General features: G+C 41.7%; 5 protein-coding genes, 2 long non-coding RNA genes, 1 other non-coding gene and 2 pseudogenes across 17 annotated transcripts; 6 read left to right on the top strand and 4 right to left on the bottom strand.

Moving 5' to 3' along the window:
- The first annotated feature begins 4,297 nt into the window (after positions 1 to 4,297).
- Positions 4,298 to 26,397, top strand: GCLM (glutamate-cysteine ligase modifier subunit). Of its 2 annotated transcripts, none has more exons than XM_041748553.1 (7): positions 4,298 to 4,685; positions 9,331 to 9,396; positions 10,769 to 10,853; positions 14,940 to 14,999; positions 16,383 to 16,585; positions 17,830 to 17,944; positions 22,273 to 26,397. In XM_041748553.1, exons 1-7 carry the CDS (start codon positions 4,560 to 4,562, stop codon positions 22,440 to 22,442), a joined length of 825 nt encoding a protein of 274 aa, XP_041604487.1. In that variant the 5' UTR covers positions 4,298 to 4,559; the 3' UTR covers positions 22,443 to 26,397. The 2 variants fall into 2 exon arrangements, with proteins under 2 accessions (XP_041604487.1, XP_041604488.1); XM_041748554.1 differs by lacking the exon at positions 4,298 to 4,685 and adding an exon at positions 5,268 to 5,314.
- Positions 26,398 to 30,786: 4,389 nt separating this feature from the next.
- DNTTIP2 (deoxynucleotidyltransferase terminal interacting protein 2) lies at positions 30,787 to 46,875 on the top strand. 2 transcript variants are annotated; one of them, XM_041749241.1, is made up of 8 exons: positions 30,787 to 31,074; positions 32,032 to 33,262; positions 33,320 to 33,779; positions 35,389 to 35,527; positions 38,566 to 38,661; positions 40,893 to 41,057; positions 42,440 to 42,549; positions 45,820 to 46,875. In XM_041749241.1, exons 1-8 carry the CDS (start codon positions 30,925 to 30,927, stop codon positions 45,911 to 45,913), a joined length of 2,445 nt encoding a protein of 814 aa, XP_041605175.1. In that variant the 5' UTR covers positions 30,787 to 30,924; the 3' UTR covers positions 45,914 to 46,875. The 2 variants fall into 2 exon arrangements, with proteins under 2 accessions (XP_041605175.1, XP_041605174.1); XM_041749240.1 differs by having other exon boundaries at positions 32,032 to 33,779.
- A 10,415-nt stretch (positions 46,876 to 57,290) lies between these two features.
- TRNAR-UCU lies at positions 57,291 to 57,375 on the bottom strand. The gene is given in 2 exon segments: positions 57,291 to 57,326; positions 57,339 to 57,375. It is a non-coding gene; the product is annotated as a tRNA-Arg (tRNA).
- A 1,018-nt stretch (positions 57,376 to 58,393) lies between these two features.
- LOC121488219 lies at positions 58,394 to 153,601 on the top strand. Its single transcript, XR_005986998.1, has 4 exons — positions 58,394 to 58,519; positions 127,827 to 127,968; positions 147,308 to 147,414; positions 153,313 to 153,601. It is a non-coding gene; the product is annotated as an uncharacterized LOC121488219 (long non-coding RNA).
- A 32,497-nt stretch (positions 153,602 to 186,098) lies between these two features.
- On the top strand, positions 186,099 to 300,246 carry BCAR3 (BCAR3 adaptor protein, NSP family member). Of its 5 annotated transcripts, none has more exons than XM_041750614.1 (12): positions 186,099 to 186,596; positions 194,760 to 195,090; positions 222,959 to 222,998; positions 269,364 to 269,492; positions 271,940 to 272,355; positions 275,740 to 275,843; positions 277,084 to 277,736; positions 282,528 to 282,643; positions 286,387 to 286,558; positions 289,343 to 289,454; positions 295,995 to 296,207; positions 299,630 to 300,246. In XM_041750614.1, exons 2-12 carry the CDS (start codon positions 194,774 to 194,776, stop codon positions 299,806 to 299,808), a joined length of 2,451 nt encoding a protein of 816 aa, XP_041606548.1. In that variant the 5' UTR covers positions 186,099 to 186,596; positions 194,760 to 194,773; the 3' UTR covers positions 299,809 to 300,246. The 5 variants fall into 5 exon arrangements, with proteins under 5 accessions (XP_041606548.1, XP_041606549.1, XP_041606550.1 ...); XM_041750615.1 differs by having other exon boundaries at positions 186,473 to 186,596; positions 194,765 to 195,090; XM_041750616.1 differs by lacking the exons at positions 186,099 to 186,596; positions 194,760 to 195,090; positions 222,959 to 222,998 and adding an exon at positions 246,600 to 247,848.
- On the bottom strand, positions 254,474 to 269,278 carry LOC121488218. 2 transcript variants are annotated; one of them, XR_005986997.1, is made up of 3 exons: positions 269,154 to 269,278; positions 265,303 to 268,711; positions 254,474 to 263,580 (listed from the first exon to the last, which is right to left on the bottom strand). It is a non-coding gene; the product is annotated as an uncharacterized LOC121488218 (long non-coding RNA). The 2 variants fall into 2 exon arrangements; XR_005986996.1 differs by having other exon boundaries at positions 254,474 to 262,881; positions 263,200 to 268,711.
- Positions 300,247 to 308,210: 7,964 nt separating the features above from the next.
- FNBP1L (formin binding protein 1 like) lies at positions 308,211 to 429,249 on the bottom strand. 3 transcript variants are annotated; one of them, XM_041748233.1, is made up of 16 exons: positions 427,615 to 429,249; positions 362,210 to 362,325; positions 344,264 to 344,317; positions 342,872 to 343,019; positions 342,016 to 342,078; positions 335,405 to 335,509; positions 331,861 to 331,989; positions 329,685 to 329,831; positions 327,552 to 327,755; positions 325,997 to 326,155; positions 321,472 to 321,486; positions 318,483 to 318,592; positions 315,641 to 315,773; positions 315,163 to 315,257; positions 313,239 to 313,387; positions 308,211 to 311,836 (listed from the first exon to the last, which is right to left on the bottom strand). In XM_041748233.1, exons 1-16 carry the CDS (start codon positions 427,636 to 427,638, stop codon positions 311,658 to 311,660), a joined length of 1,830 nt encoding a protein of 609 aa, XP_041604167.1. In that variant the 5' UTR covers positions 427,639 to 429,249; the 3' UTR covers positions 308,211 to 311,657. The 3 variants fall into 3 exon arrangements, with proteins under 3 accessions (XP_041604167.1, XP_041604166.1, XP_041604165.1); XM_041748232.1 differs by lacking the exons at positions 321,472 to 321,486; positions 325,997 to 326,155 and having other exon boundaries at positions 308,211 to 310,476; positions 311,678 to 311,836; positions 427,615 to 428,192; XM_041748231.1 differs by lacking the exons at positions 321,472 to 321,486; positions 325,997 to 326,155 and having other exon boundaries at positions 427,615 to 428,192.
- Positions 429,250 to 450,717: 21,468 nt separating this feature from the next.
- On the top strand, positions 450,718 to 479,257 carry LOC121487147 (annotated as a pseudogene).
- A 140-nt stretch (positions 479,258 to 479,397) lies between these two features.
- On the bottom strand, positions 479,398 to 498,844 carry DR1 (down-regulator of transcription 1). The gene is made up of 3 exons (XM_041749161.1): positions 497,921 to 498,844; positions 489,991 to 490,154; positions 479,398 to 481,774 (listed from the first exon to the last, which is right to left on the bottom strand). The coding sequence occupies exons 1-3, from the start codon at positions 498,138 to 498,140 to the stop codon at positions 481,628 to 481,630; spliced, it is 531 nt and encodes a 176-aa protein (XP_041605095.1). The 5' UTR covers positions 498,141 to 498,844; the 3' UTR covers positions 479,398 to 481,627.
- Positions 498,845 to 548,154: 49,310 nt separating this feature from the next.
- On the top strand, positions 548,155 to 553,017 carry LOC121487148 (annotated as a pseudogene).
- Positions 553,018 to 572,724: the final 19,707 nt, after the last annotated feature.

Consider the following 572,724-nt stretch of genomic DNA (forward strand, 5'->3'; position numbering starts at 1 on the left):
TAATATCAATTGCATAAAATATTAAACCAAAATTTGATAATTTCAATACATTTTACTTCATTAAGAATAAAATGGTAATCCCTTAAAAAGGTAAAATGAATTTTAACTCTCACATTCTGTTTACTCTTGTATAATGTAAGAACACAGTATGAATAAAAATGTGATCACTTCCTGCAAAAATCAATTCATCCACGAGATCATTTTTGCTGTTTGCTTTAAATGTAAACACATAGCTCATGAGCTCCTGTTGGGCTTCCAACACTTCATTATGATTTTTTTTATTTTTTTTTATTTTTTTTTTAAGATTTATTTATTTATTCATTCAGAGAGAGCAAGAGAGAGGCAGAGGGAGAAGCAGGCCGCATGCTGGAAGCCTGATGTGGGACTCAATCCCGGGTCTCCAGGATCACACGCCAGGCTGCAGGATGCAGGAGGCGCTAAAATGCTGTGCCACCAGGGCTACTCTATGATTTTTTAAAATTGTTTTGTGATCAAATATGTTGAGGAAACTCAAGTGTAGTGTATTATAAGCCAGTTGAGAATGGTTCTCAAAGGGAAGCATGGATGGTAGGTAGTATCAGATCCTGAAAAGGTCAAGGAGAATGAAGAAAAAGAGCAGCAGATATTAGTGACTTTTGTTTCTACAAACATTTGCAGAAGAATTTTAAAGCACATAAAACCAAAAATACACATTCCCAAAGGTGGCAATGTCAGCAATATTACTCCTCTTCTACAGAAAATATTTCTTCAAAATAACTGTATATAATAAAATTCTTCCAATTTTGTCACTTTTTGTTTTTGTCACCAAATAAATTTAGATGATTAAGTTTCCCTTTCTCAAAACTATGGTGTTGTGGCAAGGATACCAGTAAGTAACATACATAGTCTCTTAAAGAGCTGTACAGGCATAAAAAGCATCTAAATCATACACACACACATCCAAGAATTAAAATCACCTCAATGAACATACTTTTTGTGTCAAAAGTAAGTTGAAGCGTGGAAGAGCAAGGAGTTTGAAGATAAGGAATCTCGGTTTTGATTGGGGCCCCAACACTTACTAATAGTGAGATTTTCAATAAGTTACTTATCTGAGTTGCTATGAAGAGTAAATGAGCTTACACAATGTACATTTTAAAAGCATAACAGAATGCTGCTCTGATTTCATGCCACGAATTTGCCAATGTTGTGAGAACTGGATTATAAGGGGGAAAGGACAGAGGCATTAGTAATAGGAGCTCTCACTTACTAAACCTTTACCATGAGCCGAATACTACTAAGAGCTTTCGGTAAGCTAATTAATTCCTTGCTCCTACTTAAGGTGGAAGATACTATATCAGGAGGAACCATGACACCTAGCCATTTCTGTAGGTCAAAAATGGTCAATTACGAGCAATTTTGTATAGTTCAAACTATTATCTACCCAGATTGGAGACAGTGAAACAGAAAGACTAAGTGACCTAAGTTAAAATAACCAGCATCTGGTAAGGTCAAGTTTGGTCCATGACCAATATGCTACATAAATTCCCAGCAAGAAAGCAGGTCTAATAGTTGAGGATGTAAAACCTCTAAGTTGGTTTTTTTTTTTTTTAAGATTTCATTTATTCATTAATGAAAGACAGAGAGAGAGAGAGAGACAGAGAGAGGCAGAGGGAGAAGCAGACTCCATGCAGGGAGCCCGACCTGGGACTCAATCCTGGGTCTCCAGGATCACACCCTGGGCCGAAGGCAGGTGCTAGACCGCTGAGCCACCCAGGCTGCCCCAAACCTCTAAGTTTTAATCAAGAATTATTTGTGTGGGGCCACCTGCGTGGCTCAGGGGTTGAGAGTCTGTCTTCAGCCCAGGGCGTGACCCCAGGGTTCCGGGATTGAGTCCCGTGTCAGGCTCCCTGTAGGGAGCCTGCTTTTCCCTTTGTCTGTGTCTCTGCCTCCCTCTCTGTGTCTCTCATGAATAAATAAAATATTTTTTTTAAAAAAAGAATTATTTGCGTGGTATTAGAGAATATACAAAAAGTTAAGAAATGATACCACAAAAAATTCAGTATAAGGTTAAACTGTTTACATTAATTAAAATACCTGCTGATTTTAATTTTAATTAATTAAAATTTTAATTATGTAAACAGTTTATCCTTAATGCTTATTAAGAAATGCTTCTTCCTTATTCTGGCACCACCCTTCTCTTCAAGGAATTCTTACCTTCATCCAGCCAACAAATACTTGGTTAAAATCAGGCGCCATCTCTAACTCCCTGCTGCAAGGAGCTTCTTTTCCACCTCACCCTCAATTCTTACCGACCGGAGTTTATCCTCTAAGACAGCATTTTGCCTTTTACTCTGATTACTTTTCACAAAGGCAAAAGTTTCTTGAGAAAGCCCCATAAATGTCCAACCTGAGATTCACACCAAGTCAACCACATATGCAACCAGCAAAAATGAACTACTGGGACCTCATCAAGATAAGAAGCTTTTGCACAGCAAAAGAAACAGTCAACAAAACTAAAAGACAACGTACAGAATGGGAGAAGATATTTGCAAATGACGTATCAGACAAAGGGCTAGTATCCAAGATCTATAAAGAACTTATTAAACTCAACAGCAAAGAAACAAACAATCCAATCATTAAATGGGCAAAAGACATGAACAGAAATCTCACAGAGGAAGACATAGACATGGCCAACATGCACATGAGAAAATGCTTCTCATCACTTGCCATCAGGGAAATAGAAATCAAAACCACAATGAGATCCCACCTCACACCAGTGAGAATGGGGAAAAATTTATTTTATTTTTTTATTTTTTTTATTTTTTGAGAATGGGGAAAATTAACAAAGCAGGAAACCACAAATGTTGGAGAGGATGCGGAGAAAGGGGAACCCTCCTGCACTGTTGGTGGGAATGTGAACTGGTGCAGCCACTCTGGAAAACTGTGTGGAGGTTCCTCGAAGAGTTAAAAATAGAGCTGCCCTATGACCCAGCAATTGCACTGCTGGGGATTTACCCCAAAGATACAGATGCAGTGAAACGCCAGACACCTGCACCCCGATGTTTATAGCAGCAATGTCCACAATAGCCAAACTGTGGAAGGAGCCTTGGTGTCCATCGAATGATGAATGGATAAAGAAGATGTGGTCTATGTATACAATGGAATATTACTCAGCCATTAGAAACGACAAATACCCACCGTTTGCTTCGAGGTGGATGGAACTGGAGGGTATTATGCTGAGTGAAATAAGTCAATCGGAGGACAAACATTATATGGTCTCATTCATTTGGGGAATATAGAAAATAGTGAAAGGGAATAAAGGGGAAAGGAGAAAAAGTGAGTGGGAAACATCAGAAAGGGAGAAAGAACATGAGAGACTCCTAACTCTGGGAAACGAACTAGGGGTGGTGGAAGGGGAGGAGGGCGGGGGGTGGGGGTGACTGGGTGACGGGCACTGAGGGGGGCACTTGGCGGGATGAGCACTGGGTGTTATGCTATATGTTGGCAAACTGAACTCCAATAAAAAGAAAAGAAAAACAGAACAGGAGTAAAGAACCACAAGGGTCTCTAAGGGAGGGGCTGATGAAAGTCTCCCCCGGCTCCACCGGATGAAGGGCTCTCTAACCTGAACTCATGTGCGAACTGCCCTAACACGCTCTCTCGCACGCTCAGGCGTCGCCTTGGGTTTTAGCCTGTCGGAGGCCAAGACCGAGTCTCACTCGAGGGCCTCCCTGTGCAGCAAGCGGTGCGACTCACTAGACCCCGTGGGTAGGGAGAACAGCGCGCAGCTCGGGGCGGGCGGGGACCTTGAGAAAGGGGAACTAGGGCGGTAGAAAAGCGATGAGGGGGCACTTAGCCTTCACTCCCGCCCGGGAGAACTCGAACCCGCTGGTAGCTCAAAGCCTCTGCAGCGGCGCTCGCTGTCTTTTTAAAGAGGTGCGGCAGGAGCGCAGCAGCGCGGCCGCCCATTGGCTGGGAGGCGAGAGCGCGAGCGCGGCGGGCGACCGGGTGGCGCGGGCGCAGGCAGGAGCCCCGCCCCCGATCAGCCCCGGCCCCGCCCCCGATCAGCCCCGGCCCCGCCCCCGATCGGCCCCGCCCCCGGCCCCGCCCCGCCCCCCGATCAGCCCGGCCCCGCCCCCGCGCCCGCTCCGCCGCGCGCGCCCGCCCGCCCGCCGCCCGGCGCCACGCCCGCCGCAGGCCGAGGGCCAGTCACCCGCGGGCGGGCGTCCCGCAGCCCTGTCGCCGCCCCGCCCCGCCCGGCCCCGCCGCGGGACGGGTAACGGTTACCAAGCACTTTCTCAGCCGCGATTTCTGCTTAGTCATTGTCTTCCAGGAAACGGTCCCTCCAGTCGGGAGTCAACTCTCCGGCGGCGGCCGCAGGAGCAGCAGCCGCCGCCGCCGCCGCCGCCGCCGCCAGCGCGCCCTCCCCGGGCCGCCGCTGCGCCGCCGTCCGGCCTCCTCGGCCCCGAGCGCGGGCTGAGGTCCCGCCGCGTGGGGCGGGCGGCCTCGCGCCCGGCTCTCCGGCCTCCTCCCGGCCCGCGGCCCCGGCGCCGCCCGGCCGCCCTCCGTCGGCCGCTGCCATGGGCACCGACCCCCGCGCGGCCGGGGCGCTGCTGGCGCGGGCCCGCACCCTGCACCTGCAGACGGGCAACCTGCTGAACTGGGGTCGCCTGCGCAAGAAGTGCCCGTCCACACACAGCGAGGAGGTGAGAGACGCGGGGCCCCCGGGGCAGGCCGCGGCGCGGGGAGGGCGCGGGGGGCGCGCGTCCGAAAACAGTCGGCAGGTGCAACTTCACCCCGAGGATGCCTCGGCCAGTGCTCCCGGCCGGCAGCCCAACTCGCTGGACCCCTCTTGGGGCCGGGGGAGGGGAGGGGGTGCAGGGAGGACCAGCCCCTCGCTCCCACCCCTCCGCCCCAGCTCTCGCCCCCTTCCACCCCCCACCCCCCACCCCCCCACCGCGGCCAGGTGAACACAGTTTAGATTCGCTTCTCCAGGGCGCAGGTGAAGGTAGTAGCAATAATCCACTTAGCTCCGAGGCTGTTAACAGTAGTTTCTCTGTGGCTGTGAGGCACATGACTCAAGGCTCAAATTCGCCTTCGGAGTAAGGTATGTATTTTTTCTGGCTGAAGATTAACCTGCCTCGGTTTATCCGGAGACTAATCACTAGCTTGGAGTGGCAGTGATGAATCTGGAATGATACATATTCGGTCCTTAGCTGGTCATCCCTCAGTGGACAGTGTGCCCAGGTAGCTGCGGAGGCCTCAGGCGGCATGGGATGCTTTCGGTGTTGAAAAATAACAGTAAATGAAAACTCACCTTTCGTCGAGGAGCTGCGTGAGTTTGGGAAAGTTCCCTTCTCTGAGTCTTGTTAGGGCAAATTCGAAGCTGGATGGTGATAAGGTCCTCATCAACTCACTGGGAGGAATCAGAGATAAAACAGGAGAACGCTCACCTTGCAGGCATATATCTCCCTATATATCAGAATTTTAAAGAAATCTTGATTGAAAGAAAAAAAATATCCTGTGCCGTATTACGATATCAGCTGTACTGTATTCCTAGGCAGTTTTTTCTTTTTCTTTCTTTCTTTCTTTCTTTTTCTTTTTCTTTTTTTTTTTTTTAAGATTTTATTTATTTATTCGAGAGAGAGAGAGACACACACACAGGCAGAGGGAGAAGCAGGCTCCATGCAGGGAGCCCGACATGGAACTGGATCCCAGGTCTCCAGGATCAGGCCCTGGGCTGAAGACGGCGCTAAACCACTGGGCCACCCAGGCTGCCCAGTTTTTGCTCTTTCATGTAAGATGTTGGTGATGGGCTTTGCAGCAGCACTGGCATCCCTCTGAGTATGCTCTGGGCCTGTGCCCAGGCCTGGGGTGGGGAGTGAGCACCCACCAGATGAGAATTCTTTGGTTGTGACTTTAATAGGAGCCGAAATCTGTATCACATTCTGTGACCAGGCTCCATCCATCTCAGTATGTCTACCTTTTTTTGTTTAAACCACCCCACTTGGACTATTTTTCCCCCAAATAAATATTTCTCAGTTTATATTATATATACTATATTTATATTATAAATATTTTCTCAATTCCTTCAGTTTCCTCCCAGAGCTGCTGGTTCAATACACCATTTTCCATGTATATTGACAATATTTGGTGAAAGTTTTGCCATCTTGTTTCACTACAACACACTCTAAAGTAGTGACCTTCAAAGTTTCTTGACTGCAAACCCAGTAAGCAATTTTACCTTTTGCAATCTAGTTCATAGTCCATAAGGACGGAAAGTAGGATGAGTGATTGCCTTTGGCTGGGGATAAGAATAGGTAGTGACTGCTAGTGGGCACATGGTGATGTTCTAAAGTTGGATTGTGGTGATGGCTGCACAACTCTGTAAAACTGCACACACTCCAAAAATCATTGAATTGTGCACATAAAATGAGTGAATTTTGTGTCTGTACTTTACTAAAGCTGTTAATTTATCTCTCAAAGATTTTATAAAGATACCAATCTTTAGTGTATACTGTGTATTCTGTTCCTATCCTATTTTAATTTTTTTTTCTATTTTAATTTTTAAAAACTATTTCTTAATATAATGAGTCACACTCCACAGTTTGAAAAACATTGTTCAAAGGACTAATTCTAGGTTTCTTTTGGCGGGGGGTGCTGCATAAGAGGGACAAAAATAAGCTAGAAAACATTTAAGGAAAACTTGAAGATACGGCAGCAAATCATAGGAAATTAGGACAGTTTAGGAGAGACAGGTTTTAATTCTGTGTTGAAAAAAAGAAAAAAAGAAACAACTTTGTAACAAATAGAGCTCCAAATTGGAATATGCTATTTGAAACAGTTAACCTCATAAAGAAACTAAATAAATCACTCATTATTAAGAAAATTTAGGGATGCCTGGGTGGCTCAGCAGTTGAGCATATGCCTTTGGCTCAAGGCGTGATCCTGGGGTCTGGGATCAAGTCCTGCATTGGGCTCCCTGAGAAGAGCCTGCTTTTCCAACTCTGCCTGTGTCTGCCTCTCTCTGTCTCTCATGAATAAAAAAATATTTAAAAAAGAAAATTTACACATTGAGTAGAGAGTTAGATTAAGTTTCCTAAAAGGTCTCTTCTAGTTCTAATGTGTTTGTTTTTTAAATTCTATTATCCTTAAAAATTTTTTTCACTGGAATTTTATGAAATCAAATCTTACTTTTTAAGTGAGCCATTATAGGACTGTTTTGCTCAGTTCTTTGTTGTAAGCTTATTTGGCCAGATGAATCATGTAGTATATTTAAAACTCTCATACAACTCCAGATCTAATGATGCACTACATTATGATGATACTTATCTTCAGTGATCCTATGCATATATAAGAATGAAGAGAGCAGAGAACCAAAAAAAATACAAGTTTAATGTTCAATCAATATAGATAACATGTAAGAAGATTAGAAATCATTAGGTTTGTGATAATAGTCCATGAATTTCTCATTGTAACATTGTGATAATAGTTCATGAATTTCTCATTGTCCTGTGATTTGTCCTGACATTTTGCAGAATCCAAGATTAAAGAAATGGTTTCAAGAAGGAAGTGAATACTCTGAAAATATACTTACCTTCCTGAATTGGGCTTTTTATCAGGAAAGCCTTAAGTATGCACATGAGCCAGCCATCCTTTCAGAGGAAAATATCTTAAAAATTCTCCCATGATTTGAACCAAAGAAAGTACTCCTGATAGAATTGTTAACTTCTAATCGTTCCTGCTGCCCCAACTTTTACTAATTTTGAAAAGAATATTGACTTGAAATTCTGTCCGGAATAATTATCAACTAATTTTTATTTAGTATCTTAAATTTAGTTGTAAATATATTTTCCATGAAGATATAGACCTTGTAAATTGAGTTCATGTGGACTACTGAGGATAGCACATAAGTTTTTGTTGTGGATTGTGAAGCTTAAGAAAGATACTCTGAGCTCTTAAATTGATAAAGCAGTTGTCCCTTGTTATGTGTACTAAGATAAAAGCAATAAAATACTTGTGTTAGTTTTTATCATAAACAATCATAGATCACTGAGTTCAGAAGTTTAGCCTCTGTTATTGCAGTTTAGGGACTTCCAGTTACTCATTTATTTTTTCATTGATTGCCCACAGAATGCAAAGCACTGTGTCCTTGAATTTTTATAAGATGGTGATTTTAAATTGCTAGTGTTGCCCATTAGTGATCGTAAATCAGTTTGGTGAGCCATAGGACAGCATGTTTTTGTCTAATTAATAGAAGCCATGAGAGTACCTAGCATGTAGTGGACATATTGTTTTATAAGTTTTTTGTTCTGTCAAATGTATTTAAGTCCTTACTTTGTGAATGTATGTATGTCTTAACTTTGGAGCATATTAGACAAGTTTGAAATACGCCAACATGAGGGATGAAAAATCCATTAACACTTTAACAGATTTACAACATACTATAATGTTGATGTAAATAAATTTTGTTTATATAAGAAAACATTGAAGACCGGTTGGAGGTATACCTAAGTGGTAAGAAATGTCATGTAGGCTGGCATTATGCAAGTTGACTTGTATAAGATATGACTATGGTAGTTTTCAGACCTTACATGTTGATTCCTTGGAATGCTTGTTAAATGCAACTTCTGCCCTGAGAGTGAGTGAGCAGGTCTAGAATGGGGCTCAGGAACTGGAATTTTTAATGAACAGGACAAGTGAATGATGGAGTTTCTCTGGCTACGCTTGGAGAATCATTTGTTCATCTTTGAGGATTTTCTCATAGTGGTTAATACTAATTTTAGTCAGACTCCTTGGACTTGAACTCCTGTTTCTCTATTTATAAACTTGTTCTTGAAAATTTTCTTTTTGTTTCTTTGTGAATGCTTTTATGTCTCAAAGGCTTACTAAACTTTCATTGTTTACAAAAACACTTTAAAAATAGATTACTGTTTACATTAACATATTAAGATAAAAACAGATCTAAACATGTCTTTGTTGAAGAAAAGAAAAACCGTGTAGAACTAAAATTTTGTTTTGTTTTGTTTTTTTTTTTAATTTTTTTTTATTTATTTATGATAGTCATACAGAGAGAGAGAGAGAGAGGCAGAGACACAGGCAGAGGGAGAAGCAGGCTCCATGCACCGGGAGCCCGACGTGGGACTCGATCCCGGGTCTCCAGGATCGTGCCCTGGGCCAAAGGCAGGCGCCAAACCGCTGCGCCACCCAGGGATCCCTAAAATTTTGTTTTTTATGGCTTTTCCTATTGACATCTTTTTCCAACCTACCAAACTAATATATTCTTATTGTAGAAGTACAGAAAAGTGTATAGAGCTTGATTAACAGTTTCTAAATGCATTCCTTTTACAGCTTCGAGATTGCATCCAAAAGACCTTGAATGAGTGGAGTTCCCAAATCAGCCCTGATTTGGTCAGGGTGAGTAAAATGTGAATGAAGAAATCATGCAGGTCAAAAGCAAAGTGCAGTAAGCAGGAAATTAATTTCCCCAGTTTTGACAGGGAAGTCAAATAGGCAATTAGCATAAAACTCCTTGTGGCTGATTTACTGAGATGGTTGACTGACCCAGTATGCTTAAGCATAAAACAGAAAATCCCGGATGTGTTACCAACTCTTCAACTAGACTAGACACCATGATTCTCTCTGTTAAATTCCCACCACAGTTTATTCACAGCATATTTTGTTCCAGTTTATATTTAGTCTAGTAAAGGAATAATTATTGAACAGTTTTGGTTGTTAGGTAGAGTAAATATGGCCACTAAAAATTTTTTAATGTCAGTTTCAAATGGAACACTGGGTATTTCATTAAATGTTAATAAAGGACTATTATAAATATTAATATACAAAAAATATTAATATACAGACCACCTGTCTGCAAACCATTCTTTGGAATCCAACTCAGCCAAAAGCTCATAAAAATTACATAGACTACTCTAAGACTACGGAAGAGGACATGTGCCAGAAACAGTTGTTGCTGTGGGCATTCTGCAAGTTTAAACTCTATAGCTGTTAGGCAGATGTTGATTAATGTCTTCTTTCAGTCTCTGTTTCTCTGAAATGACATTTGCCTCTATGCATGACTGATAAACACTTACTAAGCCCTTGTTATGTGCCAGGCATTGTAATATGCTCAAGAATTGTGGGAAATGCCTCATTGTTTACTTTGTTTTAATCTTGTGAGTTAATATATTTCTGATTTACATGTACTAACATTTTACCATTTTTCTTGTAAATTATTATGTTAGAATTGCCTTTACCTTTTTATTGCACTCAGAAAAAAAGCTCTTGGTTTAAAATGTTTGTGATTAATACATTTTTAGGATGTCATTATGCAGAATGAGTAAATATTTGCTGTTTTTCATTGGTTTCATTTTTAACCAAAATTTGTGCTGTGTTGGTGGTTCGAACTCCTCGCGGCTGCTCCCATGCTCCCACCGCTACCATTTGTTTAGGGTTTTTTGATCATGCATTCCTAGAGTACCTGATCAGAATGAGATACTTTTTCCCAGAAAATGGATACACATACACAGCATTTTATCTTTCTTTCAGGACTTTATAAACCTTATGCAGCCCATCCAGATGTTAGGTATCTGTTACGTTATGGTTCTCTGTTCCGTTGTTTTGTTTTGTTTTGTTTTGGTTCTCTTTCTAAAGGGCATTATGAAAAAAAAAAAAAAATAAAATAAAGGGCATTATGGACAGTAGAAAAATATATAGCTTATCAAAAACATTAATTTTTTTTAAAAAACATTAATTTTGTATTTATTGTAAACATCATGTGTTTTTGTAGGAATTTCCAGATGTCTTGGAATGTACTGTATCTCATGCAGTAGAAAAGATCAACCCTGATGAAAGAGAAGAGATGAAAGTTTCTGGTAAAGTCCAGCCTTTATAATTTATTTTGTTATACAGTGGAAGTGATAGTGAGGTTTTGTCAGGCATGGGAATAAGCCTTTCTTTGCTTCTGGTAATAAGTGACTCAGTCACTAAGTGTGAGCAATAGATTCTTTTTTAAGCATAATATAACTCCAAGAAGAAGTTATAGGAGGTCAGGTTTGGCACTTAAGTGGAGTCAGAAAAGGACTTCGCCTTGCCATTCTTCAGGAAGGTTTCATTAACTTATATGTCAGACTTCAGGAATATTAAGTTGGAGAAAATGGAAAGAATAAAGGGAAGGCTTAAGAACTGTGTCTATCCAAAGTGAGCATAGGCTCTCTCTTCCTGGTGGAACACTGTTGAGCAATGGCTGAAATCACCAGGAAGTGTAGACACAAGTCTGGGCAACAAGTTGCATGAAAAGGAATTAAAATACATGTTGCACCCATTCAACAAATGTATCGAGTGCATATTTTCCAGAGACCATGCTAAATTCAAGGAATGGAAAAAAAAAAAAAAAAAGGACAGTTCTTGCCCTCAGCTTACAGTCAGCATAGCACAGTCATTAAAAGCTTGAATTTAGCTAGATCAAAATTGCTTGGTATGCAGATTACTGACTGGTATAATCTTGGACTAACAAGTTATTTAGTCTCTCTGAGCCCTATTTTTTCATCTATAAAATAGGGATGCATCTGTTTAATGGGCTTCTTTGTAAATTAGATGAAATAACCAAAAAAGCACATAACAGTGCTTGGCAAAAAGTGAAGTGCTGGGACGCCTGGGTGGCTCAGTGGTTGTGCGTCTGCCTTCGGCTCAGGGTGTGATCCCAGGATCCAGGATTGAGTTCTGCGTGGGGCTCCTGCGAAGAGCCTGCTTGTCTCTCTGCCTATGTCTCTGCCTCTCTCTGTGTGTCCCTCTTGAATAAATAAATAAAATCTTTTTAAAATATAAAAAATGAAGGGCTAAGTAGCTATTATTTATTACCATTTGTGGTTGTGATTATTTTTTATTAGGGTGGACATGTAAGATGAGATAGGGCATTGTTTTTTGACTCAGTAACTACCATTTATTGAGCCTTGTTTTATACCAGGCACTGTACGTAGCACATTTTGGTTATATTACTTACATGATTGTCAAAACAATTGTATAAGGTAGGTATACCTATTCCCATTGCATAAGTGACGTTAAACAACTTGAAAGTTGTCATATAACTAGCAAGTGGTTAAACCAGGAATCCATCCAGGTATGCCTGACTCCAAAACCCATCTCTTTCTATTAATTTCACATTGCTAATTGTGTTGGAAAGGAAGTAAAAGCAATCTCTTCTCTGTGGTTGATTGTAATTTTTCATGGTTTAGACCTATCTTGGAGCTTTTACAGGTTCTCCTCAGTTCCTAGAGGGCTTGAGATTTTTTTTTTTAAAGATTTTATTTTTAAAAAAAAAGATTTTATTTATTTATTCATGAGAGACACAGAGAGAGAGAGAGGCAGAGACATAGGCAGAGGAAGAAACAGGCTCCCTGCAGGGAGCCCAATGCAGGACTCCCATCCCAGGACCCCTGGATCCCAACCTGAGCCAAAGGCAGATGCTCAGCCACTGAGCCACCCAGGTGCCCCAGGGCTTGAGATTATTTATAGGTATCAAAATTCTCCCCATATGAAGAACTTTCTTTTCTCTACCTGTCTAAAAATCCCTCCTCTTTCAGAGAAAGGAGACCATTTTAAATGGCACAAATTCATGGCCAGAGGGATAAATGATAGGAGGAGTTTTCATGGAGTATAATTACGGGAGCTATGGGTGGATTAAAGTAGTGAAGATTAACTCTCACCTGGCAGGGGAGTGGCGATGACTTTTAAATAGGGAAGTAGCATAAGGAAATCAATGCTTTAGGAAGATTATCTAACAGTAAAAAGGAAAGGACAAATAAATATACAAGGTAAATTTGTTTTATTTGTTGAATACCAGGAAATTCACATAGAGTGATTTCATTAGCCCTCTTTTCTCTCCATTCCCTTTTCTGATTTTCTCTCCTACTACTCTATTGAATAAATTTAGATTTTGAATAATGAATTCACCATGAAGTGAATCTTTACAAATAAATTTGAGTTTGAATCAAGTCAAAGCCTCAATCTTATGGAAAACTACTTAGTTTACCTGGTAACCAAAGAAATGCCAATTAATGCACTCCTGGACAGGTGTATATTACATCTACTAAATTAGCAAAAACATATAGTTTTTGATAGTGTCCTATATTGTTAGGAGAGCAATTCTTAATTTTTAGTTGGGAAACTGGTACAAATCTTTTATATAGAAGTAGGAAGTAAATAAGAACAAGATTCAGGGTGCCTGGTGGCTCCGTCAGTTAAGTGTCTGATTTCAGCTTAGGTCATGATCTCAGGGTCCTGGGATCAAGCCCCATTTCTGGCTGTGCTCAAGGAGGAGTCTGCCTCTCCATCTTCCTCTGCCTCTCCTCCCACTCTTGCGCTCTCTCTCAAATAAATAAAATCTTAAAAAAGAACAAAATTCACAAAAAAGATCATACCCTTTGACTCATATACACATTTTTAACAATTTGTCCTTAGGAAATGCTTCAGCAGAAAGTTGAGCAAAGTTACCAAGATGTTTATTTTAGCATTGTATGTGATAACAAAAAACTGGAACTAATGTAAATGTTCAAAAAGTAGGAAATCATTTGAGTTATAACCTATCAAAATTATAGAATAATGTTCAGCCATTAAAAATGAATATCTAAAAGTATTCATTAAAATAGAGTATACAATAAAATAAAATAAATAAAATAGAGTATACAAGAGCAGCCCTGGTGGCTCAGCGGTTTAGCGCCACCTTCAGCCCAGGGCGTGATCCTGGATACCCGGAATCGAGTCCCACCTCAGGCTCCTTGCATGAAGCCTGCTTCTCCCTGTGCCTCTGCCTCTCTCTCTCTCTCTCTCTCTCTCTCTCTCTCTCTGTCTTTCATGATTAAATAAATAAAATCTTTCTATTTTAAAGATTTATTTATTTATTTATTTATTTATTTATTTATTTTATTTATTTATTTATTATAGACAGGCAGAGACACAGGAGGTGGGAGAAGCAGGCTCCATGCCGGGAGCCTGACGTGGGACTCGATCCTGGGATTCCAGGATCACGCCCTGGGCCAAAGGCAGGCGCTAAACTGCTGAGCCATCCAGGGATCCCCAATAAATAAAATCTTTTTTAAAAAAATAGAATATACAAAAATCTAAAGAGTGAATGCTTTCAGTGATGAGACTTGGCAATTTTTTTTTTTTAGTCTTTCTGCTCTTGGGTTTTTCTCATTTCTATTTTTTAAATTTAAATTCAACTAATCAATATATAATATTAGTTTCAGCAGTAGAGTTAATTGATTCATCAGTCTTATTTAATACCCAGTGCTTGTTACATCATGTCCCGCCTTAATGTCCATAACCAGTTACCCCATCCCCCACCCCTTCCCTTGTTTTTTCTCATTTTTAGAGTGAATGTATTTATTATGATAAAATTTTAAGAGAATTACTTCATAAAGATGTAAAAAAAATATATTACATAAAGGCAAACTAAATAGAAGTAGAATAAATGTTATCTATCTTCATATGATCAAAAGCTGGAAGCTAATGTCTAAAACTTAAAATGATTGTATTAGAAAGATGGGATCATGGAGGTTTTTTCATTTTCCCCCCCCATTATAAGCAAGTTTAACCTAGCCTTTTATTGATTTTAGTTTATTGGAGAATGTATATAATATGTTCCATTAATATTTAATTCATAAAAATGAATTACAAGCAATTTAAGTTTGTATATTTATGTGACCTGCCTTCTAACAATGGAAAATTAATATTTGTTTCTTTGACAAGTGGATATTTTTTGGCAACTAGCATATAATTTAAAAATTACAATGGAAATGTTCTTTCATGTTTTAAAAATTAAAACTATAAAATTATGTGATTAGGAATAGAAAAATAATTCAGGATTCTCTGTCATCTTTGTATTGTTGGCAGTGTTAATACTGTGTAGTAGAATGTTTACCCAAATGTAGTAATCAATTTTATTTTCTTTTGTTACCCAGCAAAACTGTTCATTGTAGGATCAAACTCTTCATCATCAACAAGAAATGCAGTTGATATGGGTAAGCAAAAATTTAACTGTGTATGTTCATAATGAATTTTATTTTTTTTTAATATTTTATTTATTTATTCATGAGAGACACAGCGAGAGAGGCAGAGATACAGGCAGAGGGAGAAGCAGGCTCCATGCGGGGAGCCCGATGTGGGACTCGATCCTGGGTCTCCAGGATCACAGCCCTGGCTGAAGGTGGCACTAAACCGCTGAGCCACCAGGGCTGCCCCCATAATGAACTATAAATTAGTGTAGGTTTATTAGTTATATCTTGTGTTGAGGACCAGGTGAAAAAGAATCATGAGCTCGTCCCAATTTTACTTTCTAAAGTTTTAGGCTAATTTCTTAAGGCTTCCGTCAGATCATATTGACTTATGTAGGTATTTTGATACGTCAGAGAAATGCAAAAGATGTGACATAATTAATTGTTAACTATGCATTTGGAGATAAAATTCTCCTTAACTGTATTCTTAGCCCTTGTAGACTATCGGTGAAACACCATGACGCCACTGCCGCAACAAAACAAGCATTTTCATCTTTGTTCAACACTTGGTTAGGTTATTGTGATATTACAGTTATTCAACATTTTTTCTTTTCTTTCTTTAAATATTTTATTTGTCTTATTCATTAGACACACAGAGAGAGGCAGTGACATAGGCAAGGGTAGAAGCAGGCTCCCTGTAGAGAGCTTGATGCGAAACTCGATCCCTGGACCGAGGATCATGCCCTGAGCCAAAGGCAGGCTCTTCAACCACTGAGCCACCCAGGTGTCCCAACATTTTTTCTTTTAAGACATTCTTCCAATATTATAGATGTTGAACACTTAAATAATTAGCTCATTAATGTAACTGTGGAATGAACAATGATCACTTAAACTCTTTCAATTATTTTTACAGAAATTATCTACCTGTATAATATAAATTAGGACTATAAATTTAGTTTTTCAGAGTCTCAAGACTATTCTTTGCCATGACTACCAATTACAAAGCATGAGGTCAGAATTCTTGTGATCATCCATCCATACAAGATACTGGTAGAACTGGAGAAGAGAATTTTATGAAGATAAGGAAGCTACCAAAAAATTCCTAGGGCCTAGGAAATAAGGAGGCCTTCTTCCCCGGGACTATCATAGCTTGAGTCCCTAGGAAAGAGGCAGGTCAAACAAACTGACTTGTCCGCCACACAGACCAAGTAGATGAACAGTGACTTAGACTTTTTAAGAGATGGAAATGTTCTAAATGATAGGTAAATTATGAAACTGAATGAAATAACCTATATTAGAAAACTAGTGAACTGTATGGACAGAATTTAGTGGGATACTTGAAGGACGTTGGAAATCTTCATTTTTAATATGTAACAAATACTTATCATATTTTGTTTTCCTTCACATCAGCCTGTTCAGTCCTTGGAGTTGCACAGCTGGATTCTGTGATCATTGCTTCACCTCCTATTGAAGATGGAGTTAATCTCTCCTTGGAGCATTTGCAGCCTTACTGGGAGGAATTAGAAAACTTAGTTCAGAGCAAAAAGATTGTTGCGATAGGTACCTCTGATCTAGACAAAACACAGTTGGAACAGCTGTATCAGTGGGCGCAGGTAAAGCACAGCTCAATCACAAGCACTCTGGGAGGAGCCTATCTTTTAGAGTCTTTGCTACATATCATTTAGCATCATATGCAATAGTGGACACTTATGATGGGGTGGCTATTCCAAATATGGCAGTTTTGAGGCAAGCTTTATCTAAAGCATTGGACTTTTTTGTCTTAAATATATACCTAATTGAGCTTAATATTAATCTCACTTAAAAGGAGTGACAAAAAAAAAAAAAAAGGAGTGACAAAAACACTAAAATGTGTACTGAAGCATTACAGTAAAGTGAATTTAGGCTATTTCCTCAGGTTTTACTTTTATGACAAAAATACTACATTTTTCTCTATGATTAGGTCATGGTTCTGATTTCTTAAGGAAATATATGTAACAAATATTTTGCTGTTATTTAAAGATATAAAAGACTTTTGGTTCATAGAATTTGATAAGGAATAGGTGTCAAATTAATCACCACCACTCTCTGGCCTAATAGTATACAATATTATTAGGAAACTTGCTTACTAGTATTTTACCTTTACTTTCTGTATTTTTGTTTATTCTTTTTACTTGATCCCCAGCCTTCCCCTTTACAGAGCTTTCAGTTTCTTATGGACAGGAAGACTTTAGAGAAAGTATTGTCCCTTCTCCCTTTGATTTGGTGATAGCCAGAATGCAGCTAAGATTCTGCTGGAGAGACTTGGGTGATCTGGAATGTATCTGTAAATTAACCAGAGAAACTTTTAGAAATTATCTAATTCATTTTCAACATGTGTCTGATTTATAACCATATTTTATACTTTAACTGTTCTTATGTTTCTATTTGATCCTTTACCTTGAGGACCTATTCCCTCTTTAAGAGCTGGAACCATTGCACTTAGAACTGTGTTTCTGAGGCAAGTGTATTATATTGCAAGTTGTAGCAGGACAATTTCTAAGGGTTGTGCTGGAACCATTGCACTTAGAACTGTGTTTCTGAGGCAAGTGTATTATATTGCAAGTTGTAGCAGGACAATTTCTAAGGGTTGTAGCACTATATTGGCTTTTTTCCTCTTTCCTAGAGCTTTCCTTTCCCCGTTACCACTGACATGAGTTAGAAAAAAGCATACATTAACAAATATGTTCATACAAAAATGTTTTATGAACTTTAAGCACTATGAAATGCAGTCTTTCATATTTTCTAAAATTGTGTTCTTTTACTGCTTTCTACTTTTCATAGTACTTAGTGGCAGTGTCCTGATTTTTTTCACTTCTAGGTAAAACCAAATAGTAACCAAGTTAACTTGGCCTCCTGCTGTGTGATGCCTCCAGACTTGACTGCATTTGCTAAACAATTTGACATACAGCTATTGACTCATAATGATCCAAAAGGTAAGACTTATATTTTCATTTGATTGATCATGAGCTTTTTATCTTATAAGAAACTACTTGTTAAAATTTAATTTTTAATTTTATACAGTGATAAATGTTACCTGGAACTTCTCATAATAGTTTGAAATGTATATGACTTTAGTTTCACAAAACTTTATTTTGTCTATCAGAAAAAAATTGAAGGGATCATTTCCTGAACAGCCTGTTGAAGTTTATAAATATTAAACTACACAAAAAAGATCTTTTGAGATATTCTAAGTAGTATCATATAAAACCTTGTATAGAACAGCAAAAATTGTACCAAACAGCCACTTATTTAAAGAGGGTAAAATATCTGGAAAGAGAGGCAGGTAAAATTTATTTTGAAATTTGAGCATCTTAAGATAGGTAATTGATTAGGTATTTTATTAATCATTACTATCAAGATCTATGTCATCAATTAGAAACATTATTTGATTAATGAGAATGAATTGTCCACCTGTAGAATGATGTTTTATGAACATTTTATGGGATAAGTAGGAAAGCTGAGAAAAGAATGTTTTATACTTTATTTAGCAGTCTCCCCTATTCTCATTTTTTCAGTGAAAAAATGAAATGGTATTTTTAGTAGTTATAAGTGTGAAATGTGAAAGTTTTAAATCTCTATAACATTTTTATAGAAGTTCTAGTTTAACAAATACTAGAGGAGGTAAGTAAAAAACATGCAGCTTTTACTTCCATGTCTAAAAAGATGGCATTATGTTGGTGGTTTGACACAGTTTATTTTTAGTGTGCTTATGGATAACCACTTAAGCTGTTACATTACTTATTAGCAATCTGCCCCATTCTCATTTTTTCACTGTTTTGTAGGAAAAGGAGTTGTTTTAATAGTTATTGCTCCTCAAATGCTAGGCATCATGCTAAATGCCTTAGATGATCTGTAATCCTCACAACAGCTGAAACTAGGCATTTTATTGATGAGAAAATAGAGCCTTACAATTTAAGAAACTAGCCAAGGTCACTCAGCTGGCAAAGGGCAAAATTTAAACTTAGACTTGGTTCTGGTTAAATTGGGAGCCTTTCTCCCCAATACTGTACTATCATTTTGATTTGAGATGTAAACGTTGTAGTATTTCAGTCTGAGAACCTTATTTCTTGTCAGTTTCCATTTAAATGATACCAGAGTAGGAGATAATGACTTTTGGTTCTCCCTACAGTAAGTACTTTGACAAGTGATTAGATTCATTTAAAAAAAAAAAAAAAAAGTCATTTTAGTGAAAATCTAACAAAGAATTTCTATGCTGATTTATTCGGAAACATAAATCATTTAAATTCTAACTTTCCATATGTTGGCAAGATACTATATCATTTATCTGTTTCAGGGCAGGGGGAGGATCTGCAGCTCTTCCAACAGTAATTATTATCAACAGCTAATGGATGAGCCTACACCCCGTTCTGGCCCCACTTAAAAAAAAAAAAACTCTTTCCTTTTTGTAGTAGGAAAGGAAATGGGATAAGACTAAGGTGTCTGGTATTTTATTTCCATGATACCTAAATGTTGGCATGTGAATATGTGCTAATGCATCGTTGTTATGGCAAAATAAATTGCATATACATATGAGAAGAGAGATTTAATCCTTTTTTGGCATTTTTTGTTTTACTGACATAACTTGACATTTAGATGTCTTTCTAATTTTAATACTAAACCCTTTAATTAGAATTTATAGGTTGATCCTGCATTAGTGATTCTTCACTTTGATCTATAATGAAGCAATTCTTTTCTTAAAAGATTTATCATGTTTACTGATTCTAAAGAGCTCACATAGTTAATTTAAAAGTATGTAGTTAAGTTTATGAATAGCATAGCTCTCTGTGTCACATTTTATTTTTTAAGCAATCAAGTTGTAAAACATTAAATCTACTTATCATCCAAAGTAGCTTTGTTTTTAAGTCCCTTCTAAGTCCCCTGTTCTAAAGTCCCCTGTTCTAAAATTACCCTATTCTTCAGAAAGTGTTTATTTTCCATTATTCTTTGTCCTAGGATTTGTGGTAACAGTTTAACTACAACCAGGGTGAAATTGTGAAGTAGGAGATCCTGACTCAGAGCCTTCCCCTTTTTGTTTAATTTACCCTCCCTTCACTCCCATTAAATCTGATCTGCCTAATGCCTCATTCCCTCTAGGTCCTGTTCTCTGTAAGTCTGATAAATCCATGTTCATGTTACTTTCCCAAGGAGACATTTGCCTTCCATTTATGAAACCTACCACTTAATGTCTGCATGAATTTGGGCAAGTGATCTACCTCTCTGCCTCATTTGCCCCCTGGAAAAGGAGAGAGTATTATCTGTCTTATAGGGTTAACATGTGGATTAAAGGAGTTAATACAAGTTAAGTACTCAGAAAAGTGCCTGGCACATGATAATAGCTAACATTTACTGAGAGTTTACTATTGATGTTACTCAAATATCACAGCAGTTCTTTTGGGTCAGGTGGGTCCTTTCGTGCTCCCACATCATACTGTATAGATCACTTAGTCCCTATTTGGTTGCTTCTGACCCTGATAGAATGTTTACAGATTGATTGAGTGATTCAACAGATATTTGAGTACCTACTATATGTCAGGCATTTGTTCAGTCCCTTATAGGGAGTCAGAGAAATTCTAACCCTCAAGGAATTTATGTTTTGTTGGGAAGAGATAGACAGTAAGGTAAATGTTAAATGTAATAAATGGTGGTATATGCTATGCTATGGAGAAAAGTTGACTGAGGGAGAAGAGTGCCCAGGTTAGGGGTTGTTTTATACAGAGTAGGGAGGCCTCTCTGCTAACGTGACATTAATCAGAGACCTACAAGAAGGGTGAGAGCCCTGTGAGAATCTGGAAGAAGAGTGTTTAAGGAAGGGGGAGCAACTGATTCAAAGGCCTCAAAAAGTGTGCGTGTGCTTGAGGATTTCAGGATACAGGTATGAGGCCATTGTGGCTGGAGGAGAGGCAGTGAGGAGGGTAATAGTACATCAGAGCAGGAGTAGAGGGCTTGGACATGAATATGGAATTAGAAAATTATTTCATCAAAAAGATACAAATAAAAAGATAGGGACCCCTGGGTGGCTCAGTGGTTGAGCGTCTGCCTTCAGCCCAGGGTGTGATCCCGGGGTCCTGGGATCGAGTCCCACATCAGGCTCGCTACATGGAGCCTGCTTCTCCCTCTGCCTGTGTCTCTCCCTCTGTGTGTGTGTGTGTGTGTGTGTGTGTGTGTGTGTGTGTGTGTCATGAATAAATAAATAAAAAGATTTTATTTAAAATCTTTATCTTTAAAGATTTTATTTATTTATTCATGAGAGAGGCAGAGACACAAAGGGAGAAGCAGGCTCCATGCCGGGAGCCCGATGTGGGACTCAATCCCGGATCTCCAGGATAACGCCCTAGGCTGAAGGGGCGCTAAACCGCTGAGCCACCGGGATGCCCTGAAATCTTTTAAAAAACAAAACAAAACAAAAAGATAACCATTGCCAGAGAGTTTTTAAATGATTGCTGGTACTTGTGAGGATATGGTAGGATTGACACTCTATTATCAACTGCTAGTGGAAATATAAAATACAGCTGTAAAGGAAAGTAATTGGCAATATACTGTCTATCAGACCTTTAAAATGTACTTATACTTTGATTTTGTCATTCCGTAGCCAGGCATGCATTTTAAAGATGTTCAGCGCAGTATTATTTTTATTAGGAAATACCTAAAATTTTTTGGTCAACAATGAGGAAATGTATAAATGATGATATATATATATATAATATAGTATCTGGATAATTACTTAAAATGATACTTTCACAGAATATTTAATTACATGGGAAGATTCATAATATAAGTTGAAAAAATAAGTAAATTAGGCTGTAACTACAGCGTGATTTTTAGTTTTTGATATATGGAAAGACAGATACATAAAAAAGTTGGAAGGAAATACATGACAATGGAAATGATCCATCTCTGCTTGATAGGATTATGGGTACATTTTTCTTCTTTGTATGTAACTTTTCTGTATTTTCACTGGCTCTACATTAGAATTGCCTGGAAATCTTCCCAAAAAGAACAAGAAACAAATATGCAGGTTCCACTCACCAGAGGTTATGAATTAAATAGGCTGGGGTACAGGGGTACTTTCTAAAGAACTGCCTGGATCTTTCTGATATTCTGGTTCAGATTCATAGCACACATCAAGGGAAAGCATATTTTATAATCAATTTTGAAGTGTTTCTTTTGTTGCTTTTAAATGTTTATCTACATGGTAAAGTGCTGTTATTTTCTAATTTAACACTGGGTGTTTCTTTGTGTGTGTGTGTGTGTTTGTTTTAAGAACTGCTTTCTGAAGCCAGTTTCCAAGAAGCCCTTCAGGAAAGCATCCCTGACATTCAAGCACACGAGTGGGTGCCCCTGTGGCTACTGAGATATTCGGTCATTGTTAAAAGTAGAGGAATTATCAAATCAAAAGGCTACATTTTGCAAGCTAAAAGAAGGGGTTCCTAACTACGACTTAGGATCATAACCTACTGACTTGTATTTTCCTTGAATATAAGATAAAATTGAGACGTGTAAAAATTAGTTACTGGCTGTAAATGGTGTCATGGAGGCAGATATTCTTCAGTTATATTTGACAATGTTATCTGCCAATTTTGAATACTTTTCTTGCCTCCGTATCAGTTCACTCACATGAACCACTGTATTGTTTTCATTAAACTATTGTTTTCTAATTGAAATTGTCTATAAAGAAAGTACTTGCAATATATTTTTCCTTTATTTTTATGACTAATAGAAATCAAGAAAATTTGTTGTTAGATATATTTTGGGCCTAGGCATCAGGGTAATGTATATACATATTTTTTATTTCTAAAAATTAATGGCTTCTTATTCTATAGTATAAGCAATTTAATTACAATTGTTAAAACTGCAATACTGGAAGATATTTTTTCTGTTATTGATAAGATGATTATATCCCAGAGTAACTGGAGTAGCTGGGATCTATTAGTAGTCTAAGTAAAATTCATTTCTTCAATACATGAATGAAAACTTAAACTTAGCTGTCCTTGCTTGTAGTTTACCTATAATGATTTAATCCTGTATTCTTGTGCCATATTTTCCTTGCTATTATTTCCAAGACAAACCAAAGTAAATCTGAAAAAGGAGACTAGAATCTTTGAAATTATTGTTTGGGGGTTTTATAAAAGCAACTATTATCATCTCCAGATTCTTTTTAATACTTGATCCATTCTTAATACTTTGCTATTCATTCAAGAATATTCAGTAAGTATTGAGTGTTTACCATGTGCTGAGCACTGTGGCTCTGGGGGGCAGGGGGGCGCAGAGATTCAGAATCAGTTGAGTAAAATATGTAATATTTGCTCCTCACTAATAACTGACTTGGAGGGACAAATAGAAAACGAGCAAAAATAATCTTTAATTCAGGGCCAACACTGTCTAGACAACTTGAGATATGGTCTTAACTGTTTAAAAGCAAAATGATATAATCAAAACTTTAGAGCTGGAAAAGGTTATGGATTATTTCTTATAATTCCTCATTAGTTTAAGTACCAGAAAAGAGAAAATAAATAAGCCATGGCCTTTGATATATACTGCAGGTCTCTTTAGTTCTATAAATTTGTATCTGTAATCCAAATGGTTTGAAAAGGTTTTAAATATGTCTTGTATGTCAATCAGTACTTTTAAACCATGTGTCTTAATACATGGTTTATAAAAAATAAACTAATATATAAAACTATTTTGCCCAAGTTTTTTCAACTTAGAGAAAAGTGGTTCCATATTCAAATAAATACACTAGAGCCACCTCGATGGTGCAGTCGGTTAAATTATCCGACTCTTGGTTTTGGCTCAGGTCATGAGATCAAGCCCTGTGTAGGACTCTGACTCTTGGTGCCAGAGTTGGCTTGGGATTCTCTTTCTCCCTCTCTACCACACCCCCACCCCTGCCGCCACTCACATGTCCGTGCACTCTCTCTCTCAAATAAATAAATATTAAAATACACACACACACACACACACACACACGACTCTTCCTACCCTAAATAAGCTTTTGTAGTTTACTGGTCAGATAATTTGATCATTAGAATTGTAACAAATCAGCTGACTGACTTGCTAAAACTAGACCTAGAGCTTCCTAAAGCCTTATATAGCCTTTAATATTAATTGTATACAATATTATTGAATGTATATAGTTAACTTTTTTATTTCGAAATGTGCAACATGTTTTCATACAACATAAGTCTTTAAACAAATGCTTATTTTAATTTAAGCCTTAACAGTTAATTGGTCAAACTATTGTAAGAGGGAACTTTAATATCACATTTGTTGCTTCTTAAAACCCTACACTTAAAAAATTCGATTGTTTGAAGGGTTATTTTGAAAGTGGGAAAATAAACTTATGTTGCTAATTGATCTAAACTTTAGAGGAGCTTTTTTTGTGTTCTTTCTCCCCACCTCCTGACAAGCAAGACTATAGATTCATTTTGTGAAGGGGATCATGTATGTATGGGACTTCAAAATGAGTTGTTTCATTTCTGTACCTTTAATTTCTGTTATTGAATAACCTTTTTTTAAAAACTGATTTTTTTAAGGCTTTACAATTTTTCAAGTTGATGTTCACATCTCTTTTTTTGTGAACTATCAGAATATAGTGAATGCTTTTCAGATATTAAAGGACTTAATGTTTAAAAAGCCATAAAATAACAAACAGTATACTACCAAATAATTGTTTAAAGCTGAAAGCTAAGTTATCAACAGTGTATATAATAGGTATGTTTTCTGAGGTGAGGTGTATTCAGTGACTCAAGGCAGAAAGAATTTATTTTTTTTTCAGTAAACATGAAAAGAAACTATAAGTTTATTATATTTCCAAAGTACACTGGAGCCTTACATTAACACAATATACCATAACTTAGAATTTGTTCTGTGATGAGTCTGTCTTGAATTCCCATCTAAGAAACTGTAGTCACCAGAAGGACCAAAGTGTCTTATAAGATATGTTCATATGATGTAAATTCTGAAGGCCACATTGTGCCAGTACACTCATAGAGTATCCATTTAGGAATGGCCTGTGCTAGATTGAATAACAAAAAGCTAATAATTTTTCTGTTCTCAAAGATCACTTAAACAGCTATGTGTGGAATGGAAAATAAAGTTACTCTATTTTGAGTGGATGGTCAAACTTTTCCCTACCAGAGCCGAGTAGTAACTGAAATAGGATCTCAATTTTCAATGATAAAGGTCTAAGGCTCATTTAAGTACATCTCATTTTTTAACGGATTTTCTTTGCAACTTTTCAGCCTAGCATTTTCAATACTGGGGAATGTAAGTGATTGACAATTCATCTCTTTGCCAGTTGTACATTTACAGAAATTTGAAATTGTTTTAATGGGAATTTAAACCATTGTTTTCATAATCAAATATACCACCTTCTGATCCTGAACATACTTTTTAAAGTTAACTTCATAATGTACCAGACCTTGTACCTGTCATTTTCCCATAAAGATGATGGGATATGTCAGCTTTATTTTTGGAAACTATGTAACATAACTTTCATTAATATTTTTTATAGTTTTCAGAATTAGAAATACTTAGGGAAAAATGTTTTTGTTAGATAATTCTACTTTTATGTGTCTTTAATGATGTATTATAAAATACAGGCAAAATATAAAGCATAAAGCATTAATATTTATGTCTTTAATTTCACCTATACTATGAGTATTATGAATTATCTAATTAAAATAAAGTGTATTGTATATTTTCATTGCGTTTGAATAGCTGAAAGCATCCTAGAGTATTGATTTTGACCTATTTGAACTCAAATTCAGTATGATTTGAAAATATAATTTTTACAGATCCAAACCATAAAGCTATTCATGTATTCATTCAGATTCATTAAATGCCTACTATATGCCAGCCACTGTGTAAGATATTGGCAGATAGACACAAATAAAAAACCTCTGTCTTCAAGGAGCATATAGTAGTTGTGGGGGGAAGAGAGATCTGTACATGAACAAGAGCAATAAAGTCTCCATCTGTTGGTGATGGAAGTGGGGCCAGGGAGTATGTACTGCTTGGAGGCTTCCCTGAAGAAATTAGCCTAGAGTAGGATGAAAGAAGGAGTGGGAATTCCAGCAGAGGCCTTTGTTTGCCTTGTTTGTAAATAAGCTTTTATTGAATGATGAACAACTTATATGTAAACTTTAGAAATTCAGTGAAAAGTTTCTTAAAGAGCTTGCCCTTAACAGTTCGAAGGGAATGGCTTCTGTTGAGACAAGAGTGAGGTGGGAAAAGTAATATCTTATAAAAAAGAGGCTAAAATTTGACCAAATCTCCCAAATATATCAGAATATGACTGTTATGTAGTTTCACTACCAGAAAAGCCAAACAAAACTTTAGTATGTATCTCTTGGCAATGAATAAACGTATAAAATGTCATACAAGATTTTTGTGTGTTTTGGTCCATTATTTTAGAAAGGTTCCTGTTTTGCAATATGCATTACTTTGATTCAGCTGTTTTCCTTCTTTCCTCAGTTTTCCTCCTTGATTCTTGCATTCTATTCCATTCAAATTTGCTTTTTTCTTAAGGATGTCATTAGTAATTCTTTCACTGAAGGTTTTTGGGCAGTAAACCTAGAACGGTCCTGCTTGTCTGAAATGTCTTCACTATGTTCTCAATCCTAAATAATCATTTGATATTATAGAATTCTAAGTTTCCAAATACTTTCCCTGAGCAATTTGAAGATAATATTCCATTGACTTCCAGCAGATATACGCTTCCTGATGAAAATCTGGATTTTCTTTTCTTCCCCAGAACTAGTATCGTTTTGTCGAGTTTTGTTTTTTTTGTTCTTTTTGTTTTTTTTTAGTTTAAAATTTCAGCTTACATTGGTGTATATCGAATTAGAACAAAGCAGGAAAATTAAAACTGGCTGCAAAGCTTTTTGGTAACAATAACAACAACAACAAAAAAAATTGATAATTGGATTTAATCAAAGTTTAAATCTTCTGTCCCTCAAAAGACACTGTTAAGGGGGTATCCCTGGGTGGCTCAGCGGTTTAGCGCCTGCCTTTGGCCCAGGGCACGATCCTGGAGTCCCAGGATCAAGTCCCACATCAGGCTCCCTGCATGGAGCCTGCTTCTCCCTCTGCCTGTGTCTCTGCCTCTTTCTCCCCCTATGTCTATCATGAATAAGTAAATAAAATCTTTAAAAAAAAAAAAAAAAACACTGTTAAGGAAGTGAAAATACAAGTCACATGGGGGAAAATATTTCCATTACATATTTATGATGAAAAATAAGGAATCAAATTATTTTTAAATTGCACTTCAGGGATGCCTGGGTGGCTTCACAGCTGAGCGTCTGCCTTTGGCTCAGGGCATGATCTGGGGTCCTGGGATTGAGTCCCACATCTGGCTCCCTGCATGGAGCCTGCTTCTCCCTCTGCCCATGTCTCTGCCCCTCTCTCTGTGTGTCTCTCATGAATAAATGATCTTAAAAAAATAATATGCACTTCAGAGGACACTGTCAAAGTGAAAAGACACCCCATAGAATGAGAGAAAATCTTTATAAATTGTGTCTATAATGGTCTTCTATCAAGATTGTATAAAGAACTCTCAAAATTTCATAAGACAACCCAATAAAAAATAGAACAGATTTTTCACCAAAGATAACATGAATAGCCAATAAAACATTAAAAGATGCTTAGATCGTTATCAGGGAAATGCAATTTAAAACCACAAGGAAATATCACTAAAATGCAAAATATCTACAATTTTAAAACGCTGACAGTACTGAGTGTTGACAAGGATATGCAGCAAGCAGAACTCTCCTGTTGCTGGAGGGAATGTAAAATGGTATGACTACTATGGATAATACTTTGGCATTTCTTACAAAATTCAATGTACACTTACCATAAGGCCCAGCAGTTATTCTCCGAGGTATTTATGCAGGAGAAATAAAAACAGATGTCCAAAAAGGACATATATATGTGTTTATAGCACTTATAATAGCTGAAAACTGAAAACCATCCAAATGCTATCAACAGTTGAATGAATAAATGTATTGTAATCATACAATGGAATACTAGTCAGCAATAAAAATCATATACAGTAACACAAATCTCAGACATATGCTGAGTGAAAGAAGCTAGACATGAAAGAGCACGTACATGAAATTTTAGAGCAGACAGTTATTCAATAACAACATGTATTGCTGTGTCTGGGTACCTCAGGGTGTCTCAAAGGTTACAAAGTGTCAGCTAGGATTACAGTCTCCCCTACATGCAAGATTGAGGTTGGTCTACTTCCAGGCTCGCACATATGGTTGTTGTCTAGACCTGAGTTCTTTGTTGGCTGCAGGCCAAGAGGCCTCCCTCACTTCCTTGCCATGTGGCCCTCTGCACAGGACAGCTCATACCATGCCACTAGCTTCCCACAGAATGAACAGGTGAGAGTGCAAGATGCAAGCCAGCTTTTTGGCTAACCTAATCATGAAAGAGATATTCATCAGTTTTCTCATTCTTTTCACTATAAGTCACCAGGTCCAGACCCCACTCAAGGGTTTGAAACTGGGAGATGGGATCACCGGGGACCATCTTACAAGCCAAACTTCAGTGTAACATTTTACATGTAATAATGCAGAATAACTACAAATAGTGTTTATTTTTAGAAAGCTCATAAACGAAAAAAAAAAAAAAAAAGCCTTTCATCTTTTGGTTAATGCCTGAAATTCCAGGGAGAGACTCAACCTTCAGCTTAAGGGTTTAATTAGTAAAATATTAACTATCAAGAGACAGCTTCCCTTTGGGCCTGAGTGATAACTACTGTATTTTCATACACTATCTAAAATTGGGTATCCTGTATTTGCCCCAAATCCACGATGGATAAAGAGGGTAGGCAATAAAGGTAGAAACAGGGCAGAGCTGGTAAGTGCACATAAAACCAAAACAGCACACTTTGTAGTTTTGCCTATTATCAGCCAATCAATCTTCTCTAATTATAAATATGTACTGACATTTTAGTTCTGTATTTTGTTTCTCAATCTTGTTAGATTGTAACGTTTGGGAGTTTTAGTTTTAAGAGGGCCATGCTTGCAAGTGAATATTACACATTGATTTTCTTTTTTTTTTAATTTTTTTTTTTAACTTTTATTTATTTATGATAGTCACAGAGAGATAGAGAGAGAGGCAGAGACACAGGCAGAAGGAGAAGCAGGCTCCATGCACCGGGAGCCCGACGTGGGATTCGATCCCGGGTCTCCAGGATCGCGCCCTGGGCCAAAGGCAGGCGCCAAACCGCTGCGCCACCCAGGGATCCCCCTACACATTGATTTTCTACCTAATCCCCAATTTCTATAACCACTCCTGTGATCTTAAATTCATTTTCATCCATTTGCTTATGTTAAAGTTGTTGTAGAGCCAAAAAGTTGATGCATGTGAAGCACTTAATACCCAGCAAATGTGAACTGTGACATTATTACTGTAATTGATGCTGTTGTCCCCTGCTGCTTTGATCTCCACTACCTATCCCTGATAGGTTCACTTTCCTTCCTCTACACCATTCTGCTTCTCTTGAAATCTAGCCTGTTTTATGTTGTTCCTCTTACATGGTCTCTTTGCTACTCAGCCAAACTACAATTCTTTTTGTTCCTTACCACATTCCCAAGGGTCAATCTAAACCTTTTCCATCCCTCTAAGCAGATGAATCTTCAACTTACAGAGAAGATTGAGGTTATCCATTGAAAAGCTCCTCTTCTTTCCTTCCCTGCAGTTTAACTTCCCTGCATTCACATTCTCTACTTCAAAAACTCTTCCCACCTGCCTCAAAGGAAGGGGAATTCTTCTATGGCTAACTCTATCTGTCTCTCTTTTTTTTTAATTCCTTTCTTCAGTTGGATTTGGCTCAGCTGCAATAACAAAATCTCCCCCAAATAACAGGACTCTAAAAAGACAGGTATTGTGGGATGGCCTGGGTGGCTCAGTGGTTGAGCACCTGCCTTTGGCCCAGGGTGTGATCCCGGGGTCCTGGGATCCAGACCCGCCGGGCTCCTTGCAAGGAGTCTGCTTCTCCCTCTGCCTGTGTCTCTGCCTCTGTGTGTGTGTGTGTGTCTCGTGAATAAATGAATAAAATCTTAAAAAAAAATTTATATTAATTGGCCAAAATTTAGCCAGTGGTATTTGGCTGCAAGGGAAACTATTGAAAGGACCTATTAAGCTGGGTGGCAAAGCGCACAATGATAAATCTGTGTTTTGTGATAATAAGGGGGAAAAAAGGGATTTTCCGTTACAAAGAGCAGATTTGGTGCAGCGCTCATCCTTCCTCACCTCCAACAACAGCCGTTTGCCTACTTCCTCAATCCCTTCCTCAGGTACATTCTAGCTCTCCATACTTCATCCTAAAAGAAAGCAAACACTTTCTCTTTATTCTGGTCATTTACTGGGGGGGGAAGGGGGGGAACAATCGCTCTCCTTTAAAATTTAACATTTCTTATTTCCGGATCCCTAGTCACCATCTCACCTTTATATTACATAGCTTCCAAGTCTCTGTGTTTCTGGAACATTTAACAAATACATCTTTACCCCCAACTGAGTCTTCCGATTTTATTAATACAAATTTAATATTTAATTTCATGAATAAGACAAGATTACGTCATTGCAAAAAAAAAAAAAAGGTATTCTAAATAATGCAAACCCATCCTTTGGTCACAACCACGACTACACTAGGACCAAACGCAGGAGAGGATGGTTGGACTTGGAAAGAAGATGCGACCTTCCAATTCGTCTGTGGAAGCTGGGACGCGGGCCCTCCGTCACCGCGGGCTCCGGCGGCCGGCCCGCCTCCCACCGCGCTGCAGACGGCGCCCCGAGCGCCCGGAACCGCGGCTTCGGAGCCCCGCGGCTCGAGCCCCCGACCTAGGCCCGCGGGCCGGAGGCCGGGACGAGATTCTCGTTATTCCCGGGATCCTCGCGGTAGATGAGGGCGAGGCGCCTCTTTGACGCACTTCCGGCGCGCCGGAACGGAGGCAGGCCGAGGTGGCTGCAAGCGAGCAGGATGGTGGTGACCCGGTCGGGGTGGCATCCGCCCGCGAGGGAGGCCACGTTGGCCGAAGACTCCCCACAGAAGGTAGGAGACCGCAGAGCGCCCTCGCGTCTGCCCGCGGCCTCCCGGAGCGGCGCCTGGGTGGGAGGGCCCGGCGGAGCGGGGCGAGGCGGAGCGGCGGAGGGAGCCCGAGCGTGCGCGCGCTGCCGCCTCCAGGCCCAGGGCCAAGCCCGTAGCTTCCTCTTCGGTCCTCGCTGCGGTTTTTTAAGACGGTCCCAGGCCTGGAACGGAGAGGCCAGGTCACTTGCTGGATAGTTCACGTTCGTGATGCTGAGGCCTTTTAACCTGTTAAAACCGTACGAAGGAGGCTTCACTCCGGCTACCAAGTGTGAGGGTATTGAAGAGAAGGTTCCCGTGGTCACGTGGGGAGCTGGTCGTGGCCCACGGCGCTTTTTTTCTGGAGTGGGGATGGCTGCAGTGACGCCCCCTGGCGGCGACCAGGGGCTCCGGGCGTCCGCCGGCAGAGATTCTGCGGTTAGATCTAGGTCTTGGGTGAGGCGAGTGAGGCAGAGTCAGATCCAGTATATGTTTTTAATTTTTATTATTTAAGATCATGGGTACTGGTTGTTGTGAGGCAAGGCCTTGCAAATGCAGTGTTGGATCCAGTGTTTCGTTTTTTTTTTTTTTTAAGTTGATGGTGATGGTGGTGGTTTTTGTATTAATCTTGTTTACTGAGGTTTTTAGTACCGTCTTAAAATTTGCTCCTGGGATCCCTGGGTGGCGCAGCGGTTTGGCGCCTGCCTTTGCCCCAGGGCGCGATCCTGGAGACCCAGGATCGAATCCCACGTCAGGCTCCCGGTGCATGGAGCCTGCTTCTCCCTCTGCCTATGTCTCTGCCTCTCTCTCACTCTCTCTGTGACTATCATAAATAAATAATAAATATTAAAAAAAAAAAAAATTTGCTCCTGAGAGGAGTGCCTCGTTCACTTTACCCTAGTTCCAGCCCTATCTAAATTACACTGTACTTGTTCTGGCTTACAGACTTCTGCTAAAAGAATTCACACACATCCAAAAGGCAGGAAGGAATGTCTACCTGTCGACCCAACTACTGCTGAATCACAAAGCACTAGGAAACAAAGTCCAGCTTCTAGAACTCCTAAAACCAGAAAGAGGAAGAGTGGAACTACAGTCTCATTACCTGAAATAAACAAACCATGTACTGATGGAGAGATCTCTGAAGCAGAGTCAAATTGTTCTTCTGTGTCTGAGCTGCAGGATCTCATTTTAAGAGTAACTAGGAGACGGCAGATCTTAGTTGCATGCACCCCAGTGCCCAGTGTTAAGAAAAGGCCGAAAATAACACCAGCACATCAGTCTCCTACTGAAGAAAACGATGACTCCGAAGCTGAATCACATGTCTCGGGTATTTCTAGAATTGTGGTGCCTACATTAAAATCTACAAGGACCAGAAGAGGTAAGGCTAAATCCGTAACAGATCCAAGCCAAGATTTACATACAGAAGCTATTTCTGATGCTGAATCATCAAACTCAAACATTTCTTCATTTTCTGGAGTTGCAACTATGAGAACAAGAAGTATGCAGAAGAAACTACAGGCACAAACTGAGGAGATAGATAATGATGTTGTACCAGAAAATGAAAAGCATATCATAAAAACACCTATAAATTCAGAGGATTCAGATACCAGACAAGCAACCTGTTTACTAGCAAGATCTGTTTCTCAGATAAATGAGCCAGATTTCTATAATAATGAAATTTATAATGACTTCGATGATGATTCCTACCACATAAATTCAGAAAAAAAACGAACGGTGCAAAAACGCCGTTTTAATAAAAAAGAGGAAAAACAGCCCAGTGTTGGACCTCTGAAAGATATAACAAAACAGAATTGTAAGAATTTAAATGAAGAAGCTAAAGGAATAGTAGATGAGGAAAAAGAAATAAATAAGAATAATTCTCAGTTGGAGAGCCTTTCTGAACCTCAGGACACTGGCATTCAGGGGTTAGTTTCTCAAAGGCATTCAACCCCCCAAAGTAACAAAACCACATCAGAACTCTCAAATCTGAACTGTGAGTCTATAATGAAATCATTAGCTCAAACATTTGCAGTGGTGGAAGTGGACAGATGGAATGAAGAGAAAGAGAGCACCATAAAAACAGGTGACTTCACAGAATTTGGTAATGGTGGTAGTGATGAAGAAGAGTGCACAGTTACCGGTATCAGCAAAGACGGGAATGAAGGAAAGGATGTAGATTTTGAGTGCACAGTTACCAGTATCAGCAAAGACGGGAATGAAGGAAAGGATGTAGATTTTGAGTGCACAGTTACCAGTATCAGCAAAGACGGGAATGAAGGAAAGGATGTAGATTTTGAGCGTGAAGCCAAACTATTCAAGTCTGAGTTCCACGCATCCCTGGACAAAGGTGATTCTGTTTTCTTAGTTCTCAGCAGTGATGAAAGCCAACAGTCTGAAAACAGTGAGAATGAAGAGGACACTGTGTGTTTTGTTGAAAATAATGGTCAAAAGGAGTCATTAAATGGAGAATCAGAAAATATGTCATGTGACAATGCATTGTTTGTAATTGACACAACTCCTGGATTGAGTACCGATAAACATTTTTACCTCGATGAGAGAGATAAGGCAAGTGAGGTTGCCACTGAGGAAGAAAAAGAGGAGGAAGAGGATGAAGAAAGTGAAGAACCATCAGACCATGACAGAAATGAGTTTAGTGATGAAGACGACTTACTAAATAGCACAAAGTCTAAACTGTAAGTTTTACCTTTATTTTTTAAAGTAAATTTTTTTTTAAAAAGATTGTATTTATTCATGAGAGACAGAGAGAGAGGCAGAGACACAGGCAGAGGGAGAAGCAGGCTCCATGCAGGGAGCCCTATGCAGGACTCGATCCTGGGACTCCAGGATCACACCCTGGGCCAAAGGCAAGCGCTAAACTGCTGAGCCACCCAGGGATCCTCTAAAAGTAAATTTTTGATACATGTTTCAAATGGCTGATTTACCATAAAAATATACACAGGAATTGAGAAAATTGCTGTCAGGTTCTTTATGGAAGAGTGCTTTTATCCAGCATTTCCCTAGTCTTTGGGTGCATTGGTTAGTCCTATTTCTCCACCAGTGATCTATTAGAAATCATCTGTTAAGGTTTTCCTGCATCATTGTTAAGAGCAACATAAAATGGAAAGAAATTTTTTTATCTTTATTGATGCTAATTGTAGAGATGTTGAAAAATAGAGAAAAGTAATCACCTATAATCCCATCTATCACCTATTGAAAAGTGATAATTTTGGGGGTGGTTTCTTTAGTTTTTTTGGGTTTTTTTTCTGTTTTTGTTTTTCTTAGGCATAGGGCCGTGGTGGCAGTGCATCTGCTGGAAATACAGACGTCCTTGGAGAGGGTCTATACATTAACAGATGCTCGGTTTTCACTCTAAGCCAATGATACAGATCTCTGAACCAGTGATACAAATCTCTGAGGCTAGCCTCAAGCATACTTATTTTTTAAAAGCCACACTCCTTCCCAGGATTATTCTAATAATGTACCTTTAGGTTTGAGAATCACTGCCAAACCACTGCAGTAGAATGATTTCACTTTCCAGTGGAGATTGATCAAAAGCTTTTAACTACTCAGTTTATATGAATAAATAGGGAAGAAAATAACTGGAAGTCCAAATGTATTTGCTTATAAAAAGAACCTTTCAGTAATGTAAAAGTAGAAATTCCTTATAGCAGGAGCCCAGAACCAACTGATTTGGTAGATATGAGGTATGACTTGTGTATTTTTGGAAACCTCCAGTGGGAAGTACAGTTGTTCACCTGTTCACATTGTTTAAAAGTCACCGATTTAGAGACATTACCAAATGCCCTTAGTCACCCAGAAAAACATTCTAAGTTTGGATAACCTGCAAGTCTTTTCTCAGTGATTTTAGAGATGGAGGTAGTACATTTATTAACTCACTACCTGTATATGAAGTTGAGCTGAATTGCCAGATGTATCTCCTCTGCAATTTCTTTCTTTCTAAAATCCCTCTATGAAGTCTACTGGCATATTATATGGTCTTAATCCTCTTTTTTTTTTAAGATTTTATTTTTATTCATTCATTCATTTATGAGAGACACAGGCAGAGGGAGAAGCAGGCTCCATGCAGGGTGCCCGATGTGGGACTTGATCCCGGGACTCTAAGATCACACCCTGGGCTGAAGGCAGAGGCCAAACTGTTGAGCCACCCAGGGATCCCCTCTTTTTTTTCTTGTCATTGGCACTAAAAGGGGAGAGAAGAAAAAAGTGATCTTAAAAATATAATCTCAGTTGTTTACATTTTGATTTGATTATTTGATCTTTAAGTGATCCTTTCTTTTTCAGTCTGAAGTTGACAAGCAGCAGCATAGACCCTGGTATGAGTATCAAGCAGTTGGGTGGTTTGTATATTAATTTCAATGCAAACAAACTACAGTCGAACAAGAGAACCCTAACACAGATCAAGGAGAAAAAGAAAAATGAGGTAAGTTACATGGAGTGTCCTGTTGGTTTTTATACAACTAACCAATCACTTCTAGACATGATTAGTCCTTGTTAAGAGACTTAATTTTCCTGCACTGAAACACATTAGCCTACAGTGAAACCAAAAAGGCTACTTCTAATTTCCCCTTAAAGTCCTAGCTATAAAAGATGACACTTGGAAAAATAAATTAATACAAGGTCAGCATTCCTCTTGTACCCACTAGTTATTCTAAGGGCTGTTTTTTTTTTTTTTTTCTTTTGCTATATTTTTAGTTCATAACTATTCTGGATGCTGTTGAGAATCTGAAAATTGTGAGTGCCCACTTCCCCCCCACCAGGAAAACTATACACACACATAAAATTTCAGAAGGGATTTACAGGGTAGGTAACCTCATCCAAAGCCTCACCTTTAATCACATGGCATGGCTTCCCCCAAATCTGTATTCTCTAGCCTTGCTGCCCCTTCAGGTCTTTAAATTCTGTTGTGTCTGTTAACTGTTTATTCAGATGTGCTCAGGCACTTGACCTTTCTAATTGCCCTCCTTCACTTCCCTACCTGAACCAGCTACTTTAGTTATTCTCTGGCCTGGTTAATGATGCCAAACTCTCTTTTCCTTTTGCAATCACTGAACCTAGAGGATGCGGCTGCTTACATACCCTCTACTCCGTTCTCTCCTTTTCACCCCACTGTCACTGGCTAGTATAGTATAGACATTTATTTTTCATCTAGACTATTGGAGTAGCCTCCTTATTTTCTCCAAGCCACTCTCTGTACTTTTGATAGATTTCTCTTTTAAAAAACACCAAAAAGGGTGCTTGGCTGACTCAGTTGAAAGAGCATGTGACTCTTGATTTCCAGGTCATGAGTTCAAGCCCATGTTGGGGGTAGATACCACTTCAGAACAACAAAACACAAACCTGACCATGATATTCTTCAGAGTGCCTCTGTACCTTCATCTCTGTCCACCTGGCGTGTTCTTGCCACTGAAGACCACTGTAGTTCCCTGAACATACCCTGCTCTTTTTCTTTTTTTAAAGATTTTATTTATTCATGAAAGAGAGGCAGAGGGAGAAGCAGGCTCCCTGCAGGAGCCCAATGTGGAACTCAATCCCTGGACCCTGGGATCACACCCTGAGCTGAAGGCAGATGTTCAACCACAGGGCCACCCAGGCGTTCCAACGTACCCTGCTCTTTCCCAAGCCAGTGCAGAGATCATAGATCACTGCCTATGGGAGATGTTCTCTGACTCTAGTCCTCTGCACCACCTCCTCTGTGCTTCTGCAACACCCAGTATCAATCTGATTCATTATTGATCATATTATAATTATAATTTTACTGTTTTTTAGCTTTATATTCCTAAAACAGGATTTCTCAGTCTCAGCAATACTGGTATTTTGGGCTGGATAATTCTTTGTTGTGAGGAGGACGTCTTGTTCATTGTAGGATATGTAGTGGCATCCCTCGTCTCTACCTACTAGATGTCAGTAGCATCCACCCCCGCCCCAGCTGCTCTGCACGTATACATACATCCACACGTACCGCAAAAACGTCTTCAAACATTGCCATTTGCTCCCAGTTGAGAACCACTGTCCTAAAGCACACTATAGTACTTGACATGCAACATGCTCTTAATCTGCTAAATAAATACCTTGTTCTTATTTCTGAGTCAAAGGAAAATCTAGACTGCTGCTCTACTACCCAGAAACTTCTAGGGGATTTGGGGATTTCTGAATTGATAATTTCAATTGTTACAGGCCAAATTAGTATTTCTGTGAACTATGTTGAGGTCTATGGAACAATCTTTAGTTCATACCCTATGGAAGATGACTAGTTACCGTGAAGCACCTTTTAGTCACATAAACAGTATTATGACAATATTGGTTCATCCTATACAAAAAATGAGAAGTTATTTAGGAAAAGATTAACAGGTTTGACCACACAAAGTTTTAAAACTTACTCAGTTAATACCTTAACAATGACAAGTTAAAGACCATAGGTTAATTCCACTAAGATACAAAATACAGTTCTACAAATTAATAAAAATGACATATATAAATGAAAAAGAACTCCAGAAAATACAGGCATCTCCTGTAGAAGACTTAATATATAGCTAATAAACACACAAAAAAGGTGATCAACAGCAAACGAAAACAGCCATGAGGCATCAGTGACAACACACAAAAAGGTAAACCCAGTGTTGGTGGCAATGTAAAGAAAAAGGCACTGATTAACTGTTGGTAGGACTTAACATTACTTGAATACGAGATAATTTAGTAGTACCTGTCAAAATTTAAGTTGATGCATTTTGGAATCTTATAATCAAATATGCAGAGATGATGTTTGCAGTGTTTAATGGAAAAAGGTTTAATGGAGACTTAAACTGAATGTCAGAAGAGAAATTGTAGAGCATAACAGCTATTAGAATGAAGTTGATCTATGTGTGAATTGATACTGAAAGAACATCTTAAGATATTGTTGAATTACAAAAAGAGATTTGTCTAGATAGAATTATTTCATTGATAGGAAAGTATGTTGTTTAATCAAATTTGTATCATTGTACTTAATAATACAGTCTTCTTAGATCCGAGGAAGCTGTTTAACCAACATCAAAAGGATTTATTAAAGACCTAGAGTTTTTGTTCGTTTTCAGAAATTTCAAGAGCTATTATAGCATTTGTTCTTGTTGACTTTATTTTTCAGTTGTTCGATGCAAGTGGCTGGTTGTAAACCAATAAATACAAGTTAGACACATTAATATAAATCTGATGTGTGCTGATTCAGTTTAGAAAAAGAAATTTAAGATGAATGAAGTTTCGTAAAATAATCCTTCAATTTGCCTTCTAAAACATTTTTATTGTGATATAATTTAAAAACTTAAGGACTGAAACAACTTTGTAGTAGCATGATTGTGTATAAAGTGGATTAATGTATTTGGAGTAGTCTTCATTGTGAGAGATGTTTCTCTTATAAGGAAAAAGATGCTGGAAAAAATTTTATGATATTCTGATACTATTTTAAAACTAGTTTAATATTTTAAGCTTTTGCAGAAAGCCGTCATCACTCCTGATTTTGAAAAAAACTACTGTGTCCCACCATATAGCGAATCAAAGCATCAACTTCAGAAAAAACGCAGAGTAAGTATAGTGACTTATTATTTAGGTTGTTAAGGTGTGTTTGACTATATACATTCAGCTTACACAACATAGTTGTATAATATAAAAATATGTACTTTCAGGGCACCTGGCTGGCTCATTTGGTAAAGCTTGTGACTCTTGATCTCAGGGTTATGAGTTCTAGCCCCACATTGAGTGTAGAGATTAGTTAAGAAAATAAAATCTTAAAAATATATATTGGCAGGGGATCCCTGGGTGGCTCAGCGGTTTAGCACCTGCCTTCGGTCCAGGACGTGATCCTGGAGTCCCGGGATCAAGTCCTGCATCGGGCTCCCTGCATGGAGCCTGCTTCTCCCTCTGCCTGTGTCTCTGACTCTCTCTTGCTCTCTCTGTGTATCTCATGAATAAATAAATAAAAATCTTTTAAAAAAATATATATATATGCAAAGTTATCACAGAAATTTAAGGGCCCATAAAATACAGTTCCATAAACACATTTTATATAGATTTTTACAAAGTGAGAGTCCACCAAGTGGTGCACAGAGAAGACGTGTTTGTTTTTTTCTACCCCCTCCCCCCCGGTTTTTTTGTTTAAGATTTTTAAAATTTATTTATTCATGAGAGAGACAGAGACACAGGCAGAGGGAGCAGCATCAAGCTCCCTGCAGTGAGCCTGTTGCAGGACTCAATCTCAGGACCCCAGGATCACATCGTGAGCCAAAGGCAGATGCTTAACCACTGAGCCATGAGGTGTCCCATTTTTACCCCTTTCTTAAAAACAGTGACAGCCAGCATATCATTGTCCACACCTCTTGGCTTATAGGTACTGTTCACAAAGAGCTAAGAGCTCACTGCAGGTCTTTGTAGAGAACTTAATATAGCCATCTAAGTCAGCCCTGGTGGCTCAGCAGTTTAGCACCGCCTTCGGCCCAGGGCTTGATTCTGGAGATCTGGGATCGAGTCCTACGTCAGGCTCCCAGCATAGAGCCTGCTTCTCCCTCTGCCTGTGTCTCTGCCTCTCTTTCTGTGTCTCTCATGAATAAATAAAATCTTACCAAAAAAATCTTATTTTTATCTTAAAATAAAATCTTAAAAAAAATCCTTTAGGAGGCAAATCTCCTCCTAAAAACCCGGGTCTCTGTAGTCTCCCAATGAGAAGGTAGGAAACTATTTTCCTTTGTGAAAATAGAGGATTGTTTTCATCTGCCATTTCAATAAATGTAAAAAAGTTATCAAGAGAGCTTGAAGAAAATTTGAGGATGGTGCTCCAGTAATGTCTCATCACTAATATGGAGGAGCATGCTGGTACATGGTAGACACTCGATAATGTATGAATGAAATAAAAATAAAACTGAATAACTTGCTAAGAGTTTCCCAAAGAATAGAAATTTTTTTTTTTTTTTTTTTTTTTTAGAAATGATAGAAATTTCTGAACTGGTTGGGGTAAATGACTGAGTCACCCGGGTGACTGAATAAAAATGTTAATATTTACATAGAAGCTCCAGACGTGAAAATGTTTTGATACATTCTCTCTTGTGTAGGCTATATTGCACAGTAAAAATCGATGTTGTGTGTTGTTCTCCCAGCAAGTCAGCAGTTCTAAGATTAAAAAAAATAAATTGTAGGGGGAATTCCCGAGTGGCTCAGCGGTTTAGTGCCTGCCTTTGGCCCAGGGTGTGATCCTGGAGTCCCAGGATCAGGTCCCGCATTGGGCTCCCTGGAGCCTGCTTCTCCCTCTGCCTGCCTCTCTCTCTCTCTCTCTATCTCATGAATAAATAAATAAAATCTTTAAAAAAAATAAATTTTTTTTTTTTTTTAAATAAATTTTAAGGAGACCTCATTTATGAAACTGATGGTACTATGCCTGATTTACCAAAGAAAATACCATGATTTAATTTCTTTTATGAAAAGTGAATCTGGGGATTAACTTGTTATGTATAGTAATTTTATTTTTTTTTCATTTATTTTTTTTAAGATTTTATTTATTTATTCATAGAGACAGAAAGAAAGAGAGAGGCAGAGGGAGGAGAAGCAGGCATCATACAGAGAGCCTGATGTGGGACTCTATCCAGGGTCTCCAGGATCACGCCCTGGGCTGCAGGCGGCGCTAAACCGCTGCGCCACCGGGGCTGCCCTTTCATTTTTTATTCATAAAGTTTTCTGTATATTTTGGAGGGAATGAGGTATAGCTTATACAATGCTTATTAAAGTTAGAATGTTCTGTTTAATTGTTTTTGAAATCTGAATTTCAGAAAGAACGACAGAAAACAGCAGGTGATGGCTGGTTTGGTATGAAAGCTCCAGAATTGACAAATGAACTAAAAAATGATCTCAAAGCACTGAAGATGAGAGCTAGCATGGACCCAAAAAGGTTTTACAAGAAAAATGATAGGGATGGCTTCCCCAAGTACTTCCAGGTATGAAAAAAATAATAATGGCAGTGATGTTCGATGGATTTTAGTTTGGAAAACACTGTAGTGTTCTTTCTGTTTACCCTTAACATAGGTGAATATTTACAGTGCACATATGCTTAGGCTGTATAATAATGGGCAGAACCCAAATCAGACAGCCATTTGGCCACCAGCTTGTAATGGTGGTAACTAAGTTTCCAGGTCATACCTCTAAAAGTTAATGGGATCTCTAAGTTGGGTATATCACATATGAATAGTTATTAGCCTAACAGCAAGAATCAGTACATAATGGAGGAGGAAATAGGGAATCATTTGTCCCAAACTCTTCTCCAGATAGAGGGGAATCCCCATGCAAATGCTGAAAATAAGTTAAAAGTTGGTTTTCAAAGTGTTTTCAGATGAAAATCCAGTTGATTCACCCTCTAGTAGCTGTCAGCTTCATTTTGTTCTTCTTTCTTGTCACTTATCTGAATTAGTCTAATAGTCCTTCACCTCCAGGTCTGATCTCCCTTCTAGTCCATCCTCCACATTGTAGCCAAGTCATCTGTTCTTTTTTTTTTTTTTAAGCAGTCTGTTCATGAGACACTCCTGTTCAGTAATATTTTCAATGATTCTTTATGACCTATAGGGTAGAGTCTCTACAGCCTGCACTCTGACCAACTTACTAGCTCTTCTTTTATCACATAGCCCTCTTAAGCTACAACATACTTGGAGGCACCTTGACCTCCCTTAGGTAGAATTGGTCACTTATTTTTTCAGAGCATCTGTAGTGTTTTGTTCAGCATAATATGTTATGCTTTAGTCTTTTAGTTTCTTGTCTGTGGATTTTCCTTAAGACTATGGGCTCCCTGCTGGCAGGGACTCGGATATTCTTTATTTCCCACTTAGCACAGTACCTGGCACATAGTGGACACTGTAAATTTTACTTGGTTGAATGTATGAACAAATGCAGAGTGGTTCCTAAGAAGGTTCTATGCTGGTAGCATTCATGATAACCTAGGAGATCAAATAGGTGTGTAATAGAATTTATGTGTCAAGTTTATTAAATTGGGAGACTAAAGAATTTGATATTCTCTGTCCCACTTTTCTAGTTATACTGTTCATCAAGGATTTACTGTCCTGCCTAGCACTAAGTTATATGTAATATAAAAGGATTTTTGGCTTTCCTATAAATTCTAAGGAAATGTCTTTAGTAGTACCCAGTGCCAGTTGAATAGGTGACTTATTTTTGCTTTTAAAAAAGTGTCAAAACTAACTTTAATATTGGTATCATTTAAGTTAGGGTTTCCATTCCTTTCTATAAATATACTTTGTTAGAACTTCCCTGAAATATGAAAGCAACTTAGCATTCAAGTATTGCATGACTTATTTCAATCAATTGCTTGTAGATTGGAACCATTGTTGACAATCCAGCTGACTTCTATCATTCGCGAATTCCCAAAAAACAAAGGAAGAGAACTATTGTGGAAGAACTGCTGGCTGATTCTGAGTTCAGAAGGTAAAGAAATTCATGTTTCACTTCATATTATTTATGCTTTCCTTTAGAATATACATAAACTTTAAAATTTCAGGTAACTTTTAAATGCTTTAGCAGTGTCTCAACAGCACTATTTACATTTGGATGGGATAATTCTTTATTAGGGGGAACTGTCCTGTGTAATGTAGAATGTTTAACAGCATCTCTGACCTCTACCCACTCAATGCTAGTAACACCCCATCCCCAATTTGTGACAGAAATCACTACCAACATTTCCAGATGTCCTGTGTGGGGCATAAGCATTCCCAGTTTAGAACCACTGCTTTAGATGGAAGCTTGAAAATACTTGACTGCTAGAGGAAAGTGAGCCTGCAAAGGAGACTAGGAAAGAATAGCCAAGGGGCCATTAAGAAAACCAGGTGTCACAGAAGCCAAGGAAGGAGAATATAACGGGCAGATAGAAACTGGAGGTGGTGGTTAATAGGATTGAATGTTGTTGAGAGATCAAACTGGGTGATGGGCATTAAGGAGGGCACATGATGTAATGAGCACTGGGTGTTACATACAACTGATGAATCACTAGCCTCTATTTCTGAAACTAATATACACTGTGTGTTAATTGAAATTAAATTAAAATTTTTTAAAAGATTTATTTATTTATTCATGACAGACACAGGCAGAGGGAGAAGCAGGCTCCCTGTGGGGAGTCCTGTATGGGACTCGATCTCAGATCCCAGGATCATGACCTGAGCCGAAGGCAGGCACCCAACTGCTAAGCCACTCAGGCGTCCCAATAAAATTAAATTTTTATAAAAACCTAAAAACTTATTTGGATTTACATGGAGATCATAGCATTCTTGCCAGCAGTTTCAGAGGAGTGCTGGGGAAGAAACCAGACTGGGGAAGATTGGAGAGTGAGTTGAAAATGAACAATTGGAGACAATTCTTTGAAGTTTGTAAAGGGGGCGGGGAGAGGCAAGGCTAGTAGTGAGTATGGAAGAGAAGGATTTTTTTTTAAGATGGGGGCATTTAAACAGCTATGTATATATTATAGGAGATTTAAAAGCATACCTCATATTAGAAACCCTTGTTGAACTTCAGATGGTTTAATAGCCAAAGTAGAAATCAAGGGTTTTAAAAACTTTGTCAGCATGGAAAACAAATTTAACACAAGTGTTACATAAGTTACCTAGTTCGTCTGGGTAATGGTAAACATTTTAGAAATAAGCAGTGTTCTTTGCTTGCTTATTACTCTCTTGGAAGTTTATTACTTGTTACTTGGAATTACGCATTACTTGGAAATCTCATCCCCCACAGAGCTTTAATTATAACCTGTATACTGTTGGCTTCCAAGTGTAGTGTGTTAGTCCAGATCTTTGCTGAGTCCAGACCCACATATCCGGCTGCTGTCCCAGGTTTTCTCACAAGCACCTCTAACAGCTCACTTGGTCTTTTCTGACCCCAGTCTTCCAGTAATCCAGTAATCCTCTCGCAGTGTTCTTTTTCTCATGACTGAACACTATTACTATCCACCCAGTAGCAAGTCCTTGACACCTCCTCCTTCAGTCACACATTCATACTGTCAGTCTCTCCCATCTCCCTTTCTCTCAAGCCTGTTGTTTTTCCATCCCCACACAGGCATGGTGCAAGCTGACTGAGTCTTTGTTTATTAACTGTATATTTTGGTTAAAAATTGACCTGTATTTTGTAATCTCAATGATAGCAATCTTAGAAGTCACAGCAGTGTTGATGGGGCTTTCACTAAAAAATAATAGCCTGAGGAAGTTGGAGTAAATTAGAAATTTGGTAGAATGAAACTCTACCAAATGAAATTGCAGGTTAGAGGTAGTGTTATTAGCTCATTGTTCCCATACTTTGGTCACTGAGTACCATTTTCACAATGTTTGTATTATTTCCGCGCTGCCTACTTTAAAAGGAAACTTTATATTGCCTACTATAAATGGGTTTGTTGGCTTATAATTTTTGTAATGCAAGATAAATACTTTTAAAGTAATTGCGGATAGGTATGTAGTTACTGCCATTTTAATTGTCTTCTGGTTGTTTTTATAGTTTTCTCAGTTCTCTACCCTTGTGGTTTGATGGCTTTCTTTAGTATTATCTTTAGATTCTTCTCTATTTTGTGTATCTGTTAGGTTTTTTTGATTGGTGGTCAGTATTGGATTCATATGTAACATCTCATGTGTACAGCAGTCTGTTAATTTGATGTCACTTAAGTTTGAACACATTTGACTTGGTTTTGTTTCATTTTTAGTGTAATCTTAGGTTTGTTAGAATGTGTGTAAATTGTGCTACTGACTTCTTGTGGGATTCAGTAGGCTGTAGAGTTGTAAAAGGCTTAAGAAGCTTCTGTTTTATTTATTTTTTAAATCTTATTTATTCATGAGAGAGAGGGGGGCAGAGACATGGGCAGAGGGAGAAGCAGGCTCCATGCATGGAGCCCAATGTAGGACTCCATCCCAGGACTCGGGGAACACGCCCTGAGCCAAAGGCAGACACTCAACTGCTGAGCCACCCAGGTGTCCCAAGTAGCTTCTGTTTTAAAGAGAATATTAGCTAATCCCTCAGCTTTAGTAATAACAGATTTAGGTAACACAGTGAAAGTGGTCTAGAACAGTTTTATATGGTTAAAGAATTTTAATTTTTCCTAATCAATTGTACTGATAAGCCCTTCTTTTGAGCTTCTGTGGACTACATTAGTCAATATTTACCCTAATGGAAATTAAAATTAAGAAACTTTAAAAATATTCCTTTTAAAATAAAATAATATCACATATCACACTGACATATATTTTGATGACCAAAACAAAAATGATTTAGTGCAGGCCTCTTTAATATCCAGATAGTTGGAGCCTCATACCTACTTCTGCGTCAGTCTGCTGTTTTTACATTTTCATTCTACAAAAATGTTGAAAGCATTTAACATCCTCTGTTAACTGGAAATGGTGCATGGACTTACAGTGGCTGAAAGTTTTCAAAAGCCCTCCCTTATGGTTGTCACTTTTTTCTCATTAGACTTTATGAAGGCTTTATGCAGGCTTTATGAAGATAGGGACTATGGTTTTGTCTTGTTCACTGCTCAGTCCCTCAGCTCCAAGTATGGTTCCACATGGTGGAACTTAGTGAAATATGATAAATATGATAAAATATGATAAAATAGTGAAAATGCAAAAAAGTTTTTGAGATTTAGAAGTTACACCACCCCACCACAACACCCATTACATAACTTCTAAGGTCATACTTTAGAACTTAAAGGTTTGTTTTTCTTTTTAGGTACAATCGAAGGAAGTATGCGGAGATCATGGCTGAAAAAGCAGCAAATGCGGCAGGAAAGAAGTTTCGAAAGAAGAAAAAATTTCGCAATTAAGATTCACCGAGCAAGCCATACTAAATATTTTACATCTCCCTTTATTTACTCAAGATGTTTTGTAAATTAACATCATCACACTAATATAGACTGGCCCTGTTTGAAAAAAGTTGACTAGAGGGAGAATTAGTCACATATCCCTCGAGATAAAAACAAGTGTGTCTACAGAAGACCCACACATGCCTATTAGACCCTTTGAGGAAGAAAAAGAAAACTTTGACCATTTTAAGATGATTAACATTTTTGTAAAGTTTTCAACACTTGGTTATTTAAAGAAAATTGAGTTTAAAAACATTTAGAAAATATAAAGTTTGTTAACGTATACAGAAAACTTGAAAATTACATAATCAAAGCTGAATCATACTGTAACTCACCTGTGTGTGCAGGGAGATGGTAGACCAGAAATGCCCTTTTCTAAGTTCAGGTCCAGAAAATTGGTGAAGATGGTATATAGAGATCTGCTTGATACAAGTATAAAAGTCATGGTTGAAACCAAAGTATTCTTGGAGCAAATATATATTGGTATATAATGGAAGAACTAAAGTTATGAAAGTTATAACTTGATTGAAATTATAAAGAAAGACTTAAAAAGTTAAGACTTCCAAGAAAGTTTGGGGTAAAGGTACACAAAGCAGAACTGTTTTCTCTCCTTAGCAACTAAAACAGGAGGAAAGATTAATTATATCCCAATTGTGTTGTGATATTCACCTGTATTCCAGGTGAATTAGGTTAAATCAGCATAATTTTAACTTGGCCAGGAATAACTTTAAAGTGATTCAGTTTATTTCATCTCCAATGGCAGAAGTACTCACCCTGGCTAACCTGCTTGTGGCACCCAAAGAGTGTTGGCATTTTCTCATAATGCTTCTTAGAGGGTTCTTCCTTAAATGTCATTATTTATGGAACTTCTGTTTTCCCAGCAAACTGCTTCCTTGGGATTTCAATAAATATAAAATCTCCTATTTTCTATTTATTGCTTGGGATCATAACCAACATGGTAATAGTAACAATGACATTTGTAGGTGGAGTCAGGCAAGTATCAGTAACTAATCTTTTACAGAAAAACTTTTATTCCAAGAATATTAAGTTTTGCCTTCCACTGGGTAAAATAGGGACCTGTTATGAAAGAATATCAAAATGAGAGGGTTTTAAAGAACAAGAAAAGGGAGGGTTCGGTACAACCTTGAGTAACTGGGATAAATTGATGGGCTCCCACTCTTAGTAAGTTACAAGAAAACATCAGATGACAGAAATGTTAATACCATTTCTGAGGTATGTCCAGGTATGTTTTCAGTTCAGTCTCTCCATCACTGACAAATGTTGTTCAGAATGATAACCTAGAACATTTTATTGAAAGTTTTCAGTAAGGGTTAAAATAAAAGAATGCTTTCTAGCTGTTCCCCAAGCATCTGACTAATTAAAATGTAAAATGCAAGTCTTCTCTATTACACAAGTTAAAAGAAGAAGTGAATTACAAACAGCTTCCAAGAAGCAGGGTTAAATAGCATGACCTATAATTAAATGTTACAGCTGATCACTTTTATCAAAGAAGTGAAACCTCAAAATGAACTTGAGTAAATACGAAGTTAGAGAACAGTTGGAAAGAGGTCCTGAAATGGAAAAAGTTCTCAGCAAATACTTAACATGAGGAAGGCAATGGGTAGTGGATAGTGTATGTTCCATGTAACTGCATAACTGATTATCCCCCAAAACTCTGACTCAGAACCACCACCAAGTTATTATATATCCTTATTTGGTGGGTCAGGGCTTGGTTGAGTAATGTGCTCTACATGAATCAAATGAGGTCACTGACTCACCTAGTAGCTGAGTAGATTTGGAAGGTTTAAGACCCTTCCCTAACATGCTTATTAGCACCTTTGTATTCTCTTCTAAAAATATGGGGACATGTGAAATTTTTCTTCAGGATAGCACAGAATTGCTATAAAACCAAAAGATAACCCATACACTTTGTGTGGCACTGAAGGCTCTATCTAGCCTGGTTAAATGGGCTGAATGCAGAGCTACTTAGAAAATTGTACTTTACCTGCCTCCTTGCTTGTCCTGAGGTAAAAGGAGCCACTAACTAGATTGAAGTGAGCCCAGGATACCGGGCTGTATTGTTACAAGTGAAGAGAGATGCTGTAATAGGTCAGAAATCAGCCGCCCGTCAGTCTTCTGTTAGGGTGGGCCTGTCCTGTGCTCTGCCAAAGAAGGTGGGAAATGACTTGAGGCTTTCCTAAGCCAACCTTTCTCTACCAAAGGTAGGATGATGGGAACAAAGGTTCCTTTACAGCTTATCTGAAAAGCCCTACAGTCGGGGTCTCTGCCAGCTATACACTGAGCAGTGCTTTCCTTCCTCTGGCTCTTTGGTTACAACCAGAGCTGCAAAGGACGGACTGGTAAGTTGAGCACCAAATCCTGACCTCACACCTCATGTAACATACTGAAATTCTGAGGTCTTGTTCATTAAGGGGAGAAAAAAATGAAACATGGATATGAAGACTGGTTAGATTTAGTTCCAATATCAAGTCTCAAATTTCAGTGTCCATTCCAGTTATCCTCCTTTCCACTCCACTTCAGCCAATCACTATAATGGCTTTAAGCTTGTTCAAAGGTCAAGATTCTGAACTAAGTATCCCAATCTGTTAGCCTTCTGATCCAACTTTGGCTGCACTTTGGAATTACCTGAGGTGGCTTCAATAATATGGACACCGGGGCCCCACCCCCAAAGATGGTGAACTCTGGATCTCAAGCGTTTCAGCCATTCTTATACTCCCAATCCTCTACCCCATCAGGATACATTTTTCTCCCTAACCTGGAACAATGGTCAGACATTTAAAAATTCTTTGTGTGTCCCATGTCTATCCTCAATTTTTTTCTGTTACTGTCACCTGTCAGGCCCAGCCAGGGAAATACCCACTGTTATCTGTCTAGATTACTGAGATTTGGAAAACTACCATAAGCCACAGACTCTTGGCTGGGCTTTCACTGCTCCTCTACAGTTCCTTTATTCAATTATGACTACTTCCCACCAAATTCATTCAGTCTGCAAGTCAGCCAGTCACCACAAAATTGAGTTCTATAGATCATTTAACCACCAGGGTACACCAGTGAAGAAAACAGCCTCCAAACCCAAAGAGCTTATAGGAGACCCAGCATATTTCTACTCTCCCAGAGGCCCCCGACTCCCACTCCTCCCCTCAGCAGACACTTTGTCTCCAACTTTGCTTACCCAGCCTAGAACATCTAAGGCCATCTAACTCCTCATGACGCAACCTGTCTACAGAAACTTCTTACATGTATCCCAAGTGTTCAGTGTTCCTCCCCCTCAACCTTTTGGCCAAGAAATGTCATCTGCCACAGGTTTCTGACCATGAAACTTCAGCTTCTCAATCTGTGTAAGAAGATAAGCTTGTCTGCTTCTATCTTGCTGCTACTTCACAGATTTTCTTTATCTGCCTACCACTTGGATTCCCACATTGCCTGCTCTCTTACCTTTCTCTATACTGTAGAACTTGTTATCTTGGCCTCTGTCTCCTTCAGCTTCTGCTTTATCTCTTTACAGTGGACTCCACAGTTTCTCTCCTTACATCTCTACACTCCCTGCTCCAGATGCATGTTTCCAAATAATTAATATGCCCTTCCAGGTTATCACAAAGTCCTCTCAACCTCATACCCAGAACCTGAGATGACTACCTAACTAGCACCGTGCTGGCACATGACAGGTACTCAGAGGGAAGCTACTCTTTCCCTGTTCTCCATCCTCCCCATTAGGGAAGGCTTCCTAAAACAGTTTTTAATGGAGACTTCCTGTTTTTTGTTTTTTTAAAAAACCTTCTGTTACCCACTTCTGCCTGACAAGACATGCAGAAATGCCTACATTCAAAATTTGGCATTCAGGACCCTCTAAGATAGGAAATAATGCCATCACAGGTTTATATTCCCTATTGCTCGTACCCCTACTTCATTTGTGCTGGTCATTTGCCTGTTTCTCTACTCTGGACTGTAAAAAAACTACACTTCCCAGATTCACTTATCAACTGGCTACCCAGTAAGGCACTGACCTAGGACAGGAGGGCCAGAGGAGGAGAGAGAGGGTATTTCCCTCTGCTTTAGACTGAGTTGGGAAATCCAATGGCTCCACCATTTCCCAGTCCCTACAACGTAGTCCTCCACCACTGGATGGCCCAGGCTTCCAAGTTCTGGTAACACCATCTCCTAATGTCCCTTTGGCACTAGGGGTGAGAGGTTTCCTACTTTTCCAGTTTCTGGGCTGCCTACACTTAAAACGTCCATCACCTGCGTAACAGCTCCCTATAGTAAATTCTTTAGAGTGATGCATGTTTTTGCCTGGACCCAACTGCTACATTTCAGCCAAACAAAACTGTTGATAACAGATTGTTCAGCCAGTGAACATATATTGAATACTAGGTATGCCAGCGACTGCCAGATACGGTGAGTTTTCACCTTTTATGTCTTTGTTCATACGATTAACTGCACCTAAAATTGTCCTTGCTTCTCTTCCACCTAACAAAACACTGCTACCTTTCATACTTGTAAGAAGCCAGCATCTTGAGCGTCTACTCTGTGGAGGGTGTGTGCCCAGGGAAGGAATGAGGTCACCTCTAGGCATCACAGAACAGTCTACAGTTCATACAATGTTTTATCAGATTTTCTCTACTGACGTGTATATTCTTGAAATTCCCATTTGACTGCTTTAAAAAAATATTTGTATTTAACAAACACTAACTGCCAGGCACTGTTCTAAGGACTTACAAATACAGCTGGTTTTTATGTAACCATTTATGTAGGTATGTACATATGAAACATTATATACATATATAACAATTTAGGTAATCTTAAGTAAACCTATGAAATAGGTGCTACTATTACCCTCATTTTATAACTGAAGAAACGGAGGCACAGAGAGGTTAAGTAATCTGCTTAAGGTCAGAGCTCGTAAGTGTAACTCTGTCACACTTACTTTAACCTGCACTATAGCTATCTGCATACTTGTTTCCACATCACCAACAAAAATTGAATTTTTTCCTTTCTTCACCAGTTACAGAACACATGATTTTTTACCTGAGATTGTGGCTATCTGGGAGGGGGAAAAAAAAAGCTATGATTTTTCACCTCTTCGTGGGACATAAGTAAAAGCAGTATGCGCAACTTCTGGGAAGCAGTCTTCTCCTTCAGAGAAGAGTGAGCTTGAAGTGAGGCTCTGTCCCTTTATCTTCTCCCCACTAACTAGTAATATTGATCTGATGGCAAGGAAGGAGCAATCTTCTTGGAACATCAGGAAAAAGCTACATTTTAAGGTGAAAGAATGAGAAGGAGCCTGGATCTCTCATGATCAAGTAGTTGCCAGTGCTTGAACTTTTCATGTGAGGAAGAAACCTCCATCTCTCCAAACCCACCCATTGTTACTTTGAGTCTCCTGCCACTCATGCCAAAGCCCATCCTAATTAATGGGATTATTCATCCCTGGCTCCCTGCCCCACACTAGAGTGAACTCTAAGAAAATGCACTCTATCTCACTCACCTTTGTATTTGTTTCCAATGTGGTTCTTTGAATAAAGCTCGTACTCAAAAATACATGTCAAATTGAAGATGAATGAGCTTATAAAATATTTTTTAAGTGCTGATGGATGTAGAAGACCCCAGATCAGGAGGAAGCTGGAATGAAACCACTTCCCGGCCACTGGTCTTTAGAGTCTGTATGGACCACAGGCAGCGATAAGATAGGAGTGTCTCCACTCCTTGGGGAAACTCCCTCTTGGTCAATACCCGCCTGGAATCCTGGGTATGTGAAGCAGAGCTGTAAAAGAGCACAAAGAAAATAGGTTTTCAAAATAAACACCTTTAATTTTCCCTTCACTTTCATGCTTTTATCCCTGTTCTCTTCCTACCTGCCTCAGAAGAGCAGACATTTGCCCATCATTCCTAGGCTAGTCTTTTCACCTTACTCCCATACCGTCTTTGCATCTTAATTTTCTCATCTGTGAAATGGGGATAATTATTACTTATTAGGATCTGGGGAATAATTAAATGACAAGAGCTACATAAACTTGCTGGCATTTAGAAAAATATGAGATCTTTTCCTTTTCCTCTTGACTCCCTTCTCTAGAGGCAACCTATTCCATCAGTTCTTGGAGAGAATACTTTCTCCTAGTTTTCTTCTCACCTCTCCAGCTGCCCTTTCTTGGACTCTTTGAAAAACTCCTTCTTTGCCTATCCTTCAAATGTCTGTGCCTTGGGTTTCTCCCCATACCACCTTCCTAGTTCCAGCCTCATTTTCTTACCCAGACAACTCCAAGTGCCCTGGTCTTCCAGCTTCCTATCCTGCACTCTTCCAGCCAGGCATCCACACTACAGAGTGGGGATAGAAACCACACATCTAATCACACTGCTTCCCACCTAAAACTGATTCAGTGGTTTCCCACTGCCATTAGGGTAAAACCCACAGTCCAAGACATGTACAAGGCTTTCAGGACACGCTACCTGCTGGAATCACTACAGAGAGACATTTTGTTTTAGTGTTTCCACTCCTAACAGGGGGAGCTCCTAAAAGGTACACTTATGGCTGAGATCCAGCATACTGTAAAATGTAAGGAGTCAATAAATGTTGAATGCAATTCAGAAAATCTTCAATGGATAAGCAGTATCAGAGCTGCCCATTTGAAAGTGATCTAGGAATAGACAAAATATTTTTTTTCTTTCATCATTAGTATTAGGTTTTATTTTCCGTTTTATTTTTTTAACTTGACTTTTTTATTACAAGGATAAGACTGGCTTATTTTGAAAAAATTCAAACATTATAATGAGATATAAGTTTAAAAAGAAGGCCTTCCATCACTGCTCCTCCTGCTCCAGCACTGTTAACTATATATGCTTCCAGAAAGTTTCTATGCACATGCGATCATAGTAATACACACGTTATTACTATCATTATTAGCATTATTTAACACAAGTAGAATCATGTTAAACATGCTCATTCTCATATTAGCTTTTTTCATATAGTCTTGGATATTTTTCCATAGCAGTATATATACATCTTCATTTTTTTAAAGATGTATTTATTCATGAGAGTCCTCATTTTTTAAAGGTCTGCATTGTATTCAATTATACGGCTCTATTATATTTTCTTCAAACATTCATTTTTTAAAAAATATTTTATTTATGATAGGCACACAGTGAGAGAGAGAGAGAGAGTGAGGCAGAGACATAGGCAGAGGGAGAAGCAGGCTCCATGCACCAGGAGCCCGACGTGGGATTCGATCCCGGGTCTCCAGGATCGCGCCCTGGGCCAAAGGCAGGCGCTAAACCGCTGCACCACCCAGGGATCCCCCATTCATTATTTTTTTAATTGAGTATAGTTGGTATATATTAGTTTCAAGTGTACAACACAGTGATTGACAATTCTATACATTACACAATATTCACCATAAGTAGTTACCATCTGTTCTAGTTTGAGGCCATTTTAAATAATGCTGCATTTATGGTAGATAAATGTCAATTTTTCTAAATACACAAAAATGCAAAATATTAGAATACTAAAATAAATATACATCACAACCAAGTAGGATTCATTTCAGGAATTCAAGAAGGGTTGATTATTAGAAAATCTGTTAATACACTGCACAATATCTGTTAATATTGTGAAACCTATGAAACCTCCATAAGTTACTGACAAGTAGGGATAGTTTCTTAATGTGATAAAGTGTGTGTGGGTGTATGAATGAATGCATGTGCACCAATCCCAAAAGCTAGCATCATGCTTAATGGAGAAGCATTTCTATAATGGTCAGAAGCAGCACAATTCAGTCCACTGACACCATTATCCAAAAATTAACATTTTCTGGAGATACTATCAAATGCTATTTACAAATGCTAAAGAGATACTATCAAATGCTTATACAAGAGATAATAATGAGGCCTAAGAATTAGGAAAAAAAGATAATAATATAATTATTTGTGGGTAGGTGATATGTTTCCAGAAAATACAACATAGTTAACTGAAAAAACTACTTTTCCTTTTAAAAATTGAGATAAAATTCACATACCAGAAAATTTATCCCTTTAAAAATGTGCAGTATACTGGGTTTTTGGATATGCAGAGTTGTGCAGTTACCACTACTCATTCCAGAACATTTCCATTACTCCCCAAAAATCTCATCATATACCCATTAGCAGTCATTTCACATTCCCCTTAGCCCCAGCACGTGGCAACAACTAATTTACTTTATGTCTCAATAGATTTGCCTATTTAGGATATTTTATATAAATGGAATCATACAGTATGTGGTCTTTTATGACTGGCTTCTTTTACTTGACATGATGTTTCCAAGGTTTATCCATGTTGCAACCTGAATCAGTATTTCATTCATTTTTATTGCTGAATAATAATATTCCATTGGATAGATACACCACATTTTGTTTATCCACTCATCAGCTGATGGACATATGGGTTGTTTTTACTTCTTGTTTATTAAGAATAATGCTACTATGAACAACCATGTACAATTTTTTGTCTTAACATATGTTTTCACTTCTCTTGGGTATATACCATACCTAGGAGTGAAACTGCTGGGTTATATAGTAACTCTGTATAAATTTTTGACTAATTGCTAAACTGTTTTCCAAAGAGACTGTACCATTTTATATCCCCACTGGCAACTATGAGGGTTCTAACTTCTCCACATCCTTGCCAACACTTGTTATTGTCTATCTTTATTCCAGCCATCTTTGTGGATGTGAAGTGGTATCCCACTGTTTGGAGCTGAAAAATTATTTTAAATACTAAAATAATTAAATTAAGATAGCTGTATATAAATTTATTTTATATATATATATATAAAAAGCCTTCTTATATACAAACCATAATCATTTATAAAATATAATGGAAGAAAAAAATACCAATAAAAAAGATAAACTATCTAGGAATAAAGTTAACTAATAAGATATGTGTGTCTGTGTGTGTATTTAACATACTTTTTAAGGGCATAGAAGGACTGAATAAATGGGAAAGCATGTGTGTTATCCGCCCACCCCTGCTGCTCTTAATAGAAAGATGCAACATAGTTCAATTCTCTCTATATTAACTTATAAAAAACATGAATCCAACATAAACATCTCCTAAGATTAGAACTTGACTAGCTGTAACTAAGGCCCGTGTGAAAAGACAATGGAGAATTATGGTTTCACCCAAAGACCCAGCCATTCTGGCATGCTCCTTATTAGCTGCATCTTCCTGTACAAGTTATCTAACCTCTTTGTCTCAGATGCTCCTTTCGTAAAGGGGGATAGGATAATACCTACCTGGTAGGGTTGTCAGGAGGATTAAATGCCTTAAAAATATATAAAGCACTTAGAACGTTACCTGGTATATAACAAATGCTAAATTAATGCTAGTTGTTATGTGGGGAAAAACAATTCAAGAATAGATGAGGGAAAAAAATCTTCAAAGAAAGTTATGAGAAAGGACTGGCCCCCCCTAGATATAGAAACACAGTTCTGGTGAATTAGAAATCAGACAGATCAACGGAACAGAATAGAGAATCCAGAAACCCAAATGCAAATGGAAATTTAGAAAATGGTAAAAGTGGCATTTCAAATAAATGAGTACAGAGAAGAAATGTGTTCATTACGAGTAATTCTGAGACCAAATTCCCACTTCACCCCTTATACAAAAGTATATTCTGGATGAAATGAAGATTTAAGTACAAAAATAAAACCATATAAAACACTAAAATAAAACATGAAATTATTTAATAATGAGTGCTAATAACCCCAAACCTGGAAGCCATAAGAAGTCTGATAAATCCAAATATATGAATTTCTGTAAGGCAATAAAATAAAATATCACATACGAAATCAAAAGGCAAATACATTGAGGAAGAACAATTCTAACACATATCATAAAGCATTGGTTTCCAAAATATGTAAAAAAAAAAAAAAAAAAACTCCAACAAACCAGTAAGAAAATGACCAATTATGCAATAGAAAAATGAACAAAACCGAAGAATAGATATGTAATAAAAAAGAAATACAAATTAGCCTACATATGAAAAAAATGCTCAGCTTTCTTTCATAATAAAAGGCATGAATTGACACTGCAGCCACCATTTTTCACCTATTTGGTAAGTCACGCGCCCTGAGGACATGGGCACTCTTGCACAGCCATGGTCAATCATGTGTAATCTCTGTGAGAGCAGTGTGGCAAGATCTATAAAAAACGCACAAACTACCCTTTGACCCAGCAATCCAACTTCCTAGAATCCATCCCACAGGTACACTCGCACTTGTGTACAATAGTGTAAGAACAAACATGATCACCGAGGCATCGTAACAGGAAAATATTTTATGCCTCAATGACCCAACTACCGGGGGCTGCTGAATCATTAATGTACAGATTCACAATGGAACAAGGCAGCTCCACCTGTGTTAGAAGGTCAAAAAGCACAGCCTACGACCAATCGTGTCACCTCTACCAACCTCCACCAACATGGAGACAATATTATGCAAAAGTGACATGTAAAAAAAAAAAAAAGTGACATGTGCCTAAAATAAATCTGAAAATATTTCCAAGCAACCATCTTCACGAATAGCTTTTAAGAGAGAATTGCAAGGCTAAGTCAGATACAGGGACAACAGCGATGTTTACTTTTCTCTGTACCTTTTTTTTTTTTTTGCCAATTCTGGATTCTGCATTCTTTGGCAGAGAGAGCGTTACAATGAATCCTGAAAATCCCATTCACTCGTGCCTTCACGGACTCGCATTTAGAGAGGTGGGACCCTAATCCCGCGCAAACCTGGGAGTCGTCAGATGACGGTGCTTGCCTGGAAGAGCTGACGGGCAGGTGGACCTCGGACCTCAACGCACTGCAATCCTGCGCGAGAACAGCGTGCATTTTAATTTTTTAAAAATGCAGATTCCTGGGCTCCCTCCCCTTAGGACTGAATTCGAGCGCAGGACCCCACTCGGGGGGCAGGACCCCGGTAGTGAGGACTCTGAAGCCTGCAGGGCTGCAGGGTCGGTCCGCGGAGCGCGGCGCAGGGCGGGGCGCAGCCAAGGCCCCTCACCCTTCCCGCGGCCTCCCCGGAGTCACGGTCGCGCTCCGGGCCACGAGGCGTTAGCCGGGAGCGTGGGGGCCACCGCTGGGCCCGAACCGCGAGGCCTGGCCGGGCCCCGACCCCGAGCCACGGAGCCGAGGGAGCGGGGCTGGGAGCCGGCCGGCTCGGCAGCGGCAGCCGACGCCGCGGGCAGGAGGAGAAAGGCGGCGGAGGAGAGGCCAGTTCAACCGTCTGGGGGGAAAAAAGAGGGAGTAGGAAAATGATGGCGTCAGAAAATAAATTCTGGGGGAGGGAAAAACTGCGACTCCGCCGGGACTCGAACCCGGAACCTTTGAATGTCCTCAGCCTCTAGAAGTCCAATGCGCTATCCATTGCGCCACGGAGCCACCTGTTGGAGTCTCGGCGCATCTGCTGTGTTAAGCCAGAGGCGACGGCCCCGCGCCCTTCCCACCGCCCCCTCGGCCGTTCCCCGGGCCGCCCGTCCGCGCAGCCGAGGCCAGGGCGCCGCAGCCCGGGCCGCCGCCACCCAGTGCGAGCCGCAGGGGCCGTCCCTCGCCGCCGGCCCCGGCCCCCGCCGATCTGAGGGAGGCCACGGCCCGGCCCCCGGCCTGCCCGGGACAAACCACGCCCGCGCTCTCCGGCCCCGGCCCCTTCCTGCCCCGAGCGCCCCCGCCTACCGGCTCTCCCGGCGGCCGGCCGCGCCCCGCCCGGACCCGGACCCGGACCCGGACCGGGACCCGGGCCCGGCCGCCGCGATGCGGAACCAGCGGGCCGAGGCGCCGGGCCGAGGCGCCGGGCACTTACGTCGCACCTCTTAGCGGCCGATCTCGAGCGGCGGCCGCTGGCGGGTCCCGGCTCTTCCCCGGCCGGGCCGCGGCGGCGTCTGTGTGCGTGCTTGTGCGTGTTTTATTTGCGCAGGGTTCGGTAAAACGGGGGGTGGGTTGCATTTCGCCCCCCACAGACCCGGAGCCGAATTTCGGAGGCCTCCGGGCCCTGGGGGCCTGCGGGGGGCGACGCGCCCCGCGCCGCAGCGGCCTCCGAGGGCTCGCCCCGGGGCCGCCAGCCGCCCCCAGCCCGCGCGCCGGGCGCTCGGCGTGGGCGGCAGCCGCGAGGGTGGCCGCGCGCGTGGGAGCGCCGGGAGCCTGCGAGTGCGGCTGCGCGCGGCCGCGGGGCCTCCCGGGGCGGCGACGGGGTCGCCTCTAGGCAGGCGGGTGAGGGGGTCGCGCGGGGGGGGCTCGGGGCGCAGGAATCCCCATCGGCGCGGCCCCCAGGCCCCTGGAAATGGACGCTCCAAGTAAACGCTGCGTGGTTGCTAGGCAACCGCTGCCGACGGCCCGCCGGGGCGCGCGCTCCCCTCAGCCCGCGGCTCCGCAGGCCCCGCCCCCGGCAGCTGCGCCCCGGCGCCGCGCGCGCGCCCTCGAGGTGGGCCCGCCGGCCGCGCGAGCCCGAACGACCCGCCGCAGCGCGCGAGCAGAGTAGTGTCCGCCGTCCTGAAGAGGGAAGGGGAGCTCCCGGGAAGACCCGAGTGTGGTAGGCGTCTCCCCTGTTCTAAGCTAGTTTATCCGCACCACAGCGCTGTGAGGTGGGCACCGTCGTCCCCCTTGTAAAGAAGGGACCCCGCAGCCGAGAGACGCCAAGTTACTTGTGCAGGGACACCCCGCTAGGAAGTATCGAGAACTGTGAAGAATCTCCCCTTGCAGGCCAGCAGGTGAGCTCGTCAGGTGCGTGGATGCCCACGGCGCCCTCGAGAGCCCTGCGTCCGAAAGGAGGACCTGTTACAGCGAAAGCAGTAGCCAGGGGGCCGACAGGGTGGCGGCGGTCGTCTGCACCCCGGTTCTCACAGGAATGAAGCGGAGGGGCCCAGGTGGATACTTGCACACAAAGGGGGGGTCGCATTGCAGGAAAGGGATGCTGGGCTTGGGCGACGCGCCATGATAGGCAAGCAGTAAGCAAGCCTTCTCTTTGCCCCACGGGGAGACACCCTCGTCCCTCAGTTTGCTCACTGCAGTCGCCTGAGAAATGGCCCCAGTGAGCAGGGTCTTACGTTCTTAGAGTAGCTGGCAAGAGCGTGCAGAGACGGTAAGGCCCCATCTGTGGGTGGGTTTCCTCTCCAAACAGTGAGCGGCAAAACCCTGATTGCTACCAGGCCTGGTTCATTCCACCATAGTATAAGTAACATTCCTGGACAAACATTTCTTTCTTTCTTTCTTTCTTTTTTTTTTTTTGACAATAAACATTTCGTGTAGAGCATTGTTATGTCCCCTTTGAAAAGATTAATGAAATAAAACACATGATTTGCATACATCAAGGAGTTCTCACATATGCAGAATTAGCCCGTAAAATAGTATATGACTGTAAATCATATTGATGTAAACCAGTCTTTATTGAACGCTGCAATGTACCAGGCCCTGGTGGCATCTCAGAGTCTTCACTGGTCCGTGGAGTTGAACATGGAGGAACAGAAGAGATGGCTCAGTGCTGCTGTGTAAACACCATATGCAGGAATCTTGTCTGGGAGTGCTGGAGCCAGCTCCCACACGGTCACTCATTGACCTAACTAAGTAACTATTTTTTTTTTAAGATTTTATTTATTCATGAAAGACACAGAACAGAGGAGGGAGGCAGAGACACAAGTAGAGGGAGAAGCAGGCTCCATGCAGGGAGCCCAACGTGGGACTCAATCCCGGGACCCCAGGATCACGCCCTGGGCCAAAGGCAGGCGCTAAACCACTGAGCCACCCAGGGATTTCCCCTAAGTAACAATTTAGACTTGTAATATAAAATGTTGGGAAGGGGGCATTGGGAAAGAGACCACGTGCTGGGGAAAGATATGTGTGTCCCTAACTCCACTTGAATTAAAGCATTTTAGGCATTTGATTCCTTTCACTAGTTGAGACCAAAACCTTTCGCAACGTTGGCATATAAAAGGAATGGAAATGTGTATTTAGTTGCCATCAGAGGAGAAAGATTCCGTAGGTTTTCTAAACCTTCCCTAATCCTGAAATGAATTTTCTCAGGCAGTATATACAGTAGATAGCAGCCATTATACAACCTGAACTAAGAATTTCTCCAAATTAAAAAGAAAAAGAAAAAAAAATCCTCCTCCTTCCTGCCCGCAGAGGGAGCCAAAGCACACACTATAACCACCTCCAAGCAAGCTGATCACCCGAGGCAGTTTGAGTTTCCTGAACACCAAAACCCTAAATTAAATACAATTTCATTTTGGTGTTTTAAAGTTCAAATCTGTTATATACCTCGGGGAATCTGCAGTAACACTTTTCATGTTTGTATAGCAGAATTATTTTTAAGTTACCACGTTGTTCTATTTGCAGTGCTTGTTAGCATCCTCAGCCTGCCTCAGGTTTAGAAATCTATACCGTTATATATTTTCACTAGCTTTACTTTGCTTCAGAAGAAGAAGGTCATTGGAGTATCGGTTTAATTCAATTCAGGGAGTATTTAGGGAGGATATACTTGGGCTATACTGTGGGAGACAGAGTGGAAGTTTAAGACCCACTCCAAGGAGACTTCAAGTTCCTTGAGAGAAATATGACCAATGAAAATGAAACAATATGCAAATAATGCAATACAGCATATGAAATACAGCATACATAATGCAATACAGCATATGAAAACAAATGGCAAAGTGTGATGGCACCCCTACCAGTAAAAGGTTTTTGAGTTGGCACTACCAAGTAATAAATATGTACTACTATATTCATTATAAAGCATACCCCAAAAAGAAGTTTTAAAAGGATGAGATTTAAAAAAAAAAAAAAACAAAGATACTGAGAGTTGGAAGACAAGACTATGGAGTCAGACTCTGGTGTTCACATCCTGGCTTTGATTCTTATTTGTAAGGCATGCTTCTCAACTTCTCAGAACCTTCTTTTCCTCATCTGAGAAACACCAAAGTTGTGAGAATTACAGGGATTGATCCTTGAGAGGGTTTATCTCAGGCCTGGCACATAGTAAGTGTGTACCAACTGTTTGCTATTATTATTAGCAAGCAACTCTCAATGAAGAAATCCCATACCCTGCAGGAACAAACCAAAGTTCAGGTTTGTAGCATCAGCTACATTTGTTGCAACCCGAGAAACATTATCCATCTTCCCACCCAGCTCCTGCTGGGCAGGATATATCATATCTGGTACTAAAGGGAACACCCAGTTTCTCAGTCTGAAAATGGCAAGCGTTTACGTTTAGTTTCATGATTTCCTCATAGTCCTGTCCCAAGAACCTTTGGTGGATTCTTATTTTCACTTGTGCAACCACAGGGCTTTTCAAAATAAGGGCTTTTTTATTAAAGAAAATCTCTCAGGTAGCCCGGGTGGCTCAGCAGTTTAGCGTCGCCTTCAGCGCAGGGCCTGATCCTGGAGACCTGGGATGGAGTCCCACGTTGGGCTCCCTGCATGGAGCCTGCTTCTCCTTTTGCCTGTGTCTCTGCATCTCTCTCTCTCTCTCTCTCTCTCTCTCTCTCTCTCTCATGAATAAATAAATAAAATCTTTAAAAAAAATAAATGATGGCCATTTTCATCCTAAAAAAAATCTTAGCACCGAGTTATTAGCCAGACCAATTATCAAACTACATAGGTGGCAAGACGGGAATAAGGAAAGGAAAGTAACATTTTCCAGGATGAAGAAATCTAGACATTTAGATAGAAAAGAGGGGCAAACAGGCCCTTATAGAGGTACAGTTGGGAGTGCGGAGTTGAACGCATCAGGAGACGGAGTTGGACAGTTACGATTGAAGCCAGATGTGGCGAAGCAGCTGGGGCAGGCTTGACTCAGGATGGGGAGTATGGATTTAATGCTACAGGCAATGGGGAGCTACAAGTTACTTTTGTCATGTGCTTTAGAATGACTGAGCTTTAGAATGATGAACTTAGGGGTGGTATGCTGGCTGAGTGAGGTGGAGCCCAAAGGTCCGGGAGACCCTTAAATTTCATTTAATTTGTGCTTGGTGTTTTCTATGCTTTTTCATCTCTTCAGCAAGCAGGGATTAAATGTCTACCTGAGATACAAAGAAAATAGACACGTGCTTAGTTTACAGCCTAATAGAAATGACCCCAGGTACACTAAGAACTGAGATGCAAGGGCAAGAGGTCTCCAAGTGAGGTACAGGTGGTATGGGACCCCAGGGGAAAGAGAGATTACATCTGAGGAGGGGGACTCACGGAGCAAGGCTGCATGTAAAAAGACTCTAACCTAGGGCCAGAGTGTGTAAGAAGTTAGCATACAGCCTGGGGAATGTGAGGAAGAAGACAGGACAGACTAGCCAAATGGTAGAGGCTGAACAGTCCAGGACATGGTGTGGAAAAGGGTCCAGCTAACTTGGCCTTGGTTGTAGCAGGTGCTAGTGGAGATTACTGGGGTTCAAGGTATTGAGTGCCAGAGTCAGTTCTGTGGTTGTATGCCATCAGCCCATTCTCAAGAGGACAAGAATCACAGCTGAGGATAAATGGAACATGATCCAGGCCCCAAAGGCAAGGGTTGGGGAAGAGCATGTTGAAAGCCTCAGGCTCATAGGCTGGTATTCAGAGGAGTGGTCTAGTCAGAAGGGAAACTGAGGTGGAAGCAGGTGGATAGTGTTGGGGGTGGGGGCAGGGGGAACACCAGTCCTGGACCTTGTGGCTGGGTTGACAGGGCTGCTGAGCAGGCTTCCAAGCAGAGCTCGGGAAGGATGTAGGACCATCCTATAGGTGGCAGTCACCATCTGCTGGTGAGATGGCTGGACAGAGGCCAAGCCTGACCTGTCTTTGAGTTTGATCAGGCTTTGAGCCTGCAAATAGCTCATTTATTCATTTACCCATTGAGCTAGGCTCTGCACTAGTCTCCAGAGACACTGGTGAAGGAGACAAATGCTGCCCTTGCTCTCATGTACCTTGCAATCCTGAGCAAAGTCAGACAGGAGACAGCCTTGACCTGTCAGGAGAGACTTCCTTGAGAGAGCCTGTGGGGCCAAGAATGGGAGGCTTGAATCCATCAGCTCATGTCACCTCCTCCAAGAACATTCCCATACATCCTTCTGTTGGGGGACGGGCCCACTTATGGCTTTGCAAAGCACCTGGGAAGCTGTATAATTTTCTATTTGGTTTTCTATCTCCTTTCCCTGACTATAGGCATCTTGCAGGGAAGGAACCATGCCTTCTTGTGGCTAGCTCACAGCAGGCTCCTTTCGGCACTGGCCAAGTGAATGGATGAGTCCTACAGGCATGCTCTGTGACCATGTGCCTTGCCTGTCTTCTGTGGTAGACTAGAAGCTCTTGAACGCTGGACGCCCTGGCTTTCTTGCTCTAGGCAGTTCTGCCCGAGACTTAGCACCAGCCCTGTACACAGTGGGCACTCCATAAATGCTGCCTGAACCACCGTGTGCAAGTAGGAGTTGACCTGCAGTGTCCTAATTCTGCTCTCAGTGACCCAGTTTGGGCGAGCAGGTCTTTTTTTTTTTTTTTTAAGGTTTTATTTATTTATTCACTAGAAACACACACAGAGAGAGAGAGAGAGAGAGAGAGGCAGAGACATAGGCAGAAGGAGAAGCAGGCTCCATGCAGGGATGTCCAATGCAGGACTCGATCCTGGGACCTCAGGATCATGCCCTGAGCCAAAGGCAGATGCTCAACCACTGAGCCACCCAGGGGTCCCTGGGGCAGCAGGTTTTGAACTGCCCCCTCCCCCATCTCTTCCTTACAAGTTCTCAATAAACAAAGGCACTTCCTCACTCCTGCGCCCAAAAAAACCATCTGCTAAAATTTAACCAATGTTAATCCTTTAGCAGTTGAGAGTAAGAATGAAGTACTAACACATCGTGCCAGGCCCCATTCTGAGTTCTCCATGTGTATGCGAATGGGCTTCATCCTGACAAGCCTCCAAGAGGCATTGCCCTGCCTTTGATGGGAAGGCAAACACAGAGAGGGCAGCAGGATTGGCCCAGGCCCCGTCAACCACTTCTCCATGGAAAGAAATCAGGGAGGACTAGCAACCTGGGACCAGGGACCAGGGACTGGCTTGTTAGACCAGAGATTCTCAAACTCAGCTGTGAGCCAGAATCTGATACCCAGAATGCTCCCAAGACCAAGTAAAGCAGAGTTTCTGGGGTGGGCCCTTGGTATCAGCATTATTTTGTTAACTCCCCAGTTGATTCTCCTAGGCAGCCAAGTTTAAGAACAAATGCTTTCCGGCCCTTTCCTACTACAGTGGTGATGATGGCCCAGGGGCATCAGCATAGCCCGTGAGCTGGATAGAAATGCAGGTTCTCAGACTTCCCCCAGCCCAGACCTGCCAAATCCAGGATTTTTCTTTTCTTTTCTTTTTTTTTTTTTTCCTTCAGGGAGGGTGGAGTGTGGGATTTTTCCAGGGAGATGGATCAGGCTCACAGGCTGCAATATGCAGCTTGGGGTATGTGTGGGGGGAGTTTTGGGGACAAGGATTGGATGCATTGGAGTGGGCTGAACCACAATCTGCATTTTAATAAGATTTGCCACGTGATTCATTTGCATTAAAGTTTGAGAAGCCCTGGTTTGGAATTTAGGTATTCAGACTCTCATTAGTCCACTTGGGTTTCTGTGATCAGCATTAATTTAAATCCTTGGGCAGATCTCAAAACTACATCAAAAAGCTCAGAATCAAGGGCGTCTGGCTGGCTCAGTGCATGGAGTGTGGAGCGTGGAGCGTAGAGCGGTGGAGCATGACTTGATCTTGGGGTTGTGAGTTTGGGCCCCATGTTGGGTATAGAGATTACTTAAAAATAAAATCTTAAAAAAAAAAAAAAAAGCTCAGAGTCAATCTCATTTATTGGCCCAAAACATTAGCTCAAAGGCAGTTATGCCCTTTTATTTCCCACTGTGTGGGGAATTGGGGAAGAAAAGGTATATTGCTAATGATATCCAACAGAATCTAGGTTGAGTCCATTCTAGAACGGGTCAAACCATCCCTCCAGGCTGCCTTTCTTGTGAATTAGACTAAGGGACAGGCCTTATGACCTCAGTTACATCGGGACGTCAGCTGGGCCCTCCAGATGGGTTGAGAAGGAAATCCCTCCAGCCAGAGATGTTTAAGCTTTTAGGGCCTCAGCTGTTTCCCCATGGCATGTCTGCCATGGACCCACAGATGACACCAACAACTCTTTGCCTTAATGGAGGTCTTATTATTTGTCATCAGATTTCTGACTCTAATAAGAAACATTGTTCATTTTTTAGTTATTTTGTTGATTTGTCATTGCTTTAAAGATTTATTTATTTATTTGTTAGAGAATACACATGGTGAAGTGGGGAGGTGGAGAGGGCAGAGGGAGAGAGAATCTCAAGCAGACTCCCCACTGAGCATGGAACTGATACGGGGCTCGATCTCACAACCCTGAGATCATGACCTGAGCCAAAACCAAGAGTCACTTAACTGATTGAGCCACCCAGGTGCCTCTATTTGTCATTGCTTTAGAATGCCATTTACTTTACTTTGTCTCCACCAAGTTCTCAAAACTGCTTCACAGGGTGTGTAAGAATAAAAATTTTGTAGGCAGGGGTAGTTTTCAAATCCTCACCCATGCCCACCCTGTGATGGTATCATCTCATCATTGAACCTGAGAGCCCTGTTGCTGCACAGGCTGGCTCATCCCTGGAGGTCAGTGGGAGGAGGGGGTAGAAAGTGTGAGAAGAATGGCTGAGTGAGGCAGCGTGGTTAGTGAGCTTTGAGGCAGTTTATGACCCTGGGAAATTACCTCTCTGAATTTTCACGCCTTGAAGATGGAGAAAATAATTTCTGTTTCACAAGATTGTCACGGGAATTGGCTGAGCTTCTATCATACACTGACATGACAGTAAGGGATATAATGGGTATCTATTGCTGCATGAACATATCACCCTAGACCTTAGCGCCTTAAAACAATAAGACTTTATTATCTCATGGTTTCTGTGGGTCAGGGAGCATATGCTGAGTGGTTCATATGTAGGGGCTCTTGTGAGATTGTTTGGGGTTGTAATTATCTGAAGGTTTGACTGGGGCTAGGAGACCTGCTTCCAAGATGACCCACTCCCATGGCTCATGGCCAGAGGCCTCAGATACTTGCCCTCTCTACAGAGCTGCATCCCCCAGAGTGAGCAATCTAAGAGAGGGAGAGAGAGAGAGAGAACACGTGCAAGGCAAAAAACACAGGTCTTTTATGACCTAGCCTCAGAAGTCACATACCATCACTTCTATTGTATTCTATTGGTCCCACAGACCAACTCCAGTAGAGTGTGGGAGGGGACTACACAGTGATGTGAATATCAGGAGGTAGAAATATTGGGGTCTGTCTTGGAAGGTGGCTTCCGCAGCATCTATAACATTAATTCCTGCCCCCTTTTAATATGACAGCTGTAGTCTCACTCCTCTACTTCAATCCACAAAGACTCTGAAAAGGAAGACAGTTGAAATGATTCATCTTTGTTCCCCCACTAAATTACTTTGAGTGAGCTAGAAGCTTTCACCCCACATCAAATTTACAGTCATGATTCAGAAATTTGGGACTAGATTCATAATATATTCCAGTTCATTTGAAGGTTGTGGAGGTCTACTGGGATGTTCTTTGTTTTACTATCCTTTGGTCCTTGCCCACTTTCCCCTTGAAATGATTCATTCTATGCATTTTATTATATTCTCAAGATGTCAAGCAGGCAATCGCAAGCAGTAGCAAATATACTGGCTGAATTCCCCTCCTTGTTCTGGAATATTTGCTCTTGAATACAAATGATTTATTCTTGGATCCTTGACGTTGTGATTGCAAAACTGTGAATTCATTTGTAGAGTGGTGGGGTCACCATGATTTTTTTCTCAGCTCTCCAGTAGTAGACTTTAAGTTCCCAGAAAGGAAAGAGCTAATAAATATCAAGTTCTTCAACACTAGCAAAGAGAAGGCACAAAGAAATATAAAGAGAAGAGCAGCTCTTCCCCTGTTTTTCTGGGTAATCCTACTTGTTTGCCAAGGGTTTGCCATTTTTAAGCCTGTGATAAACAATAACGATAAACAGACCTCCAGGGTATTATCATAGCAGATTCCATGCTAGAGCCTTGAACATAACTTATGTAGGTGTTGAAAAAATGAATGCATGGATGGACTAATTCTTCAGGTACAATATGACCAGGGCTGGAAAGGGAGTAAGGGCCAGGGTCCATTCCCACTGGTCAAGCCTTCATTCAGCTGGGCTGGCACTCACACTACACCGGTCATTACAGATAGTGCTGGTCTGGGGGAGAATGTGGCTCCGTGTTGCAAACTGGGTTATAAAGAAATGTTTAGAACCCAAATGATATGGCCAACTTATAGGACTGTTTAGAACCTGATTGGCTGGGAATCTGGAAGAAGCAGGATCTGATAGTCTCAGAGTTGCAATAAGATGGATCTTGGAGTCAGAATTCCAAGTAGATCAAACTGAGAATGAATGAATGAATATAGTTGCCACATAATCTGTGGAGCAACAGAGGAGTATGAATGGAGGAGAGATGAGGAACAAGGGCTAGGTGAGCAGGGGCTCACTGTAAGTTGACAGGAATGGAAAAAGGAGCAAGAGGGAAAGGTATATTAATTAAGTTCAGCTGTGACAGAAACCCAAATCAACAGAGGCTTAAATGTACCAGAACTCTATTCAGTTGTAGGCAACGAAGTCTGGAAGAGAACTGTCCATAGCTCTCTATGGCAGGTGGGGAATCATCAGGGATCCAGACACCTTTTCTCTTGTTGCTTCATCATCCTCAACGTGGAGCTTCTACCTCATGGTCAAAGATGGGCAGTTCAGACTCTGGCCTTCACATCTACACTCCAGTCAGGGAGGGAGTGGTGAGCATGCCTTCTCCCTTGCTGAGTTAGGGTTTCTCAGTCTTGGTACTACTGGCATCTTAGGTCAGATACTTCATTACTGTAGGGGGTATTGTGCATTGTTGGATGTTTAGCAGCATCCTTGACCTCTACCCACTAGATGCCAGTGTTAGCTTCCTCCTTCTCAAGTGTGACAAACACAAATGTCACCAGACATTGCCAAATGTCTCCCAGGGGCACAGTCTCTCCAGTTAGAGAACCACTGCTCTCCTTTGATTTTCCAAGGATGCACCTGATCCCTCTGCTTCCATGCCATTGATCAGAACTCAGTCACAGAGGCAACCCAGCTACGAGGAGCTGGGAAATGTGGTCTTTATTCCAGGCAGTCATGTGCCAGCTACAACTCGGGAGTGCCACTACTAGAAGGAAGGAGACATGATTTGGGAAGTAATACAAATGTGAGGACTCAGACAGACTTCGGCTATTTAGTCCCAGATCCCAGCTCCTATCTATTGGCTAAGGATGGAACAGCTTTAAGTAGGAGGAGGTGTGGTCCCAAGTGCTGCCAGTGGCATCCTGGATCTATCGAGGTGGACACTGTCCTCCCAGAGGTGAGCCTTCCACTGAAAGACGAACACTGGGTTCTCTCTTACTGCCTTTCAACACGTCACCTGCGTTCGGGGTAGGAGTGTGTTACAAGGCAGTGTTCCCTAGTTTCCCTGGCTCACCCTCCCGCCCTCCTCTCCTGCTCTCCTCTCTCCCTCCTTTCTTCCCTCTAGATGTGCTTATACGAGGTTGGATCTAGAACCAGGAGGCTTGAGGGCCAGCCTGGAGGTCAGTCCCTTAACCTCTCTGGCTTCAATGTACTCATCTGTAAAACTAGAGTCCTCCTTGGCTCTGAAATTCTCCAAAGTCCACAAGAGTGCAGGGAGTAGCAGAGAAAGCCCCTCTCTGATAAGTAGCATCGAGACAGCCCCTGACTGGGTCTCTGTCCCCCAGACTTCCTTCCCTGCCGCGTCAAGTCCCAGCCTGGCAGATGTCACTTAGACTCCCCCCACTGGCTCCAGAGGGGCCTGCTCTGGGTAACTGGCACACTTGTCTTGCTGAATCTAACCAAATCGAAGCATGCCATGGGCGCTCGTTACAAACCTGTTCTTGCATCAATCAGATGGATGTGGTGCTTCCTGGGTTCCCAGCAAAAAGGTCAAAACGGCTCTCATGGTGGCACAGCTGGCCTTGAGAGGTGGTGTTGTTTCACTTGCCATAAGTCCATGGCCTGTTTAAATTCTGTTTCTCTAGCTAAAGTGTTTTCACTTCTTTATTTATTCAATAAACACTTCTTGAGCACCTGTTGCTCTGTGGGGCCTTAGGAATACAAAAACAAATGAGACCCTCCCGTTCCGGAGCTGGCACTGAACATGGCCTTTCCTGGCATTCCCTGATCTCTTCCTACCTGACTCTGCAGCCTGTTTCCCTCCTGACTTCGTGGCTCTGCCATGGTTCCTCCCACCTGGCACACTGTCTCTTTCCATGTGGAGTTTTTGCTCGTGCCTGTGCTCAGTGTGAACTGGGACCCTACCCTCTCTCTCTCTCTCTCTCACACACACACACACACACACACACACACACACACACACACATGCCTCTACCTCTCACTCTGGACTTCCTACTTCTCTAGATTTCAGCTTAAATGTTCCATCTTTAAGGAGACTGCCCCTAACTCCCACCCGAACCTCAGAATAAACACACTCCCCTCTGAAATACTCCCACAGCACCTTGACCTTCTTTTTTTTTTTTTAATTAAAGATTTTATTTATATACTTGGTGGAGGGGCAGAAGGAGAGGGAGAAGCAGGCTCCTGCTGACCGTGGAGCCCGACGCGAGGCTCAATTTGAGGCTCGAACCCAGGACCCTGAGATCATGACCTGAGCCAAAGGTAGATGCCTTGGATCCATGATCCTCAGTTGGATCCCTTAACCAACTGAGTGACCCAGGCTCCCCAACCCTCCTTTTCAAAGCAGTCACCATATTATAACTCCTCTTTAAGCCTACTCTTCCCTCACTGGCTTGTGAGCTCCCTGGCAGCCCTGGGGAGTCTGGTCTGTCTGTCATTGCTGGGTTGATTGCAGGATGAATGAGGCCGTGAAGCAGAGAGACGTGGAGACAAATACATTCAGCCAAGCACTACTCCAAGACTGTGAGCAAGGCTGATGGGCAGCCCGATAGGAAGAGCCCAGCTACAGGGACTGGGCAGGGATGGTGGGGAGGGACAGTCTCACAGGACATTTGTAGCTGGTCTTGAAGGACGAGGAATGTGTGAGGAGAGGGAGGATCAGCCCAGGGAGAAACAACAGAAGTGAGGACAAGAGGAGTGCCCTGGTGTCCCCAGGACCTGGGCAGGAGAGCTGTGGGGCAGACACCGAGTGACCAGCCCCTGGGTTGCCTTCCTGTGGGAGTATGGCAGCTTGTCCCTTCTGCTCTACCCTCTCCCTGCCTCCACCCACCCCAGAGCCCTGGCTTAAGAGCCTTCAGAATCTCTGGCTCTGGGCTCCTTCAGGTGGCTGGGCAGTGGACAGCAGACTTCCCCCTCCCTCCCTCTCTCCCTCCTGTCACCAAATTCATGTTTACTGGGCTCCTTCTATGTGTTAAGAGAGAATTTTCTTTCTCTGTAAAGCTTTGGAAAATGAATCCAGCCCAAACCCAGCAATGGTTCCACTGGTCTGGAGCTGTGGTCAGGGACGCTAAGAAAGGCTGGCACGTGGGCAAACAGGGTAGAAACAGGCTTCTGGCTGGATCCCAAAGTAGGCACACATTGGGAGGCGCCAGGTTAGCTCAGTTGCCCAGAACGGCAATGGGGCAAAGAGAGGCAAACCAGCACCGCCCCCCCGCCTCTGCTGCTGCTGCGTGCCCTCCTCTGTTCCTGGTGGAAGCACCCAGACGGTGGCTGCTGACGCCAAAGGACAGAGAAAAGGGCCATCCTCAATCCCCCGGGAAGGGGCAGGGAGAGAACGCAGGAAGCCAGGGAGCAGGGTCTTGTTGGCTTTCCACAGAAGAAATAGTACTCTCTCAGGACCTCTGGCTCTCTCTCCGAAGAGGCCTTGACTTTTGAACACCTTGGTTGCTTTGCTCTACCTGGGAGGAGCTTAAACCTGCAAAGTGCCTTACCTCCCTTCATGTAGGAAGGAGAATCAGCCAAGGGAGGCTGCAAGCAGAGCGGAGTGGGCCGGCAGGCCTAGTTCAGGAGGCCAGGCTGCCTGTGGTGAGTGTGTGTGTGTGTGTGTGTGTGTGTGTGTGTGTGTGTGTCTGTGTTTGCTGGCATGCTGGCATGCTAAGGGGGATGGGCTGCCAGCTAAGGTGGAGGCCCTGCAGTGACAGCCCTAGAAAGGAGACCAGCCCTGATGTGAATTAGGGGACATGCATTTAGCACTCAAATGTTTTATCTCGTATTAGCCAGTCCCTTGTATCATTGAGTGGGGTTTTGTGTATCCTGGCTCCCTGACCTTGGGTGTTGAAATAATGTCGTCTCGTCTACTTATCCATCACCCAGGGAATCCGTCCCAGAGCTGACGGATGCCACCGAGAGGTCTCAGGCAGTAGTTGGGAGTTGGGATGGACCGCGGGAGGAGGGAGGCGTGTGGCTCACGGCCTAGCCTGATAGCGCCTCTGTCATGGAGTGGGCCTCAGGGTGGCAGAGATCTCCCACGGAAGGGGTTGGGCCTCGGGCCACCTGGGCACACAGAACCATCTACTCCGAAGAAAACTTTAAATCTGGATTAGGTGCCTTTTTTGTTAAGACAGAGGAAGTGAGGAGGAGGAAAGGCCCTGGTGGGCAACCTCAGGTTTACAGAGGGCGCACACGGAAAATGTCTTTTGAGAGGAATGAGGAGCAGAGACAAAGAGGTTAGTGTGACAGGAAGGCTGGGAGGAGGAATAAAGCCAGGAGGCCAAGCAGGAGGGGAAGAGGGCCACCAAGAGAGGAAGAGGACCCTCCCCAGGAGGAGACACAGGAACACAGGAGTGAGAGCAAGGGAGGCCATTGTGGGAAGGAAGAGCAGCTGGTTCCTGGGCTGTGCTCCTCTCCATGCGGAGGGTTGTTATCAGAGGCCTGGCACTCAGCCTCCCTGGAGGGGTCCAGCCCGGCCCGGCCCTCTCAGACCGAATGCCCTGCACAGAAGAAAGGACAAGCCCCCGTAGCTGAAGGGGTCAGCCCCCCTTTGCTAGCCATGGGTGAGCCCCTGCTCCTGGCCCCAGCCAGAAGGACAGCTGCCAAACATCCCTTCACGGAGACAGGCACAGCAGCACTGGGAATTCTGAGGGGAAATGTGGAAAGGAGTTATTTCTGTCCATAGTATTTTATTCTTCAGGAGTCCTAAATGCCCTGGCAGGGATGGTTCACAGGGCTGGTGCGAGGGCACTTTGGGCAGGGAACACATATGAGGGCAGGGGTGCAGGTGGCTGAGCCACGTGGGCCGGGCCTGGGGTGATGGCCCCAGGGTCATTTGTTCATTCCAAACATTTGTTGAACGTCTGCTAAGACCAGAGCAAACAAGACAAAGTGTCTCGATCTCTTGCATTCTAGTTTAGATTCGAGATTGCATTCTAGTCAGAAGTGATAGGCAAGTGAACAATGAGACGGCTCTGTAGGTGTGTGCAGCAGACTCCTCAGTTCTTTCTGTTGTCGTCACTTCCCAGCCGGATGGAGGCTGCCTAGAACCAGGTGTTCTCCACTCTGGTGGCAACAGTAAGTACAGAGTGGAAACCCAGTCAGTCCTTTTGTGGGTCACTACTAACTCCGTTTTGTAAACACTTTCTGTATTTTTTCTTTTCGCTGTTTTTCAAGATAGTCTCACCTTTCAGCGGTGAAAGAGAAAGGAAGGCTTCTGAGAGCGGATGCCTGTAGAAGGAGACACAGCTGCCTCCTAACTGGTGTTCCTTCTGCTGGTGTCTTCCCCTCACTCACCTTCCTGTACTCCTAGAGGAAGCCTTATAACATATTAATGTCACGTGACTCCTAAGAAATTGGAAGCTCTGACTCAGCTGGCGTGGCCAAAAAGATGCCAACCACCTCACCCAACAAGAAAGTTGGGGAAGGTGGTCCTCAGGAGGCAAAGTCAGCATTTGCAGGCCTGGGAGCCCCAGCGCTTCCCTTCCTTCTGCTCTGCTGTCCCCAGGCCAGCTCCCTTTGGGGTACCAAAAGCTGCTGCATGCAGACCCCTCAACTCCCAGCAGCTGTGTATCTGACAAGGAGGAAAGCCTTCCCAGGGCCCCCAGAGAATTTGCCCTCTGGACTCGTGGGTCTCCTCCTAAGTCACTGCTGAGGGAATGCTAGTTCCATGGGTGTCTCTGAGAAGCCCAGGACCATGTGGGGAGTCAGTATTCTGACGAAAGAAAGGGGTTCTGTTAGTCAAGGAGAAAAGTGTGAGTGGAGACTGGTTGATGGGTAGGTAACCATGGGTGTCCATTACAGATGACTCCCTCCTGCTTGCAGGAGAAAACTCAAACTCTGTAGCAGGACCTCAAAGGCACTTCATGAGCTGGTCCTGGCCTGCTCCTTGGGCCTTATCTTTGTCAACAACACCCAGATGCCTTTCTCGAGCTATATCAAAGCTTCGAGATGATCCGAACCCTCTTTGTTCTCTGGTGCCTTTGCCCATCCTGTCCCTGGCCCTTCCCCCCATTCTTCCAGCCACTCTTTTTCCATTACCACCCTCGTCAAGCACACATATTCCCAAAAGCCTTGCTTAGCTCCTGCCCCCAGGTTGAGTTAGAAGCTGCTCCTTTGCAAGGGGTTTAGTTACAGCAGGCGGTATGAACTGGTTAACAGTCATCCAACACGGACATGTACAAAAAACAAAAAAATCCACACATTGATAAATACCTGACATCTAACAACTACTTAGCATTTACTATGTACCAAGCATTGTTCTAAGTGCTTAAATTCGTTCGGTCATTTAATCATCACAGCATCTTCTGGGTCTGTGTTCCAAGGTCATCTTACCATGTGGTTTAAAAACCACAGTTCTGGGACACCTGGGGGGGCTCAGTCAGTTAAGTGTCCAGCTCTTGATTTTGGCTCACATCATGATCTCAAGCTCATGAGACTGAGCTCCATACAGGCTCTGTGCTGGGCACAGAGTCTGCTTGAGGTTTTCTCTCTCCATCTCCCTCTTCTCCTCCCCCACCCCATACACGCATGTTAGTGCTCTCTAAGAAAATACCACCGTTCCTCAACCTCCCGTCTTGTTCCCATCCATAACACTCATCACTCTGACATACCATATTTACTTCATTACCTGTCTGTGTCTTTCCACTAGAATGTAAGCCTCCTGATTTTTTTTTTTAAATTTTTATTTATTTATGATAGTCAGAGAGAGAGAGAGAGAGACAGAGACAGAGACAGAGACATAGGCAGAGGGAGAAGCAGGCTCCATGCACCGGGAGCCCGATGTGGGATTCGATCCCGGGTCTCCAGGATCGCTACCCAGGGCCAAAGGCAGGCACCAAACCGCTGCGCCACCCAGTGATCATTTGCTTTATGCCCAGCACCTAGAACAATGCCTGGCACATCATAGGTCCTCAATAAATAGTTGATGGATGATTGATAACAGTTATCCTTCTTTTACAGATGAGGACACAGGGGCCCAGGTAAGCAGCTTGCTCAGATCCTAGCTAGGAAGTGGCAGATTGGGATACAAACCCAGGTGATATGGCTCTGGAGCCATATAACTCCAGCAGTGGACTGTCGGCCTAGGTACACAGCCAGCCTAGTGAAGACCTCCTGAGTTACCATAAAGTCACAGCAGGGATTCCTATTGTCAGGATAGTGTTGGTTTAACAGGATGTGAAGGGACCAGGAAAACAGATGTGGAACAGTCTGGAAAGATTGCCCTCCGAGGCTTAGGACAAACTAGTTTTATTATTATAACTTCTTTTTGGTTTCTTAATGTACTGTTTGCTCACCTGCCCCTCAAGGTGGTTTCAGGACTTAAGCAAAATTCAAGCTACTACTTGTTTGTATAATTATAGCTAAGATGGTTTAGGGGATTTTATTTTGTTCTGTCTTCATTTTTGTTGCATTCCTGACTATTTCGGCGCTGGCTATGGTGGTGGTTTTGACACTGTCAGTCAAGAACTCAGCTGGCAACAGCTTAAATGCTGTCAGTATTACCATCAATCACTTGTTTAAACAGTTTGAGTTTCTAAAGGATTTTGTGAATTACCCATTAAAACAAAACTGGAAATTGCAGCTTCATTTCAAAGTACTGCTCGGGGCATATGGTTACGAGAAAACATGAACTCTATCCTCCTGTTAATTCCTGAGAAGAAGTTACACTATGATAATAGAATCAAGTAGGTCATGATGGGCCTCCACAGCAGCAATTTTTTTTTTTTTTTAACATGGTTAGAATGGGCCAGGTGTGGTCCTAAGCTCTAGGTATAAAGTGGTGAACAAGGCAGCATAGTCCTTACCCTCATGGGATTTCCTAGTGTACTTTCCCAAATAGCATTCATCCCTTCGCTGAGAATGACCTAATTATTCACCCACTTGTTCTCTGAGAAGTAATGATGCATTTGTGACAGCTCCATTCACATTCTTCCCCAGCATCCTTTGCGTATGGAGCATACGCACGAGTGAGGAAGCAGGGCAGGTGTGAACAGACCAGTATAAATCCAACACAGGCCCTGACCATGGGTGCTTAATCTGCACTCTGTCCTAACTCGCCTCCTCCAATTGGAGACAAGCACGTTGGCTCCCTAATCAACCGCTGCAAAATTACATTGTAAAGTGACTCCTTATTCATGTTTCTGGTCCAAACATGTTCCATATGCATCTGTTTGCATATAGGGCATCTTTACACAAATGGTACATGGCCCTTTCCATGTTCGAGTTCGTTTTTCCTGAGAAGCAGCCTGTGAGGCAGAAGGGTCAGCCAATGGTACCTCACCTGTGCCTGAGAAGTGATTTTCCTCTGTCCCCTGGATGAGGGGAAGCTGGGCAGGCTCACCTTCGCTCCTGCTGGGGCTGCTTGCCCACCCGCCAGCGCTTCCGGCCTCACCTCCCACAGCCTAGCCTGGGCACCAGCTTTACCAAGTGAAGTCCACTTGTAAGTCAACCTATGCTTGTCTGTGTGACACTCATTCCTCTGAGCAGGCACAGAACTCCTTTCACTGACCAGTTCTTAAGAATCCGAAGATCCCCAAACCTCATGAGCCCATGGATGTTCCAGAGAATAGCTCAAATTTACTACTACAGATGCCTCTGCTCTGAAGAGTAAATTTTTTTTTTGAAGAGTAAATTTAAGAAAAGAAACAACTAATCGATTCTATGCTGAGAAATATTTCTCTCCTCTCTTTCTTGATCTACTTATTTCTCATAATTCTCCTTCTCTGAGCTTTTCCGTGGGGCCTACAAAATGAATCTCTCTGGTGTCCTGGGAGAACACTCAATGAAAATGAAGCCCTGGGATCCCTGGGTGGCGCAGCGGTTTAGCGCCTGCCTTTGGCCCAGGGCGCGATCCTAGAGACCCAGGATCGAATCCCATGTCGGGCTCCCGGTGCATGGAGCCTGCTTCTCCCTCTGCCTATGTCTCTGCCTCTCTCTCTCTCTCTGTGTGACTATCATAAAAAAAAAAAAAAAAAAGAAGCCCTAACAAGGAGGCTCTGGGCCACGTGGGAGGCACTAAGTGTGGCTCTGCTTCACGTGGGACATGGGAGGCCTGCCTCAGAAAGCACAGGGATATCTATCTCATTTGTGATATAGTTGCTGCTCTGCTTGTCTCCATCACCCCGTAAACTATCAGCTCTGTGGGGCAAGTGTGCATCCTGCCCCTTAGGGAGTCCCAGGGCAAAGCCTGGCATATAGTTGGTGCTCAATCATTATTTATTGAAAAGTAGGAAAGAAGGCAGGCAGTCAGGACAAAATATGTATGGGGTTACCTAGGCTTGTCAGAAGGACCCAAAGAAAATACGGAGAGAGACCTCTGAGTAAGAGCAGAGTTTGTACAATTCCCCAGGGTTAGCGCAGGTGAGAGCCTGGAGTCTCAGGTGCTGAGGGCACAGATTTGGTGGGTTTGGTGGGGGTGGGAGGGCACCTGCTGGGCCACCACCACAGGGGAGTGCGCACCTCCACCCGGCTGGGAGCAGCAGTGTGGCTGCAGCCAGCGGATGTTGGTGTAAGGATGGGTGCGTGGACCCGCAAGGACACGCTCTCCCCAGATGGAGCCCAGGCCTCCCTGAGTTCCTTCACAGCACCATTCACTGGGAACCTGTTGTTCACAGAAGCCTCAGGTGTGGAGGCAGCTCTGCCCTGGCAGCCACGGATGAGCCTCACTGGGGCTTTGCCGGTCGTGGGCGTGAGTCTGGGAGAGCAGCTTTGGTGCTCAGGGACCTCGAGGCTGGGTCTGCAGAGCCTGGCAGCCAGGACAGACAGGAGCACATGACCACATTTAAGGACCCTTTCACACTCAACCCCCCTGTAAGGGAGCAGGGCAGGGGCTGTCACCCTCTTTTTTTTTTAATTTTTATTTATTTATGATAGGCACACAGTGAGAGAGAGAGAGGCAGAGACACAGGCAGAGGGAGAAGCAGGCTCCATGCACCAGGAGCCCGACGTGGGATTCGATCTGGGGTCTCCAGGATCGCGCCCTGGGCCAAAGGCAGGCGCTAAACCGCTGCGCCACCCAGGGATCCCTGTCACCCTCTTTTTACAGATGAGGCAAATGAGGTTCAAGAAGGCTGAATAAGGGGATCCCTGGGTGGCGCAGCGGTTTGGCGCCTGCCTTTGGCCCAGGGCACGATCCTGGAGATCCGGGATCGAATCCCACATCGGGCTCCCGGTGCATGGAGCCTGCTTCTCCCTCTGCCTGTGTCTCTGCCTCTCTCTCTCCCTCTCTCTCTCTCTGTGATTATCATAAATAAATAAAATTTAAAAAAAAAAAAAAAAAAAAAAAAAAAAAAGAAGGCTGAATAAGTTTTCCAAGGTCTCACGACCCATAAAAGTTTCAGGGTCCGTGCTTCAGGACTTCCCGCTTCTTGTCAGTCCCTTCTCTGGAGGCACAGCAGCCACGCCTTTGGGAATGGCCGGCAGAGGGCGGCCTCCACAAAGGACGGAGTCTTGCCCTTCCAGAGCTTAAAGCTCACCTGGCTGCTCCTGGGACAGACCGCCTGGCGGATCCCCTGCTAGGCCACCCTGAGAAGGGTAGAACAGCTCCCGTGATTTTCCTGCCAAAAAAAAAGAACCTACCTGATCTAATCCTGAGATACCAGATACACCTAAACTCAGGAACAGTCTTACTAAATGGCTATTTAGTAGCTAACGCCTTCAAAAATGTCCAGGTCCAGGGACACCTGGGTGGCTCAGTGGGTTACCGTCTGGGTCTTTGTCTCAGCCCAGGTCTTGATCTCAGGGTTGTGAGCTCAAGCCCTGTGTTGGCTCCACACTGGCAGTGGAGCCTACTTAAAAAAATTAAAATGTCAAGGTAAAAAAACTCAGAGAATGGCTGAGGAACAGTTCCAAATTAAAAAAGACTAAATGGACATGACAACTAAATGTAACACGTGACTGATCTCTGATGGGTTTCTGGGCTGGGGGAAAAAAAGTAATAGATGTAAAGGACATTTTTGGGGACAACTGATGAAATTTGAATTTGAACTGTGTTTTATTTTTATTTTTAAAGATTTATATATGATAGAGAGAGAGGGGGCAGGGGAGGCAGAGACACAGGCAGAGGGAGAAGCAGGCTCCATGCCTGGAGCCCGATGCGGGACTTGATCCTGGGTCTCCAGGATCTCGCCCTGGGCCAAAGGCAGGCGCCAAACCGCTGAGCCACCCAGGGATCCCTGGACTCTGTTTTAAATAGTGTTCTATCAATGCCAAAGCTCCTAAAGTTGACAATTGTACTATTTTTTAAAAATTTTTATTTATTTACGATAGTCACACACAGATAGAGAGGCAGAGACTAGGCAGAGGGAGAAGCAGGCTCCATGTACCGGGAGCCTGACGTGGGATTCGATCCTGGGTCTCCAGGATCGCGCCCTGGGCCAAAGGCAGGTGCTAAACCGCTGTGCCACCCAGGGATCCCAACAATTGTACTATTTATATGAGAGAATGTTCTCATTCTGGGAAATATTGAGGGGTGAAGAGGAACAGTCTCTAACTTGCTTGTAAGCAGTTAAGAAAAAACAGAGGGGTGCCCAGGTGGCTCAGTTGGTTGAGAGACAGACTCTTGGTTTTGCCTCAGGTCGTGATCTCAGGATGGTGAGACTGGACCCCCTATTGGGCTCAGTGCTGGGCATGGAGTCTGCTTGCATGGCCCCTCCTTCCCCTCTGCCTCTCTCCCCCCCTCTCTGCCTCTCTCCCTGGTTTGTGCATGCTCACACACTCATGCTCTTTCAAATAAGTAAAATCTTAAAAAAAGAAAAAAAAAACAGTAACACTGAAAGAGCAAAATGTAAATGAGTAAATCTGAGTAAAGGGTACACCGTAGGTATTTCCTTCCAACATATTTGCAATTTTTCTGCAACTTTGAAATTATATCCAAATAAAGGGGTGCCTGAGTGGCCCAGTTGGTTAAGCATCTGCCTTGGGCTCAGGTCATGATGTCAGGGTCCTAGAGGAACCCTGAGTTGGACTTCCTGCTCAGTGGAGAGCCTGCTTCTCCCTCTGCCCCCTCTGGCTGTTCGTGCTCTCTCTCACTCTGTGTCAAATAAGTAAATATTTAAAAGAGAGAAAAATTATACCAAAATAAAAAGTTACCACAAAAGGGGAGAGGAATGGTTCTATTTCAGAGGTTGCACTATGTGGTAGCCCATGCCTGATTCCAGGCAGAAAGAGTCTCTCCTCACGGAAGGTGGTTTTGGCCTCCTTGGAACCCCTGTCTTTTGCTCTGGGCTGACTACAGTGGCTGTACACAAGGCTGACCTGATAGCAGAATTGCCTGAGGTAAAAGATGGCCTTTGCTGCACATGTCTGAGAAGAGTTAATGTAATCCATGCCTCTGTGTGGAGGAGGAACAGGGCACCTAGCTGAAAGCAGATTGGAGATCAAAGCTCCACATGTCAGTAGGGGCTGGGGACACAGGGAGCATTCCCCGGCCTGTGAAACACAGAAGAGGCATGTGGTTAGGGGCAGGTGGAATTACCACCTAATGGCCTTGTTAGGCAATCCTTCTAGAATCTGAATGAGCAGGGAAAACATTAACGGTAAACAGGTATTATAAGGAGCAGCCATAAAAAAGGATGTTGAGTAGAAAAAAACCCTGGGAAGGGTAGAGACCAATGTATACTAGAATCACCTGGAGGGGTCCCTTACCCACCCACCCCAGAATTCTGATTCGCTTAGGCCTGGGATGGGGCTTGAGAATTTACACTTCTAATAGAGTGTCAGGTGCTGCTAGTCTGAACCACATGTTGAGCTGCAATGATGTAGCCAGTGATTGTATCCAGCCCACCTTAGAGCGGTCACCTGTGAGGGACGTGTGAGAGCCGAAGCCGCAGTGTTCTAACAGGTCCAGGGGCAACTGGGGTCACCTGTGGCTGGACCATGGGGATTAAGGACACACAGTATCATGGATGAAAGGACACTTAAACTCGGTTTCAGAGAAGATGGAGTGAAAGGGAAATGCACATGAGTAGAGACCAGTTCAGTCCAAGTTCATGATTTGGAATTCGTGGGAAGTAATGGGTCAAACACAGGTGAGGGGTCTGAGCACCAGGCCAAGAGTTTGAACTATTGGGAGCCAGTTGGAGTCTCTGATGGGAGACGTGACAGAGGCAGGGCTTTCAGAAGATTGACCAGCAGAGATATGGGCAGTGACCGGGAGAAGAGGAGGCTGGAGGTGGGGAAACCAGATAGGAGTCCCAGCAGTTGGCTCCACAGGAGATAAGGACCTGAGGTAGAGACCTGGCAGTGAGTGTGGAGAACAAGTGTATTTAAGCATTATAGCGAAAGGGGGTGGGGGGATGCTGAGTTAGACAAAGGATCCATTTGTTCTCTTGGGCATTTGGCCTGGAGTGACCACCGAAATTGATAGGAAGCATTCATGTTTGCAGAGATATTTTTAAAAATCCATTAAATATATTTAAAGGATGCTGAGAACTGAAAATTAAGTGTGAGTTTTCACATGAAAATCTTCAGTAGTCTTGGAGGCAGGAAGTGGGCAGATGGAGGCAGTGATGTGCTAGTAAATATTTAACAACTGACAGGGAGTGCGGGAGAACCCTGATTGGTAGCATTTGTCAGTTTCCATGCTGTAAAATCCTCCCACAATGGCTAATTTCAAGCAACCAACATGATGTCAGCTAGCTTATGAAATTCCAAAAAATAGAGCAACTGGCTCTTGGTAGCCAGGAGGAACTCGCCCTAGCACACTCCTGAGTGGAGAGCAAATGCCAGGAAATGGATGGAGCCACTAAGGCAACAAGTGGGTAAAGTCACTTCTCAGTGTTGTTCCGAGGACCCAGAGAAGTCCACAGGCCTGGTGGCTCTGAGAGGCAAGCACTGAGCATCACATAACCACAGGTCTTCCCAAAGAATGGTAAATAGGAGAGGTGGCATTTGGTTCAGGGTTCCCGGTGCCAACAGGATCATTTCACATAAGAGAGGGGGAGCACAAAGGAAAGTGTCTTATGCAAAGAGGCAGGAGACTTAGTTACAGTCTTTCTACTTAGTAACCATATGTTTATCTGCCCTGGTCTCGGTCCCTTGCCTTTAAAATGAGGACATTGCCTGTACTAACAATGTTCCCAGTGGGATGCATAGCCCAGTAGCATCAACACTTGTCAGAACTTCACAAACCCCTCCCCACAAAGATATTTCAAATATCTCACCTTCCTTTCTTGGGTTTATGCTTGCCCAGACCCTGTGTCTGCCCAGCATGATCCATCCTCTATCTGAGGAGTATCCCAGGCATGCAAGGATAGATCCTGGGAGTCATGTTTGCCAGTCAACCAGAGAGAGAGAGAGACAGAGAGACAGAGAGAAGGCAGGCAGAGGGAGAGGGAGAGAAGCTGCCTGTAGGTGTTGTCCACCTTGCTTTGATTCCTCATGAGCCTCATGATCCTTCATGCCCTCGGATTCTAGTATTTTTCTGATATTGTTTTTCCTTTGGGTTAAAATTGAGATGATGTTACCATAACCCAAAGAACCTGGGACACCTTAATTATCTTCCTTTTAAAATTCTATAGACAAAAGACTGGGAATCAGATCTAGGTTTTGACTTGGGCAAGTGACTGAACCTCTCTGTGTCTTGATTTCTTGTCTATAAAATGGACAGATGAATGTAAGTGAATTCCAGCTCTCTCTCCCTCTCCTTCTGCCCCTCTCCCTGCTTGTGCATGCTTTCTCTCTAAATAAGTAAATAAACTCTTAAAAATGGAGAAAATGGGGATCCCTGGGTGGCGCAGCGGTTTGGCGCCTGCCTTTGGCCCAGGGTGTGATCCTGGAGACCCGGGATCGAATCCTACGTCGGGCTCCCGGTGCATGGAGCCTGCTTCTCCCTCTGCCTGTGTCTCTGCCTCTCTCTCTCTCTCTCTCTCTCTCTCTCTCTCTGTGTGTGTGTGTGACTATCATAAATAAATAAAAATTTTTAAAAAAATGGAGAAAATGAAACAATTTGTTATCCAAAGACCCAGCGATGACTTCAGCACCAGTTTGCCTTATATCTTCTAACTTTGCATGCCATTATGTTCCACAGTCTTATAAACTGCTTATCTGAGAAATTCCTCATTAAAGACTTTAATTAGTAATGTATGCAAATGGTTTAAGATCAAACAATACCAAAGACCTTACAGTGGAAAATGAGAGTTCCCTGCCCCACCCCTCCTCACCTATAGTCTTGCTCCCGTGGGACAAATTTTAAACACTCCTGTTTAGAATTCATTTGGAGGTTATCTCCACATTTCTAAGTAAGATTCTCTTTATTATTTAGCAATTTCAGTGCTTTCTATTGACTTCCTACTGTCCTAGATGAGGATCAGCTCATTGCTATCCCACTCCTACCTTCCTCCCCCCACTCTTCTAACTATAGCTAAATCCCCATTCCCAGAGCTTCCCTGGCCCCTGCAACTTCAAAGAAAACAATTAACCTCCCATTTCCTGTTCAGTCAACTATAGATAGTATCTCTTTACTCTTCGCTTTGAAGGTAAGGACCCAGCTCTCCCTCCTACCTTTCCTTACACCTCCCAACCTCGGTCAGCCTGTTCTCTACTTTTACACTTTATTCTAGAATTATTATTGCTGTTTACTTTTGTCTAAGGTTGATTCGAAGAGCTGAAGACCAGAAAATGTTTATTCCATGATGACTGTGTAAATACAGTTCATAGCAGATCAAAGATGTAATTAGGTTTACATTTCTTTCTTGATGGGGCCAATGTTCTGTCCTCAAAAGAGAATGTTTCTGGAACAAATTTATTTATTTTTTTTACATTCTGCCAATTTTCTTCATCCGATCCTCACATCATGTTTTCCAGGCTTTCAATCATGCTATTTTTCTTTCTTTCTTTTTTTTTTTTTTAAGATTTTATTTATTTATTCATGAGAGACACAGAGAGAGAGTGAGAGAGGCAGAGACACAGGCAGAGGGAGAAGCAGGCTCCAGGCAGGGAGCCTGACATGGGACTCGATCCTGGGACTCCAGGATCACATCCTAGGCCGAAGGTGGCACTAAACTGCCAAGCCACCCAGGCTGCCCAGTCATGCTATTTTTCTATTGATTCTATCTCTCCCCCCTTCCACCTCTGCAAAAACAGCAAAACAGAAACCAAGGCCAGAACCTTCTTCCCTCAGTTGTGGGTCTTTCTGCTCTTGCTTCTCTTGGTCTGCAGGTGGTTTCCTTTGAGGCTTCCGGTGAGTAGAGTCCTTCTTCTTGGGACCCCCAGAACCTCCCTGTTCTTCATTTTCTTTCTTACTTTGCTGGAGTGTGTCCACAAGTGACTCCCTGGGGTAAACTGCCCGAGGTATAATTTAAAATACTTTCATATTGCAAATGCCCTTACTCTGCTTTTCCCTTGCTTCATGAATTGGCTATGCAGACAATTCTGAGTTCAGCATCAAATCCCTCAAAGTAGACTTGGGTTTTTTCTCTCTGGAATGTACTAGCATCTGCTCCTTATTCCTGGTGTTCTGATAGTTTCTGGTGATTATGACTACGTGCGGATGGTTTTCCATTTCTCTGTGCCAGGCATTTACTGGGCCCAGACAAAACCAAAGACATGCCCTTCATTATTTTAGAAAATTATTTGCTATTGTTTTATATATGTGTGTGTGTGTGCATGCACATGTGTGTGTATACACATATATATTTTTTGTGTGTATGGAATTCCTGTTCTTTAGATTTCAAACTGCTAGATCACCCCCTTCTGTCTTCTGTCTTTTCTGCCACATTTTGCATATGGTTTAAAATCTTAAAATCAGTACATGGAAGATTTCTCCAACTTCATCATCTGGCCCTATTATTATTAATAGTGGCATTTTTGTCAACCGTATTTTTAATTATTTTTAAGTAGACTCCATGCCCAAGGTGGAGTCCAACACAGGGCTTGAGCTCATTACTCTGAGCTCAAGACCCAAGCTGAGACCAGAAGTTGGATGCTTAACTGACTGAGCCCCCTAGGTGCCCTAAACATATTTTGAATTTTATTTTTTTTTTCATATTTTGAATTTTAAAGAACTCTTTGTTTTCTGATCCTTTCTTTTTCATAGTACCTTTTCTTGTTTTACCACTGTGATATTTTCTCAGCTGTCTCTGTTGTTTTCTGAAGTTTTTGTTTAAGTCTCTTCTGTTCCATGAATTATCTCTATTTCCACTAGAATCATGTTGGCCTGCTGGTTTCTCTTAATTTTTTTTATTGCCAACTTTTCTCCCATGTCTGTTTACTCTTGGGTTTTCATTCCTATATAAGACTGAGGCAATAAGGAGGCTGATGGGACGTTTGGAGAGCCAAGAATTGGTCCACTCCCAGGCTTCTCTCTAGAGATCATTGGCAGGAAGACAGGTTTTTGTTGTTGCTGTTCTTGGTTTAGGGGATCCTGAAGGCAGCAGGAATGCAGAAGATTCCACTCTGGACTTGCAAACTCCCCACTGGCTGCCCTACTTCTCCCCAGGTAGCCTGTACAACTCGTTCAGAAACGAGCCCTTCTTCTCCTCTCTTCACCGCCGCTGCCTGCAGAGGTGACAGCCGTCTATTGCTGGGCATCATGGCTGCCCTCAGACCTCTGGTGAAGCCCAAGATCGTTAAAAAGAGGACCAAGAAGTTCATCCAGCACCAGTCAGACCGATATGTCAAAATTAAGTGCAACTGGCGGAAACCCAGAGGAATTGACAAAAGGGTACGCAGAATATTCAAGGGCCAGGTCTTATGGCCAACACCGGTTATGGGAGCAACAAGAAAACAAAGCACATGCTGCCCAGTGGCTTCCAGAAGTTCCTAGTCCATGAAGTCAAGGAGCTTGAAGTGCTGCTGATGTGCAACAAATCTTATGGTGCAGAGATTGCTCACAATGTATCCTCCAAGAACCTCAAAGCCATTGTGGAAAGAGCAGCCCAGCTGGCCATCAATTACCAATCCCAATGCCAGGCTGCAAAGCGAAGAAAATGAATAGACAGCTTATGTGCATCTCATATTTGTGTTAATAAAACCATAAAACTACCAAAAAAAAAGAAAAAGAAAAAGAAATGAACCCTTATGTGTTTGACTTAGAGATAGTGACTGGCCTCTGTCTAATCTGGGCAGTGGAGGTGTTGGATGCTGTATCAGGGACTTCAGTGGTTTTCATCCTCATCTTCCATGTCTGCTGCTGTCGTCGTCGTCGTCTTCTTCTTCTTCTTCTTCTTCTTCTTCTTCTTCTTCTTCTTCTTCTTCTTCTTTAGATTGTATTTATTTATTGATGAGAGACACAGAGAGAAAGGCAGAGACGTAGGCAGAGAGAGAAGCAGGCTCCCTGTGGGGAACCTAATGTGGGACTCGAACCCAGAACTCCCAGGATCATGACTTGAGCCAAAGGCAACCACTAAACCACTGAGCATCTAGGGGCCCCATGTCTGCTTTCTGGAATCTTTTTCATTTGCAGGCTGAGGCATCTCTGTGTCTATGGACAGATTGAGCTTTTTTTGGGTGCAGCCCAGTCACCTGGCTTTGGGTCAATATTCACCAACCCTTTCTATTTCTGGGAATGTGTTGAAATCTCTGCTGGTTGATGGCCCCTGTTCTGTCTTCTTTATTGTGGGTCGATGCCACTTTCACCTGCATATTGTTATCTTAATGATGGAGTCTCAGGAGGTAGAGGTGTATGCTAGGTCTTTAACCTGAACTGGAAGGCTCAAATATCCCTTCTGTTGCCATGTGGTACTCTGTAACACGTCTATACCTTAGATTGTAGCAAATGTATAAACAGTGTTGTAATATAGATCCAGGTAGCTAAGTCTTTATGGACATCCATGATGATTTATTTAGAATAAGTCGTGAGAAGAATTGCTGCATCAAAACACGTACCTATATATATTTTTTAAAGTTAAATATACTTTACCTTAGAGTCTAGTGATACCACATTGAGGCATTTGCTCAAGAACATATTCCCACACTAAGACTTGCACACAAATGTTCATAACAACTTGATGCTGCCCAAAAGGGTTCAGAACTAGAAACAACACAAATGCCCATCAACTGATGAATGGGTAGACAAATTGCTATGTATTTCTACAGTAGAATACTATTTATAATGTATACATTTTCTTGAGCTTTATTTCTTAGAAAAATGCTCACAGCTTAGCATTTAAGCAGCCCCATAATTTGTCAAGGGAAGAAGCAGGTGTGACTGCAGAGCCATGGGCTGCTTAAATGTTAAGTGGTGAGCATTTTTCTAAGAAAGCCCAAGAAAATATCTGAAAGGGTTACTTGAGAGATGGGTGGATATAAATTGGTAAAAATAATCCCCTGGAGAATAGTTAAAAAATGCAGCTTCCCAGAGCTCCTTTTAAGAGCTCCTGGACATAGAGGGTTGTATGAGAATCTATTCCCAGGAACACACTTACCTAGATAATAAGTAAAAATACTCTTTAAACTTGAAAAGGATTTGGACTGGTACTATGATATGGAAGGTCGGATTGTGGGGCACAGTTAGGGCTCGGAGTGTCCATTCCCCTCTACTACTGTTCCGTCTCAGCCTTGGAAATCTGGAAGAAAAACACCTTTTCCCTTTGACTTCTACAGCTTTGCTTCTGTGCATTAGGAGGCTCTGAAATGACCTTGGATCTTTTTCTTTACTCTTCTAGGAGCATCTCTGCTAATAGTTTTTTTTTTTTAACCTGATCCAGTTATCTATTACTGTAAAAAAAACACCCAAATCTTAATGACTTAAAACAACAACATTAGTTTATTTTGCTTATGAATCTGCAATTTGGGCATGTCTGAGCAGAGTTGGTGTGTCTCTGCTCTACATAGTTTCAGCTGGAGCTGCTCAAATTACAGCTGGAGGACCCACTTTTGAAATGGCTTGCTCAAATGTGAGTTGGAGCGGGCTTTGGCGAGGAGCCCAGCTGAGTGTGTGGCCTAGGTGCTCTGGTTCCTTTCATCATGGGCTTCTACAGACTTCTTGGGCTCCCTCCTCTCATGGAGGCAAGGGTGACAGAGCAAGCATCTCCAGGGAAGCAAGGCAGAAATGTGTGGCATTTGTATGACTTCGCTTCAGAGTCCTGTAGTATCACTTAGGCCATACTATTGCTGCAGGAAGTCAGAAAGTCCTTCTCAGGTTCAGGAGAGGGAAAGCAGCCCCACCACTTGAAGGAGTGTCAAGATTGCATAATAAAAATAGCGTGTGGGATGGGAGATACTGTTGAGGATCTTTGGAAAATACAGACTCTGACCTATTTTAGTTGATAGATTTTTCTGGTGCATATTTAGTAATTATTATTGGTTCGATTCTATCTCATTTCATCCTCTTCACAAACCTGTGAGGTAGTTATATACCTTTTCACACATCCAAATGCTACTGATGTACATGTTTGGTTTAGGTGGTGTATTATTTTGGAAATTGTGAATTTTTACATGTCTCTGAATTTCTGGCTTCTTCTCTTTACAACCAGCTGGAGTACATCTAGAGCAAGATCTCAGCAATAGGCTGAAGTGGAGTAGTGGTGGCCTCTTTAGTAAAGACTTGTCCTCAGTCTATTTGCTACAGTCCCTACCACTCCCTATCACCCTTCACTCATTACATCTTTATGTCTCACAAGCATTTGACTTTGAGGCTTTCTGCTAAAAAAAAAAAAAAAAAAAAGACCCTATGTGTGCTTGAGTGGCTCAGTCAATTAAGAATCTGACTCTTGATTTCAGCTCAAGTCATGATCTCAAGATCATGGGATTGAGTCCCAAGTTGGGCTCTATGGTAGGGCTCCAAGCTCAGTGTGGAGTCTGCTTGAGAGATTATATATAATTATATAATTATAATTATTTAATATAACTATATCACTCTCCCTCTGCCTTTCCCCCTCTCCCCTGTCCTTACCCTCTGCTTGTGCAGTACTTTCTCTCTAAAATAAATACAATCTTGGGACGCCTGGATAGCTCAGTGGTTGAGCATCTGCCTTCAGCTCAGGGCATGATCCTGGGTCCAGGGATCGAGTCCATCAGACTCCCTGCAAGGAGCCTGCTTCTCCCTCTGCTTATGTCTCTGCCCCTCTCTCTGTATCTCTCATGAATAAATAAATAAAATCTTTTTAAAAATTATAAAATAAATACAATCTTTAAAAAAGATCCAGATTCTACTATAGAAAAATAACAAGAAAGATATCTTTCTTTTTGAATTTTCAAAGCACTTTCTTATAGAAAGCTACCTTTTGTCAAAGGTTTCTTTCTTTTATTTTTTTTAAAGATCTTTAATTTATTTATTCATGAGAGAGAGAGAGAGAGAGAGAGGCAGAGACACAGGCAGAGGGAGAAGCAGGCTCCATGCAGGGAGCCCGACATGAGACTTGATCCCAAGTCTCCAGGATCAGGCCCTGGGCTGAAGGCAGCGCTAAACCTCTGAGCCACCAGGGCTGCCCAGGTTTCTTTCTTTTAAAATCTGCTCTCTCTTTCATGGCGACCATTAGGTCACTGTTGCCTGTTTGAAGGGCATTATCAGCTCTCAGCTCATTTGAAAAATAGGAATGGATGATATGCCCCAGTTTCCAGAATGGTCCTATTGCTGAGTTCCAGCCTCACTCCTCAAAGACTGGCCCTTCTGGGAATCCCAAAGATTGAGCAGACTTCCTTTTGAGACCTTGGGTTTGCTATCTTCACTGCCTCATAAATACTGGACCCACATCACATGGAATTCTCGACAGGAGTAAGGGAGGCTCATACAGGGAGCATTAACATCAGCTTTCCACCACCACAATCTTGTGGAGAGCCAAGTCTGTGCACAAAGACCTTCTCTCTGGGAGATAAGTGTCCAGTGTTCACCCCACTGTTTGGGACCAGTTCTGAATATTCCTCATGGCTCAGAGGCACAGTGTTCACTTTGTCCTTTCAAGGGTTCTTGGTTTTGTTTCCAGAATGTCAACAGATAACCTTAAGTGTTGATTAAGCAGCCAGAAGAGCATTGCCTAAGGAGATTCTTCACTGCAGTCTCTGGCTGGCCCCTAGGAGCAGCTCAGGCCTGCATAGAGAGGGCAGCAGGCAGGTGGGGCCTGGCTGGGCCCACTCTGTGTAATCGAAGCACTTTGTTCCCCTTGGGGGCTCAGATTTTCCTTTAGCTCTTTCATGCTGCACAGCACTGCTCATTGTCCACACAGTAGGTGCTCAAGAGTAGGAGATTCTGTGGTCACACTCATCTATGAGGTTAGGCTCAGCCACCAGGCTAGAACGTTCTATGGCAGGCAGTTTCCCACATGCCCCTGCTCAATCACTTCCCCCATCCTCTCTCATTAGTGACTGTGATCATAAATTTTATGTTATCATTCCTTGTTGTTCGTTAGAGTTTTTACCATCTATTCCAGATATCTGTTGCAGCTCACCCCAAAGCTTAGTGGCTTATATAAAATGGGAATAATCTTTTCTTTTTTCTTACAAATCTGTAACTTGGGCAGGATGCTATAGGGAAAACTCATCTCTGCTTCACACAGCATCAGCTGGGGCTGCTCCACTGAGGGCTCTTAGATCTACTTCCAGAGCCACCAACCAGCTGGGCTGAGGCCAGGGTCTTAGTTCTCTCCACGTGGCCCCCTCCATGTGGCCCAGGCTTCCTCACAACATGGTGGCTGAGTTCCAAGGGTGAGCATCCCAGGAGAGAAAACCAAGCAGAAGCTGTATCCTCTTTTGTGACCTAGTCTCAGAAGGCACATAGTGTCTATTAGTTGAAGCAAGCAGTCACAGAGTCCCACCTGAGTTCAAGGGGAGGGACGCTGACTTTACCTCTTGAGGGAGGAGTGGCAAAGTTCTGGAAGAACAGATGGAACCAGAGCTCTTGCTGCAGCCGTGTTAGGAGAGTGTAGTTTACCACACCATCTATTAGGGGGTCCCTAGATAATATACTATTTAACTTCACGTGTTTAGGGATCCCTGGGTGGCGCAGTGGTTTGGCGCCTGCCTTTGGCCCAGGGTGCGATCCTGGAGACCCGGGATCGAATCCCACATCAGGCTCCCGGTGCATGGAGCCTGCTTCTCCCTCCGCCTGTGTCTCTGCCTCTCTCTCTCTCTCTCTCTCTGTGACTATCATAAATAAATAAAAATTAAAAAAAAAAACAAAAAACTTCACGTGTTTAAAACTTTATAGAAACTGTCATACCAAATCTATTGTTCTACAACTTTATTTGGCGTTGGGAGAAGTTCATTCATTTTTAGAACTGTATGACATTTCGGTCAAGCCAGCCTAGGTTGACACAATGCACTGATGCCAAGAGTCCTGAGCAATAAGCCTGAGTCATTGCAGGATCCTATGGGGGAGGCAGGACATGGCTGTTTTTAGATCAAATGAAATAAAATGTGCAAAAGGACTCTATAAATGTGAGAGATGTTATTAATCAGCATGTAAGAGTTAAGTGGTATTCATTGAGATTTCAATATAGTTCATCTTTGTATGTTTATAATGTATGCATGATTCATTTTCTTTTATAAAAATGTTTTATTAACTAGAATGCTCTCATTTCTGACCAGATGAAGTAGATTTTTAAACCACATGATATCACCCATAAAGCATGTCAAGCCCACCCTCCAAAGGGAGCTCTGAGCTCCCAGCCATTTCTAGAGAAAATCCCCGCTCTTCCACCATTTTGTTTTTGCCTCCTCTTTGCTTCCTGTTGGCCCATCTTTATTTTCTTTTCCAGTCTCTGTGTTTTGGACCACTTGATTGCTGTGGGTGGCTGAGTAGAGAACAGATAAAGGTCATTGCATCTGGAGAAGCCAGGGAATTTTAAGAGACTCATCAGCCAGATTTTCACATTCCCTGGGGCAATTGGAAGTGCTGGCATGGTGGGAACATTATGAGCCAATACTTTAATAACTGTTATGGGAGATCCAGAATTTGATAGGGGCACTGATGAGGAAAAGCAGAGGGGAGAAGAGGCATGAGAATCAGCAGGTATTTTTACAGAGGAGGGGACAAGCAAAGCACTGGGAGAGCTAGAACAACTTCCCCCTTTGGGGTCCCCCAGGTGTTGGGGAAGGAGCAGCCTTCCCTGGAGAAGGTAGTAAAGGGAGGCTGGAAGGGGCCCTCACAGAGAAACAGAGGAGCACTGCTGGTGGGTGGAGGTCCAGGGTGTGGGCCCCAGTGGGGGAAGGGCTGGAGGGAGTGCAAGAGCAGTGGGGACAGCAGGTTAGTGGAAAGATGGGAAAAACAAAGTGGAGTTGAGAGCAGAGGAGTCATTGCCCTGAGGGGTTTACCTTTTGGGTGGAGGCCAAGGGCAACAGGAACTGGAGTCACCCTCACCCCAGGATGAGTTGGCACCAAATCCTGAATGAGATACTGGGGTAAGGTGGTTACTGTCCTGGGGCCAGGGGTGGAGGGAGAGGGATCTGCGTGAGAAGCCCGGTGACCATGGGCGGGGGTGCCTGTGTGGATCATGCAGCTGCTACACGCCATTGCCTGGTGTTAAAAGTTTCAGCAGAGCACGTGTACAGGCACTAGGGGTGTTTGTCCTCATTTCCCCGGATGACTTAAATACTAAGCAGTTACTTAACAATGCTGAAGGAAGAGGCTCAGGTTTCGAATGCCATTCCATGGGCATAACTAAGAGCAACCCCAGGACAACCCCCTAGGTAACCGTGTGGCTCTCCTCTTCTTCACCTAGCTTCCTCTCAGGGAGGGGTCTTCTCTGAGCCTTGCACCCAAACAGCTCTACTTATCACTTGCTGTGGTCTTCCCCCATTTGTCTTCATCCCACTTATGTCCCCCTGACACATTCTGTATTTGTTTCCTAGTTAACTATCATCCCTGCTAGAATGTAAGCTCCAGGAGGTCTGGGGCTTCCTTTTGTTCTCTGCCCTATTCCCCTGAGCCTAGCATAGTGCCTGCCACAAGCAATGTGCAGTAAATATTTGTGAACAAATGCATGAATGGCTGGATGGATGAAGGGGGTGAGCACAGCACACTTCCTCCAGGCGCACACATGGTACTCGGGGATTTCATCTCTCAGAAGTTGCTACAGTGCTTCTGTTAACCATTGGGTAATCTCTCTTCACCATGCTTCCAAAAAAAAGGTGAATTACTTAAAAGTCAGTGCCTACAGAGTCTCTTTCAAAATTTTATACAACTAAATTTGATTGCTGGAAACTCCACTGCTTGCTTTGACCACTCCCTCCCCCCATCTTGCCCTTCTTCCTAACCTGCCTTTACTCCTGTTGGCCAAGATATCAGAACCTAAGATCAGAGTCAGAAAATTGGGACCCTGGGTGGGTGGCTCGGCGGTTAAGCGTCTGCCTTCAGCTCAGATTGTGATCCCAGGGTCCTGGGATTGAGTCCCACATCGGGCTACCCGCAAGGAGCCTGCTTCTCCCTCTGCCTATGTCTCTGCCTCTCTCTGTGTGTCTCTCATGAATAAGTAAATAAAATCTTTAAAAAAAGAAAGAAAATTGGGACCCTATAATGACTCCATACCAAATCTGGAAGTTTTTCATAGCAAAGAGGGTCGCAAAGAGTCTGTGGAAGGATTAATCATTAATGTGATTATGTGATTATGTGATAACATGATATGGACAATAGAGGAAAAGCCACCTTCAGAAAAGCTTCCCTTGAGGAATGATATCTGAGTGTAAGCTGAGGGATGAGTAGGATTTAGCTGGATGAAGAAGAGTTGGGGAAAAGAATATATCAAGGGCTTTCCTGAGACTCTAGGAGTGGGGCTCGCTGGAGGAACCAGAAGTGCTGGAAACTGGACAAGAGTGGGGAGAAGTGTGTAGAGCTAGAGCTGTGACCACAGGCAAGCAAGTTGGAATCCCAACTCCAACACTATTAGCTGTTGTGACCCTGGGCAAGCTAACTAGCCCATCTGAGGATCCATTTCCTTTTGGGAAAGACAGTAGTAGTATTAGGGTGGTTTTTGGTTGAGGCCACATAGCTGAAATGCTTACCAAAGTGCCTACCCCACAGCAACCACTCACTGCATGTTCAGTCTTGTCCTAACTAGTAGCAGCGCAGTGCCCAACACACGGCGGGTGTTCAACGGATGGGTGAATGAACTGCAGCCCCTCGGGGCTCTGTCCCCAGCCAGCCAGCTCTTCACCACCAAGAAACCCACTCCCCTTGCTTAGAGGCTACTTCACACTGGCCAGCTGGCCTGCTGTTTGAGGTAAGCAGGGAAGGCTCTTGAAGTAGCTGTGAACCTGGAAGACTGAATCATCTTTGACCAAACCCCATCAGCTTGAGCCCAGATCTGGGTGCAGTGAGGGACACCAGGGGGCCTCGCTTTTGGAGGCGAGAACTGTCCCAGAACTCAAGTGAATCCAGCCTCTCCAGAGTTCTGATGGCTCCATGTTTTTTTCTCATGGTTTAATCCAGGCTAAGATCAATAAACTCATAATCACGAGTAATTTATGGATCCCTGGCAACAGCAATGTTCCCTTTTCCCCTGAACATTTCCTAAGACAAAAATTCAATTTACAGAAAGCCTTCCGGTTTTCTGTAGGTTCATAATACAGCGAATACATGTAAGCCTTCACCTAGATTCATGAAGTGTTAATATTTTGCCACATTTGTGCACACGCTCTCTGATTCTTTTGGTTGGGTAATTTCTTTCTTTTTTTTTTTTTTAAGATTTTATTTATTTATTAATGAAAGACACAGAGAGAGAAAGGCAGAGATGTAGGCAGAGGAGAAGCAGGCTCCAGGCAGAGAGCCCGATGTGGGACTCCATCCTGAGACCGTGGATCATGCCCTGAGCCAGGGACAGGTGCTCAACCGCTGAGCCACTCAGGTGTCCCTGGTTGGGTAATTTCTTTTGTTGACAGCAAGTGGCAGATATGTTGACTCGCCCTAAAATCTTCAGCACGTATTACCTGAGAATGAAGACACTCCACCATATAACTGCAACTCCATTATCACACCTAGGGAAATCAAAAATCCAATGGCATCATCTAATACTCAGTTCATATTTAAATTTTGTACTTGCCCCCAAATGTCTTTTATAGCTATTTTTTTCTCCTAAGATATAATTAAGATACATACATTATATTGGGTTGTTATGTCTCTTGAGTCCAGTTTAACATAATCTAGTTCTTTACCTTTCTTTGCTTTTCATGACATTGATTTTTTTTCTCTCCTATGATATCCCACATTTAAGATCTAATTGCATTCTCCTAGGTAGATTGCAGCCAACCATTATTTTTTAAGAATGATTTGTTTTATTAAAAATAGTAGTGATATGTGCATAGCAAAACAATTTTAAGACTTTAGAAAGATATAAAATATCCAGCAAAATTCTCCATTTTCTTCTCCCCGCCAAGCCTTCACCCTGAAAGTGCACAGTGGTTTCAGTTAAAGTGTATCCCTAGAAAACTAAGGTGTCTTTACCTGCCTATATAGCTGCATATAGATCTGTTTTTTTCTTTCTTTCTTTCTTTCTTTCTTTCTTTCTTTCTTTCTTTCTTTCTTTCTTTCTTTCTTTTCTTTTAAAATTTTGTTTATTCATTAGAAACACAGAGAGAGGCAGAGACATAGGCAAAGAGAGAAGCAATCTCTATGCAGGGAGCCCAATATGGGACTCGATCCTGGTACTCTGGGATCATGCCCTGAGCCGAAGTCAGACGCTCAACCACTGAGCCACCCAGGTGTCCCTAGATCTGTTTTTCCATTATCTAGCTATTTTTCAGGCTTATTCCCATGTGGTTATATTATAACCATTATTTTTCACCTTGCTTTTTTTTTTTTTACTTTATTTTAAAGGATGTCCCAGATTGTGTTTATTCTAAACATCTGTACAGTTTCCCATTATCCAGGTGTCCTCCAATTTGGCCCATCTATTGATGGACATTTGGGTTATTGCCAGGTTTTCTTTTTCATATCATAAATTATGTTGCAATAAACATCCTTGAAAATATTCATGGTGTATTTTTTTTGTGATAGGGTAAACTCATATAGGTGAAGTTGCTGGGCCAGAGGGTGTTTGTGTTTAAAACTTCAACAGCTTCATGGCTCCATCCACAAGGTGCTCAGGGGAAACTTGGTTGCCGTGCTGGACACAGAATCCTTTCTGAGTAGTATCCAGTCAACCAAGATGAAAAGCTTGATTGTAATGTCCTGTATTTTTCAGCAACATGACAGCATTTTGGGTAAAACCGTTAATATTGGTTAAAAAAAAACCCACCACTAAGCATCATTCAAATTTTTGGTGAGTTGGAATCTTTTTACTGGTGGGAGGTCTTGCCTCAATGCTGATGGCTGCTGACTGAGCAGAGTGTGGCTGCTGGAGGTTGGGTGGCTGGGGCAGTTTCTTACAATAAGACAACAGTGAAGTTTGTCACATTGATTGGCTTTTCCTTTCATAAACGATTTCTCTATAGCGTGTGCAGCTGTTTGATAGCATTTTACCCACAGTAGAATTTCTTTCAAAATTTGAATCAATCCTCTCAAGCCCTGCTACTGCTTTATCAACTAAGTATATGTAATATTCTAAATCCTTTGTTGTCATTTCAACCATCTTCACAGCATCTTCACCAGGAGCAGGTTCCATCTTGAGTACCACTTTTTTAAAAGCTCACCATCAGAAGCAACTTCTCATCTGTGAAAGTTTTACCATGAGACTGCAGCATTGAAATATAATAGTCATGAAAAAATTTGAAATACTGTGAGAAAGACTAAAATGTCTTCCTCACATTTAGTCTCTCTCACAGTATTTGACACAGAGATATGAAGTGAGCAAATGCTATTGAAAAAATGCTGCCAATTGACTAGCTAAATACAGACTTTCAATTTGTAAAAAACAAAAGAACCCCCACTATCTGTGAAGCACAATAAAGCAAAGTGCAATAAAATGAGGTATAACTGTATCTTGAGTTGGTGGCCAACTACACACACAGGAATTATTTCAAGAGACTTAAGAGTAAGTTGTTGTACATCTTCTCCTTCTGCCTGTTGTGTTTCTGCCTCTCTCTCTGTGTCTCTCATGAATAAGTAAAATCTTTATAAATCTTTTTTTTTAAAGTACAACATCCATTCATGATAAAAACTTTCATCAAAGTAGATTTAGAGGGAACATACCTCAACATAATAAACTCCATATATGAAGAATCTATTGTATGCAATGGTGAAAAACTGAGAGCTTTTCCCCTAAGATCAGAAATAAGACAAGATTGTCCTCTCCTGTTACTTTTGTTCAACATAGTACTGGAAGTCTACTTGTGGTAGTCACATAAGAAAAAGGAATAAAAGGCATCCAAATTGGTAAGGAAGAAGTAAAACCTTCACTACTTGCAGATGACAAGACATTATATATAGAAAACCCTAAAGAGGGATCCCTGGATGGCTCAGCGGTTTAGCGCCTGCCTTTGGCCCAGGGCGTGATCCTGGAGTCTCAGGATCAAGTCCTACATCGGGCTCCCTGCATGGAGCCTGCTTCTCCCTCTGCCTGTGTCTCTGCCTCTCTCTCTCTCTCTCTCTCTGTCTCTCATGCATAAATAAATAAAATCTTTTAAAGAAAGAAGAAAGAAAGAAAGAAAGAAAGAAAGAAAGAAAGAAAGAAAGAAAGAAAGAAAGAAAGAAAGAAAGCCCTAAAAACTCCACCAAAAAAAAACTTCTAAGACCTGTAAATGAATTCAATGAAACTTCAGGATACAAACTAATATACAGAAACCTGTTGCATTTGTCTACACTAATGTTGAAGTAGCAGAGAGAGACATTCAGAAAACAATCCCATTTACAACTCCACCAAAAAGAGTAAAATACCTAGGGATAAACTTAACAAATGAAGTAAAAGACCTGTACTCTGAAAACTATAAAACACTGATGAAAAAAATGGAAGATGACAGAGGCAAATGGAAAGATATTCTATTCCATGCTCATGGATTGGAAGAACCAATATTGTTAAAATGTCCATATTACCCTAAGCAATTTACAGATTTGCTTCCCTATCAAAATACCAACAGCACTTTTTCACAGAGTTAAGAACAAATAATCCTAAAATTTGTATGGAACCACTCCAAATAGCTAAAGCAATCTTTAAAAAAAAAGAAAAAAGGTGGAGGTATCACATTCCCAGATATCAGGATATACTATAAAGCTATAGTAATAAAAAGAATGGTACTAGCACCAAAATAGACATACAGATCAATGGAACAGAATAGAGAACAGAAATAAACCCACGCTAATATGGTCAATTATCCTATGACAAAGGAGGCAAGAGCACACACTGGGGAAAAGACAGTCTTGGGGATCCCTGGGTGGCTTAGCGGTTTAGCGCCTAACTTTGGCCAAGGGCGCGATCCTGGAGTCCCGGGATCGAGTCCCACGTTGGGCTCCCAGCATGGAGCCTGCTTCTCCTTCTCCTTCTGCTTATGTCTCTGCCTCTCTCTCTCTCTCGCTGTCTATCATAAATAAATAAATCAATCTTAAAAAAAAAAAACACTACCCTCTCTCAAAAATATTTAAAAAAAAAAGAAAAGACAGTCTCTTCAACAAGTGGTGTTGGGAAAACTGGACAGCTACATGGAAAAGAATGACACTGGACCACTTTCTTATACCATACACAAAAATAAAATCAAAATCGGTTAAAGACCTAAACGTGAGATCTGACATATAAAACTCCTAGAAGGAAACACGGGCAGTAATTTCTTTGATGCTGGCTGTAGCAACATTTTTCTAAATAAGTCTCCTGAGGCAAAGGAAACAAAACCAAAAACTGTTGGGATTACAAATTAAAAAGCTTCTGTACAGGGCAGCCTGGGTGGCTCAGCGGTTTATCACCACCTTCAGCCCAGGATGTGATCCTGGAGAACCGGAATCGAGTCCCACATCAGGCTCCCTGCTCTCCACTGCCTGTGTCTCTGCCTCTCTCTCATGGATAAATAAATAAAATATTTTTTAAAAAAGTTTCTGTACAGTGAAGGAAACACCAACAAAATGACAAAGTAGCCTAGTGAATGGGAGAAGATATTCACAAATGATAGATTTGATAAGGGGTTAATGTCCAAAATATATAAAGAACTTACACAGCTCCACACCAAAAAAATAAATAAATAATCTGATTGAAAATGGGCAGAGAACCTGAATAGACATTTTTTTCAAAGAAGACATACAAATGGCCAACAGACACATGAAAACATGCTCAACATCACTAATCATTAGGGAAATGCAAATCAAAACCACAATGAGGCATCTCACACCTGTCAGAGTGGGTAGAATCAAAAAGACGAGAAACAAATGTTGGCAAGGATATAGCGAAGAAGGAACCCTCTGTGCCCTATTGGTGGGAATGCAAATTGGTGCAGCTACTGTGGAAAATAGCATGGAGGTTCTTTAAAAAATTAAGAATGGAAATACCAGGGCACCTGGGTGGCTCAGTGGTTGAGCATCTGCTTTTGGCTCAGGTTGTGATCCCGGGGTCCTGGGATCAAGTCCCATATCTGAATCGCCACAGGGAGCCTGCTTTTCCCTCTGCCTATGTCTCTGCCTCTCTCTCTCTCTTTTATGAATAAGTAAATAAAATCTTTTAAAAAAAGAAATACCATAATATCCAGTAATGCCACTGCTGGGTTTTCACCCAAAGAAAAACACTAATTCAAAAAGATATATGTGCCCCCATGTTTATAGAAGCATTATTTACAATAGCCAAGATATGGAAGCAACCCACGTGTCCACCTGTAAATAAATGATAGAGAAAATGTGGTGTGTGTACAATAGAATATTACTCAGCCATAGGAAAAGAATGAGATCTTGTCATTTGCAACAGCATGGATGGACCTAAAGAGTATAATGCTAAGTAAAGTAAGTCAAACAGAGAAAGACAGATACCACATGATTTCAGCCATATGTGGAATTTAAGAAATGAAACAAAGAAAAAAGAGATAAGCAACCAAAAAAACCAGACTCTTAAATACAGAGAACAAACTGGTAGTTACCAGAGGGGAGATGGGTAGGGGACTAGGTGAGACAGATAAAGGTATTTAACAGTACATTTATTGTGATGAGCACTGAGTAATGTATAAAATTGCTGAATCACTATATTGTATACACTATATTGTATACCTGAAGCTAATATAACTCCATGTTCATTACACTTCAATTAAAAATACATATTTAAAAAATTTAGTGAACATTTTATAATCTTAAGTTTGATGGGGATCCTTGGGTGGCTCAGCGGTTTGGCGCCTGCCTTCAGCCCAGGGCGTGATCCTGGAGTCCCAGGATCGAGTTCCACGTCGGGCTCCCTGCATGGAGCCTGCCTGCTTCTCCCTCTGCCTGTGTTTCTGCCTCTCTCTCTCTGGATCTCTCATGAATAAATAAATAAAACCTTTTTAAAAAATAAAAAATAAAAAAGAGAGTTCTTAATTTCCCAGAATACATACCCTTGGATGAGATGACATGATGTCTGGAAGCTGGACAGAAAGTGGGGAATTGTTTAGGTGTGAAACGGGATTAACCATCTTATTTAATGAAGCTTGGTGTTTGGTACATGAGGGTTCATTGTAGTGTTTTCTCCATCTGCATATAAAATTATAAAAATAAAAATTCAGTATGTTCAGTCAGTGTTTCTCAACTTGGGGCAGTATCAGCATCTATGTCCTGAAGACATCTTCCTCCCCCAGACTCCCTGACCTCTACTGTTCAATATACTTTTATGGGATATTGAGTTTCTCTTTTAAAAATTACCCACTATAGTGTGATCGCTAGTGGACAAATTTTGTTTGTTGGAAGCTCTTGTCTAGCTGACAAAAATATTTTTCATTAGTCAAGAAAGGAATTTTTAAAATTTTTCTTTATCATAAAAGTACTATGTATATAAAGAGTTAAAAAAGAAAAATCAGGGGCACCCAGGTGGCTCAGTCAGTAAAGGGATGTTAGACTCAGAGCCACCTGGATGTAGCAGTGGTTCGGTATGTGATATATGGCAAGTTAAGGCATCAAAATGATAACGTGGACCAGTGGCTAATGGCCAAGAGCAGCTCAGTGCCAAGCATCTCTCTGAAAAGTGGCAGGCTCAGTAGGTAAGCAGAGTAAGCTTTTATTTTTGTTCATTTGTTCCATTTTTTTTTAAAGATTTATTTATTTATTCATGAGAGGAATAGAGAGAGAGAGGAGAGAGGCAGAGACACAGGCAGAGGGAGAAGCAGGCTCCCTTCTGGGGGCCCGTTGCAGGACTTGATTCCAGGACCCCAGGATCATGCTCTGAGTCAAAGGCAGACGCTCAACCACTGAGGCACCCCAGTGCCTCCCACCCACCTTTTTTTTTTTTTAAGTGGTTTATGTTTAATCCTCTGGAAGTCTCTGTGTCAGTGAGGCTTTTCTATTCCGCTGTGTGGGGCTTTATGTGGGCATCTCTTGCCAGAAATCAGAATTTCCTGGCAAGTAAGAGAGGCAATTTGAGTAACCCAGACACAGACAAATACATCTAACTTCAACAAAAATTTTCAGGTGTCACTGAAGGTGTGTGAGAAACCAGATAGAAAGCTATAGAAAATGCCTTTGTGAAAGGTATTCTCCAGTTGATGTGTTAGTGAAGCTCTTGCCACCCCATCTCCTGAACTGGGAAAGTTCGGGCCACCACTTCACCCAGGAGAGTTCTGTTAGACCACAAGGAAAGGATCTGAGAGAGGCCAAGGAGCCGGTCCAGACCATTTGGGGCTTCTTTTCCCGCTTGGGGGCTCAGAGCAAAATGCACATGACTTGATTTGCTTCTCCTAAAAATGCTCTGGGTGCCTGATACTTAAAAAGTAGGTAAAGGTTTATTTGCATAGTCTTCGCCTGAAGAGTATATTTTGGATTTGCTCCTCATTGCTTTCGGCTCCCTTTATGAAATTGGGCCAGTCAACAGGTATCATTAGAACAAGCATATGCTTTTTTTTGGAAGGGATCAATAAAATTCTTGCTCATCTGGCAGGTTTGACGTTTCCGTAATGACATTTGGCTTATGACCAGCAAAAGCATTGTACTTGTGGAATTTGAGGTCAGGATTTAAGTGGGGAACAAGGGGAAAGCTTATGGGGAAAGGGTTGGGTCTTGGGAGGGGATGGGATTCCTATGAGTTCACCAGAGGAGATGCAGTTGGAAGCAGAAGTCCGTTGTGTTTTAAAAGAGAGAGAAGGCAAGACAGGAGCTAGTGAAGGTGTGGTGTGCGTGGTCAGGAGAGGCCTGACCTAAGGTACATTGGTCAGTCTGGGCACAGCGCTCTGCATGTAGTCCCTGGCTCATTCTTGGCCCTGAGGGTCAGAGACTAGTGAGCAGGGCCCAGGGGAAACCAGTCACCAAAGAAATTCTGTCTGGAGACAGAAGTGGATTAGATCCCAACTGCGAAGGACCCTGATTCTCTGGGCATTCGTCCAGAGAAGCTTTCTGTTTGCAGGCTCGCTTCCCTTTTCTGTCCTCGGCTCCCACCCCCAGCGGTGTCCCATTTCCCATCACCTGTCCGGTCTCCCTGAACAGCTTTTAAGTCCTGAACTAGTTCAGCTCCATAGAGGAGCTTTTGTTAAGCATTTGTTTGCTTGTAAGATTTTTTTCCCCCTATGAGATTCGCTCAGCCTTCTGACATTGTCAGGGGCCTCAGTGATTGGCTTTGAACAACTGTGACCTTCGGCTGCCTGAGGACATGTAATGCCATCCCTGTTGATCCTAGATTCAAACTCCAGGATCCTTTCAGTCAACAGGAGGAAATACTAGAAATGGATATGGGGTCCTCCCTTCCTGCCTTTGGGGGTCTGTAAACTGAAACCTGTTCTCCCAACTAAGCTGCTTCTAGTCCATCTTGATGCCAGTTCCTCTAAACACACTGATTTCCTGGAGAGGCAGAGTAAATAGGCTGCCTGGGGTAGGAGTCCGAAAACCTGCGTTCAGGCTTCTGGCACTGCTTCCACCACGTGTTCTTTGTCAAATGCTTCAGTAACTCCCCTTCAGTAAAGATACAGGGGTTGAATCAAGGTGCACACAGATTTTAGTAGCCTGAAAGAAGAAACCAAAATTGCCAAGGTTAAATTTGAAACAATTGGCCATAGAGATAAATGCTGGGAAAGAGCTGGCATTGCTGTTCCTATAAAAAAGAGTTCCGTTGCCCATGGATATGAAACAAGAGTGAGCAGTGGACACTGGTTAGCTCATAACCACAGGCCCATTGATAGAAGCTCAGCTTTCAGTCTAAGGGAGGTTAGAGTCCTGCTGTGCTGTCCTTGAGATGACTATGGCATCTCCTGCCTCCAGTCACGTCTGCCTCCAGTCCTCTCTCCAACTTGCAATCAGAGTGATTATTCTTAAAAATCTAAATTTGGTTGTGTTGGTCTCCTGCTTACCAGCCCTCAATAGCTCCCTAATGCCGTCAGAATGGTCTCCTGCATCATCCTTCATGATCTGGCCCCCGGTGACCTCTCAAACCTACCTCTGGTCCTCCACACCACTGACTCTAGTAGTTCCAAACCATAGGCTGTTCCCAAACCTGGTCTTTCTCTCTCTTCCTTCTAAAATGCAGTTTGTTTGTTTGTTTCTTTCTTTCTTTCTTTTAAGATTTTATTTATTTATTCATGAGAGACACATAGAGAGAGGCAGAGACGTAGGCAGAGGGAGAAGCAGCCTCCTCATGGAGAACCCAATGTGGGACTCAATCCCAGAACTTTGGGATCATGCCCTGAACAGAGGCAGATGATCAACCACTGAGCCACCCAGGCATCCCTAAAATGCAGTTTCTAACACACACACACACACACACACACACACACACAATCAGGGACATGCACACACATAGGCATATGCATACATGCACACAAATGTGTGTCCTGCCACCTGTCAGCTTCTCCAACCTCTTTGTTTTCAGAGCCCTCCCCACCTGTGCTGATCCTACCAAAGCACTTCCCACACCATATTGCAACCACTTGAGGATACTGCACCCTCCCATTCCAAGACAGTCCCTGGAGGCAGGTATTACACTTTGTCTGTGCACACTCAACATGGACTATCTTTCTAGTAGGCACTCAGTAAATATTTATAGGATCAGTGGAAGGCTAGGCCAAAGAGTGCATTCAGAGAAGAATGACAAGGGCTGTGGAAATAAGGTTGACTGGCTGGAGAAGAGAGCATCATGATAATTCACCTTTCTGTCAAGGGCTCTCATGGGCAAGTGGGACATAGTTTACCCTAGTCTGTCCAGACGGGAGAATTAGATCTGGCGAGAGGGACACCGACATGGTGCAGCTTTGAGAACGCTATGGCAGGCTACGTTTGGATGCCTTTGCAGAGAAGGGAGAGATCCCTGGTGATCTAGAGAGCACCCTGGCCCAGAAGGGCTCCAGCACCATCTCAGGAGTATGGCTAGAAGGATCCTTGTGTTAGGTGAGGCATTCATCTGGATAATATGGAAAGTCCTTCAGACCATGGATACGAAGATCAGCAGGTCCCGATGGTTCTGAAAGCCTGTGATAGTCTCATCAAGGCCACAGCACCACACAATTTATAAAACTGAGCAGACATCCTAATTTCTGATTCTAATTTCTCTTCCTTAGCACCTTCAGAGCACTCTGCGTATCCCAAATCCACCCACAATGCCTGGTCCACTCAGCTGTTCCCTCGGGAAAAGAAATAGGCAGCCGGGGAAGTCATAACTTGTCCCAGTTTTTGCAGGTAATAGTCAGAAGCAGGATCCTAAGGAAACTGAGCTCTTGGGTTCCAGCCATTAAAGCAGGTAGCTTTCCCAGGGGCCTGGTGATGTTTCATGTTTCTTACCATTTTGCCTCTAGTCCACATCTAAAGTGCAAGACTATAACCATGCACAGTGGCCGTGGGGATGACCCTGGGACTAGATTGGGTGACCTCAGACAAGTCACTTCCTCTTTCTGTGACTAACTCAGTTTCTTCATGTATAAAATGGACATAATAGCAGAATTAACCTTGTAAGGATAAGATGGAAATAGTACAGAGATATATGAAGTGCTCAATAAACACTGCCTGGTGTTGTTCATACTGGGTGAGGGCAGGCCTTGGGAACACAGAGTCCAGGGCTAAAGGGGTATGTGGCGCCTCCAGATGTTCTCCAGACAGCTTCAGAAGTTCCTCAGAGCTTCCACTGAGAGCCAGGCCTGGGGGTAAGGGGCGGGAGAGGACAACCACTGACGCAGAAGAACCAAATGGGGGTGTGTGCACCCAGAGGGTACCGACATCCTGCCCTCAGTGGTCCTGAAACAATGACCCGTTAACTCTCTAGAAAGCTGAGGGCAGGGTGCGGTGGGGTGGGGTTGCCCCCACAGCCTCATCCCCTCCCTCCCTCCGTCCCCACTAATTCCCCACTTATGGATGGTCTTCCCACCAAGTGGAAGTTGGATACATTGATGATAAGCTTTTGAAAAGCAGTTTCTTTTCCTCTGAAGACAGGCTTCTTTTTCTGAAGACAGGTTTCTTGTTCTCGAATTCCTGCCCTCCGATGTGCTTACAGGGATGTTGCAAGGTCACAGGCCATCATCCGTATGAACCTCCGCCCACCCATGCCCGTCATGGACACGGACACAGTCAGAAGGGCGACACAGTGGCAACAGAAATACATTTGACTCTGATCTTCCTTCTCAGGAAGTCACCAGAATTCCAAGACCATGGAAGACACAGCCCAGCTTTTGCCTGACAGACTCCAGGAGCCTGACGCAAGTTTTAGCAACCGTTGGAGTTTTCCAGAGGCTGGAGTCAGTCCCACTCCAGTCTACCTCCTGGTGGCCTGTGTCAGCCACTACTGGCTCCATTGCTGCAGCCACACCTCCTTTCTAGTAGTTCCCACCTGTGACCAAGGTCACAGCTTTTCTGTTAGTACCTCGAGGGGCTATTGCTATTTCAATTCAGAATCTTCTTTGTCAAGGACTTGGATCGATTCCCAGTGGAGCGGAAGCCAAGGGACAGTTAACACCCCCACCCCCACCCCCAGTATCTTGCTCAAAAGCTTTTGTAGTTCCTTTCTCATAAGCCTGGAGAGTGTAATTCATCACTGTCTCAGGATGAGGTTCCGCCTCCACCAGGGCTCTCCCCAGGGAAAGGATGGGAGGCACACTGCCTCTGCCCTCTTTCTTGGTGTTGGAGTTTTATCTGGCATCCTGCAGCTCAGCTGCATTCCCAACACTCCCTCAAATAACTCTCCTGGTGGTCCTCGAGGTGGGCAGGGCTCCTGAAGGAGACTCTGCTGACAGCAACCTTCTACCCACGGATGTGGAAGTGCTTCAGCCTTCCTGCACCAAGGGATTTCTCCAAACCCAAGAGAGTTTTATTACAAGAAAAGAATTAGAACTTTCCTTTCCTTTTTTTAAAAAAAATATTTTATTTATTTATTCATGAGAGACACATAGAGAGAGGCAGAGACACAGATGGAGGGAGAAGCAGGCTCCCCACCGGGAGCCTGATGCAGGACTTGATCCCAGGACCTGGGATCAGGACCTGAGTCAAAGGCAGATGCTCAACCACTGAGCCACCCAGGTGCCCCTAGAATTTTCCTTTCCTAATTCACAAAGCAGAAGAAACAATGTTGATTTGGCCCATTCTAGCTCCAAGCAGTGTTAACCTCCAACAATAATTGTTTATATTTAGAAGGAAGGAAGGAAGGAAGGAAGGAAGGAAGGAAGGAAGGAAGGAAGGAAGGAAGGAAGGAGAAAGAAAGAAAGAAAGAAAGAAAGAAAGAAAGAAAGAAAGAAAGAAAGAAAGAAAGGAAAGGAAGAAAGAAAGAAAGAAAGAACACCACCTCCTAGAGACTCAAATGCTAAAGGTTTATAGGTTGTAGGGTTTTTTGGTTTTAAATTTTTTTTCTGGTTTTTGTTGTGTGTGTGTTGGTTGGTTGGTTGTTTTTTTTCTAACGGCCACACCAGTTCCTTTGTGGTGCAATTTGAGCCCTTTGCCTGTTGTATCCTTGAAGAGAATCAGAGGGAAGATGGTAGCCTGCCTTGGCTGCTGCCCATCACAAGAACTCTGCCAGAGTTCTTATCTACCCCATCTCCCTCTCTCCCCCTCCCTCTCTCCCCCTCCCTCCCTCCCTTCCTCCCTCCCTCCCTCTCTCTCACATACACACATTCACACTTCCACATCCCTGTGCACATATTTAGTTTGAAGCCATAATCACCTGTGTCCAACTTGGCTCCTGGAGCCCTGGGTACGCAATACCATAGACATATTTTCCCCCAAGAGATGCTTATGCAGCAATCCAGACATTCTCATGCTCTGCCTTTTAATTACTTCAGGGAGTTGTAACCTCACAGTGTGGGTGAGCTTGCCAGCTGTGCTTTTCGGGAAGTTATATGGTCTGCACTCTTCTGTCTCCTCCCTTGGTGTTAGGAAATTATAGAACCAGCTCTCTTTGCTTGTCTTGGAAGTGTGCGTGCTGACCTTACCCCCACAGAGCCCGTGAGCTCCAGGGCCTTTCTGAGCCAGGCCTCAAAGCCCCTGGGGACCTGTGGTAACTCTCAGGTCTCACATCTTGCAGCCTGCTGGCCATGAGCAGGGCAGGAGAGGCCTTTGAGCTAAAAGGGTCGGTTTTCATCGGTGGCTATCCAGTCTCATTGGATGACCTACTGTGGCCCACGGGGAGCCAGAGGAGAGAATTTATGGCTCGAGGAGAACCTGCATCTCTTCCATAAAGGACCCCATTCTGGAGGCTGCCAGACACCTTATCCGCATGAAAGGAGAAGCCCCGAAGAGCCCTTCCAGCCTTCCGGCCTCTGAGGCTGCCCTATCTGTACCTCCCTGAGGGGGCCCGGGATGGGGAATGGCTGAAAGCAAATCTCTCATAGCTGCTGACTTTTTAATTAAACTTTTCTCTGTACAATCCCCTCTGATTTTGTTTATGCATCCTTCCTGGAGGTGACCAGATCACACTTTTGGCTCTAGTTTTAACTTCTCCACTTTACCAAAGTCCGGCACACATCCCTCTGTAAATAAGGGAGGGGGTGGGCGATGGTGTTTTTCCTGGCACTCTCCCATAGATACTTGTCCAGCTCGGCTCTTAAGTGGCCAGCGCCTGTCTGATTTGCCCCTGTGGGCTATGTTAGCTTTTTACACCTCACTCCTCAGCCTAAAGCCACTAGGGTGCAATTTTCTTTCTTCGCTTATCTCATCCCTTGGCATGGATTCCACTACTGTTGCCTCCTATCTGCATACCTGCTTTCTTGGTGGCTGTCCACATCCCTCTTGCCCTTCTCAGTCTGTTGGGGAGGGCCTTGCCAGCCTCTCTCCTTGGCACTTGGCTTCTCCCTGAGGGTTTCTCTCTGCAAATAAGGTCATTAATCACTGCCCTGGCCACAGACTCTGATATTAGGGCCTTGCAGGAAGCCACTTGCTCACCTGGTGTGGTGATGGTCACTGGATACGTCTCAGCAAAGCCTGCAAGGCCTGAGCCCCGCAATGTCCCTGCCTCAGAACGCCAAACGGCTCAGGACTCCTTGACAGATGGTGTTTTCCACACCTAGAAATGTGTACTTTCATAACCTCTAATTTCAGAAGAGCTGCCTAATTGAAATGTTGAGTTGGATGTTACATATTTTTTCAGAATAGCAGAGTAAATCCAACTCTCTATAGGTTTCTTTTATTGAATTTTTTTTTAAAGGAATGATACATTCGCATGGTTCAAATCCCCCAATGTATCAGCTTTTTTTGTTTTTTTTTAAGATTTTCTTCCTTTATTCATGAGAGACCCACAGAGAGAGGCAGAGACATAGGCAGAGGGAGAAGCAGGCTCCCTGAGGGTAGCCCAATGGCGGGACTCGATCCCAGGACCCCAGGATCACGCTCTGAGCCAAAGGCAGATGCTCAACCACTGAGCCACCCAGGCACCTCAGTATCATCTCTTATGCACAAAACTTTCTCCCAACCTTGTCTTCCTCCTGCCCAGTTTCCACCCCGTGTGCTCAGTTTCCTGTAGATCTCAGCTCTTGATGGATCTTGATAATCTTGTACCGATTCAGAATCATTCAACCACTTAAAAAACAATGACACGCTGGCTAGTTAAATAGAAAAGGAGGCCTCTTTCACTGTGTCACCCGTTTGCTGTTTAGGATTGAGCTGCCCGCCCCTCCCCTACCCCGGGCTGTACCCATTCTGTCCGCAGGTCTTTCTCTATCTCTACAACATGGCCTTTGTAGGACTATGAATTTTTATCTCCTCCATCTTTGTCTAAGCATCTTTGTTTCAGTGTCTCAAAGCTTAAAGCAGATTCCATTACTTGGAAGCTTAGTGACTTGGCCCCCAGTTAATCAGATAAGCGCTAGAAAAATTCCCTGGAAACCTCCAACAGGTAGACATGAAAGATTCAGCACAATTGGTTTATCATGACAGGATGCCGGGCGGACACCATCCGAATGGAGGAGACCCTGTGGTCACCCAAAGAACCCACAGGGGGCTCCGGGGGTCTGGGGGACTCGTGGGAAGGCAGGCAGCCGGGCTCAGCCTCCGGCCGGGTGTGCACCACAGCCCAAGGTCGGCGGCCCGGGGAAGCAGGACGCCAGCATCCCTAGTCCCAGTTAGTCTGGGCAGAGACCTCTAGAGACATCGGGCCGCCCACCTCCGGGCACACACACACACACACACAGTCAGTGCCACCTAATACATATGTCCCAGCTTTTCACTACTCGGAAGTGCTTTTAAGTCACTGCCCCACACAGTTCTGCATTGGGTAGGAGGGGCCACCGTGCCCGATGGCTCAGCTGTGCAGCTGGAGTCCCCCCCTGCGCAAACTTTCTCTGGGTTTGCCCTGCTGCCCTCCAGATCTCTGGCCCAGTGCTGCGGTTAAAGATGCCGCCTGGTGATCACAGACGTGGCCCCAGGTATCACAAGATTCAGAACGACCAAAGAGGCCACTGCTGTGGTCCCACAGAGCATTAACTTTCATTTATGAACCTGTAAAAGCTGGCGTTTTTATATGGCGTGTGTGATTTATGTAGTAATATCTTATTAAATATTTAATTAACAAGAAAATGCCACACCCGGTGGAACTGGAACATTGGCACTTTGTACCAGGGACACATGAAGGGGAATCAAGGACTTGCCTTGGATAAATTACCTGGTCTCTAATTAGGAGCTGGGAGGAGACAGCAGTGACCCCTTCCCCGAGGACTAGCTCCTGGGGTGTTCGTTCTAGCTCAAGCCTGATGTTAGGGATATTTGTCCAGCCTCTGAGCAGGAACCTGGAGCTGCCTGGCTCGCGGGCGAGTCCCTCTTAGACAGGAGATGCAAACACACAGGTGAAGTGTGCCACAGCTGGAAAGCTGGAAGGACTCTTCCCCGAGGACTATGGGGTAGAGTCACAGAGGCTGGGGCTGTAGAGGCAAACCTAGGTCTGTGGATAAAAAGGATGGGGGAGTCCTGAGAGGTGCTGAGTGGGGGGGCGCCTGGCCAATGTCTGAATGGAGCACCAGCGACATCCATATTAGGGAATCGTCACAGCATGAATCTAGAAGACATGGGAGCCTGGAGGTGTGGGTGGATTGAGAAGAGGAGAGGCTAAGGATGAGCCCCAAACAGCTGTCCATAAGTTAGAGGCCAGGACTTCTGTGGGCAGGGCACAGCTAGGGCAGTAGTGATGCCCTGGGGCTTGGGCCTGCGTCTCAGGGGTGAGGATGTAACCACTGTGGGTGGGGTGTCCTGGGTGGAGCACAGGGGACCGGTGCCTGTCTGAAGCATGGTCAGCAGCCTTCATGGCCTAGTCCATGTTCTCAGCCCTGCCCTCAGACTGCCAGCAGTGGATGGCAGCAGGAGGAAATGAACATGGACTTTCAGTGGAGCTTTCCAGATCTTCATGTGGACCATGGCTCAGCGATCTGGAGGATGGGTGGGTGTGATCTCAGGGACCGTCCTTGATGAGGGGAGTCACAGTGGGTGATAGAGATGGGTGGAGTGTGTGGTGAAGTCCTGTGCCTGAATCCAGGATTACTACTGCCGGTTGGTTGTGACCATCTCTCCCCGGTTCCGCATTCAGGGATGCCATGGTCACATCCTGAAATTGACCGCGGTGAGGAGACTGACACTATGAGACTGGCAGATGTTAGAAATCAGGGTTTTATTTTGCACAGAACTGGTTGTGAAACCTTTAGCAGCACACCCCTGGGGGATAGGGCCTGTTGGCAAGTGGAAAGGGATGAGTTTAAAATGAGGGGCCTGGAGTGCTAAGGAGTTTGGACTTTATCTGGAAACCTGTGGAGAGCCATTGAGAAACAGTATAATTACAGTGCGTTGCTTGAGACGGCAGTGTTTTTAACCATTTCCCTGGGATCAAATACTGGCTCTGCCACTTGCTAGAGATATAATTTTAGGCAGGTTACTTAACCTCTCTGGGTCTTGGTTTCCTTATCTGTGAAATGGGAGAAATAATGCCTACTTCATAGGATTACTATGAGCTTTAAACGAGTTTTCCAGGTGAAGCACTTAGAACACAGCCTGGCATGCAGTGAGCACTCAGTAAGTGTTAGCTGTTATAGAAACATTCAGACCACTGGATGATGTGATCATCTTTGTCTTTCAGAACAAATACTTCGGTGTGGAGAACAGATTGAAAGGTGCAAGACAGAAGGCAGGAAGAGCAGGCAAGGAGCAGTCAATAGACCAGGGGTGGTGGGAGCCTGGAAAGGTGAAGAAGGGAAGAGAAGAGGCTTGGAGCCACCTGGGTGGGATGGAGAGGGCAGGAGGTGAAGAGCGAGGAAGGGAAGTTACAGTGGGCAGGGGGTGATCAGGAAAGTGTTGGAGGAAGGAGTAGATGTTGTAGGGCTGGGTCTTGAAGAGGGATCTCGGCAGAGAAGAGGGAGGAGGACCTGGTGGGTAGAAGTGGCGTAAGAAGAGAACAGGGTTTTTCAGAGAGTGTTAGCATTTGTGGGTTTTTAATAATCAGTTGTCATTTGATTTTTTTTAATGTTTAATTGATGCAGCTGGAATGAAAACTAAAGAAAAAACAGTAGGCTTAAAAAAAAAAAATTACCCATAAGCTTCCTGTCTGCACTCTGTACCTCCAGCACCTTGGTGACTGGCCCAGGCATCATCCTTGACTTGCCCAGTAGGCAGGCTTCCAGCCCAGAGCCGCTTGCCCCTCCTGGGTACCCACGTGGGAGTGGGCCTTAGGAAAGTAGCCAAACACTAGAGGGGCTAAGCCTCTTGGTCTTGCATGAGGGGGAGAGAGCTCTTTCCTGTCTACACTGCACCCAGCTTTTGGAGCCTTCCTGTTGTCACAAAGGCTCTTTGTTGGTGGCAAAGGCTCTTTCAGCCAGTGGGGCAATATTTCACCCTTGCCACGCTTTGAACGCTATTGCCAGGGGCTAGCTAACTGTGTCACAGGCTTCATATTGCATCAGCCTGTCCTCTGGGAGATTAGTTTGGGGGATAATACAAACTGTGTTATAGCCATTGCTGCATAGTAGTGTAGGGGAGAGATAATGGGTGTGCTCTTTGCTGGGACATTCAGGCCTGGAACCTTCCACAGTTCACCTGCCCCAACCAGCCACTCTCCTACTGGCCTGGAGAAGGATTGGCAGTGGCAAAGTGCAGGACTTCTCTCCTGTTCTATTCTCACACGGTCTCTCCTTGGCTACCATCCACTGTCCCTCCTGCCGAATGAGATGGAAAAATAAAGATGTGACCATGATGCCAAGTAGGTGAACAGATAGTAGGGAGCCAAACCAGACCAGATTAAGTGACTTGGTGAATTCGGCATATTAGGAGGAAGAAGATAAATACATATAAGAAAGATAAACAGGCAGAGGGGCATCTGGGTAGCTCAGTTGGTTGAGGTTATGATCTCAGGGTCATGAGATTGAACCCCGTATCAGGCTCTAAACTCAGTGGGAAGTCTGCTTGAGATTCTCTCTCTCTCTCTCTCTCTCTCTCCATGTGGCCCTCCCCCCATACTGCTTGCTCATTCTCTCTCTCAAATAAATAAATGTTAAAACAACAACAACAACAACAACAACAAAGATAGGCAGACATTGCTTCTAGCTTTGGTCATTATTTCTCGAAATATTTCTCAGATACTTTCCTCCCAAGGTGCCCATGTCTGCCATGCCTTAAGTGACATATACCAGGAAGCGTAAAGCAGAGTTGTGTACGATAACCTTTGGCAAGCTAGTAAAGTGGTATAGATTTAGACCATCCTAGAACCAGCTCCCAATTAGGGACTTTTCTCAGATGAATTATTTGGCTGTGTTGGACTCTCCACTCGAGCTGTGGCAGGTTATTTGGGCTCCCTCCCTAAGATGGCAGCCAGTTTATCTTCTGCAAGCCAGGTCTGCCCAGCAGCAACCAGCCGGTGCTTATTCTTTTCCAGGCCCTGGCAGGGCTGCCTGGAAACTCTCCTTCACTCCTCCCCTAGCCTCATCTACTGACAGGTCTGTTGACCTGAAACAGTGGGAACTAGAAGCCACAGCTTCATCTTCCTCTTTCTCTGGTCCCTGGTAGGAATGTGCTGCCCAGATTTCTCTGCAGAACAGAGGCGCTCATTCTCCTGACTACTAGGAGTGCTGTTCATGGAGAGGGGTGCAGCTGGGTCCCTCCCTAGATATTGACCTTTAACCAAAGGGCCCTGCTTTGCCCGAGGTTATACCCCCAGCCCAGGGATAACTGTATCCAGTGACTGAGTGATGCAGAGGCTCCAAGATCTAGGTCTTTTGCCTCCATGGAGGACCTCTCTGAAGGGCCAACCCAACTTCAGAGCTCCCTACAGAATCAGCTGAGACCTCTATTACAACTAGATGCTGAGCCTTCTTCCCTCACTCCCTTACAGGTGTTGATCCCAAGAGCACTCCTCAGCAAACCATTTGCATGTAAATCTCCTTTCAAGTCTGTTCCCAGGGAACCTGACCCATGACACCTGGAGACCTTGGACAGGAGGATGACCACCTGAGGTCCAGGCATGGGCAGTGTGCAGGCTGCACTCTATACCCCTGGTGAGGCTGGGTTGGGGGCACAGCACAGCAGGGAAGCCTACATCCAGGTGGGGAGGTTGATGAAGAAATGATTCAGGGGAGGAATTAATTCTGAAGGACACCTGCCTGGTCCTCTGCATCCCACGGAGGATTGTCTCCTCCCTCTGGAAGGAAAAGGAGAGGAAGAGAAGCACAGAGCGGTCATGACACTCTCTAGAGAGGGTTGGTTCCTCATCTAACAGTTGACTAAACACAATGCAGAAAGCATCTTACTCCTTGCCTGGACAACCGTACTTCCTTTCCTTCAAAGGCAGCCCAGAAACAAGGCACTTAGACTTAACACCAGTGGTCTCAGTGGGGTATGGTGCAAATGCAGATGTGTGGGTAAGAGAAACAAGGAGAAGACGGGAGCCGAGGGGAGGCTGTCTGTCTGGCCTGGCTCCACTTCTTTGTCCTGGTCTCATCCTCTAGGCCCCATGACTGTGAGCTCCTTTTAGAAGACACCTGGATTTTCTTGGTCTGAACACAACTCCCTGACTATGATGGGAAGCAGGAGTGAGGGTCTTCCTCTTTGCACCTCCATAAGGAACCCAAAGGCACTGCTTTCCCAGAACCCTGAAGCCACACCTGCCCATCAGATCCAGAACAGACCCTGCCCAACCACAATGCCTTTTTTACCTGGAAGCTGAGCTGAAACCGGAGCCTGTTACCACATCTGCCTCACTTCCTCCCACCCTTCCCTGACCCCCCAAAGAGGCCTGTACAGCATCTCTTCCTTTCCCATTCCAGACAACCCTAGAGGCCTAGAGTACAAATTTTCTAAGTCCAGGCACCCTGACATTTGAGGCTAACTTTTATGTGGTGAATGGTATAGCATCCATGGGAATGCAGGGGAATAGTTGTAAAAGCCATGGGACTCTCTGAAGGCTGTTGGTGCCACAAGTCATTCTAATCCTTTCCAGAGGCTGTACCTTGGCCTTCCCTGGGGTTTGTGCTTTATGAAGGAGGGACAATGGGCACAGACACACTTCTGTCCAAATGATGTATTACCTCTTAGGAACCAACCGAGGCCCCTTTGTTTTCTGTTAATGTTTTTGTTTAAAAATAAAATGTACATATATAAAAATTTCAGTTGAATTTGGGAAATAAGCGTAAGAAATCTGCTTCATCAGCTTTTTTTTTTTTTTTTTTTTTTACCAAACCCAAGAGCTCCCAGGCGGTAGGAAAAAGTGAAATGCAAAGTTTACCATAACCTGATAATACAAAGTAGATGATGGGCTCTCCAGGCTGGCCGGTGGGCTGGTTTCTAGCATGTCAGTACAGAGGGCTCTGTACTAGTTGGAGGGTTGGTGTGCAGAGATAGAGAAGACGGGAGAAGGTTAAGAGTGAGCACTCCAAGAATTGCCCTTGGATGACCTAGGCTAAGATATTGTTTTCTAGAAGAGGGGAAACTCATGCTACTAAGGACACTAACACACAGGGTGGGAAAGAAACCCAATTCTGGAACACTGCATGTAGTTAAAAAGCACCTTCATTTGGTTCTTTAATGTTACACAGAGCTGCAAAATTCTGATCATTAATTCTATGCATTTGTCTGTACCGTTGATGGTTCTCCACCATCCACTCAAATTGTCAGAGACTCTAGATAGGAGGGCCACATGGCCCACATGGCAAGGGACATATTTTCCCCTCTCTTGTATGTCAAGAGCAGTGAACTACAGCTGCAGGCTGGCTCCTGCTTGTGGGGATTCCCACTCTGTTTGCTCTAAGCCCTGGAGTCAGTGTGACTCCAGATAACCCTGATATGGAATATGAAACAAAAAATTAAAATGATAAAAAAGTCCCTATCATCGGATGTCATCTTGGATAATTGTAAATGATTAAATATTTCCTCCTTTACGAGCATGTGTGTGTGCACGTTCACACATACGCATGCTCTCTCACTCTGTATCTCTTATATATTTATAAATTTCTCACTCTTCATCCACGTAATGGTGATAAAAGTCTGGTTCAGCTTTGCCTCTGAGATGTGCTGTATGGGTCCAGTGATACCCTGCAAGACCTCCAGAGAAATGAAGTGCTGTAAAAAGGGAAGGCATCCCCACCAATCACCATAATTCCATCATTTGTGTTCTGATTACTCTGCATCTTGCCCTTCGTGTTCAGAGAACAAAGGAGGGCTGAGCTTTAGCACTAGGCTCTCAATGATCCCTGTGTTGACAAGACCCAAGCTGAAGGCATACAGTAGGACGCGGGCGTGTTTTTCCCGGAAGGCTGACTGAGCAGTTCTCCAAATGTTTGCAAGTACAAGGCAAAATTCCATCCAGCCTTCAAACCTTGAGCCAAGACTCAGCATTAACAAAGCCAAAAGTTTCATTTCTTTGACTGTGGGAGTGCTGCAATCAGCCTTTAAATGGCCATTCAGTTTGAAGTTCAATAAGCACTTTGATTGAGAAACACTTTTACTAAGAGGTGAAAAGTCCTTGGCTTTAAATGGCACATGATGAGCAGTGCCCATGTCACACATTCTCCCCTGCCAAAGGTGACTCCCTGGGTGGAATATCTTGGTCACAGAGCCAATGCCTGATGGAGGGTAGGAATGTGTATGTGCATGCATCCATGTGTGTGTGTGTGTGTGTGTGTGTGTGTGTGTGTGCATGCACGTGTGTGTTGAGAGGAAGGGGCAAAGCCATGGGAGCATTTTTTATTCCTTCTCTGCAAAATCTCCTGTGACTTAAGTCATAGTAAAGTAACCTTAAGTCCACATTCAGAAGAGCCCAAGCCTCCCCCTCTACCCCTGGTAGTACGTGACCATGTCAGCTGTTAGATATCTGGTCTTCCAATAGCAGGAAGTAAGATTTGTAGGCTCTTGGGGACTCAGACCTGCAGTCTGAACTGCTTATTAAAGCTTTAAGTGGAAGTACTCCCTCCTCCCCTCTGCCAAGTCTGAAATAGTCGTTGAGTATGTGGGTGTGTTTAGGGGAGGTGTGTACCTAAAGCAGAGGACATTCTGCAGGAGGACTGCTTCATAAGATAAAGCCAAGAAGACAGGCCAAGTAGAGAGAGGCTGAGGTGTCACCGCTATGGAAAAACAGGCCTCCATGGGCTGATGAAGCATCCATCCATCGATATGAAACCAGCTGGCTTTCGCTTTAGATGTTTCACCAAAGATGTAGCTGCACCTTTGTTCTTCACCCACACAGGGCTGGGTGCAGCACAACCTGGGTAAATACATGAGACACAGCTTGGAAGCAGGAGATCTAGATTCAAATCTCAGCTGTCACTCACCTGCCATGCACTTGGAGCAAAACATCTCCAAAATTATTTCTTGACGTGTAGATGGGGATAAGATGTACTTCAGAACATCTTCAAGTCGAACCCACCAGAACCAAAGAATGTGAAAATGTTCTATAAGTTTTACAGAACATGTTACAGAAAATGTTCTGTAAAGCACTATAGAAATAAATAGTATTATTATTACTGAAGAGATGAACTTAGCACAGTTTGCCACATGGTTGATCATGGGTCACCTGTGAGATATCAATAGAGAGGTGACGATCATAATAATGAGCAAATTGCCACAGCTATAACTGGTACACTCCTCTTTCCCTAAACCACAAATGAACAAAATCTTGCTGGGGTCTAAAGGCAGCCACCCCTTCTGCTTGGTCAGCTTCTGGATTTACGGGTAGCAGTCTCTTCTCTATGAGAAAGGGTAGAAGAGGCTCCTTCATTAATGCTGACTTAAATTGTGGGCTGGAGCCTGCGGAGGAGAAACCTCCTGGCCCTCCACACATGAGCTCTGGGGCCATTCCACATTCAGAGGCGCTAGCTGGTTGGTCACAGCCTTTTTAGGAGCACGGCAGTCACGTGGTAGAGCATGAGGCATGGACCCTATCGGGAATTTCACTGCTAGGACAAATGAGCCCACTCCCTTCACACTCAGGTCAGGTGGGACTGACCTTTTAAGTAGAAAAATTAGTGCCTACCTTCTTTCATTCCTGCCTTTGAAGAGGGCGGTCTCTTGCCAGCAAGAGGTACCCAAGGTTTGTGCTTGAGGAGGGCTGGACCAATTGGGTGTGTAGGTGGTACCATTCAGAGAATAAACACAAAAAGCCAAAGTAGACCTTTAAATGCACGGCAAAGAGGTGCATTCTGGGTGCCGTTTCTAAAGATATTCAAAGAAATGTTTTTACCTGGGGCCTTTGGGTGGATCTGCAGATTCAAGGAATCCGTGGGTATCGGGGCCAAAGCTGGCATGGATTTTCCCTTTCCGATGGGGAAGGCCTGCCACGGCAGCAGCCTGAGCCACACACCCTTGTGTAGGAGCAGTCTGGAGGCTGACAGCCTAGCAGAGCTGGCACCAATGTGTGAAGAACCCTCTAGATAATTTGTCACAAGTGTGTTAATGGCTCTGGGGGCCAGGAGCAAATGGATCACACAGCATGTTTTTGAGATTAGTATGTGTGAACACGTTGCTCTGTAAATTGTTTTCTCTCAGCAGCTCAGAAAAAACTAAATCTGATGGGCTTGGCCTGTGAGGCAGAGCAGAGCATCTGAGATAATGCTATGTGGCTGTTTCGGCATTAGGGACAGACCTAATGGCTGCCAGCAGAATGCTAGAAACCTCCCTTGTGATAACAGACCAGTTTGAATGTTGGCCAAGTCAGGAAACTGAAGAAATTTTATCCCATCTCTTGAAAGAAGAGGATTGTAAGTGGCAAGTGGGAAAAGAGAGGAATTGGAGGAATGAAACGGAGGAGATTGCCCTTGTAGTGGAGGTCCAAAGGTTTGCCTTGACAGTCTGGCTGTCACCCACCATATGGGAAGGACTCAGCTATAGCTCAGAGGTGGGCTTTGCAGTCAGGCCAGACCTATATATCTGTGACCAGACCATTAGCCCCTCCGATCATGAGTTTCTTTGTCATGAGATGGAAAAATCATGACTTCCTCACTGAGTTCTGGTCAGGATGAAGTAAGGGAAACCATGCTTGCCATTGTAGCTGGCACAGAGCCTGTATGATGTTTGGTGGTGTTCCTGTGGTTGCTGTGATCATCCTTACTTGGTATGGCTGTTCATTTTATTGCTACTGTGTAAACAGCACAGACTTAGTTGCAAAACAAAAACAACCATTTTATTATGCTCATGGATTCTCTGGGTCAAGAATTCAGAAAGGGCACAACAAGGATGGCTTATCCCTATTCCATGATGTCTGGGATGACAACTGGGAAAGCTTAAAATCTGGGGTGTCTCAATGGCTAAAGGCTAGAATCCTCTGAAGGATCACTCCCTCATATGCCTGGTGTCTGACCTAGAAGGGACTTGAAGATTAGAACTGCCAGTATGTGGCTTCCCTCCAGTATGGTGGTCTCAGGGTAGCTGGACTTGTAATATGGTACCCAGCTTCTCCCAGGGCGAGTGTCCCAGAAGAACCAAGTGGAAGCTGAGTTACCTTTTCTGACCTGGCCTCAGAACAGACTACATTCTGTTGGTTACAAACAAGTCTCTAGGTTGCCGGGATCCCTGGGTGGCGCAGCGGTTTGGCGCCTTCCGTTGGCCCAGGGCGCGATCCTGGAGACACAGGATCGAATCCCACGTCGGGCTCCCGGTGCATGGAGCCTGCTTCTCTTCCCTCTGCCTGTGTCTCTGCCTCTCTCTCTCTGTGACTATCATAAATGAAATAAAATAAAAATTCTTTAAAAAAAAAAAAGTCTCTAGGTTGCCTGCCTATATTCAGAAGGGGGGATTTGTGGGTGGGAGGAGTGTTAAAGAATGTGTAGACATAATTTAAAACCACCAAAATGACTGTAGAAAAAAAAATAAAGCATGCCTTAAAAGTACCAAACACCATCTCACTTAGGGGTACTTAGGTGGCTCAGTCAGTTAAACATCTGACACTTGGTTTTGGCTCAGGTCATTATCTCCTGGGTCATGGGACTGAGGCTCATGTCAGACTTCATGCTCAGAGGGGAGTCTGCTTGAAGATTCTCTTCCTCTGCCCCTCCCTGCACTTGCACACACTCTCTCTCTCTAAAAATAAATAAATAAATCTTTAAAAAATAAAAAACCAAAACCCACTCACTTAATCCTTCCAGTACCTTTGAGAAGTGGGCTAGCAAGCACTATGACCCCATTTTGCAGATATGAGTATAGGCTCATAGAGGCCAGTCACTTATTCCCATGAGCTGTGGAACGAAAGGTATTATATGAGATACTCCCTCTGGTCCCTTTCAGCTCTACTATATGGTGGTTTTCTGTTCCCTACAGAGGAAGGCAGTCCTGAAAAGTTGGCTTTCGGGAAGGAAGCAGTTCGACCAGACCTCTATGTGCTATTCCAACAATTTTTGTGACTTCCTGGGGTGAACTGAATTGCTTCCACTTAGCCCACACCTGGATTCTGAAAGCAGCTAATTTTAGATTCCTTGTTTCAGTGCCAAGCATCAAAGGAGAGTTGAAAGAACAATCTTTGTTCAATTGGAGTACAGATTCTTTCAGTTGAGACCAATTCTGCTGCCTCATCTTAAGATAAGCAAACTCCCATTTATTACATATCTTTAAGCTGAAACATTTCGACCAAAGCAGGAGAAGCAAAAACCAAGATCACCTTTAAGCAAATGACTCACTGAGCAAGTAAATACCAAGAATGAAGATTTTTATGAGTGTAAAATTATTCCACATGTGCAGGTGCAATTTACTTTACTCAATAGTTATGGTTCTGACTTGGTGAGTGAAAATTAAACATTTTTGCATTGTCTGTTTTAATTGACTCTCGAGTTTTATAAGGATGAAGAATTTCCTAGTAAAAGACTCCTGTGAAAATGAAATAAAAATTTCAGTTTTATAAATTTGGGTTTCTAGAAATTGGATTTTCATAAAGTGTGGCCAACCTGTATCACATAGTTTCCTAGTCACTGTTAAAGAATCTGATTTTAGCCTGTTCTTCTCCAGTGACTTTGGAAGCCGTAGTGAGAGATGAGCACAAAATTACCACCATCATCTCCACCAATTTTCTGTTGAAGGACACAGTAACATATCTTTGAGATGTATACCATGCCCTATAGCTAACGCAGATCATCTTGTAATTCTTAACTTGATGATGATTCAAACTTTTTAAGACGTTAACTTAAGCTGGCAAAATAGGGTAGTGAGGCTACATGAGCACCTAGTTAAGTGGTTATTCAGAACCATCATTGTGTCTGGCATTGTGCTGGGTATCATGGGGAACAGAAGAAGCATATGATACCATTCATGCCATTCCTACCCCTGTATGTCCCAATCTAGCAGGAGGGCTGAGACCCACACAGCCATAGTAGGTAAGCCATTTTCCTGTACAACATTATGTTAAGCAAGAATATAGTTCCAGGTATATGATGCCACTGAAACATACATAGATCTGTATATCAAGTACTATTAAATATGTAGCATAGACAATAAGGACAAGAAGAGAATTAGTGAAGGAAGAAATAACATTAATGCCCTGCACTTATGAAACTTTTAAAACACTTTCGTATTCATTATTTTGTTTCTGACAACAATCTTGGAGTTAGCCTGAGCCAGGATCACAGCTCCTGTTTTATAAATGAGGAAACTGAGGCCCCAGAAAGATAAGTGACTTTGATCTCAGGCATCTCACAGACATGAACCCAGACACTCTAACTTCAAATCAGATATTCTTTTTCTACGTAACACTGATCCCTAATGTGGCAGCTTTTTAGGGAAGATTTTCCAAGAGGGGGCCTGAGTGGTCCTTGAAGGAGGGGCAAGAAATGGGCAGTCTGAGAAGAGTGGGCACTGGAGGAACTCATGAAGCTACCCCAGAGCCAAAGGATAGGCATGCAGCAGGTGGAAGGCAGTAGACCAGCCTGCCTATATAGTAGATGGTTCTCATGGGAGAATAAAGAAGTAGAGGAAGCCTGAACAGCTGGAGGTGAGCTGATTATAAGAGGTCTGGATCTCTAGGATAAAAATTGTACAGAGCCACTGAAGCCCAGAAGTGATATGAAAAAGTTTTAACAATATTCAGTTGAATTCAGTCATCATGGGAGATCATAGTATAAAGAAATGATTTCGACTATGGAAAAACAATTTGCACATGATCATCAAAGCTTTAACAGCACCAAACATGCCAATAGTAGTTATACGATGTTACCTTAGGCTACTTTAGGTTCTTCTCAGAATTCAAAATTTCACATTTAGGGGTAGGAATGTGCTTCTAGACACATGAACATTTATGAATGAGCATCCTATGAGATCATTATATCTAGTCTCCAAAGAGATATGTTCCTGACATTATTGCCATTAATCAACTTTTTCTTGGTATTGATTGGGCCATGTCTTTATCTTCTCCACATCCTAGAGAACTATTTTGATGAAGGACATGGTCAGGCCACACACACACACACACACACACACAGCAGTGTAAACACAGCACACTCACAAGCTAATATTCAATGGGTTATCTAACTTTAAAATAACTCCATGTTTGTTTTTCTTTGGAAAGTTAACTTGCTATTTACTGTGAGTCAAAAGACTGTCATCAGGAAATTAAGATTATGAATGGCTGAGAGGTAATCAGAGGTGAACACTAAACAGGCTGGAAAAGGCCAGGCGAGCGGAAGAAAGCACGGGAGACTGTGGCAGGCACAGTGGGGAGAGCCAAAGCTCAGTCAGCTCTATGGGCAACACTGACAGGTAGAGGCCTGTGCATTTGTTTAATGATCTTTTCTTTGAACATTTTACTTATTTATTTGAGGTAGAGTGAGGGACAGAGGGAGACAGAGAAGCAGACTCCCCAATGAGCAGAAGCCTACTCAGGCTTCGATCCCAGGACCCTGAGATCATGACGCAAGACTAAGGCAGACATTCAACTGACTGAGCCACTCAGGCATCCCCGACTTTTTTATTTTAATTTTAATTCCAGTGTAGTTAATATACAGTGTTTATGAGTTCCAAGTATACAATACAGTGATTTAACAGTTCCACGTATTACTCAGTGCTCATTAGGTTAAATGTACTCTTAATCGCCAACCTGTGTTTCCCCCATCTCTACCCCCCACCTCCCCTCTGGTAACTATTAGTTCTCTATAGTTACAAGTCTGCTTTTACGGTTTGTCTCTCTCTTTTTTTTTTCCCTTTGTTCATTTGTTTCTTAAATTCAACATATGAGTGAAATCATATGATATTTGCCTTTGATTTATTTCACTTAGCTGTACACCCTCTAGATCCATCCATGTTGTTGCAAATGTCAAGATCTCATTCTTTTTATGGCTAAGTAATATTCCATTTGTATATATACACCACATCTTCTGTATGCATTCAGCTGTTGATGACACACGGGTTGATTCCATAATTTGGTTATTGTAAATAATGCTACCATAAACATAGGGGTTCATCTCTCCCTTCCAATTAGTGTTTTTATATTCTTTGGGTAAATACAGAATATTATGGTGTTTCTATTTTTAATTTGTTGAGGAACCTCCATACTGTTTTCCAGAGTGCCTGCACTAGTTTGCATTCTCACCAACAGTGCACAAGTGTTCCTTTTTCTCCACGTTCTCTCCAACAGCTGTTGTTTCTTGTGTTGATGTTAGCCATTCTGACAGGTGTGAGGTAATAGCTCATTGTGGTTTTGATTTGCATTTCCCTCAAGGATGAGTGATGTTGAACATCTTTTCATGTATCTGTTGGCCATCTGGATGTCTTCTTTGGAGAAATGTCTGTTCATGCCTTCTGCCCATTTTTAAATTGGGTTATTTGGGATTGTTTTTGGTGTGAAGTTGTATAAGTTCTTTATATATTTTGGATACTAACCCTTTATAGTATATGTCATTTGCAATATCATTTCACATTCAGTAGGTTGTCTTTTAGTTTTGTTGGTCATTTCCTTTGCTGTGCAGAAGTTTTAATTTTGATGTATTTCCAATAGCTTATTTTTGCTTTTGTTTCTCTTGCCTCAGGAGACATATCTAGAAGGATATTGCTATGATTAATGACAGATATTACTACCTGTGTTCTCTTCAAGTATTTTTATGATTTTAGGTCTCACATTTAGGTCTCTTATCCATTTTGAGCTTATTTTTGTGAATGGTGTAAGAGAGTGGTCCAGTTTCATTCTCCTGTGTGTTGCTGTTCAGTTTTACCAACATCATTTGTTGAAGAGACTGTCTTTTTCCCACTGCATACTTTTAAGACCCAGCCATCTTAAAAATAATCAGTGCAATTTGTTGAATAATGGCTCCCAAAGATATTTGGAACCTGTTATGTTGTCTTGTAGGGAAAAGGGTCTTTGTAGATGTGATTAGGGTTCATGAAATGGGGACATTATCCTGGATTATCTGAGAGGGCCCTAAATGCAGGGGGATTTTTGACACAGACAGAAGAGGAGAAGATGGTTTGACCACAGGGCTACAGTGATTGAAGTGGTGCAGCCACAAGTCAAGGAATGCTGGCAATCACCAGAAGCTGGAAGAGACAAGGAACAGATTCTCCTTTGGAGCCTCCAGAAAGAGCATGGCCCTCCCAACACCTTGATTTCAGCCCACTGAAACCAATTTCTGACTTCTGGCCTCCAGAACATGAGAAATTTGTGTTGTTTTAAGCCACCAAGTCTGTGGCAGTTAATTATAGCAGCCACAGGAAAGCTAATGCAATGAAAAAGTATACTCTGGGAAGACAGATTCCCCTGGGGAAAAGGTGTAGTATGGGAAGAAGGCACAAAGTGATGAAGAAGAGTTGGATATCAGAGAATAAGGGAGGGTTAGCTGGACTTGGAACTGATTCAGTGTGAAGAGGGAAGGCTGTGGTGTGCTGGAGCTGGTTCCTAGTATTGCCTCACACAAGTCAGTGTGCACATCTTTCTCCTAGCTCCACATTTAGCACCCTCATATTGGTCGCTTGAAGTCAGTGAGGGTAGGAGTATTTATCATGGAGAATGGCAAACAGAACAAAACAAAGCTTTTCTCCCAGGGAGCCAGTTATTAAATATTTGCTATGGAGTGGAGGGAAAAGGAGAAATGAAGGTGGGTCAGGTTTAGACTCTAGGACCAAGAAGGCTAGCAGTGTTGTTTGCTCTCCCCACTCTTTGGATAAATATTTATGTGCCATAAATAGAAATAGGAGTGTGGGAAAGGAGATCTAATTTAGAGATATGAATTCAGTGTGGGATTTGGATTTTCTCCTTATATTTACTACATTTATATATATATATATATTTTTTTACATTTATATTTATATTCTATTCTACTCTGTGTCACATGCTGGGCCAGGCACAGGGGTACAGTAATGCTTTAAGAAATAGGCGCAGCCTTATGGAGTTTGCAATTGAGTGGGAAAGTCAGAACTACAGTAGGATGGGGTTTGTGCTCATAGAGATATGAGCATACCCCAAAGACAATGTGCAGGAAAAGTAGGGGTGAGTTGGGGACTTCTCAGAGGAGATGACCTTTACACAGTCTGAAAGAAGAGTACAATTTGCCAGACATGGAAGCCATGAAGGAGGGGGAATTACAAATAGCAAGACTTGCAGTGACCAATGAGGACAGAAGTGAACAGCAGTGGGTATGGATGGAAGGTTGAGAGTGGTGGTGATCAAAGGGGCTACTTACTGATACAGAAGAGTCAAAAATTAAAGCCACAAGGTCATTGAGTATGGCCAACTCCAATTCAGCCTGTAGTGGCATTAATAGACAAGACATTTGGTCCAAGGAATGGAATTGGGCCCAGAGCCAAGGGCTCTAGTTAGAGGCAGTTCTCAGGGATGGGTGGATGACAGGAGTTAGAGATGAAGAAGATCAAGCCAAGTGGAAGAAAGGATGCGGGAGTTAGGATGTCACCCTCTGTGAGCGAGAAGAAAGACAGAGGTGAGAGCTGGCCATTTGAGAGTGGGGAGGGGAACAGGAAGGGAATTCAGGAGATGGTGCTGAAGCCTGGGCAAGCAAGCTAGCTGAGACGGTGGGAGTTCAGTCGGCTGTGTGTTCTGTGAGGTTGCTCTACTGCTTCACCCTGGCACCTAGCTTAGTACTTAACATTGAGTGGTCATTCAATAAATAATGTGCTGAGAAAATGAATAAGTTAGGAAGGGAGGCAGAAAAGAAGGTTCTCAAATTCCTTTTGTTCCAGGGACACTGGACAAAGGACTCAGAGAAGCAGGCATTTGCATTCTCTTTAGGTGAGGACCTTACAGTGAACTACCAGGCTTGGCTCTCAGTCAGGTACACAGGCATTTGACGAGTCATCACTGGGTGATGGGTGGGCTAGAGGCTGGAGCAGACAGGAGCTTCCAGGATCACAGTGAGCAGAGGCCTCGAGGTATAAATCAGTGTGGCAAGTGCAAGAGACACAGCAGCTGGGCATGGCTGGAACAAGGGGTCCGTGGGGCGGCGGTGGGTCATGGAACCTGAATGTCATATGAAAGGGTTTGGATTTTATCCTGAAAGCAGTGGGAAGCTACTAGAAGGTTTTAAACATGGGAACAACAGAGTCAGGTTTATATTTGGGAAAGACCAATCCAGCAGCAGTGCAAATTCAATTGGAAGGGATGAAATGAGAGGCAGGGAAACTCATCTGGAGGCTGTTTCCATGGTGCAGGTGAGAGCTAATGAGATCCTATGCTCATGTGGTGGTTTTGGGACACATCAGGAGAAAAAAATCTAGGGGCATTTTGGAGGTTCAGTCAAGACACAGTGACGATGACAGCAAGGCCTGCACATGTGATGATGTAATGCTGTTACTCAAGAGAAGGGTCTTTGTGGAAAGCAGAGGGTGCCCCCACACACACTGACCATTCAACACTGGGCAAGGGGACCACAGCTTGTACTACGGGACACTGGGCACAACTTCTAGAACTGGGCATGGCAGTGTCTGTCCTCACCAGCATGGGCCTCACCGGTGCATGCCTTTCTGAGCCTGGCTTCCCTCTCAAAGGTGGGTTCCAGGTACATCTGTTGGCCGGGGCCCAGGTTGCAGGCTTGCACAGCAGCTTCAGGGGAAGCTGGGAAACAGAGTGCCTATGCCATCTTTGCTTCCCACTACACTGTTAAGATGATGCATTCTCGGACAGAAGTCTGTTCAGAGGGGCTGCTGAGTCATAAAGAAAGACTAGTGTCTACTAAAAGGATGAGAAAGAAGTCTAAGACCAGAACCCTGGGGGAAGCCGTTATTTAAGGAAGAAGAGGTAAAAAGGGTCAGTGAAGGAAACCAAGAAAGGAGAATCAGATGCTAATGGAGATGGAGAAAAGTAAGAGGGTGCAGTGTTGCAGAAGCCCCAAGAAGAGACGGCCGTGAGCTGGACTGAACAGCCATTGGGTTGGACAATTGAGAGGCAGCCAGTGGCCTAGGGGAGGGCACTTTCAAGGGCAAGTGGGAATGTGTGTCATGTTAGTGAAGACTGTGCAGACTGCCCTTTGGAGAAGTTTGGCGGGGAGGGGAAGAACAAAGAAAAAGAAAAGTCGAAACTAAGGAGTAGCACAGAGTGGGAGGGTGTGGATTTGGGTTTTTGAGCATGGAGCGCCTCAAGTATATTTGTAGGTGTACGTGCTAGGCCAGCCCTGTGTTCCCCGAGGGTGCCCGCGGGTTGTGGGGAGAACCAATTTAGTAATGGCCTCTCCCTTTCTGTTGCTCTGAGAAAGTTGCTGTGTTCAGCAAAAGGTATTAGTGTTCTTTTAGGATTCTCAACTACCCATGAAGTTCTCCTTCTTCAGGGATTAAGAACATGGAAAGTCTCAAACTTTACATCTAGTGTTTGTACATGTTCACTGCAAAAGGCATCTTGAAAAAGTGTGAGGGGGTCTGTATGTTGGGAGGGGGAGACTGGGACGGAGCCTGAACTGGTAACATCTCAGCCAGGAGCCTCCCCTTCCAGCTCTGAGCCAGGAATGACACCCCGCGTAGGCTCCTTTGGGGTGGTGGCTGAGCCTTCTGTGACTGCCCTGGGAGACTCAGCAAGTCGGATGCTGTCAACGTCCTACCCCACACGCTTTCAGATCTGAGAGCTAATCCATAGAACCCGAGGAGAGCATCAGAACTTTGTTGAATTATCATTAGGATTGTAGCCTCCGTCACCCCAAATACCTCCCATCAACCTCTAGGTTCACCCAGTTATTATAGAAGAGTGAATAAAAGCTTCTACCTTTGGAGGGGTTCTAGATACTTTCACTTATATGATCACATGCCCTCAGAAATATGCCCAGGCATAAAATTGGTGAATGGCCTCATTTTTTTAGGTGGGAAACCAACAAACAAGTGAGGAAGGCAAGAAGAGATGCCCCCTCGCCCCCACTACACACATAGTTATAAACTTCTGCAAGAGACCAGAACCCAAGACCCTTTTTCTATCAAGGAGTAACAGACTGTGGAGTGTTTATTTGACTGTGCTAGGACGGGGGCAGAGAAGATGGTGGGTGGGAGACAAATGCATCTTTATCACGCATCTTTATTTCATATAAAAGACTTCAGCCCAAGTAGACAATGTTTTTAGCAATTTGTGAATAACCAGAAAAGCCTATGACGAAGCAGTTCTGAAAGCAATTGAGCAGTAGGCCACCCGGCTCCCCGCACTGACGCTGTTGACAAAGGCTCTGTTCTTTTGCCACAGGGTGAAATAATCTGTCATCAAAGTGCCTAAATCTCCTTGGAGGCAGGCAGAGGCTGAATCCAGCTGCCAACCCCAGGTGGCATGGCCAGGCCAGCAGCATCCGTCCTCCGCCCCACGTCCAGTCTCCTGATTGAACCAGCAGGTGATGTGTTTCTGCCCCCGCGGTGGGCTCCACTTGGGAGACCTTTTATCACTGGCTGTCACAGAGGGTCTGTTTGTAGAGAGAAGAGTTGCTGTCACCCATGAGACCTCTGACCCCCTGAGGCCCCCAGCCATCCAACAAGTGTACCCGCTGTGTGGGGTAGACATGTGTGTGCCTGACTTCCAGCTATGGTTCCCTGGAGATAATTAAGTTAAAAAGAAATGCCTTCGGGTCTTGGTCCAGCTCAGTCAAGTTAGAGAAACCTGGGAAGGGAAAGACAGACTGTACAGTTTGGGCGAATTGCTTTCATTCATAGTTTCTTTCTTCTTTCAGACACCTGTCAATTTGCTTCCTCAGGGGGTTTCCTCGCAGAGAAGACATGAAACTCACTGCATTTGGCTGAGTGTCCTGTTTAATGAAAGCAATAAATTATGTCAGTGAGGGAGGTCTGGGAGAGGCGAGCCAGGGAAGGTAGGATAGGGGTTTCTGTAGGAACGGAAGGGTGGGCACTTGCCTCAGCCTTGGCCTCCTTTATTTATTTATTTTTATTTTTATTTTTTAAGATTTTATTTATTTATGAGAGAGAAAGAGAGAGGCAGACATAGGCAGAGGGAGAAGCAGGCTCCATGCAGGGAGCCTGATGTGGGATTCAATCCTGGGACTCCAGGATCACACCCTGAGCCAAAGGCAGATGCTTAACCACTGAGCCACCCAGGTGTTCCTTTGGCCTCCTTTTTATAATCAACAATATAGCGGCATGGGGAGAAGGAAGGTTGCAAGGGAGGTGCCCAAGAGAGCTTGGAGGGAAGCCCCAGTGTGCTTCTCGATTTATCCAGGGGGGCTCTTTTCAAATCCTCGTCCCTAAGGTGCAGAAGGCTCAGCCTCTGTAGCGTACCCAGCAGGGGGGTGGCCTGTGTGATGTGATGGGGGAGAGCCAAGGGGGAGTCCCACGTTGTCTCCTCTACTTACCAGTTGCTCGTGTAGAGTGCCACTGCTGGAGAAGCAGAGTTCTTTTCCATACATCTACCCTGGAGGTCAGCGAGCGGTACGGTACTTACCCCTGTTGGTACGTGTCCTGACAAGGAGGCCAGAACTAACCACATAACTCCACCAACGTCAGACTGTACCTAGAGCAGGCCCTGCAGTCAAGCTCCATTCGGAATAAATGATATCGCCACCAAGTTGTGATGTGACGAAGACCCTCCTCCCGCTCTAAGCCTGGGTTCTTGTACTCTGGAAAGTGGGGATGATGCTGCCTACTTAACAGGGCCATCGCATGGCTGAAGCAACATCATGGACGTGAAAGCTTCTGGGCCGTGCAGGTTCTGGTGCATCCAGCCTGCCGCCTGTTGGGATCCGGTTAATCTGGCCTGCCTAGGTTAGATCCATGGGTTTTCCCTGTACTTTCTTCCACTTCCCACTCTGTATCCCAGCGCCCTTCCCCAGCAGCCTGTTATGTGATATTGTACCATTAACCCTTATCCCTCCTTTTTAAGAAGCAGACAATAATAATGTAGACAGAGAGATGACAGGCACACAGACCAATTGACAATCTCTCTACAAACAGACACATTAAGTAAATATCAATTCACATTTATGGGCAAATAATGAGGTCAGTGTACTTAGGAAGAATGGTAAGAATGGGCTTGTCCGTACTTCCTGGGTGATTGACTGCTCTCAGCAAAGTCTCCAAACGTTTTCCAAACAAAGGAGTCAACTCGGGAAAACACCACCTGCTTGGAACTGCATCAGACAGGTGCCTCAAGGAAAAGTAGTATCAGCACTTCCCTTTATGGCCCATCTTTTAACAGTAAAAGGGGCTGATTGGCTAAATAGGAGTGAATTTTTATGAAGCTCTCAAAGCAGAATCTGTTTGCTCCAGAGCAGTAGAAACAGTGATATATGAGATTTATGGAGTAATTGGGATGGTTTACTGGACTTTTAACCTCTGCATGGGGTACTAGCCCCTGGTACAGAAGGGTCACCTCCAGTCACTCTTTCTCATGGGCTCAATTTTCTCTCTAGTATGATTTGGATGTCAAGTAAAAACCCCAAGAAGGCACAATTAATTCATTTATAATCTATTGCCCATTCCTCAGTAGATGAAATGTTTCAAGAAAAATTACACAGCATAATTTTTAAAGCATCTTGGCATAGTTTTAATTTCAACTGTTTCTCTGGAATACAACTTCCAAAACAACTTATATTCAGTGTGAGAGGTCTTTGGAGGGTGCTGACTTAGAATTTGCTGGGAATAGGTCACATGGGGTAAAGGATTATGATGGGTAAAGAAAACAGCTCCAGACAGGGTACAGCCAGCATGGAGCAAGGAGTCCATGAGGGGGAAGGTGCCCTGGATGCAAACCAAGGAATTTGAGTTTTGCTCTGTTGGTGACAGGGGACGAAAGGGGCTTTTGAGCAAGGGAGTAATGGTAGATTCATTCACAGATTAAGGGAGTCTCTGTCTTCAGTTGTCACCCCTCTTTTCCCTTCTCACAACACAGTTGGGAAGTGTCCTTGAACTCGTCTTGGCTCAAAGACTGGACCCAGGATAACAATTTATTCTAACACTGTCTTTGGAGGGTCTGCTATAAGCTGGTCTGCTTCTATACTTCACTGGCCAGTAGACTATCTCTATCCCAAATCAAAAGGAAATGAGACAATGATGAAAAGCTATCAGGTCACATGACCATGTTCCTCTAGGAAAAAAGGCTCTTCACATGATAAAGTGACAAGTGGCTTAAAAGTCACCCAGTCCAGTACAAATGGGAATAGTTCCAGAGAATGAAGTGATTCAACCAAGGTGAGTAAAATACTTCAACCAACCTTTAGGGGGCATCTCTACATTATAGGTTTTGTACTAGGTGCTGGGAATGCATGAAAATAAGACCTGGTCCCTGTCCTCAGGAAGCTTATAGTCTGGAGAGGAGAGGAACACGTAAAGATATCCTGTTAATACATGATCTCAAGAGGCATTTGGAATTGAGGTAGATGATTGCTACAGTGCTATTCAGTACTATTCAGCTCTAAATTTCCATGCATCTGTGACAAAGCAGAAGCCTGTAGTCAGGTGATGAATGCAGTTCAGGTTTATGAAAATATAAGAAAGGAGTATTTGGCAGCAGCCCGGGTGGCTCAGCGGTTTAGTGCCGCCTTCAACCTAGGGTGTGATCCTGGAGACGTGAAATCGACTCCCACATTGGGCTCCCTGCATGGAGCCTGCTTCTCCCTCTGCCTGTGTCTCTGCCTCTCTCTTTGTGTGTCTCTCATGAATGAATAAATAAAATCTTAAAAAAGAAAGAAAAAGAAAAAGAAAGAAAGAAAAAGAAAGAAAGAAGAAAGAAAGAAAGAAAGAAAGAAAGAGAAAAAGAAAGAAGAAAGAAAAGAAAGAAGGAAGGAAAGAAAAAGAAAGAAAGAAAGAAAGAAAGAAAGAAAGAAAGAAAGAAAGAAAGAAAGAAAGAGAAAGAAAAAGATTTGGCATAAATTGGAAGATCACAGAAGGCATTTTGAAACTGGTTAGTATTAGAGCTACCTATGGTGGCCAGCCTCCCAGATGGTCCCCAGTGATTCTTGCCCCCTGGTCTTCAAGCACTCATGTAGCCTCTGCCTGCATGGAGTCTGGTAGAGGGCGTGGTGGAGGTCACAAACAGCATTGTGGGTCTCACCTCAGTCTCTTGACTCACTCTGGGGGAAGGCAACCCCAAGCCCTGAGGACACTCAAGCAGTCCATGGAGAGGCCCATGGAGAGGCCCATGGAGAAGAGCTGAAACCCCTGCGCACAGCCAACACCCACTTGCCAGCCAAGTGAGTGAGCCGCCCTGGGAGCAGCTCCTTCAGTCGCAGGCAACCTTCAGATCATGCAGCCCTGGTGGACACCGACTACAATCCCATGAGAAACTCTGAGCCAGAATGAAATTCTTGACTCATGGAAACTGTGGGAGACAATAAGTGATTGGTATTGTTTTAAGACACTAAGTTTTGGGGTTAGCAATAAATGATGAACCTAACACCTATGTTAAGAATACCAGTCCTCTGTTACCCAATCCCATCATCTCCAGACCATTTTCAATTTAGCACCCCAATTTTTTCTGTTACCAAAAGTTGATAAGATAATTTTTAAATTATTTTTATATAAAGAAACTTGACAGTCTATTGTTCAATAAATATTATTTAATAAAACAGGCTGTATTTTTAAAAATAAGTGATTTGGAAAAAGGTTTATGGCGTTAAGCAGGATATTAATTTTCTTTCCAGTTCCACTTGATATAATGTCAGTGGCATTTCAACAAGTACTCTTTTCTTCAATTGCTTTCTTTATATGGTGGCATTCTGGCAAGAGGATTTCTTTTCTGTGTGGTAGCATTTCTGAAATAGTTGTATGCGTGTTTCATTGTTTGTTTATTTTCTAAATAGTAGGTTTACCAAAAAAGCTCCCCATTCCAATTTGTAAAATAGTGTACTTCAGCAGAAACCTAGGTTGGCTTTGTCAGTGTTTTTAAACACCAGAGAGTTTTAGTTTCTCAGATTCCATTCTCAGTCTAATTCAGTTTGGGGAAGAGTTTGTGGTCACCAAAAGTAGATGGCAAGGATGGGATCTGTGTATATGGAAAACTGCTTCTAATAGGTGTAAATTCTATTTAAGCAGACACAGGTGCCCAAGCCAATTAGAGAAAATGGAACCTGGCAGATGGAGAGACACACCACGGTCGGTCCCCCAGGAGCAGGAGTTTTAATCACAGCCCAGTGTGAAGAACACTTAATGGAGATTTGGAGATTATGAGAAACCATTAGCACCTTGTCAACCACAGCAATCAAGAGTGCCTTTTGCTTTAAACCATAGCCTTCTGCGTTCTCCCTAAAACTACAAAAGACCAGTTACTTGGAGCAACTCTGCTTGCTAGGATTTCACTAGCTAGGAGCTCCTTGGATTATAGCAGGAAGAGCAAATGGGACAGTCTAGGGTCCTCACCTTAACTCCTCCACTCCTATAATCTTCTGGTTGGCAGATTGTTCTAAAGAGAGATCTTCATTCTGATACCCTGTACCCACTCATCTCCCCTTCTCCGGTGCCCTGAGTAAACTCAAAAGGACGTCTTTGTGGTTGGGAATGCTGGTTTCAGATGCCAGAACTGGACACCTCTCCATTCACCTCTCCACACTGAGGCACCCTGGGGTGGAGGCTGGTACCCAGGCTCTGACTGAAGTCAGGACTCTGTCATTTACTATGTGTGTCATCTGGACAAGTTACTTAACCTCTTTGAAGCTAGTTTTTAATCTTTCAACATGCATTCCTTCTAATGTCATTGTGAGGATAAAGAAATAATAATAGTTGACAGTAAACACTCCCTATGCACCAGGCATTGTTCCAAGTGTTTTACAAATATTTACATGTTTAATCCTCACAGAAACCTTATATAAAAGGCACTCTCATTAGCCCCATGTTACTGATGAGGAAGCTGAGACACAGAGAGGCTAAGTGACTTCCCCACGGTCATAGAGTTAACAAATGCCAGAGTGAGGCTTCACACCCGGGCAGCCTGAACGCACTGACGATCTCAGTGCCATGCTGCAACGTCTCCATGGAGGCATCAGGCATTATTAATAATATCAGCTATTATTAATCGGCATGTCCTTCCCAACTTGCAAGCTGCTGTCTTAGCCTGGGCCCCACTGCCACTGATGCCACTGGGATATTGGCAGGGTTAGAGGCTCAGTCACCAAGCCCACCACGAAGTGACAGTCTGAGAACTTCCTCCAAGTAGTAGCATCTTGAGTTACATCTGACCCTGATGAGTATATTGTCTGGAGCCATCTGGCAGATTTGAGCACTGGTCACTTGATGTCAGCCAAGCAAGGACTCTTGAGCGGACACGAGCGGGCGGAAAGCCAAGCTCTACCGAGGATCATAGGCAGCTGTTATCAATCAGGCTGGTGGCAGAGGATGTGGAAGTCAGCAGGAGCACTTTTATCCCAGGCTGAACACAGGCTGTCAGCTGGAAACACAGCCCTTGCTCTCGGGTAATTCCTAACTTCCTATTAGAAATAAACAAAAAGCCCGCTCTACTGAATTTCCCACTCAGCTTCACGGCTTGGCAGCCGGTCCCTAATGCCTATCACCTAAGATAGCAAAGACAGCCGCTGGACTAGAACAGAAATGCTGGGAAAGGCCATCCCCTCCCTGACCTCTGCTCCACTGAGCGACTGATCCTGTGGGAATCCAGATGCATCAGGGTTTTCCAGCCTGGAAGGGGACCCGGCTTGGGATGGGGAGGGGTGTTGGGAGAGGAGAGGACTGAGCAGAAAGACAGAGGAAGGAAAGGAGTGCTGAGTGAGCAGCAGGACAAGCCCAGGTACCCCCTCTGGGTTCCTGGTGCCCGGCACATTGCTCACAGACCCAAGGCCCCCCGCTGAGTCCTCGGGGGGGGGGGGGAGGGCCAGTGCCAGCCCTGTGGGCAGTGGTGGGAGGGAGGGCAACATTCTGGCTGGGGATGTAGACACTGTGCTCTGCAGTACTGAAATGGCTGGCCCAGGGCATGGCCCAGGCCCAGGTACAGCACAGGCCCAGGGGCATAGCACAGGCCAGGGGCATAGCACAGGCCGGGGGCATAGCACAGGCCCAGGGGTGTAGCACAGGCTGGGGACATAGCACAGGCCGGGGACATAGCACAATCTGGGGATGTAGCACAGGCCGGGGGCATAGCACAGGCCCAGGGGTGTAGCATAGGCCGGGGACATAGCACAGGCTGGGGATGTAGCACAGGCTGGGGATGTAGCACAGGCCGGGGACATAGCACAGGCTGGGGACATAGCACAGGCCAGGGACATAGCACAGGCTGGGGATGTAGCACAGGCTGGGGACGTAGCACAGGCCAGGGGCATAGCACAGGCCAGGACGCAGCACAGGCCCGGGGCGTAGCTCATTGCCAGACCCCCTCCCTGTAGCGCACTCTTGGCTTTGTGCTGGTTATGCCCGTGTCTGTGGGAAACAGCATCTCTGTGAATTTGCTGACTTTCCTGACATGCCACACCTGGCAGCTGTTGTCACTATTTCCTGTAACAATAAGCTGCCTTCCAGGTGCCAGGATACCTGCCTGATATGATTTGACTTGACTTTCCTCCCCAAATGACAATGCCTTCCTATTTATGAATTTGTGCCGCCACCTCACAAGTCTAGGGCTCTCAAGGCTGTTGTTTCAGAAGCTCTTTTCATCCTGCGTGTGCTAAACTCCATTTCAGGACATACAGGGCGTAGTACATAATACGTGAGGCTCAGTGCAAAATGAAAATATGGGCCCCTGGTTCAGAAGTCACTGAGAATCGTCAAACGGTGACAGCAGAGCATTAGACGAAGCCTCGGGTCCCCCTGAGCTCCAAGCCTGGTACCATCACATCCGTGAAGCTGGCCCTGCCTGGGCCTAAGAGGCTAAATTTCTATTGGCAAGGTTAACTGAGTCGAAGGTTACACAGTATACATGTTTAGTCATTTTTTCTTAATTTTTAGAAGACCATAACACTGTATTAAAAGATCCAAGTGTAAACATTTTAGTCATTACTGGATGTATAAAAATATACAGGACACCAAACCTGTACCTAGATACGCATCTAGGTGTGTCGCTTGGTAACACATAACTGTCTTTGATGGCTGCATATCATAGACCTAATTTTCCCCCAGCCTCTCACAGGTATCCTCTGTGGCTCTGAAAGCACCTGTCCCAACTGGAGCGGGCATCACCTAAGGATGTGCCAGCTGTCACATAGCCATGCTGATCAGAAGGAACCAGTTCCCAGAAGAAGGAAAGTTCAGCAGTTGTAGAGCTGGAAACCCAGGAACTAGACCTGGGAGCTTACCACGTATGATGAGGAAGAAAGAAGTCCAGTGTTTGACAGGCAGGTCAAGGTTGGGATTGCAGGTTAGAGACAGTGGCACATCTAGACCCACCCGTCTCCTGAATGGAGGTCAGGGAGCCTTGTCACCCTCAGAGCAATGAGCCAAAGTCCACCTCCCCCATCCCTCTCCACCCCCTGCCCCATTCTCCTATGGGTCTTATTATCTGGTACTGGCTCCAAGGTTAACCTGTGTAGACTTGAACCCACCCAGTGCCCCCTCGGCTGGTGGGTGATGGAGCTGTACTTAGCCCTCCCTCTGCTGCTGGTCTCAGCGCCAAGGATGAGCTGAGCTGGGAAGGAATGTGCTGAGGCTGAGCAGACCTGGCCGCAGGTCAGAGATGAGTCTCTGCCTGGCACCAGCACCTTCCATGGCCGCTGAGGGCTTCTCTGACAGCATGCCTGTGAGGTCCATCACCAGAGAGCTGGGCAGGCCAGGGCAGACCGGCGGCCAAGCCCAGGAAAGCCAGATGGAAGATGCTGGTGGGGAAAGCGTCAGCTGTGGGAGCATTTATTTGTAGCCATACAGAAGCTGTCCTAGGTCACGCCAGGGGGTCCAGGGTTAGGGCTAGAGTTGCCAGATAAAATATCTCATGTAATCCTCACACTAAAACATTATTTGGCATTTATCTGAAACTCAAATTTAACCAATATCCTGTATTTTTATTTGGTCAATCTAGCAACCTTAGTTATGACCCTGCAGGTCTATACAGGTTAACCTCAGAGCCAGTGTGGCTAAGGAGGCAGGGACCAGGGCTCTAGAACCTGACTGCCAATTTGCTTAGCCTCCCTGTGCCTCCAGTTCCTCAGCCATAAGGTGGAATAACATTCTTACCACGGTTCTGTGAAGTGCTTAGAGCAGAACACTGGGCACATAGAAGCACTCAATGTAAGTTAACCCTTATTATTTTTTATTTATATAGCTTTGCTCGTTTTGCCTCCTCTTCCTGGGATTTTGTTCCCTCCTATTATCATCTGGAAAAAATCCTTTCATCCTTTAAGATCCAGTTAAGAAGCTGTAGTCTCTGTGAGATCTTCCTGGGCTTCCTCAGGCCCCATTAATTACTGTCTCCTCATCCATTCCCCCATAATTATTGCTTTATGTTCTTTATTCACACTATCATATTATACTAGGGAATCACAAATATTCTATCTACATACGTGACCTGCCTAAGGGCACCTACCTTTTTGGAGAACTTAATATAATGCCTGGTATGGGGCGCCTGGGTGGCTCAGTTGGTTGAGCATCCAACTCTTGATTTTGGCTCAGTCGTGATCTCGTGGGATCAAGTACTGCTTTGGGCTCCATGCTCTGCGCAGAGTCTGCTTGTCCCTCTCCCTCCTCCCATTTGCACTCTCAATCTCTCAAACAAACAAACAAACAAAATCTTTTAAAATATGTATATATAATGCCTGGCATGTTTTGTAGTTAAATTCCTCATTACTATTCCCCATTCCATAAAATTGAATGTTCAATCTATTCGTTTAGAATTGATTTCTTCCCCCCCCCCTCTTTTATTTTTTAAGATTTTATTTATTTGAGAAAGAAAGAGCAAGAGAGTGCAAGTGGGGAGGGGCAGAGGGAGAGAGAAAAAGCAGACTCCTCACTGAGCAGGGAACCTCACATAGGGCTCGATCCCAGAACTCTGGGATCATGACCCGGGTTGAAGGCAGAGGCTTAACTGAATAAGCCACCTAAGGTGCCCCGGATTTTTTTTCTTAATTTAATAATTGTACTATTAATTAGTTCTTCTTCCCACCCCTTCCTACTACTCTCCCTGTTTTCTCTCTCCTAGATTCTTCAAAGTTTCATCACTGCGGTCAGTGTCCGATGACTAGCCTGGATGGATTGTTTTGCATTCCGAATGCCTTATTTGGGAATTAATGCTCACCACCCACTCATAGACATGGCCCTTAATTCTGGTGGGAGGAATGTTCTTCCTCTGCTCTGCCTACAGAATCCATAGGAAGGCTGCCAAGTGCTGTGCTTTGAGTAGATGAGTCCAAGTCCTGTAAAGGAGTTTGGCTCCTATCAGCAGATGCTAGGAGCTTGTCTGGAGTTCCCGGCCAAGGAACATATAGCTACCTTGGACTCAGGACCACTTTATCCAATAAATGGATAAATGAGCCTCCTACAGGCCTATAAAAATTTTTAAGACTTGAAAAATTATACAAACTTTTCAACATAAGAAAAGGAAACTTGTGAAATCAAAATTGATAAATGTTTAAGTAAACACCTATGAAATGTAGCATGACTCCAGCTAGTCAACTGCATCTGAACCCACCTCTTACCTGGTTAAATATGTTTCATGTGACATGAGAGAACATTGTAGTAATTTTTGATATGGAATGTGATCTCCAGAAGTAAAAATGCCTGAGGCTTAGGAGAGACTCAAAATGACCTCGTGCTGCCTGCTAGGTCAGCGCTCCTGGCTTTAAGAGGCATGGACTTGGGGCAGCCCGGGTGGTTCAGCGGTTTAGCGCCGCCTTCAGCCCAGGGCCTGAGCCTAGAAACCTGGGATCCAGTCCTGCGTCGGGCTCCCTGCATGGAGCCTGCTTCTCCCTCTGCCTGTGTCTTTGCCTCTCTCTCTGTATCTCTTATGAATAAGTAAATAAAATCTTTAAAAAATCATACGTATAAAAGTGTTTCTGCAAAGTATAAAGCAGCATATCACAGAAATATTCTGTTAGTAAATATTTCTTAAAAAAAAAAAAAAAAGAGGCACGGACTTGAGGAGAAAGAGAAGAGGGCCCTTATCTGGACAGATTAGGATATCATACGGGATGGCAGCAAAATTATCCTGCAGGGCAGGCTTCCTGCACAACAGAACATTTCTGTAGAATGTTTTGGCATTGGATGCTGTGGCCTCAGGCAAGGGTGTCCAGGTCCAGATCACTTCCGACCAAGCCAGAGAGTGTTCTAGAAGCTCAGACCACCAAACCTGGAATTCCCATGTTTTTATTTCATCAACAAATACTTGTGGAGCCCTGTCCCTGTGAATGGGACAGGTACAGTGCCTGCCCTCAGGAAGCTATAGTCTGGTTATAAAAACAGACCTTCAGGGCAGCCCAGGCGGCTCAGAGGTTTAGCGCTGCGTTCGGCCCAGGGCCTGATCTTGCAGACCCGGGATCAAGTCCCACTTCAGGCTCCCTGCATGGAGCCTGCTTCTCTCTCTGCCTGTGTCTCTGCCTCTCTTTATCTCGCTTTCTCTCTTTGTCTCTCATGAATTAAAAAAAAAAAAAATCTTTAAAAACAGACCTTCAGGGCAGCCCCGGTGGTGCAGTGGTTTGGCGCCGCCTGCAGCCTGGGGTGTGATCCTGGAGACCCGGGATCGAATCCCACATCAGGCTCCCTACATGGCTGCTTCTCCCTCTGCCTGTGTCTCTGCCTCTCTCTCTGTGTCTATGAATGAATAAATAAAATCTTAAAAAAAAAAAAAACAACTACTTCTGAGATGCCTACTAATACTTCTGTCTAGTTGGTATTCAGCAGTTAAAAAATGTTAAAAAAAAAAAAAGAACAGACCTTCAGAAAGGATGAACACCTACCATTTGCTTCGACATGGATGGAACTGGAGGATATTATGCTGAGTGAAATAAGTCAGTCAGAGAAAGACAGTTATCATATGGTTTCACTCCTATGTGGAATATAAGAAACAGTGAAAGAGACCATAAGAGAAGGAAGGGAAACTGAGTGGGAAAAAATTAGAGAGGAAGACAAACCATGAGAGACTCCTGACTCTGGGAAACAAAGGGTGGGCGGATGGGGTGACTGGGTGACAGGCATTAAGGAGGCCACTTGATGGGATGGGACTGGGTGTTATACTATATATTCGCAAATTGAATTTAATAAAATATTTTTTAAAACAGACCTTGAGCAGCTAACTGCCACAGGAAGGAAGGTCACAGGGAGGGAGCTGTGGGTGTTTGGCAGAAAGGCTTATCTGAGGGTCGGGGACTTTCCAGAAGAATTGGCATTTAAGTCGTGATAACTGGTGGCTGAGGAGGAGTGAGCTGGGTGGAAAGCCTTCCATACCGCCCCTGTGCTGCCCTAAACCTGGTACTGGGGTGCCAGGGTTGGGCATCCTGTGTGTGCCCACTCTTCTGAAGCCCCTCCAGATTGACCCAGTCATAACTCTGAACCCCTGTATTGGCTTCCTGATTTGCCCTGAGTTCTGCTGGAATCACAGCTGGCTCTGCCTGTTTCACTGGGGCCCTCCCCGGCTTGGTATCCCAGCCTCTGTGCATGATGGTTGGCTCTTGGGTGGCCCATATAAAGCTGTTAGGCTACCACCACATGTTTACAAGCATCACCCCTGCCCCAGAACACCATGCCCCTGCCTACCCCATCTGACCTCTTCAGAGGTCAGCCCAGGCCAGATCACAACCTTGTGTACCTCCTCTTTGGCCTCTCTGCAGGAGCCACCCTTTTGCATTCCCACCACTTCCCTCTGGCTCATTCCTAAGGTTCAACCATATGTGAGGCAGATCCTCCAGGAATCCTGTGTGTCATAGAGCATTGTTTCCCAAACTAGAGCATCCAATGAACCCTAAAGATATATCCGTGCACCCCAGTTTGAAGAACACTACGCTGGAAGATACATGCAGGCACCCCTAGATGACATGATTATATATAACACACAAATGTGTACCTGAATCCATGTTGGCATTTAGTTGTCAGGTGGTCAATCACATGTTACAAAACGTTTATTTTTTTAAGTTAGCATCCAAATGAATAAAAAATAATTCTTACAGAGAATTATTCAGAGGGGTTTTAGACCCCACTTTGAAACATATAGCCTCAGGGTATAGAAAACACCACACCTTTCTGGGCCTCAAGTTTTCCCATCTCAGAAATGGGTTTACACTGCCCACGTCTTACACACCTCCCAAATACTCTATCAATTATATGATGTCCATAAAACACTTGCTTTTTAAGGGAAGGGACAGACATGTTACAGAAGTAGCAGGAGGAGCTCACACAGGCCAGGAGGGTGGAGTGCAGAGCCTGGAAGACACACCTGCACACTGGGGGGAGGGGAGGGTTGGATGACAAGGATGGCTTGGCACCTAGGTGGTGGCACGGGACTGAGCCAGGGCCCTGGGCCTGTCATTGGTGCATGAGTGAGCTGCCAGGTGGGACGTGAGAGCTCATAGGCCTCCAGGAAGTCATCTCCTCCTCTGCCTTTATTAGGGGAGGGCTGTCCTCTCCCTATAAAACACTTTCAACTCCACCTGAAGATACCAGGTAATTACTAATGTGTTATTATTATTTGTCTTTGTCCTGTCTGCCAGCTGACAGAGGCAGCCACCCTGTTCACCTCAGTAATCTCCAGCTTTCCCCTCTAATAGAGACCCAGCTTCTTGTAGAAATTTTCAGGAGAAAACCCACAGGTTCTACTCCTCCCAGATGGGATTTTTTTTTTTTAAGATTTATTTATTTATTCATGAGAGACACAGAGAGAGAGGCAGAGACACAGGCAGAGGGAGAAGCAGGCTCTTCACAGGGAGCCCGATGTGGGACTCGATCCCAGATCCTGGGATCATGACCTGAGCCAAAGGCAGGCGCCCAAGATGGGATTTTGGTTTTAAGCTCTGCTTTTCTGTTAGCTTGTCTGTGTGGCCTAATGCTTGAAAGAAAAAGAAACATTATCTGAGTAATGTTGGCACTTAGTTGCGATGAAAGGCACAACATTGTTGGGACACCTGGGTGGCTCAGTGGTTGAGCAACTGCCTTTGGCTCAGGTCCTGGGATCGAGTCCTGCACTGAGCTCCCCACAGGGAGCCTGGTTCTCCCTCTGCCTGTGTCTCTGCCTCTCTCTGTGTCTCTCATGAATAAATAAAATCTTCTTTAAAAAAAGAAATTTAAATATCTCCATTTTAGATTCCTTAGAACCATAAATTGCTTTTCTGTTTTGTTTTGTTTTGTTTTTTAAAGACCATCACATAGTGGTGATGTGATGCTTCTGAGATACTTCATAGGAGAGAATCAACCTCTGATGAACTTGAGTCTCCTTGTCTCTCTGGTAGAAATCCCCTTTATAAACACAGCGGGGGGAAATAATAAAATAAAATAAAATAAAATAAACACAGCGGGAATCTAGGGTTTTCATCTCACCCAAAACCCTCCTCCAAATGGGAAGTTGGGTGAGTCTGGCTAACTGGGCTGGCGGGGACCCTGCAGGGCCATTGCAGGTAGAGGGAGTATCTCATTTGGTGCCTGGATCCTTGGAGACTTTTTTAAAACCAGCCTAGAACCTAGAGTCTAGTCAAGATCATATTCCCAAATTCCTTTCCCATGAAGACCTGGTAAAATGCTGCAGCGGTCTCAGTTTCGTCATTCATGTGCTGCTTTTCAGGGGCCTCACATCCTTACCCCAGGGACAGAAGCTTTGGGGTGCAGCGCAAGCACTTCTCCCTCTGCAGCTACTGCTTGGGTGTATAGCGCATGTTTGTTTCAAGGGGGTCTTGTTGCTGGGGGTCAGACGGGGGGGGGGGGGGGCGGCTGGGCAGCGCCAGTCTGTATCCAGAGATTCTGGAGCTGTTGCCCAAGGAGCAGTCAGACAGGAGGGGAAGGGAGGCCTCTTTATTTCCTCGTGGACATTTGCTGGGGTGCAAGGTCTTGCAGCAGATGATGTGGCTGAAGGACAGTGGAGGCTCCTGGGGGTGGAGGGAGCAAGAGGAGGTCTGGAGGGGGACAGGGGCAGCCTGGCCATCACAAGGGCCCTGGCTCAGGAGACACTCTTCTAGCTCCACGGCCACTGCCCAAGTCACGCTGTTCAGCGCAGGTCTTTCCCATCAGGTCTTCCTTTCCAGTCCTCCTCCGCTGCCCACTCGCACCTCTCATCACAGATTCTTCTGTCTCCAGGGCTTCATGGGCAAGCACCCCTGGCACCAGGCTCATAGTTTAGGAACAGGTCCTACCCCCAGGGCCCTTCCCCAGGCCATCCCCCCCACCCCAAATAATTTTGGCTTCCTACTGTGAAGCTGGTTCTGTGACCTTTCTTTTCCAGAAATATGCTAATTGGTTTTCTTCCCTTGTCTCTTTCTCCCCCTTCCTGGAGGGTAGCTACCTCGGGACCTGCTGACATTAGGAAGAAGCTACCTGCCAGGTGTTTCCTGGGCTTGACAGGTGTGCCCGCAGGCCCACCCCCCGGGCTCTGGTGTCACAGTCCTCCACGCCTACCTGGCCAGAAGAGGTGGGGTGGGTGGGGGCCTGCCTCCTGGCCTCCTGAAGCAGCAGCCTTGGAGCACTGGGCCCCCACCCCCTGCTCCCCTGGGGCCCAGGGTGTTACCCCTGAGAAGGTTTGTGAAGAGACCTGGAAGTTAATACCGCCTACACTTGACCTGAGGAGTAGAGTGTGGGTTTTGGAACTTCTTGGGAAGCGTTGGGTCATTCGCTGTGTCAATGGGAGAGAAAATTGCTTGGATTCAAGTAGCGATGTTTTAATACCTGCTCTTTATTTATGTAAGACACGGGCTTCCCACTGTTGTCATCTCGTTTTTGGACGTGTTTTTATAGCAGAGTGCTTGACCTCACACCTCCTTACTTTCTCACCTCCCCACCACCCCCGCCCTCTCTGCAATAAAAGAGGCCCATCAGAGGACCCAGGAGGCCCAGAGGCTTTTCCGGGGCATGGAAGTGATATTGTACCTCTCCAGATTTTGAAGAAAACAGAATAGATTTAGATTTATGGAAAAGTTACAAAGATAGAATGGAATTCCCATATACCCCTCACCTGGTTTCCTCTGTTAACATCTGACATCACTAGGGGACATCTGTCACGCCAAGGAACCAAACTGGTACATTATTATTAAGTAAATTCCACCTTTTATGCAGATTTCACTAGTTTTCCTCCTACAAAGCCCTTTCTGTTCTAGAACCCCATCCCCACCCCCCTGAGGGTACCACATTGTATTTACTTGTCCTTAGTCTCCTCTGGCCTGTGGAAGTTTCTGACTTCCCTTGTTTAAAAAACTTGGGCACTTTTGAGAAATACTGCTCAGGTATTTTTTGGAATGTCCCCCAATCTGCATTTGCCTGATGCTTTTGCCATGGTTGGACTAAGGTTATAAGTTTGGGGAAGGAAGACCACAGAAGTGAAGTACCATTCTCATCATGATATGTCAAGAGTACACATCACCGACATAACTCATCACTGATGTGAACTGTCATATCACTGTCCCCTCTTTCCATACTGCACTCTGGAAAATAAGCCCACTCTCAGGGGAGGTGGAGGAAAAAGCTAAGCTCCACCTGTGAAGGAGGGAGATCACTTAAATTATTTGGAGAGATCCCAGAGATGTTTTTGATTTTGTTTTTGTTGTTGTTGTTGTTGTTGTTTTTTAAGATTTTATTTATTCATTAGAAACACAGAGAGAGAGGCAGAGACACAGGCAGAGGGAGAAGCAGACTCCCTGCAGGGAGCCTAATGTGGGACTCTATCTAGGACCCCAGGATCACCCCCTGAGCCCAAGGCAGAGGCTCAACTACTGAGCCACCCAGATGCTCCCCAGAGATGTTTTTAAAGGAAGCCAGAAGTACCCTCGAACACTTACTAGAGGGGATCCCTGGGTGGCACAGTGGTTTAGCGCCTGCCTTTGGCCCAGGGTGCAATCCTAGAGACCTGGGATCGAGTCCCACGTCGGGCTCCTGGTGCATGGAGCCTGCTTCTCCCTCTGCCTGTGTCTCTGCCTCTCTCTCTCTGTGTGACTATCATAAAAAAAAAAAAAAAAAAAAGGAACACTTACTAGAAGGCCAGTGGTACTTGATGCATGGATTTTGTAGGGCTGGTGTCACAGAGACTGTTTAGCAACTGTTCATAAGTCTGAAAATGTGTATTAGACTGAAAGGCTATTTCCATGCAAGCTGATGCACCCCTATTTCCCTATTTTAGGACCAAGGGTCTCATTTCCCCAGATCCTAGGAGTGGTGGCTTCTCCCAGACATTGCTTGCCTCTGAAGAGAACTACCTTCCCACGGGGTCCCCCACATCCATGACTGGTTAATACAGGTGCTGGGGTCTGGCTCCCTGGCCTCAGTGGTAGACAGTTCTGAATGGCCATGCCAGCATCAGGGCTTCTGGATAGGCTGAGGCCTCTGTGACAACCGTGTCTCAGTTCATCTCTCCCCCTGCCGGGTGCTGAAGGCCTGTTGCAGTAATTAAGACTGAATCTAGACCCCAGGCATTGCAGACGAGGATTACATGCAATTCAATGATATCTTTGCGCTCCCACTGTCTGCTCAGTGCTAGGAACCAATGAAGCAGCGATCACAAGTGTGATGAGAACGAGAAGGAAAGTTTGAAGTGTTGTAGGGGGAGTTCACTTAGAGGGCATCAATGAAGGCCTCTCTGTGAGGATATGTTACAGCTGAGATGGGAGGGATGAGCTGGAGGGAACCACGTGTATGGGAGGCAGGGAGGCTGGGAGGTGGAAGGTTTCCTGAAGAAAAGCTCACCAGGCAGAGAGAACAGTATGCACGTCAAAAACAAACCAGTGTCAAGAGAGACATCTGGAAGAACTGAAAGAAGGCCAGGATGTCTGGAACTGAGCAGTATATATATATATATATATATATATATATATATATATATATATAGAAAGAAAAGTTTGTTTCCTGGAAAAAAATCACATGATAATTTAGTCATGTGGAATAGTTCTACTTCCTTAAAATGAGCTTGTTCTATAGACTTTAACACATAAAGTTCAGTGATTTTTTAATAATAAATTTACAGCTCAGATATTCTGCTAAATTTATGTAAAACATACATAAATCTCAAGTGTTTCAAAAATTAAATGCTAAGCCCAAAAATGTGTATTAGACTGAAAAGCTATTTCCGTGCAAGCTGATGCACCCCTATTTCCCTATTTTAGGACCAAGGGTCTCATTTCCCCAGATCCTAGGAGTGGTGGCTTCTCCCAGACATTGCTTGCCTCTGAAGAGAACTACCTTCCCACGGGGTCCCCCACATCCATGACTGGTTAATACAGGTGCTGGGGTCTGGCTCCCTGGCCTCAGTGGTAGACAGTTCTGAAAGGCCATGCCAGCATCAGGGCTTCTGGATAGGCTGAGGCCTCTGTGACAACCGCGTCTCAGTTCCTCTCTCCCCCTGTCCAATCCCACCTCTCTTATAACCCTGCAGGCATCATTTCTGAGAGAATTCTCCAATAAACTACCTGTATGCAAATCTCTGCTTTTGAAGCTGTTTTTTGGGGAAGTTGACCTATAACAGGTCTATACCGTTGGTTAGATAGGGCTGCTAATGCAAATTACCATAAACTGAGTGGCTTAAAACAGTAGAAATTTATTCTCTCTCAGTTCTGGAGGCCAGAAGTTCACAATCTAGGTGTCAGCAGGGCCACACTCCCTACAGAGGCTCTTGGGGAGAATCTTTTCTTCTGCTTCTGGTGGCTGCCTGACTCCAGTCTCTACCTCCGTCTTCACATGCCTATCTACCCATGTCTATTTAGCTCTTTTCTCCTCTTCTAAGGACTTATCATTGGTTTCAGGGCCCACACTAATCCAGGATAAGCACCTCTTGAGATCCATAACTTAATTACATCTACAAAGACCCTTTTTCCAAATAATGATAATATCTAAAGGTTCTGGGTGGGCACAACTTTTGGGAGACCACACTCAAACCACTACACACACTCAAATATTAAAAATGTTATACCCTAGGATGGGAACTTATCTATAGATGATTTAAATTTTCTTCTTTGTACTTTTTTATTTCAAATTTTGTACAGTGAATGTATATTACTTTTGCAAGAGTAATTGTTTCTTAAGTTGGTAGTTTGACCTAGAGTGTACAGTCTGAATTAAAATGTATCTGCTCTCTGAATAGAGGGTAAGAGTTGGTGACCACAGATATGCTGAAATACTGTCCCATTATAAAACTCTTAGACCCTGAATTCTTTTTTTTTTAAGATTTATTTATTTGAGGGAGAGAGAGAGAGAGAGAGCACATGAGCAAGGGGGAAGAGCAGAGGGAGAGAATCTCTAGCTGCCTCCCCACTGAGCACAGAGCCCATGCAAGGCTTGATCTCACATCCCTTACGATCATAACTTGAGTCAAAATCATGAGTCAGGGGCACCTGGGTGGCTCAGATGGTTGAACATCTGCCTTTGGCTCAGGTTGTGGTCTCCGGGTCCTGGGATCGAGCCCCACATGGGGCTCCCAGCTCAGCGGGGAGTCTGCTTCTCCTTCTCCCTCTGCTTCCTGGCCCCACTCGTGTGCTCTCTCTCTTTCTCTCTCTCTCTCTCTCAGATGAATAAATAAAAATCTTAAAAAGAAACCAGACAAACAAAATTGTGAGTCGGATGCCTGGCCGACCATGCCACTCAGGTGCCCTTAGATCCTGAATTCTTAAATGAAGTATAATTTTGAAGACATTGCTAGGCTTACAGGAAGTATGGTGACTAAGTTCTTTTCCAACCTTTTCTCCCCAGAATATGGAAGATGAATCCAAAATTGCATCCAGGAGTAAAAGTCAACCTGCGAATAAGTGTTAATATGGGAGCCAGTCTGGGCATGGGAGCCTTGATCCAGTAGCAAGGTAAGGCGGCCACATTGAACCCAAGAAAGTCTTAAGGGGCTTAAATGGTCCCAGATTAATAGCATCACTCTGAATCTAGACAGAAACAAATGCAAATTATCTACTTGCCTCATCCCCCAAAATAAATTCTTAACAGATTGAAGAATTAAATATAAAAGCAAAACTTTAAAACTTTTAGAAAAAATACTGGAGAATCTATGAGTTCTGGGGGGGGAGGCATCCTTAAATAAGACATAGTACTAATCCTAAAAGAAAAGATTAATGAATGAAACTACATTAAAATTATTATACCATAGGGACACCTGGGTGGCTCAGTGGTTGAGAGTCTGCCTTTGGCTCCAGGGGTGATCCTGGGGTTCTGGGATTGAGTCCCACATCAGGCTCCCCAGAGGAAGTCTGCTTCTCCCTCTGTCTGTGTTTCTGCCTCTTTCTCTCTCTCTGTGTCTCATGAATAAATAAATAAAATCTTAAAAAAAATAAAATTATTACACCATAAAGAAAATTAAAAGACAAACTCCAAACTGGGAGAAATGCATATAATCAACAAAGGATTGGTTTCCAGAATATATAAAGGATTCCTATAAATCTAAAAGAAAAAGACAAACAATCCAAGGGGTTAAATGAGCAAGAGATAAAACAGGCATTTCACACACACAGAAAAAAAAACCCACACAAATGTTTGGTAAACACATGGGAAGATTCTCAGCTTCATCAGTGAAGGAAATACAGGGCAGGCCGGACCATTTTAAGACCATCACAGGCCCAACTTATGCTTATTTTTGAAGGCTTCATCTAATATTTCACATGCTATAATGCAACCATATCCCACATTCAGCCCATTTACTCAATATGTATTTTTTGAGTACCTACCAGGTGCCAGGAAATGTTCTGTGCACTTGGAACATATTGGTGAACAAGTGTGGTTAAAATCTCTGCGCTCATGGAGCTTACATCAGGTGCGACGTAGATAGCAAGCATGAAGAGGTAACTATATGTCGTAGTGTTGCTAGGAAGCAATGAGTGTCATGGGATAGAGAGGAAGAGTCATGTGGGGGGAGAAGAGGGTGGTAGGATAGAAAGCTGCGGGCTGGTATTTAAACAAGGTAGGTCTCATAGTGTCTCCCTTGCTTGTCAGTTCCCTTGAGCCCTTCAGGATGTTGCTTTCAGCTTGGAGGGCTTGCTCCTCTCAGAGATATTTGCAGGTGGGATGTGGGGAAACATTCTTGAGAACACCCCCAGCCCCAGCAGGAGGTACCCTCCAGTAGAGAAGGCAGGTCAGGGGTAGGAGAGACACTCCAGTGGAATATGTGAGGCAGAGGGGAACTTCTATCTCTTTTCTGCCATCCTCTCCTACAGCTCATCCCAGAATAGGGGCCACCTCTCAAAAAATCCATTAGAAAAAACTTTTCAGAGGAGAGTGTCTGTCCTCTGCCACTGGAGCTAGGGGGCAGGAGGGGCCTTGGGGTTGCTCATACTGGATAACCAATTATGTAGATGCAGCCTCACCATGCCAGCAGGAAGCATGAAATGTGATGGCTTGATGCACTTCCTTGGACAAGGAAGCATTGAAGGCAGCTCTCTGAATTCTGCAGGCTCTGCTTACAGGTACAAGTTGGATGGGGGTCTATCTCCTGGGAGTTTCTAAACAGTCCAACAAACAAGGTCTCCCGCGGGTATATTGATCTGTGGTTAGTGTTGGCCAAGTGGGAGCAGCCTAGAAGGTGCTATTGGCCAGTAATGGACACAGACCTCAGAAGACCACTTATGATGAGACCGTTGGGATGACAATTCTTTCCTGTAGGCCCCCAGCCATCAGCAGCTGGCATCTTAACTCAAGAGGCCCCCTACTCTCCTTTCTAGGGCTTCTCTTATGTCTCACTTTGCCTGATATCCTCAAGCACTGTCCAAGCCCCAATGGGATCAATCTCTGGCCCTTGTTAATCATTTTATTGCCACCCAATTGGTTTGCCCAAAGCCCCTTTTGCCCTGGACAGAGAGCCGGCCCTTTTTTCTAGGTCTGCAGGGACAGAGGCCCTGCCGTGAAGTCCCCAGAGGGAGGTAGCCAAGTGGCTTCTTTTTCACACTGGAATGCAACTTCACTTTCCAATTAGAGACCACACAGGATGAAAAATGTGAGCAAGGCAGCCTTTCCAGCATGAAAACCCACCAGCCTTTACGAGGAAGAGCAGTCGGGGGGCCTGCCTTCCAGTCCCACCTGTTTAAAACTCCCAGCCTCCTTCACTGGCTATCATGTAGGCCTCATTTTCCTTTACCTGCCCCCGGTCCAAAATTGAGATTCTATCTCTGGGACAGGTTGTTTCTCTGAGCATGTCCAGTCCCTACAGTCCACCTCCCAAGGCTTGTTTTCTTTTGGCTTGTGTGGCAGAGAAAGATGTCTCAGGCTTTTGAGACAAAAATAAAATTCAAACAAACTAAAACCAAGCAGGAAATCCACATCCTTCGTTAAAGATAGGCGCTCCTCCCTGGGACCCAGGGCAGGAGGTTAACGAAAGGCCCGCGAAGTCCTAAAAGGGACAAAGGTCTCAGCTACAACAGTGGAGCCATATGCATTCCTGATCCCTGGGCAGGGACCAGGGGCCACCCCACATGTCACTTCCTGCCATGCCGAGGGCCCGGGCCCAGTGGCCTTCCCCTACGGGAATGGAGAAGGTCTGTCACCACCTGAGGTGTCCCTTCGCCTCCCTCTTGATGGGGCAGCTGGGCTATGTTTTTCTATTTCCATTCTCCCTGCAAGGTCAACTTTCAGGGCAAATATCTAGCACTCTGCTGAGAGCATCATGTTTCCAGAAGCCCCTTGTTCCCAGGGCCAAGTGAGTGTTCGGTGGGAAACTGTGTCTTTCCAGTCACACGTTGGGGCTGCCCCTGGCCCTGGGGTCTGTTGGTTTCTTTCTCTCTTCCCTGCCTCCTGAGATCTTGCCTGGGAGCTTAAAGATGTGCCCAGAGCCTCCGATGGCGGCTGCCTCTTTGTTCCTTGGGCAGTGACCTTTATTGACATAATCTCAAACCCCGCCCCCCAGCCTCTTGAATCCCCCATTCTTTCCCTCTTTCTGGTTAGAGTGAAGGATTTTACTCTCAGGGGCCTAATCCTGTCGCTCTCTGGTGTGTGACTAATTCTCCCCCTCCCCCTCGGCTCCTGGCAAAGACGAAGGGGCCTATTTGCCGGACTAGGGGGTCTGCGCCCCTTGTCGGCAATCAAAGCACAGACACATTCCTCTGGGTGATTTCCTGCCCTGAAAATCCAACCCTGGAACACAGGCCTCCTCTGTTCCCTCCTGGCCACCAGGCACTGGGACCCGGACTTGGGGAGGGGGTGGTGTTGGTAGGATTTATGATATAGAAAGTAATAAGTCACCCTTCCAACCTGCCAGTGTCTAGTGTGAAAGCAAGTTGTATTGTTGTTCAGACAATATGACTCTCTGGAAAAGAAATAGTGTCCCCCTAAGAGCCGAATGGTTCTCCGGTGGCCACCCGTGGCAGAGGCTGCGTGAAGGTAACCCAGCAAAGGATGGAGGCTTCCTATCCTCAAAGCACCCCACACACCCCGGCGAGTCGGCTTCAGCTGCCTGATTTCTGAAGTTAAAAAGCACATAATTATGGTATTGTTTGGCTGCCAAGAATTCTGGGTTAATCTCAGTTTTATTTTGACTGCTACCTAAAATAGCTTGTCCCTGAGGACAGCAGCAAAGGCCAGGAGGCCAGAAAAAAGAAAGGCAGGCCTGAGATCTAAGCTGGCCCTCATTTGGGGTCCCAAACTAGGGTGGCTCATGAGTCCATGGGATCAGGCCCTTGGAGCCAAGGTCACCCCGTACCCCCATCCACTAGAGAGCTTTTCCTTCAACACTGGCCTAGGGCTGTCCTCTCCCTCACGGAAACAACAGTCACAGCCAGTCCCCAGCACGTTCTCTGTTCCCGCACACATTTGGGGTAGTCCCTGAAAGGGCTTAGAGTTCTGCTTCTGGGATCCAAGGAAGACAGGACAAATACTAAGAGCTGACATCCGGAGCACTCGTTACCCGGCAGACTCGGGTCTAAGTGCTCCCCTGTGCAGGAACTCCTTCCGTCCCCATAAATCCTCGTGGTGGGTCCTTTTTGCTATCTTCTAACACACTCAGAGCCACACAGCTGGTAGGTGGTAGAGGCGGTACTGGTGCCCAAGGAATCCTTGTTCCAAGGACGGCCCCCTCCCTGCTTTACCACGCTCCATTCTAGGAAGCTGAGTGATCACTGGACTCAAAAGTTCGGAAAGAACAGCTGCTGTCGGGGGAGAGGTGCATTCAGTTCCTCGGTGGAGGCCACCAGAAGAACGGGCCCAGTGAGTGGGGTTTCTCCTTCTCAGAGCACATAGGGAAGCCTCGCCTTAGGTATTCTCCATCACCCTCAGATCAACACTTACTGAGGGACCACTTTGTTCTGAAGGTCTCTGACCCACTGGGCTGTAGATTTCTACCCAAATCTCAGTGCTGTTAAAAGGAGAATCACAATAGGAGGCCATGTGTGCCCTTATAGAGGAATGCTTCCTGTGTGTAGTCAAGGAGGGCTCCTCGGGGGAGGGGACTTTTAGGATTCTGAGCCAAAGGTCCTGGGCTCCAGTCTGAAGGGCATGGCCGGAACTGAGTAACCACCCCCCTTCCCCTCACCACTGGCCCCCACTGTGCTGACTTCAGAGGAGCCTCCTCTACCCTTCCTTCCTGCCCCACCTACATGCCTATGAAATTTTTCCAGCCTGAGGCATCCTTGAACTTCTAAGGCTTCCCAAGCTGCCAGTCCAGCTACTGCCAGGGACTGCTATCTGTGTACTCTAACCATGGCTTAGCATGGCCTCCGCCAGCAGCGCCCATGGAGTTGGCTCAGGCTCTTCACAGCTGCTCAGCACCCTGATGCAGGCATGTGGCAGGGCGGGCAGGCACCCCAAGAGTCCAGGGGCAGGCACAGAGCACTTGGGTTCATTTTTTTTCTTCTCCTAAGTGAGAAAAGGCTCCCAGGACCAGTAATGTGGCATCGAGTAGGGGTGTGTTTCTTTTGTTCCTCAGAATGTTCTCTTTCTACCTTGTCTTGCTGTTGTTCATTTCTTTTAATAGAAGTGATTCTGAGTTCCTCTCATTGGAAAACAAAAGCAGAAACAACCAAAGGCAGGTAGAAGTTTTATGATCTTTGCCTATGAGTGGCAGGAGCGACTCCGGCAGTGACTTTGGTTCTCTATCAGGCACTGTGGCCGAGGGAGGGGACCGGGGGCCTAAAGGCACTGCCCTCCAGGGAAGGCAGGCATGGTTGAAGGGGGTTCATTATGAATAACAGAAGACACTCCTTTTACCCCACCACTCAGAAATCCCAAAGGTTCAAAGAGCTCTGTGCCAGGATGAAGGATGAAGGCCAAGTATATATTTCTTATTATAACACAGTATCACAGGAGATCTTTCCCAGGGGGACAAGGGCTCACAGATAAAGAGATGTAGCTTTTTTTTTTTTTTTTTAAGATTTTATTTATTCATTCATGAGAGAGAGAGAGAGAGGCAGAGACATAGGCAGAGGGAGAAGCAGGAGCTCAGTGTGGGACTCAATCTTGGGACCCTGGGATTGCAACCTGAGCCAAAGGCAGATGCTCATGCAGATGCTCAAACACAGCCACCCAGGTGCCCCAAGATGTAGCTTTTATACATGAGCTGACTATCACAGTGCCTGGTACTTAGTGGGCTTACCAAAACAAGAAGAGCTGTTATCATTATTTAGTATTTGGGGAATGAATGAGTCATTTGAAGGGTGGAGTGAATGGCAAAGGGTGTGGGTAGATGAGAGAGAAAAGATAGTGAGGGAGGCAGCCTCCAGTGATCCCACCCCTGGTATTCCCCTTGGGTAGCCCTCTCCTCTGTTGTTCCACAGTTGATCTGTGTGGACCAATAGAATACAGCCTTGCTGCAAGTGGGCCTATGGAGGCTCACGTGGTGAAGAGCTGAAGCCTCCAGCCAAGAGCCATTAAAGAACCAAAGATTTGCCAGCTGCCACATGAGTGAGCTTGGAAGCAAGCCTTCCCACCCCAGTCAAACCTTCCCATGTCTGCAGCTCCTGCCAACATCTTGACCCCAACCTTATGGGAGACCTTGAGCCAGAACCACCCAGCTGAGCCCCTTCCCAGCTGTGACCTTCAGAAACCATACAAAATAATAAAAGTTTGTTTTAAGCTGCTATGTTTTATTGTGACTTGTTGCACAGTAATAGAGAATTAATACAGGCAGTGTGGTGGAAGCTACTGGTGCCCCTTGGCCTATCTGCAGATTACCCTCAGCTTTGGTCAGCTCCCTTAAATGCTGTATTGATTAGCTGTTGCTACATAGCAGACCGCTCCCAATTTAGCAGTATAAAGTAACAACAGCTCTTTAGTTTATGATTGTGAGCTCAGCAACTTAGGGTGAGTGGTCCTTCTGGGCTAGGCTGGGCAGGGCTCAATAGGGCATGTGTCTGTAGTGAGCTGGCAAGTTGACTGGGGGCTGGTTGACCCGAAAGTGCTGAGCTAGGTGATTCATCTCTGCTCCCTGTGGTCTCTCAGCCTTTAGCAACCTAGCGTCGTCTCATTCACACGGTGGCAGCACGGTTCAAATCGAATCGTGTAGAGCAGATGCTGTAAGGTCTTTGGGGACCTAGGCCAAGAGTTCTCACGACTCTGCAAGCTTTGTATGCTATTTGTCGAAAGGCAAGTCTAAATTCGAGTAGAGAAGTAGAATCCACCTCTTGATGGAAAGAGCTGCAAGGCACGGCAGACGTTTTTATGATCTGTCCAGAACCTCTGTAGTTTCTACCTCAAGCACCTGGACCTCCAGGCCTGGGTGTTCTTTGGTCTTGAGAGTGTATTCAGCCCTTGCATGAGGCTGATGAGAAGGGCCACAGAGGCAACGCTCTCAGGTCAACCTACAACCGTGAGAAAGGAAGCTGGTGAACAAATCTCCCAGGCTCCTTGCCCTGGTCATAGAATTCTAAGGTGTGTCTACCCAGTCTCTCAGAGGGACCCTGGGGGATTGAACCCATAGTATCCCAAGCAGTCAACATCTCCTCATGCACCCCTTATCAGCACCCCTTCCTTCCTTGTCTCTCATGCCCCCACCGCCTTCCCAGGTTTTGGGGATGGCTTCCCTGTAGCAATCGCATACTTGCACCCACACCCTTATGGAAGGGCCTGCCTCTGGGGGATCCTACTCTAAGATGGGTAGGCAGGAGTTAGATCACCCCTGGTGTCACAGGCTACCCTAACAAATTCGAACTTACTCTGTGAACTAATACCATTTCACTGACTACCCCCCACCCCCACACCCCCAGACCAGTGCTCTTAAGTTAGTTCTACATTGTTTCAAGCTCTGGGTGTAAAACTATGTAGAACTTTAAAAAAACCTTTCCTCATTTATCTTTGAGTAAGTAATATACACACGTTCAAAATTAGAAAGCCACAAAAGGTCAAATCTATTTTTATAGCCATTTTCATTACCAAAGGAGCATGTAAATAGCCATTGTTTCCAGAGTGTTTTAAGCCAAGGGTAGGGTCTGACTCCTGGCCCTTCCCCCTCCAGCAGCCTGAAAGGGGTGGGGGGGCTCTTTCTACATCCCCCTGCCTGCAGACTTCTGCTTAAAGTAAAGCAGTTGTCCTGCTGCAGAAGGATGCTGACATTCTGGGCCCAAAGGAAACGGGGCAGTGTTGGCAGACGTCAACATCCTTGGCGGATGCCATCTTTCCTTCCTCAGGACAGATAATTGTCAGTTGACCGAGCTCTACCCAAATGCATTCATGTTTGCTGCTTGTTCTGACAGAAATTTTAAAAGTGCACCACTAAGGCCGAGCCTGCAGCTTTTATCTGCTAGCTGGGGAGGGGAAGAGATAGTGATTCCTGACACCCCAGGTCTTTCAATGTCCCCCAAAGAGCTTCCATCTGTCCACAATGTAGAGAAGTACAATCCAGTTAATTGCCCTGGTTCAACCAAACCATCGCATTTATTTAAATCAATCAAGCCGGGTAATAGTTTTTGAGTGTCTGCTCTGGGCCAGCTCTGGCCTCAGCCCTCTGAGGTATTTAAGTCACAGTGAGCCAGCTCAGGCCCTCAGGGAGGACTGGTGAGGCGGCAGGTCTGCTGGCTCTGAAACCAAGCAGGTATTTGGAGAACACAGCAGGCCCCAGCCCCCACCAGCTGAGGAGATCTTGGGCAACTTGGCTTCTCTCCAGAGCCTCCATTTCCTCACCTTTAAAATGATCCCCCCTGTTGCACCGGGGTGCGTGGAAATCCCAAAGATAGTGCTTTGTTTCCTTCCCTTTTCCCTTGAGGAACTTAGAACCTAGCCAAGAAAAGAAGACACAGGTGAAAGGATAAGCTATCTCCGAGAGATCATCAACAGTTCAAAATAAAACAAAGAGAAAAGAAAATGAAGGAAAAGAAGTCAAGAGAGATACACACGGGGTGATGAATTGACAAAGGTATTAGTCTGCAAGGGCGGCCTTGACAGTGTACCTCAGACTGGGTGGCTTCAACAATGGAAATGAACTTTTCTCACGGTTCTGGAGACTGGGAATCCAAGAGTAGAGCATCAGCAGGGTTGGTTTCATCTGAGGTCTCTCTTCTTGGTTTGTACGTGGCTGTCTTCTCCCTGTGTCTGTATCTTCATTTTTCCCACTTACAAGGACACCAGTCATACTGGGTGAAGGCTCACTTGTATGACTTCATTTTACCTTAATTACATCTTTAAAGGCCTTATCTCCATGGGGCGCCTGGATGGCTCCGTCAGTTAAGCATCTGCCTTTGGCTCAGGTCATGATCCCAGGGTCCTGGGATAGAGCCCCGCATCGGGCTCCCTGCCCAGTGGGGAGTCTACTTCTCCCTCTGTCCTTATCCCTGCTTGTGCTCACTCTCCATCTAATAAATAAACAAGATCTTTTTAAAACAAGATTTTAAAATGTATTTTAGAGAGATAGAGCATGTGAAGGGGCAGAGGGGAGGGAGGAAGGAGAATATCAAGCAGACTCCCCACTGAGCACGGAGCCTAATGCAGAATTTGATCTCAGGACCCTGCGGTCTTTTTTTTTTTTTTAAGATTTTATTTATTTATTTGAGAGACAGAAGAGAGATCACAGAAGGAGAGGGAGACGCAGACTCCCCACTGAGTGCAGAGCCTGCCATGGGGCTTAATGGATGCCAGTGATTGTGCTCAAGGGACCTGGGCATGTGCAACAGATGTGGCCTTGCTGGGCCAGGCTAGAGAGACAGGGCGAGGGCAGAGGGGCCTGGGGTTGAGGTGATGTGGGGCATCAGGGTAAAGGGAAGGGGGTGACATTTATGCAGTGCCTGCCTCTGTGTTGAGCACCCACACCTCCAATTGCACTGAAACCATGCAGTAGTTCTGAGGAAGGCATCCGCATTTTGTGGAAGAAGAAACTGAGGCAGGGTGAAGGATTTGCCAAGGTCTCACAGCTGCTAAATGACAGATTCAGGACCTAAGCCTGCACAGACCTCCTGTGGAAACCTTTAGGCTCTGGGGAAGGCAAAATGATGGTGATGTGCAAGGAGAGTTTGGGTTTTTTAAAGATTTATTTACCCATTTATTCATGATAGACATAGAGAGAGAGGAGGGAGAAGCAGGCTCCATGCCGGGAGCCCAACACGGGGCTGAATCCCAGGATTTCAGGATTCCAGGATTCCAGGATTCCAGGATTCCAGGATTGCGCCCTGGGCCAAAGGCAGGCGCTAAACCGCTGAGCCACCCAGGGATCCCCCTGCAGGGAGAGTTTGAAAGGAGTTGGCACTACATTTATTCATCACTACTGAAGCCCAATGCCCTGTCAGAGTTGTGGGGTCACAAACATGAATGAGATAGGTGCCCTGTCTTCACGGTGCTGCACAATGGCGAGGGAGACAAGCCAAAGGCAAAATAAAGACAACTAAAGATAAAACATCCAAACTCATTCATTTAAGAAATACTGTTTTTATCAAGTACCTTCAGTGTGCCAGGCACTGCACTAGGCTCTGGGGATACTGTGGTGTGCTGTCATGAACTATTTATAAAAATGGCTATATTTCCTCCTTCCCATTCTTCATGGCTCTTTGTGGTGTGACTTTGCAGCTCCTCCCCCTAAGAGTTTGTGTCTGTTTCTCCACCTTTTGAATGTTGGCTGGCCTTGTGACTTGGCCAATAGGAAGGGGTAGAAGTCCTGTCTACCTTTACCAAATCAAAGACTTGCACCCCTCATTCCTACTCTTGAATTCCTACCCCTGCCATGCAAAGATGCCCTGCCTAGCCTGCTGAATAATGAGAGACACAGGGCCCATTCACTTTCATGGTTCCAGCCAATGGCCAGCCACCCACCAGGCAGATGAATGAGGCCATCCTAGGCCCATCAGCCCCCGCTAACCCAATACCTGATGCCAGACACCTGAGAACTAATACATTGGCTGCTTTTTTAAGCCACCGAGTGCTTCATCAGTTTGTTTCATGGCAAAAGCTAACTGATGTATGAGCAAAAGTTCTCAAGATGCTTATGGTCAAAGGGGAGAGACAAACTTTAATCAAAAAATCCTACAAAAATATATTAAGGGAAAGGAAGTGATAATGAAGTCAGCCTCCCCAGTAGCCCCCAGGCCCCCCACACACTGATATTCACACCACGTGTGGTCTTCTCTCACACTGCGCCAGGTTTGCCTGCTTGACCGGTAAGGTACGCCAGAAGGGATGATGGATCCTTTCTGAGATCAGGTTACAAAAGACTGCAGTTTATGTTTGGGGCTCCTTCCCTCTCTTTCTGATAATTAATTCTGGGAGAAGCCAGCTTGCAGGCCCTAAGGATAATGAGGCAGCCGATGTGAAGGCCATGTGACAAGGAACTCAGGTTTCCACCAATAGTCCAGGAGATACTGAGGCCTACAGACCACCAAGTAAGTGAGCTGGGAAGAGGATCCTCTGGCTCCAGGAGACAGAAACCCAGGCTAACAGCTCGAATGTAACCTCTTGAGAGACCCTGACCCGGGACCATCCTGCTAAGCTGCTCCCAGATTCCTGACCCAAAGAAACTATGAGATAGCAAGTTTGTGTTATTTTAAACTGGCAGTTTTGGGAATAATTTGTTACAAAGCAACAGTTAAGTAACAAAAGGAGTTAATAGATAAAGGAGGGGAAGAGGTGGAATGTTCCAGATAGAGGGACCAGCATGACCTAAGTTCCTACGGTAGGAGGAAATATAACACGTTTGAGAAACTGAAGGAAGACCAGTGTTGCAAGGGTTCAGAAAGCGAGCGTGGCATTGTGGGTCTTACTAAGAAATCAGATGATTAGAGGACCAGCCCTGGAGACTCCAAGGAAGCCCAGGTTCTTAGATTAGTGGGAAGAAGGTAGCAACCCAGTCCTGAGGAATATTGTCCTGCTGTGGCCTTCGCCACAAATTGTAGCTATTAGAATTGGAAAATCCAGGAGCTTGTCCTCAGTGGGGGCGGCTCCTCATCTTGCCGTGACACCTGCCCGGGGCCCCTGGAGGCCAGCGCTGGCTGGAGATGATGCGGGCAGCAGAGTGGGGAGAGAGCGGGAAAAGGGTGTGAAAGAGAACAGTGGCAGGGAGGGCGAGGAGCCCGCGAAGGAAGAGGGGAGGTGCTAAAGAGAGAGAAGTGCAGTGTCACTGGTGGGAGGAGGAAGAGGTAGTGGGAGGTGGGGGGCCACAGAGGACCTAGGAAGTCTACAGGATGGCACTTAGCCAGGGGGAGACCTAACCAGCGAGTAGGAGGCTCTTAAGAGACACTGCTGTCTGGAAAACCTGAAAAACTCAGGAATCGGTGAGTAGTGTCCAAGGACAGAAACAGACACTTGGATGAAACAGAGAGGTGGAAGTAGGACAGGAATAGGACTCGGGGACAGCTAGTGCTGCTGTGGAAAGCAGCCTCCGCTCAGGAATTTGAACTCCCCATGTGACCTGCGGAAGGGACCCTAACAGCCATCCTTTAGGCAAGAGTGCGGAGATTCAAAGTCTGAGTGCTGGAGATGTGATTGCACACACGCAGGCACACACACACACACACACACACACACCAGCAGAGCTCAGTGGGCCCTTCAGTCTCTGCAGGAGTTCTCTGATTAGCCCTGCTAGGGTACTTCTCTCAGAATTAGTGACTTTGGGTTTTGGTTCTCCGTACTCAAAAGTACCTCTGGAGAGGCCAAGACGTGACAGATACCTGCACCAGCAGGGGGAAGGCTTCTCCTGCCCCAGCTATGCAGGCGCAGCATAGCTACGCTTGCCTGGTTTCCCAGACTGACCCCTCCAGCAGGGGCAAAGACAGAAACGAGGGCTCAGGTGCAGGAGGGAGGCCACCTCTCTAGTCTCATCATCCACCCTTTTACCCCCTGTTCCACCAGGAATGGGTTTATACTGCTTTGAAAGTACTGGGGCACCTAGATTTTTATTTCATTCCCTTGTGTATTTGGTCAAGCAAGCCTAAACTTTTTTGAGTAGCGAAAAGGGGTCTAAAAGTATGTGTTCTCCAAAACACCTTTGCAAAGGGAAAGCAGACAACAGAGCACTGAGTAGATCTATTCATTTTGTGCATTGATTATAGAAAGCTAACATTTTTCTTATTTTAAAAAATATATATATTTGACATAGAGATGTGAGAGAATTATGTGATGTTCCATCAGGGTAGCAGATTCTATAGAGATTATGTGATAGGAGCAAAACTGTGGTCCTTACAGAGGAGGGTTGCCTTGATCAGATAAAGAATTTTTTTCCTCCAGTCGAAACTCCACAAATGAGAAATAGAATTGAAAAACACAACAGCTTTTGTATCTAAACTGACTTCTTGGGACTCCTGGGTGGCTCAGTAATTGAGTGTCTGCCTTTAACTCATGGAGTGATCCCAGGGTCCTGGGCTCAAGTCCCGCATCGGGCTCCCCACAGAGAATCTCCTTCTCCCTCTGCCTATGTCTCTGCTTCTCTTTCTGTGTGTGTCTTGTGAATAAATAAATAAAATCTTTTAAAAAAATAAACTGACTTCTTTTTTCTCTTTCTGTATCTAGTGTGGGATATATTCCCCTCCCTCTCTTGCCATTCCCGTTTTTTTTTTTTTTTTTTTAAGATTGATTGATTTCAGAGAGCGAGACTGTGAGTAGAGGAAGGGGCAAAGGGAGAGGGAGAGAGAATCTCAAGCAGACTCCCTACTGGGCATGGAACTGGACATGGGGCTCGACACAGGACTCGATTCCAGGATCCCAGGATCATGACCTGAGCCGAAATCAAGAATCAGCTGCTCAACCGACTGAGCCACCCAGGCACTCCACTTCTTGCAGTTCTAAGGGAGAATTGAGAGGAGGGCTGCCTTTGAGCACTCAGCGCTGTCGATGCTAATCTGATGCCAGTAGTTGAAGACATCCTTGTCAGGGTGGCCTAGGCTAAGAGAGGGCTCTGTGTTCCAGGGACCCTTGCAAACACCTGCACACAGCACAGCCCCGCTCCACTGAAGCGCACAGGACCTATCTGAAAACAAAGTGTGTGTCAGAATGTCAGTGCTTGCTCAGAACCACTTCTGGGACAGATTCATTGGCTTCTCTTTCCCTTCAGTATGCTTTGAACGGACTGCAGACTGGGAGGATGGGAAAGAAGGGGAAAGAAATGAGGCTGTAAATCAGTGTAGCCTCTCTGACTCTTGGGCTCAGAGAGCAAGTGAAGGGACGAGAGAGACACCCCCCTCCCCAGGAAGGCCTGCTGTTATCACATGCGCCGAGCAGTTGCCCATGGACACCCCCATGTTCCTTTCTTCTCTGTGGCTTTGAACCAAATGCTCTCGGAAGGGAAAAAACTCTGACTTCAGCTGGGTCCCCCAGCCCTCCCTTCTTGAAACACAATTAGGATTTTTTTCAGGTTATTGTGGCATGACTAGTGATTCTTTGCATTGCCTTCTTCAAATGTGCAATCAATTCTCCTCCTGATACAAAATCTGTGATCCCTGTTGTTATAAGCCTGAAGCTTAGAAGTCGGTCCTCAAAACATGAACAGAGAGCACCTGGGTATTCTCATCACTCTTGGTTCTTGCTGATAAAATGGCCTGCGGACCTCAGTCTGCCCATGCACTGAGCCCTGCGCTGGGAGGGGCCACAGCAACCCCAGGACCCCGTTGGTTCTTTGGGAACAAAGGATTATTGGGATGATCCTTCCCATGCAGAGTGATTTGTCTGTAGGTGAGGAATATGAGACCTTACTGGTGGTAACATCTGGAAAGCCAGAAGGGAGAACTGAAACCAGTATCTGTAAGTCCAACGTTGAAAGTCCAACGTTTCAATCAGCCAGCTGATTTCAGAATTTGCAACTAGTATGTTGTACTCCTTTCAGAGTTCTTCGCATCTTTTACGGGTAGCAGGATGCCAAGGAGAGAATTTATGGTCTAAAAATATGGAGATGAATAAGATCCTAACAACTTGCAAAGGAGCTGCGGTTGGATTTGGGAAGAGGGCATACGAAACTATTAGCGTTAACAAAACACCAAGCCAAACCAGATGAGGCACCTTGCTAGTGAGGTTAAAGTAGTTTGGGGGCTCATCCTAGTGCTTGCTCTCTGACACACTGAGGGTTCGATTTCAGGTCCGCCTCGTCCGTCAGATATGTCTGGAGGTTTATTGTTTTGTAAGATCCTGGAGCAGAGTGAGAAGTGGTTTGGTGACAGAATAGAAAGTCTGCTTATTACTGAAGGTCATGGTTCAGGAGGTGGTTCTTGATTCAGTCTTTTCTCCATTTGAGTCCTACACAACTGAGCAGTAAAAGGAGATGCTTATCTCCTTCCTTTATTTTAGCAGCCTGAAGTTCCATTTCCTTCTTGAAACCTCTGACTCAATGGTGGGAGGAACGCTCGCCCTGCCCCATCCTGTCTATGCATGCAACTGGCGTGACGCCCCCTCGCTCATCACCTTGCAAAACACTCTCAGTTCACTGCTCTTACACATGGTCATTTGCTTTTTGTTTTTTTACATATGTAGGTCACCTGTGGCCTCGGTAAGATTTAAATCTGGCTGTGTTGGTATGATTAGCTTTTGACTGTTTCCAGAAGCAAAACAGCATGTCATAGCCACATATGCTTATAATATTATTTTTTCTTTTTGATGATAACATTTGACTAACCATTGAAGTATGTGGTAGTGGTCATCTCTCAGCGTCAGATCTGAATGATTTAGGCTCAAGACTGTTAGAAATAATATCATCATCATCATCATCATCATCGTTGTTATTTCGAAGAATGATCATTTAATCTGGATTATGCATATCTACATTTAAATAATTGTTACAGTACTTCGTTATTGAGTAATTTGTATTGTTTTCTTATGGTTTTTTATTACCAAAGTAACACACAGAACACAGAAATTTTGGAGGACTGGAAAAATTCTTTCAGTGTATATTGAATACATTTTTCAATGTACATAGATTTATTTTTTATTTTGTTATACTGTAGTTTGGAGCTTATTGTTTCACCGAGGAATAGATCACGATTGTATTTCCATATTGCTACTCTTCTATAATTGAGATTTTAGTGGCTGTGCAGTATTCCATTATATGAATTTTATATAACCAGGTGCCCACTATTGGACATTTATCAGACACTGTTAGAAGCACTTACTATGAACCAGCATAGCTCTAAACTCATTTGACCCTCATGATGACCCTATGAATTGTCACTATCATCCCCATTTTAGATGAGGAACCTGAGGCGCAGAGAGGTTAAATTAATTTGTCCAAGGTCGCACCACTTTGTAAGTGGTGGCACCAGATTGAAACACAATTTAGCCCCACATCTGTGCCTCTAATCACCATATTTTGCTTGCCTCTCTGTCTACTGAAAAGCAAAGACCTTTCTCCACCTAGAAGGAAGGTTTGATTTACAGAAGACTGCTTTATAAAAAAGGGAACCACTATCCTGTGAGTCACTATTATTGAGAATTAAGTTGTCAGCTGTTCAGACAACAGACAAAGAAGCATCTGAGTGGAATGGGCAGCGTTAGCTCTGTAGCCCGGAAGGCAAGCCCGGGAGAGGCCACAGACCCAGGTGCAACCAGCCTGAGACCCACGTAGCTCAACCTGCGGCAGAACCAGCCTTGTCTGAGCTCCGGTAACTTCCTCACACCGAACCCAGAAGGACTTTGCTGTGCATTCACCCACAGGAGCAGCGACATCTGCTCGAGGTAGGAAGTGGCCAGCTGGCTGCTCTCAGCCCTGGAGCTCAGGGCAGTGCTGAGCCAGCGGAAGTGACCGGGGCTGTGGAATGGTGTTGATCCAGGCCACCAAGTGGCTTCTGAGGCAGTGCCTGGAGCTTTAGGAGAGTCCTTTGACTAACCCCCAGAGGCTCCAGGGGGTCATTTCCTAGGTAATTCTGGGTCCTTATTCATCATATCCTTGAGTCTGTGCTTTGGATGTGGCCACTTCCTTTCTTGTCCTTTCTGTTCTGGTAATGAATACATGATGTCATAGCTAGTGATGCTGATCGTTCTGTTTTACTTATTTAGTTCTCCTGGTAGCACTTTGGGGTAGCCCAACAGCCAACAATAATTATCCTCATTTTTAAGGATGGAGCCAGGAAGCCACACAGAAGTTAGATCACCTGACATAAGGGAGAGGGTGTCAGGGCAGGGAACCCTGACTTGAAACTGCCCCCCAGAACAGGCCACCACTCTCTGGGCCTCAGAAGGTAGCTGTGGCTAGAAAGGGACACACTAGGTGTGCCTCCTTGCTTCCCTTAGTCCCGTCACCTTGGAGAAGAAAAGATCTGAGGAAACAATGGGCATTTGGTAAGGGCAAATGTAAAGGCTTGAGGCGGTTACTAGTTGCATTTTAAGGGAGCCTGGGTGGCTCCGTGGGTTGAGCATCCAACTCTTGGCTTCGTCTCAGGTCGTGATCTCAGGGTCATGAGACTGAGCCCCGAGTTAGCCTATGTGCTCAGCGAGGAGTCTGCTTGTCCCTCTACTGTCTGCCCCTCCCCATCTACCCCTCTCTCCCAAATAAATAAAATCTTAAAAAAAAAAAAAAAAGGTTGCATTTTATATAGGCACCTTAGGCAATTGTTTATAGGAGCTTGGAGGTTTATATGAAATAACATCCATGCATCTTTCCCTGGGAGGTCTGTCAGTTTGCCTTTATTTCCTCTTTTACAGGAGAACCTGGAACACACAGACACCACATCCAAAGTCAGTGTCACAGGGTAAATAGGCCTGGGGAGCCATGATTATCACTGCAGTCCTAGTACCTGCCCCACTAAATACTGAAAAGATCATTAAAAGATCAGGTGCTTAAATTCTATATAGTCTGTGAGCTTCTCCTCCACACATACATCCCACACCCTGAGTTCCCACTGGAGTCAAGATTCTGCCCCCTTCTCCTACCTGTGGAAACAATCCAGGCTGGAGCCAGAACCAACTTCCCAGCTCAGGAAGATCATTGGCTTAATCTGATGACAATTTAAAAGCTATATAGAAAAGGTGCTTTATCATGGAGTTAGGTAAGATTGGCAAAAACTGGCTTTCCTGTCCTCAGTGATTTGGGGGGGGGTGTCTATTGAGTTTTGGAGGTTTTTTGTTTTTGTTTTGTTTTTGTTTGTTTTTAGTTTTGGAGGTTTTTTAAGAAAAGAAAAGCTGTATTGTTTTGGCTGCCAAAGTCTTTGAAGATAAACCACGAAAAATAAAAGTGCAACATCTGATTGCACTCTAGGGCTTTAGAATTTTTTTTAAATTTTACTTATTTATTCATGAGAGACACACAGAAAGAGAGAGGCAGAGACACAGGCAGAGGGAGAAGCAGGCTCCATGCAGGGAGCCTGACGTGGGACTCGATCCCAGGACTCCAGGATCACGCCCTGGGCTGAAGGCGGCGCTAAACCCCTGAGCCACCCAGGTGTCCCCTGATGGGCATTAAAAGATAAGAGTTGCTGCTCTGCTGGTCGGGGTCGCATCAGTGATGCTTTCTACCATCTTTTCTCCCCACTGGGAGCAGATGGGTCATTTACAAGTGCAACAGATCAGGGGAATCTCCTGCCTAAAAACTCACAGTGACTTCCTGTCACATCCAGATGGGGCCCTGAGACACCCAGGCCACAGCCCCTGTCCCTTTGCAGAGGCAGTGCCTGGTGGCAAAGGGCACGAGGGCCACGGTGCACAGGTGAAATCCGGGCCCTGCCTCGCTGTGACTTTGGTGAAGGGGATTGCCTGTCTGCCTCCGTGTTCTCATCCATTACCACAGTCAGTGGGAGCCCCTGGCACATCTCCCGGGCCTGGTTGCTTCCAGAGCCACAGCTCGGGGCTCGACTGGGATCCGGTCTGGAGCCTCTGAAGTGCGGGCGTGGGTAGCCGCCACCCTGACTATAGTGAAAACACGAGCACGGGTGATTGCCGTGTTCCTGAAATAAAAAACGAGGTGGGAGCAAGACGTCTCCTTCCTGTGGGAGTAGCTGAAGCAGAAGTGTGCCCAAAGCCAATGCCCCGAGCTCCGGGGAGGGCCGGGCCCCGGGGGCCCTGGGCACTGGCCTGTGTGCGCGGTCTGGAGGGCCGGGCTGCCCCCACCTCCAGTCTTTTTTTTTTTTTTTTTTTTTTTATTTATTCATGATAGACCTAGAGAGAGAGAGAGAGAGGCAGAGACACAGGCAGAGGAAGAAGCAGGCTCCATGCAGGGAGCCCGACGTGGGACTCAATCCTATGACCCCCGGATCACACCCTGGGCTGGAGGCGGCGCTGAACCACTGAGCCACCCAGGGATCCCCCCCACCTCCACTCTTGATGAAGTGCTCTGGGGCTGCCCCAGCGCCTGCAGCCAAGGGACGGGGCATCTTGCTGTCCTCACTATACAGGGCCTGGACCGGAACCCAGGGCTCCCTGGACTTCCTGCAGGACCTGGTTGCCACAGTAGCCACTTCCATTGCTCAAAGCCAGGTGCCAGGTGTGGGAAGTAGGGCAGATGCCAAGCAAAGCTGGCCACGGACCTCCCCTGCCCCTGGCTCTAGCTGATAAGTTGGGGTAAGAGAGGAGACAGCCAGGCTGCAGTTGCTTTTGAGACTTTTCTGGCCCATATGCTTGGACTTCTTGTCAACCTTCTCCCTCCCTACGTGAATACCCACGCCCCCCAACCGCCCCCACCCGCCTCCCCCCTCCACCTGAACACACATTTTCTCCCCATAACACCCAACAGGATTTGTGGGCTGTTTGAAGGAAATATAGTGGGGACGTGGCTTCAGGGGGGGACTGTCACAGAGATGTGGATATGCACAAGGGGTGGGAGTGGTGGTGGGATGTCTACAAGGGCTCGTGTGTTGGCCCCAAGACCTTCCAATACAAGAATGTCTCTCCTAAAGTTTCATTTGGGATGGGTCAGTACCTTTACAGGAGGGTTAGGTTTCTTCTGTGGAAAAGCAGTGTGTCCAAGCTACCCCATCCCGAACCACCAGTCTGTGTGGCCTGAGCTCTTTGCTACATTCACCCAGCCCCTTCTCAGGGCCAGATCCCATCCTGCCCCTGGGGCGGTCTTGGGTACCCTCAGAGGAGAAGGTGGCTATTGGGCACCAGGGACCCAGGTGACCCTGGTGACCCTGGCTCAGGGTCCCAGGCAGTGGCTCTTCTTCCTCAGATACTCATTGCCTAAATGGTGGGTGAGTCACTGGGAGAATGTTGGGCCCCAGGGCAATGCTCTGTATCCTTTGGGATTACACCAAAGGTAGAGGTAAATTCATCTTGGGAAAGAGGCCCTGGGGGTGAAGCTAGAAAGTGTGCATGAAGGTTGGGAAGGAAGCAGCAGGTCAAACAAGCCCCCGAGGTCCTGCCCAACCTGCTCTCTACCCGGAGACCAAGTCATTTTTGTCTCAGTGGCTTTATGTTATTCTGCTTTTGATGAATGTTCGTTAATGTTGTTAATGAAAATTATATGCCTTTGTGAAGAAATGTCCCATGCTAGGAATTCTGTAGGGCTTTTCTCATTGCCCAGCTGACCTGACACCTGTGGGGGAGATGGTTGTTTGCCAGGACGGGCCCTGAACTCGTGGCCATGCGGCTGCCCAGCTTTCAGGGCTCTCCCTCTCCCCCCAAAGGCACATTTTGGGTCAGAGGTGGGACCTCAGATCCTCTAAAGAAGGCTCAAAAAGGGGACCAGTGACAGTGGAGTACACGCCCCATGAGCTCATTTCAAGCCAAGTGAAGGATCTCACAATGACAGTCGTGTGTCTGGTGGTGACTCAGGGCATGCATGTGCCAGGCCCTGTGCTCAGTGCTTTGCTAAAGTTATTGTTTCTAATTCTCAAGGGCTAAAGAGGTGGGAATTCCTATTATCCCCATTTGACAGTGGAACCTGAGGACCAGAGAGTTTGGAGCAGTTTGCGGGAAGTCACCCAGCCTCAAGCCCAGGTTTGACTCTGAAGTTCTGAGCTTTTAACCCCGACTGCATCTGCCTCCTGCTTGACAAACGTCCACTGCAGGTCCCTCCTTCCTGCTCCACGCTGGGGGCTGAGGGACCCCAGATGTCTGGGCAGCCCCTGCCTCCAACCCTGCTTCCCTTCCCTTTATATTAAAGCCTTAAGAGTCAAAATCCCCTCCGCTGATGTAGTGTTTCTTCCTGTAGTGAATCTGCTGAAAGAGAGATGGCTCCTGGCTGTGTCCATGTGTTCTCCACAGGAGAATTCTGTAGGGGACAGATTATCAAAATATTTGCTGGCCTTGCTGGGTGTGCTTAGAGTTGTTGCCAAGCACTGCTGGGTGTGTGACATGGGAGGTGCTACTGTTCCTCTTGCTTCTGTTTGTATCTGTCTGCTGAGGGGAAATGGGAAGAACCTAATGGAAGTCCTGTTTAGCTTTCTATGAGCCCAGCAGGGGTGCTCAAGTACAGTACAGATATCAGACAAATAAATAGGTATTTAAGAATTCTCTAGTTGGGAGCATCAGATGGGATCTGAAATCTGATCTGAGTGAAGTGCAATTAGCGCACTCCTGGAGTCTCGAGTGTGCCAAACCCCCAGGGTGTGACATGAGCCCTGGGTCCCAGCCAGTAGACCCAACCTGGCTCTGCCCTTGGAGGTGACAGGAGGGGCAGTGAGGAGAGATGACCTTTGAGAGGCAGGGCTGCATCTAGGAGCCAGGCTGTGTGAGTTTGATTGCAAGTCTCCTTCCTAATTGCTGCGAGACTCTGGGCAACTTCTGCCACCTGTCTGGGTCTCAGTTTCCCCATTCATACTGCGTGCCTGTGTGCGTGTGTGTGTGTGTGTGTGTGTGTGTGTGTGTGTTAAATGGGTCTCTGTGTAATATCCCTGGAAAGGTCCTTGGCTCTTATATAAAAAGCACTCAGTAAACATCGCTATTATTGTTAGCAGCCCCTTCCTGTTCACATTTTATCAACTAAACTGTGGGTCTTGGCAGTTATTCCCTAAGAGCTGATGCTTTGGTTGAGTGGTGGGTTGAGGAGCTGGCTGGATGGAAAGATGGCTCTCCCTTGCTGGCTCATATTCCATCAGCTCATGAGTTCCTCTACCCATCTCTCCTGCCCCTCTCAAGGTGCAGCTTGCTTTCTTTCTTTCTTTCTTTCTTTCTTTCTTTTTTCTTTCTTTCTTTCTTTCCTTTCCTTTCCTTCCTTCTTTTCTTTCTTTCTTTCTTTCTTTCTTTCTTTCTTTCTTTCTTTCTTTCTTTCTTTCTTTCTTTCTTTCTTTCTTTCTTTCTTCTTTCTTTCTTTCTTTCTTAAGATTTTATTTATTTATTCATGAGAGACACACACACAGAGAGAGAGAGAGAGAGGCAGAGACACAGGTAGAGGGAGAAGCAGGCTCCATGCAGGGAGACTCCATCCCAGGTGTCCAGGATTAGGCCCTGGGCTGAGGGCGGCGCTAAACCGCTGACCCACCGGGGCTGCCCAAGGTGCGGCTTTAACACAGTCATTTCACCTGAATAAAAATCCTTGGGTGGGGTGGGGGGGCTGGGGAAGCAAGGAACATAATTGTCCCCTTAGGATGCCCTGGAAGGATGAGCATGAACGGAGAAGGTTGTAGGGAGATTGGCTTCAGTTGCTGAAGCCAAACTCTGCAAGCTTTTTCTGTTCCTTTTCACTATTTTGAGTTTTGCTCTCCCCAAGGGAGATACTTTGCAGGTGACATCGTTTGGGTTAAAATCCCCCATGTGTCTGACCCAGAAAGACCAGGAAATTCAAATCAGAGCCCTAGAGCTTACCAGCTGGCCAGGGGTGTTTCTTCATCTGTAAAATGGAGAGAATGATACTTGCCTCACGGGGTTGTTGGAGAGTTCAATACAATCGGGTACTTAGGGGATCCCTGGGTGGCGCAGCGGTTTGGCGCCTGCCTTTGGCCCAGGGCGCGATCCTGGAGACCCGGGATCGAATCCCACATCGGGCTCCCGATGTATGGAGCCTGCTTCTCTCTCTGTCTCTCTGTCTCTCTCTGTGACTATCATAAATAAATAAAAATTAAAAAAAAAAAACAATCGGGTACTTACAGCACAGAACAGGGGCTCAGAAAAGCTAGTTCCACCTCCCCCAGGCTCCCCTCTCCATCTGTGCCTGAGGGTCCTCCACCTGCACGGCCATCTTCTGTCCCAAGAGGAAAAGGCAGGAGGCAATCCTCAGGTTCCTTTATGTTGTGTGCTGTTAGCTTTCTGAACAAGGCTATAATCTTTCTAGAAGTGCCCCTGGCAGGTTAGAACCTGTGAGCTGTCACCAGGAGTGGATGCTGTTAAGGTGAAGCTATAAATAGGACAGGAATAAAGGGGGAGAAACTCAACAGCCTCTTCTAACTTGGCATTCAGCCACAGGCTGGTGGCCTAGCTCACCCGCTGAGGTCTCACAGGCAGGCTTGGGGACACTGCTTCTCTTTACGGGGTGTCCTTTACCCCATTCAGGAATGAGTCATTAGGGTTTGGGTAACCGGAGCCACATATACTGGCCTCCCCTCCTCCGGCCATGGAGGCCTTGGAAGGCCGGGGGTGGCCTAGGAGAGAGTGGGATGGGGGTAAAGGAGGTAACGGGGTGGTGTAGGGCATAATCATGGGCCTGGGCAGCATATCAATAGGCTGAGACTCTGAGCTCCCACCCAGTAGTGTCCCTGGGGCTCTCAAAGCCCTTGTCATCTTTTGCCAGATCCTGGGTTTCTCTTGCATTCATCTAAGCTTTTCTCACTGCTGCTGCCAATGTCTGCTCCCTCAAGGTCACAGCATTCCCAAATGGTGCCTTTTTGTAATTTAGAACAGGCCCTCTTCTTCCCAGCAAACGCACTTCTGCACCAGGACAAGCAGCTTGGGAAATAAATGGGTGCACAGGCTGGATTTCAGCCTCCATTTCCTCCTTCAGTGGGGTGACCTTTGCAGTGAACAACCTGCACAACTGCACCTGGCAGCCCCATTTTCCATTCTCTGCTTTAATGATCTGGATTGGCCATGCTGCTTCTGCTGCCTCCCCTGAATGTAATGCTCCTACCTCCACTTCCCTTCCCATAGCATGGCCAGCTTTTGATGGGTTACAAAAAGATAGCTTGACACTATTGGCATTTCCATTCCTTCTTTGGAGGAGTTTGTGACCCATTAGTACTAGGGCTGGGTCAGAGGGCTCTACAAAATCCAGTTCAACAATATTCTTTTTTTTTTTTTTTTTTTAATTTGAATGAGAGAGAGAGAGTGCACGGTATGGGGAGGGAGCAGAGGGACATTGACTCTTAAGCAGGCTCCACACCCTGTGTGGAGCCCAACTGAGCAGGGACTCCATCTCACGACCGACCCTGAAATCATGACCAGAGCCAAAATTAAAAGTCAGAGATTTAACCGACTGAGCCACCCAGGTGCCCCCACAATACTCTTCCTGATATTATTCAGCAGTCTAGGCCCAGGTGGAGATTTACGCCATCTCCTATAGTAGTGTGAACACCTTGTCCATCCAAGGATCTCCTACAGAGGCTGAGGGCAGTGTTTCCCTCACCACTGGTAGTGTACCCTGGAGTTCTGGGGGCTCTAGCATCAGTCTCAGCTCCTGACCATCCCTACCAGAGGTCTGGCAGGTTGGCTTGGAAATAGCTCTCCTGATAACCTGCTCTGACAACTCCAGCTTCTTGAGGGGGCAGGTATGTGGGTCAGCATCCTCTCTCCCACCTGGACTCCACAAGCACAGTATTCCCTCACCAGTGACTGGCCCTTAGGGCTCAGGGTAGTCTGAAAACAGGGCATTTTATGACTCCTTCTCTCCCTCTCTGTGCCAGTATATCCGGACCACCTGTTAGACACGAATGGTTCAAAGCCAAGTTTCTGGTAGCTTTGCCAATAGCCAGGAGAGGCCACTCCCTTTGAGGAAGAGATAGAGGTGGGCTGATCCCTGGGTGGTCCTCGTGCTGCACTCTGAAAGGCCGAAGAAGGGGAGAGTTGGCTTCAGACATATTCATAGGTATGAGGAAGAGCCAGCTCTTGGTCACTGCGGGAAGAACTAGGGGTGGAGAGAGGCTGTAAACCTGAAAGGAATCCTCAAACTTTCTCCCTAGTTAATAGCTGAATTTGCCCATGTAATGTGGTAAATGCAGGCTGTTAGAGGAACATGTTTGAGGGCACTAACCCAGCTGTGTAGAGCCAGCAAAGAAGTTGTGAGGAATGTGATGCCCGGGCTGGGGGTGGAGGCAGGGTGGGCGGTGGTGGGATGAAGGAGGGAGAAAGCTGAGCAGTGACGTGTGGGCTCACTGAGCAGTTGAGGGGAGCCATCCTAAGCAGTCTGGACTTTAACTTGTGGGTGGCAAGAAGTTCTTGAGGGGCTTTAAGTGGTGGAGAGATGGGCTCTGGCTCCCAATCTAAAAATAGTGCTCAGGTGGCCAGGTGCAAGACCAATGGCAGAAGGGCAGGATTGAAGGGTGGGAGACCAGCCTGGACACTAAGGAGAGTGACAGAGGAGGAGGAGCTCTACTGGAGAGGAGGGCATGGATTTGAGGGCTATTGAGGAGTTGGTGAGTAGTTGGCTCTGTAGGGGTGGTGATGAAGAGAGACTGGGGCGCAGGATGGCTCCCAGGGTTCCAGCTCAGGCAGCCAGCCTGACATACAGAAGTACAAGAGAAGGAAGACTGGCTTTGGGGTGAGTTAGGTTTGGGATGTGCTAATTTTGAGCTGTATGTGCCACCATCAACATTTAACAGACCGCTTGGACGTGGAACTAAAGCTCAAGAGGCAGGTTGCAGTTAAACTATGGAGAACCATGTCTGGAGGTCAGTGTGCTTGGAAACTGGAGTACCAGAGGTATGGTCATGGGACAGGAGTAGGGGGCTTTGAGGACTAGCCAGCTCCAGGCTGGGTTCAAAGGATTGTCTGATAACAAGGGGAGTATAGTCCAGGGTTTCCCAAACATCTGTTACCATAAGGACACACAGAATCTCCCGGGCTCTGTCTGGATCTCTCCAATCCAGACCTCTAGGAGATGAGCCTGGGAATCTGCATATCCAAGTTGCCCAGGAGATTCTTAGGATCGGTCAAGCTGGAGAACATTGGTGTCAGGGCGGAGAAGGGGTATTTAGAGAGGAATGGGTAGAGGAAAGGTTTGCAAGACACCCTGTGGAGGAAGCAGTAAGAGATGGGCCAGGTAAGAGAGCCATGAAAAGGGATGGAGAAGATCTGAGCCCCGAACGCTTATTCTCGATGGTGAGTGAGGATTCCCCTCTCTTTCTTATGTGACCGAATTGGACCAGATTCAACTTCTGGCCCTGGTAGGGAAGACTGAAAAGTGTGCCCTGGAACACTAGAAGCTGAATCATTTGTGGATGTGGGTTGGGATCATCTCTCCTCTGAATTGTCTCATCTGTAAATAGGAGGGTGGTTGAACATTGGAGCAACTCCTCTTACCTCTTCCTTGTCTGGCTCTTGTCCTGGCGTGTCCCAAGAGCAAATGGCCACAACTTGTCATTGGGTTTCAAAATACAGAAAGGCTCTATTAAGTTACCTCATCTCTGTTTCCAAATAAAGCCAGAAAAAAAAAAAAAAAAGCTAAATGCCATTCTAAGAAGGAGTTTATACCATCTCCAAAATAACATGGCTTAGATAACCCTCCCAGGACTGGAACGGTTCCTCTTCTCAGCCCTTGTTGATTCAAGCAGGGCACCTCTGGATCCTGGAGCTGGCACCACATAGATACATAAAGTGGGGTCAGCAGCCACCAGTAAGATAACCACCTCCGCCCAGCTTGGTATACATCTCTCACCTGAAATTCCACGAGGAGGCGGGTGAGGTTGAAGCAGCCAGGTGTGGAGGGAGAGACCTGGGCTTTAGAAACTCTGTTAGATCTATAGTCTAGTCCTCTGATACTTTCTAAACACGTGACCTTGGCAACTTTCCTGATCCTCAATATTCTCTTCTGCAAAATGGGCATAATATCTACCTCTAGGTGCTAAGGTGAGGATTAAACAGGCAAAGCACAGAGTGCTGATAGTAGGTGCTTGAGCAATGAGCCGGGCCTGTTGCTATGGACACTATTGGCTACATTCTGCAGTGAGAGCCCAGAGCAAGAGACCTGAGGTGGGGGGAGAGGGCAGGGGTTAAGGGTCCCTAGAGCTACTGTTGACAGTTTGTCCCCAATAGTTAGCCAAATCATTGCAGTCCATGTTCACAGAGGTGTCTTACCTGTCCTTCATTTAGCTTTGCTACCAGAGGCGGTAACAGTATAGTAGTATTTCTGTATAAAGTGCCTCAAGGTCAGGGACTACCTGACCTGCTGTCCCCAGCACCTTGTACTTTGGGGAACACTCTCTAGGGGTTCGTTAACAGTATACTCTGAATTAAGAAATAGAAGCCACAAGCCTAATCATCTGGGATACAGTGTCTAAGAAAGGTCGATGTGACTCACTTCAGAATATGCAAGGATTATTCACTAATTTCCTTCCATGTGGCACATTTGTCACCACCTGATCACGCTGTGAGGAAGAGCTCTTCTTATGCCTTCCAAGTTCATGAGCCCCAGGACAGAGACAGACGAGGTCACATGGGGAGCACACAGGGGTTTGAACTTCCTGGAAACTCTGACAACCAAGAAGTTTGCCTCCCACTCTCATTCAGACAGGTCCTTCAGGCGGGAGGGGGTTAGGGCAGCAGCTCAGCCCCTCTAAATCTACAATAGGAAAAAGAGATTTCCCTCAGGCTGCCTGGGGATGACGAGGATGATGACTGACACATTCCCCTACAGGAAGGCTGCTGAGCCAGGGCAGGGCCTTATGCACAATCACCTGGGAAGCTAGTAAAATGTGGGTGTTGAGTCAGCTGGTTTGGGGTGGAACAGAAATTTGACACTGAGCAGAGATTCGGCATTTCTGACAAGTCCCCCCCAGGGATGGTGAGGCTACTGTTCCCAGGCTCCTGGTCGGGTAGGAAGAGCTCTGAGGATGGAAGGGGTGTTGGGGGCTGGCGCCTGGGACTTCACAGTTTACACCTGTGACCAGTCTATGTGGTTTCCTGCCATGGGGGGAAATTCAAGTGCATGTGGAGGCCCAGACTGTGATCCCCGACCTACTGGAAACTCCCACCACCCCCCACCTTGTGTCTGAAAGTCTGTTCAAAAGTCCAGTTCACAAATATCTACCAAATGCCCACCAAGTGCCAGGAACTGAGTTAACCCAGCTGACTTGCTTGCTTTCATGCCATTTTCGAGCAACTCAACCCAAGCTCTTTTGCTCACTCTGAGAAGCAGGAGCTCACACTGGGAAGTGATGTAGGCAGTGGAGTCAGGAAGTCCAGTTGAGAGGCCTCCACATCTTAGCTATGTGAATTTGGCTGGTTACTTGGCCTCTGTTTTCTCATCTATGAAAGGGCTTGATCTTCACTTGTCTGGGTTGCCGAAGGGATTAACCAAGATGATGTGCTTAGTCTAGTGCTGGTGAAAACATAGCTACGGATTTGAATTCAAGCTGTGTTTCCTCCCTTGGAACCTCTGGCTCTGCCCCTCACTGCAGATACCTATACTAATTCTAGGGGCACTTGACGGTGTCCTTACCTTTTGGTAATCTTGGTACTCTCAAGAGGGCCATTCAAAAGAGTTCCAAATAGTCATCACCCAAGAGGAGTGCCCCATACCAACTCGTGGAGGGAGGGGTTCATGTGAGGAAGGAAACAGAGAGGAAAGGACCAAGCTGATGACCTCCCCCAACCCTCCACCTTGCTATCCCAGCTGCCCTTTCACTGGGGTATTGAGGTGTGTGGCAAGCATTTCACGGCAGATGATGTAGTACTGCAGATACGGCATACAGTAAATAATGTATTTTTAAAAAATCAGGGGCAGACACAAGATTGCTCTATCACAACATCACTTTCATGCCCTTGCATTCCAAAGGGCTTTTTAGGGATCTCTGGGTGGCTCAGCGGTTTAGCACCTGCCTTCGGCCCAAGGCATAATCCCAGTGTTCCGGGATCGGGATCGAGTCTCACATCAGGCTCCCTGCATGGAGCCTGCTTCTCCCTCTGCCTGTGTCTCTGCCTCTCTTTCTCTGTGTCTCTCATGAATAAATAAAATCTTTTAAAAAACAAAAAAAAAAAAAACAAAAAACAAAATAAAACCCCAAAGGGCTTTTTAAATTTAAATTTTAACTGTTCATCATGGCATTTTTCTTTTTTAAGATTTTATTTATTTATTTGAGAGAGAGAGAGAGACAGAGAGTGGGGGGAGAGGCAGAGGGCGAGGAAGAGAGTCAGACTCTGCTACGCATGATGCCTGCATGGGACTCGATCCCAGGATGTTGAGATCATGACCTGAGTCGACATCAAAAGTGGACGCCCCCAACGGGGCATTTTTCAAGCATACACAAAAGTAAAGAAAATAGTGTAACAAATCCCAGCTTTAATAGTCCACGTTTTGGGGGATCCCTGGGTGGCAGAGTGGTTTAGCGCCTGCCTTTGGCCCAGGGCGCGATCCTGGAGACCCGGGATCGAATCCCACGTCGGGCTCCCGGTGCATGGAGCCTGCTTCTCCCTCTGCCTGTGTCTCTGCCTCTCTCTCTCTGTGACTATCATACATAAATAAATAAATAAAATAAAATAAATTTAAAAAAATAGTCCACGTTTTGGCCAACAAATGGTGTCTTGTGTGAAAGAGAAAGTTGTGCGATCATGCCCCGGGATTGCACACCCCTGGCACTCACCTAGGAGTGAGTTATACAATATTCATGTCTTGTTGGAAAAAAGGCTGAGAGCCCCCCCCCCCCCCCCCCCAGGGAATGGTAATAACCCCCATCTGGCAGGGATGGAGCCCAAAAAACTGGCGGTGTGGTTGGAGCCTCACAAACAGACCCACCTTCCTTGGCTCCCTCCTGACCCTGCACACTCTGGAGTGGAAAATGAGGAAATATGGGGTGGAGCCAAGAGGTTGCTAAGCTGGGAGCAACGGGCAAGGCTCTACTCTGTAGGCTCCTCCACCGCCTGCCAGCAGCTACCTGCGTGCTGAGGTCACCGGTGTCCTCCAGGATCGTGTGTGTCCTGTTTTGTGGAAAGATGATTGCTGTAAAGATAAGTACCATAAGCAGCTAAGAGAAAGGGATGGTGTAATCTAACCCCGGGCTGTGTGGATCCCAGAGGGAGGGGTCGGTCCCCCTTGTCAGGGAATCCACAGCTCTGATGTGTGGAGGAGACCATTGTTCCCACTGATGGATCATTTCCCCCAGAGGCAAGATCATACTGTCATTGTTGCTGCAGTGGTGTCCCTCTGAGAGGCTGTGGTCATCATTTCTCAGCTACAACACCCGGACACTGACTCAGGCAACGGAGGGGCTCGGAAAGAGGAGTGAATGTGGAAGGAGCAAATCTACATTTCAGTCCTAGCTCTGTTGTTTAATGGGTTCGGTTCCCTTGTTCTGTGATTTAATTTGCCCTTGGGCAAACCCCTAAACCTCACTACCCTCTTTCAAACAAATGAGGAGGATGATATATTACCCCAGGATGATTTAAAAACCCATGTGAGTATTATTAATTTTATTTTCTTAACCGCCCTGGCTTCAGGCAAAACCGTGCCAAAGGTGGAGGGTTAATTTAGCACTTCCCAGGTCTGCATCTGAGCCAATTCCCCCTTATTCTCAAGTCCCCCTTCTCTGCTTATCCCTGAAGCACCAGATGCTTCCAGACAGCCAGCCAATCAAGTTAATATTCACTAAAGGACTGGTAATTTAATCTCAGTACAGGACATAATCTATATTTAACAAGTGCTCACTAAGTGCTGGGTTTCGTGCGGTTCTCGCAGTCTCATGAGCTATGAGACTATCATCCCCATTTTACAGATGGGGAAACTGACATAGAAGTAAGACATTTGCTATGAATCATGTAGCTGATCAGCAAAAAATTGAGATTTAATTGCAGATATGTCTGACTCTAAAAGCAGTGTGATTTGTTTGTTTAATTTTTTTTTCTATGATACTATAATCTTGTGATTCAGAGCACAAGCCTGAGCCAGATGGCCCGGGTTCAAAGCTCAGTGCCTTTTCATATTGCTGTGTGATCTGGAGATCATGTCCTTATCCACACAAAGGGATAAGAATAGTGCCGCCTCATAAGATTATTGCTGAAATTAAATGAGTTAATACACATAAAGCTCTTAGAATGGTACCTGGTGCATAGTAAGCGGTGTGTAAATTATCATTAATTATGGAAGCAATCAGTGCTCAAGGAAAAAATTCGAACAGTTTAGAATGACGTAAAGGAAAAAGCAAAGTCGCCCCCTGCTCACCTGTCAATCTCACCTCTCAGTTTGCTGCGAGAACATTCTTTCAGTGGCGCCTGAGTGGCACAATCAGTTAAGTGTCCGGCTCTTCAATTCAGCTCAGGTTGTGATCTCAGGGTCCTGAGATCGAGCCTTGCCTCTGGCTCCATGCTCAGTGCAGAGTCTGCTTAAGACTTTCTCTCCCTTTCCCTCTGCCCCTCCCTGCTCATTAAATAAATCTTAAAAAAAAATTTCTTTTACACATTTTGTACATGTAGACACATAATCCCACACAAATATATAAGCTTGTTTTTTTTTTTTTAAGCTTGTTATTCCCACATTTATGGAGCAATTTGTTTTTTTCAGTTAGTGATATTTCAGATACCTTTCTGTATCAGTTCCTATAGAATTACATCATTCTTATCAGTTGCACAGTGTGTGCCATAGACTAGATGTGCTGTAATTTAGTCATCTTTCTGCAGATAAGCACTTGTTAAACTGTGAACGGTGCTGCCATGAATATCTTAGTGTGTACAGGTGAGTATTCTGCAGGACAGGTTCCTAGAGGTAGAGTTGTGGGGGCAAAGGACACATTCGAAGCCAATGTTCTATTACGTCATCCATTAAGGATTAACATTGTTTTACCGAACAGAAGACTGTAGAGAGAAGTTGGTCCCTAACACAAAGAAATGAGCAGCTAATCATGGAGTTTGAAGTGATAACATTGTTAGGAAGTTTTTTTTTTTAAGATGGTGAGTGAGTCCTAACCAACATCCCACAAACCATTCTATTAGGCTGAAATCCATTTATCTGGGAAGCCAGATAAGAAGCCAGTTATCAAAGATTGAATTAGTCCATCTAAACAAGTCAGGTTTTTCTTTCAGTCTGACTCCTCCCGTTTAGGGGAACTGGCAGGCTTCATGTTCCCTTCATTCCTTCAACTTTCTAGGTTCCTTCTGCTGCACTAGACAATGCTGGCAGGGCTCCACCCCCCCCACCCCCCCACCCCCCATGCTGGGGCAACTTGCAGCATCTAAACTGAGCCCCTTCCCAGCATAATTCAAGATGGCAGCCAAATGGCCTTTGTACTGGGTCTTACATGCATGTGTTTCCTCTTTCTTCATTTCCATATGAAGCATTTCTTTTCCCAAACTCCTCCTTCTCCTTTATTTCACCAGCATCAATAGTCTTTTCAACTCTCCCTTCTCTGTTCCATAGCACAGGGGGCCTCTGCTGAGCCAGTGCTTCTCTCACTCTGTGTCTGTGCTTTGCTATCTGATGACATACTCCGCTTCCTGTCTCCCCAGGCTAGTGATGCTTTCCATAATGTAGGGCCTAATGAATTCTAGTGACATTTTAAAAAAGATTTTATTTATTTGTTTGAGAGAGAGCATGAGATAGCATGAGCAGGGGAGAGGGGCCAAGAGAGAGGAATAAGTAGACTCCTCACTGAGCAGGGAGCCGGATGCAGGGTTTGATCCCAAGACCCCAGGATCATGACCTGAGCCAAAGGCAGATGCTTGAGCAACTCAGCCACCCAAGTGCCCTTCTAAGTGACATTTTTAATAATAAAAATAATACGTGTTTACTGGAAAAGAACAACTTGAAAAGGAGAGCTTTGTAAATGAGGACATTCAAATCATCTGGAATTCCATAATTATCCAGAGATATTCTGGTATATTCTCTTTTGATTGTTAAATACATTGAGAAGCTTATTCGTGCAAAGCTGGTCATCAAATAAAGAAAGTAACTGGGAACAAATGTCCAAAGTCTGGTGATGAAGCAAGTCCTGAAACAGGTAGTTCAAATGTAGACCATCAGGTTGAGGTATCCCTTGTATAGAAAATGAGCCTCTGTTGTCAATAACTGCATCTCTTTTTCACTCACTCACTCATTCAGTAAGTATTTGAGAGTCTTTCCAGGCATGATCCTCCTCCAGTACTTCTCTAGCCAATATAACTGAGTTGGCAGCCATCACACAGACCTTTTGGAAGCTGGGTTGACTTCCCTGCTCAGTAGACTGGGGATTTCCGTGACACCAAGTCCATGGCTAACTCTTCACGGAGCAGGAACCTCGACCGTATGGTTTCTGAAAATGCTTGTTGCTCTGGTGCATGTCAGAGATGCCACCTCTTTGTGTCAGTGGCTTATTATATAGAACTTCAGGGGATTTTGTCTCTCTGTCTGCAGTTGTTCAAGTTCAAATTTTCTCTTTGGCCTTCAGTTATAGCTTAAACATCTGTTGTTCCTTATTGTTACCACTTAGGGCTGGGCAAAGCTGAAATTTTAGGAGTTCTTTTTCCTTAAAGTACATTTTGTCCAATTCCTGCCCCAGCTGCCTTGTAACTAGTGATGTCCTGGAGTGGAGAGAGTTCAACAAACTACTTTGTGGCAGGAAGGGATCAACTTTAGGTTGAGTGCTCCCCGACAAAGCCTCTTGCACTGTCCAGAAGACATCACTTCCATATCACTGGTAGTGTTGTCCCTTCATGTGTCTCTTTGGCCCTGGGTTTTACTGTTTAAACATTAATGTGGAAGCTGGGTGTACCCTTGAAGAAATTTGAATCCTAAATTATTTATGGCACAGCCCATGTCCATGGCATTACATTTATTTTGCTTATAAGGGAACTTTACCATTAGTTCAAAGATGAAAGGACAAAGGGTCTAGGGGTCTGGAGTTCATTCATTCATTCATTCAATAAATATGTACCGATTACCGGTGATGCTCCATGTCCCAAACTGGGGACAAAACAAAAGTAAAGCCAGACATGGATCTTAGAGTCTAGAAAGCAGCAGACATTAAACAGAAATAACAAAAATAAATGTGTAACTATGAACTGTGACAAATGCCAAGAAGGAGAGGGGGCTACAAGGCACATATTGATGGAAGACCTGTTCTGCATTTAGAACATCTTAACTGGGGTTGGTGATTTAATGTCAGGGTGCCTCAGTCTTCCTATCAGTAAAATAGGTATACTACTACCCTCTTTGACTCACAGACTTTGAGGGAAGAGTGATCATGTACATGAAACGTTTTGAAAAATGCTCAGTGAACCTGAAAGTGGTCATGTTGCTCTCTAGCCTCTTCTACATCTGTCATCAAGTCAGGCATTACTCAGGCTCCTGGATTGCAGACCTTTGATCATTTTCCTTCACCTACCAGGCAGCTGGGGTCAGATAGACCTGGAGTTAGCCTTGGTTCTGCTACCTACATCCAGTGTGAATTTGGGTAAATTACTTAGCTACTAAAATACACTTTTCTTATTTGTGAAATGGGGCAATAATAGTACCAGCTTGTGGCTTAAGGCTTGTAAAGCACTTAGCATAGTACTTGGCTTGTTACTCCTAACCCAATTGTAGCTACTGTTATTGTCATTGTCATCATTGGTAATTATTAATTCTTGACAATTATTTCTTGGTAGTAGCTTTGGTTTTTTTGGTCCTTCCATTCCCCCTGTCACCAGCGTGGTCAAGGCCCTTGTCATGTGACAATTGCCATAGCCTTCTCATCAATATCCTGCTGTCACTCCTCTGGTTCATTCTGCATGGTTTCCAGAATGAGTTTCCTAAGATAACAGTGATTTGTATATATCACTTCTTTTCTTTAATATTGTCATTGAAAAAAAATTTACAGCTCATACTACAAAGAATTCAGCTTCCTAACATGGAATGAGATCCTAGAACATTGATCATAAAAAGATCTACAGATGGATAGAAAAGTGGAAGCACAAATTCTAAAAGGGAAAAATAAATGGCCACTAAACATGAAAAGATGAGCAGCCTCACTTATTGTAAAAGAAATGCAAATTAAAATTGCACTAAAATTCACATTTTACTTGTCAGGTTAACAAAAATTCAAAAGTTTAATAATAAGGCCTTCTGCCCAGCAAATGAGGAAAATAGATATTTTCTTATATTGCTGGGAGGTATAAATTGGTACAGTCCCAATGGAAGGCAATTTGGCATTGCAAAATTGCAAAAGCATATACCCTTTGATTAAGCAATTTTACCTCTGGAAATTTTACTTTTTTTTTTTTTTTTAAAGATTTCATTTGTTTATTCATGAGAGACACACACATGGAGAGAAAGAGAGAGAGAGAGGCAGAGACATAAACAGAGGAGAAGCAGGCTCCACACAGGGAGCCCGATGCGGGACTCGATCCTGGGACCCCAGGATCATGCCCTGGGCCAAAGGCAGGCACCAAACCACTGAGCCACCCAGGCACCCCGGAAATTTATCTTTTTTTTTTTTTTTTAATTTTTATTTATTTATTATAGTCACAGAGAGAGAGATTGAGAGAGAGGCAGAGACACAGGCAGAGGGAGAAGCAGGCTCCATGCACCGGGAGCCCGATGTGGGATTCGATCCCGGGTCTCCAGGATTGCGCCCTGGGCCAAAGTCAGGTGCCAAACCGCTGCGCCACCCAGGGATCCCCCCCGGAAATTTATCTTATAGATATATTTGCCGATATCAATGGTGTATATGCAACATTATTCATTGCAGTATTGTTTGTAATAGGAAAGGATTGGAAACAACTTAACTGTCATGAACAGGGCATGGATTGAGTAAATTATGGCACATCTCTTCAAAAGAATACCATGCCCTATTATGGGAAAATCTCCAAGATATACTGTTAAGTGAAAAAAAAAAAAAAAAAAAGCAAAGTGTGGGTATAGTATGTTACTTTCTGTGCAGGGGTTGGGGATAACATACACACACTTAGAGAAACTCTGCTAGGCATATGTGATATTAATAGCAGTTTTGCCTATGATGGGAGGGGGACTGGGCAGATGAGAGAGCAGAGAGGAGGAATTTTCACTTTATATCATTATATGTATTTCTCAATATTACCTAATCAGAAAATTAAGATTGACCCTTGAACAATGCAATTCTGACCCCAGTGCTGTTGAAAATGTGCATATAATTTTTGACTCTCCAAATTCTTAGCTACTAATAACCTATGGTTGACCGGAAGCCTTACTGTACAAAGACAGTCAGTTAACACATATTTTGTATGTTACATGTATTATATACTGTATTGTTACAATAAAGTAAGCCAGAGAAAAGAAAATAGTATTGAGAAAATCTGGAGAAAGAGAAAATATAGTACGCTCCTACATATATATATTTATATATCCTCATATGAAGTGGACCTGTGCAGTTCAAGCCCATGTTGCTCAAGGGTCACCTGTATATTAAGAATAGTATAATCCATCCATTAATGAATTGAGCACCTGCAATGGCCAGGCACTGAAGATACAAGTATTAAAGTAGTTGTGTGATGGAAAGACCACTAAACTTGAAGTTAAAACACCTGATTCAAATTCTGACTCTGAGGCTCACTAGCTATGGATCTTGGCACACATTAGGCATGCACAAATATTTGTTGAATGAATTTATGGTTGAAATTACTTAAACTTTCTGAATCTGTTTTCTCCCATATAAATGGGGCTAAAGATGGGCAGCCCGAGCAGCTCAATGGTTTAGTGCCGCCTTCATTCAACCCAGGGCATGATCTTAGAGACCCAGGATCGAGTCCCACGCCAGGCTCCCTGCATGGAGCCTGCTTCTCCCTCTGCCTGTGTCTCTGCACTCCCCGCCTCTCTGTGTCTCTCATGAATAAATAAATAAAATCTTAAAAAAAAAAAAAAGAGGCTTCCTATATCACAGGGGTGTTGTGAGGACATAGAATGTGTCATGAATTAGAGTATAGTTAATGATAACTGCTATAAGCCAGGCACTTTCACATTTATTATTTTATTATTTCCTCAACTCCTCACATGCATTCATTCACTCACTCATGAGGAAATGGAGGGACTGAGAGGAACAGTGACTTGCCAAGGCCTCTCTGTATGTCACAAGGCAGGGAAGATCAAAACCAACCTGCAAAAACACCTATGAGGAAAATGTAGAAACTCATTCTTAAGGATGCTGCACTTAGAAGCTTACAGACTTGCCAATAGTTCTTTCTTAAAGGGCTGGAAATGACATAAAATATACCCAACATAAGTGTCTGAGTAGCTCAGTCGGTTAGGCTTCTTAATCTTGATTTAGGCCCGGGCCATGATCTCAGGGTCATGAGATTCAGCCCCGTGCTCATGCTGAACGTGGAGCCTGCTCAAGATTCTCTCTCCTCCCTCTGTCCCGCCCCCCAGTAAAAAAGATATCCAACATGGCTCAATTTTTAGAACTTTTTAAAAATGTATTTATTTATTTATTCATGAGGGACACAGAGAGAGAGAGAGATGCAGAGACATAGGCAGAGGGAGAAGCAGGCTCCCTGCAGGGAGCTCGATGCCCATGACCCCGGGATCAAGACCTGAGCCAAAGGCAGACACTCAATCACTATGCCACCCAGGTGCCCCTAAAACATTTTTATTGGAGTGGAACATACAAGGAGAGCAGTGAACAAACCAATTAGTTTTTATAAAATGAAGGACAGTTAATTTTTATAAAATAGACACATCTAGGGCAGCCCTGGTGGTGCAGCGGTTTAGCACCGCCTGCAGCCTGGGGTGTGATCCTGGGGACCCTGGATCGAGTCCCACATCGGGCTCCCTGCATGGAGCCTGCTTCTCCCTCTGCCTGTTCCTCTGCCCCCCTCTCTCTCTGTGTCTCTATGAATAAATAAATAAAATCTTAAAAAAAAAGACACATCTATATAACCAGCACCTGGATCAAGAAATAGACTATTACTAGCATCTGGAGCCCCTTCTGGGCTCCCTTTCCCTCACTACCCAATCCTCAAGATAACACTATCTTTACCTTTAAAATCATAGATATGTTTTGACTGTTTTTGGAATTCACGTACATGAAAGTATATAGTATGTATCCATTTCTGTTCAGCTTCTTTCACTCAACATCATATTTGTGAGAGTCCTGCATCTTGTTGAATATAGAAGAAGCTGTTATTATTGTATAGTATTACCCGGAGTTTATATCTCTCCCACTGTTGGACACTTCTGTGGTTTCTTGGGGGCTGTTATAGAGAGAGATGCTATACAGATTGTTGAACACGTCTTTGGTGAATATGTGTGTACATCTGTGTGGAGTAGACAAGATACCCAAGGATGGAATTGGCCAGGTCACAGGCTACATGTTAATTTAGCTTTGGTAGACAATGCCCAACAGATCTGTAAAGTGTAGTTGGAAGTTCTCTAATTTTGGCCATTCTGGTGGGTGTGAAGTAAAACACTTCAGTTTTCATTTCTGGGATGATTAGTAATTGAGGAACTTTTCATATGTTTATTGTTTGGTCTTAAGAAATGCCTGGTTAATCCCCTTGTGAGAAATGCTGTTCAAATAAATATTCTACTTATTTTCAGTTAGACATTCTGCCCTTTTCTTATTGGTCTTTAAGCATTCTTTATAGAGTCTGTATACAAGTTCCTTATTGGATACATGTGTTGCAATGATCTTTTCTTCCTTTGTGGCCTGACTTTTCACTAATGGTGTCTTCCAAGGACCAGGAGTTCTTACTTTAATGTTGTCCAATGATCAGTTTTTCCCTTTAATAGTTAGCACCCGATGTGTTTAAGGAGTCTTTGCCCACCTCAAGGGCATGAAGATGTATTTTTTTAAATTTTTACTTTGGATAGTTTTATTGTTTTTATCTTTCACATTTCGATTTAAAATCCATCTGGAATTTGCTCTGTTGACATGGTTTGAGGTAGGGGTCAAGATTCTTCCTTTTTCTGCAAGTGGGTTTGTGGGTTTGAGGGTTTGATCCAGCATCATTGACTGAAAAGACATACAGTCTTTTCTCAATGCATCACGGTGGCATCTTTGACGCGAACTGTGACCATTTAATGTAGTTCAGCTTCTGGCCTCTCCATTCTTTTGGTCCGTTTGTCTATCCTTGTTGCCAATTACTATGAATGTAGCTTTATACTAGGCCTTGATAGCTGAGCGTGTAGGACCTCTCCAGTTGGCTCCCCTCTCCCACCCCCCAAGCCACCTAGTAGTGAAATGCCCATTCCACTCGCTACTTGGCTTTCAACTTGTCCAGGTGGGTGTGATGGATTGGCCTGCTCCAGCCTCGGGAATCTGTGGTTACCTGGAGCTTTGTCTCCCTCCCCGAAGCCCTCTGAACTGCGGGCCAGCTAGGTGTCCGCGGACAGTGAAGCGGACTAAGCCTCGCGGGGAAGGGGGAGCGGCCGCGCTGGGCTGCCCGGAGAGGGGCGCGGCGGCGGGGCAGCGGCCACCCCGCACTTCCAGGCCGGCTTCCCGGGGAGCGGCGGGGAGCCCCGGGCTCCGAGTCCCGGGCGGAGGGGGCCGGGCGAGGTCGCGGCATGTAAATGTGTGTGTGTGGGGGGGGCTCGGCGAGGCGGCGCGAACCGGCAGCCGGGGTGGGGCCGCGACGCCGCGAGTCGCCAGCTGGGGGCCGGAGCGCAGAGCCGCGCCTGCAGCCGCGCGGGCGGGACCTGCCGGAGCCGCGGAGCCGCGCCCCGACCATGAGCGGCCGCGGCCCGGGGAGCAGCGCCTGCAGCCGGGAGCCCGGGCGCGCCGCGCCGCGCGGGGAGGTGAGTGCCCGCCCCCGCCCCCGCCCCCGCCCCGCATCCCGCGCCCCCGCGCGCCCCGGCCTTGCCCTCCTCCGGCAGGACCCGCTCGGGGGGAGGTTTGCTGGAGAAAGTTAGGACTCCCTGCCCCTGCCCCCGGCAGAGCTGGCGCAAGTGGGGACCCGCCGGACTCCCCGGAGGCGGCGTTCGGCGAGCATCTCTGCTCGTGGCCCTCGAGCCGCGCCTTCCCGGGCGCTGGTGTCCCCCGGCCCCATCCCGGCCCCACCCCGGCCCCATCCCGGCCCCATCCCGGCCGCCGGGCCCTCTCTGCGGGGGGCCGGGGGTGCGGGCCCTGGGGGCTCCGCTGGAAGCCCTGGGCTCGGAGGAGGCGAGCGGCGAGCCTCTCCACTAATCTCCTGGAAAGTTTGCAAAGAAAGAGAAGGAGCTTGCCCAGTAACTGTTGACAACATCCCCCTCCCTCGCTCTCCCTTTGTTGAGAAAGAATGAATAGTTTGGTTGTGTTGCTCCCTCGGCGTCGGGGAGGGGAAGGGAGGGACGGTGGACGCGCCGGGAAGAGGCTCCATCTCGGCCCTCGGCCCTCGGCCCTCCCCGCACCCCCACCCCCTCCCCCCTCCCATCCCCCACCCCCCTCCGGGGCAGCGGGTGCCGCCACTTTAAAAGTTTGATCAGGTGCAGACACTGTCTGGGCGGTGGAGTGGGCTCCGAGGCAACTGGCAAGGCCAAGTGTTCCGTGGGCAGCACGGTGGGTCGTGGCTGGGGTGGAAAAATCCTGATTTGGGTGTTAACTTGCTCGAAGAAAAGTGCAAAGGGGCAAGAGCGTTTGCCTAACCTCGCGTGTGCTTTCGCCTCAAGCCATTAGCTGGGATAGAAAGTGGAGCCAAGCGTTTGAGATTCTTTTAAACCTTGACTCTTATCTCCCAAGGCTGCGCAGATCTGTCCAAGGAAAATATATTGGCGGCGGGAAGGTCAGTCGGGGCGGATAATCTCCCGCATGCTGCCAAGGACGGAGGCGGGAGGAAGGGGAGGCCTGGTTGCTGGCAGAGGGGCTCAGTAGAGCCCCCGGACAGGCACTGCCCGGTCAAGAGTGCAGAAGCCACAGGCCGAGGGGTTGCAGGGCAGTGTCCCCCCTGGACACTGTACCCCATACAGTGTAAAAGGCTCGCCCCGCCAGGAGCTCCCTCACCTCCTTGACTCCAGCTTTCTCTAAACCTGCTGAGAAGCCTGGCATTTCCAGGATGACTAACCGAGATCTCAATCTCCTATTCATGTAGAAAGGACTACTTGTCAAATGAATGCTAAGCTTAAGAACTTTATCATGTAAATTCTTTGTCGTGTTGCTAGAAACACAATCCATGGAAGACTTATTCATACTTCAGTCACTTGGCTAGATTTCGTAAGTTTACTTCGAAAATAGGGGTACTCTTAATTTCTAAACCGGAGAAAAAAACTTCATCCTAAGTGCAAAACCATTTTTTTTTTCTTTTTTAATGCGTGGCAGTTCTATCTTCCTGACTGACTCTGCAGAGAGGTTATAAAACTACATATCCAAATGAAAAATTCTCTGTTGTGGCCCTTACTGGGCAGCTGAGGCAGTTACATTTCCAGAGTTTAAAATATGATAGAAAGTGGTTTTTTTTAAAATAAAGATTTTATTAATTTTTCATGAGAGACACAGAGAGAGATGCAGGGAGACAGGCAGAGGGAGAAGCAGGCTTCCTGCAGGGAGCCCGATGTGGGACTCAATCCCAGTACCCCAGGATCACGCCCTGAGCCCAAGGCAGATGCTCAACCACTGAGCCACTCAGGTGCCCCTGATAGAAAGTTTTTCATGCCTACATCAGGTGACTATAAGTTTAACTTGGAAATAGCCCATTTTAGAAATAAACTGGAAAGATCCAGACAAGGGGTGTGCCTTTCCCTGCCTTGGCTTGCACGATCGTCAGTTTCTCCCAGACATCTTTGCCAAGCAAGCAAATTGGGCTGCTCTTCATGAGCCCTTCAAAGCACAGCCACTGAGGAGAATCAGGAAGGTAGCACAGAGTTGGAAGTTTGACTGTTATCCTTATTGAGATTTCAGCTCTAGGAACATTCACAAAGGTCTCATATTTTCACATCGAGATATAGAATCTTTGACCTTTGTATATATTTCAAGGTCTGGAATTAGACCGAGTCAGGGTACGGTGTCTGTTTACCTGCATAGTAGAGACAGGTGACGTCAGATGGCCAAAGTCTCACCTGGGCTTTTCTTTTATTTTTTTTTTTATTTTTTATTTTTTTTTTTGGGCTTTTCTTTTAAAGACTGCGTATAGGCCCTGTCGGTGTGCCTGTGTCTGTGTGTGTGTGCGCCCTACCTGGTTTGGTGTGTTTGTCTATTGCTCTGAATTAAAACATTTACCTCTTCATCCTTCCTGGCTGTGGTCTTTCCCAGAAGCAGTGACTCCTTTTGTGAGCTCTCTTTGTAACAGGGATACAAGGACAAGCAAGACAGATCTGGTCCCTGACCTGCCTGGAGGAGACCTGCTATTTATTGAGTGCTTGCCATGTGGCAAGGGCTTCCCATATACGGTTGCATTTACTTTTCAGGTCACCCCCACGAAAGATTTTTTTTTTTAAGATTTTAAAAATTTATTCATGAGAGACACAGAGACATAGGCAGAGGGAGAAGCAGGCTCCCTGCAAGGAGCCTGATGTGAGACTCGATCCCAGGACCTGGGGATCATGACCGGAGCCAAAGGCAGATGATCAACCACTGAGGTGCCCCCGAAAGAGGTATTTTTAACCCATTTTTTACAAATGAGAAACTGTCAGAGAGGTTGAGTAACTTGTTTCAGGCCATACAGCTAGTAAGGAATTGGCAGAGTGGGGGGTTTGACTATCTTACTTTAAAGCTTAGCTTCTGAGTCATGCCATGTTTGATTTAAAAAACAACAACCTCATAGTACATAAGAAGTACATAATGGCTAGGAACATTGAGACAGAAGCATCTCCAAGCAGAGGAAAACTGGGGTCCAGGAAGTGGGGATTTGGGGTTAGTCTTCACCATGCTTTTCTAATCATGTAGTCCCACCTCAGGGCCTTTGATTTGCCCCGTCCCCTGCCTGGAACTTCCTTTCTGTCTTCTCTTGACTGGTTCTCTTTTCTCAGGGATCTCTTCAGAGAAGCCCTCCCATACCACCCTCATCTAAAATAACTCTCCGTCCCAGCCAGTGTCTTCTATCATTTCATCCTTAGGACACTGATGCTGAGACATTACCTAGTTTGTTTTCTTGTCTGTGTTGACAAGGATACCCCCCGCCCCCCGCCCCAGCCTACCCCATCACAATGGAGGCTCCCTGAGAGCAGGACCTTGTCTGGTTCATTATGTCCTCATTCCTGGTGCATTGTAAGCCCTGAGACAATATATATTGAATGAATGAACATTTACTTCCCTTATCTGGAAAAAGGAAGGGGCTCCATTCTCTGAGATCCTACCTATATATAATACTCTGAGATTTGCCTAATGGAGTCAAATGTGGTAACTGGCTTTGCTCTCAAAATGAAAGGTACTTAAAAAAAAAAAAAATTAAAGGTACTTGGGCGCCTGGGTGGCTCAGTCGGTTTAGCATCTGCCTTTGGCTCATGTTGTGATCCCCAGGTCCTGGGATCCAGCCTCAAGTCAGGCTCCCTCCTCTGTAGGGAGTCTGCTTCTCCTCCCTGTGCTTCTTCCAGCTCCCATCCCCTGCTCATGCTCTCTCTCTCTCAAATAAATAAATAAAATCTTAAAAAAAAAAAAGTGCTTACCTTGAACCTAGATTCCAGCTACACATCATGTACTTCCATCTGTTGGATTTGCCATAGGTTTCTGGAGTCTGGAAAAAATAAAAGCAAAACTCAAGTAGGAACTACAGGGACCCAGAAAGTTGTAATTGAGTTCCTTCTACCTATAGTTCCCCCTTCTACCCTCTGCCCCACTTTTAGTTATATTTTTTAGAAGTTCTGTCTCTGGTCGGGCCCACACTGCCACTTTTGGGCTGATTCAGGCTTGACATAGGCCCCAGGGTTGAACCAGTCTTTCCAAAGGACTACACAAAGGACAAGCCTGTATTTTAATGGGGAAGAGGCCCAAGGTAGAGGCAGTGGGTTGTAGAGGGGAGCCTGGCTTGGATATTTCCAATTTGTCTGCAGTTGAGGATTCTCTGGAGGTTTCAACTTGGATAATCTTTTCCCTTCAGTTACTAAACTCTGCTTCACATCATTCAGGTCAGCATCCCATCCTCAGGGAAGCCTTTTCTGGCCATAGATGAGTCTAGATCCTGGTCCCCACTCCTTGTGCTCCCATAGCACTAGAAATCACCAGCACATGTGGCTAGTACTTGCTGTCTGCTTCCACCACAGAGTAGTAACCTCATGAGTATAGCTGTTTGACATTGTCCCCAATACCAGTCTCAGTGCCCACCACATAGGAGGCCCTCCATACTTGGGTGTTGAATAGAAGAATGAATTGATGCTTCTATTGGTTGACCCCTCCTCACTGTCATTCTGTTCCTCAGGTAACCAAATCTGAGTGTAAGTTGTTCTGTATGAAAGAGACTTGCTTATCCAGTGGTCCTCAACCTTGGCTCCACATTGGACAGTACTGGTGGCTTCAAAAAGAATGATGCCAGGTTCCTACCCAACCGAGGTTCTGATTTCATTGGTCTGGGTTACAGCTTGGGTGTCAGGATTTTATCTTATGTATTATTATTTTTAAAGATGTTATTTATTTTAGAGAACTCACACTCTAGAGAGCTCAAGAGCATGAGTGAGGGGTAGGGGGAGGGTTAGCAGAGGGAGAGAGACAAGCACACTCCATGCAGAGCACTGAGCCACACACGGGGCTCGGTTCCCCCGACCTTGAGATCACAACCTGAGCTAAAATCAAGAGTCAGATGCTTAACCAACTGACTTAAACCCTTAAGTCAGGTGTCTTCACCTTAAGACCAGGTGTCCCGGGTTTCAGAATTTTAAAAGCTTCCTTCACAGAAAATTCTTTCATGCAGCCAGCTTCCGGACAACCGCTTCAGGTTTTCAGAACTCAGTCCTTTGGGTGCTCCAGGCTTGAAGCAGCCATGGTGGAGAGAGCAGGGATATAATTCATGGATATTGTATGTTTCCTGACAGTTTAAGAGGTACTTTCACATCTGTTATCACAGCTGATAATAACAAGCTAAGGGATCTATTCTCTGGTTTAAATATTCCCTTTATGTTGATGATTCTTAAAAATCTGTATCCTGTCCTGGCTCCCAAGTGTACACACCAGTGTCTTACCTCCTACACTGAACTGTGCCATTGGTTCCTCACACTGACCAGCTCGGTGGCGAGCTTGTTAGCCTCCCTCCCACAGGAGTCCTCCTTGTACCACTCAGCGTGTTACAGCACTGCACCGTCCTCCCATGGCTGTGGCCTCTGTCCTCATTCTCCCAGCCAGAGGCCTCAAGCTCCTCATTCTTCCCTCTGTCTCTTTGGCCACCGCCCTAGATCAGGGTTCTTCATCCTTCCTCGGTGGCTTGCGGCCATCAGCTTGACTGGTCTGCCTGCCTCCCTTCTTTCCTTTCCAGAATTTCCAGACTTACCTATCTGGGCACAGACTGGCTTCTGTCCCTTCCTTCCAGATCTTTAGCACCTGCAGTCCAGATCCCTCGACACAGCCCTTAAGACTTCATGATCTTGTCCTAAGCTGGGCTTCTAGGAAGTACTCTTTGACGTCCCCACATGAGCCACACAGCTCAGCTTGTAGTCTCTGAGCCTGTGGATGTACTTCTTTGCCTCTATGCATCTGCCACTCTAGCATCCTCTTGGCAGGCTTTCAAAATCCCTCCAAAGTGCTTCATCTCCAGCATTGCCCTCTCTGAGATCTCCTCAAGTCACGTTGTTCAAATTAGTTGTTCTTCCCTCCAGCATGTTGTGGGTCCCTATTGATGAGTTATAGGATTCTCTCTTAGAGCTCCTAGTCAGGGGATTGCGGCTTTTGCATCATTGTTGCTCTGAGTATCTTCTATGGAGGAGGCACTTAAATGCTTGTTGAATCATAAGTAGGAAGGGCAGGTGTTAACCCTCGATTCAGAGAATAAACTGAAGTACGGGAAACTTGCTGAGGAGCATTATTCTAGAGCCCTTTGGCCCAGTCTTGAAATCTAGATCTTGAATAAGCAGAGAGGAAACCAGCTGCCAGAAACACTGGAGCCGGGGCAACCCTTACCTGTCATAATAACCTGGAAATAGTTGATCAACACTGTGGCCCTTTGCACAGAAGGAGGTTCTGTGGGGTGTTCTGGGCCTCCCCAGCAGGTTCTTTGGAATGATCTGGGCCTCCCTCTGAAGAAGGTGCTGACAGCTTGGACAGGGAAACATTCACAACTGTGGGGAGCCGGGTGTGCGTGTGTGTAGGGTGAGGGAATCCTAGTCGGCTTACATCACTGGTGGTCAGGCAGGGAGGACCAGGGAGCTTGGGTTTCTTTTTAAATAATGATGACTAACATTGAGTAAGTTCTGACAGCGTGCCAGGTACTGGCCAGACCCGGGAGAGGCCCCCACAGGGACTCACAGCCCTATTGTTCTGCGCCCGCCGTGAGCCAGGCCCTCTGTGTGGTCGCAGACAGGCCCCAGAATGACCAGGTTTGGGAAAGGACTGAGGACAGAGTTAGGACTGTATACCTTGAGGGAAGGGTTTCCTTCCGTCCAGCCCCTGGCACTGTGTGTTTCTCTCTGTTGCACGTGAAGCAACGGACTGTGGATGTTGTTGTTGTCTGTTGTCTCCCTTGCACTGCCTTTATCCTGGTTCTTCCCGCTACACTGTGAGCTGCTGGAGAGCAGTGTGTTTCTTGCTGGTCCTCAAGCCAAGTCTCAAGTCCTCAATTCCTTTGTGGAACTGACTCCGCAGTGTGGTACTATTAAGCAATGATTTTCACTCCCAGCTGGCCTCTTTGCAGTGGAGAAGGTGGCCTGTGAGGATCGGGGGCTGCGGGGCTTTGGAACAGACTGCAGAGCAAAGGAACGTTCTGCTCCCTAGTCATGCATCAGGCTTAGCATGACTTAGCTGCGCTATTGTCTGGACCAGTCTGGTACCGTGGCAGGCGGGACAGGTTCTGGATCCTTCATGTCTCCAGGGACTAGTTCTAATTGTTATTCACGCTTGTGGGTTTTTTTCTTCTATATGTTGGCCTTAGAGGTGTCTTGTACAATTTGACTTAGGTCAAAACCATGGTTTGTTTTTCCGGGGGAGGGTGCTGTCTCTTGCTCAGAATGGACATGTCTCCGAGTGATCACAGCTGAGCATAACTGCTTGGGTCTACTTTTGCATACAACCTAGCACACATTTTCCTTTTCTTTCCGTGTTCTCCCCCCTCTGCCCGCTGTTGGTCTTATTTTTCTTCCTCCCCACTCTCCCCTGACTATGCAGACAACATGTATGTTGCTTAACCCTGCTGGTGGCAGGCAGGTTCCTGAACCCTCTGGGGGACAATGTACATGAATTTCCCCAACCCCAGTGGCTTTCCTCTGCAGCTGAGCCCACTGATGTATGGAGGAGTGACCCACCTCTTGATCCCTGACCCTGGCCCGTCTTGTTAATTAGAGTATATTGATTTATTTGTAAGCACCAGATCTTTGCCAGAAAAATTCTGCCCCGTTGCCCTGGGTAGCACAACTGAGGGGCTGGTCTGGCATGACGGCCTTCTAGCAGCTGAGGAATTCCAGTAATCTCCACCTGTTCTTATCATTTACAGGGTGGTGGAAAGATGTGAGCTAATTATCGAACATTTATAATGTGTTCTCTAGTGCACTTATATCGAAACCTTGAGCGCTTCCTCGGTAGTCTTTTTTTGTTAGTCCTGTTGTTCCATCAGCTTCAGTCATCTGAAATAATAAAATGGCCCATGTGCCTTCTAGAGTCTCTGAAATACGTGTCCCCTTTTCCATTGGTGAATCTGCTGCCAACCAGGAGAATTCCTCTCTCTCTCTCTCATCAGAAAAGGGACTCAATAAACTTCCTGCTTGTATTACATTTCCCTAGTGATGCCTTTCACCATTTAACGCTCCACAAACCTGTTCTTTTGTTATGCGGTACATTTCCATTTCCTTTTGTGAGTAGGAAGTCAGTTCTTGTGATTAACTTAGATTCACACCTTCACTCTTTTCTTTTCCCCTTAGAGCAGTTGAGAATCATGGCTGCGGGAAAATTTGTGAACCTTCCAAGAAACATGCCGGTGAATCACCAATTCCCTCTGGCCTCGTCCATGGACCTTCTGAGCAGCAAGTCCCCTCCGGCTGAGCATCACACAGATGCCTATCAGGACGTGTCTATACACGGTACCCTTCCACGGAAGAAAAAAGGCCCTCCTCCCATCAGGTCCTGTGATAACTTCAGTCACATGGGGACCCTGCCCCATTCCAAGTCCCCAAGGCAGAGCTCCCCTCTGACCTCGGCCATCATCCAGGAGCACCCCCTGCAAGACTGGAAAGGTGAAACCTTCACCTTCAGGTGACTTCTTTATTTATTAATTATTATTATTATTATCATCATTTTAGAGAGCGCCTGGGGGGAAAGGATGGAGGATGCAGAGGGAGAGAGAATCTTTTTTTTAATTTTTTAAATTAATTTATTTATTATAGTCAGAGAAAGAGAGAGAGAGGAGCAGAGACATAGGCAGAGGGAGAAGCAGGCTCCATGCACCAGGAGCCCGACGTGGGATTCGATTCCGGGTCTCCAGGATCGCGCCCTGGGCCAAAGGCAGGCGCCAAACCGCTGCGCCACCCAGGGATCCCTGGGAGAGAGAATCTTAAGCAGGCTTCACACCCAGCATGGAGTCCAGTGCAGGACTCTATTTTACAAGCCTACCCTTGTGACCTGAGCCAAAGTTAAGAGTCAGACTCTTAACTCACTGAGCCACCTGGGCACTCCTTTAGTTAACTTATTTATTTCCATAAGTGACAATGACTTGGCTTAAAGGGCTTTTTAAAAAGCCTTTCTGTTAAGGAATATGTCAGCTGTACAGAGTAGAGCAAATAGTTTAACTCCCAAGGACCCACCACCCCACTTCAGCTGCTATGGGTTCAGGGCTAGTCCTGCTTTGTCTGTATTCCCACCCACTTTCCTTCCTCTGTAATGGTTTTGAAGTAAATTTCAGCCCCGGTTTTATCTGTAAATATTTTGGTATGTGTCTTCAAAAGATAAGTACTCTTATTTTTATTTTTATTTTTTTTAAGATTTTATTTATTTATTCATGAGAGACAGAGAGAGAGAGAGATAGGCAGAGACACAGGCAGAGGGAGAAGCAGGCTCCATGCAGGGAGCCCGACATGGGACTCGATCCTGGGTCTCCAGGATCAGGCCCTGGGCTGAAGGTGGTGCTAAACCACTGAGCCACCCGAGCTGCCCAGTACTCCTATTTTTTAAAAAAATATAACATAAAAAACTAGAACACCTAAAGAAATTAACCATTTCTTAGTATCTAATATTTGAGAGTATTTTTACAGTCAGCTTCCTATTTATCACTAAGTCCCTCAAAATGAAGCACAAAATATATATTTTTTGTTATAACATTAGATTCTGAACTATGTCCATCCAATTCTGTAGGGATGCCAAGACAGGTATAAATTAGGACCTGCACCTCCTACAAGTGGAAGTAAAATTTGTTATGGATACATCATCAGGTCAGCTTCAGAATACTTTAGAACAAGGATTGATTGCTCCTGTCCATGAGGGATCTGGGTAGATAAGCCTTATGGTTATCAAAGCTTCTTGTCTGGGTTTGTATGGGCCTGGCTGTGATTAGTTTCTGCTTGTTGGAGCTGGTTTAGGAACTGCTTTCCTTTTCCTGTTGGGGGAAGATCAGCAACCTGGGATGTTATCGGGCAGAGAAGGGCCTGGTTCCTTTTGTTGTATCTCCTGGTGTCTCTTTCTGTCTAACTCTGTAGCAAAGAAAGCCACTTTGATCCTAGCTCATTTGTTTGCTCAATATCTGTATATTGAGTATATTGTCTATGTTAATGAGAGCACATTGATTTTGTAAGCACTGGTCCTTCACCAGAGCTCTGCCCAGCCCCTCTTAGTATCTTAACTGAAGGGCTGGTCCAACCTTGAAGGTGTTCTGGCAACCAAATCATTCCAGCAATCTGCCCTTGCCCTTTCACAGGGTGAGGAAGTGTGTGAGCTAACAGGATAGCAATGGGGCATCTGAAGTGGTGTCTTCCCAGAGCTGATATTCTAGGGAAGGACCCAGGTAATAAACAAGTTAATTGCAGATTATATTAAGTGCTGTAGAGGAAATCGTGATAGACTGAAGATTTATTGGGCTTGTATCTTTTTTTATAATGTGGACAGGTCTCTGAGGACATGACTTTTGAGCTAAGACCTGCATAATGAGAAGGCAGCCATGGAAAGAACTAGAGGAAGATTGTTTCAGGCATAGGGAGAGCAGTGCAAAGAACTGGGCGTGGGGACAAGTCTGGCATGTTTGAAAAAAATCCCAAAACAAGCTGGGTGGCCTGTGGCTAGAGTGTAGCAAGCTGAGAGGTGGACAGTATAGATGTTGGGAGAGAGCTAGGCAGGTAGGAGGTTAGAATTTGTTTTAGGTGTGTAATTGTAGTAGTGTAAGAGGAACATAAGTGAAGGCCCAACATATTCTCTGTAGAAAGCATTGGAGAGCCCTGAAAGGTTTCTGACACCAGCTCAGAAGGTTCCCCAGAATGTCCTGGACGTTAGAAAGCCCTGCACCTGCTCTGTAAAATGTAGGTGGGTGACGTCCCCACTCGGAGAGCTAGCAGACAGCCTGCTGATGGCACAAGTCGGTGTGAAGGTACACACCTGTGCACAGTATTGTTAATATTGAATCATTGGCATTTAGCAGTGGTGTCCTCTGCTAAAGGGGCACAGTCATTGCTCCCTCTTATGAAGGTTAAGGGACAGCAAAGAAAAAGAACTTCTGGCCAGCCGCAAATAAGCCCTAATACCAGGCTGCACAAAGTGAAGTCAGAACCAGCTTTTCCCCAACTTACTGTAGCCACTTATTATTTCGCAAGTTAAATATGCTGGGTACCAGCTCTTGAAAGGGGGGAGCTCCGGGGAGCCAGAGGTGGCGATGGAGTCACCCTTTCTATCTTGAGGAAGTCCTTGATAAACACCCAAGGTCCAAGCCATCAACCTGCCAGGAGTTCAAAGCTTTTGATTTGAAAATGACTTGGACAGAGGTCAGCTCTCTGAAAAAGATCTTATCAGGTGGTGGCCGCAAGTCCTGAGTTTGAAGTCCAGCCTGTGGAAGACATGACCTACACTGCTGGCTTAGGTTTGTTTATCATTCAGAACTACATTCACCTAAAATCACAACTTTTTCCCATAACTTAAAATATCTCATTGTTAAAGGCAAATACAGGAAGTAACAAACGCATGGCCTTCAGGATTATGCTGAGTGGGAAGGTCACGTCAAAGGATCATAAAATCCTAGTCTCCTGCTCGTTGGTCTTATTAATAGATTTTGTTATTTTTAAACTTTATTTATTTATGTATTTACTCTTTTGAGTGAACTCTGCCCCCAACACGGGGCTCTAACTCACGACCCGAAGATCAAGAGTCACATGCTCTACCGACTGAGCCAGCCAGACGCGACTGTATTTTGTTCACGTAACGCACTTTAAAAACTATCTTGGGGTGTTCCCAATTTTGAGGAGTTCAAAGTACCTCGCATTATTATTTTCATCCTTTTAAATATTCCTAATAAGATTATTAGCTGCCTCAGTTCCTTCTAGGAACAAGACACAGGATCAACAAATAAAGCTTTGTGTGTGTGAAAAGCAAGGGACAAAAGTATGAGTGAGAACCTGGGGGCTCCAGAGAGGGAGGGCTGCCTGAGGGGCCTCAGCGGAGCTGCCATGAGGGAGAAATAGCATTTCTGTTCCTAATTCGGCCCTTACAGCTCAGTTGCTATGAAAACCCCACTCTTGCTTGCTCACTCACACTGCTGGAAGCTGGAAGCTGGAAGCTTTCCTTTTATTTTTCTTTAGAGATTTTATTTTTTTGAGAGAGAAAGAGGAAGGGCAGAGGGAGAGGCAGACTCCTGCCCCAGGGGACCCCTGGGATCATGACCCGAACTGAAGCCAGACGCTTAACCTACTGAGCAACCCAGGTGCCCCATGCTGGCAGCTTTTAAAGTTAAGAGTTTTGGATCTGTGACACCAGGGAGTAAGACTAGTTAGATCTACTTTTAACAAGATTATTGATTTTTGTGTGTGTGTGGCTTATTTCAGGTAAACTTTTTGGCCTTGTTACTTTTCATGGTGAATTCAAAGGTTAATTCCAGCTGAAGGTGACTTGCCCAGATGTCAAGTCTGAAAACCTTCCATTTTGTCCTTTTTGGTGTTGGCATGATGATGATGGGGCCATCTGGGAAATCCCAGACCCACTTTTCATGGATACTCCACCTATACTTAGACGGAAACCCATCAGATGCCTTTTTGTCTTGTAAAATACTCTGATGAATTGCAAGTTTGCTGTTTTTCTAACAAATATATTTAGCTCATTAATCATTAAAAAGTCACCTTTATTATAATTGCATATTAATTGAATATCCACTCTGTGGCCACATAAATTATTCTTTCTCTCACATTTTATAGTTTTATTTATTTATTTTAAAAGATTTTATTTATTTATTCATGAGAGACAGAGAGAGGCAAAGACACAGGTAGAGGGATCCCTGGGTGGCGCAGCGGTTTAGCACCTGCCTTTGGCCCAGGGCGCGATCCTGGAGACCCGGGATCGAATCCCACGTCGGGCTCCCGGTGCATGGAGCCTGCTTCTCCGTCTGCCTATGTCTCTGCTTCTCTCTCTCTCACTCTCTCTGTGACTATCATAAAATAAATAAAAAATTAAAAAAAAAAAAAAGACACAGGTAGAGGGAGAAGCAGGCTCCATGCAGGGAGCCCGACGTGGGACTCAATCCTGGGACCCCAGGATCACGCCCTGAGCCAAAGGCAGACGTTCAACCACTGAGCCACCCAGGGATCCCACATTTTATAGTTTTAAAACATCTTCAAGGATATGTTCATAAATCATCCTGTGTGAGCATCCTAACCCTGTGTGTGAGAGATACAGCAGATCTTATTTTGGCAGTGGCGGCAGCAGCAGCGTTATTGTTGTTATTGACAGTCGAGAAAGTGGTTCAGAGATGTTGAGGCACCTAAGACCAGAATCAAGTGGGTGACTAAGATAGGATTAGGATTAGAACCCAGGAAGTACTATAGGGCCTTCCCTAGACACGGTGCTCCACAGCTTCCCAAGAAGGTTGGCCTCCACTGTGGGCGTCTTCTGAGCTGTCCTCTTGTATGGAAAGCTACAGTCCCCAGAGTCTGAACCCAGCACCTTGGACACCCACCTTGAGGAAATGGGGTCTTGGCCACCAAGAGCCAGGCAGAAAGCAGGCCTGGAAGGGAGAGTTGGTCTTTCCTCATTTGGAGAGTGTATCTCTTGGCTTTGTTGTTATCTTGGCTGCCCTTGGATGTACTTGTGGTTTTGAAAGGTGGCCAAAGCGAGACGCCAGGGTGCTCTTAAACCTGCTGCTTGATGTCACAGAAGAAGCCTTTGTTCTGCAGGCAGAGCAAGGCTTCCCCGAGAGGTCTGCAGACAGGATTTCCTCTCGATGTCAGCATTTGTTTGACTGATGTCCCTTTGATTCACTTATCTTCAAGGGTGAATTTTTATTTGAATCTGGGACCTTCCTTGGGCTGAGAGGGGACTGGTTCCTGTTGTTGAGATGTCTGTGTTGTCGGGATAGCTGCAGGATCAGCTCTGGGAGACCGTTGCGGGTCCTCTTCCTGCCTGTGGGTACGTGGAGGCATGCATTCCTGGGAACAGCTGCCGAGTGCCTAATTCTTTCAGCCCCTGTGCTGTGGGAGCATGTGGTGGGACAATGTGATGTTTCATTAGCTTGCATGAGTGGAGCTGACTGACTAGTCACAAGTGTTTTAACTGATGGGGGCCAGAAAGTCTGCAGAATTATCCCAAATTAAAATCCAGTGTACTTTCCCAGGCAGTAAGTAACCTACGGTGTCACAGCGCCTGCTCTTTCAAGTGGAAGCAAAGTGGAAGACATAGGATCTGTGCAGACTCTTCTCAAAACACTGATTTTAAATATCTAACTCTGGGCTGCATCAGTGCCCTCACCTGAAAAACTATTTCATTTGTTCCTCTTGAGAACCACCAAGTTCTGCAACTACTGCTTTCTCCTTAACAAAGCAAGATGTTTCCCCAGACATGCAAATGAATCAGCCTTTAGCTTGCAGTTAATGAGAGGGACCATCCGTGTGAAGGTCCACATCAAGTATCTTAGCATTTTAGTTATATCTGGGCATCTCTGCTCTCTGCAGATTGGAAGCTTTTCGTGCACAGAGGAAACGTTGGGTTTAGAGTTGAAAAAGTCTACATACTAGATTAACAGATTCCACTTAATAGAAGGTGCATTTATTGAGTTAGCAGAGTAACAGTTGCCTAATAGCCAAGAATGTCTCCAGGCAAGTTAATAGTCCATATGTTGAATTTTTATTTTTAAAATTTCAAGTTTGTGTTTTACTAACATTTTGAAATGCCTCTTGGTGTGTGAGTGCAGCTGTTGTGGATGGGGTGGTGCATTCTGAGGAATGGTACATGTTCAGGTCCTGGTGGCCTGTGGTGTGCTGAGCCAGGAGCAGCTGGGTCAGAGGTGAGCTCAGCCCCTGCTGGGCATCCTGCACCCCTCCCCCTCCCCCACAGTGGTGGGAGGGGTGGGGGAAGTGGTTTGAGGGAACCTAGGGACTGGGAAATGCCTACATGCCCACCAGCTGCCTTACAGTGGCCCTCAACCCTCTACTGACAAGGATGATTTGAACCTAAAGGCTGGGATCTGTGCATTCTCAGCTGTTCTGGGGAAAACTGAAAGATTTTTTGTTTTTCAGTGAGTACAAACCGCAACCAAGAAAATCATCGGAGGATTACACAAAGCAGTCCTTGTTGGGTGATGCTGCTTAACATCTTCTCTGCCCCCACCCCCAGGACATAGAAATCATGGTTTCTTAGGCCTCCTGCATGCTGTTTGGGAAAGGTCAGGCTTTTGTCTTCCGAGGGTCAGAAACTAGGAGAGCTTTTCACACCTTTCGGTCTATGTAGAAACCTATTGTAAACGGAAGATGCTGTGCTATCAGGTTATTTGCATGTGGATTTGGGAGCCTTCACTGCGTGGCCAGAGGAGCCAGGCTGGAGAAGTTGTCATTGCTGTTGTTGATGGAAGGAGACTCCCACATGGGGCCTGTACTCGAGTCCCAGGACTGATAATCTGGCAGGCTATGGCCACCCCCAGGCTCACAGCTTTGTGATGCTGCCACCATGCAGTCTGGTCCCAGGAGACTAGCTGCAGGTTGGGTGATCTTCTCCTTTTAAGGATTCTGATGTTACTTAAAAATTACAGAAGTTGGAGAAACCTTCCATAATGGACCCAGTCTTTGTGCCTCCTGGACTATCTGTGATTCCAGATGCACCTGCAATCATAGTAACTGAAGCTAAAATAACTCCTGCTGTGAGGAGAACACACCAGGCTCCTAACCCAGAGATTTCAGTTCAGATCCCTGTTTTTCCACTTACTACGTATGTGAACTGGGGAAGTTCTAAATTTTAAGATGAGGGTAAAATACCTCCCTCTGAGGAGTGCTGTGAAGGATCACTAGTCACTAAATATGAAGGCTGCCCTGAATGGCAGAGCTTTGGCTTCTTGGGCCTGGCACCCCCTTCTGGGAGTCTGAGTGGAGCAGGTCACATCCTTGCAGTCAGCTCTCACCTGCTTGCCAGTACTTTATTCTTCTGCCCCAACTCTGCTGTGTGACACCTGACCTTGAAGGCCACTGATGCCTTTGCTGGGGTATTGACCTAGCCATGAAAAGCAAAGAATGCTGTTGGCGTCCTTGACATTGATTCAAGCAACTAGACCCAGTAGCTTTGTGACCTTGTGTAAGTTATGTTACCTTTCTGATTCTTCTCGTCCTCAAAGGGTAGCTACAAGGTCAAATAGAGTCCTACGTGAGGGTGCCTAGCACAGAACCTGGCTTGGAGGAGGGGCTCAGATATAAGTTTCCATCCTTCCTTCTGGAGGCTCCTAATCTTTGTGTGTAACCTGAGATCATGTTCATGCCTGCAGCTTCTGTGGGAGAAAGTTTCTCACATGTTGAGGAAGTCTGGCTGGAATCCCTCTCTCTGGGTCTGCCCTGAGCTGCCCTACAGCAGTGTGTCTTGGCCACCATTTGCGCTTACAGGTATAATAGCCTCATACTGCACTGAATAAAAGATCAGTACACCGTCATGCTAAGACACAAAACAGAGCCTGTCTTCAGTGGGTTCGCCCAGCCCTTTCCTGCTTGCCCTTGTACTTAATATTAGCATCTTTGCTATTTGTTCTTTGGTAAATATTTATTGAGCTTATTTTGTGCCAGGCGTGATGCTGGATACCAAGTACCCACGGAGATTGGAATAGGTGTGGCCCTGTCCTTAGGCTGTGCCTAGTTTACGGGGCATGTAGACAAATGTGTCAATAAATACGTAACCACAAGATGAGGAGATGCAAGAGTTCCTTGGATTGGTTCCAGGCCTCTCTGGGGGAGGGAACATTTGGAGATTAATATAAAAAGAGAATGTAAAATATTTCATTAATATTTATATGTTACTATGGAGTAAAATTGTATTGTTTTTAGAATATGTTAAATAAGATCTTGAAATTAATTTTACCTATTTTCAATTGGCTACTAGAAAACTTAAAATTACATGTTTTCGTATGAATGGATACACACGCTGGAATATTAGTCATCAGAAAGAATGAAATCTTGTCATTTGCAACAGTATGGATGAAACTGGAATGTTATGCTAAGCAAAATAAGTCAGAAAGACAAATACCATATGATTTCAGTCATGTGCAATTTAAGAAACAAAACATGTAAGGGAAGGGGGAACAAAGAGAAAGAGAAAAAACAAGAAACATCCTCTTAACTATAGAGAACAAACTGATGATTACCCGAGGGGAGGTTTGGGGGGGTTGGGTGAAGTAGGTGATGGGTATTAAGGAGGACAGTTGTGATGAATACCAGGTGTTATAAAAAAAATAATATGTTTTTCATATAGTATTTCTGTTGGATGGTACTGGTCTTCATCTTGGTGTGAGGAGTTTAGGTTTTCTCCTGAGGGCAAAGGGAAGTCTTTCAAGTGTTTTAAGGGAAAAATGTGATCTGATTCAGTTTTAATTTTTTTAAATTTTTAATTTATTTTTATTTATTTATTTTTTAAGATTTTATTTATTCATAAGAGACACACACACAGAGAGAGAGAGAGAGAGAGAGAGAGAGAGAGGCAGAGACACGGCAGAGGGAGAAGCAGGACCCATGCAGGGAGCCTGATGTGGGACTCAATCCTGGGACCCCAGGATAGGCCCTGGGCCGAAGGCGATGCTAAACCGCTGAGCCCCCCAGGCTGCCCTGATTCAGTTTTAGACTATCACTTGGTCTCCTTGGAGAGGAGATTGGTAGGGGGCCTGGAGAGCAGGAGGTGGGTGCAGAGGTAGAGGGAGCAGGTGGAGGTCTGTGCCAGGGTAGTGGTGGAGAAGGTAAACGGCGGTAGATTCAAGATCGGTTTGGTAGGTAGAGTCTAGGGAACTTCCTGAAGGTTGGGAGGATCAGGCAGCTGGGTGTATGAGGCGGGGCCACTTACTGAGACAGGAAAGACCAGGAGGGAAACAGGGCTTCATTTGTTCAGCTACTTTTTGTTTGGTAGATGGCAGAGAACTGAGACTTGTCTTTAGGATGTGCTAAGTTCAAGAGGCAGGCATGCCAAGTGGAGGTGTTTAACCAGTCAGCGTTATGAGCCTGGAGCTCTGGAGAGCTGTGCTCACGGCTACAAAGTTAGGAGTCTGCATAGAAGTGAAATTAAAGCCATGGAAGCAGATTTCCTCACCAAGGGAGAGAGCTATGTAAGGCATAAAGGGAAGGGACCCTAGGACCCAGCCCTGAGGAACCTCACCACATCTGTTCCAAGGAGTCAGTGGTGCGGCCTGAGCCTTGGGTTTGGAAGGGAAAGAGAAAGGGAGGCAGGAATTGCATAGAGGTACTGTTCAAAGGAAAGTTTTTCTTCTTAAGATGAGAGACACAATTCAATAGGAAAAGATCTAATCTTCTAAGCATGTAATAAAACAAAACACATTTTTTCATTACTTGAGTCTTTTTAGAAAACGTTTTTGATTTAATTAAAGCAGACATGTCCCCAGGGCCACCCTCCCTGTGGGCTTGTGTCAGCAGCATGGTGATTATGCTCCTGCGCTTTCTTCCCTGCTGGGTCCCACACGTTCCCTGGTGACTCTGGACAGAGGAGGTAAATGGATGACTGTGGTTGACATGCAGGCTTTTTGCCTGAGGGGTGACGGCTGCTTTTCCAAGGTTCGGGTGGGCAGCCACCTGGAAGGCAGGTTGAGGGCATATGTTCTGTTTGGCTCGGTAAAATCTTTCCTTTTAGAGGTCTTGAGGACGTTATCTCAAAACCACACGGCTTTTATTCTGCCTTTGAATCAGTTGAGAAGAGACCTTTATAGACACACTGTTCTAGAGGGGATGAAGCGTGGCTGGGGGTGGGGTGGATGGGACTGGGAGAGGGAGGAAGGGCAAAGAGACACCAGCCAAACAAAGCATCTGCTTTTATCAAAAGTGCTGTGTTTGGGCTCAGACAGCCCGAAGCCTGATGAGTCACTGATGCCAGACCCTCTCTGCCTGCCAAGAGACATACTGGCCTTGATACAGTTTTTCTTATTCTTACTCTATTCAGTTTGACTGACTCCTGCCAAGTTAAGATATGAGCTATAGCTCTTGGCTTAATGCTGTCACTAGAATTCTGCTGAGCACAGGTTAACCTATGACCGTGTCAAATTTTTATCAACCAGTACTGCTTTGTATTAGTCTCGGATTCCTATCTAGACTCACCAGAGTGTAACATGTGGGATATTTAAGTGATGCTGTTTACACATGATTAGGGAATCTGCCTGAGGAGGTGGTTTAATTGCCATTCTGTTAATATATGTCATGAGCACACTTAGCAGGCATTGCTGTATTTTCAAATGAGATAGAAATGGACTCATAGAAGCAGGAATTGGCTGCCGAGGTGAGAGAAGCAGGCGTATTACAAGTACCCAGGCCTTAGAATCTCTGATAGCCAGGGAGGGAAATGGGTCCTTATCTACAGTGTACCCTGGGCATTAAGAAGAAAGATTCCCAAAGTTGAAGGAAATGATAAGCTGATCGCATGGTCCGAGGCTCTGAAGGGGAATCACAGTTGAGGACAGCCATAAATAGTGTGCTGAACACAGTTCGAAGGAGGAAGAGGTATGTGACTGTCCAGGTAGTTCTTGGTTTAACACTGCATCTGCAGGACTGTCTGCAACTGGACTGACTGGTTTCCAGGATCCCCCTAATGCGGTGTGATGAGCCAGGGCCATTCTCATGAGTTCATCCATGGGTATGTTGAATATAGACCATGTGCCTGGCTTTGTGCTGGTGGGTAGAGCTTTAGAGGCAGGCCAGGGGCTGTGTGTTTGTGTGAGGAGTTCATAGCCCTAGGAAAAAGGGGTGCCCCTTTTGAACCATCCAACCTCGCCAGCATCTGTTCTTTCCATCTTCTTTGCCCCCCATCTAAACTTCACATCCATGGGATTGTCCTTCACATCACTCCTAGTTCTAGAAACAGTTCTGCTTCTCTTGACCTTTGACCTTAACATATTTCCACATATCCTGTTTCCAGTATGCACATCCTTGACTGGATGATCGAAGGTTGTGCTTTCTAGATAACCCTTCCCTTGGGGCCTGCCTGTTCTGTGTGCCAAGTCTTCTGTGTCATCCTGGCCTTGGACCCAGGCCCAGGAAAAGGTTGAGCCATGCAACCCATGGAGCCAAGGACCATACCAGAGGGTGGCTCTAGGCTACAAAAGAAACAGAGCACAGAGCAAGCAGAGGATTGTGAAAAATGCTAAGGGTAACACAAAGGGCTTTCAGGAGTTATGTTTGGAACAATAAAACCAGAGAGAGGGGGATGGGACAGAAACCAAACTGCTGAGCCTCCGTTTGGCTTGCATTTTTTGTCAAGGAAATGACTTCTCTGATTGGAAAGGGTAGGATCCATGGAAAGGAAGAGAACTGTCTGGAGTAGAAGAGGCTCGAATGCTCCCAAGTGAGGTGAAGCCTCAAGGCCCCAGAAGACTGAGGGAGCTGGAGGCCGAGCCCATCAAAGCAGGCCTTCGACCTCAGAGGATGGAGGCATAACGCACACTACAGGGAAGATGCAGAGAGAGGAGTATTTCAGCTTTCAGGAAAGGAATTAGAGAGATGAAATTAACCTGTAACATGATACAATTGACCTGATCTCAGGAAATATCATAAAAGGATTATTAGGACAATGAGTTTTGCATATTTGGTGGAGGAAATAGCAGCTATTTGTATATTAGCAGGGCTTTGCCAAAAGCAAGTCATACCAGATTAATTTCCTTCCTGGGGTTGTTTATTGGTAGGTTTAAAGGAAGGTTGAGAAGGTATGGAAACCGATGCCAATCACTGGTGCTATCCTTTGGGTGAGAGGCAGGCTAGGTGGTAGTAGATGAAGTGTGCAGGCTGTGTCCTGATTGATCCACATCTGTCCATTCTGGCCAATTTTTAAAAATCATTTAGACAATAATATTGACATACAGATTCCTTTGATGGATGACATGATTCATATGTCAAAATGACAGAAATGCGATCCAAAAAAGATACTGGCATTTTGAAAGAATACACCAAATCTAATTGGATAAGACTCTAGTGCGAAGACTATAACCCAAACCCCATATTCTGAGTGTGGGGTTTGGGTTCTAGCCATATGTGAAAAATAGTGGAGGATTTGGATAAGTGCAGCTTCGGAATGAGTCAGCAGTGTGCTATAGTTGTCAAAGGAGCTAATGTGATTTTAGGAGCATTAATTGAAGTTTAATATTCAGATGAAGGGAAGTGGTCACACTTGACTGCCCATATCACAAATCTGGTGAATTGTTTTTAGCACTAGACAACCAGAAATAGAAGATGGACCCCCCTCTACAGAGCTTCTATTGACGCCACTCCTCCTCTCTAAAGCAGACCTTTTGGTTTAATCATTAAGGAATATCCCTAAGGTTCAGTGTATTAGTGAAGATGAACTTCTCATGTCCTATGCTAACCCTGGGAGGAGAATATAAAGTATGCACCAACCTTACTTTTGTCAGCCCCCAGCGAAGCCCATTCTAACAAATAAGGTCAATAGATATGTTGTGAGATGTGGGACAGTGAATCTCTTCTTGTTTATTTTGCAAGGTGATGAAACCAAATATATTTTCCTAAATGCACATCTAGAAGTGTTACAGCTCTGTGGTTTTTTGTTTTGTTTTGTTTTGTTTTAGAGATTTACTTATTTATTCATGAGAGACACAGGCAGAGGGAGAAGGAGGCTCCCTGCAAGGAGCCTGATGTGGGACTTGATCCTGGATCCCAGGATCATGCCCTGAGCTGAAGGCAGGTGGTGCTCAACCACTGAGCCACCCAGACATCCCAAGCTCTGTGTTTTTAAAGCGACATATCTTTTAAAATTAGCAAAAGGCTATATACATTATATGCCCCTGCCTAGAGTAAGAAAGTACCTCTTTATTGGGATGGTCATGTGATTCCAGCATCAATAAAGAACCTGTCCATCTACTCACATACCAGTGAGATTTTTTCCAAGAGAGATTGTCTCTCTACTCTCCAGGCCAGCCCTATTTTAAGTGTCCATCTCTTCTTGTTTTTCCACAAGCCAATGGAAGTGGCCCCATAGTGATCTCTCCATCCTCTTGGTGCACTCCCTGATGAACTTCACACAGGGCATTTCGGGCATGGCCCAGAGAGATTCCTGTTCAGCAGGAGCAGCCGGCCTCTCAGTGTCACTTTGAAAACATCTAGTCTCGGTGGGGCTGGGGATCCAGGCATGGCCCTGATAGCAGCAGTGATCCACAGCTGAAGGGGTTCTCTCTGAGGCTACCGTAGTTCAAGCATGGGGCTGGAGCTAAATCATGTCTCTAATGGGAAGCCCCATCAGTTCAAGAACAACATTTCTCTCTTGTTGCCTCTCTCCCTCCAATATTATTCTTCCCTTGGTGAATCCAGGGAGTGTGGCAAAGGGAAGGGTTGGGGTCTAGACCTGTTGCACAGTGGAGAGGACACCCACACTCAAACATTCATTCATTCAAACGAACATTTATTGAGCAGCCAAGCCCTGAGGATACAAAGGTAAATAAAATATAATCCCTGTTCTCAGTGAGCTCATAGTCCGGTAAGGGAGATGGACATGGGTACATGCATTGTATTGAATTATTTGTCATAAGGTTTTATAATAAAAAAGGAGTGCTGGGGAGATGTTATTCTCTAAGTTGTGGGGGGCAGGGGAAACAGTGGTCAGAGAAGAGGGGAATGAACAGGAAGGCAGTGGGGACTCAAGGCCTCTTGGTTCAGGGAATTCCAGGCAGTTTGGATTTACTGGACCGTTAGGAGCAAGAAGAGGAACTAAGGCTGGTGAGCTGGGCAAGGCTTAGTACCATGGATATCATCTAATAAAATATAAAATGAGAATGCTAGACTGTCTCATATATTAATTAATTTTACCTAAAAACATGATCTGGTAAGGAACATTGTCCAGTGGACATAGACTCCTACTAGATTTAAAGCCTATTGCCAGCTCTTCCTTCTTGCAATCCTTCCATCCTCTTTTCTTCCCAACCAAGATCCTGAGATGTTGATGGCACTTTGTGATGGAGAATGGAGGGTGAAGGCTCTAGATTCCAAGGCCATATCCACATGGGAGTGGGCTGCACCCACCAAGTTACCAATGGAGGGCGAACTCTGTCCCTGATTGTGTGACATGCTCTGGTCATGAGTTGATTAAGCATGGTAGACCAGTAGACCCCAGAGGTACAGTGATTGTTCCTCCTTGGCCCTACTACTTCAGATAAACAGGAACTCAAACTACAGATCCCATGTAGCTCTTTGTCTTGCATTTCAGTTAGGTATTGTAGGAATGAGTTCCTTTGTGATAATGAACACCCATAAAGCGAGAACTCCAACCTAGACATACAAGCCTTCTAGTCCCTCAGTAGGTTTTAGATTGAAGATTTTTGCACAGTGCTTCATATCCAGGAACTTTGCTCTACTTCCTTATAAGGTCTGTATGGATTCTTTGTGTTCTAATGTTCAGTGAACATTTGTGAATCGTGACAGTTTTGTTCTCCTTTTTCTGATTCTTATACCTTTTATTTCTTATTTAATTGTATGGGCTAGGACCTCAGGACAGTGGTGCACAGAAGCAAGAAGGGACATCCCTGTTTCTGATTGATGGCTTAATTTTAGTAATGATTCTAATAATTTGCCATTAAAAATAATGCTTACTGGGAGGTGGGCAGGGGGTTGGGGTGACTGGGTGATGGGCACTGAGGGGGGCACTTGACGGGATGAGCACTGGGTGATATGCTATATGTTGGCAAACTGAATTCCAATAAAATAATAATAATGCTTACTGAGGCTTTTCGTAGATACCCTTTTCAAGTTACAGAAGTTCTTCTGTATTTCATTTGTGAAGAGTTAGCTTTTTCACTCCCAAGATCCTAGAAGGATGATTTTTGTTAAATGCTTTTTTCTCTCATTAATTAGATGCTTCAAATGATTTTTCTCCTTTAACCTGTTAATGTGGTAAATTGTATCAGTAGGTTTTCACTGTTCAATTGCCCCTGTATTTCTGGAGTCAACCTAGTTTGACTATGATGTATATTTCTACATTGTTAGAATTGGTTTATTAATATTTTATTGAGGTTTTAAAAAATATATCTATTCATGTGTGAGATTATCCTATACCTTCCTTTTAGTGATACTTTCCTTTTATTGACCTTGTCTGCTTTGGGGGTCAAAGTTAAAATATCCTCTTTTTCCAGTCTCTTGAAGCTTTTATGTCATTTTCAAGTAATAATAATTCTAAAGTTTGGCAGAACTTGCTAGATAGTAAAACCATCAGGATCTGTGCAAGATCTTGAACTACTGGTTCAGTTTTTTAAATGGTTATAGGGCTATTCAAATTTGTTTCTTCTTGAGTCTGTTTTAGTATTTTTCTAGGAATTTGTTCATTTATGCTAAATTTTCAAATTCATTGGCATAGAGATGTTCATAGGATTCCCTTACTATGCTCTATTGTGTCCATGGCTCTACCCATTTGTCATTTCCTATATTGTTTAGTGCCTTCTTTCTTTTACCCTGGATGATATCTGTCAGAGGTTCATTTTATCAGGCTTTCCAAAGAACAAGGGTTTATTTGTTGCTCCCCTGTTCTATCATTGTTTTATATTTAATTTCTCTGCCTCATCTCTGTTGTTCTAGTTGTGTTTATTCTTTTAACTTAAACTGGATACTTAATTAGTCTTTTTTTCCCTAAAAATAGGCATTATGGTTATACATTTCCTTCAAAATACCACTTTTAATGTATCCTATATGTGCTGTATTCAACCTCTGAAAATCTGTTTTGTGAGTTTAATCTAGTTAACAGTTATTGAGTTTATTGATATACAGTATTTGGGCTTATAGCTGTCTCTTATGTATGTCTGTACTAGCTGTACATTTTTTTTAAACCTGTGGATTTTAAAAATTGCCTTATTTTGTATTATCTCTTTAAAAATACTCTACTCTTTGGGACGCCTGGGTGGCTCAGGGTGTGATCCCAGATTCCTGGGTTTAAGTCCCAGATTGGGCTCCTTGCATGGAGCCTGCTTCTCCCTCTGCCTGTGTCTCTGCCTCTCTCTCTCTCTCTCTCTCTCTATCTGTGTGTGTGTGTGTGTGTCTCTCATGAATAAATAAATAAAATCTTAAAAAAGAAATTACTCTTCATTTACTGCTACTTTTAAAATACAATTACTTTGTAAAACATAAAAAGAACACCTTTACTTCTTCCTGAACAATATAGGACCTTAAAATGTGGCCTTTCACTTGGCTTATATGCCATCGTTGCCCTATGTTTTAGTTTGTCTTTTTTTTTTCTTTTTTAAGTTTTACATATTTATTTTGGAGAGAAAGTGAGCATGCAGGGGAGAGGGGCAGAGGGAGAGGAAGAGAATCTCAAGCGGACTTCCTGCTGATCACAGAGCCTGACAGAGGGTAGGGCTCCATCTCACCACTCTGAGATCATGACCTGAGCTGAAATCAAGAGACAGTGAACTGACTGAGTCACCCAGGCACCCCATTAGTCTTTTTTTTTATTGTGGTAAAATACACATAATATAAAATTTACCATCTTAGCCATTTTTTAAATTTATTTATTTATGATAGTCACACACACAGAGAGAGAGAGAGAGAGAGAGGCAGAGACATAGGCAGAGGGAGAAGCAGGCTCCATGCACCGGGAGCCCGACGTGGGATTCAATCCCGGGTCTCCAGGATCACGCCCTGGGCCAAAGGCAGGCACTAAACTGCTGCGCCACCCAGGGATCCCCCATCTTAGCCATTTTTAAGTGTACGATTAGTGATGAGTTGATGAAATATTAAGTACAGTCACAGTGTTTTGCAGCCAGTCTCCTCAACTCTTTTTATCTTGCAAAACAGAAACTCTGTACCCATGAAACAACTTCCTATCCTTTCCCCGCCAGCCCCTGGCAACCACTATTCTTTCTGTCTCTGGGAATTTGACTACTCTAGGTACCTCATGTAAATAAAATTGTACAGGGGCACCTGGGTGGCTTAGTTAAGTGTCCAACTCTTGATTTCAGGTCAGGTCTGGATCTCAGGGTCATGAGATGGAGCCCTGCATCTGGCTCCACACTCATTGTGGAGTCTGCTTCTCCCTTTCCTTCTCCCTCTGCCCCTCCCCCTACTCACATGCTCTAGCTCTCTCTTTCAAATAAGTAAAATATTTAAAAAAAAAAAACCCTTTTTAAAAAAGATTTTATTTATTCATGAGAGACAGAGAGAGGGAGAGGCAGAGAGAGAAGTAGGCTCCATGCAGGGAGCCTGACGTGGGACTCAATCCCGGGTCCCTAGGATCATGCCCCAGGCCACCTGGGCTGCCCTCAAAAATTTTTTTTTTTAAAAATAAATAAAACTGTATGCTTTTTGTCTTTTTGTAACCAGTTTACTTCACTTAGCATAAAGTCCTGAAGGTTTATCCCTGTCCTAGCCTATGTCAGAATTTCCTCCCTTTTTAAGGCTGAGTAATAGTCCATTGTATGTGTGTACCACATTTTGTTCATCTCTTCTTTCATCAGTGCACACTTAGGTTGCTTCCACATTTTAGCTTCTGTGAAGAATGCTGCTAAGAACACGTGTGCACAAATATCTTCTTGAAATCCTGCTTTCAGTTCTTTTGGGCATATACTCAGAAGTGGAATTGCTAGATCATACGGTAGTTCTGTTTTGCATTTTGTGAGGAACCTCCACACTATTTTTTCTAGCAGCTGTACCACTTACATTCCCACCAACCACACATAAGGGCTCTGATTTCTCCACATCTTTGCCAGCACTTGCTATTTTTTTTTTTTAACTCCACAAATGACACATTCGTCTTGTTTGATACCATCCGTGCTGGTTTGGAGTCACCTCGATACATTTGAGAATATATTTGTAATATATTTGATGTTTACCAGTTACCTTCTGGCCGATGAAGACCCACTGCCAGCCTAATTGTCATTGCTCTGAGGATAACTTTTTCTTTGCTCGTTGGCTGCTTTTACCATATTCTCTCTGGTTTTGATGGTCTGTAGTTTCGTTTCAGTGTGTCTGTGTGAGAGTTTATTTTTGTTGATACAGCGTAGGATGAGTTGGGATGCCTGAAATCTGAGATTGGGTATCTTTATTTTGAAGATTTCTCATCATTATTTCTTTGACTATTGCTTATTTTCTCTCTCGGTTCCCTTCTAGAGTTCTGGTTAAATGTAATTAGGCCTTCTCATTCTACCTTCCACATTGCTTTTATATTTTCCATCACCTTTTTTTCTCTGTGCTGTGATTGTATAGTGTCTTTGTATATTTGTTTATAGTTTCTTTATAGATTTGTCATATTTTCTTAGGTCATGTTTAATCTGTCATGTAGCAGATTATATATTTTAATCAGTTTTTTGTTTTTATAACTGCCTGTTTATTCTGAGATCACCTTTTTTATTCCTTTTTTTTAATCATACATTGTTATTTTATAGCCTATATCTGATATTCCGATATCTGAAGTCTTGAAGGATCTCAGTCTATTGTTATTTTTGCTGGCTTCAGTGATTAGGGCCTGCTTCCTGTGTATATGGTTATTTCTGAAAGGAAATTTATGTTTAACCACCTTTGTGGGTATCCTGAGTGGCATTCTATTGATAAAGTACCTCCCCCTTACTCCACCCAAAAGTATTTACACTGTTTCCTTAGTAATGACACCACCAACCCAAACACTTTAATTTCTTAGTTTTGGATTCTCTGTCAAAGAAGGTAGTATAAATTTGAATCCCAGCCAACATGAAGACTGATTTGTGGTTCCAAATTCTCAAGGGAGACCATTATTACTGCCATTATTTTTTTCCATCAGAATTTGTGGTGGAGACAGTAGGTTTCCTTCTTGGTTCCCCTTGCTGGAGAGCATGCTACCTTCTTAATTTTCATGTATGTATTTATTTTTGCAGATTCTTTTTGTAGGGATGGTGTAGTCCTGTTCTGATGGTTCAGACGTTATACGTGGCTCTGTGATTAGCTGCTCACTTCTATGGACCCAAGGCTTATCCTCCCTGCTCTGCTTCATCTTCTTCTTCTTCTTTTTTTTTTTTTTTTTTTTTTAAGATTTTATTTATTTATTCATGAGAGACAGAGAGAGAGGCAGAGGCACAGGCAGAGGGAGAAGCAAGCTCCATGCAGGGAGCCCTATGTGGGACTCGATCCCAGGTCTCCAGGATCACACCCCGGGCTGAGATGGTGCCAAACCGCTAAGCCACTTGGGCTGCCTCCTGCTTTGCTTCTTACCCTCTTGTTCATGTTTTGTGTTCTTGATTTGTTTTGTTCTTGTTTTGTATATGTCTGTGTTTCTTGAGGATTTATCTTTCTTGTGACTTCAATACATTTGAGAGTGTATTTGTAATTTAATTTATCATTTAGTTTTCAGAGTATCTGGTCTACCATATTAAGCAAACAAAAGTCCCATGGTAGAAATTTCTAATTTTCTGAGGCCTTATTTGGACTATATACAAAAGTGTTTTTTTTTATGGTTTAAATTTTCATTTGTCCATTCTTGCCCTTGTTTATTTATTAATTGGCTGTTAATGTGACAAATATAGTTTGAAGGGCTTAGTATATATTGATGAGCAAGACAGAAGTAGCCCCTACCCTTATGGAGCTAATAGTTCCATGGCAAAGACATAAACAAGCACTGGTTGCTCTCTGGAGTGGGGCTGATGGAGAAGAAGACCAAAGGATTATGTAAAACAGGCATTCTTGGCTAGTATCTACACAGCTGTCTTGTTTTATTGTTCTGCATTTACTTTCGAGTTAATTATTTTTGTTGGTGTGAAGGGATCCCTTAAATATTTGTTACATTTCATCATACTTTATGGGAAAGATTTACATGTTCATAATTTGAAAAATGTAAAAGACCCTTCTGAAAGTAACTTACTAGTTGAAAAGGAAGGGAGGCTATCTGAAACATTCAGGAGCTGAATGGCAGCAATCATATGTGCACTGCTAACCATGGAAAAGGGTGGTAATGGGGCAAAGTCTTACAATTCAGATTCCAATAGTCTTAACAGTTTGCATAGTTTAGTGCTTGAAGCAAAGGTTTTTACTAGTTCATTCTTAATGCGTATATTGAGATGTGCTAGGCACCATCTACTTAATTCCCTTAGAAAGAATTCAGCAAGTGCCCTTATCTCTCTCTTCCTTTTCACCCACTGAATCTAGTCCTTTATCACCATTTGTCTATTCTCGCTTAAAAAAGTATTTAATCTGTACACCATCCCTGCTCCCTCTGTCATGCAGACCTCTCCAGCATCCTTTCCTTTGGTCTTCCTGACTCCGTCTTGCCCCGCCACGAATCTGTTTTCCACACTAGGGCAGGGGAATTTTCCTAAAACACAAATCTCCAGTTATTCTGAGGCTTAAGATTTTTCAACAAATCTCATTGCTTTCATAAGTCTAGACATGTTTATATGGCATCCACGCTGCTTATGCTCTGTCTCTGCCTCTTCTTCATCCTGATCTTCTAAACCCCCACCACTCCTGAGCCCTCCCCAACCCTGCGCCTCCATTACTTGTTCCTTATTCATTAATTCAACAAGTGGTTACTAGGGAGCTGCTGTGTGCAGAGCACAGGGGATACCAAGGTGAATAAAGCAGAGAAAGCCGCAGTCTTGCAGGATTATATTCTAGGATAAAAGACCATGAGCAATTTCATATAATAGCAGATGATATGGAAAAAAATAAAGTCAGATAAGGCAATAGAGGTAATGATGGTGCTTATTTAGATGGGTACTTAAGGCAAGCTCTGAGGAGGTGGTGTTGGAGCAGAGACCTGAATGATGTGAGGCGGTGAGCCTCAGAACTGCAGGGAGAACATTCTAGGCAAAGGAACGTTCTTGGCAATGCCAAGCCACAGAGGCAGCGACCAGCTTGGCATGTTTGAACATCAGAAAGAAAAGTCAGCATGCCTTGATGGAATGAATAGAATAGCTGATGAGTGTATCTTAGGCTTTTACTGAGTAACAAATGGTCACGAACTTGGTGCCTTACCGTACACATTACTCCCCACAGAGCTCAGCTGGGTTCTTGGTTACAGGTCTTAAACTGAAGATGTCAGCAGCTGTGTTCTCACCTGAGGCTCAGAGGAAGAATCTGCTTCCATAGTCATTCGGGTTGTTGGCAGAACCCAGTTCCTTGTGGCTGTGGGCCTGACATCTGCCCCCTGGCTGTCTGCTGGGGGGGTCAGTTCCCGTGTAGAGGCTGCCCAGAGTTCCATGCCACGGGCCTTGTCAGAGGCCATGTGGTCCCATCACGCTGTCCAGGCCCCCTCGTATTGCGCGTCAAGTCCACTTGGATGGTTGCCAGATCTTAATGTCAGCTGACCTGAGGTTTCCATCTACAAAACCCCTTCACAGCAATGCTGGGAATCCAGAGGATGAAGCTCTTGTTGGGAGACATCCTCAGAATTCCTCCTACCACAGGGAGGTTGGAGAGCTGCCAGGGACCATGCCAACCAGGGCCCCTGCTGAGGACTCCAGGGTTTTGTTCTGATCAGATGAGAGTTATTAGAGGATTTTAATTTGGGTAAGGATCATGCTGGCTGCTGTGGAGACGGTGGAGCTGGAAAGGTATTGCAGGCACCCTGGCAAGAGATGTTGGTGGCCTGGGTTAGAGCAGAGTTACTCCTGAGTGCTCTGGTTTCCCAAGTGCACCACATCGTCCCGTGTCCCCATGTGTTGGCACACACTTCTCCCATTGCCTGGGTATTTCTCGTTACCACCTACCTCACAGCTGCTTCACCAGATGAGTTCCTACCCAGCCCTCAAACCTTAGCTCAAAGGTTGCCTGATAGGCCCCTCAATGGTGTTTCCTTTCCACTGATACCTACTTGAATTGTGCTGGGTCTGTTGACCTGTCTTCCCTACTTGCCTGCAGCTTCTCTGGGAGCAGAGCCTTTGTCTTTGCTTCTTCTGTTTCCATTGTCTGGCCTACAGCATACCATGTTGCAGATGCTTGAAAATGTTTCTGGGATGAATGCAAGAATTATGGAGATACTGGGAATGAAGTAGACTCGCCACTGTTCTTGGGTTGCTCACCTTGTAGAGGAGCGGCCCTATATAAGTACAGTAGAATGAACTGGAATCCAAATACCATGCCATGTGCACCAAGGAGGGGTACCCACTCTGCAGATTACTAGTGTACATGGGGCTCAAAGGGAACCTTTATTCTACTTTAGTCTACTCAGTCTCTTCAGAACAGTTAGATCCAGTTTCTCACATCTCTATTACATGAAAGAATCCTCTTATTACAAATGATTCCTCTTTGTTCTATCCAAAAGGACATTTGTTTGGCAACACTGTTAGCCATTAATTTATTCTATAATATTTAAAGAAGTCAAAACATTCATTCATTTAAAACATTCTATAATTTAAGACAGACTTAGGGTACTTAATTCCTCATCTGTCTTCCAAGCACTCAGGGAAGATCTGTTAGTGAAATTTTGCTTATATGTTCCAGATGGAGAACCTCTTAACTCAAAATAGCAAATGTGTAGATCAAGTGTCCTTTTAAGAGGGAGGAACTATTAACCTGGTTACTGATGAGAAACAAACTAACATAACAAATGCATCATTTCTATGATTCCCAACTATATGTCCCTCAGTATGAACTTTATTTAGAAAGCAGGACACTGGAAACACTGACTTAACTGGCATAAACACAGTGTTGTTATTTAAAACGTAATCAACCTAAGAACAAAATAACAGGAGGGTCTAGTTTCAGTCTGCTGCTTTCCTTGGTCTGTGGACCGTGCACTGTAGGGCAGCGTGCCTGACAGAGGGGCTGTGGGTGCCTGCCAGCCTCAGCAGTTGTAAATAGAGATGCACAACACATCATGGATTCACAAGGGTGGGGATTCATAATTTGCATCAGCAAAAAAAAAAAAAATATATATATATATATATATAAACTTTTCATTTTGATTGCCAAGTTCTTCTGTTTGTTTTCTAGTGATCTCTGTTGGAGAATATAAATCTGTGGCTTAGGGAGTGTTTGCTGCACAGACTTGTATGAATAATTGGATATTCTATTTCAAATTAGAGGCTGGGGCTACGGGGCCAACTGCTGTGTTTTCCAGCTCATATCTTCTTTTGGTTAGCTGGGATGAGGTGGCTGGCTGAGAAAGGAGACACACACTTCTGCATTCAAACATAATTTTAATTTAGTTCAAGGCAGTAACTTTGAAAGCTTTTGGATTTGTAACACACTCACTTGGTTTTGTTATACTCTCCTGTATTCCTTGCCTACCTGAAAAGGATAAGAACATGAGGATCCTCTAGGGGACTCCTGGGAGCCCTGAATTAGAATTTTAGGACAGTTAGAGTCCCCTCTGCTATTGTAGCAGAATGTACAAGGCTTCCTTAGCGGAGTTCATCTGGGGGCAGTGTCTAAAGGGGACTTCAGTTTTTTTTTTTTTTTAAGATTTTATTTATTCATGACAGACACACAGAGAAGGAGAGAGAGGCAGAGACAGAGGCAGAGGGAGAAGCAGGCTCCAAGAAGGGAGCCCGACTCGGGACTCGATCCTGGGTCTCCAGGATCCGGCCCTGGGCTGAAGGCGGCGCTAAACCACTGAGCCACCCGGGCTGCCTGGGGACTTCAGTTTTATCCCTCACCAGAGACTCCCAGTTTCCTTCTCTTCTGCCCAGAGAAGTTGTTTGTAGAGAATCAGAGGAACATAGGGGTACCCGGATGGCTCAGTTGGTTGGGGTCAACTCAGATCTTTATCTTAGGGTTGTGAGTTCAAGCCCTGTGTTGGGCTCTATGCTGGGTGTGGAGCCTACTTTTTTTAAAAAATAAAGAGGAACACAGGAGGTTCATCTAAGGTGGGAAGCATTTTGGAGGACACCCCAGGCTCTTTGATGCTGGGCTCTCTGGATGGGAGAGCACAGGCTGCCCTGCCTCTAGGAGATCCTGTCTCTGAGTGGGAACTGTGCTCATCAGCAGTGCTTCAGGAGCCACTCAGGCACAGCTCCTGGCCTGAGTCCATGTGGATTATCCCAGGTCTTCCCAAGAGACCTTGAAGGGGCTGTTCTGAGAGAGCTAGCTCAGAGAGTTTTCAGGTACATCTCTTGAGAAAGAAAGAAAGGAACATTTCAGCTTTCAAAGGTGAAAGGAAAAGGATTTTACAGCTAAATCTGGTGAGAAGAGTAGATCCTGGACAAAATTCTAAAAAGAATTTACTAAAAGAATGACATTTGGGCACCTAAAAAAAGGGGAATTAAAATGACAAACCATGACTATATGGTCTTGGTATTTGGCAAATATTTTCCCCAAAATGAATGAATGAATCTCAAGGAAAATATTTGAGAGTGTTAGCTGCCAGTGAAAAAATTCCAGCTTTCTTTCTTTCTTTCTTTCTTTTTTTTAAAAATATTTTATTTATCTATTCATGAGAGGCACAGAGAGAGAGAGGCAAAGGCATAGGCAGAGGGAGAAGCAGGCTCCCCATGGGGACTCTGATAATGGGACTCGATCCCAGGAGCTGAGTTGAATGCAGATGCTCAACCACTGAACCACCCAGATGTCCCAAAATTCAAGCTTTCAACTGAAAATTAAAGTTTGGAAAACTGGTATCCTCCATGAGCTTGACACTTTCCAGTGCTTAACAACTTCTGATGAGATTAGTGATGATACTGACAAATGTGATTTTTTAAAATATTATAATGAAATGTGTCAAAATTTAGAATATCTATATAACTTGGTAAATCAGTATTTTCTAGGTTAGGGGATACAGTATCACTCATGGACAAAAGCTCCAATCAAAGTGCAAGATAGATGCAAAAGAGTAACAGGTGTGGTCCAAGATGACACATTGCAACTAATCTTTAAGAAACTACCACTTGTTTAGTGTTGGTTTGGTATCAAAGAAGAGTAGCCATAATTACCTGAAAGTCTAATGCAATACCCCTCCCTTTTCCAATTATATATCTATGTGAGCATGGACATTTTTTGAAACCACGACATATCAAAACAAACTGAATGGAGAAGCAGATATGAGAATTCAGCTGTCCTTTGACTAAGCCAGACATGAAAAAGATTTGCAAACATATGAGACAGTGTCGCTCTTCTCACTAAATTTTTGCTATGAAAAAATATCTACTTATAATAATATTATTATCTTATATGTGATGGGTTTGTTTTTAAAATATCAATAAATGTTTTAAAAATTTGTTTAATTTCTAACATCAGTAATCAGTAGATATAACCCACGTGAACAAAAGCTCTTTGGAGTCCTCAGTAATTTAGAACATAAAGAGATCCTTGGACCAAAAACACTTGGGAACCTCTGATTTCAGCCCCCCATACTCATACTGTTTATCCATGCATTAAGCCATGTATGTATGTATGAGTGTATATAATGCACATTTTTACATGTACATAAAAAAGAGAAATTTGAAGATGAGAACAGCATTTCAATGGTTCTAACATCTTTCTGTCCTCACAGGACCAGACCTCTGGGCCAGATGTTCAGCCTAAGACTAGATGGCTATAAGCCTGAAATGTTAATTCACTAGAAAACCAGGGGTTTGGTGCACCTGGCTGGCTCACTGGTTGAGCATCTGCCTTTGGCTCAGGTCGTGATCCTGGAGTCCTGGGATCGAATTCGCATCAGGTTCCCCACAGGGAGCCTGCTTCTCCTTCTGCCTATATCTCTGCCTCTCTGTGTCTCTGAGGAGTGAATAAATAAAATATTTTAAGTAAACAATAAAAAAAAGAAAACCAGGAATTCAAGAACTTAAAAGGGAGCACAGCCAAAGTGCTGCTGACAGAGTTTTTAGTCACTAGCCGGGTGATTCCACAGATGCAAAGCCTGATGACATCAACATGGTGTCCAGGTGGCAGGAGAAGTGGAGCACACAGGCTCCAGGGCTTTGGGAAAAGATGCCTGATAAACGAACTTGAAGACAAAGAGTTTTAAGGCTTTGAAAGACTGGTTTATACCCCTCACCAGGGATGGTGAGTTTATGCTGTTCTCTGATCCTTTGGCACTAGAGGGACTCCTGAGAACTGCTCCACTGACATGGTGGGGAGCATCTTGGACACCAGCCTGCCTCTGCACAGGTGCCCCATGTGCTGCCCTGAATGGACAGTCACACCAAGCCAAGCATGGTTTCCACAAGACAGTAGTATCCTGTGGGGTTGGGACTCCTTGTGCTCTAGCAGTGACCAGAATTCTCTCTCAACCCAGGGAGAAGTGCTGCCATCTTGCAGGGTCTCTCCATCACCAGGGAGGTGTCAAAGCCCACGAGTTTGGGGGTTGAGCCCAGCCTTGCAGAGGAAGCTGCTTGTTGGTAGGACTTCTGAGGCACCTGTTCTTTCTGTAGATAAACTAGAACCCTCTCCGTGGAGAAGACTCCTCTTACAGGCTTCAGAGCTATTCTGTCCTCAGAATGATGCCATCTCTGCAGGGATGTATTGAGTTTTTGAAGTTGAGGTCTCTGAAGGCAGCTGTCCTTTCACATCCTCTGTTGGGGGGCAGCTCGCTGTAACTCTGCAAGTACTGAAAATGGCCACTCTCATGTCTCCCACTCCTCTCTTTTGCCCTGGTCGTTTCCCTTCCTTTCAGTAAGAAATCAGCCTCCCCAGTACCACCTGCTGCCGTTTACCTTTAACTGTCTGGTTAATCCCAATGTCATATTATGACAGACACCAGCAGACATTACATGGAAAGAGAACAGTATGGGGTGCCAAAGAAAATGAGGGTCAATTCTCTGCTAGACACCAGGGGTGGGTGGGTAGGTAATCGAGGCAGCAATTCAAAAAAAGAGAGAGAGAAGGGGAAGGGGTATCTGGGTGGCTCAGTCGGTTAAGCATTTGCCTTTGGCTTGGGTCATGATCCCAGAGTCCTGAGATGGAGCCCTACATCTGGCTCCCCGCTCAGTAGAGAGCCCGCTTCTCCCTCCCCCTCTGATGCTTCCCGTGCTTGTGTGCGCGCTCTCTCTCTCTCTCTCTCTCTCTCTCTCTCTGTCTCTCTCTGTCAAATAAATAAAATCTTAAAATAAAAAGGAAGATGTCGCCTAGAAGCGGAGCTGGGTATACAGACTCCATCTCCTGCCCCCAGGGCTGGGTGACTTCGGGCAGCCCCTGGGCCCACCTGAGCCTCCATTTTCTTTTGTCAGAGAGGGTGTGACGCTGCTGGGGTCCAGAGTACCCCTCATTTGGGCATCCAGTCCTGCTTTACACTCACCTCTATCTTCCTTGCTGGTCTGTGCTTCAGAATTTTAGTCTAAGTTTTATGCTCAAGTGAATCTAGAATTACCACATGAAATAGTCTAATGTTTGGAGCCTAAATATGATAAGAAAGCATGTGGAGCTTCTAGGCGGATTATGGTGGTGTCCGACCCCCTTCCCCTACCCCCAACACACACCATGAAAGGAATCTGTGCTGTTCTGACTTCCTTATCTGTCTGCGGTGAGTACTGTCTGGGAGGTGGGCCCATCTTAATAATTTGAATGAACACAGTGAAATCATGTTGGATACGTTTCACTCAGTGCAAGAACGCATTCTTCCCAGTTGTTCTCATACTTATGTTTTCTCTTTCCAGGGATCAGCATCTTCTGGACCCAACTCTGGAATATGTGAAGGTAGGAAACAATATTTAACGTGGAATCAGGACCCTGTGTAATACATTTCCCATTTTTAACACAGCTTTGCCAAATAGTGCTGCAGTCTGGCCTGTTGTAGGAAGCTGCTCAGATGGAAACAACCTGGGGTTTATTTGACTCTCTTAGGCCTTCAGTAACTTTTGCAGAGGGCTTATGGCATCCTATTCGAGGTCTATAGTCCTTTTCTACCTATCTAAAACCCTTAGGGCTAGATGGGTTTTAAAATTCAAGAATTTTTTTTAGAAAGGTAATATCACGCACGTATATAACATCCTCAGCAGGATCTAGCTAGGGTCAGCACTCCAGACTCAAACTCATTATTTCAGCAGTGAGATGTAAGAATATTCACAGAACGTGGGATAAATAGACTACAAATGATTTTATGTAGCTCAGCTCATGCTTTACCACCAAATGACATCAGGTTTGTTTTGCTGCCAAATGACTGAAAATTTTTTAGTTTTTAGAGTGTTTTGGATTTTGGGAGATGGTAGATAATGAATTATGAACCTGTGTTTATCTTCAGTGGAGGACTGTAGGCTCCCTGAGGTTTTCAGAGTTGGCCCTTCGTTCCCGACAGCCACTATCCTGTGTAGTGGCTCATCTAGGACCATGAGCCATGGCCACACGCTGCTTTCCAGTGAGACATTCACAGCTTCTAAATAGTCAATAATTCAAAACAGTGATTTCCTTCTGAGCAGAAAGAAAAGATGTTTTTCACACACACACACCCCATTTTTGGGGGGGGGGAGGTGTATGCTTTATTTTATTTTTGAGAACAGCAATCTGGTACCTACTACAGAAAAGAGAACTCTGATTTGTCACCCTGAGTTTCTTGGATTTATGACAACATATATCCTTAATTTTTAGGAGAAGTCATGGGATGTGTTATAAGGTACTTGCCTCCTAGGAGCCACATTCCATCCTCATTATTTGGAGGGCAGTATTACAGTTTCAGAGTTTTTAGGCCTGTTGCTTTTTCATGTACCTGTTAGCATTCCTTCTCTCTTGGCCAGAGGATGGATGGTAGGGGAGAGACCTGTAGTAGAATCGCTTAATCACTTGAAATAGTCATAACAAAGCTTGTTGGAATGGAGGTGGGTATTATTTTTTCCTTTCATACCCAGTCTATGTCTGAACTGTAGTATTACTGCAGCAAATATATGGTCCTAAGCCAGGAGGCGGCTGCCATGTCAGAATCATGAGAGAACTTTATAAATGATGTCTGTGTGCCTCCTGGATGCATCCACCTATGTTTTTATGCAGGTTGTATGCTGCAAAGCATTAGGGAGGTGCTATTCCCAGAGACTTTGATTTGATTAGAGCACAACATAAAAAATGTGCCCTAGAATTAGGCAGTGTGTAAATCATAGCAGTTCTTTAGAGGCCACTCATGTCATGTTCCCAAAATTGGCTGTGTCCTGCTGCAGGCTGACTCAGGCTGTACTTAGCAAGCACAGATCGATCCTTCCCTTACTCAACTAACCTGGTTTTTCTTTCACAGTGTCTGAGCCCTTAAGATAATCTGGTGATGAATTCGAAAGCAAAACAGAGATTCTGGAATGATCTGTTTTAGTATTCTTTAAGCCATTGTGTCACATTCATGAATGTCAGTCATTCTGATTGAGTTGTGTTGAGTAAGAGGAAATATTGGGGTTCTCGGTGGTGGCTGTCTTGCTAGGCAGTCCTTGTTTTCCCCAGCAGTGAGATTGTGATGGGACTGCTCTTGGTGGCTTGAGGGTATTTCTTCCCAGGACCTGTTGAGGTGTTCTGAGGGTCACTCTGTTCCCAGCCTCGTCTGAATCTAGTCGGGGCTTTATAAATGAAGTTTCTGTATTCCTCCTGTATGCATCACACACACACACACACACACACATATATATATATATATATATATATATATATATATATATATATATATATATACACATATATTCTTTCCCACTCCCCACTTTGCCCTTGGTTTGGAGGGATAGTTTGGGGATTTGTTGGGTAAATTCATTTGCTTCTATGGGCACTGAAGCTCTGAAAGCACATTCATGGAGGCCTTTGACTTCAAGGTCTAAATGGACTCAGGTGTCATGCTTCTTGGGCCAGAGCAGGCTCATCTAAACATTTCTCAGACTTGGCTGCCCTCTCGAGCCTGGCTGATGAGTCCATGTCATGAAGGCCTCGTAAATCGGTGCCAGCTCCTGATCTAGTGATTCGGAGGGTGAGGGAAAATAATCAAGGGAGGTGAGATAGTTGTAGATAAACTGGGTTGCAGTTTGGCGCCCCCTGACTTTGAATGTTATTCCCTACAATCCCCTGGTGCGCTTAATGCCTCTTGGGCATGTAGAAAAGTAGAGATTCTTGGTAAAATTCCTTACATCAGGTAGGGTCCCCTTCTGGTAGAGTCAGATTTATCAGCCTAAAAAAAAAAAAATCAAGATTCAGGGGAGCACATTTTTAGGGACCTCATAAGGAGAGGTGGTCTGACCTCTGTCTCAGGGTCTTCTCAGGGGTGGAAGCAGCCAGATGTGGCCAATAGACAGCAGTTCTCATCCTATGGAGAGCCCCAGTCCCAGGTCCCTCTCTGTCTTCCAATGCCTTCTCCTTCCCACCAGAGACTTCCTAACCTTCCTCACCTGGTTTTCCCAGTGCCCAGCAGAGAGAGAGAGAGAGAGAGAGATCCATTGACCTGGCCTGGCTTCGCCTCACTGTGCCCCGGGAGTTAGGCACGGGGGAGGGGGTGGTCAGCGTGCGGGCCACTGGGGCTGCAGGACTGTGGCAGAGAGAGCTGGGTAGAGAATGAATCCAAAATTCTCTTCTGCCCAGTTTGTACTCCATGTCCTCCTAACACTCGATGCGGTTTGTGCACATTAATCCGGCGTGAAAGGGGACCTCGGCGGTTGCTAGGCTACCAGTAGCTGCCCTGCGCCGGGAATGGAGGAGCCCTGGGGCTGTCGGAGGCTTTTCCCTTCCTGCTGGGGCCCCCCAACAGCATCTAGACGCTACCCGCTGAATTCCAGGTTTGGACATAATACGAAAATTAAAGCAGCTCCAAACCAGCCAGAGGATGTTTTGGAATCTCATTCTCCACTGTTTCTGCCTCTTTAATTCTGTTAGAGAGGGGAGTTGTGTTTTTTTTTCCTTTTGCCTGGTTTTTGGAGCCCTCGCTTTTCCCCACGTTTACCCCCACCCTCTCACAGTAGCTCAAAACATGATCATCTTGAAAGTCTGATTTTACCTGCAACAAAATGGAATTGATTCTCTTTTTCACTACACCGGAAAGAAAGCAATTCCTCCAAGTTAGGAAGCAGAGCCGTCCAGCGCAGCTCCACCTTCCTGCTGCTCCTTAGTCATTAGTGACTTCGGTTAGTGGTGTACAGCTCTGGAATTCCTCTGCGTACCTAGCATACCTCACCAGAGATAAAAACTTTTTTTTTTTAAACAGAGGAAATAGCTTTTGGAGGAAAAAGCCCAAGGCAAAATTGTGAAGAAGGCTTTGTCTTCTGGGCTGTTTTACTTGCTCACTGCTCCATTTGTTTTTTTTCCCCCCCATATTTTTACCACCATTACAATGTATTTATTCAGGGTCTAGTATCTTAGGCTTGTGTCAGGTAACTGCTTAGAACATTTGATAAAATAATTATACTAAAATGTGAATAAATGATAATGGCTCAGTGTGCTAACCTTCCCCGATAGCATTCCAGTAGACTCCAGGTTATACAACTCCTGAAAACCCTCTGGGAGGGGGGCCCAGTCTGCCCACTCTGACTTTGGATTTGCTACCTTCTTTCTGTGGGTTCTATCTTCTCACTGGAACATCAGGGATGGGTTAACGTCCTTTGAATATTTTTAGGATCCTCTGTACCTTATATAGGCTGGAGGGAAAGTTTTTTTAGCGAGTAGGAAGGGGTTCTTAATCTATCAGTCTTGACCATCTATCAGTATGACCAAAAGTGTCATATTGATTGGAACATGTGTTTCAGACATTAAGACCCAGGATGTGGGGATCCCTGGGTGGCTCAGTGGTTTAGCGCCTGCCTTCTGCCCAGGGCATGATCCTGGAGTCCCGGGATCGAGTTCCACATCGGGCTCCCTGTATGGAGCCTGCTTCTCCCTCTGCCTGTGTCTCTGCCTCTCTCTCTCTCTCTCTCTCATGAACAAATAAATAAAATTTAAAAAAGAAAAAAAAAAAAAGACCAAGGATGTGAGAGCTAATAACTGCCCATACATCATATTACCTAAAAAAAATTGGGGATATATCTCAATACTCCTACATATGCTCTTATGATCTGTTATGCTTTCACTTTTGTAACCCCTTCTTGAACCTATGAAACTTACTTTCATTTTCACTGTATCATTCTTTTTATTCTTTTCCCGGGGCTACTTTAAGCTTTAAGAGTTGCCTTCCTCATACACTGAATATTATAAATTTATGTTACTTCCTGTCCTTTCCCCCTTCATACTGAAGATTCTAGTTCTTCCTAGCTTCTTCACAAACAAGCCTTACAACCCTTTTAATAAAGCATCTCTTTTCTGGGAATAGTTTAAAATATATATATATATATATATATATATATATATATATATATTTTAGGGGAGGTGGTGATTGGGGCAGAGCTGGGTGATGTTTCCTTTAAAAGGAATGTTTATTACAGGTTTTTCATTTTTAAATGCCCGTAAGAAGGATATATTGGAAAATAAAGTCAAGTAGAAAAGAAAATCGGGACGACTGTTTTTCAAATTAGCCAAGATGTAGGCAAGCCCATTTTTAGTGGCCAGGCTGTAAACAGCACAATGCCCGCCTGTGGACAAAGGCCTGCTCTCCAGGCGACCGCAGTTAGCAAGCGTCAAGACGGAATGCAGCCTTTTGTCCCTGGTTAGCCTCCTAGTGAACAAATATCCTTTCTTTTGTCGTCAGCCTGGGTGGATTCTTGCTAGAACCACTTGCGAGCTTTTAGAAGATGATTTGCAGTTGCTGAGCTCCTTCGCAGGCTGCAGAGAAGGGACAGGACTGGAGAGGTTATCCTGAGTGGGGACTCTCACCTCACCCCGGAAGGCTCCTTCACCCCCCGACGCCCCCCAGTGCACATGAGCAGCTCCCGGCGCCAGGTGCCTTGGCAATCGGCCCTTTATGGGGTTAATGCTCCAAAAGGCTCCTTTTGAGAGGGCCTTAGGGATAGGACAGGCCGCCCAAGGCTCAGATCCCAGCAAGGCCGCTTCCTGAGGCCTCCTGAGGCCGGCCTCGGGCCACATTAGGTCACCCCAGCAGATTAAAAGAGAAGTAATTATGCGAATTCCAGCGCCCAGAAGTGCTTGTTAACAAGTGGTGGGAGAGGGGCTGTGGGGCTGCAGCCCTGCTTTGTGCTCCAGGTGGCCTTGTGCTCCAGGTGGCCTTGTGCTTCAGGTGACCTTGTGCTCCAGGTGGCCTGTGCTCCAGGTGATCTTGTGCTCCAGGTGACCTTATGCTCCAGGTGGCCTTGTGCTCCAGGTGGCCTTGTGCTCCAGGTGACCTTGTGCTCCAGGTGACCTTGTGCTCCAGGTGGCCTTGTGCTCCAGGTGATCTTGTGCTCCAGGTGGCCGCAGCCTTGGTCACGGTCAAATAGCCACCTCTGACCGAAGCCAGGCCGCTCTGAACTAGCTGCCTCCAAAGTCCTGAAAGGGACTCGCAAAGACAATGGCGCGCTGCACAGGCCGGGAGGTCTTAGCGAGGTCTGTGAACCAAAGAACCAAAGGCTGGCTCTGCAGCTTTTTCGCCGAGTGTGCATATCCCCAGCGCCGCCAGCCCCGTGCCCGGATCCCTGGTGGTGTGGGCAAGCGCCCAGCGGGCAGCGAGGGAGGGACCCCCCACCCCCCACCGACTCCCCACCCCCCATGAGGGAGGGCCCCCCTGTCCAACCTCCCCACCCCTGCCCCACGAGGGAGAGCTCCCCCCTCCCCTCCCTCTCCCAACGAAGGAGCCCCCACACTGCCCCCCCCACGAGGGAGGGTCCTCCCCCGTCTGACCTCCCTCACCCTACCCCTCCAAAGAGGGAGGGCTCCCCCATCCTATCTCCCCTCTCCCCCTCCCCCAACGAGGGAGCCCCCCCCAACTCCCCCCCCCCCCGCCGACCCCCGACCCTACCGCCCCCCACCCCCGACCCTACCGCCCCCCACGAGCAGGGCTACCCCTGTCCTACCTCCCCCACACACACACTCCTGGGAGGTCTTCTTGGGAGGGGTCACGTTACTGGGATTTAAAGACAAATTGCTGGGGATCCCTGGGTGGCTCAGCAGTTTGGTGCCTGCCTTTGGCCCAGGGCGCGATCCTGGAGACCCGGGATCGAATCCCACGTTGGGCTCCTGGTGCATGGAGCCTGCTTCTCCCTCTGCCTGTGTCTCTGCCCCTCTCTCTCTCTCTGTGTGACTATCATAAATAAATTAAAAAAAAAAAAAGACAAATTGCTGAGGCCGGAAGAGTGGAGATGGAGCACAGCCCCTCATTCAGTGGAATCCTTTCCTGCAAGTCTTTGCAAAGGGGGTTGTATATAAAAAGTGAAATCTTATCGTGGAAATGGATGTTCATTTAAAAATCTATATGTGAACATTTATAGTGACATTATTTACAATTGATAAAAACTGGAAATGGCTCAGATGCTCTTGAACTAGTGAATGGAAAAAACCGTAGGTGTACCCGTTCAATGGGGTAATAGCCTAAAAAGGAACGGACTCTCCCGTAGGTCTAAAAACTTATTAACGACAGAAAACATCAGTGGTTGAAAAAGGGGTAGGGGAGAGGTTCCCTGCAAAAGGGAACAAAGGAACTTGTAGGATGATAGACCTTGATTATGGTTCTTTCAAAGCTCACAGGAGGATACTAAAAAGGGTGACTCTTACTGTATGTAAATTATACCTCAGTGACCTGCCTTTTTTTTTTTTAAGGTTTTATTTTTTATTTGTGAGAGACCCGCAGAGAAAGGCTGAGAAAGGCCTAGACACAGGCAGAGGGAGAAACAGGCTCCCTGCAGGGAGCCCGATGCAGGACTGGATCGCAGGACCCTGGGATCATGACCTGAGCCAAAGGCAGATGCTCAACCACTGAGCCACCCAGATGCTTGGATCCTGACTTTTAAAAAGTGCACTAAAACCTTATCATATTTTAGCCCTTAAGTGCTGCCACCCGTCTCAGGGAAATGTTTGCTTTTGAGAGGGCCCCCTCAGATTGCTGATCACATGGAGAAAGTGCTGAGCTTGTGGATATTTTCCTGCACTGACTCATTCAACAGATAGTTTTGAGCATATACCATGTGTTCGTGATTGCTCAGCAGAGTGAGGGTTGGGAGTCAAGAGTTATCGAGAGCCTAACCTTAGATAGCGGGCATGGAAAATCAGGGCAGGAGCTAGAGGCCTTTTAGGGAATTAAGAGCCATTTTATTAGGTGAGTTGACAGCTCCTGGCAGACTTAACTGGAGGAGGTGAGGGAGAGGAAGCTAGGGGAGATTCCAGAGTTCATAGGAGTGCCTGGCATCTTGCCAGAAGCCGGTGAATATTTTAGGGGAGGACAGGAAACTTCCAGTTGGAGACCTCATTACCACAATGACATTAGGTTAATTGATGAGCATTTGGGGATGTCATTAGACTGGGAGGATCAGCAAACTACAACTGGAGACCAAATCTGACCTGCCACCTGTTACTGTATGGCCTACAAGCTAAAAATGGATTTTATACTTTAAATGTTTTTTTTTTTAATCAAAAGAAGAATGTGAAAATTGTAAAATTCAGATTTCAACAGGCATAAAGGTTTATTGAAACAAAGCACATCCATTCATTTACATATTACTGCTTTCTCACCATAACCATGGAGTTGAGTAGATCTGACAGGATGGGCAGCAGAGCCTGAACTATTTACTGTCTGGCCCTTTACAGAAGAGGTTTGCTGACTCCTGCTCTAGACTATATGCCTATACACTGTCCCTGTTTTACCTCCCAATAATGCCTAGTAGGCTTTCAGCAAAAATTTTCATGCTGACACTTTCATGGTGGTACCTTGCATCATTGACATCACTTTTATCTTGCCTGATGACATGGCAGTGAGTCCTTGTGCAGGTTGTGAGACCTTGTACCATCACAGAGATGATGCTATGGTAACACTGCACAGTTTGGATGCATCTCAGCACCTGGTGGGGTAGACCTGTCTGCTGTGAGCAGCCTCTCCCCACTGGGCCTGTCACATCTAACCTCCTCAGTTCTGCTGGCTGAAAAGGTATGTGGGGACAGCACAGGTGCTTGAGTCCTGACTGTTCTTGCCTGGGGCTTGTCTGGATAATTTCCTCAGGCCAGATTGCTCTGCCAGTGCAGCCTGCGATGAGTTTTTTCCATGTCCCAAGTCAGAAGTAAATTTTCCCTGAGCCTCCTGAACTTGATAGTTTGAATCAAGGTCAAACCTTGGAGCCGCCCTCTAGAGGTGCGCTAATAAGGAGCCTTATCTAGCCTGTGAATGGAATAAGCCTAGATTCATAATTGTATTTTATGCTTCAACCTCCATCCCTGAGTGAAAGTAAGAGGACTCCTGAAATCCCAAGCAATGGGGGTGATGAGGTGGCAGAGAGATGGAAAAACTAACATGCAAGCAGGAATCAAAGCTGTGGTGTCTTCCTAGGCTCCATTTTACGATTGGACTTCAGAGCCTTCTGCATGTGGCCTGTCTACCTCTAACCTCATCATCTCCTGCCATCTGCCTTAGTCCCTATACTCCTTCCTACTGGCTTTTCCTACTGCTCTGGGTCTTTGCCTTTGCCTTGGCTTGGAAGTTTCTTTTGAAGTTAGGTGGTTTAAAGTGGGTTGAATTGTGTCCCCCCAAAAGATATAGGAAGTAGTACCTCCCCCCACCCCTAGTACCTATAAATGTGGCCTTATTTGGAGATAAGGTCTTTGCAAATATGATCACACTAGGATGAGATCATACCAGATTAGGGTGGGTCTTGATCCAATGACTGGTATTCTTATAAGAAGAGAGGAATTTGTGCACAGAGACACTGACACATGGGGAGAATGCCGTGTGACCAGAGAGGCAGAGGCAGTGGTTGATGTGTGCACAAGCCAACAACACCAAGGATTACAGCCATCTTCAGCTAAGAAGAGGCAAGAAAGGCTTGTCCCTTGGTACCTTCACAGAGAATGTAGCTCTTGCCGACACCTTGATATTAGATGCCTAGCCTCCAGAACTGAGAGAATAAATTTCTGTTTTAAAGCCACCAAGTCTGTGGTACTTTGTTAGAGCAGCCCTAGGAAACTAACACAGATGCAAAGGCCTCTCATAGCCATTTCTGGGTTGAGTGACTTTGAGTAAGTTTCTGAAATTTTCTGGGGGTCAGTTTCCTTAACAGTAGATGGGAGAGAGGCACCTGGGTGGCTCAGTTGGTTAAGTGTCTGCCTTCGGCTCAGATCATGATCTCGGGGTCCTGGGATCGAGCCCTGAGTCAGGTTCTCTGCTCAGCTGGAGTCTACTTCTTTCTCTGCACCCCCCCCCCCCCGTCTCTCTCTCTCAAAGGAATAAAATATTTTTAAAAACAACAGCAACAACACCAGTGGATGGGAAAATGTAGGAATTAAATGAGTTGATACATGTAAAGTTGTTAGCACAATGCCTGACATGTAGATAGCCCTCAGTAAATACTAATGTGGTAACTATCACCCTAGTTCTCTGTGTGGCTGATCCATCTTGACTCAGATTTCATTGCTTCAGAGAGACCTTCCCTGAGCCACCTCCTAAAAGCTGCCCCACCAAGTCACTATCTCCTTACTCTGTATCTCATCCTTACAGCACTTGTCCTAAATTATATCTGTTTATTTAAAAACAACCCCCCAAAACCTCTTCTTATTAGGATGTGAGTTCTTGGGCAGCCCCGGTGGTGCAGTGGTTTAGCGCCACCTGCAGCCCGGGGTGTGATCCTGGAGGCCCGGGGTTGAGTCCCACATCAGGCTCCCTGCATGGAGCCTGCTTCTCCCTCTGCCTGTGTCTCTGCCTCTCTCTCTCTCTCTCTCTCTCTCTCTCTCGCTCTCTGTGTGTGTGTCTCTTTAAAAAAAAAAAAAAAAAAAAAAAAGAATGTGAGTTCTGAGGGCAAGGACCTATTCTTTTCATCTTAATATTTAGTGCCTGGCTGACTAATGATCATATAACACCAGATGCAAAGGGCATTTAAATTGAGAGAAGGTTATTCCAAAGATTTTGAAGCTTCCCAAACCAAGTAAACCTTAAAAATTTGCCAGAAATTCTTCGGTGATTTTATTTAAGGAAAGAAAGTTCCTTGAACTAACCTCAGTCTACCTTCTCTTGCCACCCTGGTATAGGATAAAATTTATGGGGTGACTGTTATCACCTTAAGTACTCACACATTTAGGGAGAGGTATATACACTTTTTAAAGGTGTAGTTCTGGCAGCTTCTGGCGCAGACCTATCAGTTTCTCAGATCATGTCCTCAGATGGAGTCCCAGTAACTCTTCAGCTCCCAAATGGGAGGCCAGGCTTGTCGGACTCGTTTGTTGTTAAATTCTGCCCTCTAGTGGTAGTAATTTAAAAATGTCACCATAGTGCAGCATTTGGCTACAGTTTGGTCTTAAATATTCTGGGAGCTTTCCATATTAAATTATTAACATATTATAGTTACAACCTCAGAACTAAGGGCTGTGTTTAAAGTATGTAAAAAGGCAAGTGCCTTTTGTTGGCATTCTAAGACAGATTAAAATTGTTAATGCATTTTATTAATAGAGTGAATTGTCTCATATTCTTGGACAAAAAGCTCTAAGATGCTGTGACACTGTATGTGTGCAGATTCTGTGTGACAGGCACTGGCGTTGACCAGAAGTTTAGCCTGTGGTAGCCAATAAGACCCCTTGGAAGAAGTTATATTTAAATTGTGATTTGACAGCTGAAAAAGAAGTGGCCAGAAGAAAGCTGGTAAGTAGGTGTTGAGATTGCGTGTTAGAGATTGATGAGGAGAGCCCGTGCCTCTGGGGCCATGTGTGCCCAGGCTGAGTGGAAGAAGAGTTCACCTTTTTTACCAAGGAACTGCTGTGAGGCCAGAGAGGCTGGAAGGGAGGGGGCAAGATAGTGGTAGAAGCTGATGTGAAAAAGTGGAAGTTTCTGGTGGGGGAAAGGGCAGATTGCATGGGTCTCATATGAAACTTTTGCGGTGTGAGGTGGGGAGCCATCTAAGGATGGCATTGGCTTTCATGTTGCTAGCAGAATTTAGTGGGGGCAAGGGTGGGAACAGGGAGAGGAGTTGGGAAGCCATGGTGACTATCTCGGTGAGACAGGATAGTTTGGACCCGTGACGACAAAATTGGTGATGAAGAAGGGGCATTCTGGTCTCCTATGGAGGCAGAGTCTTAAGGATTTCCTGCCGGATTGGGTGTGTATAGGAGCCCAGAGGAGCAAATCACAATATTGAAGAGGGGCACCTTGGTGGCTTAGTCGATTGAGCAGCTGACACTCTTGATATTGGCTCAGGTCATGATGTGGTTCTGGGATGGAGCCTGGCCCCAGGCTCTGACCTCAGGGGTGGTGGTTGCTTGAGATGCTCCCTCTCCCTCACTTCCCTCCCCCTGTGCGAGCTCTCTCTGTCTCTCTCTCTCAAATCAGTAAATAAACCAAAAAAAAAAAAAAAAACAACCCACTGGAGAGATGGCATTGCCTGCAACTCAGACAGCTTGGTGCACATTTGTGAGAATTTCTGTAAGAGACAAAACTAGGAGTAGAATGATTGAGTGTTGAGTAGTAAGTCAAAATTAACTTCCTGGCAGCTAGGGAGTTTTTATTCACATTTCTCTCAGTTTTCAAATTTTCTCTACGAGTGCTAGTGTTTTTATGGTAGAGTTATTTTTTAAAATAAAAGCGGCCCTCTATTAGTCTACTTTATAAATATGCAGAAAACTTACAGTTCAATCAAAATTATGTAAAACAAGTAGCTTAGGCATATTAGAGCAGAAGTTCTTAAACTGTTTGAACTCAAGACCCCTTTTCACTCTTTTATTTTTTTAGTAAAGATTTTATTTATTTATTCATGAGAGACACAGAGGTGGAGACATAGGCAGAGGGAGAAGCAGACTCCCCCTGGGTAACCTGATGCAGGACTCGATCCCAAGAACCCCAGAATCACACCCGGAGCCAAAGGTAGACACTCAACCACTGAGCCACCCAGGCATCCCGACCCCTTTTCATTCTTAAAAACTATTGAAACCCCAAAGAGCTTTTATTATGTGAGTTTTAAGTCTTGGTTTATTGTATTAGAAATTAAAATATAAAAAAAATAAAATATCCAAAATTTTTAAAAATCCAAATTTTTAAATTTTTAGTTAACTCATTTAAAAATAACAGTAATTATTTTTTGTGAAAAATAATCATTTTCCAAAACGAAATTTGATGAGAAGAATGGCATTATTTTACACATTTACAAATCTCTTTAGACTCTGGTCTCATAGAACACACCCGTGTGTGATTTTGTATCACCATGCATTAGACGTTTAAGAAATACTGGTTTCCTGAGTTATGCAGATATTCAAAATGTTAGCATATTTCATTATACAGTATTAAAAACCCACTTTTATTTATACTTCATATCAGAAAAATCATATTGGGAAATCTTCTGATTTTCAATCGAAAGCTCAGGTTTCATCATTGGCAACAAATCCTGTCAATTGTTCTGGAAGGGATAGGCCCACTTTGTTCCTTTTTTAGAAAATGCCTGCCAGACAAATACCCACATCTGAATAACCACAGTTTGTCAGACATTCTTTGAAGTAAAAATGGTGTTCCGTGAAAAAGCAGCGGGTTCAGCAGGCAATTGCTCTCCCTCAAGACAGCCGTTGTACTTGGGTCTGCCTGAGAAGGGCCGCGCGTGTGCTTCCTGTGTCATCACACGGAATACTAAAGAGAGACGTGGACTCAAGGGTCCAGCTGTGATCAAGCGAGTAATTCTTCCTGCTACATCAAGGATTTCTTAGGTGAAACTGGGGATTTTTTTAAAGACATACTTAAAACATTGTGTTTTCAGTATTTAAAAAATAAATTAAAAAAATGGTAGTTAAGAAATGCAGTGACCCCCAATCCAATGTGTGTCTCTCCTTTGCTTTGTGCTAAGGTCCTAGCAGTGTAACCCATCATCGCTTTCACCCTCTCTGTGGAAATGTAGACCCAGTGAAAAAGGCAAAAAAAATCGTCTCAGTATTGTCATGAAAATAGTTTTGGCCTCATGGATACCCCCATAGCCCCCCTGAGCCCATAGGGTGCACTTTGGGGTTTTTCAGTTCATTTTGTTTTATTTTGTGGGTTTGTGTGTGTGTGTGTGTGTGTGTGTGTGCGTGTGTGTGCATGTGCACAGGCAAAAAGGTGGTTTTATTATAGCACTGGAGCAGGACCCTTGGGCAGAAAGAGCTGCCTAGACTGCACTTTGAACACGCTGTCCGAGAGGGTCTTCTACTTAAGAACTGTCAGAAAGCTGTAAAACCATCATCTCCTGTTTACCTAAATCCATATTTTTTCTCTAGCTAAGTAGAGTTTTGTTTTTAAACAATAACATCTACATTTAAAAATACTGATTGTTTGGGCAGCCCCCGTGGTCCAGCAGTTTAGCGCCTGCCTTCAGCCTAGGGTGCGATCCTGGAGACCCGGGATCAAGTCCCACGTTGGGCTCCCTGCATGGAGCCTGCCTCTCTCTCTCTTTGTATTTGTCGTGAATAAATAAAATCTTTAAAAAAAAATACTGACTGCTTGACAGAAGAAACATTAAATTTTCATTTAAAAATAAGAAAAGACTGAGAATCTATCCTAGAAATAAGGGCCTGTTCTTTACAATTGAGTGGATTGTGAGGCCTCCGTAAATACTAACTCTGTTTCCTGCGATCGAGTTGCTCATTATATACTGTGAGGAGCTGGTCCAGAAGCAGTTGCTGTTCTGCCCTGATTGCTTTATATTAAAACTGTGAAAACCCAAAGCTTGGTGAGGCCAAGGTCTGGTTTATGGCAGAGATGCTCAGCTCGGATGCAAAAGTGCAGTCAAGGGATAAATTTACTTGAGGCAGGCTGAAAATGAACATTCTCCTGGTCCTTAAGCTTTTATTAATTGCCACCACATTTGCCCATTCTGTGCTCCCAGTGTGGATTAGCTGGCTGAGCTCCATCCGTCCTTTATGTCAGTGAAGATAAGGATGTGTCAGACCCTGGGAACAAGAACATGCTGTTTGGCCCTTCGAGGCAATTTCCTTTTGAGTCCCAGCTCTCTCCAGATGGCATCTAATTGTTTCTTGAATGACCTCAGTGTCCAGGCTGCAGGAACCTGGTCTGAGAGGCCATTTCACATATTTATTAGCCTGTGGATGAGAACTTAACTACATAAAGCCCCCATTCACACTCTCAAAAGAGTGTTTTGTTCAGAAGCAATGATGAAGCTGATGGACTGTTTCCTGTGACCACCAGTCTCCAATTGGATTCTCATTTTTCCCAGGCCCAGGTGGGTGGTTTTTTTTGAAGCATCTGAGTCCATCATAGCTAACTGAGTCCATCATGGCCCATTCTCCTCCCCTCTGCCTTCTCTGGAACGAGCCCAGGCAGGACAGGGCTGCATCCTCTTACTTCCTGGTTTGCAGAGTACTCAAGGATTGCTCATGCAAGGTCGTAGGAGTCGGGAGTCACCTGTTCTGGGAATCCAGGTAGCTCACAGTCAAGAGTGAGGAAGGGACCAGTCCTAATTCAGCTGCAGGGATGGCAAGCCTCGTTCCCCCAGCGAGGTTCATAACCCTTGTGTGGCAAGTCATGTCTTTGGCCCCTGTGTTTCTGAACTATTTTTGGAGGGGAGGTACCCTGTCTTTTTACAAATGGGATGAATAAGAACTGTATCTAGAAATACGCATGTGATCTAATTGTGCATCTTATTTCCAAGGGGTTTGCAGACCCAGATTGACAAACCCCACGCTTTCTCCAAACATTCGCTAGTCCCTCTCCTGTTCGGGCATGGGCCCCAATCGTTCTGGGCATTGGAGTGTTGCCAATGAATAAGACAATGAATAAGTCCTGAAGCAAACAAAGACACAGATCACTTTAATGAGTGCTTCAATAGCCAGATGTTGGAGCTGGGGCCCCTTGCTGGGTTAAATAAAGCAATAGCGGTAGGTGAAGGAAGTCCCACAGGGCCACACAGACTGAGAACAGGGCTTCCAGTCTCCTTCTGGGCTATGTCCACCTAAGTAAGGAACTTGGGAAGATCTGAATATATTTCAAGAGTGATGCTAATTTTCTTTTCTTTGACCTACAAAGAAGTCCTGAAAGTTGCCCTCCCAGGTGGTCAGTTGTAGCTGGTCAAGTCCACCTGGCCTTAAATAAGGGAATGGCTCAGTACCTGTGGATCAGGTCCTCTGTGCTTCCACAAAACACAATAGCCTTTGAAAATATCCTTCAGGAACTTAAGAGGGTGCTGTTGCCCACATGAGCAGGGTTGAATGAGCCATTTGTTAGTGGTTTCCCCTAGCTCCCACACCCTAGTGCTGGGTGTGGGAGCAAAACTCACACCTACGTTCAGTGGCACAGGACATTCCAACTCTGTGAGTCCCTCTCCCCTTCCCTAGAGGCAAATTCATGTCTGCTGCTTCCATGAGAACTGAAGGCAACTCAATTCTTTAATGGAACATCCTTGCAGTAGGCTGTGAAGTACCATTAATTTCCCCCATTACTGAAACATGAAGGAACAGCCTTGTTATTAATGGCTGTGCCTTGTATGTGTTTTCATGTAACATCAGTTTATGTTGGTTCTTTTTGAGCACTTCTCAGGTCTGGAGATCATCTCTCACACTGTGAACTCCAGTAGAGCCCAACACAATGCCTTCAGTCTTGATCTCAAGTTTTGCTTCATCTCACATTGGTCAGGTAAACTCTCAAACGGATGATGTGGGCTAGGGACGTGCCCCCTGGGAAGGACAGGGGTAGAGTACCTGGCTTGTTGTCTATTCTGGAAGAGGAAGACCTGTCCAGACTCTCAGTCCTTTCATCTGCTTCTCAGCACATTGGCTACATTCACTCTGGTCACTTTGTTGTATAGGGGCACATGGCCGTAGGCTGCCCTAGTTTATCATCTTCAAGTTTATGGCCCAGGGGGCAAAGGGGATCTCTCCCTCTGCTCTGGTTTGAAAAATCCCAGGGAAAGACTCTGACTGGTCTAACTTAGGTCCCACGTCCATTCAGTGTTCAGAATTCTGATTAGCTCACACATCCAAAACAAGTATGAATGCACATGCCACAGGGTGAAGCTTTTAAATGTAATAACCACTATCTACTATTTACATCATTTCCCCCTCTGAATTTTCATGATCAGAAATATAGTGATTTCTAGTTGTCCCTGTCTACTTAGGGTACAAATGGGAAATATGCTAATACCAGTTATAGGTTTTTGCAGAGAGATTTTCTATTTGGCCTTTTCAGACCCTGTACTCATCTTTCTCTAGTTTATTTCCTACATGCTGGATACTCCTTGCCTCCCAGTTTGTCAGATCCACGCTGTTTACAGAGATCATGGGTAGTGGAGCAGACAGGCTGTGGATTCCCCTTACAGCTCGGCCTTGGAGAAATTCCCACATCTGCTGTCACAAGTAGCCTGACCCTGAGGCTCCCCGGGTGTTCTTAGAGATTGGTGCAGGTGGGTTCCTGCTACTCTTGGTAACTCCCTTCCTCTCTCCTCCCTCCCACTTCTCTGGGTACATACTGCAAGAGCAGGGATCGTATTGTCCTTTGATTCATTGACGAAAGGAGCCCATTGTCCCACCTTGGGCACCAGGAGTGTTGACCATCTGGATATCACCTCTGTAGGTGGCACTGTGCTTAGCACCGACTACTTTAGGAAGTGAAGGAACTGGCCGGTGATCAATATGATCCTGCCCAAGCAACACACGGTGTGAGTCGGCCTTTTCCTGAAGAGAAATATACCTAGATGATGTTTCCATATGCGCAGAGGCAGTCCCTGAGCCCTGCAGTGGTCCTGTGTGCTCTAGGGATTTGCTACAGATTCTGTCTCGGGATTCATCTGTCCATGTCCTGCCCTTTCCCGTCAGTAATGAATGAGGATCCCTGATGAGATATTTCGGATGAGACCTGCTGCCCATGTTGCTAAGGACATCAGTCCCTCCGTGGGAGGGAGGGGATGTTGTGCAGCCTCTATTCTGCCTTTTGGATTTGCACAAGATAAGGTACTCGGGCAACCTGGTGGTAGCCATGCTGCCATTATCACATCCCATTGATCCAGCCATTCTGATTCAGAGTTGGTTTAATCATTAACTCTGAATACAGTTTGATCTCCCACATGAAATGGAGATAATAATATGTGTCTCCTGGTGAAGTATTAAATAAGACCCTGTGGTGAAAGCTCTGTATGAACGCTGGCTCTGGGGGGCCTTGCACGCGGGTAAGTGAGGGCACCCCCAGCTGAGAGGTGGGGTGCCTGTGACGATCGCAGCCCTGGAGTCTGTGCTTGGGGAGGCTTTGCTGAGGGTCAGCCTTGCAGCTCTTGTGCGTTCAATGGTGGCATTGAGTGTGATGTGCAAGCAAGGCCCTTCCACCAGCTGGGGGAGGGTTCCCCTCCTCTCACACGTGTTTAAAGCCGCCCCACCGGCAGAATGGAACGTGGCCCTACTGGTGTGGTGTCGAGGCTTTCTGTCTCCTCCTCTTGCCAGCCATAGTCCTGCTGGGGCCGACTGTGTCCTGGTGGCTACAGGCTTTATCTGCTTTTGCTCGTGTCCATGGTGACCAAAGGTGTCCCTTCCTTCTTCTCTCCACTAGAAAAAAGATCCAGTAGGACCATCAGGAGCCCCATCTTGAAGGACCACTGAAAGTCCTTCTGGATCAGTGGGGATTTTTACCTCTTTGAGAAATGAGTAAAAGCCATGTACCCCTTCACCTCAGTGAACAGATACCCAACTGTTCATGTACAATTTCTTGTGGCTCATGGAAACCCCACTCCACACCCCGCTTAAAACTCCTGGCCTGCTTCTCATAGCTCTTTGGGCAGGATGCGCAATTATCCAGTGTGTCACTGATGATAATGCCCACGATCAATTTATGACCTTGAGAAAAACATATTTTTCCACCGAAATATTTCACGTAGATGGCTGGAATTTGCTTGAAAACAGAAGGAGGGAACAAAAATCATTTTCTGATTTCACTATGGCCAGCTTTCAAGGCTAGAATGAGTGCAGTTAGTTCTGACTCCACCCCTTGCCTGGTACCCACCCCACCACGCACCCCAGGATTCTGCCTTCCCAGACATTCCTCAATGCCTATTTCATTCCACTCAGACACTTGGTAGCCTCTTGAAGGTGGGAGAAGGGCATGGAGTGGCATTGGAAGAATGCACTGTGATTCTGGTGATTCCTGCCAAAGGGTTGAGAGAGGAGAAGGCAAATACAGGCCGAAGGCCAAATCTGGAGGGACACTGAAAATCTAGAGGTGGTGGCTGGGTAGAGTAAGCATGGCACCCAAGCATCGACACCAGGCACTGTTCTAATTCTAGACATGGCTGGTATCAGAGGAGCCACTAATATGGGCTGATGAAGAATGAAGGAGTCAAGCACATGGGAAGTGGTCCTCTGAGGATTCTTTTTTTTTTTTTTTTTTAAGATTTTATTTATTTATTCATGAGAGACACAGAGAGAGAGAGGCAGAGACACAGGCAGAGGGAGAAGCAGGCTCCATGCAGGGAGCCTGACGTGGGACTCGACCCCGGGGCTCCAGGATCACACCCCCGGCCGAAGACAGCGCTAAACCATTGAGCCACCTGGGCTGCCCCCTCTGGGGATTCTAAACTCATGTGGAAGGTCTAGTCCTAGGGCAAGACCCTGGAGGGCTAGGTAAGGGGGGCAAGGTAGGAGGAGCATCAGGTGAGACATTCAGGTTGGATGTAGGCAATAGCCCAACTCTGCAGCCAGCCTGGCATGGGGGCACTGCAGAAGGAGGGGTTGCAACCCAGATCCTATTAGGGGGGCTACAGGATCCCCAGTCAGACCGGCTGGGATGGAGTGGGATATCGAGAGCTCAGTAGCTGTGGATGGACCAGGAGTCCCCCTGGGTGAGGGCCAAGTAGGCAGATGCTGTGGACATACATGTTGCCTGTTAAAACAAACAACTCTCCAAATGACAACGGCTCTGGAGTAGAAAATCATCTGAGACATCTGAGCAAGTGTGATTAAAACCATATGTGCAATTTTAATATGTGATCTTAAAATTTAAAGGCTAAAAATATTTCAAGACTGAGAAAATGCTTAAACTCCTCCTCATTGTTCCCTGGCTTTTAAGATTCAATAGTCAGTGAAGTACCAGCCTGCCAGTCAGTGGCTCAGGGTGGAGCCGTCCAGGCCCTTGCAGAGGGCATGGCTCCTGTGGCCTGACTTGTAGGTGAGATCAGGCACGTGCCCTGCAGGAGGAACAAATGGGGAGGGGGAGCTCACATTTGCTGAGTGCCTCATATGGGTTGGGTACCCCACTCTTGTTATCTCACTTGGTCCTCACAAAAACCTGGTAAAATGGAGGAAGAAACAGGCTCAGAGAGGTTAAGAAATTTCCCAAGGTCGCCCAGCTTGCTTGTGGTGCAAGACTTGAACCCACTCTGGCTCTCCTTCTAACCTGCTACCTCCCAGCGTCACTTTTGAGACATGCAAATGTGTGTCTCACAGCTCCGTTTTGGAAGATGTCATTTTGCAGAAGTGCTTGTGAGATGGGAAAGCCAGGGACAGTGGAGATGGGAGACGGCGCAGCTGTCCTGGCTGGTGAGCCTTCCTAGTGTTCTGGCTTTGTAGGTGCCACTCGGTCCCTTTCTGCAGCTCTGCGTGGGAGAGACATCTGAGGGGCATTTGTGGTCACTATTAGTTGCTTATATAACTCCCGCTTATCAAGGTGGAAGGGAGGAGAAAGAGAAAAGCGCACAGCACAGAAAATATGGGAGCTGTGATGACCAGAAAAACAAATGCCTGCTCTGGGGGAGGCGGGGTGCATCGTGACTGTGGAGTAGAAGGAAGCGTCTCAGCTAGGTCCTCTTGGCTGAGTAGGACTTCCAGGGGTGTGTGGATGGGCCTCGGGGGACAAGGTATCCCCTGAAATTACATGTAAAACATTATAATGTGTGCTTTTTGCTGGGGGAGGAGAGTCGACGGTTTTCATGGGCCCCGAGAAAAGACTGAGACCTCCAGAGTCTGAGCCTGCTGTTGGGGAGGTTGGAACCGATGCCCCATGCTTATTCATTTCATTTTGTCCTAATGCTAAGAACAGAAAACTGGGCTTGTGTAGCACAGGATTTCTGGGCTATTCCCAGGCCAGAGATGCTGGTAATTATGGTGGCAGGATACACGGAATGGAACTGTATGCGGTCGTGCAAGAAAGCAGTTGGGGCTGCGCCCTTACCGAGTTTAGCTCTGCATTGTCAGTTCTACAATTTTAAGGGCCATTTAGAGAAACAGACGTATTGGGGGGAGGGTAGGGAGGGGGCAGGAGGCCCAGTAGAGAGGGGTGTGCCTGTGAGTGCTGCGCGAGGCAGATCAATGGCCCTTCACAGCTGCACTCTCAGGAATCTGGGGGGGCCTAGGAATCTGGGGGGCCGTCCTTACCTCCGTAAGCCCTGAGGTCCTGTCGCTTTTAGGTGAGGGTTTGTGCTCCGGCCACAGGAGCTCCTCCCAGGCCAGGGCCCTGGGAGCCTTGGGAGACAGGGTTGCAGATAAACACACATTTGCTGGCCCTGGGCTGCCCAGGCACTTGCCATGCGGCTCTTCAAGGGGCCAAAGCTGCAGAGGACAGTCTTGGATGTTTTCAGTTGGGCCAATCCAGGTTAATCGTCCCTGCTTCCTAGGACACCAGGGGAAATGGAAATGGTAGTAGCTTGGGTCTTACCCACTAGCTCATTAAGGCTGTGTTTGTTCACTGAGAGTCTGATCACTGGGGTTTAGGGGAGGCAAAAAGCCAGGAGAGGTCACTCTGGCTGAGGAGGTAGAGTGGTTGCCATGAGAGGTTGAGCTGTTTTGACCTCCATGACTAGAGTTCATCCCTTGACTGATGCTCTGAGTGTGTCCCTGTGGGCAGGGACGAGCCAGACCTTGCAGCCTTGGACCAGTGCCCTCTGGTGACAGCGTGGCCCGCCATGGGCAGTGTCACTGTCCACAGGGCTGCCAGACAATGACCAGAAGCACCCCTGTGCACACAAGGCTTGATATCTTGATTCTGGGCTGGCTTTGGGGAGAATGGAGGAGTATTGGCAGCTTTGTTTTCCCGGTTTCCCTGAAATGGGGAAAAGCAAATACCTGGTAGGCACATCTTTCTGTGCCCCAGACCTCTCCTCCAGTGTCAGGTCAAATCGAGGTTCTCCCTCACCGGGAGCCTGATCTGGTGAGGACTGTAGCCTCTGGGAGAAGGACTCTTGCACACTTTCAGGGAGTGAGCACAGGGAGTGAGCACGTGTCTGTGGGATGTGGCTGGCAGGCAGCTCCTGTTTCCATGGTTACTAAATAGGGCAGGTTAGTATTAGGGCTGCCTAAGGAAAAAACGGCATTGAGGGCAATACTTGAGCTGGGGCCTTCCTCTGGCCTGCTTTAACCCTCTTCCCAGACAGAGGGGGCAGCATGTGACTTGAAGGCATGAGAATCTCCCTCAAGGGTCTACCTGGCTGCCCTGCCCTGGCTTTTTTCACAGGCGTGTCTCTTGGTGTAGAGGAACAAGTCGTCCAGGAGGCTGGAGGGGCACGTTAGAGAGCACAATTTCCCCAGAGTTTTGTGTGCTGCCAAGCATCCCTCCCTCTCCGTCAGTCCCTGGGGTTGCCCTAGAGACACTGACCCCTGTCCTGAGAAGAACATGGTCTGTAGAAAACCTGGAATCCAAATTTGGTCTTAAATCACATGCACCAAATCATCAGAGTGACCCCCTGCCCCAGGTCACCGCCTTTTCATGGGGCTGTGTGAGTAACAGATTTAATTATAAGACATTAAAAAATTTCTTATTTGTGTTTCCATGTGATTACATACCAGGTTCTGCAATCACGGGCTGGAGTCCCTGGTCCTTTGTCCGTTCTCTGCTGAGTGACACGCTGTCCTGGTCTTCTGTTTCTTTGTAACTGCAATAGAATAATCACTGTTAGGAGAACGTGGGAGAATTGATCAGTGTGGATGCAAATATTGAAAAGCATAACAAGTCAGTGAAGGGCACTTTGCAAATTCACGCAATTATCATCTTTTGTTGCAACAACACGTTATTTTCATCTTCCTCCTTGGCCATTTCCGGAGAAATTTATTAAAACCATTGAATGCTATTTCAGGAATTCTTTTTGGTGTGGAACAAGAAAATTAAAAAGTGCTCTTGCGTGGCTCAGTGGGTTGAGCATTGGACTCTTGGTTTCAGCTCTGATCATGATACCAGGGTGGTGAGATGGAGCCTGGCCTTGGGCTCCGAGCTCAGTGGGAGTCTAGGTCTCTCTCTCTCTCTCTCTCTCTCTCCCTCTGCTCCTCCCCAGTGCTCTTGCACAGGCACGCTCTCTCTCAAATACATCTTTTTTTTTTTTTTTAAGTGTTTAAGAAACAGTTACCTAGTAAGATGAGCCCACTCATTAATCCTGACAACCAATTCTATGGGCATTTGGGGGACATTTGTGAGAGTAAACAGAGGTAGCCTTAGACAAGAGCCGAGATTCTACAGTGACCTGAAGATCTTCTGTTTTGCCTTTACCCTGGCCCGGAGCACTTGACCACTTGATGACATAATTCTTGGTAATTTACAAGTCTGAGGTATTTGCATATTTCTTTCCGGACTACACTTCATTCAGACTTTCTGTGGTTAGAGTAGGAGTTCAGAGGCTTTGACCAATCTCTCTGAAATTTTGTGTGGGATTTAAGGAGCTGCTTTCTTTCCTTTTCCCATAGTGGGAATGGTGCTTTTTTGTAGCCTCTTGGGGGAGTTTCTTACCTGGTGGAGTGTGTTTCCTGCCAAAGGGGATGAGCAAACAAAATTGGGTCCCTTACCTGGTGGCTATAGGTCTGCTTGGGCCCTGACTGCACGTGGACTTACTTTTAAATCCCATCTAATAGAAATAAGGGCAAACAGAGCAAATGCTTGCTCATGGATACAGTATATGGATCTTGGAGGACAGTACCCACCTACCAACTGGGCCATCTCCAAGGGCCCCTCCAGCTCAAAAACACCATGAACTTCTCCCATCCTTGATGCTTGCTTCCAGGTTCTTGGGTGGACTTTCCCAGACCCAGGAGCCCCCAGGGCTGCACATCTGACCTCCAAAATCACGGAGGAGAAGGACTGAGGGAGAACAAAGGAAGTCACCTCTCCCCTCCCCCATCATTCTTGTGGTGACAGACCTTTTGTAGCTCTATCCCTGCATCCTGTGTATTTATTAGGCTGCCCCTCTGCCCATTCAGGCCATGTTCAAGCACAGAAGCTGCTCACCAGGCATTGAACAAACAAGTCTCTATTTTTACAGGCAGACTTGACCTAGTCCAAAGGCCGAGGCCTCCTGAGGATTTGACACTAATCCTGTTGGATATTTCTCATACCTCCCTCATGCCTCATCTGGTGTTGTTCCTTTCTGGACTGAATAGGTTCTGTTTCTTCCTCATTACAAGTTTCTGCCTGTGTGAAGTTTCAGAAAGCTTCAGGACACATTCCAGGTTTGAGTGGCCGAAGCCACAGAAAGGTAATGTTTGGAACCATAGGACAGGAAGAGCTACAGGCAGAGACCGGGTTTGATGAAAACCAGAATTGTTGAGCATCCACTCTAACTGGAATGCAAGAAGAGAAGCAGTCACTTTCCCCTGAAGGTCGTAGGAGCTCTTGGTGGGGGCAAAGGTCTACTTAGCACAGGAGAAATGCGTGGCTTCCCTGGGCCACCTGGTCTGAGTGCTGGATCTGGGTTAGGCAGAAAGGACAATTGAAAATGGAGTATTTGAAGTGAGGGAGGGAAGTGAAGCAAACAGTTGAGTCAGAGGAGGGCACACAGCTTGACCCCCATACTCCCAACAGACTGCTTGGCCAGGTGGGATGGTATGGGGGTGCTCGGGGTGTTTGCTGACAGACTTGCTAATTAAACACCAGAAGACAGTATTGCTTTGCCTTCAGTGATGGCTATGCCAACGTTATCAGCTGCAAAGTGGCTGCCAGGAGCATTCTAATTAAAAATAAACAGTACTGCGGGTGGGCTGGGGTAGAGGGGCCAGGGACCCTGCCCATGTTTCTTAGGACTTCTAGGATTGGTCCTAAGGAGAGTCACACCCCAGTCACCTTTTAGGTCCTTTTCTCAAAGGAGCCTTTGTCTCTTCACAAGGTGGTACGATATGTGCTTCCCTAACCCTTAGCTGCTGGGGTGGCAAGCAGATAAAGCGTCTAGGAGCAGATTGCCTGGTGTCCTAGCCCTGGGAAGGACAGACGGCCTGAGGGGGCTCATGATTTCTGACAGGTCTCTAAATTGAGGGGACAGCTAAAGCCCAAAGCTCTTCTAAGAGAGGTTAGAATTTCATCAGAGAGCAAGTCTGGTCACATGAGAATTTCTGGCACCGTGTGCATGGCAGGCTGGACACCAGCCTGCTAGAATTGAACGAGTGGATCGTATCGGCTTCAGCGGAGGGGAGAAGTCCCAGCCCGGCCCTGGACTGCGGGCAGGAGCAGCAGAGCCATCTGTCGCCGCGGGGCTGGGGCTCTGATCACCAAGCCCCATTTCTTTTAACCCTAAAAAAAGTGTGTGGTCCAGGGACTGGACACTGAACGATGCCTAAGGAATGCAGTGCTCTCCACGCCCTGTCAGCAGCCCTGTGCTGCTTCTACCCCTGCAAGCCATTCCTTGGAGCCAAGGTAGGTCGGTTTCAAGATAAGATGCATTGGAGATTGTTTTGGGGAGCCTTGAAAGCAGTAGTCTTCTAAAAGGCACCCGAAAAAGTTTGCAGCCTGCTGGTTGGAAAAACAGAGGCGCTTTCTTTGGCCGGGAGATCTTCCTAAGCCCCTAGTGATGTGCCTCTGCTGGAAGCAAAATCCAGCTGCACAGAAAGGGGGCTCCGAGTCTGCATTTGGGGATGAAGCTCTCTTTCTCAGGACACTCTGTCTCCTTGGGTGGAAATTCTAAACCAAAGGAACTCAGTAAGACAGATCTATTTTTCTTCTTTCTCTCTTTATATCTCCCTTCCCTTGTTGACAGTGGATGTGAGAGGGCTGAGCCCCTCTCTCTCCTGAACCCGCTGGTCCCTTATGTCAATCATGTATATAATATACAGAAACCACCAAAGACCTCCTTTCAAATCTCAGCCAGGTTCCAAAACATTTCAGTATTTGGAACTGTCTTTTCCTTACTGCTACCATTTCGAACCTTTGTTACAAGACACTAATGCCAGAGGTTTTGCGTAATACATCAGCCCACTGTTTATTTTGATGAAAATACTCAAAGAACCTCATTTGACTAATTCCAAGACAAGACCTGTGTTCTGTGTTGCCTGCCTGTGACAACACTAAGAATGAAGATTAATACAGGCTCTCCTTGGTCTGCGGGTTTGTCTGTCTTGGAAAAATCCTGTTGGCCCTTAGCTTGACCATGGAGCTCACTTATCCATAGGAAATAGGAATCTAAAGCTCATGACATCCTTCCCACCCAGATGGTGGAGCTCTGTCTCCGGAGGGACTGACTTATTTCATACAATTGAAAAAGCTACCACAGGGTTATGGTGCGGCTTCCTCCTTCTCCATAATGCTTAAAAGAAAAGAGCTCTCAGGAAAACGTAACAGGAAAATCTATTAAAGGGAGAAAGAGCCCTTTGTAGAAAAATATACACCGAGTGGGAAGAGGGTAGGCTTCTGATTTGACTGCCCTGTTGGAGTGTTCAGAGTATCTTTCTCACCATTGAGCAAAGTTCATTTTTGTCTCTTTGTCAAGGGGGATGAGCAATTAGTCATCAATTAAAAGTGTTTTGGAGGGGGGATGGGCAATTAATCATCAGTTAAAAGTGTTTCCTCTCTGATTTAAGAGTCTCTTTCTATCCTGGAGCCCAGTGGGGTGATATGGGGACCATGTGGTTTCTGGCCTAAATATGGATCATTCAAGTGTTGGGTAGATGAAGTCATGCCATTAACAGTATTTTAAAGCTGTCAAAGATAGACCAGGAGGTCCCAAAGGGACTGTGTGCTGCAGATTGGCAGTATGTTTTCACTCTAATAGAAGTCCTTTCATAAGCCTGCTTTTGCTAATTCAGAAAAGTGCGGCTCAGCATGGATATCTGAGAAAACAGCTTCTAAATATCTGTGAGTGATGAGATTCTGTTGGGATGCCCCTGTTCCTCTGCAGCCGTGTTCAAGGCCTGTGCACAAAGGCCACAGTAATATATGGGGTACAGCCATCCTTGAGCTTCTCCCTCCCTGGCCTCCCCTGACCACCTTTTGACTGGGAGTAGAAACACCTCCTTCCCACCAGGGGCTTCCCGCCTCACCCCCAGTTGGGTGCATCTTCATAACACAGGGAGAAGACCTGACTTGCTTGCCCACCAGAGACTGACATTTCCAGACCCAACTTAGGGTCTCCCACCCAATGTCCAGGTGTGCTTCCCTGCACTGTTTTGCTTAGGTAGTTACCTGGGAAAGAAAGTCCTCCTGTGCTTAAATCCCTGCAAGAGTTGCCCCAGTGATAAGGCTGCATTGCTTTATTGACTCCTCCTTTAATTAGGGGTTTCAGGTCTTGCCACTCATAATTAGTTTCCGCTGCAATTAGGGTTTCAAAATTAAGTTGGGATTGATTGCCTGATAGCAAAGCGGAAATAAAGCTCCAGTTCTTGACCGTGTATGCTGCTTCACTTGGCATGGATTTCTCAAACCAAAAATAACACTCTGGTAGCCATGGTAACTTTCCATTTGGTCTAATCCATATCATCTCGGGAGAAACTAAAATGTTATTAATAGTGTTTGTTGTATGGGAAGAAAACTAAAAATATAAAGGCTCCTTCATTACACAGGAGACCAATCACACTGGTGCTTTGAGGGAATAAAATCTTACTTGCAGAGATTTGCAGGAATTTAGAATGTATGCAGAGGCCTGGTGTGGACTTGCATATAAAGGCCTTGGAAAGGAGGCGGGGGGTGGGGGTGGGTGGGCAAGAATGAAGAGGAGAATCAGGCTATGCAGTCTTTGCTGGGCTCCGGGGAGCTGAGGCCAGAGATGAGATGTTCCAGCCATGTGGAGGGTCATGACCTTAACATCCTGGGTGAGAAATGGAAAGGCTATTTTGCTTGTGCCCAATGGAAAAAGAATTTGGACTGAAAATATTACTGATCCATAACATTACTGGGGCACGTTCAAGTTCAAAAGTCCCTAAATATCGAATGTAGTAGCCCATCCAAGTGTAAGCACTCTTTGGCAGGAGTGTGTGTGTGTGTGTGTGATAAATGACAGTTGAGGACCGGTGCCCCTACTTTGAAGGCCTCACCACAAAAGCATTAGGTCACGGTGTCATTTTCTTACATTTGCAGAAGTTTTTTCAGCTTCCTTCTGAGTTCCTTCACAGGGAATGCAAGTGATTGTCTTATAGGAGTCTCAAAACCAGTGTTCCAAGTTGGCAAGGCAATAGTTTACCCCTTCCCACAGAGGAGAAACTGAGGCTCAGAGAAACTGCCTACCCAGAATCGTTAGTGGGGCACCAGGGGTAGAAACCAGGTTCTATCCTTCATCTGGCTTGAAGCCCAATGTCCTTTCTACAATATCACATTAAGGCCATTGAAACCTAAACCGTGGGTGCCCAGGTGGCTCAGTCAGTTAAGCATTCAACTTTGGCTCAGGTCATGATCCCGAGGTCCTGGGATGGAGCCTGCTTCTCACCTTTGTCTCTTATGAATAAAGAAATAAAATCTTAAAAAAAAAAAGAAACCTAAAATGAGATGATACTGTATATATTAATACTTTAGTACACAGTGCATTCAGTATTCCCCATGAAGTGGAGGGGAAAAATAGTGCAAACTTCAGTTTTTGGGAGAGACTTCATGGGGAATGGAAACATGGCTTTCAGAGAACAGGTAATCCTGCAGGCCGTGGCAAGACCTCTTTTAGGTCCCTTGTGAACCACAGAAGGAATTTGGTGAGAAGCACAATAGATCCCATTGCTAGAACTGGCAATGAGACAGACCCTCACTTCTTGTCCCCATGTCTCTGATTTTTCTTCTGTGAGGTAGGGGGAAAGAAGCTGAATTTTGCCACCTTACCAATGGCCACTTCTGGGGAAGATCAGTGTGATTTTAACTCCAGGGGATCCGAAGGCAACTTGCAAGTATAGAATAACCACGTTTCTTTCCTTTTTTTTTTTTTTTTTTTGTAAAAGATTTCATTCATTCATGAGAGACACAGAGAGATAGAGGGAGAAGTACCCTATGGGGAGCCTAATGTGGGACTCTATCCCAGGACCCCAGGATCACGCCCTGAGCCAAAGGCAGACGCTCAACCACTGAGCCACCCAGGCGTCCCAATAGCCACATTTCTGAAGAAGCCTCAACAGAGAAGTTGGAGTCAGTGGGTAAATGAGTCACTTCATCTCCACTAACTTAGTCAGTGGTCTTGTCCATGAGAAGTCATGGCTTAGAAGGCAGTGGGTTTTAAGCGTATACTTTCCCACACGTAGATTTGGTCATCTTTGCGGCTTAAATGGGGCTGTTGCTACTGTCATGTTTTGTTTTGCTTTCAATCCTTTCCATTGCCCCCAAAAGTATCTGGAGCCTCTCTGAATGCAACATGACAACCCGAGGTGTCCCATCTGCTCATCCCTAGAGGGTTGGATTCCTGGAACTTGTTTTCATTAGAAACTGCCTTCCTGTGTCAGAGCAAATGTGGTAGAGTTGAGGTCCTGCTTGCCTCCCCTGTGGCCGGTCCCTTGGTCTGTTTGCTGCGGTGGCAACTTGGGTCCTAGTCTACCATCCTGGTGCTGATGAGGGCCTGACTTGCCTTAGTCGGTGGGGCTGATGCATCACCAGCACAGGCTGTGCAAGGTGAAAAAAGTCACTGGGGAGCTGTCTCTCCAGAGTGACTCAGTCCTTTCTCATGGCGGTGGCTAGTTGCTCATTTATCTCTCCTGCCCTCCAAAAAGAAAAAAGCCTAGCACAGCTTTTTTTTTTTTTTTTTTGAGAGAGACCTAAATGCATTCCATTGGCATCTGGGAGCTTGGGGGATCTGGTTTCAGCATCAGTGAAAGGAAGGACGTGCCTGACAGCGGCTGGGTCCCAGCATCCCCTCTCCACAGACCCCAGAGCTTGGATCCTGGCCAAGGCCTTGTTTTTGTTGGAGAGACGTGGGTGGGAAGCAGAAATGAGACTGGGATCCTGGGAAAATTCTGTTAGTGGGTTTATCACCTCCAGGACTCAGAGAAACAGGCCTGTGCCAAACACTGGGGAGGACGCTGGAGAGTCAGGGTGCCCAGGCTCCAGAGACCGTCGTGCTCTGCCACCTGAGAGCTCTGCAGTACGTGGAGGACCAGGCTCCGTCGCTGGGTTTAAAGATGTCAGAGACAGCTCTGGGGTCTTTTAGCTGATGCATATTTGGGATGTCTTTAGGCCGACAGAGGAAACTCGGACTGCCCTGGGAGGGGAGGGGAAGGGAGGGGAGCCTCATGGGTTTGGACTGCGGCATCTCTGTCCTCATCTGGATTTCCAGTGCATGTCCACAGCCCCAGGGGCTACTGTTGGAATCTGGCTCTGGCCATGAGAATGTCATGGCTTATTTTTCTGGCTTATGAAAGAGCTATGATCAGTCTTTTAGTTTGTATAGAGAACAGCTCTCCCCAGTGTCCACTCTGAAACACGTGTGCTATTGCAAAAGCAGTTCTGCACAAAGAACCAACAAGCTAGCTCCCAGTTTTCTTAATAAGATGGAATTTGAGCGACCAGTGAGCCAACCTCTTACTTACAGTTCATCTGCTCATCCCCCCACCGGCACACCCAGTGTGTGTCCTGAGAGCCTTCTGGGTGCTGGGGAGACAGTGCAAGCTCCTGCTTGGAGGAGCAGTTGTGTGTCCACTGGGGAGGTGGACTTGCAAGCAGCTCTCTCCATGGTGTGCTGTGAGGCCCCGGCAACGATCTTTTTTTTTTTAAAAAAAAGATTTTATTTATTTATTCATGAGAGACACACGGGTGGGGGGGCAGGGGGCGGTTGCGCAGAGACACAGGCAGAGGGAGAAGCAGGCTTCACGCAGGGAGCCTGACGTGGGACCCGATCCCGGGTCTCCAGGATCATGCCCTGGGCTGAGGGCAGCGCTAAACCGCTGAGCCCCACCGGGCTGCCCCTGTCTTAATGCAGCCCTGGGGCGGCGGGGGGCTTCCTGGAGGAGGTACCTCGGAGCGGCTCCTACAGGAGCAGTAGGTGGAGAGACCTGGGTGAGGGCCTGAAGCACTAGACCTCAGGCCGATGCTGAGGAGGGACAGAGAGATGGAGAGATGGGGGGGGGCAGCGGGGATGGGGAGCAGGGGAAGGTCTGGGGCCTGGTCCTTCTGTGGGGAGCAGCAGCTGGAGGAGCATAACCAGCGTCTCCCCAACTCGTGCCCGTGTCCTTGAAGCTCCGGTCAGCTCTGCTGCCCCTGCTCAGCTCACTCTGGTCGGCCTCCCTCCACCTTCTCTTTAGGCCCTTTTTAAACACTCAGAATATCTTGTTTCCTCACAGCAGCGGGTCAGACCATCAGGCACGATAATCTTCCGTCCCCACGCCCGCCCGCACAAGCCACAGCTATGGCCAGATCCAGATCCCCGCCTCCTCCGAGGATGAAGTGTCCCTGTCCCGACCACGGCCGGCCTAGCCACCTGTGCCCACAACCACCCCCTCCTCGAAGATTCCTCGTCGTTGGTCTCTCCTCAGCGACCTTCGGCCTGCCTCTCTCCACCAGCACTTCCCTCGTAGTTTGCAAACATGCTTCGGTCTTTCTCATTCTAAAAATACTACCTATTTCCGTGTCTTCATTTCCTGGTCCCGGTCTTCCTTCACCCAGAACCTGATGAACATGACCTCTGCTTCCTCACTTCCCAGTGGCTACTCAGCCTCCTTCACCCCACCAGGAGCCTTGCCAAGTCCAGTGGATGCTGTCCAATCCTGATCTTATTGGAACCCTACTGCACTTGGCATTAGTGGCTCTTCCTTCCTGAAAGTCTGTTCTCTTGACCACTAGGACACTGCACTCTGCTTATTCTCCTGGATCCTTCCTGACCACTCCTACTCCACTGCTAGGGACTGTCTTGTGTCGCCCCAAAATTCATATCAAAATCTTAACCTCGAGTGGGCTGTATTAGGAGGTGGTACATGGAGCCCTTATTAATGGAATTAGTGCTCTTACAAAAGAGATCCCAGGGGGCTCTCCAGCCCCTTCTGCTACGTGAGGACTCAGTGAGAAGAAGGCTATCTGGAACAAGGAAGCAGGCCAGACACTGAATCTACTGGCACCTTGATTGTGGACTTGCCTTCAGAACTGTGAGAAATCTATGTTTGTGGTTTCAGCCACTCAGTCAATGTATGGGTTTTGTTTGTTTGTTTGTTTGTTTGTTTGTTTAATAGAAGGTCCAATAGATTAAGACACTATCTTCAGTTTTTCTTTTTGGCCTACCTCTTGAAGCCAGCATCCCCTGGCCCTCTTCTGATATGTCCTCATCACCCCATCTCTTAGGTGGGATGAAATTGAGATAGACTCCCTCTCATTCCGAGGATTCCACAGCTTGTGTGCCCTTCTCCCCACAGCACCTGGACCCCACGGCCTGGTGAGCCACTCCCACAGATCTGCTCCCTCTGCGATTCTGTGTTGAGTGTTGGTGGCTCAGCATCTTCCAGGAGCTTCCATGCCTTATCCTCCCATTCTTCTTTCATATCTCATCAGCTATGGCTTATGATTTTACTTGTAAACATTTATCTCATCTGTCTCTTCCCCCCTGACCCTACCACCAGTACTGCGCTAATTCAAGCCCCTCTATCTCTTGCTTGGAATTCTGGAGTAGCATCCTAACTGGTCCTCCTGCCCTAAATCTTCATAGGAAGTTATTTCATTTTCATGTGTGACATTTCTAGACATGGGGATTATACTATATCCTTAAGGCAATGCACTTCCCCATGTGAAACAACTGTAATTGCTAGAAGGTCCCTCCTCACATTGAGTCAAAATCTATGCACTGCAGTGTCTACCTTACTCTGCAGGTAAGTGGGCATAATAGCCCTTCAGATACATTTCTTCCCTCGCATTATTGTGAGCATGTCTATTTTGAGACCAAATTGGTTGATATGAGTGAACACCTAGAAATAAAACTCTGTGTGTGTGTGTGGGGGGGATGATTCTAGATTACTTTCCCTAGGGATGTGAACCAAGAATATTTGACCATCATCTTGAGATGGTAACAGCCCAGTCCTTCAGCTGTTTCCACACAGCCCTCATGTTTCTTTAAGTCTGTTCGGTATGGACTAAATATTTCCAGTTTTTTGTATACTTTGGGGGACTTGGATTTTAGTTTTTAGTCAATCCCTTATTCTGTAAGTCTAAACAAATCATGAAAATTCAGGGCCTCGGTGATGTTTTCTCTTGGGATGTTTTCTCTTACTACCTGTTTAACTCTAGGGATGTTGTACAGATTCGTGAGATCAGAGTTATGTTGTTTTAGGTGCCTTGGGTCTCTGAAGTTCAGCTGCTGTTTTTCCATTTCTGCCATGACCTCTAGCATGGTGATTGTGGTTTGCAAAAGCTTGTTAAATGAGATATGTGGGTGTCAAGTACTTTGAGCTCCTCTGGGGAGAAATACACTTTAAAATGATGTGAGAGTTTTGTTTTTTTTTTTTAAAGATTTTATTTATTTATTCATGAGAGACATAGAGAGAGAGAGAGTGGCAGAGACACAGGCAGAGGGAGAAGCAGGCACCATGCAGGGAGCCCAACGTGAGACTCAATTCCAGGTCTCCAGGATCACACCCTGGCTGAAGGCAGGCCCTAAACCACTGAGCCACCCAGGGATCCCGACGTAAGAGTTTTATGTTAGAAGTGGTAGAGTTGATGTTTGGCCAAAACCCATCTTGTGATGAATCATTTGGTTTTACTGAGAACCTACTGTGTACTTGGTCCTGATATATGATGTGCTCATCCTAAAGCAGATGTCTGAGACAGTTGTTAGTCGTGGTATGTTTTTGGAGAGATAAATTTGGAAAGTGATTTATTCTATACCTCATGCTGAAAAGGTTTCTGAATCTTTGGATTTTCCTCTGTGTGTTTGGCATTTCTCGTTTTTCTTTCCAGTGATATCTCCTAGTGTCTTTCACCATGATGCATTTTGTTTATTCAGTAGTGCCTCATTCATTCAAGGTGAATTAAGAAAAGGGTGATGCAGTTGACCCTGAACAACCCCTTCATGTAAAATTCATGTGTATATTAACTACTAAGAGCCTACTGTTTACTGGAAGCCTAGCACAGTCAACTAATGTGTATTATTTATGTTATATGTATTATTCACTGCATCCTTACAATAAAGTAAGCTAGAGAAAACAAAGTATTATTATGAAAATTGTAAGAAAGAGAAAATACATTTATGGTACTGTGCTATATTTACTAAAAAAGTTCTGCGTGGAAGTGGACCCACACAGTTCTCATCTGTGTTTTTCAGGGGTCAGCTATATTTGAATTGATTTTGATTTTCTGATATTATTACTGAAGAGCAAATAGGGCATCTGTTTTGAAAAAGCAGCCATGTTCCACCAAAGTACTCATAATTTGGATTGAGATGAATTAACAAGTTTGAATTACCAGTGGGAAAGATTTCTGGCTTGGATCTCCTTGCATCCTGAACTTTGGTCAGCCGGTCTTCTCAAACCCTTGTCTTGGATCTGCCTTAGCCAGGGAGCCTCGGTTTCTCCTTTCTCCATAGATGCTAACAAAGCACTCTTCTTACTGAATGGAATAAATCTCACTACCAGACCCAGTGATTAATATTTCACTTCATTGTCTCATTTAGCCTGTGTGCCGACCTGGTGAGAGAAGTATTAACGAAAGTCAAGAACATGGTTAAAGGGAGCAGAGCAGTTTACAGTGGGGTGGGTGGGGGTATAATAGGTTGACTGGTACTCAGCTTTGATGTGAAACCTTTTTTTTCACAGACCCACTGAATGATTAAGTGCAAGCAGTGACCTTCAGTCTTCATCCTGATTTCTCACTGGGAGGAATCAGAAAACAGGGCTACCTCACGGGGATGATTTGGATGTTGCTTCTCTGCAGGCTGTTCCAGGAAGTCATCATCTAAATTAGATCTAGAGGGGAAGGTATCCACCACAGCTTCCAGCAGGGCAAGATGCGAACAAACGATTGTTGAAAATCTCATTGTGTTTCAGTTTGTCTTTTACCAGGGAAAGATGAGGCCCCCTTGGAGCTGAGCACTGAATGAGCCCATGGGTGCTTTGGCAAGAGGGTAAGGACATCATGGGCGAAGCCACTAGGGCAGACAGCTGGGAAAGGAGATCTTACGGTGTAAGGAGTGTGTTGAACAATTTGTCACCCGTGTAGGTAACCATTGTGAAGGAGAGTGGCCACATAGGTCCATGTTGAGTGTGCTGCTCAAATTCCTCTTGCAGGGATCCCTGGGTGGCGCAGCGGTTTGGCGCCTGCCTTTGGCCCAGGGTGCGATCCTGGAGACCCGGGATCGAATCCCATGTCGGGCTCCCGGTGCATGGAGCCTGCTGCTCCCTCTGTCCGTCTCTGCCTCTCTCTCCCTGTGTGACTATCATAAATAAAAAAAAAAAAAATTAAAAAAACAAAAAACAAAAAAAACCCAAATTCCTCTTGCAGTTTTTACACTCATCAGTCTCCAGTGAAAAATAATTGTCAGTCCGCTGGTGTTCCATCAGAATGAAACGGAGCATCAAAAGCAATACGGTCACGATCCTGCAGGATGGGAAGATGTGGAGACCTTGCCCAGAGAACGATGGGGGGATAAAAGGCATCAAGGGTTGAACACCCAGGGGAGCTGCGTCCTACAGAATGAGCCTAAAGCAATTAGATAAGCCTGGGGGAATCAAGTTACTGCCGCCCCTAGGGGATGCGTTGGGTTAAGCCTCGGACCTGCAAGATTTAAAATCAAACTAGTCTTTTTCCATCACACAAATGGGAGGCAGAATTTTAATGGAAATCTCTCAGAACCTGGATAAACAAGGAGTTCCACAGTTTTTCTCTTCATATTTCCTATTCATGGTTTATGAGCCTCTTTTGATAGGTGTTTGATAAGGTTTGATAATGAATAAAAATGAAATCTCTTGGATTTGGGTTCTCTGGTGGGTTTGATGGCAGTTTCCTGGCTGTGCTAGGGGTCTGATGGCCCCTGAATCATCCTTTGTCTGTGAAAAGAAAAATCACAAGTAGTAGGAAAATGAAGCATCTTAATTTAACAGCAAATTACAAATCTGTTTTTAATGGCACTGGAGTAAGACTCTGGTGTTAAGTGTGATAAATTATACAGGTTTAATTATAAAATGGCATCAAAACCCATCTGCACAATCTTTTCTGAAGATGAAATTCTTTCTAGGATTTGGAAAGGAGAAATTTATGTCTTCGAGGTACTTAAACATTAACATCAAATTCATTAAAGTGTTTCAGAATGCTAAAACTTTCTGAGATTTTATGAGATGTCTTCTCTATGGACTCCTTTCTCAGAAGGGGCCAGAAACCCTCGCTGACCACAGATAGGATAGAGAATTCTGAGAACTTCAGCAAGACTGCAGCTGTTGTACATTCTCTTCAGATGTCTTGTCCCTCAAAGAGGCTGTAACCCATCAGGCCACGGAGTCCTTCTTACCCACGCCTGCATCTCCTGCCGGATCTGGTCCTGGAGGCCACGTGGCTCAGCGGGCGCTCAGTCTTTGAGTTTAATCAGAGGCATGGTGTTCCAGTGGCTATCAAGCTCTTGATTTAAGACTGACCCCTTGATTATTTCTGCAGAACTTTGGCCAAGAAGGTGAAGTAATCAGAGGCATAGCGTTCCAATGACTATCAAACTCTTGATTTAAAACTAACCTCTTGACTGTCCATGTGGCACTTTGGCCAAGAGGGTATAGTATGTATGTATATATGGGTTAGGAAGCTGCCCACAAAGACTATTTCACTGAGCTTTAAGGATTGAAAGGAGCAGGCTCAGGGAAGGGGCCCAGGTGAGGCCAGAGGTCCCCATTTGTCAACAGCCCAACACTTGAAAGGTGGCGACATGCTTGGGGTCTCCCTTCTAGCCCAGGGAGCAGCACCTTTGTGTGAATTTGAATAAGGTACCCATCCTCAATATAGTTTCTTGCCATCTGCCAGACAACTGTTGTAATCAGAATGGAACTTTTCTGTGGCTGTGTATGAAGGGCACCCCCTTAGATGTAGTGCCACTGTGTTGTACATGTCTTGGAGCCAATGGCCAGGCCCACCCACTGGGCTAGACCAGGCTGAAATACCCATTTGCCCATGCCACTATTTGCTTTTATCTGCCAAATAGGATATTTAAAATTGGAATTTGAGATTTTTTTTTCCCCTCTTAGGACTTTTATTTACAAAGTCAATTGTTTACTTAACTAAAGCCTTTGGCGTTAATCATAGTTATTAGCATGGGAATGCTATTTATCTAGCCTGGCACCCAGTGGGAAAGCTGGATCAGTACATTCAAGCCTTTTTTCATTTATCTTTGGAGTATAATAAAATATTTTTAGGCAAGCCATAAAACCAGTGAGTGTTGATAAAAGGTAACACAGAACCCAGTATAGAAATTGTCTCATATAAAGGCTTGAAGATTGCCACAAATACTACCTTCTTTCCTTCCATTCTGCCTCAGATGAAGTCATCTGGGGTGCTGGCTCAGAGTTGATGGGGCTTAAAGCTTGGGGGGAACTGGATTTTTGTTTTTTGGCCAGTGGGCAGGGTTAAGAGTGGCCAGAGTAATTGGTATTTAGTCCTCCTGTGGGTTCATGATCAATTGATGCAGGTTTTCAATGGTAACAGTACCACCTGGATCTCTAAAAGCCCTTTGGAATTTGGTTATAAACTAGTCCACTGCTTGAAATTCAACACAGGGCAGGGACTCAAAGGAGCTGAGTTTCTGACATCTCCAAAGAACCTCATTTTTAGGTAGATTTACTTACCCTACACGTAGCAGCCTTAACAAGGGTTCAGGATGCTTCATGTCATAGTTAGCCAGCGTGTGCTTTTTTGAGAGTGGAAGCTCAATCCCTTTGTACGTTCGTGTTTATTTAGGGATTGCGATGACACAGGCGCCAAGGCATCACAGGCTTGGTGGATTCCAGATGAGGGTCTGTCCTTTTGGATTCCTGCATTGTCCCAGCCTGGGCCACCTGGTGGCAGTTCAAGGCATGTCCCTGAGGGGTTTCCCACCAGCTCACAGGAGGACACGGGCTTCCCTCAGAAAACAGACCGATTTTGAATGACGATCCACGACACCAGGCACACTTATGATGTTGTTTGTGATCATAATTTCTGGATTAGATTTGTAGAAACATGTGACCTGCTCAGTTGTTTGGTGCCACTTGATGAGAGGCCTGGGCTGTTGTTGACCTCTCCCTCAACTGAATAAACCTTGTCCAGAGCAGAAGAAAGGAAGCTTTTGTTTGAAAAAGCCGGTAGCATTCTGGGTGCTGTGGCCCGCCACTCCTGACTGGGATAGAATAGCCCAGAAGCTTGCCTCCCTCTTCATTCTCATTCTCTCTCTCTCTCTCTCTCCCCCCTCCCCTGCCCTCTTCTCCCTTCCCCTCCTCTTCCCTCTCATCATGCAGATTCCCTTCTTCCTTTTTTAAATTTCAAGCAAGTTAATTGCCAGCCGTGATCATGGAATGAATGACTAGAAAACCATCTCAATTTTAAAATTTCAACAAAAACATCCATGACTAAGCAAGCCTTCAAGGCCCCGAGGGACACATAATCTCTGTACCGGGACTTCTCAGCCTTGTACAAAACACAATGCTTCCTTGGCACACTCACCCTGCCCCTCGGTCACCTATGTGCTGCGGATGTGCGAGCCAGCTGGGGCTGAGCAGGAGCACGTGTTGATACTGAGGTGCGTGCACGCGTGCAAAGTGCTTCCCACCGGGGCATGTGCCTCCTCACGGGTGGTCAGCGTCACCCCGCACAGATGAAACCAACACTACTGAAAACCCCAAGAACCGTTGACTTTGAACTGAAATAGACCATAAATAAACCTATGCCTAAGGAGAAATGGATTGTTCCGGCTTCTAGCTCTTTTATTCCACCAGAACTAAATTCTCAAAGGCCAGTTATCTCTAAAACCTTCCAATGGATTTCATAGTTCTTTTTTAAAAAAATTCTTTTGTGAAGTGACTTTCCATTCTTATGGCTAACAGTCCTTTTTGAAAGGGGTTTCAAATTCTACATTGTTTCGAGCAAGCACCTGCTGTGCGCCAGACAGGGTGCTGGTGCGGGGGTGCTTGATGTACCTTAGATGAGATAGTCCTCTGAATTGAGAACTCTTACCCGTTGGTGCATATAGAAACAAGTAAAGCAAAGTCCCCAGGCTGGGCTCCTGCCTCTGGGAGCCTCTGCAGGTGTGTCACTGCTGACACACAGACTCCCACTGCCAAACTACTGCCAAACGGCAGTACCCTGGCCCACCTCCCCCACCAGTCAAGCCTCTGCTGGTTATTTTGAGGGGATCCACAAGGGATCCTCACATAGGCATCCATAGCCCTCTTGTGACCTGGGACTTCTAGCAGATTCAGACCTAGATCCCGGTATGCGGTGTCAGTATATTGAGAGGGTGGTTCACTTCACTGGGGTTAAAAGAAATGCATTCAAAGTTCAGGGGTCTGGGAGGCTAGGGCTGGATAGGGGTCTATGTCCCTCATGAACCAGGTCTGAGCCCTGGGAGAGTAAAACCCAGGCATAGGAGCCCATCAAGTTTTTTGTGGGGGTGCTAGGAGAGTCTCTGGATCTCATGTCAACCCTTGCTGGGGCACCCCTTGATGTCTCCGGGCCAGGAATGCTGTGATAAGTGTGTGGCCTAATAGGTGACAGTACAGGACCAGAGATGCGGGTAGGGAGATTGTTACAAGGCTATTACAGAAGTTCAGGGAGAACAGAACAGGGTAACCACAGTGAGGACTAGAATGCATGTTGGTAAGAGGTAGAACCAGGAATATTTGGCCAGGATCAGCACATTTCAAAAGTCTCCAGCTGGCTTTGTGCCCCAGGCCCCAGCCTGGCCCTTTTGCTACCGCAGCCAGATTGATCTGTCTAAAAGCATCTTTGTTTTGTACCTGTTGCCTTCTTAGGCAGACTCTTGCAGTGACTCACTCTCTGGAGTGTGGAGGTCTAACCTCCCAGCCTCCAGTGTCGGACTCCCCTCCATCCGATCCCTGCCTTTCTGGATCAGGACTCCTTTGACACAGGTGGCAAGTATCCAGAGCAAACTAGCTTCAGTTGCAAGGAGAGTTTGCTGGTTGATGGAGTCAGGTGGCGCTGAGGGATGGGCGTGCCTCCGGGACACCTTCCATTTTTTTTTTTAAAGATTTTATTTATTTATTCATGAGAGAGAGAGAGAGAGAGGGAGAGAGAGAGACAGAGAGGCAGAGACACAGGCAGAGGGAGAAGCAGGCTCCATGCAGGGAGCCTGACGTGGGACTTCATCCCCCGTCTCCAGGATCAGGATCACACCGTGGGCTGCAGGCGGCGCTAAACCTCTGCGCCACCAGGGCTGCCCGCACCTTCCATCTCTTGCTCCCCTTCTGTTTGCACACTAATTTCATTCCCCACCCAGTCTGCTCCACATGGTGGGTCAGTGTGAGGTACGGCACTGCTATGCTTCTAGTCTCGTGATGTTCTCACCAGAGTGGGCAGTGTCGTCTTCACTCAGTTCCACTTAGAAAAATCCTGGAAAGAAAGAACTCTGATTGAGCCAGCTTGGCTCAGGGGCCCTTGCCTGGGTCAGCCACGATGGCCAGGAAGGTGGGGTCTGAACCACAGGCTTGGAGAAAAGATGGAGCACATGTGCGTGCATGTAAAACCTCTGCTTGCTTCCCACCTCCCCATCCAGAGCCCCCATCTGACCAAGCCCAGCTGCTCTTACTTAGCTCACGTGCCTCAAACATCTTTCCTCTTCTCAGGTTTTAGCCTCTGGGTCAGATCCTGATTCCCCATCCTGTCATTATCTGCGCCCCACCCCTCCCAGACACACACACACATACACACCTGCATGGGGCCGCAGTGGCTTTTCTCATTTTGACAGGGGAAAACCAAAGGCCAGTGAGATGGAGTAACTTGCCCAGGCTCCCGAGCAGAAGGGCAGGGGTAAGATCCAAGCAAAGTGTCTCCAGAGCTCAGGACTGCGTTTCGATGGTTGTTCTGTGTGTGGTCTTCCAAGAGCACTGGGCCCTCCCAAGGGTAGGGCCCTGGGTGTCACCCCCTGCTGGCAGATAGGTTGGCTGATTGCTTGGTCCTGATTGTTGATGGCTGGGGAAATGGTGCCTTTCCAGTCTTTCCCTTCCTACCTTCAGCCCCTGGGGACAGGATCTTTCCTGGTGATTTGCACAATTTCAACTTCTATGGGAACTAGGAAGTTTTTCTTAGAGGCTGGAACAGAGTAAAATAAATATTAATTATAATGCAGATGACATCTTTTTCTAATCCTCTCGGATGTCTTCTGCATACAGATGAGTGTGGGCCTTCTCTGGGGCTTTCCCACCGCTCTCTCTGTGCACACCCTCCCGCATCCCCAAACTTAGGAACGCAGACCTCCTCTGAGGAGGTCGAGTCCTATTGTTGTGCCTGATTTGAAATGCAGGCTCCGATGTCAGGCAGCCCTTGCGAGAGGAGACCCTGAGCTCATTCCTCCTGGGCTGGAACGGCTTTTTCTTTCTGGGAGGGCTGTTGAAATGTGGGTTTCTGCGTTAATCAGAGTTCCCAGCACGTTTGTGGAACTGGCTTTGCGCATCCAGAATGTGTTTTCCAACCATCTCCGGGCGCTGGCTATTCCAGCCTGTAGGAACGGACTTGCTGGGGCTGTGTGGGGCTGCAGAGATGTTCAGACCAGATTCAGAGTGGTAGGCATGATTTTTGAGGCTGGCCGCAGCGACTGAGCCTGGCCCTGGCAGGGCAGCGGGGAGCAGAGGTGCTGGGTGGGGGGGGGGGGCGTGTGGGGCCGCCAGGGCTGAGTCCCTAGCTGCTTCCCTCCCGAGCACCCACCTCACCCTATGCGTCTGTGCATCACACTGCAAACACCTCTGGTGTCAAGCCTGCCTTTTATGTAACCAGATGAATAGCGAGCATTGCAGCGTGTCTGTGATAACAGTTAACTGTGCTGACTGGGGATATTCTAAGCGCTTTACAAATATGGACCTGTTCCACCCTTGTTAACATCTCATCACATACTCTCACCCCCATTTTACAGACCAGGAGCCTGAGGTTCCCAGAGGTAAAGTCATTTAATCAAAGCCACACAGCCAGCCAGTGGCACCATGGCCTGCGGCTGGGGGGAGAGGGCTGGCCGTGCTTACATACTGTGCTGTCACATTGGGATTAGTGAAATGCTGGCAGGAGGGAAGAGGTAGCTAGACCTAGATTTCCCTAAAAAGCAACAATTATGGTGATGAATGCATTTTCTGACTGCAATTTGGATGGAGAGAAGTGTGGGCCTCATCCACCCCCTGCATTTGCCCTTGTTATCAACTTACGTACGTCATCTCAGCCCCCAGAACTAATGACTAGGACAGGAGGAAATTTTGGAAGTGGAGCCACGTGAGTGGGAAACCATGAGATGGTAGTCACTAACCCTCACTCTCCCCCCCTTTTTCTTTCCTGTTCAATATATTCTTATTACTTAATTATATCCATAACATTTTTTCTTACAGCCTCCCCCCCCCCAAAAAAAAACCCCTCAGATTTCTGGTGGATCCAATTTGGGCAAGCCTCAGAGTAGGAGACACGGGGCCTGCCCTCATCTTTCTCTCATGGTGACCGTGGGTGGATTTGGTTGCTTGAGTGAACCCGGCAAAGCTCATAGCCAGAATATTCTTGATCCTAAAGCCTAGCGGCTCCTCTTTCCCGAGGGTGCACCCCAGCTACTGTGTGGGGTGGAGCTTAGGATGGCAGGATCCGGAGCCTGCGTTGGTGCGGAGGAACTTGACTCTGGCTCAGGCCTACCTGCTGCCACCTCCTCTCTTTAAGAAAAGAAGCTCAGGAAACAAAGAATTGGACTTGCCATCTAGAGATGAAGTTCAAAATCAGGGGCAAATAGAGAATTTGAGCATGGAGGAAAAGTTGTGTTACTATAATGTGCTTGTTAGTAACACTTACAGCATCTGTGTGAGATGTTGATTATGCATGAATTTTCTTGCCGCCTGTCTTTCTGGTAGTTGAAGCACATAAAACGTGAAAACTTTCTGAGAGAGCCCAGCTATATTGTACTTGCTCTGGGGTGTCACCATGCCCTCTGTCACAGACGCCCTTTGTCCTGTGTTGACAGAAAAATGAGAATGACTTGGGTCCAGACAGCCTTTGAATTCATAAGATGTCTGAGGTGCTTCTGTACTCTTTCCTCTCCTGGGATTGGAAGCCACTGGAATGCTGGGACCTATACTGATTCTTTAGTCTCTTCTGCATAATTCTGAGCCAAGTGTAAGATAACAATGCATGTGACTGTGGGAGTAGAGACTTACTTCTTGTACCCTTCCCTCAGAAGGCAATCTAAGGAAGGCCTGGAGGCTTCTTAGGGCATTAGTGGAATCAGAACTTCAAAGGACACTGGTGACCACACCGATGGGAGAAAGCCATTGCTAAGGGCAGAGATCCTGATATGTTACCCTGAATTGCTGGAATTTATTTTGTGGTCCCAAAGACCCCAAAATTAGCTCAGGATGGCCATGACTGAAATGGCTGCACTTCAGGGAGAAATTCATATTTGTCCCAGATGGCAGCAGGTAAGTGGAAGTGTGCCTTGTTAGCACAAGTTCTGGTTGTTGGGGGCAAGTGGACAGAATTCTGGCAATGTCACAGTCACATGTGACCTATCCTGTGAAGCAGCAACGTCATTCTTGGTTCCCAGAGGAGCACAAGTATCAATCATAGTGGTCTCAAAGATACACGTGGATAGGGGCACCTGAGTGGCCCAGTGGTTGAATGTCTGCCTTTGGCTCAGGTCGTGATCTTGGGGTCGTGGGATTGAGCCCTGCATCAGGCTCCCTCCAGGCAACCTGCCTCCCTGCTCCCTGCCTCTCTCTGTCTCTCTCGTGAATAAATAAATAAAATCTTAAAAAAAAAAAAAAAGATACAAGTGGATACATTTTGCCAATTTTCCTATATGGTCATCCTTTATCCACCATGAGGTTGACAGCCCATCAAGGTACTCCTATATAGTAGCACAATATATGTGCCACGTGTAGTTGGCAAGGTCAAGGATCATAAAATACAGGCACTTCAGAAAAATAATAAAAGTTGCATTAATGTATGTGATTAAAAATTCTAGAGGGCATTCACCCCCCAAATAACTACAATTTAATCATGAGGGCGACTGTACGTGGGGGACTTTTGAATTGCCTTGTTCGGCTGTATGAGAGATGTTGCCCACATCATCTGCTGAGGAGAGGCTCCCACAATCCAACCTGGTTCTTTTTTTTTTTTTTTTAAGATTTTATTTATTTATTCATGAGAGACGCAGAGAGGGAGGTAGAGACAGAGGCAGGGGGAGAAGCAGGCTCCCCTGATATGGGGCTCCATCCCAGGACCCTGGGATCATGCCCTGAGCCAAAGGCAGATGCCACTGAGCCAGCCAGGCGTCCCCAACCTGGTTCTTTTTAATATAGTAGAACCAGCTCTCACTGGTTCTGAAGAACCCTTGCAATTGCTTGCTTGATGGGGATCTGTCTCTCTTCCTCTCCTCCTCCGCCCTTTATCTCTCTCCTCCTCCCCTGCCCCAACTCTAAATCCAGTCAATTGTGTAACCTCTTAACTTTGTACAAATTATGCAAGAGCCTAAGGGCATAGTTTTTGAAGTCTGAGTTCCCATCTCAAGGGAGGGTCAATCTTACTGACCCCTCCTTTTCTCTCCTGCCTCAGTACTTTCCTGCCGTACCCCATCATGCCTCATCTCCACAGTCCACAGTAGGGCAGAGAACAAGAATTGTGGATTTCCCTCTAAGGAGTTAGGGCAGAAGTAACAAGATAGCAGATTTTATATTTCTGGTAACAAGTGTAAAGCAGTATTATCTCAAAATCTGGAGTGAAGGATTGTTGTTTATAAAATGCTAAGAAATCTTGCTATTTGTAAAAGATGCCGAGAAAGAAGGGTGGGAAGCGGCCTGGGTGTTGGGCATCAGGGAGAAAGAGGGGAACAGCTTTTTGGATCTGGGTGACTGTAGTTTCAGTGGAGGTCTACACGGGGTATGACTACGGATGACTCCATTTTCAGAGCTCAGGCCAAGAAGTGGGCCCAGGACATAGCACAAGGGACTCAGACTGTCAGGGTGGCCGAGTAGAAGCTAGGCTCACAGTATCGATTAGGATTTCAGTTCAGCTGCCAGTAACAGAGACAATCAAAATATAGGCTTAAACAAGACAGAAAATCACACGGAAGACCTGAAGGTGGATGATCTGCGACTGATGTGTTGACTCCCCAGTTGTGAGGGATCTGGGCCTATTTGGAGGATGTGGCTCCCTTCTCGTGTCCAAGATGGCACTGTCACATCTCAGCTTAGATGTCCGGTTAAGCAGGAGTGTACCTTTCCTTGGCCAGAAGTAGTCATATGGCCCCATGACAACATTAAAAGAGGAAAGTTGAGGAATGCCATCCTTTAGTTGTGTGGCAACATGCTCAGCTAAAATGAGGCTTCAGATAGTTTGAGATTGAAGAGGAAAAGCTCTAGAGAGGCCTCATCTTTGGGTACTGGTTCATTCAGTGAGTGCGGAGAGCCTAAAATGTTCAGGCATTGCTGGAGGGCAGTAGGGAAGAAGGCAGATGGGTTTCTACTCTCGTGACCATCAAAATCTAGTGGGAGGCAAGACAGACCATCAGTTATTAGCAAATGTGGCCTGGTTGACAATCTGCATTCTGTGCTCAAGTCTTTCCAGTGAGCTGTCTTCAGATGTACTTGTACACAATTAATGATCAATGTCCAACAAGGCTGCTGATGCCTGTGGGCAGCTAGGGCAGCGGCTGGGCGTCTCTGTGATGCAGGTGTCTGCTCTGTGAGGAGGAGGGTGGTGCGAAGCGGAGGAGGAGAAGTAAGCCACTGGTCCACCAGAGCGCTACGTGGAGAGTGGCCGTGGGTCCTGCTGCAGCCAGCACCCTCCTGAGCCAACGTGCCCTCAAAGGCTTGAGGGCTGTCAAATCCCAAGTCTGTTTCCTGTTCCTTGGGTGGAGAAGGATTTGGGCCTCTTCTCCTGCTGAGGCACAGAGCAGCGTGATGAGGATAGTTCGGTGATTTCTAGAGGCTTTTGAGGCCAAGTTGGGGAACCTGGGAAAACACAAGGCCACAGTGTTTTCCTGCTCCCGTGACCTTTAGCCAGTGATCCCTGAGCCTGGTTTTGCTGGGAACCAGGCAGGTGTCCAAGTTCAGTTCCCAAGTAAGTGGGCGTGGATTCTAGATTACATCTGGAGGGAGTGCTGCCCACCCGGACTCCTGCGCCGGCTCCTGTGCGGTGACCTAGATCAGTGATTCTCAAGCTATCAGAGGTGAAAGACCAGTTTTTTTAAGTATCAATTTCCAACCTGTCATACAAATGAAATATTAGAAAAATGAAATTAAAAATACATACAAAATCCAAAGTCAGACTTCTGTTGTCAGATTTCTTCTGTCCAGTTGCCTTAAATGTTTCCAGAGGCTAATTCAGTTCCTGACTTGAAGTTTGCCCGCAGCAAAGAGCTCAGGGCCCCTCCTTCAGCCCGGGGACTGCATGTTGGGCAGTGGGGCGCCGAGGACTGGCCTGCCTAGCTCCACGTTAGGACAGTTCCCAAGGAGAAGAGGAAGCTCCCTGGCTGAGAGGCACCTCCCTTCCCGCACACCTCTCTCTGCCCACCTCCACCCCCCCTCCCAACCCCCCAGTTCCCCTACTCACCCCCCCAGCTCCCCTACCCCACCCCCCAGCTCCGCTCATCTTGAACTGCTATCTGAGCCCACTGATAACAGGAACAGCTTGGCTGGCCCTCCTACCCTAGTTCCCGTAGGCAGGTGAACATTTTCCTGCATGCTTGCAGCCGGAGAAATGAAAGGTCACAGCAGGTTGTAATCATTATCCAGGCTCCCCTACCTGAATCCGGCTTCTGGCATATCCTGGCATGATTAGCCAAGCGGCCAACTGCAAGGCGGGCGGGCCGGCTGTCCCGGGCAGGCTGGGAAGTCACCACTGACCCTGTGTTGCAGTTCTCCAAGGACAGGCACGTCATGGACAGGACCCCTGAGAGGCTGAAGAAGGAGCTGGAGGAGGAGCTGCTGCTGAGCGGCGAGGACCTGCGTAGCCACGCCTGGTACCACGGACGCATCCCCCGCCAGGTACCTGCTCTTCCTGCCGGCGCGCCCGGCAGTTCTGACACCACCACGCTGAGGACCCTGCACGGTCACCCACCAGCGCCACGTCAGAGCAAGCCCCAGTGTAGCTAGAAGCAGATATATATAATCAAGTGGACTGCAGTCACTTAGGCCCATCCATCTCCAAGGAGACCTTGGGAAGAACTGAGGTCAGGAACCCAAAGTACATTTCCACGTGCCCAGGAAGTGGGTGGAGGAAAGGCAGGTGTCCCTGTGGTCTGCAGAGCCCGAGCGGGCAGGAGGCAATAATCTGAAGAGGTACGAGGCTGGCCTGTGGTTCAGATAATTGAACTCCTGGCCGGCTGCCTGCAGCCTCATACCCTTTGGAGCTTGCTTCTCTTTTAAGACAGTAATTTAATTTCAGGTGAAGAGAGGGTATCATCAGGGCAAGTGGCACAGAGTAGCAAGGCCACCAGTGCCCTCGTGAGGCCAGCGACTCTTCACTCTCCATCCCTCCCCCGCCCGGGTCCCTGTCAGGAGCCAGGAACTAGAGGAATTATACCAGCGACCACAGCCCCATGGCCTAGAATATACTCTGTGTGATTGTCCTTCGGGGTGATCGCCGTGAATGTTTTTTTTTATTTCAAAGTATAGAAATTGAGAAATAGAAGTGCAGGATTAAGGTATAGTATTGCTCTTGGGTTTTTATCATAACCTGATCTAGCCAGTCATTCACCCAGGACAACACTGACAGGAAAGGGGTTTGGGGGCGGAGGGCATCGCATTGTGATCATTTTTTTTTTAATGTAGCAGGTTTCTCAGCACTATCAAAGAAGTAAACCTTATTCTAACTTTTCTTTTTTATAGTTTAAAACTGATTGTAGAATATACAGAGAGTAAAATGAAGAAAATGAAACTCTCACCCATAATTCTCCCTCCTGGAGATAGCCACTGTGAACATTTTGATATAAATCCTCCTCCCAGGCTTTTCAAGTATGAGATCATACCACATATACTTTTGCAGCCCATTGTCTTCCTTTGATGATCTATTCTGGGCATTCTCTTCTGCTGTAAAATAGTCTTCTGCACCATCCTGTGTTTTATGTGTGTCCGTTGTGTGCATGTCCCACTTTTGGTGGGCACCCTCACCATCAACCTTTAAGATAAGTACTATGTTTACAACTATGATTGTTTCCTCAGGCTCAATCCCAAGAAATGGAATTTCTGCATGAAAACATATTTTCAAGGCAAAGATACAATTTCTAAGTAACCATCGAGGCACACTGTCCTAAGCAAACTGATCCAGTGTTGGAACATCCCGGGGAAAATGTCAAAGTTTATAAAACTGGTGACTCTCATCACCATCCTTCTCTTTATTGTGATTGTAAACTTTGTTTCCCACTTGGCAGTGAGCATAAATTTTCAGCCACATATCATTTCAGGTTGTGTGGCTGCCCACTGCAACCGTAGTAATGGTAGTTACAGCTAACGCTTTACTCCTTTACATCTTTATAGCTACTGTGTGAGTGACATTATCTCCATTTTACAAGTGATGTAACTGAGCCACGAAGGGTTTACATAACTTGTCCAAAGCCACGCAGTAGAGCCAGAATGCAAACCCAGGCAGTCTGGCTACAGGAATGACCACCTGCAGCGCAGTATAGATTCTCCTTTTGCTATAAACATCAGCATCTTCACAGTTAACAATTTTTGAGCACCTACCTTGTTCCAGGCACTGCACTAGTGCTTTGCATACATCACGTATGCAAATGTATAATCCTCCAGTGAGAGGAGACACTGACCTGACTGTTACAGGCCCTCCAGCGAGTGGCATGCCCAGAACCACTGCAGGTTTCGGATTGCACAGTGCCGGACCTCCACCTGTGTGTGGACCCCTCCCCCCATCCAACAAAACTCTATCCTCCCCTGTTGGGGGTAGGGAGGGGTCAGACTCCTTGGACATGAATTCTCTTCTTTCTCTTATTTTCTGTCACCTTACTTGCTTCAGTCTGCATAAATGTCACCTTCTCATGACACCCTCCTGGCCACCCTGTTTCAAAGAACAGCCCCCGTCCCCTCCCAGGTACTTCTTATCTCCCCTTCCCGATTGACTTTTTCCTTAACTTGACAACATCTGACATACCATACCTGGCGCTTACTTATCTTCAGAAGTAGCAGCTCTGCACTAAATGCAGAAGCTCCGTGTGACCGTGGAGACCCTGGTCTGCTTCCCTCATGGCTCTGAGCCCGGCGCCCACCACAGCACCCGGCACATAGTAGGTGGGCGGCAGATGGTTCTTAAGTGCATGAATGGGTCTTCTAAGAATTTGACATTTGAAAAAATAAAGAGCCGACTGAAGAGGAAGGGACCTAATAGCGTTGTCTCCTGTTGGCCCAAGTGGAGAGCGGTGCGGCACTTGCAAGGAATGTACACACTTGCCTTGCCGACTCCTCACCATTTTGTCCCAAAGGTATCAGAAAACCTCGTGCAGCGAGATGGCGACTTCCTGGTTCGTGACTCTCTGTCCAGCCCCGGAAACTTTGTCCTGACCTGTCAGTGGAAGAACCTCGCTCAGCACTTCAAGATCCACCGGACGGTGCTGCGGCTCAGCGAGGCCTACAGCCGAGTGCAGTACCAGTTTGAGACCGAGAGCTTCGACTCCATCCCCGGCCTGGTGCGCTGCTACGTGGGCAACCGGCGGCCCATCTCCCAGCAGAGCGGAGCCATCATCTTCCAGCCCATCAACAGGACGGTGCCCCTGCGGTGCCTGGAGGAGCGCTACGGCGCCTCCCCGGGTCGCAGGCCCGACGTGGGCAAGAGGCTGAGCCTCACCATGGGCGGTGTCCAGGCCCGGGAGCAGAGCTCGCCTAAGGGGAACCTCCTCAGGTGGGTCAGGGCCTCGTGGCGTGGGGTTGGGGGCGCACTCTGGACCTGCCCCGGCTCTGTTAGGCAGGTGAGGAGCTCACCCCGGGAAACCGAGGAACAGGAAAAGATGTCACTAAGAACGCCAGGTGTTACTGGAATAGCTGTCGTGAGGCAGGGCGTGATTAGTTCCCCGGTGAGTCGCTGCCAAGATGAAATGAGGCCGGTGCGGAGGAAGGGAGGAGGGTTGGATGGGAGAGATTCGTGAAGAAAGGAGGCTCCCGGCTGGTCTGAAGACTAGGGGAAATCTGGATAGACGCTGCAAAGGGGTGGGTGTTCCAGGTGGGGGCTCGGTGTGCGCATGCATGAAGCTATAGGCAAGGACCAGAGTTGCTTGGAGCGGGTAGGTGGGTGGGACTCAAGCAATGGGCCCACGTTAGGGGCTGGTAGGGGCAGGCTCAGGGAGGTGACCCCAGTCACATCATTGGAGGCCCTGAAGCCGGGCTGAAAGGTTTGGGGGAGCATCAAAGACTTGACGTGGTGAATGTCCCAGGAACAGACCAGGGTGGCAGTGTGCTGGAGGGGCAGGGAGAGGGCTTGGAGCGAGAAGACCAGTCAGTGAGTCACGGAGGGTCAGGCTGTGCAGGGGCGGTAGAGGGAGAGCCCGGGACCTTGGCTTCTGAGACTTTTGTACGTGTGGGGAGGGTTAGAACAGGGCATGTCGGAGACCACAGGAGGGCCCAGAGGGCCAGAGGAAAAACCAGTTGCTGCATCTGCAAGATGATCGTAGGCTTATGTCTGAGTGACTGTGTCCAGCAACAGTCTAGGGGCTTGGGAGGGGAGCTGAGCCTAAGGGTTGGATTAGGGCTTAGTACGCACGGAAAGGGTGGTTGACTCAGTGAGAAAAGATGAGATTCCTCAGATGAGAGACATTGAGAGCCTGGGGGCTCTGACCTGAACCCTGGGGACTGGGAAGAGAAGATTCCAGATAACTGGATGCCCCGCTGAGGCACCCTGTCCTCAACTACCAGTGGCAGGTGCTGTCTTCACATAGGACCTCTCTCTCATGGAGCTGGGTGCTCGTGCCTGCTATCTGACCGTTCCAGAGAAAGAGAGCAGGGAAAAGGTGGGCCTAGTAGGGTGAAGACTGGCTCCAGCCCCTTGGTGACACAGCCCCCCTTCTCTGGCTCCCTGGCATCTCAACTTATACCCTTAAACCAACATATCTTATTCCACTCACTGGTTTTCTTTCTGGACAGGGGGAAATGTCATAGACTGTAATTGGTGGACTGCAAAACCTCACAAGCAAAACGCAGGCCTCTGAGTAATGCGGACTGGGCCATGTGCTGCTGCCAAGCACCGGTACATGTTGGTCAGCGTCTGGCCATGGGCCCTGCCTGCCTGGCCCCACATGCTGGTCCACCACCAATCAAGCTTTTGACCTTCTCTGGGTCTCACTTTCCCCCCAACTGGAATGATGGGGTTTGTGAGGGTTAAATGATCGAAGAGGGATCCCTGGGTGGCGCAGCGATTTAGCGCCTGCCTTTGGCCCAGGGCGCGATCCTGGAGACCCGGGATCGAATCCCACGTCGGGCTCCCGGTGCGTGGAGCCTGCTTCTCCCTCTGCCTATGTCTCTGCTTCTCTCTCTCTCACTGTGTGCCTATCATAAATAAATAAAATTTAAAATAAATAAATAAATAAATGATCGAAGACTTGCAAAGTGCTTAGAACAGTGCCAGAGGTCTACGTGGGTATGAATAATCATGATAAATAGTATTTTCTGGAGGGCAGTAGAATGTAGGACTCCATGGCAGGGAGGGAGGCCAGAACTGATATACAGCAATTCTCCTTTTCTCAGTAATAAGAATGGACTTGAGATCCCTTAACGATCTCAAAGGGGTACGTTTTCCTCTGTTTCTTTTGTGAGTGTGAGGAGCAGCTGCCCAACTGAGAACAGGAAGGTAATGTCACGAACAGAGCCAGGGGGTATTGGGTCGCGCACAGAACCTTGCGCAGGGCAGTGCTGGCGGGGAAGGCCTGCCTCCTGCTCTGCCCTCAGTGACCGGATGTAAGATAGAAATGTATTTTTTAAGGTAAGAAATGAAAGACTGAGAAAGTCTCTCTGTCCTGAGGCAGGTCTAACAGAGCCACTTCGCCCAGTGCCCAGTGAAGGCACTTTTCTAAGCCCTGCCACCTTGGGGCGCAGCACAGCGGCCTGTCTAACCGTGGGCTCCCAGGGGAGTGCCTCCCGCCACTGCCCTGCCCTGCCTGCCCTGACGTCAGGGCCGCCGGTTGGCCGGCCACGGGCGGGGTGCGCCCCCAGCCACCCTGCTTGGCCCAGGCAGGTGTTCTGGGCCAGTGGGCTGGCTGCTCTGAAGATCTCTGCGTAAATACCACTGGGCTGAAGCCGTGGCCTTGTGGAATTTGCCCTCTGCCCCGCCTTATCTCTGGGGGTTGCTGGAATTTCTCTGTTGCTCGGAGTTCGGGGGTTATTATTATTATTATTTTTTGGTTTGTTTGCTCTTCCCTTTGGTGCTTGCAAAGGTAGGAAAGAACTTTGTGATCTCTGCAGCCGAAGCCTGTGGGAGGGCGGATGAAAGTTCATTATAACTTGAGCGGCGCCGTGCAGTGGCTTCTAGCAGAGGAGAGTGGTTTGCAGGTGCTAGAGAGGCTCCCCGTGTGTGCGGGAGGAAGCCGAAGGGTGCTAGCCGCCGAGGGGTGCTGGCCCAGGGGTGCTGGCCGATGGTGTGGGACGGTGTGGGATGGTGTGGGAAGCGGCAGTCTCCGCTTCCCTGCGCGGCTGTGCCCTGGAAAGCTCTTGAGGAAGGCTCGACCCTTCCCGGGTGCGGCAGGAGCCGCCCGGTCCTTCCAGGAGGATGCCAGTGACAGCCTCCCAGGTGACCCTGTGGGCTATTTGGGGGGACATGGAGACTTGGGCCGAAGCACTGGCTGCCCCACATTTTCCTCCCTGACAGCATGAGGCGTGGTGGAAAATGCATTTTAGTTAAACAAGTCGTCCCCCCCACCCCTCCCCGGTGCCCCGGGTCTGTAAGTAATTTTAAGCTCTGCTAAAAGTACACATTCCAGCTCATCAGATTTTCCTGAGAGTATCATGAAATCTTTGCTCTGCTCTGCTCAACCGGATGGAAGGGCTCAGAGGAGGCAGCCTGGGACCTGACTGGGTTGGTCCTGGGGACTTGGGGATGGGGCCCCAGGCGCCATCCTGGGTTAACCGCCCCAGGCAGTAATTTCCTCCTGGGACAGACATTCCTTTACTGTGGGGATGTGCCCTTCCACTCGTACTGCTCCCTGCTAAGCAGTCTTTCTTCTTAGAGACTTTCCGTGATGCTGCCTAAAGGTTTTACGATTTAATGACACGTTTCTGCTCCACTTATCTTTTGCTTCAGAAATAAAGAGAAGAGCGGTAGCCAGCCGGCCTGCCTGGATCACATGCAGGACAGAAGAGCCTTATCCCTCAAAGCCCACCAGTCGGAAAGTTACCTGCCACTTGGTAGGTCTTGGGGAATTTCCTGGGAGGAGGGTGACCGTGTGAGCCTGATTTCCTTCAGGCTGTTTCCCTGCTCGGTCTGGTCCCCCCATGTAGGGACGACACAAGGCTCTGTGCCTGTAGGCTGGAGGGTAAGGGATTGTAGGACTACAACCGGATGTGGGTCAGCGAGCCAGACACTGTGTGTGATAGCCTTTAGGCTTCATAACAAACCTTCAGAGCAGGAATGATTATCCTCTTCTTCTTGTTGAGGAAATGGAGGCACAGAGGTTAAATAAATCATCCAGAGGGACATGGCTCAGTGGTTGAGCCTTTGGCTCAGGGCGTGATCCTGGGGTCCTTGGATCCAGTTCCACATCGGGCTCCTTGCCTGGAGCCTGCTTCTCCCTCTGCATCTGTCTCTCTGCCTCTCTGTGTCTAACTAACTAACTCATCCAGAGTGACCTGTCTGGCCCTCGGTTAAGCCAGCATGAACCCAGGTTCTGAGACCCATGCTCAACCACCAACTGGTAGCCTTCATGACAGAGGAGCCCTCTCTGTGCCCTCCCTGGGCAGAGGGGGCTGGGTCACTGCCGGGGTTCCTGGGGGCACAGCTGCCCAGACAGACCCCTCCTCCTCTCCATTCTCCTTTTACAGCCAGAGGAGCGAGGAGCTGTGGGCTGTGGGCAAACCTTGTAAGCAACTGGATTAGTGAGCCATGGGTGGTGGTTCCTTATTTTTATAACCAACCTCCCTTGGGACCACAGGCTGATTTTCCTAATGCCCCTTGGTGGGTCACTTCTATGTAGGTTAGCTTGGGATCTTGTCCCCCGCTTCCTGGGATGTCTCCAGCTCTCCCTCAAGGCTGGCTGGATCCACCCTGGCTGTGACAGTGACTCAGGCCCTTATGCTATGTGACCAAAGGCTTCTGATCTTAGGGCAAGACTAGATTACTCACTACCTTCAGGGCTCCACGTATTTTCCTTTTCTGACTGTACTAACCCTCTCTGACCATAAAATGACACTGCAGCCCAGCTGTTGCTCATCACTGGGACTTAGGATCCCCCCAGAAGTGGGGTGCGGCCGGCCAGCCATCCAGCCCCTGAAATGCTCTAGGGTGTGGGGAGGTCATACTGAGTTATCTTTGGGAAGTAAAAACTGAAACCCAAGGGCATGAATTGAGGCCTGGGGAGTTGTCACTCCAGTTTTGCTTTGTGTTCTCTGCACAGCTGAGGTTTCCCTGACCCTCTCTTATTCTCCACAGGCTGTAAATTGTCCTCTCGCTCCCCGAGTGTGGACACAAGCCCTCGCCCAAACTCACCCGTTTTCAGGACGGGCAGCGAGCCCACCCTGAGTCCGGCATTGGTTCGGAGGGTTTCTTCAGATGCTAGGGCAGGGGAGGCCTTGAGGGGCTCAGACAGCCAGCTTTGCCCCAAGCCACCCCCCAAGCCCTGCAAGGCTCCCCTCCTGCAGCCTCCCCTGTCTCCATCCACCTGGCTCAACTCAGAGGCCAACTACTGTGAACTGAACCCAGCCTTCGCTATAGGTGGTGACAGGGGAGCGAGGCCACCCCTCTGTGCCCACGACAGCTACGTGGAGCTGCTAACAGCCAAGCAGAACGGGGTGCCAGGGCCCCAGCACTCTGGCACCAACTACTTGATCCTTGATGATGACGGGGCAGGGCCTGGGGAGGCGCCAGCCACGCAGATGGACCAGGGGCAGCAGGAGGATGAGGGCGAGTTTGTGCTGCCCCGTCTGGAGACGGCCTCCTCATTCAGGCCCAATGACTTTGAGTCGAAGCTCCTTCCTGCTGAGAACAAGCCTCTGGAAATGACGATGCTGAAGCGGGTGAAAGAACTGTTCACCAGCAAGGACCCCAAGGCCATAGCCCAGCACATGTTGAGCACGGACTGTGTGGTAAGTGCTCAGCCAGGTGGCCTTGTTCTACCTTCTGAGAGGCTGCAAGGGGGCGGCCCGGCCCGCCTTGCTCCACCTTACCCTTTAAGTGCTTTGCTCATAGAAGAAGTCAGAAGATAACCTGGGTGGGGATTTATTTAAAGGGTGGGAAGCACAGGCCTGGGACAACCTTTGCCCAGGCAGGAAGCTTGTAAAAATCACCTTGGGCAGAGGGTGGTGGCGGGCTACTGCCCGGGCCACGCCTCCCCCTCCAGCTGCAGCATCCTCCCTGGCCTCGGCTCCCTCTGAAGTGGGAAAGTCAAGTCCAACAAGAGTGGACGGTAGTGAAAATGTACTTTCTGGAGTGGCAGCAACTAGGTTATTTTTCTTTTAGTATATGGGGCACGTGATATGCACATATACCCACATATATTTATCGTTACTAAAATGGGTTTAAGAATAAACATCTTTGAATTTACCCTTGATTTTTCTTTTTACAAGTACTAATTGGTCAATTTAGAAAAATTATAAAACATTAAGAGAAAAGACAAAAATTATCCCAAGTCTGGTTTCTTGGTGATCATCATGGTTAACATTGGCTCTGCAAACAGATACATGTGAGTTATTTCATGCATATGTGTTTGTTTACCACAGGCCTAAACAGACGATTCTATTTTATTGTATTTTTTACTAAGCATACTATTTTAAACCCCAAGTCTTTGATCGAGCAACACATCATGACTATCCTTTCATGTGACTAAATAAATATATATGTTTACATCATCATCACTTTGGATAGGAAGCATTTCTTTTGGATATGGGCAGCTTTTGTTCATAAGTGACCTCATGGCAAAGATATCCATCAGAGAGAGCTTTCTAGAAAGCAGGTGTCTCAGGCTGGGAGGGGCTCAACCTCCCCCTCAGTTATAGAGACAGAGCCATGCCTTGGAGTGTCAGTGAAGGCCTTAGTGAGATTTATTCATATGTAGCTTAGTAAAGTCATTTACCTTCAAAGTTCAGGGCCTCAGTTCAAACTCAGTTCAAGAACTGAGTTTCTTAAGGAAATTTCCAGGGTTGTGAATCACCGCAGGAAATGCACCCTCTGAGAACTCCCCTAGCGAGTCCCCAGTGGATGGAGGGAGCTCCATCAGGGGGACAGAGGGCCTCCCCCAATAGCCGTGAGGAAAGTAGAGCAGGTGCTAGCTGTTCTGAGTTCAGCCAGCCCAGGACCCAGAAGCAGGTCTGAGAGGTCACTCAGTACCTGGTTGCCAGGCCTGGGAGGTGGGGCGGGGGTGGTGGTGGTGGTGGTGGTGGTGGTGGTGTGTGTGCATGCGTGTCAGTGCTGAAGACCACAGGTTTGTTTCTGTGGTTGTCTGGGTGTCCTTGGGCAGTGCTCACAGATCATATTAAATCCTTACCTCCCTTTAAAGAGAGCTAAACCTGTTTGGGCAGTAAGAGGATTTAAGATTCCTGTTCTAGTTTCTCCACTGGGCGCTGGTACGCCAACAGGCCAGGAGTCTGGTGTGAACCTGTCTGAGTTCTCTCCAGAGGAAGCTCCTGTAGAAATGTGGATCTGGGTTTACAGAGCAGCCTAATTCCCAGGAGTAAATGAATCCTTCTTCCCTGTGACCTCAGACTGTGCTTGGAGATCTAGGAGGGTCTAGGAGGAGGTGAGATGCCTGACCACCCTTTGGCAGGAGGGTCTGGAATGTTCCCACCACCTTGGCAGCCATGAATCTAGAGCTCAAGTTAGTTCTCAACTGAAGGAACATGAAGCCTGCCCTTCTTCTTGTTTGGTTTCTTTCTTCGCAATTTGTCATCCTGGTTGGGCACCTCTCCTCTGTTTGCCTTTATAGGCACCCCTTGAGAAGGGCTGGATAGAGCTTCCTTGCCAGTGAGACAGCGACCTGGAGCAGAAACCCACTGACTCTGCTCATCTCCCCACCTGCACATGGGCACCACCCTGGCCTCACCCAGAGTGCTGCCTGTCTCCCACCCACTTGTTGCAATATCTAGAAGTAGGGCCTGGTAGGTAAGAGTTGGTCTCTGGGGATGAATTGCTTGGATCTAATTCAGGCTCTGAACTTTCCGGTTCTTTCTGTCCCCAGCTATCCAGGTGGCTGTGAGGACTGGATGAAATAACATATATAGAGCTCTCCACACCCCATGCCTGGCCCAGAATGAGGCTGGGTGTTTGTTAGTGTTGGGTATTCAGCCTTGCTTGAGCATCTGCTATGGGCCAGGAGGGGTTGTGCCCGGGGGTGGTGGGGGGGTGGGGTGGTGGGGGTGGGTGGGGGGAGGGGGGCGGATGACGAACAGTGATACAGGAATTCAGACTACAACCCAGGTGGGGAAGGCACAGGAGCTGTGGGGCCTCTGAGGCAGGGTCTTGAATGTGGGGTAGGGAGGGGATGTTTGAGATGAGTTTTATTATTATTATTATTGTTATTTTTTTTTTTTTAAGATTTTATTTATTTATTCGTGAGAGACACAGAGAGAGAGAGGCAGAGACACAGGCAGAGGGAGAAGCAGGCTCCATGCAGGGAGCCTGACATGGGACTCAATCCCAGGTCTCCACACCCTGGGCTGAAGGTGGCGCTAAACTGCTGAGCCACCCAGGCTGCCCTGAGATGAGTTTTAAAGGCTGAGTAGGAATTGGCCAGATGAAGAATAAGAAGAGCATCTTCCAGGTGGCAGACAACGTACATGTGCAGAGATTCAGGAGTCAGGGGTTTGGACTCACCGTGTGGGCAGCAAAGGTGGAGACAGGGATGGGGAGGGGAGGGAGTAGCGGGTCTTTCCTTGAATGTTAAGTCTCTACTTCTGGACTCGTGCCAGGCTATTGCGGAGAAGCACTTTGCAGTTCAGGGACAGGCCCTGAAGTGCATAGTGCAGATCAGAGTCCTCTGCTGAGGGCAGCAGAAAGGGTGGGCAGAGCCAAGCAATCTCATTGCAGTTTAGAAGATCCCCTGGCAGCTGGGAGGAGGGTCAGGCCCCCGCCAACGCTCCCCTGGGTCACTGCAGCAGCTCCCTCAGCAGAGTTTGGAGATCCTGCAGAACTAGGATAAATACCATCAGAAGAGCAGGAGGAGGCTGGAATGCCTCATCAGGGATCGCCCATGTTACATGCCAGGTCTGTCTCACGGTAAATGCTCTAGAAGTGTCCATTCCTCCTCTATATCTATGAGCGGCACGGCTCTGGGCATTTTGCCAGAGAACCTAATGCAGGCTCTGCAGTGTGAGCTCAGGACCCCTTTGTCCTAGCTCAGCCTTGGGGCAAGCAGGTGTCAGTATATCCTGGCAAACACCCAGGAAAGTGGCCAGACAATTGCATGTTTGCACTGAAGGGAAACCGACTTGGGGGCTTCTCTCTCAGAGCAGGGATCACTCTGGTTACTAGAGCTTCCAGCATAAAACCGAATCTCATTACACAGACCGTGTGTGAATTGGGGGATGCCCACCACCCAGAGGCTGGGTTTGGAGCCTCTGCAGGGGCAGCTGTCTAAACAAGCAAGCAGAGTGTATGTGGCCACGGGTGGCCGGGGTATACATCTGGGTTGCCTTACCATTTACCATGGTCAAGGTGTAAATCCCTTTCCGGAGATCTGGCCAAAATTCTTCCCTCTTCTACATGCCAGTGACTCACAACTTGTATTTTCAAATAGCTTTAAAGTCATTTGATCCTTTGCAAAGACCTTGAGAAAGGCGAACTTAGCAGCTGTGGTAGAGAAGGGGAAACTGAGGCCCAGAGAGCATTGTAGGAATCCTGCATCCTGTTGCCCAGTCTGCCACTGCGCAGCTAATTCCCACAGGTTCATTTCCTCTGGGCTGACCCTGGTTCCTTTGTTGAACCACAGAAGTTAATGGTCAGGGTTAATAATATCAGCCAAACTTGAGATGTTTTCTGTGGCCTGTTATGAAGGCCTCTGGACTGTTGAGATGCCTGGCATCCTCATAGTCTAGGACAAGTCGAGCAGCTGGAGGAGGGGAGGCCGTGTGTGCCTGCCACGTGTCCAGAGTCGCTTAGACCCACCGTATCTGCTCGTGGCTCTGCGGGACGTCAGCGCGCTGCGAGGCCTCGTTAGCCTGGTGTTCCAGACGCACCGACTGGGCCGGAACCTTTCGAGGCAGCGGTCGACTGATAACCCGGTGATGACGCGCCAGAACCAAGGTCGGGGAGCTGGCGGGGCCAAACATTTTCTTGAAGGAAGGCCTCTCGGGGGAGAAGTGGGTGTGCTGGAGACCTCGGGTTTCAAATCGCTGGACGTGTGTCTAATAGTTTCCAGACGTGTGGTGCACTGACGGAGCCCAGGGGAGGCGTAATCAAGGGTAATAGCAGCCAGTCCTGCCGTTGAGCGAGAACCGAGGGGTGGAGCCCTGGTGGCAGTCGCTGGGGGGTGCGGGGGGGGGGGGGGGCTGCCGCCCAGAGGCTCAGTGCACCTGCTGCCCTGCTGCCGGCGGGGCCGCGGCGGGGGCGGGGCCGCGGCGGGGGCGGGGCCGCGGCGGGGGCGGGGCCGCGGCGGGGGCGGGGCCGCGGCGGGGGCGGGGCCGCGGCGGGGGCGGGGCCGCGGCGGGGGCGGGGCCGCGGCGGGGGCGGGGCCGCGGCGGGGGCGGGGCCGCGGACCACCTGCAGGTGCGCACGTCTTCGAGTCCTTCCCGAAACACTGTACTTGGGGATGCTGCTGCTCAAAACAAAAGGCAACGAGCGCCTCCACACCGTCCCAGTTCGGCGCCTTTCTTTCCACGTGCCACGGTCGTGTTGGCGGCAAGCCCGCTCCCTGATCCAGTCTGTTTCACTTGTGTCCTTGACAGGTCGCTAGGATACTCGCAGTGTCCGAGGAGACGAGGAGGAACATGGGCGTGAGCTCGGGGCTGGAACTCCTCACCTTGCCCTACGGCCACCAGCTGCGCCTGGACATCATCGAACGGTGAGCAGCGCTGCCCCCTGCGTTTCCGGCCCCGCCAGCGCAGCAGGTTCCGGGAGCGGACGCGCAGCCGCCCGCCCCGAGCCCGTCCGGTGTCCTGTGTCCCGGGTCCCGGGTCCCGGAAGCCTTGGCCGCAGGATTCCCGGAGCAGCGCAGAGGAAGGCCGGGAGCACACAGCCCGTCCCCGCCGGGCGCCTCGCCCCCTGCGCCCCACCTCACCGCCGGCGGCTGCGCTGCCCCTGGGAGTTCAGGGGCGCCTTAGGAATAAGCGGCAGTTTGTGGGGAAGCCCGGGAAGAACGAGTCCCAACAACGTTGGCATGGAGAGGAGGGCGGGGCGGCGCTCCCGCTCCTCACAGCCTCCCGGGGAGCCTCCTCAGCCTCCGGGGGAGCCGGGGCCCGGCGCCCGCCAAAACCCGCAGGCTGGAGCGTTGGAGGTTTAGGAATGAAAAAGACAGAAATAGTGAGGTATATTTTTAAAGAAAGTGCTAGACTAGATACCAGATCACCACAGACATTGGACTTGTTGGCGCACGAGAAGAGACCATTGATTTGGGCAAGGCTGTCTTGTTACCTTAAGTATCCTGTTTTTCCAGCCAAGTTCCTTATTGTCACGACACAAACGTGGGTTCTAATGGGCACCCGGATTCCTGGCCTTGCACGACCTGCCTGGTCCTCGTGCTGTCCAGTCCATTTCTGTGGTGGCTGAAGTGTTTTTATCCCATGACCGTAGCCACAGCCACGTGGGGCTATTGAGAACCTGAAATGTGGCTACTGGGAGACAAACTGTTTCTTTTACTGTTTACCGTTTAAGCGTGAATAGCCGTACGTGGCTGGTGGACGCACAGTCTAGGATGCCAGCCCCTAAAAAGTAAACCGTACATTTCAGGGAGCCTGAGGAATCGGTGCAGCTGCTTTCAAGGTTACCTGGCTAGAGAGCACAGGAAACGGGCCCCAGGCCGCTGTGGCTGCGGCCTGCATAGCCCCAAAACCCTGCAGTGCTGAATGCTTCTGGGAGGCAGGTTAGGGACCGGTTCCTGGCCTTGTTCAAGCCTCCTTGTTGTTTAATGCCTTTGGCGAATTGTGAATGTTCCTCCTTTTCCTACGGGCTTTCCTAGATTCTAGCCTCCTGGATTCTAGCCTCTTTCTGGAGGCATCGCCTTCCTGCCCCGAGCCCCGGGGGCAGCTAAGGGGCGCGGCTAGGGGGCAACTCTGTTGTTGTTGGGCCAGTGGTCACCGTTTCAACAGAGGTGAGCTGAGCCACAGCCTGTCCACGTCCCTCATGCGATGCAGCTCAGTGGAAGATCCCCCAGGTTCCAGGCCTTACTTTACCTGTGCTGTTAGGAATGTTGGACATGCGCCCTGGGCCCCCGGCTGAGGTGGGGGGGGTGGCAGGCTGGGGGCTCCTCTGGGGCTGTTTTCTGATTTCCACGCCTGTCGGCATCTGTTTCCTTTTTGTCCTGATCGCCACTTCCCTGGGGCCCCTCTCCTTGGTTAGCTTCCTGTCCAAGGCTGACCCTGGGGGATCGGCCTGCTAGAGTCTGGGGAGCCGGTTTCTTCATTACAGTGCGGTTGCTAAATAAAGGCCAAGGTTATAGCCATTTTGAAGGGTCAGATGACATCATCTTCCCGTGTTTGAGAATCAAATACAAACCACCCTTTATTTTTAATTTACCACCTCACCCATTCCAGGCCTGCTGAGGGGAGATGTCCTTTGTATAACCGTCAGTGCCTCTTATTGCCAGCACGGGAGCTTCCGCCTCAGACCTGCCATGCTCAGTTGTTTTTCCTATAGTAGTGTATATAGGAGGCTTTAGGCCCACGTTGCTTGAATGAATGGACAGATTACTCCATTAACCATTGATATGATGCCAGGTCTTAAAGAAGCATAGAACCTGTCTTTTTTTTTAAGATTTTATTTATTTATTCATGAGAGACACGCACAGAGAGAGAGGCAGAGACACAGGCAGAGGGAGAAGCAGGCTCCATGCAGGGAGTCCGACGTGGGACCCAATCCTGGGTCTCCAGGATCACGCCCTGGGCTGAAGGCAGCGCTAAACCACTGAGCCACCCCGGCTGCCCAAGAATGTATCTTTTATTAAGGGTCATTTAAAACATAGGAAAAAGCAGTGAACAGAAGAATCAATTGAAGGGAAGCTGTTAGTTAAAAGAAACATCTGAAATGGTCAGCTCAACCTTAATGTCAATAAATTCAGTAAGTAATAAAAAAATATATACTTTATGTTAGCATCTATTAATTAAGACCTCAGGAAGAGGGGCATATGGGTGGCTCAGTGGTTGAACATCTGCCTTTGGTTCAGGTCATGATCCCGGGGTCCTGGGATCAAGTCCCCCATCAGACTCCCCATGGGGAGCCTGCTTCTCCCTCTTCCTATGTCTCTGCCTCTCTCTGTGTCTCTTGTGAATAAATATTTTAAAAAACTCAGGAAGAGGAGAGAAAAAAAAGGTAGACACACTGACAGAGAAAGATGTGCACACAGAGATAGTTGTGATCACAGTTACCATCTGGTAGGGGCCTATCAGCGATAGGCACTCTGGTGATTCTTATACCCCTGCACTGTCTCTCTTTCTCACAACGACCTTAACTCTCATTTTTACACTGAAGAAATTGAGGAGTGGAGCAGTTAGGGAACAGCCTATGGTCACACTGTTGCACCACAGACAGGTATGCAAAGACAAAGACAAACACACAGACACACTTGGAGACAGCAGAGCTCATCACTGATTTCATAATCACTAGAGAAAGTGGTAGGGCTAGCCACTTGATGAATCATGCCACCCTTGGCTCAAGGCATTGGGAGAGAGCCTGGCACTGTGGGCCTCAAGGTGACCCCAGAGCTAGAGGGCAAAGGCATGTTGTAGTTTAGTAAGTGTAGCTGTGGACGGGGGCTGCACCTCCAGCACTTGTGCCACAGCCCGGGAGAAATTTAATGGAGGCCATTCTGGCCCAATGCAGTCAACTCCCTGGTCCTGACTGAGGGAGAGAAGGAAGGGATTGGCCTCTGCCACCCGCCATCAGCACAGACTGCTCTGTGACCCCATTCAAATAAGTCCCATTGTCATGTGGAGAAAAGATCACTCTGCTTCCTGTTCTGGGTCTGTAAGCTTGACCCGGGTAGTACAGGATGAGAAAAGGGAGGATTGTTGGCAGATACAAGATTTCTATTTTATGAGGGTCTGACTTTATAGGGAAATTCCTGTCAGTCAGCTATTCAGTCTTTGTCCACATCTCCATTCACTTTCTGGCCCCTTGACCAGAGCCACAGACTCTCCATTCTTCCTTCATCATCCCTTCTTATGTTTCAGGACCTGTGTTGTCTTCTTGGGTCAAGCATATTCTCTCGTTTCTTTTTGCTTCCATTCCCCAGTCCTAGGCACATAGTGGAGATGGCCCGGGACTTCCTGAGGATGGGATTCCCCAGTGTGTTGAGGGACCAGGTGTCTCCCCAGACCTCTTGTCCTTCTGAGCAGCTTCACCCAGGAGGGCCCTCTCTGTTCCCCCAGATCCAGGGCTGAACATGGCCCTCTCCTGGGCATCTGTCCTTTCTGACTCTAAATAGTGCACCCTCAGGCCTAGCCCAGGCCCTGCTGCCATCAGCCTGCAGGGGTGGTCTCACTGTTGAAATCGGCACAGCGTGTACATCCAGCCTTTTTTCTGGCTGGTCTGCATTCCTTTCCTCCTAGTCCTGTGGGCCCTGGGCCTGACCACTGATCTTCTGCCTCCCAGACACAACACAATGGCCATCGGCATTGCAGTGGACATTCTGGGCTGCACGAGCACTTTGGAGGACCGAGCTGCCACCCTCAATAGGATCATCCAAGTGGCAGTGGAACTGAAAGACTCCATGGGGGACCTCTATTCTTTCTCGGCCATCATGAAAGCCCTGGAAATGCCACAGGTAAATTTCCACTTGATTTGTGCACCCTGCAGGCCTGGGTGTAGTTAGAGTTCTGAACGTGGTCTGCAAGCCCATACTTAGCAAATCACCCATGATTTTAGTCAACTTTGAAAGATAAACTAAATCTTAGTGACAGCAGCTTTGATTAGAGGGCAACCAGAAGCGGTGTCCTAAGTGTTTTGGCTCTGTTTTTCAAACCAGTTGGTAATTGTTGACAGCCCACACTTTATCTTTGGTGTTCAATAAGAAGAGCCATCCTCAGGAACAATTGGTATTCCTTAAGAACCAATTAGGATGATCTGGCTGGCTAACGTGTGTCATAAAAGAGAGACTGATCATGTGCGTCACCAGATATTTGGGGGAGCTTATATCTGGGAATGCCCAGAGTGGTTTGTCTCAAAGTTCTGTTCCTCAGGTTACCTAGAACAGACTTCTGTTTTTAAAAATTCAGATTTCTAGCCCATTTGTCATACAACCTCCCAATTAGAGTTTCTGAAATCAGGCACTTTGAACTCATCTGCTTTGATGGGCTGTTTTTAGGATGAGTATCAAACCTGAAAGCCTGTATTTAAAATCAAACAGACCTTACGGAGAAAAGTCATTCTGTTATCTTCATTGTCTCTGGGCAAGGGGCAGCTTTCTCATTTCTGTTCTACCCCATAAGCCATTGACTTTGGTAATCTCGCCCTGAGGGTCCTCCAGTCCCTCAAACCCAACTGCAACCAGTAACACCAAAACTACTCGTTATTTAGCTTGACTGTCTCATAACCACAGATTGTCTCTGAAGCCCTGCTGGGTGCTCACTGAAAATCCATCACTGCCATTAGGGAAGATAGCCATAGTCACATGTCCTGCAAGTCGGAGCATGTTAGGAACCTCATTTCCTGGCATTAAAGCAAGGTCGCCTTAAAGACAAGCTGAAGCACTTAGTACCTTCATCAGGAAATTTTGGAGGGAATCAATTCCAATGACAATATCCTAAGAATCTGAAAAACTCTTAGATGCCCTGGAATTTCATAGGATCCATATTTGAAATAAGCCGATCCAGCTGTATTGTCATGATACACTAACTCCTATAATAACAGGGGTTATAATTTTTCATTCAAGTGTTTTTAATTTGCATCATATTTATTTCTTCTTATCCAAAACTGCATATCGTTTTGGAAGGCTGAGACAACAGGCCAAGCTGTATGTAGCACTCCAGCCCAGAGCTTCCTCTGAGAGTAGTAAAGGGGATGTTTGTGGGATCGTGTGTAATAAAAAGAATGCTTGTGCTGTCCATGACGTCACGGTCAAGGGTTAGAGACTTCTCCCAGAGCACCATAATATGCCTTTGTGCAAGGTGGCTCCCTTGCCTCCAACAGCATCAGACTTCCCTGCTGGAGTACCCCAGCATGCAGTCCTCCAGGGTATTCCGGGCCCCCACCCCTACACCTCTGCCCCCGAAGTGAGTTAGGGCACTGCTCCGGGAGGACTGTGGCAGACCCAGGGAAGGCAGAGAGGAGAATCACATCATTCTTGTGTGTCATCATCCCAATGTGACCCTGTACTGCAGGCTCCCGTGCCTCCTCTTCTCAGCTTCTAGTATCAAGAAAAAGCATCCAGCAGATGGGCCCACACGAGATACCAGGGCTGCTTTCAGAAAGGCAGGTGCTTCAGGGAGGGGAAGAGAAGGGACAGTGAGAAGAGAGAAGCACATGGCGGGAGGGGTGGCCAGAGGAGGGTAAGTCACGTCCTCTGTCCAACAGCTCTGCTGACTGCTTCTCACCTTCCTCTGGGAAGACGCAGCTCGTAGAGGGCAAGGGAATGAATCTTTTCTCTGTCACTTACCAGCTATAAAATCTGGAGCAAGTTAACTATTCTCTTCTGATTTCTGATCTGTAAAATGAGGCCAAAATACTGCCTCATAGGGCATTGGAGGATTAAATTAAATTCTTCAAATACCTGGGACAGAGTTGGTACTCATTCCCCAAATATTAGTGCCCTTCCTCTTTTTTGTTTCATGAAAAAAAACAAAAAACAAAAACCTCACTTAGCCTTGCTGTTTTTATGGTACGGGTGGGGAGCTGTTTGCTTTGGGCAGTCAGAGTCAGTGGCATATGTTGGCATTGACTAAACAAAATGAAAAGGAATGAATAGAGTGGCATCATATGGTCTGGACAATCTTCTGTGTATCTCAGACATTGACTAAATGAAAATGGTAGACATTATATTCCTACATGCTTTCATCAATATAACCTCTGTGGACAGCTGGGAATTCCCATCAAAATTTAAAATATATGTATTCTTTGACCCAGAGTTCCACTTCTGGAAATTTACTCTCCAGATATTTTCACACATACACACATTTGTAAAATCTTCACAAGGTAATTTCATAATGGAAAAAGAAAACTTGTAAAATTCTTATCTGTGGGAGACAAGGTAAACTTTATTCATAAAGTGGAACATCATATGCAAGTTTAACAAAATAAGGCTGGAAAAAAAAAACCCAAAGTAAGGCTGTCCTATGCTATTTTATACATACTTGAATGATTGCCAAGCAAAAAAACTGAAAAATGTGTAAAGCATGATATACCTTTTATTTTAAGTCATATAAATGTGTGTATACACAGGTACATGTACACATACAAGAAACTGACGAGCTGTCTCCGGGATGGGCCATTAGAACAATACAGAACAGGGTGGGGTGGGGATTAGCCTTTCTCTATACACTGCTTTCAACAGGCTTTGACTTGATTTTAAAAAGAGCTTTTTCAAAAATGATAACACCTTTCTTTCTTCCAGATCACAAGGTTAGAAAAAACGTGGACTGCCCTGAGGCACCAGTACACCCAAACCGCTATCCTCTATGAAAAACAGCTGAAGCCTTTCAGCAAAATGCTGCACGAAGGCAGAGGTGAGCCCAGGGTCAGCACCAGTGGGCATGGTGGCTGCCCCCTGTGTGTCCGTGAGACCGTTAGGTCATATCTGCCCTGGTTTGATCAAAGCCATTAGCAGAACATTTCAAGATCTGAGTTATCTGTAGGATTTTTGATGGATTTTGAGGCTTTTATTAGGTGACAGCATCATTTCTAGAAGAACAGGACATGGGCTACCAGTCACCTACTCCATGCTTCCCTTTCTTAATTGAGGTGTTAAGTATGTAACATTATATTAGTTGTAGGTGTACAATGCAGTGAGTCATTATTTGTATATACTACAAATGATCAAAACCCAAGTAATACCCACGTCATATACAGTTATACGGTTTTTCTTTTTGTGATGAGAACTCTCAAGAGTCACTCTCTTGGTTACTTTCAAATGTGCAGTGCAGTGTTATTAACTATAGTCATTGTGTTATACATTACCTACCCATGACTTACTCATTTCATACCTGGAAATTTCTGTCTTTTGACCCTTTCCACCCATTTTGCTCACCCCTGACCCCCAGCCTCAAGCAACCACCAATCTATTCTCTATTCATGAGCTGAGGGACTTTTGGGGGGTTTTTTGGTTTTATTTTTTTAGATCCCACATACAAGTGAGATCATATAGTATTGTTCTTGTTCTGTAACATATTTCACTTAGCAGAGTGCTCTTAGGGTCCATTCATGTTGTCAAACAGCAGGATTTTATTTATTTTTATGGCTGAATAATATTCCATTGTGTGTATACATTGTGTGTGTGTGTGCACACACCACATTATCCATTCCTCCATTGGTAGACACTTCGGTTGTTTTATCTTGGCTATTGTAAATAATGCAGTGAGCATGGGATACAGATATTTTTTTGAGTTAGTATTTTTGTTTTCTTCAGATAAATACCCAGAAGTGGAATTGCTGGATAATATGGTAGTTCCATTTTTAATTTTTTTGAGCAATCTCCATACGGTTTTCTATAGTGGCTATACTAATATATATGCCTGCCGGCAGTGCACAAGTGTTCTCTTTTCTCCACATCCTTTCCAACATTTGCTATTTCTTATCTTTTTACTATAGCCATTCTAATAAGTGTGAAGTGATATCTCATTGTGGTTTTGATATGCATTCCCCTCAAATTGAGCACCTTTCCAAAATGTACCTGTTGACTATCTGTATCTCCTCTGGAAAAATGTCTATTCAGATCCTCTGCCTTTTTCATTGTTTTTGTTGTTGTTGTTTACTTATGTGAGTTCTTTATGTATTTTGGGTGTTAACCCCTTATCAAATATATAACTTGCAGATATTCTCTCCCATTCAGTAGTTTCCTTTTATATTTTGTTGATGGTTTTCTTTGTTGTGTAGAAGCTTTTTAGTTTGATGTAGTCTCACTTGTTGATGTTTGCTTTTGGTGGCAGAAAAAAAAATCATCACTAAAATGAATGTCAGGGAGTTTCTGCCTATGTTTTCTTCTAGGAGTTCTGTGGTTTCAGGTCTACCTTCAAGTGTTTAATCCATTTTGAGTTGATATTTGCATACGGTATAAGATAGTGTCCTGTTGTATTTTACATGTGGCTGTCCAGTTTTCCCAGCAGTCCATTCCCCATTCTATTGAAGAGATTTTGTCCTTTCCCCATTGTATGTTGTTGGCTCCTCTGTCATAAATAAATTGGTTATATGTGCATGGGTTTATTTCTGGGCTCTCTATTCAGTTTCTTTCAAGTAGGTGTTTATTTTTATGTTAATACCATACTACTTTGATTACTATAGCTTTGGAATATAGTTTGAAACCAAGGAGCATGATACCTCCAGCTTTGTTCTTCTCTCTCAAAACTCCTTTGGTTATTTGGGGTCTTCTGTGGTTCCCCCATATTTTAGGATTGTTCTATTTCTGTGAAAAATGCCATTGGAATTTTATAAGAATTGCATTGAATTTGTAGATTGCTTTAGGTAGTATGGACATTTTAACAATATTAACTCTTCCAAACCATGAACACAGAATATCTGTTTGTATCTTCTTCAGTTCCTTTCATCAGTGTCATATAGTTTTTGGGATATAGATCTTTCAGCTCCTTGGCTAAATTTATTCCTTAGTATTTTATTCTTTTTCATGTAACTGTAAATGGGATTGTTTTCTTAATTTCTCCTTCTGATAGTTTGTTGTTAGTGTATGGGCATGCAGTAGACTTTCTGTATATTTTGTATTGTGCCACTTGACTGAATCTGTATCTTCTAACAGTTTTTGATGGGAGTTTTTGTTTTCTATATATAATATGTCATTGGCAAATAGTGATAGTTTTATTTCTTCCTTTCCAATTTGGATGCCTTTTATTTTTTTCTTGCCCATTTGCTCTGTCTAGGACATTCAATACCATGTTGAATAAAAGTGAAGAGAGTGGGCACCCCTGTCTTGCTCTTGATCTCTTTCAACTTTTCACCATTGAGTATTAGCTATGGGTTTGTCATATACATTATGTAGAGGTATTTTCCTTCTATACTTGCTTTGTTGAGAGTTATCATAAATGGGTGTTGAATTTTGTCAAACCCTTTTTCTGCATCTATTGAGTTGATCATATGATTTTTTTTTTAAGATTTTATTTATTTGAGAGAGAGAAAGTGCTTGAGCAGGGGGGAACGTCTTAGAGGAAGAGGGAGAGGACGAAGTGGATTCCCTGCTGAGCAGAGAGCCATTGCAGAACTCAATCCCAGGAGATCATGATCTGAGCCGAAGGCAGACTGAGCCATCCAGGCTCCTCGAGCGTATTATTTTTATCCTTCGTTTTGTTAGTGTGGTGTATCATATTGATTGATAGGCAGATGTCAACCATTCCTGCATCTCTGGAATAAATCCTACTTGATCATAGTATATGATCCTTTTTTAATGTATTATTGAATTCAGTTTGCCTGTATTTTGTTGAGAATTTTCGCATCCACGTTCATCAGGGATACTGGCCTGTAATTTTCTTTTCTTGTAGTGTCCCCGTCTGGTTTTAGTATCAATGTGTATGCTAGCCTCATAAAATGAGTTTGGAGGGACGCCTGGGTAGCTCAGCAGTTGAGCATCTACCTTTGGCTCGGGTTATGGTCCCAGGGTCCTGGGATGAAGCCCCACATCAGGCTCCTTGCTCAGCAGGAAGCCTGCTTCTCTCTCTCCTCCTGTTCTTACTCTCTCTCCCTCTCTGTCTCAAATTAAAACAAAAACAAAAAAACTTTTGTGACTTACCATAGGAGGTCTACCTTGGAGAATGTTCCACATGCCCTTTAGAATATGCATTCTGTTGCTTTTGGATAGAATACCCTGTGTATATTTGTGAGGTCCATTTGGTCTAACATGTTGTTAAGGCCAGTATTTCCTGATTTTCTGTCTGGATGATCTATCCAGTAAGTGGAGTGTTAAAGTCTATTATTGTGTCCATCTATTTCTTCCTTTAGGTCTGTTAATGTTTGCTTTATATATTTAGATACTCCTATGTTTGGCACATAAATATTTACAAATGTTATATTCTCTTATTGGATTGACCTCTTTATCATTATGTAATACTCTTTTTTTTGTTTCTTATTATAGTCTTTGTCTTAAAGTCTATTTTGTCTGATATAAGTATAGGTACTCAAGCTTTCTTTGGGTTAATTATCTTTTCCGATCTCTTCACTTAAAGTCTGTGTGTGCCCTTACATCTGAAGGGGGAGTCTCTTGTAGGAAGCATAAGGATGGGTCTTTTTTTATCCATTCAGTCACTATATGTCTTGATTGGAAAATTCAATCCATTTACATTTAATTGTTGGTTGGTATGTACTTTTTGCCATTTTATTCATTGTTTTCTGGGTATTTTATCCTTCTCTGCTCATTTTTTCTCTTGTTCTCTTTCTTTGTGGGTTGATTTTCTTTATTGCTATGCATGATTTATCTTTTATAGTGTATTTTCTATAGGTTTTTGCTTTGTGGTTACCATGAGGCTTACAACCTATAACAATCTGTTATTGAAGTTGATACCAACTTAAGTTTGAATGCATTCTAAATCTGTACATTTTTACTCCACACAACATTTTTTGATGTCGTATCTTATATCTTTTTTATCTGTGTTTCCTAATTATTGCAGTTAGTTAGGTTTACCACTTTTGTCCTTTAACCTTCATACTAGCTTTATAAGTGATTACCTTTACTGTCTATTTACTTTTACCAGGGAGATTGGTGTATTGCATGTTTTGTTACTAATTAGCACCCTTTCTTTTCAGGTAACAAAAGTCCCTTTAACATTTCTTATACAGCCAGTTTAGTAGTGGTGATTATCTTTTATTTGTTTAGAAAACTCTATTTCTCCTCCAATTCTGAATGATAGCTTTGCCAGATAGAGTATTCTTTGTTGGAAGTTTTTTTTTTCTTTTAGCACTTTGAATATATTGTGCCAGTCCCTTCTGACCTCTAAAGTTTCTGCTGGTAGAGTCTTAATGGCGGGGGGGTGGGGGTGGGGGTGGGGGGGGTGTCCTTTGTACATTACAAGCTGTTTTTTTTTTTTTCTCCTACTTCTTTTAAGATTTTTTCCTATTCTTTAACTTTTGACATTTTAATTATAACATGTTTTGGTGTGGATCTTATTTGTAACTCTCTGGGTTTTCCTGGATCTGGATGTCTATTTGCTTAGGGAGGTTTTCAGCTATTATTTCATCAAATAAGTTTTCTTCCCCTCTCTTTTTTTTCTAGGACCCCTGTAATGCAAATGTTAGTTTATGGGACATATGGAAAGTCATCAAGCAGACTATCTCCACTTTTTTCTTTTTTGCTGCTCTGATTGTAAACTTTCTGTTATCTTGAGTTCACTAATCCTTTCTTTTGCTTCACCTAGTCTGTTGAACCTCTCTACTATAATTTTCAGTTTGATTGCTTTCTTCAGCTCTCTGACTTCTATTTGGTGCTTTTATATTTTCTATCTCTTGAAGTTCTCATTGTGTTTGTCCTTTTCCCAAATTCAGTGAGCATCTTTAAGACCATTATTTTGAACTCTTTGTCATGTAAATTATCTATTGCCATTTCATTAAGGGTTTTCCTGAGGTTTTCTCTTTTCATTTGGAACGTATTCCTGTTTCTGCATTTTGCTTGACTCTTTTTGTTGGTTTCTGTGCATTAGATAAAACAGCCACCTTTTCCAAGCTTGACCTCACGCAAGAGATGAGCCTATCATTCAACCCTGATCTAGTTCTTGGTTGTCTCTCTAACCTTTGTGATTGTCCAAGCAGTCCTTTTTATTTTTAATGGCTCCCAGTAGTTGAGAATATGCCAAGACCTGTCAGTGTCTCAAAGGGGAGGGTCTCAGTCAGCACCTAGATTCAGGCCAGTTGGAAAGCCAAATCCTCAGGCATCAGTTTGTTTAATTATGCATATATATAGTCCTGTGGGAATGCAAGCATAAGCCCCACTGGCCCTTAGAGCCAGGTCATGTGAAGGTGTCCCACAGGGGGCAGTTGCCAAAAAAAAAAAAAAAAAAAAAAAAAAAAAGCTTCAAACAAGTATATAAGCTAGTCCCCTTTTAGGTGGTATCAGGAAGCTGTAGCAAGGCAGAGGGAGAGTGCAAAGATGGTCTCTACCAGCCTACATTACCTGAGAGCATCTCTATAGGCCCCCAGTTGTGTGCCAGACAGGAAGCCTGCCTCTCCAGCTAAAGCTCCAGGACAAGCAAATAGGCCTCTTTCAGATATTTCAGACTGCTGTCTATGCAGTAAGCTGGGGGTGCCTGTCTAGGACTGTATTTCCAGTTGTTACAGTTCTATGAGACATAGGATCACAATCCCTCTAGCTTTCACAGCTAGGTGAGCAGGGCTGTATTGTGGGGAGCACCTACAAAAACTGATGCGCCAACTGTGTGTAACAGCTCCACTTTGGAGATACTGGCACTATGGAATTTGGCAGAGGGACACCCTATAGATGGCACCTACAGGAAAAAGAAACGATGGCACCTGCTGGCTAGAATAAAGCAGAGAAAGTGTGTGAAGATGTGCCTGCCAGCCAGCAGGCCCTAGATGAGCGCTAAATCAGTCTGCCCCGCAGACCGACACTTCAAGATTAGCAAATGAGCTCTTCTCAATCCACTGCCTCTGTACTGAGCCCTGGGGCAGGTGAGTCTGAACACACAAGCGTTTTAACTTGCTCAGTTTGTTAAAGCCTTGTGGGACGTGGGGACTCGTCTGTTAGGTGAAGGTCTTAAAAGCTGGGGTGTCCAATGTGGAGTTCAAAGCCTTTACTCCTCAGGGAGAAAGCTCCAGGTGTTGCGTTTGTTCCCAGTTGTGCCAGGGTTGAGGTTTATGGAGAGATTGGGCCAAGCCTCTCCTACCTGCTTTGATGTGGCCCTTCATTTGTCTGCCCAGTATGTAGGAGTTACTCAGTTTTAGTTTTTTTTCAGAGGAAGTTCCATAGTAAGCTGCAGATTCGACGTGTCCACTCAGGGAGGTGAGCACAGGCTCCTCCTCTGTCACCATCTTGAGTTGGAACTCTCTGCTTAACTTTGAAAAAAAAAATACAACGTGGAAAACTTTACCCTGTTTTTCAGAGTCAATGTGTGTCCCCCCCAACAAAATATCAGTCCCACTACTGCTGCCTCTTGTGACCTTAATGGAGCGCCAAGCTGTCACTTTTGAAGGGACTGATATGTGGGAAAAAAACGATGAAAGCTGTGAGATTATGCTGAACCACTTAGCCACTGCCCGGCTCATGGCAGAAACAGCAGAAAGCTACCGGATGAATGCTGAGAGGATCCTGGAAGGTAAGCTGCTCCTATTCTTCACAGTAATTAGAGTGAAGGAACAAAAGAGCATGGATGCTCTCAGGAAAGGACAAAGTAGGAAAGATTAAGGCATAGGATTCCTTTTCTTATGATTGACCATGACTTCCTCTTAGTCTCTACAAGACTTGAGGATCCTGTTTCTCCTTTTCCATGTGTTCTATTGTGTCAATGGCATAGAATAAATGGAGAAAGGTCAAGAAAGAATTGGTCAACTTGCCTACCATTAGGACTTCTTATTGGAGCTATTTGAGTGTGGGTCAACATGAGGAGTTAGAGTGACTTCATTTATCTGCTTTCCTATTTCTTCCCATATTGGGAAGTGAGCTCCCAGCTCCCTTGTTTTTAGCATCAGAGAACCCAACACAGGCAAAGGCACTGCTGAGAGAGCTTGGAGAAAACTGTAAATCATCAGTACTTAGATTTGGGTTAGTGTAAAGTGTGTTTTAAGGAATGACCAACTAGGCTGAAGGAGGTGGATAGAGGTGGGAAGGCTGAGGAAGAGCCTGTGAAGGGTTTTGAAAATGGGAGAGCGTCATGATGTCAGATTTATATTTTAAATTTGGCATGTGTTTGTGGGAAGGCTGAAAGCTTGTAGGCAAAAAGATCATTTAGGAAGCAAGACAAGAAGGAGGGCTTTTACCCAAGGTGGTTATCAGGAATGATTACTTCCTCTTCTTTGCTATATTTTTAAAATTCTTCAAAAGTTTCATTCACAAGGCTGAGAAAGAGCTACATAGAGCAGGAGAGCCTGTTTATTTCATCCTAAAACAAAGTATTTGAGACTAAGCTGTTTAACACTGTATCTGCTGTCGGTTGAAGAACTACATATCTGTTTCAATTTTTTTTCATCAGAAAGTTCTCTAGGGTTATTTTTTCATGAGAAATACAGAGAGAAGAGCAGAGGCACAGACAGAGGGAGAAGCAGGCTCCCCGTAGGGGGAGCCCCATGCAGGACTTGATCCCAGCAGTCCGGGATCATGCCCTGAGCTGAAGGCAGACACTCAACCACTGAGCCATCCAGGCATCCCAAAAGCACCTAATTCAATTCACCAGATTTTAGAGTGCCTGTTTATACAAGGCTAATAACTGTATTACATTGGATGTTGCCTAAACCAATATATTAGGATGAGTTTTGAGAAAAGGGCTTTAAGCTGCTCTACAGCAAATCACTTTAAAGGTATCTAATGGCATTTTCTCAGTTAATCCTGCTACAGGTTTAAATAGCAAGTTCTCATTGCAGGAAGTAACTATGAACCCAGTAAGGGCAGAGATTTGCTCACCAACATAAACCCAACCCAAGGTAGGGACTCAAAGCATGTTAATTGAATGATTGGAAGTCATTGGCCTATGGTGTGTTGTTATATTCTGGCATTACAGGGAAGGATGGACTAGAAGGCTTCTATTATTCACCACAAAGATCCTATAAATCTAGATGGTAGAAATATATTTAAGGATAGAGCAGATTAATTCAGCAATAATCAAGGTTGAGAACCATGGGTCCGTATGACTCTTTGGCTGGAGGTTTCTACCTCTCTGATGGTTAACAGAGTATCCTTGGCTTTAAGTAGACAGATCTTCTCTTATGTAACAAAAGAGAGAGTCACGAAACAAATCCACACATTTATTTTTTGAGAAAGGTGCCAATGTAATTCATTAGATACAGCCTTTCAACAAATGGTGCTGGAACTACTGGATATGATATGCAAAAGAAAAAAATGATTCCTGATCCTTACCTCATACCATACACACTAATTAATCCAAAATGGATCATAGGCCCAAGTGTAAAGCTCCTATAAGATATTGGGGAAATTCATTGTGCCCTTGGATTAGCAAAGCTGGTTTAGGACACAAAAAACATGAACCATAACAAATTTCTGATAAACCAAAATTTTAAATTTTGCTCTTCAAAAGAAAAGGCAGGGATCCCTGGGTGGCGCAGCGGTTTGGCACCTGCCTTTGGCCCAGGGCGCGATCCTGGAGACCCGGGATCGAATCCCACGTCAGGCTCCGAGTGCATGGAGCCTGCTTCTCCCTCTGCCTGTGTCTCTGCCTCTCCCTCTCTCTGTATGACTATCATAAATAAATAATTAAAAAAAATTTAAAAAAAAAAAGAAAAGAAAAGGCAAGTCACAGAGTAGAAGAAAATATCTGCTAAACATTTATCTGATAAAGGATTTAGATCTAGACTATATAACAAACTCTTACAACTCAATGAGAAGACAAACAAGATGATCTACACCAGAGAAGATCTGCAAATGACAAATAACTACATGGAAAGATGTTCAAAGTATTAGGGAAATGTAAGTTTAAACAACAATGAGATAATAGCACACACTGTCTATAATGGTTATACTTTAAAAAGAATGGTAATACTGGGGCACCTGGGTGGCTCAGTCAGTTAAGCATCCGACTCTTCCTTTCAGCTCAGGTCTTGATCTCAGGGTTGTTGAGTTCAGGCCCCATGTTGGGCTCTACACTGGGCATGGAGCCTGCTTTAAAAAAAAAAAAGAAAAAAAAAAAAAAGATAATACTAAGATTTGGCAGCTTATGGAGAAACTGGAGCTGGTGAGAAGGTGAGAATAGAAAATGGTACAGCTATTTTAGAAGAGTATGACAGTTTCTTTGAATATATTTACCACATGACCAAGTAATTCCTCCCCTAGAGAAATGAAAACACATGTCCGTCCATACAAAGACCTACATGGAAATGTTTACACCGCTATTCATAACAGCCAGAAACTGGAAACACTCCCAATGTCCATCAGTTGGTGAATGGATAAACAAAATGTGGAATGTCCATATAACTGAATGCTACTCAGCAATAAAAAGGAATGAGTGGATAGCCAACAATATGGAATAGTCTCAAAAACCTGGTGCTGAATAAAAGAAACCTGATATAAAGTCCACATTGTATGATTCTGTTTATATCAAGTTTCTAGAAAAGGCAAAGCAAGAGCAACACAAAGCAAAGAGGCACTAGGTATAACTTTCTAGGATGAGATGGGGGTTTTAAAACTGGTGGTGATGGATGTACAACTTGTATAGGCTTCCTCTCACAAATCAAAATAGGTGAATCGTGACATAAATTATACATCAGTAAAGCTGTAAAAACAAAAGGAAGTACTTTGAACATTCCCCTTCCCACAGTGGCTTGTGCACATGAATTTCATTCTATCATGTTTCAGTGAGCTTACTTGGTATTCCTTCTACGAAGGTGTTCAGATCCTTGAGGATGGGGCCTGCCCTTTCCTTATATAAAGCAGAGCTATATTTTTCTTCGGGGGCATTTTTAAAGTTCTGATGGAAGATGAAGTTCATTTTGATCCTACTTTAAACAAGTAAGTTTTCAGTCTATTTCAACATCACATTTGAAAACTAAAGTAACTGTTTGTTTTTAATAGGTTTTCAACCAGATGAAGAAATGAGTGAAATCTTCAAGACTGAATTTCAGATGCGATTGCTCTGGGGCAGCAAAGGTGCACAAGTGAATCAGACAGAGAGATATGAGAAATTCAACCAGATTTTAACTGCCCTCTCACGTAAACTGGAACCTCCTCCTGTAAAGCAGGCAGAGCTTTGATAACTCTCCAGAGAACCTTAGGATATGATTTCAAGCTTCTCCAGTTTCTTCTTTGGGAAGGCTTATCATTTGATAAAGTAATAATGTACAAATCTGACAGTGTACAAGCTTTTAGTATCCACAGGATATTAAACATGTAAATTGCACAGAGCACACTTATTTATGAATTGTTTAAAATTACTACTGATTTTTAAATAATTTATTATGAAAGTAACTATTGCTAATGTTGATCAGCAAATTTAAGACCTAGCTATGTTGGCAGGTTGCTTTCTATTTCTGAGGTATTTGACCATTTTAGTTTAAATTCCTTGTCAGATAAGTGTAAATAGAAAAGAGTTTAAAAGCATGAAACATTTTGGAAGGTATCAGTTGTATGATATTCTTTAAATATAAAAAATGTAAATAGTCCTATGAAAATATATCTTTTTGTGAAAATAATTGTATCTAGTCTCTTTATTGTACTATGGTGACTTATTTAATATTAATTATACCTCCTATCTTCCTGAGGTATCCTCTTCCCTAGATACTATATCCTAATAATAAGCCAAACTTAATGAGAGTGATATGGAAAGTTTAAGGTTTGTGGCTTGGGAGACAGTGAATAGTGATACAAGGTAGACCTGGCTCCAGAGGACCCGGGTTCAAAGTGAAGCTGTGGTGCTTGCTAGCAGTTGGACTTTGGTTAAGTTAACCTCATCAATACCCTGTGTGCAGCACAGACCTAGTATAAAGTGAGTACCCAGATGTTAGTATATTTCAAGACATCACTTCATGCATTTGAAAATAACTGACTATTGGGCTTCCAGTCCAATGGTGATGTAGGAAGACCCTGAACTCCGCTCTTCCACAGATATGCCAAATCTGTATCTATTTATAAAGCACTTTGTCCTAAAGAACGGAGTTTGACTGAACAGCTTCTACACAATAGACATACAGACAACAGCAAGAGGGACGGTGACACAGTAATGAAAGGAAACCCTACCCCTAAAGCTACAAACTGCAGCGGGAAGGGATAGTACTAAAGGACCACGAGCAGATTTATTTGCTCTTGGGTATAGAAAAGCCATGGTTTAAAAGGGTAACTGGAACCAGCCCTAAAACCCTGCCAAATACTGGGGATGCTGCTGAAACTCTCTTAGAGGGTCAAAGGGACTGGTAAGCACCAGGGTTTATGTTCCCCCTTCACCTTAACAATGCAGAGGAGCATGGTCCTGACATTGTAGTTGGCCTGCCACCTCAGTGAGCCCCAGGCCCTAGCCCACACCAGCCCCAGATGCCCTGGGGTACAGAAAAAAGCTGTAGTTTAAAAGAGCAACTAGATTATAAAAGATCCAGCCCTAGAACTCCACCAAAAGGCAGAGAGCTGCTAGAACTCTCTCCAGAGGGGGTGGTGACAGTTTACATTCTCCCACCACCTTTATAGTGTACAAAAGAGCAGCCTACTGCTTCCACAAGCCCCTGGTCCCTAGCCCACACCAGCCCACGCCATCCACCAGAGTGGCCTTAATGTGCCACATACTGAATCCGAGCTGTCTCACCCAGGTGATATAGGAACAACGCACCCCAGAACATCCCAGGCCTATGCCACTCTGGCTCCAAACAACTCAGTAGGGCAGACTGCTCTAGGACCTCCTGGCTCATGCCCTTTACGGCTCAGGGTACCCTCTGTGTGGAATGACATGGGAATCTGAACTGCACCCCACTTTAGTTCAGTCACCCCACCAGGGTGCCCCCTGGGTAAAACACCCCAGGACACTCAGTTTTTTTAAAATTTTTTTTGGGGGGGACACTCAGTTTAAATCCACTTTAGTATCAGCTGCCATGCCAGGGTACCCTCTGCACAGAGAGCCCTGGGACCCAACACTTGTAATTATCTCAGCTTTAGCTATCCTGTCAGGTGTCCTCTGCATGGAAAACCCTGGGACTACCCTGGCCCACATTCACTTCAGCTCTGGCCATGGCATAGGGCAGCCCTAGCAGATAACGTCCAAGACCCCTAGTCCATGCCACCCACAGTTCCAGTCAACCAAAATCATCAGGCACATACGAGTTACATAGTGGACAACCATACACAAGACCATTCCTTCAAATTTAGGAGAAACAACTATTCCACCTAATTCATAGAAACAAACATAGAAAGTCAACCAAAATGAGACAGAGGAAATTTGCTCCAAAAAAGAAAACAAGACAAAACCTTGGAAAAAGAATTAAATGAAACAGCTAAACAATATGCCTGATAGAGTTCAAAGTAATGGTCATAAAGATGCTCACTGGACTGGACAGAAAAGTGGATGAACAAAGAGATAAATAAAAAAAAAAGAACCAATCAGGGTTGAAGAATACAATAACTGAAATGAAAAATACACTAGAGGGAATCAACAAGAGATCAGAAAATGCAGAAGAATGGATCGGCAATCTAGAAGGCAGGTAGTGGAAAGCACCCAAGCTGAACAACTACAATAGATCTCTTAGACAACATCAAGTAAACAAGTATTCTCTCTTATAATGAGAGAATTCTATAATTCTCATTATAGGAGTCCCAAAGGTAGGGAGAGAAAGGAGAATAATACTTTTAATAATTGAAAACTTGGAGATCCCTGGGTGGCTCAGCGGTTTGGCGCCTGCCTTTGGCTCAGGGCGCAATCCTGGAGTTCCGGGATCGAGTCCCGCATCAGGCTCCTGGCATGGAGCCTGCTTCTCCCTCTGCCTGTGTCTCTGCCTCTCTCTTTCTCTATGTCTATCATGAATAAATAAAATCTCTAAAAAGAAAAAGATAACTGAAAACTTCCCTAACCCAGGGAAGGAAATATACATCCAAGTCCAAGAAAAAGACAGTTCTAAATAAGATAGATCCAAGGAGGTTTGCATCATGACATGTAATTATTAACACATCAAAGATTAATTTTACAAGCAGTGAGAAGCAACTAGTAACATACAAAGGAAACCCCAAAAAGCCATCAGCTGATTTCTTATCAGAAACTTTGCAGTCCAGAAAGAAGTGGCAGGATATATTCAAAGTGCTGAAAGGAAAAAAGCTACACCCAAGAATACTCTGCCCAACAAGGTTATCATTCAGAATTGAAAGACAAAGAGTCTCCCAGACAAAAATTAAAGGAGTTCACCACCACTACTAAACCAGCCTTACAAGAAATGTTAAAGTGCTGAAGAAAAGACCATAATGAAAATTATGGAAAGAAAAAAATGACATGAGTAAAAGCAAACATACAGTAAAGGTAGCAATCACTTTTGAAGGTTAAAAGACAAAAATAGTAAAAAAAAAAAAAAAAAAAGTAAAATCAATTATACCTAAACAATCAGTTAAGGGGGACTCATGAAATAAAATTATGCAAAACATAACAACATATACATAAAACAGTGGGGGGTGAGTAAAAATGTTCTTAGGTGTTCAAATTTAAGTGCCATAAACTTAAACATATGAGTTATATACTTAGGACATTATATACAAACCTCATGGAAACCACACACCAAAAACCTATGACAGATACACAAGAAATAAAGTGAAAGAAAGACAAAAATAATACCAAAGTGGTCAATCACAAGAGAGCAAGAGAAGAAAAGAACTACAAAACCAGAAAACAATAAACAAAATGGCATTAAGTACATATGTATCAATAGTTACTTTAAATATAAATGGTCTAAATGATCCACTCAAATAAAATAATTGTTACCTTTTCCTCTAACTGGTTAACTACGAGTTTTCTAGGCTTACTTTCTAGGTTTTTGACTTACCACAGGAAATAACTTTTTAGTTTTTTTTTTCTATCATAAAAAACTTGGAATACAAGATTTTAAAATAAAAAAACTCCATTCACTCTGCCACAAACTGTGAACACTTACTAATTTGCTTTTTCTTTCTGTCTTCTAAGTAATTTGGGGGATCATACCGAATATCCAACTTTTCTCAAGTTACAAAACTTTCTCCATGATGTAAATAGCCTTTGAAAAAATAGAACTTATTGCTTACATAGGTTACACTATATTTAACCACCTTCCTTCCATCTTAAATATGGCTACTAGAACTAAGAATGAGCTTCTGTGTTCTACCTATTACAAGGGAAATATTAGTTTTGAATCCTGGGTCTCTGTATTTTCATTTATGTAGCCTAGGATCATTTTATTTTTTAAAGGAGCCATCGCACCATTGTTATTTTTTATTTGCTGGAAAAAAACCCAAAAGTACAATTCTATTTCTGACCATTTGGTAGTTCAGATGCTCTTAAAAGCCCCTTAATTATAACTAAGTCAATAAATTTTAATAAGCTTGCCTTTTAATGCACGGTTAAACTGATAGAATGAAAGAGAAATCCCCAAGAAATAATTCTACCTACCCCACCTCACTCACCAAAAGCATCAGCAATACAAACTCTGTAAGAGAACCTAAAAACCTGGGTGGCCCTAAGGCAAATACTGAAATCACCTCAGTGAATGGGAGAAGAGGCTTTAGGGGAGCCAAATATGAAATAGCCCCATTAAGTAGGGTTCCTTAAAAGGTCCCCGTTGTTAGGCTGGAAAAAATATCTGCCAATAAAGAAAGGTTACCAAGAAACAGGCCTGTCTTTCATGCACAGCTACAAGAATTGTAATGATAATGGTCTTTGGTGAGGATTTGCAACTACAAGCCTATCCTCAAATAGATCTAGAGTAAAAACCCAAAACCAAATTGATTTACAATGGTCCTAGGTTGCTGGCATCCCTGGGGCCTGGCAGATAAACCTATCCTCTCAGGAGGAAAGCATCCAGTATTCACACTGATAAAATACATGTTAAAATGAAAAAAAATTTATAACTGCATATTCATATACATATATAAAATCAAACACATGTAGAAGTAATGCTATCATGAATAAAATGCTAGGGGAAAAAAAGATTTAGAACCCCCATGCCTTCAGATACTGGAATTATGTTTTGAATGCAATCATATTTGGTTGCATATAAAAAAAAATGAACCCAGATAGGATATTAAAAAATGAACACATTTTAAGAGAAAGTTAGTAGATCCTTTAGAAATGTATAATGAGCTAAAAACACAATGGATGCTAATATTAAACAGAAGATTAGATCATGGGTACCTGAGTGGCTCAGTCAGTTAAGGATCTGACTCTTGATTTCAGCTCAGGTCATGATCTCAGAAACATGGGATTTAGCGGTGCAACAGGCTCCACACTGCGCATAAAGCCTGCTTAGTATTCTCTCCCTCTCCCTCTGCCACCCGACTGCCCCCCGCCCTCCCACGCCCCGTGTGTGCCTGCTCTCTTTCCAAAAGAATAAAACCCCAGAAGATTGGATCCAACTAAAGCTTTAATGAACTGGAAGACATCTGAAGATCACATATAATGGAATACTACACACCGACTAAAATCAACTATACACACTAAAATGAACTACACATAAACATGGATAAATCTTAAGAGCACTGAGTGAAAATGAAAGTCTCAGTAGATACCATGCAATATTCAAAATATTTAAAAGCAGGATGTTAATATATAAATCATATGAACTAAGGTTAATATAGGTTAATGTGCAAATCAAGTAAAATAATCTTTTATTCTTTAAACTACATTAAAACTTTAAAGTGATGAAAGTAGCACAAATCACTCAGCAATCACTAATAATTTCTAAATCACTTCGAACAGCTGGGCTGTTTTAATTTTTTGACTGACTCTCACCAGCTAAATGATACCCTCATTATTTGACATAGGGCTGCAAACTCTTCCAGTGACCTCCCCCATTCAACTGACAGTCCTTATGTGCTGTTTGGCACCTGAAGAGAAGTTACATGCAACCAATCCCCATCTTACCTCATTGGACAGGACAGTGCCATCTGAGTGCTGGCTGTATGCCAAGAACCAGTGGTAGGAGCCCCCAGCTAGAGGAAACAATGGTGTGGGGGGGGCGGGGGCAGGGAGGACTAGTTGGGTGCGGATTGATGACCCTGGTTGCCAGAACTGGGAACTTGTGTTTTATGTCTGTCTCATTCCAGACCCAAAACTGGGTCCCACACTGGCCAACCAAGAAAGAACCAATGACTGGTTGGATGCCTGTTACGACTCAGAACAAAGGAAGAAAGGGACAGCGAAGGGAATAAATAACCGGGCAAGTCGGCCAGGGCTTCTGCTGGCCTGGAGATGGAGCAGCTTGGTCAGGCCAGTGACTGTAAACTTGTAGAAATGTAGAGGGCAGACAAATATGATATTCCTGGTTTGGAGATTTGCCAAGGGAAGAGCGGGGGAGAAAAGAGCAGGAGTTGTGCTATCACCTGCTGGAGAATACAGTCTTCTGGTATAAGAATCCTGGTACAGTCTCCTGACACCTCTTCAGTGCACAAGGCAGGCCACCCTCTACCACAAATAAGCTGCCAAAATGTTCAAAAAACAAACATCTAAAGGGCTATCACTACACTACAAAAGGCTATGTTCCTAACACTTGTGCCTACCTACCCACACTCCCTTCCAATCTTCCAGCTGCTACCAGAGCTTAGACACATCTCCCTGTGAGCAGGATGAGGCATTTCTTGCGGAGGATGAACAGAAGAGATCTCCATTAGTCTGGTTGCCCAGATTCTTCTCCCACTCAAGGGCTTAACAAAACCAGAAAAAAATTTCCCAAAACCTGAATACCAAATCTCTAATAACAAAGACCTTCAGCTTTGTCCCCAGTGCTCAAACCAGAAATACATCACTAAGTATCATGTGTGGTTGCTGAGAGAAACCACATATGCTGGACCTTAGTTCAGTTACTCGTTTCTGGAATTACTGTTTACCAATCGGTATGGAAACATTTCAGTATTTAGTATTAACCATGGCTGTATTAGTGTGCACTGGCTGAATATCAGGCCTGCACAGAGTATGCAACATCTTTACTCAAAAACATGGAAAGCTAATCAGGTTTAGGAAAAAATAACCCTTGTGGTAAAACCACGAGAAACTAAGAAAACAAAATCTAAGAAATTTAGGATAATGGCTATCCTTGAAGGAGAGGGAGATGGTAATTTTCTATTTAAATTGAGTGATAGACTTACATTAATTATGTATGGTTCATAACATACACATATTTTCCACAAGAAGTTTTCCTCAGGATTGACATTCTGGGTTTACCATATCAGCTCATTGCAAGCTCCCATTTCTACAACAATGCTATCACTATCTTACAAAAATGAGTAAGAAATCCTGTCAAATCCTGAAGCTATGCTGAAATCAAGACATTTAGGTGTATTGAGTTTCCCAATTGTATCTAAAGAAAGGAATGAGGCTAATTTGATGTGGCCTTTTTTTTTTAGGACCTAGGTCAGTTACCCATTATATTTTCTCCTAAATGCTGGCAAAATTATCAAGTACTTTTAAGAGCTGTCAAACTTCCCAGAATTTACTGTTCACATTTTGTATTTTTCCATCCCTAATCTTTTGGCATCTCTTATATTTTCTGTAGTTTCTTACTCCAGTAACTATACTCAGGCATATATTTGATCTCAGGCATTAAGCTCATTGAGATAGGTTTGGTGTTTCTTTAGCATTTTTTCATCTAAATGAACACCTTCTCACAAAGAAAATCTATCCCTTTTCAACAAGTCTGGAGATCCTTTCTCTCTTAATATTGTTAAAAGGGCGTTATCTTTCCCTAGCAAGTAGGATTTGACTTCCCTGATCTCAATTCAGATAGTAAAGGCCCCTTTCATTGTTTTGAAATTTTGTTGTTGACACCATTTTCCTGCTATTTTGTGTGTGTCCCTACTTCCAAGCCTGGCATGGATCTCTAAATTTTAATCACTACAATTGCAACCCCTCATTGTTCAGGATCAACTCTGAGTTTTAGTATCTTTTGGGGTTTCTAGAAGCTAATAGTCATGGTTTCATACTTGCCCTTTTAAAAAACTAAATCTTCTGAAATTAAGACTTCCTAAAATGACAGATGTGACACTAATCGGGACAAACACTGCCTTTCCATGCTTTGAAATGCCAGGAAGATACAGGCGCTTTCTGATCAGGAATTCAAGCAGAAGCAAAGGAAGTGCTGACCATTAGGGTAGATCAAGCTATGTGGTATAGGGACACTTCTTATGAATGCAGAGGATAAGATGCTGTAAAAGATAAGTTTGTGCAACACACCTATGGTAGAATAAAGATTTTAAAAATCCAAATTACTATATTCAATTTAAATTCACTCTAAAGAAAAGTTTACCTTTTCTTACCTTTAGGAAAGTTTAAAGGAAACTACAACTGGAATAAAATTTCCAACTGCTTTGCAAAAAAGGTCACCCAAAACAGATGCTTCCACTTATGGAACTTGTCATCAACTTTATATCATCAGGAATTTAGCAAATCCAAGAACAAAGTCATTCCATCTCTTTAGTTCACATAGGAATAAGAGATAACACACTATACACCTTAACTGACCATGAAAAGATTTATTCCATGAAAATATTCTCAACAGAGAACACTATCTTAAACAAAGCATTTACCATTAAATCAACATGTGCACAAAAAGAGTAAAAATTACTGAAAAATTAAAGATTTCTTTTGGACAATTCACATGTTCAAAATTTAAGAATGATTTAAGAATGATTTAAACTGTGCAAGTACAAATGTCTGTCCTATTGTAATAATCCATGTACAGGTTGCACTACTCCACGTGAAGGACCTTGCCTCCTACGGAAGCAAATCCTGCTTTGAGAAAAACAAACAGTAGCTTGAAAAGAACAGTTAGTCCTTACAAGAAAGCCTTAAACTTTGCCCTCCGTGGCTGTCAGCCAAAAAAACACAAGCACTTCAGGCTTTGTACAGAGGACAAACACAGTCAGATCATATTTCCTGCTCATTGCTAACCTTTAAAATAAAAACAGCACTAGATTTTAAAACTACTTTATGTAGTCTGTCAGTACTGAATAATGTCACATTATATAAATAACCCTGTAAAGAGATTCAAAGTCTAAACTTTATAGTTTACTAGCCTCAAAGGTAATACACTATATGTCAGCTGTGTAACAGGGGTATACTTGATCTTATGAAGGCATTAACTTTCACACAATTGTCATTCAGTTTTAGTATAACTGGTAGTACAATTCAAATAACACTGGGGAAAAATTATTAAAGCAGTCACACAGCTTCTAAAATATTGCTTAAAATTCAATAATACACAGACCATTTCACGTTCCTTCTTTCCTCAAAACAGTAAAGAACAAAATTAATGAAGCTTCTGTGGTACAAATATCACCCTCCCCCCAACCCATGCCCATCTCCCTAGGAAACACCACTAAGAAATTAGTTAAGATACACGTCATTAACAGAATCACAAATGCGAGGCAGGACAACATGAGCAACAGGAGCACTAACAATTATATTTACAAGTATAAACATACAGAAATTTCCATTTTACAATTAAAAGTGCACAAAGATCATTACAAAGTTTCACTAAATTTTATCTGGTTCAAACAAAAGCATCACTTGAAAACAGACTATCATTGTAATAATCAAATAAGAACATGGTCACCCCAAATTAAAACACAATGGGGGGGATCCATAAAACTTCTCATAAAAACACTGAGTAAAGTAAAATGGACTTGGACATGTCTTTAGCTTGATGCATAAATTTGAAGATGCACCATCAAACATGGTAGAGCTCTAAAAGCCACCTACCAAGGCTATACCGGCATCCGCAGCAGCGCTGCCGAGTTAAAGGAGATCGCACTGAGCTGACACCTAAAGCCCTTTGTGGGATACTGCAGTGGTAGTGTTGGCAATCAACAGATTTAGGCACTCTAGTTTAAGGCAGCATTTGAATGGAAGCAGCTGACTTCTGACAACAGTCCTTTGTCTTGAGGTGGTATCTTGCGTGTTTATGATGCCAGGATTTCAGTGCTGACTATAGATTCTTCTCAGACTGAGGTGAAGATATATCACGTTTCAGAGTTCTTTCAACTGGGCTGTAGGCTAGAGCAGAGATGTTTTCTTTTTCTTATCATAATTACTTCAGGTTCACAAACTACATCTTCATAATGCCAAAACTGGAATGTTTGTAGTGGGGAAGTTATAGCAGCGGACACGAATACTAGGATGGAAACATTAGTGCTGGAGATGTCTGACATAGTGACTCACACAACAAATGTAAAACAAAACAAAGACTTTGACAAGAACAAGGGATTATAAAGACATGCCTGAAAAATCTAGCCCAATCGCTCTAGACATGCAACAGGATGTTAAGCAAGCACAGAGGTGGCGCAGGCAGACACTGACAAATGGCAAGGGTTCTAACAGACAACAGGTCTAAAAGCCAATTAAAACAGAGCTGGGATAGATGGTCCTGTTGGGACAGCCAAATGTAAGACAAATTTCATGACAGCTCTGCATTCTTTCTGATTTAGACATCAGTAAAATAAATGGAAAAAAGGTTAGCCATTTTTGGCTTTTTTCCCTTTATATGAATAATTGTGAATGAGGAATTTAAGGACTGGTATTACAATGATTCTTTAAAACAATGTATGGAAATGATAATGAAGTTAGTAAAAAAAAAAAATTATGTCTGCATGCACTCATGCAACTTGCTTCTCTCACTCTCTGTTTGAGCCTGACAACTCTAATTCCCTCCCCCTAAAAGCAGCTGCATGTAACCTCCTTCAACATCTTGCCCATTTCCTCAGAAACCCTCTTCAGGAACCTGCAGTCCAGGAGGAAAAAGAAAAGAACAATTACTGAAGACCTTTGGTAAGACCAAAAGGGGTGTTCAGTTTAAAGTGTCTGTCCCAAATGTCTCTAAAATCATTTTACAGTCAGCTATGTGAAAACACCAGAAAAATCTGGAACGTGAACAAAATTTAGGACCAGTCTCGTTTCCTCACTTTACTTCCCCACATGACCAGCACTGCACAACCCTTAATTATACAGTATTTCCAACAAATACTTGTTGAAATTGGAAAAAAATAATCTTGAATTGATGATTGAGCTAAAATGAGGAAATGCCCTAAATGATGGTACAGATATAGTCCTCCAACTCAGTCAAAAGTTCTTTCTTTTCAAAGTAAAATTTGCTAGTACTTCCCTTCAAGATTTCCTCTCAGTTTACTTAGAATCTATTTTCCTATTTATAATTGCTAAATGCTAAATAATCACAAAAGTAGTACTTCCCAAAAGACATTTTCAAGATAAAAAAAAATACAAGTGTTAATTTGGAAGGAAGTTTTTATGTTATTGAAAATCATTAGTTTACTGATGAAAATATTTTCAGGTCTCAAAAGAAAACCATTTTATTCACATAAGAGCTAGACTAGGTTGATTTATTTTACAGGTCTCTTAATTAGCCTCTACTAGAATAGATTTATATTTGAGGGGTTTGCTTCCTTCCTTTAAGAAACCAAAGCTAAGAATACAGAGAAAAAGGAAAAAGTAGTTACACAAATCCAAACTCCTAGGCCAAACCACTCTTTTGGGAGTTAGCTTTCAGAGCAGTTTTACTTATTTGAATTCACTTACAGTCACTGTGTTTTTTGGAGCAAAGTGTGTGTTAGGGGAGGAGGGCTTTTTATATATGGATTCCTGCCCAACACATCAAATTCTATGACTTATAAGGCAGAAAAACACAAATCTTTCACAGAGACTTAAGCAGGACATAAAGCAAAAGGCATCAATTAAGCTTCACATCGACGCCACTCAAATGGTAAAACATCACGAGAACAGTTTCTTGTGGTAATATTCACATCTTTAAGATTGAGCCTATACTCAGCTCACATAGTGAACAATGTATCTTGGATGCCCTTTAAGTTTTCTTATGTTTTCCCACCCGTTGAGTATTTTTATGTTATCGTTCCTATGTCATATTTGTCACAAAGCTGCCTGATTAGTTTAGATGTAAGTTACTGCACCTTTACTGTTTTTCTCTAGAGTTACATCTATGTATGATGTAGGAACGTAGCCTTCTTCACCGTTCTGTCTCCGAGCTCTTGTCCATCCATCACCTTTGTCTTCCTCAATAATGTATAGAACTTCACCTTCTTTCATTGCCAGGGTACCTTCATTATGTCCTAAATGAGAGTTTTCATAGCATGAACATAATTAAGTGATAATTTTGAATAAAAGTTACAAATACAACACAACAAATGACATGAAACCCAACTAGACTTCAATGTTCCTAGAACCAAGAGCCCATTGACTGTCATTAGCAACAGCTCTATGATGCTTTTGTAGTTTATCCAACACTTTCACATACCTTATCTCACTGGAAATGCAAATAACCCTGGGAAGCTGGCATTAATATCACCCCCATGGAATAGATGAAGTATCTGAGCTACAACAATATAGGATTGGAAAGGATACTCTATTTCCCTACTCCAACTCCTTTCCCAAATTTGAGGCGTTGCTGTCTAGAAAATTCATGAGGTGTGGATCATGAAAATATTAATAAGACTGTGGGAGGGTAAGAAGAAAAAAGAAAAGATAGTTTGGAGAGGAAGTAGAGAAAAACACAGGTTCAACTCTGGTGATGGTGGATGCAGAACAGTCACAGCCACAAAGCACAAAACTTCCTTCAAAACTTCAGAAGACTTAGGGCTCTCTATTTTTCCCCATTGCCAACCACTTCCAACATGCTTAGCAGTAACAGTTTTCACAAATGAATCTTCATTTAATATATGCTAAATTCTCTAGGTTACATTATAGCAAGATCTTATTTAATACTATTTTCTCAAAATGAGCAGTAACAAAACTTTACTCATCTTTAAAACTAATAGAATGGATGGATGGATGAGAAAGGACCTTAAACTCATATACCATTTTAGAACAACTTATTTGTGAAAGTGTTACTCTGCTCCTCTGTGAATTGAGGAAAAGGATTTTTCATAGTCCAACAGAGGGAAGGGCAACAAAAAAAACCTGCAAGAGAGAACCACAATGTCTTGTCTCACAGGGACTGTTCTTCAACCTTCACAGGGGAAGGATGGCATAGTCAGAAGTGACCACATTCTCTCCTCTACTGAAAATATGGCCTACAGAATCAAGATACAGTCGGGACATCCAACCATGCCATTTGCCTAGTACCTGTCTCTCAGTGTTAGCAAGTTACAAGAAAGATCTTAAAGTGGCATCTATTAGCCTTCCATTTCCTAGGTTGAGTTACATGCTCAAGCTGCTTCAACTATGATGAATACATGTAGTATTAGTAACATCTCTGGGGGAAATTAAATTCTGTATCAGTCAAAGTTGATAATTAAATAAATATCTGTACTAGGATGCTGATAACACAGGTAATTTTCTTCCAGTGTCAGGTACTTCTATTTGTAATACACTTAAAATAAAAATATTCATACTAATGAGCTGGGATTACAGTTTGCTGACAATGTATTATTCAACTAAGGACACTAAAGTGCATGATTCAATGTACATAGACTTTAAGGAACGAGTTTTATCAAATACAAAAGAAAACCATACCATCAAAAGGGTAGATAGCTTTGCAGTGTCCAATAGCAGGCAAGGGATCGTCGTCTTCAAATTCATCATCAAACTCATTGTGGTGACTATGTTGCTGGGGTGGCCCACGGACTTCTTGGTTTGCATCATCAGTGTAACTTCCCTCAGGACTATAAAACAGGAAAGTATACCTCGTCAAGTATCAGAAACATGGGAAACCTGTCCTATCTACAAGTTGATCTCAGGATCAGAGAACTAAATACGAACGACACAGTTCCAAATAAAGCCTTTATATATACATCAATTGCTGGCAATACAAAATGCTTCTTTGTTGAAATTCCTGAAATTAAATAACTACAATGTTCTAAGCATATGGCATGCATTCAGTAAATACGTCTCACTATCACTGGTTCCAGAGATAAAATGGAGAAATGTAGGGGGCATTGTCTTTCATCATCCTGGATTTATCACTTCCTCTTTTGGCAAAAGAACCCTAAAGCTTCATAGGGGACCCAGCCAGACCCATGTTCAGTTCACAGTGTTCAGGCAGAGTGAATAGCTCACGAGGAGGCTTATAACCCCATCAGGTAGAAGAGACCCACAGAGACTTTTCTTTAGGACTGAAGAGAAGCTCCCTCCCTGCCTTCTCCACTGGACTTGAACCTGGAGAAATAGGAGGCCAGAACTTTGGAAGATCATCACATGAAGCCTTTGAATGAAGCTAATATAGTGGAAGGCACAACTGTGAGGTGGAGAGAAACAGTTCTATTATCTGAGTTCTTAGATCAAGCTCTCCCTAAAACCAGCCAATAACACTCCTCTTTAGTGTAAGCCATTTTGGGTATTTATTCTATCACTGAAAGCAAAAAGACTCCTGATAAAGTCACTTCCAATTAATCACACTAACAAGGAGGTTAGTAAAACTTAAAAAATTCAGAAGAGTAGGTAATCAAAAGGCATTTTTTTCTAAAAAATTTTTAAGAGAAAAATGCTAATAATTTTGCTAAAGACTCAATGACTGAATAAAATAATGGGAAAATCTGTATGATTAGAAATTAAGAGCACTTTCTGTATGCTTGGAAGCCATGTTCTTAAATAATGTAAGCCAGAGATGAAATTACTCTAAGGTATGTTTTACAACCTAGTAACAAAAACCAGTATATAAAAAACAGTATATCTCTATTTTTCAAAACATGGTAACATAGGAAAAGAGAAGAACTAACATCTGTCAAACATGTAATTCCCAGGTATTTTACTATGAGGTGCTTTATATATTATTTCATTTATTAGTAATATGACAGGTATTTCAATCTCTATTTTTATATTTTAGGAAACTGAGACAGATTATTAAAAATGAACTTGTTCAAATTATACTGTGATTAAATAGCAAACCAAGATTTGATACTAGATCTCTCAAGTTCTAAGGAGAATCCTAACTTGTTAGACTTTAGTGGGAATGGGGGGTGGTGGAAGACATATACACGGAGGGGAAAATGTCACAAAATGGTATGAAAACATAGAAACTTAGCAAAATGCCTTTTGGAAGCTCTGACTCAAACCAACAAAACAGATTTCTTTTTTCCTTCAAAGAACTTTGAAGAACTTGACAGTTAAATTTTTCTTTGGCATAAGCCATCCAACTCCATCTAAACCTTAGAATCTTCCCAGGTCGGAGAAGCTTATGCCTCCAGACTGTAGCTCCATGAATTTTCTGTTCATACCTCTGTTTTTAGATGCATGACAATGCAGGACAGACCAGCAATAGGAAATTTCATATTTTACCAGTAGCTATTGTAAAGAAAAAATCATTTAGGAAGACTAATGTCACTAAAAGCCAAACCTGTTAAATCAGGAAAGAAGAAAAAGAATTATATGAAGTTTAGGACAAAAGGGTGAGAAAAGTCTGAGAGAAAAGAAGAAATACAAATAAAATGCAAAAAGTAACCTTTCTCGTCCCTGTGTTACAAGATGATTTATGTCACTGCTATGTCTTCTGTCTCCTCTCCCACCTGTTTTGCCTTCAACTTCAGAGAGCCAAGCCTTAGGAAAAAATAAATAATACTGAGCTCAATAAATATTTTAAAAAGCTCCTGAGATAATTACATTTAAAATGTGCTTTGAGCTTTTATAATTACATAATTCTTAAAGAAGGGAAACCTTTATTCCAGTTTGATCAATGATTGCATTTACAGCTGTTAAGAAAAAGCATAAATGTTTAGTTTTACATAGTTTTAATTAAGAAAAGGAAAAACTCTGAGGAACGAATTCTAAAGATTATATACCATGATTCCTTTCTTTTAGATTATAAACCCTAAAACAATCAATAAAAATTTGAAGATGAAATTATAGCAAAAACCAACTTATCATAATGAAGTTTATAAAAATGAATTTACCTTAGACAAACTGCAGAACAACAAACCTACCTCATTCTTGTGGATTTCCATTCGAAGGCGGTCAATGTTATTCATGGTTTCTGCTAATTTAGGCTGCAAACTCCCTGGATCCCCCATTTGTGGATTTTTCTCATACACATCTTTCATTTTGTTGAGTGCTTCTCTGGAAATGGGAAGGAAGTGACAGAATTAAATATTCACTTCATATGTTCCCAGATAAAAGAGTTTCATTTGATTTTGGGGACTCTCACGTAGCCTAATCTTATCTCTTTAAATTTAGTCACATATTACCTACTTAACGATAATCTGCATAATGATGATAATGTATATAGAATTAGTAATTTACAGAGACAGTCTTTTAAAATATTTGAAATAAAAAATAAATTTCTCATTTATGAGATTTTATATTTATATGGTACATATAAATATATATTACATATACATATATTGTGTATGTATATATTATGTATGTCTTTGTACACATACCGTTTTAATCAAGGCCTGGAAGAATATTCCTCAATATTCTTAAACTCCTCATGGCTCAACTCAAATTCATTATATCTTCATACAGATATATATTCCCCCGGTGGGCCTCATCTTAAACCCTAGCATCTTTGTCCTCCAGCTCATCCATGCTAGAAATAGGAATGCCATCTTTCACTTGTGCCTCTCCCAGTTCATTCATCTCTTCATTACTCTAATCATATCACTGCCGGTTATACCTCAATCAGAGCTCTGTGACTCTTTCTAACATCTGACATTACTGACTCATACACTCTAATACTCTTTTTCCCTCTTCATTTCCTAGAGGTTACATTTCCTTTTCCCTTCTCACCTCTGCTGTCTCATCTTTCTCAGTGGATCCTTCTCTACCCCTGTTCAACCTTTAAATGTGTGTTACATAAAATGACAACAAAGGTTTCTTCTCACCTCATCCTACACTTCTTTTTGAAAATGATCTCTTCCTGCTTTGTTTTTTTTTTTTACTGGTTTTATTGATACATAATGGACTCTTACTACCTTTAGAGGATACTCAAATATCTCCAGTCTTCCTTCTTTCCTAAGTTCTAGACACCTTGAACAAGTATCCTTTCTGTGATCCACTTAAGTGCCATGTTTTTTTAAATTTTATGCTCTTCAGTGATTTTTTCTTTTAAGGTTTTATTTATTTGAGAGACAGTGAGAGAAAGAGCAGAAGTGGCAGAGGGAAAGGAAAGGGGGCTTCCCACTGAGCAGGGAACCCAACACGGGGCTCAATCCCAGGACCCCAAGCTGAAGGCAGACGCTTTACTGACTGAGCCACTCAGGCACTCCTGATTTTTCTTTATAAAATAAGCCTCTAAGTGTAGTGAAGTACTGTCTAGTGTTTTAAGTGCAAGAAGGCTGTGAGGTGCGTTATGGAAAAAATACATGTGGTTACACAGGCTTTGTTCATGCATGAGTTACAGTGCTATTGGCCCTGAGTTCAAAGTTAATGAATCAGGGCACCTGGGTGGCCCAGTGTTTGAGCATCTGCCTTTAGCTCAGGTCATGATCCCAGGGTTCTGGGATTGAGTGTGGGAAGCCTGCTTCTCCCTCTGCCTAAGTCTCTGTGTCTCTCATGAATAAATAGATAAAATCTTAAAAAAAAAATTCTGAATCAACAATATATATTAGCTAATGTCTTCAAACAGAAACACACGTAAAACAAGGTTATAATCTGGGCACCTGGGTGGCTTAGTCACTTAAGCATCCGACCCTTGATTTTAGCTCAGGTCATGATCTCAAGGACTTGGGATCAAGCGCTGCATTGGGCTCCATGCTTAGCAGGGAGTAGGCTTGAGAATCCTCTCTCCTCTCCCTCTGCCCCTCCTCCCACTCAAACAAATAAATAAAATCTTAAACAAACAAACAAAAAAACAAGGTAATAATTGATCAGTTGATGAAAATGCTGTGACCAGAACCTAAATGGAGCCTACACCTGTATATTCCATTTCATTATTGACTAAATCAGTGTTCACAGTGACTTTATAGAACATAACTACCACCAAAAACAAGAATCGACTATATTACAATATTTATGATTAAGCATCCTATCATAACTGATGTACAATTCTTAACATCAAAACTTTAATCATTTCTACACTTGAAACTAAAGTGACATTGTGTGTCAACTATACTACAATAACAGGAAAAACAAAACACAAAATCTGGAATAAAACTTCCTGAGCTGAGCTGCAAAAAAAAACCCAAACTCCTAAAAACCTTCAATCACTTGTACTAGAGTTTAAGCTCCAATTTTATTTTCAATATAAAAGCAGATAGTAAGGCACCAATTCACTGTAATAACCCTGTATTCATTATAACTATCTGTTCATGAAAACAAAATTGAACTGAAGGAAACTTTTTATAACATTGAAAAAAAAAATCACATCTATGAATCAATGAATCTGACGCTGTAAGTAATCAAGTATTATCTGCCGACACATCTTGCTGCAAACAAAATAATTATGGCTTTAGGTTTCTACTGAATTTATATATCAAAAAAAAAAAAAGAAATACATCAAAGTATCAGAGATAGTTAATGTTGGTGAAACTAGATAATTAATCTAGATAATGAATCATCAAACTATTTTGTAATATTACAGAAAGCATATATACAGACTACTGGCATCCAATAAGTAAACTGCAACCTAAGAAACAAACATTTCATTTTTATCTGTGACATGGCAATTATAAAATTTTTCAAAGTTTAGGAGCATATTTTTCCCCCAAAGGTATTTCAATTACGATATAGGATTTTTAAACCTTTTATACATCACATTTCAACACATCATTCAAAGCAGACCCCTTAAGGAATAATAACGGTAGAAAAGACTTAATGGAAAAATACTTTTGGTCTGATTCTTTTTGTAGTTCTCTGTTAAGTTCATCGATGCGCTGCTGCAGCTTTTTACGTCTCTGTTCTGGTGGGAGATGACTGAAATCTTCTAGTGCTGGGCCCTGAAAAGAGAATCTAAATCATTATAAAAGACATCTTCAAGAAACTTTCTTTTTTAAATAAACCCGCTATAAAATAAAAATATGTATCAGTTTTATAAAACAAAAATATGTATCAGTTTTAATTTCAAATTAGCCCCCAAACAACCCTTTTTAAGAAGAAATCTAAACAGATATGTATGTTAATTAAAACTGTATTGAAGAAAGAACTCAAATTCCTGTCAGTTCATAAAATCATGAAACATAATAGGTAAAAATATAACCAGATAAAGAAAATTAGTAATGATCACTATCACATTATTTTCAGATCTTGGCAGTTAAAATGAATACATATGAATCTTCTTACAGCAACAACAACAAAATGGAAACACTTAACATTTCTCACCTATACAAATAATTGTTTTATAGGTAACATCACATTGCCAAATCAAATATTGCGAATGTTGACTGCAAATATGAGAAGTTTATACAAATAAGCAACTTACCTCATGAAAGATAACTAATTAGTGAAATGTATTTTAATATTGTATAGTCTTTCAATGACTATATTAAGCCACTCTTTAGAACCAAAACATACCTGATTGTTAAAAAACAAAAGGTAGAACTATCCACTGTGTGAAATGTAAGTAGAAATTATGCTAGAAAGGAGTTTATTTTCAATTATCCTTTTGTACAACCTAATAACATACCTCAGTAATTCCTGAAAGATATAATCCAAAAAAGATGTGATCCTTCTTTAGGAAAGATGCTGGATGTTTGAAAATGTTTTAGTATTTTAATATTCAAGAAACTATCATTTAAGAAAAAGTACTGGCATTTAGATGTAAACTTCTGATTCAAACTACATCTTTCTTATCTTAAATGTTAATCATGTCACTCTTCTTTATCTTATTAGTTTACACAACAGAGCCATATTAGCAACTACTGATTTTCCATTTACTATAAACCCATATTTACATTAGTTGTTTTTTTTTAAAGATTTTATTTATTTATTCATGAGAGACAGAGAGAGAGAGAGAGAGAGAGAGGCAGAGACACAGGCAGAGGGAGAAGCAGGCTCCGTGCAGGGAGCCCGATGTGGGACTCAATCCCAGGACTCCAGGATCACACCCCATGCTGAAGGCAGGCGCTGAACCCCTGAGCCACCCAGGCATCCCTACATTAGTTTTTTATACACTCCCAAAACTGATGACATTTTTCTTTTTAAAATGGTGATTTTAAGAATATGCAAGTTCAATTTTTAAAATATTGTTGAAATGCATCCTTGCTCTTTGGGCCATTTATGCCTATAAGATATGCTAAGTAGCTTTATTTCATCATCTATAAGAATGTTTCCCAACTTTTAAAAAACTCACTTTTAGGAGGGGGCCATGATCAAAGGTAATATTTAATTAATAACAGAATCTCAATTTTCCCCAAGTGGCCTACACATTATGGATATTTAACAAGCTTGCCTTAAAAAAAGTAGGGCATCTTGTCTAAGTGGCTTTTGTTTTTTAATCTACAAGTAGCAGAAATAAGAATCTGTTTATCAACTGAATCTGACCTAAATAAATGAATGGCAGAATTTCCTATACAAGGTAGGTGCCTTTAAATTATTATTTTTTAAAGATTTTATTTATTTATTCATGAGAGACACAGAGAGAGAGGCAGACACACAGGCAGAGGGAGAAGCAGGCTCCATGCAGGGAGCCCAACACGGGACTTGATCCCGGGATTCCGGGATCAGGCCCTGAGCTGAAGGCAGGTGCTAAACCAGTGAGCCACCCAGGTGCCCCGGTGCTTTTAAATTTAGTGGTCAATTATTAATGTAAGTTGTCAGACTTAATCTAATTTACATACAGGTTCTGAAAACTATTATATATGTGCCAAAGATAAAACTTTATATTTTTAAAATTCTGAAAAACTATTTAATAAAGAAATATATTTCAATGTTTTTTTGGGGGGGAGTAATAAAATAAACTCACAATTACCTATATGTAAACCTGCCAGATTTCCACTTACTCCTAATTAAACCTTGTTCTCAAATTTATAAACAGTGGATACCTGTTAATAAATCCCATTTTGGCATTATAACCTGTTGTTTTATAGAACATGAGAACTAAACACTACTTCCTATAGATATAAAGACCTTTGAGGCAGGAAACAACAACTTTTCCTATTACAAGGGAATTAATTTATAAAAGATCAGACTGCAAGTGTGAAAGAAAGTGGTCTGAAAGAGAGTGGTCTGTTTTTCAAAAATAAACTATGCAAGGACCCAAAGATTTGGAGATTAGGTCTTCATAATGCAGTTCCATTAATGTGTCTGAAATGTATAAAGGACCATCACACATACACGCTCACACACATACACTGTACACACACACATAGTATTCAGGTTATGTGTGCTTTTATTACCATTCAGTAGTACAGAAGAAGAAAGCACTGACTCTCTGATGAAATTAGAAGGAAATTTTCTTACTATTTTGAAAATCTAATGTTTCTTGTGATAAACACAAATTTATACAATCTTTTTAAAAGATCTTAAAAATCATTTTTAATTTTCCTTCTGTAAAAACAAGAACTTTGGTTCTACTGTGTAACTTTAAAAATAATGATTAACTATAATTTTATGCTCTGTAACATGACAAGGACTCCACTCAATAACATTTAAGAACTTAATGGGTTGATTACAGGTAACCACATTATTTTTGAATTTTACGACATCAAGAAGTACTGGCATATATTGGACTACGGAATAAATTATAAAAAGAAAAGACACATACGAGGTGAAAATGCGGGGTTGTACCTTACCACTTATTTTTAATTAAAAAAAAAAAAAAGAAAACAATGTCTTATTTAATGTTGGCACAGTATATAGATCAGCACATAAGGCTTACCATCTTCACCGACCACTGAATAGTTCAATGGAAAACAGAAAGAAATGGTAAATTATTCATATGAAATCATAATACAGAAGATGCAATAACTTATACTTTTTTATATTAAAATAAATCATGAACATTTCACAATCCAAACAATTATGCCAGAAAAACAATTTTAAGCACATATTGGGGAAAGTTACTTGCAAAAAAAAAAAAAAAATACACTGATGATAATGGGCAGATATTTTCTAAATGCAACTAAAACTCAAAAGTAAATAGAAATCATTTGATCAGTAATTATTTATTTTCTTCTTTAAAAGATAATTTTTTCCATAAATGGATTCACTTACATAGCTCTTTATTCTCAAAATACTAATATTTGAAAAGTTGAATATAAAGATCTAATATTAATCATTTAAAAGAAATCTTATATGAAGTATTAAAAAATGAAAGGCTCTTCCCAATTCATTAAACAAAACAGATTACAGGAATTTTTACAGTTCAAACATTATTTTGTATTTAAATATGTCAAGGGTAGAGAAGGGTAACACTTCTAGTTTAAAGGTTTTTTTTTTTTTAAGAAAATTTACAGAAACATCATTTCCCATACATATTTCCTAAAAGACATAAATATATGGGCTGAATATTGCTTTGAAGACAGTGCTTCTATTTTTCAGTTTTTATTCTGAAATCCATATGCTCAATAAGCAACACTAAAAATATAATGGTAATTTTTAGAAAACTGGATAAACTTTATTTTTTCAGAAAAATGAAATGGCATAGCCAGAGTGCTCTCATACAGTATATATACCACTAATATATATATATATATAACCCACATTATGTGGGTTAACAGGGTTCTGCAACTGGCAATGCATCTATAAAGCATCCCCAGTACACACACGTGTGCACACATGTGCACGCTTACACACACACACACGCACATGCACACCCTTAGTGATCCATAATATGCAATAAAGCTTTACAAAGTTAATCTTTACATTCATTGTGTTTGGTTCACAACCTCTAAAATTTTTACTTTTCCCTATTTTCTAAGTCATGATGTTTTAGAGAAGGTAGAGGGCATGTCAGGTATAATTTCAATAAAAAATGAGAACTTTAATAAATAATTGACAAAAATATCTACCCCTTATCTCCAATGAATTGGCTATATATATTAATGGTTATGATGATAAGAAAGATGACATTTACTATCCATTATCTTTCCAAATTAAGCTTAACATTCTTTAGACTGTCAGTAGTTTCAGGGAACAAAACCACAACTTATTTTGGTATCAAAATTCCTGATAAAAAGATTAAAAGGATTCAATTTAAAAAATATATTCATGGTCTTTTTAAATGTTAATTAATACAAAATTAAACAGAGCAGAAGAAACAAAATATGTGAAGTATTTGAATTTATCTTTTATAAATTTTCCCCAGCTAAATTTCTAAGTGAAATAATAACTATTTTTCCAGTTTCTATTTTAATATGTTTTAAAGAAAACATTAAGATGATTATAACTGAAGTATCAAATATTTCAGTTTTTAGTTAATCTAGTTTCCTATCAGATTAATTTATGGTTCAATAACCTCAGGTTTGGGGATAGAAAAAACTCAAGTTCTTTGTAAAAATATTAGAAATACATCAAAATATTTCTTCTTTTAAGTAATTAACTCATGTTCAATGCATAAATACCTTACTCTCATAAACAGTTATCATGTACCTATAACTAGAAAATTTCACATACCCCCAACACCTTAATAAGTATACAAAGAAGCTAAAAAGGAAATCTGTTAGGTAATTACAATTATTAGATATATTTCATTTAAAGATAGGAAAATCCTGCTAACTATATTCTGAATAAGTACAAGCTTACAAATATGACTAGGTTTTTAAGACCATGAATAATTTAGACAGAATACATGGACTTACTATTGCTAGATAAATCTGCTTCCCCTCAAAAAAAGGACTACACAGCAAACTCAAATGAAATAGAGTAAAAATTATTTGTTTCTGTATTAATAGTGGTTAAGTCTACATGTACACCAAATATCCATTAATAGTTAGCTCTTGATGTCACAGGAGAAAATTATACACCACTATCTCTCAGAAAAGGTCTACTGGGATCACTATCAAATTCAAAAACATCAGTCAAATATAGCATTTCTCACATTCTTAAAAATATTAGGAACTATATATACTAAGTTTCTTTAAAAAAAAAAAATTATAATTTTTTAGAAAAGTCCAAAGTAGGTATTTAGGAAAAGCAATGTAGCAAACATAGTTCAAAGCAAGAGTTTTAGATTTGATTGGTACAACTCATCAGCTTTAAGAAACCTTAAAGACTTACTCTGTAAGCTTAATGGACTCACATGTAAATACATGTTTAAAAAAAAAAAAAAACAACTGGCTTCTTAAAACTTCTTTTCGGATTTTTCTACATTGAGAAAATTCTTAAGTGGCAGAAAATATTCTCTACGGGCTAATTTTGAAAGAGAATCTGATAAACTACCAAATACCAACAAAATGAAAAACTTGTCAATGCCAAAGTTATATAATAAACTTTCTTTTCTGCTCTATCCTCCAATCCTCTAGAGTCAATTTATCTGTCAATTTTCTACCTTGCATATTGCTTTTTTCCTTTGGTACAATAATTAATAACAAAGGAGGAGGATTTTGGCCTTTTGGAAGTGCCCTTCCCAGAACAATGTACTAATATTTGAAATTAAAGCAATAAATGTAAATAAGACAAATAGTGACTAAGCAGATACTTTTTAAGTTCTACAGTTTATAAAATTACACATATCAACTTATTCAGTATGAATGAAGACATCACATATTTAAACTTCTCTCTCCAGGGCTCACAGTTTGATCTGCCTAAACTTTTTGACACAGAACTACATTTATTTCGTATCTCCATAATTATACAGTGTAGATTACCATAACTGGGTCTGGTGGACTTAGTGTGTAAGATACATAAACAATTACAAGAATATAGCTACTAAATAGTAATTTCTCATGATTTATGTAACACATAATATTTAATTAAGTCTAAATCATCATAGAGAAAAAAGATGGGAATTCTATACCCTCATAATTCAAGCAACAGAAGTGACTTCTTAAAAGTCCTTCAAACAAGTGTTAAGGGGTTTTAAAAATGAATACAGGTGCCTGTAGGGCTTGTAAGTATAATACAGACTTATTCCTAATGACTTTTCAGAATGTTACTTATTATCTGTATCATCATTCACACTCAGAATTAGGTAAGATAGATGTAAAACTGCTTATGACATATAGGAAAAAAGAAGTCCAAAAAGGGACATCATTCACTAGAACATGTCTGCTGCATTACATGATATCACTTCAGTTTGTCATATTGTTATAATGAAAATGCAGAGAATAATATAATCTTGCCCTATGTGGGGGCCAAAAGAGAAACTCAACCAAAGCAATTTGTAGAAAAGGTTACAAAAAGTAGTAAAACCAGACAGGCTAGACAGAAAAGAAAAGAGAAGACATGAAAAAAAAAGGAGGAGGAGGGAAAATGGGGAGCAAGAACAAGAGCCCAACTACAGTATATCATCACTGTTAATGATTAGATGTCACGGCACTGAGAGACTCTGAGTTCTCATCTGTGGGCTATCAAACCTATGTTTTTCATATGAACAAACAAATGCTCAAATTTTATAAATATATCTAAATTATGAGCTACGAATATTATAAGGACACCCTTAAAATCAAATGAGAAATTAGCATCACTAAAGTAATGGAATAACATTAATATTTATCAGTAGTCTAACAATTGTTGCTAAAAAATAGTTTAACATTTGGTTTCTACTATTCTAAAATTTTTCATTTGCAGAATATCTTTAGTTTTAAGTAAACATCAGAGACTGGCCAATTTTTTTAAAAAAGGAAAAATTTTGGTAAAAAATACTTCTAAATCAAGAACATAAATTCTATGTAAACATTAATAATATCTAGTATTTTATAGGCTTTATGATTTGCAAAATACCTACTAATATATTATCTTTGATCTACAATCTTGATATTTATTAACACATCTATCTTTAATTCTTTATTTAACTACTGGAAACTGTTTTATACTTCTAAAAGTAGGGCAATTAAAATTGAACTTGATTTTTTTTATTGTCAACAAAATACTTTATAAATTGGCAGAAGTCATTATTAGTGACAAATTATTACATAAGTAACTTCAGTGACAAATTACTGAAAGTCTTAAAAATGTAAATACATTACAAGACAATGGTGGACATATGATTTCACATAAACAAAAAAAATAGCTAATATGATTGTACCCAGCACCCTCTTTATAATACCATTCTTTTATGGTTGAGCATTTCAAATGTTATAAAGAGGAGTTGTTTTTAACTTGAGGGCAGCTATGCTTAATTCTGTGGTGTTTTTAAACTACATATTTACTGGAGAGAGCCTTATAATGAGGGTGGAGAGTATTAAAAGCCACACTACACACACAATAGGCCATCATGCATTTTAACCCATTATTAAACTTACCCCTCTTTTGAGGCTTCTGAAAGAAGGAATTCTGGGCTTCCCTGTTTTTATTTCATTCATACAATAATGCACGGGCTCAATGGAGAATGTGAGAAACTGGGACCCATTAGGAGTACTGGATGTGAATAAACTAGTAGGGGTTAAGGGTGGGGACTGTGGCTAATATGGAAATAAAGAAAGGAATCAATAAGCCAAATGTGCATAGTTTTTTCCTAAATGAAAATTCTATTTTTGGCAACATACTTTTCACAAAATAAATCTCAAAGTTTTCTATAAAAATATAAGAGAATTAACATAGCTTTGCCAAAACTGTCATTTTAAAAAGTCAAATTTACTTTAAAAAATGTACCATTTCATTTGATCACTTTTTACAAGATACTAAAAATATAGAGTACACAAATTATAATGTTAGAGAGAGCAATATGACCTATATAAAAAATTCTCTTCTGGTTTCTAGAATATTAGCACTACCTAACTGGTTATACTTTAACCTGTACTTGTCAGAGATAAAGGCAGCAGCTACAGGTAAAGTTATCTAAATAGATAATGTCTATTAAAATATTAAAATTACAACTGATTTTCACAAATAGGCAAATTTCATTACATTTGTGTTTTTTCTCTCAGACTGTTCCTCTTTCATCCTCACTGCACCTCATTTTTAAAAAATATGTCAGTAGTCCTTCTTTTTCTAAGTTTGCCTATCTACTCTGATTTGACTTTAAAAAAAAACAGTCTCACCTCTCAACTTCTCACCTGGAAAATATTATTAAAAGCAAGAATAATGCTTGAGTTATTATAAGTGCACTTCTAAAGATATTTATAGGTATAATTTGAGTTAAATTTATCTACATTCTTAAGCCAAGAGCAGAAAAATGAATTAAGATCATGTGTACTTTAATAAAGCATATCAGATTAAAAGTACATATCTATTCTCAAACTACATAGACTATTATAATCACTAAATTGGTAAGATTAAGTAAGCACTCATCAATTCCATTTGGTCATCTGTTGAGCTAGATTTATCTAATATATACAGCATATCAAAAAGTGGATTTCAACAAGAGTGAGATTCTCTTAGTAAACTAGAGACTTATTAAACTTCAAATAACCACAAACACTGAACCCTTCCCATTATTCACATGGATGATAAAAATAACTTTATTAGTATAATCTATAAGAATTTGACATTTATTATTACTACAGTCAACCATTCAATCTAACAGAGAAACTGCAATTTTAGTGGTCTTAGATCATGTTTCCTTAGAAATTCTGATTGAAACTATATACAAGTGAAATTTCAAAAGCATATGATTCAAGAGATTCACAACTATTTAGTGTTTTTACTAATTAAGTGGTGTTCAAATGTTAAATCCAGAAATAATTTTTACTATTAAAATACAAAACTAGGTTTCTAATAAGTGAAAAGTTAACTGTATCATTCAAATAAAAATGCTTACTCTATTAATAGTAAGCCATTAACCAATCAACACCTACATTGACTTAAATGACACACTAAAATAAAATTATTAGCATAGAGGAATTTTAGGACTTTTACCTTTGGCTTCTTTCCAAAGAGCCACAACTTGCCCTTGGCCTTTCCTACTGTGGTTTTGGCATCCATCTTCCCACTTTCCTGTTTGGATGCACTGATAGTCCCATCAGAAATGGTTCTATAAATATGCTGACTGTAATCTTCAAATGGAAAGTCTCCTGGAGGTTCAAATCCAGACTTGAAGGAGTCTACTACCATTTGAGAGTCCTACATAAAGAAACATGTTTTTAAAACCATCTCATTTATTTTTAATGCCATTAGCTTTTAAAACCTTACTCAAGAAAATAACAATTTAAAGGAAATAATTCCAAAGTTATCATTAAAGATTTAAAAGTGAATAATTTCTTCCTGTGGGTCACTAAGAAACATTAAATATTTTAATCCTAATAAAAATACTAATTTATAATCAGATTAACACTTTTTAAATTTGTAATATTCATGAATGTTTTTATTCCATAGCTTCAATCCACTGGAATTCATCTGAATGAGTTAGCTGATAAGAAACATCAAGTTAACAAAAGGAATACAGGAAGAGGTTATTCTCAAGTAGAAATTCTAAGAAGTTTCAAAGGAAAAGGGCTTTTTGCTTTAAAGGGTATTTACGAAGAAGATGATCTTTGGAACAGGGGAAAGGATATCTAATTGTAAAAGAGAGCAAAAAGACAAGTAGAAAGGCTTTCATTCATCCAAAAGGGGAAAGGATAAACAAAATATATTAAGAATATACTTGGGAATATTAACTAAACAAGACAGAAAGATCTCACAAACAGCACTAAATACAAAAATCAACTTTAAAAATAAGTATGTGAAGTTCAGTATTATTTTCCTAAAATTTAAAACTGATATAACTATATATACTGTCTTTGGACATACATACCACTATCCCAATGTTCTACTGGCACCCTAAGCTCATTATTTTCCAAGAGAATACTTTATCTGTACAAACTCCTGCCAACCCCCAACCATTTCTTTTTTTTTCCCTATTTCTGTTAATTGTGCATTTTGCCTGTTATTTAGTCAAAAGTCATCCGTAAATCACACCTGAGTTTTGTCATTAATGTCACCCCTACCACTCACTTGCTAAAGGGTAAGAATGAGAGAGAAGGGACCTAACTCTATTTGTAACCCTGCACCCAGCCATACTGAAATATAAGTGTACCTCTCAATTCCCAATTAAAGAACTCAAAAACCTTTTTTAAAAAAGATTATTAATTTATTTTGGGGAGTGGGGGGGGGGGGAGAGCAAACGAGTGAGGGGGGGCAAAGGAAGAGAATCTTCAAGCAGACTCTCCACTGAGCTTGGAGCCAGGGGTGGGGCTTGATCCTAGGACCCCCAAGGTCATGACCTAAGCAGAAACTACGAATCTGGATGCTTAACCAACCGAGCCACCCAGGTGCCCCCCAAATCCTTTTATTTTAAAAATTTAAGTCAGAATTCTATTTGTTATAGGGAAGGATGGTCATTAATATAATACCAACTTGCTATGAAGACTAAAATATGTGGTACATATTTGGCATTCCCCAAACACTGGTTCTTTCCTCTTGCTCTTTCTTCATGACCTCAGTTTCTGCCAACCATCCTTTCTGGTCAATCGACATTTACTGAGAAATGACCAGTTCTTACTAGATCTTAACTGAGACAGAATGTGACTGGATATACTTCCTCAAGGGGAGTAGGGCTATGCTGTTCCTTCTGCTCATAATGCCTTTCTTACTTTTTCCCATGGGCCATGATTCCATATACTATCCATGCTTCAAGTGCCAACTCTTGAATTAAATGCAATGCTTAGAGTAACTCTAGATCTATTTCTTTCTCTTAACTTTCACTAGAGTAAAATACAGTTTGTAACCTATAATTCATGGTGGGTTACATTATACTCTTGGAGTAGAACTGAAATATTTAGGGAGGGGAGGAGAAGGAAGGATTAGAACTCTTTTCTTTCGGAACTAGAATTTGAGTGTTTAGAATGGTCTTTAAAGTCCAAAGGAGTCCAATCTATTGCCAGACTTCTACAGAATATAATTTAGAATCAGCTACCCATCAATTACTTCACCTCTTTCCCAATTCATTTCACCAACTCCTGCTGCATACCTAAACCAAATACATTTATTCATATATAATTATATGGCACTTACTCTTCTTTCATCAACTGATTTTGCTGCGAGAATCATTCCTTCCAGACATTTTGAAATGATAGGAATAACTTTGCGTTCTGAGTCTGCAAATCCTCTGTAACACTCACTGAGTTTAATAGTCCTTCGTTCATCCATTTCTTGTAGTTGCTAATAATCAGAAATTTTTTTAAAAAGGGAATACTTAATTTTCTTTTCAGGTTGAAGCAAACCCCACCCCCAAATTAAGGATTCTACAGTAATAGTTACACTGTTGTTAGTATCTTTTCATTAGTGCTGCAGACTTAGAATACTTAAAACTTGAAACTTGTTAAATAACAAAACAAACAAAAAACATCAAGCCTTTCAGCATATCTTAAAACCAGGTGACAATGGCTTTCAAGTATCCCAAAGGGAATCCCTAACAGACTAGCAGCAACTTACCTGTTAACCACCTCCATCTTTCTTTTTTCTTTCTCTCTCTCTCTCTCTCTTTTTTTTAAAGATTTTAGTTATTTATTCACGAGAGACACACAAAAAGAGGGAGAGACATAGGCAGAGGTAGGCTCCCTGCAGGGAGCCCAATGCAGAACTCGATCCCAGGACCCTAGGATCATGCCCTAAGCAGAAGACAGACAGATGCACAACCACAGACCCAGCCAGGGATCCCCCTCCCCCCTTCATTTTTCAGTCATAGCAACTGTCTATGCATCCAGGAAAAGTTGCACTTGAAAACAATTCTGATGCCTTTTTTTTTTTTTATCTTTTTAAGGGACTGGCCTATAACATATATAAATCTTTAGATTTATATATGTTATAGAACTCTAAGCCCTTTAGTTAGTTCAGACTACTTTGGTAAGATCAGACTGGGCTATGGATCCACAGCTGACTGAATACCAACAGATACTTTGATCTGTCAGTCTACAGCTCAGAGTGACTGTCAAAGGGTTGGGGACACAAGATGAAAAATAAGAAGCTATATGGTGAAAATGGTACATACAATGGAATCCCCACAATTCAAAAATTCACTGGCATGTGCCACTAAGAATTAAGTTGTGACAAGTGAAGTCAAATAAGGGCATTTCTGACACTAATATTTGTCAGTACCACTAACCTTTCTTTCTTTTAGGAAGCAGTTACACTGCTCAAATCCCCCAAATCCCAGAGCCTTCATACTAGTTTTCCTTCTTTAATTAACTTCTGAAAACCTGTGGATTTATTTTGATACCCACATTTTCATAAAGGAATTGCTTCCAGTATTACAAAATGGCAAGGCTGCTCCACAGCAAGGTCCAAACAAAAAGATCAAGCCCCAAAACAGAAAGTGGTTGAATCTCCAAGTTAGGGTCTCTCTAGAACATGAAGGCTTAGCTGGAGAGCTTAGAAAAGCATCCAGAGAGTGAGGACTGGCAGGCTAGATATTCTGGATTAAACTGGAATATGATACCCACTCTAGCCCACCATCTCTAACCATGCTTCCTTTGTACTGCTAATTTGCTTACAGAGAAAAAGAAAATATATTTGGGCTCACAACTCTTTCCATATAAGCTCTGCTCTCCCAAATACTACTTTCAACACTGTTTCACTTAATCCCTTTTCTCTAATTTTTCTTCTTTCTAGAATAAGCAGTAACATAACCTTCATATAAATTCCGGGTCTTTATCTCAGGCTGTTTGGCAACTCTTCATCATCAAGTGATGATGGATGGGAATGGTAAGCAAACTTATGGCCTGAATTACATTTATGATCTGGCAGCTAGGAAGACAAACAGGCAAAAACCAGGCTAGCAAATACATTTCCTAAGATTTATTCCTGCCACGTGGACTAATGCCAATGATTCTGGTATAGTGTCAAAAAGCTACATCCCAATTCTTGGCAGGCAGATTACAACGTACAAGTCCAGTGAATTTCCCCTATATCCTAATGTTCAGTGATATGGTATTAAAATTTATCTAGAAAATGTCATTGTTTTAGCAGACTTTTTATTACACTAGTAATAAATCTACAGGAAAATTTGTGATTTCAAAGGTAGGAAAAATTCACTTTTCAAATCTATAATCATAAAGGAAGTTCACATCACTAATCCCGATGACTAGTGAATCTAGAAGCATTCTGGTTGATTCCTGAAACTTAAGTTTTACATTTAAAGACTAGCTCTTCCACCTCTAAAACTACAGTAATTTCATATCCTAAACTTTACCTTGTAAATCTGAGGAATCACTACGTAGAAATGTTTGTGCTGTTCTCCATTAAAGTTCTGTAACTGTGCCGCATATTCATTTTTATTTTCATCAGCCATATGTGTACGCAGATTCAACTGCTGTTTGGCCTAGAGACAAATTGGTCCAAATAATTACCAACAAAAATAACAACAAAAAAATCATAGCTAATTAACTTTTCTCAAAGTTACATTAAAAACTAGACTTTTTCTAACTATTAGTATCATTTAAATTTTAAGGAGATGCTTGCAGATCTGGCCAGGGCATTCTCCTTTGCAACATTCCCTTTCTCTTACTACAACAGTCCTCCCCCTTGCAATAATCTATTCAAATAAAGTTTCTCCTTAACAAATCCAGATTTTTTTCAATTGAATAAATGACAACATTATGGCTTGACTTCCAACAGTATGCTCTTAATCATAAGGGAAAATAGTACTGAAATATTTCAGACAGTTAAAGGTAGTGAAACATTCCTTCAAACATAATCCACTTATATCCAACTCAGAAACACAGGGAAACCAAATAATGATAAAAATGCTAATTTTGGACAAAGTTAATACTCAACAATGATTTCCAACTCTATATAAAACCAGAAGTATTTTAAGGAATGTTTACTTAGAATGCAGTTCTGTTCACTGTAATCTCTTATAGAAATGCTTTTCGAATGAGTCATGTAAGCATCATCTACATTGACAAGAATATCAGAATATAAGCTTAACATAAAATCATTAATTCTAGATGTAATGAAGGGGAATCTAAATAAATTTCTCAATTGTTCTAAAGTAATAAGGAAAAATAAGAATTGAATTGACAAGAATATCAGAATATAAGCTTAACATAAAATCATTAATTCTAGATGTAATGAAGGGGAATCTAAATAAATTTCTCAATTGTTCTAAAGTAATAAGGAAAAATAAGAATTGAACTCAATTTTTCAGGGTTCCAAGGAATGAATCATGTTCTATGACAGTGCTTTGGAAATTATAAAGCACACTGTGAATAAAGTTCATTATTTTAATTCCATTTTCTGCAAACGTAGTCTCTAACCTTCCACAAGTTATAGTTCTGAACTCAGAAACAAACTGGCATATGGAAATACTTGGTAGCCAAGATACTAAATAAGCCCACAAAAATGCATTTAATCCACAGTGTACTTGAAGATTACAATACTTAAGTACTACAGAAACTAAGCACCATGGCCCAAAGTATTTCTACAGAAAAATACATTTGAAGTTCCAACCTGGGACCTTAAATACTCATTCATTTACTTCTTCTCCCTTTCTCCCTGCTCCAATAAACTATCCCTTAACCACAATGGTTCTGTCAGGAGAAACCACTCCTGTTCTAAAGTCACTGGCTATGATTCCCAAAGCCTAAGGAAAATGTTGCAGCAGGGTATGTAGGAGTATAACGCTAGAAGTTAATACAATTTGAAGCCCCCTCTGGTATACTGTGGGCTTCATACTTACTGCCTTCCTTTTTTTTAATATTGTATTTGAATTTTAAAAAATTTTTAATTGTGGTAACATACACGATACACACAACATAATTGATCATCTTAATCATTTTTAAGTGTACAGCTTGGGAGGAGTGTTATGGTGTATTCACATTGTGCAACTGCCTTCCTTTTCTTTAGGAAGATCAGTAATTGCCTTGCTCCCTCTTCACCCTTTTTTTTTTTTTTAAAACCTTTATCAGTAGTTGCTCAACTGAAACTATGTTCCCTTTTCTCCCTGGTCACTTACAACAGAATTCCCCTGTTCTGTATTTTCTAAAGCAAATCCTCAAAGTTTTGCAAATTCTCTAAGTAATGGGACTGCAAACAAATATGCATAAGAAAGGAAACTATAAACATTAAAATTCTTAAGTTAGGTCAAACTATTAAACATGTTATATCTAGATTCCAAAATGTCTAATTGGTCTCTAAAGATATTTCTACAGACAAAATGAAAAAACTAAGTTAAATGAGAGTCCAGTTAGAGTTGCTTAACTTGTCGCATAGTACATAAACTACGTATTCGATGTTTGGTAATGAGTCAGAGTCCTTAAGGAACCAGTATCAACTAGCAAGGAAATCTCCCCTGTATATAATAATGCTATTTCCACCTGTTGGGTGCACGTTTTTAACCAAATAATGATAACATATTATGTGCATGACATGATGCTAGGAAGGAAATGAGTATGATGATCAAAATCAGGATCCAAAATTCTTAACAGCAGGTTAAGTCTAATAATTGATACAGATGGACATATGCATTTAAAATACCAACAGTACAAGTTCCGAGACACATGTCCTCATACCACACCATATTTGAAAAAACATAGGTTTAACCATAAACTCATTGGGAGTCCATCCAAACAATGTGCCCCCCCCCAAAAATCGATATCTATTTAGCCTTAATTAACATAAATTTGGTGTTCAAAACAAGGCAAGTCATGAAACTCAGGACAGATAAAATTCATACCTGGATTATTACATCCAATCAGAAGTAATATAATTTAAGTGGGATACTGATGAATTAACAGGTATCCAAAGAAAAACAGTCATAAGGAAATGCTAGAGTTGGAAAAAATTTAAAAAAAAAAAAAAAAAAGAACTGCCTTAAGATTGTATTTCCAACCATTAGGAACTTACTATCATTAGAGGTTTAAAGTCACTAAAAAATAGGTTAAAAAAAAAAAAAAAAAAAAAAAAGCCTTACAAGTTATACCTGAAGGATTTTAAGGTAATTGTAAAACCTGTATTTTATATAATTTTATAGCTTTTAAGTGGTAAGGAAAATGGAATGCAGGAAATAAAATACTCCTCTCTTCCTTCTTACTTTTTTCTTGTTCTAATCCTATAGAATTATTCTAATTTGAAAATATACCTGTTGGGCCTTTGTATATACAAAAATGTGGAGTAAGGTTCACCTGTTATTTCAAAATCTCAATATTTCTGCTCTATCATTATGTCAAATGTTCTAAGATAAAGAGCATACAGAGGGAAGAAGGAAAAGCTAAGCAGCGATAGTTATAGGGCTGATCCTACAAAGTTTCATTACAGAACATCTGATCCAGGATCAGTTAGTGACAAGAGATTTCAGTTTCCAAAAATGACTGAGTAAATAAATGAGCGAGTTGAGTGAGTGAGTGAAACAAAGACAAATAGTTAACATCACATACCTCTGGCAGTTTGATCTTGTTTTGCCATATATCAAGTTGGGGAGGCATATTACCCAACCCCTATTTGCACAACCCATCAACTTAATTGAGATTTTCTCTTCTGTTTTGGAATAAGATAGAAACTCAATTCTCAATAGCAACCATGTCTTTCCTATGCATTCTGACTGCAGTTAAGACATTACAATAAAGTAACACTTATCACTTTCTCAGACTAACTTATGATTTGAGGTACACAAATATTGGTATATTTTAGTTTCATAGTGTTTCTCTTGGGGAAACTACCAATACAAATATTGCAATTACCCTCCATGTGCAAGGAATAATATTCTGATATCAAAGTTAGTTTAGATTATTTCTTACCTTTTCAACATCTGCCTTGGTTGCATTAGTATCATTATCCAATCTTTCATAACTCTGTTGTGCCTTTTCTGCCTCTCTACATTCTCTTTCAAATTTCTTTTTACTCTGTTTAAAAAATTAAAATAACACACTGAGAAATAAAATTAATTTATCTCATTAAAAAATAACTTTAAAATGCAGCCACCATATAGAATCACACTAAAAATAAAACTTTTCTAAATGAGAAAAGAAATGTTATATTACAATCAATCTATGTGACTTAAATTATCAGAATATAAACTGTGAAGAAAAAAATCATAGAGCATGACTGGGTTAATATTATATCATTTACCAATAAAAAAAAAATCACATCTATTTTGTGTTTTTTTTTTTTATTATAAGCTCACTTTCAGCTGGACTTGTTTGGTTTCTTTGGTTTTTGTGTTTGGTTTTGTAGGTTTCTTTGGTTGGCTGGTACTGGTGTTTGTTTTTATTCTTTTGTGGTGGGATATGGAAATGTCCCTCCAAAGCAGCTTCATATTGTTTCTTCCAGGTGTCCCAGTAATACCATTAGCCCAGAACCGGGCCTTTAAAATTTTTACTTAATTCAAATTACTATGACTTTGTAAAAGCTATTCACTACAGAGCCATGCGATACGTACCATATTTCCTTTCTCGCATACTTCTTTTTTCATTCCTGGATTAAATTTGTTTTTTTACCTTTGCTTAGTTTTCAACATATTTTTTTCTAATTCGACCCTAGTGTACACAGTTCTTTAAAAATCTCTCCTCAGTTAATTCAACATATTCAGAATTCTATCCATTTTATTTTCTTAATGAAATCTCTTCCAAAGGCTTTGACCTACTGAAATTTGGACTGCTTACACAAACCAAACCTATTGCAAAGTTGCTACTTAGAAATTCCCTTCATTATCACTGCAGAGAATCCTTTCACCTCCCCCTTGGATCTGAATCTTCTAATTCCCAATTCCATACCTTCCTCTTTTCTTGGTTCATTTCCTTTTTTGCTAGAACACATTCAGCAGTATCTTCCTAAAAGATTTGAGGGATATAACTTTCTATGTTTCTATGGCTGAAAAATACCTTTACCATCACTTTCAATTGATAAAATTTGGCTGAGTATGAAACTGTTGGGAATTGTCTTCTATCAGAAATGTAAAAGTTCTAACTAATCCACTATCTTCTAGCTTCCTGATCCCATTCTGATTCCTGATCCTTTGCATAAAACATACTTGTTTTCCTCTCTGGAAGCTGGGAGGATCTTCTCTCTCTCCTGTTTTGATATTTCATAAAGATATGGCTTATGTGAGTCCACTGTACTGAGCACCTAGAAAATCCTTTCCATCTGTAAACTTATGTCTTTCTGTTCTGGGAAAATTTTCTTGAATTATTTTTGTCCATTTTCAATGTTTCTTCTTTTTAGAATGCTTATTGTTTTGAAAATGAACCTACAGGATGAACTCTCTACTTTTCTTATATTTTCCATTTCTGTCATTCTGCTCTACTTTGAGAGATTTCTTCAATTTTATTTTTTCTAGTTAGTTTTTCATTTCTGCTATCCTAAAGTTCTTTTGATTTTTGGGTTTCTTTGACAGGACCTTATTCCTAGTTTACATAAGTATCTTCTCTACTCTCTTTCAGAGTATTAATAGTGTTGCAAATGTTTTGCTTGTTTTTGAAATTTTCTATTCCTTTCACAGTCAAAGGAAAGCTGCACCCCCCTCCCCATATTAGTTTTGGACTCTAGTATTTACATTAGATGTTTTCTTTAAATGTCTTAGGATTCTTCCTTATGTGTTCTTATTTTAAAAGCCAACTGAAACTTCTGCAGGTAGAGATTGTGCATTATTGTCTCTTCTTCTAGGGTATTATGGCAAGGCAGTTTTCCTGGAAAAACCTATATTGCTACCTTTAAGTCTTTTCTCTCAAGCTGGTTAGATTCCCAGAGGAGACTCCTCAATTTCTTACCTGGAAAAACATATTCCTTGCTACCTGTATTCTGAGAATCATTCAGAAAAAAGCAGAGGATGTCAGTATTTTCTATATACCTAACCCCTTATTAGAACAAGTTAGATGCCAATTTCTTATCTTGGGAATTACAAAACTATACAAGGGACAAATCTGGGTTCCAAACCTCCTAACTACAAGGTCAAAGGTTTAAATTTTTCACAAGGTACCTCTCCTCCTTTGACTTTCAGATAGAGACAAGTTTCTTTGCTGCCTCCTTTGGCCAGTGGCCAAAGTTTTTATAGTCTGCTAAAGGGTTAGTCCCTTTGAAGGTTCAAAATTTTATATAGGGATAAACACCATCTCTGTCCCTGTGTATTAAAACTTAAGCCCTTAGCAACAAGGTCCAGTAAACCACCACACCCCAATACCTCTGCCTCCATTCTTCAAATGCCATCATATCAGATCATACACCTACTGTTGCGGCTTCTAGTTTACCCTTAGTTTCTAGCAATTGCAGATTCCCCTTTCTCTCAGCTCTAAGAAGTTAAAATACAATAAAAAATATTTTAGCTATTATATCTAGGTATTTGTAGCTAAGAGGTTTCTGAGTTAGCTCAGATCGCTAACTAGAACCAGACATACCTGTACAATTTACAGCAAATAAATATGCTCAGAAATTCTATAAAATTCTTTAAATGTACTATTTTGATTAGTGTAAAACATCAAATGAAACGTACAATTTATTCAAACCACATAAATATATCTGAATGCACATATTATTCAGTGTCACTATTAAGATTAAATTTCCACATTAAAAATAAACTTCCACATTTACTTCTCTGGAACTCAGTTCAGAGCAGTTTTTTCTTTTTTTAAGGATTTATTTATTTATTTATTCATTCATTCATTCATTCATTCATTCATTCATGAGAGACACACACACACACACAGAGGGGCAGAGACACAGGCAGAGGGAGAAGCAGGCTCCATGCACGGAGCTCAACGTGGGACTTGATCCCAGATCTCCAGGTTCATGCCTTGGGCTGAAGACGGCACTAAACTGCTGGGCCACGGGGGATGCCCTACAGCGGGGTTTTCAAATTGAGTAGCTACAGGTTACTAATTTTGTTGTGAAGCTACTATATACAAAAGTACTTTTATATTAGGTGTCCTATTATTTGTGAAAAAAATCCTATTAATTTCACTGCAACAGCAAAAGAATCACTAGTACAATATTTTAAAAACTACTAGTACAGTAATATTAAAAATACTACTTCCTGAAAGACATCATTATACAATACAGGAATATACTCCAAAAAAGACTCTTCTTCCTTCATCATTTGTGTGACAAACCAATCAACAGCCACTGCTACTCCCTACCATTTCTTGGAAGAGCCCATCTCCCAGTGTAAAGGCTGAAAATATCTGATACTTGTTTTTCCAGCCTCCCCACAGCTAGAGCATGGTCATGGTCAAGTAATCTAATCCTGTCAAAGGCACCGCTTAGGAAGTCTTCTAGGGATTTTTCTGAAAGTTTTCCCGCTCTGATAAAAAGGAATAGTTAGAAGAGAAATGAACCTCTTTTTTCTGCTTCTGCATGCAGCTGAATGAGGATGTGGTGCTTGACAGCTTGACTGTTGGCCATAAGGGGACAAGCCTGAGAAAAAAAGCCAACATGGTCAAGACGGCAAAGCAGACACAAAGGAGAAGCGGCTTTAGTGACATTACTGAGCTACTGATCAACTCTGGAAATGCTGCATTTCTGAGCATTTCTTATAAATTTGCATGCTCTGTTACCTGAGCCGCCTGACAGACCTGGCATCTCTGATACTTCTATCTTGGTAATCTCTCACCATTCCTTCAAAATCTTCTTTGCAGGCTACTCTTTTCTGCACTCATCTTAAATGCCAGTGTGGCCTATTTTCATTATCCTGGGGTTAATAATTGTCTTTTTAAACTATGTTCCTCAATTTCAACACTCTGTCACTAATTCAGCCTGTGTCTCCCACTTCTTTAAATCTCCTCAATTATTTCAAAAATGTCAGGAATTTTATTCTATTTTCTTGATTAAACAGAAAGATATAGAACTAAGAAATGGGATCCTGCACATATTTCTACATATTCCACAGGAATCCTATTGTCGGTCTCCCTTACTAGACTGCAGGCTCCACAAAAAAGGACTATGTCACTAATCACTTTTTATTTTTCACTGTTTACTTTTGTACCAGGACTCAGTACATGTCAAGGATGCCTTCAATAAACATGAATTGAGTTGAACTTACCTTTAATGGTATTTTTAATGCCTTAAAGAAATCACTCCCACTTTTTTTTTGATGCTTCTTTCTTATGACCTCTCTAACTTTTGCTTAGTAACTGCCAATTGTTCTGAAGTCAAGTCAGCACAGATTAACAGGAATAATTTGTTGCCAACACAAGTTTTTAAAGGGACCAATGACTCATGAGTATAGTAGTCTATTATTATGTGTAACTGAAAACACACATACATATACACTCATTAGATGGCAGATACTAAGAATGCTAGTTAAGGTAATTTAAAATTTAATAAATGTAAACAGTATCTAAAAGTCTTGTCAAAACCAATTAGAATGAAAATGAAAACAAAAATGAAAGCGACAATTAACATAACTAAGAATTCTCAATCAGCACTGGTACCTAGAATCTTACATCAATGACCTTTATGTAGAACTTTAATCTTAGAATAAGTGATTTTAAGAGAAGAGATTTTAAAAGAAAAAAAAAAAAGCCTAAAACACATGAGATTTTTTATTTTATTTATTTATTTATTTTAAAGATTTTATTTATTTATTCGTAGAGACACACAGAGAGAGAGAGAGAGGCAGAGACACAGGCAGAGGGAGAAGCAGGCTCCATGCAGAGAGCCTGACGTGGGACTCGATCCAGGGTCTCCAGGATCATGCCTTGGGCTGCAGGCGGTGCTAAACCACTGCGCCACCAAGGCTGCCCACATGAGATTTTTTAAATCTCAAACTTAAAAGTACTTTTCCCAACAATCACAAACTAAATTAATTTATCATGAAAAACTCCCTTTAGCATAATTTTCAAGGAATACACAGTGTCCATAATAAAAATATCCAAGTAAAGAGTAAGCTGCTTGCTAACCTGAGACATAAGAATATATTTTTTAAAGATTTTATTTCTGTATTTGAGAGAAAGAGAAAGCACAAGTATGAGGATGGGGAGGGCAGAGGGAGAGGGAGAAAGAATCTAAAGCAGACCCTGCTGAAACCAAGAGTTGGATGCTCAACTGACTGAGCCACTCAGGCGCCCCCAGAAAGAATATTAAACTTATACTACAGCACATCATTTGGTAGAGAATTTTAAGGAAAGGAGTCAACAATGTTCCAAGTAGACATCTTGTTTTTCAAATGACTATATGCCAGAATATTTAAGAGAAACCACATCAGCAAGCCTCTTTGGAAAGTTTGGGGATTTTAAAAAGATTTTTTATTTAAGAGAAAGAGCAAGCAGTGGGAGGGGCAAAGGGAAAAGGAGAGAAATCCTCAAGCAGGCTCCTGGCTCAGCTCAATCTCCTCAGAACCTGAGCAGAAATTAAGAGTCAGCCACTCAATCTTCTCAGCCACCCTGGCAACCCCTACCCTTGGAAACTTGTTACAGTAAATAATTATTATGATTTTATAATTTTATCTATAAATACTATCAAATATTTTCTTTCTAAGTTTGAATGGTCTATGATCAGGAGCCCAGTAGTAGGAACATTTACGTTATTATAGAATCACTGAACTGGAAGAAACATTTCATATAATCTAGTCCACTGTCTTAATTTTTCATACACTAAAGATGAAATCAAAAGAAATTACAAAAGGCAGAACTAGAATCTAGGACCTCTCCATCTCTGTCAAATGGTCTTCTGAGATATATCACTATTTAAATTTTTTTTTTTTTTAATTTTTTTTTTTAAATTTTTTATTTATTTATGATAGTCACAGAGAGAGAGAGAGAGAGAGGCAGAGACATAGGCAGAGGGAGAAGCAGGCTCCATGCACCGGGAGCCTGATGTGGGATTCGATCCCGGGTCTCCAGGATCACGCCCTGGGCCAAAGGCAAGCGCCAAACCACTGCGCCACCCAGGGATCCCGATATATCACTATTTATATCCCCATTACCCTGACCCTTTATCAATATTTTATGGTAACTCCTGAAAGTCAGAAGTATGTTCCTTTTTTTAAAAAAATTCATTTATTAGAGAGAGAGACAGACAGACAGACATGAGTGGGGGTATAGGGCAGAGGGAGAGGAAGAAAGAGAAGCTGACACCTCACTGAGCAGGGAGCCTGATGGCAGGGCTCGATCCTAAGAGGCCAGGATCACGACCTGAGCCGAAGGCAGATGCCTAACCAACTGAGCCACTCAGGCAACCTAGAAAGTATATTCCTAAACATTTACAGTTATCTGAAGGTTACAGAGTTGGTACAAGTATAGAACATGTAGAACAACAACAAAAAAAGACAAAATGACCTTATATTCTCTATTTACACCAATGTCAAATATGAATAAATACACTGAGAAATATTAAACTCAAAAGATGTGAAGTCTAAGAGAATCTGGAGCTAAACTAGTCTACAAAATTTTATGTTAAGCATGAAAACACTATAACTCACATTATCCATCTGTTTCCAGCACATGTCAAGGTATTGTTGAGCTTTCCGTCCCTCTTGAAGATGCTGAAGGTCATAACCAAAAAACAAATAAAACGGACAAAAAAATTAATTTAAATAATAAACGTCTAAATCCCCCCCAAAACCTTTATTTTTCACTGTATTCTTTCAGGGTACTAATTATATAACTTTATCAAGACTTAGGAAGAGATTATTAGTAAAGAAAAACTCTCTAAAATACATTTATAGGTATTATCTGAATACTTTAAGTATATCCTTTAAGACCGATAAAATCTCTAGAAAAAAAAATATGATTTGTCTTAAATAGGGGTAGACAAATGTTTTCTACGAAGGGTCAGATAAATGTCTTAAGTTCTGCAAGCCATGTGGTCTCTTTTACAAATATTCAACTTTGCTAATATAAAACTTAAGCCACAGTAAATACATAAGTAAATGAGTGGGTCTGTTTCAATAAAACTTTAGTTATAGGAAAAAAAAAAAAAAACTTTAGTTATAGTCACTGAAATGTGAATTTCATATAATTTTCACATGCCATGAAATAGTCTTTTGATTTTCTTTACAACTATTCAAAATATACAAACCATTCTTAGCTCATAGGAACTAAGAAAAACGATAAGCTAGATTTGGCCCATGGAGTTGTAGGTTACCAAATCTTGGTCTTAAATCCAAAAGGATCACAAATAAGCAAGTGTATCTTAAAATAATTTTAGCTACAAGAAATTGAAATAGAAAATCAGTTTATACTGATCATTTTTTTTTCTGAACATTACTTTAAAAAGCAAAGTAATTATGTGAAAATGTTTCATGTACTATGTAACTAGATGAAAACAATAATTACCATTTTTCTTTCAGTTTTCAGATCATGAGCATATCTCATTAATTCACCGTAAACTCTGTGCGCCATTTCTTCTGCTACTACTTCTCGCTGTCCTGCATAGTCATTTAACTCGTTAAGGATGTTAAAAAAGGCTATACACGAGGTAAACCTGATAAAAACATATTAAAAAATGATGAAATTTATATATTTTTTTCTTTAAAAATGTTTTCTGTGAGGTATGGACTGAGCCTGACACTTGACAAATTTTAACATACTCAACCTAACTCTCCACTAGTAGCTCCAAATTAACTTTGTATGAAAAGAATATCACATTTAGCTCCAGTTGTATATGTTTGTATACCTTCAAGTAGTCTTAACTTATAAATAAAGGAATATATGGGGTCAAAAAATAATAAGAATACTACCTGCAGGCTCTTTTGGCATACTGGAATCTCTTAAGTAGCCAACTGACTGGCCTGAGCTGGGGAATGAACTTGGATTCCTAGGACTGGCAGCTGAACCTGGTGCAGAGATGATGTGCTTGCTCTCGAGGACAGAACCTGCCAATCATACCACTCAAATGCATCTCGATGGCTGATCTACAGAACAATTTTGCTATCAATTCTGGACACGGCTGCTTGTATGCCTGCCCACATCCTGAATGGAAGTAAAGTGCCATTTTGGTTGGCATCAAAGAGGGGTAAGAAGGGACAAAAATAAGGGTAAAAAATGTGTGTGAAGGGAAGGAGAGAAACAAAGAAAACTGCTGTATTAAAATGTATAGATCTACTCTGAATACACTGCCCGAACACTCTTCCAGCTGAAGGCAAGTAACTCAGATAGGACTCCATTAACATTAAACCTAAGAATCCTAACAATTAACAATTATACATAAAGCTGTATTAAGTCTAGTCTCTTCTTTCTGTATTTTAGAGCCATCCACATATCCCTGTGTTTAAGACTACCAAAAAGCTCATAAGCCAGTCCTAAATTTTTATTCAGAGTTCCAAGGTTACCCTGAAAACTTCATTCCTTCCTTTTCATTATCTCTTTAAACTAGCCAGCCAAACTGTTTTAATATCTGTTAGAGTAAAAGCAAGAATCTAACAAGCTAACAACTATAACATAAAGTATGGGGAAAATATCCTTTTCTTTTCAAGACCAAATCACTCAAAGTCCTAGTCCACATTTTACTTGGAAACCCATACTTCAACTATTTCGGAAAACTGAGCCCACTGAAATATTCTATTCTTATTAGAATAAATAGTAGTTCCTATTCAAAAAACAGTGATTTTTAATTAAAACTTTAAAAAATCACTATAATGAGCTAATAGCATATTTATTTCACTAAATAACAAAAATGTAAGCTTTCTAAAATTATAATATACTGTAATAAACAGGTACAGAATTTACCTTGGTTCTTCATCTTTGGAGGAACGTTTGGGACAGTACTTCTTAACCAGATTTCTACAAAAAGAAAAAAAGATTTTAATGTATAAAAAATACTACTGTCAAAACTGATATATTCTAAAAGTTGCCAATTTCATAATATCAAAAATTTAATGATATAAATAAGACAGCAACATAATCATCTACTATCATTAAAATGTGATCCTTACATTTTGTTCTTAAAATATTGAAACTTGCAAAAAGAAATGTTATTTCTGTGTTTGTGTAAGTGTAATCACAGTAATTTGGATGATTATGCTATCAAATAAGAAAAGATGTAAGACGAAGAAGAGAAGAAACAAAGTACAAAGAACAGAAGAAACAAATTTCAATGTATGAAATTGAGTCACAGCAGAAAAATGTGTATTTCAAAGAAATATCATCACTTTTGTGTTGCAAATCAGGAATTTTAAGATGAACTAAGGTAACAAACAGATGCTGACTCACTAACAGGATAAAAGAACAGTAGGTCAGCATCCTCCATCACTCTGCTTTTACATAATACTTAACATTCTTCCTTTTAGGCAAATTAATTACATTAATACTTGTAAATTTCTTTTCCTGCATCCATGATCATTCTACACAGTCTCAGACTAAAATACTACCACATCTCATCTTTGGAAACTCAGGAGACTATAACATGGACTCTGAAATCAGACTTGACTACATGGGTTTGAGTCCTAGCTATTTTGTGTGGCATCCATCTATGCGTCCTTGGGTAATTTACTTGCCTGGTTTCCTATAAGTGGCAAGATACAATACAGGGTTATGAAAATTAAAGTGGATAATATTTGTAAAGGATTTACCAGTGCTTTATACCATTCTCAAATTATGGTCAATGGACAAGTAAAGGCCCACAGACTCTTTGTACCAATCCACAAAAAGCTAAGTACAGAAGTTGAGAGTAATTTTAAGTTTGTTGAATCTAATTAAAAAAAAAAAATGGTGCCTATATTTTATGTTTCTTTTTATGTAATTTTTCTGGTAAACTTTTACTGTATTTTACAAAAGCATTAATGCACAATGACTTGGGAACTTAAAAAGAAACTAGTCCATCAACACAAACAATGAGATATACTGCTTTAACCTATAAGCATTTAAAAAATTAATGGGCCTATGGTTTTTCAAATAAATACTTCAAAAGAATCGCTGTCTTAATTGTTTTGAAATCATTATCGATTCATTCCACTTAATTCAGCTTATTCATTCTATAATTACCTACTATATGCTAGGCACCGTGCAAGATACTGGGAACATTAGAAATGAGAGTACCCATGCTCAAGAGATTTACACTCTATTGAAAGGAGATAAGCATATATGGATAATTACAATATAATAGCATAATAAATGCTTTGATGAAGGTATACAAAAGGTGTTATGATAGAGAAGGAAGTCTAAACACCCTGAACAATGGTGGAAAGAACAAGCAAGACACTGAGAAGGGTTAACATGTACTGAATTAATTAAAAAACTCATAGTTGGGGCACCTGGCTAGCACAGTCAGTTAAGTGTCCAACTCTTGATTTCAGCTCAAGTCACGATCTCAGGGATGGGCTCTGCACTCAGCGCAGGGTCTACTGGAGATTCTCTCTTTCCCTCTCCCTCTGCCCCTCCCCGTGCTTGCTCTCCCTCTGTCAAATAAATAAATAAAATCTTCAAAAACTTCTCCCCAAAAAAACAACTCACAGTCATCACTGGTTGTAAATAAGGTACAGGATGAAAGCCTTATGCCTTACATATATCTGTTTACCAAAAGCCTTACTAGAAAGGAGGAGAAGATGGAGAAGAAAGATCCTGAGTTTCTCTCTTCCCGTAATACTCAAGGCTACAACTACATACAGTGCAACTCACTCTGGGAATGCCCTGAAGACTAGCAGAACACCTGTTCTATAACTAAAGATATACAGAAAAGGCCACATCCAAAAGGAGAGTAGGGGCAGAGACACACTCAAGAACCAAAACCCCATCATGGCAACTCACAAGCAGTAAAGATATCACAGGTGCAGAAGTCCTCCTTGAGGAGCAAAGGGATGAAGCCCCACATAAAGTACCCTCCCACCGAGGCGATCTGCACAGGGAAAACAAGACCCCATAACATGTGACTTTGAAAATCAGCAGGACTTCATGGGAGAGCAAGAAGTCTACAGGAAACTGAGACTCTGCTCTTCAAAGAACCAGTGAATAATGTCACAGAAGCAGCAGTTTGAAAAGTGCCTGGGCCATACATGAAGGATATTTATTAGCTAATTTTGGGATGTGTGCACAGGGGCAGGGGTTCACAGGAACGTTCTCCAGGAATGGAAGTGCTGGCAGGTACCATTTTTCTTGTGCTGGTTCAGCCTACTTGCCACCTAACTGGTGGCAGGCACCAGTTTTGAAACTCTCCATCTACTTTGGGAACATTGCTCACCCAGCCCTGTGTTCCCTTGCAGAGCAATTGCATTCAAACTAAATGCTCTAGCAGGTACCTCTTCAAAGCAATTCCCATCCACCACATCGAGCAGGCAAGCTCAGTTGGAAACAGCAACCTCCAAAGCAACTGCCACCTTACTATACCCAGCAGGCAGCCCTAGCCAGAAGAGCACCCCTCCAAAGCAATTCCTGTCCTGGGAAGCAGTTGGGGCCCAGTCACCCAACCCTCCAGCCCTTCAGTATGCCTGCAACAGTCACAGCTGGGCCCAGTGACCAGCTATACCAGAAGCTAACCCCACCTACCAGCACACGTACAGCAGGCCAGGTAGGTCTCTCAGCCAGCAGGGCTGCAGCCCAGTCACAACAGGAGGGTGCACAAAACCCACCTGGGAAAATCCCTGGAGTACATGATTCTAGTGACCAGGGAGGATGGCACTACTTACATCCCAAAGAACACTTTCTACATAAGGCCACTGCCCTCAAGACCAGGAGCCAGAGGTGAACTACTATATATATGGGAAAAAAACACAGAAAGACAGACAAAAACAATAGAGGAATATGATCCAAATGAAAGAACAGGACAAAGTCTCAGAAAAAGGACTAAATGGAGCAGAAAAAGACAATCTACTTGATAAAGAATTCAAAATAATGGTCATAAGGCAGCTCACCAGATTTGAGAGAAGAGTAGATGAACTCAGAATTTGAACAAAGAGTTAGAAAATATTAAAAAAAGAACCAAGAGATGAAAAATACGAAAAATGAAGTGAAAAATATATCAGAGGAAACAGAAGAATGAATCAACAACCCAGAAGACAGAATAGTGGAAATCATCCACTATTCTATGTTCTAGATTGTCAACAGCAAAAAGAATTTTTAAAACAATAGGTTGGGGTGCCTGGGTGGCTCACTCGGTTAAATATCCTACTTTTGGGGGTGCCGGGCTAGCTCAGCGGTTTAGCGCTGCCTTCGGCCCAGGGCGTGATCCTGAAGTCCCCAGGATCGAGTCCCACGTCGGGGTTCCTGCAAGGAGCCTGCTTCTCCCTCTGCCTGTGTCTCTGCCTCTCTCTCTCTCTCTATCATGAATAAATAAATAAAATCTAAAAAAAAAAAAATCCTACTTTTGGTTTTAGCTCAGGGCTCAGGCCATGCTCTCAGGGTCCTGGCATTAAGCCTGGCTTGGCCTGGGGGGTAGGGGATGGGGTGGGTGTCCATGTTCAGTGGTGGGGAGTCTGCTTGAGAGTTCTCTCTCTCTCTCCTTCAGCCCCTCCCCCTCAAATAAATAAATATGATCTTTTAAAAAAATAAATAAAAATGAAAGAATAGGTTAAGAGGGTAACATCAAGCTTACTAACATTTGCATTTTCAGGGACCCAGATGGAAGAGAGAGGGGGGATAAATTACCCGAAGAAATAATATCTGAAAATTTCTGTAACTTGGGGAATGAAACAGATATCCAGGTCAAGGAAGGAAAGAAAGCCCATAGGAGATAAACCCAAAGAGGTCCATACCAAAGTACATAATAATTAAAATGTTAAAAATTAAAGAGAGACTCTTAAAGGAGGAAGACAAAAAAGCAATTAAGTACAAGGGAACAACCACCTAAGCCGATTCACTGATTTTTCAGCAGAGACTCTGTAGCCCACAAAGAGCAGCACGATGTATTCAAAGTGCCAAACGAGGGGGGAAAAAAAAGAAAAAAAACCTACAATCAAGAATATTCTACACGGAAAGGTTATACCATTCAGAATTGAAGGGAGATAGTTTCTCAGACAAACAAAAGTCAAAGGATTTCATCACCCCTAAGTGCCCATCAATAAATGAATGTATAAAGATGATGTAGGTTAAAAAAAAAAAAAAAAAAAAAGATGATGTAGGTCATGTGTGCACACACTCATTCCACAGGAATATTACTGTGTGAATATTATATAATTAAAATATTAATATTTTATGGCATCATAAAAAAGCACCAAATCTTGCCATTTGTAACAATGCAGATGAACCTAAAGGATATTATGCTAAGTGAAATAAGTCAGAGAAAGACAAATGCCATATGATTTCACTTGTATGTTTAATCTAGAAAAAAGGAAGAAAAATGAACAAACAAAACAAAACAGTAACAGTAATAAATACAAAGAATGAACTAGTAGTTGCTAGAGGAGGGGATGGAGGAGGTAGGCGAAACAGGTGAAGGGGGTTAACAGACACAAACTTCCAATTATAAAATAAGTCACAGGGATTTAAAGTACAGCATAGGCAAGAGAGTCAATTATACTGCAATAACTATGGAGACAGATGGTAACTACACTTATAGTGAGCACTGTTCAATGTATATAAATGTTTAACTCATTATGTTGTATACCTGAAACTAATATAACATGTCAGCTATACTAAAATTAAAAATAAATTTTAAAAGGTTTATTAATATTTAACACATTACTACACTAGCACATGTATATTATTTATAAAAAATTGTGAACAGTGTTCAGTTTTTACACATAAGCAATAAAAAGTTCACAGAGATCCTTGGCCTAGAGAAATCAACTATATAAAACACTTTTACATAACATGCTATAATAATAAGAACAGAGGGCTCTATAGAGGAGATTCTCCAGAGGAAAAGGCTGAAATTTTTGATTCCTTGACATACAGTGAAGAGGTGAACAAGAACTAGACAACCAGAAAGCCCTGGGGGGATTCTAAATAGAGAAGATCTAATATAGGAACAGAAGTGAAAAATTACAGCATTTAGGAAGAACTATGAATGAGTTCAGTGTTGCTGGAACATCAACTGTGAACCAAACAATGGTAATTAGTGAGGCTGAAAGGTATATGGGGGGCAGCAGGGCCCTTCTACATCATATTAAGGAAGTCTAAATAAATACCCTTTTCCACCAGTGGTTCTTAGTCATGGTTACCTGAAATACCACCAAAAATCATTTCTGTGGATGAATTAATTTATTAATTCAAACATGAGCAAATCTATGTGCTACACATTAATTACTTCAGGTACTACTATACAAACAGAAAGAAAGATGAATCTTAGCTACCAACCCAGTAATTGTGCATGACCTAGAGTCCTTTCTAAGAGAGAATTCAAAAAGATGGGGAAGAGATCTGAATAACTAGGTTAATTAGAACAGGCAAATACATAAAGACAGGAAGTAGATTAGTGGTTGCCAGGCCCTGAGGGAGGGGCGAATGGGGAATGACTGCTCATGGGTACAGGGGTTATTTTTTGAAATGATAAAAATATTCTAAAATTAAATAGCGGTGACAGTTTGACAACTCTGTGAATATACTAAAAACTATTGAACTATATACTTAAAAGGGTGAATTTTATGGTATGTAAATGATACCTCAATAAAGCTGTTGTAGGAAGAGAAATGGCTACTAGATATACCCATCTGCCATGAGTATATCAAATACAAGTCTAAAATGGAATTTATTTTCTTTATAAACCCATTCCTTTCTTATTTTAATGGTACTATCATCAACCTAGACATTTCAGCCAAAAATCTGGCAATCATCTTACCCTTGAAATCAAGTTTGGCAATCATCTTACCCTTGAAATCAAGTCTCTTCCACATTAAGGTGTTCAAGTCCTAGAGATTCTATTTCTTAAATAACTTTTTAGCTTTTTTTATAATAAAAAAGGAAAAAAATACACCAGAAGTCCCTTCTTCACACTTTGTTATTGCTCTGAATACAGATGTGTGAGGACAGGATGAAGCTGTCTGCAATATCTTGCAACCATGAGTGGGAAGATCAAGAAATTCACAATGCCCCCTGACATCACTAAGCACTAGAAACCCATTTCTAAACTTGTTATGTGGAAAGACTCCTATTTAGAAGATGAATGCTTCTTAAGTAACACTGCAGAACAGCTGAATAAAAACATCCAATAGAGAAATGCTGTAAAAACTGAAACTCTGAGGGGCACCTCGATGGCTCAGTGGCTTAGCATCTGCCTTTGGCTCAGGGCATGATCCCGGGGTCCTAGGATAGAGCCCCACATCGGGCTCCCCACAGGGAGCCTGCTTCTCCCTCTCCTTCTACCTATGTCTCTGCCTCTCTCTCTCTCTCTCTCTCTCTCTCTGTCTCTCTCCTGAATAAATAAATAAAATCCTTAAAAAAAAAAAAAAACAATAACTGGGAACTCTGAGGAAACTTCTGGGATCTAGATACAAATTAAGAGTTACCATGTAAGAGTACAATAACAAAAACAAAATATCTATCATTTGTCACTCAAATATTATTTACCAATCTCTATGCTAAGCACTCTATAATCTTATACTTACAGCAAATCTACAAGCAGGTATTATTAGCCCTATTCTACAAGACTCAGACGCATTAAGTAACTTGTTCATGATCAAATACCTAATAAAGGACAACGCCAGGGGTACCTGGGTGGCTCAGTCAATTCAGCATCTGACTCTTGATTCAGCTCGGGTCATGATCTCAGGGTTATGAGATCAAGTCCTGGGTCTGCTCCTCGCTGGGCACAGAGCCTGATTAAGATTCCTTTCCTCTCCCCTCTCCCCTGCCCCCACCTCTCCCTCTCCTTAAAAAAAGAAAAAAAAAGTGATAACACCAAAAGCCACCTCAAATCTGATTCCAGCACCTAAGATAGTTAAAACAGTAACGAATGAAAATGAGGCTACTCAAAGAAGAGAAGGTAGTTAATCTAGGTAGTTAATCTAGGAATACACATTTAATAGGGAAGGACAAACTGCTTGAGAAAAGCAGTAAGGACGAGCAATCAAGTAGATCAGAGGTAAACAAACTATAGCCCACCCACCTGCCTATTTTAATAAATATAGTTTTACTGGAACATACTATACTCATTCATCTATGTATTCTCTGCTGCTGCTTTTGCACTATAACAGTAGAGATGAATAACAGCAACAAAGTTGAATAGCTGTGACATATGGCCCAGAAAGCCAAAACTTTTTATTATCTGGAGTTTTATAAAAAAAAGTTTTCCAACCCCTAAGATAGATAACTTAGAAAACCCAAGAAAGCATATCACTGAAGATGAGGAATTTTTTAAGTTCTAAGAAATAGTTAATTCATCAAAGAACTGGTACACTGGTACCAAAAATATCCATGGAAGGTAACTGACTTTTAAGCATCCTGATAATGATCACTACAGTCTCCAACCTATAAATGTGTTGTGTTCTAGAAATTATAAAGTAAGTGATTTAAAAATAAAAAAGTCAGTAATTTTCAACCACAAATCCATGAATTACTTCAAACAAAAACAGGCCAAAATTGGGCAAAGAACATTCAAAGAGCAAGAAGTTTCACACTCTGAACCTATTTTTGTGTATCAACATTTTAGGCACTGTTTAGAACTCCAGATAACGCGGACATTAGTTGTTTTGCATCACTCACTAGCCTTCTTTATTTTTTGACAGCCTGTGGCCGGCACATTTCTGCTCATTAGAAAAAAAGGTTATTTTGTACATTTTTACCCCCTTGAGCTGGGCAGGACCAAGTGGCTAATTCTGTATAGTCTGTGCAACTATCAGATTAAAGGACTGAGGCCTCTTGCATTACCCTATCGGCTCTCCCATTCCCTGCTGAAGCAACTGTGGAGGCTTCAAGCTGAAGAAAACAGAAATGGTCTGGATTTTTGAGTTACCATATGGACTACCCTAGAGAGTTATCACCTGAACTTGTAGCTAACTTTGCATGAGCAAGTAAACTTTTGCTGTATAAAATCCCTGGGATTTGGTAGTTACTATTCCAGTTCTGCCTAGCATATCTGAAACTATAGCTCTCCCAATGTCATGTCTATGTAGTTATAGTGCAGCTGGCAATGTTATGGTCCAGAAATATTTATTTGATCCAGCCTCATTATTCCAAGCTAACAAAAGCCAATCCTAAAATTTCTGCTGTACTTCTTGGAATGACATGTTCTCTTTCTGCTGAAGCTAAGCTGACAAGACATAATCTTAGGTCCACCCTGTGGAAACAGACTACTTGGGAATTAAAGAGAGGAAAGCAAAACAGGAAAAGAGAATTCTTAACACTTTGCTGAGTACCCAGGTTCCTGAACTTTCCAGTCACATTAAGCCAATCAATCCTTTATTTAAACCAATCCGAGGGCAGCCCCGGTGGTGCAGCGGTTTAGCGCCACCTGCAGCCTGGGGTGTGACCCTGGGGACCCTGGATGGAGTCCCACGTCACACTCCCTGCATGGAGCCTGCTTCTCCTTCTGCCTGTGTCTCTGCCCCACCCCCCCCGTGTCTCTATGAATAAATAAATAAAATCTTTTTTAAAAAAATAGATAAATAAACCAATCCGAGCTGGGCTTCTCACTCTTAGAATTATGACTACCAGAGGTTAACTATGAAAGTCATAAGAGAGCTTAAACATAACATAAAAAACATTAATTTAAACCCTAGACTCTGAGAGGAAGAGCACATATATATAAGAGGGAAGGAGAAAAAGAAGAAAGTAATATAACTGTTACCTTTTGTGTATGCAGGGTTAGTCCTAAGCAATATATTTTTTAAAGATTTTATTTATTTATTTATGATAGAGAGAGAGAGAGGCAGAGACACAGGAGGAGAGAGAAGCAGGCTCCATGTAGGGAGCCCGACGCGGGACTCGATCCCGGGACCCCAGGATCACGCCCTGGGCTAAAGGCAGGTGCTAAACCGCTGAGCCACCCAGGGATTCCCCTAAGCAATATTTTTTTAATCACTCTTGCCACTCTTTATGTAAAAGTAACCCATCAATAGGTTACTCTTCCCAAACTTCAAGTATCCAGAGCCCAAAGAAACCATACACAAGCCATTAGACTACATTCAAGCCAACTTTGACACTAAAAAAACTAAAGCACAGCCCAAAATGTTTTGTTTATATTCTATCCACCAAATCAAAACAACTACTCTAGGAAAACATGTCCTGGAAGAAGACACAACAAATTATTAATTGTACTCACTTGCAGGGAGAAAGATTGGTAAGGGACTTGAATTTACATGTTACAATGATTATACTATAAAATACATAGTATTTTTATAATTTAAAAAAAATTTAATGATAAAATCATACAAAAATAACGTATACTCTCAAAGTAGCTGCTCATCTTTGGACCTTCTAAGAACAGTCTAAAGTCAACAAAAATTCATAACAAGTGTGAATGCTTAGTAAGTCCCATAAATCCTCACTTTGCATTTTCAATATGCTTATTAGATCAAATAAATCTCAGAGTATCTTAAACATGTAAGCGAAAAGCACTTAGGTTACTCCTAAACTAAAGATGTGTTAGGCAATTCATCGCTCTCTACAAATCTGCCTTTACTGTCAGTTCCCATAGGCGATCCTTTTTTAGTATTTTCTTCTCTCGTTTAACAAGTCCAGAGATTCTCCAAGGAACCAATTATGATAGCAGTTTATATATAAGACATGTTTTTGAGTAGGGTACTATAAATCAGGAGTTAAACGAAACACAAAGTTTTATACATATGCAATATATATCAGAGAAATTAAAATAGATGTCCTAGATACAATGGTACTTCATTTTTTGATATATGTGTTTTACCCACGTTTTCTAACTACCTTAGGATCATGTAGTCTGGATACAAGGGAATTAACATGGTTCACTGTTCCTCTCCAGTGGTTGGAGAAGGTTTCTAAATTTAATGGGCATCTCCAAAAATTACCGTATGCCATATGTATTCTAGTTATATCTGTGATATTAAATATCATATTACTTAATTCAAATTTAAATTGCTGATTTTAATCTTTTTGATCCATTCTAGTTTGTCATGTTTTTATTTATTTTTGGTTTTATGGAAAATTATAAAATATCTCAAATAATTTCTCAAAACTTTAATTCATTTTTATTAATATTACAGTTACATGATGGGAGTAAAGATATCTCTAGGATTTTTAAAGGCTGAAAATCACTTCTATACATTTTCAATCTTTCAACATTTGAGAAGCTGAGTTCTACTGCCTATTTAACAGGTCATCAATATCATACTTATCTGTAACATAGGATACAAATCATACTATTTCATCTGGCAGAAGGGTAGTAATAGATACCTGAGACTGATCACATCCCTCTTTTTTTTTTTTATTTTAAAGTTTATTTGTTTATTTGAGAGAGTGAGAGCAAGAGAGATCACAGAGGCAGAAGGAGAAGCAGACTCACTTCTCACAGGGAGCCTGATACAGGGCTGGATCCCAGGACCCCAAGACCTGAGCAGAAGGCAGACACTTTAATGGACCTACTGACCCAGGTGCCCCAGCATCCCTCTTCTTACTTACCCCTTCCCCTACATCTAACAGTTAACATGCTTAGGAGTTGCCATTTTAATACAAATGGCCCTTATTTGTGGGCCTGAATTAAGTGACCCAGAGATAGAAAACTGAATCTCACTGGGCCAAAGAATTTACTTCCTAGATTTTTTATGTCTTGGGACCTGATATAATTTTTTTTTAAAGATTTTATTTATTTATTCATAAGAGACACAGAGAGAGAGAGGCAGAGACATAGGCAGGGGGAAAAGCAGGCTCCATGCAGGGAGCCCGACGTGGGACTCGATCCGGGGTCTCCAGGATCGCGCCCTGGGCCGCAGGAGACGCTAAACCGCTGAGCCACTCGGGCTGCCCCGGGACCTGATATAATTTTGAGGCCAGTCTGAGTTGAATATCTGAGACATAAAACTTGACCTGTTGGTGATTGTATTTCCTGCTATACAGAGAAAGCCAGTATGCACTGAAAGAATAAAGGCAACCCACTAAAAGAAGCCCCTAACAAAATATTTGCTTATTTAAAGAAAAAACAACAGGCTCTGGGTGTGTTTCAAGTACTGATTCTTTCTCTGTGACCTAGATGCATTCCAGTCTTTTAATTAAAAAGTAAAATCAATAAAAGATATCAACAGGGGGATCCCTGGGTAGCTCAGTGGTTTGACGCCTGCCTTTGGCCCAGGGCACGATCCTGGAGTCCCAGGATCGAGGCCCACATCAGGCTCCCGGCATGGAGCCTGCTTCTCCCTCTGCCTGTGTCTCTGCCTCTCTCCCGCTCTCTATCATACATACATACATACATACATAAATCTATCTTTTAAAAAAAAGATATCAACAGATAAAGCAATAAATTTCCCATTATACTTACCATTTGAAGTGGGTTTGCCATCACTTACAACCATGAATCTTTTCTCAGATGGTGTAAAATTAAACAGAAAAGATATCCACATGCGAAAGAATAAAGTTATATAACCTTACCTTCCACTATATGCAAAGATTAATTTAAAATGGATCGAAGACCTAAACCTAAGAACACTACAAAATTCTTAAGAAAAAAATAGGAGGAAAGCTTCACGACACTGGATTTGGCAATGATTTCTTGGATGTGACAACAAAAGCACAAGCAATGAAAGAAAAAAATAAACTGAACATCAAAATGTAAAACTTGTGCATCCAGGGGATCCCTGGGTGGCTCAGCAGTTTGGGGCCTGCCTTTGGCCCAGGGCGCGATCCTGGAGTCCCAGGATCGAGTCCCGCGTCGGGCTCCTGGCACGGAGCCTGCTTCTCCCTCCTCCTGTGTTTCTGCCTCTCTCTCTCTCAAAGAAAAAAAAAAACAAAAAAACAAAAAACTTGTGCATCCAAGGTCACAATCAACAGATGAAAAAGCAACAAATGGAATGGGAAAATGAATTTACAACTCCTCTATCTGGTAAGGGGCTAAAATCCAGAAAAATATTTGAACACTTAAAAGTTCAGTAACAAAAAACCCAAATAATTTGAATTAAAATTAAGAATTGGACAAAGCATTTGAATAGCATTTCTTCAAAGATACACAAATGGCCCTCAAGCATATGAAAAAATACTCAATATCACTAATCCTTAGGGAAGTGCAACTCAGAATCACATTGAGCTCTTACGCTAAGATGGCAACTATCAAAAACAAAAACAAAGGGTGCCTGGGTTGCTCAGTTAAGCATTTGACTCTTGATTTTAGCAGCTTAGATCTTGATCTTAGAGGTCCTGAGTTCAAGCCCCACACTGAGCAAGGAGCCTACTTAAAACACACACACACACACACACACACACACACACACACAAACATAACAAGTGTTGGCAAGAAGGTGAAAAAATTGGAACCCTTAGGCATTGCTGGTGGGCATGTAAAACAGTTCATAGCCACTGAGAAAAACAGTATGATGGTTTTTCAAAAAACTAAACAGATTTACCATATGATCCAGAAATTCTTATTCTAGTTATACATTCAAAAGAACTGAAAGCAGGAACTCAAACAAGTATTTGTACACACATGTTCATAGCATCATTATTCATAAGAGCCAAAAGGTGGACCCAAATGTTAACAGATAAAGAGATAAAATGTGATATATACATACAATGGAGTAATATTCAGCCTTAAAAAGGAAGGAAATTCTGAATATGCTCCAACATGTGCAACCCTTATGTTAACTGAAACAAGCCCACTGCAGAAAAAGAACTACTCTATTTTACTTATGACTCATCTAAAGTAGTCAAATTGATAGAAACAGAAAATAGAATTGCAGGGCTGGGAGAAGGAAAAAAATGAGGAGCTGTTGTTTTTAACAGGTATAGAATTTTAGTTTTCCAAGATGAGTAAGTTCTGGAGATTGCATAATGGTATGAATAAACTTAAGGCACCCCAAATGTACACTTAAAATGACTAAGATGATAATTTGTTTCCCTTCTAAATACTGGATTCTTAAAAGACAACTACATAATATCTTCAAAGTCCAAATTCAAATAAACAGCTAAAGCTGATTTACCTGTATTTTATACATACAGAATAATGAAGTAAATATTTTACCTCATTTTAGTCACTGCTACATTATTCAAATGGTACAAAAAATAATTTGGAAATGAATCTACTTAAGGCATTATGAAAGAGCCAAGAGATTAATGAAGTGATCTACACAGCCAACACCGGTAACAATCAAGCTGTTCTTGCAGTTGTTTAAACAATAATAGTCTTTAAGTCCTTTAAGCTTACTATCAAAATATTTAATACGACTGATTTGAACTTTCTTTCCTATGAGCTTTGTGTTTTACTTGTTAGTTTGTGCTTTAACATTTAATACAAGAAAAAAAATATAAAACATTTTAATAGAAAAATCAGGAACAGGGTTTGTGATTCTCATTAAGGTGATGAGCCTGAGTTTCTTTACTAGTTAAATGAAACATTCTACATTGATTGGATCATTCCTCAACAGTTTACTGCTGGATGCTTGCTATAGGGAAAATACAGGTCTGAAGAATACAATGGTAACAAGTATCATCACAGTCTTTCCAAGATTAAGAGAAGACAGCAGCATACGTAAACTGAAACAGACAATCCAATAGTTAAAAACGTAGATTAGTAATTTGATGAATAATTAAGTTGGGGGGGTCTGAGGGCACGCAGCATCATTTTAGGTATAACAGAATGAAATGAGATAAAAATAGAGCTCTATGGTTCACAAAAAGTACAAGGAAGGATAGGAGAAGAATGCCAATGATCAAAAAACAAAATATCAAAAAGCTAAAATATGCTAATGATAACTACATGAAGTCCAAACCAAACATATCAAGAAAATACAGTTACATGACATTAAAGAAAAGGTTCTCCAGGTGTCATGGTGTTTGCTAAGCCATGAGGAGAAAAGTAGCTGAAAGGGTAAGGAAAATATTAAAGGCAAGAATCAGAAAGAAGTAAATTTAAGATTATGCTAATCTATCCCTAACACCAATTTATAATAGTTTATAAAAACAATAAAAGTAAAAAGTATTTATCTTAAATAATTAAAAAAACAAACTTTCTACATAAGGTTTAAAAAATACCCAAAGTATTCTTTTCCTTAAAGATTTTTATTTGAGACAGAGCAAGCAAGTCAATGAGAGAACACAATCAGGAGGGGCAGGAGAGGAAGAAGCAGGCTCCTCGCTGAGCAGGGAGGGTCCTGAGCAAGACCCTGGGATCATGACCTGAGCCCAAGGCAGACGCTTAACCAACTGAGCCACCAGGTACTCCACCAAGAGTTCTTAATGTCTCAAGAAGGAAATGAAAATAAAAAGGGCTTCTTGAAAGGTTATTTTCCTTCCTTAATGAAAAAAAAAATTTTTTTAAAGGAAGATAAAGAGGCATGAGAAAGTAAAGACTAAACAGAAAATAAAAACTGATTTTAGTTGGATTATTCCGTATCTAAGCCTATCCTAAATATCTGGGGCAGCTCTTAGCAAAATAACCTCATTACAATGATGTACATGACAAAAATGCTATCTAGTATGGACAGAAAGCAGTACTTTGACAAAGGTTCAGTATAAGACTGAGATCCTAATTTCTTAACTAAACTGAACAAAGATCATTCAATGATTTATTCATTTAACTTAAGAGTCACTCAGCTCTAGAAGTACCAGCTATGTTGGCCAGGTTTGGTTGGCACTGGTACAGAACATAAGATCAAAAGGAATTTGGAGAGATTTCTGTTCTGGTTAAAATAAGTAGCTATTAGGCTTCTATCATCCAATCTAGTTCTCTTCTGGTAATACCACACATTTGAACCAAAAAGGAATAGTTTAGGGTGGGAATAAGGGAATATAATTTCATGGAGCAATCTCTATGATGGAACTTAATACTGTAATTATCTTTACTAGAAAAATATAAAATGAGGAGCCTAGTGGCTCAGTCAATTAAGCATCCAACTCTTGGTTTCTGCTCAGGTCATGATCTCAGGGTCCCAGGATCAAGCCCTTTGTAAGGCTCCACACTCAGTGGAGTGGAATCCCACTCCCAAGTAGGATTCTCTTTCTCTGCCCCCACCCCAACCCCCCCACACACACCTTCCTCTCTCTCTCTAAAAGAAAGAAATCTTTAAAAAGAAATAAATCTTTAAAAAGAAATAAATAATAAATGATACATACCTATCATATCAGCTTCTTTTACTAAACAAATTTTAATCTCTGCCATACAAATAGTGTAAGTTTATTAAAAGAATGACCAATTTCATTTTTTTATGCCTACAAACCAAAAAGTATTTTACCAAGTAATTTGAAGTCATCATGTATCATCAATCAAAATGGACATGTCAAAAAAAAAAAAAAAAAAAAAAAAAAACCAAAATGGACATGTCTGTTGGTTAAGCAACAACTTAGTTTTGGCTCGGATCGTGATCTCAGGGTTGTTAAGATTGAGTCCTGTGTCAGGCTCACGCTCAGTGCAGAGTCCACTTGAGATTCTCTCTCCCTCTCCCTCCTCTGCTACATGTGCTCTAATAAATAAGTACATCTTTAACTTAATATGCTAGAAATGAGATCAAGTTAAAAATTAAATGAGGGAAATTTTTCATTTTTCACATGTGAATACATTTTTTTTAAAGATAATTAAAGTCTATCCAATTATTTATTTATTTTTTTATTATTTATTTATGATAGTCATACAGAGAAAGAGAGAGGCAGAGACATAGGCAGAGGGAGAAGCAGGCTCCATGCACCAGGAGCCTGACATGGGATTCGATCCCGGGTCTCCAGGATCGCGCCCTGGGCCAAAGGCAGGCGCCAAACCGCTGCACCACCCAGGGATCCCGTGAATACATTTTTTATTTCTATTTTAACTTTTCAGAAATCCGTAAGGCTTCTAGATTCTTGAGGGGTAAAGTTTCCAAATGGTAACTTTTGGATAGGTAAACTATCATCATTATTATTAATATACCAGTAGATTCACTGATTCCTATTTTCATATGGAAAATACCTTGTTTAAAAAAAGAAAGTAAATGGATCAGGAAATTAGCATGATGCCATTGTGTCAATAAATGTCATGGTAATAGTATATTATTATAAAAATATTATAAGTAATCTATTCAACATACTAGTCCATTCCATCTCTACAACCAGCCAGTAGTGACATACACCACCACTACTACTACTACTACAGTAAACATTTATCTCCCTACTTTCTGCCACCCACTACCTTAAATTTCATTAGGGTAACTATCCTCCCCCATCAATAGCTAGAAGTTAACCTAATATTCTCTGAATTGTTCAGGAGAAGCATATGACCTAAACAGGTTTAGCATGAAAAAAGGAGATCTTCACCCAAGTTTCTGGGCGAAAAAAGCTGCACAAGCTTGCAGTCTGCTGTCCTTCTATCCCCCCTCCTTTTCCTTCTTTCAATTTCTTCTTTCCTCCTTTTCCTTCTTCTCTCCTCCCCCCAGGTACAACAGAAAAGACCATCATTCTCCCCTGGAATGTGGAGATATGAACATATGAAACCTAGAGCTAAGGGGGTAGAAAATCCAGTACTGAATGGGACCTGAGGATAAAGATAACAAGGGAAAAGCAGAGCCAAAAAATGGTGCCTAGACACATATGACCTCTGAATCAAAATTTATGCACAATTTTAGTCATGTGTGACTGTGTTAGGTTAGATTTTTCTGTCACCTGCAATAAACCCGAACCCTAAGAACCTTATATCGGGGTCTAGTCCTTAAGGCTTCAAACACCTTTTTTTTCTTTTTAAGAGAGAGGGAACAAGGGGGAGGGGCACAGAGAATCTTAGGCAGGCTCCATGCCCAGCACAGAGCCTGATGTAGGGGCTCAATCTCAGGACCCTGAGATCATGACCTTAGTAGAAATAGAGTCAGATGCTTAACTGACTAAGCCACTCAGTCTCCCCTTAAGCTCATTCATTCATTCATTCATTCATTCATTTTTACCATTAAGTTCTAGCAAAAACTGTCAAATAATAGTCTAACAATGATTTTCCACTTGAATAAAATCTTAAGATAAATTCTATTTGTTTTAAGGCTAAAATTTTTCCTTTAAAACTGTTATCTTTTTTTTAAAGATTTTATTTATTCATGAAAGACACACAGAGAGGCAGAGACATAGGCAAGGAAGAAGCAGGCTTCCTGCAAGGAGCCTGATGTGGGACTCGATCCTGGGACTCCACCCTGAGCCGAAGGCAGATGCTCAACCAGAGCCACCCTGGCATCCCTAAAACTATTATCTTCTAACACATAATCCAAACATTACTTTCATCAGTAATATATGTATCGGATTTTTGACAGAAACACAGATCAGCACACTCAATTTCTAAGTTAATAGAAACTGAGGATCCAAGAAACTTAAAAAACCTTCAACACTAAAGCAAAACGTTACAGTTTGGAAAAACTGTATTACTCAGCTATTTCTTTTTCCTAGCATTTTGCTTCCTGATTTTAGGATTTTAAGATATTTCTGGAATGATGTCTGTTCATGATCTAGCTAGCCAATATTCCTTGTGGTACTAGCAATGATTTAATTAAATTGATCATTAAAAAAAAATCAGTTACCTAATTCAATCTAATTCTGACCCCCCAAAAAAAAAACCCGACAGAATTTACATTTATCTAATACTCAACTACTTAAAGATGTAATTTCAATTGAACACCAATAAAATAAATATATATGTATATATAAAAAGATGTAATTTCATTTCTGAGAACTGAAAAAACTTTAACTTACCTCAATTGTTTCGCATAGTTCTGTTCAATTTCTATCCTCTCTTTAACAAATTTTGCATATCTTTCCAAGAAGTCAATTCCCCATTGTGTATGCTTGTCTAAGCTGTCGAACTGATCCTAGAAAAGGAGGGTAAAAACACATTGATAAGTCTAAAATTTTATCCACAAGCATTTTATACAGCTTCTGATATTTATTCAGAGAGGTAATGAAGTATAAAAGGAAAATATCTAGGCTTTTCTGCTAGACTCTACCCACTTCATCCTTTAAGACCTACAGAGAAATAGGTTATAAATGCTAAATTTCTCATAATGCTAACTTCTTAGCATAATTCACTCTACTTTATATCTAAATGTCTTTACATATGTGGTTTCCCTGGACCCAACACAGTCCCCTCTTCACCTTTTAACAATTTACTCCTTGAAGACTTAGTTCAGGTACTATGGCTTCCAGAAAATGGCCCTCAATTCTCAGACTGGGATATGTTGGTCTTTCTCTGGGTCTCCAAAACTCCCCAAAGTTACTATCTTTTAAGTTTTTATTTAAATTCCAGTTAGTTAACATACAGTGTAATTATTAGTTTCAGGTATCCAGTACAGTGATTCAACACTTCCAAACATCACTTGGTGCTCATTACAAGTGCACTCCTTAACTCATCCCACACCCCCTCACTCATCTCCCTTCTGGTAACCACCAGTTTTGTTCTCTATGGTTAAAAGTCTTTTTTTTAGGTTTCTTTTTTTTCCCCCTTTGTTGTGTTTCTTATGTCGGTCTTTCTCTGACATTTCACTTAAAAAAAATGACTCCATCCATGTTGTAAGTGGTTAAGATTTCATTCTTTTTTATGGCTTTTTAATATATATTCACCACATCTTTTTTTTTTTTTTTAAGATTTTATTTATTTATTCATGAGAGAGAGAGAGAGAGAGAGACAGGCAAAGGAAGCAGCAGCCTCCACGCAGGAAGCCCGACATGGGACTCGATCCCGGGACTCCAGGATCACCCCCTGGGCTGAAGGGAGGCGCTAAACCGCTGTGCCACCCAGGGATCCCCCACACCACATTTTCTTTATCAGTTTATCAATAAACAGACACTTGGGCTGTTTCTGTAATTTGGCTATTGTAGATACTGCTGCTATAAACACTGGGTTGTGCAGATCCTTTTGAATTAGTATATTTGTATTCTTTGGGTAAATACCTAGTAGTGTGATTGCTGGATAATGTAGTTCTATTTTTAACTTTTTGAGGAACCTCCATACTGTTTTCCACAGTGGCTAGACCGGTTTGCATTCCCACCAGCAGTGCAAGAGGGTTCCGGGTTCCCTTTATTCCACATCTTCACCAACACCTGTTGTTTCTTATGTTGTTAATTTTAGTCATTCTGACAGGTGTGAGTGATAACCATAGTTTTAACTTGTATTTCCCTGATGATCAGTGATTTTGAGCATCTTTCCATGTGTCTGTTAGCCATCTGTAGTTCTTCTTAGGAAAAATGTCTATTCACATCCTCTGCCCATTTTTTAACTGGATTATTCATTTAAGGGGCGCTGAGTTTTGTAAGTTCTTTATGTATTTTAGATACTAACCCTTTATGGGATATGTCATTTGCAAATATCTTCTCTGATTCCATAGGTTGCATTTTAGTTTTGTTAACTGTGTCCTTTGTTGCATAGAAATTTAGAAATTACTATCCTATTCACTTGCCATACTCTGTGGAGGGCAGGAACCATGTTTTATCCAACTCTGAACTCCCAAGGCATAAGCGCCATGCCTTGCATCATTGCAGGCAGCCAATGAAGCTATATATAAATAAAATCAAATATACATCAGTTCAAGTTCTGGGCTCTGCATTTACCAGATGCTTGACATTGGGCAAATTACCAAGGCCTTCTGAATTTTTTCCATCTTAAAATGGGAGTCCCACCACACCTCAATAGGGTTATGAGGATATTATTAAGTGCTGTACAATGCATGATACTGACACATCACAAAGTATCACTGGTCCTGCAGAATTCTCTCAATCCTCAAAAGATAGTCCTTTCTGTTGCCTAAGAAACCACCATTTTCTATTCTTCAAGAATAATCTCCAAACTAATAACTTGGTGCTTTCTCCTTCTCCCATATCAAAAGTCTATAATGTTGACAAATTCAAAAATCATCCCTCTTCTTTATCTCTAATTGTTCTTCTTTTTCTAAATCACATGGATTAATAGGATTCGTTATTTACAAATAAATCATCTTCAAGTCTTTACCTTTTATCCCTTTCCCTACTTTAAATCATCTTAAAATTCTACTCATGAAGGTAAATTCTATCTAAATAGCAGAGATAGAATTCATCTGGCTGTCACAATTTGGTATTACTACTCTAATTCTATTCTTTCATGCAACTTTTTCATTATCATTTGGCCTCCAAAGTAGACTTGAACAGAGCAAGAGAATGCACTGCCCAGTAAGCTTAATTAGATTATTAGTATTTCCTGTTATAAATTAAATTTCCTTTCAAACTGAAAAACTCTCAACAAAAAACATTCCCCTAAAAACCAACAGTCTGAAGTTCTAACACTCATCCTTCATTTTTCCAAAATGTTTCAAAGGCTTCTTCTCACCATCTTCTTCATCAAATTTTACATTAACACTTCTTTATCTTCTAGAGAAAATCTTTGATTTTTTTAAAATTATAAACTATCCATAAAAAATTTAAATAACCATATGTGTTTAATCATAAATTATATAAACTATACCATTAAATTATGTAATTATGAAATTCAGAAAAAAAGAAATCTTAAAAAGGAAGTAAAACTGAAATGTTTGTTTTAAATAGTTTTTTTTAACATACTTAACAAAAGCCTTTGGGCCATGACTTTTAAAAATATTAACAATTTTAGTGAGAGCAATGAATTAAATATGCTTCATTATTTCTAAAATCTTGGTGTAATACTTAATGGTAGGGCGCCCGGGTGGCTCAGGTGGACTCTTGATTAAAGCTCAGGTCATGGTCTCAGGTTGTGAGATGAGCCCTGAATGGGGCTCCAAGCTCAGTGCAGAGTCTGCTTCCCTCTCCCTCCCTCTTTGCCCCTTCTCTCACTTAGGCATTCAAGTTCTCTCTCTCAAATAAATAGAATCTTAAAAATATATTTATATATTAATGGCAAAGAAATCTCAAGCCTTGGTTCCAAACTGCGACAATTAGTTTTTAGGGTTGTCATAGTTAGGGAAACAAAAGACTCACAAAACTCTAAAGATCTAAGTGGAAAAAATTCACTATGGACTGTACTTTCCAAATCCTTTTTCAATCTTATTCACCAATATGTAACAGTTTGTGTTAAAATTAGGGTAATAAAGTTCCTTGATGTTAGGCTGTTATTTTTACAAACTATTCAGAAAGCACTGCATCGTCATATTTTCAACACATAGGTTCAAACTCCACTGAAACTGATGTGATTTTTGTCTGTCAATTTGGCTAGGCCACATTGCCTATAATTTTGGTCAGATATTATCCTGGGTGTTTCTGTGAAGGCATTTTTTAGATAAGGTTAATATTTAAATTGGTGAATTTATAATAAAACAGAGGATAATCTGTTTTATTATCCTAAAGTGAACAAGCCTCATCCAATCAGTTGAAGGCCTTAACAGAACAAAGACTAATCTTCCCCTACAAGAAGGGATGCTGCCAGCTGACTGCCTTTGGGCTAAAATGGCAACTAGAACTCTTCTTTGGCCCACCTTGCAGTTTGGACTTGCCAAACCTGTAAAATCATGTGACTAAAGTCTATAAACCAATCAGTTTCTCTTTTTCTCTACACACACACTCACACCTGTCAGTACTAAAGATAAAATATTTGCTGGTCCATACATTATTCTCAGCAACAAAATTATATAATGATGGAAGCATTTCCAAACATCCATCATCAAAATGCTTTCTCCACAGCTCAAATTTCTTTGGAAAAGTAGCTATTCACTATTAAAATGTTCTGTAGTTTGATGGGACAGATTAAATTTTCTCAAAAATACTTGACAGGAAAGCATATTACTAACAGCTACTTATTAAAGAAATTGCAGGCAGCCTGGGTGGCTCAGTGGTTTAGCACCGCCTTCAGCCTTTGTCCCAGGGTGTGATCCTGGAGGCCCAGGATCGAGTCCCACATCAGGCTTCCTGCATGGAACCTGCTTCTGCCGCTGCCTGTGTCTCTGCCTCTCTCTCATGAATATAATCAACACATTTAAACAAACCTGTATGAAACAAAAATTTTCAGTGGTCCCTCCCCATTTCATTTGGAAATACTGTCAAAAGTCTATCTGCTGTATTGTAAAGGCATTGTTTTTATAAATAATGACCATTTTAATAAATTACCATAATAAAAATATGCTGTAATATCCTGTGACCTTCTGGCTTCACTTATGTTTTTGCTTACCAATAAATGATGAAGTGAATAAATTATAACCATATCCCAATTACCTTTCTAAAATCCCAGTCAATGCACTGTTATATCACTGGCTATAATCTGTTTTTCATAAAACTCTGTTTAGATCATTTACTATTATGAATAAATCATCAGGGGTGCCTGAGGAGGTTAGTCGGTTAAGCATCTGCCTTCAGCTTATGTCATGATCCCCAAGCCACACATGGGGTGCCCTGCTCAGTGGGAGCCTGCTTCTCCCTCTTTCCCTCCTTCCTGCTTATGCTCTCTCACAAATAAATAAAATCTTAAAAAAAATAAATAAATCTTCAACACATCTTTCCTTTAACTACTTTCCAAAAAAAGTTCTAAATAAACTTTATTATTGAAACAATCTTGCAAACATATACTGAAATATTAGAAACATCTATATCTTAATTAAACTATACAACCATGCTTTCATCATATAATTTTTTCTAAAATATTTCTTTAGGGGTGTCTCCTATGAGCCTTCTAACAGTATTTGTTGAGATTAGTTTGTCACCATGTTGTTTTATATATAACATGTGTTTTTACCACAAAAGGAAGAGTAAGTATATTCTTAGTAGCATGCTTTTACCATTAAGTCTAAAATCTAAAGAGGATTCCAGTAAACTCATGTTCATAGGAGCATTATTCACTCACAATAACCAAAAGGTGAAAACAACCCACACATTAACAGATAATGAATAAACAAATTGTGGTGTATACATACAACAGAATGCTACTCAGCCTTTAAAAGGATATTCTGACACATACTACAACATGGATGAGCCTTGAAGACATGCTATGTGAATTAACCCAGTCAGAACAAATACTATGATTCCATTTCTACGGAGTACTTAGAGTAGTCAAATACATAGACACAGAAATGTGGTTACCAGGAGCTGAGGGAGAATGGGGAGTTATTGTTTAATGGGTAGAGTTTTGCTTGGGAAGATGAGAAAAGTTCAGGAAATGGATGGTAGTGATGACTGTACAATACTGTGAATATACTTAATGTCAGTAAATTGTATACTTAAAATGGTAAATGTTACCTATATTTTACCACAATAAAAGGAAAGAGGCTTCCAAACATTTATCAACAAATTCAGTGAAATTTAGTAGACTCTTGACCATGTGACTTTAAATATCACTAAAAAAACTGCAGAGGTCACAATCTGCATTCTTATTTTTCTTTTTTTTAAATTTTTTTTAAAGATTTTATTTATTTATGATAGACATAGAGAGAGAGAGAGGCAGAGACACAGGCAGAGGGAGAGGCAGGCTCCCTGCAGGAAGCCCGACGTGGGGACATGGGGACGTGGGGACGTGGGACCCGATCCCGGGACTCCAGAATTGTGCCCTGGGCCAAAGGCAGGCGCTAAACCGCTGAGCCACCCAGGGATCCCCTGCATTCTTATTTTTCAAACTCTTGCTTATTCTGATGGCTTCATATTGTTATCTGATTATCGTAAGACACAAAATACATTCAGGACAAGCTTCATTAATAACCGTAACAGATCAGTAGCCATATTTCAAATAATCTCCTTATGGGAAACCACTTCTAGTCCATATGATCAGGATACAGCCATTGTATCTTTTTTCTTTAATAAACATTGTTAATAACTACTGTTCATATTTTTTCTCAAATGTATTAAGAAGATAAGATAAGCATCAGCCTTGCCATTTCTTATTGTTTTCCTATGCTCACATATTTAACCCACAATTTCTTTATTGGAAACTTTTAAGTCAAAAGCAAGACTCCAATGTCAATTCGTATTTAAAACACTAGTACAGTATCACAGTTGTTCTTTTTTAGATAACATACATAAATACAACTACTAAGTTCATTTCTCCTTATTTCAGTGGATCATCTTGTGTGCTCTACTTTGAAGACCCTTGCTTTAAATTATGCATTATCATCTGATCTATATCAAGTCCTCCCTAAGCTACTATATGGTCTTATGTTATCTTTACCTTCTCTTGTATCCACACAGAATTCTAGTTTTCTATTTTAGTTCATCACTTTCCAAGTTAAATTAAGAATATTGGTCCAGGGCACAGGGGTGGCTCAGTCAAGTTAAGCACCTGCCTTCAGCTCAGGTAATAATCCCAGAGTCCCCGGACAGAGTCCTAAGGAGTCCTGAGGATTGAGGTGGGCTTCCCCTCTCAGTGGAAGTCTGCTTTTCCCTCTGACCCTAGCCCCCCCCATATAAACAAATAAAATCTTAAAAAAAAAAATACTGGTCCAAATTTACATATCCCCCAGGTCTATTTCAAGGTCTTTCAGGATTCCTAAAGAAAAATCAAATCATCTAGAGAACTTTGTATCTAAGACCTATGTCAAATTTTTAATGTCATTCCTTTTTCCTCCAATACTCAAAATCATTTATGTTAAAATTCCACTGAACAGAACCTTGGACTATATAGATATTAACTCGCCAAAAGGTATTTTTAGAGTTTGTCACCATAACAAATGTTATTTTGCTCAATCAGAATATTAAAAGAAAGTATAGTAAAATTTTATTTTTCAGCTACTGAAGGTAAAGTTACTAACCTAAAAAATCTCTTTTGATAAAGTTTTAAATTTCTGTTTTAAATATTCAAAAATATTACTGGATAACTGTACAAGCAGAAAATTAGATAAGCCAAATAACTGTGTTAATTATATTTAACTAAGATCTTCATATACCCATTAAATAAACAGATCCCAAATAAAGGCCAACTAAAAAAACATACCAATCAATATTAAAAGGCAAGATAAAACATGAGATACACATTTGAAAGTGAAACAAAGTTCTCTTTTTTAGCCACTCTAGGGGGAAAAAATCTGAATTGAAAAAAAGTGGGCAACCCCGGTGACGCAGCGGTTTAGCACCGCCTGCAGCCCTGGGTGTGATCCTGGAGACCCGGGACTGAGTCCCGCGTCAGGCTTCCTGCATGGAGTCTGCTTCTTCTCTGCCTGTGTCTCTGCCTGCCTCTCTCTCTCTCTCTCTCTCCCTCTCTGAATGAATGAATGAATAAATAAATCTTTTAAAAATATAAAGAAAAAAAAAAAAGAAAAAAGTACCTCTGAAAGTCAGTAGTTTTAAAATAGAAAATTTTAAATACTACATTATATACACGTATTATAAATTATTTTTTGTCTCAATCCACAAACTGTAAATAAAAATTTATGTCACATATATATTTAATGTTATGACATTTTCTTTTTTTTTTTTTTTTTTTAATTTATGATAGTCACAGAGAGAGAGAGAGAGGCAGAGACACAGGCGGAGGAAGAAGCAGGCTCCATGCACCAGGAGCCCGATGTGGGATTCGATCCCGGGTCTCCAGGATCGCGCCCTGGGCCAAAGGCAGGCGCCAAACCGCTGCGCCACCCAGGGATCCCAATGTTATGACATTTAAAATGCAGAAGAAACACTTATTAAGTGTTCTTAAGATAAATTTAATCCATTGAACAAGATATCTGGATTTTCAACTAGACACATTAATTACAATACATTTAAGAGATAGTATAAACACCATAAACTCCAAACATTCAAAAATGAATGATTTAAATTCTGAAAGTGAGCAGAGAAAGGAATTTATTAATATTCATACAAATAATAAAAAGGCAAAGTAAATAGCAAGAGATCCAAACAAGATTCATGGCTGAAATGTTAAAATTTCAGTGAACAAAAAATGTCCACTTTAAATTGTTATTTTACCAGACATTTTACTTTTTCTCTAAGCAGAACTCAACAAAAGCAACAATTACAAAACTGTAAAAGAACTTCACCATAAAGTTGTCTCAGTACCCTAAATCTGAGAGACATTAGGTAACAAAGTACAAGTTTATTTTGCATTTTTATATATATACCAGTTTCCAAACAATCATTTGATCACTTCCTTTGTTAATAATGATATTAGTATTTTGGGGTGATTCAAGGACTTAAGAAATGTTAAAAGCAAGGATTAATAACAAAATTAACCTTATCACATAGCCTAGAACATACACAAGCACTTACTAGTATGCTGACTGAATAACCATTCTATTTGCTTAGCACTTTTGAATTTACAAAGTATTTTCACATACACTACCCAATGTTCCCTACAAAACCCTCTTGTGGACAAGGCATTTTATAACCCAGGAAACCAAGTTCCTGAAATTAAGGAATTGAACCACTCTGACTCCAAACTTCTACTATAGCACACCATTGTTTGGTTAAATAAGGCTAGTAATTACTGTTTATTAGTAAATAATGGTCCCAGACCCTTGATTTTATAAATATGGAAGCTAAGGCCCAGAATGCTTAAGTGATTTGCTCATAGCTGGCTAGCAACCAAAATGGGATGGGGTTAGAAAGATTATCTTCTAAATTCACATCCAGTTTTATATTCTTAATAAACAAATGAGTAACTGTTGTGAATACTGTTAGTAAAAATGATGCATTTCTTTCACCAGGAGAGATAACAGATGGTTTGATAAAAATTCTGGGTCACTGGGGAGCTTTGAGCACCATGAAAGGAACAAATTAAAAAATCTCAAGTTAAAAACTGCCTAACACACACACTGAATGTCTAAACTCTCTTTATAAGATCCCTGGTAAGTTGTTGAGTCTTTTTGAGTAGTCAGTCATACCATTAGTGGTCAGAACAACTCCAAAAGCATGACAGAACATGGCTGGACATCAAGGAATGCTTTTTATTAACACAAAATGAAATAGGAAACTCTTCTATCAAAAAATAAGAACCAATCATAAAGCCTTATGTTTAGTTTCAAAGCCTGAGATCACATTTCTCCCCAGTAATTGTCAGCAAATACCTTGGACTATATAGTGGAAAATGTCAGAAAATGCTCAAGATAATAAACTAAAGAAGTAAAATTAAGCAGCATCTGAAACCACCTATGGATTACAAATAAATAATATTAAGTTATCAAAAAAGGCAATTAGCCTTACTCTCCCATTCTCTCTACCTTTAGCATTGCTCTTATTTCTATGGATTTACTCTAGATTACTAGGTGAGTCCAACTTCTTCCATTTCCTTGCCTTCATTAATCCCTCACTTCCAACATATTCATTCTTACACAGCTTCTGTGAAATATGCTCTCTCCCCTCGGTGGTATGCCCTAATTAAATGTGATCTCATATTTATTTATTTATTATTTTTTTTGTGTGTGATCTCATATTTAAATTCAAGAAAGCTATTACTTTCTGTCTTCTTCAGGTACTGTTTTTTTTTTTTTAATTTTGTAAAATGTTTAAAGTTACTTTACCTTATTCATTTGGGAACACAAGGAAAACACTCGAAATTAAAGTTGGCATCAATACCAACTAACTGTCCACACTATTCAGCATAAATCATGTGTTGCTCCAAGATTCTACTGTATAGTGATGTGTGGTAATAAATAATAAATTTACTCAGTCACCTTACTTTTATCTATAAAATTATCTTTAATTCAATTTAATTAAAAATAAGTATTTTATGGATCACAAAATGTTAACAATTTTTTTCAGAAGTCACTATTTTATATTCAATCCTTGTTTTTCTAATTACTTTGACACAGCCTTGCATCCAAATTAAGTTCCAATAAAGTACTTCTGGTAAAGCACCAAGGGTCACAACTATTTTTTGAAAAACTTCCTTCATTAAAAAAGCAGAATAATGACTTTGCTGTCCTAGTTTGGGCTTACTCTATGGCTCTGATTTCTGCCAAAGTTTCTCCAGCACTCTGAATACCAAAGTACTACCAAAAACATTTTTAACATCTAACACAACTGACTTTTCTCATTCTTGGATTCATATGAAACTGGAAACTTTTTTAAAGTCTCATGGACCTAAAAAGCCAATTTGTAGTTCAGAGTCAACAATATCTACCCCAAAAGTAAACAAGAATATATTAATTTTAAGATAAACAACTGAATTATTTGGATTTGTTTCCTTGTGGGTTTTTTTTTTTTTAAGATTTTATTTATTTATTCATGAGAGAGAGAGAGAGAGAGAGACAGGCAAAGGAAGCAGCAGCCTCCACGCAGGAAGCCCGACATGGGACTCGATCCCGGGACTCCAGGATCACCCCTGGGCTGAAGGGAGGCGCTAAACCGCTGTGCCACCCAGGATCCCCCACACCACATTTTTCTTTATCAGTTTATCAATAAACAGACACTTGGGCTGTTTCTGTAATTTGGCTATTGTAGATACTGCTGCTATAAACACTGGGTTGTGCAGATCCTTTTGAATTAGTATATTTGTATTCTTTGGGTAAATACCTAGTAGTGTGATTGCTGGATAATGTAGTTCTATTTTTAACTTTTTGAGGAACCTCCATACTGTTTTCCACAGTGGCTAGACCGGTTTGCATTCCCACCAGCAGTGCAAGAGGGTTCCGGGTTCCCTTTATTCCACATCTTCACCAACACCTGTTGTTTCTTATGTTGTTAATTTTAGTCATTCTGACAGGTGTGAGTGATAACCATAGTTTTAACTTGTATTTCCCTGATGATCAGTGATTTTGAGCATCTTTCCATGTGTCTGTTAGCCATCTGTAGTTCTTCTTAGGAAAAATGTCTATTCACATCCTCTGCCCATTTTTTAACTGGATTATTCATTTAAGGGGCGCTGAGTTTTGTAAGTTCTTTATGTATTTTAGATACTAACCCTTTATGGGATATGTCATTTGCAAATATCTTCTCTGATTCCATAGGTTGCATTTTAGTTTTGTTAACTGTGTCCTTTGTTGCATAGAAATTTAGAAATTACTATCCTATTCACTTGCCATACTCTGTGGAGGGCAGGAACCATGTTTTATCCAACTCTGAACTCCCAAGGCATAAGCGCCATGCCTTGCATCATTGCAGGCAGCCAATGAAGCTATATATAAATAAAATCAAATATACATCAGTTCAAGTTCTGGGCTCTGCATTTACCAGATGCTTGACATTGGGCAAATTACCAAGGCCTTCTGAATTTTTTCCATCTTAAAATGGGAGTCCCACCACACCTCAATAGGGTTATGAGGATATTATTAAGTGCTGTACAATGCATGATACTGACACATCACAAAGTATCACTGGTCCTGCAGAATTCTCTCAATCCTCAAAAGATAGTCCTTTCTGTTGCCTAAGAAACCACCATTTTCTATTCTTCAAGAATAATCTCCAAACTAATAACTTGGTGCTTTCTCCTTCTCCCATATCAAAAGTCTATAATGTTGACAAATTCAAAAATCATCCCTCTTCTTTATCTCTAATTGTTCTTCTTTTTCTAAATCACATGGATTAATAGGATTCGTTATTTACAAATAAATCATCTTCAAGTCTTTACCTTTTATCCCTTTCCCTACTTTAAATCATCTTAAAATTCTACTCATGAAGGTAAATTCTATCTAAATAGCAGAGATAGAATTCATCTGGCTGTCACAATTTGGTATTACTACTCTAATTCTATTCTTTCATGCAACTTTTTCATTATCATTTGGCCTCCAAAGTAGACTTGAACAGAGCAAGAGAATGCACTGCCCAGTAAGCTTAATTAGATTATTAGTATTTCCTGTTATAAATTAAATTTCCTTTCAAACTGAAAAACTCTCAACAAAAAACATTCCCCTAAAAACCAACAGTCTGAAGTTCTAACACTCATCCTTCATTTTTCCAAAATGTTTCAAAGGCTTCTTCTCACCATCTTCTTCATCAAATTTTACATTAACACTTCTTTATCTTCTAGAGAAAATCTTTGATTTTTTTAAAATTATAAACTATCCATAAAAAATTTAAATAACCATATGTGTTTAATCATAAATTATATAAACTATACCATTAAATTATGTAATTATGAAATTCAGAAAAAAAGAAATCTTAAAAAGGAAGTAAAACTGAAATGTTTGTTTTAAATAGTTTTTTTTAACATACTTAACAAAAGCCTTTGGGCCATGACTTTTAAAAATATTAACAATTTTAGTGAGAGCAATGAATTAAATATGCTTCATTATTTCTAAAATCTTGGTGTAATACTTAATGGTAGGGCGCCCGGGTGGCTCAGGTGGACTCTTGATTAAAGCTCAGGTCATGGTCTCAGGTTGTGAGATGAGCCCTGAATGGGGCTCCAAGCTCAGTGCAGAGTCTGCTTCCCTCTCCCTCCCTCTTTGCCCCTTCTCTCACTTAGGCATTCAAGTTCTCTCTCTCAAATAAATAGAATCTTAAAAATATATTTATATATTAATGGCAAAGAAATCTCAAGCCTTGGTTCCAAACTGCGACAATTAGTTTTTAGGGTTGTCATAGTTAGGGAAACAAAAGACTCACAAAACTCTAAAGATCTAAGTGGAAAAAATTCACTATGGACTGTACTTTCCAAATCCTTTTTCAATCTTATTCACCAATATGTAACAGTTTGTGTTAAAATTAGGGTAATAAAGTTCCTTGATGTTAGGCTGTTATTTTTACAAACTATTCAGAAAGCACTGCATCGTCATATTTTCAACACATAGGTTCAAACTCCACTGAAACTGATGTGATTTTTGTCTGTCAATTTGGCTAGGCCACATTGCCTATAATTTTGGTCAGATATTATCCTGGGTGTTTCTGTGAAGGCATTTTTTAGATAAGGTTAATATTTAAATTGGTGAATTTATAATAAAACAGAGGATAATCTGTTTTATTATCCTAAAGTGAACAAGCCTCATCCAATCAGTTGAAGGCCTTAACAGAACAAAGACTAATCTTCCCCTACAAGAAGGGATGCTGCCAGCTGACTGCCTTTGGGCTAAAATGGCAACTAGAACTCTTCTTTGGCCCACCTTGCAGTTTGGACTTGCCAAACCTGTAAAATCATGTGACTAAAGTCTATAAACCAATCAGTTTCTCTTTTTCTCTACACACACACTCACACCTGTCAGTACTAAAGATAAAATATTTGCTGGTCCATACATTATTCTCAGCAACAAAATTATATAATGATGGAAGCATTTCCAAACATCCATCATCAAAATGCTTTCTCCACAGCTCAAATTTCTTTGGAAAAGTAGCTATTCACTATTAAAATGTTCTGTAGTTTGATGGGACAGATTAAATTTTCTCAAAAATACTTGACAGGAAAGCATATTACTAACAGCTACTTATTAAAGAAATTGCAGGCAGCCTGGGTGGCTCAGTGGTTTAGCACCGCCTTCAGCCTTTGTCCCAGGGTGTGATCCTGGAGGCCCAGGATCGAGTCCCACATCAGGCTTCCTGCATGGAACCTGCTTCTGCCGCTGCCTGTGTCTCTGCCTCTCTCTCATGAATATAATCAACACATTTAAACAAACCTGTATGAAACAAAAATTTTCAGTGGTCCCTCCCCATTTCATTTGGAAATACTGTCAAAAGTCTATCTGCTGTATTGTAAAGGCATTGTTTTTATAAATAATGACCATTTTAATAAATTACCATAATAAAAATATGCTGTAATATCCTGTGACCTTCTGGCTTCACTTATGTTTTTGCTTACCAATAAATGATGAAGTGAATAAATTATAACCATATCCCAATTACCTTTCTAAAATCCCAGTCAATGCACTGTTATATCACTGGCTATAATCTGTTTTTCATAAAACTCTGTTTAGATCATTTACTATTATGAATAAATCATCAGGGGTGCCTGAGGAGGTTAGTCGGTTAAGCATCTGCCTTCAGCTTATGTCATGATCCCCAAGCCACACATGGGGTGCCCTGCTCAGTGGGAGCCTGCTTCTCCCTCTTTCCCTCCTTCCTGCTTATGCTCTCTCACAAATAAATAAAATCTTAAAAAAAATAAATAAATCTTCAACACATCTTTCCTTTAACTACTTTCCAAAAAAAGTTCTAAATAAACTTTATTATTGAAACAATCTTGCAAACATATACTGAAATATTAGAAACATCTATATCTTAATTAAACTATACAACCATGCTTTCATCATATAATTTTTTCTAAAATATTTCTTTAGGGGTGTCTCCTATGAGCCTTCTAACAGTATTTGTTGAGATTAGTTTGTCACCATGTTGTTTTATATATAACATGTGTTTTTACCACAAAAGGAAGAGTAAGTATATTCTTAGTAGCATGCTTTTACCATTAAGTCTAAAATCTAAAGAGGATTCCAGTAAACTCATGTTCATAGGAGCATTATTCACTCACAATAACCAAAAGGTGAAAACAACCCACACATTAACAGATAATGAATAAACAAATTGTGGTGTATACATACAACAGAATGCTACTCAGCCTTTAAAAGGATATTCTGACACATACTACAACATGGATGAGCCTTGAAGACATGCTATGTGAATTAACCCAGTCAGAACAAATACTATGATTCCATTTCTACGGAGTACTTAGAGTAGTCAAATACATAGACACAGAAATGTGGTTACCAGGAGCTGAGGGAGAATGGGGAGTTATTGTTTAATGGGTAGAGTTTTGCTTGGGAAGATGAGAAAAGTTCAGGAAATGGATGGTAGTGATGACTGTACAATACTGTGAATATACTTAATGTCAGTAAATTGTATACTTAAAATGGTAAATGTTACCTATATTTTACCACAATAAAAGGAAAGAGGCTTCCAAACATTTATCAACAAATTCAGTGAAATTTAGTAGACTCTTGACCATGTGACTTTAAATATCACTAAAAAAACTGCAGAGGTCACAATCTGCATTCTTATTTTTCTTTTTTTTAAATTTTTTTTAAAGATTTTATTTATTTATGATAGACATAGAGAGAGAGAGAGGCAGAGACACAGGCAGAGGGAGAGGCAGGCTCCCTGCAGGAAGCCCGACGTGGGGACATGGGGACGTGGGGACGTGGGACCCGATCCCGGGACTCCAGAATTGTGCCCTGGGCCAAAGGCAGGCGCTAAACCGCTGAGCCACCCAGGGATCCCCTGCATTCTTATTTTTCAAACTCTTGCTTATTCTGATGGCTTCATATTGTTATCTGATTATCGTAAGACACAAAATACATTCAGGACAAGCTTCATTAATAACCGTAACAGATCAGTAGCCATATTTCAAATAATCTCCTTATGGGAAACCACTTCTAGTCCATATGATCAGGATACAGCCATTGTATCTTTTTTCTTTAATAAACATTGTTAATAACTACTGTTCATATTTTTTCTCAAATGTATTAAGAAGATAAGATAAGCATCAGCCTTGCCATTTCTTATTGTTTTCCTATGCTCACATATTTAACCCACAATTTCTTTATTGGAAACTTTTAAGTCAAAAGCAAGACTCCAATGTCAATTCGTATTTAAAACACTAGTACAGTATCACAGTTGTTCTTTTTTAGATAACATACATAAATACAACTACTAAGTTCATTTCTCCTTATTTCAGTGGATCATCTTGTGTGCTCTACTTTGAAGACCCTTGCTTTAAATTATGCATTATCATCTGATCTATATCAAGTCCTCCCTAAGCTACTATATGGTCTTATGTTATCTTTACCTTCTCTTGTATCCACACAGAATTCTAGTTTTCTATTTTAGTTCATCACTTTCCAAGTTAAATTAAGAATATTGGTCCAGGGCACAGGGGTGGCTCAGTCAAGTTAAGCACCTGCCTTCAGCTCAGGTAATAATCCCAGAGTCCCCGGACAGAGTCCTAAGGAGTCCTGAGGATTGAGGTGGGCTTCCCCTCTCAGTGGAAGTCTGCTTTTCCCTCTGACCCTAGCCCCCCCCATATAAACAAATAAAATCTTAAAAAAAAAAATACTGGTCCAAATTTACATATCCCCCAGGTCTATTTCAAGGTCTTTCAGGATTCCTAAAGAAAAATCAAATCATCTAGAGAACTTTGTATCTAAGACCTATGTCAAATTTTTAATGTCATTCCTTTTTCCTCCAATACTCAAAATCATTTATGTTAAAATTCCACTGAACAGAACCTTGGACTATATAGATATTAACTCGCCAAAAGGTATTTTTAGAGTTTGTCACCATAACAAATGTTATTTTGCTCAATCAGAATATTAAAAGAAAGTATAGTAAAATTTTATTTTTCAGCTACTGAAGGTAAAGTTACTAACCTAAAAAATCTCTTTTGATAAAGTTTTAAATTTCTGTTTTAAATATTCAAAAATATTACTGGATAACTGTACAAGCAGAAAATTAGATAAGCCAAATAACTGTGTTAATTATATTTAACTAAGATCTTCATATACCCATTAAATAAACAGATCCCAAATAAAGGCCAACTAAAAAAACATACCAATCAATATTAAAAGGCAAGATAAAACATGAGATACACATTTGAAAGTGAAACAAAGTTCTCTTTTTTAGCCACTCTAGGGGGAAAAAATCTGAATTGAAAAAAAGTGGGCAACCCCGGTGACGCAGCGGTTTAGCACCGCCTGCAGCCCTGGGTGTGATCCTGGAGACCCGGGACTGAGTCCCGCGTCAGGCTTCCTGCATGGAGTCTGCTTCTTCTCTGCCTGTGTCTCTGCCTGCCTCTCTCTCTCTCTCTCTCTCCCTCTCTGAATGAATGAATGAATAAATAAATCTTTTAAAAATATAAAGAAAAAAAAAAAAGAAAAAAGTACCTCTGAAAGTCAGTAGTTTTAAAATAGAAAATTTTAAATACTACATTATATACACGTATTATAAATTATTTTTTGTCTCAATCCACAAACTGTAAATAAAAATTTATGTCACATATATATTTAATGTTATGACATTTTCTTTTTTTTTTTTTTTTTTAATTTATGATAGTCACAGAGAGAGAGAGAGAGGCAGAGACACAGGCGGAGGAAGAAGCAGGCTCCATGCACCAGGAGCCCGATGTGGGATTCGATCCCGGGTCTCCAGGATCGCGCCCTGGGCCAAAGGCAGGCGCCAAACCGCTGCGCCACCCAGGGATCCCAATGTTATGACATTTAAAATGCAGAAGAAACACTTATTAAGTGTTCTTAAGATAAATTTAATCCATTGAACAAGATATCTGGATTTTCAACTAGACACATTAATTACAATACATTTAAGAGATAGTATAAACACCATAAACTCCAAACATTCAAAAATGAATGATTTAAATTCTGAAAGTGAGCAGAGAAAGGAATTTATTAATATTCATACAAATAATAAAAAGGCAAAGTAAATAGCAAGAGATCCAAACAAGATTCATGGCTGAAATGTTAAAATTTCAGTGAACAAAAAATGTCCACTTTAAATTGTTATTTTACCAGACATTTTACTTTTTCTCTAAGCAGAACTCAACAAAAGCAACAATTACAAAACTGTAAAAGAACTTCACCATAAAGTTGTCTCAGTACCCTAAATCTGAGAGACATTAGGTAACAAAGTACAAGTTTATTTTGCATTTTTATATATATACCAGTTTCCAAACAATCATTTGATCACTTCCTTTGTTAATAATGATATTAGTATTTTGGGGTGATTCAAGGACTTAAGAAATGTTAAAAGCAAGGATTAATAACAAAATTAACCTTATCACATAGCCTAGAACATACACAAGCACTTACTAGTATGCTGACTGAATAACCATTCTATTTGCTTAGCACTTTTGAATTTACAAAGTATTTTCACATACACTACCCAATGTTCCCTACAAAACCCTCTTGTGGACAAGGCATTTTATAACCCAGGAAACCAAGTTCCTGAAATTAAGGAATTGAACCACTCTGACTCCAAACTTCTACTATAGCACACCATTGTTTGGTTAAATAAGGCTAGTAATTACTGTTTATTAGTAAATAATGGTCCCAGACCCTTGATTTTATAAATATGGAAGCTAAGGCCCAGAATGCTTAAGTGATTTGCTCATAGCTGGCTAGCAACCAAAATGGGATGGGGTTAGAAAGATTATCTTCTAAATTCACATCCAGTTTTATATTCTTAATAAACAAATGAGTAACTGTTGTGAATACTGTTAGTAAAAATGATGCATTTCTTTCACCAGGAGAGATAACAGATGGTTTGATAAAAATTCTGGGTCACTGGGGAGCTTTGAGCACCATGAAAGGAACAAATTAAAAAATCTCAAGTTAAAAACTGCCTAACACACACACTGAATGTCTAAACTCTCTTTATAAGATCCCTGGTAAGTTGTTGAGTCTTTTTGAGTAGTCAGTCATACCATTAGTGGTCAGAACAACTCCAAAAGCATGACAGAACATGGCTGGACATCAAGGAATGCTTTTTATTAACACAAAATGAAATAGGAAACTCTTCTATCAAAAAATAAGAACCAATCATAAAGCCTTATGTTTAGTTTCAAAGCCTGAGATCACATTTCTCCCCAGTAATTGTCAGCAAATACCTTGGACTATATAGTGGAAAATGTCAGAAAATGCTCAAGATAATAAACTAAAGAAGTAAAATTAAGCAGCATCTGAAACCACCTATGGATTACAAATAAATAATATTAAGTTATCAAAAAAGGCAATTAGCCTTACTCTCCCATTCTCTCTACCTTTAGCATTGCTCTTATTTCTATGGATTTACTCTAGATTACTAGGTGAGTCCAACTTCTTCCATTTCCTTGCCTTCATTAATCCCTCACTTCCAACATATTCATTCTTACACAGCTTCTGTGAAATATGCTCTCTCCCCTCGGTGGTATGCCCTAATTAAATGTGATCTCATATTTATTTATTTATTATTTTTTTTGTGTGTGATCTCATATTTAAATTCAAGAAAGCTATTACTTTCTGTCTTCTTCAGGTACTGTTTTTTTTTTTTTAATTTTGTAAAATGTTTAAAGTTACTTTACCTTATTCATTTGGGAACACAAGGAAAACACTCGAAATTAAAGTTGGCATCAATACCAACTAACTGTCCACACTATTCAGCATAAATCATGTGTTGCTCCAAGATTCTACTGTATAGTGATGTGTGGTAATAAATAATAAATTTACTCAGTCACCTTACTTTTATCTATAAAATTATCTTTAATTCAATTTAATTAAAAATAAGTATTTTATGGATCACAAAATGTTAACAATTTTTTTCAGAAGTCACTATTTTATATTCAATCCTTGTTTTTCTAATTACTTTGACACAGCCTTGCATCCAAATTAAGTTCCAATAAAGTACTTCTGGTAAAGCACCAAGGGTCACAACTATTTTTTGAAAAACTTCCTTCATTAAAAAAGCAGAATAATGACTTTGCTGTCCTAGTTTGGGCTTACTCTATGGCTCTGATTTCTGCCAAAGTTTCTCCAGCACTCTGAATACCAAAGTACTACCAAAAACATTTTTAACATCTAACACAACTGACTTTTCTCATTCTTGGATTCATATGAAACTGGAAACTTTTTTAAAGTCTCATGGACCTAAAAAGCCAATTTGTAGTTCAGAGTCAACAATATCTACCCCAAAAGTAAACAAGAATATATTAATTTTAAGATAAACAACTGAATTATTTGGATTTGTTTCCTTGTGGGTTTTTTTTTTTTTAAGATTTTATTTTTTCATGAGAGATACAGAGAGGCAGAGAAATAGGCAAAGGGAGAAACAGGCTCCCTATAGGGAGCCCGACATGGGACTCGATCCCAGGACCCTGGGATCATGACCATAACCAAAGGCATAACCCAAGCGCCCCTTGTTTTTTTTGTTTTGTTTTGTTTTTGTTTTTTAAAGATTTGAGTGAGAGAGAGAGCAAGTAGGGGGAAGGGGAGAGGGAGGGAGACAGAGAAAATCCTCTGCATGGACAAAAGCCAACTCCCCACTGATCAAGGAGCCTGATGCAAGACTTAATCCCAGGACCCGACCCAAGATCCTAACGTGAGCCGAAATCAAGAGTCAGCCACTCAACCAACTGAGCCACCAGGTGCCATCACTGTTATCATTTCATGCAAATAGCCTCAACTGTCTTTGCTCTCTCTTGCTTTGTCAAATTTCAACCCTGGTATTATATTTAACTCTTTACCAACCCTTTCTCGTGCTGCAGGAAAAAAATGGGGTGGGAAGGAAGGAAGGAAGGAAGGAAGGAAGGGAGGGAGGGAGGGAGGGAGGGAGGGAGGGAAGGAAAAGGAAAGACGGACAGACAGGCAGAGAAACCACCCAATCAACCAAACTCATTGGTCATTATTTTGAAACATGTGCTTATTAACCCAAAACAATTTAATACTACTTAGCCTGAACCCATTCACCATCCCACTATCATAGCCAACCATTTTATACATTCTTTTGGTTTAAATTTGCACCACCTCCTATCCATCTCACTCTCAGCCAAAACCCTGCTTCCTACCTCACTAAAAGAGACACAATCAGAAGATAATTCTTCATTCTCCAACTCTATTTTTAACACAAACACCCATGTGCTTTTATTCTGCCCTCATGCTTATTACATTGGATACACTATCCACAACCTTAGTACTTCTACCTACCTGAAGAATCAGTGCAATTTCAGGTTTAGTTGTTAAAATGTTTAAGACTCTGAGCCTGCATATGCTTGATGTATTCCAGAAAGAGTAGACGTTAAAATGGGAAGTGTAAAGGGTCAGAATGCAGGCTGCACAAGCCTTATCTTCCACCATAAGGACCTCAGCTTTACACTGATTGAGATGAAAACACATTGGAGGTTCTTGAGCATAGCCCAACATGACCTGACTCAGATTATTAAACCTGATTAGGAAAAAAAAAAAAAAAAGTGATTGAAGGCAAGGGAGACTTTTGGGGAAGGCTCCTGCAATAATCCAGACTAGAGATCAGATCAGGTTAGCTTGGACCAGGGTGGAAGGAGCAGAATAGTGAAAAGTGGTAAGATTTTGGATATATATTCTCAAGGCAGTGACAACAAAAGTTTCTGATGTTTTCTGTGTGGGTTGTGAAAGAGAGAGAGACATCAATTTTGAGCACCATCATCTAGAAGGATAAATTTGCTTTGAACTAAACTGGGACAATTAAGTGAACAAGTCTGGTCAAGGAGAAGACAAAATTTTGGTTTTAGACAGTTAAGTGTGTGATATCCTTAGACATCCAAGATATGTTGAATACGCAGCTAAATACCTATATCTGGAATTCAACAGAAGTGATCCCCCACGAAAATATATGGTAAGATATGATACTGAATTCAAAAAACTGAAGTCATTCCATGCATCTTTTCCAAACACAACGCTATGAAACTAGTTGTCAACCATAAGAAAAAACCTGCAAAGAACACAAATACAGGGAGGTTGAATAACATGCTACTAAACAATGAATGGATCAACCAAGATACCAAGAGGAAATTAAAAAAATACAGAGACAAATGACAATGAAAACAAAACATTCCAAAATATCTGGGATGCAGCAAAAGCTGTTCTAAGAGTGAAGTTTATAGCAATACAGGTTTACTTCAAACGGTGAGAAAAATCTCAAACAACCTTACACCTAAAGGAACTAGACAAAGAATAAATGAAACCTAAAACTAGTACAAAGAAAGAAATAATAAAGATTAGAAAATAAATAAATGATATAGTAACTGAAAGAACAAACAGATCAATGAAAGCAGGAGCTGTTTTTTGAAAAGATCAACAGAATTGATAAACCTTTAGCCAGACTCAAAGAGAAAAAGAAAGAACTCAAATTACACGCAATACAAAATCAGAAATGAAAGAGAAGATATAACAACACAAATACAAAGGATGAGAATATTTTGAAAAATTTATGTCAACAAATTAGACTAGGGAAAAAATGGACAAATTTCTAGAAACATATAACCTCCCAAAACTAATCAGGAAGAAACAGAAAATTTGAACACAGCAATTACCATCAATGGAATTTAATTAATAATCAAAAACGCCAAACAAAAGTCCAGAACCAGATGGCTTCACAGGTGAATTCTAACAAACATTTAAATAAGAGTTAATAGCTATTCTTATCAAACTATAACAAAAAACTGAAGAGAAAGGAAATCTCAAATTTATTCTATGAAGACAGCATTATCCTGATACCAAAATCAGCCTAAGATACTATCAAAAAAAGAGAACTACACGCCAATATCTCTGATAAACATAGATACAAAAATCCTCAACAAAATATTACTAAACCAAATCCAATAAACTTAAGAAATCATTCACATAATCAATCACAATTTGTTCTTGGGTTGCAAAGGTAGTTCAATGTTCACAAATCAATCAACACAATACATCACATCAAAATAAAGGACAAAAACCATATAGTCTCAGTAGATGCAGAAAAAACATTTGGCAAAGTACAATACCCATTCATGATAAAAATCCTCAACAAAGTATGTTTAGAGAGAACATACCTCAACATAATAAAGGCTACATATGAAAAACCCACAGCTAACATCATACTTGATGGTGAAAAACTGAGGGCTTTTCCCCTAAGATCAGGAACAAGACAAAGATGTCTACTCTCATCACTTTATTCAACATAGTATTACAAGTCCTAGCCACAGCAATCAGGTAAGAATAAGGAATAAAAGACATCTAAATTGCTAAAGAAGTAAGACTGTCAACACTTGCAGATGACAAGATACCATACATAAAAAACACTAAAGACTCCACTAAGAAAGTACTCGAACTGAAAAATGAATTCATTAAGGTCACAGGATACAAAATCAATATACACAAATCCGTTATACATTTCTATACATTAATAATGGAGGAGAAATTAAAAAAAAAAACATTTACAGTTGCACCAAAAATAATAAATAACCTAGAAATCACCTTAACCAAAGCAGTGAAAGACCTATACTCTGGAAATTATAAAACACTGTTGAAAGAAACTTAAGAGGATATAAATGGAAGACATTCAACATCCCATACTTTATAATAATACATTTAATAATGCTAAAATGTCCATGCTACCCAAAGCAATCTACAAATTTAATGCAATCCCTATCAAAAAATACCAACAGCATTTTTCACAGAACTATAACAAATAATTCTAAAATTTGTATGGAACCACTAAAGACCCTGAATAGCCAAAGTAATTTTGAAAAAGAACAAAAAAACTGGAAGTATCACAATTTCAGATTTCAAGTTATATTATAAAAAGGTAGTAATCAAAAAGTATGGTAACTGGCACAAAAACAGATCCACAGATCAACAGAAGAGAGAGCCCAGAAACATACCCACAATTAAATGGTCAATTAATTTTTGACAAAGGAGGCAAGAACAGCAAGAAGAAAAAAACAGTCTCTTCAAAAAAAGAGAACTAGAGGCCAATATCTGTAGTTCCAACACCATTTGGTGTTGGAAAAGCTGGTCAACTACATGCAAAAGAATGAAACTGGACCACTTACTTATACCATACACAAATATGAACTCAAAATGGATTAAACACCTGTGAGACCTGAAACCATAAAAATCCTTGAAGAAAGCACAAGCAATAATTTCTGTAACAATAGCCATAGCAACTTCTTTCTAGATATGTCTCCTGAGGCAAGGAAAACAAAAGCAAAAATATACTATTGGGACTACATCAAATTAAAAAGCTTCTGCACAGTAAAGGAAACAATCAATGAAACTAAAAGGCAACCTACTGAATGGGAGAAGATTTTTGCAAATGACATATCTGACGAAGGGTTAGGATCTAAAATATATAAAGAACTTATACAACACCAAAAAAGCAAATAATCCAATTAAAAATAGGCAGAACATACAGATGGCCAACAGGCATATGAAAAGATGCTCAAAGGCACTCACCATCAGGGAAATACAAACCAAAATACATATCACAATGAAGTATCCGCTTACACCTAATAAAATGGCTAAAATCAAAACAAGAAAAAAAAGTGTTAGCAAGGACGAGGAGAAAAAGGAACCCTCAAGCACTGCTGGTGGGAATGGAAATTGGTATAGCTATTATGGAAAACCATACGGAAGCCCCTCAAAAAATTAAAAATGGATTACTGTAAGATCCAGTAATTCCACTTTGAGTATTTACCCAAAAAAATACAAAAACACTAATTTGAAAAGATATACGTACCCTTATGTTTTCTGCAGTATTTACAATAGCCAAATTATGGAAGCAGCCCAACCATCCACTGATAGATGAATGGATTCAGCCTTAAAAAAGAATGAAATCTTGCCATCTGCAACAACATGGATGCTCTTAGAGGGTATAATGCTAAATGAAATAAGTCAGTGGAAGACAAGTACTATAAATTTCACTCATATATGGAAATTTAATAAACAAATGAACAAACAAAAAGAGACACAAACAAAAAACCAGGCTCTTTAATATAGAGAACTGATGGTTACCAGAGGTAGGTAGGGGAATGGGTGAGATAGGTGAAGGGAATGAAGAATATACTTATCACAATGAGCACTGAGTAATGTATGCAATTGCTGAATGACTACATTGTGTACCTGAAAATAATATATCACTGCATGTTAATTATACCAGAATTAAAAAAAACTAAAAGTGGCCATGAGAAAGAAAAACATCTAATTAATTTCTGAAAATTGTGCACAAAAAAAGCAAATGATGGGATTCTTTGAGAAGTCACACTTGACTTCTCAAGGGTTTTTTTAAGCTACAAATTTCTAAGGAACAGATCACATACAAAAGTTAATATACTTTCAGAAAAGTAACAAAATTTTAAAACCCTTATCCTATATACTTCTAAAATAACCAAATAACCAGAAGAACAGGTGATTCTTTTTTTTTTTTTGATGATAATAAAGGTTTATTCCTAAATTATCTTTTTTTTTAATTAATTTTTATTGGTGTTCAATTTACCAACATACAGAAAAACACCCAGTGCTCATCCCGTCAAGTGTCCGCCTCAGTGCCCGTCACCCATTCCCCTCCAACACCCGCCTGAACAGGTGATTCTTAATCTCAAGGTGGTGACTTTGAAGCCCCACACTGGGTGTAGAGATTACAAAATAAATAAATAAGTACACTTAAAAAAAAATAAAGAAAAACAAGAAATGAAAAATAAAATAACCAAACACACAAAATTTTTTTCTCTGAATACTCAAATCTAAGGCACAGCTTATGCAATATATCTTTTTCCATTATATATTTTCCGTTTTACTGTAAAATATACCAAACATATAAAAGAATATATGTAATATGTAGTTTCTATGACAAAAATATTTTCAGAATTTAGTACTAAAATACTAATTTTAATACCAATATTTATTTATTTTGGCATTTTATTTATTTACCATAGAAACATTAGTTTTAGTACCACTATTTTGAAGTGTTCACAATTTAGTAACTCCTTAAAGAAAAGAAACTGGGGGAAAAAAATCAGTGAAACTAAAGCACCTGAGCAGCTAAATTGGTTAATGGTCATGAGATTGAGGCCAACATCCCACTCCATGCATTATCTGCTTGAGATTCTTTCCCTCTCCCTCTCTTTCCCCCTCTGCCCTCCCTCCCCCACATGCACATGCTCTCTAAAATAAATAAAATCTTTTTAATAAATTTTTTAAAAATTGAAATATAGACTAGAAATACATTTTTATAAATACAACACTAGACATCACAAAATGGCAACCTTCATAAATTTTTAAAACAGTGTAAAGCATATGTGGTTATTTTAACATAAACTAGCATATTTAATAAAAATACTCTAAAATAAACTGAACAATACACTGATGACTACTTAATTATGATATCTGAAAATAAAATTTCATTTGACTTTTTAAAAGTAATCTTTCATTAAAAGAGGCAATAGCATTTTTTGTTGTACATATTTTTTCAAAGTTTTCCAGCTGCTGATACACTTTCTGCCTGAAGAGAGCAGTGAGTAGATGCAAACTAACACCACATATTTTCCTATGATGCTTTATTCTTTTAATAATCTCATCTCTTGAATAACCTTTGAAAAAATCTTTTGAACTGTCTTTCAAAAGGAACTAAAATCATTTTTTTACTGTTAGAAAGCTATAACTTTTAACTTAAAGACATTTGTAGATGGGTCTTTATCTCCTTTAGTTTCATCATGTGGAGACCGAGTTTCCAACATGTTAATCTATACATCATTTTTAGTACCTTCATGCTCATATTCTCTAAGTTAATTACAATTTTTCTTGCTACAGAGCTATGTTTTATCAATTATTTTCTTCTTCCTTTTGAAAATTATAGAGTTATAGAAGACTGACCTTTATTTAACCTTAAATTCTAATGTAGAGTACATACATCCCTACCTGGTTACATCTCAAGATGTGAATGATTCAGATTTCTTAGATTCCAAAATAACTGTATTATACTAACAAAAACAGTGGCATATAATGCATTAAAACAGCACATGAAAAAAAAAATAGCACATATAAGACCAAACATCAATACTTCAATAACTATGCACAGATTACTAATGTTTCCTGTGTTCACCTAAAGCATTTTATTCAGCTTTTAGTAGACTATAAGCTCTAAGTGTAGGATCTATTTATAATTCTTTTTATCTTCCACCTAGACTAGTACTTTAAGATTTTGCCTATTTATTTGAAAGAAAGAGGGCAGCCCTGGTGGCTCAGCAGTTTATCGCTGCGTTCAGCCCAGGGCCTGATCCTGGAGACCCGGGATCGAATCCCACATCAGGCTCCCTGCATGGAGGCTGCTTCTCCCTCTGCCTCTGTCTCTCCCTCTCTCTGTCTCTCATAATAAATAAATAAAAATCAGCAAGCAAGCAAGCATGCGGGGGGCGGGGTGCGGGCAGAGGGAAAGGGACAAGCAGGCTCCCAATTGAGTGTGGGCCCAACAAGAGGCTCCACACGGGGCTGAATGCCAGGACCCCAAGATCATGACCTAGGCCAAAGTCAGAGGATTAACCAACTGAGCCACCCAGGAGTCCAGGAGTCCTCTGCCTAGACTAGTAGTATTTAGGAAATTGTAGAATTGAAGAAATTGTAGAAACTGACCTCTGAGCCTCAGGTTCCACAACTGTAAAACTGGTGTAATTACAGGACTCCAAAGTGAGAACATTAAATGGTATAAAGCATTCCACACAGAGATTGGCATTAGTGTCTATCATTATTATTTAATTCAACAATTGAATGAGTTGTTGAGCTTGGCAGTAGGGACACAATGTAAGCAAAAATATACTCAGTAGGAAGGAGAGTTATTAATTAAATAATCACAATTTCTCTTTAACCTCATTGTTGGTATTCTCAGAATAGTATTAAAATGCTGCAGAGGGCAGCCCAGGTGGCTCAGAAGTTTAGCGCCGCCTTCAGCCCAGGGCCGGATCCTGGAGACCCAGGATCGAGTCCCACATCGGGCTCCCTGCATGGAGCCTGCTTCTCCCTCTACCCGTCTTCTCTCTCTCTCTCTCTCTCTCTCTCTCATGAATAAATAAATAAAACCTTTAAATAAATAAATAAATAAATAAATAAATAAATAAATAAATAATAAAATGCTGCAGAGATGGTAAATTTTTAGTGGTCAGATTTGTATATCTGAACATGCATCAACACACAGGTTTTATGTCTGAAACTCAACATATGAATGCTCTATTTACAAGACACTTAAATTACAAGATAATTTCCCTGTGAACCTTTTAAACAGATTTTTAAAATACCTTTAAATGATTCTACTGATCCAAAATAAATTTACATACTATCACAACATAGCTGTTGTATGAAACAATGCTTGCAGCAAGGACTACATCTCTACATTACTTAGCATCTTCTTTAATTCTGCAATTTCTGTGGAATGCCTAGGTGGCTCAGCAGTTGAATGTCTCTGCCTTTGGCTCAGGGTGTGATCGGGATCTGGAATTGAGTCTTGTATTGGGCATCCCTGCACGGAACCTGCTTCTCCTTCTGGCTGTGTGTCTGCCTTTCTCTCTCTCTCTCTCTCTCTCATGAATGAACAAATAAAATCTTAAAAAAAAAAAATTTCTACAATTTCTGACAATACCATAGCATCCATATTGATGATCCATCTTCCCACCTGTCCCTCTCATTTCACAGTTGTCTGTAAACCTGATTTTCAATTGTTTCACATTAGCCCCTTGTTTAGCACTGCTCTCCTTTCCGTATCTCAAACTTGAGCCCATGGTCATTCAGTAGTTACTTAAGGGTAAAGCTGAGACTATAGAATGGGATTAACTACTTTAAATCTGGTTTTACGTTATACTCTCTTGTCCTAGCTCAGGTTCTCTGGTCATCAACTTTCATCCTTGTCCTTGCTACTTACTATCTTGGACAACTTCCTGCCACTGTTCCTCTACCCTCACACCAATAGTACAATATCATTCCTCTGGAGCAGACAGTTTCTCCTTTGTCCTAAGACCAAAGAACATGATTAACAAAAGGTAGGGTCAAGAGGAGAATAAATCTCAATGTATATGCATTCATATTTTTTATATGAGCATTCTCTAGAATAGTACTAAGCATCCCTTTGCATAAATTCTTTTTGATTTCTTGGCTTTCTTCCCCTCAAGTTCATTTTCCTTTTTATCCTAGCCTCCTTCCCTTTCCCCCATTTCAGAATCTTAAATCTGCTCCATGAGCACAATTTAAGTATGAAATCTAATCACCGATCATATGTCCAGGAGGGATATCAAAGGGTAACCTCCCTATTTACATATGAGGAAAGTGAACCCAAGACTAAGCTATTTGCCCAAGGTAACAGAGCTGAATTAAGGATACAGATGTCTTAGCTGTTCCTGTTTTGCGCCTTCAAATTATACACACAGGGGGTGCCTGGATGGCTCAGTCCATTGAGTGACCAATTGATTTTGGCTCTGGTCATGAGATCAAGCTCCATATGGACTCCGTGTAGGGTTACTTACTCAATAGTATGCTTGAGATTCTCTCTCCCCCTCTCACTCTGCCCCCATTCCCATGCTCTAGAATAAATAAATCTCTTCAAAAATTAGTACACTTAGTTAAATAAATGCTCCCAAAGACTGTATTTATTATTTAGAGAGCAAATGGGCTTCCTGGCCCTAATCTAAAGAGACACTTAGTTTTGGTATATTCATGGGAATAACTCCATATAGTAGCCTCATACTATTCGTAGCATAGAATTATAGACTAAGTACTGAAATAATTTACCTATAAATGATCTATTATATTTGGAAGAAGCAGAACTGGCCCAGACAGAACTTTTGTGGTTTATTTTCCTTAGCAGTATTGGAAAATTTTAATATGTAAAATCAAGAAACTGTAATTGTTAGTATTAAATTTTTATATGATACAAAAGTATCGTATATTAATCTCCTAAGAGTCTCTAAGACCCAAAAACAGGAATGTTCAGAAAACATATATGATTTAGCTATTCTTTATTCTTTCTTGTATGTAATTATATTATTGGTGGTAGGCACTGAGTAAAAGATAAGTGGTCAAGTAAATGAATTCTCTTGCACATTAACATAAAATAGGCACTATTAAATACCACTTTAAAATTTACATGGCCACCCTGCCCTTTTCAAATTGATTCTATAGGATTCTTACTTCAACCTCAGAAACTGGCTTGTGAGCAAGGGAGTTATGGGAGCTAAAACTAGCTTTCATTTCTATATACTACCACTGTGCATAGTACTTTGAGTGAATAATACATAACTTCAGACTTTTTTTTTTTAAACTTCCGATTAACCCTTTTACACTCCTAAAACAGGACTGAAGGGGGTGCCTGGGTGGCTCAGTCAGTTACGCATCTGCCTTCAACGCAGGTCATGATCTCAGAGTCCTGGGACTGAGGCCCACATCAGGCTCCCTACTCAGTGCGGAGCCTGCTTCTTGTTGTCCCTCTGCTGCTCCCCCTGCTTGTGCTCTCTCACTCTCTGTCAAATAAATAAATAAAATCTTAAAAAAAAAAAAAAACACCTCGGAATAAACTTATACTGCACAGTACTTAGAAATATTTTATCTATAAGTTTAAAGGAAGGCTATTAAAATTCTTACCTAGACCGTTAAAGTCCATAGCAAAACGTCAACAGAAAATGACTTGTACTTGCTAACTAACATAAATTACATCAAATATTTAGAATAACAATTAAAAGAGGTTCAGCAGCTAAGAAAAGATGGAAATAGGCGAACAAAAAAGTTTCAGGTCAGCACTATTTTTTTTTTCAGTAGATTTGTATTCAAATGGAATAGACTGTAATTTTACATACAAATACTTTCCTTTTTTTCAATCTGTCTACTTCTGAAAAGGATTGAGGAAAATGACCAACCGTTATTCAAAATTAGACTGCTTATTCACAGTCTAATTCACAGGTGGCAAGGAAAATAAAGTGCTAAAAAGATATTAATGGACAGCAGCCTGTTACTTTTTGCTGTATTCCCAGCTTAGAGGTAAAACTTATTTGGAACCTCAATTTCTCTTGAGCTTAATTATGCCTTCATGTAAGCACAGAAATGTAACTACAGCTTTTAAGTATGACTTAATAAATTGGTTAAATTTTTTTGAGAATTGTTATTTTATCCCATAATTAATGGTCCATTAGTTTCCTAAATTTTTCCTCTAAAAATTCTTAAGCATGGGCAGCCCCGGTGGCGCAGTGGTTTAGCACCGCCTGCAGCTCAGGGTGTGATCCTGGAGACCCAGGATCGAGTCCCACGTCGGGCTCCCTGCATGGAGCCTGCTTCTCCCTCTGCCTGTGTCTCTGCCTCTCTCTCTCTAGCTGTGTCTCTATGAATAAATAAATAAAATCTTAAAAAAAAAATTCTTAAGCATTTCAGTCATCAATACTGTTTTCCTTTCTGATAGTATTAATACCAAATGACTACTGACAGGCTGATAGAGCTAAAGATTGGGTCTGAAGTGCGCTTTCACTAAAATATTCAGAAAGTAGTATTCAACAAGTGACTGAGGTTTTTAGCCAAAATCTCTTATTTTGGCCTATTAAACTGAGGCCTATCTAGCTGCTTACACAGAAATTAAGAAGTCTACTCTACAACATGGTGAGACACACACAACAAACGAGGGGAAGCTTCAGCTGCCAACCGGATATGCACTTCTACTGTAGGGTTTATCTGGAATGTTTCTATAGTAAAACAGGTAAGATTGTTAATAACATACATCAGAGGAAGTGAGCAGGACTATGAATTTTTTTTCACAGTTCTACCTCAATTCATTATTCACTCTTGTGCTAACTGGAAGACTTGAAATACAGTCCAGAAACTATTACGTAGGAACTTGTTGAAGAGATTCAATAAGCTGCTTCTTTAAATTAGGAGATTTTAGCAGTTAAGAAATGGGCAGAAGACACGAACAGACATTTCTCCAAAAAAGACCTACATATGGCCAACAAGCATATGAAAAATGCTCCATATCACTTGTCATCAGTCCAAAGTATGTTGGCAAGGATATGGATAAAGGAGAACATTCTTGCACTGTTGGTGAGAACACAGGCTGGTGCAGCCACTCTGGGAAACAGTGTGAAGGCTCCTCAAGAAGTTAAAAATAGAGCTACGGTACAACCTAGCTATTGCACTACTGGGTTTTACCCCAAAGATACAGATACAGTAAAACGATGGGTCACCTGCACCCCAAAGTTCATAGCAGCCAAGTCCACAATCGCCAAACTGTGGAAGCAGCCACAATGTCCTTTAACAGAATAATGGATAAAGATGTGGTATATGTATACAATGGGATACTACTCAGTCTTTAGATAGGATGAATACCTAATCATTTTCATTGCCTGGATGGAACAGGAGGGTACTATGCAGAGTGAAATAAGTCAATCAGAGAAAGATAATTATTATATAATTTCACTCATATGTGGAATATAAGAAATAGTGAATGGGACCATAATGGAAGGGGGAAACTAAATGGGGAAAAATGAGAGAGGAAGACAAACCATGAGAGACTCCAACTTTAGGAAACAAAGAGTTGAAGAAGGGGAGGTCAGTGGGGAAATAGGGTAACTGAGTGACAGGCATTAATAAAAGGCACTTGATGAGACGAGCACTGGGTGTTATATGTTGGCAAACTGAATTTAAATAAAATTTTTAAAAATGTTAATAATGAAACAAAATAAATTTGAAGATTTTGGAATTAAAAGATCCTGGGAGACCAAACTTGTGGAGGGGCCCCAGGGTTCATGAGTGAGAATGTATAAAGATACCTGAAAGAATATACATTCCAGTGCCTGAAAAGCGTGGAGTAACTTTATATGCATAACATTTAATCTTCACCCACAACCATATGAAGTCAGTAGTATTATCCTTATTTTGTATAGAGAGAAATGGATTCTCAGAGACTGAGTGGTTTGTAAGGGATACAAAGTTGGGAATCTTTCCATTTGACACTGCAGGAAAGACAAATGCATTAATGATTTGTCTAAGGTACTCAGACGCAGGCTGGTATTATGTGCATGGAGTACATGGCTAATAGAGGTCTGCTCATTTCTCCTTGCTAAACAGTCCCAAGTTCAGTAAAATCATAAACTGTGAAGAACTGCAGTACTTTAGAGAAGTGTGAAATAAAGAGATTTAGAAGAGTTACAAATTATGATTCAATGGCTGCCTTTTGCAAAGCAAACCTCAAGATGTGTCTGAATCATCAAATATTTTTCCTGTCAATGTGACTGTATGAAGAAAATCTGAGTCAAAATTAAACTTCCCATAAGAAGAAATATTACTTCTGGGATTTTTCAAAATGGCTATATAAGTCTCAGCACTCCCTAGGAATTTCTGAATGGCTAAATTCTCTGTAATATTTGTGTCCACCAGACTTGGAAAGTTAATTCTCCTTCATAATATTGCTAAACGTTGAAAAATACAATATACACATTTTAGCATGGATTGAGGCCCTAAACCTAATGCTGTAATTCTTGGTAATAGTCAATTCTACAAATTACTGACTTTCATTTTTCTATGAATATATTTGATTACGTTTTCGCTACCTTTAAATTTAAATTTTTTAATTACTAAAAATTCATTTTTTTACAGTCTAATGATCATCACTGTTATCAATAAAAAAACATAAAGCACTATTCATATTAAATTTTTTAACATGAGGTTACCATGTGGGAGACAATTCCAAGTTATAAAGCATGGGGCATAGTTCTGAGGCTATCTGGGGTGGAAAGCAGGAAGAGTGAACAGCAAGGGAAAAATGGGAAAAATGGACCCTGAATAACTGCCTGGGTTTGTTACTTGACCTGGCAGGTGAGTAGTCTAAGACATGGGATTCTTGGACTTTTGAATTTCTTGGACCACTACAACTTCATACTAGATTTGGGAACTGACAACAGATTGTCAATCCTGTTTGTTTTACATCTTTACTTTAAAAAATGAAATCTGTAATTACTGCCTCCCCTTACCATCATTTTATAAAGAATTTAATACAACCCAAGATAAAATACAATTTCAGAATAAGACAGTCCTTTAAATTAGTATTAGCAGCTTACATTTATTTATTTTTTAAAAGATTTTATTGATTTATTCATGAGAGACACAGAGAGAGAGAAGCAGAGACACAGGCACAGGCAGAGGGAGAAGCAGGCTCCATGCAGGGAGCCCGACGTGGGACTCGATCCTAGGTCTCCAGGATCCCACCCTGGGCCGAAGGCAGCGCGAAACTGCTGAGCCACCAGGGCTGCCCTGACATAGTGTTTATGCATAGTAAATGCTCAATATATATGCACTGAGTAAATAAAGTCAATTTTTACTTTAAGACATTTTTTAAAACCGTATTTTTCTTCTATACCTGGAAAAGGTTTTGAGATTCTGGGAAATGTACACAATTTTAAAACAGGATAGATGGCCGTTAGACCTTACTCCTGACACAGTTAAAACAGGATAGGATAACAGGTTTAATATATCACACTTGTGATTTCAGCACAAGGACCTTTTCCTTGTGGGGGAAAAACATTCACAACAAAATAATACATAGATCTTTCTGTTATCAAGAGTTGTAGAAAAGAACAATACTGTTTATGATTTTATAAGACCCTAACATTTAACTCTGCAACAAAGTTTTTTTAAAAAAGATTTGTTTATTCATTCATTCATTCATTCATGAGAGACTGAGAGAGAGAGAGAGAGAGAGAGAGAGAGAGAGAGGCAGAGACACAGCAGAGGGAGAAGCAGGCTCCATGTAGGGAGCCTGATGTGGGACTCAATCCTGGGTCTCCAGGATCAGGCCCTGGGCTGACGGCATTGCTCAAACCGCTGAGCCACCCGGCTACCTGCAACATAGTTTTTATATCAGGTTTCCTTTCCAAACATTTTTCTTCAAGATACCTACCTATATTAATGTGCATTTTTTTTTCAGCGTACATCAGTTTATTTTGGGAGACCTGGCTGGCAGATGAAGATTCATCCAAGATTGAACATTTGCCACCAGCAGTTACATGTATGAAATAGAATAGCAGAGTAATCTAGAATTCAGATCTTGAAGCCAGACCATCTGGATCTGAATCCCAATCCCACCTCTTACTGGCTCTTGTACATTGCTCAAACTATTGAGTCTCTGTGTCTCATTTTCCATATCTATAAAGTAAGGGGTAATGATAATATCTACCTCAAAGGGTTTTTATTAAATAAATGAGTATGTGTAAAACATATGGTAAGTACTCAATATGCTGCTTTGACTAATTTGAAACAAGTACTGCCTCCAGTTTTACAGAACCTTCTGACTTTTTATATATCTATATTTAGTTATTTGAGAGAGAAAGAGAGAAAACACAGGCAAGGGGGAGGGGCAGAAGGAAAGAAAGGAAGTAGATTCCCTGTGTGCCGGAGCAGGATGCAGTAAGGGGCTCAGTCTCAAAACCCTGAGATCATGACCAGAGTCAAAACCAAGAGTCAGACACTTAACCAACTAAGCCACCCTGGCACTCCAACTTTTTTACTTCTTTATTTTTCTCATGAAGTTATCACATACACAATGGTTTAACAATTAAGTTGTATCAAATACTCAATACATCAAAACCACTGATCTTATTTTAAGCAAACTTTGACTTTTTTAAAAAGGTAGCATTTGCAGGATGCCTGGGTGGCTCAGTGGTTGAGCATCTATCTGCCTTCTGCTCAGAGTGTGATCCCGGAGTCCTGGGATCGAATCCCACACTGGGCTCCCTGCAGGAAGCCTGCTTCTCCCTCTGTCTATGTCTCTGTGTCTCTAGTAAATAAATAAATAAAATCTTTTAAAAAAAATTGGCATGTGCTCCAACTTAGGTCAGTTTAAATATGCTACCAGATGAGATCAATAGTGGGCAAAGCAAGCCAACATAGCCCTGAACATCTGTAAGTATTCTTATTGAATATGCCAAAATGCAAGGCCTTGACAGAATTGAGAATCTCTTGACTCTTAACTTTTTAAAGGAACTATGTGTTGTCATCTATGGCACTCCTTTGAGGAGCAGGGACTGTCCTTCCTTAGGATTATAAAAATGGACTATAGATTAGATCATTCAGTGATTTTGTGACTATATAAATATCAGTTTAAAAAAATAATGTTTCTATAAAAACAATGATTTCTTTACAGACTAGTTATTTGAGTTTATATTAGTCAAATTTTTTAGTTACAAGAAATTCAGTTACATTTTTCTACTCTTACTTTTATTCCTGCTAATGCCAAGATATAATATAGAAATTATAAAAATTAAATATAGATACTATGTGGAAACTTTATCTTTTAATAGCAAGTATCAGTTAATATTGGATGTTGACTCATCTTGTGGCTTTATACTGAACATGAAAAGATGCATTTTAGGTGGTTAAGAAAGACTATTGCTCAGTCATTACATATGTTTATGTATATACAACTTCTCTGAAGAAATTCAGTTTTGAAATTACAAAAACAAAAGGAACAAATTAATTGCTTTAAGAACTCACTAGATTACTTTCAAAATAAGCTGTTTTCATTCATTTCAGCTCAATAAAAATCTATCAATGGCATCCTATCATATTAAAGATATATTCATCCAATTCACTTAAAATGACTTAAGGTTTACAAAACGTAAACTTACATCCAACTTTTCCTGAACATCTAAATTATTATATACAGGTCAGATATATGCCAGGCTTGAAGGTAGATCTACAACCTTTATTAAAAGTCTGAAAATCTAGGGCAGCCCAGGTGGCTCGGCGGTTTAGCGCCACCTTCAGCCCAGAGCCTGATCCTGGAGACCGGGATCGAGTTCCACGTTGGGCTTCCTGCATGGAGCCTGCTTCTCCCTCTACCTATGTCTCTGCCTCTCTCTCTCTCTCTCTTTCTCTCTCTCTCTCTCTCATGAATAAATAAATAAAATCTTTAAAAATAAATAAGTCTGAAAATCTAGAGAGTACCTGGGTGGCTCAGTCTGTTAAGTATCAGACCCTTGATAATCAGCTCAGATGTCAATCTCAGTGTCATGAGTTCAAGCCCTATGAGGGGCTCCACGCTGGGCATGGAGGTTACTTTAAAAAAAAAAAAAAAAGGAAGAAAAAGAAAAAAAGTTCAACAATCTACAATATGGTTCTCAGCTGGGGTCAATTTTGACCCCTCCCTACCCGAGGGGACATTTGACAATGTCTAGAGACACTTTTGTTTAAGAGGACAGCAGCCAAAACTTGGAATTGGAAATGTGCATTAAACACTGAACACCAGTAGTAAGGAGATGTTTAGTCTCCATGATAAACACTTTTAGTACAAGGAAACAGAATCCAGAAAACAATTTAACAATTTCAAAATTGTAATATACACTAATGTTTCTGCCTCAGGATAAAGACAACAGAGGATGCTAAAAAGAAGACAACTGGTTCAAAATAGATTCGCTTATTATGCTAAGTCCCACATAACAAACTGAGACTTAATTACAGTTTTGGCTCTCTCAGAAATGAAATCTTAAACCGGTCAATCACAGGAATCACCTGATCAGCCTTAGTTAGATAATCTGCCTGACCCCTGTCATCCCCTAAAGGAAAATAACGTTGCAATAACCAATATACTACTTTGACTAGAGTAACTAGTCTAACTTCCTTGTTCCTGCCTATAAAAGTCTCATTTTTGTATAGCTCCTAGGTATAAACTAGACTGGATCCTCCCTAACACGTGAACTGTTAAAATCTTTAAAATTTACTCAGTTTTTTAACTGAACTCTTTGGATTCCCAAGCATTCTTCAATGTACTAAATGAATAATCTTAATATAGTTAGCACTGTGGAGGAAGTTAGTTACTGCTAGAGAGCACCCAAGTACTTACTTCTTTTCATAAGCCTTAGAGGTAAACAAGCCAGTGTAAAATAAGTTCCCATTTCTGATGTAACATCAAGGAGGAGAAGGTCAGTGTTGTGTAGTCTCATTTGGCCTATCACAATAATCATTCCCTTGCAAGGATCCTCAACTCCTTTGCCCTACTCTTGCTTTGTTTTACTTTTGATAAAATCCAGTCCTGGTTATATCCAGTTGCCTAACTCCTCCATAAGCCTGCATTGTGTCAGCTGATTAGAACTGAAGAAAAACAGCCATCCTTATTACTTGGTCTTAGTTTTAAATTTTTGACCACAAAACTCAGGAGGGCTTTCAGGGGTGCCCTTTAATCCTACTACATATTCCTGGTCTCTTCACTCTCCTACTCTTCACAATTGCCACTTCCTCTTGCTCATGAAACTTCCAGTGCTATCTTTCCTTGTTCGCAGCTACTAATTTAGATTCTATTTTCACTAGGAAAATTGAAGCAATCTTTAATTACCCTATCTTCGCATTATTAAACTATCAGCCTGTGCTCTACCTTCTCTGCTCTTTTGGTCCCTGCTCCTAAGGTCAATTCCTGCATTTGTGCACTGACCCCATGCCATTTCTCACCTAAGTACAATGCTTCTGAAATTGCACCCTCTTCTAACATTATTGATTTCCCAATCCTCCAGATCTTTCTTATTCATCATAAAGATACGTTACATTAACATCATCCAGGGGATCCCTGGGTGGCGCAGCGGTTTGGCGCCGGCCTTTGGCCCAGGGCGCGATCCTGGAGACCCGGGATCGAATCCCACATCAGGTTCCGGGTGCATGGAGCCTGCTTCTCCCTCTGCCTGTGTCTCTGCCTCTCTCTCTCTCTGTGACTATCATAAATAAATAAAAAAATTTAAAAAAAAAAAAAAAAAACAAAAAAAAACAAAAACATCATCCATGTTAAAAAAAAAAAAAAAAGACAAAACCCAAGAAAGTCTCTTACTCCATTCCCCCATCTAGCCCCACTTATATTTCCTTTCTTAGAAAATTCCTCCAAAGAGCTGTTTGTGTACATGCTGTTTCTACTTCTCATACCTCCCATTTACTTTTTTTCTCACCTCCAAATTCTTAACTATGTACTTTCTACAAACATGGACATTCTCCAACGTGAAAATATAACTATCAAAATCAGAAAATTAACAATGGTGCAATACTGCCATCTAATTCTCAGACTTTACTCAACTTTTGTCAATTGGTCCAATAATGTCCTTTAAAACAAAAGGACCAGGTCTAGAATGATACGGAACAATATTGTCATGTTTCTTTAGTGTCCTTCAATCTGTAACAGTTCCTTAGTCCTTCCTTACCTTTATTTTAAGATTTTATTTGTTTATTCATGAGAGACACAGAGAGAGACAAATAGAGGCACAGGCACAAGCAGAGGGAGAAGCAGGCTCCATGCAAGGACTCGGATGTGGGACTCGATCCTGGGTCTTCAGGATCACACACTGGGCTGAAGGTGGCACTAACCGAATGAGCCACCCAGGCTTCCCTCGTCCTTCCTTATCTTTAATGACTGACACTTTTGAAGGTTTCAAGCCAGTTATTTGTATAATGACCATCAATTTTGAGTTTGTTTGATCTTTCCCCATGATTCAGATTAAGCATCTTTGGCAGGAAATGATCACTGCATCATTTCAGTCTCCTCACTGCCTTCAGTCAGGTGGCACATGACTTCAATTAGTCCCATTACTGGCGATGCTAACTGGTCACTTGATTGAGGTGATAACCACCAAGCCTCTCTTATGTACTCTTTTTCCCTTTGTGATTAACTGTAAAACTATGAAATATCTTTTCCATCAAACTTTCAATTTATTCATTTATTTATTATTGTCAGTATGGGCTCATGGGTTCCTGCTTTATTCCGTGGATTATCACTCATAACATCATTATTCATGTTGATGCTTAAATTGTCCTACATTGGCCGGTGGGAGCCCCATCTGTTTGATGTGTCCTCATAATTCCTTGAGCATTTCCTTACCTGTAGAACAAGATAGTTCAGGCTCATCTTGTACTTTCCCTGCCCCAGCCCTTTAATTAGCTATTTCTCCGTGGAGCTCTGGTTGCTTTTAATGGAGAAAGATATTTCAGAAGTCAAGATATGACTACAAGGCACACTCATTGCTATTGGGTGTATTGCTACTCCAAGGCCCTCTCAATGAACAGATCTACCGAAAATGTGTACACACATACAGACCAGAGGTACATACACACATATTTACCTCTGTATTTCTTTGTAACATTGAAAACCATGAGTTTACACCACTATCTCCAAATCCAATCTAATACCAACCACCAACACCCTTTCAATATTTGTAATTCCTTTCTCTCAATAACCTGGCTCCCTTTATCCTTCCTATGTTTATTTACATATTTAAATTATCTCCAATATATAAGCAATCTTCATTGCTACTGCTACCACTCCCCACCTAAATACCTTTTGGCTATACTCATGACTTATTAGACTCCTGCTGCTGCCTTCTACTCTGACACACTGCATTGGGCTAAAGCTACTGTGGCTCACTCACCCATACAGATTTCTCCTCTCCTCATTACAACTAGGCCCCACCTCCTGAGCCTGATTGTCCTCCTACATGGATGCCCTCATCATTTCAGGCTCCAATACACTGCAATGGGCTATAGCTGCCACTGTCCCAACCCTCCATATGGTTATCCCCATCCTACTCACACTCCAAACATCCCACACTGAGCACACTATCTCCTCATGTGGAGGCTGTCCTCTCCCAGCTTAGGCTCTGTCTTAACATTACAGGTCACCCTTCTATGCATAAGCCCTCCTCAAGACTCAGGTACAGCTTCTAATCCTGTGAGGAAAACAACCTGGCTCAACCTTATCTCTGTTACTCAGAAGATTGAAGCAATTTAAAGATTGCTTTTTTTTTTTTTTTTTTTTTGAAAGCTTGCCAGCACATCTTTATTGTGTCTCCAAGTGAGGTGTGGTGAATAACTTATTACAGAAGGAACACTCCCCATTTGTAGACAATGCCCACTTACACTTGCAGGGAAAGATCCTGTAATTCATCTTAGATTCCTTTTCATATTCCCCAACTATCACTTCCCCACTTATCCCTAACTGGAAGAATTCTTAATTCACAGTTTGCTTCTTCCAGAACAGAAATGAAACTTGTGTGTGTTCCAGGCATTTTATAAAACCAAGTTTCTCACAATTAAATAATTTGGTAGTCCGTATCTATCAATAGTACTTAGAACTATAGAATTAAAATTGATTAAAGAAATAAAAACTAAACATTAAATATAGATGTTAAATAAATAAAATATAGATGTTAAAGTTTTATTATATCTCTTAGTTTTCTAGGATAAAAAGGTTTTAATCACAAAATGCAATAATGTAGGATACGGTTACAGTAGGATATCTAAAATAGGAATATAAATTTTTCAAATTAGACCAAAGTATTCTTTGTCCATCTGCCTTTACTGCTCAGGAAGGTGATGATTCTCAATTTTACAGTGAGTGATCTCCTCCTTCAAATTAACTTATATTTATGCTTAGAGTATTTCTTTTGTTCTACATTCCCTTATCTGAGAAGCAATAGCTTTGTGCTGCAATTTACTTTTGCGTTAAAGAGTACTCAAAGATCTAATAAAAACTAGAAGAGCTTTATAGCATCAATAGCATTGAGAAGTTCGTAGAATGAACATACAAAACCTATTATTTTAAAGATTAACATCTTTTTCTATCCTGTATTTAATATAAAAATCTTGGTTGGTAGTGACACAAATAAATCTAAATGAATTTATATTACCTTACAGTTTTTATTCCGAGATAATTCAGCAGTTGTTACTTATAAACACTGTGTAGTGAGACAGCATACAACCATGTTTATACGTGTGTTTCAGACTCATTCATTTATTCATTCACCCAGGATAAACTCACCCTGTGTAATAGTAAACTACCAACTTCTCTGCATCTTCCCTGTCATCGCTCTACTCCAAGCTACAATCACTTTTCTTAGGATACTGTAGCAGTCTCTTAACTTGTCTCTCCGTGTCCTTTCTAGTCATTTTCTTTCTTTTTTTTTTTTTTTTTTTTTTTATTTATGATAGTCATACAGAGAGAGAGAGAGAGGCAGAGACACAGGCAGAGGGAGAAGCAGGCTCCATGCACCGGGAGCCTGACGTGGGATTCGATCCCGGGTCTCCAGGATCGCGCCCTGGGCCAAAGGCAGGCGCCAAACCGCTGCGCCACCCAGGGATCCCTCTAGTCATTTTCTAATCTGGTTTTCACACTGAGCTAGGGATCTTTTCCAAACACAAAAGTAAGATGTCAGGCAATGCTGTACAACTGTTAAGAGCACTGATTCTGGAGCCATGTTGCCTGGGCTCAAATTGAGAATCTACAACTTATTAAATGTGTCACCCTGGACAAGCCACTTATTTGCCTTAGTTTCCTCATCTGTAAAACAGAGATTTCAATATATGTATATTAAATTGTTTTAATAAGTAAATGAACTAATAACAAAATAAATGCTCTGTGAATGACAGTCTCCCTCATCAATCCTAACCAACACATCTTAATCTGTGTTTGTATTGTTCCATCCATACTGGCAGGTTTCTTGTTTTTTCCGTGTGAGAAAGAGCCTCTGTACCTGCTACACCCTCTATCTCAACTCATCCTTCTGCCTTCTCACATACATCTGTTGCCTACTCACTCTAAACATTTTTTTTCCAGATCTTTGTCAACATTTTTTCCATAGGGAAACCTTCCCTGAACCTAATGTTCAGTAGCATTTGGATGTCGATATCATCTTAAAGAATTTTGTTCCTGGGGATCCCTGAGTGGCTCAGCGGTTTGGCGCCTGCCTTTGGCCCAGGGCGCGATCCTGGAGACCCGGGATCGAATCCCACGTCGGGCTCCCAGTGCATGGAGCCTGCTTCTCCCTCTGCCTGTGTCTCTGCCTCTCTCTCTCTCTCTCTCTCTCTCTGTGACTATTATAAATAAATAAAAATTAAAAAAAAAAAGAATTTTGTTCCTTTCCTTCATAATACATATTCCTTTGTGTGTCTATTTGATAACTGCTATCCTTTCTACCATGCCTGTTTTTGCTCACATTATATCCTTGGTGCTTGGCTCAACATCCAATCTTTGTTAAAATGGATGAATAAAACTGCCACCTGTTACAGACACTGTGTTGCATGCTTTATATATCATCTCATTTAATTTCATCTGATGGTAGGTATAATTACTCTTATTTTACCAATGTGAAAAAGGCTTCAGGGTTTAAAATCTAGTAGTAAATGACACTAAGCTAGGTGAAAGACACTAAAAATTTAAATACTGTACTTAGAATTTATAGTCTACCAAGAGCAAAACAAATCCTTTAAGTAAACACTGAATTACATACTATTTGTGCATTACTATTACAATGTTGGTGTTTGATCTGTCATGTGATTTTGTCATGTGATGTTTTAATGCAGAAATATACTAATAAAATTAGAGAAAGAAATTTAGAGGCATAAACATTGCAAAAGGTGAAGGCAGAGTATTACTACTTGAAGATATGATACCTACAATACCTGTAAAACTCAAGAAAATGACTGAAAAAACACACAAAAAAAATAGAATTCAGTTGGGTAGCAAGGTACAGATTAATATGGAGAAGTCACTTTAATAAATACAAGTACCAGAATTTCTGATTTAGCTATTTTATTTCACAACTTTATAAAGCTAACAACAAACTGTATTACTGTTTCCTTTCACTGAACAGAATAATTAAAATATTTATGGTTATTCATAATGTTTGTTATTTTACAGGTACTCATTCTTAGGCACCATTTCTTATGGATAGCAGGTTTTTATCCTTTACAAGACTTTGAATTGACTTTTATGTCCGCCTCTTATTTACCTAACATTTGTACATATGCAAAATACTTATTTCAAATGCAATAATGGCTCAGAATGTTTTGTTTTGGTTTTTGTAAGATTTTTATTTATTTATTCATGAGAGACACACAGAGAGAGGCAGAGACACAGGCAGAGGGAGAAGCAGACTTCCTGCTGAGCCTGATGCAGCACTCATCCCAGTACCCCAGGATCACAACCTGAGCAGAAGGCATCGATGCTCAATCACTGAACCACCCGGGTGCCCAGAATGTCTCTTTATTATTTTTTTTTTTTAATTTTTATTTATTTATGATAGGCACACAGTGAGAGAGAGAGAGAGAGGCAGAGACACAGGCAGAGGGAGAAGCAGGCTCCATGCACCGGGAGCCTGACGTGGGATTCGATCCCGGGTCTCCAGGATCGCGCCCTGGGCCAAAGACAGGCGCTAAACCGCTGCGCCACCCAGGGATCCCAGAATGTCTCTTTAATACACAAAATATTGTTTTTTAAATAATGAAAATTTTTTTCAGAATATGAGAATCTCAAACCTTTAGGGTTTCTAAAAGTTATGTTTTACTTCTTTCATTTGAAACTGTAGCTCTAGGGGCAGTCCCCGTGGCTCAGCGGTTTGGCACCGTCTTGGCACCGTCTTCAGCCCAGGGTATGATCCTGAAGGCCCAGGATCGAGTCCCATGTCGGGCTCCTTGCATGGAGCCTGCTTCTCCCTCTGCCTGTGTCTCTGCCTCTCTCTCTCTCTCCCTCTGCCTGTGTCTCTGCCTCTCTTTCTCTCTCTCTCTCTCTCTCTGTGTCTCTCATGAATAAATAAATATTAAAAAAAAAAACGTAGCTCTATATATTTCATACATCTTATAGTTTTTTGGGTGTTTTAAGATTTTATTTATTCACGAGAGACATGTTTCTTGGTTAGGTAAAATGTTGATCTGTTTCTGCATTCAACGCTTGATAGTCTAGAGGATATTGATTTATTTTATGGATTTTATACCCTTGAACAACAACAGCTTCTCTCTAGTTTCACTCAACTTTTGATTATTTGGCCAGTTTGGCCTGGAGATTCTGATTCATTAAAAGTTGTGGGGGTGTTGGTTGGTCAGCCACCTGGAGTTTTATAAAACTTTGTTGGTGATGGTGGCTCTCTTATCCCAGGCTGAAAAACACTGCTGTTAATTAGCAGGCCTTAAAACTAGGTGACCATTAGAATCATCCTGGGAATTTAAAGGCAGTAACAACAAAACAAACTCCCAAGCTTTACTCTAACCTCCTTGATCAGAATCTCTGGGAATGAAGCCCAGGAATTTGTACTTTAGAAAACACCCCAGATGATTCTGATAATTCCCAAATTTGAGAACCATTGCTTTACATGTTCTAAAATCTGTACTTATATTAAACCAGGGCTTTTAAAAAAACTCTTTGGTACTTGAACTGCATCATATTCCCTTTCCACTCTCATTGAATTGCTTTTAGTAATACTACTAGGAGTAATCAATGATTATTGAATGCTTACTATATTTGAGGCAATTTATCTTCTTGGGGGCTCAGGTTAAGCGTCTTGTTCAAAACTACTTCCTAGTAAGTACAGAACTAGAATATAAATTCAGGTCTCTTTCTGCATCCAGAAAGCCTTCAGTCTTTACCATGAATATTGAATTACTTTTTGTTGAGAAGCCAGCCATCAGTGTATGTGCAAAGAGATTATTTTTGAATGTCCTAACAGTTTGCCAGTTTATGATAAAAGCTTTGTTTAGATTATTGCCCACTGCATTACAGTGTGTGCTCTATGAGACTCATGGGAGAAATTTCTCTTAAGCTTTTTTATTGTACAGAAAGTGCTTCCTGTGACTTTTCTCATTTTGAACTTTGTTAGAAAACTTATAGTCAGATTTCTGGTTCACTGTTAGCAAGTGTATGGGATTTTTTTATTTGCATTTTGTTTACAAATTCATTCTTGGTATCATTTTAAATGTCTCTTCATTTTTCTCTTTTTAAAAATTAGTTTATCTTGCTGTATTATCTTAATAAGTTATTTTAAAGGAGAGTGCTAAGTAAATTAAGAAGGGATAATGAGCCATTTTAGATAATTTGGCCAAATGTCTTTTTGAAAGAGCTGAATTTGGGGAAAGGAAGAACTTCGAATTTGGAATGTGTCTGTGTGCTAGGCACTCTGATAAATGTTCTTTTATTTTCATGCCAACTATTTTGGTATTTTCAATACCACCACTTAGTTCAACTAATTAAGTGGTGGTATTCCCATTTTCTGGATGACGGAACTAATGAGACAAATTAACCTTTGTTATGCAAAGCTAAACTCCAACCCAGCTTTGTGTGACTCCAAAACCTTTTTTTTTTTAAGTGCCTCTAATGGATCTAATTTACCTAACCATTTCTAAACTCTTTATTAGGGTCATGCATATAGCCAACAAACATTTGTGGATGACTCTGTAGGAAGCATTGTATCTGGCCCTGCCTTACAGAAATTGCCATATTGATCAGAATGTCTTATCATCAACTAAGCATGTCTTTGAATGGACATTAGATTAGTTAGGGCCCGGGTAGGAAACAGCACATTCAGAAGATTAAATGAGGAGAGTTTAATAAAGATACTATTTATCAAGATATGGGCCTACTCAGTTGAAAGTGCATTATCCTAGAGCTATTAACAGTTGGGAGCTGTTATTACTTAGGTAAGTCTTAAAGGAAAAGGAATAACCAGACTTGTAAGCAGGCGCCTTAAGATAGGGCTGCCTGATAGTATCTGACCTTCAGTAGAGGAACATACGGGATTTACAGTTAATTGGTAGGGATGGAGTTGCTGGAATAAAAACCTTGACTTCATTTTCATCTTGCTTGTACCTTTCATTAACTGAACCCAAGTTAAAGGGCAAGGGAACCCACTGATGCAGTCTACTGGTCCAGAGAAGTGTTAAAGGTAGACAGTGATTCCAGAAGGGGAAACAGCACAATCATGGTCCCTGCTCTAAAGAAGCTTACCATCCTGCTGGGAGGATAGATATTCAGCAAATTATTTTAAGTGCTATGGAAAAGTGTCATAGATGTATCTTAGTCTAAAGTGTCTGAGAAGTCTTCTCTGTGGAAGGTTCTTCACACATCCTCGTTCTTTTAAAACAAAACAGATTTCTGGTCTCCTCCAGAGATTCTGATTTACTGGGTCTAAGGTGGGGTTGGGAAGTAGGTTTTAAAAATCTTACCACAGTGATTCAGTCATTTATTAGAGTTACTGAGAGGCCAGTATGCCTGGCTGGGGCTTACAAATAGTAGGGGACACTGGTATGAGATGAAGCTAGAAAAATGAAGGGCAGAGCCCTATAGACCATTCTTAAAGATTTCGGACCTTATCCTAAGGTAGTAGGTAGCCATTGGGAATTTTCTTCCAAGCTACTTAGTGTACTCTGTATCTAGCTTCTTCTGCCTCTCTCCACAGCTTCTCATTCCCATATCTGGCTTCTTTTCTTTGATGCCTTTCTCTAAACCTCCAATTCCTCAGTTGAAAATAGTTATCAGAGGGACTCCTGGGTGGCTCAGTGGTTGAGCGTCTGTCTTCAGCTCAGGGCATGATTCCAGAGTCCTGGGATGGAGTCCCACATTGGGCTATCTGCGTGGAACCTGCTTCTCCTCCCTCTGCCTATGTCTCTGCTTCTCTCTGTATCTCTTGTGAATAAATAAATAAAATCTTAAAAAAAAAAAAAAAACAGTTATCAGAGAGACTGGAGAAATAAAGGAATTAGTGATAACAGTAGCACTGTGTCTCTTCCAAGACCTAGAACAGAAACTGTATTCTAAAGCTTGGCGATTTCCAGAGAGGACTACAGTCAAGGCCACTTTGGGTTTTCACAAGAAGAATTTGAAATGATCTCTACCTATTTTAAGTTTTTCTTGATATCTAGAATCAAGATACGCATAAAACCAAAAAACTAGGGGTGCCTGGGTGGCTCAGTGGTTTAGCATCTGCCTTTGGCTTAGGTCATGGTCCCAGGGTCTTGGGATTGAGTTCTACATCGGGTTCCCCATGGGGAGACTGCTTCTCCCTCTGCCTGTGTCTCGCCTCTCTTGTGTCTCTCATGAATAAATAAAATCTAAAAAAAGAAAGAAAAAGGAAGGAAGGAAGGAAGGAAGGAAGGAAGGAAGGAAGGAAGGAAGGAAGGAAGGTAGGTCTCTGCCTCTCTTGTGTCTCTCATGAATAAATAAAATCTAAAAAAAGAAAGAAAAAGGAAGGAAGGGAGGGAGCAGCCCGGTGGCTCAGTGGTTTAGCACTGCCTTCGGCCCAGGGTGTGATCCTGGAGACCCGAGATCAAGTGCTACATCAGGCTCCCTGCATGGAGCCTGCTTCTCCTTCTACCTGTGTCTCTCATGAATAAATAAATAAAACCTTAAAAAAAAAAAAAAAAAGACAGAAAGAAAGAAAACAAAAGAAAAGAAACAATTAGGATAAAGGAAAAGAAAACACTTATACTTAAGAGGTAACTCAAACTAGATAATATAGTCAAAATACTAAGAAACTACACTTAGGTAACTCAAACTAGATTAATATAGTCAAAATACTAAGAAAAACAAAAATGTAACTTCAGTTAACAACTAACATTCTATCTATAATAAATACCACTGCAGTATTTGTAATCTTGCATCACTAAAAAAGAATACTGCTATTAGTTTTCTTAGAATAAAGAACAAAGTTATCTTATTTCCAGACATTAATTAAAATCTACATTAAAATTCAAAATGCAAAAGGTCATACATGAATTATACAGAAGTTTCCATTATTTTTAAATATCTCCTAGACCCCACCTTTCCTAGCCTTTCATAGCTGAAACTACTGAGATCGAACAACATGAAGTTTCTACCTGACAATGACAAGCACTGTCATCATGGTCAGAACTAAGGGAAGAAAGCTAAGTGGAGTTCCAGTTGAATGAGAAGCTTCTTAAAAGTAAAAGAGAGCATAGCTAACATTTACACTTGTATTTTAAGTTTCTCAAATTAAATGCCAAAATCGGAGCACCTGGGTGGCTCAGCAGGTTAGGTGTCTGCCTTTGGCTCAGGTCATGTTCCCAGGGTCCTGGGATCCTACTTATCCCTCTCCCTCTGCTGCTCCCCCTGGTTGTGCTCTATGTAATAAATGGATAAAATCTTTAAAATAAATAAATGCCAAAATCAAACATCTCTTAGTCTGAAAGAGTGGCTGACAAGTTCAATGAAAAGCCTCAAATATAAATACAGTATCTTCTTAGCATTGCAATTAAATTTCTTTTGTTCTCAATACAAGTACCACTGTCATCAATACTTGTTTTTATTTATATTTTACTAATACATACTACTATACCAAATTAAGGTGAACATTATTTACTAAAGCTGAAAGACATTTCTCCAAAGGAGGTATGTAAATGCACATGAAAAGATCCTCAACATCATTTGTCAATAAAGTAAATGAAAATCAAAACCACAATGAGATATCACTTCATACTAACTATAATGTCTATAATCAAAATGTCAGATGGGACCAAGTTTTGACAAGATGTAAAGAAATCAGAACCTATTTTGCTGGTAGAAATGTAAAATGCAAAAACAGTTTGGGAGTTCCTCAGTTACACACAGTTACCATATGACCCCTCAATTACACAAGTATATGCCCAAAAGAAAAAAAACTTCTATCCACACAAAAATTTATCCAGAAATATTCATAACAGCATTACTCACAATACTCAAAAGCAGAAACAACCCAAATGTCCAAAAACTGATGAACAGGTTAATAAAATTTGGTATATGCATACAATGGAATATGATTGTTTTAAAAGTGAATTTTAATGATATATGCTATAACATAAATAAGCTTTGAAAACATTATACTTATTGAAAAATTCCAGTTACAGGGTGCCTGGGTGGTTCAGTGGCTGAGCATCTGCCTTTGGCTCAGGTCGTGATTCTGGGGTCCTGGAATAGAGTCCCACATCAGGCTCCCCATAGGGAGCCTACTTCTCCCTATGCCTATGTCTCTGCCTCACTACGTGTCTCTCTCATGAATAAATAGAGTCTTAAAAGAAAAAAAAGAAAAGGAAAAATTCCAGGTACAAATCACCACATACTGCAGGAATCCATCTATATGAAATGTCCAGAATAAGCAAATGCTTAGCGAAAGAGAGCAGATTAGTGGTTTCCTAAAGCTGAGGTTGGGAGTGAGAAATAGTTACTCCTAATGAATACTGGCTTTTTAAGGGTTACGAGAAGTCAGAAGAAAGAGCAGTAGTCAGACATTAGAAAGGAGGGAGAATGAATAAGTGGAGCACAAGGATTTTTAGGGCAGTGAAACTACTCTGTATGGTAACAGAATGGTGGCTACATCATTATATATTAGCCTATATCCATGGAGTACAATATCAAGAGTGAACCCTAACATAAACTATGGATTTGGGTAATAAAGATCTGCCAATGCAGGTCCATCAATTGTAGCAAATGTATCACCCTGGCGGAAGATGCTGCTAATGGGGGAAGCTATGCACACTTGGGACAGGAGACATATGGGAAATCTCTACCTTATGCTCTATTTGGCTATGAACCTAAAACTGCTAATTTTTTTTAAAGTCTATTAAAAAAAATCAGTAGTTGGGTAGGCAGTACTATGCTGAACAGGTAACAGCATAGGGGATTTTTGTTGGTTTTTTGGTGGAGAGGAGTAAAAATATACATAAGACAAAATTTACCATTTTAATCATTTTTTAAAAAAGATTTTATTTATTCATGAGAGACACACACAGAGAGAGAGGCAGAGACACAGGCAGAGGGAGAAGCAGGCTCCCTTAAGGAGCCCGATGTGGGACTTGATCCCGGGTCTCCAGGATCACGCCCTGGGCTGAAAGCAACACTAAACCGCTGAGCCACTCAGGCTGCCCCATCTTAATCATTTTTAACTGTACAATTCAGTGTTAAGTACATTCATATTGTCGTGCAACCATCACCACCATCCATCAGAATTCTTTTCTTCTTCAAAGCTAAAACTATACCCCTTAAATAATACTGCTCATTCCCTCCTACCCTCTGCCCCCAGCATCCACCATTCTATGTTCTGTCTCTATGAATTTTATTACTCTAGCTATCTCATGTAAGTGGAATCACAGTACTTGTCTTTTTGTGGCTTATTTCACCTACCACAATGTCCTCAAGGTTCATCCATTTGTGTATCTTAGGTCAGCTTTTCCTTCTTTTTTAAAGCTTAATAACAAAATAATAATAATAATAAAAAAATTAAAAAAAATAAAGCTTAATAACATTACATTATATTTACACACCATTTTGCATATTCATTTACCTGTCAATCAGTACCTGGACTGCTTCTACTCTCTAGCTACTGTGAATAACACTATAAACATGGATGTAAAAATCTTTCTCAAGACCCTACTTTTAATTAACAAGACAGGAAACCAATGTTGGAGAGGATGTGGAGAAAGCAGAACCCTCTTGCACTGTTGGTGGGAATGTCAACTGGTAGAGCCACTCTGGAAAACTGTGTGGAGGTTCCTCAAAGAGTTAAAAATAGAGCTACCCTATGACCCAGCAATTGCACTGCTGGGGATTTATCCCAAAGATACAGATGCAGTGAAAAACCGAGACACCTGCACCCCAATGTTTATAGCAGCAATGTCCACAATAGCCAAACTGTGGAAGGAGCCTTGGTGCCCATCGAAAGATGAATGGATATAGAAGCTGTGGTACATGTATACAATGGAATATTACTCAGCCATTAGAAAGGACGAATACCCACCATTTGCTTCAACGTGGATTGAACTGGAGGGTATTATGCTAAGTAAAGTAAGTCAATCAGAGAAGGACAAACATATGGTTTCAATTCATTTGGGGGAATATAAAAAACAGTGAAAGGGATTAAAGGGGAAAGGAGAGAAAATGAGTGGGGAAATATCAGAGAGGGTGACAGAACATGAGAGACTCCTAACTCTGGGAAACGAACAAGGGGTAGTAGAAGGGGAGGCGGGCAGGTGGATGGGATGACTGGGTGACGGGCACTGAAGGGGGGCTCTTGACAGGATGAGCACTGGGTGTTATGTTGGCAAATCGAACTCCAATAAAAAAAATACCAAAAAAAAAAAAAAGATCCTGCTTTTAGACCACCTAACTCACTCCATATATGAAGCGTCTGACTTTTGATCTCAGTGTCATGAGTTCAAGCCCCACTTTAGGCAGAGACATAGGCAGAGGGAGAGGCAGGCTCCCTGCAAGGAGCCCGATTTAGGATTTGATCCCAGACCCAGGGATCACACCCTGAGCCAAAGCCAGATGCTCAACCACTGAGCCACCCAGGCGTCCCAGATGTAGGGCTTACTTTAAAAAACAAAACAAAAAAACACAACAAAACAAAAAGATTCTGCTTTTGGGATCCCTGAGTGGCTCAGCAGTTTAGCACCTGCCTTTGGCCTGGGGCGTGATCCTGGAGTCCCGGGGTCGAGTCCCACATCAGGCTCCTTGCATGGAGCCTGCTTCTCCCTCTGCCTGTGTCTCTGTCCCTCTCTCTCTGGGTGTCTCATGAATAAATAAATAAAATCTTAAAAAAAAAAAAAAAAGACCCTGTTTTCAAGTATTTTGGTAAATACTCAGAAATGGAATTGCTGGATTACATGGTAATTCCATGATTAACTTCTGAGGAAACACCATACTGTTTATCACAGTAGCTGCACCATTTTACATTCCCACCCATAGTGCACAGGGTTCTAAGTTCTTCACATCCTTGCCAGCACTTGTTTTTTTTTCTGTTGTTTTCACAGTAGCTATCCTAATGGGGGGTGAGATAGGCCACAGGGGATTTTTAAAAGGTGAAACTATTATTTATGACCTTGGAATGTTAGATACGTAACATTAGTCATTTGTCAAAACCTGCAGAACTTCACAGCACAAGGAACCAGCTTTAATCTATACAATTTTTTTTTTTTTTTAAATAAAGAGCATAGCAAGGGCAGGGAGAAAGGGAGAGAGAAAATCTTAAGCAAGCTCTGCATTTACATGGGGTTCGATTTCACAACCCTAACATCATGATCTGAGCCTAAATCAAGAGATGGACATTTAACCAACTGAACAACCCAGGCCCCTATCTATGCAATTAAAAAAAAAAAAATCATTGAGAAAGTCAGAGAATCCCAAGAAAGAATACAAACTGAGATTTAAAAAAAAAAAATCTAACTGTATTATAAATGTATGAAACAAGTTCACTGAAGTGGGTGGGGGGAATAAATAGTGCTAACCTAAGTAACTGTGAAAATGTAACCAGTCTGTAGAACTAGAGAGAAAAGGAACTGCATATAAGTACTGTACTCTAGTTGATAAAGTTGTTCTCCAGAGGGCTGCAGGTTAATAATTCTGATAATGCTATACCACATCTATATTGAAAAAGAACAATTAAGCAAATGAATGGCAGCCAAAAGGAGTTGTCCTAAGTGGGAATTTACAGATAAGCAAGAAGAAGCTAGAAGGATACATATACAAATGGTATAGAGTTGGAGAAATAATATTTAACTTAATATAGACACAGATGGTTACATATAGAAATATTTATAGGGCAGCCCCAGTGGCCTGGCGATTTAGTGCCGCCTTCAGCCCAGGGCATGACCCTGGGGTCCCGGGATCAAGTCCCACGTCAGGCTCCCTGCATGAAGCCTGCCTCTCCCTCTGCCTGTGTCTCTGCCTCTCTCTCTCTCTCCCTCCGTCTCTCATGAATAAATAAATAAAATCTTAAAATAAAATATTTATAGATATACTACTATACATAGCTTAGTATATACACATGTATTTCTTTGTTTTATAGCAGAGTTTGTTTTATAGCTGAGAGAGACTAAAAAAAATAAAATTGCAGCAGCAAGCACATCTATCACCTTTATCTTGGTCTCTAATACCATTCTCCAATAAAAGGAATCCGGGCTCTTTGGAAAAATGGTTGATTCTAGAACTGGAACAGAAAATATGCATAAGCCTGGACCATCTTACAGTCCAAAGAAGTAAAGAAGTCCTTTAAAAAATCCTTACTGGAGTGCCTGGGTGGCTTAGTTGAACATCTGACTCTTAGTTTCAGCTCAGGTCATGATCTCAGGGTCCTAGGATCAAGCCCCAGGTTAGGCTTCCTGCTCAGTGGGGAGTCTGCTTCCCCTCTCTCCCTTTGCCCCTCCCCCTGCACATTCTCTCTGATAGATCGATAAATCTTTTTTTTTAATCCTTACTGATGGAGGTGTGTTACAGGGTACAGAAGCCAACTGAAAGTGGCTTCTAATGGCCAAAGGTGGAACAGTCTGATCAACAAAATAAGTGAAGCAGTATTGGATTATATCCTTGAGTCCATACTGCTATAAATGAATGAGTGATTAATGGGGAAAAAGACAAATTTTCCATGCAAAAGAATTCCAAAGAAATTATATAGATACTCCAACCCTAAAAAAAGGAAGCATAACTCCTCTCTCTTTCAGTGTGGGCTATAACAGTGACTTCCTTCCAAAGAATATAGCAAAGGGGGGGGGGGGGGATAACTGTACTGTAGAGAAATCTGATAAATGTTACTTCAGCCAAGTGAGTAAAATCAGTATCAACAGTAATAAATCCTGTTGATAATATGTATCTTTGAAACAATGTGATGAAAATGGCACATGATCATCCTCCCCAAAAACCCAATCTGATCACAAAACATCAAACAAATTCCAACAGAAGGGCATCTTGCCATATACCTGACCAATACTCCTCTCAATTCTCAAGATGATCAACATGAAAAGTCTGAAAAAGTGGCAGCCAAGAAGTGCGTAAGGTGACATGACAACTAAATGTAATGTGGAACAGAAAAAAGACATTAGGGGTGGTGTCTGGGTAGCTCAGTCGGTTGGGTGTCTGCCTTCAGCTTGGATCATGATCCCGGGGTCGTGGGATAGAGCCCTGCGTCTATAGATAGACGCAACCTATAGAGAGATGCTCCCCCTGCTTGTGCTCTCTGTAAAATGAATAAATAAAATCTTTAAGAAAAGAGACATTAGGTAAGACTAAGCTAAAAACTACACTATGGATTTTAGTTAACAATAAATATTGATTCATTATTTCTAAGAAATGTACCATGCTAATGCATCAATTTAAATAAAGAAAAGAAAAGCAAGTGCCAGTAACTCCAGGCTAATGGCTTCTTACTTCCTGGAGTAATTTTAATAGCTTGGTATTATATCTACATGACTAAGAGACTTGGATCATTACAGGAGATTTTTTATTGTTTCCAACATCCAGGAAAACTTTCTCCTCACAAAATAAACTTCTGGACTTCTATTTCAGTACCCTTTCTTCAGTCCCTGCAATGCCCTTTACTCAGCCTGAGGTTAGGTAAACTTCAACAAGCCCTAACCATCAATTCTGACCATGTATACAAAACACCCATCTATTCTGGCAGGTGATGTCACCATGGCATGGTCTGGCAAACAAAAGACGGGCTATAAACTGCAGGTAAGACACATAAGCCCTTTACCACCGAGCCTCTTAAAATGATGGTGGGCCATGTTAGACTCCAAAAGACCTCAACTCTAAGATATCTGCTTCATCACTTCTATTACTACCTATTCTTGACCCCCTTGCTCTTGACCCCCTCAAATATCCATAAATAAATATACATATGTGTACATGTATGTGTGTGTTTTGCCTCTACAAAGCAATCATTAATTCCTCGGGGACAGACACCACAAATTCTGTATTTTGAGGTACCTTATAATTATTTCCCTTCTTCCTTTCTTATAAAACTCTACTTTTTTCAGGTGGCAATGTGCCCAGCTATGGACAGTGAGACCTAAGAGGAAGTTTATTGCAGCAACACTGGAAAGCTTTTGCCTTCCCGACAAAGAGGCAGACACATTTGATGTTGTTCCTCTTTCTTACTCCCCCCCGCCTTTTTTTTTCAGCCTTAAATACAGACATGATACTTGGAGCTGCAACTTGCAAATAAAGGAAAGTCCAAAACAGTTCCATAGATGCTGATCCTAAAAGTGCTAAGTTCATGAACCCAAGCCAGGAAGTGCCTACCCCCAAATATCTTGTTATATAAGACAAATAAACTATTTAAGCACCTGTTGAAAAAAAAATAATCAAGCTGTGGTCCCCAGCATTGTAAACAGCAATGATAAGTATGACTTCAAAAGACTACAGTATACCTCCTGAGCTTTCACAATTGGATTGGAAAAGAGGTAGAGATCTGAACAATCCCAGGGGTAAGTATTAAGCAAGAACCCTTAAAGGAATCAAAAACTTCAAACAGCTCAAACCCTAATCTTACCGGTAGGGCATATCAGAACTCAGTATGCCCTAATCTTGACAGAAATCTTTCCAGGATCCTAGGATCACAAAATATTTAATCTCTAACGTGAAAAACCAGAACCAAAACTAGTAAAAAGGAGAAAAAAGCAACTTGGAAGCTACAAATATTCTGTAAGACTAAGAAAACTAAACACAATAAAACAAAAAACCTATTTTTGGTATACACAAAGAACTAAGAAAAGCTAAGCAGAGGATGCTATGTTAAAAGTACACTTAGACAACAGGAGCTCCTTGGTGGCTCTGTGAGTTAAGCATCCAACTCCTGATTTCAGCTCAGCTCTTGATCTCAGGATCATAAGCTCAAGCCCCACACTGGGCTCCACACTTGGCATGGAAATTTCTTAAAAAAAAGAAAGTTCACTAAGAAAAAAACAGCTCTTAGAAGTTAAAAATACAACAGCAAAATAATTAAAAACTCAATGTTAACAATTTTCAGTTTCCAATAGTAAGTAGCAGGCTAGGTTTCTTGGATCACCTATCACTATTCTACTGGATAAAAGCTTTAAAATACGGATAAAATATATTTCAAAAATGTAAGGCATCAAAGACAAGTGAGCCAAGATAACAAGGAATTACAGTTACAAGCAAAAAATAAGGGGAAAAAAAGGAATAAAAGCTACTTTTTCCCTAAAGGTGTTTGCCAATCCTAAAAATCTTTGTTTTGAGAACATAGCACAAGATATGGGGACAGAAATCAAAATCCAACAACCGTACAGGGAATTTCAAGCCCTAAACTTCCACTAAGAATGAATCTCATACACAGTATGTTAAATTAAAGAAGACAAAAAAGAATACGTATTGCATGATATTATTCATGTGAGGTTTTAAAAACCTACAAAAGTAATCAAAAGCAATCCAAGTCAGAATAGTAGTTACTTTTAGGTGGATATTCACTGGGAATGGCATGAAGGAAACTTCTGTATCTTGATCCTAGCGGGAATTACAGGAGTGTTGTTCAATTTTTTTAAAATCTTAATGTCGAACAGGTAAGATTTGTACACTTTAATGTATGAATTTATATCTTAATGAAACTTTAAAAAAAAATGGAGGTGAAAGGTCATTTCAGATTCAAAAAGTTAACAAATGTTAATTACATTGAGCCTTGGCAAACAGTAAAAGATGCTAATTTAGGAGGTGCCTGGGTGGGCATCTGCATTCAGCTTGGGTCATAGTCACAGGGTTTGCGTTAGTTCCCTGCTCAGTGGGGAGTATGCTCCTCTCTCTGCCTCTGCCCTTCTTCTCCTGTTCTAATGAATAAATAAGATCTTTAAAAAAAAAAAAAAAAAAGTTAATTTAGTCCATAGTCTAAGTCTAGAAAATTGAAGTTATAGTTTGTGTTTTATAGTTTGTGTTTATTCAAAAGCTATTTACCATAGCTTTATCAATAATTTTGATTTTTATAATTTCTAACAGAAAAAAAAACTCAACTAACCACCACTAATGTTTGTTTAAAATCTCTCAGAATCAATTTAACACTCATACTCACTAAAAACCAATCTTTTATGTTTTTCCAATTAAGTTTCAGACAATTTATATTATTCTTACATGACCAACAGAATGTTCACTGTTCTCATTTTTACAAACCAAAGGGTCATAAAAATGCTATCACTAAAAAATAAGCATTTGTATTCAAACAATCAAGGAAATGAGAATTTCAGACATAAAAGAGAAAAATTTCACATGAAAAGGCACAAACAGCTGTATCTCCAGATTATAAAAAGAATCCATAAAGGGGCACCTGGCTGGCTTAGTCAGTAGAGCTCTTGATCTAGGGGTCATGAGTTCAAGTCCCATACTCGGTGTGGGGTCTACTTAAAAACAAAGGATCCCTAAAGTTAAACAAAGATATAAGAAATATACATGCTGTGGAAAAAAAACCTAAATACCCTTAGTATTTAAAACATAATCTGATGATAGAGTTAGAGCAACTCATTGATTTCCTCATTCAACAAGTATTTCAGTGCCTATTATATGTCTATTCATTTTGTGGTATACAGCGGCATACAGAAGACACAAAACATGATTTTTACTCTGGAAAGAACAAAATAATGATGTAGCAAAAATAGGAAAGTCTGACTCTATATAAACATTTATATTTTTTCAAATTACAACAAATATATAATGCTAATATTTCACATATTTCATGAGGTATTGTGAAAGCCCGATGATTAGTTTTCCACCAAGAACTTAAGGAAAAATTGCTTCTAAGCCCCAAATATTAATAACTAATTTGAATTCAATAGGGACATTTTACAAAAACTTTTATTCTTTCTATTCTAGATTTCTTTCTCTTGAGCTCTATATAAATTCTAAATGCTGAATCCCACATTACAAAGAGCAGTCAGACATCATCTAAAAACGCCTTTACAGCATCTCCCAATGGTCTGAAAGAGGTAGTTTTCACAATTTGTCAATGAAAATCCCATAAAAGCAATCACAGAATACAACTTATTTTAAGAAAAAAAAGGAAAACGCTTAAAAGCACAGGTGACAATATTAACTGTATCAACAGATTTTTAAGCACAATTTGAAATTTTAAAGTATCTATCATTCTACCATCAATTAAAGATGATACCTCAAAATACTCTAAAATATTTTTGTTACATGAGAAACTCAGTGCATAAATCAGCTCATGAAGCTACTAATTAGAGCAAAGCTGGGAGGATCAAAACTTATTGCATTTCCCAATGAACACCTCTCAGCCTCAGAAAAAGCACTGGAATTAAACTGATATAGAAGTAAAAATGTTAACCCACAGATGGGGGAAGAAAGAAAAACAGTATAAACAAAGTGCAGAAAAAACATATACTTTTAAAATGCAGCTGATATCAGGACCAATACATTGTTAAAAGAATTAACACCCTTCAAATATTCTCACAGAGGTGATTAAGTCATAAACTTTCATCTTTTAAAACCTGGAGGGATCCTTCCTCCTGCCACCAAAGGATTCAAAAAGAAGAAATAGTTCCTTCTACCATCACAAACTACAACTTCCTCTAGACTTATAAATGGTCTAAAAATAGAGTTAATTATATGCTAATAAATAAACACATCTCTCTCTCTCTCTCTCTCTCTGTTCATGAATGTAAATCAACCATTCAGTCAAATCAGCCTCTTAGCATGGTCCCAATCTACCCTGCATCCCTACTTTTAGGCATCCTCTACTCAAATTCAAACCAAACCTAACCACTACATTCAGGTCAATCCAGCAAACATTTACTAAAGATCTTAGTAGCATCAGGCCCTATGCCAGGCAGTGTGCTGACAGGGGAAAATACAGCAATGAATCAGATGATGATTAAGCAATGAATAAGACATGATCTCTGCCCTCTAGGAACTTAGCCACCTATATGCAAAACCTTCCTTATTTCAAAGCCCATGCCAAATATCTTTTTGGTATGTCAGATATACACAGCCCGGACTAATATAGTGTATATATACTGCTTCCTATAAAACAAAAGCTTTATATAATCTTTTACCACTAGTTTTTAATACACTGTAGGTATGACTATGTTCTCCAAAATAGAATTTTTCTTTTTTGCTATTGAGCTAAAAATGTTTAAAGACTGAAGATTAATAAGTAAAAAAGCACTTGTAGGTGCCATAATTATAAATCATTACTATTCTCATCTTATTTTCTGCCTGCAAACGGGCTCATATATAGGAAAAAATAGGTTTAAAAAAAAAGGTTTTTTTAAAAAGGATTGTATTAATTTATTTGAAAGAAAGAGAGCACAGCAGAGGGAGGAGCAGAGGGAGAGGGAGAAGCTGGATGTCCACTAAGCAGGGAGCCCAAAGCTGAGCCGGATCTCAGGCCCCCAAGATTGTGGCCTGAGCAGAAGGCAGACACTAAACTGAGCCACTCAGGTGTCTGGGTAAAATAGGTTTCTTAAGTGTCCAGCCAAACTTACATTTATAGATTGGGGGAAGGAAAAAGACAATCAGTGTTCCAAAATAAAGGCAGGGAAGGTGAATTGAACTGAGTGGTTTAAAGGAAGTAGCAAATGCAGAGGTTAGAGGCTATTCTCCAGCTTCCACCTTGTTACAATCAGGATAGAATGGTGGCATAAACAGGTGTCTTAATTAACTCTCAGCCTCCTTAACCAAGAACAATACCTGTAATACAATATTAAACACAACAAATTCTATCAACAAAATGGCATATAAGATATAAATATACCATGACTATTTTCCGAAGGTTTGAATGTACAAGAAATACTGCAACATAAGACGGTAGTCCCATAAAAAAGATATTATCCAGAATGTGTACTCTGAAGAAAAGGAGGGTTCAGAGTTACTGGTCAACAGAAGACATTCTGGACAGTGATACTAACATAGGGGAGTATTTTGGAGTTAGGAAAGAGTATCACCTCAAAATTACTTTCTCACAGCAAGTTTCCTCACAGCAGGACCAATATTATAGACCTCATAAATTTCACCATACATTCACAATGTCCCCCGTAATAGACCTCAATAACTTATTGTTTAAACTAAATTCCTACAGCAATTTCATAGCCTTGAAAAAGGCAATGCCATTAATATTAATAAACAAGGAGTTTTTGTCAACCTCCTCTACAGAGATGCACAGATTTTCTAAAAAATCTGAAGTAACATTCAGTCAATATTACAGTCTAACCACTACAGACTACAATGGGATCACACTGCTTTCTTCTAGACAAATCTATTAATGTGGTCTAAGATTTCATCAGCTATTTTTGCAGTCACATCACAGAGCTAGGAGTCAGGTAAAGTCATAAGAACTAGCTTTTAACTAGTTCTTCCCCAACCATAAAAGTTTTTAACTCAAACACTAAACCTTAACTTCATAATTTTGGTTTCAATTTATTTAGACATTCTTTTTTTTAAATTTTTTTTAAACTAATTTATTTATTTATTTATGATAGTCACAGAGAGAGAGAGAGAGAAAGAGAGAAAGAGAGAGAGGCAGAGACACACAGGCAGAGGGAGAAGCAGGCTCCATGCACCGGGAGCCGGATGTGGGACTCGATCCTGCGTCTCCAGGATCGCGCCCTGGGCCAAAGGCAGGCACCAAACCACTGCGCCACTCAGGGATCCCCTATTTAGACATTCTTTTTTTTTTAATTTTTTTTAATTTTATTTATTTATGACAGGCACACAGTGAGAGAGAGAGAGAGGCAGAGACACAGGCAGAGGGAGAAGCAGGCTCCATGCACCAGGAGCCCGACGTGGGATTCGATCCCGGGTCTCCAGGATCGCGCCCTGGGCCAAAGGCAGGCGCTAAACCGCTGCGCCACCCAGGGATCCCCCGTATTTGACGTTCTTGAACTGCTATCTAAAGCACTTAATCTATCCATCTGCAAAGGCCCTCAGAACCATAATGACTTCCTCCAAGATGCACTTTTTAATCAGTGATCAATACTCTGGATAATGAACTATTAATTCAATTGGTCAAAATATGCATGATCACCTACAAGCATTGTTTTAGTCAGTGAAAACAGTGATTAATTAAGTTCTATACTCCAAGACTCAAAAGTCTAGTACACTTACAGCATAGGTATTAAAACAGAAGTGCTATATAAATGCTATGAGGACAAAGATAAAGAAGCATTAAGGATTAAGACTGGGGGTATCTGGGCAGCCCAGTGGCTCAGCAGTTTAGCGCAGCCTTTGGCCCAGGGCCTGATCCTGGAGACCCAGGATCGAGTCCCATGTCCGGCTCCCTGCATGGAGCCTGCTTCTCCCTGTGCCTGTGTCTCTGCCTCTCTCTCTCTCTCTCTCTCTCTCTCTCAGTGTGTGTGTTTCTCATGAATAAATAAAGTATTTTTTAAAAAAAAGACTGAAGGTATCCACTGAATCTATCATCCAATTCAAATTTTTCAATTTCTTCCAAAAAGAGCATGACCTTTGTCAAATGCACTTAATAACTTAATGAAAATAACAATGGCTTTTACTTAAAACCAAGGCCAAAAATAAAAATTAAAAAAAAAAAATCACATAGACCAGGAAACTAAGGCATAAAATAAAAAAGGTTTATAAGAACCTATAAATTAAGTCAGATATTGGAAGCTACCTTCTAACTTCCAGAAGAATCACCTCATTTCCCTTGGGGAGCAAATTTTTTAATAAATCATGATATGAATGTAGTGTGCTCAGCCATATTTTTTCGTAACTATACACACACAATCCATACACGGATTTTTTTTTCCTGGCGAAATTTAGCTCCTCAAAACACAAAAAAGTATCTCCTAATAAATAAAACGTATTGACTAAACACAGAAATTCTTCAATCTCTAATTTTCTTACTTGTAAAATGAGTAATAATTATAAAATCATTGCTTTGTGAAATCATTGATTCATACTTGGGCCTCTTTTTGATCCAGTCATTCTTCCTGTGATAATTTAAAAAATCAACACAATAAACAACACTTAAGATACTATCTTATAATTATGTTACAGCCTGAGGAAATAATGAAGAGGCTGTCACCTCTTTGTTTGGTATTACCCAGAACTCAGAACTGAGTATCTAGCATATATACAACCCTTACTTAAATGCGCATTTGGAGCACCTGGAATACCTTGAAGCATAGCTCAAATCTACTGCCAGTTAATTCATACCCCCTCACAACCACACAGTACAACATAACCCACTCAATCTATCACTATTAGTTCTGTCCCCTAGAGTCAGTATTAAAGTGGTTCTTTATTTTATTACTTTATTCTCAAATTTAACATAAGACTTAAGAAGCATCAAAATAGCAAATGAAGGTAGGCCTGGGTGGCTCAGTAGTTGAGCATCTGCCTTCGGCTCAGGGCGTGATCCCAGGAGGGATCCCAGGAAGGTTCTCAGTATCGGAGTCCTGCATCCGCCTTCCCGCAGGAAGCCTGCTTCTCCCTCTGCCTATGTCTCTGCCTGTCTCTCATGAACAAATAAATAAAATCTTTAAAAAAAAAAAAAAAAGCAATGAAACTCCTATAAATATAATTAAGAAACTTAGTTTGAGTGCATAACTGCTTTCATCATTTTTTTGTAACATGTTTCCAGTACTTAAACCTTCTGGATAGTAATGTGATCCTAAACTTGAAATAACAGAACTGGTTTCTAAATTCAGAATATCAAGAGAATTCTCCCAACCTCAAATTCATCAATGGCAAGAGCACAGTGTAGGTGTTTGTTACAATCCCCTGGAAGCACAATATCCTTATTCAAAACAGAACAGTAAAAACAGGAAGTCCAGTGAAATATTTCTAAGATCTCTCCTGGTCCTAACAATAGCCCTCTACACCAATTTCTACTTATCTGAGGTTTAAGCATCCAGATGATACTAGCTGATTCTCTATCAGTTTCTAATAATGTTTCCCTCAAATCCTAAAACAATTAAAAAGTTTAAAACATGGTGCATTAAATTTTAATACTTAACTTACATTAAAATCTTTTTTCATATTTTTCAAAAGGATACAAAACAATTTTTTAGGTAACAGAAATCCCCATCTCGGGACGCCTGGGTGCCTCAGCAGTTGAACCTCTGCTTTCAGGTCAGGGCGTGATCCCGAGTCCTGGGATCTAGTCCCACAACAGGCTCCCTGCGGGAAGCCTGCTTCTCCCTCTGCCTATGTCTCTGCCTCTCTCATGAATAAACGAATAAAATCTTGAAAGAAAGAAAGGAAAGAAAAGAAAGAAAGAAATCCCCATCTCTTCTACAACTTACCTTTCCAAGTTGCTGAGAAACTATTGAATTTTTAAATTATAACAAAAAACTTTCAAAAATCATATTTTAATTTTCACTAAAATATTTTGTTTCTTCTCAAAATTGTTTTTCTGTAGTATGACAGGAAGTGCTTTTTAAATCTAAAAGTTCAATCTAAATAACTCTACTCTTCCTATGTGTACTTTAAAAAAATATTGTAAGTACATTTTTGCTTCCTCTGAAACGTGGATCATTTAAGCACATAAAAATAAAAATATTTTCTAATTAGGGATCCCTGGGTGGCTCGGCGGTTTAGCACCTGCCTTCAGCCCAGGGCCTGATCCTGGAGTCCCAGGATCGAGTCCTACATCAGGCTCCCTGCATGGAGCCTGCTTCTCCTGCCTGTGTCTCTGCCTCTCTCTCTCTCTCTCTCTCTCTCTCTCTCTGTCTCTCATGAATAAATAAAATCTTTTTTAAAATCTGTATTTTCTAATTATAAAAAATGGAAAGTAAAACTATACCCATCTACTTTAACTGATGACGCAGTATAACCAATTATAAAATGTACAAAATCGAAAGACCAATAATGCTTGAGAATCTCAAGTGTAAGGTCAAATTTTACATAATTCACTTACTAGATAATCCTCTCTAATATAAGAACCATTAATGCTATCTAATAAACGGATGTCTGAGATATTTTCTCTTGGGTGGTGTGTTTACAGACTAAGCAAACACTTGTCCTGAATGTTGCGGGAGGTTCCTGAGCTAGCTAAGTGTTCAACCAGTTGCACTCTAAAGTCTCTTTCAGTTCTAAGATTCCCAATCTGTGAATAAAAGGTGAAAAATAACCGAAGAAACCATTTTGCCCTTCAATTAACCAATCTACCTTCAGTCGCACCCCAACTGCTTCCGTCGAGGGAAAAAAAGTTCTTTCTCCCCTTTCGCTGCAGCGGTTTCACAAGACCCTCGTTAACAAAAGGCACGGAAAATGTGCACAGGTGGGATAAAAAGGGGAGTGGCTGAAGCCAGGCAGCTCTCGGGACAGCGCCCCCACGCCCCGGGTCCCTCGGCTGCACCTGAGAAATCACTGCCCTCCACACCTCCACCCTTGCGAGGCTGCGTCGCGAGCGAATTCCCCGACCCCCTACAGTCCAACCGCACCTTGGCCACTTGGCCAGACGCTGGGCATTGTCTGAAGCCTTCAGCGCCCAAGCAAGGCAAGAAGGAAAGAAAGCAAAGCGGGGAGAACGGTGAGGATAAAGAACAGCGGAAGGGGAAGTAAAGCAATTGGGAAGCCCCACGCTCTTTTTTTTATTTATTTTTTATTTTTTAGCAAAACTGGCCTCCCATCGATCCATCAATTTAAGGCAGATTCCAAAAGCCAACCGCGTCCCCGGCGCCCCAGCCCAAGGCGGCAGCGGGGGCTGGCCCACCCGGAGTCCCCACAGCTGCGCGCGGGTTCCGAGCACACGCACTGGGAGAGGGAAGCGGGTTTGTGGGCTGGGCCTGGCTGGCCGGAGGCCGGGCTCCGAACAAAGCCGCCCGGCTCCCCCTACCTGGGGCGACGGCGGTGGGCGGCGCCTCGAGGCTCCCCGCGCCGTCCGGGCCCGGCGACGCCCTCGCCCCGGGGACCCCCGCCCCGGCCGCCGGCCGCGGCCGGCCCCCTCCCTGCCGGCGAACGGCGCCCCTTCGGGACAATGGACCCCCTCCCCCGCCTCCGGGCGGGCAGATACAAAGGAAGAGGAGCGCGGCCCGGCACCGAGCCAGGCGTCCGGAAAGTGAAGGCGGAGGAGAGACCGCCAACAGGGGGGATGGCGGCGGACGCAGGAGCCGCGGGCCGCTCCTCTGGCCGTCCGGGGCGCGGGGCGCTGCCCTCAGCCCTCCGCGGCGCAGAGGCGGGGCGCGCGCCCGCAGCCCCTCCATCCCGGCCGACAGGGGCGGGGGGCTGCACACAAAGAAGCGTGGAGCCCCCGCCCTCCGCCGGCGCCAGGGGCGGGGGTGGGGCCCAAGGCGCTCGGGCCGCCGACGGTCGGCGGGGCGCCCCGCACCCGGACTCACCCACAGCTCCGTGCCCCAGCTCATGGCGGAACTTGAGGCGACTCGGGCCGTCCGGCTGCTCCGCTGTCCGTCCGTCTGTCGAACCCGCCCCTAGTCCCGGCCGACCTCCAACCGGCTGGCCGACGGGCTCGCAGCTCCGCCGCTCTGCCGCTCTGCCTCCGAAGGTGCCGCCACCGCCGGGCTCCTCAGTGAGTGAGAAAGACGCGACTGGAGAAGCCGCCGCCGACGCCGCGTCCCCGCCTCCCGGAGCCGGCAGGGAGGGGGCCCGGGCCGAGGGGAGGCGGGACGCGGCGAGGGGAGGGGGCGGGGCGCGGTGCACCCTGGGATCGCGGCGGACCCGCGCTCCCCGGCCGCCGCGGGCAGCTTGCCCCCGGGGGAGGGTCTCCCACTCCGCGGGTTCGCGCGCGGGGTCGCTTCCCGCCAGGCCCGCGGTGCTCGGACGGCCCCGCCGCCGCGCCGCCGCCACTCTCATCTCTGCCTCCGAGGTGGAAGGGGAGAGAAGGGAAGGGCGCCCCCCACCCTTCTCTTCCCTGAGACCCCTCAGATGAGGTAACTCCAGTCCTCCTCCCTTCCTGCCTCTGGCGTCCTGCACCTGGGAGAGATCCTGACGGAGCTGCCTCGTGCAAATCCTCGGGTTTACGTCGTCGGAGATTTGTGTGTGTGCTTGTGTGTTTTATTAAAAGTCTTGATTGGTAAGGTGATCCTGGGAGTCCCCAGAATGTCAAATGTGGATGCGACGCGCCCCGATCCTATTTTTAATAGGATTTTGATTTTATAAGTTGTCAGGAAACCATTAAAAGAGGCAGATCCTTCAGCATTCCTTTTGAGGTGTTGCCGTAACAAGAGATGAAGGAAACGGACCGGTGTGAGCCGAGCTGTCACCTGCAGGGAACCAGGACCGAGCTCGCCCCCGCCGAGGAAGGGGCATCTCCTCTGTGGGGTTGGGCGGGAACCGCATTCCTCCCCGGGAGCGCGAGGAGCCGACGGCAACTTCGGACCCGCTCGCCCGGAATGCGGGAATCTTGGAGGCAGGTCCACCATTTCCTTTCTTTGTGGAGTTGCTTCCCAGCCCTTCTGAGCAATCATTAACTGCGATCAGCCAGCTTGGCGGGTACTATTAGATTCCAGATACACTTAGCAACTCCTAACATCTGCTTTAGCATTAATGGCTCGTCTTCTAAACACACACACACACACACTTCAGTCCAGTCACGAGCAAGGTACTCCTCAGTGTTATGACAGCTGTCTTAAGAAGTTCTCCAAACCGGAGTGTCAGCATTTGAAACTCCTCCCTTTATATGGCCTGCTCAGGTGCCCCAATCTCTTCCGCTCCAATCCTCCTCCTCCCTGCCTGGCTGTGATCCCTCTGGGGGTTAAGGCAAGTAACCCTTGCCTTCCTGACAGGCCACCATTCTTGCTGAATTCTTTGCTTCCTTTCTAAGTCCAGCTTTAAGTACCCAGATACTCTTTTCCAATGGCCAATTTTTAAATGCTTAAGTATGCCATGCAGTGAAAAGTCTGTGACGCACTGACTGAACACTTTCTCTTTCCATTATTTTTCTATACTGCCTCTCTCTCTATTTCAAATAGAATTCCTTCAATATTACTTGTATCACCTACCCCAGCTACCCATTTCTCTTCTCCCTTCCTCTTACTCTCTAGACATCCTGAAAGCAGTTAGCAAGTACAAGTAAGATTTGTAATGGAAAATATATTTATTAAACGGATGTCTCATTATTCAGAACCATTCCAATACTAAGCCTTACTGTATCTAAGTGTTGTCATAAAAGTTAAAAGCTATGGAGCATAATTTAAGCCAAAATTGCATTTTCCCTTCAAAAAGTAAAATAACCTACCATTCACACTGAAGATTACCCTTAACCATACTGTTAACACAACTCTCCAAGTGAACATGAAATCTTATCTCCTAGATGAACATTTTTCTTCTCTCAAAGTTTCTGAACAGAACTCCACACTTATAACAATTCATTTCTCTTCAAAAAGTTAGATTTATGGCCAACAAATTCAGAGAAAACTTACGTTTCCAACATTGCTATAAAATGTAAGTATAATTCTTATAACCAACTTAAATTGATAATCTCTTAAATAATTATTTGTAACTTGCAACATTTTTGTATTAAAATTCACTATTGGGCAGCCCGGGTGGCTCAGTGGTTTAGGGCCACCTTCAGCCCAGGGCGTAATCCTGGAGATTCAGGATCGAGTCCCACTTCGGGCTCCCTGCATGGAGCCTGCTTCTCCCTCTGCCTGTGTCTCTGCCTCTCTGTGTGTGTCTCTCATGAATAAATAAAATATTTTTAAAAATTCACTATTTACTTCAACAAAGTCTTTAAGAAAAAATGACTATCACAAAAGAATAAATGTTTTGTGTTATATTTTGTTATAAAGATTAATCAGCTTCCAAAGTATTCCTGTCTATAACCAATCTCTAAAATATTATAGGCACATTTTAGCTAACAAACATCCAGAGGTGTTTTACACACACACATATATAGTCACACACAAATATGTATGTGTGTGCACATACATATTTATATGTATATATGTGTATATATATTTATATGTATATATTTATATGTATATATATTACACATATAATATACATATATGTATAAAATGCATGGCAGTTTATAAGAATGTTGACTTTTTTTGAGAGAGAAGGTGCAGAGGGAAAGAAAGGGAGAGAATCTTAAGCAGGCTCCGTGCTCAGCACAGAGCCCAACATCTGGATCTCAGGACCCTGAGATCGTGACCTGAGCCAAAATCAAGAGTTGGATACTTAACCACTGAACCACCTACGCACCCCCAAGAATTTTGATTTTTGACAGAATCCACTGGGTTTTAAATTATTCGTATATATAAGATTTATTCTTTATGGACCCATGATGAGGCACTTTGTGAGCTATTGAAACATCATTTTTATCTCTAAAAAAGATAAAACATAATTTTGAATCTTGAAAGCACAATCTCTCTTTTATTAAGATTTTATTTATTTATTCATGAGAGGCAGAGACACAGGCAGAGAGAGAAGCAGGCTCCCCATGGGGAGCCTGATATGGAACTCAGTCCCAGGACCCCGGGACACAACCTGAGCCAAAGGCAGGTACTCAACCACTGAGCCACCTAGAAGCCCCCCACCCCAATCTCTTTAGCATAACAGCAATCTACTATTATTTTATTTCAGGTGCTACCCCCAAATCATATTTTGCATCATTAAGGGATACCAAATTCTGTTAAACCATTATCTTATACCTTTTTGCTATTTGACCTATTTTGGTAATCCATTACCACAAAGTTTCCGTTTCTTTTACATATTTTATAAGGAATCAAAACTGAGAAGGAATTTAGAAAATAATATTTTAGCTTTCTCCACATATTTTTACAATGCAGCGACTCTAGTGAGTAACCTTGAAACAGCTCAAATTACGTTGACTCATTAGCAATTATAAAATTATTACACTATCTTTATTAATTATGGAAAATAATTTTTATTGAATCCATTTTCTCTTCAGGCATATTTTTGAAGTCTGCTCTATGATAAGCCACTGAAGTGTTACATTTTCTTTTGTATATTTTTATCTTGTATTAAATCAAATGTAAGTTCCTTTTACAGTTTCTTGGTTATAAGCATTTAGCAGATGCCCTTTCCAGTTTCAAATTTTCCCCTGCATGAATTCCCTTATTAAGTCAGATTGTAAAAGATAATTGTTCACTGCTGCATTCTGGAATATAGAATAATTTACTGGTCCGAATACATCAACCTCCAAACATAAATCAATCTCGTCTTAAAATTAGATTTTTGCAAAAGTTTATTCCATATGAAAGTAAAGTGGGTTTTTTTTAAGTTTCTTTTTTTTTTTTCTTTTGTAGATTTTATTTATGTATTCATGAGAGACACTGAGAGAGAAAGAGGCAGAGACACAGGCAGAGGGTGAAGCAGGCTCCATGCAGGGAGCCCGACATGGGACTCGATCCCGGGTCTCCAGGAGCACGCCCTGGACTGAAGGCGGTGTTAAACCGCTGAGCCACCTGGGCTGCCCAGTAAAGTGTTTTTAAAGAAAAATAAAACTTATATCAACACCTCACATATAGAAAGCTTTTCTTAACATACGTATGTATCAATGTTCTGCCATTATATGGTTACCAATCATGTAGAATTTCCACAAATGGAAGGAAATCTCTAGGGTGCACAATAGCAACTCCTTTCTTTCCATCTAAAGATCTTAAGACTGTGTCTTAAAATTATTGCGACAGTGTCCACAAATAGAATAATTATCAACATAGGTAGGCCAGAACAATCAAGCTAAAACTATTTTAGGAAGAATATCAAGACGATATACTTGGCACCTCCATTTTAATGCTTCAAATGGAGCAGTGCAGCAGAAACAGGATCATGCCAGAACACAGATCCATGCCAGCCAGATGAAGAATGGCACTGATGAGTTAATAGTCATTGCTGCTTTCTGCACTGCCAGTTTTCCTAACCAAGAGTTGGAAGAAATTCAAAGCTTCAAGAGAATAGTTTAAAAGTGGCTCACTGAAGAAAAAGAAAGAAAACCACCTACTATTTTGTCTTTAGGGATTCTGCCCTCCATTACTGAATCTAGTTGAAGCATTTTATATAATTGCTCTAATGAAATTTGGCAAAAAGAAAAAGGTAAAAAAAAAAACAAAAAACGAAAGAAAATTTTATGTAAATCAAATGGAATAGCTTTGCTTAAAAAGGTAATTCATCTCTACTTTTCTATGATGATTGATTCTTTCCCACTGGTTATTAGGGAACCATGTGACTTTAAAACCATTTAGGTATTTATTTAGAGTAAATTCTCATTAAAGTCGGGAGACCTGGAGAACAAGTTACAGATTTCTTCAGTCGATTATTGCACCTTCCCAAACCTATTCAAAATTTCTAAAGTCTTAAAGCACTCGTTTGTTTTGTTTTGTTTTGTGGGGATTTTTGCCTCTATTGACAAATTTTAAAAATACATCAATTAACAAAAAGAACACCTCATTCTCTATTTTCTTTTTTATGAAAGCCAATCGGGTATATCATATGCACTTATAGAAATAAAACCAGCTTTTACAGGCTCACAAGAGCCGATTGTTAAGTTTTCAGGAGCTTAAGTTTTCAGGAGCTTTAGTTTTCAGGAGCTTTACAAACAGATTGTTAAAAATGTTAACTTGATATCAGTCATAGAGAAAGTATTTACACCATAGATTTGACAAATGCTACGAATCAGGGCTGTCTTTTCCCTTGAAGAAAAAATCGTTAAACATCAGCACACCCCTGTGAAATCCTATGCAGGTTAGCATTGAAGGAAATGAAAATTTACCTTTAGCTACCAACTGAGAATAATTCTAAAATGGAGTGATAAAATTTAATTTTATTGACTCCATTCAGATGTATTTGGGATACTAGATTCTAACATAATTTTTCTTCATTTCCTGTGTAACAGAATCATACCTATCATGGTAATCCTTGTTTCTATTATTTTCCTATTTGGATTTCAATGTTTGGAAATCTGTCATTTGATATTTACTATAACATGTTAATAATTTACTTAATTAATTTACATAAATTATAATTTTGCATCCTCTGTGTCAGGATATTGTGCTGCGTATGAGTCAACGCTTAATATTATTTTTGTTGGTAATAAAGATGATTTAAATAATCAATAATGAAAACTTACCTCTAGGCTGATTCTCTTCATCGTTTGTCCAAACCCAATTAATGAAAATTTTAGTGCTCATTTTAAGGACTAAAATAGCCCAGATTTTAGATATCTTAAGTTCTTTGAAAGTAAGATAAACTACTATATGTAAAGTCAATGTAGTTTTTATTTAAATGACCATTGCATTGTAACAATAGTTTTATCCCTTAAAAAAAAACAGCAAGTTAAAGCCACTTATTTTGAAATAAGTCAACAGATAACCAATTTCTGGTTAAACTATTAGAATTTGAATTTATCTTGAAGAGCCTGGTCATAGAGTCATCATCTAGGTCACCTCTAATACAGGGCATTCTAAATAAAATTAGTTGGAATAGCTTCCTATAAGTCAATTTTCTGTAGGGTTGCCAGATTTAGCAAATAAAAATACAGAATTCCCAGTTAAATTTTAATTTCTTATATTGCCAATATTAAGTGGGACATGCTTATACTAAAAAATGATTTGTGGTTTATCTGAAATTTGAAATTTGAACTTAACTGAACATCCTATATTTTATCTGGCAACACTAAGTATTCAGGATAATTAAACACCTGAAGTAAGGAACTCTTAGCCATGAATTTCAGTCATGGGTCTCAGGGAGTTGGCAAACACCTAAAATTGGCTATAAAAGATTTTTAATAGATGTGTAGTAGTATTTCCTGAGAACAGAGGATATCGCTTTTATCTGTGCTCTTTACGAAGAATTTGTTTCTTAGAGAGTTTGGAAAAATTTGTGCCACCGGGTTCAGAACAGCAGGTAGAGGATGCTATCATTTTTGTTTGATAGAGAGAGGACCTTTTTGCAGTGTGTTTATACACACAGAATACCTCTAAAAGGACACACAAGAACTTGGAAGAAGGGGGTTGCCTCTGGAGAGCAAATCGGGAGACTAGAGTGAAAAGTCTCACTTTTCACTACTATTCTTTTGCACCATTTCCACTTAATTTTTTTACATTGCCCATGTTTTACCTATTTAAAAAAAAGTTTAGGGGGCACCTGGGCCTCTCTCGGTTAATTGGGTGTCTGCCTTCAGCTCAGGTTATGATCTTAAGGTCCTGGGATAGAGCCCTGCACTGGGCTCTAAGCTCAGTAAGGAGTCAGCTTCTCCCTCCTGCTTGTGTGCATTCTCAATCTCTCTCTCTCAAATACATACATACATAAATAAATAAATAAATAAATAAATAAAATCTTTAAAAAACAATAATAAAAAGAGTTTAGAATTAAAAAATTACAATGGCTAGACCTTACCTGAGACCTATTAAATCAGAATTTCAGAATTTCCAGTAGTTGGGCCATGATATTTATATGTAGTTATGTTTGCTATTTTTAAACTCCACAATGTATTTTGATTATTCTTTTTAAAAAATATTTTATTTATTTATTTGATAAAGAGCATACTTGAGACAGCACGAGCAGAGGGAGAGGAAGAAGCAGACTCCCCCCTGAGCAGGGAGCCCAGTGTGAGGCTCAATCCCAGGGCCCCGGGATCCTGACCTAAGCTGAAGGCAGGTAATTAACCAACTGTGCCACCCAGGTCCCCTTGATTATTCATCAAAATCACACACATACTGTTCTATGGCATTTCACACACACAGAAAACAACCAACAGAAATATACACACTCCACACTCCCACAAATGCCATCCTTTATATATCCCAGGAAAGACCCAGAAAATGAATGACTCACTTCAAGCGATGCTGGAAGGATTCTGTTTAGAATTGATAGTGAACCAAACCAGTCCACACTCAGGGGTGGGGAGACAGGAAACTGCCCACTGTTCAAGTTGAAGTTGAAAGCTCAGAAAAATGGACTCCTAATTAATGTCTTTGGCCCCTAGAGTACACAATGGAGGTAATTGAGCAGTTGCTTATACTTCTATATTGTAACTTGCCCTTTCTGCGCTTCTAGTGGGTAAGGCCAGGAGTAGCAAGGACCTGCCATTCCTGGAAAATCTTCCTGGCATCATAGGAATTCGCTCAGCCTGGTTCCAAGAGACAGTTCCACTTGTTCGCAATTTACCTCATGCTACCCACTACCCAGCAAATATCCTTCAGTGTTCATGGACTGACTGTAATTTCCTAAGGATTCAATGCATTGCCTCAGCTGAGTGTGCTAGAGCATTGCCTGAGCTGTTCACCTGAAGTCAACCTGAAGAAATGGTATCTCTTCTCCACTTCTCTCCATTTCAGCAAAATTAGCAGCAGAGAATTTTTTCATTGGCACATATATAATCTGAGGGGGGAAAATGTACTTCCTTTTTTTAGCGTTCTATTTCTGGTTCATTGTGTTCAGAGGAAAGGAATGCCATAAATTACGTGACTGCACCACAATTTATGCAATGCACTTGGTTTCATTCACAAAAACAACTCTAGTTCATTATTATGAACCCATATAGTAGAAAATAGTGTCTGATGTTCTTTCGTTGATAGTAGTCCTGGGGCTTCTTGGAGATTCTTCTTCAGCTTCCAAATTGGGTAATTTCTGAGGTCATTATGGCTATTTCACTTATTCTTTGGGAAAGGGTGATACAAAATTTTCCTTGATGATACTACATATTTTGTTGGTTACAAGGATCCAGCTGATCATCCTAAAATCATTTTTAATAAAAAGAAACATTAGAGAACTGTGAATTTTGTCAACATTCAAGAACCTTCACGATATGGCCTCAGACAATCTCACTTTGTGTTTCCTCTCACTCTGCCATCACTCCTAAACTCCAGCCATATCCAAATGCGCTTAGTTCCCCTACTGCCTGGGTACCCTACTATGGCTCTGTACATGTGTTCCTCTCCATCTGGTTAACTCTTACACATTCTCAAAGACTTATCTCACATGTAATGGGTCTGAGAAGCCTTTTGTGAATCCTCCTTTCCCTCTTCTTTCCTCTCCTGACATTGTACTTGGTGATCCTCGGTATGTTCTTGTTCTTGATAACTACATCTACACAGATAATTCAAGTCTTTTTACTTGTCTGTCTCCTTTGAACTCAGGACTATTCCTGGCACAGAATAGATACTCACTGAGTATTTAATAAATGAAAATGAAAGGTTCTCAAATAATAAAACAAAATTCACTTTATACATAGCTTTAAAGTTGACAGTAGATGTAAGTAAATCATATTTCTTAGAGTTGATTTTCAGATTGTTAAAAAGATTTTATTTATTTATTCATGAGAGACACAGAGAGAGAGAGGCAGAGACATAGGCAGAGGGAGAAGCAGGCTTCATGCAGGGAACCAAATGGGAACTCTCCAGGATCGTGCCCTGAACCACTGAGCCACCCATGTGGCCCGATTTTCAGATTCTTTTACATCAAATGCCTATATACCATTCTTATTTGCTTCCAAACTAGAATTAAAATGTTATTCAAAAGAAATCTTACTATGAAAATTATTTGTAAAATGACATTCTTATTTGTACTCTTTTTTGCACAGGAAAAAATTGGCAGGAGCTAATTATTTCAGATTTGTGAAATGCACAGAAATTTTTGTACATTTTTAAAATTGAATAAATTCCCTCCAATTTGAAAGTTGTTTTGAAATTGCACATAAAAATGGCATCAGTTAAAAAAAATAAAAATAAAAAATAAAACAAATGGCATCAGTTACTTTTTTTTTTTTTAAAGATTTTATGTATTCATTCACAAGAAACACAGAAAGAGGCAGAGACCTAGGCAGAGGGAGAAGCAGGCTTCCCGCAAGGAGCCTGATGCTGGGCTCTATCCTGGACACCAGGATTACACCCTGAGCTGAAAGCAGACGCTCAACCACTGAGCCACCCAGGCGTCCCAGTTAGTTACCATTTTAAAACTTGTTCGGAAATACAGGTTAAAAGAAACTCTTTAAAAATTAATTAAAGGGCAGACCAGATGGCTCAGCAGTTTGGCGCAGCCTTCAGCCCAGGGTGTGATTCTGGAGGCCCAGGATCGAGTCCCACATCAGGTTCCCTGCATGGAGCCTGCTTCTCCCTCTGCCTCTTTCTTTGCCTCTCTCTCTCTCTCTGTCTCTCATGAATAAATAAAATCTTTTTAAAAAATTAATTAAAAGAATTCACAAAACCCAAGACAACCATGATAGACACTTTCCTGACAAGAGATCAGCAGAGGTGAGTTATTAAAGAGTGAATAATCCACAAAAAGGAAATGAGTTTAAGACTGCAATTTCTGAAGTATGGAGAAAGTCAATTCAGTTATGACTCCCAAACTTCTAATCCAAACATTTTCTTTTTTTCTATCTGTTGTTTTCCAAAAGGATTATACCTACAGGTATATAATATAATTAATCAAACAACACATTTTATTGTATTTAAGTACAAGAGATAATTTGGCAAGATTTAAATACAAAGAGCCAGGTAAGGCCATCTGTGAAAATATATAATCATAAATTTCAAGAAACAGTAAACAAATTAATCTATATTCAAGCATAAAAGTTATAAAGTACAGAATTAATTTTAGAATACAATACCTCTTGTTTAAATCCACACAATCAGATTTTTTAAATTACAAATCTTATATTTTAGATTTCTGGGAACAGGATTCATGGTTTGTTTGGGTTTGTTTTTTTTTTTTTAATCTTTTACCAAGTTTTACTATGAAGGGAGAAAAGAGGAAACACTTGATTTTATATTACTGTGTTTGTTTTCTAACGCTGAATGTGTTCATATTTCCCCAACTTGATGGTAAATAACATCTTCTCAGGTTTGCCATCAGATCAGTCACAGGCAGATTAATACTAGTTTTGAGATTGATTAATTGATTTTAAAGTGTCACCAGGATCATCTCTAAGCCTATATAATCTTCACTTCAAGCAAATTGTTTATCTTTTATTTTAAATTCCCTCAAGAAAGCAGAGTTTTAAACTTCCAGAAAATGCAATATCTTTTGGATAATAATGAAATTATCCCCAATTAAAATCAAATGTGTTGGGAATCCCTGGGTGGCTCAGTGGTTTAGCACCTGCCTTTGGCCCAGGGCGTGATCCTAGAGCCTTGGGATCGAATTCCACGTCGGGCTCCCTGCATGGAGCCTGCTTTTTCCTCTGCCTGTGTCTCTGCCTCTCTCTCTCCTCTGTGTCTTTCATGAATAAATAAATAAAATCTTTTAAATAAATAAATAAATAAATAAGTTTAGGTTTTGTCAAAATCATGCAATTGTTTACATATTAAAGGATTTTACTGGGATTTTTTAATGACATTTTTAAAAAGAGATTTTATTTATTTATTCATGAGGGACACAGAGAAAGAGAGAGGCAAGACATAGGCAGAGGGAGAAGCAGGCTCCATGCAGGGAGCCTGACATGGGACTCCATCCTGGGTCTCCAGGATCAGGCCCTGGGCTGAAGGTGGTGCTAAACTGCTAAGCCACCTGGGCTGCCCTAATGACTTTCTTTCTTCTTCTTCTTTTTGTTTTTTGTTGGTAGAAAAACCTTACCAAATGATGAGTTTTGCTACATATGGATATGTTCTACTTTTTTTTTTTAATTTTTATTTATTTATGATAGTCACAGAGAGATAGAGAGGCAGAGACACAGGCAGAGGGAGAAGCAGGCTCCATACACCGGGAGCCCGACGTGGGATTCGATCCCGGGTCTCCAGGATCACGCCCTGGGCCAAAGGCAGGCGCCAAACCGCTGCGCCACCCAGGGATCCCAGATATGTTCTACTTTAAACAAACCCAATATTGCTTTTAAAAATCTGAACATAAGATACCTATCTTGGCACTGGAGAGTAGGAAAGCTATAGCTTCTTTATCAAATGGTGTAAAATCCAATGGATACCCACATGGAAAAAATAAATCTTGACCTCTACCTCATGCAATACATAAAATTCAAACCCAGGTAGTTTTTTAAATTTTGTTTATTTTTATTATTTTTTAAAGATTTTATTTATTTGTTCATGAGAGACACAGAGAGAGAGGCAGAGACATAGGCAGGGGGAGAAGCAGGCTCTCTGCAGGGATCCCGATATGGGGCTCGATCGCTAGACCCCAGGATCACACCCTGAGCTGAAGGCAAACACTCAACCCAGGCATTCCAAACCCAGGTAGTCTGTGAAAATTAATATAGCGAAGCTTCTAAACATATCATAAGAGATTATCTTTATGATGTAATATAGGCAGAAATACATTAAACAGGATACAGAAAAGCACTAACCATAAAGGAAAAAATTGGCAAATCAGCATTCATTAAAATGTATCAAAAAGTGCTTTTGAGAGAATGAAAAAACAAACCCAGAATGGGAGAATATACTAGAAATGAATATATCCAACACAGGATTCATTGAGAACATGAAAAGAACTACAAAACAATAAGATAAACCACATGATGAAGCTTCCAAAATATATGAAAGGAAATAATACATAAAAGGAAATATTCAGAGGTGCCTGGCTGGCTCAGTTGGTAGAGCATTTGACTCTTGATCTTGGGGTCATGAGTTTGAGCCTCATGTTGGGTGTAGAGATTACTAAAAAAAAAAAAAAAAAAGAAAGAAAGAAAATATTCAAATAGTCTACAAATGTATTAAAAACTGTTTAGTCTTATTAGATATCAGAAAAATGCACATTAAAATCCCCATGAAGTATTACTACATGTCTATCGGAATGGCTAAAATTTGAAAGATTGATAATACCAAGTGTTGGTGAAAACATGGAACAATGGAAATTCCCACATACTGGTGGAAATGTGAATTGCTACAACTTTGAGGAACTATAGCAATATGACATACTATATGACACAAAAATTCTACTCCTAGATATATACTCAAAACGAATACATTCATATGTACACCAAAAGGCATGTTTAAAGATGTTCATAGCAGCAATTATTCAGCTAAACATTGGAAACAGTCCAAATTTCCTTCAGTAGCAGAATGGATAAATAGAGTTATATTCGTATAATAAAATACATTACCGAAAAAAAGAATGAAATATACCTACAAGCAAAAGTAACAAAAATATTAAGTAAAAGAAGCCAGACACAAAAAATCTATAATACATAATTATACTCATAAAATTTCTCAAAACAGGAAAATCTAAATATAAGGTCAGAAGTCAGGATAATGTTTATCTCTGGGGAGAAGAAAGAGGATGATGATTAGGAGGAAGCACAAGACGGTCTTCTGAAATGTTGGTAATATTCTTTCACTTTAGATAGGGGTTGTTTATACACGTGTTTTCACTTTGTGATGATCTTCAAACTGGAGATACCTAGATATGTTACATTTCAATTTTTAGAAAGTTAATTTTTAAAAGATAAAAGCTGATCTCCTTAAGGGGATACTTATTTACTTTGTAAAATAATTCTGCTTTCCAAAAGGAATGTTGGGTCATTTACAATGTCTTAAAATTTTCAAGGAACTTTTCAGAAACTTGTCCACTGAATAATGTTAAGTTACGCATATGCAAATCATTATGAAACACAAGGTTGGAGAGTTTAATTATTACATTAGTTTTGACTGCCATCTAATGGCGAGAGTGCTGCATTGTATAGTAGCAAACAAACTGTCCCTGCAGTGAGCAAAAGATCATTGACTTTGGCTACAGTTTGCAGGCCTGCTTTTCTGTATAACTTACTACCTGCAAATATTAGGCAAATATTTGGAAATTATGTAAATGTAGGTAATATTAGGACATGTAGATATTAGTACATGATGTTAATATTATGACATTCATTTAAAATTGTTAAATCTGCAATAAAACTGAATTTTCCATTTCTTTGTGTAAGAACTTCATGACTCTATTACAATTTTTTTTCCTATTACAATTTTTATTCTGTCTCTTGACCAGACCTGATAGTCCTTACAGCCTCCTTAGTATAGTGAGTACCAGGCAGTAACACAATATATATTTCTGTTACCATGAAGATCCAAAAGGAGAAATAGACTAAATGTTAGTAATTCCATTCTTTGAATATAAGCAATGCTCAGTACAAAACATAGAATTAATAAATAGCTTAAAGCATTCTACTTGGACTCTAACTTTTCGGTTGGATTTTGAAATCAGAGGCCTATGTAACATGTTGCTATAATCTGACCTATGTGGCATGTTGCTATTCATCTGACACGTACTGTGATAAAATCTATGACCAAAAGAAAAAGTTAGAGAACGCTTGGGTAGGAATTCTAGGTTAGAATAAGCACTTTTGAACCTCAAATATTAACTAGATATTTTTGAAAGCAAAAAAATTCCCTAGGTGAGTCTTCTGAAGGAAGCTTTCAGATAACTATTACCCTTTTGGTGGATTTCAACAACTTCCATGGAAAACTGAAAAAGAGAGAGAAATTGGAAAAAGAGGAAGTTTTGGTTATATTTCTTCTGCACCCTGATCAAATCCATTTTGATCACTAAGAAACCAAGATGAACACAGTTTCACCACCAACAAAATGCCCCAACCCCATATGCTATGTTTAATCCAAAAAGAAGTTATACATTGTTTTTTTTTGTCTGCTTATATTAGCAGTTTTATTGAGGTATAATGGAAAATTATAAAGTGCACATTTTTAAGGGGAGATATATAATCATCACAACATTCAAGATAATAAATATGTTCATCACCCCCAAAAGTTCACTCATGACTCTTTGTAATCCAAACCCTTCTCCCTCTATTCTGCTCTGTCTTTAGGCATCCACTCATTTGCTTCTGATCATTTAAATAAATTTGTGTTTTCTAGAATTTTTCATAAATGAAATAATGATGTATGTACTCTTTACTGTCATACTCCTTTTACTCTGCAATTACTTTGAATTCATATATTGTTGCTGTATCAATTGTTAATTCCTTTTATTGTTGAGTAGTGTTCCATTGTGTGGGTTTACTACAATTTGTTTATCCATGTTGATTAACGCTTAGACTTTTTGTTTTACAAATGAACTGCTTATAAATTGAACACCAATAAAAATTAATTTATTTATAAAAAAACAAATGAACTGCTTATAAATATTACTAATAAAGCTGTTACAAACATTTATATAAAAGTATGTGTGTGAATATATGCTTTCATTATTTTCTTTCCAGTGATAACCTGGAAGGGTGTGGCAGGCTGAATAAGGACTTGCCAAAGACGTCCATGTCTTAATCCCTAGAACCTGTGAATATGTTACCTCATATGGCATAAATTACTTTGAAGGTGTGATTAGGTTAAGGAATTTAAAATAAGGAGATTATCCTCATTATCCAAGTAAATCCAGTGTAATCACAAACATCTTTACCAGAGGGAGGCAGTAGTTTGTCAGAAGATGAAGTGATGGCGATGTGTGTCAGCGGTTGAGCGGTTGAGGGCCTGCCTTTGGCCCAGGGGTCCCAGGATGGAGTCCCCCATCGGGCTCCCCACGGGGAGCCTGCTTCTCCCTCTGCCTGTGTCTCTGCCTCTCTCTCTCTGTGTCTCTCATGAATAAATAAATAAATATAATCTTAAAAAAAAAAAAAAAGATGAAGTGATGGTGGAGCCGAGGACAGAGAGAGATATTGGAAGAGTCTACGATGTTGCCTTTGAGGATGGAGGATGGGGTCTTGAGCCAATGCAGGCAGCCTCAAGAAGCTAGAAGGCAAAGAAACTAATTCTCCCTTGAAACCTTCAGAAGGAACCAGCCCTGCCAACACCTTGAGAGTGACTTTGGACTTTTGATCTCCAAGATTGTAAGATAATAAATGTATATAGTTTTAGGTCACTGACTTGGAGATAAATTGTTACAGCAGTAATAGAAGTAATGTAATAGAATGTAACTGCTAGGTAATATAGTAGGCCTATGATAAACTTTTGGAGAAATTCTCAATTGTTTTCAAAAGAGATTGTACCATTTTAAGTTCCCACTAGCAGTGTATGAGAGTTCCAGGTGCTTCAGGTATTCATGATACCTAGTATTATTGGTCTTCCTCATTTTAACATTTTTTTGTTGTTGTTAAGATTTTATTTACTTATTCGAGAGAGAGAGAGAGGCAGAGACACAGGCAGAGGGAGAAGCAGGCTCCATGCAGGGAGCCCGATGTGGGACTCGATCCCTGGACTCCAGGATCACACTGGGGGCTGAAGGCGGGGCTAACCCTCCGAGCCACCAGGGCTGCCCTCTTTTTTTTTTTTTTTTTAAAGATTTTATTTATTCCTGAGAGACACAGAGAGAGGGGTGGAGATATAAGAAGAGGGAGGAGAAGCAGGCTCCATGCAGGGAGCCTGATGCGGGACCCAATCCCGGAATTTGGGATCATACCTGGAGCCAAAGGCAGATGCTCAACTGGTGGGCCACCCAGATGCCCCTAATTTTAATATTCTAATGGGTATATGGTGGTATCACATTGCATTTTAAGTTTGCATTTCCCTGATGAACAGAATGATGTTGAGCTTTATGTCATGTACTTACTTGCCATCCATATACCTTCTTTGGTGAAGTAACTATTTAGATCTCTCTTGCCTATTTTATTTTTATTTTTTATTTATTTTTTTTAAAGATTTTATTTATTTATTCATAGAGATGCAGGGAGAGAAAGAGAGAGAGAGGCAGAGACACAAGCAGGCTCCATGCAGACAGCCCGACGTGGGACTCGATCCAGGGTCTCCAGATCACGCCCTGGGCCGCAGGCGGCGCTAAACCGCTGCGCCACCAGGGCTGCCCTCTCTTGCCTATTTTAAAAGTTTGGTTTATCTTCTTATTGAGTTGTATGAATTTTATATATTTTAGACACCAATCCTTTATTGGATATATGTTTTGCAAATTTTTCCCAGTCCATAAGAGTGTCTCTTGTAGTGCAAAAGTTCTTAATTTTTATGAGATCCAATTTGTTGTTTGTGGTAGTCAGTTTTTTTTTTTTTAATTTATTTATTTATGATAGACATAGAGAGAGAGGCAGACTCCATGCCGGAAGCCCGACGCAGGACTCGATGCCGGGTCTTGAGGATCGCACCCTGTGCCAAAGGCAGGCGCGAAACCGCTGAGCCACCCAGGGATCCCCTGATACTGTGTTTCTAAAATGGCTTGTGATGATCTCCAGGTTCTGGCATTTGTGCCTTTGTGTAATTCCCTCCCCTTGAGTGTGAGCTGGACCTAGCGATTTATTTCTAATGAAAAGCTTGTGGGGAAAGTGATGGAATGTCACTTCCAAAATTCTACTGCAAAAATCCATGACTTCCTTCTTGCATGTACCCTCTCTTTGGCTTTTCTTTCATTCTTCCTCTGATGAAACAAGCTCCTCTGATGTGAGGTGCCCTATTGAGAAGTCCATGTGGCCTGAGGTTGACTTCTGGCCAATAATCTGCAAGGAACTAAGACTTTTTCAACTACCCTTAAAAAACTGAATCCTGCCAACAACCATATGAGCTTGAAAGTGAATCCTTACCCAGATAAGCCTTCAGGTGAGACCACAGCCAGATGGACAGCTTGACTGTAGTCTTATGAGAGATTCTGAAGCAGAACACTCAGCTAAGACATACCTGGATTCCTGACCCACAGAAGTCATAATGTGTATTGTTTTAATTCCTTAAGATTGGAAGTAATTCTTATGTAATGGTAAATAATTAATATGTTTTTCTCTTTATGCTTTTTGTGCCTTATTTAAGAAATCTTTGCCAAACCCAAAGTCATGAATATTTTCCTCTATGTTTGCTTTTAGAAGTTTTAAAGTGTTATTTATTTATTTATTTATTTATTTGAGAGAGAGAGAGAGAGAGAGAGAATGCATGAACAGGGTAGAAGGGTAAAACAAAAGGGAGAGTCCCAAGCAGACTCAACTGGCTGAGCAGAGCCTGATGTGGGGCTTGATCTCATGACTCTGAGATCATGACCTGAGCTGAAACCAAGAGTCAATGCTTAACTGACTGCACCACGCAGGTACTCCTGAAGTGTTAGCTCTTATGTTTAAATCTATTATTCATTTGAGTTAATTTTTGTATATAGTGTATATATAATGTGAAATAATGGTGTATAACGTGTATAGTGTGAGCTCATTTTGTCACATAGGGCTATCTAATTGTTTCAGCATCATTTATTTGAAAGATTTCCCTTTCCCCAGTGGATTGCATTAATCCTTTGTGAAAATCAATTGACCATATTATGTTTGGCTCTAATTACAAACTCTACTCTGTTCTATTGTCTATTTTTACACCAATACCATAGCAACTTGATTACTGTAGCTTTATATGTTTGAAAATCAAATAGTGTAAATCCTCCCTAAGTTTGTTCTTTTTCAAAGTTGTTTTGACTATTTTAAATTTTTTTATTTTCAAATACATTTTAGAATCAGCGTACCAATTTCTACAAAAAAAATCTGTTGGCCTTTTTTATTGGAATTGTATTGAAACTATTAGGGGAGAATTGACAACAATATTGAGTCTTCTGATCCATGAGTAGGCTATATCTTCTCAGAAATGTTTATCCTCATTAGCTTTCAACACCTTTCATCAAACTTATTCTAAATATATTTTTAAGGCTATTAAGACTGGCAGAGATTTTTAAATTTTGATTCTTTACTGTGGCTAGTATTTTTATATTTTTTCTATATTGGCCTTGTATGCTTCGATGATAACTTACTTCCTAGGTATAGTAGCTTTTTAAAAATAGTTCCTTACGATTTTCTTTTAAAAAATTGTTTTAAAAAAATGTTTAAGTAATCTTTATGCTCAATGTGGAGCTTGAATTTACAATCCGAAGATCAAGAGTCACACACTCTACCAAATGAGCCAGCTAGGAACCATTGAACCAACTGAGCCATTCTAAGTTCCTTAGAATTTTCTCAAAGATGATTATGCTGTGTACAAACACAGTTTACTTTCTTCTACAATTAATTTTTTTTTGTTTCTTTTTGTGGCCTTAATACAAAGTTGAATTTAAAAATTGAGCATGGACAACTTTTGCCATGTTTGGAATCTTAGAGGGAAAATACTTAGTCTTTTATGATTAACCATGAGGCTAGCTGTCAGGGTTTTTTATATGAACTTTGTCAGGTTGAGGAGGTTCTCTTTTATTCCTACTTTGCTGGAAGTTTTCATGGGGAATGAATGTAAGGTTTGTCAAATGATTTCTAACTATTAAGATGAATCTGTGAGTGTGTGAGTGATTTTAAAATGTTACACCAGTCTGACTTTCTGGGATAAACTACTTTAATCATAATGTATTATCTTTTGTATCCATTATTGGATTTATTTTGCCAAAATTGTCTAAAGACATTTTGCCTTTATATTTATGACGAATATTAAGAGAATGTATTTTTTTCTTCTATTGTTTTTGTCTGGTTTTGGTACCAAGTTAATGCTGGTCTCATACAATTAAGAAATATTCCCTCCTCTTCAATTATCTGGAAGAATTTTTATACAGTTTTAATTATTTCACTTTTACATTTTGATAGACTTCAACTGTGAAGCGACCTGGGCCTAGAAATTTTATAGGAAAGTTTTTAACTAAAAATTTAATAGCTATGACATTTTTCATATTATCTTTTTGAGGAAGCTTTGGTAGTTTATATATTTCATCTAAGTTGTTGAAATTATTGGTATAATGCTATTCTTACTACTTATTATATTTTCAGTGTTTATAGACATTTCTATAGTGATGTTCCTCTCCTTAATATTGATGATTTTGTCTTCAATGATTTTGTCTGTCTTTAATATTTACTATGTAAATATTAAAATATACATATAATAAATAGAACTGTAATATATAAAGTAAATATGTAGTCAAGACATTCCCGCTCCTGAAGCTTTTGTTTTTTTTTTTTTTTTTTTTTTTTTTTTTCCTGAAGCTTTTGAAGTAGATATTTCTATAGGATTTTTATGAGATAACTTTAAAGGAAACAAACAAGGAGAATAATTAAAACATTTTTATTGTTCCCCAGTTGAGGTTTGTCTTCTGGACTCAAATTTTAAGCAATATGTGAAAATATTCTCTGGGCTTGGAGTTCCTTTATGGAAGATTTTTTTCCCCAAATTTATTTTTATTGTGGTAAAATACACATAACATAAAATTTAGCATCTTAACCATTTTAAGTGTACATTTCAGTAGTATTAAATATATCTGTAATGTTGTGCAACCATTGCCACCATCCATTTATATAACTCTTCATCCTGTGAAACTCAAACTCTATACCTGTTCCCAGGGACTCACTAACAAGCTCCAAGCAAGCCCCTCTTACCCAGTTTTCAATTGACTTGATCCAGTTTAGATGCTGTGCTAACCCTCCAAGATGACCTTAGGATCATGATCATCTAATTTAATAATAAAAAACATATCTACTAGCACCATAATAGATCTAACTGCACCAGTTTAAGGGAAGAAAAGAGATGACACTCTGATTCTGAGAAGCCTCCTCCATCTCCTCCAAAAAATCCTGATGTCAACTTGCTTACCAGTCCCTTAATTACCCTAACCCCTTAAAACACATGGTCAGTGTGACCTAATCTGGAAGAAAGTACCTTTAGAACATGAGTTCCAAATACAGTTAGGTTATTTGGCAAACTGTATTGAATAGGAAAATAAATGGCCACTTTGGGAATATACCCATTGAACAAAAACTCCCAGGCTCCCCCTGGGAACCACCATTCTGCTTTTTGTTCTTATGATTTTGATTACTCCAAGTACCTCTTATAAGTGGAATCTTACAGTGTTTGTCTTTTTTGTGACTAGTTTATTTCACTTAGCTTAATGTCATTGGGTCCACCCATGTTATAGCATGTGCCAGAATTTCCTTCCTTTTTAAGGCTAAATAATATTCCATTTTTTGTAGATAACATATTTCACTTTTCCATTTATCTGTAGATGGGGACCTGAGTTGTGTTCACATTTTAACTATTGTAAATAAGGCTATGAACATGGGTATACAAGTCTCTGCTTTCAATTCTTTTGGTTATATAGAAGTGAAATTACTGGATCATGTAGTAATTCTATGCTTAATTTTTTGAGGAATCACTCTACTGCTTTCGACAGCAGTTGTATCATTTTACATCCTATCAACAGTGCACAATGGTTCCAATTTCTCCTCATTCTCTCCAACACTTGTTATTTTCTGATTTTTTTGATGATAGACATCCTATAAAGTATAAAGTGGTCTCTCATTATACTTTTGATTAGCATTTTCCTAATGATTAGTGATGTTGAACATCTTTTCATTTGTTTATTGGCCTTTCGTAGATCTTCTTTGGAGAAATGTCTATTCAAGTCCTTTGTGCATTTTTTAATAAAGTAGGGTTTTTTTATTGTTGAGTTTTAGGAGTTCTCTATATATTCTGGATGTTAATCCCTTACCGTACATTTGTTTTGCAAATATTTTCTCCCATTCTGTGGGTTGCTTTTTTATTCTGTTGATAATGTTTTTTGATGTGCAAAATGTCATAATTTTCATGAAATGTAATTTGTCTATTTTTTCTTTTTTTAAGATTTTATTTATTTATTCATAGAGATGCAGAGAGAGAGAGAGGCAGAGACACAAGCAGAGGGAGAAGCAGGCTCCATGCAGAGAGCCTGACGTGGGACTCTATCCAGGGTCTCCAGGATCACGCCCTGGGCTGCAGGCAACGCTACAAACCAGGCAACGCAGGCAAACTCCTGCGCCACTGGGGCTGCCCTACTTTTTCTTTTGTTGCCTCTGACTTTGGTGTCATAGCCAACGACAAATCAGTATCAAATCCAATACTGTGAAGTTTTAACCCTATATTTTCTCCTAAAAGTTTTACAGTTTTAGGTCTTACATTTATATCTTTCCTCCATTTAAAAAAAAAGATCTATTTAAGAGAGAGAGAATGCAAGAAGTGGGAAGAGACGGTAGAGGTAGAGACAGAATTCCAAGCAGACTCCATGTGAGTAGGAGTCCAAGAGACGGCTCAAACCCACAACCCTGAGATCATGATCTGAGCCAAAACCAACAGTCCGACGCTTCAGTGACTAAGCCACGCAGGCACCCTTGTCTTTCCTCCATCTTGACTTAATTTTTGTATATGGTGTTAGGTAAGTGTCCACTTTCATTCTTTTATATTCTTTTACATATCCAGTATTCCCAGCACCATTTTTGAAAAGACTGTCCTTCCCCCATTGAAGAGTTTTGGCACCCTTGTCAAAAATAATTTGTCCGAATATACTAGGGCTTATTTCTTGACTCTATTCTATTACACTGGTCTAGATGTCTGTTTTACACTATTACCACACTGTCTTGATTACTGTTGCTTTGTAGTAAGTTTTGAAATTAGGAAGTGTAAGTCATCCAGCTTTGTTTTTTTTTTCAGGATTGCTTTGGTTATTTAGAGTCCATTGAGAATCCATATGAATTTTAAAATAGGTTTTTTCTATTTTTTTAAAAAGATTTTTAAAAAGATTTTATTTACTTGAGAGAAAGAACACATGTACAAGTGTGGTGGAGGAGCAGAGGAGAGGGAGAAGCAGACTCCCCAGTGAATGGGGAGCCAGATGTGGGTTTGATTCCAGGACCCCAAGATCATGACCTGAGCTGAAGTCAGCTGCTTAACTGACTGAGGCACCCTGGCATCCCAGGTTTTTCTACTTCCAAAAAAAGTCATTGAAACTTTGCTAGGGATTGCATTGAATCTGTAAATAACTTTGGGTAGTATTGATGGCTTAACAATATTAAGTCTTCCAATCCATCAACATGGGGTATCTTTGGCTTATTTATGTTTTTCTTAAATTCTTTCAGCAATGATTTGTAATTTTCATTATATAAATCTTTTACCTCCTTGGCTGATTCCTAAGTATTTTTTTATGTCATTGTAAAATGAATTGCTTTCTTAATTTCCATTTCAGATTGTTGTTAGGTATAGAAATGCAACTGATTTTTCTGTGTTGACTTTGTATCTTGCTACTTTACTATGTTTAATAGTTCTGATAGATTTTTTAAAATATTTATTTATTTGACAGAGAGTGAGCAAGAGAGCACAAGCAGGGGGAGTGGCAGAGAGGGAGGGAGAAGCAGGTTCTCCACTGAGCAGGGAGCCCAGCTCAGGGCTTGATCCCAGGGCCCTGGGATCATGATCTGAGCCTAAGGCAGACATTTAACCAACTGAGCGACTCAGGTGCCTCATAGTTCTGACAGTTTTTTGTGGAATCTTTAAGAGTTTCCACATGTAAGATCATATCATCTTTATAAGAGATAAATTTATTTCTTCCTTTTTAATTTGAATGCCTGTTATTTCTTTTTCTTGGATAGAATCTCCAGTACTATTTTGAGTAGAGGTGGTGGATGGGGCATGCTTACCTTGTTCTTGATCTTCAAGGAAAAACTTCCAGTCTTTCACTACTGAGTATATTTGGTGTGGGTTTTCATATATGGTTTTCATTATGTTGAGGTAATTTCCTTCTATTCTTAGATTTATTGTGAAAGGGTGATGATGAATATTTTTTTCTGCATCAGTTGAGATGATCACATGCTTTTTTTTCCCCTTTGTTTTGTCAGTATGGCATATTACGACGATGGGTTTTCATATTTTGAAGGATCTTTACATTCTGGGAATATATCCCACTTTATAATGGCATATACTCCTGTTAATATGCTGCTGAATGAGAAGGTATTTACATTTGAAAATTTTATTTAACAAACACGTTATTGGGTAATCACTATTCCAGACATTTTACAAATATTATTTTAATCTGCATAACAACTCTAAGAAGTAGGTGTTATTTTTGTCCCCATTTTATAAATGAGGAAAGTGAGTCACAGAGAAGTCAAATAAGTTTCAAAAAGTCACTTGGCCAGCAAAGGACAGGCTAGGATTTTGATGTGGGTAGGCTCGGTTTCAGAATCCAAGTGCTTGACTACTGCTTTGTGCTGCCTTCCGGCAAGCCTTTTGGTCAAATGCTATTTTGACCTATAGTTTCTTCCTGAATCAAAGCTTTTAGGTTTATACTTTTTATTACCACTTAAGTGTCCATTTGCAGACTGCTGTTCTGTTAAATAATAGATACACCTCTAATAATCTTTCCTACACACACTGGAGTGAGAGCCAGGCTGTTATTTCTATCATACATGACACATTCCCCCCTTTTCTCTAGTTAGCTACAGATCTTTATCTTTTGGTCAGATGATTTCAGCTTGCAAATTCACAAATTACATATAATACCAAGACCATTATGATCAATGTCTGAGTTGCAGATAGAGTCTGAGATCATATGTGTGAGAGTAATTGGTAAGCTGGGAAGTACTATGTAAGTGTCAGCTATGATTAACTATAAGGCGTTATTATATTACTCAAGATTTTTCACTAAGCCCAGCTTTCTTTTTAGGGTAAAAATTTTCAAATTTCTAACATTTTATAAAATTTAAAACTTTCCCAGGTTTTAAGGAAGTTTATATTTATGTGCTTAGATATTTAAAGATACCATAGAGACTATCTTATCTAAATCTCTCCTTTTTTAATAAGGAAAGTAGGATCTAGAAAAGATGAGTGATTTCCTCTAGGTCATATTGCTAAATAGGGGCAGACCCAGTATTAGAAAACCCCTAGTCTAGCATTCTTTCCATTATTGTACCAGCTCAACAGAGACTGGGTGTTTACTATATTCCAGACACATAATATCTAGTTCATTTTAAATGTAAAAACACATTTTTTTCATAATTTACACAAAAAAATAAACATGCCTCTAATGTATAACTTTGTAATGTTAAATTTGACAATTTAGGGCAGCCCCGGTGGCGCAGCAGTTTGGCGCCACCTGCAGCCTGGGGTGTGATCCTGGGGACCCAGGATCGAGTCCCACATCGGGCTCCCTGCATGGAGCCTGCTTCTCCCTCTGCCTGTGTCTCTGCCTCTTTCTCTCTGTGTCTATGAATAAATAAATAAAATCATTAAAAAAATGTTTTAAATTTGACAATGTAATGTATGAGAGGAAGGAAAAAATCTCATTTGTTCAATATCATGGTAGAATTATAAATTTTACTTAATTTATTCATTTTAAGTGCAAAATAATCTTAATATTGCCATTTTAAGTATTATTTAAAATTTTCTTGGGATGCCTGGGTGGCTCAGCAGTTGAGCACCTGCCTTCAGTCCAGGGTGTGATCCTGGAGTCCCGGAATCGAGTCCCACGTCAGGCCCCCTGCATGGAGCCTGCTTCTCCCTCTGCCTGTGTCTCTGCCTCTCTCTCTCTCTCTCTCTCATGAATACAAAAAAATTTTTTAAAAATAACTAAACATTTTCTCATATATTTCAATAATTATTTTGCTGTATTTTCTTTTTCTCCTTTTTCCATTTTTATTTTTTTAAAGATTTTATTTATTCATGAGAGAGAGAGAGAAAGGCAGAGACACAGGTAGAGGGAGAAGCAGGCTCCATGCAGGGAGCCCGACGTGGGACTCAATCCTGGGTCTCCAGGATCACACCCTGGGCTGAAGGCAGTGCTAAACCACTGAGCCACCCAGCTGCCCTCCTTTTTCCATTTTTTAAAAAATTTGAGCATAGTTGACATACAGTGTTATATTAGTTCCAGGTGTATAACTTAGTGATTCAACAAGTTTATATATTATGCCATGTTTACCACAAGTGTAGCTACCGTCTGTCCCGATACATCACTATTACAGTATCATTGAGTATATTCCTTATGCTGTTCCTCTTATTCCCATGACTTATTCATTTCATAAGTAGAAGCCTATATCCCCCAGTCCCCTTTACCCATTTTCCCTATTCCGCTTCTCTCTCCCATCCTGGCAACCATCCGTTTGTTCTCTGTATTTATGATATCTAGCTATTTCAATAGGTATAGTCGAACTACTTACCACTGAAATGGCATACAGTTGCAATTAGTGACACCTGCATACAACTATGGTGTTAACCTGCAGAAAACTATTACATAGGTCTATAATGCCTTCAATTTGAAGGTTATAACTATAGATATTTATGATTTTTATTAACACTTTATTAGGAAAAACTCCCTATATACAAAAAAATGAAAAAAAAAATTCAACCCATATACCTTCCATTTGCGTCTACCTGTAACTGACTTAATATGTGTCAACATTTTGTCATACTCTCTTTGCATGGGTGTAGTTTATTTTTTTCTGAACCATTTAAAAATAGGTTACAGAAATCATAACACTTTACTCCTAAATAGTTCAGCAAGAATGTTCTAATAGTAAGAATGGTTTTTTTAGGTTTGTTTATTTATTTTTAAGTAATCTCTACACCCAATGTGGGGCTTGAACTCACAACCTCAAGACCAAGATTCACATGCTGAGCCAGCCAGCCACCTCTTTCATTGCTTGTCTTCCATATTTCTTTGCAACAAAAATAAGCTTGTAAACTTTCATTATAAAAAGCATTTGTTTCCTCTGATCATAAGGCTCTAAATGTTGAAGAAAAATTATGTATATATTTATCATTCCAATCATTATTAGTATAAAACTTATGAAAACAATGAAAGTATATTACACATTTTGATAAGTAATTATTAAACATATAAGTCCACATTTTTTGGAAATGCATTTCTTAATGAGTTGAATAGGCCATTTTAATTTTTTACATGGATGAATATAACTTATTATTATAGTGAAAGAGGATTCAGCATCAGTTCTATTCCCAGCTTTCTGTTTTAATAGTGGTAAGCACTGAGAAATCTGTTTACATAAGTAAGTAGTTGGGAATGGCAGGAGTTTTGTCAGAGTAATGCCACTCGATTTTTTGAACTTCTAAATTACAGGGGAAAAAAATCACATAATAATCCTTCATCAAAAATAATTTTTAGAAAAAAAAAAAAAAGGATCCCTGGGTGGCGCAGTGGTTTGGTGCCTGCCTTTGGCCCAGGGTGCAATCCTGGAGACCAGGGATCGAATCCCACGTCGGGCTCCTGGTGCATGGAGCCTGCTTCTCCCTCTGCCTGTGTCTCTGCCTGTCTCTCTCTCTCTGTGTGTCTCGAATAAATAAATAAAATTAAAAAAAAAAAAAAAAAGGATTTGCTACCCATTCACTCTCTCTACATTAACAACCATACTCAAATTTTCCCTTCCTATGATGTGAAAGCTTTTCTTTTTTCTTTTTTCTTTTTTTAGATTTTATTTATTTATTCATGAGAGGCACAGACAGAGAGAGAGGCAGAGACACAGGCAGAGGGAGAAGCAGGCTCCATGCAGGGAGCCCGATGCGGGACTTGTTCCCACATCTCCAGGATCAGGCCCTGGGCTGAAGGTGGGCAATAAACTGCTGAGCCACCCAGGGATCCCCAAGTTTTGCTTTTTTTTTTTTTAAAGATTTATTTCTTTAATTTAGAGAGAGACCATGAAGGGAAAGGCAGGAGAGGAACAGTCTTTTTTTTTTTTTTTTTTTTTAAAGATTTTATTTATTTATTTTGAGAGAGAGAACAAGCAGGGGGAAGGGCAGAGGGAGAGAGAGAAGCATCTTCCCTGCTAAGAGGGGAGCCAACCAGGGGCTTGACTGGGGGACCCTGGGATCATGACCCGTGCCGAAGCCAACAGTCAGAGGCTTAACCGACTGTGCCACTCAGGCGCCTGTATGGCATGGAAAATTTTAATACCTAGGGAAATGCATCTAGAAGAATTTGGGATGTAAGGAAGGTTTATTTTTATAGATTGGGGAAAAAAAGTGAAAGGGGATGTGAGAAAGGAGAATCTACACTTCCATCACAAGCTCATACTCAGGCAGATCAATCTTTAAAGAGTGTGTATTTAAAAAGATGTAGAATACATGTCCTTAACATTTATCTTTCCTGTGTACCTTGGGAAAGTCTTAGGTATCTCACAGGGTAAGCATCGTGTCTTTGGGACTACTGAGAGGTAGGCTATAGGTCTATTTACTGTGAAAACAGGTAGCATGAATGACAAATAAATCTTTATAATTCTGAACCAGGGAACTCAGAGTTGTTACTGCAGCAAAATCTACATCACAGATAGAAGGTAGAAATTGTTACCTAAAGTGAGGTGCTACCACAGGAAGAACCTAAAATATTTAAGAGACAGATGGCAGGTAGCAAGAAAGCCATTTTCAGAGAATGGAAAGATAGCAATCCATGTTATGCAGTGATAAAACAGTTCACGAAACTGTTCCCTACAGTTCATTTGGGAAACAGATCATGTAATAAATTTGTAGCTTAAACAGCAGATTGAGAAATAAAAGAATATTTTGTATTCATTCCTGTTGGCTCGCATTTGACAAGATAGAACAAAAAAGATATGAGGTGAAAAAAGACCAGTTTGCAAGAAAGAATGGGGAGAAGAGAACCACCAATTTGAGAACTCATGGGATTGAAATAGGCAACTATTTCTCAACCTCAAATAGTTAAAGATAAAACTGAGAAATGCTTGCAATGACAAAGGATAACTAAAACTCAGCCTGTAGGCACTGAATCAAATTAAGAGAATGGCTGTTTCGGCCATTTTTTAAAACTCTGAATGGATTAATAGTCCCAGATCAAAAGTCCAACCAACTAAGGTTATATAGACACAATGGCTCAGAGAAAAGAGACTAAGGGGAAGGGACTCTCACATCAAGCCTGATAAACCTCTGTAAGTACTAGGAGACAGAGGGAGAGAGGGGGAGAGATGGGGTGGGTGGGGTGGGGTGGGGTGGATGAGGTGTGGAGGAAGAGAGAGAGAATATGTACAGGGGCTAGAAAACAAAGAATTATATCAAATGAGAGTTATGCCTTGAAAAGAAGTATGGAAGTGACTATTGACCTGTGAAGTGGGTGAAAATGACTAGTTTGAGTTTCTTTCCTTTTTCATTAAGTTTCTGAGAGAGCTGCAGTTTCAAAACAATTACTACAATGGACTAAATAAAAGAGATCGTGACTATTCACCCTTAGAAATCCTGTATCTCTGGGAAGACAGGAGGAGGTCATATTCCCCCTAACACCCATTCCAGATGTGGCCAAGGTTAATAATAGAAAAAGTCATCCCCAGAAAGAATCAGGAGCAATGGAGAAAAATGAACAAGAGTCACTGCCAGGGGCCAGAGTCAGGGCTTAATGAAGAAATATTCCTCATTCCCCAAAGTGATCCTCAACTAGCTGCCAAACAGGATTTCAGAACTGCCACAGATCGTTGTCTGCCTCTGCTACATGTCTCCTTCCTAAAGGGAATCTTTACAGTAGTTATCTTTTCCATGGGAGAGATAATTTGATTTTTTTAGGCATGGGTTTTATGTCAAAAGGAACCACATCTGTACCTAATGTAGAGGTAACTGTACATCACTCAGATATTTGTTTTTAAAATATTTTATTTATTTATTTATTCATGAGAGACAGAGACACACGCAGAGGGAGAAGCAGGCTCCATGCAGGGAGCCCGACATGGGACTCGATCCCGGGTCTCCAGGATCAGGCCCTACACTGAATGCGGTGCTAAACTGCTGAACCACCCAGGCTGCCCTTCAGAGATTTTTTTTAAAGATTTCATTTATTCATTCATGACAGAGAGATAGAGAGAGGCAGAGACACAGGTAGAGGGAGAAGCAGGCTCCCGGCAAGGAGCCCGATGTGGGACTTGATCCCGGATCCTGGGATCACATCCTGATCCAAAGGCAGACGCTCAACCACTGAGCCACCCAGGCATCCCAAGATTCTGAGTTTTGATCTGGATACCCTGACTAGATAGAACTTCTACAATGTCTAACTTGGGAAGAGAGTGAGTTTATTTTGCATGCATGAAAGAGAATTAAATGAATATTTGGTGACCAAAAGAATATATTGCTACTCCCCAATAGTTATGATGTTTTTCCTTCAAGGCACATAGTAGGACTATAATTCCCTGCCCCCTGTGGAGTCATGAGTGTCACTCCCAGGAGGAAAACTTTAAGACATGTTATCCAATTAGCCCTTCTCCTTTCCCTTGCCATGGTTCCTAGTGATGTTTCAGATAGTGAAGCCTCTGTGAACCTGTATCTTTTAGTGAGAACAACATGGAGCAGAGCTCCTACTGACCTAAGATGGACATATAGCATGAATAAGAAATACATTCTTGTCATTTTAAGCCACGAAGATTTCAAGGATGTCACAATCTAGCAAAATCTAGCCTAACACAGAAACAAACAAAAAATGATAAACAGAAAACAGCTTGCCTTAATTGGAAAAAAGAAAAAAAGAAAGAAAGAAAGAAAAGCATATTATCTTAAAATAACAAAATCTAAAAATGACGGTCCTTAAAATAAATTTCTTTTCAAAATTTGGCTGGAAACACAATCAATGCCTAGCAGAAAATTAGGAAACCTTCTGTTCATTTTAGCCCTTAGAGTTTGCAATGTATGTTTAAAGAAACTTCATAATCTTGGTACTTACTTACAGCCTGGCTAGAATTACACTGTACTGCAGAACACATTAAAAATAACTAAGATCCCCAGTTTGCAAAGAGCCAAGGTGGAGTGGAATTTTTGAGAACAGATGAAGTGACACCTTGGTAGCCAAGGTGATAACATTGAGGTTCCCACTGAGAACAGGGATTGCATCCTTTATATAATCTCACTACAGAACCTAACAATGCCTGACATGGAAGAGGCACATGGTAAGTATTTGAAGCATTGGCTACAGCTGAACCCAGTTGCTCACTTGAAAATCTAGTATAGTTGGTTAAGCTGCCCAACTCTTGATTTTGGCTCAAGTCATGATCTCAGGGTTGTGGGGCCGGGCTCTCCACTCAGTGTAGTCTGCTTGAGATTCTCTCTCTCTCTCTCTCTCTCTCCTTCTGCCCTTCCCCCCTCACTCTTTCCCTTTCTCCCTAAAATAAATAGTAAATAATAAAATAAAAATAAATAAATAATAAATAGTAAAATAAATTTTTTTTTTTTTTTTTTTTTTTTTTTTTTTTAAATCTAGTCTCCAAAACCAGCCTATGGAGCTGAGCTGCACCTGATCAGGACTGCCAGTGAGGTTAGTGCAGAGGTACTAGGGGAAGTGATTCTGGTATCATGGTAAGAGGCAAGCTAGGCTGTTAATCCCCAGACCTTTGTTCCAAGAATAACACATAAAAAAATCCTGGTCCTCCCTGTTCATTGCTAACTACTCCTCTGTCCTCATGATTTAGTTTCAAGAGACAAGAGATTCTTCATTTGGCCTAAGGTAGTTATGTCAGAGTTTTGTCACCTACAAAAAAAATGCCATCTACCATAATCCTTTCTCAAGGAATTAACATAATAGATATGAACAAATAATTATAAAACAGGGCCAAGAGGTATTGTGGAGCATGTAAAGAGACCAAACCTAAAAGTCTAATGAAGTTATTGGGTACAGGGGATAGCCCTGATGTGGGCAAACAAACTTTGAGGCTCAGTGACTTGTTGACTCAGGGAAAAGTGCTTGAATATTCTATCGTTAAATCTATGCGCATGAGTGTCAGAAGTCCAGGAAGGCAAGAAGAGTCTAAATCCAAGAGTGTCAACGAAGGCGGGGAGCACCAAAGGCTTCTGCTGTTGGGCTGGTATTAGGTTTCCTTTTGTGTGTAAGCAGGCAGATTTGTGTTTGCAGCCGAGAAAAGGGAATGCCTCACAGATGCTAAAAACCCAATTACAGAGGGTGGGGGACTCCTAACATACCAGCCTGTTGAGGCCACAGCAGCTTGGGCTGCTGGACCATCTGTAAAATGTGTCTGGTCTGGTTCACTGACTGATTGGCTCCATCCCAAAAAAGCAATTAAAAGGTAGCTCCCAGACCCCAGCCAGCTTGTACTACTGTGAAAACATTTTAGGCCAAACCTATGACTAGAAATAATAGTTTAAGGTAAACCATTTTAAAAATAAAAACATTATTTTTGACAGATGTTCTCTAAATGAAAGGATTTATATCCAATTCCTGCAAGCAGTCTGACATATTCTCATTACTTAAATGTACATTAAAAATACTTTTATTGCAAAAAATTCTCCTATACACAGTAGAGGTTAGCATAATTAACTTTCACATACCTATGACCAATATAAATAATCATCAGGTTTTAACTTTTTTGTTTCATCAGTCTCTTTCATGGTTAAATGGTTAAAACTAATTTATTTTTAAAATATTTTATTTTTAAGTAATCTCTACGCCCAATGTGGGGCTCGAACTCACAACCCTGAGATCAAGAGTCACATGCTCCACTAACTGAGCTAGCCAGGCATTCTTCACCTGTTCCTTTTATTTTTTTTAATTATTAAAGTATTTTAAGGGGGCGTCTGGGTGGAGCAATCAGTTAAGGGTCTGACTTCAGCTTGGGTCATGATCTCAGGGTCCTGGTATGGAGCCCTGCTGAGTGGGGAGTTGGCTTCTCCTTCTCCCTCTGCCCCTCCCTGCTTACGCCCGATCTCTCAGATAAATAAGTGAAATCTTAAAATATATATATTTGAAGTATTTTAAGGCAAATTTAGACATCATCCTCACATATTTCAGTATACATTTTTTTTTTTTTAAGAAAGGACATGTTTTTACACTACTGCCATGCTTTTGTCACACTGTAGCAAATAGTAGTGGTGCTTTTTCCCATGGCACTTTAGCTCTTACCTGTTCAGTGTATGTTCTTTGCCTGAGGGCCTTCTCTGACTTGAAGAGCCCATTCTACCTCCTTCTCTTGTGGGCGCAGCTGAACCAATGCCTGATGGGAGCTGGTATATCAGTAAACCAAGGCCCTTGGCCTGGGGGTGGGGATTAGCTCTGAAGTATATTCCACACTATTTCCCCAAGTACATCAGTGAGATTAAGTTCCACTTGCCCAGAGGGGTTAAGGTGCTTAATAGTGCAGCTTTTATTGGCTTCTATTGCTTCCTTAACTCACTTCCTCTCCCTCTTGCAGTGTTTCCTGGGATCCTTTCTCAAATATACTTCTTGCATTTGAATCTTTATCTCTGGGTCTGGGACCCCCAAACTGAGAAACTCACCTAACCAGACTTGCAATAATTCTTTGTTATCATCTAATACCCAGATCATTTGAGATTTTCCTAATTATATCAAAATTATCTTTTTATAATTGGTTTGTTGAAATCAGATTTTTTTTTAAAGATTTTATTTATTTATTCATAGAGACACACACAGAGAGAGAGAGGCAGAGACACAGGTAGAGGGAGAAGCAGGCTCCACGCAGAGAGCCTGATGTGGGACTCGATCCAGGGTCTCCAGGATCACGCCCTGGGCTGCAGGCGATGCTAAACCCCTGTGCCACCGGGGCTGCCCCTGAAATCAGATTTTTAAACTAACTGCATTTGGCTGTTTCTTAAGCCTCTTTTAATCTAGAGCAGTCTCTTCTTCCTCACCTCTTTTTGATGCCATTGACTTGGTTGCAGGGACCAGTTCAGTTATCTCGTTAAATTTACCACATTCTGGATGTCTATTTGGTTTCTTTTTGTTCCTTTATCTCCTCTATATCCTGTAATGGAAGTTAGCTTTTAAAAACTTGCAGATTCCCCGCAGCCCGGGTGGCCCAGTGGTTTGGTGCTGCCTTTGGCCCAGGGTGTGATCCTAGAGATCCTGGATCGAGTCCCATGTCGGGCTCCCTGCGTGGAGCCTGCTTCTCCCTCTGCCTAAGTCTCTGCCTCTCTCTCTATCTGTGTCTATCATGAATAAATAAATAAGCCTTTTAAAAAAAACTTGCAGATTCATGGGCACCTGGGTGGCTCAGTCAGTTGAGCACCTGACTCTTGTTTTCAGCTCAGGTCATAACCTCAGGATCCACATTCAGCAGGGAGTCTGCTTGAGATTCTTTCTCTCTCCTTGCTCCTCCCTCCCACACTCTCTTTCAAGTAAATAAATAAATCTTAAAAAAAAAAAAAAAAAAAGAAACTTGCAGATTCAACTCTTTTGGGTAGTATTGTCAGCCTCATACCATTTTTAAAAAAAGATTTTATTTATTTATTTGAGAGAGAGAGAACACAAGCTGAGGGGGCAGAGGGAGAAGGAGGAGGGGCTCCCTGCTGAGAAGGGAGCCCAACATGGGGCTCAGTCCCAGGATTCCAGGATCATGACCTGAGCCAAAAGCAGACACTTAACCCACTGAGCCATCCAGGTGCCCTTAGCCTCATATCAATCCCTTTAGGAGACACATATTGTCTGGTTGTCCCAGTTTAAGAGATACTTAAATTGATAAGTGGGTTCAGCTAATTCATCTCAGAGGGTTTAGCAGGAAGCTGTGATGCATAAAAGCCACATCCCATGTGGCATTACTAACACTGTTCTATAACTTCAGAGAGCAGCTACTAAGTTCATAGTGAATGTTTTGTAGGGTAAAATAATTTTAAACAGGTTTTAAACTGTTAGCTGTTTCATGTCTTGGAACATACTCCAAGCTATTTTGTAAGGAAAACTAGTTCCACTCACAGCTTGAATCATAACTTAATGCATCGTTAAAATGGGAACCAGATCCATCCCCCATGAAGTTTCATTAAACGTCGTACTCAACAAATAGTGATGATTGCAATGTGCAGACAATGGAATAGGTACCAAGGATACAAGGGTAAGCTAATCAGTCATCGTGCTCAAAGAACTTAGTCTTGTAGGGATCTTACTAGTGATACAATTGTAGATACATTGGTAGTGGTACCTAATTTGCAGGGAGGATGTCATTAGGAAATTCTTCTTAAAGGAAGTGATATCTAAATTGAAACCTACATGGTTCTTTTTTTTTTTTAAGATTTTATTTATTTATTCATGAAAGGCACAAAGAGAGAAGCAGAGACACAGGCAGTTGGAGAAGTAGGTTTTCTGTGAGGAACCTGGTGCGGGATTCAATCCCAGGACCCTGGGATCATGACCTGAGGCAAGGTGCTCAACCACTGAGCCACCCAGGTGCCCCTACACGGTTGTTTCTTAAAGCAAAGCTTTCCTTTTCTTGAAACTATTATGTTTTTTTGTTAAAGAAAATATGAATCACGTGATTGTTGACTCTTTCTGATTTGACCCCTAATAATTTCAATTTTGCAACTTAACTCTAATTATGTAGGACTTGATAGTTTGCACATCTTTATTCCACATGTCTACTGGTCTTTTTATTCTTTTCCTGATTTTTAAGTGTCTATATGTTATTTTTCTGTTCCAAATTATACATGTTTTTGAAACTACCTCAGATCACAGTCTCTTACATATATTTAAAAATAGGAACAGAAAAAAAAAATCCCATATTGAGTTGGACCAGAGATGACTCAAACTTCATCAGAAATGGTCTTAAAGAGCTTTTCCACGCTACCCAATGCATTATTCTACATTCCCATAATTTATTTTTTAAATATTTTATTTATTTATTTATTTTTAAAATTTTATTTATTTATTCATGAGAGACACACACAGAGAGAGAGAGGCAGAGATACAGGCAGATGGAGAAGCAGGCTCCATGCAAGGAGCCTGATGTGGGACTTGATCCCGGGTCTCCAGGATCACACCCTGGGCTGCAGGTGGCGCTAAACCGCTGCACCACCGGGGCCGCCCCATTTTATTTATTTATTAATGAGAGACACACAGAGAGAGGCAGAGACATAGGCAAAGGGAGAAGAAGGCTCCCCATTGGGAAGCCTGATGTGGGACTCCATCCCAGGACCCAGGATCACACCCCGAGCCAAAGGCAGACGCTCACCACTAGCCACTCAGGTGTCCCTCTCATCATACCTTAAAGGGAAACTTTCAAAATGTCCAGAGCTCTTGATGTCCTACAAACAAAGGAGGAGGATGGTCTCAAATTCCTTGCAGCAGGAACTCATTAGGTGGCACCAACCTTGACTTCCAAATGGGACAGTACATCTACAAAAGGAAAAGTGATAGCACTTACATCATAAATCTGAAGAGAACCTGGAAAGAAGCTTCTGCTGGCAGCAAACACCATTGTTGGCATTAAAAACCTGGCTCATGTCATTGTCTTATTATACAGGAATCCTTATTATACAGGAATTGAGCTGTGCTGAAGTTTGTGCTGCTACTGCCGGCACTCCTACTGCTGGTCACTTCACTACTAGAACCTTCACTAAACAGATCCAAGCAGCCTTCCGGAAACTCAGATTTTTGGTGGTTACTGATCTCATGGCTGACCACCAGCCTCTCCCAGAGGCATCTTACATCAACCTGCCTGTCATTGCTCTGTGTGACAGACTCTCCTCTGCACTATGTGGACCTCGCTATCCCTTGCAAAAACAAGGGAGCTCACTCAGTAGGTCTGATGTGGTGGATGCTGGCCCGGGAAGTCCTGTGCATGCGTGGCACCATTTCCCACAAGACCCGTGGGAAGTCATGCCTGATGTCTACTTCTATAGAGATCCTGAAGAGATTGAAAAGGGAGAGCAGGCCACTGCTGAAAACTCTGTGACCAAGGAGGACTTTTGGGGTGAATGGACAGTTCCAGTTCCTGAGTTCACTGCTATTCAGCCCCAAGTCGCAGATTGGTCTGAAGGTGTGCAGGTGCCCTCTTGGCCTACTCAGCGGTTCCCTACTGGAGACTGGAGTGCTCAGCCTACCAGGGAAGACTGGTCTGCAGCCCCCACCGCTCAGGCCACTGAATGGGTAGGAACAACCATGAGTGATCTTCTCTTTCACAAAATGGAAATAAGGTTGATGGAAAATATAGTTTCTAAAAAAAAAAAAAAATTGGTCTTAAGGAGGGTATAACTTACATCTCTGCTACCACCCATTAGTCTCTGAGGGAGAGTGATATAGGGGAGAGTGAAGCAGAGTCAGAGATATGCTTAAATCCCAGATCTGACAACATTAGTGTCAATCTTAGTGTGAAATCCTATGGCATTTTCAGGGACTCCAAGATATTTTCCTGAATTATTAGCAATACCTTTTTATCATAGGCTTAGTTTGAACTTAAAAATAATTATATTGATTAAGATATCTTTGGGTCCAGGATGACTTATAGTTTGTATTATTTCCTGAGACTGCCATAACAAATTTTCACAAACTGAATGGCTTAAAACAACAAATACTAATTTTCTCATGGTTCTGGAGGTCAAAAGCCCAAAATCAAGGTGTCACAAGTGTCATTCTCCCTTTAAAGGCTCTAGAAGAGAATCCTTCTTTACCTCTTTGAGCTTCTGGTGGCTCCAGGTGTTCCTTGGGTTGTCACTGTATAATTCCAGCCTGTCTCCGTGTTCACATTGCCTTCTCCAGGGTTCCATTTTCTCCTCTTCTCTGTGCATCGCTCGTGTTTGTGTGTGTGTGTGTGTGTGTGTGTGTGTGTGTGTTTTAAGATTTATTTATTTATTGGGGCACCTGGGTTGCTCAGTTGGCCAAGCATCTGATTTTGGCTCAGGTCATGATCTTGGGGTTCTGTGATTAAGCCTCACATCAGGCTCCCTGCTCAGTGGCAAGTCTGCTTCTCCCTCTCTTTGCCCTTCCCTCTACCAGTGTGCCCGTTCTCAAAGAAATAAAATCTTAAAAAAAAAAAAAAGATTTATTTATTTACTTTGGAGAGAGAGCATGTGAGCATGAGAGAAGCAGACGCACTTGAGCATGGAGCTGGATGCAGGGCTTGATTCCACAAACCTGAGATCACAATCCTTAATTTAATTATATTTGCAAAAACCAGCAAACAAGGTTACATTCATAGGTTCTAGAGGTTAGGACATAGACATACCTTTTCGGGGTCACCATTCAACCACCCAGTGGATTAAACAATAAGGCCATTTCAATTATCTTATATAAAAGGAGATCTGTATGTGATAGGCAATTTAGGATTGGTGAGGCTCAATGATCTTATTAAAGACCCAGACTCCTTGTCTCTCCCCCTCCACAATTCTCAGCATGTTATTTTTTGTTCTCAAGCCTGCTGCCTCACGATTACAGGACAGTTACACCAATTGTACAGAACAGTACATATAGCAGGAAGGGAGATAAGAAGAGAAAGTAACGAGACCTTTCCCTGATGCCTCTGCAGCTTCCCTCTATGCCCTATTATACTCAGCTGAAATGTATTATTGGCAAAGGGGAATGGGGATGCCATGATTGTCTTGGATCTGTTAAGATACCATCCCCTGGGGTACACTGCTACATTGAAACTTGAATTTTAATAATAATAATAAGAGGAGATAGCTATTGAGTAAGCAACATTTGCTACAATTTCTAAATATGTTCCCTGAAGATTCTAATAAAGAAAAAAACCTCACCAGTCCTTTTATCTACTAATTTCTATAAATTCCCTCAACCTTATAACATCTACTATATATTGGGTACACTGCGATAGAAGCAGGAGTCTCAAGATCATCAAGGAGCTCTTGGTTGAGTTGAATAAGAGGTAAAAACACCAATAATTCCAGGATGCCATGACCAATGCTATATTAGAGATATGTACATGATACAGTGGGGGAACAGAATAGATTGGAGCATCCAGAACCCTTGAGTTTTTGAGAAGCAATTAAACAGAAAAGATGGAGGTGGCTAATGAATGGCATTCTAGAGAGAGAAAAGAGCATGTAGAGAGAAAGAGATGATTGGAGCACACTGCTACACCTTTGTGGAACTACAGATTTTTTAATATAGCTGGAGTTGAGAACTGTGTAACAGGAAGGCAATTCAAGCTAGTAAGATGGGTGGGAGCTAGATGAAGATGATGCTAAAATAAGAAGATACACTTGATCCCAAAATCTATGGGGAGTTATTGAAGGATTTCAATCATAGGAATGATGAAATTAGACTTTTAGGATTACTCTGACAATAGATGGATGCATCTGATTACATTACCAGATAGATGGTGGTGGCCTTCCTAAAAAAGGCAAGTACAAGTGGAGGAATGACAACTGGGGAAAAGATAGTTGAGGTGTGTGTTTTGAAGTTTAAAATACCTGGCCCAGATGGATCCTTCTCTCTTTCTCTCACTCTAGATCTTGCTCCCTTTTTCTTGCCTTCTAATTTACATGCAATCTCTCATGCATTGTGGACTTATAGGCCTCTATTTTTGGTTTTAATTTCTTTGTTTTAAAAAAGATGCTCTTGGATTAAAAAGGAATACATCAATATGTTTCAGTGGCTGTCTTTGTGGTGAGATTGTGACTTTAAGAAAATACTTATCAGTATTTCCCAAAGTGAGCATTTTACACACATTTAAAACCCAAAAAACTTTTAATTCTAACTGCCTGAGATGTTTTCATTCAAAGGCAGTATTTTTTTCTCTGAGACATGGTATCTTCTTGAGTAATTTTAGGTAAATGATAAGTTTCTTATTGTCAACTAAGTTTTAAAATTTGCCATTCGAGCATTTTGGTCATACTTCCAATTTCTTATCAACACACTTAGCACAATCTTGCAATCATTTGCTTATCAGTCTTTTCCCATGGATTATAAATACCTCCTAGGAATAAAATCTGGCCTTGTTCATCTTGGTAGATCAAGACCTAAATATCCAGTGGATAGATATTTAATAAATATTTGCTGAATTGGAATATATAATATGCATCTTTGTGTTCCTAATGCCAAGGGCAGTGGCAAAGCCCAATAAATGTTAGGGTGGAGCTATATTTCAACTTTTGGGCAGTACTCTACCAAAGTCATACTGTCATTAGGTGGCAAAAATAAAATCCCATTTTCTCAAACAGTATCTTCTTGTTACATAATATTACTATGTGTGTATTAATACATTGCTACGTACATATTTATGTGTATACATACATAATTTTTCCCTGTCTAAAAGGTTTAAAGATCCTTTTAACTCTGTACCTTTGAAAGACTACCAAATTAGGAAGCTTTCTAATTTTCCAGTAAGAAAATTAAGGCTGAAAGTTACCTGAGATTACTAGTACTCCAGTTTTAGATGCTGGTACAAAAAAAGCTCTTATTTATTGTACCAATTATTTGAAAGTGTTAAGACAGAAACTCTTCTATCCTAAAATTCTAGTCTGGGCACAACTATAGCAAGAGCTATAATTACTATATTCTTTTTGTAAGCTATGTTTATAATGCCATGTTCCAGATATTGTGATGTGTTCAGCATCATCCCCACAATTTTATTGTATTGCAACTTAGAAATTTCCTTGGACTCCCTAGCCAGCAGGACTCTTATTCAGCATTCAGTCGACAGTGGGCATGTGCAAGAGATTGGAAAGCTAAAGGAAGAGAGAAACAATCTTCTAGCTTAGACAGTGGTGACACTAGCCAAGTTGCATCCTCTTGCCATAGCAGTCGGCTCCTGTGGCCTCTGGGAAGCAGGTAAACATGGGCTCCTAGTAGTTTGTATCAGCAGCATGGGAGCAGAGGAGCACAATTGCTTTAATTCATAGGGTCTTGCATGAGTTGAATTCTGCAAACAACTGTAGGCTCCAGGGGAAGAAGCAGCTTCTTATAGTTCTTCATCACTGAGCAACAGGACCATCTTTAGCATCTCCAGCCTTTCCAACAATTTTGCTGTCTAATTTCCTGTATTAAATCCCTCCTCGCTTAAAATACCTCAAGTAGCTCCCATTTTCCTTTTTTTTTCTAAAGTTTTTATTTAAATTCAATTTAGTTCACATATAGTGTATTATTAGTTTCAGAGGTAGAATTTAGTGGTTCATCGGTTGCATACAACACCTTGTGCTCATTACATCCAGTGCCCTCCTTGATGCCAATCACTCAATTATCCCATCTCCACCCACCTCCCCTCCAGCAACCCTGTTTCTTTTCTAAAATTAAGAGTCTTTCATGGTTTGCCCCCTCTCTGTTTTTATCCTATGTTTTTCCTTCCCTTCCCCTATGTTTATCTGTTTTAAGTTCCACAGATAAGTTAAATCATATGGTATTTATATTCTTATTTAGCTTAGCATAATGGCCTCTAGTTCCATCCATGTCATTACAAGTGGCAAGGTTTCATTCTTTTGATGGCTACGTAATATTCCATTGTATATAAATACCACATCTTCCTTAGCCATTCATCCATTGATGGACATCTGGGCTCTTTCCACAGTTTGGCTATTGTGGATATTGCTGCTATAAACTTTGGAGTGCATGTGCCCCTTTGAATCACAATGTTTGTATCCTTTGGATAAATACCTGGTAGTGTAATTGCTACATGGTAGGGTAGTTCTATTTTTAACTTTTTAAAAAAAGATTTTATTTATTCATGAGAGACACAAAAAGAGAGGGGCAGAGACATAGGCAGAGAGAGAAGCAGGCTCCGTGCAGGGAAGCCTGAGGTGGGACTTAATCCCGAGACTCCAGGATCACACCCTGAGCCAAAGGCAGACGCTCAACCACTAAGCCACCCAGGTGTCCCATTTTTAACTTTTTGAGGAACCTCCATACTGTTTTCCAGACTGGCTGCACCAGTTTGCATTGCTACCAACAGTGTGAGAGGGTTCCCCTTTCTTCATATCCTTGTCAACATCTGTTGTTTTGTGAGTTGTTCATTTTAGCCATTCTGACTAGTGTGAGGTGGTATTTCATTGTGGTTTTGATTTGATTTGTATTTCCCTGATACCAAGTGATGTTGAGCATTTTCTCATGTCTGTTGGCCATGTGTATGTCTTCTTTGGAGAAATGTCTGTTCATGTCTTCTGCCCATTTCTTGACTGGATTTTTTTGGGGGTGGGGTATTGAGTTTGATACATTCTTTATAGATTTTGGATACTAGCCCTTAATCTGATATGTCATTTGCGAATATCTACTCCTATTTTGTAGGTTGCCTTTTAGTTTTGTTGATTGTTACCTTTGCTGTGCAAACGCTTTTTATCCAGATAAAGTCCCAATGGTTCATTTTCACTTTTGTTTCCCTTGCTTCTGGAGACATGTCTAGCAAGAAGTTGCTGTGGCTGAGGTCAAAGAGGTTGCTGCCTGTGTTCTCTTCTAGGATTTTGATGGATTTTCTCCTATTTTCTGATTAATATGTGGTATAATATTTAACCTGGTGTTCCTAGAACCAGAGAATGTGCTATTCTGGGGAAATTATTTTTCTATGTAAGTTTTAAATTTTTAGGGTGAAAGTACCAATGCTCCTGAAAATTTTTATTAAATGATTCATACATGATCCTTTCTTCCTACACAGAATACCTAAAAGGCAATTTTTGTCCTTTTCCATTACTACCATCATTGAATATTCATTATCTCCCTCATTTTAGGCCCCACACGGAAGCACCAAGAACAGATGGTATAGAACACCTGAATTAATACTGACCACAGGCAGATACATATGTAAATTCAATTGCAAAAACCTTTACTGTGAGAGTTACTAGAGATATGGAGATGATACTGACATGATTACTGTCTCCTAGACACTCTCACAGAAAAATATGTAAGCAAACAAATTATAATAAGGAATGATAGATACAAAAACAGAAATATGAACCACAGGCACACACTATATGGAGGGAGGGGTTACTGACCGTGCATTGAGGGTATCAGGGAAGGCTCTAGATGTGGGCTGAAATGTAAGCTGGGTCTTGCAGTGTGAATGTTTCTCAGGAAAAGAAAAAAAGGCATTTCAGAGCAAAGAAGTATGTGCAAAGACAAGTATGGAAGATAGTCTCTAAATATAGCTCCCAACAATTCATCCTCTTCATATATACTTATACAGGTCTCCCTGTTATCCAAGTGTAGAGCATTCCCATGAAAACTTTTGTAAACTGAAATGGCATGAGGCAAAGAAGCAATTACTATCAATGTATATGAAGAAAAATTTTGAGCATTTCCAGACTGAAAAAATAGGTTTTTCTGACACCTTGAGACACATCTTGCTAACAGATGCACTAAATAAATCATAATAAAGCAGAGATGCTCACAGACTCAGTTTAAAGCTATGGCAGCTTGATGCTGAGAGGCTAAGTGTATTTCCCTGGGAAGGAGTTAGTGATGCTACTCTGCTGCTCAGCATGCACACTGCCTCTATAGGGCTCTCTGCCACACAAACACTGAATGCTATTTTCCCTTTTCACATAAAAGCAAAAAAGCCTCTTCAGATTTCTCTTGGTTAGTAAAAATAGGTACTAATGTAGGTCTTTCTTAAAAGTGAGTGGTGTAACTTGAACTTTTGTAAAGTGACAGATACCTGTATCTTCTCCTTTTGAATCAAGGTTGGCCTTGAAGTTGCTCTGACCACTACAATGTGGTGGAAGTAACACTCTAGGATTCTGAGCCCAGGGCCTAAGAGGACTGGCAGTTTCCATATTTTTCTCTTGAGAACACTCTTGAGACATTCCTTTGAATCCCACCACGCTCTAAGTTCAAGCCACATGGAGAATCAGGAGTTGCAACTGACCACTCCAGCTGAGATCCTACCTGACAGTGCCAACTACCAGCATGTGAGTGAGTTATCTTGGACACTTCATTCCAGTTGAGCCCCAAACAGTACGTGAAGCAGCACTCAGCTGAGTCCAGCCAATTCACAGAACTGTGATAAATAATATGATTGTTGTTTTAAGCTGCTGAACTTTAAGTGATTTCTTATGCAGTAATAGGGCTCCTGCATGAGTGAAAGTCAGCAGATGAGTGTAGGCTCTGGCGGAATTCTCATAGTTCCTCATCACTGGGCAATATGGTCTGCCTTTCCTTTTTGCTTTTCTAGTTCATCCAAGATTTTATTATCTAATTCCTTGTATTAATTACTCCTTGCTTGAAATACCTTGAGTGCCTTCCATTTTTCTGTTAATTATGTTGTATAACATTTTGTTATCTTGTATCCATAGGACCAGAGAATGTACTATACCTGGGGCGGGTGTTGGGAGTTTTTCGATACTTTCAACTTTTTTGGTACTGAAACAGCATTTCCTGACAGTTTTTTTTTTTTTCCTGCTTTGAGAGAGAGGGAGAGAGCAGAGAGACGGGCAGAGGGAGAGGGAGAGGGAGAGAATTTCAAGCAGACTCCCCAAGGAGCACGGAGCCTGATGTGGGGCTCCATTTCACAACCCTGAGATCATGAATGAGCCAAAATCAGGAGTCTGACACTTAACCAACTGAGCCACCTAGGTGCCCCTTCCTGACAGTTTTCTTAAATGAAATATTTACTGAGTACCTGGATATTGTATAACAGCTCTAGGAGCAAACGGTATGGAGTATCAGGTGAAACAAGGGCTGACTACAAGCAATATTTATAAATTTAACTGCAAAAAACTTTACTACATCAGTTGCTAAGGAAAGCGAAATAATGATGATATGGTCCCTGTTCTCTAGCAGCTCCCACTGTAATACAAATAATTTGTTTTATTGTTATTTTATTTTTATTTTTATTTTTTTAATACAAATCATTTATAAACAAATTATAGTATGATATCATAGATTTGAAAATAGAAATATGTATCACAGGTGTAGAAGGGTAGAGAAAAAGTAACTATGAATTGAGGCATTAGGAAAAACTTTACATAGGAACTAAAATTTAAGCTGGATCTTGTTGTGTAGTTAGACATTTGCCAGGTAAGAAAAGGTCAATCCAGACTAGAGAAAAAGCACATGCAAAAGGTAGTAAAGTGTAAAAGAGATGGTATTATTCAGACCATATTTCAGTGCAATTGAGAAAAGTGTAGAAAAGTTGAATCATGTTATGAAACATACCTTATGTAATGCATAGGAGTTCGGACATAATACTATGATCGCTGAGGAGCAGAGGAGTCTCATATTTGTATTTTAGAAAAATAACACTGTTAGCAATGTGAAGGAGGGATCCAAACAAGGAGGGACTGGCAGCAAGTCCAGTTAGGAAGCTACAGCAAAAAAAAAAAAAAAAAAAAAAAAAAAAAAAAAAAAAAAAAAAGAAGCTACAGCAAGATTCAGGTGAGAACATCAATAGGCTGTGAAGTGAGAATTTATAGCTGCCCAACCTCCAAAACAGCATGACTGGAATACTGTGAAATAATTCCTATGTAAGGTAGAGGCAGCACTTTTTCCAACGCTTATCCTCATATAGTAATAGCTGTTGATTTATCAGTGCCATTAAGAACACAATCCTTAATTTCAAAATTCTAAATAATGGGCCACTGTTACCAGATCTTATTTCCTATTTGTATGATAGTAATAGCTTTCATTGGGATATAAACAAATAGGGGCCTTGCAATTAAATATTTTAGTTTGGCCTTGGTTGAGAGCTTACTCCAAAGAATTCCAGAATTCTACAACATTTGGAGAAGATGAAATTCTAGAAACCTGATTCCAGGTATTTTCCTACAATCTTTGAAATACCTTGACCGGAAGAAAAGTCTTTTTTTTTTTTTAAATTAAGATTTTATTTATTTATTCGTGAGAGACACACAGAGAGAGAGGCAGAGACACAGGCAGAGAGGGAAGCAGGGTCCATGCAGGGAGCCCGATGTGGGACTCAATCCCAGGACTCCAGGATCATGCCCCGAGCCGAAGGGAGGCGCTCAACTGCTGAGCCACCCAGGTGTCCCCAGAAGAAAAGCCCTGCGTTTGGCTCATACTGGGCATGCAGCCTACTCAAAGAAAAAAAGCAAGCACCTGGATGGCTCAGTAGGTTAAACTTCTGACTCTTGATTTTGGCTCAGGTCAAGATCTCAGGGTCATGAGATTGAGCCCCCCTGCCCTGGGTCAGGCCCCAGGCTGGATATGGAACCTACTTAAGATTTCTCTCTCCGCCCCTCTCCCTGCTCACACACACACATGCACACTCTAAAAACAAAACAAAACAAAACAAACCCAAACCTATTCAATAAATCAACTTTCTGAAATAGCTTCTGTAACAATATTTCATACTCTGCATAACACAACAGTGGGCAGAAAAAGGGAGCCAAAAACATTACCAGACATTACCTCTGCTTCCTTACTGTGAGTTCTGTAATTATCTTGCAATAGCACACAATTTTGCTATCCTCAGGAAGGGTTATAATTTTTTAAATGACTTCAAATAAAGATATAAAGATTCATCCCAGTATTCATTCCCAAAGTACTTTTGAAGGGAAAGCAGAATGATCTAGTGGAAGAAACATAGTCCTCAGAACTACTTAAATTGGGGTTCAAATTCTGATGCTTCCACTTGCTATGTATTATTGTATTAATTTCTTTTAAATTTAGTCCCCTTATTTATAAAATGTTTATAGTAAAGACAAACCAAAATTTCACTACTTTTACATGTATGATTCAACTGCATATATAAACCTTAGGCTTATAAAACATACCCTTATCCAGTGTAATATACCAAATAAATGTTGCTGAAATAAATATCATTGTTGTCTCTTCTTAGCTCTACTACCACGTCCTACTACATGGATCCTGGAAGTTTATCAATGACATAAATATGATGTTAATAGTGTCTTTTATAGGCATGATAAAGGAAACAAACTTCTGAGAAGTACCTTGCATAACCAATTTTGAGCCTGCCACATTTTCCTTCAGTGCATAAGATGTTAAGCTGCCTTAACAGCAAGCATAGTTTCTTCTTCCATCCCCAGATACATCCTTTCTAATACTATCAACTTTCCCTCCACTCCCAATGCCCACTAAAAAATCTCTCAATCACACTAAAATTTTTTTCTGGAAAATCTCCTTCTAGCTTCACTACTAATTTCATGGCGGTGACAAATAAGTGTTATTCATAAGTATACAAAAGTAGGAAACATACTAGATAATATGAAACTGAAAGGAAATAGCTATGGACTATATTGTTTTCCACATCTACTACATTATGCGTAAGATATAAAGTTTCATAAATAAAGTAAAATTCTACATCTTATATATCTACTACTTTCGATGGTACACCTGTGTTACCAGTCTGCCACCCTGGACTATCAATACCTACTTCACAGAGGTGCTAAGAAAATGAAATAAACCGGCTAAAGTCTAGTACAAAAGTGTCCCTTTCATGTCATATATTTTTTAAGATTTTGTTTATTTATTCATGAGGGACAGAGAGAGGCAGAGACACAGGCAGAGGGAGAAGCAGGCTCCATGCAGGGAGCCCAATGTGGGACTCGATCTGGGGACCCCAGGACCAGGCCCTGGGCTGAAATCAGGCGCTAAACCGCTGAGCCACCCAGGGATCCCCACTTATGTCATATTTATCGTATATTATAAACTATATGTGTGCACTTGTACTATACTTCTTACTTCATTTCAACTTTCAACATATAGATCTGTACGTTCAAAAAGACATGATTGTACACCTATGTCCCTAGCAGCATTAATTACAATAGCCAAAAGGTAGAAGCTACCCATTCATCAATAGATCAATAGACAAAATGTGGCATGGCGTACAATGGAGTATTACTCAGCTGTAAAAAGGAATGAAGTTCTGATACATGTTACAACATGGATAAGCCTTGAAAGCATGATGCTAAGTGAAATAAGTCAGACAGAAAAGGGCAAATATTGTATGATACCACTTATATGAGGTACCTAGAATCATTGAATTAAATAGAAATAGAAAGCAGAACAGCGGTTACCAATAGCTGTAGGGAGAGAAGAATGGGGAATTATTATTTAATGGGTATAGTATTTCAGTGAGGGATAACGAAAATGTTCTGGAGATAGTGATGGTTGCACACCAATATCAATATACTTAATGTCACTGAACACTTAGAAATGGCTAAAATGGTAAATTTTGTATGTATATTTAACCATAATAAAAGCAATTTAAAAATACTTGTTAAAAAATAAACACTGTAAAAAGTACACACTATCTTAAGATAGATCAGATACACTGTCTGGGTATGGCTAGGACCTTGGGGTGAAAGGCGATGAGCAAGTAGATTTTTAAAAGACTGGACCAGCTTTCTAGGGGTGAAGGGATCAGAAAGGGATCAGGAGATGTGAAGTCAAGACCCACCTTTAAGGGCACCTGGGTGGCTCAGTGGTTGAGTGCCTAGAGCTCAGGCATGATCCCGGGGATCCGGGATCAAGTCCTGCATCAGGCTCCCTACAGGGAGACTGCTTCTCCCTCTGCCTGTGTCTCTGCCTCTTTCTCGCTCTGTGTCTCGTGAATAAATGAATAAAATCTTAAAAAAAAAAAATCTTTAAGAAAGCAAATAAACAACAAAAAAATAAACAAAAAAAATTTAAAAAAAAAAAGAAAGCAAATAAACACAATCCAAGTAAAGCCAGTGGAAGGCTATCTGGATTGGATAATTCTTCCTTGTGGTTATTTGGGTATGAAGAAGCATCTACATTTCCAAAAAAAGTTATAACAAAAACATTTTAATTCAAATAAAAATGTAAGTCATGTATTTTCCATAACTATACATTCTATTTATAAACTCAACATACCATTTGTGATTATTGAAAGTTTGCCGTTCTTCTGAGGAGCAATAATCTGAGTGCATAATACTACTCTGTCTATAATAAGAACAAATACTTTTGCTTTTATTTTCCTCCTGTATGTTATTAAATAACAACAGACCTGCTGTAGCTAAGTATAACTCATTTGGTATAACTTAGGTATTTTGAGAAATTCATTAACATTATCAGACCTTTAGGGTAGTTCATTATAATAGTACATATTAAAATAGTGCCCTTTTATAAGCCTTTGGAAAATTGACAATACATACTAAAACCAAGTATGTGCATTCCTCATGACCCAGCAATTCTACTCCTACGCATATATTCAACAGAAATGCATATATACAGTCACCAAAACACATGTATAAGAATGTTCTCTGCAGCATTATTCATAATAGCCAAGAACTCCTCAAACACCCATCAATGGTAGAATGGATAAATTTTGGATATAATAAAATTGGTTAAATTAATGAAATACTATTCAGCAGTAAGAATGAATGACTGCAAATACATACAATATGAGTCAATCTCACTCTGGCAGGCTGAATAATGGCCTCCAAAGATATGGAGGATCTAATCCCGGAAACCTGTGATCGTTAACTTATATGGCAAAAGAAGCTTTGCTGGTGTGATTACATTAAGGATCTTGAAAGAAGGAGATCATCCTGGGTTATCCAGGTGAGCTCTATATGCAGAGGCAGAAGATGATGTGACTATAGAAGAGAAGGCCATATGACTATGAAGCAGAGGCTTTAAATACCAAGTAAGGGGACACAAAAAATACAGGCAGCCACTGGAAGCTGAAAAAAGGCAAGGAGACAGGTGCTTCACTCACAGCCTTCACATTCAGGAACCAACCCTGCTGTTAGACTTGGGCCTAATAAAAAATAGTTTTCAATTTCTAATCTCTAGGACTGTAAGAGAAGGAGTTTGTGTTATTTTAAATCACTAACTTTGTGGTAATTTGTTACAGTGGCATCAGAAAACCAATACACTCACAAATATAATGATGATTGAATAAAAGAGTACACTTGAACGCTGAGTGAGGCGGCACTGGGGCAGCAGGCAGACTGGGCTGCAGTCCATATTGCTGGGCGCACTTCCGGGGCCCAGGAGTATGAGGCAGTGGGCCTTGGAGCCAAGTCTGTCTGCAGCACCTGTCACATACTTCCTGGCCCAGGGTTCAGACTCCAAGTATGACAGTGAGGCACCTGGAATGCTGGCAGCCCTCTCTTAGCCTCTGTCCAACTTGATTCCTGAGCAGGCTGAGCAGCAGCAAGGTTTGTCACAGCCTCTAAGCAAATTGAGCTGGATCCAGTCTCAAACCCAGACCCAACAGTGCAGTGCTGAGGTGGGGGAGGGGCAGCAGGAGAGCTGTCTGGAATCTGATTTCCAGCAGAACTTCAGGTATTAAATGACCCTGATAGGTGACTTTGCTTTTTGTAGTGCAAACCAGTTACTGCTTGCTTCTTTGCTGGAATACTTGAGCCATGTGCATGAATCCACTTCGTTCAAGAGTTGTTGAAATCTGACGACCTTTATCAAAATGGCACTGCTGTCTTCTTTCACTTGTAGTGAGAAGTTTAGCTCATTGAGACTACATCACAACAGAACTATTGCTTTATTTTTATTTTTATTTATTTTGGGGGTACTTGGGTAGCTCAGTTGGTTGAGTATTAGACTCTTGATTTCTGCCCAGGTTGTGTTCTAGGGCTCACTGGATGGAGCCCCATGGTGCTGGGCTTTGCACTCGGCAGGTAGTCTACTTCTTTCCTTCTCTCTGCCCCTCCTCGCATCTGTGTGCTCTTTCTCTCTAAAATAAAGAAGTCTTTAAAAAAAATATTTTAAAGTAATCTCTATATCCAACATGGGGCTTAGAACACAAACCCCAAGATTGAGAGTTGCACACTCTACAGACTAAGCCAGCCAGGCGCCCCAAGCTATTATTGTTCATCAGCTAATGAAGAGTTCCTCAGGATCCCTGTGAGGATAATTCTCATATCCAGAAGATCAGATCAAGGAATGTAGCTTTGAAGAACAAACTTCACATTACTTAAATGAATTACAACATCTTGCCACCCTAGGAAAACGTGGATATAAGAGTACACAAAATAGGAAAAATTAAGTGGTATTTTGCAATTAAAAAAATCCTGATTAAGGATGCAACTATACAGATTGTTTGAAGGTACTATAGTGAGTGAAGGTGTTGACAGGTCTTCAGCATCCTAATATTGTAAGGCCATCATACTGCTTGGATAGAACATGCTCATGTAGCCCAAATGCAAGATTGAATTTCTATTTAGTTGCCATCTCTGGAAGTGAGTTCCAACCAGGAGAATGAAAGAGATCAATATGATGTTGAAAATGACTAAAGTAACAGCTCATCCATTATCCTTACCAAGTTCACCTTAGAAAAAGAAAAATCCTTAGGAGAATGTGGCATTGAAAACCAGACTAATAAACCGATGAACTGTTATCACCAATTTAGTCACAAAAGATGCCAGTGAATTTGAGTCATTCATTTTACTCTAAGAAACTGGCTTGGGATCCCTGGGTGGCGCAGCGGTTTGGCGCCTGCCTTTGGCCCAGGGCGCGATCCTGGAGACCCAGGATCGAATCCCACGTCGGGCTCCCTGTATGGAGCCTGCTTCTCCCTCTGTCTGTGTCTCTGCCTCTCTCTCTCTCTCTCCCTGTTTCTCATTAATAAATAAAAAAAATCTTTAAAAAAAAAAAAAGAAAAGAAAATGGCTTGGCTGATTTGTCTTCCAGATTATTGAATATCAGCTACCACTTGGGCATGATTACACTTAAAATTTCACCTCCACTGAGGAATCTTCTTAAGAAAGCTTAAAACTTGTTGGGGCAGACATCACCTGATGTAGTGTCACTTGATGTTGCATATCCATATCCAGCTGTGGGAGCTCTCTCTGTGGGACTGGATAGCTGAGAGAAGCAAGCAGAAGTGTGGGGGCCAATCTGCACATCATTATGTTATGGCCAGTGTTGCAATAAAAATCTTTCAAGAATTGGAGGAAGGTGTATTTTATATTTATAAAATGGGAATAGTACACAGACATCTGAAGCCCAGAAATATTTTCCTCATGGCCCTGATCAGCAAGTCAAAATAGGAGACTTTGGCCTGGCCTGTGTAGACATCACACAGAACAGACTGGATCAGTACAACAAGGCAAGAGAACACCAACATATACTTCTAGAGTGGGTACTTGTCTATACCCTTAACCTAAAGAGTTACAAGGATCTGAGTGTGATGCCAACTCAGATATGTATAGCTTGGGTGTGATCGTACTAGAGCTCTTTCAGCTATTTGGAACAGAAATAGAGCAAGTACAAGTTTTAACAAGTTTAAGAACTAGTCAGATATTTGAATCCCTCAGTAAAAGGTCCCTCAGAAGCCAAGTGTATCTAGCACTTAACAAGAAAGAATGCAACTCAGAGACTGTCTGTTCTGTTCAGCTGCTATAAAAGTGACTCTTGCAAAATTCTGGAAATGTTAATCTCACCCTACAAGAAAAGGATAATGAAGAATTACAGAAACAGCTAAGCCTCCTTTCTTATGACACAAGGGTTAAAGATGACATGGAAGATGGGAATGTGCTTGTCTAGCCTTAATTAGGCTCTATAAATGTGAAAGTGGTCTTAAACTCTTTAAGCTAGTCAACTGGAATGTAAATTTTCAATCTTTATTAGGGTGTAAAGGGTATAATACTATTCTTTAGTAAGCCAGCATAAGACTTATTAAAGTGAAGTTGTAAAAGTTAAAAAAGAGTACATTATTTATGATTGCATTTACATAAAATAAAAGGCAAAACTAATCTATGGTTTCAGAAAACAGAATAGTTATTACTTCTGAGGAGGAAGAAGATAGTGTTAGTTCATACTGCTGTGTCTTGGTTTAAGGGCCAGTGATAGGAGTGTTTAATTCGTCAAAACCCTCACTTATATATTTTTCTATATGTATGGTATATGTTTTAAAAGAAAAGTTGGTAACGTTTCAACATTTATCAATGTGATAGTCTACTGAAAAACATAGATATATATCCAAGGAAATGGGGAAAATATTTACTAAACAATAACTTTATTTAAGAATCCTAAAGATTTGTTTCTCTCCCCACAAGATTTAAAAAATCTCAACAGACGGTATAGTGACTTTTAAAAGCTAAAAAATAAGCTAAAAGTAAAACCCTGCTTAATTAGCTTTGTTATGCCTATGTCCTAGGACTGTAAATTACAAAAGTACAAGTAAAACCACATTTTTTGAAATAACAATAAACAAAGGAGAAAGTCAGGTACTACATACCAGATGATCAAAATGTGTTTTGGGCCAAAGATTCTTGAAACTAGTAAAAATGTTAATAGAAATCTCCTGCTGCTAATCTGTGTAGATTATTAAATGTAAATACAATTTATAAAACACATCAGAATTTTATTGCTTGAAGAATACAGCATATGAAATCACAAGAATGTCAAAATGAAAAGTCACTAGGCTTCAAACATATAATACATTATCAGATGCAGTAAAATATTAATTAACCTGAACTCTGCATCAGGAAAAAAAAAACAGTGTGGAAAAATACCTAAGTTGTTTACTTAAGAAACAGATAAAATAGAAAGTATAAGGATGTTACAGTACAAATTAGAAAAGCCAACACTTATTATTTCTTAGACTAGACTACCTTTGGTACTTAAACTTTAAAAAAACAACCCCTTCTACCTTGTCCAAAGCACTTCATGGATATAGTATCAACTTCAACTTAAAATATCCAGCAAAATTAACCTTTTCATGGCATGGGGAAAGTGTATTTAATAAACGTATGCTAATATTTTACTTTTTCTAAAACTGCAAAATAAGATTAAGAAGTCTAATACTTATAAACTTTACTTTTTTAGTTCTTCAATTAAAATTGGAATCCTGGCAGCCACAATTTATTCTTGGGCTTGGTGAATATACAAATTTAAATGGTTTGGCAACTGACATAGGAATTTAGACTACTTTATACTATCTTTAGTGGCTTTTCCATTCTGTTTCCAAAATACAAACAATATGTCATTTCTTCAACACATTGGATTCCTGTAAAAATCACTACCATACTTTATTTATTGGAACCAAAGTAAAGCTTCTCCCTTTTAATGAGTAGGTTGAAACTATTTACGTTTCATATAGGGCTGATCAGTTATGACACACTTTCTTAAAATAAAACCAATCATTTTTAAAGCTATCACTCAATTATGATGGAGACAATGATGCCATTTCAAAAGGAAGCACTGGACACTCTAGGCCATCTAGTCAAGAAAATGTAAAAGTAATGCTAAAAACAAACAATAAGTAAACTATAACTACAAGTTAAATTACAAAAAAATCCCTCTTTTACAGTAAGCATGCTTATTAACTTTCATTTCTTTCCCCCAGTAAAGGTCTGAATATTCATGAATCTCCTTTAAACCAATGGAACCTAAGCAATTGTTTCACAAGGTCCAATAAACATGGATGGACTAAGCAAGTAATACTATTAACAATTATTGGAGTGAAACAGTAAGAATCATGACAGTCCTCAAAATTGGGTAGTCTTTGAAATGTAATAGTGTAGCTCAAGATGAATTATGCCATAATAAAACTGTAGTTTTCACCTCTACATAAAACAAAAACAAAATCAAAAACATAACCCACTGAATTTATACAACTATTGAACATACTCCTTGCTAGTTTTTGAATGTTTTGAGATTTTTTTTAAACAAGTATATTTATCTGAGCATATATATTTATTGCCTATATATATATATATATATACCCATTTTAAAAGACAAAAAATTCAGATACTACAAAACTGAACTCTTTGTTTTTTCACCAACCTGATCTAACATCTACTGCATCACACAACACCCTCCCCCCAATAATTTAAAATTCCCAATTTTTAGTTTAGTTAAAAGGGCAGAGGAAATGCAAATGCAGATTTAGAGTTTCTGTATAAATTTCACTGTATTTTATAAACTTGACGTTTTCTGTAACACTGTTTATTGATCAAATAAAGGACTCACTGCTATCTAAAATTTCATAAACACCATTAAAAATTCAAAATTGATATTATACTGAACCTTAAATTTTCAATAGTTCAAAGAGACAGTTTTTACATGAATAGCACACAATAGATGAAACTTAACAGCAGACATCCCTAGAATACCAATGGCAAGTCCACCAAGATGCATACAAAATTACAGATAAGCATTTCTTTCACTGTTTTCTTGTGCAGGGAAAAACATTTATAGAGGAAATAGAAACTCAGCTGGTAAATTTCAGATATCATCATCATCTTCTTCATCCTGAGAAGATCCTGCTTGGTTAGATGCACTGGCTGTGGCAGCAGCAAGCTGTGCTTGTTGAGCAGCTTGCTGCATTTGAAGCCATTCCTGCTGGGCCAATTCTGCTTGCTGCTGTCTAGCCTAAACACCAAAAACATAAAAACAAATAGTTTTTTTTTTTTTTAAATTCACAACATACACACTTTGGTTAAATATAGATTAAGCCAATTACAGACTTAGTTATCAAATTTGGATATTTTCCAACCACTATATAACTGTTACACATCTGGAGAATATGAATTCTTTAAGAAAATATAGTTAGACCATTGCCTCTCTGTCAGCTGAGGACAGTTTCCAAAACTTGGTTCTCTTACAGGCAGTACCCTTTATGCCACATAATTTTATGACCTTTGGTTCAACTGAAGTTGAAAGAGCTGGCAGAAAGATTTTTGGTTCCTTTCCTGCTTCTCATTCCTTTTGTTTTGATTCTTTTGTCCTCTCAACTTAAAATTAACACGTAAACATTTTTCAATCTAAAAATTATTTCTGTGGTTTAAAAGTTGTCTAGTACAGTACCTCTAACTCTTAAGTACTAATAAACATGAATGCAATAGCTACCTTGATGTTTGAGTTTCTTTTTTTAAGATTTTACTTATTTGTTTGTTTAAGAGAGAAAGCACACACACACTCAAGCAGGGGGGAAAAGCAGAGGGAGAGGGACAAGCAAATTCTGCCCCAGCACGGAGCCCAATGCAGAGCTCTAACCCACAATCCTGAAATCATGACCTGAGCCAAAATCAAGAGCTGAATGCTTAATTGACTGAGCCACCCAGGTGCTCTGATAGTTTGAGTTTCTCTTACAGTTTCCTACCCTAAATATACATTTCTCCTCTGAACCCCGCCCCATAAATACATACACGTGTATGTATATACATATATACCCTTCCCATATACACACTAGAGAAAAGGCACTTATCCAGAACTGAATTTTTTTTTTAAATGTTTATTTATTTATGATAGTCACACAGAGAGAGAGAGAGAGAGAGAGGCAGAGACATAGGCAGAGGGAGAAGCAGGCTCCATGCACCGGGAGCCCGACATGGGATTCGATCCTGGGTCTCCAGGATCGCGTCCTGGGCCAAAGGCAGGCGCTAAACCGCTGCGCCACCCACGGATCCCCCAGAACTGAATTTAAGTGAGATAGTTAAGATCCATTCCTCTGATATATCCTCTCCACAACCATCAGAGAATTTTAGAAACTGGGGCACCTGGCTGGGTCAGTCAGTAGAGCATGCAATTCTTGATCTCAGAGTCAAGAGTTCAAGCCTCACACTGGGCATAGAGCCTACTTTAAATAAACAAATAAATAAGGCTTTATATTTTAAAGCTTTATTCTTAATAAAATAAGGAATTTTAGAAACTAAGATACACATATAGGCATTCTATACACTGTTGCAACAGCTAAAAGCTCTTTCCCAATTTAATTTTATCCATTAGCTTTAGAAAAATCACACCAACAGGGAATGAATGAATCTGTTCCTGAATAGATCATATTGGATTCTACCAAAACAATGCTGTTTCTCCCTCTCTGCCTTTTCTCAGAATTGTTACTTAAGCCTGGCTCGTACCCACCAATTCCGAGTTACCATTTAAAACAGAAATTAGTCTTTCTTGATCCTTCTCGGTCATATTGTACACTCTATTTCATATGCCATAATTCTCTATGCATTCTCATATCTACCTACTTTATTCTTTAATTATCTGAGCATGTATCTTTTTTCTCCACTAGCCTTGAGAATAGAGACTATTTTCATACTCTTTGTTGCATTCCCAACACATAGGCTCTGGTATTTTCTGAATGAATGTTTTGTGGGAAATGGCAGTACTCAGCATAATTCTAACATTAGGATTTTGCCCTGTATATTCCTGATTTTTCTTAATAATCTGTCTTGAATTTATTATCCAAACATTTCTAGAGAATTCTAATCAGACCATCATTATACTCTAAAAAAATCATCTGTTACCAATTAAATCCAATTTCTCAGCTTAGAGTTCAAGGTCCTCCAAATTACTGTCTGCCCAAATCTATCTCCCAAATCAATCTTTGTAATATGTACCTGGTACTCCAAAAAAATCTAGAACATAAAATGTTGCCCATATACACCATACCCTCCCCATTTTCACTACCTTATGCTGATATTCATTCTATTTGAAATTTCCTATTTTTCACCTATCGAAATTCCACTCTTCCTTCAAATTAAACTGAAATACTACTTTTTCCATTAAGTTTTTTTCTGATTCCTAACTGTATCATTCGGGATCTAATCAAGAGATAGAAGTCACACTCGTTAGGACAGAGAGAAGGAAATATAAAGGATTGTTAACCAAATATAAAGTTGGTAACTGCGTCACTGAAAGGCAAGAAAAGAACACTGCGACATCATGCAACTGGTAACTACCAAAAACAGTCACCATCCCTAAAACTAGGGCAACAAAGGAAGAGGGTGGAATTTTTAAAACTTAGAAGCTTAAAGGAACAATTTTTGGAACTGAAACTAAGACCTCTGAAGAAGGGGCACAGACTGTTAAAAAGCATCCCTGAGCTTGGTAGAGGCCCCCAAGGTTTGAGAACCACATCCCTGAGGTAGAGGGTGAATGTTTAGGCTGGTTCCGTAAGTATTAAAGAAACTGCAAACTGGATCCAGTTCCTGCTATAGGAAAAAAACTGATGCAGCCAGGGTGAAAAAGTACTGGTAGGTTGGTCAAAGGAGCTTGAAGCCAATAGGAAGTACAAGCGAGGAGTCCAAATGCTGCCCTCCTCCTCCAGCCTGGCAATCTTCCTCTAGGATCCCCTACTGGCAGCAGAGTCTAATAAAGTCCTCAAGAAAAGCAGAAATGTGGTTTGCTGAGTACAAGGCTTGGTCACAAACCAAAGAATAGAAAAGTGGGTTTCAGGCTGAGAAAACTGTTTAGTCACTGGTACATGCTGTTTTTTTCTTTTAATAAATATAACTATGCTTACAAAAATACACTCATATTGGGTAACAGAATGCAATAGAAGTTAACTTACCCTACTCAATTTGGACCAAAAACTTAGTATATAGTTTAAGCTTCAAAGAAAAAAAAAAAGGTTTAAATTTTGGTTTATCTTTTACCTACTACAAGTGTATATAAAAGATTCTCCATCAAATGCTACTAAAGCAAATGCAACAAGAACCTTAAGAAATTAACCTTTGGTATGTCTCAAAAAAACAACTGTGCTGTGTTTATAAAATTGGTGCCTCAAAACATTGTAATGTTTCAATGCCAGTTTACAAAGTTCAATGTTTTATGTTGAAAAGGGTGGGGAGAGCCTATGTACACATGTGAAAATGTAAAAGCTATCCAATTTAGTTAATATTGTATGCAGATCACAAATCCACACAAACCAAGATTCAGACAATTTCTTGAGTTTGAATTAACACTATCAGCTTGGTTCATCTGCTGAGGTCAACAAGAAAACTGCACACTAAGCGGTTTTTCTGAGTTATGCAAAAAAGAAAATGAAGTTTCTTCCCCAGCTTTTCAGTCCAGACCTGATACTAAACTAGAGGCAAGGTATTCCTTCCATTGTCAACATTCATAAGGAGACATGTAATTAGGTCTGCTTGGGTTTAATTTTTTTTTTAAGACTTTATTTATTAGAAAGGGACAGAGAGAGCACAGGAGAAGGGGGAGGGAGAAGCAGGCTCCCTGCTGAGCAGGGTGCCAGATGTTGGGCTCAATCACAGGACCCTGAGATCATGACCTGAGCAGAAGAAAGAAGAACAACTCTTAACCAAATGACCCACCCAGATGCCCTTGCTTGGGTTTATATTTGTATTACCATTCACATGCAAAATAACTGGCACACTCTTACACTGCCAAAATCTAATGTGATGTCTCCATACTTGCGATCTCTTTATATCTTCCTCATGAAAGTAATTAGCCTCATTATAGTTGTCAGTGTATCTATATCATACCTCTCCTACAAGCAAAAACTTTTTTTGTTTAGAACATCAGAAACCATGGGGATCCCTGGGTGGCTCAGCGGTTTACCGCCTGCCTTCAGCCCAGGGCGTGATCCTGGAGTCCAGGGATGGAGTTCCACATCGGGCTCCCCGCATGGAGCCTGCTTCTCCCTCTGCCTGTGTCTCTGCCTCTCTCTCTCTCTCTCTCTCTCTCTCTCTCTCTCTCTCATAAATAAATAAATAAAATTTAAAAAAAAAAAGTATGGAAAATAGGTATTCTAACATACAGGCAGATTTGCTTTTATGGCAGGAATACCCAGATTACAAAACAGACTAACAGGGATGCCTGGTTAGCTCAGTAGCTGAGCGTCTACCTTTGGCTCAGGGTGTGATCCCAGAGTCCTGGCACTATGTCCCTCTCCTCTGTCCCTCTGCCTATGTCCCTGACTCTCTCTGTGTGTGTCTCTCATAAGTAAATAAATAAAACCTTTTTTTTTTTTTAAGATTTTATTTATTCATGAGAGACACAGACAGTGAGGCAAAGACACAGGCAGAGGGAGGAGCAGGCTCCATGCAAGGAGCCCGACGCGGGACTCCATTCCGGGTCTCCAGGATCAGGCCCTGGGCTGAAGGCGGCGCTAAATCGCTGAGCCACCCGGGCTGCCCCAAATAAAATCTTTAAAAAAAAAAACCAGACTAAGAGTGATTCATGAAAAACATTTTAAGAGTTCATAAGAAATTACAGAGCAAACGAAATATTTTAATTTAATAAATCAAAAATATCTACTCAGGGCCTTAATCAGCTATAAATATGTACAATTTCATAACAGAAAAAAATTCAAATAATTTCAAGTCTCTACACAGGTTTTATTGCAAAAGGTGCTTGATCTCGTACTTTACTCAGTGATCTGCAACGACACATACTGATTACAATTAAAATTTAACTGACTTTTATACCATGGCCCCATATTAGCAACCATACTTTTCTGTCTGGACATAAAAACATTCCCGTGCCTTTAAAATCTTTGTTGACTGATAAATTGTATTTATATTCATTTTCACAAATTAAAATTCTCAGTGGTATTTTTTCTAATTTCCTTATTTACTCTTGCTTCTCATCCAATGTACCCCAAGTATTTTTTTTCTAAAATGAGGAGTGTGAGAGAGAGTAGGCATATACTTCCTAATTCATTTCTTCTTTTGGAGATTTTCATTATGTTTTAAGGTTCTCACTCCCAAGTACTAAAATGACTCATTTATAATGTACAGTTAACCTTTCTTTCAACATCTTAATGATTCCCCCTTTCCAAATATTTGTTGCTAACAGCTGAAAGACAGCTTCAAATGAGGCTATTTTATTCATATTTAAAATAAAGTCTAAAAAATGAAATGAAACTGATGAAATAAATGCTATATTTACTTAACAGTTCCTTTCACATTTAGGACTAAGTACTTTGTACTCTAGGGAAGAAATACTAGATAGGTGCTATAATTTTACCCTTTTGCTGATTTTCCTCCCAAGAGCAAAGAAATACTAAGAGATTTTCACTCCATAGATAAGGGCAAGGAGAAAAGGAAATAAGAGGGAAAAACAAACAGATGACAAGGACAGAAAAATAAAGACAGATTTGGCAGACAGTCAATTATTTCTTTCATTCTTCTTTCTGCCTTCAAAAGGATAACAAGGCATGTTCCACTTAAAAGTTCCAAAATAAATTTAAGCAGACAAAATGGTGGCTAGAATATTAGCATGGTAATGTAGAAAGAGCAAGTTTTGGAGTCAGAGGATGTAAGTTTTAAACTTAAGACTCCAACACTTGGGGATCCCTGGGTGGCGCAGCGGTTTGGCACCTGCCTTTGGCCCAGGGCGCGATCCTGGAGACCCAGGATCGAATCCCACGTCGGGCTCCCGGTGCATGGAGCCTGCTTCTCCCTCTGCCTATGTCTCTGCCTCTCTCTCTTTCTCTCTCTGTGTGACTATCATAAATAAAGAAAAATTTAAAAAATATATTAAAAAAAAAAAGACTCCAACACTTTCTAACTATATGAACTTACTTGTTTTATTTAACTCAATCAATCCTTTCCAGTAAACTAAGCTCCAGAATAACAAGAACCATGTGTCTTCTGTATACTATTATAAGCCTACTAGCATTTAGCACTATGTCTGGTAAGTAGTGAGGACTTCAGTAAATATCTGTAGAAAAAATGCATGAATGATCTCATGTAAGTTTCTCCATCTCTTAGTCTGTTTCTTAATGTGTAAATAGGTATAATATTTATTTATTTTATTCATATTTATAAAAGCTCTGCAAAGTATGTAAAGTATCTAGCAGAGCATCTTTTTCCTTTCAACAAATATCTAATTTGGGGGGTGGGGGGGAGGACCTGGGGAGCTTAGTCAGTTAAGCATCTGACTCTTGATTTTGGCTCAGGTCATGATCTCAGGATTGTGAGATAGAGCTCCACACTCTCATGGAGCCTGTAGAAGATTTTCTCTCTCCTCCCCCTCTGTCCCTCCCCATCCTTTCTCCCTCTCTTTAAAAAAAAAAAAAAAAAAAATCTAATTTGAAACTCTCTAGGTGATCTGCAATAACAGAGCATCAATAAATAATAGCCATTAGTTGTTTATCTTCATCTTTTTTTGTTACATCATATTCATATGGATTATAAATTGCTTGTGTTCATGCCTGCTTCAAAAGCTTTTAGTAACTGTTTAGTACTTATAGGTTATTGGGAGGATTAAGAAAATACAGGTAAATTACTTGGCAACATGATTAACACATGGTTAGAACCCAATAAATGTTAGTAAACTTCTATTTTTCTTATTAGTTTAAATGGTTTCTAGTGTCTAGTGCCTGATAACACAAAATTTGAAAGCTTTTTGATTCAAACTCAACTGATTGTTATTACTAAAAGAGATCAAATGTAGCACAAATCTGGAAGAAATTACCTAAAATGACACTTCCTCATTCTAATAGTAATTAGAGTAACTAACTGGTTGGAAATCTCACCTTTTCTATTTGACCAAAACTGTTACAATTTCAAATGAGAGGCCAAAACTTAGTGGGGAAAAAAGAACTTCATCCTTTTCCTTCCTTTTTTTTTTTAAATAGAGGAATATTAAAAAATAAATAAAATAGATTATTATATTAACATAATATTAACACTGCTAATCCTTCACAAACTGGTAATTAGAACTATTTTTTTTAAGATTTTATTTTTCATTTATGAGAGACACACAGAGAGGCAGAGACATAGGCAAAGGGAGAAGCAGGCTCCATGCAGGGAGCCCAATGTGGGACTCTATCCTGGAACTCCAGGATCCCACTCTGGGCCAAAGGCAGATGCTCAACTGCGGAGCCACCCAGGTGTCCCGGTAATTAGAACTTTAATAAGCCCCTCCAAAAAAGTTTTCTCCCTTTCTCTACTCTATTGGCCCTTCAAAATTTTTTAGAATTAGAGTATTTGTTTTAAAGGTGTGTTAAAAACCTAACTTTTTAAGATTTTATTTATTTATTCATGAGAGACACAGAGCTAAAGAGAGAGAGAGGCAGAGACATAGGCAGAGAGAGAAGCAGGCTCCATGCAGGGAGCCTGATGTGGGACTTGATCCCAGGTCTCCAGGATCATGCCCAGGGCCGAAGGCGGTACTAAACTGCTGAGCCACCTGGGCTACCCTTAAAAACCTAACTTTTTTTTTTTTTTTTTTTTTTTTTTTTTAAATATATTTTATTATTTACTTATGATAGTCATACAGAGAGAGAGAGAGAGGCAGAGACACAGGCAGAGGGAGAAGCAGGCTCCACGCACCGGGAGCCCGACGTGGGATTCGATCCCGGGTCTCCAGGATCGCGCCCTGGGCCAAAGGCAGGCGCCAAACCGCTGCGCCACCCAGGGATCCCTTAAAAACCTAACTTAACCATAAAATAGATGTTTATCAAATTTTCCTCATATGTCACTCATTATAAAATTTGCTATATTATTTTCTCACCAGTCTATCACTATAAATTTTAAGAATGTTTAGGTATACTCTTCAGGCTTTTAAATGGTCATTTTGACTGAAAAAAAAAATTCAAAGTAAAAATCTCAGTAGTTATTTGGAGTTATTCTCCTCAGCAAACAGGTTGCTGTATTTACTTTTACATGAAGTAAATAACTGGCCAAATGGAGTCAAACTGGTTAGATCTAAACATCAGACTCTATGATCAAATAATCAGCCACAGAAAGAAAATCCTCTGGGTAATATATGTTGATTTAGGAAATGATTTCAGAAAAGAAAAAAGAAAAAAAGATCTCAGAAACCAGTATGATTTCTGTTAGCAAACAAGGTAGAATTCAGATGAAGATAATTTAGAATGCATTACTTACTTTTGCAAATAACTCCTGTTGCTGTCTTAATAACTCTTCTTCAGGGATGCCAAGGTTTTCCAAACGAGAACTGGCCTTTCTTCTTTTTAATGCTACAGTCTTGCATTCTTGTAAGACTTCCTTTACTTCACTGATATAAGAGCCAAAGCCCAAACTTTCTAGTGCTAGGGAAATGAAAATAGGAAAACATGAAAGAGTGATAAAACTCAGTCTTTCCCCCTTCCATGGAACATTAAGATTTTGTGGGGTTTTTTTTGGGGGGGGGTTGCTGTCTTCTAATAATTTTACCTATTTTATTATATTTGCAGAACAATTATCTGAAAGGCTAAATCAAAACATTGTATCAACTTTAATATAAAATTGCAAATTAGATAAAACTTGAAAACATCGAATAGCACAGGGCTTTACTTTTCCTTTTCTTTCTGACCAATTTTTTAAAAACCAACACATTTCCTGTGGAAAAAGAAAAGTTCAAAGTAAGAACATGTCCGTTTAGTAAGAAAACATTTTTCCTGTATCACTCATAGTAAATCAAACATCATTAACTCAGTCAGTTTTTCAAAGAATACAAAAAAGCTAATATTGGAATCTATTTGTTAATAATATATTTTGTGCCATTTGGCTTAGAAAAAGTAAGTTAGTGACACACGTTCTAAGTTTTAGTAGGATAGTATGAAAGGATAGATAAGTTCTTTTGTATAATATACCAACAGGAAACTATTTTTAGCAAAGACACTCAGACTGCCAAGTCTAAGAAATACTGGTGGAAATAACTTATAAAATTCAACATTTATATTCAGCCAGCAAGTTTCCCTTGAAAATAAAACTTAACAGGAAGCACTATAAAAACACTTCAAGTGATGTGCCAGAAAACTGGGATAAAGGTAGACTCTAAGGATAGAAGCATCAACAAAAAATTCTCTATTTTTTCATATTTAGAAAGAAAATTTTACAATGATGCACTTTCTAAATGCCTTCTGTAACCAAGAAAAAGCATTAAGTTTCCTTTTGGCTCACAGTAATTGAAATTATATTTTATAGTTTTCTGTTAACTAATGCCCCAGAAGACATTTTTGTTTTTTGACCCACTGATGAAATACAGGTTGTAAAAAAACACCTATATTCCATAGTAAATTCATAGTAAATGAATTTAACTTAGTTCATCAGTTCTTATAGTTTTTCGACAATTATGATGAACCAGACTGCCCTCAGTAAAGATGCCCTGAATTCTAACTTCAGTGATTTGCTCTTCAGGGAGAATACCAAATATATCTTTAAAGGTACACATTTCCTCCTGTGTAAGCTGTGGTTTTTAAGACATTTTGAAATGGTTTATAACTTTAATTACTACAAATATTTAGCTGTTTGAATCAACCTTCTTTAGAAATAATCTGATGCCAAAAAAGCAGAGTACTATTACTTGAATTTTAATTATATTAACTTACTGCCCCTCTTCACCCACCCAAAACACTTCAGTAATGCATTACTCTGAGTTCTAGATATCAAATTAATGACCACTTAATTCTTGGTGGTATAGTGGAAAATTAAGCGAAGATTAGGTAGCCTGCATTTTTTCTTTGAATTGACTAACTACTAAGTGTCAGTGATAGAAGCCAGTTGTTCTTTTATTCTTTTTTAAAGCATGAACATATAGTATATTTTAAGTAATACTGCAGGAGACAATACCAAAAGAAACCAAGAATGGCTTATTATTTCCTCCCACATCCCAAAAAAAGTCTTATTTCCTTAGTGTACACCAAGTTTCTCCAGGATCTAGCCCCACCTATCATGCCAGCTTTATTTCTGCCATTAAATCCCTGCACACTTATGCTAAATCTGACAGCTCAATGTTTCCCAGCAACATCAGTTTCCCACATTCATGCTGATGGTAATGCATTCATAGTTCAAATCAAACTCCATCTTCAAATTAAGCTTGCCTGATTCTCCTAGACAGAAGTAATTTCCCCCTTGTAAAATCAGGTAGGTATCTTACAATTTGAAATTTGGCTGTCAATATATTCATATAAATTGGATACACTACTTCATATCTCTAAGCTTCAGTATTCCTTCTCTGAGAATAACCTCTATTTCATATCTTCTTAAAACATATGCTGTATAGCGGTATATACTTAGGCAGGGCCTAAGGCTTCCAGAGACTGATCCCAGTTCTGCCTCCTATCAGCTGTGTGACCCTAGATAAGTTCCTTCATCTCTGTGCCTCTAAAACAGGAATAAAAGTACCAATATCTCATCAGATCAGGTTACTGTGAAGAATAAATGAATTAACATAAACAAAGAGCTTAGAACAGAAGATGGCCCATAGAATGAGCAAAATAAAGTACTATATTGATTGTTTTTAGGATTGTAGGAATCAACAAGTAATCTAAGGCATTTAACAGTGTCTGGCCCCTAAGATTCGCTTAAATACTTGGACTATGTATTATTCATCTTTATTTTTTTTTTCTTACATTTAAAAGAGTGCCCTACCAAAAAAATTTTTAGAATTTAAAAAAATAAAAGTGCTTTGATAAGTCTACAGGACCGAAATAAATGTACAGATATGCATTATCACACTAAATTCAAGTTGAACAAATATATTTGTAATATAAGATATTAAGTTTATAAAATTAACAAATCAATACAATGGAGACAACTCTTCAAAACATCATGAATTACTAGACTAGCTAGACATAAAAAAAAAATCCAATCCAAACTATCTTTTGCCATGGACGGCTTGAGTTAAAAATTAAAAACAAAGAACTCACTTTTAAAAACATCTAAGCTTGAGAATACTGCTTTCAAAAATTTGCAAGTGAATCCAAAGTTAATATTATTTAGAGTTGTCATACACAAATCAGTACTCTCAGTAAAATGGCTCAACAGGAAGAGCCATAAACTTAATTTTAAAAACTACATTGACTTTAATCCAAATTTTAAATACACTTTGGCTAACAGCGATAAGTGGTTATAGTATCTTCTAAACAAGGAGATATTTTATATCATTTGCTACCATGTAGTAATAATTATTCCCATTTTATACAAAGGAGAATCTTAAAGGATAAGGGAAATGATTCATAGGCAGGCCATTATTTGCAGTGGTGCAGGTTATTCAGTGCACACCACCACCATATCTAAGGTGGGCCATTCCTACTGTAAACAAAGATTTGTATATTATGGCACTTTACTGGCAGATGGTAGAAAAGGTTTTAAAGGAAAAAATGCCTTTTTCTAGTTTGTGTAAAGAGACTTAATAGACCGTATGGCCTTGATTTTAAGGATCTCAGAGTAAAAGCCAAAAAAGAAAAATAGTTTTTAGAAAATCTGTGGGTAAAACACATACATCACTTGCTCCTCAGAGGTCTATATGCTACCCTCTGCCATGTATTTTAAAACTATACACAGAAAAGTACATGGTATGTTAGGTGGAAAAAAATACTTGGTACATTTTTCAATTTGAAAGACAGATGTTAACAAAAGAGCCACTTTAAAAAAAAAATTAAAACATCCACACAGCAAGAATAATTTTAATATAGCCAAATCTTATTTTAAGAAAGTGATATTATCTTATAGTTTTGTTATAATAAGACTTTGTGTGACTTACTTTTGTACTTCAAATGTATAATGCAGGGTTTTCATTAAAAAATTAAAATACTAAAACAGCATTCTCAAATTTTTCTAGTTTCCTTCTGTTTATATGTTAAGGGAAGGGGGAGTGAGGTAGTTCACTTAAATACATTAAGAGGATGATATAGGCCAATGTGACTTCTTGGCTCATTAGCCTGGCAAAGGTTTCTTAAGACCCTTAACCATGTCCTCTCTGGATCACTATTACTGGGAATCTGGGACAAAAATGAGAGACTGATGGCAGAGCAGGAAGCATATATCATCCGTCTTTATATTCTTAGCTGCATCTAACACAGTGCCAAGTACCTAGTAGTATTCAAAAGTAATTACTGGGTGGTAGAAGGAAAATAAAAAGATGTATCCGTTTTAAGGAAAATGATAAAATCCTAACTTGAAAAGAACTTGATTATGTGATAAATGGTACAATGCTATATACCTCTGTATCCCTCTGGAAAAAATATCAGTATGCATGATTATTTAGGTAATACAATCTCATTCTTATTCTGATTATTATTACAACTTCTCTGCAACCACTCAGATTCTATGATTTAAAAACTACTTCACATCCACTTTCTAAAATAGACTGTGGTTTAGGATTTTGAACAAAGCTACTCAAACTGTGGTTCATGGACTTGTGCCAGAATTGCTTATAATGGTCTGTGATGGCTTATGTATGGAAATCCAAGTAAGCATTTTGGAACCTTCACAGCAAAACTGTAACTATGTGGGGTGATGGATGTGTTAGCTGACCTTTTTTGTGGTATCATTTCACAGTATATACATATATCAAATCACTATGCTGTACACCTTAACCTTACACAATGTTATGTCAATTATTTCTCAATAAAGCTAGAAAAAAGGAAACTTCATAGCAACTTGACAGTTATTTTATATCTATTGAATCTAACAACAAAAATTGAACTTTTATGTCTTTTTTAATTTTGTTTTTCTAGTGATTCATTTTTATTATATTTCACAAAAGTACCAGTGTGAGAAGAACTGGAATTTTAAAAAATCCTTCAACATAGATAGCTTGGAGAACACAACTGCTGAAGAAGCAAACCTTCAGAGACTTTTTCAAGCTTTCATTACTTTCAGTTACTATTATAAATGTGGGGTGGGGGGATGTAGGAGGAGGTTAAAAATGCAAAAAAATAATATCACTTAAAATATCCTTATTTATACTTTGGCTTTACAGATGACATCATGCTTTAAGATTAAACCTAACAGACATGTTTTAATCAGTACCATTACACATTTAAAAAACTGTTATTACAGCATATCATGGAAGATTCTCAACCTTGATTAATTCTCAATAACTGCAAGTGATACCTGAAACAATTAGGTATTATTTATACATAAAAGAGGAAACCTTTCATAAATGTGCATAAGGCCAAACACTTTGCAGTGTAGAACTTGTCACTCTTAAACTCTCAATGTTAGTTCTTTCCATAGTACAACAGAATGTTAAAACTCAATTACGAATATGTGTTCACAGAGGTGTCTGGGAGGCTCAGTCCTTAAGCATCTGACTCTCCATTTTGCTCAGGTCATGATCTCAGGGTTCTGAGATCAAGCCCTGTATCAAGGCTTGAGATTCTCTCTCTCCCCATCTCCCTCTGCTCACTGTCCTCCCCAACCCTCTGTTCTTACTCTCTCTCTAAAATAAATAAATAAACCTTAAAAAAGAAAAGAATATGTGTTCAAGGAAACCAGAAATGAAATAAAAGGAACACCTTTTACAGCTTAGAATCGCTTTGTGATCCTCATTACCAAGTCCACTTTCCTAAACTCAAAATAAGCATAACATTTAGAAATTTTAAAAAATTTAATTACTTCAAAGATTTATTGGCAAGAAGATTATTTTAACTTTAGTAACTTGCATTTTACAGAACTGCCCAAAATGCTTACTTTGCTCTGACAAGGTAAAGCAAAGTAGCAAGGGAAAAATGACATGTCTTAAAGCAAAATCTAGTTCATTAAACTCACTACTCAAAAATCTGAACTTCAACATGTGAGATTCATACAACTTTAAATGTACTAATTATTCCATTTGGATATATCCTACATACCAAAATAATTAATGCTTACAAAAAGCATAAAAAATGTTGTAACTTCCATGTTTTAGCAAGCTTTCCAGGGTTAATCTGTAAAATACATTTTTATCACTTTTTAAAAATATATATACATTTTTTAAAAATGTAACCACTCAAGACAAAAATTCTTTAAAATGATTATGCAATGTGAGATTAACATAAGATTATAAATGCATAAATTTTATTCCCCTAACTGGAGAAGAATTTGGGGCAAAAATGGTAGGTCCTTTTCTACTTAACAGCAATGTTACCAAAAAAAAAAAAAAGGGGTAAATTTATAAGACTAAAAGAGGTCAATGGATGATTTTTTAAGAAAATTCATCAATCATCCCCAGTACACAAAGGAAAATGAAAATGCTTTCACTGGAACTTTCTGACTCACATCTTAAACTGAATTTAGCATATTCCAAAGTTGAGCTACTTAGCATACTGCTCACTACAGCTGCACTTTTATTCCATCATGTCAATCAGAAATCTAAATATATCCCAGAAAAGAATAAACTACCCAAGAAAACAGACCGTAATGTGTTATTAGATTTTTGGAATAATCCCCACTTCTGTATTGTAAACAAATGTTTAAGCACATCCTTTAGAAATCTTGTGCAATTTTCATTAGAAAGGCAATGTTGATAAAAGATTTTTTCTTTTTTACGAGTTGTAAGAGGAAATTACAGCTATCTGTGTTGGATAACCTTATGAAAGACTTATGACAATAGTACACACAATGTAAAAATAAAACACGAAACAAAAAATAGAGAACTTGACTTTCATTGTACTTGCCAGAGTGTTCAGCACACCAAACAAGTAGAAAACACTGGCTTTAAAATCAAACATGGTTTTTCCTAGAGATTTTTTTTTCTCCCCATGTACAGGAATGGAAATGGCAAAGTATACTTAAATCTATCTTCCACACATCATTAAGGACCAAAAATGAATCATTTCTTTTGTCAATACTGATAATAAAATATTGGAGATAGTAAATACGAGCAGATGTGTTCTCTACTTCAGAATAACAGGAAAGTCACCTTTAAAAAGTTAAATTATAAATTATGAATTTAAGAATAATAAATACATTATAAATTTAAAAATTATAAAAATAAATGTCCACTAAAATGATTAAAATTAATCATTTTTTCTGACTTCAAAAGCAATCAAAACATTTTTAAATTTTAATTGAATTATTATAAAAGGCAAATTACCGCTTCAAATTGAATGCAACTTTCCCATAAGAGCATATGTGCTCTCAAAACATTATGACTAGTAAATATGTCTCCCTAGCCTGAAACAAACCATCAGAATGTGGTCCCCCACGTCCTTACTATTGGACTAAATCCTTTCCAAGATAAGAAAGGGTTGAAACTTCCAAAAATGCTGTTCAATAAAAGCTTAAGTGTATACAGCTAAATGGGAAAGGCATCAAGAAAGGACAGAGAAATGTTCCATGAATAATATCTTTTACAACCTTTCAATCCAAGCTTTAAAAATTTATCTCCATAGAGCAAAGCAAGCTACACAAAAGAAAAAAACAACGAAAGAAAGAGTGAAAAAAGAAGGAAAGAGGAAAGAAGACTTGTTAACATGGTAGGACCACTAAACCATTTTTAAAGCAGAAAATATACTGTCTTTATTCAACATCACCAAACTTTACAACGTTGAACACATTTATGTTAAGAATTCTTTTACTCGTGTGTTCAGAAAATTCATCTTTTCTTCTACATTGCTGAAAAGACCGCATGGGGAAGGGGTGCTGTCTCCACTCATCCTTGGAAGTTCCCGTGTGAATTTTCCTTTTCCAAGCGATAACTCTCTGTGTTCCTTTCTCAGTTGTTGTGATCGAAGGTTCCACTTTAGGCAGACAATTTCTCAGTCGTCACGTCTAGGTTCCACTTTAGGCAGGCATGCAGGCAAAATTCTTGTTGCTTCGGCTTACCTGGCCGTCAACCGAGACAATTAATACTTTATCCTTGGAGGATGTTGGCTGACCTAAACGTTTGCCATCCTTACGTGTATTCGCTGGATGAAAAGCACCACCACGAGAATACTACCCAGGAGTTTCTCAAGGCATCGGCTGCTTCCATGCCCGCGTGGCTTTTTCGTCTGCCAGTACTTATGTAGGGGAGAGGAATGAAGGCTTTGACGTGAATGGGTCACGCGACTCGCAGGCTGTCCCCGACCCTCGCTTAAACAAATCCCCCACACGTACCACTTACCTTGTATGACATGCTCAGGTGAGATGGTCTTCTTTTCCGACTTGTTGCAAATCTCATTAGCTTCAGAAGATATAAGGTGAATGAATTCAGTGCAGCAGTTCACCACCAGCTCCCGGGCATCGTTGGCCACCCGGACGTTGGGGAGAGTCTCTTTGATCATCTTATTGATAGCAGCTCTAGGTATAGTGAGATCATCATCGTTGCCGGACGAGGAAGCCATCCTAGCTCCCTCTCGCGCGCGCCCCGACTTTTAAAAACTCCCCAGCTCTAGTCCACTATTCCGCGAAGAATTTTCAAAAGGCTGCCCTCAAAAGTGTGATCCCAGGAGCGCGAAGAGAATGAAGGGGGGTGGGGGTGGGGGGTAGGGAGGAGCCGGTTCGTGAGGGTGGGGAACACCCGTGTGAGAGATTTTTTAGGGCGAGACCGGGAAGGAGGTCGGGGTGCTGAGGATTGTCGGGGCAGCGCTGTCCAGGTCGGAGAGAAAGCCAAGGTGGTCCGGAAATGTGAGCACTGGGGAACCACCTTCGTGTCTCCTCCGAGGAGCGGGCGCTGTCGCCTAACCGGTCCCCAACCGCGCCTGAGGAGAGGCAAGGTCCGGGGCACTGGCCTCACCGCGGTACCGGGCAGCCACCCAGCGGGCTGGGCGCTACAGAGCCGGAGCCCCAGCTGCCGCCGCCGCCAGCAGCCGCTGCCGCCGCCTCAGCCAAACCATCCTTCAGACACCCGCGCCGCCGCCTCACAACATGTCGGCCGCAGCCGCTGCGGGAGCCGTGGCGGCCGCCTGGGAACGAATACGGACAGAGCCGGGCACGAGGGGAGCGACAGTAGCGGCCGCCGTGGCCGTTTAGCCCGAACGCAGATCGTGGAAGCCGAAGCCGCGGCAACGGTGGTCCCTCCAGAGGCCAAGGAAGAAGGTTTGCTGGAAGCCTCTCCCGACACCCTTTGCGCTACCGGAAGCCTCACCCCCCCTCCGGCCCCCCCTCTCCCTCGCAGACCGACTTCCGGGTGTGGCTGCAGCCCTTCCCCCACCCGCCCGCGGCGGGAACGGTCCGGCCTCCCCGCCTGCGGCTTCCGCTTGCCGTCGTCTCGGCACGCGCCCGGGGACCCTGCCCCTTCGCGGGGAGCGGAGCGGGGCTAGCGCGCTGGTACCTGGGAGCCCCTCGGCACGCGCCGGCCCGCCACGCGCGGGCGCTGGGGCTGCCGCGCCCGACTTGGGAGGGGGCGAGGGTGGTTCCCCTCTGCCGCCCCTGAACCAGCTGTGGCCTCGAAGCTCTCCCCCAGCCTTGTTTGAGGAGGGAGCGCCGGATTTCATCTCCTTTTAGGAGCCCAAATTGGGGCTGAGAGAAGAAGGCCCGGGCTCGGGAACGAGATGTCGGGAAAGCAGAACGTCGTGTGCCCGTCTACATCGCCGGGAGGAAACGCTTTTGTGATGACACCTAACAGACGTTGTTCGGATCAAAGCTCTTTATGGGCCTTTACCCATTTTCTTGTTTTATGGGAAATGAAACCTTCAGAGAAGTGACTTGCTAATAACCAAGCCAGAAACTAGAAGTAAGATCCGATGTAGTAGAGCGGACAGTGAGCCACGCTAAAGAGGTTCCCGCTTAGCCCCTTTTCATGGTGTGTTGAACGTTGGCTGCTGGAGAGGGTGAGAAGGAAAGTGTGTCCGACCATCAAGCACCTCTCATCTTTGCTTCTCTCCAGGGTGACCTGTAGTATATGTCAGAGTCTTCACAAAGTTTGTCATCCGTCATTTGGAAGAAGAGGTTATATTGTAAAACAGTGGGGTGTTGCAATTTCTATTTTTGTGTGTGTGTTGCAATTTTTTAAATTTATGGGTTTTTTTAGATTTTATTTATTTATTCATGAGATTTATTTATTTATTTTATGATAGAGAGAGGCAGAGACACAGGCAGAAGGAAAGCAGGCTCCCTGCAGGGAGCCCAAAGCGGAACTCGATCCCAAGACTCCAGGATCACACCCTGGGCTGAAGGCGGCGCTAAACCGCTGAGCCACCAGGGATCCCTGTGTTGCAATTTCTAAACACTAAAAGATCCCATTTAATTCGCTTTGGGCATCTTCATCAGATACATTGTTCTTGATACATTGGATAGCAACTGGTTTGTTTTAAATGTTTCCTTAAAACGTTTTATTTGTAGGATTGAAGATCCTACATGTGGCATCTGGAAGAGATCTTAGTTATCTACCCTTTTTTTTCATTTGGCAATTTCTTCAGTACACTTGTGGTTTCTTTAATTTATGAAATATAGATGCTTGTTTTTCAGTGCAACTAAGTTTAGTCAAAACAAAATTTCTTTGATAAAGCAGTATTTTTAAATTTTTTCAAGGAATGTGAAACCCTTGCCTCATGTTGGCTCTTGATGAAGTGCTTTTGTAAGCCAGTTAGTGTACTGTCCATTTAAAGAGTTATATTGTCTAAATTTATCTTGGCCTTACCAAGTTTATTAGTCTGAAAAGCTAGCTCGCAAAAAAAAATGTCCCCAGAGTTAACACATTGTCACTGACCCAAAAAATGTCATAATGATAATTTTGCCTTTTTATATGACATTTGTGCTATAGACTTAAAGACTAATTATACACAGATCTGAAGAGCACATGTTAAGTTGTTATTCCGGTAATAGTTTATTACTATAGGTAATGAACTATAGTTTGTAAGCATGAACTATAGTTTGTAAGCATGAAATATGTAGTAAAGAGACCTAGGTTACAGTCCCAGTTTTTGTTACTTTAGACAGGTCACTCCCTGAGCCTGATTTTCTTCAACTAGAAATGGAAATATTATATAACACAGGATTCAATGTCAAATGAGACTGTATGTAAAAGCACTTTTTACATTATGATGAATTAATATGGATGTTAGTATTCATTATTATCATCTTTATCGGGTCTGGGCAGTCTTCAACCAATAATAAACCAGTACATAATACAACTGGAGAGAAAATTTAAATATAAATAGTGTGAGATGTTGGGGTGCCTGGGTGGCTCAGTCAGTTGAGCATCTGACTCTTGATTTCAGCTGGTCATGATCTTGTGGTTGTGGGATTGAGCCCCTCCTCAGGCTCCACGCTCAACACAGTCTGCTTATCCCTCTCCCTCTGCTCCTGTGCTCTCTCTCTCTCCCTACCTCTCTCTCTCAAACAAATTAACAAATAAAATATTTTAAAGAAATAGCATGAGATGTCATGAAATATACTAACCTGGATTCCATATTTAAATTGTTATTTATAGTACAATATATCCCTAGTGTAAATAGGCCCTTGAAAACAAAGATAACATCTCCATAATAAGCTTAAGAGCTTTAGAGAGAGTGGATATAAATGAAACATTTCTTTCATGGTATTCCAAGATTTATGATATGAAAAAAAAAAGACCATAAGAGAGCTATTTCTTATAATGAGGTAGGCTAACTCAAAGGTAGTTCTCTTAAAATGTGTTAATCCATAGCTGCCCAGGTTTTCAGCTAAAATTACTGACAATAATCTGTAACATTTGTAATTTGAAACTTAATATTTAAAAAAGCAAATAACACTCTCCATTATGTTCATTTGTCATTGCTAACACACCAATTGCTAATTGGTGATAATGCAAATTGAAAAAATAAGTAACATCTAATATATACATCTTCCTTAACACTGTGCTAAGTGTTTTTACCTATATTTAACCTAAGTACTTTTATCTGTGTTATTTAATCTTCAGAGCAACTTTGATACTTTTTTTTTTTAAGATTTTATTTATTTATTCATGGGAGACACACAGAGAGAGAAGCAGAGACACAGGCAGAAGGAGAAGCAGGCTCCATGCAGGGAGCCCAATGTGGGACTCGATCCCAGATCCAGGGATCACGAGGTGAATGAAAGGCAGACGCTCAACCGGTGAACCACCTAGGCGTCCTGATAGATACTGTTTTAATCTATTTTTCAAATAAGGAAAGTGAAGCTTGGAGAAGCTAAATAACTTTCCTGAAGTCCATGTAGCAGTCACGATAGGCTAGATTATGTTGCAAGAATTAATAATTCCCAAATCTCAAAAGATTTATTTCTTGGTCTCGTTACAGGTTCATCATGGGTCAGCAAAATGATTTAACACATAGTAATCACTCAAGAATCCACTGGAGCTGTTGGGACGAAGTAATGAAAGAGTCTCAAAGAATAGGCTTTTGACAGGTGGAGAGAAAGGGAGGAAGTATGTGTATTCAGAGCAGCAACAAAGAGACAGAAATTTGTTCTGGGAATGGTGAAGGGATTGCCTTAACTGGAGTAAAGCATTTGTATTATACATTAGTGAGAGAGAGGTGAGATAGCCGAACACATAAGGCAGCAGAAGTTAGGAAGTAGTAAGAGCTAAAGAAGCAAGGAGAGGGACACTTGGGTGGCTCAGCGGTTGAGTGTATGCCTTTGGCTCAGGACTTGGGAGTCCTGGGATCGAGTCCCACATCAGGCTCCCCTTGGGGAGCCTGCTTCTCCCTCTGGCTGTGTCTCTGCCTCTCTGTGTGTCTCTCATGAATAAATAAAATCTTAAAAAAAAAAAAAAAAGAAGCAAGGAGAAAAGCTTTAGGGCCTCAAACACTCATGTCAGAGAGCCCAACAAAATAACTGGATAACTAGGGTGTTAGTGTATTCTGCTTTCAAAATAGACAGTAGGCCTCCGTGAAAGTTTCCTGTGCTTCTTTATCTTCTGTATCTCTTCATAATACTCTTCTAAAAATCCTTATCTTTTGTTCTACTCAACTTAAAAAAGTCCAACTCATTCAAAGGCTTTGGCTTCATATCTGGGTTTGGTCCCCACTCTGCCACTGAACTAACTGTAACTTGGGCAGGGTACGTAAGCTGTGTCTTGATTTTTCTGATATATAAAATAAGGATAGGAATAGCTGCTTCACAGGGTGTTTTATTTATTTTTTTATTTTTAAAGATTTCATTTATTCATGAGAGACACAGAGAGAGAGAGGCAGAGACACAGGCAGAGGGAGAAGCAGGCTCCACGCAGGGAGCCCGACGTGGGACTCGATCCGGGGACCCTGGGATCAGGCTCTGAACCGAAGGCAGACGCTCAACTGCTGAGCCATCCAGGTGTCCCCACAGAGTGTTTTAAAGATCAAATGACAGAATGTATACAAAGTCTTCAGCCCAGAACTGCAACGCTCATAAATGGTAGCAGTCATTAAAAAATAAATCATTACGCTGAAGGAATGGCATAATGGGATTGAAAAGAAAAGTGATTCCAAGAACTATTTCACAGAAAGAGCTGGGAGAACTTGATAGTTTGGTTCCTCGATAGTAAATGAAACAGATTAATCAAATGCAATTATAAGATTTTTAACTTCAGAAACTGAGATTAGGAATCAGAAACTGAGATTAGGAATTAGGGTAGGATTTTAGAGAGGTCTCAACATTTTAAATAAGCCTTGAAGAACTGAGAGTGTCTTCATGATGAAGCAGAAACTGGTTTACTCATTGATCCATTTATAGTGCAGTACACTGTCTGAATTGGGAAAATCAAATAGACTCTGTTTAATAGGGTTTGTAAAGAGGTAGATTGTGATATTCTGTAAGAAAAGGAGGTTAGACCCAAAAGAAGCAAATCAATGCCTATTATAAATTATGCACTGCTAGAAGTTTTCACATTCCCTGTTGCATCTAATTTTCAGATATCCATACAAAAGGGTGTTTTGACAGATAGGAAAACATTTATAGAGAGGTTTACTAATTTGTTCAAAGTCTCACAGATAATAATTAATGGAGCTGGAATGTGAAAACAGGTTATTTAACTGAAGCTTAGGCCATTTTCAATATGGTAACCATTTCTAAATTTAAAACAAACAAAAAAGTGTATTCACTCTAGCACTTAAGAAAATATAAAGCACTTCTGTTTGTATTTGGTTTTCATCAGCAGTCATTAATCTCATCTTATAGATGGGAAAAACAAAACTCAGCAAGGTTATTCAAGGTCACAGAATGAGTAAATGGCAGATTGGGAATGCAACTCATTCTGAATCTAAAGCCTAAGGTCTTTCCAACATCTTTCCAACAGGAGTCTGGAGTTTCTTCTGTAGACAGTGGAAAGAGCCATTGAGCATTTTTGAGAAGGGGGATGACATAAATGTTTAAAAAGATTAGTTTGGGATATCATGTGGGATGGACTGGAATGAAGATAGACAGGACACTAGTTACTAGGCTATTTCAAAAACAAGCTAATAATGATATAGACCTGCACAAGAGATTCAGTTGTAATAAGACAGAGGAAACAGATTGGAGGCATTTGGAAAGAGAATTTGTAGGATTGCATCTGCAGTGAGACAGAAGTAAATAATGCAGAGTCAGTGAGTGGTGTGTTCATTTCTGCATCCCCAGGGCCAGCATAGTTCCCAGCACATGTTAGGCACTTAATAAATATTTGTTAACTCTAGAAGTAGATAAAGACTTTTAAGTATGGCAGAGTAAAAAAGAAGTCCAAAAACAAAAAGCAGAAAGAAGACAATATATCAGGGAATTCTTGATAGAAATCAAAAAAACATAGTGCAAAAGAAACCATGAAGGGGACGCTTGGGTGGCTCAGTCAGTTAAGCATCTGACTCTTGATTTCAACTCCTGTCAGGATCTCAGTTTTGTTAGATAGAGTCTAGCCTTGAGGTCTTCACTGGGCACGGAGCCTGCTTAAGATTCTCTTTCTTCTCCGTCTGCCATTCCCCTCACTCTCTCTCTCTAAAAGATAAACTAATTAATACATTTAAAAACATTTTTTTAAAGATTTTGTTTGTTGATGAGAGACACACAGAGACAGAAAGGCTGAGACATAGGCAGAGGAAGAAGCAGGCTCCATGCAGAGAGCCCAACGTGGGACTCAATCCTGGGTCTCCAGGATCACACCCTGGGCTAAAGGCAGTGCTAAACTGCTGAGCTACCTGGGCTGCCCTAAAAAAATTTTTTTAAAAGAAACCACAAGGGAAGAGTTGCAAGCATGTGTGATGCCACAGAAAGGCATTGTTGGAAGGGGAACAAATGTAGTGTCACTGAAATAAAAGGCCAATAGGAGAAAGCAGAAGGCAACATGTAAACAGTTAAAGAGAGGAATGAGGAAGGCAGAGACACAGGCAAGGAGTATAGAACACACCTAAGTTTGTTGGTAAGGGAAAGAGGGCAATGGGATGACAGCTTGAGGGAGAAACAAGGTCAAAGAAGAATCACAAAGGCTAGAAGATATGTGAGGTTCAAGGGAAGAGAGCCAGTGGATGGGGTAGAGAGAAAATACAAGCAAAATAAGGTCTTAGGAAATGGAGGCAGATGAGCTCCCAAAAGTTAGGGTGGTTGGAATTAGATATATAGCTCCGGGCATGCTTCACAGAGAAGAGAGGTTGAAGACAAGATTATAGGTGAGTGATTATAAAGTGATTGCAAAAGATGAGCAGAAGACTAAAGAAATCTTTAGACAATGATCACAGGCAAGGGCAAAGGAATGGTCAGAAACATTGCAAGAAAGTTGTATGAATTCATGGTCACATACACCAATATATGACTGACAGAATTTGAGAAAACTAAGAAGTAGCCAAAAGCGTGTAGTGTTGTAGAGTAAGGAATGAGGGCTGGGAATAGATGGTTGTTCATCCAGTGATATTTGTACAAGCAGTTCATGAACAGAAACCTTAGAAGTCCTTCTTTGTTCTATTCAGTTAAAGCTGATACATTTCTGTGGGTCAACTTTGCAACTATCTCTAAACTTTTTAAGGTGGATAACAAACCCCTTTGTCTATAAGTGATAAATCTAAAACATGATGCAAGTAAATTTTTCTTTCAGATGATTTGTACTTTGAATCTAATTTAATCATGATAACTCAATTTAAAAAGCATTTGAAGCAAGTGAAACTAGGAAGCCTATTCCTATAAATCCTATGTGTTCATATATACATTGCTTTCATCCAATAAATGTTACTAGGTGTCTACCATGTACTTTGCTAAGTCCTGGGCAATAAACAAGAAAGACATCATCCTGGCCTTCATATGGAAATAAAAATACCAAAGAAAGAAAAAAAGCTGTAGTTTGTCCCATTGTTGATAAAACCAAAAAAGTAATCTAAAATAATAGAGAAATGATTAATTATAGGATGTTTGAAGAGCTATTATGTATACATTAAAATAATTATGCATGAATATGTACTTTCTTCTAATATATTTTTTTAAGATTTTATTTATTTATTCATGAGAGACACAGGGCGAGAGAGAGGCAGAGACACAGAGGGAGAAGCAGGCTCCATGCAGGGAGCCTGAAGTGGGACTGGATCCTGGGTCTCCAGGATCACGGCCTGGGCTGAAGGCGGCGCTAAACTGCTGAGCTACCCAGGGTCCCCCTCTAATATTAAAACAAAGTACAACATTGTCATTACTAGAACTATATGAAAATACATATGCATGGGGGTAAAGGCTGAATAGAAACATGCAAAAATTAATATAGATGTATTGGAATAGAGAGGTTATTGGTAATTTTACTTTTGATTTTCCTTTAAAGTATTTTAAAAATGTTAAATTAGTTTTTAAAATGTCTTATAGCATGCAGTGAGAAATTTCATTTCTACTGATTTATAAATATATCCATTCTTTACATTCACAGTGGGACACATAAACAGTCCTTGGATTTTAAATCTCTTGGTTAGCTAGCAAAACTCTCAAGTTGATGATCTCCAGGTGAAATTTAACTCACAGATAATGTACCAGTTATTTATTGCCACAAAAATGCTGCCTAACAAGCCACCCTAAAGGTCAGTGGATTAAATAATAACCATTTATTATTTCTTAGGAGTCAGTGCATTGTTAGCTGGGTAGCTTTTCTGAAATTAGCTGGGTTTGCTCATTTTCTGAGTCAGCTGTGGGTTTGGTAGGTGGATCTACTCATTTTGGCTGAATGTTCATGTTTGGGGACCAGCTGTCTGTTCTTGGGTCTAGAAAAGCCTTGGCTCTTTTCCATCGTCTCTCACATTCTTCCAGTAGGTGAGCCTGAACATGTTCTCATGATGAAGCAGAAACTATTTACTCATATATCCATTTACTTACTGGGTCTCCTATGTGCCAGGCACTGTAACAAGGAACCAAAGAAATAAAGTCAAATGAGAACTTGTCCCTTCTATGAAGGAGCTTGCCATTGAATGGGAGAGGCAAGCAAGTAAACCAGGAACCACAGTGCAGTATGGTAAGTGCTAGGACTATGGCGTGATAGGCCCCATGGACACAGTGGAGAACTTTTCAAGTCAAAGCAGGTTTAAGTATGGAGTGATGATTGAAAGTATCACAGTGGGTTGGGGTGCTGGGGTGGCTCGGTTGAGTGTGCCTTCGGCTCAGGACATGATCTTGGGGTCCTGGGATTGAGCCCCACATCGGCTCCCTGATCAGTGGGGAGTCTGCTTCTCCCTCTCCTTCTCCCTCTGCCCCTTCCCTCTCTTGTGAGTTTTTTTTCTCTCTCTCTTTCAAAAAAATAAATAGAATCTTAAAAAAAAAAAAAAAAGGAAAGCGATACCTGGGTGGCTCAGCAGTTTAGCGCCTGCCTTCCGCCCAGGACATGATCCTGGAGTCCCAGGATCGAGTCCCACATCGGGCTCCCCGCGGGGAGCCTGCTTCTCCCTCTGCCTGTGTCTCTGCCCATCTCTCTGCGTCTCTCATGAATAAATAAGTAAAAGGAAAGAAGGTGTCAAAGAGGGGGTAATCCTTGAGCAGGTTTTCCAGGGAATAGGAAAATCTCAGTGAGATAGAACATCGTGGCATTCTTGGTGAACTTTGACATTTTGGTGGAGGGTGTAGGGAAAGGAACATACAAAAGAGTATGGAATGCTACTGGGATATCTTACAGACTGGAATGCTACTGGGATATCTTACAGACTTTTGGAAATTGTATAACCTACTCATTTTGTAATAGAAATCCAAAACTCCTCCTGGTGGGCTGTAAACAACTCCCTGTCTCTTTGCATCTCAGTTCAAAATTTCAGTTTTCCAGGAGAGCAAGTCTGTTAGACCAGTTTGGGTCAGATTTCTACCCCCATCACTCCGCAGTGACAAGCCTAGAAGTTCTGTGTGTGGATGTTTGCTGCTGCTCAACCACTATGCTGGGGAGGGAGGTGTCCCCTGTGAGCTGTTGTGGCTGGCCTAAGGGGGAATCTGCTGTGTTTTATTATTTATCTGCCTTTCCCCACAGGTACCATCAAAAAAATGCCTCCAGCCTATATAATCTTGCCATTCTAGTACAAAAGCCCCTGAACTCGCCCAAAGGCAAGTTCCAAACCCAAAGATATCTCCAACTGGTGGAAGGAATGTGTTAGGGTTACTGCTTTCCTAGTTCTGATCTCTGGATGTAAAATGCCCATTCTTTCAGTTCTGGCACAGTCTCACCTCAGTGTGGTTCCTCATGGTCTTCAATACAAGGACTAAATGGTCAGTATAATTATACCAGTACACTTTGTAAATAATAAATAATGGTTGGGCACAGAGATGGTAACGGTTACTACAGAAAGGAAGGAGAAGAAACCAATAATAGTTCTTCATTTAAAAGGGAAAGAACAAAAAAAAATAAAAATAAAAAAATAAAAGGGAAAGAATAATTTTTTAGTCTCAGACATTCCATTCATATGTGCGCAGACTACTCATTCCTGCTGTTGTTAATGAGAGTATAACTGGCCCATTCCAAGTCCTTGTTTGCAGCTAATGTCTCAGCTGACTGAGGATTTTGCCTACTAGGCTGATTTAAGCCTTCACTTCTCGAGGTTTAAGCCCTTGGTGATCATCAGAATTGATTGTGTCAAACCAAACAAAGACAATGCAGCAGATTAGAGACAACTCTGAGGTAGAAGGACAGGCAACCAATGAATATTTGTTCCACAAATAGTCTCCGCTATACAGTTGATAAAACTGAAGCACAGAGAGTTTAGATTAACTCTTAAGTGACAGAGTCAGGATGTAAACTCATGCTGTCTGACTCTAGAATAACCCTTCTACATAGTTATGTTATATTGCCTCTACATTCGGTATGGAGATTGAGTCTGGGCACTGAGCCTTTTACATCCAGGATCAAGTCATGTCTTGGCTCTTCAACTTTAGCTAGCTTTATGACCAAGAACAAGTTGCTTAATTTTTCTAGGTTTTAGTCTTTTCATCTACAAAATGAAGACAGCCTTGTACATGGCACAATACCTATCATTTGATAAGTAGATTTGTAAAAATGGCAGCCATTACTACTACTATTATTATTTTAGAGAGGGAGAGAAGGAGGAAGGGGCAGAGGGAAGAGAGAAAGAATCCTAAGCTGGCTCCATGCCCAGAGCCGAGCCCAATGCTGGGCTTGATCTAATGACTCTGAGATCATAACTGGAGCTGAAATCAAGAGTCAGATGCTTAAGGGACTGAGCCACCCAGATTCCCCAGTGGCCATTATTATTAGTTCGATAAAAATGTATTGAGCATACTGTGGTCGTCACTGCACGTGCAGTGGTGCACAAGATGGGCATAATTCCTGTGTTCCTGGATCTTTCAACAAGAAGGATCTGAACCAAGCCATTAAATGAAAATAGCAATGTGTGATCCACAGATCTGCCTCCCTCACTTTGGATTACCAACAACAGTAGAGACATAAGGGAACAACAAAGACTGTGAGCTGAAAAGCACAGGTCAGGAAAGATTGTTTCAAGACAGGAGCGAAATCAGGAAAATTCCCAAAGGAATTTTCTTAAGCCTGGGAAGTAAATCTGGATTTCATAAGAAAAGTGGAGGGAACTGATCAAGCAATTCTTGTCATGAAACAGAAAGAGTAGGTAAAATAGAAACAATCAATGGGAGACCTGTAGAGATGAGTGGTAGATATTCTCAATACTCCATAGAAAGCAAGATTAAAGGGAAGGGAATGATAAACATTAATTAGGGATGCCTGGTTGGCTCAGGGGTTGGGCGTCTGCCATTGGCTTAGGGTGTGATCCTGGGGTGCTGGGATCGAATCCCACATCGGGCTTCCAGCATGAAGCCTGCTTCTTCCTCTGCCTGTATCTCTGCCTCTGTGTCTCTCATGAATAAATGAATAAAATCTTTAAAAAAAAAGAAAAATATTAATTTAAAAATATTATCCTCAAGTCCTGATTCGGTGAACAGCCACCACTTGCAATTTGAGCCAAGAGATAAAATCAAATTTGTCTCTGGGGGGATGCAAAATAAGCCTTTTTCAGGCTAAATTCCCCTGGCACCTGGCTTGTTTGCTTTGCTGTAAATGAGCACTGGGAAAAGGATAGGCTTTAGAGATCCTGCCCAAACAATTCACAGGCCATTTTCTTGGTAATCACTAGGTAGCTCTTTTTCAGTCAGGCTCACACACAAGATTTAATCTTGGTATTTGATAGCAAGTATTATTTTTAACATTTATCAAATGCACCAAAATATCTCTAAAAGTACCTTAAAATGTATGTAAGGGAAGAAAAGTGAGTTATATATATCAATCCTTGAAGTGACTTAATATAAAATTCTGCAGATTTATCCTTATGACTGTGGTTATGTAATATGACCTAAATCACTGTCATGGTTAAGGCCAACATTTACCACAATGAGATACTACATGGATTAAATGACCAATTACAGTATTTTCAGGAGCACCTAATTGTAACTGGCTTAACTGTGGCTATATTACAGGCAAAGTTGTTGAAAAAGTCATTGTTTCCAAGTGAAGCCCAGTTTGTAGAGTTTACCATTAAACCTGTCATCTTTACCAAAACTAAAGTAGGTTTATTGTATGTATTGTAATTTGTATGTGAGTGTGTTTGCATGTGTGTGTGTGGGTTTTTTGTTGTTGTTGTTGAGACCAAATAAACATTGAAAGCACAAAAATAGATCAAACTTTTATACAGATGCTCCTCTCTATATGTTTGCAGCTTCAGTTTAAAGGATAGCAAAGTTGATCTCAATTTCCATGGTATAATTATGTTGATTATATTGGGAAAACATGAACCAGTACATTTAACTTTAAGATCTATGAACATCTTATAGCAAGTTACCCATATATATGAAATTTGTTGAACACTTGAAATTCATAGATAATATTTAGCTTCTGAATAATAAATATATACATTTATGCACTTATCACACATAATACATTAAGAATATGCTATTGGCTTATTGAGTAAAATATGATCATAAAATATTTGTCATTATAGCTCAGACACATAGCAATACAAAATTTAAGGTATTTAGAAAAGTTTTTAGGTAAGACATTTAGATTTTTTAAAAAGACATTTAGATGAAAATATTCAACACTATAAGTCTATTTTAACAATGATATTGCTGTAAAATATTTATAACATTCTCTGATTTAAAAAAAAGAAGCCAGAGATTCATGTAGTATCTTTCTGGCATTTGAATTGATATCTCTTCATCTAACACACAAGTGCTGGTTGAGAGGGAAAATGGTTAGATCTGTCAAGAAGCTCTATATTGTTACATTAAAATTCAGAGTTATTTAGATCCAAGTAGATAGATAATAAGTGGCATTCCTTTCTTTTTTTAAAAAAGGATTTTATTCATTTACTTGAGAAAGAAAGATCAAGAGCACAAGATGGGGGTGGAGCTGAGGAAAAGGAGGAGCAGATTCCCTGCTGAGTAGGTCTCAATCCCAGGACCCTGAGATCATGACCCAAGCCAAAGGCAGATGCTTAACCAACTGAGCCACCTAGGCACCGCAATAAGTGGCATTCCTAATCAGCAAGGAAAGTATATACAATAAGTTAAGGAGCCAGTGCCCAATTGTTTGGAGAAAAAAAATATATACCTTGTGCCAAAATAAATTCCTGATGGATTAAAGATTTTAATATAAAAATAAAATCACAATATTGTTAAAAGAAAATATAGAAAAATGTTTATATATATAATCTTAGAAATGGGAATTATATTGCATAAAATGTAAAGCAAAAGATTGAACTTAAAATACATTAAAAAATGGAGCACTTGGCTGTCTTAGTCATTAGAGCATGCAACTCTTGATCTCCAGATTGTAAATTCAAGCCCTATGTTGGATGTAGAGATTACTTTAAAATGAAATCTTATGAAAAAAATAAATAAAACATGTAAAAAACTAAAAACTGTTTCAGAAATCACCAACAAATAAAAAGATAAATTCCCAATAGAAGGGAAAAAATATTACCCCCAAATTAAAGGACAAATGCCAAACTAGAAAGGGAGAATGTGGGGTGCCTGTGTGGCTGACTCAGTTGGTAGAGAATGCAACTCTTGATTTTGGGATTGTGAGTCTGAGCCCCACATTGTGTCATTACATTAAAAAAGGTCGAGGAGGGACAAAGGGCTAAGAAGTCTTATAAATCAACAAGAAAAAAGATCAATAGAAAAATGGGTAAAGGATTTCTGCAGGTGAGACAGAAAAGAAAGGATAAAAAGTCACTAAAGGGGTGCCTGGGTGGCTCAAGTCAATTCTCAGGTTTGACTCGGGTCATGATCTCAGGGTTCTGGGATTGGGCTCCTCACTGGGTTCTCTGCTCCACGGGGCATCTGTTTTTCCTTCTTCCTCTGTGTGCTGTCTCTCTCATGTAAGTAAGTAAGTAAGTAAGTAAGTAAGTAAATAAATAAATAAAATCTTAAAAAAAATATAGGTCACTAAAGATGAATATTTTTCCTTTTCATCAGTAATAAAGAAAGCACATTATAATACAATCTTTGCCTAAGTGATAAGTATTATTTAAAAAAATAATATCCAGGGTTAGAAAGGATGCAACATTTTTCCTCAATCGCTCTTTGACAAAATGTCTGAAAAGTGCATGTCTATTAACCACCAATTCTGCTTCAAAATAATGCTAAGGAAATATATGCTTGGGAAGTAATTAATGATATGTGCCACAAGATGTTTATTGCAGTTTCCTTCCTTGCTTCTCCTCTCCCTCCCTTCTCCTCTGTCTCTATCTCCTTTTTCTTTTTTGGGTTTATGTTTGATATTGGTGAAAAATTTTAAAAATTAAAATGTCCAACAAAAGAGGTATTGGTTAAATAAAATATGGTAAATTTATTCAACAAAACATCTACACTAGTCAACCAATAAAAATGACAGTGTAGAAAATAGTTAACTTTTGAACAATGAGGGAGTTAGGGGTGCCAACCCCCATGTAGTTAAAAATCCATGTATAACTTTTGACTCCCTTCAAACTTAATCACTAATAGCGTACTGTTGACCAAAAGTGGATAACGCTAACAGTCAATTAACATATATTTTGTATGTTATATGTATTATATACTGTATCCTTACAATAAAGTAAGCTAGAGAAAAGGAAATGTTATTAAAATCACAAGGAAGAGAAAAAAAACCACATATAAGTAAACTCCAAGTTCAAATCTGTCTTGTTTAAAGACGTATATTTGAAAAATGTTTACACTCTATTGGGTTTTTTTTTTTGCTTTTATGATTTTTAAATATTATTTTATTTTAATTTCAGCATAGTTAATATACAGTGTTATATTAGTTTTGGGTGTACCATGTAGTGATCCAACAATTCCATACCACAATATATAGTTAAATAAAAAATTTGGGATGCAGAGCAAAATGTATTGGCTGGACTGTGGAGAGTTGGGGAAGGGGATGGGAATGTGTCTTTCTATCCCTCTGTCCTTCTCTCTCCACCACCACCATACCCACAGATACACTTAATGAAAAGGTATTGGAAAGATATAATAAGCTATGGGGAAAGGAGATCACATTATTGTATGTTCTTTTTGCTTATCCTTATTTTCTAATTTAACTACAAAGAACCAGAATTATCTTTAAAGATTTATTTATTTATTTTAGAGAGAGAGCAGGAGTGAAAGGAGGGGAGCAAAGGGAGAGGGACAAGCAGAGGGACAAGCTCCCTGTTGAGCACAGAGCCTGACACAGGGGCTGGACACAAGGCCCGACATGGGGCTCAATCCCACAACCCTGAGATCATGAGATCATGACCTGAGCTGAAATCAAGAGTCAGACACGCAACCAACTGAGTCACCTAGGCAACCCCAAACATATTTCTAAATTAAACATATAGGGGATCCCTGGGTGGCTCAGTGGTTTAGTGCCTGCCTTCGGCCCAGGGTGTGATCCTGGAGTCCCAGGATCGAGTCCCACATCGGGCTTCCAGCGTGGAGCCTGCTTCTCCCTCTGCCTGTGTCTCTCATGAATAAATAAATAAATAAAATCTTAAAAAACAAAACAAAACATATAATGCTACTTAGTGGTTGTCTTACAAAATATATAAGAATCATCAGTTAGCCAGTTGGTTAAGTATAGTTTAATTCCAACATCTTGGTAATTGGGATGCAAAATTAAGAAAAAAAAAGATTTTGAATCTTAAAATGCTGTAGGATCTGCAGATCACTTTTCATTTCATAAGGTATTAGTTATAATCACTATTTTTATTGTTACCATGGGAATGTTTTATATACAACAATGCTGAGGTTAGGAATTTGTGTCCTGAAAAACATCAGAATATCAAATCTAAGGTAAATAATGATTTCCTCCTTTAAATAGAACAAAGATGTGGGAAGAAGTAGTAGGCAAGAAGGCTTGGTGTTACCATGGGGATGATTAAACTATCCGTGGTGCAAACCACCCCAACTATAGCTTCAGGGTCAATGACTCACTAGCTCACAGAAAAGTCAACAAATACATACAGGTACACCTGCTATCTACACAAAGGGATTTTCATTATGCACAGAACTGCTATGAAATATTATTCAGACAAATTGACGAAAACCAATCTAAATGAGTGTTTTAAAAATTCTAATTGAGGAGGGGCACGTGGGTGGCTCAGTGGTTGACTGTCTGCCTTCAGCTTAAGGATGTGATCCCAGGGTATTGGTATCAATCTCGCATCGGCTCCCCACAGGGAGACTGACTCTCCCTCTGCCTCTGCCTCTGCCTCTCTCTCTCTGTGTCTCTCATGTATAAATAAATAAAATCTTAAAAAAAAGAAACTATAAAATTCTAATTGAGGAGTATTTAAGATGCATGAGAAGACAAATTCTTATCCCAGGTCACCCCAAATCATATTAAAAATAGATGTGGACACTAATTAAAAATCACTAAAGCAAAATCAAAAAACACTTCTATTAGTACTTCAAATATTTTTTTCAAAAACAGGATTTATGGGGATCCCTGGGTGGCTCAGCGGTTTGGCTCCTGCCTTTGGCCCAGGGCATAATCCTGGGGACCCTGGATCGAGTCCCACATCAGGCTTCCTGCGTGGAGCCTGCTTCTCCTCCGTCTGTGTCTCTGCCTCTCTCTCTCTTTATCTCTGTGTCTCTCATGAATAAATAAATAAAATCTTTAAAAAAAAACAAGATTTATTAAAATAATCCCAGGGTAGACTTGTAATTTATTAACTTTAAGGATCTATGCTAACCTCTGGGACCAATCAAGGGAGCCAACAGGTTGGCTGGGGAACCAATTAATTCATTCCTTCAGTAAAATTTATTGAGAACCTACTATGTGGAAAGCAATGTGCAGAGTATTGAGCATTAAAGAATACCTAAAACATGCCTCCTACCCTCAAAAGGTCACATTGAGAAGGAGAGAGATTTGTGAATAAATCACCACTATAAGCCAATTTCAGTGACTGCCATACTGACTACTCCTTCTAGCAGAACTCTTCCCATGGCTCCTGGTGAATAAATCCTGGGTGATCATGTCCTGCACAGAGTGACCAGTCCACTTCTCTGTTTTCAGCAGCTTCCTCTGCCATAGCTAGGAAAAAGGCCTTGGCCCCCCCCAAATTCCACCAGGGTGGGGCAGGGTAGTGATCAGATTTCTTTAGGAGTTCCAGCATGAGATACAGAGGGCAAGTTAGTTGGTAGGAGGAGCTGAAGTTGGAATAGAAAAGATTCTTAGAGAGAGACCATTATAAGACTTTAAAGGACCAAAGTAATGAGAAGCAGAAGCTGTGCAATACAAGAGGAGATGAAAAGGGAGTTATAGGCAGCAGCAGATGAGGAAGGAGAAAAGAAAAATGGAGGGAATCATGGTTACTTTCATGGTGAAGGATCGATGAACCACAATTGAAGAATGGCCAATGATATAACCCAGTTCTTAGGACTATCTTGATTCCTGAATATTTACTTAATATAAGACAATCTTCATCATATGGCATTAAGGTAGAAAAACAGGATTCAAAATTTCATAGTGATATCTGGTTCAGTCATGACAGAAGAATGCACTTACCTCTCCACAGTATATAATCATAAAACTGGATAAACTAAAGCAAGCAATTGTTTTCAGACTTTGGGCAGTAGACAGCACAGAGCTGTGATCCTTAGAGAAAGGGAGCAAAGAAAATTTTAATAGCAATCTGATGTTCACCTGAGGATCAAAGAAAATATTAAACATCTATTTAGGAATAGTTTGCATGAAAAAAAAAAAGGAATAGTTTGCAGGAGTCTCCTTAATCTTCACTTTATTTCTAGAATCATTCATATATAATCTAGAAGCTCTTGTTTGTAATTCAACAAATGTATGATGATAGAGCATCAGTGTAATGTATTACACACTTCTACAACCTTCTATAGGAGTACAGTAGGTGGGCAGCCCCGGTGGTGCGGCGGTTTAGCGCCGCCTGCAGCCTGGGGTGTGATCCTGGAGACCCGGGATCGAGTCCCACGTCGGGCTTCCTGTAGGGGGCCTGCTTCTCCCTCTGCCTGTTCCTCTGCCTCTCTCTGTCTCTATGAATAAATAAACAAAATCTTTAAAAAAAAAAAAAAAAAAAAAAGGAGCGCAGTAGGTGACATTGGGCCCAGTGCAACTGTAAGGGAGTTACTTTTATAAAAATGAGATTCTGGTCACCAGAGTCCATAGTAGTTTATACAACTAGTTTAATTCTCTAGAAATCTGACTTGAAATCCTACAAAATATTTATAGATAATCAACTGTGAGTTCATACTTAAAAATAAACAAGGAACTCCCCAGTACATGCTTAAAATCTACTTAGGTCAATTATATACTCGAAATATATACTTGAAATACTCCACAGGATGTTTATGTTTACAAATAGTAGAAACCAACCACTGTAAAGAAAGGCACACTATGCATTAATACTGAAGAAATCTTGTGAAAATGCAGGGTAAAGTGACTGGCACTAAAATCTGTTGCACTTTTGTAATAAAGGAAATTTTTCTTAAAGCAGATATAAATAATCTTTATTAAAAAAATGAGAGTGCCTGGGTGGTTCAGTGGTTGAGTGTCGCCTTTGGCTCAGGTCATGATCCTGGTATCCTGGGACCAAGTGTCCCTGCAGGAAGCCTGCTGCTCCCTCTGCATATGTCTTTGCCTCTCTCTGTGTGTGTCTTTCATTAGTAAATAAATAAAATGTTAAAAAAAATAAGAAATACATGTAAGTGGAGGATACTGCATTTGGGCTGTTATGAATAATATAGTCATATATAACTTGCTAATTATATAAAATTAATTAGTATTCCTATATGTCTATTACTAATAAAAATGTATTAACTCCAGGGTGCTATTAAGATACAGGCTAAAATTTTTATAGCAAGAGATATTCATGTAACAGGTTGAAAGTGAGCTCTCCAGGCTACTGAGGGGATGGGTTTCTGCTCCATCAAGTCATTCAGAGTCCCAAGGTCCTTTAGTCTTTTTGCTCAGCCATCCCCTAAAGTGTTGTTCTCATTTACATTTCTTTTTTTTTTTAAGATTTTATTTATTTATTCATGAGAGACACACAGAGAGAGGCAGAGACATAGGCAGAGAGAGAGCTCCCACTTCTCCCCCCACAGGGAGCACGAAGTGGGATCACAACCTGAGCTGAAGGTAGATGCTCAACCACTGAGCCACCCAGACATCCCTCATTTACATGTCTGAGGTGGGGTTGACTTTCAGCCTGGAAGAGGGGAGAAAAAGAAGCACTGGGCAAGCAGTTTCCTTTTAGAGCAAATGACATGGATGTTGCAAATCTCATGATCCAATGGTAAGACTTTAGTTTCAGAGCCCCACTTGGTGGCAAGGGGAGCTGGGAAATGCAGTCAGCCTGGGCAGCCATGTACTCTGCTAAAACTAAATTATTATGGGGAAAAAGGGAGAATGATTGGGGACAACTAGTTGCCTATTGCACTGATATGTAGGTATGCACTGCTGGCGGAAGTGTCACTAGGCTCAGGTTTTTGGAAGGAATTCTGGCAATATGCATCAAGAACCAGGATAACATACCTGTGCTTTCAGATAAGAGGAATTTATCAGGGATCCCTGGGTGGCTCAGTGGTTTAGCACCTGCCTTCTGCCCAGGGCATGATCCTGAAGACCCAGGATTGAGTCCCATGTCTGCATGGAGCTTGCTTCTCCCTCTGCCTGTGTCTCTGCCTCTCTCTTTCTCTGTGTGTCTCTCATGAATAAATGAATAAAATATTTTTTTCTAAAGAGGAATTTATCATAAGAAAATAAAAAAATATGTGCCTGAAGGTGTAGTTGTGAGGATGCTCACCACAATGTAATGTTAATATAAGAAAAATTGAAAACCATCTAAGTATCTCATTACTTACAGTGAAGGAGCACCTTATACATGTTCCTGGATACCAAGTGATAGCATCGCCATAGCAAGTGGGCCAAGAACCATCATGTTTATAGGTCACCATTCCATGCTTTATCTGTAGCCATATGACACTGAGTGCCTACTGTGTGCTTACTCTATTTTAGAATTTTTACATACACACATATTTTGTTTAACCAGCCATGCAAGGCAGGTGTTAATATATAGATACATGGAGGTTCAGATGGTGTAAGGAACTTATAAGGTCCAATAGTGAATAAATGATGTGGTTAGATCTGAATTCAGTTCTGTCCAGTTCTTCTCATTCTGCTTCATGCATATTTTCTCATTTAACTTGCCCAGCAGGATTGACAAGGAGCTAAGGAAAGAGCAGTGTGCCCACCACAGAATGCCTGGAGGAACAACTGTCTCCCCATGGGATTTGTGGGAGCAGAACACCTAACCCTCAGAACTCCTCAGAATGATTTTTGTTTGTTGTTGTTTAAGATTTTATTTTTAACTAATCTCTATACCCAATTTGGGACTCAAACTTACAACCCTGAGATCAAGAGTCACATGCGTCACCACCACCACCACCTTCTGGGCCAGTTAGGCACCACATGACTCCACGGGATGTTTATGTTTACAAATAGTTGAAAACAACCTGAACTACTCTAAGTAGAAAAAGAGGAAATTAGAAGAAAGTAGGGTGTCACTGAGCTAAGGAGTATAAGCAGCCAAGTGTCAGGACTGGAATTGGAACAGGAAGTTCAGCAGAACTCAGGGAACTCACTGTTTCTCACTTCATTGTTTTCCTCGGCATCTGGCTTTCGCAGTTATCTGAACCATATGGCAGCTGGCAGATGGCAGCCACAGCTCCCAAATCTACTTTTACAGATCCAGCCACATGCAGAGACTCATTCTCTCTCTTCTATCTCTGCTTCCAAATTCCCTGGAAAGGGCTCTGCTCAGCTTGAGTCAGCAGCCTAGTCCCAGGCCAGTTTCTCTGGCCAGATGCTGGGTAATGTACACAATAACTCTGCTGTGGGTGAGGGACAAGTTAAAGGCTCATTGTGAGCCACCAAGATGTTCCAAAATGTGTCCACTACACAAGGGCAGTGCTATAGATCTTGTGGATCCTGGCAGGACTGATCTCCTCCCTTGGGGAAAGCAGATGAGCTGAAGGGCAGCCAGGGGTGTGATGGTCTACAGTTACACAGATGGATCTTGATGCAGGTCTTGACCTTGAAGGAAGGTCAGACTGAAAGAGGATTGAGAGAGGTATTGGTAATTTTTTTTTTTTTTTTTTGGTCTATGACAACATTCCCTAAAAATATAAACAGTAATCTTTTTCTGCAGGTGACAATGATTGAGTGTATTCAAAAACATTGATTTCACCACCTTAACATCTTGCCTAACTGATTTGGTGGTGAACAAGTTTGAATGCTTATCAATGGGCTGACTGAAATAATCTAGTCATCAAAAACATAGAAGTATATTCTAGTATTTTTAGTACCACTTATTGAGAAGTAGTAAGAGTTGGTTTGCTTCTTGTTTCCCCCAGGAACAGCTGGCATTCTTACACTGCACAGTAGTCAGAAATAGCCCTGAAGACAGAAAGAGAATGGCAGAAGAGATTCAGGCAGTAAAAAACTTGGAATAGCATTTCTAGTATAAATATATAATATATACAATTATATATTCATTATTATTTATTATAAATATTATATTTATTATATTATTAATATACACACATATTTATTTGTTTATTTATATATTGAGAGAAAAAGTGAGAGAGCAGTGGTGGGGAGGGGCAGAGGGAGAAAGAATCCTAAGCAGGCTACATGCCCAGCTTGGAGCCCAATACAGGGCTCAGTCTCATGACCCTGAGATCATGACCTGAGCTAAAATCAAGAATCGAATGCTTAACTGACTGAACCACCCAGACATCCCTATATATAGATATGTTTTTTTTAAGTCCTCTTTATTTAAATCCAAGAAGTACTCTATTTGAAAAATATATATAAATAATTCATTTTGAAAATTATACCACCAATAAACAGGTTGTGTTTCCTAAATGGGTATGGGCCTAAGTGATAAAACCTGAAGCTCTTAAGCCACTGTAACCTGGAAGAGTACTTAATAGTATGAAACAGGAAGTTATATGGTAGCCATTTTTTGTCAAGTGAGAACAAAGAATTTTCAACTTAGACTCCAATTTGAAAGTTGTTCTTTTTGCATGAAAGAGAAGAATTTGAAAGACCTTCTCCTCCTTACACTATGGGAAAAATACTTTGGAGAGAAAGACTATGGCCACACCCCAAAAATTGGCAAGGCTCAAGTAGAACTGGATCCCATTTCACAATATAAGAACTTGGTACATAAAATACAAGTTAGGTTTCAGTTTAAATGTCCCTTTCTTCAGGAAGCTTTTTCTAATCCCTTTAGACTTAGTTAAAAACTTCCGTTCTGAACTTCTACAGAATTGCAGATTACATGGGATATACTTACACTAATACATTCTTACCTATCTGAAACTCAAATTTTACTGAACATCTGTATTTTATCTGACAACTCTGTATTTTATCTTTTCTAAGCACCTAGCACAATCCACTGTGACTGCTTATTTAAGGGGGAAAGCTCTGTCAGGGCAGAGGCTATTTTACCTGGGTTACTTTGCATCTCCAGGGCCAGGCATTGGTCTGCTCACATAACATGCTTTTGACAAAGATTTGTTGAATGAAAGACAAAAGTTACAGTAAATGAACACGAAGTAGAAAGTGAGCATTTTTTGTAGGTGGTTATAAAGACTCAGATTCAAAAGGTACACATCCTGGGCAGTCCAGGTGGCTCAGTGGTTTAGTGGGCCTTCCGCCCATGGCGTGATCCTGGAGACCCAGGATCAAGTCCCGCGTCAGGTGTCAGGCATGGAGCCTGCTTCTCCCTCTGCTTATGTCTCTCTGCCTCTGTGTGTGTGTGTTTCTCATGAATAAATAAACAAAATCTAAAAAAAAAACCAGAAGGTACACATCTTAAGGTGGGATGTCTTAACATAAAAATAGGGGGATTACAGGGACGCCTGAGTGGCTCAGTGGTTGAGCGTCTGCATTTGGTTCAGGGAGTGATCCTGGGATACTGGATTGAGTCCCACGTTGGGCTCCTTGCAGGGAGTCTGCTTCTCCTTCTGCCTGTGTCTCTTCCTCTCTCTCTGTGTTTCTCATGAATAAATAAATAAAATCTTTAAAAAGAAAAAAAATAGGAGGATTACAAAGAAGAGGATTTGAATCTGGGTTTGATTAATGCAAGAAAAGAAGACACTATATTAGACTAGGCTAGAGATAAGTCCTTAGCCTTACTGGCTTCTCACTGAGGAGAAATATAAATTCCCCACTGAATGTTAATTATGGTTTGTTTGTTGATGTGTTCTGGAATTTTGCTGAAATTAACCGTCTAGTGAAATGTTTAGAGTTCTCAATTCATAGTGAGGACTCAGTCTCACTAAGAAAAAGACTGAGTCCTCAGTCTTTTCCAGCTATTTCTGGTCATTGTGGTTAAATAAGGCCCTCCTGATATTGTAAAACATGAAAACAGGTGGCTCAATCAGATACTAAATGGAGTGGAGATTCATAGCTAAGCCAGAAGACGTGGGGAGACCTCCAGGAAGTCTCTTGAATTCAGTGTGGTATGCCACACTTTTCCCTTGGAGGAAGAGTGCCAGGCTGTTTCTCAACTTTCTGGGTGGACACTGGAGCCAAATGAATTGCTACTGATTCCTAGAAGATTTTTTTAAAAATATATTTTCACATCATGTGGTTCTAGGCACTCAAAGTCTGTTTATGTTATTCAATCTCCCTAAACAAAACCTATCTTTCATCTGTTGTTAAATTCAACTCTCTGACCACCAAATGCCTCCATCCTCCAGCTGAACATGTACTGTGCTTACAAGACCCACTTTATTTTTTTTAAGATTTATTTATTTATTTATTTATTTATTTATTTATTTGACAGAGAGAGAGAGAGACAGAGAGACAGAGCAGCAGGGGGAGAGACAGAGAGAAAGGGAGAGGAAGAATCCAAGCTGACTCCCCACTAGTACAGAGCCTGACATGGGGCTCAATCTCATGACCCTGAGATCATGACCTGAGCGGAAACCAAGAGTCAGATGCCTAACTGGCTGAGCCACACAGGTTCCTCTAGATCCACTTTAAATACACATCCCTTAGTGCTGCCCATAATCATGTTATGTTTTCTTAATGCATTCACTCTCCCACTGCTTCATGCTTTCTCCTCTCCTCTAACCTCCATCCTCATTCTCAGTGGATGATCTTATTTCCTGCTTTTCTGTAAAAGGAGAAGCCACCAGAAGAAAATTGGTACGAAAAGCAGAACTCACAATGTTCTTTTGGGGTCTAACTCCTGAACCTCTTCATTCATTTCCCTTCCAACCCAACTCTTACCAAATTCCTAGCCATTTTGGCCATAGTCTGCTAAGCCAAAATTATTCTGATATAGGAATACAGAAGAAAAGTACTGAAGAACTAATAAGGAAAAAAATGTATTTGTAGTTTATTTCAAATAGCTAATGTGATCCCCATTTTTCTATGACATTTTTCTGTTTTGAAGGTACAGGTAGTGCTTTCATTTAGAAGTATGGTGGAATTATCACTCTCATCCACCTCCATCCTGAACAATCTCAACACTCCGGCTGAAGAGGGCACAGAAGGTCAACCCAAAATCAATCTTAGGACTGCCAGATAGCTTCCTTTCTACCATAAGACACTGAGTGTCCATTTCAGCAGTGCCCTTCAGACTTTGTTGTTGCTGCTGTTGTGTTGTTGTTGTTGTTTATTTCCTACAATAAAATATTTTACTTCAACATGTAGTACATACACACATATGATTGAAACAAAAGTTTCACTAGATAGTACTTATCTTTACAATATGCAAAACACTCATATCTTCTAGTCTATTTTTCAAGTGCTGGTTGTAATGTAATAAATAGATTTCATTACTCATGAATGAGTCTAAGCCCATAGTTTGGAAAAATACTTCATTAAGGGCTAATTAATGATATTAATAGGCAAAATCTTTAAGATTTTGTAAACAACTAGATGACAATTAGTCTAGAACCCATTCAACTATAACAAAACCCTCCCCCAGCAAAGGAGTGGCCACATGATTAGCTGTTTAGCTAAGAATAAATGACTCATATGACTATTTGTCTATGTGGTAAAAAGCAAAGCTGATGTCAGAGGGTAAGGTAAAATCCATTTGGGAAAGGGAAATAGCTCCTCCCTGTTGTTGTTTTTGGTTCTCCACCAGCATAAACAGCAGTATTAAAGTAACCTCTACATTTTAGAGGGCTGAAAATAAAAGCCCTCGATTAGGATAAGGGACTAGACAGATAAAATGACTTCTAAATTACTTTCTGATCCTAAAACTTTATTGCTTCAACACGTATTTACTAATTGCCTAGTATATATGCCAGTCACTATGCCAGGAGACAGGGACCCAGCAGTGAACAAGATAAACAATGCTGATCCTGTTGAGAAGCTAATATTCAGCTGAGGAAACATAACAAACAAATAGAAAGTCATGAAGCACAAGAAAGTCTTGAAGGAAATAACAAAGGTCAATGATAGAGAATAATAGGGGAGGATCTACTATTCATCTTATCTATTGTCAATCATGCTATTACCTCTATGACTGTATAGTGGTAGGAATATAATAATTGTCGTTATCATAATAGAATGGATAGGAAAGGGCCCATCTGGGAAGGTGATATTTATTCTGAAACCTAAAGAGTGAGAAGGAGCCGGCTATGAACTGAACCAGGAAAATAGCCTTTCCAGGCAGCAGAGAAGATAGTACAAGGTCTTAATTCAGGAAACAGCTTGTTTGGGCATAGGATGGGGCAAAGGACTGGTAGAGGAGCAGCATGGGGGTGGGGGTGAGGGGATGGAACAGTGAGTGCAGGAGGTGAGTTTAGAGAGGTAGGCCCATTAGGTCCCTGGAGGCTAGAGTCTGGAGTTTGGATTCTAGTCTCTGTCAAATGGGCAGCCATCAAAGGGATTTAAGCAAGGAAGTGTCAGGATCTGATTTTTTAAAAAAAACACTGGATATTGTGTGGAGAATGTGTTGGGGGAAGAGTAGAATTAGGAGAATTGTTTTAGGAATCCAAGCAAGAGGTGATGGTGGCTTGGATTATGGTGGAAGCAAACTCAAAAATCCTATTTTGTTTCCAATTAATAGACAATAGGAAAGTAGTTCTGAACATTGACTTGAAAGTGTTGCCTATTTTGTCTCCAAAGCAAACATGCAAACATTTTTCCATCTTTGGAATAATTTAAATCCAAGAGCTCAAAACTTGTTTGTGTGTGTGTTCAGTGAAATGGTGATGGCTCTTTTTAATATCCCAGGGCTTTGTAATCACGACGTGTGGGAGTTGGTTGGAGGGTGGAAGGATTGGAGTATGTTGAGACTGGTGGAAAGGAGAAGCTGGTGCCAAGAATCACTGTGTAGAACAATGAAGAGGCATATACTGTAGCTCCTTGGGAATCCATTACACTTGGAAGGTGTTGGAGATACTGTATATACAAGGCCCACCTTGGTCAAATAGGGGAGAAAGAAAGGTGTATTATTTATAAGTTCATTTGGGAAAGTTTAAGATATCAGAATAGGAGAGTATTATTTGCATGAGGGTCTCAAAGCCTTGAAGCTTCCTGGAGGAAATGATATAAGAATTTGGGATTGATGGCCAATCCCCAAAATACCATGATTCTATTTCCTAAACCAAATAAGAAGAAAAAGACCTTTTCTAACAAATTTTTTGGGAAAAGGATGGGGCTGCTTAGGAGGGCAGGAAATTCTTCTTAAGATTCATAAGAAAACCAAGAGATATAGCTGTCTGCCTGTGAATTGCTTCTCTTGACACAGATTAATGCTTCTCTGGCCTAGTCTCTGAGAAAACTTGTTTTAAGTCCTTAACAAAAAGAACAGTGAAATTGAAAAGAAGGCTGCCTTTTAGGGGCTTGAACTGCATTAGCCTGAGGGCTAGTTTACTCTTAAAAGATCTGCATTCATCAACAGAAGAAAGGAGTAAACGTTCCCCCCCTCCCCCATCAGTTTTGAGCGGAGCCCCAGCAGTAGGGTGAGTCCTGGCCGCAGCCTTGGCAGGAGGCTGATCCTGGAGCAGCAAGGAAAAAGCTTCCAGGGCCTGAGAGACCACTTGAGGCCCAGGAAAATGAGAGGAAGTTGAGTGTCCTTAAGAACAAGAGTGGGGACTTAGAACCAAATAAATAACACCTGTTTTGTCATCAATATACTCAAAAGCCCCCAAGTACAGCCTGGGAAAACGAAGGTTATGCTTGAGGGGTTGGAGTTAAGAATTGCTACAAGCCTTGGAATCTTCTTGGGAGATTTGCAAGAACTAGTTCAACTGTTATTTATTTAGTCTGGGAATAGTTTACATCCAGCTCTGCTTGGAGGTAAAGAAATAGATGGGGGAAAGTCCCAGCCCCTGCCTGCCGTTCAACAAGAGAACAATCACAGACACGCATTCAGGGTGATTTCATGTTCTTTCTTCCTTGCACATATGGTTGATGAAATGTGGACAACTCTAAAAATAAGCTCCCTAATCAAGATTCCACATCAGGCAGAGGCTGAAAGAGGTTTGAGCAATGTCTAACTTCTTAGAGCTCTCGGCCTGTAGACACACACATGAGTAGAGGCTTGTTCCGCGAAGTCCTTGTCTGGGCTAGGTGCGAGGACCCGACAAGTTGCCTGGCCCGGCTGCTGGCTGTCCGTGTCTGTTCTGGTGCTTTAGCCACACTTGTGAACAACAAAAAGGCAACTCACAAATCAGAATGAAATAATTGACATGCGATATCGCATGGAACACATTTGGCTTTCTGAAAGGTCTGAAATGAATCACACATGTTGCTTTCCACTTTGGGAAAAGACTAGAACTAGTTCAGCATGTCCAGCAGGTTGATCTGGTTTCCAAAAGCTGTAGTGCTGTGTATAGATGTGCATTTCTCTAAGGAAGATAATGAACAGTGCTTTCATCTGTCAGAAGTAGTTCTTTGTGTAATTACTGTTTTCGTCACCTTCATAAATTCAGCTCTAGTTCACCACAACATTCTAGAGGAGTGGTATATGGGAGCCAATAAAAACAAACTAATGAAAAAGTGTCATAAAAGCTATTTTAAGAAAAGAGCATTAAAAAGTTGAGTAAGAAAATAAATTTTGCAGCCCAGATATACCTCGAATAGGACTTTTTGTTCAAATATAGGAAATGACAAACACATTATTTTAAAAAGATTTTATTTGAGAGAGAGTGTGAGTGGTGAGGAGGAGCAGAGAGAGAGGGACAGACTCCAAGCTGAGCATGGAGCCTGACATACAACCCCAAGATCATGAGCTGGATACTCAATTGAGCCACCAACGTGCCCCTGATACACACATATTTAATTCTTGCAAAAGATATAGACTGCTGATGGGAAGGAGAGATAGGAACATATTAAACCATGAATTTAATTCTTGCAAAACACCGAGACTTTATTGGTGGGAAACAGATAGAAGTGTTGAAAGTATGGGTGCATGAAATGAATTACTTAAGGCTATAATGAAAGGCTATAAGGAGAGAAAGCACTGACCCTGTGCTTTCCTGAGTTTAGTCTTCTGTTGTCAGGACCAGATATAGCATATCCCATAAAGACAGGAAGGAAGACAAAAACCAAAAACCAAAATAAGAGCAAAACAAAAACAATGGATTAAGGGAAATCAGTTCTAGGCCAGAATTGTAAAAGATGTGGGATTGGTGTTTTTGAAAGCCAGTGCTGTCTAAAAGGGTAAAATATCAAATTCTTTTCTCCATAAAATTACTTTTTAATAAATGTTCATTAGGATTGAAACAATAAAAAAAAATAGAATGGAAACAATAGAACTTTCAACTACTGATTTAAAAAAAAAAAATCCACTACATTAGAGGGGTACCTGGCTGGCTCAGTCAGAAAACCCTGTGACTCTTGATCATAGGGTTATGGGTTTGAGCCCCACATTGTGTGTATAGATTACTTAAAAATAAAACGGTTAAAAAAATAAAAATAAAAAACACTACATTTGAACCATGAGAGAAGAGTCTAAAATGATTCATTACTCTTTTGAAATTCTTGTTTCTAACAGCCAAATATTTTATGTCCCATATCACAGAAGAAAGGTTTTTCCTTTTTTCCTCCACTTCTCTCAACCTACTTGCAGAATAAAGAAATAACCAATTTAAATGAACATTCATTGTATATCTATTTTGTGGTCTCCAGTGTTCTGAGTACTGGAAAATCACCTGTGAATAAAACGGACAGTAACAGCGCCCCCTTTTTATGTTTCTAGTTTATATTCTAGTGAGGGAGGACAGGCAATACATAAATCTACAAAGCAGAAATGAATAAGAACTTCAGGCACTGATAAATGTTATGAAGACACTACCAGGATACTGAGATGCAGGGGACTGGAGAGGTGTGGTCCTACTTTGGCTACAGTGGTCAGAGAAGGCCTCTCTGAGAAAGTGACATTTGAGTCATTTCTTACCACCTAAATGATAAAAAGGGGAAGCCACCTGAAGACCTAGAGGAGCTTTCCAAGCAGAATGAGCAACAGGTGGATTGCCTGAGCCAGGAAAAAAGCCTGTGTGTTTATGAACAAAAAGAAGATCAATAGGAACAAGGGGAAGAGTAGACACCAGAGCAGAGGCAGGTGGAACAAGATTTGGGAGGCCCCATGGATCCTGAGGATAATTTTGTAGGTTTTCCTGATTGTAATGGGAAGTCTTTAGATGGTTTTAAAGAGGGAAATTGCATTGTAGTTGACCCTGATCAACATGGGTTTGAACTGCGTGGGTCCACTTATGTGTGGATTTTTTATAGTACTGTACATTTATTTTCTTATATTTTCTAACTAGTACTTTCTTCTCTCTAGCTTACTTATTATAAGAATATAGTATATAAAACACAGTACATATAAAATATGTGTCAATTGTGTGTTATTGGTAAGGCATACGGCCAACAATAGGCTATTAGCTGTTAAATTTTGGAGGAGTCAAAAATTATGTGTAGATTTTCAACTGCACAAGGGGTGGGTGCTCCTAACCTCCATGCGATTCAAGAATAAACTGTATGTGGTTTACACTTTATAGAGATTACTCTGGCTGCTATGTGGATGGAGGGACAATGGGGGATCAAGAGTGTAGCAGAGAGACCAGTGAGAAGTGATGATGGTGTTGAATTAGACAAGAAGAGTGGAGACGAAGAGAAGCAGTTGGGTTAGGGATATATTTCGAAAGTTGGAGCCAATAATACCTCTTGATGAATTTGTGGTAGATACTTACTGATGGACTGAATGTGCTGTGGAAGGAAAAGAGAAAAGCTGAGTAGGGCTCCTAGGTATGTATCCTGAGCAACTTAGTATATATTTGTATTATTTATTAGGATGAGGAAGGCTAGAGGAAGCACACTTGGATGGGTTGAAATGTTTTTTTCTTAAGATTTTATTTATTTATTCATGAGAGAGACACACACACACACACACAGAGAGAGAGAGAGAGAGAGAGAGATTGAGAGGCAGAGACACAGGCAGAGGGAGAAGCAGGCTCCATGCCGGGAGCCCTACATGGGACTCGATCCCAGGTCTCCCGGATCAGGCCCTGGGCCAAAGGCGGTGCTAAACCGCTGAGCCATTGGGGCTGCCAGGATAGGTTGAAATGAATCGCTTTATTTTGGCCATGTTAAACTCGAGGTACTTATTAGACCTCCTTGTGGATATGTTAAATAAGGAATTGGTTATACACATCTGGACTCAGGTGAAAGTTTTGGGTCTAGAGATATAAACATGAAAGTTATCAGTATACAAAAGTCTTTGAAGCAACAAGATGAGATGAAATCACCTAGGGACCCAGTATGTAGAGAGAGCTGGAGGCAGAGCTCTGGATACTCCAATATTTAGAAGTCTAGTAGAGATGGTCTCTCTTCATATCCAAGGAAAGTCTTCTATATGTTCTCTGATTTTATCCAACTCACCCATTTTGTAGCAAATAAAAAATGGCTATAAGTTCTTTGATACTCTTAGCCACCAAGAGGTGCAGTCTAGTTCTCCTCCCCTGAATCATGGCTGAGTCTCTAAGGATAGTGACTTGTTTGACCAATATAATTTATCAGAAGTGACTCTGGTACTTAAAAGGCTAGGTCATGGGGGGCCTGGGTAGCTTAGTCGGTTGAACATCCAACTCTTGGTTTTGGCTCAGGTCATGATTTCAAGGCTATGAGATTGAGCTCTGTGTTGTGCTCCACATTCAGCGAGGAGTCTACTTGAGATTATCTCTTTGTCTCTCCTTCAGCCCCTCTCTCTACTCTCTCTCTCAAATAAATACATCTTAAAATAAAAAAGGACTAGGTCATAGGAAGTCATGAAGCCTGAGCCATCAATAAGAAGACCAATCACCCTAAGACTACTCTGGGAAAGGCTACCTGTAGGTGCCTCATGGTTGACATTCTCAGTTGAGTCGAATCTTCTATGCATTCCTTCCAAGGCATCAGACATGTGAATGAAGCCATCTTGGACCTTTCAGACTAACCCATCAACCAGCAGATCTGGCAAATAGCCTGATATGACATTATGCAAGGCAAAAGGACTGCACAGTTGAGCTCTACCTGATTCCTTGATCCCCAAATCATAAGATATAATAAAATAATTGGGGTAATTTGTTTTGTAGCAATAGAAAACTGTAACACCTTTCCTCTTTCTCTGGGACCTTATTATTTTTTTTCTGGGACCTTATTTTATAATCAATCCCCATCCTGTCTGGATCACCCTTCTCAACACACACATTCTTTTGTTAGCTTTTTCTTCCTTACTGTTTCTTTCTCCTCCACATGTAAGATGCTTAATCTCTCCCATTTTGATAAAAATGTTCTTTAACTTCCAGCTTCCATTTTTAAAAACCTACAGCAAAATCTGGCTTTTGCCTTCATCACACCCTTGCAAGTGATCTCACTGAATTCACTAATGTCAACTCCTGTCAAGGCCATCATATATTTTTCTTTATTTAACTATATATTGAACTATATTTAAACACTCTCATCATGAATTTTTAATGATGAGGAGAGTTGATGTGGCTGGCTGAGAAATAAGATGGGAATCAGAGCCAGTCTGCCGAGACAAGGACTTCAGGTCTTCAAAGGCATGAGTTTCTTCAGCTGGAATATGAGAAGCAACTCAAAACCAGGAAGGATCCTGAAGACAAGGTAGATGCAGTGTGAGTGAAGCAGGCAGAACCGAGTTGGATAGATGAGAAGAAAATACCAATCTTGATAAATTATTTGACTTAGAAATCTGGTCCAGCATTTGAGCAACCAGCAGGATCAAACTCCTGAGAGTAGAGCAGTAGATTGTTTAAAGACAGAGTAGGCTTTGAATAGTGTGGAGAATAGGCAGGAGAAACCTTTAAGCAAATGCTTAGACTTTATTATATCTGTGAATAAACTGGGGAAGTGTTATAAAGATGCTGATTCCCCTGTCTTGCCCAAGAGATTCTGGGGCTGGATCAAAAATTTCCCTTTCAAAAAGACACCCCACGTCTTTCTGATACAGGTGGGCTTGAGGCCAGACTTTGAGAAACACTACCTAAAGCAAGAAGGAGGTCTTGGCCAGGTTGTTTCAGAATGAGGCCATTTTGTTATTTCTTTTTTACCTAATTAATTTTAACTCATTAATTTTCTCATGATTGCATAATCAATGATAGTTTCGTGGCCTCTTCCTTTTGACATGGTTTCCTTTCTATATGGCTTCTTTCCATGTGGTCTCTACAGCAAGGTAACCAGACTTCTTACATGGTGGTTCGAGACTCCCAATAGCCAAAATGGATGCTGCTGACTCTCTTAAAGTTGAGACTGGAGGGACACCTGGGTGGCTCAGGGGTAGAATGTCTGCTTTGGGCTCAGGTCATGATCCCGGGGTCTTGGAATCGAGTCCCACATCAGGCTCCCCACACAGAGCCTGCCTCTTCCTTTGCCTATGTCTCTGCTTCTCTCTCTCTGTTTCTCATGAATAAATAAATAAAATCTTTAAAAAAAGAAATGGAACAGTGTCACTTTTGCTACATGATGTGGGTTGAAGCAAGTCACAGATTTAGTCCACTTTAAGGGAAAGAGGCTATACATGTGTATAAGCACTGGGAGATGTAGTTTACTAGGGGCCATAATGTAACAGATTAACAGGGAAAAAGGAAGAAAAAATAAGATAAAGCTGGGGATGTCTAGAACAGAGATGTGTAAGGTTAGGATATAATATGCCTATCACAAGGAATACTCACTTTCTTCTTTTTTTTAAATATTTTTATTTATTTATTCATGAGAGACACAGAGAGAGAGACGCAGAGACACAGGCAGAGGGAGAAGCGGGTTTTATGCAAGGAGCTCGATGTGGGACTTGATCCCAGGACTCCAGGATCACGCCCCGGGCCGAAGGCAGGTGCTAAACTGCTGAGTTACCCAGGGATCCCCTGCATACTCACTTTCTAAGGTGACAAGAAGACCAGTTGGGATTTAATGAGTTAATAAAGAATTCCAAACAGCACAGATACACAATAAGGTATCCTGTTAACATAATAAATCACAATTATTATTATTAATATTTAGTCTGTGATAATGAAACTAAATAATACATCTAGGAATAAGATACTGAATAAGAGGCAGATTTGTCTTCTAATTTGATATGAAAACAAGAGAGAAAGAATTATCATTAAGTTTATTAGATACAGAATAGCATTGGAACTATGTAGAAGTCTGTCCTTATTTTTTAGGAATGTATACTGAAGCCTTAGGGATTAGCCATCATAATAGCTACAATTTACTTGAAATGCTCTAGCAAAAAATGTAGAACAAATAAATACAGTAAAATAATTGTTAAATCCCAATGACTGATAGTTGTTGGTTTGTTATACTGTCTTTTCTGCTTGTCTGATGTTTGAGGTGCTTACTCATTAAAAAGTGAAGCAAATAAAATAAATCCAAAATTTATAAATTGTCTTCTACATTCTAGGCTATGTTTTATGGGCTTGCGAACATCAGCAAATAAAACAGACCAAACTCACTGCCCTCAGGGAGCTTACACTATAGCAGAGGGAGACAAACACTACATAAAATAAACAAGAACAGCATGTACATAAGACATGCTAAGCGCTATAGCCAAATAGAGCAGGGTTAGGAAAATCAGAAGTGCAAAGACAGGAAGCATTGTGGCCAAGGTCAGCCTTGTTGAGGAGACAGTAAAACAAAGACTTGAGGGATATGAGGGAATTTTTCACTTTGTATAACTGCAAAGAGCACATGAGGCAAAGGAAATGCAAGTGCTAAGACATGGGTTTATCTGGTGTGGTCACATTCTGTGAAAGGCGAGGAGGCCAATGCAATTGAAGCAGAGTAAGCCAGCATGGAAGCAGTGAAGATGCTTGGGAAAATAAAAGGTCATGTAGGATTGTGGGGGGGTGCCTGTGAGGGGTTTGGGTTTTACTATGAATGAAATAGGGAGTCACCAGCTTTTTTTTTTTTTTAAGATTTCTTTTTATTTACTTATTCATGAGAGACACGGGGGCGGGGGTGGCAGAGACACAGGCAGAGGGAGAAGCAGGCTCCATGCTGGGAGCCGCCGTGGGATTCGATCCTGGGTCTCCAGGATCACACCCTGGGCTGCAGGCTGCGCCAAACCGCTGCACCACCCAGGGATCCCCATCACCAGCTTTTGATCAGAGATATGAATGATGTTTTTAAAGGGTCAACTATGCTGCATTGGGAAGGGGCGGCAGGAAGGGCAAGGATGGTGGCCAGGAGAAGAGGTAAGACAACTGTGGTCATCCGAGTGACTGGCGGTGGCCTTTTGCATCAATATTGTAAAAACTGAATATGAAAACTAAAACTGTAAATGTTCAAAGAAAGAAAATGTGGAGGAGAAACTTCACTGCTTAGCATAGGCAAAGTTTTCTCAGACAGGACATAAAAGTAATTAACAATAAATGAAAAGTCTGAAAACTTATACTTCATTAAGTACATCAAAATATTTCACTGAGAAAACAAAACCCCAGGCTACAAACTGAAGAAAACATTCACAGCACATATATCTGATGAAGGATTCATAGAGTCCTACAATTCAACAATAATAAGTCAAACAGAACTATAATTATAAGCAAAAAAAGTAAACCATTATTTCATAAAGAAGATATTCAAATGGCCTTATAAACTGATGAAAGTGTGTTTGCTCAACATCATTTGTCATCAGAAAAATTAAAATTAAAACCACAATGAGATACCACTACACCCACCAGAATGAGTCATGTTTAGAAGACTGACTCCAGCATTCCTTTTTAAAGTTGTCCAGCCCTTCAGTTCAGGAGTTCACAGGGGGATCTAAGGACACTGAGGGGACATGGTTTTAAAGCAGAAGGGAGGCCTGGCCTTGCTCCATTAATATGTATTGGCAAGAATGTGGAGCAACAGAACTGCCACACAATGTTGGTGGTTTAACTGCTTTGGAAAATTGGCAGATTTTTATAAAGTTAGACATACACCTATCTCACTACCCAGCAATTACATTCCAGATATATGCTCCAAGAGAAATACATATTTCAGCAAAAAGGCAAATGTTATTAGTAGCTTTATTATCACAGCTTTATTCACAGTAGCCCTTATCAGGAGACGACCTGCTTGTCCATCAACAGAATGAGCAAACAACTGTGGTATATTCACATAGCGGACTACTACTTGGCAATAAAAAAGAACAACATGCGGGTGAAAGAAGCACATGACAATAACACTACACACTGTATTATTCCCTTTATATGAAATTCAAGAATAGGCAAAACTAATCTTTGATTGATGATAGAAAGTAGAAAATTGTTTGCATTTGGGTGGAGTGAGTGGAAAGGGGCACCAGGGAACTTTCTGGGGTAATATATCTTGATCTGAATATTAGTTACACTGGCACATATGCTTGTCAAAATCAGGTTTATGTATTTTTCTGTTTATAAATTATACCTCAATAAAGTACTCTAAGCATGAAAAGAAATGATTCCATAATTCCCTTCTAAACTTGTTCAGCATGTCAGTTAGGTGGTTTGCATGTAGCTGTTTGACCTGGCACAATGGACTTATGGGAGTTGGGGGACAGCTCTGTTCCATCTAGGGAAGAAAACCCTAGATGTATAATACGGTGTAATATCTCTGATGCTAAGTAAAGAGAACATTTTAACGAGGAGAGAGTAAGCAACTATGAAATGCTGCTGGTATGTGAGGTTGAGGAGAATAAGGATTGACTCTTGGATTTGACAATGGAAAGGTCAGTAACTGGTGACCTGGACAAAAATGGTATCTGACGAGTAGTGGAGGTGAAAGGCCTTCCTAGAGCAGGTTTAAAAGAGAATGGTAGGAGAGGAATTAGACATGGTGAACACGGACAAGCCTGCTCAATTGTCTGGCTATTTGGTGCTATGTTTTCAGTGCCTAGCATAATTCCTGGTGTATATTTAAGAGATGTTAAAAAATAATTGATGTTGAATGGTTTGCTTGCCCTGAATAACACTGAATCTACTCTAATTAATTTAAAATCTCACTCTGACACACGTAATTTAGTCATTGATAGTAATAAGTTCCTTACGGCACACCTCCTAAGCAAGCATTTTTAATATTCACTAAAATATTTGTGTAGTCACAACTTCTGTAGCTAGTGACACCATTATCCTAGCCATTATTGTTGTACCTCAAATATTTCTCTTATTAGAACATTGCTAAGAAGATTAAGGATTGAGTGAGACAATTTAATAATATAAGGAAGAGAATTCTGTAGATAAGATTACATAGGTCAATCTAGTGATCTCCTACAGGAAAAAAAAATTTTTGATAGCTGCTCTTAAGAATGCTTTTGGTTTCTTGATAAGTAGGAAAGATATGCCTTTCTCCAGGACAGACACAGAGTAACTTTCTTTCATCCTTGACCCAGTCTTCACAGAATGAAGAACTAAGGACTAAATCTGTAAAAGTTTCAGCAAGAGGTAAAGTCTTGTAAATGAGGATTGAGAAAGAGAACAAAACCAGTAGGACATAAGTAATAGCCCTTGTCACAAGTGAAGAGAGTGAGCTTTTTTTTTTTTAAAGATTTTATTTATTCATGAGAGACACACAGAGATAGAGAGAGAGGCAGAGACACAGGCAGAGGGATAAGCAGGCTCCATGCAGGGAGCCCAATGTGGGACTTGATCATGGGTCTCCAGGATCACACCACACCCTGGGCTGGAGGTGGTGCTAAACCGCTGAGCCACCAGGGCTGCCCAAGAGTAAGCTTTATCAGGAGAGAAGCTATGTCTGTTTTCATCCTCTAAAGTATGCTTAGTAACTATCTCAATGCCTGGCAATCAAATAAAAACACGGTAGGCACTCAAAACAAACAAATCACACGAGACAAAATGGTTAAGAGTTTCGTCACGTGGGAATGCTAAGGCTGAGACATCTTTTTAAAAAGATTTAAGACATTATCATTAGGAAGTTGAGATGAACCTTGGTTTATGTGACTTAATGGGCAAAGGTCAAGGCCCAGGTAAGGTAGCCTCTGTCTTTAGGCCTCAGAGCTCCAGAGTTAGCTCCCAGTGTGTCTTGCTGCTCAGACTTTAGTCCTTTTATTTAAAGATGCACAGACCTGCCCCTGTGGAACTAGATGGGACTGAAATAGTTTGTATTAGCCTCAATAATTCATGTTATTAATAGAGTCGAATAGTAGAGGTAGAGGGATAAGCAGTCACTACACTGAGCATAGAGCCCAGTGTGGGACTTGATCTCAGGACCCTGAGATCATGACCCGAGCTGAAATTAAGAGCCAGATGCTTAACTGACTGAACCACCTGGGTGCCCTGCTTCAATTCTTTAGATGTCACAACTGTGAAATCTAGTAAATGCCATTATTTGTGATTTAGTTGAGCTATAGAAAAAAGAATGAAAACATGATCTTCCTATGGGATAAAACAGGACATTCTAAAGAGGAATACTCGTTAAGACAGCCATTCTCAGGGGGATCCCTGGGTGGCTCAGCGGTTTAGCACCTGCCTTCGGCCCCAAGCATGATCCTGGAGTCCCGCATTGGGCTCCCTACATGGAGCCTGCTTCTCCCCCTGCCTGTGCCTCTGCCTCTCTCTCTCAGTGTCTCTCATGAATAAATAAATAAAATCCTTAAAAAAAAAAAAAAGACAGCCATTCTCAAACCTTTTTTTGACCATTACTCACAGTAAGAAATATATTTTACACTATAACACATACACACACAATTAAAACAAATGTTTCACAAAATTAATATTAGTCCTTAATGTGTATAATACACCCTGATATTTTCAATTCCGTTTTCTGTTTTAAAAACACTGTAACAACCAACTAAACTGATTTCATAACTCACTAGTGAGTTGTGTCCTAGAATTTAAATGGCATTGCTCTAGGTGTATATCTTAGTCCATTTGGGCAGCTATAACAAAATATCATAAATGGAGTAGTTTATAAACAGTGGAAATTTATTCCTTACAGTTCTGGGGGCCGGGAAGCCCAAGATCAAGATGCTGGCAGATCCAGTCAGTGAGGGCCCATTTCCCATAGATGGTCATCTTTTCACTGTAACTTTACAGGAAGGGGTCTTTCTTAGGGGAGCACTAATCCCATTCATGAGTTGTAATCACCTCCCAAAGCCCCCACATTCTAATGCCATCACCTTGAGGGTTAAGATTTCAACATAATGAATTTGGGAGACATAAGCATTCAGTCCATTGTAATGTAATAGGCAGTATAAAATAGTTCAGCAGATCTGTTCCAACAAACTTAAGCTTTATACAAAAGAGAAGCATCCAAAAGACTGAACAAAATGAAAAAAAAAAAAATTAACCCAGTTTCACTGAAAAAAAAAAAAATGCAGCTCCAAAAAGAAGTAACAAAGCAGTAAGTACCTGGAGAAACATCCACAATAGGGGAAACTAAGAAACCCCCAAATCACAGACAGGTAAGATTAGAGAGGTCATGTCTATTTTGAAAGAGATAAATGTCATATTGAAGGCCCTCAAATGCTATGTATGATAACAAGGCTAAGGCACTCTGATAAATGTTGAAGGAACTAAAAATAGTAGTGAAAACTACCTTGTGTGATGCCATTAAAACTAAAGTATAGTGGAGGTGAAACAAGACATTGAATACTACTCCACCCACCCATAGCACAGGTGACCAAAGCCCCACTGGGCAAGTCCTGCATTAGGAGTGAGGTTTTGGCTTCTGAGAGCCACATTTTGTGACTATGAGCAAGGATTTTGAAGGCAGCTGGTCCCACCACCTACTAGTCCTGTGACTTTTATAAACATCTCTAAACATCTGTTTCCTCATGTGAAAAATAGGGATAATAACAGTCACTGCATCATGACTCATTGTGGTTGTCACAATTATTATTTTTTTAATCCAAAAAAGTAGTTTTATTGTTTATTCACTCTCCGGGCTATTACACAGGAGCAAGTCAGGGGTGCTGTGTGGACAGCCAACACTGCCAGCAGGGGCTTCTGGGGTTGTCACAGGCTATGTGCCAAGCTCACGCTGGCCACAAGGCTATCTACTAGATTAGAGACATGAGGGAGTGCGAAGAAATTTGTTATTTTATCTGGAACAATCTGTAGGGAGGTCCTGCTGCCACATCTTGGACTAAGCCTTGTTTTTACCTCCAATTTGTCTAAGATGCTGTAGGTACCCACTTGGGCGACCCCAATGGCTATGTGCCGAAAAGAGAGCTACTAGCTCCTAGATGTCACTAACAGTGAAAGAGCTAAGGGGCAGGCTTCATTGTCTGTAGAAGCCAGTAACATGTCACCAAGGTCCAGATGAACTCCTGCGGAGGGTCAGATGCCAGAGTCCTCATCCTCAGAGGGAGGGCAGAAAGCAGTTGGATCCACAGCTAAGAGATGCTCTTGGCACAGAACTGTCTAGGCCCAGCTCGGGACAGGGCAGTCTGTTACCTAACTTCCAGTATGTCAGTTCTCAGATTTCTTAGCAACTCTATTTGGAATCCCTTTTTCAGAACTGAAGAATCTAACATTCCCAGTGAAAGTACTTCATTCATGAGAGCCTTTTCGAACCTTTTCAGCTTCCTTCCAGACTCTGAGGATGCTGGCAGGAAATGCCTAGCCTCAACTTCCTCAGTGGGTCTTGCCCACCCCTGTTCTCATTTTACCTTTGGTAGAGGCAGGAGTGTGGCCTGCCACAGTCTGGGTTCAAGCTAGAAAGCTTCAGGCCCGTCGCTGGTATGTCCTCCATTCAGTTGGCAAAGTGGGACAGCCCATAGGACACCACATGGTCAGTCTCAGTCTGAAAGACTCTGCTGGTAGAGGGTAAGGGGACTGATTTCTAAGTAGGGAGGCAGCAGGTACAGGGAAAGTGGGATAAGCAAGCAGGGGGCCCTCTAAGAGTTCCCATCGCTGAACTGCTCTTTTAACCATTTCATACGCTGAGGGGTCACTGAAGTTTGAAAAACTTTGCCAGGGAAGAAATGTGTAGAATTTTAGGGAGAACAGCAACTTGTACCTGGCACAATGCTCTTTAGTGACAGAGAGAAAAAGGCGGTGCTGTCTCTAGACCCTCTAGATTCACAGTAGAAAATCATGAGCAGGTTTGGAAAAAGAAATTCTCTTCTTCAGACTGAGGTTCAATAAAAGAACACATCTCTTTCTCTGGAGACTGGCTTTTTTCACTTGCAAGGTTGACACTGGCAGGTCCACCATCTGGGGGGAAATATATTTTCTTATAGTGGGCTGAACTGGGAGGCAAGTTGCAGAACAATCCCATGCTTCCGGCTATCTGGGCAGAGTTGCAATCCTCCCACACTGCAGACTCCTGAGGATGGGCTAGGTGTCAATTTTGTTGGAGGAGACTTAGGAAGGGCTCATAGTTCCCATCAGGCTGGGACTCTGGGACCAAGTGCCCACTGGAGTAGGCCTGAGAGTAACCAGGCTCTGAGGAGCTGGGGCTGGCTAGGGCGGGGTAATGCCACTACTCGTCAGACTCAACAGGGGTCTCCCCCCCAGGTACTGATCCATAGTCATGAGACTGGGCCCATTCAAGCTGCAGTTGGTGACACCATATGCAAAAGTTGCTTCTGGCTTTAGCTCTGGCTCTGGCTCTGGCTCTGTCCACTGAGACAAGAAACACCACTGGTTTGGAGGCATGTCATTCCTCAGGATCACGCCTGCGCCCTGGCTCAAGGGGCTCAATCCCTTGGGGCTCCTGACACTGCTCAGAGCTCTGGAGAAGAGTTTGTCCACTAAGCTGCCGATGTCTCCTTGGAAATAGGTGAACAGGACACACTGGGGGTTCCACTCAGTCTTTAGAGGTCTCTGCAGCTGGATATTGGTCTTCTCCATTTTTTCCATTGTGAGCGACATAGATAGGTGATAGCTTAATTCCTGACAATCAACTGAGACAGCCAAGATACCACAGCTGAGCAAAGGCGAATAGTACTGGTCAGAGTTGCCTGGCCCCCTTTGGAGGAGCTCAGTGCTTACGGAAGCAAGTGCTGGGGATTTTGTATCCTTCCCTTGCTGGTTGTTACAATTAAATGAGGTAACGCATTAAAAAGATCGGCAAAGTTCCTAGCATTAGGGAAAAAAACAAAATAAAAAACTAGCTCTGTTATTTTTGAATCAGTCATAAAACAGACAGTGAGGGATCTGGTGTTCAGATAAAAATGTGATGGGAAAAGAAGGGCCAACATAGGAAACCAAGAGGATTCAACACTCAAGGAGTCATTGCCTAAGGGATGGCGGCTTCCATGAGAATCACAGTTTGAGGGGGCATTTTCTAGAATAGAGGTTGCTGTTCTGGAAAGACAAAACAACAAATGTCTACAAGGATGAAGAAGCAACAAACACAGTAATTGAGTCCATGTTACTGTGGACTCAATTACTGTATTCTCCTATTTTAAGATTTTAATTAGGACATTACAATCAATAAAATCAAACACACAATAAAGTGTATGAAGATAATTAACAAATAGATTTGTTGAAATAATTCCATAATTAAATACTGTATGTACTTATGTTTCAAAGAGTTTTCATAGTCTAACAAAACTTGCCCTTTAGTTTATAAAAACAATAAAAAGCTCATGCCCTGTTCTTTCACCTTCTCTGTTATTTTCCCTTCTAAAGAAAACTGCATCATATTCACCTTAGAACCCACAGACATACAGACACTCAATAAGTGTGTATTTAGTAAACCCAAAATGTCTTCCAGAAAACCCTATTTCTGGATATAATACCTCAAAATGCAGCCAGCACAGAAAGATGTAAAGAGATAAGCAAATAGTATAATAGAATCTAATACTACTTAGCAATTAAAAGTAAATACTACTTATGCATGTGACATAAATGAATTTCAAAAACATTACCAAAAAACCATTATGATTCTATTCTTGAAAAGACAAAATTGTAGGGTCAGAATCAGTGTTACATAAGGGATGGAAGAAAGTGATTAATTACAAAGAGACATGAAGAAACTTTGGGATGATGGAAATGTTCTATATATTTTTTAAATTAAGTTTAAAGTTTAATTCCAGTATATTTAACATACAGTGTTATATTAGTTTCAGGTGTACAATATAGTGGTTCATCGCTTCTATATATTACACAGTGCTCATCATGGTAAATGTACTCTTTAATCCCCTTCCCTTATTTCATCCACCTTCCTTCCACCTCCACTCTGATAACCATCAGCTTGTTCTCTACAGTTAGTCTGTTTATTGATCACCCTCCACCCTCCTCTGGAAATGTTCTATATCTTGACTGTGGTGGTGGTTATATGACTATATACTTTTGTCAAAATTCATAGAACTATATATGTAAAGGGGTGAATTTTTTACCTTACCTAAATTTTGCCTCAATAAATCTGACTAAAAAATAAAAAAGAAAAAAACCCCAACTAAACAAGATTCATCTATATGCTGCATACAAGAGACTGACTTGAAATGAAGAGATAGAAAAAGATATTTCATGTATATGGAAGCCAAAAGAAAGCTGGGGAAAAGAAAAAAGAAAAAAAAAAAGAAAGCTGGGGTATCTGTACTTATATCAGACAAAATAGACTTTAAAACAAAAACTGAATAAGGGGGAGAAAATGCATTACATAAAGATAAAAGGATCAATCCAACAAGAGAATATAACATTTGTACATATCTATGCACCCAATATAGGAGCTCTAAATATATAGAGCAAATATTAACACACCTAAAGGGAGAAATAGATAGCAATACAATAATAGTAAGGTACTTTAATACCCTACCATTATCAATGGATAGATCACCCAGATGGAAAACTCAATAAGGAAAATATTGGCTTTAAATGACACGTCAGACCAGATGGACTTAATAGATATATACAGAACATTCCAACCGAAAGCACTAGAATATACAGTCTTCTCAAGTGCACATGGAATGTTCTCTAGGATAAATCACAAGTTAGGCCACAAAACAAGTTTTAAGAAATTTAACAACATTGAAATACTATCAAGTATATTTTCTGACCATGGTGGTATGAAACTAGAAGTCAATTACAAAGAGAAAACTGGAAAGTTCACCATTATGTGGAAATTAAACAACATGATACTGAACAATAAATGGGTCAATGAAGATAACAAAAAAGAAACGGCACCTAGGTGGCTCACTGGCTGAGCATCTGCCTTTGGCTCAGGTCGTGGTCCTGGGGTCCTGGGATCAAGTTCTGAGTCAGGCTTCTCACAGGGAGCCTGCTTCTCCATCAGTGTCTCTGCCACTCTTTCTGTGTCTCTCATGAATAAATAAGTAAAATCTTTTGTTAAAAAATGACAAAAGAGAAATTTTATATATTTTTTAAGATTCTATTTATTTATTCATGAGAGACACAGAAGGAGAGAGGCAGAGACATAGGCAGAGGGAGAAGCAGGCTCCAAGCAGGGAGCCCGTTGTGGGACTCCATCCCAGTACTCCAGGATTACGCCCTGAGCCAAACACAGATGTGCTTTTTTTTTTTTTTTAATTTTTATTTATTTATGATAGTCACACACACACACACACACACAAACACAGAGAGAGAGGCAGAGACATAGGCAGAGGGAGAAGCAGGCTCCATGCACCGGGAGCCCGACGTGGGGTTCGATCCCGGGTCTCCAGGAACGCGCCCTGAGCCAAAGGCAGGCGCTAAACCACTGCGCCACCCAGGGACCCCCGCAAAGAGAAATTTTAAAGATACATTGAGACAAATGAAAATGGAAATACAACATACCAAAACATATGGGATGTAACAAAAGCAGCTCTAAGAGGGAAGTTCATAGCAATAAATGCCTACCTCAAAAAATAAGAAAAATCTCAAAAAAAAAAAAAAGCCTAATTTGCTCCTCAAGAAACTAGAAAAAGAACAAATGATGCCCAAGGAAAGAAGGAAAGAATAACAGAATAACAAAGATAAGAGCAGAAATAAATGAAATACTAAAAAACAACAACAACAACAACAAAACAAAACAAAACACAATAGGACAGATCAATGAAACCAGAAGCTGGTTCCTTGGAAAGATAAAACCAACAAACTTTTGGCTAAACTCACAAAAAAGGAAAGAAAAAAGAGGACTCAAAGTGAAATCATTTATGAAAGAGGAGATGTTACAATAGAAACCACAGAAGTACAAAGGATCATAAGAGGACCAAAAGACCATAATAATGAACAATTTTACACCAACAAATTAGACTACCTAAAATAAATGGATAAATTCATAGAAACATACAACTTTCTAACACTGAATCATGAAGAAATAGAAAATCTAAACAGACTGACTACTAATAGAAGATTATTTTTTTTTTTTTAAGATTTTACCTATTTATTCATGACAGACACAGAGAGAGAGAGGCAGTGACACAGGCAGAGGGAGAAGCAGGCTCCATGCAGGGAGCCTGACGTGGGACTCAATCCCGGGTCTCCAGGATTACACCCTAGGCTGAAGGCAGTGCTAAACTGCTGGACCACTGGGGCTGCCCTAGACCACTGGGGTTGCCCTAGACCACTGGGGCTGCCCCTAATAGAAGATTATATCAATAATCAAAAACTGCTCAAAAAATGAAAGTCAGGGTCAGACAGCTTCACAGGTGAATTCTACCAATGAAAAAGAAGAACTAATATTAATTTTTCTCAAACTCTTCCAAAAAACAGAAGATGAAGGAACACTTCCAAACTCATTTTAGGAAGTCAGCATTACCCTGATACTAAAACCAGATGAGGGCACCATAAGACAAAATTACAGGCCATCAGTGAAAGACAAATACTTTATGATTTCACTCATATGTGGATTTAAGAAACAAACAAACAAAATGAGCAAAAGGAAAAGAGAGAGAGAGAGATAAGCCAAGAAACAGATTCATAATTACAGAGAGAAAACTGATGGTTACCAGGAAGAAGGGGGGTGGGGGAAGGGTTAAATAGGTGGTGGGGATTTTAACCAACTGGAATTAAATTAAAAACTTTATGAAAAAGAAAATTATTGGCCAATAGTCCTGGTGAGCATAGATGTGAAATCCTCAACAAGATATTAGTAAACCAAATTCAAGAACACATTAAAGGGACCATTCGTAGGCAGCCCGGGTGGCTCAGCGGTTTAGCACTGCTGAGGGTGCTGATCAGGCCAGGGCGTGATCCTGGAGACCCGGGATTGAGTCCCACGTCCGGCTCCCTGCATGGAGCCTGCTTCTCCTTCTGCCCGTGTCTCTGCCTCTCTCCTCTCTTTGTATTCTCATGAATAAATAAATAAAATCTTTAAAAAAAAAAAAGGAAAAAAGGACCATTCATCAAAAATAGATAAATAAATAAATTAAAAGGATCATTCATCATAATCAAATGGGATTTATTCCAGGGTTGCAGGGTAGTTCAAATCAACAAACCAATCAAAGTGATACACCACATTAACAAAGCGAAGGATTAAAAATCATGTGATCATCTTAATAGATGCAGAAACAGCATTTGACAAAATTCAACATCCATTATGGTCTCAACAAAGTGGTAATAGAGGGACTGTACCTCAACATAATAAAGACCATATACAACAAGCCCACAGCTAACATTATACCTAATGATAAAAAGCTGAAAGTTTTTCCTCTAAGATCAGGAACAAGACAAGAATGCCCATTCTTGCCACTTTTATACATATGGTATTGAAGTCCTAGCTAGAGCAATTAGGCAAGAAAAAGAAATGAAAAGTATTTAAATTGGAAAGGAAGAAGTACAATTGTCACTATTTGAAGATGACATGTTACTATACACAGAAAACCATAAGGAATCTACCAAAAAACTGCTAAAACTAATAAACAAATTCAGTAAATTTACAGATGCAAAATCAGCATACAGAAAACTGTTGCATTTTTATACATGGGTAATGAATTTCAGAAAGGGAAATTATGAAAACAATCTCATTTACAATTGATTCAAAAACATTAAAATACCTACAAATAAATTTAACCAAGGAGGTTAGACCTATACATTGAAAACTATAAGACATTGATGATAGAAATTGAAGAAGACACAAATAAATTGAAAGATATTCTGTGCTCAAGGATTAGAAGAATTAATATTGTTAAAATGTCCATACTACCTAAATTAATCTACACATTCAACTCAATCCCTATGGTTCCCAACTCAATACCCCATTCTTCAATGGTATTTTTTACGTAAATGGAACAATCCTAAAATTTTTGTGGGAAAACTGAATAGCCACATGGAACTGGACCCTATCTTACATCATGCACAAAAATAAACTCAAAATGGATTAAAGGCTTGAATGTAAGAACTGAAACAATAGAAATGCTAGAAGAAAACAAGCAGTAAGCTCCTTGACATCAGTCTTACAGATGATTTTTTGGATTTGACACCATGGCAAAGCAACAAAAGCAAAAAACAAAACCAACCAAACAAACAAACAAAAAACAGGTGAACTGACTCCACAAATTAAAAAGCTTCTGCACAGTAAAGGAAACCACCAATAAAAAGATAACTTACAAAATGGGAGAAAATATTTTCAAACCATATATCTGATAAGTAGGTGATATTCAAAACATATAAAGAACTCCTACAACTCAATAACAGAAAAACAATCTGATTTAAAAACAGGAAGAGTGGGGATCCCTGGGTGGCTCAGCGGTTTAGCACCTGCCTTCGGCCCCAAGCATGATCCGGGAGTCCCGGGATCGAGTCCCGCATTGGGCTCCCCGCATGGAGCCTGCTTCTCCCTCTGCCTGTGTCTCTGCCTCTCTCTCCCTCTCTCTGTGTCTCTCATGAATGAATAAATAAAATCTTAAAAAAAAAAAAAAACAGGAAGAGGATCAAAAAAATGAGCAGAGGATCTGAATAGACATTTTTCTAGAACACATACAGGTGGATAACAGGTACATAAAAAGGTGCTCAATATCACCAATCATCAGTGAGATGTAAATCAAAACCGCCTGTTTGGCTCGTATCAAAAAGAGAAGAAATAGCAAATGTTGGCAAGGATGTGGAGAGAAGGGAATCGATGTACACTGTCGGTAGGAATATAAATTGGAAAAAAAAAAAAAAAAGGAATATAAATTGGTGCAGCCACTATTGAAAAGACAGTATGGAGTTTCCTCAAAAATTAAAAATAGAACTACCATATAACCCAGGAATCCACCTCTGGGTATTTATTGGAAGAAAATGAAAACATTAACTCGGGATCCCTGGGTGGCGCAGCAGTTTACCGCCTGCCTTTGGCCCAGGGCGCGATCCTGGAGACCCGGGATCGAATCCCACATCGGGCTCCCGGTGCATGGAGCCTGCTTCTCCCTCTGCCTATGTCTCTGCCTCTCTCTCTCTCTGCGTGACTATCATAAATAAATAAAAAATTAAAAAAAAAAAAGAAAACATTAACTCAAAAAGATATAGGCACTCCGCATGAAATATAATAGTCAAGATACGGAAACAATTTAAGTTTCCATTAATGGATGAGTGGATAAAGAAATTGTGGTATATATATATATATATATAATATATATGATATATATACATATATATAATGGAATATTATTCAGACATAAAAAAGAATAAAATTTTGCCATTTGCAATATGAATGAACTTTGAGAGCATTGTGCTAGGTGAAGTGAGTCAGAGAGAGAAAGACAAATACTATACTTATATGTGGCATCTAAAAATGACAAAACATAACAAAAAAACATGAACCCACAGATAGAAAAAACAGATAAATGGTTGCCAGAGGCAGGGGACAGGGGTGAGCAAAATGAGTGAAGAGCGTCAAAACTTCCTTTTATAAAATAAATAAGTCATGGAGTACAGCATGGTGACTATAGTTAATAATGTGTTGCATAATTGAAAGCAGCTGAGAGTACACCTTAAAAGTTCTCATTCCAGGGACACCTGAGTGGCTCAGTGGTTGAACATCTGCCTTTGGTGCAGGGTGTGATCCCGGGGTCCTGGGATCGAGTCTCACATCAGGCTCTCCCTCAGGGAACCTGCTTCTCCCTCTGCCTATGTCTCTGCCTCTCTTTCTGTGTCTCTCATGAATGAATAAATAAAATCTTTAAATAACTGACTATTGTAAGTCAGTTATACCTCAATAAAAAAGTCCAAAAAATAGAGACCGTAAGATCACAATATAAGACACTCTTTGATCATTTATTTCAAATACACCTATTAATTTTGACTATCAGAGTATTTCGCAGAAGTCTTGAATGCAATTGTCCTGTTCTTAGCGAAGTTTAAAATTATCATTTAACTATAGCATCTCAAAAATATGATAACTATTCTATTAATTTGCTATTGTTTTTACAAAGCACATGTTGTGTAAGCCTGAAAAGGAAGTGAGAAATGAGATATGAGCCTTAATTTAGAAGAACCACCTGGAGCTGAAAAGTGAAAAGGGATAAAAAGTGAGATTTCCTATATGAAAGGTGTTTTAGTTTAACTATTTTTAAATGTTCAAGATGTGAGAAAAATGTAATCTTATATTTTCAAAGTATATAGAAATATCCAGCAACTGGATAGGTGCTTATTTTCATGGACCATTTCCTTGGATGGTTTTCTCTGTCACAGTTCATATCACTAAGGGTTGTTATTATAATGTCTTTCATGTCTTTCATGCTATTCATTCATTCATTCAATATATCATTTATTTAATAAATGTTTATTGAACACCTCTCTACACCAGACACTGGGGGTGCAGAGCTGAGTAAAATGTATCAGAGCCATGCCCTTTGCCTTAACATTCATTGTTTTTAGTGAAATGTGAATAAGTTTAAATACCTTCAGGTGATGATAAGTCTTCTGAAAAAATAAAACAGGGTGATGGGGTATAGAATGACTTTAGGGGTGGGTGGTGGGTAGGAGAATACTTTGGGCAGGGTGGTGAGGGGATCTGAGGAGCCAACATTTGCACTGGCAGCTCTGGGAAGTGAATGATGAGACAGAGTCTGCCTGGGGGAGAGATCCGTGGAAAGGGTATTTCTAGCATAGGCAACAGTATGAGCAAATCCTAAGGCAGAAATGCGTTTGGCATATTAAATGAGGACTGTAAAGCCAACCCATGTGCTCAGAGTAGAGTGAACAGGAGGAGAGTGGTCATAGATGAGGCCAGAGAACTATGCAGGTCTCAGAGGCTTGGACAAGAGCTGTTTTACTCCAACCACAAGAGGAAATCATCAGGGGGTTTGGTAGGGCAGTCTGTGATTTTCTTTTTCTTTCTTTTTTTTTTTTTTTTAATTTATGATAGTCACAGAGAGAGAGAGAGGCAGAGACACAGGCGGAGGGAGAAGCAGGCTCCATGCACCGGGAGCCCGATGTGGGATTCGATCCCGGGTCTCCAGGATCGCGCCCTGGGCCAAAGGCAGGCGCCAAACCGCTGCGCCATCCAGGGATCCCTGTGATTTTCTTTTAAAAAGTCTCTCTGGCTTCTTTGGCAGTGGGTGAGAAGATAAACATAGAGAATGTTCAGATGGCCATTGCTACCATCTAGGCAAGAGGGGAGAGTGGTTTGAACAAAGGTGGTAGCAGTTACGGTGGTGAATGGAGGCTTGATTGGGTTCTAGTTTGCCATAGGGTTGACAGGACTCTGATGGATTGGATGGGGTGCCAGAAGGAAGCACTGGGTGAGGAGGGATGCTTTACCCAAGCTGGAGAAGCCTGGATTAGGAAAACACTGTGTTTTTGTTTTGTTACCTTTGAGATGCACTAAAGGGATACACGTAGGGAAGGCAGTTAAATATTCAAGTGTGTTGATCTGGGGAGAGGTGGGAGCTGGACACATAATTTTGTAATTCATCAGCATATAGATTGTATTTAAAGCAACAAGATTGGGTATAACCACGTATGAAGTGACTTAAACTATAGAAGAAAAGTGGTCCTAAGGCTAGAGGCCTAGAATGCCTAAGATTTGGAGGCAGAGTAAAAGAAGAGGTGACCCAGAGAAATTCCAGTGATGTAGGAGGCAAATTGAGAGCACATGGTAATGAAAGCCAACAATGGATTGTGTTCTTAGTGGGAGGAAATGGCCATCTCTGCCAAATCCTGCAGTGTTGTCCAATTAGAGAGAATTGAAAATCGAGATTGTATTTGGCAAGGTGAAATCGCTGCTGACAGATTTGATTTTGAAGGTCATTTCAGCAAATTTCATGAACATATCACTGGAGTGGATTGAACAGAGAGAAGTGAGAAAGTAGATAGAAAGTACTGGCAATTGTTGGTAAATTGTCCTGTGAAAGGGTGCTGAGAGTCAGGGCAGAAGCCAGGGAGGGTGTGGACTCTAGAGACTTTATTTATAGACAACACTTAAGGCATGATGCAGAAAAGTGCAAATAATGGTCAGAGTAAAACTTGACAGGCATGCAATCCAGAGCCCTAGAAAGGAGAGGGTATAGTTCTTCCTTGTGACAAGAGAGTGTACATATATTCAGAGTTAGGTGGGTTGTAGATTGGATGGTGGGAAGGTGAGGTAATTCTTGCCTGTTGACTTCTCTTCCTTCAATGAAGTGTAAAGTGAGGTCACCAGTTGAGAGGGAGGGAAGATGAAGTATTAGAGGCTTAAGGATAAAGGAGACGTGACATAAACAACATGGGGAGTCAGGAGCAATGTCATATTCATAGTTGTATCCTAGCACAGTGCCTGGGACATTGTAGGCACTTAAAGAAAAAAATGTTTGAACTGTAAATGAACGTAAGATCCAGAAAAGAAAGAATCGTGATATGCATCAATGACTTACATCTTAGTAACAAGAGTGATATATTTGGTTTACAAATGGTGTAGGATCTACTTGAATTTATTCAATAAGTTCTAGAATACTACAGGAAGGGGGCATCCTTGCAAGAGGTAATTGAGACAAGATTACTACCTGACACTTTATTTACAAGGCTGCTTTTCCCACTGTGCTAACCTTTTCAAGGATAAGTGGATTCTGTTTTTTTTTTATCTCTGTATTCTCAGGACATACATCAAATGGTACCTGGCACAATGTAAGTGCACAACGATGCCTTTTTAAAAATAAATAGATGGGGGCAGCCCAGGTGGTTGAGCGGTTTAGCATTGCCTTCAGTCCAGAGCCTGATCCTAGAGACCTGGGATCGAGTCCCATGTAAGGCTCCCTGCATGGAGCCTGCTTCTCCCTCTGCCTGTGTCTCTGCCTCTCTCTCTCTCTCTCTCTCTCTCTCTCTCTCTCTCTCTGTGTGTGTGTGTTTCTCATGAATAGATAAATAAAATATTTAAAAAAATAAATAAATAGATGGCTATAAACACCAGGAGCTTCTAATCTCAAGAGGACTTAGAGGCTGAAATAGAAAAGTCATCAAAAGAATTTAAATATTACATAGAGGAAAAGCTGTAGTGGATTGATTATAAAGACAAACAGATGTTCTATGGACATTTTGAGGAGGTCACAATATGCGACACTACATCCCCACAAAACTTCCTTTGTGGCATTATTTCAAGAACGAAAAATGATCTAAATGGATTTTGGCTCTCATTAATATGCCAACTCATTCTCAATGGAGTTTACAGACTCTTTGATCTTTTCTGCATAATAGTAACAGATTTTGTCCTGTTCAGCTAACACTGTGTTACCGTAAACTACATTCCCAGATGCTTCTGTCTGGCATCTGTCACCCGTCTGGCTGACTCTCTTCCTCTCTAGACATTGGAGAGATGTCTTTACCATCCAGCTGATAAAGCACCACATTCATCCATACCTCTGGGGAAGGCCAGCCCAGGGAAGTTTGGACCAAGCAGGCAGGTCCTGGCTCCATTTGGCTCCTATGTTAGGCTTTTCTTACCTAGAGTTTTGTGTAACAGGGCCTCCCCATTTCTTGTAACATCACTTTCAGAAGTCAAATATTTGGAAAAAAAAAAAAAAGAAATAGAGGAAAAAATGCTTGGAAGTATATGAGGGAAGATAGCAAAACAGAAACAGAAAGGGAGGAAAAGAGAAATCCAACCACTTTAAAGTCAGTTAATACTAATTATAGCCATTCAATAAAAATACAACAGAAAATACAATAAAAGATTAAGGGATATAATAAACTGGGGTGCCTGGGTGGCTTGGTCAGTTAAGTGTCTGGCTTCTGCTCAGGTCATGATCCCAGGGTCCTGGGATGGAACTCTCGGTGGGGAGCCTGCTTCTCCTTCTCTTTCTCTCTCTGCCTGCCTCTCCCCCTGCTTGTGCTCTCTTTCTCCTTTTGCCAAATCAATCAATATTTTTTTCAAAATAAGAATATTATAAACTTCATGGCCAATTTTAAAACATAGCAAGGGGGGATCCCTGGGTGGCTCAGCGGTTTAGGGCCTGCCTTCAGCCCAGGGCATGATCCTCGACACCCAGGGTGGAGTCCCACATTGGGCTCCCTGCATGAAGCCTGCTTCTCCCTCTGCCTGTGTCTTCCTCTCTCTCTATGTGTGTCTTTCATGAATAAATAAATAAAATCTTAAAAAAAAAAAAAAACATAGCAAGGCGGTAAGGAAAGAAAAGTTGAGAAAGAAATGCAACTCCAAACTGATCATTGTGTCCTGTAACAAAGATCACAGAAGCTATTTTTATAATAGGCAGACAATGTGTGGCCATAGTTATCTCTGGTTTCATGTGTATATATCACAACAAAGCACGAGAGAGAGAGAGAGAGAGAGAGAGAGAGATTGAGAGAGAGAGAGAATATAAACTACTTACTAAGGCTTTTACTAGGCACACTTGGCTTTTTTGATGTAGAAATAATTCGGAAGGGGGAAGGTGGTGAACCCTTACTCAGTCATTCTGTAAGTGGCTCGCGCCCTCTAGTGGATACTTAGTCCCCTGCATGTGGCTTTTAAATCGCACTTCTGAGATAAAGGTCTTTGGGGAAAAAATAACTGAAATTTTTTAGAGGGGGAAAAACTACTCAAGTTTTAATGTCCTGATGTAGAGGGGTTTTTCCCCAGTGTTTTCTGGCAGCGAAGCTAAATTTTTTTAAAGATTTTATCCATTTATTTATGAGAGACACACAGAGACAGAGACACAGGCAGAGGGAGAAGCAGGCTCCTTGCAGAGAGCCCGACGCGGGACTCGATCCTGAGGCTCCAGGATCTTGCCCTGGGCCCAAGGCAGGTGCCAAACCGCTGAGCCACCCAGGGATCCCCGAAGCTAAAATTTTTTAATTGGGGAAAACACAATATTTGTCTGTAACATAATTAATTAAAAATAAGCTGTCTTAAAAAAAAAAAAAAAGGCTGGCTTTGGGGCGCCTCGCTGCCTCAGTCCCTCGAGCCAAGGTTGAGTTCAAGCCACATGTTGGATGTAGAAATGACTTAAAAATAAAATCTCGCTTTTTCGCAAGGGGTTTGCCGCCAGAACACAGGCGTGAAAACCACCGCTAAACCTAAACCAGAATGGGAAAGGAAGGGACTCACATCAACATCGTGGTCATCAGGTTCTTCCCTTTGCGCTGGGTTCAGAAGAGGCTTGTCCCCTCTTCTGTCCCTGTGGCAGAAGGAAGGTCACGTTGGACCCCAATGAAGTCGCCAATGCAAACTCCCATCAGCAGATACGAAAACTGATCCAGGATGGGCTGATTATCTGGAAGCCTGTGACTGTGCATTCCCGAGCTCGGTGCCAGTAAAACACTCTGGCCCTCCGGAAGGGCAGGCCTATGGGCATTGGTAAGAGGAAAGGTGCTGCCAATGCTCCAGTGCCTGAGAAGGTAACGTGGATGAGAAGGATGAGAATTCTACACAGGCTGCTCGGAAGCTACCGTGAATCTAAGAAGATTGACTGCCAGCCACATGTATCATAGCCTGTACCTGAAAGTGAAGGGTCACGTGTTCAAGAACAAGTGGATTCTCATGGAACACATCCATGAGCTGAAGGCAGGCAAGGCTCGCAAGAAGCTTCTGGCTGGAGCAGCCTGAGTGGCTCAGCGATTTAGAGCCGCCTTAGGCCCAGGGCCTAATCCTGGAGACCCCTGCATGGAGCCTGCTTCTCCCTCTGCCTGTGTCCCTGCCTCTCTCTCTCTCTCTCTCTCTCTCTGTCTCATGAATAAATTAAAAAAAAAAAAAAAAGGAAGCTTCTGGCTGACCAGGCTGAGGCCCGCAGATCTAAGACCACGGAGGCCTGCAAGTGCCGTGAAGAGCGGCTCCAGGCCAAGAAGGAGGAAATCATCAAGACTGTCCAAGGAGGAAGAGACCAAGAAATAAAACTCCCTCTCTTGTCTGTACATAGCGGCTTCAGCATTAATCAGATCAGTTATTCAATAAAACCAACCTTTATCTGCCAAAAAAAAAATTGTTGTCATTGGACACATGGATTTGGGCAAGTCTACCACTACTGGCCATCTGATCTACAAATGTGGTGGGATCGACAAAAGAACTATCAAAAAATTTGAAAAGGAGGCTGCTGAGATGGGAAAAGGCTCCTTCAAGTATGCCTGGGTCTTGGATAAACTGAAAGCTGAACGTCAACATCAGCTTGGAAATTCAAGACCAGCAAGTATTATGTGACCATCATTGATGCCCCAGGACACAGAGACTTTATCAAAAACATGATTACAGGGATCCCTGGGTGGCGCAGCGGTTTAGCGCCTGCCTTTGGCCCAGGGCGCGATCCTGGAGACCCGGGATCGAATCCCACATCAGGCTCCCGGTGCATGGAGCCTGCTTCTCCCTCTGCCTGTGTCTCTGCCTCTCTCTCTCTCTCTCACTGTGTGCCTATCATAAATAAATAAAAAAAAAAAAATTTAAAAAAAAACATGATTACAGGCACATCTCAGGCTGTGCTGTCCTGATTGTTGCTGCTGGTGTTGGTGAATTTGAAGCAGGTATCTCCAAGAATAGGCAGACCCGGGAGCATGCCCTTCTGGCTTACACACTGAGTGTAAAACAACTAGTTGTTGGTGTTAACAAAATGGAGTCCACTGAACCACCCCAAAGCCAGAAGAGATACGAGGAAATCATTAAGGAAGTCAGCACCTACATTAAGAAAACTGGCTATAACCCCGACACAGTAGCATTTGTGCCAATTTCAGGTTGGAATGGTGACAACATGCTGGAGCCAAGTGCTAACATGTCTTCATTCCAGGGATGGAAAGTCACCCGTAAAGATGGGAATGCCAGTGGAACCACACTGCTTGAAGCCCTGGATTGCATTCAGCCACCAACTCATCCAACTGATAACCCCTTGCGTCTGCCTCTCTAGGACGTCTACAAAATTGGTGGTATTGGTACTGTCCCAGTGGGTGGAGACTGGTGTTCTTAAGCCTGGCATGGTGGTCACCTTTGCTCCAGTCAATGTTACAACTGAAGTAAAGTCTGTTGAAATGCACCATGAAGCTTTGAGTGAGGCTCTTCCTAGGGACAATGTGGGCTTCAGTGTCAAGAACGTATCTGTTAAAGATATTCATTGTGGCAATGTGTTGGTGACAGCAAAAATGACCCACCAATGGAAGTAGCTGGCTTCACCGCTCAGGTGATTATCCTGAACCATCCAGGCCAAATCAGTGCTGGATATGCACCTGTGCTGGATTGTCACACAGCTCACATTCCTTGCAAGTTTACGCTGAGCTGAAGGAGAAGATAGGTCGTAGTTCCAGAAAAAAGCTGGAAGATGGTCCCAAGTTCTTGAAATCTGGGGATGCTGCCATTGTTGATATGGTTCCTGGCAAACCTATGTGTGTTGAGAGCTTCTCTGACTATCCTCCTCTGGGCCGTTTTACTGTTCGTGACATGAGACAGACAGTTGCTGTGGGTGTCATCAAAGCAGTGGACAAGAAGGTAGCTGGAGCTGGCAAAGTCACCAAGTCTGCCCAGAAAGCTCAGAAGGCTAAATGAATATTATCCCCAATACCTGCCGCCCCAGTCTTTTTTTAAAAATTTTTTTTATTGCAGTTCAATTTGCCAACATATAGCATACCCAGGGGAATATTTTAAAAAACCAGAGCTGGGGGCTCTCACAATGTCAGATTTCAGGTTGTTCTACAAAGCTGTGATCATCAAGACAGTGTGGTACTGGCACAAAAACAGACACATAGATCGATGGAACAGAATAGAGAACCTAGATATGGCCCCTCAACTCTATATTCAACTCTATATGTCAACTAATATTTGACAAAGCAGGAAAGACTATCCACTGGAAAAAAGACAGTCTCTTCAATAAATGGTGCTGGGAAAATTGGACAGCCACGTGCAGAGGAATGAAACTGGACCATTCTCTTACACCACACACACAAAGATAAACTCAAATTGAATGAAAGATCTAAATGTGAGACAAGAATCCATCAAAATCCTAGAGGAGAACATAGGCAACACCCTTTTTGAACTTGGCCACCCCAGTCTTACTTAGTCAGTGGTGGAAGAACCGTCTCAGAACTGTTTGTGTCAATTGGCCATTTAAGTTTAATAGTAAAGGACTGGTTAATGATAACAATGCATCGTCAAACCTTCAGAAGGAAAGGAGAATGTTTTGTGAACCATTTGTTTTTTTTGTGCATGTGTGGCAATTTTAAGTTATTAGTTTTTAAAATCAGTACTTTTTAATAGAAACAACTTGACCAAAAATCTGTCACAGAGTTTTGAGACCTATTAAAACAGAAGTTTAGGACAGCCTGGGTAGCTCAGTGGTTTAGTGCCGACTTCAGCCCAGGGTGTGATCCTGGAGACCCAAGATCAAGTCCCACATCGGGCTCCCTGCATGGAGCCTGCTTCTCCCTCTGCCTGTGTCTGTGCTGCACCCCCCTCTGTGTCTCTCATGAATAAATAAATAAAATCTTTTAAAAAAAAGTTTAATGAGAAAAATAAATAAATAAAAATAAAATCTCAAAAAAAAGGTGTCTGACAAAATGAAATGGCAGTGAAAGAGACAATAGGAAAGCTTCCTCTTATCCATTTGCCAATATCTTCATCCAACTCTAAAGATTTTGCACGCGGGAATTTAACTCTGCAAATGGGTCAATATTATGCTATTAGTTGCTATTTACATATTAGTGAATGTACTTGTAAAAACTTAGTTAACTAGACTTCTTTTCCTTATAGTCTATATGTAAGACCATCCTTTCACTTATGCTAATATAGTTCTTTACAGAGCTTGCTATAATTTTTTTGTGTGTGAATTTGTAGCTTAATCCAGTGCTAAACATGATAGAAAAATAGTCTGCACTTTGATTCGTTACTGTGTTTTCAGTGAACAGCAAAGACTGTATGATTAATACAGCTCTAACAAAAATAAGGTAACTATGTCATGTGTTGGTCCATTATTTGATAGGCAAAAGCAAGCTGTGGTATTGACAAAATTCTTTCACAGACACTGTTGGCACCAAAGAAGATGGACCAGATCAGGGAGAGTAAGAAAGGAGTTTTTTTTTTTCTTCAAGTTTTTATTTAAATTCCAGTTAGTTAACATACAGTATAAATTTAGTTTCAGGTGTAGAATTTAGCAGATTCAACACTTACATATTACACCCGGCGCTCTCATCACAAGTGCGCTCCGAAATCCCTATCACCCATTTAGCCCATCACCCTGCCCTCTCTTCTGGTCACCATCAGTTTGTTCTCTATGGTTAAGAATCTGTTTTTTTGTTTTCTTCTCTTTTCTTCCCCCAATGTTCATTTATTTTGTTTCTTAAATTCCACATAAGAGTGAAGCCATGTGGTATTTGCCTTTCTCTGACTTATTTTGCTTAGCATAATACTTTCAATCCATCCACATCATTGCAAATGACAAGATTTCATTCGTTTTATGGCTGAGGAACATTCCATTGTGTATATATTTAGATAGATATAGATAGATAGATCCCACATATTTTTTAAAAGATTTTATTTATTTATTCATGAGAGACACACAGAGAGAGAGGCAGGGACATAGGCAGAGAGAGAAGCGGTATAGGCAGAGAGATAAGCAGCCACATCTTCTTTATTCATTCATTAATCAATGGACATTTGGGCTTTTTACATAATTTGGCCATTGTTGATAATGCTGCTATAAACATCGGGGTACATGTATCCCTTCAAATTGGTATTTTTGTATCCTTTGGCTAAATGGTATTAACGGATCATATGGTAGTTCTATTTTTAACTTTTTGAGGAACCTCCATACTGTTTTCCAGAATGGCTGCACCTGTTTGCATTCCCATCAACAATTTAAGAGGGTTTCCCCCTTTCTCAACATCCTTGCCAACACCTGTTGTTTCTTGTGTTTGGGTGTTGTTTGATTAAGTTCTTTATAGATTTTGGATACCAACTCTTTATCAGATATGTCATTTGCAAACATCTACTATTCCATAGGTTGCCTTTTAGTTTTGTTGATTGTTTCCTCCATGGTGCAGAAGCTTTTTATTTTGATGAAGTCCCTATAGTTTGTTTTTGTTTTTGTTCCCTTGCCTCAGGAGACATATCTAGTAAGAAGTTGCGACAGCCAATGTCAAAGAGGTTACTGTCAAAATCCTCTGGGATTTTGATGGTTTCCTCTCTTACCTTTAGGTCTTTCATCCATTTTGAGTTTATTTTGTGTATGGTGTAAGAAAGTAGTCCAGTTTCATTCTTCTGCATGTGGCTGTCCAGTTTTCCCAACAGCATTTGAAGAGACTTTTTTCCATTGAATATTCTTTCCTGCTGTGTCGAAGATTAGTTGACCATAGAGTTGTGGGTCCATTTCTGGGTTTTCTATTCTGTTCCACTGATCTATGTGCCTATATTTTTGTAAAAGATTTTATTTATTTATTCATGAGAGAGGCAGAGACACAGGCAGGGGGAGAAGCAGGCTTCCCATGCGGAGCCTGATGTGGAACTAGATCCCAGGACTCAGGGATCATGACCTGAGCCAAAGGCAGATGCTCAACCACTGAGCCACCCAGGTGCCCCCAAGATATCCAAACTTAATGAGGTAAATGAATTTGTGGCCAGACAACACAAATATTATTTAGAAATACATTTAAATCACCAAACGTTTAGCTGATTTGGTTATTAAGTTAAAATGGTAGAAGCCTGGGCCACATAATGCAGCCAGTAGAAACGGGTACTGGCTGTGGCCAATTAAAAGTTGCTTCTTGTCAGGACTGCATATGTGGTTGGGGATAGGCTCCACCTGCCCAAGACCAGCTGATCCACTTGTACTGAGCATGTGCTACACAGGTCAGGTTAGCCAGGGACCTGTTACAGGAAGTATCAGGAGAAGCCTGATGGTGGTGAGGCCAGGAAGCTATTGGGGATACCTGTATTTGCCTAATTCCAAGCCCTAATCTCCACAATGCACATATTCCCCCTAAAGGCAGAGCTGGAGGAAACTGCACTGCCTTGCCAAGGTGGGGCCAGGCCTGACAGTGTGGGCATTCCGAGCTGGATATGTCGGTATAATGATAAAAAGAGATTGTGCTAAGGAGGAAAGAAAAAAATCTCTGAACCCCTAAAGAATCATTAGAAAAGGCGTTTTAAAACACAGTGAAATTGCACACATAGAAAAAATTGAGGCTTACATAGCAGAAATAACCGCTCAATAAATAATAAGCAGGAGGGGGGGGGGACATCCGAGTTCCCTGATCTCCAGGCTCCGCGCTGCGAGGTCCCCGCCCAAGGTGGGACGCGGGGGTGCGCGGGGGTGCGCGGGCGGGAGCCTGGACCCGGGCAGCCGTGTGGACAGGCCAGAAAACGAGAAGTGAGCAGGTGGGGATACGACGCATCTGCGTAACCTGCACAAAGGCAGATGCCGCCCCTGGACTCCGGGCTGAGGAGACAGGGCTGCCTGGTCAGGACGGAGTTAGCTGGGGAGACCCGAGGGAGCCCTGCCGACCCGGCAGAGGGGGACCGACTGGCCGCTGCAAAGCTGCTGCCTCGGCAGGATTTTTGGGGTGGCTCCCTCCGCCCTGGAGGCTGTGCGGGTGGCTTGGGGCCAAAGCGAATCCCCCAGCCGGGAGGGCCCGGGCTGCCCGGGAGCGAGGGCTGTGCCCAGGCCAGGGCCTCCGTCCGTGGAAACGGGGCATCTGCCTAATTCAAGGCCTGATCTCCACCGAGGTGCATAGTCCCCCTGAAGGCGGGGCTGAGGGGAGCTGGGGCACTGCCTCGCCGGAGCTGGGCCCCAGAGAAAGCCGGGAGGGGAGCCTGGGTGGCCCCGCCTGTCAAGCAGCAGACGCTGGGTTTCAGCTCTGGTCTCAGCGCGGGAGGTGGAGGGGCTCCTGCGGGTCTCTGCTCCCAGCACGGGGCGGGGGGGCTTGGCACTCCCTCGCCTCCACGCCTTTTAAAAAAAGAGAGACAGGGGATCCCTGGGTGGCTCAGTGGTTTGGCGCCTGCCTTTGGCCCAGGGCGTGATCCTGGAGACCCGGGATCGAATCCCACATCGGGCTCCCTGCATGGAGCCTGCTTCTCCCTCTGCCTGTGTCTCTGCCTCTCTCTCTCTCTCTCTCTCTCTCTCTCTCTCATAAAAAATAAATTTAAAAAAAGACAAAAAAAAAATAAAAAAAAAAGAGAGACATACCTGAGAGCTTTGACTGCTCGAGGGGACCCCATCAAGGCAGCCAGTCCAAATGAGGACAGTCACCAGTTTGAAGCTGCCACCTCAGAAGCGTCGTCGGGGCAGCCGCTCTGCCTGGAGGCTGGCGGTGCAAGGGGTTGGGGGCGGGCCTGAGCTCACGGCTCCCGAGGCCCGGGCTGCCCGCGAGGCTGCTGGGCTGCGCGCTGCGCACGTGCAAGATGAGTAGCCTGGGCTCTGGGACAGGGCAAATGTTTGTGGAGAGGACCGGTCATGGGATGGAGCTGTAGGGGGGACAAGGCCTCTGCATAATTCCAAGGCCTAAGCAACATGAACGTGCATCTCCTCCCTGAAGGCCAAGCTTCCGGGGCACGGACTTCCTTGTGAAGATGAGCTCTGGCCATCTGCTGGGGAATGCTTTACTGAGAGACGTTTGGGAGACGTGATTACCGCTAAGCGCAGGACCCCATCGGGCGGCGGGTCAAATGGGGACTATTGCAGTTTAAAGGTGCCTCCTTAGAAGGGTTTTCAGAGGTGGGCTCTGTCCACCAAAAGGCTATGCAGGGGGTGGAGGCCTGACCCCAGGACAAAAGGCCTGGAGAGCCCCAGCTGTCCTCTGCCGGCTGATGGGGTATATTCTGGGTGTTCACAAGTGGAGTATGTCAGGGTAGCCAGCGCCCTGGAACAATGCAGTTTCTGGAAAGGCCAGCTTCAAGGGAGCAAGTTGAGGGGTGGGGTGCAGGTAGCTGGCATCTGCCTGACTCTAGGTGCTAGCATATGCCAATGCACATATACCTCCTGAGGGCAGAGCTAGAAGAATCTGGACTGCCTTGTCAGGGAGGGTCTGCTTGGGATCATCCTTGTGCTCTCCAATAAGAGACACCTGGGAGCCTTGATTTCTGGAGAAGTCCAGGACACCATCAGGCAGCCAGTTAAAAATAGTTCCCAGTTTAGAATGGAGCCTCAGAAATACTTTCAGGGTGTGACCTCTCTGCACCCTGAGGCCCCTTGAAGTGGTTGGGGTCTTTCGAGAGTTCCATGGCCCTGGAGTGCCCCCTGCAGCCTAGGCCAATTGACGATGTGGGTACTGCTCATGCACTGGCAGTGTAGGTCAGGGTAGCCAGGGTCCTGACACTGGACATAGAGGAAGTTGGCTGACAGGAGGAGGCCATTGAGGGTAGCTGGCATCTGCCTAATTCCAAGCCTTAACCTATACAAATGCACATATTCCCCCTGAAGACAGAACTGGGGAAATCTGGACTGCCTCACCAGGGTGGGTAGTGTGGGACACCTGGGATCTTGATTGCTAGAAAAGATAGGGGTGGCATCAGGCAGCCAGTCCAAGCAGGGACTGTCTGTCACCAGTTTAAAGCTGTTAAAGAAGACTTTTGGCAAGAGTGGGCACTTTCCACCCCAGAAGCTACACAAGGTTTGGAGACTGGCCTGAGCCCAGCAGACCTGCAGCGCCCCAGCAGCCAAAGACTGGCTGACAGCTGGCATCTGCCTAATTCCAAGCCCTAACCTACACAAATGTACATATTCCCTCTAATTCTGCTTTATTTTGGGAGGTAAATAATCCTCAGACTGATTCTGTCTTTGTCTGCAATGTATTTAACACTAGTTCACTGTGCAGATTTCACAAGCAATTAGCATACAGGATAATGTCTTTTAATTTACCGATACAGAAAAAGCATACTCCAAACCAATGTTAGGTTAATCATACTACTGTTCCAGGCAAGAGGAGATGAAAGGAATGAAGCTCAAATTTAGTTGCCATTCTTCCTCTTTATAGGAGCTGGTACTTGGGTGAGACAGCTTAACTACTTGCCAGCACAAAAGTCAAAGTTCCTGTGTTGCTGGAGCATGTTGCTAGGGCAGGAGGGTGCTGGTGTTGATGGGCAAGAAGAACCCTTTCCTCAAGGGCACACTGCCAGTAAAAGAGTTGCCTTTATTCTGGCAGGGGCTAATCGCTCCAAGGTCTTTGGAAAGCTATTTTATTTTATTTTATTTTTTTAAATGTTTCTGGTATTTTAATTAATTTTTAAAGATTTTATTTATTCATTAATGATAGACAGAGAGAGAGAGAGAGAGAGGTAGAGACACAGGCAGAGAGAGAAGCAGGCTTCATGCAGGGAGCCCGATATGGAACTCGATCCCGGGACCCCAGAATCTAAAGGCTGGGCTGAAGGCAGGCACTGAACCGCTGAGCCCCCTAGGGATCCCCTGGAAAGCTATTTTAGATCAATGAAGAGTACCCTTGTCCAGAACGAACACCTTTGGGTAGTAATCACAAAAATCTCCATCTTTGTAGACAAAATGTCCCCTTGGATAGTTGCTTCTTCATATGTATTTATTGATACGTCCCCAGCCAGGCCTCTCAGCTGCTGAGCTACTGAGTTCTTATGGGCGAGAACAGATGAGGTGGTGACACCCGGATATAATTTAATTTATTCTTATAACAAAACAACATTACTACCAAAAACAAAACAAAACAAAACAAAAAAAACCACCTTTTTTTTTTCGTCTTTGCTGTAAGCAAGTGGATTTGAAAGCATATCAAACCAATACATAATAATCCATCCTGTGATTTCAAATCACTGACACACTAATTAATACTAAGGACCTAATGGGGCGCCTGGGTGGTACCGTTGGTTGAGCCTCCAATTCTTGGTTTCTGCCTGGGTAGTGAGCTCAGGGTCCTGGAATGGAGCCCTGCATGGACCTTATGTCAAGCTCCTTGCTCAGCATGCAGTCTGCTTGATGTTCTCTCTTCCTCTCTCTCTCTCTCCTCCTCCTGCTTGTGCTCTATCTCTCCCTTTCTTTCTCAAATAAATATTAAAAAAAATACTATGGGCCTAATGCTCTGTACAAACCTAAGTTCACAAAAATATCAATCCACATTGTGATTCTACATCACTTACAATCTTAATCACAACAGTCATATTTTGCAAGTATTTTTCCTTTGATGCACATTCTTTTACACCATAGTTTAATGACCAGTTTAAGCAAACATATTTCCAATATTACCAAGATAAGCACAACAAAGATCTCTCTAATGTGGTACCACATCCAATCACTAGGTGGTCAAAAGTTAAGCTTCTTAAACCACTCAGTTTAACTTCTTTGACAGTTTTGTTTCCAAGTCAAAATCTGTTTTTTTTAAAAAAATATTTTTAAAAAAGTGATCCCTACACCCAATATGGAGTTTGAACTCACAACCCTGAGATCAAGAGTTGCATGCTCTCCTGACTGAGCCAGCACTGTGGGCCTTCCAAGTAAAGATCTTTTTTATAAAGCTCCATGGGGTATGGCTTGCATAGCGCTGTCAAGCACATGTTCAGTTGCCATAACATCAGAATTCACAGCTGTCATTATTTTAGGAAATTCATGTTTTTGTTCTCTTTTCAATTCCTGCAAATTACTTTATTACTCACATCTTCCAAATCTTCCTTTTCTTGTCTTAGGTTTTCAAATGCATGATTTACATTTGCTAGATTAATTTTAGGTGGTTCAATGTGAAACATTTCTCTGGTTATTTTAATAGTTCCTTCATCTTCTGTTGAGCTCAAATAAATGCCTTTTTCCTTCTGTTGTCACATTCATTACCTGTTTTAGTTTTACACATGCCATCATGTTGCATTTCTTATTTTTCCCTTGACTCCAATAAGTTAGGGTGAGGGTGGCTTAGAGCGTGCTATCATGGTCCAATTTCCTATATTAATTGGCTAAGCAGGCATTAAGGCCATAGTCATAGGCACTTATACTACAGACACAGCCAAAACTCTAGCAGTAATAAAGGTATTTTGGTTCAATTCCATCGATATATCCTTAGGAACATGCTTTCCTCCTATCATAAGGAGGGTTCCTGTTGCCTGTAGGCTTCACTCTGAGTTGGCAATTCAATGTCGTGCTTCCTTCTGGAAATGCCAATATTCTCCCATCCAAGTACTAACCAGGCCCTACCCTGCTTAGCTTCCGGGATCAGACGAGATCGGGCACGTTCAGGGTGGTATGGCTGTAGACGGAAATGCCAATATTCTAATTTCACAGTTGCCCACGGAATCACAGCCATTAGGATATATGGTACCTACATGGCTTCTCTGGTTGGGTTGTCTGTTACCTCAGACAACCAGTACTGTCTTGAGAGTATCGCTATTCTAAGAGTATTCCACATATCAACCAATCTTAACAGCAACAATTGACAATCTATAGGCAGAGAAATCTCTTTAATGTGTTTTTTTAGTATTTTGTTATTCTTCACATTTCCTCCAACTTAATGTCAAATTTTCATTGCTCTATTTACATTCTTATGAAATTAATTGATGTTCTGTAATGTATTGCTAATTTTATCCATCTGTGTACCTGACCCATGACAAAGCTGCCATGGTATGTATGTTAAATTGTGATTGTTTGGTTTAAAATTCTTTTTAATTTAATCAATTTGGAATGAGACAAAGCAACTGCCATTTATCCTCCAATTAAGTCTCCCAGCAGTCCAACAAGGCATTGTAAGCATCTTCTTTCTTTAGCAAATCTGTTTTTGGCATAAGTTGTAAACGTGGCACAAATGAAGATGGATAAAACTGAGTCCAGTTTGGGGATCTATATCTGGCTTGAAAATGCTGTATTTTAAATATCAAAGTTTAGGCTACTATTTTCGGTTCTAATATAAGCATGAGAGGGTTTGTTATCAGAATCCCGTATTCTTGGGTAGAAATCTGTGGTGAGAGGTGGAAGCCTGATGTATATCACCAAGGATAATGGTATGTGCGATATGCTAAGTTTTCTTTAAATATCAAAGTTTAGGCTACTATTTTCGGTTCTAATATAAGCATGAGAGGGTTTGTTATCAGAATCCCGTATTCTTGGGTAGAAATCTGTGGTGAGAGGTGGAAGCCTGATGTATATCACCAAGGATAATGGTATGTGCGATATGCTAAGTTTTCTTAGTGTCCACTCTACACCTTACCAGGTGTCCCTCTTCTTTTAATGACTGGACATAGTGTCCATAGATCTATTGTTAATTTTCTAATAGGTGAATATGGATTAAACAGTATAAGCTGGAAGTGTAGTAAATAATCTTTTTTGTTTTTTGTTTTTTTGGTTATTTAAGTGGTTATTTAAGTATGCCCATTGTGCATACTTAGTATCTGCTCTTATACAACGAAATGCTAACACAGAAAGTATATCAGGAATTAAAGCATGGCTGCTTTTATAGAGTCTCAGGCTTGCCTACAATGCTACACTCAATTCAGTAAGATGAGAGAAAAGTACAAATGTTAGTACCCAGTCACCATATGCTCTGGGTTGTGATACCAAGAGCCAGTTGGTAGTTCAGGCCAATTTTCATCCTTCAAGTCCTTCAAGTCTAATAGGGAGTGTTCTTCAGGCTCCTCACTGATTCTTATGGAGACTGAAGTGGAGGGTTTCCATTGTGTCATCAGTTTCCCTAAGTATTCAGTTTCTTTCTTTCTTTTTTTTTTAAGATTCTATTTATTTGAGAGAAAGAGAGCTTGAGAGAGAGAGAGAGAGAGAGAAAACAAGCTGGTGGGGACAGGCAGAAGGAGAGGAAGAAACCAGCTCCCCAGTTCCTTGCTAAGCAGGGAGCCACTACATGGGGCTTGATCCCTGGATTCTGGGATCATGACCTGAGCCAAAGCCAGATGCTTAACTGGCTGAGCCACCCAAATGCTCCCCTAAGTATTCAGTTTCTCCATTGATTGAAGGTTTCCCAGTGAATATATGATGCCGATAGCAACAGATGGAGTCAGGAGGTTTAGCTTGTTGATGCTGGGAGCCCTAGGTTGTCATAAGGTGACCACAATGGTGATCCATGGAGGAATTAAAGGATACCACAGACAGTGGAGTTGTAGCTGGACCAGAAGTTGTCATTCCAATTCAGAATGGTGGCACAGCCATTGCTGGAGCTGTCTGAAGATCATCCACAGTTGCAGCAAAAGTGTAATTCAACAGTAAGCAATAGGCAAAATAGTATGGCTAGCTGGTGACACACTGCACTGAACCATTTAGTAACAGTGATAGGGTTAAAGATGCATACCACATTCATTCCTGCAAAATAAATATAGTGGCCTATAAATTTTTAATTTTTTGTTGTTCTTGCTATTCAAGGAAATCTATAGTTATTATGGCCATTATTACTAAAATTCCCTGCATCACGCTAGGATAAACATTAGGCATCTAGTGTTGACAGAATAAAAGATGTTTTTCATGCCTGAAATTTTTATAGAGGCATTATGTTATTTTTAAAATTTTGATATGTCTTTTCCTTCAGTTACCCAATAGGTTTCATTAGTAGCAAGTGCTATAATTTTCCCAGTACTATATATATCATCATGTTTTTAAATTAACACTTTCCCTTTTAATTTAGATTCTGGGGTGTTGCTAGTGCTAATTTGATCTCTTTTGGTGCCTGAAATATTAATCCAATAGGAGTTTTTCCCTCCTTTCTATATCTATGGTTTAAAGATCTTGCCACCTCTCAGTTTGTTTTAGTCCAAGCTTTCATATATAGTTTGTTACTAAGCAACCTAATTTTTGCTTGAGCAAGCCATTATATCTTTCAGTTGAACCAGAGCTGATTGAGGTGTAGAATAGATGGAAGTTCGATATTATGCCTTGCTCCTTAGCCCCTTCTTGTATTAGCTTTCCTGTGAAGAGGGCTCCCTAATCTAACTGTATGATGATTGTGATGCCATAGTGAACAATCCAGATTTCTAATGCTCTGATGGTGGGTTTTTGATAATTTTCCTGTAAGAATAGAGTGATCCTATTCCTGACCATATGTCTATAATGGTATGCATATAGATTATGCTCTGGTATAGGCAAGGATCCTATATCATCAATTTGTGTAATCTGGAAGGATCTATCAGGTTTGATCTTATCTGAAGTATTCATTAATGGCCTCCAAGCTTTAAGTTTCCAGCGGTTCTCCTACATCTTAATTTGAAATTGAAGGTATTTGGTAGGTATACATGTTTCTTTTTTCTAACCATGTTCTAGTGCTGTGTGCCAGCATGACCTGTTTGGTGATGTGCCTGTGCAATAACTTATCAATGAGCATATCTATATTCAGATTTTATGTTCCACTGTCTTTCTTGTTTATTTATGGTTATGATTTGTTTTTTTTTTTTTTTTTTTTAAATTTTTTTTTATTTATTTATTTATGATAGTCAGAGAGAGAGAGAGAGAGGGGCAGAGACATAGGCAGAGGGAGAAGCAGGCTCCATGCACCGGGAGCCTGATGTGGGATTCGATCCCGGGTCTCCAGGATCGCGCCCTGGGCCAAAGGCAAGCGCCAAACCGCTGCGCCACCCAGGGATCCCTATGGTTATGATTTGAATTGATTTCCTCATTAGCCATGAATCATTTTATTTTAAAATAAATTTTAGGAATCTTTGCCTCATTAGTTTTCTTGGTAAGTTTGTCTACCTGGTTATCAAATTTGATTAATTCAGATTGTCCTTCTGATGGGCAGAGACCCATGTGATGAATATGGATATATCAGCCAGTGATATTTTCTGCCACATGCCCTTCCTTACCCTATATGTTCTTATTTCCTGTTTTCCAGTCATTTTACTGCCATGTTCCCGATGAACCAGCTCCATTAGCTGCCTCCTATGAGTCTGAAAAAAGATATAACTCATTCTGATTTTTCTTAACTGATTGTTCATGGTCAATTCTATGGCCATTAGTTCAGCTCATTGTGCTGCTTCTCCTGAGCCTGACTCTGTCGGGATTAGACCATCATTAGTCCTCAAGACTACAGTTGGCCAGCATAATCCATATGGTAAGGAGATCGATTAATCTGTAACCCATTTATTGTTGAGTGCTGTAAACCAGGATGGTCCCTATGGCCTGACTACTCAAGTTTGGGTAGGCTCATTCTTTGGAAAATCTGTAAAGTTCACTATTGGCATTGCTGAGATTTCTTTAGTTAATGCAGAGGGTTGACTATCCATCTGTATGTCCTGCTTGGAAATATGCCATTTCTGGGATGCCTGGGTGGCTCAGCGGTTGAGTGCCTGCCTTTGGCCCAGAGTGTGATCCTGGAGTCCTGGGATTGAGTCCCACATCGGGCTCCCTGCATAGAGCCTGCTTCTCTCTCTCTGCCTGTGTCTCTGACTCTCCCTCTGTGTCTCTCATGAATAAATAGATAAAGTCTTTTAAAAAAGAAAAAAGGAAATATACTATTCCCATGTTAGGACTTTGGGGTCAGGAATAGTTCTTCTCTGCTTGTCAGAGGTCTGCTTTACCTACTCCAGAATAGACTATTGGAGTTTAAGTATAATTAGTTTATTTTCTATTAGTGGCTCTGTATTTTGTAGGGCCTCAGAGAGTGTACAGGTGAGCTTTTCAGTTGGTTGGTATCTGTTCTCGATCATAAGAAATTCTTCGTCCAAAATCCAACTGGGTAAAATTTGGTGTCTGGCAGTGGTTTAGTCCACAGTGACCATGCTGCAAACCCTTATGAATATAGGTGCTCTAAATATAAAATATATTTAGAGTCCTCATTAGCTGGTGCCAAGGTACTAGACGTTCTGACAACATTTTTCAAATAAGTAAAGGCTGCCTTTTGAGTCTCTGTCCATCTAAAGTCCCTGCTCTTCCTAGTTATTTTATAAATGTGTTTTAATATATTCCCAAATGTGATATGTCTGTTTCCAATATCCACGCAGTCAAATCAGTTTCTGAGCTGCTTCTTTTTTGGTAGGAGTTGGCATGAAATCTATTTGGTTTATGACTTGGTCTGGTATTTTTCAGCCTTCAGAGGACCAAATTATGCCTAGAAATTCTATAGTAGTGTGGGGTCTTTGGACCTTACTTGGGTTGATTGTCCACCCTCTGAGTGTAAAGAATTTAATTAACTCTATTTTTGAAGCTAGTTTGTTCTTCCAGAAATAGGGGTGTCATCAACATAGGAAATACTGGTTTGTTTGTATGCTGAATTTTCGTGAACAGCCTGGATGTTTTGTGTTAGAATGTTGTGGGCTATTACTAGCTAAGGTATCCTTGTGGTAACCTAGTAAACTTATATTATCTGCTTTCCCACATAAATGCAATCATGGTTTGACTCTCTTCAGCAACTGGAATAGCAAAGAACATGTCAGATAAGTCTGTCACTATGTAATAAGTTCTGGATCCAGTGGTGATATTGTTTATGATAACACCTGTATCTGGGAGTTCTAAATTTGGAGGGAGTATTTAAGTCCCTATAATCTGTCTTTGTAAGGGCACATTGGGTTATTATATGGTGAAATAGTAGGCACAATTATCAGTTCCTTTAGGAGTTCCTGAATTTTTTCCTTAATTTGAGAAGTCCTATGGCATCCTTTCCAAGCATGTTTTCTAAATTGGGACCTATGAAACATTTAGCCTTATTTTTATAGATTTTTTTTTTGTAAAGTAGACTCCATGCCCAGAATGGAGCCAAACATGGGGCTTGAACTTAGCCTGTGATAAGACCTGAGCTGAAATCAAGAGCTGGATGATTAACTGACTGAGCTACCCAGGCACTAGAAAAGTGATTGATTGATTGATTGATTGATTTATAGAAACATTAATCCTTAATAACTGGTCCTTCATCAATCTATGTACTCATATCCTTGGGTTGATTTTTTTCCAAGTCCTTCAATTAGTCCCTTTTTATTGTTCAGGTTTTCTAAATTACTAGGATATCCTTGTATCATTGTTATTTGGGACCATATATCTAACAGCATGGTGGTATATGCATTTTTAAAAAAGATTTTATTTATTTATTTATTCATGAGAGACACACAGAGAGAGAGGCAGAGACACAGGCAGAGGGAGAAGCAGGCTCCATGCAGGGAGCCCAATGTGGGACTCGATCCCTGGTCTCCAAGATCAGGCCTTGGGCTGAAGGTGGCGCTAAACCGCTGAGCCACCCGGGTGTCCCGGTATATGCATTTTTATATACAAAAGGGTCCCTATTGATATGGTTAGTGTAACATATAGAAAGTTTCTTTTTCTTTTTTTAAGATTTTATTTATTTGAGAGAGAGAGAGGGAGAGAGAGAGAAAGAAAGAGAGAGAGAGAGGAGGGGGAGATGCTGGGGAAGAGGCACAGAGCTTGATGCAGGGCTTGATCTCAGGACCCTGATGACCTGAGCTGAATCAAGAGTTGGACATCCAACCAACTGAGCCACCCAGTCACCCCTATTTCTGGGGGTTCTATTTTAATAATTTGCTTTACAGTGTAATGGGCCAAATAGGTTAGGTGGCCAATAGGGCCTTGTAGGTTTAGGTTATTATAGTTCATTTTGATTGGGTCCATTTACATTAAGTAAAGAAAGGCCTGTTCTATCCATATATGTGAGTATTAAAAATACAGCCTTTAAAAAAAAAATACAGCCTTTATCTTAGTTCCTCAGATATTCAGATCAAGTCAGTCAGTTTTCCTGTGTTTCTGGCACCTGCAAATAAATGTTAATAATGTTGTTCTATCCTGTGGGGTACAGCTTTTATTTGACCTTTTATTTTACTTAAATTTTTATTTAAATTCCAGTTAACATACAGTGTGATATTAGTTTCAGGTGTACAATACAGTGATTCAGCATTTCCATACAACACCTGGTGCTCATCACAAGTGCATTCCTTAATCCCCATCACCTATTTAATCCATCAGCCTGCCAACCTCCCCTCTGGTAACCATCAGTTTGTTCTCTATAGTTAAGGGTCTGTTTCTTGGTTTGCCATTCTCTCACTCTCTCTCCCTTTTTCCCCTTTGCTCTTTTGTTTTTAAATTCCATGTGAGTAAAACCCTATGGTATTTGTCTTTCTCTGATATATGTCACTTAGCATAATACTCTCTAGCTCCTTCCATGTCATTGCAAATGGAAGAATGACCTGTTTAATCTGTTCTGTCATCGTGTGATGATGAGGGTGTCTGTCTCCTATCATAAATCATAGTTAATAGTCTTAATTTCATTATTATATTAGAGCTTTCCCAGATATTTTTCATGGAGATGTCTTAAGGGACATCTTAGGGACATATTAAGTATAAGCCATCTTAATCTCCATGTTGCTACTATCCTGTCAAACAAAGATCTTGGTAAATTAGTACTGTTTTTTCCAAATGCTCTAAAATGTTGATTAACTTTAGCGTCTGTGGTATTGGGTCCAGGTTGTGCCCTCTCACTTCCTGTGAGGATCAGGTTAGTCCTACTTGAGACTAATAGCCAACTGGGTTTTTGTGCCCACATCAGTCTCTGGGAATCCCATTCTAATTTTTGTCATTTCTTTTCTGGAATAAGCTCTCCCTCTAGTGACTCTGATTTGTAGTTTTGTCTGTTTTCATAGCCCTAGCATCTAGTAAGTTAAAATTACCAGGGCCAAAAGGATTTAAAAAATCATCATTCCTCAGTGTGTGGGTGGTTGTCCTTAAGAGCAAAAGGCTCTGGGTTTCCTCCTACTCTGGAGATCACTTTTTTTGTGCTAGCCCTTTTCCTTTCTTCCTTTCAGCATCTGTTACTGAATGCACCTAATAAGAGCATTGGAATGTCTTCCTTTGTGGCTCTTTTTCAAGTTAAACTCTACCCCCAATATGAGGCTTGAACTCATGACCCCAAGATCAAGAGCCATATGTTCCACTGACTGAGTCAGCCAACTACACACCTCGTTGCTGTTTGTTAATATTGGATATAACTTACTGGGTTGAGTGATCAGGCCACAATTTTGAGTTATCTTATTTTTAAGATTGGTCCAGACTAAATCATCAGTGGGTCTTCAGGGGTCCTAAGAAGTTAACATATAATCCATCCTCCCCCTAAGCCATGTCTTGAGTAATTTTGGTAGGGTTAGTGAGTGAGGCATATTTGCTATTGTCTTGCCTTTCACAACAGTGTTCAAAGTATGTTTTATTAATAGAGATGTGTTGATGATGTTCATACATTGTTGGGAGAAGTCTGGTTATTGGAGAGGGCTATTGTGGGGTAACTGACATCTGCCTAATTCTAAGCCCTCAACTACACAAATGCACAAATTCCCGGTGAAGGCAGATCTGGAAGACACTGGACTGCCTTGCTAGGGTGGGGTCAGGCAACTGGCCCCGGACCTGTTTCCTTCTATAAAGGACATCTGGGAGCCTTGATTACTGGAGAACCCCAGAACCCCATCAGGCACTTAGTCCAACTGGAGACTGATTATCTCCAGTTTAAGCTGTGATATTTGGGGGTGGAATCCCTTCATTCTGGAGGGTATGCAGGTGGTTGGGGACCAACCAGAGCTCCCCAGGCCCGGAGGGCCCCAGGTGCTCAAGGGCAGCTGAAAAGGGGCGCACTGTGCATGCACAGGCTGCACAGGTCAAGGAAGGCAGGGAATTAGAACTGTGTGTGTATATCAGGAGAGTCCAGGTGTCAAGAGTAGGCTTTTGGGGATCCATGACATCTGCCTAAATCTAAGTCCTAACTGCACAAGAGCACATATTCTTTCTGCAGGCAAGGCTGGAAGGATCTAAACTGTTTTGCTGGGTTGGGGCCAAGTGGGATAGCTAGGGTACCCTTCATTAAGCAATTACTGGGAGGCTTGATTACTGGTTTCCAGGAAGAAAATATTTTTCTTCCATTAAAGTTTTTTTCTAACTGGTCTAAAAACTGAATTGACATAAAACAGATTAATAGGTGAAAAAAAAAACCCCAGAGTTTTATTATGTATGCATGGGGACCCAGCAATGAAATTGAGACCCAAAGAACAACCAAAGCTTTTGTACATTTTAGACAAAGAAATATATATCGGTGAGGGATTAACAGGAAAATTGTGTTCTTGTGTTCAGGAGCTTCAGTTAGTAAGAAATCCTAAATAGGCTTTGGGCTGAGGTAATAAATTAGTAAAAGTAACAAGGCTTGTTTATACAGACTTCTCAGCCCTGAATTCCTTATCTCTGACTATAAGCATGTCTTTCTACCTCTTGGTGCACAGAGACTACCCTTTCATTGGGACAGAGGAGGGTCAGAGTGTTCTTCAAGCACTGACTATTTCTTTAAAAACTTTAATTCAAAATAATCAATATGCCAAAGTAGCACATTTTGAGGTAACTTGCCCTGGGCCCCTTGACTTCCCTCCTTTGAAACTTCCCAGAAGTTCCAAGCACTAAAAACTGGTAGATTATTCCATCTCATTGAACCACTGCCTTAGTTCTGAAAATGAGTTCAGTTAAACTAATTTCAGGTGGCAGTGATGCAGGTATGTTCCCAAAGTTAGGG

The sequence above is a fragment of the Vulpes lagopus genome, chromosome 3 (genome assembly GCF_018345385.1).
Source record: "Vulpes lagopus strain Blue_001 chromosome 3, ASM1834538v1, whole genome shotgun sequence".
Taxonomy (NCBI): Eukaryota; Metazoa; Chordata; class Mammalia; order Carnivora; family Canidae; genus Vulpes; species Vulpes lagopus.

What these genes read in the sequence shown, in the direction of transcription:
- DNTTIP2 (XM_041749240.1), top strand. Translation starts at nt 30,925, where the DNA reads ATGAGGGCGAGGCGCCTCTTTGACGCACTTCCGGCGCGCCGGAACGGA. An exon ending in CCGAAGACTCCCCACAGAAG is followed by an intron (nt 31,075 to 32,031) that starts GTAGGAGACCGC and finishes TCTGGCTTACAG; the next exon opens with ACTTCTGCTAAAAGAATTCA. An exon ending in AATAGCACAAAGTCTAAACT is followed by an intron (nt 33,780 to 35,388) that starts GTAAGTTTTACC and finishes TTTCTTTTTCAG; the next exon opens with TCTGAAGTTGACAAGCAGCA.
- DR1 (XM_041749161.1), bottom strand. Translation starts at nt 498,140, where the DNA reads ATGGCTTCCTCGTCCGGCAACGATGATGATCTCACTATACCTAGAGCT. An exon ending in ACCTGAGCATGTCATACAAG is followed by an intron (nt 490,155 to 497,920) that starts GTAAGTGGTACG and finishes TCATTTCCCTAG; the next exon opens with CACTAGAAAGTTTGGGCTTT. An exon ending in AACAGGAGTTATTTGCAAAA is followed by an intron (nt 481,775 to 489,990) that starts GTAAGTAATGCA and finishes TTTGGTGTTTAG; the next exon opens with GCTAGACAGCAGCAAGCAGA.
- BCAR3 (XM_041750615.1), top strand. Translation starts at nt 186,528, where the DNA reads ATGAGCGGCCGCGGCCCGGGGAGCAGCGCCTGCAGCCGGGAGCCCGGG. An exon ending in GGAAAGTTACCTGCCACTTG is followed by an intron (nt 275,844 to 277,083) that starts GTAGGTCTTGGG and finishes TATTCTCCACAG; the next exon opens with GCTGTAAATTGTCCTCTCGC. An exon ending in AATGCTGCACGAAGGCAGAG is followed by an intron (nt 289,455 to 295,994) that starts GTGAGCCCAGGG and finishes CCTGTTTTTCAG; the next exon opens with AGTCAATGTGTGTCCCCCCC.
- FNBP1L (XM_041748233.1), bottom strand. Translation starts at nt 427,638, where the DNA reads ATGAGCTGGGGCACGGAGCTGTGG. An exon ending in AACTATGCGAAACAATTGAG is followed by an intron (nt 344,318 to 362,209) that starts GTAAGTTAAAGT and finishes TTCTTTTTGTAG; the next exon opens with AAATCTGGTTAAGAAGTACT. An exon ending in GTAACACAGGGACGAGAAAG is followed by an intron (nt 313,388 to 315,162) that starts GTTACTTTTTGC and finishes CCTGTTTTATAG; the next exon opens with TCCTGAGGGAAGTTACACTG.
- GCLM (XM_041748553.1), top strand. Translation starts at nt 4,560, where the DNA reads ATGGGCACCGACCCCCGCGCGGCCGGGGCGCTGCTGGCGCGGGCCCGC. An exon ending in AAGAAATGCAGTTGATATGG is followed by an intron (nt 15,000 to 16,382) that starts GTAAGCAAAAAT and finishes CCTTCACATCAG; the next exon opens with CCTGTTCAGTCCTTGGAGTT. An exon ending in AGCTGTATCAGTGGGCGCAG is followed by an intron (nt 16,586 to 17,829) that starts GTAAAGCACAGC and finishes TTTCACTTCTAG; the next exon opens with GTAAAACCAAATAGTAACCA.